The sequence below is a fragment of the Bombus huntii genome, chromosome 6 (genome assembly GCF_024542735.1).
Source record: "Bombus huntii isolate Logan2020A chromosome 6, iyBomHunt1.1, whole genome shotgun sequence".
NCBI classification, from domain to species: Eukaryota; Metazoa; Arthropoda; class Insecta; order Hymenoptera; family Apidae; genus Bombus; species Bombus huntii.
Window position 1 is genome coordinate 13,237,469 of NC_066243.1, and position 444,292 is coordinate 13,681,760.

The window sequence follows — 444,292 nt, forward strand, 5'->3', positions numbered from 1 at the left end:
AATTAATTAAAATTTTATGTAACGTAATTCATTTTTATTCTACACATCTATCATGTTTGAATTAATATGCAGCGTCAGCGTGTTCATTATGTCACACTTTAAAATCATTAATTTATTACGAACAACTGATACTAATCGAGATTTAATGTGAAAGCAACATACGCCCAGAATAATATATTTTAAAATAAAATCGTTTGTACATTTTCTTCTCATGTATCTCGCGAAGGATCGATAGGAATACATCAACGTTACGTGAAATTAATACCGTTAATACTTTGTTTAAAAATCCTATTCGAAAGGTAAAATGATTCGCAGTTTTCCAGCACAAAAACCAATATTATATATATATATATATATATATATATATATATATATATATATATATATATATATATATATAATGCAGTTCATATCTCTGTAAGCCATATCAACACGTAACGAATAATTACGAAACCAAATACATCCTCCAATTATTTTTCGAAAAAAGTGAATAAAACAAACGCAGAAACCATCCGCTCGGAAAAGGAGGCCACTACATCGATCAACTTCATATTTGAAAATACTCGAAAAATCGTATATCGTCCTCAAATCAAATTACTGGTTAATTTTTTAACATCCAATACTATCTCCTCGACGTTTCGATCGAATACGTTCATAAACAAACTGAAACAAACGAGTACGAAAAAAGAGTAAAAAGGAAGAAAAATAGAAAAAAAATGGAGGAAAACAATTTCTAGGGGATTTCAAGTACGAGAGCAAAACGTTGCATAGGGAAATACCAGAGGTTGTTCGAGATTGATCAAGCAATTTCGTTTGGGAATGTTGTTTGCCGATAACGGCACTCTAATAAGCATGGTCTTTGTAATCGATACCGATACCCATTGCATCTGTCAAATCTACCCTTCCATGGATAGAAAGTGGCGTGATTCCACTTGGTGAAATTCGACCCCTTTTAATCATTATCAGCCCCTAAACAATGGGAGATCGGCCTATCGCGAATTATCGCGCTATTTCAATGTACAAATTTATATAAATATATCAGATACAGAATTGTTATAATAAATAAATAGAATGTCTCGCTAAGTTTATTCGACAGAAATCTTTGTTAGATCAGGTAACAAAGGAGAATATTACTTCTGAATAGATCATGGATAATTTATGCATTTTAGGGGCAGTAAAATATTACAAAATATATAAAATGTAAAGTGAAATATGGTTATAACATAGAAATTTCTTCTTTTTTTCTCTTAAAAGGAGTCAAGAAACTGTATTACGTTTGGAAATATATTTGTCATGAGTCGAGTACCCCAATCACGTCAAAGCTCACGTTCAGTCATAAAGCAACGCGTAAAAAACCTGTAATAACAAGAATACGTCAGCCAGTACATAAACCCCTCAATTTACTATTGGATAAGATCAAAGTAACACCAGACCATTCTACAATTTCCTCTCCATTCTACCCACATAGAATCAACCTAATCAGCAATCACGATCAATTTCGTTTGCGAAATGTCGCGTGAACAAGAGGTAATCGCAGCGGAAGGCGTGTCAACAGCTTCGTTTTTGTATCACAGCCCATTTTATGGGACGTGTTGTAATTACACACACCATTACCTGGCATATATTTAGTATCGGTCAGAAATTTGGAATCATTTTTCCAGCTGTTCCTGTACTGAAACGTCTGACAATTTTATTATCGACATTCGTTATTAAAAATTTGCGTTATAGATCTGAATTGAAATTTTTCAAAGTTACCGATGATAGAAATAATTATAAAAATCTAGAGAATTTTATTTCTTTCATTTTTAATTCTTACGGAATTAAAATCTCCGTAGGTTGTTTCTTTTTACTTTAGAACGACAACATTTAACTATAAACAAAATTATTCAGCTCGTCAACAAGTTCTTCGTAATTTAACGTAATTTAAACAATATGCTAAGTGGATATTATCTGAAAATGATCAAAAAACTATTTCTGTATCGAATTGGAAACTAAGCAATTCTCAGCTACAGGCATCGAACAAACTGCAAACGGCAACCCGGCTTGCATAAAGCCTCTGGATAATGTATCGGTCGCAACAATAGACTAATAATTCATAGCAATTACTTATAGCGTTCATTACGTTCGAATTACTGTTATAATTGTGTTGTTAAATGAATTGTTCGACAGATGCTAATTGTTTGTCATTCAGCTACGCGATTTGATATAAATTTACGTTTGTTGTTCGAATCGTTTCTCTCTTGTCGTTTATTGAATACCTCGTTTAAAAATAATTAAGATCAAACCGTAATTCATTGATTTCAAACACCTGTCATTTAGGATTTACCGTTCTCTCGATTGTACTGTGATTTCGAACGATATTGCACTAATTTCCATTAACCTTGTTAAATTATTTAGCTTTCAGTTCGATATATTTAAATTAATTCATTTTTAATTTATCATCGATTGTATAAATTTTTTTTCGTTAAACTTAGTACTTGGCTTATATTCGTTGGAAAAAAATATTGAAAATTACATATTAACACTAAAATGTTACTACACAAAATAGCAAACATCAGGTATTCATATTGAAAATTGCATAGAGTCATTGGAATTAAAATAAAAAAGATCCCGAATCGAGCATTAAAATGCATCGTTCCATTTACTCTACCTACGTAAAATACATATTGAATTAAGTTAAAAAAATTTTACTAGTCGCCACTAAATCTAACGTAGAACACGAATGTCAAATAAAACATCGATCATTTTATATTAATATAAGATGGAACAGAGAAAAGTTTCTTTGATATTCATTTTCATATCAGCATATTAACTCTTGCATATGAGTTCGCCTATATTGTGCACGTGCATCGTATTGTAAAGCTCGCTATTTCCTCGGCACACATGACTCGCAACCAATTAACATATCTTCAAATAATTCGTAGACATAATTGGCGACACGATAGCTTCATTAAGACTGCAACGATAACGTTAGAAGCATTCAGGAGCGTCGCATTGCTGCTTAACGTACTAATTAGCGGCGTGATAGCGTCATACGAAGCGGCATGTACCGTCGAAATTCAACTATAATTCATCGGTGAAATCTCTGGCAGCGATGACATGTAAGCACACCAATGCATCGTGATCGTATGACGCTCTGTCAACGAATTAAATCGCGATATCAACGTTATCGCTGTTTCGCCTCGGTGACACATATTCGTTCGGTTCACAGAATCGTCACTCGATTATTCACTAATTTATTCGTTAATCTATGAAGCTTAGTTCCAGGAAAAAGAAACAATCAATATGTCAAATCGATAAATAACGTTTCTTTATCTAACGATAAATAAGAAGAGATACGTATCTTGTTTGTATTTCCTGCACGAGTAAACTGTTTGAGAAATGAATGTTCGTTGAAGTAACAATATTATTTTGCGTTGATCGAGCATAAGATCTAAAAATGAATATAAAAAGTTCCAACACTTATGCTTATTATTGTAGGGTACTGAAGGGTATTGAACCTGTTTGGAAAAGCTTTCATAGTTTCTAGTTTAAAGAGACTATAGCTATTAATTTAAAAATATGTATTCGTGATTTCATCACAACGTGAACAAAATCTATTAAAAAAGTTATAAAATTTCATATTCTGTTATTCTACTCATAAATCTATCTTGCGTGAAAAATTCTTGAAATTAGTAGTGTGAGTCTTTTGTGTCTGTTTTGTCGTACACATATCTGCTATAACGAATGTATTGTTTTTGTGGATTTTTTTCTGTTCGATTTGATAGTAAAAATATGTATAAAATATTTTAGATATTTTATGTTATTCTATCACGTTGCTACATATTCTATTTCTACCCTTTATAGGGCAAACTATTCATTTTAACGCGTTGAGTGCAACACGAGTCTCATGCGGCTCACGTTGAACTTTCTATTCAGGTTGCTGATGCTATCAGCGCGCGTACATATGATAATATTCACTATTAATGATGCGAACTAAAAGTCAAACGAAAACAACCGGGCCACTCAATGTCTTGAATATTTCGCGTTGTTTAAATTTTCTAAGCACTAATTGATATATTCCAATATTATCAATTTACTGAAACCCGAAATTAATTAAGTTAGGCACGAGATTGAAAATATAAGAAAAAATCGAGAATAAAAATTTTGAAATTTTATAAGAAAGTACAAATAGAGATAGAGTTTGAAGTACGAAGAAGTTTCAAGAAATGGAAATTCTCTAACTTTCATGTTCCAATAATAAGTGGCTGATCTTGAAAAATATCGATGGCCAATTACGTTTGACGTAATAAATAATCTTCGATCTAATAGCTATCAACGAAGAAAGGAAAATTCTGTATGATTCGTTTTACAAAGGAAGTGAAAAATGTATGTTCAGAGGCAGGAGTTCGCTAAAGAAAAATCTCACCGCGCGTTTAGTAGAATGTGACATATATGATATATTTCGCGCCTTTAAATCAGTCGGATTATAATAGCAGAGATTTATATTCGAGGCCTTGGGCCTGTCTTATCTTGAATTTTTGATGCGGTACGTAGCAGCCAAAATCCGTACACGGTTGAAAACTGGATCCATTCAATACACATATAACCAACCTATCCGTCCTCAATTCTCGGGATCTTTGTTTCATTAAGTCATTAACTGAATTGAAACGTTAATATCAATACAAACTTAAGAATTGTACTTTCTAAGTTACATTGAAGCAAGAATTTTTATATTGGACTTCACTTTTAGATTAGGTTATACCTAGTAGTACTAGATACAGTATATTAAGTATAAAACAAAGACACTTTATATTAGGTTACTATTTAACAATTTTCTTAAAACACTTAATTTCGAAGAATGACACCAATCACATGAAACGTTTCACTCCCATTGTTTGCAAAAAAAAGGAGAATTCCGATTTATTCTTCTTTAAAAATTAATTTCATATGGCGATCAGATACTTGACTATTTTTTAACTATTTGTTCATACGACCATAAAAAGCTTCAATATCAGTCATAACGAAATACAAATGTAACCATCAAACAAACATCCAAAGGATCAATTTCGAAGGTCCTGATCTGTCGATCAATCAAAGAAGATTAGATCGTAGTCGACATTTTCCTTAAGAAAAGAGAAGAAAAAAGTCCTCTTACACAGCGATAGGCTCGCGATATGCATTAACATAAAAGATCGCTTGCTAACCCATTCACGCAAGCTGATCAATCCGTCGAGTTAACGTCGAAAAACGAGCAGTCATTTACTCAATAAACCCCTCCCGAGTACGCAGTGTGTGGCGGGTCAGCCAACGGCGACGAGGAGTAAATCCTCGGTCGTCGTGTCGCTGGATATCGTGGTATCGATTCGCCGGTTAAGCTTTAAAGCCGATTCGTCGGGACGAAGACGCGAAGGCCGGCACAATTTCGCGACGTTAACCCAGATCGTCGTCCTTGGAATCGGTCCAGCCGGCGTCAGGCCGTTGCGCTGGTTGCCAGGAAACCCGGAGCCGGACTACGACATCGCCATGGAAAATAGACGAGGAGCTTTTTGTCGCCTCCCTTGGAACGAAATTCTGGCCGGCCAACGTGTCTCTCGTAAAGGGGATCAGTAACGATTTTCTCGCTCCTACGTTGCGTTGTTAGAACGTATCCGTGTAACTCGACCTCCGAATCGTTTGCTATCCTCCAGTGAATCGAGTGTAGACAACCGAACTCGTCGTGTCTATCAAGGTGAATCCTCGAGAGAGAGAGAGAGAGAGAGAGAGAGAGAGAGAGAGAGAGAGAGAGGAAGAGAGTATTTGTATTTTCTCGTATGTGAGGGTGTAGATCAGTCAAAGAGGAGTTATTGTCGTAGTATACTATGTTTGCGTTGCATTTACCGCATAGATGTTTGATAAGTAAATTTAAGAAATGAACCCTTAAAAGGGAGGATACATATAAGGGTTGTATAAATACGTATGTGTAAAGAGCGCACGAGAAAAAGCGCGTTTTTATTGATTTTCTGGTTTTCACATCGTTTATCTACAATTGGAACAAGATAAAGGAACAACTATTTAGGTCTAAAATAAAAATTTGTAACGATTGTCAGATAGAACTATTGCGAATGTATTAATACAGCTAGAATAGTACTCTCAAATATATCTTGTATTGTTTTACAGACATTTTCCGTTCAGTTTTCAAATTTTATTATGATTATGGTCTGATTATGGTCTGATTATGGTCCTACTGGAATTTCACAATATTTTACATAACACACACAATGTATTCGTAAAAGGTTCCTATAATGAAAGTACTTACACCAGTCAGTGCATACAGGAAGAATAAACCGATTACGAATCCTCATTTCTCCCATTCTATATTCACCACATAAACATCGTGAAACCCCTCCCCCTCCCCCCGCTAATCACTGTACGCTATCAACGTCCTTCGGGACGTTCAATACGCATTTCTGCCCTTAAGATGGGTACTTTAACTTTCTTTTGAAAGAGAGATTCACCGCCGAGAAACCGCATGATTTACGTTCTAATTTATACACAAAAGAAAAGACCCCGTAAAAGAGAGAAAATAAGCAAAAGCAAGGCACCGTCTGTTTCGCGAGATCTTTTCTACGGCCTGCCTCTTACGCGAATTAAAGTCCATTTAATCGAACCGGTACGCCGGGCGCATGGAGGTGGCCACGGTAAACGCAGCCGATTTTAATACAGAAATGGAGCCAATACATTCGGAGAGCAATAATTACATTACACCATGCCGGCCTGTGTACGCTCGCTCATAATTCAAGAACCCATTGCCCATCTATTTAGACGTCCACGAGCGACGGATCGGCCCTTTATTTAAGTGCACCCCCGGACCGTGTTCTTCCATCCGCGACCGATCGACAGATATCGAGCCAGAGACAGGTTGAACGCTCGACAAACTCATTTCCCCTCCCCCTCTCTCCCTCTCTTTGAAGAGATTCTCTCTGTCTGAGTCCATTCGTCTGTCTCTCTTTGGTGTTCGATCCTTGTAGCTCGCTTTAGGGAGATTCGATCATATTGGACCGAACGGTTCACGTTGTCTTAATAAAATCATTCCCCGTAAGGAATTACTCGCAGAGATCTTGAAATTACACGATTTATATTCATCCAAGCGGAAGATTCTACGTTTGGACTGCGAGATTACGTTGCGAATTCAGATTATGACGTCTATACTATTTTTTTACGATTTTGGTATGGACGAATACGTGGAATATATTTTGTTTCCGTTGACCGTAGAGTTATAGTTTTTAAAACGTAGATAACGGAAAATACGGGATCGTATATTGACATGTGCTCTTTTATCTCATTTAATTTGAAGCTTTGCCTGCGTGGATAGAGGATGATTTTTTAGGGAAAATTAAATCGAAGTTTTGAAAGAACGTCTTCGCCGATTGTAAAGTTTACGATCTTTGAAAGATAGTCGCGAAGATGATTTTTTTTTAGAGTAAATTAAATTGCAACGTAAATTCAAAGTTTACGTTTTTACAGTGAAATTTCAATCTCACACGAAAGGTCAGAACTTGCTTGATCGTATTATTCTGTGACAGAATAAAGAGTTTACAATATTTCTTTTTCAAATTCAATATTTTCAATGTATGAATCCTAAGCAAATTTAAAACACACAAGTCTCTTTCATCCGTTTTATATATCACGATTGAGAACAGGCGAATCAACACATGTTCACGATGAATTCTCGTATACCATACTATGTGTATGTATATTTCTCGCGTATAATGTGGCATTAGCTAACGTTTCTGTGTTACTGTAACGGGGACGAAGTGAAGGAATCTCTCTAAATTCCGGAGCTTATCTTGGACAGTAGTGTTTTAAACTGTGAGACAATCTCCCAACGATTCAACACATTGTTGGAATCCAAGCGAGGGACTTAAGGGTTGAGTTTATTATAACGGCAAACGTATTTCGCCAACTGTTTCTTGTGCTAGGATTGTCAGAAGTGCAACGAAGTTTCGTGACTAAATCTATTTGACGGAGTTACGAAGTTGTTTTCTTCGTGTAAAGTTAATCTGAATACAGTTTTTGGAGACGTATATATACAAGTTGCATGTACTAGAAACAGATTTCATCCTTGAGAATGCAATTTCACTGACATCGATAATCAAACATTAATATTTAAGTAATCGGTATTAGTTGATATGAAAGTAATTAGAATTTCAGAAATTTCAAAGTAATTAAAAGTTCGCGAGAACTATGCTTATTTCGCCCTCGGTTTAGGGCACCTATTCTCTTGTCTTTATCTAACAGCGAGACTGTTTCCAGATTGATCGAATATCTAAAGGAACATCTCCCCTAAAGGATCCCATCAACCAAACACTAAAATAACCATAATACAATCTAACCCTAAGCTAATCGTTCCTCGCTCTTCCAAGAGGAAAACTTTTCCTAATCGCACATTCAGCAACAACCACCCTATTCATTCCTTATCAACCCCCTTCAAATACGCATTGTGATAGCCCGGTCGTGAGACCTTCGAAATTCTTGAATTTCTAGACTCAACATTCTTCGAGGCTTGCAATATAACAAGCATAATTTTGGAATATTATACCAAAGTAGAATAAAAATATTCAATATGCTTAAAATGTTAACCAAATGATACCTAGCGAGGCGTAACTGCATTTAGTATTTTCGTATTTCGTAATATTCAACAAGAAAATATTTCTCATCAAAAAATATTTCTTTAGTTCCTTCATAAATCATTTACGCAACAACGTATCGAAGGAATCTGTAACATTTTCTTTCTGAAGAGGCTCGTCTCCTCTCGTGATACATCCATATTGAAAATTGTAGCAGGAGAATAGGATCGTGGTGCAGTGCGTCCAAATTCCAATGAATTCCACATAGATGCTGGATGCACTTGGCCAGGGTGGATCCCCAGCAGTGGAAATTCGAGGGCCTTGGTAATTTCACGATACGAGGGTAACGAGGTTCCTGGCTGGATTATCTACCAGCCGGTGAATACGACGCGCAGAGGGTTGTTGCTGGTCATATCGTGGCGTCGCGGAAAATATCGATTTCCTCGGTGTGCGTCCACACACGACGTTTAACAAGCGCGTTATGTTGGCCTCCTTTAAAAGATCGCACTTCTGACTTCAATGGGCCGTGTAATCCGATTAGGATCGGCACACCGCTCCTGCGAACGCGTAACCTTCCGTGCCGATTTCATCTGCCCGGATCTAGTCTGGATAGTGCGCACCCTGAGTGCATATGTTTCGCCTGCTTATCGACCCTTCCGCCACGTGATCTCCGCGGATTTTACTATACAGAGTGTTTCAGGACAAGTGATGCACTTGGATAGGAAGTTGGTCTATGGGGTAAATTGCTAAGGGATGGTAAGGGGTGGGATTATGATATATACACTGCCTGTCATTAATATTTGAACGCTTCGTGATATTCAATTGAATTGCTGTGCTTAATGGAATGTCATTCATTGCTTTTCTTTTTTAATTATTTTATTATAAACTTGTTAATGCTTTCGTATTATATGTACTTTATAATGTAAAATTCTGAATAAAGTAAGATTTTCCAGTTTTGTAATAATTGCAACGAATAAGTGTCGTAATAATTCATGATACGATGTTTTGTATTTTATTATTATTTTATAATATACCAAGTATCATAGTATAATATACCATGTAACGTCCATCTAACAAAGCAAAATTTTGAATAATTACGTGACAATATTCTTGACATTACGTAATTTCAACATTTCGCATAAATGCTAATTTCATTTCATAATGTAGGTTATTTCGTAATATAAAATCGAGCGTGTTTTAATTCGATCGCTTAATTTATATATAAACGACAAAATCAATCCAGAAATTCGTATCTACATACGAATACATATCATTTATTCTGGAGCACCCTGTATGCACATGTGTTAAAAGCATCCTTTAAAGTCGACTCGTTGAACGAGTGTTCGCTTGGAAGATTCGTCGCTGGTGCGAGTTGACGAAGCTTTTGGGCTCGTTGGCTTCGATCCTTCGCGAGGTATACGGTTGGATGTTCAGTGTTTTGCAGTCGAGTCAAAAGGGTTGGAAGACGGGACGTTGTATGGTGTCAGATGTATAGTTTCAGATTCAGTATAAAGTTAGTATAGTGAGATTGAATGTTAGATGGTTTAGGTACGGTATAGGGCATGACATAGCATGGTCGTAAAATCAGGAGTTGAAGTAAACATGTTGCGGATGTTGGAACAAGAAAACTGATTACTTGGTGAAACTCGAACGGTGAAATTTTAGAAATTGTGAAATAGCATCAATGTACTCTAGTAGTACAGGCGAAACTAAAAAATTATATTTCTATGCCTTTGCTGATATGTCGCTGTCTTTATCTATTAGCAAAATTAAATTTATCAAAATATGTTACTCTTATCATTGATGTTACTAGATCGATGTTACTGAAGCTTTTAGGGATCATTAAAATAAGATAAGATATTGTCAGATAGAGAGTGCACAAATGCGATAGAATATTTTGCGAAAACTGAATGTTACGATGTATTTCAATATATCGTGGTTCTTCGAGCAAAATATATAAAACTCGCGTAATAGTCAACGTGTCGAAGGAGAATGCAACGTACGATTCTAGCAAAAGAGAAGAACTGCGGTTAAAACTAGAAACAGAAGAACTGGGTAAAAGAGTTGAGGTAAAACCTAGTATCCTTGCTTTTCTATACAATTTTTACAACAAAAATCGTTAGTAAATTTCTAAGTTGATCTAGCATATGACTGATTATTACACATGTTTATCTGCAAAAAGACTCAGATTCCGTAGAAGCGAAGGTTAACCCCAGATATACAATCGATCGGTCGTGGAGCAGTGTGTTCACACCAGTGCCCTTCTACCACGACTAGCTCACTTTCCATTTCTACGAGCTTGATGCGACAGGTGTTACCTCGATTTCTCTTTGAAACGAAAATGCGTTTATCCAACACGAAGCTGCAACACTTTCCCGATTCTTTCAATCGACTAACTCTGCTCGTAAAATGAGCAAACGCAGAGAGATTCCAAAATTTTCAAGCGTTTTTCTGTTACACCTCCAAACGGGTGAGAATTCTGATATCTTCGGTTGTTTTGTACTGTGTATGCTACTATATTTGTCGCATCCGCTAAAGAAAGAAATCATCAGTTGGTTACTTTACAAATTTAGCTTGCGACAGCTGATCAAAATCTATCTCCTCCTCAATCACCTTTATTTTCTTACATTCTCAGCGAATCGTTTGAATCAATTGAAAACTACCGTGCAACTGTAGTTTTGATAAAAGGATTTAAGTTAAATTTTAAATCAGAATTTTCCGTATGTATCTGTCGTTTATCAGGTAAACGATGTACCTGTTCTTCTTCATGATGCCTTAAAAACAATGAAAACTAATTTTGTTATAATTCTAAACGGAATACAGAAAAGCAATCATCCTCCTTTGAAAATAAAATATTTGCGAATAATTATATTCTGTTAATGAAACTAATAGTTCTTGTTGATTCATTAATGGATGAAACCAAAACTTTAGAGGTACCTTGATCTTGAAAAATGCTCTTTTGTATGCTACGTAATTTGTTGAAAGTGAAAACATTAAAGAGAATATAGGGAAAACTACCTTCTGTTACTCCAACATATGTTTGGAATTTTCTGAAATGAAATTATAATGTAGCTTTAAGATACATTTTAGTAATCGAGGAATGAATTTAACGGACTTGTAACATAAAATAAGCGTTATCAATTTCAAATTCAACGTGGGACGTACTCGAGTAGGTCATTAAGTTAATTGTACAACTCCGTTTAATCGCTAAAGTGTAAATTCTACGACCGTGCACGAAATAGAATATTCAATAGTATGAAAATAGCTTCGTCCTTTGATACAAGATCGCCAACTTAAATAGGTGAACCTTCTACTTTGAATTCCAAGGTACATTAAAGAACAACTATACAGGATGAAGTGAGCACAACCAAGCAGAAAATTATTCTATAACACAAAGTAGGAGATCATTGCTACATACATACAAAGATAAATGAGAGAAAGGTACAGTCTTCTCATTTGAGGCTTGCTCTTAACATCATTTATTACAAATTAGAGATCCTGTTGGTATCATTTATATTAGAGAGCCTAATCGAAACACTACACATATGAGGAGCATACATTTTTGCGCGATGAATATTCCAAAATATCGAAACCAATAATTCAAAATTTCGAAAAACTTCCTAAACCATCAAAATGTCATCTTATGGTGTCGTCGCCGCTTATCAACACACGAAACGGACGAGAAATAAATCTCTCTACCCTTTCGACCCTCCTACTTCCAGGACCGCAGGTTGAAGCCAAACTTCTGACTTCCGGCCGTCGCGAAGTGTTTATGCTTTCGAGGATGGTGAGAAAGAAAGACAGAGAAGAAGGAAAGAACGGGTGGGAACACAACGGAGAGGCGTAGCACGGGACAGACAATGGAGCCTTTTCACGGTAAAAAGCAGTTACTGTCTGCGTTTGAAACTTTTCCCCTTAGAAAAATATCACCTTCCTCCCTTCCACCTTCAGGCAGACCAAATAAATGTACAGTTGCTTACGAAAGTATTCGAACGCTTCTAAAAATCTTTTACGAATAAATCGGGTTGAAACGATTTTATTCTTAATAATCATCGCAGCTCCATACACAGTTTCAGAATCGTCGCCAAACCTTATAGTACTGTAGTATTTCGCATATCATATATACATTTTCAGACTGGTTTCAAATTTGTTTCATGTAATTACGATAGTCGTGTCTCGTTACACTGTCATTCACATTTCAAGATGTTACATGTGACACGTACAATATGCACATAGAGCTTTCCTCTGGTAAATGTTGAAATACTTTCGTGAGTCGCTGTAGCTCCTCCGCGTCGTCTATCTCTCCTCGAATTCTCACGCCAGAGATTTTCCTCTTCTATCGCGTTGGTTCGAAACCACAGTCTCCTCGAGCAATATTTCGCGACTTGAACCGCCCCTTTGACCGACCGAGTAACCACCGATATCGATTTGTACCGCGTATTATTTCGGTATGTTTGGGGAGCCTTCCAGATGAAGACGGCGTCCGCTTTTTCGACGATTCAACGTATTCGATGCACGTTCGTTCATCGATCGCATAGCGGAACCCGGTGGGGTTCGCGGTTCACCGCGGTGTTTCGATGAAATTTTCACCACGCAACGGGGTGCTGGTGATTGCTTGTTAAAAACATCGCCGTAGCTGGTTGGAATGTCGTACGAGCTATGAGCGAAATATTGGACTGAGGTTATGAAAGGAGGAAGAAAATACGAGGATGCGTGAAGAGAAGAACAATTGGGAAGTGGATGGGGTGTAAATAGGTGTCGATCGAACGTAATGTTGTAGGATGGAACTTTTCTATTTTGGACCAGCGGGTTTCTTACTGTACGAAAGCAGTATTACTCCGATATTAGAAAGATATTGCAGTGGACTGTCTAGAAGGCTTAGCGAAGTTCGAGAAGTACTTGAATCAAATATTACGTGTTTTGTAATACTGAGGTTTATTAAATATTTTATTAAGAGTAGTTTATTAATATCTTTACATCGAAATTGAATGTGATTTTTATTTCGTATGAATTTATTGATTGACAACAGATGTTTGTACAGTAATTTGATTGGTTTTTATCTAACGTTAAGTAACCAATTTTGGAAAATTGATCTTCTAAATAAGACTACTGAAGTAACTTCACTGATCAAAAGCAAATTCAATTTTGATAAATGGACTGTGCTGTTCTTTGTAATAAACTTCAAATAACGTGCATTTCAAGTCTTAAAAGTCTTGCCTTCGTGTTCATTTTGAATAATTACAAAGTCAGTATCGTGATTTTAAACTTTATCACGATTATCTAGACTGCATTATCCAAGTTTTAGCTGTAAATGAGAAACACTTGTACAAATTGTCGTATACAATTTCCGAGTAATTAAGAATTCGTATTTCATTCTCTTAAGTCACTCACTTGTTCACAATCGTACTTCCTCCTAATTACTCTCTTAACTCTATTCCGCCCTCGTGCCTTTCTTCTCTCCTTTCTTTGCTTCGTTTTTTACCTCTTTAAGCACCCTACTCCGTTTGCTTTTTTTCGCTGCCGTTTACCTTTATACCCCAAACAATCAGTATGACATGCAACATTGTTACATTCATCTAGCAGATGCTTCAACAATCTCCTCTATTCTTATAGAGTGCCCAATTGTTTCTGATTTTTTAAACGTCCGAAAAAAACAAATTATTTTGCAAAATATTTCTACAATACCTATTTGATTATTCTAGATATTATTTAACTATTACTACTATTACTTAAGATAACATTGAATTTTCTATTAACTTGCAATGTTTCAAATTAAAAAAATAAGTTTACGCCATTTTAAATTTCCTACTGTTAGAATAACTTTGATTAATTTCGATTTTGCATAATTTGACTTTGCATAATTTGATTTAATTTTAGGATTTTATCACATATATTTTGTATTTTATTTTTCAATTAATCGAGTAATATAGTATCACTTAGGGTGGTTATACTTAAAATAATAATTTTTCTATATATTTTGACGCTTCATAATGCGCTTAATGCCCTATTTTATGTCGTTCCATCGACAAAATATAATCTTTTTCGATGCAGTAGGGTGGCAGCCACCCTTCGCGACCCCGTCCGCTTGTCGCGTCATACATGATTGATTGTAGCAGCCAAATTGATTGCTCATTGGCAGTAGATTACATTGATTTTCACAATTTCGTAACAAATTAATCTAACATTGACGCGGATAATGATAATTTTATTAAGTCAAGTGACATCGACTCCTCCGCTATTTATTATATAATGAACTTAATACTCGGTTATCTAAAAATAAATGCATATAACGTTATATAATATTCAATTCGATACTGACAGTTATTATCGTATTTTCTCATGTAATATTAATCACGATACAGCGATTGAAATATCTTTTTCACATTACAATAACAAGAAGAAATAATAGACTGTATGTTATAAGAAATAATTCTAGTGTGTTATATCAAAAAAATATTCACGAGGAAATATCCAAGAGAGACTTAATTAGGAAAAATTGATAGTTCCGGGAAAGACTTAGATCTGAAAATTCCTTTAATAATGGTATACAAAACAAAATACTAAATTACGAGCTATATTAGGACCCATTATCTACAGAGTCTACTAAAAAGCGCCATTAATTGTTCCTTTCGCAAAACTACCCCTTTCCCATTCTGTAGTACTGTAAGCGTCACCACCCCATTACTCATTGTTTTATTCCGAAGTTCATCCTCGAAGCCCACCATGGCGCCACGAGAACTCTGCACCACTGCAATGTACATAAACTCTATAAGTACGTTAGTATTGCACAATATAAGATTCAGTGTTTCTACAATCAGCAAAACTACATTTTGTACGTGATTTAGATGGATAAAAACAGTCGCTTTATTAGTAAAAATTAAGCTGAAATTGTTAAAGATCTGGATGTATAGTCTCGAAAGAAAATCCCAAGTTGACTTTACGTAAGTTGATTCCGCAATTAATAATTATATCCTTCAACACTCGAAACGTGTAAACTTCATCGTTTCTAATTTCACTGTACCACTTCAACTTTCTCACACCACGATCTCGCCATCTGTCCCTAGATCAATCTCCACCTATGACAAAACCACAAGAATCTCAAACAAACATATTTTATGCGACCAAACCAATTGCTATCCCGCACCCATCCCAGAATCTTCCCTTTGCCTTTCATTCAGCTCCTAAGTTAACAAGTTTTCGCAGATTTTAGTAGAAGTTAGTCCCACGAATCTCTGTATGTGCCCCAATGGGAATGCATTCGCGGAGATTGAAATGGATTCGTTGTTAGCATCTAAGTAGCTTTCAATCCAGCCTGGACCAAGGGGAGGTTTCGCCGTATTCCAGGCTGTTGGTCCTGCAACACGATTTTCGAGATACATATAAAGGAGATAGAGGACACAGAGGGGGAGAAAACGACGGTTTTTCCCCGCTCGCGCCTGCGTCCCTGTTTCGTCTAGCTGTCTCCGTTCTTTGCACCCGTTCCAGAGTCTCTTTTGCTTATTTCCCCTCCGCTTCGATCGCCCCTTTCGCTCGGATCACCGACGACACCGTCCTTGTTCCAGCTACGCGAAACCCTTTTGAACGGTGGCGCCCGTCTGGCTGCCTGCCTTACAGGCGCCAGCAAACCTGGCTCAACACGCGCGCACAGGGACATGGAGCCGAGGACGCAGAACACTGGAATTCATCATTCATTTTCTAACTCGTCGTCGCGACCTTTCATTCTTCGCGTTTTTCCCTGAGTTTCTTGTTCTCTCTCTCTCTCTCTCTTTTTTTCTTTTGTGGACTAAGGTTAAATATGCAGGTACCATTTTGTTTCAGATGATCATGGAAGTGGTTGACATAGCTGCGATGGTTAAAGTTAATATCAGGAAGAAGATTTGAGTTATATTTCACTTGATAGTAAAATTTTGTGAATATTCCTATATAGCATTGATAAATTTGTTACCAATACAAATGGAATTTTAGGAAATAACTTGATCGATTAAACTAGAAGAATTACAAGTTTCTGTAGTTGAGGCAAGATAAGAATTTACGGAATTCGTTATCCAATCTGAAATCTCGTATTGCATATTATTGTTATTAATTCGAAGAAATACGAGTTTTTGATAATATAGTTGATCTACACGGATAAGTTTCGGATATGCAGAAATGTAATGTTACATCATCGATTATTAATATGTAATGCACTTCTATGTGATACTATCTTTTTCTGATTGGGGTTATCTCCATGAAAAGACTATTAATATATGAGGAGAAAGAAAACCTGAACCAATTACCACTGGTAGACACCAAATAGAGAAGTAAAATTACATAACAAGTCCAACTGTTTCAACTTTGCTGTCGTTTCAACATTCGTCAGGGGTTGATCGGTATAAAAAAAATATTTGGACCTCGAGGACGAGCTGGTTTATTCGCGGGGAATGATAACGCGACAGACCACGTCTATATGAAGTTTTAATTAAATTTGTAGAGTAGTTCTCGCCAGAGCTTGTTTTTGTTCTCTTCTCTTCGGATCCACCAAGTAACTCCCGACGATCCAAGGAAGCGTCTTGCTGGTTCCGTGGACGTTACCCGTGAAAGAAACGGTAACACGTCGCGATAATGGAGGAATTTTTTAATTTCGTAGATTGCTTTGTCCGGCGTGTAAAACACTTTCGAGCGGCGCGATGAAATTTTCTATTTTGTCTTAATTAAACCTTGAGCTTCGTTCTGCAGCTTCTTTTTCGTTTCGTTCCTAACTCTTCTGCTTTTTTGGGCAGGCTATAGATAAACCGTTCGTTTCGTTACGGTCGTTGTTTCATTGGATCCGGAACTGTCTGGCTAGGAAACGGCTAAATAAACGGAGTAGCTGCTCGAAATTTTTTAATTTCCCGAATTAACTTGTATCACGAAGCGAGATTCGATGGCGAGGTCGAGTTTTCTATCGGACTTTAATTACATTTCTCTACCGACCGGCTCACTCAAGATTCAAGACCGGAACGAACCCGCGAAGCGTTCGTGGAATTTCTCTGAAGAGTTCGCGGTAGCCTCGAAAACGCTCCTGCGGGTAGAAGACCTTTCTTCATCCTGTTCCGCGGCACTCGCGTCTTTCGGGGCTGATCTTGGAAATGATTTATCTCACGCTCTCGACCATCTGCTTTTTTCTGTTCTTTCACGCCAGCATCGCATTGTCCCTATTCTTATATGAATATTGCGAAAGACCTGATGTTTCTCTTTTCTATAAAGATAGTTTATTCATTTCGTGTTTTATGGAATTGCTTCGTTCCTTCACGTTGGTTCTTGAATTATTTCAGTCTTATATCTAAGTCAGTTTCGTATCTGGTCTTTGATCTAAATAGTTTGAAACTGTTTTAATAACGTGAATGATACAGACTAAATAAATGTTTGTTAGACTTATTAGGTCAAACATGTACTTATGAGAACTTTAGAGATGCAAAATAATTACGTGGATAACTTGTTCTGAATAATCATTTTTACAAATTTCCTTAGAAGTTTGGGAAGTTGAGTAAATTTCTTCGCTATCAATTTTGAAATACAGTTTCATTTTAGTAGCCAATCTTATCTAGATTATAAAACAAACTCGAATCTGTGAGATGTATTTAAAGCAGTCATCTTCCAAATTTTCCTGTATCCTCTAAAATTCTTATTGTAATACCCCAATCATAAAATTGTAACTTTCAGAACCTGTTTTTAACTCAATTTTTCCTATCCACTAATCTCATTTCGAACTCTTCCAAATTATTTCATTCTTTTTCTTGTAAAAACGATACAGAAACGAAGAAAATCGTGTGAATCATCCCACCTATAAACAACACTTCTTTATATGACCAGTGTGAATGCTTTATAAAATAGACGGATTATGAATCGTTATTGAGAAACGAGGCTAAATTAACACGGAATTCGTTAGCACTAGAAAATCCAGAACAGCGCATCGCTTGTTTCTCATAAATTTACTTATCCCGTAACCTTCAGCCCTCTTTCGTTCATTTTTGTTTATTCCTTTTGTCAGTTGTTCCGCCTCCTTTTTTCATCTCGTACATCGAGGAAGATTTAAGTGTTTAATAACGGCCGCCCTCGCCAAGAGAAGATACAAACATCTCGAGCATCATTCAGCGCCGTATCTTCGAGGTCTTTTTATTTCTCTCTCCTGTATTTTTATCTCTGTTCCATTGCAGCCCCGGTGTCTTCGTAAATCGATGAACTTCCAGAAACAGAACGTTTATTAATTGTAATTGTCGGTGCAACGCGCGACGATGGCAAATGAAACGGAATTAAGTAAAAAGTAACAATACAGTAGCCAACAGGGAGTAGCGAAAAAAAGGGGAACTATAAAAATATAAGAACATTCTCATTTTCTTGGACGGTTGTTCCGCGTGTCTTTGAAATGAAAGCAACGTTCTTCAAAAACGTCGGGCCTAGATGTTTGCAGTATTTACAAGCACGATGTAGAAATTTTCTTGGATCAGAATTAATTACTGCGATAGATAATCCAAGGATCATTTTTGTGAATAATCTCGATTTTTTTATTTTTATTTGCTTACGTTCATTCGACTTTGTTTTTCAATTCATCGATTTTTGTAAGAATAATATGCAAAACGTAAGAGGATTAGTTAAAGCTTTTTAAAATATCGCTTTTAAAACAGAAACTGAAAAATCTGCCGTGATTGCAAAAAATATTTGCATACACATTTATTTTCCATTAAAGCCTTTGCTTTTCATTTATTTCTACAGTATCATATTTTTATAGCTACATGAAAGTAGTACTAAACTACTAAATGGTACGAACTTTAATATACTTAGACCTAATTTGTTATTATGTAAATGCCATAATAAATATCTTTTACGGCCACTGTATCTGGAAACTTTTACACACCGTTGTAGTGCTTCTACGTAGAACAGCATAGAACTTTTTATATCCTCGACTTAAATCCAAGGATTTTAAAATTTCTGAACGCCACCGCGTTACACGAATGCCATCACAGAACAAACAAACAGTTTATTTTCTGCTGAACGTTCACCATTCACCATAGATACACGAATGCGTATAGGAGGTATACCATGTATGTATCAGTCGTGAGATACATAAGAACTCGAGATGAACGTCGAAACGTCTTTCACGGGATCTTTCAGCCGTTTCGACGAAACGGAACACATCTCGAGTGGAGGCTTTTAATTAAGAGGAACGTTCTCCCTGGGTGTATCTGTTTGGCAGCCGTGACGAACGAACCCGGTCAGTCGATGTTACGAAAACAAATAGAGCTTGCTTGTATCTTTCGAACGAAGAGCATGAGGTCTCGCGTGAAAAGCGCGCAAGAAAATTCTTCTGTCGAGGCGTAATTCATTTGGCCTGGTAAACAGGGCCAATGACAAACGACAAACACATACATATACATATATGACTTGCCCTCTTTTCTCTTCGCTTTGCAACCCGCGGGAAAGACGCGAGGGCGAGGACGTAAACCGCCAGGGGGTCGCTCGGTTTATTTGAACAACGATTCTCTCCAGGGTAGGGGAATTAGGTGTGTTTCTCTTAAATAAAAAAGAGAGCCACCCACTCGAAACCCTCGGTGTACCACGAGGCCAACCGCGAACAACATTTTACGCCTCTAACGAAATTTCATTTTCAATTTTTATTTTTACACGATTTCCACCACTACGATTTTCATTAGGTCGAGTCACAAGTTTTTATGGATTCCGAAAATGTGAAAACTTTTGTTTTTCCGCGATTTGTATTTGAACCGTCCACAAGCTGCATCTTGATCATTTTTATGATTTGATCATTTTCAAATTTTGGCAGATAATTGTTTTACTTATCATTTATTATTCTATGATTTTTTAATTCTACAATTCTTCGTAATTTTTTAAAATTCTTTCATTCTTCTGTCGTAGCGGAAGAAAATTCCGTTAAAAATATTTTAGATGAAGATAATAAAGAAAGAATGTCAATCTGTTAGAGTATTTGTTCAATGAGTAAAGCGGATGTTGGAGAACTTCTTGAAGAGCCATTGTTATTAATTTAATGACCGACATAATGTGAAATTTTATAAAAAAAATTTAATATTTCAACGTTCACATGAAAGATAGAAGCAAAAGCTATCGAAGCACATATAATATTTAATGTAGACAAATGTTATTACTATATTACATATTATGTTATTACATATTATGGTAATATTCTATTGTTTGGACTTAAGCTATTTTAATGAACTATTGTTCTAACGAATGAAACATCTGATGAATGAAATGCTTGCTCTCATAAGAATCCATTATTAGTATATTTGATTGTTCTAAGTTCTCGCGCATTTGTTAGAACGCTAGTTCATCAGAACGTGAATTTACGGTAGTTATAATCTTACATTCGATATGAAATGAAAAAGAACTTATGGATCGAACGAATATGTACAACTATGATTTCAAGTGCTGCGTCGGTCAGTCGATCGTTGCGAGTCATTTATCACGAAACTCCGGAAAATCTGCGGACCGACTGTAAGCCTGACGTCTGCACGAATCAGACTCCCAACGGTTTGCGAATGGCGTTGCTTCGTCATGCGAACGTTTCTATGTACACGTAGCATTATCGCGCGTTTCATTACCGCGGAGCAAGCGTTGACAGCGATATTTGCACGGCTTTGAAACGTACACCTGTGCCATTAATCTTGCGAAGATCCTCGAGAATCGTCGTCGACTGCTGAAAGTGAACCGAAAGCTCCGATGTCGAGTGCCATAAAACGTGGCCGCGCCCCTTAAGAGGGAAAACGACGACTACGATGACGACGATGGGCTGCGTCAACGACGGTGTAGCCGTACGTGATAAAGTACTGAAAACCGACTCGAGTCCACGGCGTGCGCGTGAAGATCGTTTAAATTACTAATTCTTTGGTTACCAGCTTCGATAAGAGAGTTAATTGCCATCAAAGTGGAGGGAATGGATAGCCGTTGCTTCGTTCTCGTCACGTTCCCTACGCGAGCCTCCGACCAACGCAACGTGGAAATGTAAATCCCTTATCTCTGAGTCTTCTGTTTGCTTGATAATACGCGACACGAATTTGATTAAACGCGCAAACGTGTTTTCCACACAGCTCGTCGCCCGTATTCGTCGTTTCCCCGTTTCCGCGTGGAAAATTCGTTGAATTGTAAAATTAACGATGTTCTCGTGCTATACGGCCTGTAATAATATAATTCAGCTGTAATTAGCTCGCCAGATTGCATGGTGAAGTTAAAGAAATAATGTCGGGATGAACTGTAGAATAGTTCCGTATTGTTAAGTAATTCAATTGAAATGGCAATGATTTCTGGTCAGCTGGACGATGAAAAAATTATTTGGAAGATTTGGAAATTTTGATCTTTTCGATTCGACTCGAATAATAATTAGTGAGAGAGACGATAATTATTATTATTTATTCTTAATCCCTGCTTTACGGCTTAGGATGACTTCCAATTTACATTCTACTTGCTTACAATATCTGCTTAAACTGAGGAATATAGATATATGTGCTAAAAATATTTTTAAATATTTCTTTTACTTCTACTTTGAATGACATTCAGTTGCAAGCTTTGTAAATTTCGATTTTTTGGCTCACGAGATATAAGATACCATGTAGATACTTTCAAAAATTATTAGTTTTATTTTTGTTTTATATATGAAACGTACATATTACAAACACATGAGATATTCATAGCGTGATATGAAAGAAGTTTCATTACGAAATATGTACATAGCTATCCTGTGTAATACTAAACGTATTTTGAAAAATAAATCTCTTTTTATTTTCTTTCCTTTCACATGAAACGATATCCAATTGTATATATTGGGAGAAGGAAACAAAATATCTATAATATAATATTACATATATTCGAGTGAAGTTGTTTAGTTTTAATTCCCGTTCTATATCTTGAGCGATAACAGTCACCAATGGTCTTCATTGCGTAAAACATAGAATACAAATAAAACTGAAGTATCTATGATCCAACGCTAATCAATCAAAGGTTAGAATGATCTAAATTCGTCTACTAAGAAAGAAAAAAAATTACTACTTCTATCATAACATTCCAACAGTGTCCATAAAATACATGTGACATATTACATTATAACACTTGTATAAAGAGCACTCTAAGCATTGATTTACTACATAATATTCCATTTAACGTAAAGACTGTGCAAACATTGATATTAAATACGTTATCTCTCTCCATAATTAATTCGTACACAAAAGATTAATTAGTCAAGGTTCAGCTAACAAGCATCGAAAAATCCATCAGAAACAGTACCATTAACATATTTGTGAATACCATGGCACGATATTCTTTAATGCAAGAACCATCGGATGTCCCGAAAAAAGTCGGAAACATTCTCCGTTGAATATTCAGCGGGAAAAAAGGAAGAATTATGCGCAAGGACGTGGCATTCTTGTAGAGGCGTATAAAAATGCAAGGATGCGCGTAAAAGAAAGGCAAAAGAACGACAGAGAAAAAAGAAAGAAACGTCCGAGAGAGGAAGAATCGGTTGATCTCGCGGAGAACCGCGAGATCGTGGCTTTCCCACTCGCTGCTTGCCGTTGGTACCTGCGTGCCGAGTAGCGCACCGGTGGCAACCGAACGCAACCGAACTCTGCCGAAGGCCGAGCCGAACGCGTACGAGCTGCTCCCCGCCACAGTCCGAAATCGGCTAGCGTGACGATACGACGTGCGGGAACAGTCGTTTAATGGTAATAGACCCGATGTCTTGTATCGTTTTGATCCTCGATATCGGTACGTCATTCATCTAAGTCGAGCAATACCGCGGATAACCGAGTGTTCGAGTGTCAGTGACGAGATTAATACGAAAGATTTTGTGAGGAAGAAAGAGGAACGTTTATCGAAAGAACTTCGGCGTTTAGTGCAAGAAGAGGAATCCCTGTTTGTCACGATGGCAGCCCACGAGCATCATCGGGCTGTTGCTGTTGTTGTCTTCGCGTTGTTACCGCTTATAGGTGAGTGTTTCAAAATAATAATAATATCGAAAGGCGAGCTGCAGCCACCGGACACGTGCACGTTCCCACGAAGTTTTTGCGCTTTCGCTACAGCGACCAAAGTCACCGCGGTATTCCGGACTGGCACGCGATCGCTCAGCAGGTGGTTAACCAACGCGCAGTGCCGTGGAATTCCGGCCGAAATATACCAAGCGATACTGAACGTTGGAATTCGGTAGGATCGAGTTCATTAAAATCACCTAGGGAACTTAAAAACTTAAACTCTTCAATTGTAGAAGTACCTATGTGCTCCGTTAGGTTATAGTGGATTCTAGCGAAATGGCGAATAAAAGATCGTAAAATCACAATGTTATATCTATTTTCTAAATATCTGATTGCTTTGACGTGTTGGATCGGTTAGAATTCCAATTTGTTAAATACTTCGACTGCGTAAATATCTAAGTATGTGTGCTTCGTTAGGTTATAATGAATTCGAACAAACTGACGAAACATTTAAAAATCATAATGCTGTATGCACTCAAGGAATCTATCTATATTCTACATATTTGATAGCTTTGACGTATCGAGTTTGAACATCAGAGATTTAATTCGTTCAAATAGCCGTCTATTGCAATTCTGTAGTCTTATCTTGTCATCTCTGCCGGTAAAGCGCGGCAACTTTACTCAGATTCAAATATCTCGAGCGTCGCGGTACCGTAACCGTCGTTCGTGCACCAAAGCTATCCGTGGACGCGTTTTTTCAACCAGTGAAGCGACTACGTGTTCAGCATGATGAGTGAGCAACGCGAAAACGTCGCGTCGGTTGCACCTGTGATGTTCGCAAGTGACCACAGATGTGCATTCGGGTAACTCAGAGAGTTCATCAACTTGATGTTAGCAGACATGTCACAATGCGAGACATGATATCGTAATTGAAAGACACTATCTCTCGTGTAATCTATCGGCAGATGACTCACTGTTTAACGCGTACTTACTGAAACGTAATGTAGCTGGAAAAATCAGATTCATTATCTTGCAAGTATATCTACTATTTCTATCAATAGAACTATTTATATCTCTAGTTGTGTTTCTAGAAATTCTTTGGCGACCATGTTTCTAGTTCCTAGTTATCTTTCATCAGCAGTAGATATTTCGTTTTTAGCACTGCTTTCGCATACAAATATTGCCGATATACCCAGTGTGTATTGTCTTTGTTGCTCTAAAATCGTCGAGATATAAAGAATTGGCGTATGAAAACGTAGGAAGAGGTTTGACGGTGCAAACATCTTCTTCTGGAGGACAGTAGTATTTGTCTAAGGCTGCTTAAAATATAATCCCTTGTTAATGTCGCTTTGAAGGGTTGTATGCTGCATTATTATACTGATTAATTTTTTTGCTTGTAAAAATGTTGCAAATGAAGATTAGGAATTTTATTATACTGTAGTAAAAAATTCCAAAAGTATCGAATATTTCCCATATAAAACTTTTATGTGTACAGTATTTATGGTATATAAAACATTTTGAAATTATGAATGTTACAAGACACGACTGCCATGGCATCTCTAATCATCTCTAATTTCTATATACATTTTCAGATTTGTCTCAAACTTTAACAATTCAATGATAATAATCGAGTCTCATTACAGTGCTAATGAAATTTCCAAATATCTCGTATAAAACATCTTGATATATTCGTAGGTTTTTGCAAGTACCCTAATACTTCTGTCAGCAACTGTGCACATTCTGCATAACCTTCCGATATATATTCTGCGGCTTAATTTCAAATCGCTGTAGGAATGCAAATACCAATTAGCGAGGTTCTCGACCCTCCATAAAAGAGCAGGTTCGTGCTCCAAGTATAATCTCGATAACGTTGCGGTGTACAAGTATTAAGAACGAAAGAGAGACGTCTCTCTGTGAAACTGTGGGCCTAAGCAAAGAGGCCGACACCTGAGCAAACTGATCGTCTTGCACCTGTAGGTCCGCTTAGGTATAGAAGAAAGGTGCACCTTGCACGGAGTCGACTTTCCGCTAACAATAACCTGACCTCCAAGGGACCGTCTGGGCCCTCTGGTCGCGTCCAAGGGAATCAGGGAAACGTTACCTGAAAGTCAGGCTCTGTTGCGTCGCCTTTGTGTTGTTCGAGCACTTTCCGTGAAATTACAGCTACGGCCTCGCCGCTGCAATTCTCCAATGGTATACCTGTCCGAATGGTTGGTGCAAATTGCCCGTCGGTGTGGAAGGCCATGGTAGTGGCGGCCATTTCTGGGCTCGTTCTCCCTTTCGTTTTCGATCATTTAAAATATCTGCTGCTCCTCCAGAATATATATCAATGTTTATAAGGAATATGGTAATGAAATATAGTAACGAAGTATGACATAGTTAAGTTTGACAAAATATAGGTTGAGCCTTATTTTTTTTAATAGAGCATATAGTTCTGTTTATAACAAGATATTATTAGATTATAACACATATTCGTTCCGTTTTCTCCACATATTCTATATTTCTCAATATTTCGCGATAAGTTTCAGTGATATTAGAAATATGACAACAATGACAAATGAATTGAAGCGATGAATTTTTAGAATTAACGGCCACGTGTACGTAGTATTTCATAGTTTCCTAATATTTGGTAAAATTCATCATTTCGACATTGCTTCTTGCTAAAATTTTCCAAAAATTGCTTGATAAAATTCATCATTTGGTATAATTTCCACGAATATTTCTACTATAGGAAATCCAGATTACTTGCAAACATTATATATTCATATAAGTTACAGCATCATTCTAGTAAAAATTGTTACGAATCCGCCAAATTATCCAGACTACTTATAAACAGATACTCGTATATACCTTCGTCTCTTGGCGTTTTCTTCGTCTTCGTCTATCGGAGAGGTCTCGCGTCGCCACAGTCCGGTTTCGTCGAGTCGCCTCGGAATCGCGTTGTTTTTTTCCCTCCTCCTCTTTTTGTCCCGTTGTCCCTTCGCTTCTACAAGCGTGCCTCAGCTCGCGCACCGGTTGTAATTTATAAATGGCCATCGCCTGCTACGAGCGAAACAGAGACAGTAGAACGGTACCGTTTCGGTAGACCGTTTCACTTTCGAAGCGGTTAGGAGCAACACGGTTATAGAAGCACGGGAACAGGCTGTTGTATGTGGTTCTGTGCGTCTTATACTTAGGTTCCAAGAAAGGCGTTAGCCAGCGAGTTGTTTCCTCTGAAATTTATTTGTCATTGTTCGAGACCGGCTATGACTTACGCCGCAGGAATACGCATCTGCATTCTTTTGAGTGTCCGTGGTAGGGCACAAAGAGGATCGGTTCCACGGAGAAAGTGTCGCAACGACAATGCTACGCGTCCGAACGTGAATAGAGAGAGGAATAGCACACGCACGTGTACTGGGTGTTTCTGAAATTGCGGTACAATGGGCAAGGATGTCATTCTTTATCTAAAAATAAGTTGAAAATGGCGATAACAATCTATCATTTGATTCTTTGCTTTTGAGATTTGTCAAGGGCGACATCTAATTTGAAGGAATTTCTCCAGAAGCCAGTAATTGACAGAAATTTATGCTACGGGTGAGAATAAATCCAAAACATAATAAGATCTTTTTCATATGGCTTGCTACATTTCCGATTTATTTTATAATTACTCCACGCTATACTTTACGTCCTGAATGCAAAAAGATCAAAATTTATTGCAATCTTGTATTTAGAACGATCCTTTGAACAGGCAATCAAACATTCGTACACACTTAACCGTCTACAGCTGTATATCGCGTGCTTCTCCGCGAGATTCTTCGCGATTATCTTAAGAGTTGGTAGAGAAAGGAAAAAGGAAGGATGCGCGAAGCAATCGAGACGCAGAGAAAAACGTTAGATAGCTGGAAGATAAACGGGCCCGTGGCTGACCTTTTCTCGTTTCAGCATTGTATGCGATGCCACATCGGCCTCTCGCGTGCACGGATAGCATCCCAGCGTATGTCTCTTTTTCTCTCAAAGTTCGTCACACATTGCACGAGAACAAGCAACATGCTCCGGTCATCGATCCTTCTTTCTTTTTTCCTCTGCTTTTTCACGTCGCATTGTTACGCGGTGACCCATTGCCGTGGACCATGGATTCCGGGGCCATTAAAGTTCCTTTCTCCCGCTGACTCGCCATTATCCAGCCGCATAAATATAAGCGATGCAACCGTTAAACCTTGTAGACCACTCGAATTCTATCGAAAAATTGTAAACCTGTTCATTCTAAACCACCTTCGAACGTCTGAAAACGTCAAGGTGTGCAGAATTGATGTACGAAAACGAACAAAGATCATTCGAATGGCATACAATAAAAATAGTCTTGGACATTTCTTTTCTAGAAGAACGAAAGAATAAGAACTTGCTCGGCACTTCTGAATAGTTGCAAAATCTTTTCAGAAAATTTTTGCAGAATTTTAGCAAAGTATTCATTACATTTATTACACACAACTGCGAGTGTCTTAAAAATCATGAAATCATAGAAAATGTCTATGTTCTTCGTACATTGCTTTCCTGGATCTTCTTTCGACGATGATCTAAAAATTTTCTTCTCACACTTTATCTAATTCTATCACACTAAAAGTATTGGTGAATCGGCAAGTTAGAGATTCTAAATTGTACACTTCTCTTGTACAATTTCCAGACAAATTTCACAATTTTAAGTCAGATAGGAGAACCAGAGACGTTTAATACAAAGGACAGAATCGAGACGCAGACATACTGAAACTTGAAGTCTGCTCTAAAAATTTTCGTCGAATTTGCTAGCGGAAACACGAAAAAAATTGACTAAGTGCAATAAAGCTGGAACAATTAGAGAATGTGGTAGGGAAGAGGAGAATTTAGAGTTTACTCGCGAGAGTAACCGTTGATTATGGTTGTTATATAGCGTGTCCGCTATAAAATATTCCGAGGAAACCGAGGAACCTACAGTAGCACCACTTAATGAGTCTTGGTGGTTCTCTTTCTTCTTTCTTCCTTCTTTTTCTACTTTTTTTTAAGACTAATATGCTGGACGTCGTAAAAAAAAAATAGTTTTCCGCAAGAAGGACAGAGGCTGTGAACGTTAAGGGTGTTCTAGCGATTGTGAAATAAACGGGGAGAAAAATGCTGCTCCGGTCTGCTCGCTTTCCGTTTACGTGGCTGATAATTAGCGATTTTTCGGCAGGAAATGAAAAACAAACATAAAGCACTCGCGTGGCTCGTTTCAACAACGCTCTCTGGTGAAATAACCGGGAAATTGAGAGAGGGAGACTCAGTTGGCGGGATAGGAAGGATCGTTTGCCTCTGGTTTCATCGTCTTGAACAACGCTGGAATTTCACTGGAATTTAGAGGAACCCCTAGTATATGTTACGCATGTATTTCTAATGTCTATGAATGATATTTTGAGAGGAGAATCGATCGACATAACATTAAGCTATTGCGTAAATTCTTCGTCCATAAACAATGAGAAAGAAATTATTGTTACGAATCAGCTTATCTTGTACAGTTCTATGCGAGTTTGTAAAATATGGGATTATTTATTCGAATATTTTGTAAAATGTAAGAAGTAAAGATTGGAAAGAACTGTAACATCGGCTTCGTTTGTTAGAGCAATTACGTGAAATCTTCGTTCCGAATAAATTTATGCAAAATTTCATATTTGTGCAAATACAAGTAAAAAAAAAAAAGAATTTAAATAGACATTTAATTTACTCGATAAATATCGTAACAAGTATTACACTGGGAGTATTTTATCTTGCATGTTTGAAGTGCATATAAAAATCTCTTTTTTAATTAAAAATGAAAACTTTATTAAAAATGTATAACACGATATCTCTTTGTAGCAATGCCGCTACTAGACAACAATGTTCTAAAATATTGGAAAACTGTGCATGTTGTTCGGTCAGCAGTGTCTGCAGGTTCTTTGTATTTTCGTTGAATTTCCAATAATTTACGAGCTATGCTGACCTAGATGGCTATCTATGTTTTTGTACTGAATTCTGTGTTTTAAAAAATACCCTATCTGCACTACGTTTCAAAATTTTCGTACTCATTTGAAATTGAACGATAAATGAAATGCGTTGTGTTGTTCTGCTTCTTTTTTGTCTTCCTGCGCAGTTTCAAACGAAAAGTTACTTCGAATGGGATACTGATTATGGTTCTTAGTGTTGTGTAGCATAACGCTTAATGAGATAGCGAAGCTTCAGCTTAGATGTTTTACGTGGTGGTAGAAGCGAGGTTGTAGAAGCGTTACGTGTGTACTGAGAAACTATTTACTTGAAAATACTCAAACAGCAAATTGTCTTAAGGCTTGTGGTATATCTAAATATTTGAAGTATCTATAAAAAAATAAGAAACGATAATTTGAATATAATATTTTAGATTTGAGACCACTGTCATCATAATCATGTCACTGTCATGTGTCATAAATAAGGTAGTCATAATATTTTGTATCAGATTTAAAATAACACATAAAATAAAAGATAAAATAAAAGATCGTTCGTATCCAAGTCTAATTATTCCTGTTATTCTAGACTTTCAGAAATTTCTCAAAATTCCGATATGTCTATCAATGATTGCGTGACATCATGTATTTAAGCCTTCGTTAAGTCAAATATTCGAAACTTTCTTGAAACTTGATAAAAATAGAAATTCGGAAGAAAAGAATTTCAAAGATGTAATTTCAATTTTCATAGTCCATAATTAAGCAGCTTGATCCAATCTATTGCTGATCATTTGTAAATTGAGAGTTAAGAAACGAATTACGTGTCTTCATCTCCTCCATTTTAAATTCAATCTTCATTAATACAAACGAGTAATAACACCATTTATTTAAATTAGTCCAATGTCACGACACAGAGAACAAAGAAAAGAAATAGACCAGAAAAAATCATCGCGAATTTCCTTCGAATAAAATAGACGAACGATAATTTCCGTGTCATTGCGCGTGGATCACTTAACGAGTCGGTCAATTGACAGGGACACGTTTTTAATTGCGATTTCTGATATCCATAATCCATATTTCGCTCGAGGGGGAGCGTCGAGGAATGTTCAATTTGCGCGTACCAAACATTAATCAAGCGGTCGAAACGTCGAACAAATGCAGAGAAACAGAGAAAACAGTTCGAAGTGGAAAGAGACAGTGCTATAGTGTTCGTTCGAAATCGTCGAATAGAAATAATTTTCACCTGCTGTTGTTGTTCTCGCGGACAACGAATGATCGATTACGCTGTTAAAACTCTCCGCGCATGTACACGGCTATCTTATCACGAAAAAGAGAGGAATGGCAAGTGTGCATCGCGACGAGATAATTTTTAATCAGCGATCGAGGCGCGAGTTAAAATTACGAGCGTGTTCCTGTCGACGAATGGCCTTCTATTAAGCAAATCCTACACGATGAGATGAAATTTACTTCTAGACAAAATCTCGTGTGAAACCGTTGGTATCATAATCTTACTCACAGTCAGCAACTTTGAAGCTCGACAACAAGATGTTGTTTCAACATCAACGTTTATAACACAAAAATATTTGAAGTATAAAATTAATAATCAAAATTTTGATGAATATATATTATGTGGATTATACAAAAGACTTTACAATTCCATTAGTGCTATAACGAGACACGACTATCATGGTTATATTAATAATATTCAAGACAACACTCAAAATGTACAGATACATATAGAACCCGCAATATTGATATTCCTCTAATCAATCTTGTGATACAATAGTTTCTTTCTTTCGTATAGTACTTCTTCTTCTTCGACATACTATATAGCTACTGTTATATACGCATTTTTTATATATATATAATTTTTTATATACGCATACATATGTTTTTTTACATATATGTAATAAGTATTTGAACACTTACAAATTGTAGTAAATGTATAATAAACATATCTCAAATGAACCTCTTTAATCTACTATTATAATGTATCGTGAGTAGGTATCCATGACAGCTAATTCGTCTCACATGAGATACGTCTTCAGGTAAAATCTCATCGTGTAGGGATTGCTTTAGTCCCACGTTCGTAGGAGTTTATCTCGCGAGACGCGTTCTTTTTCCTTGTCAGTTTCTTACGTTGAATCTTTCAACGCATGTTGTTTGATTCCTCTCGTATCATCGCGCAATCTTTGCTTTGGAATCTTTTCCAACGAAGAAACTATGAAATTTCGATGACACCAACGCATGAAATTACATGCTAGGATCATTCAACTCTGCGAGCTGCAAAGCGAGGAGGTAACAGATATTTTATGTGCACGTTAACTCGTTCACTGCGAATGTTGTTCGTGTTGCATATTGTTATTAATGGTACGAGATATCGAATGGTATTCTGGCGCGCGAGTAACAGTCGGTGTGTGAATTTGTTATTTTTACGTGAAACGTCGCTCGCCGTTTGCGCGAATCGTACAAAATACTCCATTGCGACTATCTGCTCGCTATTAGCGAACAGCTTTGACTGATACGAATTTATGTGTATACATCGTTGGTAAATAACTGTTTCTCTTTGTTTCCTTTATTGATTTTTTGATATTTCGTGTGCGAAAATTTAATGCAGCTTGTTCGAATTTTACCTATTTTATCTGTCACATGCTTTTTACTTTGTTCGAAGATTTAATTGCTTATATTTAGACATTTTAATTCAATTTAATTTCCCATGATTAAATTTGCCAATATTCCAAACAATCCTCTTATCAACTATAATTCTACAATTTTCAGATTTTCAGTTTTATTATACCATTATGCGAAATCTCAAATCTCTCAAATTGCCAACCTCTTTACACACTTCCTCTGTATTTTTCTAACATATTTCTACCAAAATGTGCTGCCTAACGCTTAATTAAATTTCCTAAAATTCGAAGCAGCTTCCGTATCACATCGCAAATTCCTTATTTTCATGTCAAAAATCTTGTTAACTCTATCTTCGCTCTACATCGTTCCAAATCTGACGCTACTTCATTATCATACTCCGACTATCCGGTACGTCCCAAGAACACTGGAACGTCTTTTAGAGACGACAGCTCTTGTCTACAACGTGAATGTTGCATCATTGTCAGCGAATAACAGGTCGTCAAACGAACTCGACGACGTCTTTGTGCGTTAGCACGCGTCTCCATTTGACTCTCTCCCTCTCTCGTGTTTCGAAACTATTAAGTTTCCAAACGAAAGCTTAAATGCGCCTCGAGAGATTCGAGGCATTTGTTCAACGAAGGGCGTACGAAGCGAAAGTATATCACACGCTTGAATCTTGTACGCGTGTCCGTGTGAGCAAGAATGAATGGAAAGTCGTATAACGTTGCATCCTCGTGGAATCGGTTGCATAGGTTTTGTATTCCAGCTATACATACACACAATCCGGTTGGGTCGGGCTTTTTCAACGAAATAAAGGATTCGATGACGTCACTAGGCCGGTCGTAGGATTAACTAGCTAAATACTTCACGTGAATTAAGTCGACGCCCACCCACGCTTCGACGTGCAAGGGCTCCACCGACCGAGTTACTTTACTAAAATAACAGCTGTGTTATTTAATCACGTGCTTCCCGATCTATCTGGCAAGGAAGAATACTACATAGTGCTGCCTTGTCTCCTTCCGAAGATGATTCATATGGTTGGTTCTTGGAATTATGAAGCGAATGTGGATCAGGATTTGAAAATTTGACACTATTTTAATTTGCTGAAACTATTCTCAGGGTTTCTGACGTAGGTTGTTTAGAAATATATGAAAGTTAGTTTAAGGTTGCATGGTTTGGATATAGTTTTCCTAATATTTAAACAATATTTATTAGAAGGAAGATACAGCAAAAGTTTAGGTCTTCCCGTTGATCGTTGTGCTATTTAAATTAATATTTGAGTGCTGCGTATGTTTCTCATAAAGTATTCAAAATATTTCAATGTTTCTTTTCATAGAATCGATATGATCGAATTTGCTACGCGCTATAAAATATTGCGACATGTAACAAGAAGAAGTAGTCGTTGAACGAAATAGATGGTAATCCGATGAAACAATGACCAGTGAATGTGAAGTAGTACTATTCGGTGCTATAATATCTGTCTAGAAGATCTGAACCATCTATGATAAATCTAAGATCGTTTAAAATGAAACAAAATAATGAAACGACAGTTTTGACGACCAATAGGATCCTATAAATCCTGTCTATTACTATTACATCATACAATCTTAAGGAAACTTTTCAAATCGCCAGTTACGTATCTCGTTTTACGATCGCGCGTTCTTCAAGCGGACAAATTACAGTCCACGAGACGCTCCAAAGCGTTGCTACGCTCCGCCTCATTTCTTTATATTTTTTTTTCCTCTCGCAAAAAGAGATGTCTCGACGTCTTGGACGAACACGATGGACGCTTCCACGAGGAAAAATCGTTATCGTAGAAATAGGCTTTAATTAAAATATTCCGACCAGATGACGTCTCCTCGCGTCGTTCCTCCACCTCCTTCTTCTTCTCATCCTTCTGCAGCGTTTGTTCGAAACGCACGCTTCCGGGGTTCGTTGAACCTCTTTCTGCCCGTAGAAGTCGCAGAGGAACGATATTACATTTTTCTGAAGCAATTCCGATGCCGGTTGCGGACCTCTCGTTTCTCGTACTTCCGTAAGAGATCGAGGATAGTTGCCATTAAGTTCGATGAACATCTCGACCAACGAACGATGGGAGAAATCTCTCGTGAATATTTTCTTAGAAAATTAAGTCGTCTGGGTGGGTTGATTGACTCGAATTGAGAGGATGACGTTGCTCGAGTGTCTTACTTTCGAACTCTTCATTCGATGCTCTTTTCTTTCTGTTGAGACTCATTTAAATTGGAAGAATATCGAAATATTAATAAATAATAGTACTCGCGTGTATAATAATAATGCAGTTAATTAAATGGAATAATAAATTCGAATTAAATTCTTCTTTTCATTTGAATAGCAAAGATGAAAATCAGATAGTTATTGAATTAATAATAGGAGTTACACTGGTTTTATTGGACGAGTAAGAAGTTCTTGATACGATCAAGTTTATGCTTGCAGATCGAGATAAACATTATTGTCACCGCGATTTTATATCTCGTAAAGTATCGTCAAATTACACGGTAGTTAATCTGCGCTTCAGATCGACGCGGCCTGTGCAACATCGTGCGAAAGAGTCTTCAAACTTGTATTTGCGCAATAATTATCCAATCGTACCATGATAAATTAGAAGTTGGATATTCGCAAAAATTATAGATAATAAATATTTGAAGAATTTTAAGAATTTGTATGTTTATCTTTGTTAACGAATCTTTCCAATCATTTCATCACAAATTTAATCCAAGTTATTAATACAAAGGTGATATGGGAATCTTAATTTGATACTTTTAATTGGTTCAGACGGATATCTTATCATTTGTACTTATTAATTTCTAAATTAAGAAATCTTCAATTTTTTTAGACAAAACCCAAATTTCTTTTTACAACGACAGTTGCGAATATGAGTGTGTTACAATTTTGGCAACGTCTATTAAAATGGTCGTTAAACAGCTTGTACAACATTTGTACCAAATACCAGTTGAAATAAAATGAGCTACTAAAATGCCAAACTACCAGTGATACTTGACTGATAGTGAACACTTCGTAATAATATAATTTCTGGAAACAATAACAATTATGTAGCTTTGAGTAGTACTTTTAAAACAATCCACGAACCACAATTAACTAAAAAATTTCGTTCACAAACTTCTTCTCTGTGACGATAGGCCACAAACCTCGTCAAACATGGGTTGGTCGAAATTCGAATTCACGATTCACAATGTAGATCCTCCACCCCAGGCCGCGAGACGTCCCAGGGTCCACGCAACGAATGTAAAATTAATTATCCCCTTAATCGTGCGGGAGACCGCGTGCATGAGATTCAGGGCCGCTTAATTTGAATGCTCGTCAAAGTGACGTGACTGGTGCGACCCGCTGCTGGATGACGCATACACACACACAAACATACACAAATGAAGCAGAAAAATTCCGGCAGAGTGAAAGAAGAATAGCAACGTGAAAGAGGAAGCAGAGAATCGTGTCTCTTGCTCTCTTTGTAGCAAAAAAAGAAAGAGAAAAAAGATAGGGGATAGATAAAAAGGAAAGGAGACCAGCCGCGGGTTTTGTGAAAACCTGTTTTGGGTTTCTGCCAGTAACCTGCCGCGTGCACCTGTACGGACAAAGAGAGTTTCGAGGGAACCTTGTTCGGCTTTTCAACGACCACTGTGGGCCTTTTCCTTCACGATGGTCGCGTCCACCAGGATCGTCCTTGTATACCGGGTGTCTCAGGCTATTCCAGTAACAGGGAACAAGTTGCCTAACTACCGCCGCGTGTCTTCTAACTTGCGTAGAACCAGGAACCAACCTCCACCGTCTTTTGGTCGTCGGTGAAATTACGACGACGATAAATTATCCCCTGGCACTTCCCCTCGAATATTTCCGCGGCGCTTTCGTGTGTAGATAGCAGGAGCGCGATGCTCGACCTGGAAGTCGTGCCCGTTGTGCACACAGTTATCTTACGGAAATCGGGATTTACCGCTGCACGAAACGTTTCCACGTCACATGGTGGTCGAGTCAACGTCGTCGAAACGACGCTCACTCTGACGTGTCTCTCCTGTTAGGGTTGCGGCGTCGTGGCGGGGTGAAGTTATACTGTACGGGGAGAAATACACTGTAGTTTGAATCTAATCATGAAGTTCGAGATATATTCTAACAAGAAATACATTGGAAAAGAAAGATGATGCATATTGGAAGCATCAGAATTTTATAATTCTAAGATTTTATAATTAAATAATTTTTCATAGAAATTTTGTACGTTACTATTGTGTATTTTGGGGCAGTTTGCGTAGAATTAGTGATTTAGGATTCTCTGTTTAATTTCTTTTAAGGTATATAAATATAAGATTTTTCTATGCATTACCTATGCATTTTTCATATATTTCTCGTTTTGATTTCCTGAATATAAATTTTATATTCTAATCGTTCATCGTTCTAGTGTTGCACCGAACACTGATATTGAATGATATTGATTAGTTTGGAAGGATATTAGGTTCGATCGAGAAGAAACCTCACCTTTCGTTTCATTTTTGTTTCGGTGGTTTATATTGTTCGTACATGAACGTGTAGAAGCGAACGAGTTTAGGTCGTTTCAACGTCAGGGCAAGATTTATTTGGTGAAATGGAGCAGAAAGGGCTTTCCTTCCCTGGCTTTGAAATGTATTCAGGGCCTATGGAAAATTCTATTCACGTCACGGGCTGTTCCTCTAATGCAGTCAAAAGTCGGAAATATAAAATTCTTTATAGTTTCGTCCGGACGTTATTGCACCCTCCTTGTTGCGCGCGAAACCAAATTGTAGACTTCTCTTTTCTGTCCTTCGTGATTTATATTGTTCTCGTGAATACGTTTAATGCGGCCCTCGAACGTGAATTTGTTTGTTTTATCAGCGATCTGTACACTTGAAATAATATAGAGATAGTTAAAAATGACACTTTACAGTATAGATCAGAAAAAAAACATACGATGACACGTTTTTTTATATTGCATAGAAGAGTACATTTCTTACTTGAATTTTTTGGAAATACGTGTCTTTTCTTGATTTGAACATTGCGTAAATTTTGGTCTCTGTCATAATAGTCCACAGAACATATAGGTACCTTTTAATACTTTGTAGACAGAATAGTGTATTTATATCCAAATGAAATTCTTTTACTGTTTTAAGCTACTAGAAAATTTGAAAAAGTTTAGGATAGTTTGTTTGCAGAATATTCATTAAATTTACATTTAAATCAAATAGTTTATAACATAATTGTATTTAGGATGAAATTCATTAAATCAAATGCCTAACAGGTAAAATTAAATATCAGCAAATTAATACAAATGAATTTAACCCTTTTCTATGATAGGACAAGACTAATTGTTATTCTAATTCTCTGAAAGTTAATTTATCTATTGTCAGAACGTTGCAATTATAGGTACTCTCAAGTGGATCGTAGGAAAATTAACGTTCGTTCACCGTAGTGATTAACGTTCCCAGTGTAATTGGAACATCGTTTGACAATAGTTTGGACAACTGACGTTTGTTAGTTGCAATCAACCGCTGCGTGAAGATTCTTTCGAATAAATGGAGCGTGGATAAACGGAGTTCCCAGTGTAATCCTATTGTGATGAAGCTAACCGTAACGCTGGTAAAATGTAGGAATCGATTTCGAAGACTGTAGCATTAATAGGAACGCTAATCTGCGGAGTCGTAATCCTTTAAATTGGAAAGGGTTCCGCAAACGCCAGACATTCGCCGTTATTTTTGAAGAAGGAATTGAATCTGCTTTGATTTCGTTATAATCTCTCGAGCTTTGTTAACCATACTTAAAACAATTCGCCGGATGTAATTCCATCCTTCCTTTCATAGAGTATAATCATATTAGTGGAAATTGTTTGCTTTTTTTCCCTATCACTTTTGCCTTAAAGTGAGGATTTATGAGGGAAATTTATTTAATATGTGATGTTTTTTACTTTTTTCCTTTTTCAAATGATTTATGGTATCGTACGAGCTACGTGAAAATTGTTAGCGAGGATGATTGACACAAAGTGACATCTTGATCGGATATAAAACGATTCTGTCGTAGAATACTGAATTTCTTGATAGAAATACTTCTTCAATGCTTTTGATTAAATTGAACATTCTGCATTATGAATTAAAAATTTAGAATTTTAATTAGAAATTTTCTTTACATGATATTCTTCGTGTTGCTTATCCATGCTATGATTATAAACTGTCAATGAAGAATTAAATAGCTTATATTACAACAGTATATAGAGTAATTCCCAGGTAATTTTTCCTTCGACAATCTACATCATTTACCATATTTGATATGAAACTATTAGGCTAATACTTAATCCTAATGCTTACGAACGTGAATATATATTCAAACTTCTGTCAAAGTGTTCACGTAGGTCTTCATCTGGATGCTCGTATGAAAAAGCCGGACGTGTGAGGATCGTGCGAGAATTTCACGGCGCAACAAGCAGTTTTAACGAGCCGCTGACCAGCCGCTGAAAGACGAACAAAACTCGGACCTTGTAGTTTGCCTCGTTATCGCGATCTAGCTCTTTTTCGCGGATCTATCTTTCATTGGGGGCCCGTTATTCCGATTCCCACGGATCGCTCGTCGCGGACAGAGGCCAGGCCAAGTTCGTTCTAATCCAGTTCACGCGAAAACGGAGCTAACGGAAGTGCGGGGACGAGAGCAGAACCGAGGGGTGTCACGGCTGACCTGTCGCTTTAACGACGAGCCCTGCGTGAAGTTCCATTACCAGGCAAGGTGGATGGATCTATCTCGTCCAGGGACAGCCCCATAACAAATATAGACGTCTTATAATTGTTCGACATTATCGTACGACCTGTGACGAGGAGACTCGTTCAGGAGACGGTTCGAGCTGGAAAACTTGGGGCAGACAAGGTCGCTCGACAGAGAAAAATTGATGAACGAGATACGCATATAGCTTGTAGAAACCAGGTATAAAATGACTATGACGTTTTGACTTTGTGTTTAGTCTGTAGTAAACATGTATATAACTACGAAATTAAAAATTAAAAATTTTATTTTTCACGGAAATAAAATGACACGTTCGATCGCGCAATTCAATGCAGTCGTTGGCTGCAATCGACATCAAATACATAATGGACATATGGTTTATACACCAATTGCTATATTTGATTGTTTAAGTTCATCCTGTTCAACAAAATCGTAATTACATTGACCGTAAATAATTTGCAAGCTTTTGTTCGTCCTTTCGCTATTAAGAAACATTACACAAGACAATAATACTTCAATGAACTTGCACGTTACGTCTGTCGTAAGCACCAAGTAACACAACTCATTAGAAAATTCTCTGTACCAAAGTGGTTAAATCCGGGGTTGCGTGGAGCTTGTATATCCAGTCTACTCTTGTGTCTGGTTCTGAAGATCTATTTAAATTCTAAGTAGAAGCTGCAAGAGGCGATCTTCGTGGCCCCTCGATAGCTCGGTTCCATCTCCCTCGAGATAGTAAGATAACGAGACATCGAGAGAGAAAGGGGGCAAGGGAGGACTTTTAAATCGGGATCGTTTATTACCAGTCTCTGCTAATAAACGGTTCCAGCGGTTATCTGATGAAAAGCCTGGAAATAGAGGTTTTTCTCGTTTCGACCAGGCGAGAAGGGAGAGAAAGAAAGAAAGAAAGAAAGAAAGAAAGCAAGCAAGCAAGCAAGCAAGCAAGTAGGTAGGTAGGGAAATCGTTGAATTCGCTCCGTTTTGCTTCTTTGTTCGCGCCACTGGGCTTGAACGTAGCGAGCAGACTCGAGGCTGCTTATTGGATAACAGAGATACATAGGAGAGAGAAAGGAGAGCAGCTTGGTCGGTGCATTTAGTCGGGATAATTAAAGTACACGGCGAGCACTCGAGACATGAGCTGGTAAATGTCACCGGTTGCATATTGTTGTTCAGGGACAAGTGGCCGCTATCTCTCTTCCTCTTTCTTCTTCTCTATTGCTCACGTTTATCCGCGATGATCGTAATCACCGTGACGTGTCTTCATTCATGCAGAATTCTCTACCATCGATCTTCATGTCCCTCTCCTTCTGGCGAAGAGCGAACGTGGATCAGTCACGCGCGAAGAGATTCAGGGAATTTCCGCAGGTTACTCTCTGCGCCGCGATAGAAATCCCGTGAAATAACGGCGCGCTTTTTCCATCGATCCACCTCTTCGTTTTTCCCGCCATTTCGTTTCTTTTTCCATTGACCTTCTACTTTTCTTGGTTCTCGTTCCCCTCTAGTGCACCGTGAAACGCTGGTCGGCGCCGTTCGGTGATCTCTGATGGATGTTGACGATTATTCGTAGAATTTCATGGAAAAAGGAGCTTTCTGAGAATTTGGGTGGTAAATGGTTTGAGATTTCAGTGAAGAACATGGTTTGATTAAGTTTATTCAACATTTAGAACATTACGTGGGTTGCAGACTTGACGGATGATGCTAGAATTTTAGAAATTTCCATTTCGTATGAACAAATTTGAAAACAGGTCTCTGGCAATTTTTGGATATCCCCGTTTGTTAATGTATGTGGTAATTCTGTTGAAAATTTTGGAATGTTTTTCACTGGTAAGTATTTTAATCGTCATACGATATTAAGGTAAGGAGTGGTAAATAGTAAAACTTGGCTCTGAAGAATGAAATGAAAAATTAGGTCACCATGTTAAAATAATTACTGGGACAATTATGATTCTCGGAGATTTTTATGAATTTATTAGTGAAGTATTACGCGCGAAAAAGTACTAGACATTCGATATCAAAGTAACGGTACTAGATAATCTAATGCGATAAAACAAGAGTCGAAGAAAACGGAAAATAGAGCAAGTATGGAAGCGATGATTAATGCGTGGAACGACTGCGATCTTGGAGAGTATTAATTTCATTTTATTAGTAGGTTTCTTACTACAGAAATTAATTTCCAAGTAGGAGACACGATAATATATAAGCTATAAGATAGAAAAAATGAATTTTAATGATTTTAATAATTAGGTAGGAGCGTGCTGGCATCTTTTTCTACATATCGTGGTTTTGTTTCTATGAGAGATTAATGCAACCTGCACATCACACGTGTAATAGAATAATTTGAATTAAATTTCTTGTTTAATCTGTAACGCGGATCGTTTAAGCAAAATGCCATCAATTATTTATGTATCAAATACAGCATTTAACATTATGCATGGAATAACAACAAATATAAAGTGATCAGAGATCCTATAATGCGATAGTAATATCCAATTTTTGAGGTAGTACAACTCTTTCGTTGTAGAATATCATATTAAAATTCTGTCACAGGGGCTAATAAATTTTCCACATTTATAACTTTACTGAATATAATCGCTTTATTGTAACGAATATTAAGAAACATTAATCCAGTACCTCTCGTATCGTGATCAAACGAAATGAAATTTAAAACAAAGTTTATACAAAAATCAAACATATAATTCATATAATTTATCACTGCTACATTTTTCGATTCACTCGTTTTAATTATAAACCTTCAGATATTTTACATTCGATAATATCACACGATCTTCGTATAGCTGTATGAGAGGTTTCAGTAAGCTTAAATCGAAGAAGGAGAAACAAAGAAATACCTCTTTTACATTCCATAATTGCATAAAGTAAAAAAGAACATCAAACTTTTCCCGGAAACACAGACGTAAACGATTATACTGTCACATTATCGCGAAACCATTGTGCAAACGAAGAATTCCTCTTTATGCCACGGCACGTTGTACATTTCCACCCTTCTTTATTTTTCTTCCCTCTCCCTTGTCTTTTTCCATTTTTTTTTTCTTTTTCCTAAAGCGATATCGAGTGCATCGGGTTGCAACGGAGGTTTCGTGACGTCCAATAAATATTTATCCTTCGCTCGGGGCTATTACCGGCAAATATTTGGTCGCATTTACGGCGCCAACAGCGACAAATAATACCAGGGGCTTCCCTGCCCCGGCACGCTGTATGAACCTATGTACCTATAAACGGACTCAGCCGAGCGAATAATTTATTACTGGTACCGGCCAGCGAGATTTGCATAAAACAGGGGTTTTCGCGCGTCCGCGAATCGATCGAAAATTGCGACGTTCGCTCTCTCCCACGTGGCCGGAGCAACCCCTTTCGCGTTCCCGCGTGTACACGCCCCTGCGCGTGTTTCCCGTACACTGTGTGATCCTCTGATCTCTCCAGTATCTTCCTGAAACGCTACATACCGAGGATTTTCTCTGGATTTTTTTTTTCTAGGCTTTAGGGAAAGCTTCGAGGACAGGGCTTTTTTTATGCCACGACAGCTAGAATAGGTTTGTGCAGGATTGTTTCAAGGGATTTTATTTTTCCTTGTTTCCTTGCTCTTTTGCCTGTCGTTTTGCTGCAACGAAATTGGGATTTCTTGTTGAATCGGTGAATCTTGCTACGTTGGAAGAGAATGTTGTACGTCTTCTTTTTTTTTTTTTTTTTGATTATCTGTTTTGGTTTTATTTTTTATTCGTTTTTTTTTCTGTCCATTATTTGACTGCGAATGTTTCTACATGGAGATTACAAGACAAACAAGTGGACGAATCTTCGTTAGGTTTTTGACCTGGCTAAAAAAGGAATATTTTAATATAAAATCGGTAAAAATGGAAGCAACGAATGCACGTTACGACTCACTGTTTTCACTATACCAGTATTACAATATTTAGAACATGACATGAATTTCTATTTACGTTCTATTTCTTCAATCGTGCGCGATTGTTTCATAAAAATAGGAATTTATATAAACATGCATAAATATTATAATACTACGTTATTGTGTATATGTGTATAGGTGTATACCGTAATGCGTATCACTGTAAGATTGTACTTCATTCATAGTAATTTTTCTGTAGTACTGAAATAATATGCATAAGAAAAGGGGCGATTCGATTATAGTAAATTATATCTTTCTACTACAGTGATCTGTGCCACAAAGTCTACTCTGTGACCAGATTGGTCTGAAATTTTGTAAATACAGTTTTACAGTTAATTTTATTAAAAAGCTTACGATTATAACGGACATATAATTGTACGTTGAATCTTTCATTTCATTTGGTCAAAGTAACTGTAACAAGTACAGGGTACAGAAATAAAATTCACGAAAAGATTTCTTTTTATCGAAATCTGTATTTAATCTCATTGAAAAGATTGTATCAGAGTCGTGTTGCTACGAACTTGGTTGTCAAATTCAGTTTTGAAGAAAGAGGTGGCAGCATTGTACTTACGAGTTGGCTATAAAAGTTAGTTTCGAAGAGAGAATCGCAAGTCCGATTCTTAGCTTTGATCCTATTGAAAAGTTTTGATTTTATTGAAGTTGTGAGAGTCAGTTTTTATAATTTATCGGCCGGATTAAAATCTGTGTAATTTATCAAAGGAAGATAAAGAAAGCAGGAAAGTTTTGAAATTTATGTCGTCTTCTTGCATCCCCTGTCCTTTGTTATCATAATACCAACTTCTGTCTTCTCTGTTAAATACACAGACACACATACAATCCAAATTACAATTATTTTTCTTTAAAACAACGTCGTCGATAAGACAAACTTTGGACCACTTTTCGTGTAATAAATCAGCCAGTGTCACAGTACGTAAAGTTCCAAGTTTAGTTACACAGAAACAGCAACGAATATTCAGAAAACAATTTTATATGGAAATATATTCTATCGAAGTTACATATTTGCATATATTTCTCATGTCAAAAATACAGGCTTACGTTGATCGGTCAATACACGAATTTTATAATTATAGAACGAATAAATTTCTAAAATGTACAAATACATAAACTCTTCAAACATGCTTTTCATTTACAAATCTCGCGTCTACTTCGTACAACCAATATTAAAACTGAAAGGGTTAAGTGCCATTCACCCACTACTTAAGTATTAAATAACTCTGGATTTATCGAAAGCCTTCTATCATCAAGTTTCACAAGTTTCTTCCGGCGTTGGTATTCAAACGGTGCCCGTATTACCGCCTCGAAGCCCGATAAATCTCTCTCTATGGTCGATATTATGGGAAAATCAATATTCTGAGAGAAGGAGAGAGAGAATCAAGCCAAGAGTCTACGTGGAAATTTAAAGGGTCTTTACTCGGTCTTACCCCCTTTTCAACGACGCGTTTCGGCTGTGAAATACTCCAAGTGATATCATTAAAATCCCTTTCCGGACCATTGTGCACGGGGAAAAATTCGATTAGTGATCGGTCGAAACGGCGAAATGGAATTCGAGCCGGGGCCTGTGGACGCTCGCCGGTCGCGCCTCTCTTCCCTTCGATGGGTAATTTCGTTTAATACGAGCGCAGATGAAACCGCAGCTTGTGTTCCCTGCGTATATCGTGTGGCGCCCTCGCGATTGCTCGTCGAACCCACGTCTATGCGATTAATAAATTAACGTCGACGCGCCAGTCGAACGAGTCGAGCAATTATCGAAAATCCAGCGCGCGAAATCAGCTTTCCGATTTCCATCGTTAAGCTGGCGCACGTGCAACAATGTTAACCGAATTATTACCCGATTTTGGGATTTTTTTCATCTCTGGACTTTTCTGACTGGTCTTCTTGCGATAGGTGAGAGTTTTGAGTTGCCTTCGATTCCTTCACGATGGGATGTTTTTGACTGTATTTTTTGATACTTTGATATTGGCCGGCACGCGATATTTTACGTAACAACATTTTATTCTTTCTGCGGAATTCCGTTGAGTTTCACTTTGATTATTTTTTAAGTATTTCGACGCATCTCCGTTTTTCCTCAGTATTCACACGTTCACATGTTAAAACATCCGTTTTATTCTGCAATCATTTTTGTGCGACTGTCGACTTAATCGTCGACAGTCAAAATCGTGGATACGTCACACCTGAGAAAATGTGTAAAGAACAAGGTTAACGTTTAAAGGAATATGTACTGTAAGCAGAAGTACGTTGAACTTCGTGCAACAAGTGGGAAGTTTTAGGAAAACAGCTTCAAATAGATTGAAGTTTGGAAGTGCTGTGTTTTGATTTGTGTGGCTTTTGAATGATTTAGAAGTTTGTGGATATAAAGTGCGTAGGAAAGGGGTTAAGATGTGCCAGTGGTTGCAGTGGCAGATTTTTGTCTGACTCTTCACGTAGTTAATTCATAACTGGAAGATGAAATTTGTGATATTCGTATTCCAAAAATTAGAATTAGAAGAAAAAAATTGCACATGCATAATGAAACTTTTACATATATTGTACTTAAATATTACGTTCGTAATTCTAAACTTCTCTGATTTTTAACCGGCAAATTCTCTAAACGAACAAGATTCTCAACTCTAATATTTTTTTTTATTCCAAAATTCTCAAACTTTTGGTTACCGCTGTGTATATTAAAAATAAAATCAAAATCGGTGTCTCATAGTTAAGATTCCCCCGTTTTTAACCACTTCCATTCTTTCCAGTACGAAATTATTACTCGTTTCACCATTATCGTTCTTTTTACCTCGCAGTGAACTATTTATATTTTTATTGCAAAAATGAGAATTTTTTAAACTTTTTTTGTATTGAACTTTACAGATATAGGTCTGGGCTAAAATTTAAGGCTTTCTTCGAGCTATGATTTCTCTGCGGAAATGTTCTTAGAGGTGTGGTTAGGTAGAGGAATGCGAGGACGCTCGTGAGAATTTCTCGTCTTTCCTGAATTTTACGTACGCTTTGCGTGCATATCTCGTACATGAGGCAATGGCGCTTGCAATACGATTCTCTGATATCTGATATTCGAGAATTCATATTATCTCGTATCTCGTTTATAAGCAAGAAAGTCTTCGCCATCTTCTTCTCTTAATTAAAATTTCGAGTTTATTCTACCTTCGAGCAGTATAATTGAAGTCGTTAACCATAAGACTAGCGAGGACTCCCAATTTTCAGAAAAAACTAGAAGCGAGGTACGTGTCTATATTGGTAACGATAAACCCGAGTTACGTCGTAAACCTAAATAAAGTGCACTAAAACATGTAAATAGGATAACCTCATCTCATCTTGGACTATCTAGGCTGTCATAAAACACTGTTATTTAACCCAAAAAAGATAGGAGAAGAATAACACAACTTTGTCTCGCTACATAGGCGTGTTGGTATAAGAGGATGAAAGAAAACGAACGTCAACTCTTTCAATTACACATGAAACTTATATTTTTATCGTTACTACAGACGTATTATGAATAAAACAAATAAATAAATAATAAACAATTGGAGCGATCGACGATTAAAGGGCGAACTTATACCTGGAGATGCCTGGAGGAAAATAAAATCCTAAAAAATACGGTAATTTTATAATATAATTCTCTCTTCTTTTTACAATGGAAAATATCATACTTAAGTCTTGGAGAATTTCAAATTCTTCTCTACATTCTGCTAATGAAACAAAAATTCAGGCTCTTCTCAGGGATGAATGGTGTACGGTTGAAAATTACTTATATTATACTTATATCCTATTATAACACAAAAGAATAAAAGAAAATGCACCGCGATTGTAACATCAAACCATAAAACGTTCCTCCACGGTACATTTCGCGAAATATCGTATGATGTAACCGGCCGTAACTATGACGTAAACAGCAAGAATTGCTGAAAATGTCTCGCCAGCTAGAAAGGGGTTAAGAGACTCCATTCTGCCGGACGATTTGTTTTGTTACGTCCCGGTTGCTGGCGACCAGGCCGATTTACCTTCGCGAAGTATCGTTGCCGGTTCGCGTTTTACGTGTCGTTAAACGTGTCCCGCTTTCGACAGTGTACGCGACCGTTGCTCCATTAGAGACGTGCCTTTTTCGTGAGCGAGTAGCTCGATTAAATCGACCGGCGGCGACGGCGGCCAGTTAGGTATCGACGGGAAAAATGGAGCGAGTCGTCTGGTAATCGTCGAAGACCATTTTAAATACGTTTTATGCCGAACCACCCGATCAGAGTTGAAAAGTTAGAAACCAAAGTTTTATAGCGTTTAACATCGTGTTGGTCGTGTTGGGGATAGAAAGAGTTTATTTTGAAGAATTTTGGACCGTAGTACGATTCTTTATACGTTGGCCATTTGATATCGTTAATCTGTATGTTGGAGGATGTATTTTTGTGTGGAGTTAAAAATTGTAGATACAATGTTGAGACAAATTGTGTTTGAAATAGATAATTTGGAACACGATTTGCCAAGTAGAAGTAATTTTTGTATCATAATTGTATCATAGTTGTTGGTAGTATAGTTATATGTATAGGCTCATTATGTATATGTAGTTGGTTAAAATCATGCTAGTGAGCATTCGGTGATTTTATAACATGTAATACAGTAGAATAAGTATTTTATAATATCTCTCATCGTTTATGACTTTTACTGTTGAATAACTTTTCTACACAACTACAAAACATTTTTCTAAGTAAATCATCTCTTACAGTAAGCTATACATTTTATGCTACAAGAAATCAAAATAAACAAATTGTAGGAAAATAAACTCTAGATTCCATGGAAAGTCTTCCTTTACCAAGAAACGCAAATATTTTCTAAAAATCGAAATGCTCAGTTTTATTCTGCGATTAGTTGTACATGTTCTTACATTCTGCATCATCCTACAAGGGATTTTACGTTAGAATTTAGATTTGTTGTGGCCAGTACGGTTTAATATTCTCTTGGTGGTTTAGAGAAAATTTATTTTAGAGATGTTTCAATTATTTCACGTTGACCATAACACTGTGCGTATCTCCTTTATAGTTTAAGTATCTTATCCCTGCGAACTTTAATAAAGCCTGAGAAGGTGCATTTAAATATTTCACAAAGAGATTGAGAAGATAAAACAGCATGTAGCTTAATTTCTAGCATATGTTACACATTATACTCTTCTAAAAAGGATTTTGTATTCAATATCTTCCATGGCAAGTAGCGTTTAGTATTCTCCTGGGATAAAGGAAATTTATTTAGAAGAAATTAAAAGTTTATCTTCCTTATAATTACCTTGATCCTGAGACTTTTAATGAAAACTTAGGAAACGGATTAAATTATTTCAAATAAAGATTAAAAAGATACAACAGATAAAAGATACATTCCAATTTTTCGAATGTGTATTATATTACTTTAAACAGGATTTTGCATAACGATCTTGCTATTGTAAATAATTTTCTTTAATTTTCATTCGGACAAATTTCCAAATTTATTCGTGCCCATAGACAAATAATTTTATTTATGCAATAACACCAGCGGGTTGAATTAGTCAATATATCAAAATAACAAACTTAAATCCTTAACAATAGCATAAATCAATTTTTCTCTAAACCAATTCCATCTGTTTAAGAATCGAACGATCGATTCTCTACGATCCAAAATCAAATCATTTCCAATCATCCCATCAATGAACTTTTCAACTCACAATTCCTACACATTTACATCTTGTGCTGTTCCATTCTCCAATGCATCGATGAAGAGTCGTTTATTTTCCTTTTGACGTAGCGCGCGCCAGTTCCGCTCCGAAACACACACTCCCCGTTCTCTGGTTTCGATGAAAGAAGAGAAAAAAGGCCGCGTTCGTTAAACGTTCATCCGGATCTCTATATTCCCTCTTTCTTCTTTCACCCTCCTATACAGGGTGAGTCGTAAATGTATGCCTATACTTCTAGTAACAAATCTGCACACTAAAATAAGTAAAAAAACGTCTTACGAATATACGTCCTACGTACTTTAGCTTTCCAGTTACGAATTCGTAACGATCGTTCGTCTCTGTTTTATTTTAGTGCGTAGATTCATCCCTTAAACCGTGGACATGTATTTATGACTCACCCTGTATATCTGGTTTCCTCTTTTATTTCCCTGCGACTCACCCTAGTTGACGTTCGGTTAATTTCGCCGCGGTATTTTTTGAGGCTTATCGCATTAATTGCACCGCTGCATCGCGATGGGGATTAAATTTCGCTTAATGAACAACGTCGTACTCGCTATGCCAGGGATCGCGAATCCTCCAACAAATGAAACGGATTATTCTTGGATGGATATCGGGAAAAATCTGTAGAGCCAAACACACAACGAGCTGATACTGTGTATAGCCGTTTGTTACCCTGTAGAACGGTGCGGCGGTGTAAAAGGGTTAAAAGCTCGTCGAAAATGGCTGTCTCGCTTTTGGACTACCGGAAACGCGCGAACGGGCAAAGCGGCCAAAGCACGGTGTTTTATGTCGCATACAAAGATTTTATAGGCGTGCTTTAATTGATCACCTTTGACTAATATCGCGAAGTTTGGTGATTGATGTTCGCTCGCGTTCGCTTGAAGGCTTGTGTGAAAGGAGTTTCTTTAATACGATGCTTGGAAAATGTGAAATTGTAAGGCAACAAAGTGTTCATATATTTATAGTTGCTATAATCTATTTATAGGAAACAGTAGTCATTTTTCGGAATGGTTAAGCTCGCTTTTTTTAATACAACAGTGATTTATTCATATTTCTATTTCGTTTAAAAACTAGAGAATTTTGTATCTGTTCTTTGAACAACGCTTAACGAAATATCGATAATAATTTCTTTATATTCGTTCAGAATTAGGGAACATTTGAGAAAGATGCTTTGGAAGATAATTGAGGCCATCTTTTAAATAAAATATCAGTGATTTCTTTATATTCTCTGTTTAAAGTTGGGAAAGATATTAAGTATATTTACAAAAAGTGGAGAAATTCTCCTGTCCTGATGGGAATATCAAATCTTTGATAATCGCATGGATAATCGAGAATTACAAAGCTGAATATTTTAACAGATAGATTAAGGTAACGATATAAAGAGTAATAGAATGGAATGGACAGCTAAAGAAAAGATTAAATTATCGATGAAATAACTCGGTTGATACATTAATTATCCAACTTTACATCGTAAATTGTATCGTATTTTAATTGGTCTCGTAGTAAGCGGTATCGTTGAGCGAAATATCTTCGCTTTATTGATCGAAACCCCTGTTGCTTTACGCGTTTAATACAAAGCTCTTTAGCTCAGCTCGGTATAAATTCGTTTAATGGTTAAAGTTTCCGTAAGGCTTCTCTCGAATCTGCGAATTTATTAATCGCCAAACTTTTGTAACAAATAGTTTCGCAGTGATTGCACCGTAACTGCTAATGTCGGTCGCAAATACAGAGAAAGAACGGTTAAATGTTTCGCGCGAACGGGAAAATCGGTTTAGAAACTTTTCCTTTCGCTCGGCTTTACAATTAGTCACTTTACTCCGTGATATATGATTAAAGTTTCAGGCGTTTTATATTTTCAAAAGCCTTGCGTTAACATTGTTAGATGTAATTTCTGATAAGCCTCTACCGCGCTAAAATTATTTCTAGATGAATGTTTATATATTTATAGGAATTTATAAACGTAGAAATATACAGAATGTACATACTATACAATAATATTTATATGAAGTATATATATAGAATATTTAACTGCGATTTTTCAATAACTATCGTTCTAGGAAGATTTTAATGTTTCATAGAATTAACTATTTATCAATTTTAACGGCAAAAAATTCTCATAGAAAATTTCGCTGTAAAAATCAAGACGAGAGTAATATTAAACCAACGCTGTGGATTATTATAGGAACAAAACGAGCAGAAAGGTGAACAAACTATACGCGTTACAGCATCATTGAGAATAATATGTCATGAGCGACGCCACGTAATCAGAATTATCGTATCGCTAATAATGCAGACATTGAGACAGTATAAACAAACAGTTTCACTGCTCGGTACTCGGCGTTTCTCGCTAATATTCTTGTACTAAAAAGCAAGTAACGAAAAGCAGCGAGGCCAACGACACTAGTAAACGCGTATTATGCAGGGTGGGATACTTGAAACAGCGTTTTGCCGTCTGTTATGCAAAGAAAAAGGTACTTACGTTGTGTTAATTTGAAACAAGTGCGATGGAATTATAAGAAACAGGTGTGTGTACAAGAAAAATAGACAATTATCACAAATGAATGATTTACTTCATTCATGATACAATTACATAAATAATATAATTGTAAACATTTGAATGGATAAGATTAATATGAACAAAACATAAGAATAATTCCATTATTATATTATTTAGTAATAACAATTTTATTATTGTGTATATACAATATGTTATCTTATGTCGTATTTTATTTTTAATTTCTTAATCCGCTAAAGACGAAACAGGGATACAATACGTAAAATTTATTGATAGACGCAAATGTAGTCAGAGATAGAACAAAATTTCTAAGATCTAAATGGAGACAGGCGCAATGATAGACAAAGTATTGAGTAAATCACTTGAAATCCTCTCTTCCGGAACAAAAAAAGGTAAAAAAGAAAAAAGATGTAACGATGCAAGTCTAAAAAAATTGCGAATTAAATGTTACATTAACATTAGACGTAAATAGATTAATTTCATTTATAAACTAAAGCAGAACGAAATTAAAAATCCTTTGTGAACGTTCCACGTTCCGCTACACCTGAGTACCTCCCTTTGAAACTCATACTCGCGCCCCGAAACACTTGAGAGCTCCCCTTTCTCAAAAAGTTTGGAAAGCTTGTCGTTCTCCAAATCACTCGCACAAACACTTGGCCCGTAAACATCGGTCCCCCCCAGCCATCAACATTCGTCGAAAGAATTAAAGCGACGAGACAAGACACCCTCGATCCGAGCCCAGTTTTAAACCCAAATACTTGTGCCCCGTGAAAGGGATGATTTATTTGTACTCGACTACAAATATTTACAGAGCAAAGAGGGTGCAAGAGAAAGTTTCTAGAGAGAGAAAGAGAGGGAGAACAGGACGGGGAAAGGAAAGTCAAAGAGTGACTTATTACAATTAATAGGCAGGCCGGAGGGCCACGATCAAAAAGCTAGCAGTCATCGTTGGTGAATGGATCGTAATTCGGACCAGGGTAGTTTCTTCTGAATAGAGGCTTAATTCCTAGTCTCTGGCGACACCCTGTCATCTTGTCAGGACGTGTAACGACAAAGAGAGAAACAGAGAGAAAGGGGGTGGTAGAGGAGAGGATGGAGTACAACAAGGGTTGATTTTGATGGATTACCTCGTACGTTACCTCGTGGAATTTTCGTTGAGTCTCCAAACCACCTTTCCCATAGGAGTCGATCGCCTCTAACGCTTTTGACATCACTGTCATCCCGGACAGAGAAACGCACTCAAGCCTTTATATTCGTTCGTCATCTTTCCAACCGATATCTCGATGCTACTTTGCTACGCGTGTATCGATTCAACGTTTTATCCCAGACACGCCTGGTCCCCTGGTGAATATGATGTTTTTAAGATATATATATATCTACTTCAGGTTATAAGATTTGTTCAGATTAATGAAGTTATTTACATTCGAGATTGGATTTGAGCAATTAAAAATCATTTTATTAGTGTGCTATCTTTGATAAAAATTTGATATAATTGAAAGGGAAATTTAAGTTTATATTCTTTATAAATAGGAAACTTCTCTGTGTACGGTGCAAGAAAGATATTTGTACGTCGATGGGTTAAGCGAGATTGTGTAGGAAGAAATACCGTTAGTTCAAATATGACCATAATCCTGGAATATATAAATGTGTAATAATAAGAAAAACGTAAGAAGTATATTGTCAACAATTTTCCAGAACGAAATTTCGAACGTGATTAAAAGCTTGAGCACATTAGTGCACACGAATTTCGTCCGATTAGGTCTCAAAGTTATTTCGTTATATAATCGAGTTTACTGAGAGGCCATTTAATTTTTGCGAGGCGCAGTTTACAAATACGTAATTTCTACCCTATTCGCTGTTATGAAGTTAGCAGGAGGTCTTCAACCCTCTTTAGGGTGTAACCTGTTCCATATAACGACTCAATTTAGTGCTCGTTGAAATTAGAATACTCGATCGATACACGTGCACACTTCTACACATTCTTTTTCCTATGAACATTTTAATTTTGAACACACCCGCAGACACATAGAAACGATTCTTAACATTTTCTCGTTAGATTTATCAATGGACAAAATTGAAATACTGTAGATTGAATTATAATTTAATAGGATTATTGACTATCGAAATCGTTCAATTTCGAGATAATCGCGATGAAAACTGTACTTGTTGTCCTGCTTTTGATGTCGTCGCGTTACAATATTTGCCAGTGTCCAACAATTAATTTCACAAAGGGAAAGGTAGAGTTACACGAGGTTGGGAAACTGCTTTGTAGTTGTTTTCAACCTGTTTACCGTATGCAAGGCGAAATAACGAAAGTGAAAAGCTGAACGGAGCAAATTAAATCCTTGTGGTTTCGTGGCGACTCGGCTTTAAATTTCGTGTTTCACTTTATTCAATTGTCCCTTAAATTAAAGTGATATAATTTTCTACTTCCCTGTTTGAGTATCATCTAGGTAAAATATTATAAAGTAATATTACTATTGATTATTTCAATAACACAATCATTGTAGTGATAATAATATAATTGCGATAATAATGTACTGTAAAGTAACAAGTAATTATAATGATAATAAATCGTTTAAATATCATCTTATTTGAAAATTAAAATAAAATCTGCTTAGATCTTCTTTTTTGTATAATTTAGTTTCATGTGTTAATTTATCAGCGAAACAATAATTTCAACTGCTTAAATAACAGAAATTTTTCTATAATTTTTCCACGATTTTTCGAACACCCAGGTATTTAAATATTTAAAATCTAATCTAGAATCTGCGTAGAAAGCTCGATCTACATCCATGTTTTTTAATTTGAACTACAAGAACTAGGACAACACGAGAGTGCAGCTGAGATTAAAAATTCATATTCCCGGTAGAACGCGATGAATCTTTTAACAGCCTGAAGAAACAACGGATACGCGCTCTACTCTGAACCGCGAACAATTTCAGCAATCGACGCTACGTATTCAGTAATCCCGTGGTAGCATAAAGTTTCCTACAGCCCACAGTATATTGCGAACTGAACTTAATTATTTACATGTTGAGGAAGAGAAATATTTAGTTAGCTTTGCACAGGAAAATAAATATTTAATCTCGCGAAATTTGAAGATTTTCGAAATAATCAGCAGATTTAAAAAAAATAAAAATCGTAGAAATCGAGATTTCAGATTCTAATAGTGGAACATTTTAGTTGATTCTAGAATAATTCGATAATTAAATCGAAAATAAATTTTGTAATTGGTATTTTCTCGACGGTTGAAGCTATTTCCGAATTGGTTCGAAATATATTTCATCTTTTTCCAATTTCCCCTCTAAATCTATTATGTACGACCATTTAAAATAGAGATTGAAAATATGTTATTCTTAAAGGAAATAGCTGTTTTATTAATTGATGATCTTGTAGAAAGTCTGAGATAAAAATTCTTGTAGAAATTCTGGAAAGACTAATATCCCAAAATTCTTTACCAAAAGTATACATAAAAACCAGTTTCTTTTATTGATATTTTAATTTTGACAGAAAGAAATGTCTAAAATTTCAAAATTTTTTTACATAATTGTCGTAAACTTCTGAAATATTACCAATATTCTACCATTTATATCAGCCTCAGAATTTTATTTAAATTTCATAAAAAATTCGTCTAACAATCTCCAATATTTTATTATGGACTTTATTATGAAGCGTAAAACTCACACGTGTATGCCATCGCCCCAGATATACTATGATCACTTATAACCTAAGAAGGTTCATGCTACCAAGCAAACTACCGAAGCGTCCTGTTTTGCGACCAAGTTTTCAGGACAGAAAAAATAAAAAAAAAATACATAAAAAAGCTCCGCTCCCCAGAGGCTTAAACCCCAAAAACTGTATCATACAACGAAAAATGTAAAGCGCCGACACATAATATAGCATGGCTACATCGTACCGCCGCGTATCGGTACCTTTGCCTAACATATCATTACAAAAATTCATGTTTATTATGAATAATATACCTAAAACTGTATTTTCTGGACTCAATAAACTTCAAATCTCTCTCAAAAAAGGTTCATGCTACCTTAAGCTTTCAATTTAAAAAGACCTATCGAAATATTATACAGTAGAACTCCATTTGCCTAAATTTGTCGGAGGAAGATCAGTTTATGTAGTACGAGTAATGTACACGTACAGATAAGTGAATTAATAAAATAAAAATCCACTCGATCGTTAACTAAAATTTCATTTCGATAAATGAAGTTCCACACAATTTAAAATAGCAATGTAAGCATTCCACGTGCCTTTTAAATAGTTCGACATTTTTAAACCAACGTAAATTGCGAGACTCGAAGGCTAAAGATTCATCACCTTGATGGACTACGGTAAATTTTTCAACACACCCTAGCCGTTGGTGAAATGGGGTATTCCCGTAATCGACGTAGCCGCGAACGATCCAAACTTACTCCAACACTCGGACTCACAAACCTTCACACCACGGTCGCCGTGTTATCTCGCGAGAATAATGGCTCGAATTAGGACGATCGTAAATTACAGTCTCACGAGTCGACTTACGTGTTTCCTTGCTGATTAAAAAACTTCGTTGTCGCTTTCGATCCAACGAGGACCGAAGTTGGCTTTGTAACTAGTAAACACGCGGCGATGTAGAACCGCGGTGTTGCGAGTTTCTCGGGCGTCTTCACGATTAGAACGTCACATGTTCCTGTTTACCATATCCATGTATATTTATGTCATCGCTAGTCCAGAGAACATGGAACATGTGTTGGAAACGGCAACGGCTGGCGACGAAGCGCGTCGCGACGCTAACGAGCTGCGCTTGTGTCGACGCAAATTTTTCCATTCTACGGGGAAAGATTGAATGGAAACGAGTGGACTTGGAGTTTCCCTATGCTCTATACGTTTCTTGAATTTATCGATGGAACAATATTTGTGTCACTTTCTCTTTTGGATTATCTGGAGATTTTATATAGAAATATCGAGTGTTAGAAAGTTTGAAAATGTTTGGAACGCAAGTAATTATGTAGAATGATGAGATTTGGACTTGAGAAATATCGAGAATGTCAGACGTTGGGGACATTTGACATTTGGAACGGTGAATTTAGAAATCTGAATTACATTTTAATTTGGCACAGTATCGAGAGTATAAAAAGTTTGAAGAGGTTTGAAATGGAAATAGTTGTCTGTTATTATGAATTGAGGATTTTCATTTGGAAAAATGTTGAGGATATTGAAAGTTTAGAGATGTTTGAAATAGAAGAAATCGTGTGGTGCGATGGATTTCGGTTTACGATTTACTTTCCATATAATATCGAATTCTTTTGTAGATGGAAGGTTTGAATAAAAACGCAGTTGCAATTCGTGAAATTGGAAACAGTGAAAGATGTTTTATTGATCATGAAAAAAACAAACGCGACGATCCGTGAATCGCAACAGGTTGAAGCATCAATAATTTCATTCGGCTTTTTAGATTTTCCAAACTACCAGGGTCAAAGGGAGCCTTGTACAGACTCCATATCCATGGACCGATCCATTCTATTGTTCCGCACACATTTTCACATATTTCGCCCTTCCATTGATGCAAGCTCGAAATAAATAGAAATTCAAGGGTAACGGTGTGTCGATAATTTTATGTTACTATACAGACTTTTCAGCTTGCTTCTGGTTGAATACATATCGAGTTTGTTTCAATTTTTTAACTATATTATTTTTATTCAATTAAGTTTGATCTTTTGAAATGGATCGTGTGGTGAAACAAAATTTGTTAAAAAATAGAGAAATTAAATCACACAGTAGTTGACGAAATTCATTCGCCTGAATATTAAGAAATAAATTTATTAAAAACACATCAAAACGACGTAATTTAAAAATCGTATACATAATATTCAGCCATAAAATTTATTTCTACGTGATATAATCTTAATTTGGAGAATACATAATACACATTTCCTTTCTCCATCAGTTCTTTCGTCACTTCTATCTTCTTTAAAAATTTAACATGACATCAACGAGCCTAAACGTTAGCCTGTAACTGTCACGGAATATAAATAATCTTAAAATACAGGAATTTATGTCACTTTTTTGATAACTTGACCTGTATGAATCACCGCGTACTATCTTTAATCCTTTACACTTCATAAAAAATTATGAATTGTTAAGGTGTATAAGTATTACGACTATACACGAATCATCTTATTTTACATATAACACGGAGGAATACATATTATCCAACAGATGAATACGTAATTATTGGGTTGTCCGGAAAGTGTCTTTCTTTTACAGACACGTTTTTTACAACAACGCATCTTTATACAAACATGAAACCTAGTCTGTCGAACGTTGTAATCTTTATCTTGGTAGAATAAAGTGGATCATACGTAATTCGATAAAATAATATAAAACTGAAAATGCATCCATTATTTCCTTATAAAACGAAAGAAACTTTTCGGACGACCTAACACATAAATCCAAAATCCATGTGAAACAATTCTTTAAAAAATTTTGCGACAAAGTCATTGTAACGTACCACCATTTTAATCAACAATGGAAGAGTTAATCATTCGTCGTATAGCAATTGTGGAACAGAAGTATTTAGTACAAAAATTCTATCACTATAGCCATACATATTTACCTAGATTCCAAATCCTTGAATACGTGAATCGCATTCAGCTTGCAACGGTGTTTCAACCGCGAGTATCGTTCCCTTTCCTGAACATATCGTACAGGATTTTCGAGCGACGATACGCGGACAGGAGGGGCGCAAATAATTGAATTTAGATTGAAGGGTTGTTTCCGTGACGGCGTCTCTCGAGTCGTCTCGCTTTCTCAATTAATTTGTCAGGCTTCTCTCGCGTACCCATCCCTTTTTCCACCCCCCCGAGTGTTCACCGTGTCGGACTCGTCCCTTGAGTTCATCCCTTGTAAGACTTCGGCGCTTGGAAAAACACTGTCGGATAATTCCGCGTTGTTTTGCTCGTCGCTTTGCGCGTTTCGCCTTTGTGCCTTCGTGTACTTCGCGCACCCTTCGACGCGTTGCGATGCCGCGTTATTATGCAACACAGCGGCTGTTCTGATTATGCCAGGACAAACGAAATAATCGACAAAGAACAGAGGAGATGTTTCGCGATGAGTCGAATATTTGGTGAGGGAATTTTAATGAGTGGAAATATTACGTCGTGAAAATCGTAAATTTTTTCTGTAAATAATCGTAAAATAATCCGCGAAATAATCGTGAAATATACGTAAATACCCGGCCGATGTTTTGAATAGCACAAATTACGGCTTGTCGGCAACGTGTAATTACGGCTTTTGAGAGATATCATCGCTCACAATCAGTAAATTCGGAAACGCAGTCACTTTGTTATTTAATAATCGATAACTACATTCGAATTAATATGTATCGCTACATTTTAATCGACGTTAAATTGTTAACACGTTGATTGCCGCGGTAATCATCGCCGACCCACGGTTTACTAAATTGTATGGAATGGAATTGTTTAAAAAATCGCCGACAATGTAAATTACTTAGATATCGTCTGCCAGAGAAAAAGTGCACAAGTACAATATCATATTTTGCAAGAAGTAAATGTTAATTCGTTCCACTTGGAATTCTAATCTCTGAAAAATAATAATTGAAGAGTACAGAGGAAATACACGGTAAATAAATTTCTTCTACAGGGAAGCAGCTTAAATTTTCATTTTCAACTTTGATATTTCATCTTGATTCACACAACATAAATTTTCCATTTCCTTTAGTGTTGTTACGAATTTGTTGCTTGATGAGATATTTGAAATACCAATACATTGTACGATCTTTGATGTTTAAGCTCATAAAGGAATTTTTCAATATTTTGATGCGTTTTCGGCGATAATCGTGTTATTTATTTAAGCAATAATTACCTTTTGGTGGTAAAACATTCTTGCTTTATACAACATCGAAAATTGTTATTGAACAATACGCGAGAGAAATTAATCGTATTAAACAAAATAAATATTAGCGGTGCATATCAATTCGAATGTAGTTATTGATTGTTAAATAATAAAGTAGCCTCTTTTCACGATATTATCGAGCGATAATATTTCCGAAAGCCGTTAATATTAACACACAGCGATTTCTGCCATTCAAAGCTTTGATCCGGTATTTACATATATCTCACGATTTTACGCAAAGAATCTATGGCTTTTACGACATGACATTCACGACATGACACTTGTTTAAACAGAAAACAGTAAATTAGTAGGTTTATTCGAGCAACAGAATGCCAGACGTAAATTTATTGAAATACAAATAGCCGAATGAAGTGGATACATCGAGCGTTTCTCAAACAGTAAATTGCTCGAATTATCAAACGTGTGGAATAGGTAAACAAGCAACGTAAGAGATATGTATAAACAGTTTAATTAAAAAACAATATCATGCAAAATTGTCAAATATTCTCAAATAATATGAAATTCAAATATAAAATGATATTACCAGTGTTTTGAAAATATCCAATGTCTTTCTCATCAAGAAATTTCGATTTAATAGTTATTAACTGTTTCTCTATAGTCACATATTGTCGAAGAGCGTAATAAATTGGTATTTTTATAAACACAATTAAAAATATCGAATATTTAATAAAGAGCGCTGTACGTTTTGAATATTTCATATATCGTTAGATACTCGATAAAAAACACTGTATATTTTCAATATTTTATACATTTTCTCACGTTGCACGCATCTTGTACGTTTTGCACATTGAAATTTCCAATAAATACCTACGTCAATGTACACGATCCACAATCAAATTAGTCATAATATTGCTAAGCTGTCTTCGGAATACAACTTCCAATCAAATAAAAACCCCACTTGAGATTCTACAATAGAAAGAAAAGCAAAAAAGAAAAAGATATAAAAGATGGATTCAAACGAGACTACTTGCGATAAAATCAAACTGCATTTCTTCTCCAAGCAATCACTTATCCGCCAATATTCTTGCAATTCTTCCATCGTTCCTTAACAAACCAAAGCTTCAATGCGCTCGGTTCTGTATCTGTGAAACCACGACGAAAAATCAAGAATCGAGTCGATGGCAGAAAAGAAGGAACAGAAAGAAAAGAATCTATGAAACGGCGTTGGCTACGTCGCGTTTTAATATTCATGTTGCGTAAATCCGCGTCGCGACACCGGCGTCGGCCACGGCGCGGCGCGTCGTTTACGCGACTTCTCCGTCGACGTGGCGCTCGTTGGAAACCATGAAAAACGCCGGCTTCTCCCGTTTTTGAAATTACCAGGCCCGCAGCTAGCACCGCAGCATTTACGAAACGCGGGATGAATAATTAATGAATAGCCGTGCAACGCATGACGCGCCAGCTCGCGGCGATGTAAAAGCGTGTTTTCTTCTTTTGTCACGCCTTCAAGTGAATTTTTGAGAATCTTCCTTCGTCACGAAAAGGAAGGAGGACGAGATGCAACGATAGCAAGAGGAGGCTTGCCACTGGGTTGGATGCTGCTGAGAAATGGAACGACATGGATGGCGCCCGTAAAAGTACGCTGTTTGCGTCGAGGTTTTCAGTTGAGTATGTTGGAGGAAGCGGAATGACGCGACGGAAGTTTCACCCTAGCAAATGGGGTGGTTCTAGATTAGAAGGATGGCATTATTTCTTGTTTTATCGTATCGAATCTTGTTTGTTTGAGCGAGACTGCGTGTTATCGTTGTTTTTATAGATAGTTTCTGAAATTCGAGATAAAGCTTTTCCTCGTTCGATCGTACTGTTTTCTAAGTTGTTTTATTGCTATGAGAAATTTATCGAAGAAAATAGGATTGGTTTCTGATTATTTTTCTGGTTCTCCTGGTTTTCATTTAACTCGCCTACTTTTGTACTATCTTACATCATTAAGATAATATTATTCTTGGCAACGGTTTTTTACCATTTATAACAGAAGAGGGTACACATCTCATTTTACTTGTATATTTTTGTACTCCGTTATATTGGAACCTTGGGATATAGAAGAAAGTTACGTGCTATATACATTCAATAAAGTATTATAAGGAGGGTTCTGTTCTATAAAGATAAGGAAAAACTGTTATATTGTGTAGATATACGTGATCGTATGTATGGACATATATATATATATATATATTCGATATACGTATCAAAGATGCGCATACTATACAAAATACTTTATATGTAAAATAATACATATAGCGAGAGTACACGTATGTTTCAGAGAGTTATTTGTAACACTATGTTTTCTAAATCTAAAGATTAAAAATATGCTGATCTAGCTGTACTTTCATATGTTTCAAAATCACAGTATGTTAATATAAATAATATTTTATAAATTTGCTGATACGCTGGTTTCCCTATGTTGATTGAACTACTTTTTCTAGATATGCAAATTAAGGTGAATTGATTTAAAGATTAAACTCTGCAAAACGATATAAACATTACTCCATTTAAAAATGCAATCTTCCATTTCTAATAAGAAAACATGGCATATAGATACATCTAATTTCCCCACTAAATTTCCTCCAAATACGGCACGTTTGCGAAACTTTATGTTTTCTGAACTACAGCCCGCCTACCATTCTTGCATTAGGAATGCATCCACATACCATACCGATGCTTATAGCACGCATTCTTGAAATCCCTGGTTTCCAATCTGTGTCACGCGTTGTTCTTACGCCTCTTTTCTTCTTTTTCATACAATTCCACGTAACATGAACCAAAATTTTTGAGCCTCTCCTCAGCTATATCGATGCCGAATATTTTACTCGTCTTATTGTTAATTCGGAATTAACATTACTTCAATAAACTTTTGAAGAAAGAATTTCCCAGAACGATAGAAATTTAAGCATTGCTTCGCTCTTATAGAATAAGTAAAGTTCAAACTTTTGACCAATAACAATAAAATAATGCAATATGATTCACATAAAACCACTTTAGAATTATTTACGGGAATCCAATAGATCCTCATATTTTATTCCATACGGCCTATAGAGTAGATTCAGTTATTAGATTTGTTTTCTATAGCGATACCGAGTTGCATTGGATTTATGTTTGGTGATTCCAAACTTTTCACGGATAACCATAAATATTGCGATGTAATAGAAATAAAGGAAATCTGAAATTGCTTGTTGAGATTCCATGGATCTTGAATGCTTGCACTTGGTTTCTTATTTCATAGGGAAATTTCAGTTACTCGATTCATTTTTCGTTTTTACCATGAACGATGTATTAAATTACGACTACTCGAGCTTCTCGTCTCACCGTGGATATGAATAACAAATTACCTGGATGGGAATACGTTATCGAGAATCGATAGGTTCGCTCCTTTAATGGACGAAAGTGACGTTATAGGATAGCGAGGTTTGGCCGCCCGAGACGTGACGGTTTTACATATTTCGCGTAATAAAAATGTCGTCGGCTTACGTAAAAGGCGTGTAACAGCTCGTTCGACGATAATATCGGAAACCGAGTACTTAAAAGCTCGGTACTTAAGCTCGAAGTACTTAAGAATAAATTTACCCGAAGAGTGTATAATTAATTTAGCTGTTAACGAAAGATCAAATAGTATGATATAGCTAAGATTAGTTCGTGGAAATTGGAAATTGTAGAAATTAGTTCCTCTTTTTTTTTTTAATACGAAATCGTTAGGAATGTATTTTATAAAGTTGATTATTATTTTGATCGACTAATTTAAATTAAGCAACTATCGCGTAAAAAGTTCTTACCATAAGTTTATAATGATCTCCAATTCTACAAATATCTTAAAACAAATGTCTTAAAAAGATACGAAAATTTCATTTAAAAAAAAGAAGAAACTATATTTCATGTACATAAATCTAATATAAATTATAAATAATTTGTAAAATAAGACTAACAAATAGAATAATATGGTGATTCATAGATGATTCAAAAAGTACCATTCAAAAGAGAAAGTTTCAGTAGCTTTCAGGAAAGAAAGTTCAGTGAACATAGTGCCGGACTCGCTCACGAAAGATTCATTCTTCTGATTATCTTTACATCAAACCGGCTGTGTAAAGTCGTAGACACGTTTTCAAAGTGTTAATCCTTTCGTTTCAAATACAGCCAACGTGTAAAACGCAGCGTGAAGATGCAGAAAATTATTCGAGCCCGTAACAACCCTTGTTCCTGCTTTCTAGAACGCGTGCACACTGCAAAGCCACCATCCTGTAGAAAACAACGCTACTTTCATAGTTGTGTGTCGTGCCGCCCTCTGTTGCGCCCTGTTCTGCGAAAAGGGTCGACGTATGTTCCAGTTTCATCTTGAAACTTGAAAAACTTTGAAGTCTTAGAAAAATAATTCCTTTAGACGTTCTTTTAGGTTTCTTGATATAAAACCACAACCGTATCTTGAAATAATTGTCTTCAGATATGTACGTATATTTAATTGTATAACCGTATTTATACTTTAGACGTCAGAGTGAAAGAAAATGACTTGGTTAATTGTATGCTAATCATTGTATTGAAATCGCATATGGGAGGTGAAAGTATAGATTAAAATGAGATCAGGGAAAATGTGGCACAACTGGTGTGCACTCTTTCTTTAAAACTGAGCTAGATAAATTGAAGTTTACTACATCTGGGTTCTCCCATAAGAGAATACAATAATATATCATTAGTGAAATCTTACGAGTCACGAGTTATAAATTAATTAGCATCGATAAATGTTCTTACATATTTGAAACAAGTTGGATCATAAAGTAAATGAAATTTTACAAATAAATTTCACAAATAATAAATTACATCCATCACTTTACCATTCTCAATGATCTTCGTCAATAAACAATTTTCATAAAAACCAACAAATTTTCTATAATCATCGTTACTGAGGACACCACTAAAAATGTAACTAAGCAAACTTAAAGCTCCGCGAAATTCCCCCCAAACGTTGAAATAATCTAAAGTAAATATCAATGGGACTCATGAAACTCTGAAACGAAACATCTCTACGATTTCCTACGAATAATTTGTATAAAGTTCAAACACGCGCATTAAACCGGCGAATTTCGCCTGAGAAAGTTGCTCAAATTATGCGCTGTAATAAAGAAACATTTCCGAACGAAATACATCTTTGGTTCAGGCAACATTACCATAAAACGTACAATTTGCTGACATTAGTGACATTAATGACAATCAAACGGATCCAGGTGTTGTATGCAGGTGGTGGAAGTGGAAAAGCTAACATGGGTCAGACGTGTTCTAGTTTGATATCAGAGAGAGAGCCTCTTTAGGTACGAAGTGGAAAGTAAAAGGCGCGGTTGCAATGCACGCAAAAGTCACAATTGGCCAATGGGTGGTGTTATTTCCATAACATGACACTAACCGCCTGGATTTAAAGCTGGGACAAAGCGTTTGTAACACGAGCAAACCAGGAAATCTCGCAATTCCATGACCGCCTGCCACTCGCCGCTGTCTTTCTCTTCTTGTCGCTCTCTCTCTCTTTCGTCGTTTTCTTCGTTTCCCTCTTTTAGCACACGAATCCTCGTTTTCATGCCTTGACACGGTGAAGAAGAAGAGAAGCATTTCTTCGAGTAAGAGACCAGCCGCATCAGAGAGATTCTCGACCAGGAGAAAAATTGAAATTTTTCTCTTTTCCCCGGCTGTTCTGCTCGCACGACCACCAAATATGTAGCTTTTCTCTTATTCCGGATTTTATTGTTTCTCTTTACTCTTTTTTAAAGCTCCTTGTGATTTAACGCGTTTAGGTAGAAATTTGTATGTCTCGTGGAATATTCATGTGTTTTTCATATTGAAGCTTTTGAAATTCGATGTCTTTTAAACTAAATAATTTGATTCCCATATTCGTAAAATTGGAATATAAAAGTTTCGACATGTTACTTCGTAAAATTTGTATTGGAGAAATTTTTGCGTTAGCAAATTCATTACTCGCATGTTACATTTAATTCTTTTATTTTTTAAATCTCGGTATTTTTCACAGAAAATTGGGATATTCTCTTTGTCGAAATTCATAATGCGTTCTCTAATTTCCAATTTCAGAAACTGTTTTAATGGTTTAAAGTAAGTAAAGTGACAAGTAAATTATCTGCGATTATTTGCATTCAGTTATCAGTTGTCAATTTTCCAGTATCGATTACTACATAGTTTTCAATTGTTTTATCACTGAAAGTACAGTTTCTCGAGTAGAGAAAGCTTTTAACGATTGAAATAAAGTAATTTATTGTTTTGCGAGCTACGCTGCGATCTTTCACACAGCTGTCAAAATATCTAACTATTCGATAGGGTTAGTGAGTTCAAGTAGAACGGTTGGATCGTTGTGAAATTTCGAGGTCAATCGACACTTGTATGTTACTATTTCTGACGGTAGAGTTTCAGATTTGCATGCTCGATGCAGCTTAAGAAATACCATCGATGGAGTCGTTCTGTTTACTTCTTCGCAAGGTACTTGAAATGCCCAGGCTATTGACGTATTTCGAGTGCCAGGGCGTATACTCCATGCTTCATATACATACTTATGCCTCTGAATTAAAATTAGAATCGCTTATTCTGAGCGTTCTTCGATTTATTGTCCGCTTTTAATGCTGTTGACTTATTCGAATTTGTATATGAATAGTATATGAATAGTACCAATAATATGAATAGTACCTAAGTGTAGAATCGATTTTTAGTTTCTATTAATATGTTCGATTCTAAGTTTCGTCGGTTCTATCTTTAGAACTCAATGTCTGTTAGTAAATTCCTGAAATTTCTTAAAAATTGATTAATATCAAATACTCTTATCAGTGTTCTATTTTGAGATCAAAACTTTAAAGGGACTCAAAGTTATCGACTTTCAAAATATCAATTTATCTCAAACGATTGAAACACCAATTATTTTAAAATTCATATTATTACTACGTCAATTTTCTAAGCTCACCGCATGATTGAAACATCATTTTCCCAAAGACTTTGGATTTACAAATGTTCCAAAAGAGTAGAACATTAATTTTTCTGGTATTTCATATTTCAATAAAATACAAAATTTTTCGAAACATTTCAAATTTTAGATCATCAAAAGATCATTTTTCCAAATATGTGCTTCAATTAGTCTAAATCGCAATATCGCTAAATCCAGACCTGTTACAAATCCTTCCACGGAGAAGCTAAAATCCCTCGGATAAGGATGGTTTCGAAAAGCTTCAGTAGAAGCCAACATACCACTTCAACGGACCACGAAGAACACTCTTCACCTTACCGAAGCATTAAAGCTTCGCCGAAGCTTCAACTCGATTCTCCTTTCCGTCAGGCAACTCCTCTCACCATAAAAAAAAAAGAACAGTTTTCCCACTGTTGAGATTTCTCGGTTGTTCAATGGCTGTTGTTGCGCGTCTCTCGTTAAGGAACTTCCTATCTTGCTCCCTTATCCGGCCAGAGACAAACAGAGTTAATGTATCGCCGGGACCGGAAGGTGGGAAGCGTAACCGGTGGCGGTCTGTAAAAAGGTGAAAAGGAATTTCCTTGGAGCACCACGAGGAGAAACGCCTTCTTACGGAGACGTGCTGAAACTTTCCCTAGGAAGTTTCCCTCTTCCTCTTGCGTCGCGTTTATCGTTTTACGAAGGAGAAGAGACTAGCTAAGGATTGTTCTCAGCGTGGAAGCAGGAAGAGCACCACTCGGCCCAGAAAGAAATGAAATTTTTCTTTGACCAGAACGCGTCTTTTCTTCTCGCCTGCTTGCTCCGTCGAACGATGTCGACGTCATCTTTCGTCCCTTCATCTTGTTCCATGCTTCTTTCTCTTTCTACGGTAAATAGGTGAAGAGCAGAGAGTGAGACGAAAGCAGACATTCTTGGTAATTGAGAGAATTACAAGAGACGGGTCCCCTTGTTCTCGCGTTGCCTTCGCTCATCTAATTCCGTCGCGATTCTTTCTCGAACTTATTCCTCCTACAAAGATCTTCGAGAGATCTTCGAGAGAAAAACGAGGAGGCTCGGTGCTTTTGTGCTTCGTCCGGAACGACAGGAATTTCCCCGTGAAAAGTCTCCGTGATGAGACGGCGCTTCCCTCTACTGGTGTTGCAGCTTTTAGCCCGCTTTATCAGCTTCTTCCGGGCCTTTATAAAGAGGACACGGTGCCCTCGCGGACTGTTTACACCTAGCCAGAGTCAATGTTTGCTACCGTGTTCGTTCGACGGCCCACCTGCCGGAATTAGCAAGTCGAATCATGGAACGTGTCTCGTGCGGATCATGTGCGCTGATTCGAGATGATTCGGCCAGTCGGCCGAGGATGAAAGGTTCCATCTCGAGGGGTGTCTTCGCGACACTTTCACGCTGGATTTAACGAGGCCGTCTCTCTGATCTAAGAATTCATGACGTTATCTCGGTGGATAACGTTCTCGGTGTTCTGGTAAGGTGTTTGGTACTTTTCGTAATGTTTGCCGATGTTTAATGGTGTTTGGTGATTTTTGGGATTATTTTAGGACGTTCAAGGATGGTTAGAAATATTTTGCGGAGCTTTTTTTTTGCAAGTGTTCCACAGTGCTCTAAATTATTTTGTAGAACTTGGAGGCACTTTGTTTTGTTTGGAATCATTTTGTTACGTATTTTCCTACGTCCAGAGACGTTTTGTCGCACTTGAAGTGTCTCATCTTTTGGAAATGTCTCGGCGTTTTGTGGAGTTTTGAGTTTGATGGTAGTTTGTAGAGTTTGAAAGTTTTTGAAGACTCTTAAAAATGTATCGTGGCATTTAGCAGGATTTCGTAGTATTTTGCTGCGTTTCATGAAGTTTAACAATATTTCTTGATGTTTGATGAAATTTTACGATATTTCTTAGAATTTTGACGTGTTTAACAATATTTGATCGCATATGATGTTTCAGGTATTTCAAATCATTGACATTTTATTATACTATTGTGCTGTTTACTAAAATTCGAAGAATTCAACTACGTCCTGTGCTATTTGACAGTGTTCGAAGATGTTCTCTGACGTTTCACAAGAATGATGCTGATTGATAAACAATGAAAGATGGTTCGATCACGATGCTTTATGGAATGAATACTCGGTCGAGCTGTGGGTACCATAAATTTTATCGCGATCTTTAATTACTTTCCTGTCAGGTTTTGGATGCGGCTGTTCGTCACTGTCGAACGCGCACCTGTGAAATGAGCTTAATGTCTGACAGACTTGTGGCAGTCGGAGATTGTGAAAGCCAGTTAAAAAATTTCAATGTTTTTTGTTTGCCTTATCCTTGTTATATACATATATATATTTTTTTTCTCAAACTACGTTGCACTTCTTGTTAATTTGTAAAAATAGAAGAAATAAATTTCTTTAAGTTTTAAGATTTCAGATCTGTAAATACAATTGTACAGTTGCTGTATTTTTGCAATATTCTAACACAAAATGGAGACCCCTCCTTATTTCGTTAATGTTCAATGGAAACGATGTTTTCATCTTTATATTTCGTTAACTAGTTGTTTTTTGCTACTTGAAACGAAAATTGAAGCTTAAAGGATAAAGGAGCTTAAAGGTCGTGTGATAACGGGATAAAGTTTCATTTAGTTTTTTTAATTTAAACAAAATATAAATACTAACGTATCCAATTAAAGGTAATGAAATTTACGTAAATATTCAACATATTTCTGAGATATTTATTATGAAATAAAATCTGTCAGCTTTTATAGAAGTAAAGATATAATTTCGAAACGTATCTCTGCAAAATGTAGAAAAGTAATTTAATAAATTTAATATTCATAGAACGTAATTAAATAAAATCTGCGACTAATGATATTAAGAACTACCAGTTAAACATTAACGTAATTAAATAAAATCTGCGACTAATGATATTAAGAACTACCAGTTAAACATTACCGTAATTAAATATTCCTTATATTAGTAACTTTCTAACGCTTCAATAAATTTTCTAATAAATTTATATTTCTACATTTCTAATAAATAATTTAACAAATTCAGCATTCAAAAAGCACATTTAAAACGAAGCCGCGCGGTGTCATTAACAGTAATACAGGAAGATGTCAGAAATTCAACACGTTGCCGACTAATGAGAGCTTTTCCACCCGGTTTCACTCATCCGGCGAGCAACAGTAAATTAACGGGCCGAGATGTTATTTGGAAAACTGCAGCGCTTGTGAAAACAAAGTACGCAAGTAGCGTAGCGGACTCCGTAACCCCGCGGCATTACTTTGCGAACTTACGCCGCACGAAAGTTACGTTAAAGTTCTGGTTAAAGTGCTCCGACAAAATCGAATTTTCCGAGGTTTAGTTAAGCGAAATTTACAGATGTGAGAACGGTGCTATCTCGAGATTTCTCGCCTTCCATAAATATGTACGCTGTTGCAGATGGTACACGCACACTATATCGCGTGATTCCATTCGATATCTTCACTGAAATTATTTGGGAGAAAATTGTAAAGACACCCGTGGTTGGTTCCTGTACAAGCTGCTACAGAATATACGAGAATCGTTTATGAGATCGATATTGGATGTCAAAACGATGGAAAAGGTTAATGTATGGATTATAATTAACTCACAAATTAAGTTAAGATATTGCTAAAATATGGCCAAAGTTATTGGTATCGACGATCGATATCTTTTGAATACTTGACTGGATGGGAGAAATTCAAATAGCAGGAGAATCTTGCTTAGATTTGATTGATCGTCAATAGTCTAAAATTTGAAGCTGCTTTCCCGTAAAAGTAACAAATTTGTGCTCTTCGTATATTTTCGTTGAAGAGTATGGCTAGTGGATGGGAGATGGTATATATAGAGCTTAATTGCTTACAATAGAGGTATGATAGGTATGAGCTCAATTAGGGATTATGTGTATGGGATGGATCGTTATGTCATATAGCTTTAGTAATCTACTATTGGTAATTGCGATAATAGTTTATTGTAGTGTATAGATGTCGAAGAAAATAGATTAGCTTTACTTTAGTTCTATTTTGGACTAGAGCAAAGTAATCGAAGATCGTTCGAGGTGAGTTTTCTTTAAAAATAAATATTCATATATTTTTATTCAGCTATTGTATGATAAGTTGTATGAAATTAGAATTTTTGAAAGTTGCAATACGTAATATGATGCAAGTAACTTGTTAGCGCGTAGCAACGAAACTTGTTCCTTTTTTAAAACCATTCTCGCGATAGTCTATCTGTAACATATTCCTCCATTGACTTCATTTTCATGTTCTTTATTTTATCTAAAAAAATTTTTAATTTTAATGATATAACAATAAGTCCTATTTATTTATTTATTACTACGACAGAATTACATTTTAAAAGTTACTTTATCTCTTTTAGGATTGTCTGTTAAGCCAACATACATTTGTTAACATAACAAATCCAGATGATCATTAATTTCATCCACGAAACTATATCAGGTATATTATATTCTGATGATGGCGACAGAAACTAATTTTAAATTTTCATTTCACAAAGAAGCCATGCATAACAAATTCTTTGGTAAAATCCCGTAAAACACATTTCTCCCGATTTTAGACTAAAGGTGATTATAATAAAAAAAGGAAAAGGTCATCTGCAAGCACATTTCACGCTCATTAACCTTTCCGTGAAAAAGTAGCAGAATAATCTCCTTAAAATATTCCAGCAAGCAGCCTTCATCGCGCTCCCATTTTTCACTGAACAATGCCCGTCAGCTTCACAGATTCCCTCTTTTTTTCACCTGTTTCGTAAACCCACCGGCTCCTATCGCGTCATCTTTTCACTTTTTTTCCGCGTCCGACCGTGCGTTTCATAAAAGAGCGCCCGCTATCTTCGAAAAAGAGCTTACTCGCCCTATCCGCCACCGACAACGCGGTACATTCCTGGTCACACGTGTTCGCTCACACGTTGCGCAACGTGAATTGACTATGCGAGTTTCTCTGCTTTCTCAAACCACTCTATATGCCTTTAAGTCACTATATATTATTCTTATGTGAAGATTATTGGGGGAGGGGGGGATATAGAAAGTATATTTTCTGTAGGTTTCCCGATTCTACCGTCACCTGGTGATTCGACAGAAATATTTTAACATGACATAATTGAAAATGAAAACAATCTGTCAGGTGAAAAAATACGTGTCTAAAAATTAAAAAATAGCTGATAAATTAAATTTTGTGGAAGCCAAATATACGGTTAATAAGTCAAGCAGTATGTATTTTAGTACACTCGTCATTTTAATATTACGAAATGTTGAAGATTTATTAGTCATTTATGTCAGTTAATTATCTTGCATAGGTATGTACAAAGGGCTGCTTTTCCCCACCAAAAATGAACACGTTTGAAGGATAAAATACCAGTTCCATTAGTCTTTTTTAAAAAAAAGCAACATCAAATCCAATCGAAGATGCTACTTTCACCCCTCGTATATTATCGAAGGATAAGCCGATAAGTCCTCGCTCGAAGCCCTAGTATGTTCGAAACGAGAGAGTTTGAACGTTAATTATGGCCCAATAATCCCACTTTTTCGGGCATGATAGCACAGAGGGAAGAAGATCCTGGTGGAACCCCGGCTGCGTATCCTTGACAACGCGCGAATTAAGAATCAGCTGTCGCTCGGCAGAAAAGTGGACAACGCCATGGAACATCTGGCTGATCATGGAATGTTCCTATGCTTGCTCGTGGAAAAAGACATCTGCGATCGCGTCTATGGGAAACTGCCAAGAGACCAAGTCTCTGATAAGATGGTAAAAGAATTTAACATTTAATAATACGAGTAGGTACAGATATAAATTCTAAAGAATACAAATAAAATTGAATAAGAAGGATAATAATTAAGATTTAGGATATTTAACAACATTTATTTAAACAACAATCGTTTGATTGTTATCGTTCAATAATAACACATGTGTCGTAGACAAAATAAAAGAACATTAGTAATCATAAGTATTATACAAAATTGCTTCCTGTCAACCAACAAGTAGCATAAAAATTATAAAATTAATGAACACGCTTTGCTCGTATATTCTTCAAATGCTAACACTATGCGTCCAAACACGAAGATTCCACGAAACGGACAAACCTGTAGAAAAGTCGAACAACTATAAAGCAAAGTCAAAGATGGCAAAATCAAATGGAAGATCTGGCAGGGTAAAGAATTGCAAGCAATTTTCACTTCGTTAGAAGGCCAAGGGCGCTGTAGCTTCGTCTGTTTCCGGCCCCCGCCCCATTTTCGATACGCTCTTTGTCTCGCGACGAGGCAAATCCCCGGGGATCCAGCGATGTGTTCCTCTGGTTTCGGTCCTCGCTTACTCACCCTCGGTCCAGCCATACTCTCTCGCTGTTCCCTCCGTGTCTCTCTTTCGAATTATATCCTTTGAATCTACAATTATGGGGCGCCGCAGGCATGCGGGACACGTTTTCGCGAAAGTTTGCGCGCCGAATACTAAAGCCACGTGGCAAATAGGATCAATACCGTTGGTGGCTGGTTGGAAGAAGCCGGCGAGCGATATCATGTCCCTTCGTGTCCTTTTGGTTGGTTGCCTGGCCGTTTCCTTCCTTCCTTCCTTCCTTTCCTTCCTCTTCTCTTCCTTGTTTCCCGCGGGGGTGGTTTAAGACTACGCGATGCTCCCCTGGGTCGTAAAGGAACGCAGGGCTGATCGTCTGGTGTGTCCTGTGTGACGTCAAAAAGCAGAAACTTGCTTGAAGAAAAAGGTTGCTTCCATCCTTCTTTCGTCTTTTTGTCGCTCCAGCTTCACGCATTCTACATGTGAGCGAGCTTCCGAATCCTTTGACCGGAGTCTGGGCCTACTTCCATTAGTCTCTTTCCTTTGACTCGCCGATTGCAGAATTCTCGTGATCTTCGGTTGATAGAAGCCAAAGCTGAATGCCAGGACTGGTGGTCCGGCACAGTAATCGCGTTAACGACGCAAATGTACTTTGGACAGGGTTGTTTTGTGATTGAAGTTGAAGGTACTGGAAAATCGCTGATACAATTTATTGTATTTCGAGATTGATAACACAGGGAATTTTTTAGTTAGTTGGAAGGGATATCTGCTTAGCCGGGAGATGGATTTTCTTTTTCTATGTATACCGCTCTCGAGGATACTGTTCTATGTCCATGAAACTGCATAATTTACTTGGTCGACACGCTTGGCCTGCTTGACAGTGCAATTTTATGCTTGAAAATATCTTTCTTACGTGATAAAGCTGGAGAAAGCTGGTTCGCGAAGCGTATTTCAGTTTTTAAGGATGAGCTGAGAAATTTTTTTTCTCCAAGTCTGTGTTCTAATTCCACAAGAAATTCGTATATGGGAAAGTGGAAGACAAGAGAGTTTTGCTCTTGTATCGCTTTTTAAAGAACGCGTTATGTCCTATAATATAATTGTATATATTTCTGGTCATTTATCATTTTATTTTGCCCAAAATTTTCGTTAAATATTCACCATTACTCGAAATTCCTATTTTTGAATTATTTTCCCAATAATGTGCTTCACGAAGTGTGTTTAAACTTGCACGAGATCTATCTATACCAATGAAGCGATAAATTCAACCGTAGTATTACCAAGAGTGCCATTAATACTACAAGTTAAATACCAGCTACCGTACCCCATCGGTAGTAAAGACATTCAATTAATAAATCATTATACTCTATTCTCCCTTAACATTTATTCACGAATAACGAGGTTCGATTATTATTTGAAAGATAAAAATTAAATATTTGAAACAAGAAAAATCTTAGGACGTTTTTAAGTAGCTTCAAACCTTTTATTCTGTTCAGAATCTACATACGACAAATCAACATGTTTTGTGTATGAATTCTAAAACAATTACCATTTAAGATCGTCGATATATCCTTCCGTTACATATCACACCATACGATATAATAATTTCCAAGAGGATTTATATTCCAAGAGGAATATTCTAAGATATTCAAGAAAAGTCTTTCAAGATCAATAAAAAAGAAAAAAAATATGAAGAATTCCCCGCGATTCAAGGAACCAGCCAGCTCACCGTCTTCACGCTTCTATCGTGCGCTGACGCGTGGCTCATCGAGTGACTCTCGAAACTCTCGCATTTCCAATTCACACTCGAACATATCCCATAATACGTCTATTTCCGACGCGTATAACAGCCGCTCTTACGCAAACGCTATATTCTCGCCAGCCCATTGTGAGCTTCCTCGATTCATGCCTGTAAAAGCCGCTCGTTGTCCCGTGACGCATGCACACGCGTGCACGTAGCACCCTACGCATAGCCGCGTGTATAGAGGCTGTCTATTTTAACCGAATACATTTACACCTTACATTCTATGCTCAATATCAGTAAAAGCTATCCAAATTGTATTTACATATCTTTATTTTCCTTCGGTATATCAGCTTCGATATATGTTGAAAGACGAGAAAATATAAAATGGAAAGTTTTAACCAACAAATACCACATAATTGATAGTATTTGAACGTATTGAGTTAAAACAGACACACCCCGTATGCGAGAATGAATTCCAACCGAAGTAATGACCTGAGATACGAAGCGTACACCATCGGATAAGGCGAGAATCCGTGCAAAGCATCCACGTTGAAGCCTTGTTCACGCTTTTCGTCATCGTGTCTCTCCCTCGATAGTCTGGACGATCGTAAAAATAGTTTCGATAGAAAGAGAGGAGAGACATAGAGGCTTTGTGCGTGCTGTCACAAGTCGTGAAAAGATAAAAGAGCAGGAAAAACTGATGTATGACGCGTATTCTACCGGGGGATGAAGATCCTGTTGCTCGGATACCCGGTGAAAAAGTTTGCTTGTTTTCTCTCGGTTGACGCGACAGCGATCGCTTAGAAGTGCTTTTCGTTATTTTTCGATCGGTTATTTTCGAAGTTGATAGGAGAATTTGTGAGCTTGTCAGTTTTGTGTTCGTTTGTTTGACGTGTTTTGAAGAGGAAATTGATTTTTAGATCGTGGAAGATTCGTGAGCGGCTTTGAGATCTGTGAAAGAACATTTTTTATTTTGTGATTGCAAGCTGAACGAGAAGATTCAATTAATGAATTCTTAATTCTTAATTGTATTCGGATTTTTACTTATTGCAGCAATTACAGCTTTTAATCGTACGACGAAGGAATTTTTGTTACGAAAAATTGAGTAACCCTATTATCTTCGTGCAACACCGGTGGTCTAATTAGATTATATCATTAAGTAAATTGAACGGTGAAAGCTCTGCTTAATTTTCATTTGCTCTAACGAACGCGCAAGCTTCGTTTGTGCGTATAAAAATATTAAAATAAAACTGTACAAATATCTTAAAATGTAGCATGAAAACAAACATAATGTAGAGATCCTGCCATTAGAATATGAAAGCATAATTATTCGAAGATTTAAAAAATGGGTTTTCGATTTTATCCATCCTGTATAATTTCCTATTTACAAAGCTTATAATATACGAAAACGTATAAAATGTTCAAATTATAGTACTTTTCACAATTTTTAATGGGTGACACAAATTTTGAAATTTTATTTCCTCATTACATTCATAAAATTCTAATTACACATCTGCATGGATAATATTTAACATATTCAATCGACGCACAAAATTGAAAGGGGTCCCTGGGGGTGAAAATCGATTTTTCTGTGCTATATAAATCTACTTATCTTCGTGTCGTCCATAAGAAAATAGGAAATCATTAAATGTGTTAATTATAATTATTACATAACGATCGATGTAATCGGTGAAATATATCCGATTAAAAAATACCAATGTCTCAATACTCGATACTCAATAACGATAAAACCTAATCCAAAGCTAACTCGAATCCCCCTCCACTCTAACGGAGAAGAATTGCCGGCAGATAAAATAAATTCGAGTTGACTGAACGTCATGGAGAGGAGAGATCGACAGGATATTTCCCGGGAGGTGTTTGCATAAAATCCGAGGCAATCGCTATCACGACGTCGCGTTCACGAAATCGACTTCCGATCACGTGAACAATCCCCGCGACACATGTCGCGCGCTTCACCGGAAAAAGAACCAGGAAATTCAACTCCGAAGAGGGAAACACGCCGTGTGCAACGTACGGAATCTCCGTTTACGCGAATGCATTCTCCAAGCTTTTTCTCGTTTGATTTAAACCGATCCATACGACGACCACGACGACAGGTCAAACCGCGCTACTAGACCTCCGATTTACCCTGGCCAGATGCGATAAAACAGAGGAGCATCGAGACGAGAAAAGGGGATTTTCGTCTCGAATGCATCGGTTGAAATTCGATCTTAGTATCCTTGTAGGGTCGACCTACTTCTTCTATCTCAATAACACACGAAAAAGACAATGACGAGTAGAGAAGGACGAATAGTAGGAAGTGACGTGACAGAAGAGCGCGGAGAAGGGAAAGGAATCGAATAGGAATAGGATGAGAAGAAAAGAACGAAGCGTGGCGATATAAGAAAGAAAAAGAGTGGAAAAGGGTGATCGTGGAGGAGCGTCGTTTCGAATTTCTCGATAAATTCCCCACTCCCATCAGCCGCTCTTCCCATGTGAAACAATAGCGGAGAGTGGAGTGGTAAGACGTCTCGAATTTCGCTGAATCAAAGGTGATGCGTCGAGAGAGAAAGAAAAAGGGAAGAAGAGGTTAGATTGTGAAGAAAGGCCTGCCCATGGACATGACCAGGGGTGAAATCGATTTTGTCTAGGGTCTCGCGTATTATCCCTCGTGGTTTTCTATAGTATCATTGTTGTTAAAGCCAAAAGACAGAGTACAAGACCAAAGAGAATAAACAGGAGAGAGAGAGAGAGAGTGAGTGAGAGAGTGAGTGAGAGAGAATGAGGATAGTTTGGTCGAGAAGCTTTTGCGTGCAGGGTAGACTAGAGAGAGGAAATCTAGAGATATCGGGGTGTATATGAGGAAGCGAGAGAGGCAATGAGAGAGAAAGAAGTATTAGGGGTGGATTCTGGCCGGCGGTCTGAGTGGAGCAGACACAAAGCGGCTATATTACGTTTCCACTTGTACTTTTTTCTAGTGTCTCCTCAGAACCTAGCGCCACAGGCCGCGTTACACGCGTTCTCGTACCCCCTTCTAGAACTGGTTCCTGTTCCATGAAAGCCACGGAAAGGCTTTCCTTTTCACCCTTTCTTCCGGCACAGGGGCAACTCTTGCCAGATCATGCGATGCTGATTTTTCTTCGACTATATCCACTTTGTGCTGACATCGGAGAAATTTTTCGCGGGAGATCGCATTACCAATTAGCCACGTAATTAGAAATGTTTGACGCACGAGATGTTTCGGACTTGATAAAATGGTTTCTCGTGGAGGCTCCTTTGGTTTGGGAATCGAGGCTGGTCGATGGCACAATGCGGATTAAAATTGTTGAGGGATTCTTTTAAATTTTGGATAGTTGATATTTATTATTTGATTGGAAGATCGTAATTATATTATTAACTTTCGCAGGTTTCGTTTTGAAGAAAATATTAAACATTCAACGTCTACAGAATTCTAACAATTAATCTATCTTTAATGCATTCTCAGAATTTCATTAAAAATTTTGGTAGAATCTCGTGATTAAATCTTTAACATTCATAATTATTTTCGAACGAAATTATTGAAAATTCAACATCGATAAATTTGCGTATATTATGAGAGAACAGGGTTAAAGTTAACTCGAAGGAAAGAATTCAGTGAAATATATATTATCTTAGTAACAATTTAAGTTTACTTAGGCTCTCGATGTTGAGAAAGTAGAAGAAAGTGGAGTTGCTATAGATTATTACATACTTTTAAGTAACAAGCCACACACGCCTTGGAATTTACCATCGTCGAAGTATTAAGGCGAAACCAGTGTTTTTCACGGGCTGCAACACAAGTAGATATTCTTCAGCTAGTTCCGACAAGTTTTCTTTAAAGTTCTCCTGCTCCCAGCAAGCTTTTCTATTAACCTTGAGTCACTTTCCTTATTCAGCAGCTGCTTCTACTTTATTGTCAAGAGTTTATCTAGAAACACAATTACTTTTTCTTTACCATTTCAATCAAAAGAGACATACCAAAAAAATAGACATATTTTATATTTCCACGACTATTAATTTATTTATTCAATATCAGTTTTCAACCATTATCAAAGAATTTGCCAAGACTGATTTATGTAAATCTTTTTCAACCTTTCTTTACCGGTAGTCTACCAAAGAGACAAATATCTCATTTTCCTTATAAAACTTTTCAAGAATAATTAAAGGAATTAAATACGCAGCATAAAAGTTAATAAATTCTCGTAAAGAAGGGAAAACAAAAATGCAAAGTTCCATTAAAAAAAAGGTCGCAACCGAACATTCTAATCATTGCAGAATAATAAAATTAAATAACTACAGTAACTAAGATATTCTATTATATAAATATCCTATACTATTTCATATTGTTTTCTGTATGAAAATTCTTCTACAAATATTATTCGATACACTCTCATTTCGTCTTATTTAATACTGTAAATTAAGAATCTTTTATAAATATTGCTTAATTATCTCGTTTCATTTTACAAAATTTTCCTTCATTTTTAATCTTTTCTAAGCCACAGCTTGTTTCAGTTGCGCGAGTTACGATGTATAAAACGTTTTTGACGCGTAGCAGAGAATTCGAAGCAATTGGCCGTGAATCGCTCGCGGCGGGCCAAGTTGCCAGGGAACAACGGGAGATCGGGAATTAAAAGTTTGATTAAATGATACGAGCTGGACGGTGAACGCAAGCCACGTCGAATATAATGAACAAAGTTAAGCGAAGTTGCAGCGTAAAATGAATAACGGGCGGTTCGCGAAAGGGGATTGGAAAATTGGTGGTCGGACTCGACTGTCTTACGGGCCACAGGGAGTATCTACTTAGAGACGTAGTCGAGCAGTTAACACGACTTCGTGTCCTTTGGGCTTTCCATAGTTGCTCCTCGAGGATTCCGTTTGATGCGTTCAACTTGGCTAACGTGAACTTCAACATCATCCCTAGTTGGACGTGAGCCATATTTTTGGTCAGAGAAATTATGCATCTATAGTTCACCGAGAAGATTGCTTAAAGCTCTAAAGGATTTCGTATGTTAAATAGTGGTAAAAGTACGATGGACTTCATATTGAACTTTGAAAAAAATTTGACAGAAATTGAAAAAAAATTGTGTAAAATACTACACACATACTACTTATATTATATCAAGCGTTATACACCGATTTGTTAGTTGCAGAAAATTGGGAAACCCTTTTGTGTTTCTTTAAAGCTTTGCACGTAAAATATTGTAACTAGTCGTTTTATAAAAGTTGAAATTTTTAAGGAGTGCAAAGGTAAAATCGACAAGATTGTACAATTGCAAAGATATATCTATTCAGATCATTTTTATACAGACTAGAACTTGTCCTAGTACAATTGCTTATTACAAGTACCTACTTACTTCTTGAACATCCGAGAACAATTTATACTTGTTCGAATGTCAGAACGACATTTGTCATTTAACAGTCTAATAATTCGTTAAATGTATCAACAATTTTACGCTTTCTGTGCAATCATGATCATGCACATCAGTGAATAGTAGACTCACTTAATCTTAGAAAAAGACTACCTACGATTCTACCAAAATAGTAGAAATAGTCTTGGATGTCCGTTTCACAGACGATGTTCCATATATTTATGAAATGTTATTTTTTATCTTTTTCTTTTTAGAAAAATCAGACAAAAGGCGCTATCGTTCTTAATAGTTAATAAGAAAGAAATCAATTCTAAAATGGATAATCGCACCAATGGAATAACAAATGGATAATATTACCAAATCTAATTCATACATTGAATCCAAACTTCGAACAATTCCGCATCCTCATCCAAAAACATCTCAAACTGAGCGTTAACTTCTTACCCAAAACCCTCTTCAGCCATTCGGCAAACAAAATGTGACCATTCAGTCCCCTGAAAGTGAGGCACACACTTCTCGCATTTCAGCATGCAGACGGTGCAATGCTTGGGCAACCAGATATCGTGGTAACTGCTCATAGTCCTCTCCCTGACTTCTCCACCGAAAACCACCCCCTGTTACCAACAGCATACATATCCTAACACAGAGTTAGAGAGTTAGCCTAGCTGAGTCTAAGAGGCAGTTTGTACAGTAGCGCCAGTTACTAACATTGTAGCAGCGACCTCCTATAATGCTATCTTGTTCCAGTTAGCAGGGGAAGACTGTTCGTAGTCGGTAATTACGGGTCAGTTCCCGGAACGGTTCCGGCGCCAAGCACGCGTGCATGTAAACCAGACTTAATTGTGTCTTGTCCTGAGCTAGGTTGCTTACTCTCTCTCTCTCTCTCTCTCTCTCTCTCTCTCGCGCGCTGTGTCTCGATAGTCGGTCGATCAATCGACCGCACGTGTACATTCACGATACAACAGGCGAACACACGCGACACGTTGGATGAAGGTGTCTATAACCTACAGCAAGAGACAAACTAGTGTGAAGCAAAAGATAATTAATATTTTTATTAATCCAGTCCGTAAATTGCTATTAGATGAATGATACTGTTGTTTGGAACAGAGCATTCAAAATACTCGTAAAATATTGACTTACGTGCCAAGCTTTCAAAACTTAGCAAAATCACCAATACCTTCGCTACTTCGTACCTAGACTCCCAAGACGTTCAAGACATTTCCAAAATGTCCAGGACTTTCAGCTTTCGGGTATCGAATGATATTCGAAGAGAGTTTCGATGCTGAGATTCGAATGCTCATCACTAACAACGGATAACTGACCATTAAAATAATTTTGTAATTTCTGCCAAATACATATATACCTGTAGCTATTACGTTTTGTAATGTCCATGTATATATCCAGATTTGTTTCAAATTTTACCGACATAATCGTGCTGATATAACAGCGCTAGTGAAATTTTCAAATGTTACATATAACATACGTGTAATACGTTCGTAAGATGTGCCTAGAAGTGTTGAAGTGCTTCCATGACTCTGTGTACAAGTCCATTGATCGTATATGTATACATATTTTATCGAATAATAACTTCAATATAAAATACTAAATGAAATAAAATTTATTATAATTTTCCAACAAATATAATGAGTATATAGAGATATTCTAATACGTCTAGCAGTATAAGTTGCGTAAATGTAAGTGCGTTCATCCTATGTATACTTATGTTTTACTGGATAATGGACTGTCGCACACATGTCTTCGGACAAATAGGAAACGTAGGAGAACCGAATAGAAAAAAGCGAAAATGAGGAAAAATCGAGGGTGAAACGGTGTTGAGCGGGGATTTGCGGAGCCTAGGAAATTTAATTGAAAAACTTGGTTACGCCGGAAGCTGTGTGTGCCAAAGGATTAAAGGAACGGCTCGTCACAAATTGGATTAGCGGCCGCGCGCGTCCCATACTGGCTTGTCTCTCTTCTCTCCCCTCTCTCCTCTCTTCTCTCTCTCTTTTTCTCTGTGTAGATACAGTTCGTTTTAAATGAAAGTGCCCTTGGCCGTCGTTTACGTCGATTTCCTACCCAACGTGTACCTCCGTCGGGACGCGAGGCGCCGTCATCGTCCCTCGCTTCCTTCTGTTCTGTCTTTTTCCGCTGATAAAGCACGAAGGCGAAGGTAATTTTTTAATTAAAACCTCGCCGGGACCAGGTGCTGTCGCGAGACTTTGATCTGCAACAAATTGTCGACTGTTTGGTCCTCTTTGAGATTCGTTTTCAAGTTTCTGGCGTACTTGTTCGAAGTTGTTTCGAGGAAGGAAGTTGTACAGGAGGAATTTTTAAGTTGGATGACGTCTTGGAATTTTATGGGTAATTTATCTCATGCACTTCTATATCTTCATGTTGATTACGTACTTATTTATTATGGGACTCGATTTTACTTGACAAGCAAAATTTATTTTCACTGTATGATATGGGACAATATACACGTAATGTAAAAATACGATACGATAACAGCTTAAAAATATATAAAAGTAATTATAAATTAAAGAATGGTTTTCCTCTCTTAAAATTGAAACTTGTCAAGAATAATTGGGAAAATGAATTCATGCAAGATATAGATCAGATTAAATCTTGCTTTATTTATAACAGTTCAAAAAATAATTCCAATTCTGTGCACTTCATTCGGTTTATATCTTTTATTTTTTCACACTATATTTCAGCGGTTGATTGAAAATTTTTATTATCCGCATACAGACATATACGTGACACAGATACGTAAACGATAAGTGGTTTTAGCGAAGAATAATAAATTTGAAAATAATTGATAATTACATAATACAAAAAACAAAGTTATCTGTGTTATCTTGTATTTTTAATGCGATCATATTTGCCTCGTCAATAGCGTCACTCATTTCCTAGCGCAGATGCAACGTAAATGCATATGCGTCACTATCCACAGGAAACAGACACATAATATCGCGTATAAAACATTATAACGAGCTAAATTAAATGAACCTAGAACAACGTATATTTAAGATAAAGCTTTATCCGGCCGTTTAACTGATACTCTTACATTTACCAAGTATTTTATTTCCTTCTAAACTTTATGAAAAGATGTAACTAAACTTCCCATTTTTACAGCCTTTTACAAAGGAATGCAACTTTTACAAAAGTGTAGTAAGATACATTTCCTTGTTCATTATCGTTGAAATTTTTCTAAGATTATTAAATAAAATTCTTCTTGCTAATTCATAGAAACATCATTGTTAAATTTTTAATTTTTCCAATTTTTCACAAAAAGGACGTTCTGCGCTGGATTTCGGTGAAATTCTAATAATTAATCTGGTAATTAGTCCCCCTTCATTTCTATAAGTCTGTAACATTCAATCCAGCAATTACTCAATCTTTATTACTCCGATTACAAGCTCACTTCGATTGTGCTAACTTTCTAACGGTATTCAATTTACCTTTGCTTAAACTCTACAAAAATATCGTGATTAAATTCTTAACTTTAGAATCTTTCATGAAGGTAAACGTTCAAACTCTAACTTCTACAAAACTCGAACAAAGCACATTCAATTTAAGAAACACTCCATCTTCGTTATCAAAATTACAAGTTTCGTTCAAATACCACAGACTTTCGTGTAAGTTCGTTAAATATAATAAAAGTCTCTCCTTGGAAGGAAACATATAAAATCCAACCCAAAATTGTACCCAAAATTTGTATAATTGCTCGCTTTTAACTATTTTAAACGTTTCTACAGAACTTTAACAATTAGTCGTTACAATTACAAATCACTAACTGGAAATCACTAACAGGAAGCGGATATGTGATACGCGATACATTAATTGCAAGTATAAGGTAGGAATTACGATGAGAACAAAGCATGGAAGCGGAATCCCTTGTAATCTATAGGCAAATGAACAATGATATTATCTACAAATTCCTTTCAACAGCCCCGACTTTCTCCTAATTTCGCAAAGGATTTCGTCACAAAATTCGTAATTAAATTCATAACTTTCCAAATCTTTTTCGAAAGAGAACATTCAGAGTGCAACATTGACGGGATCCTAACAAACGCACACGTCGAACAGTTCACTCGGCCTTTATCATTACGATCGTAATTTCCCCTAAATTATCCCTGTCTTTCATGCAACAACAATTACACCCATCCCTATCATCATTCACCGAGACATTACGATTCACTCGAACGCGGCTTCTAATTAAATGGCTACGCAAGTGGGCATGAAACATCGCGATTCCAGAGATCCTATCTCTCCATTTCGTCGTTTGGCATCCAGAAATCAAGTGTGGCGAGGGTAGTTTTTCGTCGGCGAACAGATGCGCGCGATCCTTTGATCTCGAAGCTCGACGTATAGAATTTCCTCTCGAATCGAAATACGTTCCGCCCCTGGTAACTTCGAAGTGGAAATGTTAGGCCTCGTTCTGTAAGTGCACGTTCCGGCAGCGAGCATGCAATTAAGAAGTCGGACAGGAAATTAAGGGACGCTCTGCTTGGTCAAAGTTCAATTCGATCTGTCGTACCAGCACTGTACCAAAGGCTTCGGACCACCCGTTAAACGGAAATGAAAATTGTTTGCTTTTCTCAATGGACATAAGAATTACTCGCATTTTATATGATATATTCGCTATTCTTCGAGTTTCAATCGTGTTTTTATCATATAGATACCCCGAACAATGCTCGGAACAAAGCACGGCGTATTAAACGCGATTGAAACTCGACGAATCATAAATACTCGTATTATTTTCAACGTTGCAGTTTTAGCGCTTACGAAGCACTTCTGCTTCGTCAGATAGTCCGATATCTAATAATTCGATATCCGATATTTGATAATTGAATAATTAGAGATTACGTGGAGTGGTATCGATTCGTTGAAGATAATACATTCTTTTCTTTTAGACAAGAGAGAGTTCCTTTCAGGCTGCTGAATGTATTTTTAATCGAGTCATTTCTTGTAATTGTGCTATTATTTTTTTTATAATTACCTCGAATGAGCAATATTTCTTTTAAATGATATTAAAAATCCTCTACGATACTTTATATCAGAACTTTATTTCTTGTTGTATTCTTAACGAAATTATGTACTAGAGAACACTATGAAAATAACATGCAAAGTTTCTTACACGGTACTGTATCTTGCCTCGAATTATGAAAAACCACGCGCTATCAATACCAAGAAATTAATACCCAAAAATTCTATATAATAGTGCGTGGAAACTCTTCTTTCTTTTTTCTTCTTAAAAAGAGTATTTTATTCAGAAACGTTCCGTAAAATCCAATACAAACCGAAACTCACATATACAGAGCATTCTATATTCTATACAACTATTTCGTACAAGCTCGTCTATTCAAATCGCAGAGGCAACTCCCTGACGTCTTTTAAAGTAAAGGATCCTTTCGATTGTCAATGTCCAATTCCTTGCAAGAACGACTAGAAGTGGGTGATGCTAGCTTGCAGAAAGTATCATTGCAGAAATGACATTGTAACCTTTTGCTGTCGTGAGGTTCAGAGCGTACCATTGCAGCACTTTTGTGGAAAATCACGATACTTCGCAAGAAGAAAACGATAAGACAAACCATTCTATCTTTCTGAAACAGGTACATGCTCCGGGGTATTGTTTCGATTGGGTGGTTGGTTTCTTGTTAAAACTGTGGAGCCAGCGAAGTATATATTGTAGCTGTGTAATAATAGCATTTACTTTTACTTCAATTGTATATCTTTGTCTTCTTCTATATTTGTAGGATATTTGGACGTAGGATCCTTCGTGTACTTAGATTTAATTCATTTGGATTTAAATTTAACTTCGTTGAGATGAATTTTATTTTGTAACAGATGTAACAATAATAGGATGGACAATGATACATTGAAATAATTTGAAAAGAGCGAATGAAAAATAAAAGAAAGATGTGTTGAGCGCGAAAGGAAATTATAATAATACGACAGTCTTGCGATATTGTTAGTTTCGAAAGAATTAAATTAACTAAACGGTAAATATATTTCCTTTCATGTAATTAGAGCGTTCAAATAGAATTCAGAAACCTAAGTAGATTGAAAATAAATGAAAATTGAAATATCGCGTTAACGTGTTAATCCTTCGTAAGTTAAATAAAAATGTATTCTAAATTTTACTCAATACAACGACTTAATTTAGTTTTTTTTTTAATTATTTAATTTGTACTTTACAATTTTTCCAGCTGGACATTTGCTAAATTTTTCTAATTTAATTGCTAAATAACATGTGGATGGCTACCCCCAGCGGGATACCATCTTCAAGTTTGACTATTTTTAGTGAGGTCAGTGGGGTGTTTTCTTTTTAGTCTTCTTTCTATGACAGTGACTTAATTTAGTATCTTCATTTACAATACCGATTTTCACAACGACTAAATTTTCATCCACTACTCACACAACACATCGTACCGCTTGATACGTCAACTTCCACAGCGAATCTCAAAGGCAACTTTTCCTCAACGACAGTACCGGTTGATATCTCAAGTTTCTAACTACCTTATTCTACAAGATCGAAACCCGTTCGATCAACTCAGCATCGAAAACTTGCTCCTAGAACTCTGTTACAGAGTTCTCTTACACGTTCCCTCGTCTCTTATCGAAAATTAACCGGTCACAGAGTTTACCTTGGCCCACAGAATTCGTCGAAGCTCGCCAGAGGCTCGTTAACCCTGCCTCCTCGAGGTAACCGTCCTTAATTACCCTCTACTGGCGTCCCGTTTCCGGCAAAGGAAGCATCCACTGCTGCCGGAAACTGCAGGGACCATCACGGGCGCGGAAACGAGCGAAAAAAGATAGAAAGAATGGAAATGATAGAGAGGGTAGTAAAAGTAGGAAAGGGGACGAATAGCGACGTTTTTCATGGCGAATAGAAGTTGCTTAGTTTGAAATAATTAATATTTTGTAGGAAGAGAGAAATGGAAACGACGGTTCGCGTGACAAATTTCATGAAATTGTCGAATGATTTTTTTATTTCTCGTTTGTTACTTTTTACTATTCTGTTCTTGATATTTTAAGTAAATTACTATTAACATTGAAATTATGTCGTTTATTATCGAATTAAGATGGGTTTGTAGAAATAATTTACCGGAAACCAAGTCCGATTCTTAGCTGTGCCGCTGAATAAAACATATATAATATACAATAGTATTATTAAATTAGTACTTTAATTAAAGTATACAGTTTATCATTAAATTATTATCTCAATGAAGTCGTTAAATTAAAAAAGACGGTATAAAGAGAAATAAGAATTTTATAAATGTGTTAATAATAATAATAATAATAATTCAAGTAGTATTAAACGAATCGTTATATGTTTCTAATAATACACGTCTGTTTTCTGTTTCAGGTAAGCGATTAATTCATGTCGTTCCCTTAACTTCAACGTTTCATGTAAGTGTCTAATCATTCCTCCTACAATTTCCCGCTATGAAGCTACCATTTTTTATGGTGTTTCTAAAATAAATGTAATGAAGCCAGACATTTAACAAATACAAATAGACATTTTAGGCGGGGAAAATGTAGAAAGAAAGGAAAACAGAGAGGCTGGGGGGGGGGGAGAAATAGGAAAGGGGTGAATAGCGACGCGTCCGTTCTCCATGGCGAACATGATCGGATTTGCTCGAATATCTGCACGCATGAATCACGATTACCGCGAAATGGAAACAATGCACACAGCAGTGGTGACGCGTACTACGGTGAGACTGCAAGAGGGAGAGATAGTGGATTTATTAATCCCGACGTTGCGTGTCTATGTACGTGTAATTCGTAGGTGGAAAACGCAGCGAGCGAATTCAGGTGTTTCAAGTAACGTCGGGGATTGCGCGCACGGTGGCGTTCGTGTTATTTCGCTTTATTGGCGACGCCGATGTTCCGAAGATGAAATACGCGACGCGTGGAATACAAAATTTTTTTTCATTTTTTACGCGCCGAAACACCGGCATAGTAACGATGGTAGAGTATGGTAGATAATTGGACACTGGTTCGTTCGGTGGGAAGGGGATTGGTTGAGTATTGTTTTTGGGCGTTTTCGAAATTGGTAATCGGTTAGAAGTACACACACGATAGTTGTGGTAGATTTTGCAAAGTATATCGAGAGATTTTGCGATGGCGTGGAAAGTGGTATTATTTTAATGGTCGCGTGTATCGTATTTTATGTTACGGTTATGGCCAGAGTTATTTTATATTTTCGAATAATTTTTATTAAACTGTTGAGTTTTATGTTAGTGCAGCGTGTGAGAAAATATCGCTCGTTAAGTATCACTGAAATACGTTTAATCGTTGAGTGATTAAATTTCATCTACTCGTATGTATTTTCGAGTATAAAGGACATACATCGCGCCAATTGAAAATCCACGAATTAGGAGAATTTCATGTAAGAAATAAAATAACGTGATAGATCAGACATTCCTTTGAATGTGTCTGGATACATAAACGCGGAAGCAGAAATTATTTTTAGCAGTTAGTTGGGACGTTTACACGGTGTAAATATGTAACTTTAATATTTGGTTTCTTATAAAAAAAAACTCGAATAAATGAAGACTTCTTATAAAGGACTGAAAATTAAAAACTGAGAAATTTGTTAATGGCAAATATACGTCTTCATATTAGATACTCCATACGAGACTCTGCATGTGTAACAACGAATGAAAATGTAAAAATGAGATTTTTAAACTGAGGTTTCTTACTCAAAGGTGAAATCTACTTTTTAGAAATTTATCGATTTGTTTATCAAGGTATATATTTGTTCTTTTGCAATTTTCTTCTTGACAATTTTTAAAAATAATCTATCTACATATCGCTGATCACTTTGACTCCCACTCTCCCAAATTATGTATTTTTTATCTTTTCTCATTTCTTTCCTCCGTTATTTTTATTATTCAATTTCCAATTGTTCGATAAGTACATTTTTTTGGATAGTTAGAACGATAAAAAACGGATTAACATAAAACCGTGACTTGTGCCCCTCCGTGCAATAAAATTTTATAACGAAGTTATAAAATTAAAGAACGGAAGGAGTAGCGTTTCGCAAGCGTTACGATTTCTCATGGCTACGGGTAGATAACGTTATTACGCCGACTCAATATACATACACTCCACCTTCGGAGAGATAAAAGGAATAACTGCATTATATAGCGCCATAACTTGCGATTAAAGTTGTTGATTACTTAGGCGAGCCAACTATGCAAAATTAACAAGTCTATCCTAGTTTACTTCTGTGGCTCTGTTATGTTCTACTTATTGCTATTGCCTATTTTCTAGAAAGAAGATTTTCTCAAAACGAGAATAATCATTGATTAACGTTGTACGTTAAAATAGAATAGAGTATAATAAAAATATTATATTTCTAAATTTTACTTATTAAAAATTGAATCATTCTTTTCTTCGACAATCTTTCCATATTCACCTCAAATGTTAATAATATTCCGTATTACTCGTCGAATATATTCGATTCAAGGATGTGTCTGAAGTCATCTTCTACGTGTATTTTTAAAGTCACCCTCGTTGGTCAGTGAGTGGATCGAGTGAAAATATTTTTCATGCAGGTCGTGAATATATTTTGACGAAATATGAAGGTATATTTTAAAGAAAGTCACTCAGATTTCAGTTGTGAAACATAGAATATGTTACGACTAATAGAATATATTTTTCAATATAACAATCGTATCATTAAATGTTGAAAAGCGTGAAGAATGTTCATGTAACATGCAAAAATGTATAAAATATCTAAATTAACATATTCATTATAATATTTAGCAGGTAAAACAAATCTTCATTTTCAAATCTTGGGTATATATTTTTTTAATTATTGTCGGAAACATAAATTTGCATAAACGTCCAGGTTCGAATAATTCTAATAGTCACACGCAATAAATATACCATTATAAAATAGAACAACAAAGTAATATTTTCGTGTTGAATAAATGGCTGAAAATGAAAGCAGCAAGCATAAACTGCACCACAATATTCTCAAATTTTCCTCAACTTCGCCGAGGAAAGCTACTGGTAAGCCTTTAAATTGCCTCCATCGAGCGTTTAAAGGATTTCGAATCGTCGTTTCATCAGGAAGCTTCGAAACACGAAGGCGACTACTACGGAAGGGAAAGCCTCTTAGAAACTCTTAAGCCGCGCGGTGGAAAAGGAAACGGAAGGAAGAGAAAAAGAAAAATTAAAACACCACCGTTTTCATCTAAAAAAAAAAAAAAAAAAAAAAAGAAGAAGAAAAAGAAAAGGATACAGAGCTAACAGTTCTTACCCTATCAGAATCTTTTCTGTTTTTATGTCCTTTATGTAGGTGTCGTATAAATAACGGGGGAGAATTATTAAACAGTTTTTTTAACGACTTTAAAGAGACGCGGAGACAATAAACCGGATTGAAACGGCGAAATCAACTCTGCTGGTGAAAAGAGACATAAGAAGCGAGAAAAATAAAGGAAAGACGTAAATTTCCTTTACTATGGAGTAAAAGAAGGTGGAATAAAGTGCTCGTATAGATGCGACGGTATAAGTAGACGCAAAACATGAAACAGGTAGCCTTGGAAACACGGGGATTCGTACTTTAGTTCTATCGCGGTCTGCCTGAGGGTGAGGAGGTTTAATCGAAGAAGAACAAAGTTACAACCTGTAGATTCATAAAATACACCTTGAAACGTATTCTGCACACGTTCTCATTCTATTAAGATTTTTTGAACGCTTCTGACGCGGCTACGTGATGAATAAATAAAGGGAACGTTGGTGGTGTGGATGGAAAAAAGAGGCGTTAACATGGCGTAAGAAAATCATTTAACTTGATTGCGGAAAAACGCGTTTGCTAGCTCGAAGGATGCAATTATCGAATTCGCTTTTTAACGTTGTAACTATGGCAGAGAATATCAATGATGCGTTTAATATTTCTTTCGTAATATCTCGTAATATATATGGTAAATAATTTGTACATCGTTACCGATTATTTTAAAACGTTAAACAAATATTGACGCGTTACAGTGACGATACATTTTACGATGTAAAAAAAAATGTTACTGCACGTGTGTATATGTTGATTCTTTTTACAAAAATTTAGATGTATTATTTGATTTAGATGTAAACATTATATCAGTTTATAAATACAGACTTATCTCAATACACTTTAGAGTCGTTATATTGATTAATTATCTGACTGTTATCAGTTGACGGTATGTTATTTTTAAACAAAACAAAGCGTCCTTGTATTAAAGTCGTAGAAACATAATAATTAGGCAAACAGGATGCGCCTGGCCATTTCCAAACCGTTTACCATGTCCATTGAGCACATTAGCGTAGAATAACACGACAGAAAGTGGCAAATTGTCGCGATTTTCTGCAACAACCTCCGCGTACGAACACTCAAATTAACGCCACGTCATATTGTATTTGAGACACAAGCTTTGTATGTACTACGTTGTAACGTGTCTTAAATCTGGAATATTTCAGCCAAATCTTTTACCTGTTTCGTGTTTATTCGTCACATTTAAACAAGAGGAACTTGCTTAAACAAGAGGAATTTGTTCAACAAAATAAACAAATAATTTACTCGACAAATTCTGCTCACCAAAAATTAGGTATTTTTTACCAGATTTTTCTAATTGTTTAAATTTAAAGGTTTTTACGGTTGATCAAATATTACGACAATTAATTCCTCTAAAAGAATTGCTTTATTTGTTATAAATATCGAATGTCTTTTAGTTATTATATCACGCACATATTTGCTGAAACTTTTCGTAATAGCACTTCTAAAAATAATATTTTATTTCATCTTTCCTCTCCATCCTTCGTTACTTTTTTTACTACTTCGGCTTTCCAAAATTCGTTCTGTTGATTCTATCGATTCGTAAAAATTTCAATGTTGAAAAATTGCAAAATCAGATTAAACAACTTACGCTAATCCATAGGGAAACTCGTTACCTGCCATTTCTCCAAAAATCCTCCAATTCTTTTCGACCATGATCTCAAACTTTAAATGCAATTGCGTTCTCATTGTCAACGTCCATACTCGATTTCTCATCAGCGTATTAAAAATCTCCACCAGTGTCGACGGTTTACGGTCCATTAATTATTCCGCTTTTAATTACGTTTCGATCACGACGGCCGCGGAACGCGGTTGAATAAAGCATGAGGCGTGATTTCCACGGAACAACACGTTTCTCTTGTGGCGACGGTGGCTCGTGTGCATCAGCTACGTAGTCATTCGAATTTTTGCCTGTTTCCATGTTCCAATCGCGCCACTTTGGCATTTTTTTTATTCTCCACCCCTTCTCCTTTCTCCTTTTTCCATTCCGGAGACCAACCACGTGTTTGCGTACGCGTTTAACATGAAAACGCAACGAAACCTTCTCCCTCGCTCCAAGTACGAATTTTCATTTCAATTTTACATTAATTCGTCGTACAGACTTTATATTATAATTAAAATGCTGTTTGTTCACGGTTAATATCGTATTGGTCGGATGCAGGGTTGAAGCGCGATTTTATCGAGATAATATTTCGTGGTTTTCAAACCTGATTTTAATTAAAAATTGACGTGTTTGTTTGCGTTTTTGCTCGTGCACGATGATTCATCTTGCATTTCATTGATATTTATGATTGGGCTTAGGGCCACATCGGAGCTTGGTACGTGCATTTTTCCAACAATCTGTTAACTTTTCGAATGATCGAACATTGAACTGGATGTGTATGTGTCAATCGATTTGTTCGTTTCGCGATATTCGTTTTATTATTTTTGACGTGTAGATTTAAATATGTAATAGGAAATATCGTAAATTTTAATGTTTTTCGTTTGGTTCGAATCATATTCGACATTTTACTTCAGCTGCTTTATGTCCGACAAGTTAGTATCTAAAATTGTTCGTAATATACTTCCATTCCGCGTATGTACATTGTATTTATATGAAAAATTTATATGAACTTGAATACAGAAAAATGTCTGATAAAAAGTGAAAGAAATGGAACAATCGATGGAAACAATAGGATTGCAAAGGGTTAGAAATTGGATTGAATTTAAATTTAGAGCATTAAATGCAGTATTCTTAAAAAAAGATCTAAGTAAACTACTCAAAAATATATCTTTACTTCCCTTACTTGCACCACATTTCTTACCAGTATGAGTTGTATGAATGCAGCGTATAACAAATTCATACAAATGGCAATAATTTCATTTAAATAATAAGCTTGAGAGCGGAAGCATTTGGAACATGTAAGTAGTAGGTACATGTATGTACAAGAATAAGTTCCCTTAGATTCAAGCAGCGCGTGACCAGCAAGATCAAGAGAAGAGTCTCCATGAAGACGTTACAACCGGAGTTTATACAGAGAAATGAGAGGATGAGTTTGCAAAAGTTTCTTGATTCGTTCATTTAACATACGTTTACAGAGCTGTATCTTACCTATTTATTATCTTACCTCACACAATTTGTGCACAACATATAACTCTTTTACATACTTGGTAGTAGTTACTTCTAACATGTTCACGATAATTATAGTATAATTTTTGTATCACTCCCTTGTTTTTTATTTCGTCAAACAAAAATTCATCGTTACGCAAAATGCTCGATCAAACTTCTCCGCATCAATTGCTTATTTCATACTTTCGATTAAAGATTCACCAAACATCGCAAACAATCTCATTCCAATAGCTTCAACTTTCATTTTAACGTAGTTAAAAGCATCATAGATCAGCATACAAACGTTTCCCGAGAAAGCTCTCTACGAGAAACCTGGAACCTGCAGGCACTCAGGTTCCTCTTCCTCCATCTTCTACCAATATCGTACTTCTGTCAAAAAAATTCATAGATCATGTCACGCTCGCTCAGCAACGTCGAATCCACCGCGAACCTAAAAGGAAAACGAATCGAATCAGGGGAAGCGCTATCATCTCCCTTCTTTCCTCCCCGAGTCATTTCGTCGCGACGACGTTATAAAAGAAGGGGGCGAGCTTTGCCCTAGCTAGTCATATAGTCGCTCGAACGCCCTTGCAATTATACTGTTTCTGTAAGGGCGTGGTTGCAGCTGATTCGATGCTCGCTATGTGAAAAACAGCCGGCTATAGTAGGCGGGTCGGCGTGTACATAAATAAAACAACAGCGCGAAGCTTTATATTGCTTGGAAGATTGGCAGATCCGGCGTAATGGTCAGCGAGGACGTAATCTGCCAGAGCGGAGACACGCGTGTCCTAGGGACAAACACGTGGTGTGCCTCTTTGTGCGAGATGAATTCGCAGCTTCGACCGCTGGCAGGATGTGTTGTAACGATGATTGACCGATTGTTAGGAGTATTGCGTTCTCCGCGATGTTTGCAGCAAGGAAAAATATCGGACATGGGTAAATATTGAGCGTGCGTGAGTGGGATAAGTAGAAAGTTTGACCAACCGGGCCGGGTTTCGTTTACTTTTTCGTTTGTGGATTTCAGGGGAGCGAGCAGGTGAGGTTAATTATCTTTCACTATCGATTGGTTATCTTCCGAATGAACGTGAAACGCCTATTCTCCGAATAATTTGGATTTTTGTATTAGATTCCAATAATAGTTTAACGCTGTGCGTAGTTTCTTAAAAATGTTCGACGAAAATAATTTCTAGAAGAAATCACTCGATGTTCGGCAAAATTCATATTTTCTAAGCGATTCGCATACTTCAGAGACCTATAAATATACTCGGCAATCTAGAATCTAAAGATAGCGGAACAGTAGTGAAAAACGCGACGAGGAACGCGAAACGTTACGATAAGGAAGATGTAAAGGAGAATTTGTGAAACTAAGAAGAACGTTGGGAATGGCACTCGAGAAACAGAGCGAAGAAAAGGTACACGAAGCGGATGGTAAGATAAAGATTGAAACGGACGTAGAAGATAGAATGCGATTAAAGCTTCGATAAGCGTTAATGAATCGAGAGAAACGAACAGAGATCTTAGTAGAGGGAACAGGTATGTTTGTGATGGTAGGTAGAAACTGCGGCCAGGTTTGTTGAAACTAGCGAACTGAAAGTGAGAGTCCAGAAAGATTGCAGGGAGCAGTAAAATATAGACGAGAGATAAAGATATCTAAACGAACTGGGAAACAGTAGCAAAATGTATCAGAGAATTGTAGGCAAGTAAAAGATATGTAGAAGCTTGTTAATAAATTAATAGCAATTATTTAGATAAGGAAGAAATATATATGTAAATTATAATATATATGAAATAAAATAAATTAAAATATATGTAATATGTAAATCTAGGGAAAGGTAAAATAAAAGTAGGAAAATAATAAAAGAGAAAGAAATTTTCAGGAAATCGTGTAATTAGCTGAGACACGGATTAAACGAAAAGACTAATGTTGGAAATGATGGAAAAACAAGCGGAAACTTAGCAGACGGTTAAAGGGAACAAGCAAAATTTAAAAGGAAACGGATAGCATTGGGACATGAGGGATGGGAATTAAGCGGATAATTGACACTGACAGATGAAACGCTGACGAAACTCGGGGGAGAATCGAAAGGGAACTAATGAAGTAACGAAGTTTTGCAGAGACGAACGAAGAAACTAGGAGAACCGGGGCATAACGTATGAAAAAAGCGGAAAAGAGAATAAATACAGAAAATAAAAACGGTATAACATCGATGTTGAAATGAAATACCAGGGGAGAAAAAAGAAATAAAATATGGCAGTCAATATGGTTGCCAATAAAACAAAGAAAAATTCAAATATACATAGATAGCTCAAGATAAATGGAAAAATTTCAAATACAAGCGAAATAAAAAGATCGACAGATCCGTGGTAAAAAGCAAGCTATATTTGTAAAAAGTCTACAATATTGGCCAACAATAAAAGAAATTAAAAAATCGAAGTTTAAAAATTCAAGTGTGAAGCCTGAAATGAAATCCAAGTGAATAAAAATAAAGCGACAAAACGACTGACAAGTCCACGCTAAACTGAGACTGTATCTAATAAAAAACTTAAAACACTAAACAATAATAGAAAAAATTAAACAATCGAAGTGTACACATGTACGATTTGAAAGAAACGTCAAAGTTTCAAATAAAATACGAATAAAAATTTGGCGATTAAAAATACTAACAAATCCATGAGAAAAGCTGATCGCATCTAATAAAAATTCAAATATAAATGTATAACGTCGTACAAAAGTTCTTCGACGTTTGTCCTATTTGCATCGAAATTGAACAATTTGAAATACTCGGTAAAGATATGAAGAAACAACGTTTAATTTCACATTTATATGACAAAGTATAATCTACGCGAAGAAAATATGAAGTGACCCTTAAACGAGATGAAGGAATGTGACATGTTTCGGAACTCTACACGCCAATGAAACATGTAATTAAAATCTATCAACTGCATCAAATGTACCTTATGTTTCACTAAAAATGGAAGAAAAAAGAGGACTGAAATAAAGAGGACGTAATTTAAAAGAAATTATAAAATAGAAAAGAGTATCCAAACCAAACTACTGCAATAAAAGGATCTAAAATAAAAGAGCCAAAAATCTACGACAGAAAACAACCTGAATCTAATAAAAGATCTATGCAATACATCCAAGAATAATCTGAAAAAAATGACAAAATCGATAAAAAAGCCATTTGTCGACGATCGTTCGGTAACTGGGATGCGTGATCGGGGAAATTAACGAGCGTGGTGAAGCTTCTGCAGACGACAGAATCATCTTCTTCCCTCGGATCGGCTGTTTTCCAACCAGTTCGAAGTTCTTTTTACTTCTTAAGCAGCCTGTTTATCAGGGTACTCGTCAGTTGTAGAACACGAGCGTTGCTTTTTTTCCCCATTTGTTTCGCGAGTTCGCCCAATCGCGATAGGAACACGAGTTTCTTTTGCAAACGTAGCGGAAACTTTTCGTTTCGGCCCTCGCCTGCGAAAGTTTAATTTCGCGGAAGCTGCGGGACTGGCTTCACCGAACCGTTTCTATTCTTCCTCGAATCGAATAACGGCGGATTATGGTATTTTTTAGCTGCACAATTCCGTCGCGAACTTCACGCTGATGTTAGGACGCACCTTCATGCGTAGAAGTCTTATTTGTTCCTTTTAGAATGCAAACTAATCGTTTTAAGGGAAATATCTCAATTCGAGAATATTTCCACAAGACAGGTATTGGATTTAATGTTTAATTTTTAAGAAACAAGCGATTTAAAAGAAGTTCATAAGATTATTTATCGCAGGTAGGTGACATAAATAATATCCATAGTAGATTTTAAGAAATAGTCCAAATGTTTTAAAATAATAATGTTTTAAAAAGTAAATCCAACTTTTAAAAAACGATGTTTGTAACATCATCATTTTTTTCTACCTTTTGAATTACGGCCTTCACCAATATGAAAAATCGCATTTTCCGCACTGCTAGCCTGCTAGAATGCCTCTTCATCGATGAATTTTTCCAGAATTGGATGCAAATTTCCATTGAAAAAATCGATTCTGTAGACATAGTTTGTTTTTTACTTTGGAACAGAATTTCGTGTGTACTTTCGCTTCCTGTATCAAATGATTTTCGATATGCTGAGAAAAACATGTTTTTACATGCAATTTTGACGGTTGTTTTCATACACTAGGAGGTACGGGAATCAATAAAAAAAAAATATTAGTGAAATATTTATTCGAAAGTTATTTTCACCAAAAGTTTCATCAATAGTTCCAGATATCTGCTTCGTTTCAATATTATTCTAATAAATCAATCGTCTACGATTAATTTATTATTTATAGCGAAATTGAAAGCTTAGTATATTAACTATTAATAGATAACGCGTTTAAAATTTCAGCGATGATCTAAACGTTTCACGCGTATCTTAAATAATTAATTTCTATTTTCGAATTCAAAATACATGAAATATTAAATTGCATATTAAATCGCATATAAAGAACGTAAATGGAAGTTTTGTCCAATATATCCAATTTAGAGAATTCAAGATTTAAAAAATTCCACTATACTCGATTTAAAAGATTCCCAGTATATCCATACTCTATTAGAACCCCATACGTCTTCCAAACATTTTTCAATCCAATTGAAAACCTAGAAATTCCACCTGACAACCATCGCAAAGCAGCGATCAAATTCCACCCATCATCTTCCATCACTCGAAGCATCTCATAAATCAAGCAAAGGAACTTGTAATCGATCCCGGACCTGCAGTTTCAACGTGAAAGCTTATTTCCAAAAATCGAATTTTCCGTGCAACCGCGGGCTAATGTTCCACAGAAATACAGCGAGTTGAGCCGAGTGTATGAAAACGAGCAAAAGCTCTTCCCTATGGATGAAACGTTGAAACCAGCGAGCACATCCTTACGGAGCTGTTCTCAGGAATGGCACGTGAAATTTTATGCAAACGCCGCCGGAAGGCGAGCTTCCCATATGCAAAAGAGGAAGCGCTCGAACGCGACATTCGATATATATTCCCGTGGCGCGTTATCTTAACGAAGAAGAGACACGCCTTGTACGATGGAACTTCAACCTTTTCCGTATGCTGCTAAGGGGTGAATATAGTTAGCCGTTATCGAACGTGTTCCTTGTACACGGGAATAAACCATATTTTATCCATACGAACGTTTTTTTGATTTCTTATCTTTTATTAAATATGTTCTTTTAATTGCTTTCACGGTAATACAAGTTTTGATAAATATCTGCAAAATTATACCTTAGAATTGATATATGATTACGATAAAAATTACCAGTTTCGATTGTTCGAATATCGTTCAAGTAAAATTTTTGTGAACCAAGCAGCACAATCTTCCAATCGAAATCTCACAACTTTCAACTAATGGAATTCATAATTTTCTAAACAAAGCTTCGTAATCTTTTAAACAAAACTTGAAAATTTGTCAAGTAATAGTACGCAATTTTCTCAACAAGGCTGTGCATTTACGTACCACAATTTCCCAAGCGAAGTTTCTCAGTTCGCCAAATAAAGTTTCTCAACTAAAATTTCTCAACGTGTGAAACGAAATTTTCTCAGCTTCTTAAACGAAACTGCACCAAAACTTTCACTACCTCGTATCACGAGAAACTTTCTAATTTTAAGATTTCCATAGAATAGCTGAAACCAAAAAGTAATTCGATAGAGAACATTCCTTTCAACCACGATCGTTCGCTGCTCGAAGCCATTCTCTTCGAGCGTCTCTCGACACTCGTTTCAGAATATTCGTTTGGATCGCTGTCAGCATTTGTTGCAGGAACGTTTCAACCACTATACTCAACTTGTTTCAGAACATTTTCACCAGCACCAAATCGGTATTCATTTCAAAACGTTTCAGACACTGTGTTCTGTCGATTTGAAATTCAACCGGCCGATATATTTAGCAACGAGAGACGGCCACGTGAAAAGCTAAGTGAGACGATTTCGCGAGAATACCGCGGAACGAAACCGGTGTTACAGTGTTTCTCCTTCGCTGACCGTCATTGTTTCGGCCAGTGAAACGAGCCACCAGCGTGAATTATGACGCGTTCGTTCGGTTCTCATTAAATTAAATTAAATGAATTTCTCGCGTCTACTTAGAATTTTGCTGCTTCGAAACGTATTGTATTTTCTCGTACGAGATGAATGCCCAGAAGTATTAATATCAAACGTGGAGAAAAATTTTACGTCTTTAGTTTTGTATGTATATTGTATATTCTACACGTACGATATTCTGTAGAATCAAATTTTGTGGTAAAATGAGAGTAAAATGAAATGGAATTAATTGTATGTATTAGGATGATACGTACGAAGCATCGTTTCTTTACGATTTGGATTAGGTGGGTTAATATCGTTCGGTAAATTGAAAAGTCATATTGCCAGACATGGAGAAAGAAGTTTTCTAGAAATAAATAATTATAAATAAAATTGCAAAGCTAGTATTCTTTTTATTTATTTATTATTAGGAGTTTGACTTAAAATTAATGATTAACTAGAAATGAACTAAAAATTGCTATTACAGTGGTAAACTCTTTGAATTTGAATTCCACGATTAACGGAATAGAATACAAAATTAAAAAACAATATAAGTTGCCAAATATTTGCTTTCGAAAAAGTATCAGTTTTTCTAAAATTTCATTTCGTCGTTCTGTCAAAAAATTACATTCCGTCATCGAACAATGATCGCAATCAGAAAGATTGACTCGCTACAAAATGGTAAAATATTGGAAATTGATCGAACAAACGAACAAACTGGATATTTGTTTCACATAGAATAACTAGTTACTTTTCAGGAAAAATGCCTGCGTCTTCATTTCGCCGTATTATTAAAGGATTACAAATTTTCAACGAACTGTACGTCATTTCCAACACGGAAAAGAGATGAAAAAGGGACGAATGAAAGCTTCAGTGACGTGTGTGTACACGTACAGCGAGGAACGCGAACAAAGGATTAATACGCAACATTTTTTCGGTCGGAACGTTTCGTGTGCTTCAGAGTAACGCGAAAGTGGTGCAATATAAAAGTGGCGAGCCCGCGCTCGAGATAATAACAAAGGTCGAATTAACCGGACCGTGCGGAAAAATCCATTTCTCCTTCGAACGCGTTGAAACAACGGGCTTTTGCCGCGTGTCTCGCCAAATAACGCAACACCGTGTAACTATAATCGGTTACGTGATTCTTCTGTTCTGCTCAGCTGGACACAGCGAAATTGCCTAACTTGATGATTCGTCGAAAGATCTCTTTTGTCGTGTATATTCCGTAAAATTATTGAAATATTTCAATTTGAAATAATATTAGAGCAAATTATAAGCTGCTGTCTAATTTTCATTGGTTGGCAAAATGTTTTTATAATATATAATCATAAAAAATTTGTATGATTCATCCTGTTGTATTTCCAAACCAAAAATTTGCAATTCGTACGTAACGAATATCGTTTGAAAGTAAAATTCTATTTTCTCTTTCCCATAAAAGATAGATCTCACGAATCATTTCGTATACACGTAATGTAAAAAACACACGCGTAAAAAATATATGGAAATACCTGTAAGTCCATCTTCTTAATAATAAAACTTTCTGAATTATAATGAAACGTACTTTACATGTTCCACAGAAATAGTCGAATTAGTGAAACAAAAATATCAGCGGATTGTCATCGCTGTCAGGGAAATAAATTATATCATAAACGTTGATATTTTAATTTATCCGGAGTTCACTTCAAATTGACTAAATTGGCACGGCTGACGCGTCACGCTATTCCAGATATCACTCACTCAATTGTGTTTTTAAAACTCTTTTCCTTTAATACTCGATCTTGTGGGAATTATCGTCGGTGCGAGCAGCAGCTCCGCATTTCGGATAATCTGCTTTGGACAGAAGCAATAGTTCCGGAAAGATGAAGATACCATGCGTAATAAATTTATTTTACGTCGCATACGTATTTTACGTAAAGTCTTTATCCCTTCGATATTGCAGGATCAAATTTATTAATCTGGTATTGTGCTAACTCTGATCCTATTTTTGTTCGTAATTTGGGGAAGCGAGGAAGATAAATCTTCACGCGCTAACAGGTTCGGGGATTGGCGACAGAGACAGCGAATATAGTTAATGGATTCGGCAGCCGTACGATCTTCGGCCGATTCCCAGCAAATAACGTGCCTCCTCTCTTCCGATTTCTGCTCGTGTGCGAGTCTGTTGAACCAGCGTTCAGTTCCACCACGACTGTTACAATAGTTTCTTCGCTGGTTTCCTCCTCCGGCCACATTTCCCCACTTATTCACTTGACAGCCGCGTGGTTCCACGTTTCCATCCGATCCAAGTAGGAATCGTGAAAAATAGGAGCTACAGGCAGGGAATCGAAAACCAGGTACCCTGAACGTTTGTACTCGGCTACGTTAACCACGTTGTCATCGTCGTGTATCGCAGAACGATGAAATGGAATATTTAAACGCGATATTATAAATATCAAATACATAAATATAATATTCCTCACAAATTTCACCAACTATAGAATAAAAATAAATAAAAAATACCCTTACCATATTTTCGCCGAGCGATTTACAATTATTTCGTTCATCAAAATGAAGTACACGCCGATTCGAAACAGCTTCCCATCGCAATAGATACAACCCTGTGCTTTTCATTCGTTGTTTCCATCGTCATCAATTTCATCTGTGTAAGCTAAAATTTTTTCGGCTGCCACGATATTTCCCGGGACACCCTAATACAATGGACATTTCACGAGTACCGAAAAGAGTAGAGCAACACCAGTTCATATATTCGACGATTTTTCGCCCTTTGAACGAGGTGCGCGTGTTTGCCAATAATTTTCGATCGGCCGTTGAAACGGCTGTACGCCCATGTATCTCGTTAAAAATTTATCAACGATTTTTCCCGTGTCGCGTCGCCTCGAATTTCGCCAGCGATACGAATATTGTCGTCGCGAAAAAATAGAGCACGAAATTCCCATTCGTTGCCTGCTCCGATCTCGCTCTCCTTCGAAACTCCACTGTTTTGCGCGCATATACCGTAACCGGCCCAAAGGTAAAACAGGAAAAACGGTGGAAAAATTTGGAGAACGTGTAGCAAGGGGAAGAGAGAGAGAAAGAGAGAGAGAGAAGCAGAAACTATGTATGGAATCGCGAGAAAATTCATATTGAATCAAACGCTTCGGGACAATTCGTCGAAGCGACATTTGATCGCCGAAGCAAACAGAAAACGCTGGACGCTCGCAACGAATCGATTGCCGCACATGTTTCATGCGTCTGGCTTTTCGCAGTGTTGCGATGTTCTTTCTTGGATCGTATGAGGAGCACACGAAAAGTCCGTCTTTACTAGCTTTAATTTTTGGAATTTTGCAACAAAGGGGATGTTAAATAATATTACGATTAACATTAAGATGATTTTTCGGTGCTTCCAAATATAGCATCATTATTTCCCTTTTATAAACGCGTTAAATAATATTACACTCAAAATTAAGACGATTTTTCAGTTAATTTACATCCATTGCAACATCGTATAAAATGAGACAAAGTTACTTAAAAATAGAAGTTATAGCAACTTGTTTGTTTGTTGTATTTAATCGTAGATCCTACATTATTGCGATGAGAGTATTGATTTAGTCTTCTTGTGACTAATCGGTACAGTGGTAACTGATAATCGTCTCTGAGGATCATTGAAAATTGATGAAATTAATAGAATTATTTCGTATAAAAGTGCGACCGGCATTTATACAAATTTACCATACTTTTTCGAGTCATAAAATCTTCAATTTATTTAATCCACTATGATTCCTAAATCGTCAAATCGAAAGTACCAGTTCGATCATCGCTAGAGTGAATTCTGAACGAGATGATTCCTCGTCAAACAGTGACGTCATGGTGGATACTTAGGTATACGGTAACGTCTTCGAACGGGGCGGTTAATTGGCCGACCGTTATTGCTTCGCTTGATGAACGGACCGCCTTTCCGCTGGTAACTTTCTTTGCGCTCTGATTGCGAATGGACGGAGGATTTGCTGATGGAGTCGTTTGGACGAGATTGGAAGGTTGATGAGCGAGCTTCGGTTCGTGTTTTCAAGGTTTTTTCGTGTTTTTAGATTTGTTTGCTTTTTATTAGGTGGGCCAGGAAATTCTTGCGTGTCGAAGGAGGATTTTATCGATAGTGGTAAAAAACTGAGATTTGTACAGTGACGTAAGAGGTTCGCGATATTTGTTGACTTTTTCGATTTGGAAATTGGGAAGGAGAAATGGAATTGGGTCAGGTTGTTTTATTAGAATCAGATGAATCCGCTCACACACACATGCGCACTCTCGTTCTCACCCTCTCTCTCTCTCTCTCTTTCTCTCTCTGAATTCTTCGAATCATCAAACCAACCATCGGGTGTATCACGAGAATTTTTGAAACGTGCAATAGCTGACTATTTAATCAGGTGCACCGATCTCTTTTCCTTCACATTACGAAATAGAGACAACAACGATCGTTCGATATGAATATCCTGTTTTGAAGCAAATACGATACATTTTTTGGCGTGCTGTGGTATTTTAGTAACTACTTTACGTGTGCCGTGAAATAAAAAAGATTAGAAATCGTTGTTGATCTAAACTATTATATCAACAACACTCCTAAACACTCACCCCAACACTCTCTTCCAGGAAGAAAACCGATCAATTTTCTAAATCCAACAGAGTTTCTCTAAATCCTGAACAAAATCACTGCATCCGTTTAGAAGAAAAAATGTCACTGAGGAAAAATCAGTCTATCGATCGCAACACCGAATTTCAGCCTAATCAGTGACAGTCGTTTACACGAGAACCCCTCCCAGATAGTCGTTGGAGGGCGATAGCGTTACTGGATAACGCAAACGAGGTGGAACGCTGACTGGTGTCGAATGGCATTAATGATATTCAACGATGCGGGGAAAATACGTCGATGGGAAAACGTATTTATTTGTGAAACGCTACATAGAATGCTCTTTGGCTGGTACCGCGGCGCCGCGAGATTTCGTTTGTCGCATTTCATTTGGCAGTAGGGGTGGCTCGCGAATTCGACACAGGGAAAAGAGGACGAGTAGATTTTGTTGTAAACGCGATACCAGACTACGCTGATAACGCTTTGATATCTGTCCACCTACGCTCGAATTCATCGTGGTAAATGCTGATAAAATTTCGTCGCATGTATCGAGCTTCGGTTTTATTTCCATCCTTTAACCCACCTTTTTTTTCACGACATGTTTTTCTCTTCTCTGTTTTTCTTTTTTCTTTTTGTAAGCAACTTCATATGGATGTTCAGATTACAGGTAGTGTTCACGATTGATAATGGTACTATCCGATGAAGTTGACTTTTATAAAATATTGACTTTTATGTCGTGTAACGATCATCGGTGAGGCTTCCAGTGTTATTTGTTTCGAGTTGTTAAATTCTGTGCATGGGCAACGATTGCACAAATCTGTTCGTTCCGTCTTACGATCATGACCTCGGCATGAACATCAGGGCGGAACGAAAAAATTAGAATTATATGATTGAATTGAATAGGAGAGAAAAATTTTGTTTCTATATTTCGTGCCACCCTACTGAACATTTCTGTAAAATAGCAACAATTTTTAGTTTAATCCAATACATTTAAGAGTAGTATAAATATGTGTGGTACAAGCTGTTGAATTTAAATTAGTTTTTTTTTTTTTAAAGGACAAAGTAAAAATTTTGCCACAATTTCGTTAAAGCGATTTTGGTTATTTCGTAGCTTTGGGGATGTTTATTCGAAAAACTGATTGCGAGAGTTTGTAAAACGAGGTTGAGGAATTTTTGAACGGCTTTGCGTCAGTCAGTCAAAGTAGAATTATATTTCACGATGACCCTTTTGCCATGTAAATATCTAGTTTTGAGCTAATTTCAGATAGTGGAGTTAAATTAGACAGATAGCTTGCGTTTTATTAAACTACATTTCGAATATACAGGCCTGTGGATATACTTCATGTGTAACTTATGCTCGAGTTCTCGTTGATAATTACTTCTGTACGATGTAGCTAAATTATGAAACCAGCAACTTCTGTCGTATAAAATTTGCTAAATCTTTTTCGGATAAAAAATTTATACAAAAAGGCTCTTCTTTCGTGTTCGTGTTTGTTAAAATTATTTACCGATGAAAATACCGAAATGCTGCGGTTTCTAAAATTCTTGGGGAAATTCATAGAGTCACGAAGTAATTTTGATACATCGGCGCCAAAACTCTTCCTCCCTCCCTCGTCTCGTTTTTCTGTTTCTTCTTTTTTCTCTGCCGTTTTTATCTCAAACGAGGGTCAGTTTCCCTTATAATATTACGAAATTGTATATCCCAGTCTTTGTCGATCATTCTGAGCTTTCGAGTACGGACTCTCGACATTATACCGGAAATCGACTGTAAGCGGCAGGGAATCGATGGCTTTTCCAACGGACAGAGAAATGGTGACCTCGGTGTGTATTTACTGTCAGAGAGGAACGCGGCTCGCGAGGAAATTGTATTCTCTGCGAATTCCTTTGACGTATCGACTGCGGGAACGAGATGCTCCTCTCTTGAACTGGTTTCACGGTTGCAGTGTGATGGTACATTTAGTTATAGGGTTCCATCTGTAACGAATATTTCGTTTTGGTCTTGACGAACCTTTCAGAGCCAGGTTTAATGACAAATTAAATTACTGAAAATCGTGGCTTCATACTTTACTCATTTTATCATCTTTACTTCTTCCTCTGTTTGTAGATATTATAATTGTTACATTTTACGCGAGGAGAACAGCAGGTGTAACGAACGACAATTAATTCTACGATAGGAGAGGATTCATATTACTTTTAATTAAAAAACTACACAGACATGGTAACTTTGATTAAAAGCTCGATCGCTTCATCATAAACTCTCTACTAATAGAAAGCTTGATATAAATCCAAAACCATAAATAATCGTGGATACTGAAATAATGTCGAGTCATTTCCCGCTTTTAAACAATCGGCAAACATTTTCCAATAACTCGTAAATCAGAGCAGCAGCCATTAAGACCATTCGGCCAACACACCGCGCTTATCTCCCGATGAAACACGCGCGGCAAAAGTTGCCCAATTCTATGAGAAACTTGCTACGAACAGATGTTCCTGCAACTTACCGATGCATTCGACTCTTTAAAGGAATTCTCTACCGAGTTTCAAAACGATCTTCACCCGATTTGACCTATTTGTATCGTTGCCAGCCAAGAAATCGAATTTGCGCCATCGTTCCAAAAACTTTTCGTCCATTATGCGTCATTCCAACAGCTACGAGAAGTGCTTGGTAGGAATTTATGACTAGTCACGATTAATCCGTGGAATAACTCAAGAGGGTTGGTGTGTCCCTTTTCTCTGCCCCGGATCGCAATTTCGTGCACTTATCAGCCCATATCGAAGGAAATCTCTTCGAATATCTCTATTCCAAGCTTTTCCATTCGTTACGATCCCTATGCCGATGTCTATCTGCTCGTAAAATCGTCCAAAGTCGATTGTTCGAGGCGTAAAGGGACACACACACGATCAATAATATTTTGGTACTTTTATGATATCTTTGTATTCTTTATTGCTTTATTCTTATTGCTTGCGTCGTATTCGATATAATAATTCGTTTTTCAATGAATAACTTAACAAGATTGTTGATTCTTATCGTAATACCGAGATGATTTTCTTAGAAGGAAATTTATTACAGATGTGTCGTACAATTTTTTATTTTTTTCTCTGTATTATATACATATACATAAAATGAGTGTGGAGCAATGAAATGTAGAGGTGCAATAAATATTTGAGTAATTTTCGTCTTTCGATTTGACATTATGAATATTGATTTAATTTACTAACTTCAATCAAGATCAGGTACGCTGTAATTAAATTAAATTAACGAATACCGCTCCATCTATTTTTATAAACAACAATGAGATTCGTTAAAAAATCAGGATATCTATAAATAGAGAATTGTTACATTGGAAAAGTTAGAACTTTAGTCGATGATAGAAATATTAATCGTTGACTGGAAACAGTCAATATCATTGTCGATATTTTCGCCAGCGTTAACACAGCTTGTAACGCAAACCACCTAAATTTTGTACGTGATCGACATTAAAGGATCGGAGTGGAGAAAAGATTGAAACGGATTGACAATATCATTGTCAAACTGATTCGACAATATCACTGTCGATATCGTTGCTCATGTGCGCGCCTCTTAACGGATCGACACGCTCGATTTTCCAGTTATTTCCTCGAGGACGAAACGTGGAAATACGCGACGTGACGCGTCTATATTTTTCCCTGAGCGAGGATCGGGCTCGATTCATCAAGATTTGCCGTGGAATCGGGCCCGATCATCCCTCGTCCGTAACATCGACTGCTCGATTTTTCATATTTCGCGCGGGGCCACCCTTCTGACGCTCGACGAACCAGGCTCCTCGACCCTTCTCGTTTAATACGGATCGACGTCAACAGCCTATTTCGAACTATCGTACTGGACGTAGGGACGAATCGACTCCGTTGCACGCTTCTGCGATAAATTTCAGTTGCAGCATATGCCAGGGGTGTGGTACAGTCGTGAGTTACCCCTGACATATAAGGGGAGACATAGTTGATACGATGTTCGGCTGAAGAGACGTGCGAATGACGAGTTCATCGAGACGGAACGGTCAACGCTGTTTCGACCCTGCTGACTTGATTTCGGCGTCTTTGGATTATATAGATGATGGTCTGCTTTCATAGGCTTTGATATTGATTCGTTGTGCTTCGTGATGGAGTCATTATTTGATGTATAGATCTTGGACCGATATGGGGTACAATTGAAGGAATCTAAAGTTTCTATGATTAATGAAATTTGTCTTTAACGATATTAATGAAACAATTGAAGCGTTTAATGTTATTTAATAATATTGTTCGAGGAAACGATGAATAAGCTAGGAAAGATACTATTACAAATTTGTAATCTCTAATTTTATTCTATAGACATATCGTAATTATTAAAATGTGGAGATGAAACGATCATGGAAAATAATTAAAGATTCGGTGTTGGTATGATCGAAGATGTGAAGATTTGAACTTTAGCGATTTTGATTGAAGACTTTATCTTAAACGATACCAAGTGAAATATAATACAGTGCACTTGTTGATTCAGTACTACGTACTTGTAACATCGGTTTCTTTGAAAACAATCAACCCTGAATTAAATCAAGCAAAGACAAAATACGAAATTATTTCCAATGAACACATACACAAGTACAACGAACGCTTAAAATTAAGGACATTATCATATGCGTACAAATATTTCAGCACTCGCTAAAATTTCAGAAAGTGGAAGAAAATAACGTATATGAACTTGGCGCGAAACTCCGAAAATAAAGTTCTTGTCAAAATCACCAAAATTCGAGAAAGACTTCTCTACAATCCTTCTATTTATTTTAGGTCAAGCTAAAAAAAATGGTTCTTTCCACGTGGATGGGTCGTTTCAAGTGGTTCTTCGCCCACACACGCACCAATTACCTGTCGTTAGCCGTAGATGAGAAAAAAAAAAGAAGGAAAAGAAAAGAAATGACACCGTCATTAGGGTCTTGTGAGCCATTAGTTATCGTATTTGCCCGGCCATTCTCAGTTGGGAGTCCTCTGCGATGGTCTAAGGATGGAGGTTTGTCTCAATTATCGGCCGGTGCAACGATCCCGCGCAGCCACCGCCTACGTGCTCATCTGCGAGATGCACTTATCCGCTTCCTCGTGGCCCCAGATGCAAATAGCACCATTGTCATTAACTCGATACATCCTTTAAAGGCAGCAGCACGGTTCCCTTTCTCTACGGTCGTTTCTTCTTCATTGTTCGTTCAGCTTTGATTGCTATTTCGTTTCACTACGTCACTCTTCACAGCCGATCAACTATTCCCAGAATGAATGACACACATGGATATTTCATAGAATTTGTCATTATGCGGGTCAAGTTGATGGAAAGTAACGGAGGAATGATCGTTTGGTAAATTTTAATCGTCCATCTATTGGAAAATGTTTATAATGTCGTGGTGTTGATGCGTTAATATATATCAAGATGTAGCAAATGCATCAATATGTAGCAAATGCATCGATATGTAGCAAATGCATCGATATGTAGCAAATGCATCGATATGTAGCAAATGCATCGATATGTAGCAAATGCATCGATATGTAGCAAATGCATCGATATGTAGCAAATGCATCGATATGTAGCAAATGCATCGATATGTAGCAAATGCATCGATATGTAGCAAATGCATCGATATGTAGCAAATGCATCGATATGTAGCAAATGCATCGATATGTAGCAAATGCATCGATATGTAGCAAATGCATCGATATGTAGCAAATGCATCGATATGTAGCAAATGCATCGATATGTAGCAAATGCATCAAGATGTAGCAAATGCAGCAATTTCAGGTTTCTACGTAAAAATCGAGAATATTTGTCTGTAAATTATACATACATATGTATATTTCCTTGATAGTAGAAACTGTTAAATTTTTTATCAAAAATCCAAATATCAAAGTGGTCGATTTAAACGTCAGTTCGATTAAAAAAAAAACAAAATTCGAAGGTCCGTGATTTTGAAAATACACGTGATTTTATCTGGAAGCTGTCGATAAGTTCAACAGAGAGGAAACCGCAGGGTCTGGCTGTTGACGTTGTCATGTTTTCGCTCGTCGTTTAAATAAAAACTTAAAAAAGCCGCAGGGCGAACGTTTCCCGTGGTCAGAGTTTCATTAAAGCGTGTTCAGGTTTCAAGGAATTCCTCTTTTTTTTTTTTTTTTGTCAAGTTAATTTAACTACGGAAAGATCGTTTAAAATACCGCTTCAGTTGCAGTCGTATTGTCTTTTACAGAGGACGGGCATTTTTAATATTTTAACAACGAAGTCTGGAATTAACTTAATCCTTTTCGTAATTCTTTCGCTCTTTGTAAAAGTGAAACGGAATTTTACTTCATGTAGAAATGTTACAGGAACTATTTAAACATGCAAATTACAAGCGAGGATTACATTTAATGCAGTCATATACTTAAATAAAAGATCAGCATACATCAGCATGACATACGAATAATGATCTTAATCCTACTGCGTTTTTTTAGTTATAAAATGTGTCAGGTTTGAAGGAAATACGAAAGGATTGACATACATGAATATTTATTTCAATTTTATACCAAAGTTCTTTCTTTTAAATATCATGAATCTTTCTGTTAGTGGGAAGAAGAATGAAACAGATATAAAAATGGTTTCGATCAATAGTGTGGTTTATTAACCGTTTAAATCAAAGATGGTGCGAATAATCGATAAATATTTTCTCTTATTGTAAATTCATAAATCTTCACTTCCGTATATCACTGTAGCTGGATGTGTCCATTTATATTTGTAGTTGCCTAAATTATACACAATTTTCTATCGAATTCAATCTAAATACAGTACCTTTCATCAAATTTCATATTTGATCAAGTTGATCGATAAGTTTATTCAATTAAAGCTTACGACCTTTATAACACCAACTTTACTCCAAATATAAAACAACAGTGTCATTTACAATAGAATATAATGTCAGTTCCAATCTTCAGATTTATACTAAAAAAAAAAAAAAAAAAACGGTTTATCCAGTATTATTCAAATAATTGGAAGTTACAAATAATTTTTTTACCCGTGATGTCCAGTCATTGACCTAACTCTCCGATACGAACGTGTACCAAACAAGAATCAGAGTCAGTGCAACGGAACAATTTTATTAATCCATGGCAGTCATGCTTGAACCATTAAAACAAGCCTTTCAACTCCGAAACAAACTCTCAAAATCCCAATTCCGTCAATCATCCGTACGGGCAAACAGTGACTCTCTTCTATCCAAATAAATCGTGTCACCGATTCGAGGCATGCCTGACTGCATGTCAAGCAACGCATATATATATATATATATATAGCTCGCAATTCGTGGGACGGATAGGGTAGCGGGAGATGCAATGATTCAAAACGGGTCGAAATGATTGAATAACTTTGCAGCGTGCGAAGCTTCGTTTTTCAGAAAAGTGACTTTGCAAATCAATCGACGACGTATGCATTCGTCTGCACCATGAATTTTATAGAATTGTACGTCGCTAGAAATCGTTATTATAGCCATCGTTGTAGTAGGGAGAATGTTAGAATTTCTATTGTTATCAGAATGATCGTGAGTACAATAGATAAGCATTAGCTATCAATTTCTATTGATCCTATTCTACTCTATCCTAGCTTGAAGAACTTAAACGACAAAGTATTGCGGCATTTAGCCTATCGTAAATGCATTCAGTCCATTGACGTTTAAAAAGGCTATTGGTGTTATTGGTATAAAAGGAATCGGAGCTAACGATGACCCAAAACCGATGACAATTCGATATCGAATTGGACGACTTGGCTTTAATGACGACTCAGCTTGACCATTTGAGCAACGAACAATTCAGTTTGCAGTGATGCGTCTTTAAATGCACATCTGACGATTGCCAACTCCCCTCTTCAATAAACGATTAATCCCAACGCTATCATTTCCACTTATTTCGAGTCCCAAAACGTTCACACCCTATCTACGTGAAAAATCACAACGGTGTCCCTACCCTATGCACAACGTTTAACCTACCCTGCAATAAAAACCATAGCTCGAGGAAGAATAGCAAGAAGAAAATTCACGAGATCATCCCCATTTGGACGAGGCGTGTCCTCGTGCGATGACCCCGATATAATCCCGGTGGGGCCGATTTTTTCGATTAAATGAAGCCTGACGGGAAAAGGAGGCGTGTGACGTCAGGCTGACGTTCCTGGCAGACACCAGGCAGCCGCCCTGCTTTCTAATTGACACCCGCGAAACGGGGATGGGGCTGCTGGGCGCGTACGATATCTCGCGACCGTTGTGGGACCAGCCGTGTCAAAGGGGTCCCTCACTCTCCTCGCGGCGTGGGGCGGCCACGGAATTGAGATTGACAGTTAATTTCGTGGTAGTCCGGGGCCGGGTCGAAATTTCCAGGCGTCGAGATTGACCTTTCGCTTGAATGGAAAGCTAGAGACGACCAGGGGAGATCCCGAAGTCGTGGACGCTACATGGACTTTCGCGAGGTATTCGATCGGCATTTCCGATCACACGGACACGAAATCGTTGTTTCCGCGACGGCGAGGATTTCGATCTGCAGAGAATATTTCGACGGATGTTTCTAAGAGTTTGAAATTGGATTTTATAGAGGTGAAAGATTTCAGTGGAGATTGTTGGGTTGCGTTGTGTCATTTGGGATGCGGGTCACATTCGTGACAGAGGTGATTTATTTTCTTTCATGCTGCTTTTTATTGTTTTCATTGTCACAGCATCGTACTTTTTATTAAATGGTTTCTTACGACATCCTTACGATGCGAAGCTAATTGCTAGTAGAGTTAGTCCTTCCATTAAACTAATAGGCTTTTGCTCTTGAAATTTCTATTTATGTGACTTTTTACGATTATAAATTCTATGTTTGGAATAATATATCTGTAATAGGAAAGAAGAAGGCAAACAATAGAAGGATAAAATAGCTGAATATTACGGTGGAATATGTATTGTACAGTGCAGATATTAACAATATCTATCAATATTAACAATAGCATGTAAATCGTCGTACAATAGCCGTATGCTTTAGAGCAATAAAATTGTTAAATACGAATCGATTATATGCGGATATAGATGGACGAGTTTGAATAATTGGGATTGAGTGGCAGCAATTTGGAAAATTTGGAACCGTTTAGTGCGAATAGAATACGTCGCGTCGCGCGGAAAATTTAGCGAAATCCACTATGTCCTCCGGATATTGCATCGTCCAATTGCTGATCAAACAATTTAGTTCTCAATTAGATACATTCTATGATAAGAGAATCATTTATACCTACATATACAATGCTAATTAAAATCAATATCAAACCATGATCTAACGAAGAAAGATGAAATAACCATCTTTCCAAATTAATTTAATAAAAGAAGAAAAAAATAGAATATGCAACATTTGTATGTAATAATCAGTAACTGCATTTCATCGCAAAAAATAATCTATAAATAAATAGATTTCCATTCTTTTCTCTTATTATACAAACCACACATACAAAAATAAGTATTTTCAAAAATGATCTAAATACGACTTAAATACACGTATCACACAGAATCGACTGTATCGCATAAATCAATTGATAACATCCTTCGTACTATCATAATTAGTGTAATAGTACTTACACGCGGTAACAAATATTCGATACTACAAAATTGAAACATAAAACTTGATGAGAAATACTTTCTTAGAAAATAATCCTATACGCAAACACTTTTATTAATCAGTGTACGAGTATATAAATATCAGATACGAAAGCTACACACATTCGCCATATATAATTTTCCAAATCACATAAGACAATAAGATAAGACTTCCTCGATTAAATACAAGAATCTTCCGCTCTTCATTTCCTAGTTACAGCATGCACATAATAGAACAAAGAGTCGTAAGAAATAATTATCAACGACCGACAAATGGCAAGTCATCAGCATCCGTCATCGAACAATGACTTTTCGAGGAATGGCCTGTGGCCTTCTAGCAGAGGTTCGACTTTAAGGTCAGTTTACCGGTTGCTCAGCGAATTATTAATCTTCCGATGCCCGTAGCATAGTTGGTGGCCAGCGGTGGGAATTCGCGCGTCACGGGACCCTCTAATCCCAGCAATGGCGACTGAAGTTTCAACGGCGCGTAAGTCCGGCAGTTGTGAAGCACCCTTTAAAACCGGAAGCCCGGATTACCGGGAGAAATCGAGTTTGCTGCGGCGCTCAATTTGCGTCGTTTCCTATATGCCTTCTTACCCCATTTTCGCGCCCGTTAATGGTACCATGCCACTCTCGCGTGCACGCGCTAAACGTGCAGGGACTATCGTATTCTCGTTCACGACAGACACGATATATTGTGATTGGTGGAACGTACAGTAGCTGACGAAAGTATTTCAACGCTTACCATTAAGCTGAGGATTTTCCTGCAATTTTATATTTCTATGAACGCAATTGAAGAAATGGGATCTAAGTAGAGATTTGCTTCACTTAGTGAAATATCGTAACAAGTAGGTGCTGTATTTGAGATATTTTATATGACTTTTCATATTATGTGCATTCAGACACATTTGTTGCATCCTTAAAGTTTCTTAGAAATTAGCGATCTACTTATCGTTGTATTTATTACGCGTATAAAAGATTTTGGAAATTCATCAGTACCGAAATAATGAGTAGTAATAATGAGTAGTAGAACTTAAATGTGGGAAATTGCGCAGAGTGCACGTAACGTGTAAAAAAATGTAACATTTCCAAAGTAAACTTCTCATTATAATATTAGTGTGTTAAACAAGTCCTGAACTTACGATCGGTTTCGTAGTTGCTCTCGTAAAGATACGAATTTGCATAATAATCTGATGACACACGACTGTAACGATTATATCGATAAAGTTTACATTCATAGAAGTGCATAATATGTATCGTGTCGTGTAGAAAATATGAAAATATTTTATTACAACTTGCATCCAATTGTCGACTGTTTGGTAAACTGCTATTAAAGTTACGGTTAAAGTTAAACTTTATAACAAATATTGGCTGCTTTCGTCCAACATCCACCGTAATCTACCCGACGAGTATGAAACTGGATATTATAAATCAAAGAGTTAAAGTGTTTATGAACTTGTTTACGGTAATATGTTTATGGTCTACGATAAAATTGCTTGTTTGAAATAAAGTGTTTTTGCGAAACATGATGGTAGCTATCGTCCCTTACTTGAGGAGTAAATTACCGTATATGATTTATGTAGCCTAAGTGGAACGCAGATAAATCACCTTGTAAATTATCGTCAACAAATCTGTTTCCGTGAATTTGTGACATGGCCTGTTTTATTGGCGGGATTATCATAGACAATTCTCGTCATTCTTCGATATACAGCTTCGTATTAAAAACATAGTGGTAAAATTGTAATATATCAATTCCTGAGTTTCGACTTTAATTTTTAAATTTTCTATTGCTGTATTTATCTTAGATAAATTTTCAGAAGTGACCGACGGTTTGAAAAGAGAAAAGATTTAAGAAACTAAAGAATCATGCGAGCACGCTTGCTGAGAGATCCACGAGCATGTTGCAGTGAATCAAAATGAGTATCTTTTTCTCATGGTGATACCATCTGCAGTCAGATAACGTTACCTAACCAAAAACCATAACTCCATGATGCCGATAAATTCTGTCACAGCAAAGTCCGTAACCCTCGCTAAAAAACAGCAATATCTCGTCATCTTGTAGAAAATGAATACCTGTACAACGCAGTCTATGTGGAAATATGCTGCACAAGTTCCCACACTTTTTTAGAAAATCGTTTCTGTCTCTCGCTTATTTCTCGCTTTGCGCAGAAATTTGTATATTACGTATATTGTATATTGAATTTTCAACTTTCACACTCCAGTTTTTCACAACTAACTGAAACTGATAAATCAACGAATTGAAGATTAAATGTATTAACATAGCATTTAAAGAAAGCAAAATATCTTACGTAGAATATTTTATGAATCTTCCGGAACAATTAATCGTTTACAAGTAAAAGGAATAAATAAATTGTACCACGAATTGAACTAAAATAAAGTGAAATCCTTTCATCAGAACAAAACTACAGATTGCTTCCCAACACCCTGTCATCTAGCAACCCTCGTGAATTATCATTGACACGTTACACAGTGCAACCGCAAGGGTTGCAGAAATTTCGCTAGACGTAATTTTCGTATGGTAACAGGTTTCGCCTCCCTCTCTTTCCCCCTCTCTCTCTCTCTTTGTCCATCACAATTGCAGTACATCATTCCCATGGAGTCTAAAATCGTAGTCTATCGAGCTGACAATGGCGGCTCTTGATCATTGAATGAGGTCTATTGGATCGTTTGTGAGCAGCGAGACGGGCGTTCAGCGTTCTATATGAATCCAAACAAGACCCGATTCGTACTTCGTTTGTAAAAGTAAAAAATGCATAGAAATAATTTATTGATTTTATTTCGATGCGACTGGAAGAGAATAAAGTTTACTATTACGATGAAACGAGACAATTTACTGTTGATATTATCCAAAACGACGATATATTGCTCGATATACTTAGCTATGCTAGAAATGGCTTTATATATTATAGAAGATTTGATATATCGACATTTTATAAATACATATTAAAATTTTGTAAATATCATTTTATAAATATCGATTTCAAATTGCTTTCGTATACTGACAATGATTCAATGCCTGATATTTAGGACAACTTGATAACCACTCCTCAAGATATCCTCAAGAAAATCCTCGTGAACAACGAGATGAACAAATAAAGCGTTTTATATGTTAATTTAAATAAAATGGATAGTGTTCCAACCCTCGTTCCAACCCTCGACTATGATAAACCCGTACGCAGGTATATGCTATACGAGGAGAATTGTTTGCGCGTATGTTGTTCCGAGTATTGGAAAATTCTTGACGAAACTATTGGAGACGAAAATCGGTGCTCGAATGATGAGAAAGTTGATGGCATTCCAATTTAAATCGTCGATCGATCGAACGATAAAGCGAAGTAGTTAATACGCGAGGGTTGGGGGTACGCAAGAATCGCGGATAGGATTAAGATTGGAATTGCGATGTAGAATTTAGAAGGAGGTGTATGAATTGGAGTTTGTAATTGATTGGGTGGTTATCGGTGTAGAAACTGGAAACAGATTTCGAGCATTAGAACGCATGAGAGAATTGGTTAAATTGTTCGTAGAGTATACGTATCGTGAGATTTTGATCGTAATAGTGGATATTAAATTTTGCATCATATTTTACGAAGTACGTATATTTATGAAGGATAGGTAAACAAATTTTAATTGATAACAAATTTTACGAAGGATTTCCTTTTAGACTTACCTCGAATTATTTATTGAATTCGTTTTAATATATCGAAGTGTTTTAGTGGGAATTATAATTAATAATTATTATTTACGTTTAGTATTGGAATCTTTTCTACAAATTTGCTAATAGAAACATCTGACCTGATTGATCTGATATCAATCTATCATCGTATAATTATGATACACTTTTTGAGAAAATCCCATTGAATAGATCGTCGTTTTTGGATCTTAAATCCCATTATACGAATTTATTTATGTATTTCTCTCCATTTATAGAAATCGGAATTATAGTCATTTTCTGTCCATTCACTTTCAATGCACTCGCGAATTTCCGGCCTTTCTAGTGCGTTTGTAAATCGTTTCGCTGCGATACAACGCTATATAACGCTACAACGAGTTACCTGTCCCGCGCGTAAATGTCGATTAAATTAGAAAGAAAAGTAAAGTGTCGCGTTTACGTGACAGCGGGCGTCAATGTGTTAAGGGGCTTGAAAAAGCGCGCAAAATTGTCAAACTTTCTTCATTCCTCGCAATCCTCCTCGAGCCAATTCATACACATCTCAAGAAGCGTCAGTCAATTAACTAACACTTCACGAAGACTCGGCACAGTCCAAGGTGGCAGGTTCGGCGATGAAATGAAATTTCCTTCGTTTCTAGGGGTTTGAAGAGGAAGAAGAGGTCGACGAAAACCGGGCCGCGACTTAAATAATTCAGTCGCCAGGCCTCCGACAACTTCCTCCGCCCCCGGGAGAGTTCCGCTTTCGCCTTTTCGCATTCCCTGCTTCTTCTTTCTTGTCCCCGCGGGGACGTTGACTCGCGAAACTGGAATTCAGATAAGAAATCCTTCGTTTTCCATCCCGAGGATATTTCTCGTGCGCGCGACCGAGCACGTGCTGTCAATGGGAGAGCGGAAATATCAAATTCGATTTTCGCGAACACGAGTGCAAGAATCGAACCCTCGTCACCTTATTCTCTCTCTACCTTCACCTACAACCCCTGGGTTATACGACTCTGTTCTTCTTCTCCTTGTCGAGCTTTAGATTCTCTCTCTTTCTCTCTCTCTCTCTCTCTCTCTCTCTGATTTTCTCTTTATCTGCCTTTCATCGGCGGCGTTGTCATTAATGCGATCTGTGTAGACCGACGAGCGTGATGGGAATTTCAACGTGACGGAGTAGTCGATTCGGGGACGGTGGCGACTGGGGTCGATGAAACGGAGAACATCATTTTCCCCGTGAATACAAATAATACCCGGAGTATTTCAGTACGTGAGATGTTCGTTTCGTTGCGAGACGAGATTGTGAGGTTGGCAGGAAGGACTGGAGCGTGAGATTCTTGAAACGAATGGGTTTGGTGGGTGAATCAGTTAATATTATTTAGAATTTTGCGAGTGCGTTATTTAGAGTTGAGCTGATATTGGTTAGATTTATTAGAATTTATGTTAGTTATATTATTTCGGTCGATGTTTGAGCTGTTTATTTCAGCTTATATTAAGTAGAAGGTATAAGTAGGGTTGTTTGCTATTTGATTTTTCTTTCTTTCGGATGATAATATTTTTACGAATAGAGTAAAAATAGTTATTAATTTATTCGTGTATTAACTATTTGAAACATATGATACGAGGCAAAGGATTAACGTTAGAGAAGCTGATCATTCTTTAAAACAATAAAATAATCCATTAGAAGGTAATACATAATAAAGAAACATTTTTTCTAATATTTCAAGATATATGGAATGATGTATTAGTAGACATTTTATTTAATGGTGATTTCAATTTAAAACTGAAATGAAAAATAAGGAGGATAAATCTGTAGATCGGACACAAGTGGAACTAAAAGTACGTAAACAAATTACTCGTCGTCGATCGAACGGTTCAATCAATTCGATACCGAAAAACATTTAACCAACAATTAATGAAACGTACAGCGGAACGGTCTTTGTAATTAACAATTAGAAACAGTGGCCTCTGTGCGATGTGGCTGAGAATGGGAAATAGGTAGCGAGCTCTCTTCCTATTGTCGTTCTCGTCGTTGAAACGAAATCGCAGCCGAATCGATGGCAATCGAAGGCGAACAAAAACGAGAACGGAACGTCAGCGACGATTGGAAAAAAGCTCGCTCGCCGATTGCTTTCGGTACGTGCATAAAGCCTCGAAACGCTTGATAATTGCCTGGGAAGAAAAATTGCGACTGACGATCAAAATCAAAGAAGCAGAAAGAAACAAAGGAAACAGAAGGAAAGAAAATGTGAAAAGCGAAAAGAAAGCGAGGCAAACAGAAAAGAAAGAAGCTAAAAATTTGACAATTCAGGTTGGTTTCTGCGTCGCATGAAAATCATCGCGTGAATGCTCCGCGATCAAAGCTACTTGTAAAATCGATCTTAGATGATTATGAATCTTTGAAAGCAAAATTTAAACGAAATTGAAGAGAGAGAGAGAGAGAGAGAGGGAGAGAGCAATTGTGAATTTGTGAAAATAGAATTTGAACGAAACTTGAAAATCTGATAAACTGAAACAGAGTTTCACCGATAAAAGAAGAACACCTGGATAGTCGAGCGTATTTATTTAATAATTCATTTAATATCCGCCTAATTAAGTTTACTTTATTTGGTATTCTGCGGAGGTTGGGCTATGGAGAAACGCCGATAATGGGAAACCAGTAAACAGGCTGCAGGTGTATCTCGTAGACTTGTTAATAGTTTATCGGATAGTTTTTTGTCAACGTCGGAGCTTTCAAAGCGTATAAATATTGAAAGAGGTTTGGTCGCTTTATTTGCAACCTTTTTTCGGCAGTTGGTTTCTTTGATGACGTCCGTATTTACTGTAAAGCGGCTTCTGTTTTATGCACGTGCTTTTAATCAATTTGCTAACGATAATGCAAAGAGTAACGCAACAAGGGTTCCCATTTCGTGATTAAAAATTTCCCATGCGGTAAATCATTATACCGATGTTATGGTAGTGACAAATATAACGAACACATAATTAAGATAATGTAACGAATAGAAGGATTAAAAAGTATTATTATAACACAAGCGAAAGATATTCTGTTGAATAAAAATGACGAATAAGCTGTTTACAATCTATTTCGCGTCTCAATATCGTTATCGAAATCCTTAAGGATAATTTAATTCTTTTAATTTCTTTTTTCATAATTTCGCAAAAATCTCGTTAAAGTTGAACCGCGCGATTTTGTAACAAACGTAATAAATTTTCCGAATAATTTCTTCGTTTTAATTTGTTCATAAGTTCACAAAATTTTCATTAAAGCTAAACTACGCAATTGTTAAACTGGACATCAAAAAACGTTCAGTACTGTAAAATATTCGACCCATACCATCACCATTCATACAATAACGCGAGTCCACGGAGGATCGGTCAAAATAATCCATTTATTCGGCAATCAATTTAATGCGTTCCCGACACTTGGCGATTAACAATTATCGGTCGATGCGCGCAAACACTGTCACAGAATCAGTCACTGCGAGACCGAGCGTACATTGTACCAGCATCGACACAATTGTCGTGGCTCGAATTCGCTCGTAGCTCATTCCATTAACCGATTTCCCGTTCTGGAACCAGCATTGGTCACATAAATTCTGTGTCTATCTGTATTGGCAAACGAGAAAGAATCGTACAAGAAGACAAATACTGTGGTCGAACAAAACTGTGGTGGATATGGAATTTTTTTCTCGCGAATAAAATTTATTAAACTCGTGTGTAACTAAGACTAGACGAATAATTCTATTTATTTATATAATATTATTTTTTTTTTTACTTTTAGAAACAGACAATGCAGCTATCAGAATTCTTCAATTTATAATTAGAATCGACTGTCTGTCCACGGATAGCGAAGAACAGTGTTGTACAGTTCATTAAACCGTGTACAGTTACATTAGGAGAATGTTCATTTTTAAAAGTGTTTGCATTAATAAATCCAGGAAATATCGAAAACTACGTGATTTACATAATCTTATAATGAAAACTGAAAAACCTGCTAAATTCTCCTCCACTCTTAAATATTCACGATATATGTAAATATTACAGCTACGAGAGCGTAAATTGTGTTGTACAGAATTTTGAAATTCCATTTTATATAATAATTTATTTATTTTTAGAAACGGACAATGCAGTTATCAGAATTCTTCAATTTATAATTAGAATCGACTGTCTGTCCACGGATAGCGAAGAACAGCGTTGTACAGTCCATTAAACCGTGTAAAGTTACATTAGGAGAATGTTCATTTTTAAAATCGAAGAATAGCACAAGCTTTTATAATATTTTAATTTGATTCCTGTGTTAATTAAAAAAATGTTTGCAAAGAGGAAGAAACACGTACTCCGGAAAAAATATTTTAAAAGTATTCGCATTAATAAATCCAGGAAATATCGGAAACCGCGTGATTTACATAATTCTATAATGAAAAATGAAAAAACCTGTTAAATTCTCCTCCACTCTTAAATATTCACGATATATGTAAATATTACTGCTACGAGAACGTAAATTGTGTAGTAAAAAAGTTTGAAATTCCATCAAAATAACCAGTCCAAACCACAAAGAATCGATTTTAGAATAATTTCACGTAGCTCATCCATTGAAAAAAACTCGACGTGTCTCCGACTCAACGATCTCTCATCGATCCGACAAACATAGGGAAAAAACAGTGCTGCAGGCATCGTCGAGCAGACTCCCCGGTCAGCCTTTGGTTCTATCGAATCCCTCTCGGGGGCAGTTGGCGTTTTACTTTTACGTCCGTTCGACGTCATTGAAACGGACCTGGGTCGGCCTTTGACTACCGCCCTCTGCTATCTTCGCCAACGTATCGACGCGGCTAATGGGTTTCGCTTGGAATTAATGAGATGACAAAAAATTTCGAAACGAAATCACGGGCAGGATACAAGAGATTTTGTTACGTAAAACAAAGCGATTATAAGTTGGAAGTACGGACATTTATGCAAATTTATATCGTTATGACTGTTGTCGTACGTTTATAATTAATCGCAGATAAACTGTCTGGCTATTGCAACGAGTATCGTATTCGTAGATATTTCCGGGTATAGTATTAGGTTGTCCAAAATGTTTCTTTCGTTTTACAAGGAAATAATAGACGCACAATAATAGACGAAATGGATCACACCTGATTCAATAAAATAATATAAAACAAAAATTGTTGTTCATCTATCATCTAGTATCTTATGAAACGAAAGAAACTTTTCGGACAACCTAATAGACGGAAAGAGGAATATTAGTAGATTTTCATAACAGTTTGTCTCGTGACGTAGAAATTAAAATAGGTACATTTGTGTCGAACTTGTTAATTAAGAAAGGCGAGTCATCCGGATAATTAGATTCTGAAAGTTCTGAATAATTTCTTACTTATTTAAGATAACAATTTCTTTATTTATCGATCTTCTATTTTTTAGTCCATTTACCCTTAGTCTTTTAGACAAGCAACGATACATTTATTACTACTTCACTAGTGTTTTATCAAGGGTGGTATTAAGCGATTCGCGATAATTACCGTTCAAGCCTCTTTGCATTCATCGCTAACAATAGGCTACGAAATGGCCGGTTAGTTCGCTATTGTTCGTCGATTAGAACTCGCAGCCTAATACTCCCCCTCCAAGCAAGGAGTTAGGGAGTATCAGCTTTGTATTAATGTGTTTTAAACGAACGCCCCTTAACGGCCGAGCCATTCGGGTACTGTGCTTGCTTGAATTTTACTTTTCCCGAGAATGGGATTATGGTAGTACAGCTGTGATTAATTTCGAGGATTTAGGAAGAGTTATTGGGGATAACTTTGAGAATCGAGGCCGATGGAAAGGGACAAATGGAGGAGGTGAAAGGAATGAAGAAATGTTTTTAACGGATGGATTATTAGAATTGAAGATATATTATATTTTCTAATTAAAAAATAAAATTTCTAATACAAAAAAATAAACGATATACGCATATTATACAGATATACAGAAATCGCATATTTTCTTTTCTCTCTCGTTCTTTGTCTTCCTGTCAAAAGCCTGATATTCACTTCGAATCTTCAACTCTAATTCTCTCTCATGGTTGTTAGCTCACTGACTCGCGTATTTTTCTCAACCATTTACTCTCTCGAGCTTCTACGCTCTTCCTTTCTTTATTTTTCAGGTGACTATGCGCCCTTCAGTCGCACGATAATCTCAAGCACTCAGTCCAAACACTCTTCTTTTATACCTTTCACACCTTTCGGACCAAGTATCCACTCCAGACCAAGTTTTTCCAGAGCTCGAATAATCCAAAAAAGTTTTATCGTGATAAACGAGTAGATTTATCCCAGTCATAAATGAAGATCTCTTTAGCGTTTTTATATTCGATCTCAAACATTTTATTCGCTCGATCAATTTTTACGCTCGCAGGAAACCAAGAAAATCTGAGATTTCTGCGCTCTCTTTTTATACATCGTTATTACAGATATGTAAATTTATTATAATAATTACAATCCAGCATATAGCCTTATGTATTATAATAAATATTCATTTACCTTCCAGTTTAATGATAAATTCAAATTGATCTTAAAACGTCACGTGTGTATGTGTAATAGCGAGTAATAGCAAACATGTTAAATAACTTGCAAAGTAGGTACAATATTGCATATAAGAATGATGGAACGTCAAAGAGCTGAAATGAAACTCAGAAATAAAACTATTAAACAAGCGGAGAAAAGTCAAATAAAACCGCAGCTGAATTCGTCAGTGCAATTAAACAAATGAAGCTTACGCGAGTCCATTGAATTTCATTAAGAAAGTCGTATTCGTCGACCGAGCAAAGAAAAATGGTTGACGAGAGTCGGGAAACTCTCATGAATGACAAGAGTGCCGAAGCCTCGAAACAATGCGATGCCTTCCAGCTTCCAACATTTCGCTGAACGTGTCCCACTTGAGGGAGACCGCGCGTCGCTCGTTTGCGATTCAGACTTTAATTAGGTCTATGCTTTTTGTCTCTTAATTTCGTTTTACCGCTCGCGTCGGAGCAGATAGCAAATTCGTTGGCTCTTGTCGCCCGTTTCTGCATTAAACGAAGATTAAATTTCGCCGTGGAAAGATCATGATTCCCAATTTTTCGCCCGCGTCACAAATCATCCGAGGTTCCTGCAAATTTTGATTAATTAACGTTAAGAAGGTTCTTTTTTATATTTTTTTTTCTTCAGATTCGAAATAAGAAGAGTTGTAAACTCATATCGTGATTATCGGAAATACGATTAACGTGTTGCAAATTGATTTATTTGTATGAACAAAACAAAAAAGGTTCGAAGAAACTGGTTTACATTAACAAAAGCATTTCACTATTAAAAATATCAATTAAAAATTGTAATTTCGTATGAAGAAACAGATTGAAGAATTTGTATTCGACATTTCGTGGGATTTTTTAAATTTATAATCAGCCAACGATTTTTTAAATTATGTTCGCATGAACTAGCTTTGTTATTTAATGACAACAATACAAATATTAATTAGAAGAATATAAGAATTGTGTAAAAAGATTTCGTCAACGAGATTAATTGAAATTTCGTTTAAGGATGAAAAAAAGAAAGACGGAGAAATTGAATTGGAGCATCTTCTACGAAAAATTTGACGTTCGTGTGAAAATTGGCCAGTTCGCTTGGGAAGAAGGCGATCAGTGAGAACGAGGAAGTCATTGCGACCCTCGTTTTACGCCGCATCCGCACTAATAAAGTTCGCTAACCCTATTCGCTGTTCAAAGCGTTAATGAACACTTTTTGTATCGTGTACTAGCTATATCATTTAGAAATTAACGTGTTCCTAATGATGGAAATTACGTATTCCATGCAGCGTATGAGATAACAAAGCGTGGCTTTAATTACGTGTATGTTGACCTTTTACGATTGCTATTCTGTTTGCACATTGCGCGTTCCATTTCAACTAGCCATTACATTGTTTTAAACGATGTATTAATAATCCTGGAAGGTTTAAAAGAGTCGAAACAATTCATGAAACGATGAACGATGCAGTAGCATAATTTTATAAAAGTTTCGTAAAGCTTTTCACCGTTGATTAACAAATCTCTTTTATTTTTGTTTCAGGTATGTAACTGGCTTTAGAATTATTCTAGCGATTACTTTACTATACAGGTGAGACGCGCATTAAAGATCTAACGTTTCTATTAATGATTTTTTCAAAATGTATAATACAGCAGAGTTGAAGAATTCAAAGTTCCATAAAAGATTCTAAATGTAGGTTCCAAGTTTTTGAAATTGTTTTTCCTCCGTCATCGTTATAGATTATTTCAAAGAAACCTGTTTCTGTCTATAGAAATTAGCTTCAACCTAATCCCCAACGATATCAAACGGAAAGCTTAACGTCCATAAATCAACAGAAATTTCACATCTTCAATTCGCTTTGCCCAATTCAAGTAACTCGAACGGCTCTTTATCATTCCACCGAATTCTATCAACCTTCGTAATTTCTTCAACGAGAAAATACTCGCCAAGAAATCGTATACCTCTAGAGAATCTCCCGTATGTTTGCCTAAACAACCTCCGCCGATATTATAACAATCGCAAACAAAAAAGTCAATCGCCATAAATCAACAGAGGTTCCCTAGTTTCTGTTCTCGCCAACTTGCACGCACGCCAAACCATCTCACACCACCTCAAACCACTTCAAACGCAATAAGATCTCCCCTTATTGCTCTGCGAAATTCTGCCAACGGGCAGAACTTGCTTGGCAATTTAATATTCATCGAGAAACTGGGTGCTGGTCCTCCCTGTCGTAAACGCGCACCAGCTCTCCTGGGTCGTCCTCCTGGTTCCTCGCGCTCAGAATCGCCTGAGTTACGACTTATTGCCGCGAAACGGGACTGCCACGGACCCGGTCGCAGCAACGTTGCCCGGAAAATTGATGGAAACAGCCTGGTGGCGTGTACGATCGTCGCGTATCTCGACGCTGGGGAGAGAGACGGCACGGTGAATTACGGGAAAATAGCTTTTAGTCGAGGCACGCCAGCGTCACCAGGTGCGCGGTCCTTCTATATAACCGAACCCTTTTACCGAAATTGCCGGATATCGTCCTTGCCTCGAACCTCGTAACCGTTCTCTGTCCCTTTAGTAAAGCAGGTGTCGCAGATGGAACCCTCGAAATTTTTGCCTGCAAATCCCTTTATCCGTTCTATTGTCTTCTTCGCGGTTCTCCTACGGAGCAAGAGCTTTCAGAAAGATCCCAAGGAATTTTTGGTGTTTCTTTTTATTTTCCTTTGGTTCAGAGTTTACTCGAAGCTTGAAGGTGCGAGCGGATGAAGAGACGCTTGGCGCATGAAAAATGATTTTTGAAATTTTGTTTGAAATTTTTTTGATTGCAACAAATAGATATTTAGAAAATATAAAACGTTTTTATAAGAACGACAGAGGGAAGTTGAATGAAAATTGGATGCTTGTACGAGATCTTAGAAAATTGACTTTTTAATTATTTCGTTATTTTTGGAAGAAGAATCGACCGGCGAGTGGTTTTAACTATCCTGTTCTTCGAAAGTGTGTGCCATAGGTGATTGTTCAAGTCTAGTTCTTTAGTATTTTATCGAACAATTAATAAGCTTTTCGGTTTATTAGAAGTAAGCAAGAAATTTTGGAATCTTTCACACTCGAATCAAACACATTGATTATGCTTTCACACTTGAGTATGCTTGTTACATAACATCTAGTTTAGACACCGTAAGTTCGAAACAAGTAAAGGTAATTGTAGTAAAAAGTGAATGAAGAACGATACACAATAAAAGAGATTAATCGTCTGCTAGGGAAAACTGATTTTAAATATAAGTATGTAAGCTGCTTTATTTTATAGGTGCGCATGATTTAAATGAATGAAAACACAACTGTGTCATGGAATAAAAGAATACAACATCGTTTCAAAAGACAGATAATCGTCAGAAAATTAGTATCAAATATTAAGAGTCATTTATCCGTGTTCCATTATAGAGCTCGGTATTTCTAGTACTTCTATTATTTCTTTGCTTCTTATAAATAACAAGTAAATGAGTCTCTTTTTAGATGCAAGTAATTCCACTTTATTACTTAGAAATTCCAATGCACTATAAATCATAGCTACTGAAATTCTCCCATTTTAATCTCTCCCTCTCTCTCTCTCTCTCTCTCTCTCTCTCTCAAACCATGCAAAACCGCAGAAAAAATTCCTTATACATATTTCTACACAATTTTACTTTTTTTTTTTATTTTATTAATTACTACACAATTTTTCGAACAGATGCGTCACACATTCAAACCATGTCATGCTTGAGGTCTGCCCATCCATCCTAAGACTCTTTGCTAACACACCTGTTGCACGAATATCGACGTTCGTGCGGTGGAATCATTTTCATACCACGTCAAATTCCTCTCAATATCTCGAACAAACATTTCTAACCGCCATTTATCCCTGTCTATGACGTACAAAGTGTGTTCGTTGGCTCGAACATAAAGGAAGAAGATCGAGGCCACAGAGATACGTACTTTTCGAATTCGTTTTGCCAGAGAGAGCTATCGATTGTGGGCGAATGGTTCGTGGTTGTAACTGTTTGCGGTCGAATGAATCAAACGGTGGCCTTTGCAAGGTGATACGATGACGTACGTTGCGGCGCTATAGATGGAATTAGCCATTAGCTTGTGGCCATTAAGATTTTGACTACATCTCGTTTTGATCTTATCGAATTGAGATTGAAAAAGATCGATCAGAAGCGAGGATTCTTTTACTGTGGAGTATCAAACGTATATGAAATATCCATTTACTCTTTTATTTTATTTTGTTGATATATTTGATATAAAATAATTTTCTACCTAAATTCAAATTTTGTATATTTTTGTATATAAATTTATAATTAATAAGTTAATACAATTCAGGTAACGAGATGGGCTTAAGAAATTCCTATCCTATCGCAAATAGGAAATCGGGTAGATCTCTGCTCTATCCTTCAATGAAAAAATGAATTTCTTTTTCCTATAATAATATGCAACTAAAACTAATTTAGTTTTTCATCTAGTTTTAGTTTATTACTTATAACGTTATTTCTAAGTCACTAAAAAAATGTCTATTCATATTCATAAGTAATAAATGAATAATTATATACGTCTTTAAGATATTTATAAAATATCACTAGTATGTAGTATATAACGTAGCGTATAATTACTTTAATTATGCAAAAGAATCTTTCACTAATTCATAGAAGATTCACCCGCATATTTTACCTCCGAAATGTCGCGTATTTTTCTCTCACATTAATCTTCATCAACTCGATCTTCATAAAAATTGTCCAAGGTTCCTTGCAGTGTGAGTAAAATATCTACATTCTTCGACTAATTACCGGCGACGCTGTAACTTCCCAACTGCATCGCGTTAAGCCGATATTTTCTCTGGGTACATGGGGTCCCCTCTATTAATCATCGAGTTACTGCAACCTCTCCGTGCAATTACGCGCGCAGCTACAATCGATGCGCGACACGTCCATCTTACTCTATGCGACACCTTTTGAATTTTTCATACGTTTCTAGATCGCCCGTTTTCCTTTTGTTTCGCTGTGATTCGTGTTTATTTTGTGCTCCGTATTCTCGCGGCGTAATTTCCTTGGCTGGATCGCGGACGAATGACAGACAATTGTTTCTCGTTCATTGGAAAATTCCCTCAAAGCTTGATCTTTCGAAACAGGATTTCGAGACAGAGCGAATGAAACTGGGAAAAGGAAAAGAAAACATTGGAGGAGTTTCTATGTGTCAATCCTTTCTGGTTTTATAAATTTCATTAGTAAGATTTTCTGAGATAAATTTTCGGCGATATCTTGTTAAAACATGGTCTGTTATAAAATTTTCAAAGTCGGCGTATTTCGGCGACAGACGCGTTTTATAGGAGTTAAGCGCAATATATTTCCCTCGTAAAGCTTGGAAAAAACTTAGGATCAGCTATCTTCAGTCTCCTAAAATTTATATTCGTCGTTACCCTAAAAATTCTACCTATTTTCATTATCTCAACTCATGCAGACAAGATAAGATACAAATAAACAAGGGATATAACTTTAAGTCAAAAGCGGAGCACAGATAAAAATATTTGATACGTAAAGGTCCAAAAAGTTCAAAAATAAAGATTGTAGGATACGTGATTGACTTATTCTACTTATATACTTGGTCCTCTACAAATTTCTCAATTTTAGTATCAAAATACAATATGAGCAACGTTTAATTTCTGAAGTATCAATTAACCTCGATGGAATTCATCAGCTTATATACGTGTGTCTAAAGATTAATACCATCAAGAATTAGTACGAAATGCATCCTTGTAATCTCCGCCGTGTAAAAAATTATATGAGAAATAGTCAAACTAAAAATACAGCGCTGCATTTCTGCGATGAAAGAACAAACTGAAAAAGCAAGTTTCTTCATAAACGAAAAATAAACGGAATAAAAGTCAGTTAATTTTCGCTGCAGATTCACCGTAAAAGGATCCGATTGAAATCAACGGAGCATCTCTTTGCAACGTCTACCTTTAGAGTCACGGATGTGCTCCAACAACGTTTCCAGAGATAACATTGAGAAACGTTGCAGCTGATATCGGCAGTCTGTGCTTTCCGAAGGGTTATCTTTTTTTCATATTTTGTAGACGCGGACTGTGTGTATCCCAGAACTGGTCTTCAAAGCTTTCCCTGAACACGTTATCCGGTGCGCAGGCACGCGCGTGCTCGAGGTGAAAAGCGAACGAGAGAAAGGCGAATGATTGATGCACGGATCGGGCTCGTTCCCCTTCCACGGCGAAAGGAACAGGAATTTTCAGTAAATTTGCAAGAAGCTTAGACACAGCTCGGAGAAATATGGATCGTCTGGCTGTTTTTTGATGGCACCACACGGTGGCTCGTAAATAAGAGTACGCGTTCATAGTTCGTAGGGACGCATAGTAGTAAAACTTGATATCTTTAAAATCCATTCGTTCTCAGAACGTTAACCCTTGGAATTTTGTCGAAGTATGTTAAGTCAGTTATTTCTTGAAATTTTTAATTTTGCTTGAGATCAGTTAACGAAACGATCGAACCGGGATCGACGAACAGAAAAGTTTGACGTCATTTGAAATATTTCCAAGCGACTTGACTTTTCTCTACGTTTAAAATCTTATTTATTGCTCCAGCTTTCAAGAGTTTTTCGTTGCACGGAATTTCAATTTCAATCGACAACTTACAAGAAATATGCTTTAAAACGTTTCATTTTTCTCAGTTCGATATACGTATTCCTGTGTCTTATATTCTCGTTCGTTTTAGCTTTCAAAGATATTTATGTACAACCATGTGAATTTTAATTTGTATCGGAAACGCGAGAAAGGAAACATTGAATCACATGGTACATCTAATCACGATTGAAATACTCTCGCTTGATTTTTCCAGTTTAAAAATGTCTCTGACAAACGTCGAAGCTTGATACATTATAAACTAAGAAAGAAGAAAAGGATTGGAATTTCTGCATTTCGTACTTAATTTTTACGATTTCTTTTCTTGCTCAATAGATGTCAAACTTTAATGTAAATTTAAAAGAGGAGGAGAATTGAAAGTGTTCCATCTTTTATTTAATTTTTACGATTTTTTCGCATTGTTACGACATTAATCCAACAAACAGGTGTAAAAATGGCAAGCATTTCAACAGTTTGCATCAGTGTGGTTATCGCGAAATCTCGCTTTATTTGCAGTTTTTAATTCCTTCTTAGTCGCATCAACGCATCAGGATTTTTACGCGATACAATGGGATGAAAGAAACGCTGATAAGCGTTCTAGAGGAAAACAAGAATTTTTAAGCTCGCACAGCGCCGTTCCTTGAAACACTGATATCATCTTCAGCCGTGCCATTTTGTAAAAGTATTATGACGTTTTGTTAGCATTGCGGCTGGTTTCATCAGAGATGTGAAAACAGATAGTAAACATCTGTTCAACACGTTCTGCCTTGCACAAGATTGGAATTTTTCAGTTGAAAAAGGATAAAGGCAGATAAATAAATCATGCACATGGTCTTCCAGCGCGTAACGATTTTTCTGAATTCCTTCTAACTTTACCATACCCATGACATACATTCTTCCGTATTATTGCATTCTTTGCATTTTTGCATCCTTGGATTTCCCATAAATACAAAAATATCCACAGTCTACTTACATCCAACAATTAAACTGCTCGCTTTTCTGCATTTGTGGGACGAACATACAAAACACAGAGAACGTACTTTATACAAAAATATATAAAATGTTCAAAATACAATGACCTTTACGATATTTAATAAATAAAAGGAGTCTTAGATCTGAGTTTGATTTTGCAAATTATATTTACAAAGATATGAATTTCTTCGGATATTCGTAGTCTATTAATAATAGATATAATCGTGGCTACTAAAAAATAATAATAACATACAATTATGCATAATAATAACATATAACATAACAACAGTATCTAATAATTTTCGTGTGTACCCGCTGTTCTAAACTGTGCAAACCAAATAATCTCTGATCCGCCAATAAAAAACTTGCTAAAGTACACAACAAATATTATTCTCGTATCTCCAAGCAGGGACAATGAGAAAGATGGAAACAAAATTGCATGGAGAATTTCTACAACAATCCTGACAATATAATAAACGAGCGATCTTCAGCTCCTTCTATTTCGTTCTTCTAGTGTCCACGACAGTTCGTTCGTCGGACGTCCGCCGGAAGAAAGAATTCCTTCAATCCGATGAATCCGCCACCTGCACGGCGAAATAAAGAGAAGAAAAGCGGTTTTAATTCGCAAAGCGATGTTACGTTCGGAAAATAGAATATAGAAACGCGTACAGCTATTGGATGACGATGAAGGGCCGGAATACCCTGCATTCTTATCTCGATTTGCGTTTCGTGGAAAATATCGTAAATTCTCAGACGTTGAGCAACGTTTTCAACGCTTGGAACGTGCAGCTACGAGGAGAACACGAGAGATTGGATATATTGTACATAGTCCTCTATAATTTCCCTTTCGACAACAGGGAAATACGCTGCACAGAAGTGAAACGCCGCGTTATGTTCGATCGGGCTTGTTAGTTATCGAATATCGCCGAAAAATTGAATGCAGCGTCGTTTACGGTACATAGTAAAAGCTTCGATTATAGATTACGTATCTTTGGAATGTGATAAAATATGGGTCTTATTCAAATTATTCTCTTGTTCTTTGGAAAATAGTTATTTCGATCGAATTTTGTTTGGAGCAAAAAAGAAAAAGAAAAATGGTAGATATATATCGTTATCGTTAAATAGTAAAATAATTAGAAACACTAAATGATACAATAATATTTGTATTATTTTATCGTTATTTGTTGAAGATTACTATTCCGATGGAAATCGAATTTCGTTATGGTATGAAATGAAATTTACTTGGTATGTTTAATAATATACAGTTTTACTAATATTTACGGAAGTATGCTCGCAATAGTATTAGTGAAATTGTTCGTAAATCGAACATTTATATGTAAAATGTTTTTATAGAAAGTTAAGAGTTTTCTATAATAATAAGAAAAGAAAATATATTTAAAAATATTGTAAAATATATTTAAGATACATGGCGACTTTATGTTATCGAACATTTAAAACGATTTAGAATATTCCAACGCGTTTATTCTTTCCAAAATTTTATTATTCCAACCTATATTCGTCGTCGCCGTAAAATTCAAACACTCAAAGTTCTTAAAACGTTACGTACATAACGCTGTGTGTATAGAAACGGAATATCCGCATCGAGAAAAGTTCTAAAAATCGAAAAGAGGAAAAGTTTCCAATATCTTGAAGCAAAGAAACGAAATAAGGTACATATGTATCCAAGAAAGAGAATATTCCAGGAGCTGACTTCTAAATATTTACCCCTTCTAACCCTCTGAACGAGGAACAACTTTCGAAACTTAATGTCTTCGACCAAATAGCGACGAAATCGCTATTCTTGTGTTTCCTCGGTTGTTCATCGCAAATGGTGGCAGATGGTGAAATGGAAAACGCGTTCAAGGCCCCGTAGCCTCGTTGGTCCGGATTCCAAATGCATTTGCAAGAGACTCTTTAAACGCCAGAATCTTCGATTGCATGAATTATGCACGTGCCCTGGAATACAATGCGTTTACTGACAACCCAATTCAAACGAAAGTAGAATTCATCGCTAGACTGCAAATTTTTATACATTTATAGAAAATTCAAAGATACAAAAATGCACGTAATAAAATAAAATACGCAAGGTATAGAGTACCGTTTACGACACTCGCTAGATAAAGCTACTTCCTGTCCAAGATTCAATTTTTTGATAATAAACGAAACATACCTCTGTCTATTCTATTCTTCTGTTGTTCTATTTCTTGACTTACGGTCACAAAAATATGATATTGCATTATATTAGGTTGTCCGAAAAGATTCTTTCGTTTCGTAAGATGATAATGTACGAACAACAATTTCTGTTTTATATTATTTTATTGAATTTTATGTTGCTGCATAATTCAATAAACTAATATAAAACAAAAAACATTGTGCGTCTATTATTTCCTTATAAAACGAAAGAAACATTTCGGACAACCCAATAAAATCGAAAAGACGCTCACCAATTTTAGAGAAATACGTTTCCTTAAAATCTTCTTGAAATTTAGTTACGAACTTTCTAAACGATCCGGTACAAGTTATGTTATTACAGTGATCGGTTTGTTCAGTGGCTTCGTAAAACATTCACGATCAAACATACGAACACACCCGTTTCGTGTATTTTCGACCACGAAGACGGAAGATTTATTTTCGCGTTCTCGTTGCCGAATGGAAAAGACTGGTTCTCTTTAGGGAGGAGTTTTAAATAATTGAATCGAAATGGAGAAGATCTTTTTAAATTTGTTGTCAACGGCAGGGAGGGGAGAGTTCTCATTTCTTTTCATCATTTGAATCGAGTTATACCGTCGACAAGTTTCTCCAGTTCATGATTTATTTGAAGCCTTTCCGCCTCTATCGTCGACGAATTATTCATCGTAAGGGTGTTATTGATCACACTTTGCCACGCGAAGGCATTCAAACTTCCTTTATCTTGTTTCCTGATTTAAGATATTCTTGTTTATGCGATAATTCGTTCGTAGGAAATTGCGCTGTAATTTATTTAGTATTGCTTGTAAGAGTTAGATATCTCTGGCAATTGAATTTTCCATACGATAAACGAGTGAGATTTTCTATTGAAGCGAATTAATTATACCTATTACGATAAAGTAGTTTGTAATCTTTCAAATCGTAATTTATTTAAAATATACATCTAGGTTTTAATTTTTCGTGTGACGAGTAGTCGAAATTGTTCATTGAAACGAATTAATGGACAATCTTTCCAAATTTTGTTTTTATGCACAGCATCGTTATTTAATATTTTAATTGTAATAAGCAAACTAAATAAATAAATAAATGTTCATTCATTTACGAGGAATTTAAAAAACGTATAGAATGTACTTTAATTATTTCAAAAACATGGATTGTATCAGTTTATTTAGATTGTTCAATTCTTCTTCAATACTTGTTCAATTTTTGCGCAACCTGGTTCTTACACGTTTTAATTATCTTCCAGCGGAAAAGAAGCTCGTTCTCCGCGTGCCAACGTATGATCGTAAGAAATCGGCCATCAATTGCGGTCAAACCATCGACATGACCAGACTTCTAAACACTTCTAAACGATCATTCAAGTGGCAGAGTAGTTCAGTAGTTTCGAGTAAGATCAAGTGAACTGGGCTATCCAACAGAGAACTCTCCTTATCGCTACCTCTGTTACAGCTTTAGTTTAGTTGCAAAGCAAACGGATACCGCTATTCGCAATCTGCTGATTGAATGTTTCATTTACAACTGCTTCGACTCTATCAATGGTCCCGTTCTGTTAATTTAAATGTCTTTGAAGCTGTATTCAATCGCGAGTCAACTTCCACTTCGTTTTGCGACAACCTTTAAGAAATGTATTCGTCCAAAAGCTAATTGAATGATTTCCATTGAAATAAGACTTCTAAATTAAATAAATCTTCAAAAGGAGGAGAAATTTTTTATTCTCGTCCTTCCCATAAATTTTCTACCAGTATACTTCACACCTTGATGGAACTAAATCGAATAAGTTTCTTAATCAGTAGAATTTTTTTATTCTCATTCTGACTCTCTCTCTAGAAATTTTCCTCCGATGTTTCACTTTAATAAAACTAAATGAAACGGTTGAGAATTGTGGATCTTAATGTATAGGAACTAAATGTATAGGAACACTTACATTACACTTAGAATTGATATCAAAATAGTTTCAGATTTATTTAATATGTGATTTACAAGATATTCGTGGATACACATTTGCACACGTCTCAGCACTCTCTTCGCCTTACCATCTTCTTTACCACACTACCAACGGAACAGTTGCATTCTTCTGTTTTACGAGACGCTGTGCACGCACATATTCCCACACACTCATACTCATATATGTGTGTCACTACTACGCGGCTAATCTCGTGTAGCACACAAAATTACACATATCTCAATAGAAATAAATATTTAAATTAGAGCAAATTCTTTTCTTCTAAACTTCCCCATGATATTTCTAATAAATTATTAATTACATTCTTAATTAAAAATTCATAATAAAACTAAATTAAATAAATTCTTAAATCAAGGCAAATTTTTTAATTTCATCTTAGCTCTTCCCACGAGTCTCCTATGCATATTTCTCGCCAATAAAAAATCGATTAAAAAATTGCAATCGAGACGAAACATTGAAATTTAAATTTAAATAGTTCTCCAGATCTACAATAGATTACTTGCTTCGATAAACTTTTTCCTTAACTCTGCCGTTGCTATAGCACGAAGACGAACGCAAGGATCGTCGCTACGCTGCAGACGTTTACCAATCGTACAAGCATGTACCTACTAATAACATTAGAGAGATGATTCGAATGTCCATAATCTTGAAAAACTTCCAACCGTTCCAAACTTGAGATTCGAACAATTCGCCCATCGCTATACCGTGACGTAATATCGAATCTCATCCAGGAGCGTCTCGACGAAGAAACGAAGCCGAATCTTTTCAAACAGAGCCCGACGATAAATTCTGATAACACGACGATACGATCGAAGCCTGGCAAGAGACTGTCCCTGCTGGAACCGTAGCACGAAACGATGGAAGAGAAAGAAGGACTAAGAAGTTGAGCATTATCGATGCGCTGGAAAATTGCGGCTAAGGCATCGTGATAAAGCGACGCGATAAAAAAGCTAGGAGGAGAAGAAGAGGCTGGGGTGCGCCGCGTGCACTTGCAAAACTTAGCCGCGTAATCGGCGGTGTTCACCGTCTCCTATGGGATTTCATTCGGAGACAGGCCGAGATAAGGCTTCCCCGGACGTGTCTTTATGGTATCCCATTGATTCAGATCCGATTTTGTGTGTACCTCGTTATGTACCGCAGAACGGAAGCTCTATCGAGTTTCTGGGGGAACAACTTCTCGTTTTACTGGATTTCTGGTAGAAGATTTAGAGACTTGTCGTTGGTTTAAATTGCCAGATTATATTTTTCAGGCCTTTGTAGCTTTGCACAGTTGTATTTGGTTTGACGATGATGGCGAGACATAGGCTGTTCGAGTAATCCATGTCCTGTAATGTTGAAATGTTGCAAGGGGGAAGTATTTTTTGAAAATCTTAACAGGTGTCGAATTTTTAGTCTTGCAATTTAGATACCTCTCGAAGCTCTTGAATTTAAAGCTCTTGGATCTTGTACTAGTTTTGGATATGTCGAGAGTCTTGGAAGTCTGGACATCGATCTTTGTAACGTGTACTGCAAACTATAGACTGTATCAAACAGAATTAGAAATAATAAAGAGAAGTAAGGGAAATGAACGTGTTTATGATAATTCGATCGTTTTAAATCTTCGTGATACTTCGTATGACTTTCTGTTACTTTCTTCGTGATTTTACCTTTCAAATACTTTGTGCATCGGTGTACTGCTTGGACAAAACATATTGAAAATTCTCGAAAAAACGTTTCCAAAATCCATTGAAACACTCGATACTCTCAAACCAATGAAAATTATATTAGAATCATGTTAGAAACGAGTGTTCGTCACATGTACAGATTCGTAGTAATTTCAAGCGTTCTGGATCCCTCGCTACGTCATCAACGTCTCGCTCTACTTGAAAAGAACTGAGATGCTCTTGCATGTTCATGCGTGTGAGAGTGTTCGACGTGTGGGATACGTTTGACGATGGAGATGATGATTGGTCGCTTTGAGGTGGTTTTCTTGAATGAAGAAGACAAGAAAATAGAAACTGATTGAAAACGTAAGGTATTTAATGAATAATACTAGGAGATTGGATTTTCAATCTGATTTTAATTTGATACTTCAATTGCCGTTTCAATTCTATAAGAAAGTATTGAAAAATGTACAAGAAATTGATATTTTAAGAAACATTCCTTTCAGGCTATTCCCATAACTATGTCGAGGGAAATTTCTTGCATGCAAGAGAAAAGAGGATAAAAGTCGATTGGAAATGGATGTATGTAATAAATTCGAGTTTAGAGGATCGAGCGTAAGTAGCCTCGAATTTGATTTTTACCAATTTGGTAATTTAATCGGCGTGAAATTGTATTCGATAAGCGAATATTCGCAGTTATGTATATGAGAAATTGGAAGTTGGAACGTTGTAAGAAATATTCCTTTGAGGCATTTACTGATCGATGCAAAGGGAATTTCTTACATAGAGCAGGGAATAAGATGCAGATCGATTAGAGCTATATACGTACGGAATATCTGACTTTAGGGGATCAAGATCGGATTTGATTTTTGCCAATTTGATAATTTAATAGGCGTGAAATTACATTCGATAAGAGAACTTTCAGTATCTATGAAAAATTGAATATCGAATGTATAGAGAATAAAAAAAAGAGTATATATTTGGATTTGCAATGATTTTTTATATTGAATACAAAATTTCCGTTCCTTTTTTTTAAAAAAGATCCTTTCACTCTCTTCGAGTAGGAGAATTTCTCAAGTTTGGTAATTTTTATGAAATTGTATTGAATAAACGTATATACAGTACATACAATGACGAGCACATAAACAGGTAGAAATACTTTTGAGAATTTAACTGAAATTTTTGTTATAGAAATTTTATGCTACATAAATTATTCTCTTATCTTTTATTCTATGTAAATAATTTTAACTACGTGTTTACTTTGCGTGCTACCGCAGGTTTGCGAATATTTTACTCCGCAACATAAAATAATATAAACAAAACACAAATGACAAAATAATTGATTTAGAGACAAATAATTAAGTGTTGTATAAATAAAATGTTCTTGTGTATTTACATATATGTTTGCGCGCGAGTTTTACGATAGAGATAAAAGGAGACGTATCTTATCTAAGGAACTGGCGATAAGGATCAAGGTAGTCAGGTACAGGAGATTAAAACGACTATCATAAAATTTGCAGCCCGATTGGAAACGGTCGACTTACTTGTTCGAATTTACTATAGGCACGTGAATCAAATTTGCTTTACGATATGTTACGATATTTGACTTCTGTTTGATAAGATAAGAAGGATGAAATCACAGTTTGCATTCAGAAAACCTATATAACAAACGCAATATCTAAAGTGCAAATGTATATTTTATTACGAGCAAAGAGTACGAAATCGAAATGAATGAAAACGTTCGAACGTTTTTTTCGACTGTTTTCAAAGATTTTAATTGAAATTTTTCCCGAGAAAATTGTTTCTTTGTTGCATTTTAAATAGAATATGTTTCTTGGTTTGATGAAATTGTTCTTTTCGACGCTTTTAAACTAAATTTACAAAATAATCGAACGAAGCTCTCTATTGAGAGAAAAAGTAAATTTTGTTATAAATAATAAATAATTATATTAATGTATATTATTCGTGCAAACTGACAGTCATAAGGTTTAAAGATGAGTTAAAATTAGGAATTTTCAGATTAATTCGTTTCCTATGCAGGCAACTTTTTATTCACACATATATAAACTAGTTTTACGATACCTATTAATATTTTATCTGTTATGGTTGCGGTTTCACGTTATTACCAAGATTATACTCGTTGCTTATCTTTCACAATAGCAGCCTGTAATAATCGTTCTGCTTTTGGTCTGGGTTTCGTTTTTTTTTCAGAACCGTAACTGTTGCCAACGTTTCGTGACCGCAACCATTACTAATTCGATCGTAACCCGTTTATATTTTTGTTACTTCTGTTCCAGTTATTTTCTCTCCAATAAATTTTTTTCAAGAATCGTTTTATGCCCTAATTACCAATAAAGCAGAATCAATTACTTTCCCATAGACACGGTTATAAACTGCTGCAATATTCCAATTTTTTTCTTTTTTTTTTAATAAGCAACTGTGATGCTTTCCAAGAATTTTATTCCGCCTGTCTTTTGTCATGGTTGCAGAAATCCAACAAAAATCGTCAGTTAATAGTCTATTTTTTTAAATCAAGTTCCTGTACATCCGTAGTTTACTTAGAAATTTTTATTACTTTCCCATAGTTGAACTAATAATCTACGGGAATGATGCATTCTTTAAGCTGCAAAATTATATAACCCAAATTTCTAGAATTCTCCTGTCACAATTATATCCTAAAAATCTTAAGGACATCTTCAAGATCAAAGTCAATTTTCTCTGATTTCAATTTTTCAAGATCTACCAACATTCCTTTTCACATTCTAATCTTCATATCTCATCTTTATCTATATCCGATCATAATCTCCAATTATTTTCCCATGGTCACAATCACGAATATTATATGTATATATAAATATAATATTATGATATAATATTCATGATATATCATTTTTTCGAAATATCCAACAACTGTTCTAAGTTCCTATCTCACTTCTACCGCAATTGCACCATGAGAGACTTCAATCAACTTTAACCTTCTTCGCTACAAACAATAAAAATTTCCATTTAATCAGAACCCCCAATTTCCCCAAGATGCTCGCAAGTTTTCTCTAATGCATCCAATTTTCTTCGACAATAGCGACAATCTGATGCAACTTCCTCTACATTCGCGTCTTCCAGCAAACTACCCCATTATCACGGAATACCCAGTTCCCGGCAACCTATTAACCCCTCGCCAGAACCCCATAATTTCAGTATCGCGAGCCCTCTTTCTTTCCAATCATCCGCCCACCAACTCTTTCTTCCTCCTCCTTTCTTTCTTCTTTTTTTTTTTTTTTTTTGCCCCCTTCCCCCTTATTTTCACCGACTTATGCTCACCGACACGATCGTGTGTAGCACGTGCACGACGCGTAACGAGAGTAGCGACAGAGCGAGGCTGGAAAAAGGAAAAAAAGAAGCAGAGAAGAGATTCGCCTTTAACGAGTCTTACCGCTTTGAAGGCGCCGCCTTTTAGGGACGGTAGAGCGTGTGCTGTGTGTGCTCATTTCATCGATTCGTCATAAGGGGGAGGCCAGGGAGAGGAGGAGGATGATCATACGGCAAAGGCGTTTTTCTTTTCAAGGATTTCTCGCTCTCCGCGTAATTGTGTGTAGTGCTTAAAGGTGGAGAGAAAAGGGGAGAGGCATTATCGTGACTTCGTCTCAGACCGTCCTTTTTAGCTCGTACTTCTCGTACACGTACATAACGATATAAATGGGGAAATGGTAAAGCAAAATTTAAATGCATAATTGGATTATGAAAGGGCTGTTTCTACTTTCTTTCATCTATAATATGTGTGTACATTTATATTATACGCGTATGCACATTAGCGGCCATTGCAATACTTGCTCATACGTAATACAAATCGATAATGCTTCTTACAGCTGTTATATTCTACAAATTTTATTTTATTATTATTTTATTAGAAACATATTTTATTCGCGTCACATGTGCTTTACAGTGCAAGACAGCAAGGTAAGATAAAATTTATTCGAATTTTCCAATGAATGTAACTTATAGCTGCCCTGATATTTACGGCCATGTATATAATATCTATCCATATATTCTAATATGTGTATATATGTGTATACATATATTATAGTATATTGTACGTATAATGTAGACATTATACTTATACACATATACAGCTAGCCTTTAGCATCCTCTATTTATACGTATAATATATATATACAGGGTGGTTGATAACTGGTGGTACAAGCGGAAAGGGGGTGATTCTACCCCCTCGCGAAAAAAGAAATCGAAAATATAGAACAAAATTTTTTTTATTTTTTTATTTTTTTTTAATTTTTCCATCGAGACAACGATCTACAGTGAGATCCGTTATAACGTACCGCACGCGTACCGAGCGAAAATTCAAAGTCGATTTTCTCGAAAACAAAGCCTCAAACGAAAAATTTTTATCCTATATTTTCGACTTCTTTTTTCGCGTAGAATCACCCCCTTTCCGCTTGCACCACTAGTTACCAACCACCCTGTATATACGTGTGTGTAGGATACGAAAAGCAGGTATTATGGTATTTGCTGTTGTAAAATATACAATACGAAAGAAAAGTTGCGTTCTCTTACAACTTCTAGTTCCCAGGATATTTCAGAAACTGCTCTCAAGCCTGAGCTTTGAGTGCCGTTTTCATCGCCGTAACGATCGCCGATAAAATGCGTCTTCAATTTCCAATAAAACGTTCTCGTTCAATGGTTGAATAGACAGCGGTCCCGCATACTTTTAACGTACTTTTAATGCATTAACAATACCTTCCAACTTTCGCCACGTTTATATAACAAAATTATCGGACTTCTAAAGTCGGAAGTCGATTCCATCCCACGAGCTATCTTTTCAAAACTAAACAGATACTTGTCACTATTCACTTTGTAATTTTGAACTTGCTATCGTTCCTTTAAACTTAACTTCGAACTCTGGAAACTCGAACTTGGATTTATGTGAGAAATTCTAGGCAGAATAGCGACGGTCGATCTTTTCCAACGACAATAACTACAATAGAAACTCAGAATTGCTCTTGAACTTAGGAAATCACTTTGTATGTGTTTAATTTACAGTGTCGAGTAATAGGCACTTGGGTAGTTCCTTTACGACCGTATTGCTATACTAATAGTAACCATTTTGAAACATCGAAACAAGAACAAACCAAAGTATCACGTTTATGGGAAGTTTAAAAGTGTAAAAATGTACAGAATGCACGTAAGATGCGAAGATATACAAAATATTTCATGCACTGGAAAGTGCATCATCTCCAAGATCTCAACATCTTCAAGAAGGTTGTAAAGAATTTTAAAAAACCGCGAAGATACGTGTATTTGAATTTATCGAGAAATAAAATTAATTAAATAAATTACTTCTTGGTTGTATAGCTTTTACATGAAAGTTAAGTTACATGACGACATAAAATAATGACATGTGAAAAGAATAACTCAATCCTTGATCAGACAAATTTCATGTATAAACGATTTCTACATATTATGAATACTTAGAATACTTGCACAGAAACAAATTTCTATTTAGGTTCTCCGCTTCTTTAATTACATTTACGAACTTATTAATTTGCATAAACACAGTCTACTCGTTAACTTTCTGCAAATTACTGCAAATACTTCTCTACTACTAACTACTATTAAGAAATATTACTTGTAGTAATATTTCTTGACACACCCTGCACCATTTTCCTAATCCAATCTAAAATCCCAGTAAACCGACAATTGCCTGAAAGTTCTGTATCAATGCCATTTCCCGCGACACCGTCAGATTGTCGAGAAATTTAATACGTCTGAATAATATCCATAGTAAGCCACGAATAACTTTGTCGTGTAGTGGCCAAAATTCATGTTGCAAACGCGAACAGAATGAACAGAGATCGTTGGCTGCGTTTGTTTTTTAACGCAGTGGCTCGCTGGCCGAGGGAAAAACAGTGAGTTCACGGTCGCGGGGATCCATTTTCGGATTTGTTTTTGACGATGCGTCTCGCTGGACCGGGGGCGGTGGCATTATATTTAGCAAGCCGCGCTTTTTTTCGCCGGTTTATAATGGATCTCTCCCGCGAGGCGTATCCGTGCTACGGAAGGGTGGGGAAAAACACGGTGGAGAACGAGCCCGGGGGATGATAAACGAAACGTGGCCGGGAAAAATATGTTCGACGAAATTGGCAATCAGCTCGAGCCGTTTGAGTTCGCGGCTTTTTGGTGCCGTGGAAAACCAGCCTCGAACAGACCGAATAATGCAGAGGATGTCGACTAAATACGTGTTGTACGCCTCGTTTGTTCGTGCTGTGCACGAATACTTCGCTGAATATCAAGCTTCATACGAATTTTCCCAACACTCATTTTTCTTTTTTATCATGCTTTATGGTGCAAACGGGTATCCTGCTTCGCGTGAGACGGGCTTATTTTAATTTCAACTTCCTTTTATTTCGCCTCAGGTGTGTATTTTAATGTGTCTGCAGTAGACCAAATAAGCGAATGGTCGCGCGTGCCTCGCTCTACTAAAATTTAATAAAATGAAAGTGTAAACGAGCATTCGTTCACCGTTTGACGATCGCTCGCCGAATCGCAAAACATACGACGAATGCTCTGGAACGCTGGGAAAGTGCCTCTTCGATTCTTTTAGATGTTCGATCTAATCTCTTGACACGTTCGCTCGTGTTCGACGTGAAAGTATAAAGTCCTTTTAGAGCATTCGGACGTCTGATTTTCTTATGCAAATTTCACTGCATTTTACTGATTCTAAATAAAAGGTTAAGAGGTTTGCGGATGTTTGGGTTGAAATCATCAGGGAACGAGGAGGGAAAAGGAGTAAAAGTAACAAAATTGCAAATTTTATCGATAAAATGAGGCTGTGTGTAGTTCATATAAATACAATGAAAAAGTACAAGTCGCATTTCCTGCTTTTCACAAGCGCGCCGAAATTGTAGAGAATGTTGAAACACTTTCGTTTAAACCGGATGTTCCCCATAAACGGTCGCAGGCCGCACAAAGACAGTCTTTGACAACTTCCGTGCACGTAATTCGAGCGTGGAGTTGCAAGACGTGTACATTGTACAATGAACGTAGATAGAACGCGAAATCGCTCGAAACAATCGCAGGCGCCTAAGCATGTACCGGTGGGTAAAATTAGTCGAGAAACTATGGAAATGTAGCTTAATCGATATCCGGTGGTTTCGATGGAGCACAGAGGAGAGCACCGACGACAACGGATCATATTCAAACGGAAGTGTGGCTTACGGGAGACAGTTTGGAATTTCATCCGTGTTCAGCTCCGGAACTTACCGCGCGCGGGTGAAGCGCGGCTTAAATGTTCCCATTGTCCCAGCATTCAGACGTTGCAATTAGTTTCCCACGTATTTACGCTACAATTCCAACGAGGGCGCTTTCATTTTGCAAAAAAGGAAAGAAAGAAATAAATTGGCGAGAAAAAGGAAGAAAGTTGGGAGGTGAACAAAACCGGTGCTTTTATTTGGTTTTCTAGCTAAACACGTGCCTTCCGGTTCTTTTTTAGTTTTTCAAGGTATGGCCTGGCTTAGGTGAGATGGACGAGAGTCGAAGAATTATTCGAAACGTGGATTTACAGTGCACAGTGTTTTTTGAAAACTGTTACAATAGCGATACGGGAGATTGAAGGTTTGGAAATTAAACATGCGTCAAATGAAACACGCGTTGAGTGATATTCGAGCGATGTAGGATATTGGATGTCTCGAAAAGAGGAAAAATTTATCGTGTAATAGCTTGGGTGATATCGACATTAAAGGTTTCGAAATTAAAAAACGCTAAATGATAGCTGTAATTCAACAGTCTGTTGATTAGTAATTCCAGGCAATGTGGTTTGAACGTAAAGCTATTTAATTATATCGAACATTGTAGAAGAAGGCTGTAAAATTGAATATGAAATATATGATAATGAATTTCTTCGATGATTTTCAATTCGATATTATAACAAGTATAGGATTTTAATATTTTTGACGATCCTTATTAATGAAAATGAGGCAATAATTACACTCTCGTGGTAATTAAAAAATGGTGGTAAAAAAGAAACGACCCTTCATAAATCACGTTTTTACGTTGGATTGTTCGTTTAAAACGTGTAAGAAATCTGATTCGATAATCGTTCTAAAAGAAAAACGTCTCCGTCTCTGTGAGAGGAAATCGTACACTCCATTACAACCTAAACAGGTTCCGTGAGTCATATAGCACGTGGTTAATCTCCTTAGGCTCATTATGAAGCCACAACAACTTTATGAAATCGTCAATTTTTACAAATTTCCATGTAATTTTCATTCTAATGAATCGTTTAAACTGCTAGGTAATTATAAATTTTAACGAGAACCATAAATCGATATAATAAATGAATTTATGGATGTACGAATATTAAATAGAAAAGTATGAAGTAAATTCTCCATTATTGAACAACTATTTCCGCAGCTAGCGTATGTTATAAAAGCTGGGATAGTTCTATACATTTCGCATATTTCCGCGAATAATTATATTCCCCTTTCAGCGAACTCTCGACACTCGCACTCCAAGTTCATAACGCTGGCAGCTCGCGTTTTAATAACAATATCGAATCTCTTACTCTCTATCCCTCCGGATGTATCTTACGAATGTGCTTACCGTGTACATATATACCGTGTATTTTGATACGCTTGTTTGCATCGCCCCTGCTCAATGGAATTCTCAATTTAACCCGGCGGACACAGCCAGACGTTCATGAACACCCCGCTATCGCATTCCTCAAACGATGAACCACCGTCCCTTCGAGTGTACGATGAATTCGCAGCCTCGTCGAAGAAACATTGCGTACAATTCGCTGGGCCGTCTTATTATTAAAATTTTAATAGTCGAAACGCGACGACGATAGAATTAAGTAATACAGTAGTCTTTTTAGGTATGTAGTCAGCGATTTAAGCAAGCAATTATGGAAATTAATTGGATTAATTATGGAAACTAATTTAAGATAATGGAATTAGTGTAAAATTTGGATATAAGCGCAGTTATGTAGATTTGGACATAGGCTTATTTATCTGAATTGCAATTACTGGAAATCTATCGATTGGAAGTCCTGGACGGAACTCCATTAATTCGAACTCCGTTTATTGGAACTTGATTAAATTCGAACTCCATTCATTGGAACTGTATTTGATTGGAGGCCTATTAATTGGAAGCCTATTAATTGGAACTCTATTAATTGAAATTTCATTTATCGAAGTTTTATTTATTACGATTTAATTAAATTGGAACTCTATTAATTGCAACTATATTGATTGAAACCCGCAATTATTTGAATTCCATTAAATCGGAATGGAATTAATTGAAAGTTCGTTCATTAAAACTCTATTGAAACTTTAGCTTCAGCGTCGGATTAAATTAATTTTTGGTGGCACTCTCATTGATCGAATTCGCCTATGGTAACGTGAAATCCTATTGTTCAAATGAAAAATACAGTTGACATAAACTTCAGTTATGCCAAGTATTTACTCCACAGCGGTTTCAAATAAATGGAATGCTACTATACGAGATTGTAGCTATCATATTATCCATCAATCGGTTAAATTGATTATGCTATCTGCGGATCGATAGCTTTAATTTATCTTTTCATCGAAGACATTCGTAACTAGCACTTTGCAGATCATGAATGAATAAGAAGTTCTAACGAAAAGTTATATATGTCTATTAATCTGTAATAATTATATTTACTATTCATCATCTTCTAGATTTAGAATTGTGGAAATTGTAGAAAATTAGTAATATCATCTGTCGACCTATATATATTCTATTTTATTCGTTCAACCAAAACGTTTTAAGCCAATTTTGAATCGCAAGTGAATAAGTTATAGCAAAGGAACAATTGCAGACTATGTGCTTGTGCTATTACTGATGCCATAATCTAATTTATGACACAGTTATTTTATTTCTTAGAAAAATTCAACGAAATAATGTATTAACCATTTGATATACATTTAATCCTGTTATAATCTTTGTAATATTTTGCGATCTATTTCCTAGAAAAATCTCCACGCTTCTTCGTTAAAAGATTTGCCAATTTTGAGAGGAACGAAGCTTCAGCGTATTTTAATTATTTTAAAAGATACCTACGAAATCTTTGCTGTACTGGTTTTTCATTTTTAACGCGACATAATTTTTCCTTTGTTCCAGATTTAAATATCATTTTATTTTACCTTTATTTCGGTAAAAAAAATGTCTATTCCTTCGCAAGTATGTTTCATAATATGAAGAATGTTTCCAAAAATCGTGAAATAAAATCACCCTAAGTTTTAATACCTTTCTCGAAGGATGGTAAGCGTTAGGAAATTTCGAACGAAAAAAAGAAGCATGCAGTCCGGTAAAAAATATCCAAAATGCCATTAAATACACATATTTTTCTAATTCTAAAAATAATCGAAAGCTTTTCAGAGCAAGATCGAATACTGCAATTTAATTTCTCCGATAGTGAAGAAAGGTTGCGAGTGTAAGAACAAATTAAAGCAAAATGCATGTGTATTTTATTTTGAAACAACGTTTCGAAATTCGATCTCGAAGACCCAGTTGTCAAGACAGACTCGTACGACTCGTCGATTAAATTCTGCCGAAACGTAGAAACCTGTGCAGGGATCGTTCGAATGGAAACGTTCCCTCGATCAAAGCACACGTCTACAGAAAGGTAACAAGGCAGCCTTCTAAACTCCACTGCATGTCATGGCTGAAAGGCACACTGTGGAGAAACCCCGATAAAAACTTCTTTCTCTCTAGAACGTGCTAGTACGTTCTTGCTCGGAGAGATAAGCCGTTTCTAATTAAATGCTACACAGGAAGACTTTTACTGGTTCTTTCTCCGTGGTCCTTTTCGTCCTTCCCGCACGCGTTTTCTCGCGGATCAAAGTTAAACGAGCGTGGAACAAGAACATCGTGAATCATCGAGAAAATCGATGGCGAAGAAAAACGTCAACGTTGTAAGACAGATGCTTCGGCTGTTTTAGAACACGTTGGACTTTTTGTTAGCGTCCAGATCCTTTTCCCCTTTTCTTTTCGACGTATGTTAGATAGAAATTTTAACGGCAACAGGTAGAAATTATCTTTTTTATTTATTTAAATATTTATTTATAATTTGCAAACACAACGAAGAGATGAATTTTTCATTAAAATTTGCCTTTGCTATTTCGTCAGAGAGTTGCAGCTCATTACTTCACGTGGTCGCTGTCGTGTAAACTTCGTTTCTACATAGAGATATCCTATTTTAGAGGCACTCGGAAAGCCCGTTTTAGACGGAAGCCTTGTAGTCAAATTGCTTGTTTCTGGTGGCTTCGCCGAGCCACGTGCCAAATGTTCATACGGAACTCACTTCCCATCATCCCTCACTTCACGGCTTCCTTACTTTTACCTAAAACTCGCAAACAAACTACGACTAACGTCAACGATTTATAGTAGCTTTCTCTCAAACTTGATATTTCTGAATGTTTTGTACATGCCGTAGATATCTGTACAGTGTTGCTGACCTTCTCGCATTTCTACATGCTTCAAATTTAGGAAATTTTCTTTCCCTTCTTTCGAAAACTATGTGGAAGCTTTAATTTTTACTATCTGCATTCTAAATTATTGGTTTCATAACGATAATTGAAGCATATTTTTAGCACCTTCATACAGTATCACGTAGAATCTCTATCTAAATCGTACTTTGATTATAGTATTGATGACTTCCTTCACATTTTTGCATTTTCCTAATTTTCTAATTTTTCTATCCCTTACGCTATACAAAAGTTGCATTTTGCTAGGTTATTAATTTCGTAATGGTAATTAAACGTACTTCTTTCTTTCTTTTTACTTGTAATTCTTTCCTGGTCCACGATTTTTAAAAGATACTACGATAAATAAAGATTCGATGCAAATGCCATGGAACAGTCGCCGTAATGTCAGGAGACACGGAAATGAAATTTTTGAAATAGCGAAATATGAATAAAGCATAAAGCGAGTTTACTAAACAATTATTCTAGAGCTTTCTCGGAATCGCTTGCTGTCGACACAGCGAGAGGAAGTCGCACAAAATATTAAACGCTTTAAAATAATCTTAATAATCTAAATATATTTAAATTACAATTATATAATATTTAAATACATTTAATTAATTTACATAATTATGGTATAATATAACGCAAATAAAATAATGTTATGGAAAACGTAAATGTACTTCATGCAAATAAGACTGTTTTAAGTTAGAATAATTGATCGAATTCTATGAAATTAGTGGGTATTAAAATTTACTCAAAATAATCCAGAGTATTTGACATTAATCTTTCTAATTCTTTAATTTAATTAATTCTTTCTAATTTTTCCCAAAACATAAGCCTCGTCTTGTGGTATTCGATTAATACTCTTCGATTAAAACTCTTAGAACTTTCTCAAAAGGCAATCCCATCCTCGATAGCCCTCCTATAAAATCCAATGAAACGATTAATTCTCCTACATGACTCATTAAACTTGCAACAATCCAAACACTACCTTACATCCACTAAAACGATGGTACACGTTTCATCGACCGCTCACATACTCGTCTTACCCGGAATCGAAGCTCCATCTCGAAGTTGCAGCTCCATCAACCACTTGTCATTCACACCTATATACATCTAACGAGAAATTCATGCACCCTCCGGCCACCCTTGCAACCCAATCTAATGAAATTCCAAGAGCCAGGCTCCATTTGCTTAATTGCTATTAATAACGGAACACCTTTCTCCGGTCAACGAAGCATGCACAGGCGGATAATCCGCGTGCACTCGCGCTGTTCGAAGTTTCGTCGGCTTGGAAAACCACTACCCTATACTCCGTTCGCATTAGCGCGTGTAATTTCGGTTTATGGAACCGGCCACAACCCTTCGACCACTTCATTATCCCGTCACGTTATATCGAGCTACTTAATCGCAAGAGTTTGTCGACCAGATTACAACGAAACGATCCCTGGCCGCGACATAATCGACGAACTTTCGAGACACCAATTTGATCAAGATCGACACATACCGATAAACCGAATCTTATCTATTTATTGTTCATAAACTGTTATTATAAGCAATCTTGTCTAATTTTTTCGTTTATAAACCATTGCCATAAGCTATACATAGAGTGTCAGTAATTGCGGTATAATCAACGAGAGAGTAATTATAAGTGAAAGAATATATTGAAAATATGGAATATGATTCCCCGCTTCTTGAGAAAATTAATTCTATATGTTATCATAAAAGTAAAAATAACGAAACTATTTGATAAACCATGGATTCTTATGCGGTATCATATTTGTACGAATATAAGTAAAACAGAGAATTTTGATAGCAGCTTGTTTCATTTATAAAATACGACAACGAATATTCTGCTTTGAATATTTTATATATCGCATATTATCTTACGTGTCTTTAAATTGTCTATAAATGCATAAAAATCCGATTAGAATATTAATGTCACGAGTAAATGGAATGTTAAATACGACAAATTTTAGTGAAACATAGTTATCTTAAATTGGCCCTAAAATGAACTTTTCCGTGCATAATGTGCAACAGTATAAACATGTTTCACTATTAGAAGATAATCACCTAGTTCCTATCCCGCCATCCTAATGTAGTATCGTGGACAAAGGGCCTGGGGAGTGTCGGGCGAATTATAAACAAGCGGTTGCGCAACATGTGCATGGTGAGGCTAAGATAAAACACACGAGGCTAAGACAAAAGACAAGGGGTTGCTAAGGGACAAAAACAAATTAACAGTCATTGTGAGTTGAGAAGTCAAAGTGTTGCTAGTGTTGTCGATAGAGCGTTGGATCCTTGATGACGAGATTTGCCAATTAACTATCTAATCGTCTTAATTATAATACGTTATTGTGATTAATCCACGTTAAACAACCATCGTTTCCTGTTTAATCAACATCTGTTTAATCCATTTATTGTAAATAAACTAATTGTAATAAAAATCCTACACTAATATACGAGTATATTTAAGTCAAAGACTGAGTCAAAAATGACCCAGCCATCGAATTCGCGAGGGTTAATCGAGAAACTTTCGGAACTGAAAGATTGAAGGGGGTGCAAGCGTCCAGATCTCCAACCCTCTTCCGTGTCTCTTCGACGTATCGGTTTCAAATCCAATCTTCCGTCTACGATTCCTTTGACCTCGCGAAAACGACGTAACATCACCCCCCCCCCCCTCCTTCCCCCGTCCTCTTTTGAGAAATCCTTTGTTCCCAGACGAAGACGATCGATTTAAATACAGTAGGGAACTCGATTATGGGGATGCGCTCGAGTGCGCGATTCCAAGATACTCCAAATCGTGTGTGTCAGCAGATGGAGAAGATGGAAAGTTCTTTTGAGATACGATTCGTGGGAAATGACGTGTGAGATGTATCGTTCGAGGGTATGGAATGGATTTCATTTGCAGTTTATTTATTTATGTGTCGTTAAGGGTCGTTTTACTTGTTTATAGACAGTTTATGGTTATTGTATTAAATTGATAATTTTGGGTAACTTAAGTATGAGTTGTCTATGTTTATGCAGTTATTTAATACATAATTTACCACAATTATAAATTGAGTTATGCATCGTTATACGTAGTAATTCATAGACGACTTTTTCTAAATTTTAACTTAAAAAGAAATAACGTTTTAATTCGTGCTTTACACGTTTCACTACGGAACGAAAAGGATTTCGACTTCTTTTAGAGATTAACCGTTGCCCGTAAAACACGTGAATTTCCAATATACAGGAAATCTACGATTCTATAGATATTTGAAAACTATGAATCTCGTAAAATCGTTCGACTAATTCTAATTAAAGAATTGGTGAAAATTGTGCTGTACGGGATGAACGATGGTGAAACTCTTTCATCGAAAGGTTGTCAGCTCATATTACAATTAATTGATCGGCTTATTAGCGTGTATTAAGGGAAGAAAATTAGTCGATTACGGGAAGACAGGTTGTCGATATCTCAAATATTAATTTCGTTAAAAGTTAAACTGGAGGCATTTCGATATTTCCTGTGTATTCGTTACAATGTAACAATATAGCTGGTGAACAACGCGATTTCCTTTGGTAAAAAATTCCATGTAGCGCGCCTGACTGTTCAATTAATTCCGGTAGTCGGTAGCATTGCACGTTCCGATATGCAAAAAGGAAATAACTGAACCGTATTTTATTTCACCGATTCCGGTACCAATTTGTTTCTCTCTCGTTCTGCGTCGGTCAAAATGAATTAAATCGAAACGAAATTCACGATCGGCACGCATTTTCATTTTAACATTAAGGGCGAAAATGCAAAACACGACGTTAACATTAAAGGATTGTCACGATCATTATAAATGCGATTATCCCGTTTTCATGTAATTTTCATGTACGTATCACCTTTTATTTAAACTACACCTTTTTCAATTCCTTTTTCAATTTTTTGCTTCCGAGATGTATTCGATATTTAACTATATTGTCAAGCAGTTTGATTTGATATTTTATGGCACTTATCGAGGGAATTTACGAATAATATATTATATATTAAGAAAAAAGAAATACAAACCTATAAAAGCTACGCAAAATATTATCGAAACAAATGGACGATTTTTCTCAAGAAAAGATTCGGCCTGGTTAAATCTTTTCTGATTGTTTCTATGAATTTTCCAAATAATCTAATATGTATAGCGACGTACAGGGAAACTTAAAGCGAATATACCTTACAAAAAAGAGGTTCGTATAATATCGAGTTACTTACAGACTTACCTACCTGTGTCTTTTACCATTATCGTAGTTTGTATTCCCTTGCGTATATTTTTTATCAATATAATCAATTTTTAATGAATTTTCAATTTACGTAACATATGTGTAAAAGACCTTGAATAAATTTCGTGCCTTGAAGATGTACATTTAGATTCTCATGGTATGTACGTGTCAAGTGTTTAACTCAACATTTTCGTTTTTAAATAAAAATAGTCGCCAAAGAGTAAACAAAATAAATTGAAAATCAAATAAAAATTCAAAGAAACATAGAGAGACATAGGGGTTTGCCGATATAAAAGTGTACAAGGGTGTCCAATGTCGATAAACAGGCAGCGATATTCGACTGACAAATAAACTTTGTGAAGTTCGAAACTCGGACTCGTTGCAACGCGCCAGTAGGGAGACGAATTTCCAATCGCGCGACGAGTACAATTTTGGATTTCAAGGTTCTCGCGTTTCTCAAATCTCGAGTTTCCATCGTGCGTTTCTCCCTATCTCCCTTTTCCTCCATCAGAACTTTACACACAATACACGGTCCATTTCCATGCTCCATCCGGATCAAAACTAACAATCGCCGGTAGTAAACGCAACTTCCGGGCAGAATCTTGGCAACTTGGTCTGACAAGTTTGCGCGAAGTAGCTAGCTCCGAAAATTTCGTAAACCCTCGCGAGGATTCTCTCCCTCCTTCCCCCCCCCCCTCTCTCTCCCTCTCTCGTTTTTCACCCTTACCCGGCCAATTCGATATCAGAATTTGATCAAATCCTCCCTCCTCTTCCAATTCGGTCACCCTCTGTTTCCAGACCCTCGGCAGATCGAATTCTTCCAGCTCGTGTGACATGTCGCCGAGTTTACTCGGCTCTAACTCCCGCTGCGTCGTGCGTACACAGGGTGCCGGCGTAAGTAACGAAGCTGGGTTAGCTGGGTTCTAAGGTAGTAGTTTCCTGGGCTACACGTCCATTCGGTTGATAGGTTGGTAGGAGACGCACAGAGGGTGTTTGACGCGTGGGTGAAGGTAACAGGCAGCTAGAACTAGATGGAGAGGAAATCTTGGAATATACGTATACATGTACGTGGATGCATTTGGGAATAGAGAGGGTGGTGGGTTCATTGAATGGCCCCTCGGGTGACTATGCCAACAAACCCTAACTAACGTAAATAAGATGTCCTAGGAGGGTGGTGTTGTCTCTCTGTTTCTATCTTCTTATGGTTCTCTCTATTTGACCTCGTTCCTTTATCTTTTTCTAGCGTATCGATTCTTAATTTGGGTTAGGTTTCACTTTTTTCCCTTTTCTGATCTTCCTTATCCCTCAGTTGTTTCCCTTTTTTCAATTTATTCTCCATGTTCTTTTAACATAAGCTTTTTTGGCTTCACTCTCTGCGGCATAAACCTTCTTGGTTCATTTTTATTCTCATCCTTTCTATTCCCTGATTTTGTCCCATCATCTTTCTCTCTTTCACCTTCCTTGTTTTCCTTTTATTTTTCACACGCATCTTCCGCCTCGAGTCACCTTCCTCTGGATATCAATTTTCATTCGAAGAAAAATGTCTACCTTTCTCTGACGCAGACCTTGATCTACTTTCCTTTCTCTTCTGAGCTTACTTCACCTTCTCTTCCTTTCTTCCTGACCCTTAAACATTCTCCCCTCCCTACTCCCCTTTCCTCTTCTTTTAATCTCCCTCTTTCGCAAACCTTCTTACCTTATATTTCTCTCTCTTCCCTTCTCATCGCCAACCATATCCCTCTGTCACGCTGCTTCCTGGTCCATTTTCGTGTACCTTCTTTTCCGACCCCTGACTGATTCTCAGGGTCGTTCTCTTACCCTCGAAGACGATTCTGATGAAGCCCCGGGCCAATTACCGGATTTCTTCGCAAAAACTTCGAAGGGAATTGCACGGACCAAAGCGGATGGACGTCATGCTTCGTCAGAGACGACGAATTCAGGGGCTCCGAGGGTCAGACAACGGCGTCCTATTGTAAATACACTCTGGGTAGGTTTACGAATGATATCGGGATGAATCAGACGAATTTGTAAAACGATCATAGGATGCATAAGAGTGGATTTTTTGGATAGCTTTGTGTACGATAGTCGTTGAATGGTCGTCGAATGAGTTTCGTATAACATCATAATGATCGAGGGCGCTACGATGAGTGGGCGGTTTCCCCAGCTATCTTCCGTTGACCTGTTATATGACGTAATAGTCGACGTGTTTCGCAGAGTCATAAATTATGGCGCAGTTTTTGGGGCCGACGACGTCCATTGTGACCAACGAAATATTGCCGCTACGGCGAGATATTAATGGTGTGTGATACATCGACAGAAAACAAAGTGGGAGAATTAAAAATGGTTATGGAAGTGGTGGATCTGTGATTTTTTTCGTTATTCTATTTATGGCCTGGGTATTTAAGTGTCTTTAAGAGAGAAAAATAATCGAACAGTATCGATCATTTTTGCATACAAATATAGTAAGTCACATTTTCTGTTCTATATAAGGTGGCAACTTTTAAATTCAATGTATGAATTATTCACATATTTTATTTTATTACGCATACATGCTCTGTTTTATTTGCTTTTTCAATTAAATTTATATCGTTGTCGCTGTCTGAAGTATTTCAAATATATCGATCGTCGTATCTAAACTGTAAATGTTTATGCAATTTTAGATCTTTACGCTAGAGAAACAAGATAATTGAACCTAGATGGGATGTATGTATTTTGGATGCTTTAAACCGACAAATCACAAAATACTATTAAGAAAAATAAATACAATCTCTTCTTCGTGTCTTGTGATTCCAAACACGTAAATACAATTTTCTGCTCCTGTACAACTCGTATTTATATTACTAAACTGCACCTACAGAACGGATTAGCTATATCTGAACTCGAACAGAAAATCCTGATTCCTTATACAAACAATTAAGATTTAACGATAATTGATATCGTTTATAGCAAAACTCATCAAGACTCGCCGTAGTTCCAACCGGAAATTTCGTTAAATCACGAGATAATGGAGCAACGATAATGGCCATTCGGAGGTAGGCAAGCATCCGGGGCGATCATTACCACGAGCATCTCATTTATATAATCGAACGTCTGCTCTTCCAGCATCTTATTATTCATGTACCAACTATGTAAGAAGACGAGAATCTTTCCATTTTCTCTCCCTTTGTGTCACGCGTTTTACTACTCCTCCTTTTGACCAAGCGATCCGGAAATGATGAATTCGCCAACCTTATCACGGCCATGTGCCGTTGTTTCCCTAAACGACTTCAACAAATAAGCTGTCTCGAACCAGGCTATTTCCCTCTCACGGGGTTCGTAATCCTTGTTTCGAAGCCAAAATCTGTCTCTCCCTCTTCGTCGATCGCTGAACTTCTTATCGCGAAACGAGAAGACCATAAGACCGAAAATTGGACTTTCCGTTTGAATCATCCTTCCCGTAAGCCCGAGAACGTTCCCCGTATTACGTACCGTTTAGTTTATTCGTTAACTACCTGACTTGCCTTGCGTCAACTCTTCCCATGATATTTTGAACCTGATGTTCCATTGAAAACGTGTAGCATTAAATAATAATAAGAAATAGAAGATCGAATATTAAAAAATATATTTTTCGGTGTTTCATATGTGTTATCGGAGCTTTCTTTTATTTTATTACGACAGCTTTCAACGTGATTCTTCCGATCCGATCTCTTCTTCTCTTCAATTTTTACTCTTCTTTGTTTTAAGAAATCGACAACAACGAAACAGAGACGCGTATACAGTAGATTTTAGAGAGACAGAAGAAAGAAGTTGTACACGAACTTTCTAAACTGCAACCTATGAAACCCGACAGACATTTTGAGTAAACGCGCGTTTTCTGAGACAGTTCATAATAGACACGGAAACTGAAAATCTCTATCTGCTACTAATAAAAATAACGCTATTTAGAATAATCTAATTTACAAGTAAGAGCGTCAGACATCAATCACGACCCATAAAAGTCTATCAAAACGTCGCCTAAAACGTCTTATTCCTCTAACCTTGCTATTTTTCACGTTGCATCAAGCCAATCGTCCAACATCGATCTACTACGTCGTAAAAAGTATCTCGGAAGCGTTCTTCCGCTACGTAACGCCCCCCAATTTTTGTCGTCCCTTAATCCACCCCCCAAGCACTTCGCGAAAACGCGTCGTGAAAGTTCGATACTTTGATAACGAGAGTCCGGGCCAAGTCTCGATTCGACGCATCTTCCACCTTAATTAAAGAAGTTTCTCTCTGAAGATGCCATTCCAGTGGCGTCCGACGACGGTATTTCCGCGTCCTTGACCCTACCACAGACCGGAAATTATATACATGTGCAACTGGCTTGCTTGCCCTCATCTCGTCTCACGAAACGTTTTCGCTTCCAGTTGGTCTCGCAAACGATGTTGTTGTTCCTCTTTCATCGAATTAATTGCCGTACCGTCGTATTCAATGTGCGAATATCTCGCCGCAAAATGGCTGTCCCACGAGCAAACAATGCTGTAAAGCGAGAACGACATCTTTTTTTAACAAGTCGTTTCATTTGACACAGTTTCAATTTTCGTAACGCGCGCCGGTTACGTCAGCCGCGAATTCGCATCACACGCAGCGAAATAGCCGGATGGCCGTGGCTTTTTCGGCGAATTGCTATGCCAACGTTGTTGATTGTTATGAGAATCAATTGTTCGGAACAGCGGTTGTTCTTCTTTGTCAATTTCACATGGATTACGCGTTTATGGATTTGCTTGTTTTTTTATACAACTTCAAACCGTTGGACAATGTTGTTTTAGATGGTTAGTTTTAATCGACGATTGAAATCAATTGCTGGGTTACAGGTGATGCAAGAGGGTTGCTGTTCGGCATTGTAACACGTTAAACTGAACCTAATGTAAAAGTCTCGTATAAATCTTACACGAGATATGCATTTTTCAAAGCAAATTCGAAGATTCATCTCTATTTCTCTATAGTTTCTATCGACAACTTGTTAAATTAACAATTTATATAAATCTCGTATGAAGCTACAAACCTAACACACATTTTTCCAAGCGTATTCTCGCATTATTCATAATTTTAATTACAAGCCTATTAAATTAACACCGGCTAATCCAAAAGTTCCGTACGAGTGTTACGTGAAAGTAAAAACCTAAGATTTACTCCTTAAAGCAACTTGGAAGATTTCTAACGCAAGTTGCAAGATTCCTCTGGCAAATTGTTGTCGATCCTTCCGTAGACACGCGTAAAGGTTTAGTCGGCTAGCGGCAGGAGAACACATGCCTCTCGGAACGTTTCCTAGTTAGACCAATTCCGTACTTTCGCTCGTCACGATTAATTAGCTTAATTCTGGCTTCCTGTTGTGCGTACCGGCGGGGCACCCAAGGATGGTTGCGTGTTACGCCGGCATAACCAGCCGCATTCCGGTGTCATAGTTGACGCACGTATGTTGTCGTAAAAGCACTCGTGGCATCCGCCAAGCGTCGCGAGGATGGGTGCCGCCGAGACGTCGATCTGCATTTCCGTGCTGTGCTTATACGTCCTCAGGGCTACACCACCACCACGTGCTTCCAATCGTATGGGTAAGAAGGTTGGATCAACCGTTGCATTCATTCAGATCGTCTGCAGTAATGGACTAACGAGAAGGATGACCCAATTGGTCGGATTTAATGTTATTCCTCGGTGGTTTTATTTTATAGTTATTTTATTTATAAATCTATCATTTCATTCGTGTTACACGCGTTTTCTAATGCAAGATATTTAAACGTAGTAAAATTTATTAGAATTTTACAATTGGTGAAACGAGTAGATAATTCAATACTTTGCTGACCAACAAACTAACTTTGAAAGTTATTAGTATAATCGCAATTTAGTTATAATTAATATGATCTCCTTATAACTTTTGCAGGTACTAAACACATACAATTAACAGTTGATTGTTTCTTTCATACTTTCTTTGAACAGATCTTACAGTAGCATATATGTAACAACTTCACCTAAATATCGTGTCATCGTTTACTTTACGCATCGTCTCCTTTAAAACCACTCGGAAGCGAATGCAAATTTCAATGAAGATATATCAACCAGTTAACCGATTGTGACGAGTATACACGTCGAACAGAAACTTTATTTCGGTGTGACACACATGTAATTGTCGTCGCTTGTATTTAGTTAAACACTCGACGATGGGACACCACGAGAGATTTCTAAAACTAAATTCCATAGTTAACTGGTTAAATAATACGCACGCCGATCTTCAGCGATCTGGATCTCACGAAAGTTCCGGCACATGCCTCGAGCTTTTTAACACATCGTCAGCCCTTCTACCAGACAGTTCACCAGTTTGCCAAATCCGTGGTCAGATCTTTCTAGAAAACGCTTATCGCTTTTCGCGTACCTCATGGGACATCGTGAGCTGCCGAGTATTTCCGACTAATCAGCTCCATACACGCGATCCTCTACGGTGGACAAGGACAATAGAAAGTGTCTCTTATTGTTAGAACCGCGCTAATCCTGAAGAGTATCACCGCTCAAAACAGTCATCGAGCCTAAACCTGATAACATTTCTGGTTGCGACTATCGGCAATACAATACTCTTGGAAATGGATCGACTATACGTCGACCTCGACGCGTGCATCTCCTCTATAAAGGAGTCGATTGTAACTGATATATTGGCATCGTGGAAACCGACCATGAGCTTGTTTCTTTTTCTAAATCCTAGAAATGTCTAAGTTCCTAAGCCTAACTTAACCCTTTTTCTACGTGCGGCAAAACTTCACAGACGCCCCCCACCCTCTGGGAGAAGGGCGGCTGATGATACCGGATTAACCTAACCCTAAGCTAAACCTAACCCTAACCTAAACCTAACCACGTAGATCCCGTGTCTCGTTCGAGTAACTCGTGGACGTTGGTGCTGTGCCACGAATAACTCGAATCGTTATGATTAGAGGTATACGAGTTGAAAACAGTTATGACTCACAATAATGCATTGTGGCAAGAGTGTATGTCGTGTAACTACGTCGTGAGTCAGAGACAATTTTCTACAACCCCTGTAGGTACACGTAATCCGCTTTCCCTCTTTGTATTATGTTACTTGTTCTACGATTGTTTCCCTTGAATTACTTCCGCGTATTTTTTCTACCTCTTGAAATAATAAATCTAATAGAAGACGTACTGGAGAGCGAACTCTCGTTTCACTATAATAGTACAGAGTGGAGAACTTTAATCGAAAGAATGAAAATGTTCTGCTACCAAGTTCAACTGAACTTAGTTTGCAATTCTCGGGCTGTAGATTAGGAAAATTTCATATTTTTGTAAATATCACTAAAGAGTAGAAGTTCGTTCTATGTAGTGAATATTATAATAATAGTTTTACTCGGAATATTTTACCTATATCGTATCAAAAATACCAAATTTAATTACCACAATTATTACAATATTATATTACCAATACTAATTACCAAAATTAGTTTTAAGTTATATTTAACTATAAATATCCGCGGGTAATTATTAATTCGTAGTAATTGTTACTCAAGATAAAAATTAACAATTTTTCAGTTGGTTAAATCTACGAGTACAAGCCTTTCCCTGTTTAAACAATCGTTACTTTGTGTACGATATTATCGTCAGCCTGCGGTTGCGCATATACTTGTGGCAAATTAAAGCTTCATTCACACTAGCGATGGCGGTACGGTCAGATCACGTTAAGTCATAGTTACCGATCAAAATCGCCTACATGTAATCCAATGAGAGCACACAATAGGCGATTCGGTTAAGTCAAATAGAAACCTGTTAGCCGTGGCTAGCGATCAAGACCGCGGTCAATAGCGGGGACGGAATATGGAGGATGAGCGTTTAATCGAATCTGTACGAAATTACAGCGAACCATATATATGATTTCAGTCGCAAGAAATACAGTGATATATCTGACAAAACGAAATTTTGGATCGAAACAGAGACGATATAACACTGTAAAATGAAAGACAGTGCAACGAGATTTTATCGTTTCCGATCGTTTAGTGTGAATGCCTCGGTAAAATCTCAGATTTTGATCAACTTGAAAGAAACTGAAAATCCTAGATTCAACTGTTAATGTGAATCAGACTTTAGAATACTGTCGAGACAATTTCTCCATGCTCCGTAGGCAAACTGGGTTATGTACATCCAAGTTTAATCCTTTTTACTATCATGAGATTCTAAAATATCAGAAGAAATTGTGAGATACTCAAAAAATCTCATTATAAACCTTATTATCTTAATTTATTGAAAATCCATTTTAAAATATAAGATAAATTTTTCCTTTTAATATTCTTATATGGTATAGGTTGGTACTTTTTAGAAATCGGTATATACATGTTATGGAAATTATTTCTTAAACGTCCCTTCTTTTGTGAATGAAAATAATATTTGAAAAAGGAAATACTTCAGATGGTATTACAGAAAGCAGACTTGATGGACGACATTTTTTCACCGTACAATGTGTGTATGGTGTATTCTAGAAAAGAGTCGTAAACCACAGACAATTTTTTTCCACTCCCGTGATTGCTCTTTGTTCCGTGTTCGCCGTTATTCTCTCTGTTTGCGCACATTTTTCTGTGTCAATTTGCACCACTTTTTACCCATTCTCGCCCACTGTTGCTCCCTGTGTTTGCTTCAAGATATGGTAGAAGTTACCGCAATATGTTTCAACAAGCGATTTGTATTCCTAAAGAGATTGCAGACACGTGGTATCGTTATAGATTTTAAATTAAGTATATTTTTCGTTGCAACGTAGCAATCATATTCTTAACATTTCCTTAGAAGGTAAAATTCTTCTCTTCAGCAGATATTTTATTTTCCAAGTAATATTTAAGTTTAATATAATTATATTTTATTTTATTTTATCATATGGATAATTTTGTCATGATTCTATCACCGAGAAATTTATTTATATCGGCCATAAGCTCTTGGTCTTCTTAAAATGAAAACTTACGGTCGAATCGCACATAATAAACGAACAATCGATCAATTTTCCTCCCTCGACAGCAACGTAAGATTCGCTAACTCACTAAAACCAGTAAAAAACTATATTCAGATAGTTATTTATATTGCGTATACTATAAATAAACATGCTATTACGTATATAGATACAAATAAACCTCAATATAAAATTTCACGTGCAAACAATTTCTCCCACTTGCAGCCCATCCCTTTAAATTTCGTTACACCCAAGGAACTCAGCTTCGTTGTCTCATCAAAAGTAGCCAATTTCACACCAAGGCACGGCACGATATCGAAAACGCGTCGTAAACACGCAGATCGCCAGGAAAATAACACCACGTAATTATCGAGCGGATTCAAGCGTGCGTTAGTCGAAGCGCGTTTAAAGATGTCTGGAAAAATCGGTGCCGATTTCCCGGAACGAGATGTAATCGGGTCATTATTATAGAATTACATGCAATTACCCGGCGCCGATTAATGCAGCGTACTCAGATCGCGTCAAGAAATTCCCCGCTCCTTTTCTGCTTAAAATTATACAAGTTCCATGTCTTTCCCTTTGAATGAAACCTCGCGTTAACGATCCATTTTGTGTCAGTCTAACGAGCGGCCGCGTCTCGATTTTGCCTGCAGCTTACGCGAAAGAACCTTCCTTGGAGATTATGCCAAGCGGGGATACACAGACGAGGCCAATCGGTTCCAGCATCATCCTGACGTGCAAACCGAAAGTCGACGACACCAAGCTGATCAAGGACATGCAATGGATCGACCCCCAGGATCACGTGATCGAATCACTCAAGTACGTACAATAAACGTTATAAATATATCCACACAGGACCTAATTTTTGGAACATAGGTTGGCTCCTTGCCATTGTATATGCAATGCAGTATATTCTCGTCTGGAAAGGGTTGTAACAGCGATAATTTGTGTAATGGTGATTGCGACGATTGTAGAAAGTTTATGGGGAATTTAAGAGGGTTGATTTTACGAGAGTACATTTTGAGAACAAATTACGCGCTTTTAACATCTATTGGAGATAGCTTCATTGTGCTTCAAATTGGGGATAGTTTTAAGTATTGCGGATAGATTGAGTTTTGCGACTGGTAAATCGATGTAGATTTTTGATATTTCTAGATCTAAATTCGCTTCGAAACAACGTTACTTCGTCTGAATGGACGAGACAGGAATAGAGTGACGGTAGAAAATTGTCTTCCAGATACAATTTAATCTCGTGAAGATCGTAGAATTTAATTGGAGTGAAACGAAATGAAAGAACGTCTTTTTCAAATTTTGCTTCTTGAGCTATCGTTCGTTTAATTATGAAAAATCAGCTGCTGGAGTAATAACGAGAATGAAAAATAATTCTACGGAGGGAAATTCAGCCAATTCCGAGGAATTTTAATTCGATTTATAAGTGTTTTTAAGTAAATTTAAAGGGAATTGATAAATAAATGCTGGTAAATTAATATAGTCTCAGTATCTTTTTAACGTAGACTCAATTCTAGCTATTCGTTCAATTTAAACGAAAATATGACAGGAATATTTGTTTAAAATGATATAATACGAGCCACTTCGTTTCTCCGAAGTAACTGAAAAGGATTACGTGCAATTTCGTAGGTGTAATGAATATTAAGACCTTCTGTAAACATCGACGCTTGACGTGCAATCATAACTCAAGCGGGATGTTGTGAGGCTGGAAAATAGAAAGAACAGTAGAAAGCGTTGTTACAACGCAAACAAACGTTTGTCAAGTCAGACGAGAATATACGAGCAAGGGAAGTTCACGCTTCCTAGCTTTTTTCGACAATAACAGAGCAGCCTTTAGCAGATAATTGGAAGAAGAGTATAATGGATGTGGTGTAATTTATGCAGATTCAAATATTACGAGTTTTCGTCAAAATTTCTGTCGAATATATAAAACCAAATGTTTTTCTCCTCCTCTTTTTGTATGAGATTTTGTGAGAAAATTGATAAAAGTAAAAAAATGTATTCTTTCTAAATTATAATCATATAGAAATATTAACATGATATCTTTATTTTTTTTACGATTGAATACAATGCTGAAAATACTTTATTGATAAAATTATCTAATCTTTTTCACAAATTTTTTTTAATCTTTATCATATTGAAATTGCTACTATAAGAAAACATACACGAATAAATATATAAAACATGTATAAATAGAGATATAGATTTAAAAAAAATTACACCTCATCCAATATACACGTCCAACTAACGCAACTCACATTTTTTTCCCATTTTTTTCTCTATGAGGATAACACACGAATAGAAACATCATCGACACATTGCACTAATTAAACGAATTTCTGTCACTTATTTTGCACACAGACTCGTCGTTTTACCGATGGAAAGGCGAGTATACAAAACTCCATTCAAAACTTTTACACCCTGTAGTGTCATTGCCAAGTCCCTCTCTGTTTTCCGATAATCGTCCCCCTTAAATAAATACTACATATATATATATATATACACACACACCAATATATAGATAGAATTTCCATTCACCGAAATTATTGTTAGAAAACATCCACTTTCTTTGTACGAATACACAGCCTCACGAAAGTATTTCAACGCTGAAAGGGTTTCGACTTGATTAATATTCATAATCACGATGTCGTCTCTCATAACAGTGCCAATGTAAAATGTTTCATATAACGTAAACAATAAGCGCGTAAAACTTTCCTACGATAGGTATACAAATACTTTCATGAGTCGATTCATGCAAATACCTGATAGATACCATCGAGCAACGTGCACACACACCATGCAACCATCAACCCTGTACCTTCACTCACCCCATGACTGATTTACGTCTACTACAGCCCCTCTATGGAGCTCTTAATTGCTGCAGGTCAGCCCGCGAGCTAAGCGTTGCTCATTAAGCCGTTCGAGAAAAGTTTCCGCCTTCCGTGGCCAAACTAACTTGTATTTGAATAGTTAAACAGAGCCAAACCCACTGCCTCTGTGCCACGTGTACCGTGTGCTACTCGTTGATATAAGAAAACCCATAGCCATGCTATTTGGAAGTTAAATAAGACGACGTTCGCCACACGTCATTCAATGATAACAACGGCCACCTGAGCAATTATATGCTTCCACCAGAGATGGATGCTGTTCGTGGAAGCAAAAGGGAAATTTCGCCGAATAAATTAGAATTATCGAACCATTTGAAATGATATTCTACCGCATGCTTGAAATCAATTCGATACTCAAGGCCAATTTCCTCTTTTATTTTATGGATATAGTGAGGATAATAATAGGGAAGTTGACATGTTATTTTTTTACTACAGCATTATTTATTTATAGCGTAATCGTGTGTATTTTAGATTAGGGTTGAGTAAAGTAATCGGAATTTTTTAAACTTATTTTTACTGTACGTTATTATGCCATAAAAATAAAATGTCAACTTTTATAGCACCCTTTCTCGTCACATTCTCCCACTACTCGATAATGTAGAAAGGGTGGACTGGAAGAAGAGAGAAATGTCAAGTTGTGGCATTTCTCAGAAAATGAAAACTTATTTTTCAATATATGTATAATGTCACAGCTTGCTATTTTCTCATACATCAAAATGAAACATCATTCTATTCTGCATCGTTTTCAACTTTTACCTGTGACTACAGATAATAGTACATTAAATTCTAAAAAATGTAAAGTATTCATTTTTGATATACGCCTCAGTTTTTTATAATTACCGTAAAAATCATAAAATTTAACTCGCAATGCCACGATTCTTATAATAAAAATTCCAAAATTCCGATTATTTTATAAGCTACGATATACATATTATGTTCTTTCTTCTTCCACTAGCCCTCGCTATATATTAGGTCGTCCGAGAAGTTTCTTTCGTTTTGTAAGGAAATAGTATATGCACAACGTTTTTCGTTTTATATTATTTTATCGAATTACGTATGATCCATTTTCACAACGTTCGAAAGATTAGGTTTCATGTTTGTACAAAGGTGCGTCGTCGTAAAAGACGTGTCTGTAAAAGAAAGACACTTTTCGAACAATCTAATATTATCCACGAAATAGAAAGGGAAAGTGGCCTTGGGCATCCAATTAATTTGAAACGTGTAATAACAGTAGTACGTAATAATATCACAGGGGCTTGGAAAAGTACACTTGCCTGGTACTCAGCTCGCACAGCACTGGATCAACGAAACCATTCATCGTGTATTATACATTTGTGTACCCATTCGTTGATCGCGTGTAATCGCGTCTTCCGTGCGATCCTGCGCGTTTACTGACGAACGTCGAGGATCTATCCTTCCATGGCTAAATAATGTATCGCGGCGTGCGTCTTGCAAATATTGAACCCCGCGATCAAACAATCCAACGAGCGTTAACCTCGGTAACTGATTCGTCGGATCGCGTGTTTGCTCGATTACGCGGACCCCGAGCGATTTGCATAATTATGTCCGCTCGTCGCGGCGAGTAATGGCCGATAAATTCAGCGCGGGACGCGTGTACCCGCTCGAGAACCGTTTCATTAATCGTACTTACTGCCCGTGTTCGCCGATTAGGCAAGAAGAAAGGGTATTATTGCATTATCGTTCGGCTAACGCTGCTATCTCCCCTGCATCGTCGCGTAATACACCGCAGCTCGAAAGTTCCTGGACACTTGCTCTTTTTTCACGCAATTAGCGATTTAGTCAGGAAATTGTAGAAAGATGGCGGAAGAATTATACGAACATTATGGAAATATTTAAGATAGCTTTATATTGTATTTTATCGTAGATCGTTGATGTTGATACGAATTCTTATTTTTCGCGAATGCAATTAAAGAAACGGAACTCGAGCAAAGGTTCGTGTAATGAGAAGTTATATGTACTTTGGTTATTTTATATATTTCGTATGTTATATGTGCATTTTTATACCTTCAAATTTTTCATAAATTCTTAATTTACAGTAATAAACACTGTAGCCACTAACTTAGAAGCAGCACTATACATACGTACACATTCTTCTCTGTTTTCACCCATTTCCTGTCTTTCGTTTATTTTCTCTCTCAGTTTCCCGATTCCACGTGCCACTTCTCAGTGTACCGTAATCGTCCGTGAAATGTTCTCTTTTTGGTGAACTCCGCTTAAGGTGATCTCATGGATGTTCGTAGAAATAGGGGTTGAGAAAAGGTTGAAGTTGAGTAATCGGGATACGTGGCTGCTTGTTACAGGCTGTTACTACTTGCGGTCTAAGGTGATGTTGGATTGTTACGTGGGTGAAGGCTTAACGAATGTTTGTTTAGTGGAGAAATATATATTGTACTGACAGAAAATTTGCAAACAGTATAGCTCATATAGAATTGGCTATGTCCAAAGTAAACCAATTATCTTTTATGCTACTGATAAATTGTAATTTAGAATTTATATTGCACGATGAGACTAGTCTTATTATTTTCAGTATTTATTAAATGCTGTTAGCAAGAACCATTTTGTGAAAGAAACTAGATATTGTTACAAGCCTTTAAATTTATCCCAAAAATCTTTAAATACAATTTTTATTATTTTTATTACCAACGTGATCCTATTGTTCGAAACGATGTTTTAGAAATATCAATCATATTCGATATTCCACATACAAGACGTACTCTTTCGTGGAACCTTAATTTGATAGAAAATATGTCTACAGAGAAATTTTGTTTAAAATATAAAATGTACCCTACCTAATAAATGACTGACTATTAATCAACTAACATAAACGATTCGAACAACAAAGAAACGAAATAACGACCAACTTCAACGCAGACCCAGCTAGTACCATAACCCTCTATCACACGTGAACCTAACAACCGGTCGAACCGGGGATCAACATCATCGTTATTTGTATCTGTACGTTCCTCTCGCTGTGAGATCACCAATCTCTGAAACTCGCATTTCCTAATCGAAAGGATTCATTAAAGCGTGTATCTGTAGCGAGCTAACCATTCGAATTCGTATCGGAGCTATTCATTACGACACGATTCAACGTCTCTCCCTTACCAGAACCTTATCTTCGAGCCAGTACTCTGTCATGCAGTGTTGTTAAATTGTGTGAATCCATGTGAATGCGTCTCGTTTGTACCAGTTTCCCAGGTCATGCACAACACGAAAGACGACGAAATTGCTAGCTGTCCGCGTTCACCAGTTTAGGATCCAGGTAGAACCAATCTTCCGTCTCTGAGAGAGGTCTTGGTTCGATCTGGCTCTTACGTCGAATTAAGGTCGATCGATTTGCGAACCGGCTGATCCTTCGAAACCAGCCCATCGATCCGAATTCGACGCGGCACTCTGCTCTCACCGCGTGTACAGCCCCGCCTCGTAACGATATTTCACCGATATCGGCTCGGTGTTTCGCGTTAGAATACGGATTAGATGTTTTGCCAACGATTTATGAGCTGCACGATGCGTCTCGGATATTTCGGACGATCTGATTCGGGAGATATTCGGCGGTACAAAGTGTTACATTGAGAGTTTCGTTTCTTTCCTTTGTTTTAACCACTCAACGCTCGAATCTTGCATTTAAAATGTTGCTTTATAGATTTTATAATTTCTTAGCGATAAAGCGAAGATTAGGTGGAAAGAGCTTTTATTCTTAAACTAGCTAAAAGATTGATAAGTTAAAATAAGTGAGATTAGCAATGAAATTAGTTAAAAAATGAATTCGTTTGTATAGATTGATAAAGTAACAAGTAATAAACAAAATTCAAAAACAAAAGTATCCACCTTTTCTAAAAGAATTATTCGACGTGTTTCAACTATTTTTACACGAAGAATCAACCCTTTTGTCTTATATCGCAATTTGTTATAATATATATAACTTGAGCGTTAAATGGTTAATATTTATTCTTCCTTCGCTCTCATAGTGACTCTTTCTAATAATAAGTAGTGTTAACCTTTTAATGTTTAAATAATAAAACATAACTATTTTATGGAAAAAAATAACAATGTTAAAAAAGCACGTGTGAAATGTATGTCGTAATTAATAGAATATCGATCTCTGAATTTACTCGTGAAACACTGAGCCAATTCTTCTATTCACTCTGCAACATTCCACCTGAACATATCACTCATCGTCATCGCCATTATCGTTATAGAATATTATCGTCACTAGAATGGTTGTGTAACGTATAAAAAGTTGATGTAATAATAGTGATTTTTAATTATCCCGTATAGCACCCCGGGTCATTCGCAGCCACCGATGTACACGGAATTGCTCCAGGACAATAGTTTGTCTTTGTTCTTCAACTCTCTGCAAGAACAACAGGCTGGGAAATACACGTGCAAGGCCACTTACGCGAATTCGATTCAGCTGGAGAAGTCTGTGACGATCGATACCATAGGTGAGCAAAAAATTTAAAGAAAGTTCAATCTTAGAGGGAAAAATTTCAAATTCAAGTTCTTGCCATTTTAATTTCCTCGTTTGAAACATTTCATGGCGTTTCGAGAAAAGGCATTAAATAAATCCACTCAAAGGAAGTTTCAACAGAACCGAATTAAAAGTTGTATTTTTATATCTCAAATATTTAAGCTTGCAGACTTGGAATTTGGAACGTTAAAAGTTTCCATTTGACTTTAATTAAATTTTCGTTTAACTCGTAGTGTGGGAAACATTGAAATTTTTCTCGATCCAATTTCTCGAATTCTACAAACGTTCCAGCTATAAAAATCCCAGAGGTTGTCAGATGTAAAAATCAAATCCAGACAAAAATCTCGTTTGCAAACTTTATTTTTCTTTATCCGTGTTGTTTCACAAGTTTCCCTCGCAAAAAGTAGTACAACAATTTACATATTTCACAAATGCAAACAATCCTTTGTATAACATTTCCTGGGATCTGTTTACAGACAAACGAAAAATGTTCGCCAGAGGTCTGTGTAAACGTTTAAAAAAATTCTGTAGAACGAAATTTCCAAGCTTTAGTCTCGATAAATAAAGAAGCAGTGTACACAAAAGTATCAAAGAGTAATTACTGTTTCGTAGTTGCGATCACTTGGGACAATGCACCGCCCAATCAATATCCTATTCTGGGAGAAGACTACGCTATTCAGTGTAAAGTGCGGGCAAGGCCTTCACCCTCGGTCGACTGGCTGTACAACGGCGAATTAATTAAGACGAACGACCACTACATTATAGACACGTATGCTCTGAAGATCAAGAACGTTCAAGAATCCGACGACGGTATCTACACTTGCCGTGCTTACGTATTGACCACTGGAGAGCTGAGGGAACGACCTATTCGCGTCGAGGTGGGTATACATTTATCAGTTTTATTCCTGGACTGCTGATATTTATGCAAATTATATTTTGAAATTAAATAAGACCTCCTATAGCGCGATAAGAATATTTTATTTACAAATGTTTCTATGATATCATTTCTTTTAAAAGCATTTCGTTTACACTGGTATTTTCCAAATCGAGTTATACGAGAGCAAATGACAATTTTTTAACGATATTACGCTACACACAGCATCGCGTTATATAAGGGTCTACTGTGTTGTGATTAGAGATTAATTTGATACCTTTCCGACAATGCCGTACAAACTAAATAAAAAATCAAAAATCCTCGTTTACACGTATCATATGCATGAACGTCGAGAACACAACAGAATCACGTGACAAGCTCAAATTTAAAGAAAAAGCCATATCAAAAACCTACGCTCGATATCGAGCACCTCTAAAGAGCAAGCTAAGGTGCCGCCCAATTATGATAAGTAAATAATACGGCAAACAAAAGCTACTACACGTTCCAGGTAAAGTCAAATATCAGACAGAATTTCGTCCATCCATTCCCCTCTAGTTTGTATACCCACCGCGTTGCACATAGTTCCATCCCCCTTGGAAGATTCGGCCGGAGTGGCTGCGCCAATTATTCCCAATCCCAGCCATAATGCCGCCACAGCTATCACGGAACAGGTTTGCATTTCATTTAACAGGTCCACATACGGCCGACGGTGGAGGAGTTCCCCGCCCCGGTGGATGTGATCGAAGGGGAAGACGCAAGCATACGATGCAAAGCTCATGGCAAACCGCCGCCAAAATTCACTTGGGTGAAATCGCTCACGCACCAGAATCTTTCGAACGCCAATCGTTTTGGGGTGGACTCTGATACGGGAATATTAACCATCACGAACGTGAATCGCGAAGATGCAGGGGAGTATCAATGCACGGCGATAAATTTAGCCGGTGAAGCGAACACGAATATCAGGGTGAACGTGATCGTGAAGCCAAAGATCATGGAGTTCTTGAACAGTACCGTGGTACAGGATAACGAGGCGAATCTTGTCTGCAAGGCCTTTGGCAAACCTCCACCCCAAGTCACCTTTAGGAAGCTGACCGATGAGAAACCGTACGTGAAAGGGACGCAACCAGACGACGATAGAATCATGCTGACGAACAGTGCCGATGACACGAACGGCGAAACGATCGGTACATTAACGATCAATAAATCGCTCAGATCAAACGATGGACTCTATGAATGTATCGCCGAGAACGCAGGAGGCGAAGCGCGTAGAAACGGTCATTTAACTGTCGAATTTCCGCCATCGTTCGCTTCCATGCAGAATACAAGCTTTTGGTCGTGGGAGCAGAGACCTGTGAACATCAGTTGCATCGCCGAGAGCATACCGAACGCTACCATTCGCTGGACCATGTACGGTGATCAGAAAATCGACAATGACAACATGATCAAGCAGCTGGGTAACGGTCCTCTGTCTACCCTGATGATTGTCCCGCTGGACAAGCGGTATTACACCACTTACAAGTGCATCGCGTCTAACAAGCATGGCACGCGGGAACGCAATATCGAATTGAGAGAGGCCACGAAGCCGGCAGAAGTGTTGCAGGCGAAAATGTCTGAAATTACCGCCACTACGATTAAATTCGATCTCGTGCTACCTAGCAGCAATCCTGAACTCCCTGCGAAGACGATTACCGTGCAGTATAAGGAGGATGGGCAGACCTGGATGATGGCGAAAAACAAAACGTGGTCTACTAGTGAGTAGAGTTGATTTTGGAGCTACCAAAATTTCTTTCTACCATCTAATAGATAGTTATGATTATTTATTAACCATGATTGATCCTTATCCATCTGTTTGAGTTCTTCATCCCTTTCTTTATTCATTATAGCTTTTCTCTTGCCATTCATGGAGTAATCGTTCACCTATCAGATGTACTGTTAAACACACTTTGACCGCGACAATTCCTACGTGAATTCCATCCAAACTAATTATGTATACCTTCCTTTTATTTATCTAGTGAATAATTCTCCAATTTCATAGATATGTACACTATGAAAGATCAATGTCACGGTATCAATCCGTGGACTAATTATTCCTTTTCTTATTTATTTATCAAGTCAAAGATATTTCCACAATAGCAACTTTTATATACTTAAATCATTATACAAAAAGCCTCCATCTAAACTAATTATCCTTTTTATATTTGTTATTTAAATTTCCTCTTATCACCTAATAATCTTCCTAATCATATATCAAATACACTGCCAAAAACATTTCCACGATGACAGCTCTTGCACTTATTGTTAGCTAACTCTCTCTAAACTAGTTATCCCTTTCATTGTTTGCAGATTCATCCTACGTCCTGGAAGATCTGAAACCACAGACTTCGTACGAGTTCCGATTCGCAGCTAGAAACGTGGTCGGCCTTGGTAACTGGGGAGCGTACCATCGCGAAATTACGCCCGGAAGGACGTTCCCGAACGAACCAAAGATAATGATGCCTAGCGCAGAGTACGATGTGTCCAGGTTCAACAATCAATACGAGCTAACTTGGTTGGCGCCAGCCGATAACGGCGAGCCGATTGACATGTACCAGATCAAATACTGTCAAATAAAACGCGTTTCTGGCGAGTGGGAGGTGTTAGAGAATACCTGTCGAACAGAAGACATCAAGACACAAGGAAGGCTGAAACACTGGATCAAGAACCTATACTCCGACACGTTCTACAAAGTGGAGCTGAAGGCGCACAACATAATGGGTTTCAGTAAGCCAGGCTCTGGGAAGTTTAAGACCGCCAGAGGTAAGTTTCTATCTTTTAACTCTCCTTTCTTTTTTCTATCTTCTCTTTACACCTTTTTTCTTACACCGTTTTTAACCATACAGTAGCTCGCCAAAGTATTCGAATACTTGTCAGAACTTTCCGTGAATGAATGTTTAACCTTTCAGAGGCTAAACCGATCAACGTTACTTTTCATCTACTGTATGATTTTATTGCACAAGAACGCGATTAATATTTTATTTTCCAGAAATTTAATTCGTTCATTCGTTGAGGCTTGATGATTTAAATAATGGTCAATTCTAAGGTAAATTTTAAAAAATCGTTTGGTATATCATTATTTCTTTGCAATTATACCGATACTTAGTGGAATAATAGATGTATCACGTTTTGTAGAAACGACAAGTCAAATAATCAATTATCCATTAATTTTGTACTCTACAAATGTTCTACTATATATGCCACATATGTTTGCAATTTTCAGATTATTTTCAAATTTGATATCAATATAATCACGACTATCGTGCCTTATTATAACGTTAATAAAATCTTTTTAACGTTTTATATTTTATGGTAAGTATTGGAATACTTTCGCGAGCCGCTGTGTCCTCGAAACGTGTTCGTTTCATTCGCCATTTTCTTCATCTTCAGATATATATTTACATCGGTATTTCATTAGCGCCCTTTTTATATACATCAAGTCGTAATTTCTCTTTAAAATTATTACATTATATATATATGTGCACGAGGCTATTGCACCGATTGATATGTCGTCCTTTTTTTTTTTCATTTTTTTACTTTCAACCCGACGAGAGAGACCGTTTACAAATCACTTCGCCTCTGTTTTTATTTTATTCACTCAAGGAGGAGGGAAAAGGGTCATTGAGGTATTTCGATACATCGTCGTTGCGTTCCTTTTTCTTTTTTTTTATAATACTATTTGTAATTAGAGAAATATTTTTTATACGTAAACGTATCCTTTTTAATTGGTTGAACATGAACGAAGTGTCCTCAGTCCCCTTGACCCTTGTAGAAAAGCGACTTTAGATGAACTGTCCGGTAGCCATTCGATATATGGGCACCTTAGGCATATTAGATATTCTTCCCTTCCTTTAAAAAAAAAAAAAAAAAAAAAAAACATAATCAAGACACAACGAAAAAAAACAATCCTTCTACAAGTCACTTTTTATCATTCAGAACCTACGGGCCCCAATGTGGACTACAATATAGTTACTTCCGCTGGAGATACTCGCAAGCTCACCGTGACCGCCATTGCCACAGCAATAACGATTCTATTTCTAGCTATCTAAAAGAAACAAAAAAAAAAAAAAAGAAGAAAGAAAAAGTAAACGAAACAAACATAAAATAAAAATGCAGAAAATATTAAAAGAGATCAACGTCATGAACGGTCGCTGTTCACGCTCTAATCTTTCCAATTTATAGTGTACACGTTTTAAAAAAGTGGTATGCGAATACGAACGTACGAATGTTGCTATATAATACCACAGAGAGAGAGAGAGAGAGAGAGAGGGAGAGAGAGCGAGAGAGAGAGTACAACCAGAGACACAAAACACAATGGAGAAAAGAAATTCTCGTGTAATACGTTCCGTGTTCGTCAAGTTTTCACTTTTTACTCTATAAACGTGTTTCTGCCGCGTGTTTCATTTGTCGAACGCGCGTGAAGTTCGCAAACATGTATCGCAACTATCACACAAACCAAACACGAACTACACACACATACGCATACACACACACACACACACACACACGATTAACGATTATTGTAAAGGGAGTCTCTTATTGTTAGACCGGTGCACAACATTCCAACGTAGAAACGTTAGCGAATAAGTGGGATTCGATGATGTTCGCTGTGTTGATAAAGAGTGGAGGAAACGAGAAATGAAAATGATCGTAATCCATTGTAAATTAGTAGCGCGTCTTAACGGTATACTTGTTCGTATGCTCGCGTCGTTATCTTTTTTTTTTTTTTTTTTTTTTAGCGAATGTACGGTTTCGTGTTTTAGTATTATTTCCAGGCAAAATTTTATTGTTTCGAGGATTCGCAAGTGATTGAAGGTTTAGTATAATGTAGATTGGTGATCGGATCGGGACAGCATTCGGGTGGAATATTATAAATTGTGAATATTCGCGAATTATTCAGAGTAAATTGCAGAATAGCGTTATGTGTCCAGCTCGAAAATCAATTTATTCAAAGGATAATATCACGATCATCGATGCATTAGATGCATCGTTGTGTGCATCGTGAATCCATTTTAACATAACGTTAAATTAAGGGGCTGAGACACGTATTGCCTTAAATTGCCAAATGCTTAGTGTTAAAACGCGCAAGGTACTACATTGAAGACAAAAATGTTCATCACATTGTGTAGGAGTGTTCGTACAATTGAATTTTCGACTTTTCGATCGTCGAAAGGGAATAAGAACGAATATATATGTATTAGGTTGCTTCGTAAATTCTGGCTCGTGAGAGTCAATTTTCTACAAATTTACACGACATATTTATATGCGTTATGCCTCTTTTATAAAAATCTTGGAATCTGTCATTTAAGAAAGGACTCGTTATATATCTTATGGCCTGGAAATTATTTAATTCCTTCCGTCCAAACTATTCTCTGCTGGAAAAAAAGAAGTGAGAATCCGTTGGTGAAAATGTGGCATAAAATGCACATAAAACGCAAAACTACATAAAACACCTGAAGTATAATAGTCATAATTATATTTAATAAGCGAATCATACACTTTTAATTATTTTCATATAAATACAAATTTGCATAAATATTCACAGTCTAGTCATTATAAAAAAAACCCTTTTAAATGCCTGATTAAAAGATCGATGAAAACATCTTATTCGTTTGTTCTGTAAACTCTAAAAACACTATTTATATCATATCAACTTATATAGCAATGTTATACGTGTTTATTGTAACACTGATAGTCTACTTACATGTGTGAACGAAGAGGCGGACAGAAATTATGCAGCAATCTAATACAATTTGCTCAATATTTCGAAAGGAATAAGAAACGTTATTCGAAAAACTAGCTAAAATTGTATTTAATATCGGGTCTGCCAAGGGTATTTTCTTGTTTCTCACCACTTAGTAGAGTACAAATATTTTTGGAATGGAATTTTTCGCGATTCTCGCGGTTCGATTTGCGACGAACGATTCAACGTGACAAAGGAAAGGAACAACGAGTAGAGTTACAGGGGTGAAGCAATTTCTTCGTGGTGTACACGTAGAAACACGAACGCAACTCGTTACCATTTCTCTACAGACGCAACACGTCCGTTGAGGAAAAGAAAAATCAAAAAAAAAAAAAAAGAAAAAAGAAAAAAACACCGGGATAAATCGTCCGCGAAAAATCCGTTTTCGTCCGAGCTGAACTAGCGCTGTTTGCATATAGCCTGACCTGCCTGTGGCTAACTACTTTTCTCTTTTTCTGTTTGTGGGATTTTTTTACCAATTTTCTCGAGGAGGGACATCCGAGGAGTTTTTACACGTTTAGAGCCAAAGAAAAAGATACACTTGCAAATACTTAGACTTACTTAAACCACGCTTCGCGTGTTTTTACGCTGAACTGAACCCCTCAACTCCTTAAAAGAACTCACATAGGACATGTGAACACGACGACGCGATATAATCGTCGATAAATATGATCGTGACCGAGTACACGAACTATTCGCGAGTTATAAAAAAGACAGAATAAAATGCTAAATATGTCTATAAACGATAAACTGATACCCAAATGATAGAACATCCGCACGAAACGGGAGAAAGCACCTTTTTTTCTTAACCATTTATACCTTTAGATTGCGCCTAAAAATTAGTTTTCTTAACTGGGTTCATTTTTCAGCCGATTGCATATACGATTTTTTCTCTCCTCTTGTGTATGGTTAATACATTTTTTTTTCTTTTTATTTTTAATTGTTATTCATTGTTTCTCTCTTGGGAAATTTTCATTAACTTTTTTACCAAGTGATCGGACTTAGTCCTGCTTGATTAGCTCTTGGACCATACGTGTTTAGTGCGCATGATGTGTGTTATGATTATCGATTACTACTACTATTATTATTATTATTATTATTATTATTATTATTAATTCTACCATTGCTATTAGCGTTATTTACTATTATTATTTTATTACTACTATTATTATTATTATTATATTATTCACGACGTACGCTATTGCTACGGTTTACTATAATTATTATTATCATTATTATTGTTATTATTACCATCGTCGCTATATATTGTCAATATCGTCGTCAATTAGTTTACTTGACCGCACTTATTTTGTATATCGTGTGTATCGTCATTACCATTAGTATTATCGTCACAACCACCGTCACGATTATCGATTACAAACGTCGCCACGATCATCCACGCTGATTTGTACGTATCTTTTCTTTTTTTTTTTTCTTTTCGTTGGAGTGAGAAGCAAAAAAACGAGGACGAAAAAAAAAGAAGCAAAGAGAAGGAAAGGTGCTTCATAAGAGGCAAATAAATCGAATATCGAGCATCGAGTCTCGAGGTACACGGTACACTGAATACTCTGTCGCGTTTGAAATACAAATGGCCCCTTGTCCACGAGTCCACGAGTATCGATCGCGAGTCATCGTTCAACGAATGCGACAGGGTCGTCGCAACCTCGATCTCTTAAATGTTCGCTCTTGCCTTGGGTTTTCTTATTGTTAGATGTTAGATTACGATCGCATGGCATGCGCTTCTATTGTTTCATATATATATATATATTTTATTGTATTTTATTCCCTTTTTTTAAATGCCTCTTTAGTTTTGTTGATTCTTCTATTATTACGTTTATTATTTCTTTTTTTGGTATCGTTCGTTTCATTTAATTTAGCGCCGTTCGCCTGTCTTTTTCGTTGGCGACACTCTCATTCCATCGAACACACCACGTACCTTTGTAAGTACTCGAGGGATTCCACGTGATCAGCGATTGTATGTTAACACATTTGAGTGTGCTTAGGTGTAAGAAGAATTGTAAGAACGAAACTGGCTGGACGTTCCAACAGCGACAGTTGTTTAGTAACATTGTTGATAACAGCTTTCAGCTACATACATACATACATACATGTACAATATGTATATCGATCATAGCGTAAACGCAACGAGTTTCTGGTGCACGATTTTGTACATATCAATGGTTTCTTATTCATTGTACGATAATGTGTTCCATCGGATGTGGTCGATCAAACTACGCAGTAATTATTGCAATTCAACAACATTTTTATACAGAATAACCTCTTTTTTCGTATGGGAATAGTTATTAGGAATACACGAAGCGAATGATTTATAACTTTGAGCGCAAATAATTAAAATCTGTAAGGGGAGAAAAGACAAATTGGTTCGTTACCGATCCACGTGCGGAAATGCACTTGGTAGCGCGGTTCCAAGAGTAGTTTCATTCATCCAAAGTTCCATCGGAGTAGTTTTAACGAATTAACCATGTTAATGATAAAAAAAGACACGTTGTTAATGTTAACATACGTAGTTTTATATTTCAGTTTTATTTTGTCTAAAAAAAAATGACATATATCGTTAACTTTTTACTACAAGCTGGCAATAAATCAAGAAACTACAAATATTAGAAAATACATGTAAGGAAACTCGGTTTATATTTTCTCTGCAGTTACTATCGTTGCACATAATCGAGCAGGATTAAATAAACTTTGCGTAGCAACATCTTTCAAATTATCGATGCACAAACTTCTTACGAATCTTACTCAAATCATTATACAAATAAGATTTAAAACATACATCTGAAAGATTTCCATAAATCGCAAAGTAAATGCAACGAAAAGGAAATTTCATTCCACAAATTGGTAGAAGATGAGCGTTTGGAACGAATTACGCGGCTGACTTTTTTGTGGATTTCCGATCCCATTGAAAATGATAACAAGCACCTGCACCAGAATATCGTTGTCCGTGCGATCTATCACGTTTCTATGAATAAAAAAGATATCGCTAGTATGGGAATATCTCTGGTGGCAGCACGAGAGAATGAATGATCGTACACGATTCAACTGTCGCGTGTCGAGCGTTCGCCCAGAATGTCGCGTTTTAGATTCATGTAAACGAGTCGTACGAGGTTATATTTCACGTGAACCGGCTCGGCCGTGAAGATAAAGGCGCAAGTGGGTTTGTGTATGTTTGATCGCTTTCCTTTTTTCCTTTTCTTTTTTTTTTTTTTTTTTTCTTTGTGATCGATCGAATCCTGAGCTGGCCTAAGATTCTCGAGTGCCGAGACGAACGAATGTATATTAGATGTATTATACGAGTGAATGGATGAAAAATCTTGCGATTTCTATGAAATGGAATCGAACGATGCAAGAAGAAACACTGTGGTTCCGAGAAGAAGCGGGCGGAATTTTTTGCTCTAAAAATTTGTGACTTTTTTTTTATTTGGACAAAATATGACGAAAATTTGGGCTGGAAATTGGTAAATAAAAGTCGTACAAGTATACAGGTGAATGTTAATGTACATCGATGGCTTATTTGAATTGATATACATCTATGTTATTAGGCTGACTATTCTGAGGTAAATAAGAAACTGCATTTGAAATTTTTATAGTATTCAACAAATCTCGACTACATCTAAAAATATTCTAATTTTAATCTTATGGTTTAGGTGAAAACATTATTTGGCGCCTCGTGTTCCTTTAATCGAAATTGATGAAAAAGTAGAGATGTCTCTTAAATGTAAGCTTAGTTTGTCCAAATCCATCACAGAGACATCCAAAATTCATCTGACGGGCAACATGTTACTTAATCTACTCCAATCATCGCCACTTTAAATCATAATTTATGAAAGTCTTATTTATGCTAAAAAATAAAACATTCGTGAATTATCCTTTTAAATCTCAACGCACATATTCGCACTGTATAACCATGCACCAACATCTACTTTATTATCAATCACATCTTTCTATTCACGGCTATTCCATCCATTTAATCAAAAAAAAAATATTTCTCAAAAGCATATCAACGCAGTCACCTAAAACCTCAACTTCGCGCAACTCGTCGCGTCTGCAAGGGAAACTCGTTCAATAGAACAGACTGTGCATTCCAAAACGCGAGAACTCGACGAAGAAACAGTAGTTAACGAGGCACCGATCCCACTTCCGGCTAGTTCTCGAGGAACCTCTTCTTCCCCGGAACCACGGGATCGCATCGCGACTAGTTTTCGCGAATCTGCGCGTGTTCCTCGAATCCTCGCGTCTCGAACACGGAATTCTCGACTTTCGACCGTCTTCAACTTCGCCCTCTTGTAAAGAGCGCGCAGAGTTACGCGAGTCGCTTCCGGTAGCGCGCGCCCGAGAAACAGAGAGAGAAAGAGAGACGCGAATAGACACAGTGCACGGCATATAAAACTCGTCTCTCGGTCGAAGACGAAGAGAAGCGTTTTCATCTTCGAGGCTGCTTTTGAGCAAGGTTCGCGGCACGAGGAGCGTGCTCGTCGACGCGTGAAGCGTTTTCGCGCCGGCGAAGACAATAGGTCGCCTCAGAATCAGGCGGAAACGAGCGAGAAAATCGTTTCTGCTGTTCGAGTCTCGCGAAAACCTATCCTTGTCCTTTTCCGATCGATCCGCTAGGCTCGTTGAACGATTGCCAAACGTAGAGAAAAGAGGCGGAAGGAAGAGAAAGAGAGAGAAAGATGAGGAGGAGGAGGATTTCTCGTAATTTGTAGCACCGTCGAACATCCACGAGGTTCCATTAGAATGAGATTTGATTCAACCGTGTCCTAACGTAATTTTGTCCAAGTTAAATCGCTTTTGAAGAGATGGACAATACAAGAGAGAGAGGGAGAGAGAGCGAATCGTCGAGATTGCGTGGATCTCCCTTTTTCACGAAGCGTTCGCCAACGTTTCGGCAGAATTACCAATCCAGTTTCGAGAAAAAGAGTAAAATAATGAGTTTTAACTCTCTTCGTCGGCCGACGGATATACTGCGTTACGAGACGAACCGGTAGAACGCATTTTCGTCAGGCTACGTATTTTCCACGTTCTGACCACGCTGAAAATCGATAAAAATCGGGCTGTGCAAGTCTCATCCGGAGTATTCGTGGCTGGGTAAACCGCACTGTGAAAGATAATTCACGAACGCGTTAATGGCGAAGCCGCTCTGGTTTGGACGATACCAGCCCCGGAAATAAAAGACCACGTGAAATTGCTCGGTGACCTGATTCGATTCCACTATTTTTTTCGTTTAAACGATTTAATCGTCTGTCTGATTGATTCATCTGCACGTTTGTGCAAAGATGTCTGTGAGATTTTCGCGATAAAAAGATTTCTGGCGTCTACTGTTATCAGATTTTACTCGTCAAATATTATTTTATACGCTGGAATGGTCATTTCGAAACTATAGGAGATTTCTATTCATCTAATTTGTTTAATTGAATACGATATAATAATTCATATAATAGAAGGTTATTTAATTTCTCATTCAAGCAAATTTGTGTTCGAATAAATGGACTCTGTGTGCAGTTCATTTGACACTAATTAAAATTTCATTTGAATAAATAGGATTCTATCACAGTTCTTTCTGGGTCGTCGTCTTTCGTTCTTTTTCCTCTTCCCGAATGTTCCTTTTATAGCTTTTTAGGATCAACCTTCTTCTATTCATTCATAATCAGCATTTTCTTCTATTTCTTTGCTCATGCATAAATAACGTCATTTTCTTGAGCTCTTCCCTTCGAAAACAAGGAAATAGCTTAATTTTTGTAATCTACTTACAATCCACACATTTTTTTTCAAACTTCTTATTATACTACATTTCTTCTATATTATCTCTTATCATCAAAAATTTGAAATTTCCAAAAATATCTGCCTTCCTACTTCCTCCTCCATTTACGAAATATCAAAATATATTTAGCAAACCAAATATTTCATGATCAATCCTTGCGGTTGATTATATGGGACGAATCTTCTAAAAGAGAGTATCGTTTGATTAACTTCTCTTGATCTGGCGTGAGTTTTCTTGACCAAACCGGAAAGTCAGGATGGTGGCGCGAAAACGCGCGGATAGAAGGCAGATTTCGAGATTAATCGGTGAAACTCGGGATAATGGCTCGCTTGTAACGCAATTAAAACTCCGGAGGCTGGCCTCGCGGCCAGTAACTTATAATAGAGAGCGCAAGAACCTTGGTAAATTGCATCCTGTCCTCTTGTTCGATCTTCTCTCTTTCCTTCTCTTCTTGTGTAGCTTACCGCGTCTCGCGGAGATGCAATTTTGTAACTTAAAACGCCGCAGAGTCTGCCGCGAAACTGCTTCGGTCGGAAAGATCAGAAACCGGCGTCGGTGAGATAATTTCGAGGAGGATGCAAATGGGCCCCGGCGAAGAGAGACGCCTTCTGTTTCCCAGCTCTCAGCTTCCGAGTGGAAAAAACGCGCGAGATCGTCGATGAAAGTGTTGGCACAAAGAGCTGTTGTAGCTGTGAAATTGTTTATGAACTCGCGTAGAACAGTCTGACGCGGAATGGTAGAGACTCCTTTCTTAACTTCAACTGCTAATTGCAAAATAAATACTATGTTTTTGGACAATAATAGGAAGATAAAGTCTGTAAGTTTCAGTTCAAACGTGTTGTTAGTGTTGGCATATATAAATATGAATGCCACAGATGAGCAAACGTAAGGAAAGCAATTTTTCAATCCAGTAAGCGTTGAATAAATTTTATGTGATCGAAACTGTGGTTTAGGATAATGTGTTGCGTAATGATTAGGCTGTGGATGTGTATAAATTTATAGGAAATTTAAATCTTCAAAAATGTATAGGACGTATAGTTTGGAATATATTTCGCTTAATGTTGAACAAAATTTTCATTTGTATGTAACTTTTCTATGAATAGTTGTTCTTTGAGTTATACCTTTTCTCATAATATTTAATGCATTGCACTTTTTTTAGTGTAAAATTCATGACTTTCTAAAACTTCCATGAATAACTACCATATCTATATTTCAACATGGCAACGTTCATGTAAATATCTTCCATTTGCATAAATTTTACTATTTTTTGCAACTTCTACCTCTGTTCCAGTTCTACAACTAACACTTCTCATTTTTTCTTCATTATGCTACACATAATTCCTGCCAGAGTTGAAAATCATATTCCCTTACCAAAAAAAACTGTTCCTTCCCATGTCACAAGTACCAAATGTCCAGAAATCGTATCTTGTTTCCATGAAATTCTCTAAGTTGATTCTTTTCTTTACCACAAATATCAAATATCCAAAAATTACAATGTCTTGATTCCATAATTCTCTAAATTCCTGCAAAATACAGTAAAATAAAGAATCAATTTCTTTCTTATATCAAGCGCCATATATCCCAACGCACAAATTCCTAAGAAACAACTTGCATAATTCCATAAGATTTCTACGACTCCCCCAAATTCTACCAAAATAAAAGAAAAGAAAAACGACTCGTAGAACCCATACCGGGTAACTCCAAAACGAAGTAACATCTCTACTTTATTATAACCTCTGAGTGCCAATACTTTCGCGTGCAGCGAGCGCAAGCTCGTTCGAGGAACTCGGTTCGCCCCGAAACAGAGGGCCCGTTATAAATAGGCGACGCGTTTCCAAACGAGGACGGACATATGAATGTGACTTAACGCAGGAAAGAGAAGGGTTAAGGAGGCAACAACATGAAGCTAGCTCGCGATATGAAGCGCACCGTGCAATGTCGAGAGCCGTGAATCTATTTTCGAGACACATGGCATTCCTGCTGTGTGCATCGCGAAATTACGATAACGCAATCGTGACTTAAGTGTTGGACAAGTACGGTACCTTCCTGGAAAGATATTCTTCCTTTTCATAGGCATCTTCTCCGTCTCTTGCACGCGGTTGTTAAAGAACTTCGAATTACCGACTTCCTCCAACTTCTTCCAGCGATCAGCACCTCGTCGAAGTACGAAAATTCAAAGTAAGCTCGAAGTCATTTCACGAGACCGGTTAATGGACGCATGAAGTTATTACATTGACCCGTGGAAATTACAATCGTCGTATATATTGCAATCCTTCTCTTTGTCCCGATATATAGCGAATCGGACAGCAGAATGGAAAACGACTTGTAAAAACGAGCAGATTTTCACAAGCGAGCATTAAAATGAACAAAGCCAGTACGAGGAACGCAATTTTGCTGCCGTTAATTTCTGCCGCATAGAAACGTTCCTCGAAAATGAAATTCGTCACCATTCGCCAGCCACCTCCATTTCCATGTAGATATTTTTTTTCTATTCCTCTTATTCGATCCTATCGTCGACCGTTACAATTTTCAATCCTCCCGTCTATTTCGCATCGAATATTTTCCTCTGGCGAGGAAATGGAGTAGAGCTGGTCCTTCGTGCAACGACGTATAATGGTAATAACCGAGCCACGATCCTGTCGATTGCAGCACTCGAGGAAACATTTCTTTTTTCTTTTCTTTTCTTTTTTTTTTTTTTTTTTTGCCCTTATAATAAATTTCTTTCTTTGGTTGACATGTCGAATTGATCATCGATAGCGTTTATCGAAATAGCTGTTATTTGTATGGTGAAATACGTGTGCGAGTCGAGTCAGTGGTCGTGAGAAAATTACAAGATGTAGGATACAAGTTAAATTTTGTTTTAGGACATAGGAAATTTTTGACGAATTTATACATGTATTTTCTGATAATACTTAACGAAATGAGTAGAGGCCGGAAATATTAGATTTGAATTTACGGAACTTCTGAAATTTAATCCAAACTTCACCCAGATCTAATCTAGCTGAAACCTAATCCTAACTCAAAGTACAAACTCGACACTGTGATTCACGGTTTTGTGACTGCATCGGCCTGCATCGAATATGGCAATTTTTGCAACAAAAGTAACTTTCAATTTGAAAGTTTCTTAAACTTAGAAGCTACGTTTTCCGACTCTATTCGCCGAGTGTAGTATCTGAAATTACATACAGGGATCAGTTAAAAGCTTTTGGTGTCTTGAAAATACAACGTTTTGAAATGTAACAGAATACTTCGTTCAATATACTATGGAATTATCCATTATCAATAAGAAGCAATCTTAATTTTCCAATATCTTCTTTATAGAAATCGATACGTTCTGATTTAAAAACTGACAATGTATGTTCATCGATAGCTTCATCCTTGAAATGTGTGACTCAAACGAAACTATAAATGTTACGATGTATTGTCAGCAATTGCAAAAGCTTGGAGAAAGATACCATCCATGTTTCAAGGGAATAAAATTAAAAAAGCATAAGTAGAAATTTCTTCAAAGATTTTAGTATAATACTAGTTCGTTTGAAGTATCAGTTAATTAGAGTTTGTCGATCAAATTGCTGTTTCACGTTTCTGTATTTTATTTATCTCCACTGACTCGACTCGTTGACCGCCGTATAAAACTAAAGAGGATGAAACGCAGACCGAGGAGAAAACGAAAAACCATGGATTGAAATGCGTGCACTGTCTTTCGAGCGCCATTTCGTTTCTCTTTGTTCGATCAAATAAAAGGAGGAAGATTTAAAAGGAACGCGTTTCGCGATCAGATCCAGCGTTTTTAAAAGGATTCGCGGTATTCACGTGTAATTGCCGACGAATATATATATATTAAATTGCGATCTGTATACAGCATACACATGTATATGTACAAACGTATATATATATAAATATATATATACATATAAATATTATATGTATATGAAAGATGTCTAGAAGAAAGATAAACATTCTTACGTGCAAGGATTATGTGCTAGCCTAGTGCCTAATATACTATATAATATATATATATATACATTCGTATTTATAACGAGGGCGAACGTTTTATCGTTTCACCTGTGGAAAACACTTATTGTAAATATGAGTATGGAAATATATATGTGAGTGTTCAAGGAATACAATGCCAAATGAATCAGCCAGCAAAGAAGCCACCATCAAATTGTTTCCGCTTCGCTGTGGAGATTGTTGAGTACACCGTAACCGAAGAGAAAATAAGAGATAAGAGACAAATAGAAAATATTAATGATAGGATGAAAAGAAGAAATTAGGAATATCGTTGGTTCTACGAGATTTAACCCCTTGATGCGACGATTGAATTTTATGTTAAAAATCATCGGCCTTTATTTTACAAAATTAGATTCCAAGATAATTGCGACCAAGTTTTTGTATTTTAGGGAGTAAAGAGGATAACAAATGGACGTTCTTATCAGTATAACAAATTATGAAATCACGTATTATGAAATTTGGTTCAAGGGATGATTGCAATGAACTCTTTGTATCGTAAAAAGGATTACAAATGAAAGGTTCCTGTCGGCACGAGCGTAAGAAAGGAGAACAACAATGAAAATAATCGTAACGAAGTAACGCACTGGAACAGAATAAAAACGTCTAATCGCTAAAGTTCTTATCTGCTCGAAGCGAAAACGTGCTCCTTTAATGAGCTATATCTAAGTACGTGAACTCGTAAATCTTGGAATTCTTATAATTAATTGGAATTTAAATATCTGGTTATCGTATTTTATTCAAAATAATGCATTGTTTATTAAACAAATTCCAAAGCGTCTGATTATTGGCAAAAATTCGCAAAGAACAAAAAAGCACGTGACATCATAGAGGGCTAGATAAAAATTGAAAGGGTACGTTTTCCTATTAATCTTCTACAATAAAATAATGGTATTACTCGACGACCAACCATCCAACAGGAATAAATGTCAGTCCAGTAAGCAGTCGTCAAGAAAATTCGAATTTACACTCGCATGCATAAAGAACAGAACTGGCAAAGAAGATGACAGTGAACACAGCCTGTTCGGAGAACCGATCGATGGATCGGAACCGTTCATACGAACAGTCTATTCATTCATCAATGTCTATCAGAAAACATTAGCAGCATCAAACGAACAGTCTAAAAGACGACGCACCATAAATTGAATCATCCGCTTCGGTGGTCAGACCGCGACGACACATAAGCATTAAGGGGTTAAGACCCAGCGATGAGAAAGATAAAGCGAACTCGAGCGAAACGGGCTGATCAATTTGAGATGGTTTCTTTCTCGGCCGTCTCGTTCATTTTCCGCCCACCTGTCTCACCGAAAATTAAGAAACGAAGAGCGAAAGAAAAAATTAAGATTTTTGGGACAAATACGAGCAAAAATGTACACGATGGGATGCGACATGCTTCGAAACAGAACGGTAAATATATTGAAGCACATCAGAAGAGTCGAACGACGGGCGTAATATGTATCATACATCTGCTAAGTATACATATATATCGTAGTAGTCCCTCTCTGTTGACTTTTTGAAGCCAAAAAAGCGAGCGTGTGTGTGTGTAAGAAAGAGAAAAAGAGAGAGAGAGGGAGGGAGGGAGAGAGAGAGAGAGAGAGCGAGCAAGAGGCACTCAGTGGAAAAAAAAATATTAAAAGAGCTTTATGTGTGTGGAGGTAGCACATTTAGACTAGTGACGCGTAGAAACTAACATCGGGAGAGAAAGGTAGCGAATGAAGCTTTCTTCCCCCTTCCTTGAGCTTTCTCAGCACCCATATCTCTACGTCCGGTCCGACAGAAGGGACTACCGCACCCTTTTGTCGCTCTTCCGTTCCGCTATATTTTCGCGCTTGGTATCACACATGTATCTTTGTGCACCAGCTATTTCATTTAATTATCTAGTTCGTTTTTCTTCTTGATTTTCATATCTATTTCTCTAATTTTTATACATATTTGTTTGTTTCTTTTTTAAAAATTGTTTCTTAATCACGCTTCTTTTTATCGCTTATTCGACAACCGATATCATTCTTTCATTGGTATACACATACACGTATGTACATACGTTGGTTCGCTTTGGTTTGATTTGGTGTGCGTGTGTTTAGTTCTCTTGGTTCCTTACGTGTCTACGCTTTGATGAAAACGGATTTTTGGCACTTCCCCAAAACCCCCCGCCGATCTTCTTTCTTTTCAGGAGACTAAAATTAATCGTTCGCGTAACGTGTTTGGTGATGTGCCTAGGTCTCGAGACGGAAACTCGATCGCGATATCAATTTCGCGGTAGACTCATTCGCTTCTATTGCTTCCAGAAACATGTAGTCTCTTCGCGCGAGACACGAAAGTGCTTAAGTGAAATGTAGGGGAGTTTTTGTTTAGATGGAAGCGAAGTTTAGAAGGTTTCTTGTCATGTAGAATGTAGGATTTCTCAGACATGTGGAGTTCGGTGTGGAGCGAGCGATAGATTTATCGCGTATAATTCAATATTTACTAAAATATTGTCTCCATATTTGGAAACTTTCTTTGGGAGAAAATAGCAAAGATGTTAGAATATGATATAAAATAAATGATTCGTGTATATGAATATTTTATAACACGGAATTCTAAAATAGGATCTCTATATTCTAATTTTTCATATGTAACCTTTATTATCTAAGGATAAAATAAAAGAAAGTAAACCAGCTAACAGGAAGATACAAGAATAATAATAAAAAGGCAGATATATTTGTTAAAAGGACTATTTAAGAAAGAAAGAGTTACTATAAGCATATAGTTTATACTATATCTTAAAACATATGTTGGATTAAAATTTCTACTAGGTTCGTAATATCTTTTATGTGACAAGAAGCTTTTCAAACCTTATTTTGAATGCATAAACTTATAATCGATAGTAAAACAATATACTTTAGACTGGGAACGATTTTCTCTTTATATCATCACCAAACATCGTTGTGAGTAATGCTTCTGCACTAACGGATTGCAAACAAACAAATGTACATTTTCTGTCATGATATTTATCTGATACATGATTCTTATCCTTCAAGGTATAGACACAACTGTGGTTCATCATCAAGGACCTCTGATATCAAGCGCAGCCATAATTGGTATCGTCATCGCGGTACTATTCATTATTATTATCGTGATCGACGTGATCTGCTGTTGCGCGCATAAGACAGGTGAGAATATTTGTTATATATTTGTTATATTATTCGCATATGTTTCACAAACTTATCACGAGTTGCAATATGAATTTCTTCTAAAATTTAGAAATATTAGATTGCACAAGATTGTAACACGAGCCGAAATAAAATTATAGCGAAATGTTGCAACGTAATAGTCATAACAGTTGCATTTGAAACGGTAATATTGAGCTTGGCAATTTATATCTAAGAAAATTATAGTATATACAATATGAAGTAAAAGTGTAAATGAATTTATTAACAATCGTTTCACACGTGCGCCTAATTTCCCAACATAAACCTATTCACAATTTCGACATAAATTCTAAAACACGTCATAGCATTACATGCATGCGCAGCGCGAATTTATTAGCACTCGCGACCTCCGGAACGTATCTAAAATTGCAAACTGGATTTATATGAAATTACAACGTTAATTTGCTTGATATAGCAGCGCGAATTTATTTGGAATTACCCGCGGCATAAACTTGTTGCAAATTGCAACGCAGATTTATCTAAAAGTGCAACTGTAATTCTACGTGAAATTGCAACGTTAGCTCGCGCTAAGTGATCATATAGAATTATTCGGTTTTGATAAGTAGATTTTATCAAGTTAGAAAAAGTTTAGTATAAAATATAACTGGAAAACTCTTGACAAAAACAGTTCTCGTCAAAGTGTTGGATTTTTTAGATCAGAATGTATTTTCGTACCCAGAAGCTAGGCTTATAACTATACAAAAGTATTTAAAAATTTGTATCATTTTTCAAACATGGACAAGAATCATTTTTGTTACGAGCCCTTTAATTTTAAGGAAAATCTTTTTCACGATCGACATTGATATCTTTCTTTCTTGTTTTTTCCAATGATTTTATGAAATTTTTATTACAGGAATCATATATTACGTGTGTGAACGTTCCCGCCGAAAGCCAGTAGACGAAGAGGACGCGAAACTTGGCAGGTGAGGCTCATTCCAATCGAATTCTTTCGATACGCGTTACACGTATCTACATACTCACGATATTTAGATCGATTTACTTGACTTTCTTATATACATTATATATATATTTTACATTGTGCTTTGGCAAGTCTTTGGCGCTATATTTACCGTGTCATCGAACTTTGCACCCACCATCGAACTTACAAAACCTCCGTGAAACTCTTTCTTTCGCATCACAGAGGTCGAACGAATTTTTGTGACTCGAATGGAGATTCCTGTTGGAGCCGTGACTAACGTGCAAATTAGTTTACGGAACGTGTACGAGTTTCAAGAAAGATTTACCTGAATATTCGTGGAAACAGTACCAGTTCGTTCTAGGGTTGCCGAAGTTTTCAACAACAAAAATTTCGTTAGCTCTTATTTGAAAAATTCCATTAAAATAGGTCCGAATATCGGAAAGAAGATTTTTTTATATAATTGTGATATCATTTAGTTATAGATGTTTTATCCTGCTACGATCCTCGAATTTTGATATTTCAATCTTGCTTTGGTTTTTTTCATTTTTCATTAATGGATTCATTTCGTATATAGCCTCCGTTACTAAAATATAGAATACATATTAAAGTAAAATATTGTAAAATTAAGTAATTTAATTCGAACAACTGCAAATCATCAACAACTCGTTGACGATTAAATTAGATTTTCATCTAAATTCGATGAGACAAAAATGCTTATTAAATTTCTTTTATATCAGACATACATTCCTTATACTAGAATATTTTCAATTTATCTTTCATATAGTTTTTTGAGCCTAAATAATTACTTAATTTTGCTAAAAAGTGAGTTTTATTCTGTATTCATTCGTGTGCATTCTAAGTAATGCGATGTCCTTACTGAGATCCATGAATTCGAATTGTCCAGACTTTCTACGATCTCAGTCTTCATTCTTAATAGCATAGCGAGGGTACAAAATAACGGAATAAAAATCTGAACGACCACGAAGAGAAGCCCTTATAGTCCGAACTTAATGGATACTTGACAAATCGAAACCGGGCATCCTTTATAGCGTTCTTATCGAACGTTTGTAGTTGCAACTATATTTATCCCGCAAAAAGGTAGTAGAGTGTCCCGTGGTTAAATCGTCCGGTTAACTCGTTAAAACCTAGCCCGCCATTAGGAGACACTTTGACTCTCTCGCATCTGTCTCTTTTTTTTTTCTTTACCGGTAGTCTTTACGGTTGGCGGTTTCCATTGCCGTATTGCGACCAAAAAATGGCCAATGTCGCCGGGGTCACGGCCATCCAAGACTCGGGTAGTGGAAAAAATACCATTAAATTGGTCAAACATACTGCCATGTAAGAGAGATACATAAGTGAAAATCAGTAAGAAGCATGGCCTCTCACGAAGGGGCTCCGACACGGCTTTCTACTTCGCATGATGTTTTTTTCGTTTTTTTTTTTTTTCTTTGTTTAACACTCTTATATTCTTCCCGTTTTTTATTCTTTATTTTCTTTTTTTTTTTTTTTTATTCCTCGGCTCCACGATGTTAGTGTACATCTTGGAACGTCAAATACGTAATTCAAGAATGGCATCAATGGAAACGAAACTAACGGTCCGTCGATAAAAGAAATTGAATTTCTAGAATTGCAGCATGAAAGGATCTTGTCTGTTTCCTTTCCTCGTCTCATCCTTCTTTTACATGTAATTTATTTTGCCGCCAACCACTTTCCGAACGAAAGAACACTGTACATTATTCACCATGTTCAGTTCATTTAACGCTTACCTATTTTCTCTGTCTCTGTCACTCTTTATGCGCGCTGCATAAACTATCGCCATTATTCGCCCGTGCTTTGGCTATGCTGCATGAGATATCAACACTCTGAAGTGATATTAATTGCCCGTTAACTACGTAGCATACTCACCACTATTCACTCTAATTTACCCTGTTCTATTCAACCGTGGATTTGAGAAAGTAGGTAATTCAATTTCATTGCCTCGTGGAAAACGTTACCGTGGAGACAGGAATATTTTTCAGTCGTAAATATCGCACACTGTTATGTACTACGAAATGTACAAATAATTTAATGACATTTCAATTCACTTACCTTTTTCGTGAATGTTCTCCATCATGCAAACTTTAGTTATATTTATTCTTGATGTTGTACGTTGTTATTTCATCGTATATCATATAACACGCGACGAAGAACGAAGATACGATACTTCAATTGCAAATACACAATACTAACGAGTGATGGCATGCATTATGCGTATTATTCGATGTTGCACCACGCGCCGCATCTCGACATGCTCTCTTTTATGCCCAGTACTAGAAATTAACCGTATAACAACCAGCTGATAAATAGTCTTCCATTAATAACCCCACTTTTTCTATTGAAACATTTTAGAGACGAGAAGGAACCACTGAAGGAAGAGAAGAAAATCACACCGATCATCGACTCGGGTCTTCGCCGGGAGACATCTATCACGTTTGACGGCAAAAGATCCGTCTCAAAAACTGGTTTCGTCGGCAAGGATTCAGCGGTCTAGATATTCTTCCGGCGTACTAGATTGTAAATCAACCATGGAAACACCATTTCTGGCCGAAGTGTTCTCGAACGATACGAAAAACAACAGATAAGCCCGTACATCCCGAAACGTACACGTAGGAAACAGAGTTTCGCGGTTGCTAAGAATCTTCTCCTTTGACGAATTCGAATTTCAAAACGATTCGCGACTCTACTCGGGATTTGCGCGGGAACGTGGAGCAACGAGACGTGTTCAGAATGACACCTCGGTTTCCGTTTCTTAGATGAGACACGACGCGCCATCTCACCGCGATCAAATAATACAAAATCGTATTCGTCTGCTTCATTCGCGGAATTTTCAAAGATCGATGCGATAAATTCGCTCGTACATTCTCGTCCGCCCTTGCTTCTGGAAGGTAGGACAAAAAGATTGTAGCATTTATTCGTAAGTCTGCACGTTACCGATTTTTCTCGATACAAAATTCATCTACATGATTTTTCATCAATCGCGATAGTTCTGTGTGTATAAGAAAAATATATCTCACTTTCTCCCCTTCCTCGCCAATGTAGTCACCAAAGCGTATGAAAAATAATTGTAATCTACGATCTATGGTAAAGTACGAAACGTATTGTAATCCAAGATCATATTGGGGAAAAGAGGAAATTATCGATATAATGTAACTTAGCGAATATTGCAAGAAGGAGGAGGTAGATAGATCGCTTAAACGAGAAGAAAGCATGTACAAAATTAATCGCGAAATTGGTAGAAGTTGGTCGATAATTAGTGATCATTGCTTCGAGGCACCCTCTAGATACTCGCAGTCTAGTACGCTGGGTAGTACTGTGTTATCGTGTGCACAGCACGAAACTAAAAAAGAAGGAACGGTTTACCTATTCTATATCGTTTCTTCTACGTTAATAGAAGGAACATGGTGTAACAATTATTATAGAAATAAGAAACTGAAGTTTTAAGAAGTTTTGCGAACGAAGTAGAAACGGACGGAATAGGTTACGTCTCTCTCTCTCTCTCTCTCTCTCTCTCTCTCTCTCTCTCTCTCTCAGTCTCAACGAGGTTCAGTATTCTATAAGAACCTCTGGTCTGTGTATATATACTTTTAAAATTTATCATATTTCCTCGACATGTTCCATTCATGTATGTTTTTCGACTAGAAGTCGTATTATATGTTCCAGATTCACAAACACAGATATGCTGCATCTTATTCGGCACGATTCTAAACGACGAATTATCAATTTCGTGGTTATATGACTTGATTTCAAAGACTGATTCCTTTAAGCGCGTAACCTTATGAAAACGAATCGTACCGATTATTAGTGACGATCAAATAATTCAGGCTAATAAACGGTTTAAAATTTTGTTTCGTCGTTTACGTATCTTTTGACAAGATTTACCGCCACGTGTTTCCTCTAGCCATGAACAAACTTTTACAAAAATATTTCTGCCGCTCGACTTTTGAGTATGGTTATATGTATTCTTGCCGTGACAACCAACATGACTGATGTATTGGTTAGGAGCCGTACGTTTATTCGGTTAATTAATACGTAGTTATGTTTTTTACTTCAAAGTGAACATCATTTGCGTGAAATATTGTTTCCTTTATTCGCGTCCTAATTTATCGTGATAGTTTTTGTCATTTATATCTCACAATGTAAAGATTACATCGTCGAGGCATCGCGTGCAAGAGCAGCCTTAGTGTCTCTGTCATTTTTACATCCTTTTTTTCGTTATTAGTATTTTATGTATCCTATGTAGTTACCCTGTATGTAAGAAAGTAATCTAACCGAGAACTGGTTAGCTTCCGCGATGAAATTGTAATCGATAAGATTATGTATCATCACGATCGGATTATTGATACAGTTAGAGAACAGTATACTTAAAAAGCTGTAAAATACGAAAATTAAAAGAAATGTTACCGAAAGAAGTCGTTTTCGATATGTCGACCGCGATGGCATTTTAATAAGTCCCAAATGTATCTTTCGACAATTAAGTCTCTCTACTGTGTATGTATAGTGTAATCGAAGCAGCGATATCTTCGATTCGGCTAAGTAAACTTTTCTCCTTTTGAGCACTAAATTAATACTTGACATTTGTAACAGGGATTCGAATCTTTTTGTTTCAGAAAAAAGAACAATCGAAAGCTGCCATATACATTATATATTATATTCGATAATATTAAAATAATGCCGGTTTTTTCCTAATGTGTAAGATGGCTTTTCAAGAAAACGCAGTTAAAATGTGATAAGTTTTTGTAAATGCTTGTAAACGTTTTTCCTAATCTTTAAGAAAATATTGGAAATAAGTTTAGGAGGGTTCGCTAAGTTTAGAATGTTGTATGTGAAGTTGGAAGGTGTGTTCGCAAAAAAAAAGAAAAAAAAGTAAACTGAAAAAAATAATTGATGTGTGTATATTTATTTAAGATAATTGTACCTCTACCTAAAGAAAAAGAAATTAAAAGGTCATCGTTCCCTTACCTGCGAACACACTTTCTGCAGGGTAGCTTTTTTACGTACCGTAAACAGAGTTTTGCCAAATATATAGTACTTATTAGCTTATAAGTCAACGAGTACACATTATAGGTACACAAGGAATATATATTACATCGGAAAAAAGAAGGAGAAAAAAAATAGTGGATTGTTCATTGTAATTGTCACGCAGTATTTTCGAGCCTTCATCGAGTCAAGAATCGATGACTCGATGAGGAGGAAAAGACACGTTTATCTAGCTATTTTATATTCGTTGCCAAAATCCGTAACCCAAGTAGCTTCCCACAAAAAGTATTACTGCGCATCTTCCATTTTAAAGAATATTATTACGAAACATTATTAAAATTCGTAGGTTAAGGCATATTTTTTATGTATGCTTTTTCTGTACGCGTCAAGGAAACGTACTCGACTAATAAAGGATAAAGAACATTTTCAAGGTCAAATGATTCACGTCTACATTAGCATTTCATTTTTTTTACATGAAAAATTTTATTCATCTATATACCATTTCTTCAACAATATAAAAAATTATCGATTCGTAAAATAAAGCGATGCTTAACAATAGTATGTAACCCAGGCCATTATGTTATCATGCATACTATTGATAAGCATATTCTATATAGAATGTAGGATATATAAAATGCAATAGTGTCATATGTACATTCTACATCCTTACTGAATATGCAGCTATAAGCGGCTATCTGTTATATGGCACTGCATTGTTCCTCAATTTAAAAAGTACATGGTCAAATGCGAATGATAAAAAGCGTATATAAAACTAATTTTTCTTTCGGGATTCAAAAACTTAATATAGGAATATCTTTTACTATCAAACTTAATATCACTATATCAAAATATAGCGAACAGCAGTCTAATTTTTTTATTACACTTCAATATCTACATTTGAACGTTTACCTTTCTTTATCAATAGTTGTTCCACGTTTAACTGTGGTGGCTCTGTTCGTGTGTGCCATACGTACACCTGTAGACATAAATAATTATTTGATTTATACCATGAAATATATAAAAAGAAAACAATCAATAAATACCTTTGTGCAACAATCTGCTAACGGTTCTAGTTCATCTCTACTGACAATTTCTGACAATATCTCACTCTCCTGATAACCACCCTGAACGTCGTACGAAAAAGCGGCATTTTTATTTTCCAATAAAAGTCGCAAGTTGATGGCAAAACCCGCCATATCTAATGGAAATGGTCGCTCTGGCTTCCACGCAGCATTAAAACCGATTACTTTATTAGTAGCGTTATCACATATTGGTTTCTCCACCATCAAACCACCGACTAGACCAACAGGCCACACACCGACCTTCTGTATCTTCTCCATCTGGAACACACATAAGTTATGTAACGATTTCGTGACTGGACCGATTGCTATCGTTAATGTTCTTACCTCGTGAAATAATTTAATCGAATACGTATTGTCGTCGTCAGCAAAAAATACTATGCCTTTGTCGGTCGGCCTGCGATTTTCCCGAAGCCACTGTAACGCTGCATTTCGTTGTTCGACGCCACGTGGCTTCTTCCAATTCGGGTCATTTCGCCCTAACTTATAATTCGGCGGGGTTGCCGCAGCCAAATGGGTAAAAATTAAACCACTATCTTCTAAAAGTTGCGAAACGAGTTTGGTCTTTTTTCCCGCGTCTTCGATGACAATCCAATGGAAGTTGGGTATATGAAGAAACGTTTGCAACAACCGGGTCAGCTCTGCCTTTTGCACAGGCCTGGCAAACGTAGGGGTAATGGCATAAATCATAGGCTTCTCAACAGGTTCCTGTTTCTTTACGCTTAACATGCCATGCCCTTCCAGCCTCTTAATTACACTATACGTTAATCCATACAGGTCTCGTTGCTCGATCATTAATGATTCCAACTTATTCCTTAACTCCCGCCATTTATAGCTCTCTTGATAATCTTTTGACAAAAATATTGATACACATCATTACAAGAAAATAACTTACAATTCGAATGCAAATTAATAAAGATTAATCGCAGTTTTTAATATTTAGACGGGATCTGTTTATTTAATGATGAAAAATAATTAGAGAAAAGAAGAATGACTAATATATTACATCCTATAATATATACATTCTTGTATATTATCGATAAAATGCAAATATATGACATATAATAATAATGAAATACAAGTTATAAGGTACTCTACGTTCTACATGGAGTTTCCTCGAATATCGCGGGCAACATGCGTAGAAACTGTGATAACATATCAAATTTATGTGTCATGCGTTTTTACATTCATGACAGTTTATCTGTTGTAGAAGATGGAGGTGTATGCACAACTCTACGTACAATAGTAAAGAAATACTTACATATAAAACATTGAAACGCAATCACATTAATCAGGAATAGTATTAACAAGCCTTTATAACGAAAGCGGCCCCACATATTAAATTTGGTACCGAATTCGTCGGTGAGGAATACACTTTCCGTCATTGTTGCCGCGCCATGACACTATTCTGTATGCTGACTGTATTTATTCGCGGCGGTTACAATCTTTTGAAAAAAGCCAGTAGTGAGATCTAACCTTGAACGCAGAATCGCGTCGTGAAGGACACATCGTGTAGTCATTCTTTAACAATGAGCAGTAATCAAAAGATAATCGCAGTTTATAACTGCATTATCAACAGAGTTCAATTAAAGCCACCGCAAGATTCATAGAGCAACAATATTTCCGATTTATTCATACAAAATTCACTTATGATTTTAATAGATGCGATACGGGCACACAATGTTGTAGCTTTTATAACCATCGCAAACTTTCAGTAAAGACGAATTTTGGAAATAAAAAATGAAACAAACGCATTTACACGTTACTCACAGGTTAGTATCATACACTGAATAAAAATCCCTAGGGCGTATGCAAACTGACTTTGCATAGGATTCTTGACACCAAATTTAGAACAAATATCATACACATTTGTATACGTATATTATACGTTCTATAAATATCAATAATAGAAGGAAAGTAGGAGGAAACAGGGTCTTTTTGCACAATTGAACTAATATAAATAGTGAAATTTTACAAGTCACGAGTTACAAATTACTAATGCTAACCTATAACTTACAACATGTCAATTCACTAATACTATTAGTTGGTAAATCATTGTGTAAGAGAATCATGATAACCAGTAGATAGTAAAATTATGAATATAATTTATAATATTAACTAATTACATAACGTACACCATAATAAAATAAGTAATGAAACGAAAACATTTCGGTAACAAATTTTTCATTATCGTTCTTTCCTCCATAAAATTAATTACCTTCAATCGCTAATTTTTCCTTCTTGAATTTTGAAATCGAAAAATATCTACAGCGCCAACGACGGAGTACCTCCGCTTCCTTGGATAAACCTTTTCAAATATAAACTCCCTAGAAGTCATGGGGATAGTAGCGACACCGGCTACAGTCGAACGAATTCGGCTGATTTCGGGCGCGTGCCATACGAGGCGCGCGTAGAGGAGCGCATGCTGGGACGTGTTACGGACACGCGTGTGTCAGGAACGCGCATACATTTCTGTCGTGACTGGCCAGAAGGCGGCGCAGAGGGGACGTGAAGGGGTAGAGGCTTGGGAGAGCAAACAGGCGCGTAGATAGGCCAGCTCACACGGTGGAGTTTCCGCAGCGAGCTACGGAATCATCTTATGCTCGTAGGTTGCCGCGCGTGACTCGTGTTCAGAGGGTTCCTCGTCGATGGTCACGCGTCGTGTCAACGCGAATAGTGACTAACGACATTTGACAACAGCACGATCGCGCCGCGTTTAAAAAGGGTGGTTCGATGATTATTCACGAGAATCAATCGCGGATAACTTTGAACAGGAAAAGAGGGTAAATGCCGTGTAACTGGTTTGCGAACTGATCGCCAGTATCAAGGCGGTACGACGAGCTGCTGTGCCTGTGCTACTCGTGGTGGCGAGTGGCAGTGGTAGTAGTGGTCGTGGCGGTGGTGGTGGCTTTCTATCGTGGTGGTGCCCGTTGGTAGTCGAGACTCATATCGTGGTGGTGGTGGTAGTAGTGGTGGTGCTGTCAGAATAGTGCTGCGCCTCGTTCGGTGACGGTGGCAAGGGAGAGAAGGAAAAGTGGCCCTCGAGGTTACGAGGCCAGAGGAGAAAGTGGGTGTTGCCGGGAGTGACAACGGGAGGATCATCTAGGTCCTCGACGCCAGGACTCGTGGAACAGGGGAATCGGAGTATAGGATGCTCGTCGGTCGACGATCCAGGAGTCGACGTCTCCTAACCGAGAGCCTGATCCTCGTTGATCGTGTGCCTCGTGAGTATCAACAATCTCCTTCCCAGGACATACATTCCAGTCCAGCATATATGTAATTTCTTCCTTCGATCATTATTTCGTCTGCTACTCTCTTTCTCTATCTCTCTCTTTTTCTCTGTACAACGTTAACTGTACGTTGATACTCTGGAACGTTAAGTAAATTCTAGTTCTAACAATTTCGTCATCATCCCCCACGTTACCATAGGCGTGCAAGATTACCGAGTGTCCGGATCCTTAGTTTCCCTCGACGATTTCGGAAGAGGCATTTAGTTTGACGGCTATGAAGGAAATAGAGGTCGGATGCAAATTACGAGCGTGGACGAGGTGGTGCGAGCGATGGGCACGGTAATTGGGGCGAGGGGACGCTGGCTCTGGTGGGCGCGGGGGTGCGAGAGGATGCGTTGGATACTTCCCCTTTTGCATCCTCTTCCTCGTTTACACCCTCTCCCATTTTCCCTTGCAATTTTCCTTGTTTCTCTTCGCTCGCGTTTTCGCGTTCTTCATTTCCCGCCCACCCCCTCAGCCGGTTCTGTAAACAGGAATCACTGACGCGTGAAGTACATGGGCGTAGGTAAAACTCGACTTCACACACCGGTTCTCTTCGTCGAGATTTTTTTCGACGTAACGAGGGACCGGTGGCGTTATCGTGTACAACGATGACTCTGTGGTGCCCTTTCCGCTTCACTTTCCGCGTGCCACCTCCGTGGCCCTCGTCTCGTCGGATAACAGCGGTATACACGAATACCAGAAATAATACTCGAGACTCGTCGACCAGCCGAGGGAGTCGAGAACACCCCCCTCTCGTTTCGTTCTTCTCTGGTAGTGTGCACTGGCCTCGATTAGTTCTCGCTTAGAGAGAGAGAGAGTTGTGACCGGATTATTCCTTTTTTTCTTTTTTTTTTAGGGGTAGCGTAGAGGGTGAGAACGGAAGGGGTGCGCTAACGACGTCACCGTGTCGAGTGAGTCACGGCTTCTAAATTGATCCCCCACCATGGTTACTCTTCCTCCTGTTCCTCTTGCTTTACTCCATCTATTCCAGCTTTTTCTTTCTTTTTCTCTCATCGTCCAGTCGCTCGTTCTATCCTTCTCCTACCATCCATCTCGTTTTGCTTCATCTCCATCAACGAAGCGAAGCACGTTGATTTAATTCCCAATGCAACGTGCCCCACTGATTTACGCGACGAGAAAATATGCCAGGCCAAGAGGGAATGATCGTGCCTGAGGTCGTTCTCCACGTAACGTGCCTCCAACTTATGACGACACTCGTTCAATAATTTCGCAAGGTTACGGAAACTGTCGATACCATTCCGACCATGTTTCGCAAGAGTAATCGATCTCGTGATTCCGGCATGCGGTCAGCTCGGTCATAAGACAATGTTCTGTCCACAATATTTCCGGGTTCTTCAGCGCGTTCATAGTAAGTTATTTAACATATTCTTGCGCGACGGCTTTAACCGAGACGAGATAAGATTAAATCATCGATGATATTGCGTGACGGCATATACCGTGATCGTTGTCTCGTTATCAGGTGATGCGATAATTGAGAATAGGCTACAGGTTGGATGAGATTCTTAGACATTTTACGTACTAATCCCTATATACTTACTTGTTAGTGTTCCTGACATGAGATATCTTAGGCTTTTGTTTTCGATTCGATGAAGGATGATTGTTAAGTTATAAACTACATTTGCAATGCAAATGTCTCGCTAGTGCATACGAAATAAGGTTTATTTGATCGAAATCTTTAGTTACAAGACTCACGAAAAGCCAAGGTGGTGCTTAACGTGTTGAGAATGATTTAAGGGCTTAGCTATCGTTGAATTTATAACTGGATCACAAGTTGAATCGAATCGAGATGTAGCCTAAAGTATATGACTTGATAGTTGGACATTGCACGAAACCTACTAATTTAAAGCAACTATCGAATATATTTCAACGACCGTTCTTTTAATCCCTTATGACTTCTTTAATACTGGGTATTATTGTACAGGTATATATATGTATAAGCGAGTTTTAATCGTTCATTGCTGAAAGGTCGTGTGGAATAATGAAATGTTAAGTTGTTACTAATTTCCAAGTCGAAGAATTAAAATAGAAGTTTGAGTTTAATACAAATGACGTGTGAATACACGTGGCAATTTTCATAAGGAGCTTTTATCATAAAGAGAATGATATAATTGATCGAATAAAAAAGACCTATATTTCCATCCACAAGGTCGACGTTATATTTTTACCAACTCTATATTTTATCTTATCAGTGCTTGAAACTTTCCATCAATTTTCATCCCCAATGCTCATCTCGCGACTTACTCAGAAGACGAGATATTTTACAAAATTCGCATTAAATTGAGAACATTTCATAGGCTCTCGAGGAAGTAAAATTTCCCATTAGCCCGGTTTTTTTTTGGAATCTAGTGAAAGAAGAACGAGTGGAGCGTGCGTGTACAAGACATTTCCTCTTTCTCGTTTGTCTGGAACACAATTCACGGATCCCGACTTTTCTCCACGCTTCTTCTTCTTCCACGGTTAAGTTACCGTTTCAATGTAACTCTTGTGTTTTCTTTTGACCCATCCGCGCGTCGGCTGTTTCCTCATTAAGAAATGGGAAGTTCTTACGAGAGGCCGGAATGAAACGAACGAGCGTCACAGCGGCGAACGAACCAAGCACACGACCACTCGTAACAATATGGCGAAATGAATATCACGGAAATATCGGGGAACGGTTGGACGACCAGAGGAATCCATTATCGAGCCTTGATATCTTCCCCTTCTTCCATTTGTCCGACCAGGTTCTTTATTTCTTTTCGCGATGATGCTTTATTAGCGTCTCGTTTCCACCGAGATGAATAGCTTTTCCTGTGGTTGGTTGCGCGACGCTGCGCCGAGGGGATGAAAATCGTCGGCAGCTCGCGAATTCAATGGCCGCGAGTTACCTCTCCCCGGTAATTCCTTCTGTTCGCGGATTAAGCGATCGTCGATCGTCGAAATTGCATTTTTGCGATAGGAAGATTCCGCGGTCCCAAGTTCGTAAACGACCACTCTGACATTTTCTATCGACGTCCCTGCAAAAGGTCACCGAATGTGGAGCAACTTTTGAGCGGACCGATCGAGCGTCCTCGTGGGAGCCGCGAGAGCTTGCCTCTATTATACACGGTGACATGAAAATAAATAAACAATATTTACTATGGTATTCTATTTTTCTTAAGAATGGAGATATTGTTTTATACCAAACACTGAGCGCTGTAGCATCGTCTCAAGCAGATACTGTCGGTGGAAAAGATGTAGTGAGATCATAAAACTGGCCAAGCGTTCAAGTTTACGTGTTTCAAGAGACGAAAGACGATATAGAAAAATAAGGAGCTCAAGATCTCACTGAAAACTAAGCAGATTTAATTTAAAATTATTTCTTTCTTCGCGGTATATTTTTAAAAATTGCGTGTACTATAGCTTGGAAAGCGGGTTTTAAAAAAATCTTATATAGTATGATCTTGATATTTTTACTACAATATACAGATTTAACGTTATAAAGTTATAATATCAATTGGTATCGCCGATTAATCATTTAATTGACGAGTAAGTATTCAACTACTTTCGTGAGCCATTATATATCAAAGCTTATTTATTTCGATGTCACCCTGTATACGCGTGTCGTATACACACATTTTTGCACGGCGTGGAGCTTGACAGGCGCGAAATCGACAGTCTGGAACGAAAAACTCGCTTCATTGAATTAGCAGCGACGGAAGCGTCGTGCTCGTTGGCGCTGTGAAATTAATTAGGCAGTCATCGGCGCGGAACGTTTTTCGATTGATCTTTTGCTACGAGGATCGAACCGTTTTTGAGGATAAAATGGTTTTTGGAACGAGTAGATTGGATCGAGGCCAGGTCATTTTCCGACTTCTTCGTCGGGATTACGTTGGAATTGAATTTCATGTCTTACGTAGCGTTCCAAGGTCTCTTCCCAATGCCATACGATAATATAGCTTAGGCTACGTTATTTTATTGATAATATGTGGCCGTTCAAAGAGTTATATAAGTCAAGAAATATCCTTTGAGTGCTTTTGTTTTTTCAAGTTGAAGCCGTGACGCATTGATGTCTGATCGGTGACGATCTCGTTCTACCGTATCTTTCTTATAAATATATATTATATTAGTGCATATAAAGTGTCATTTCTTTAAAATATTATGTATTTAATGTACACTTTTCTAATGACTAACTATTTTCTTTATCACAGATTTATAAAAAATTTTTTAAACGAAGTACCCATAGTGGCTTCGTTACAGTTTCTTCTAAAATAATTTACGGATTGAAAAATTGTTAGCAATTTTTATTATACGTTTTCTACGCTTAAAGTTGTATAACAAAGTCATAGGACTATTCTAATTATTCTTGACGGCTGGTCAGTAAGATTTTGATTTTTCTATTATAAATCTTTCTAATATGGAGTATATGTATTTTATAGCGAATTTCTTCTTTTTCTTTTTAGTGTGATGCTCGATGTAGATTTAATGATTTTTTAAATGCAAATGTCATTATATGAATTTATCATACATTTTGTGCTTCAGACATTTTATTATTAACCATGCCTAGTAGCCAACTACGTTTCTACGTGAACTATATTTTTAAAAATTACTTGTGTGATGTGAAATATTTAATATGAAAAATATTTTTAAATTAGACGTACCTTTGACTTGTTCGCCTTTTACTCGGGTTTTTAGTTATTTATCGTTGTCGGCCAATTATCGTTATCACAACAAATTCATTTGAAATTGATATTTTACAACTTTCTTTGTACATACACGGTGTATCGTTATGACTGTCTCTCCTTAGTTGAAAAATTGTCCGAAACCGTTCTTCATTTTTTTATTTTATGAATTTTGGGAATTATAATATTCATATTTTAATCTTCTTATCAAATTATCCAAAAATTTCGAACTGTTGCATCCAAAGTTATAACTATTCTTGTTAGAATTATAAAATATGAAATATTTCTACAGTGAGATACTGTATTCGTTATTTAATTTTGTTTTAACTATTTCTGAAAGTTTTCTAGTAATCTTTTGACATGCAAATGCCAGATTTATCTGTTAGCAAGTGTCAATTTATTTAAAACGTCTGTTATATTAATAAAATTATATTTTTCCGTCATTTAAACTCTGCTTTTATTTATTTTCATAGTTGGGTCATGCACTTCCTCGGTATAATGTTAAAGGGTTATATATAAGTTTACTATTGCAGAGTTCATTTATTCCACGCTATTTTTCAATTTCCTATTTATAAATTATTTATTTATAAATTAAAGATCTTCACATTCTAACACATAGTTAATCTAAACTACTTTCAGTTCAAAATTCTTAATAACGATTGTCATAGCATTGATTTAGAAGAGTGTCGAATATTACACGAGTATTTGTCGCAGCAGATTGGATATTGTTGAAGAAGCAATTATCTAAGAAAGATTGTAAGAGGGACAAGTATTTCGTCCGAACTCACAATTGTTTCATTTCGAAACATCGAGGCTCTAGAACTTGAAATTCAGCGGAGTTCGTGATCTCGATAAACTATTATATGCATATTTTTAACAATTCACTTAGCCTCTCGTGCAAGAAAAGAACGTAATATCACGATTACACTACAAAACAAAGTTACAAATCTACTCGTTCGTTCAACGTGAAAAAATACTCTACAGAAAGTAATAAAATAATCGTGAATTCATTATATATATCTTAACAATTACCTACACACGAATTCACACCAGTACGAACCATAAATTCCTGGCTACTTTGCATAATTCTATTTTATATCTCACGATTGCTCTACTTAGATAACGTTTTTCGTACGCGATGGAGAATCATACAAATCTAACGAAAACATCGGTTAGAAGCATATCGTTTCAAAGCCTAGAATTTGCTGCATGAATTTTCATAGTATATATAAATCTGCCAGAGAACAACTTACTATGTAATCCTGAAACAAATCTTCCATTAGCGACTTTGACAATCCTTCAATCTCTGAATCCGCCAAAAGTCGATTCAAACATGGTCGAGTAAAACGAAACAGCCACAGATCGACTGTCCGACATGGTACTATCCCATTCTACTGCGCTCGCAGTGACTCGCGTAGAAATTGTCGCTCGCTCAATCTTTCCAGACGATTGTTTGTCACAGTGAATAATATAATAACAGGAAATATAATCAAAATGAAAAAATGACTGAAATTTGCAAAATGGTAGATAAAATATTATTTTCAAAGATAGATAATAATTATAAGATGTATAATTTCATGAAAAATATGCAATTCCTAAAATTTCTACTTTGATGTATTCTTATGAAATGAAGTTTCGGTACAAAATAATTTTATGAAATTTCATGTACGAAACTCGCCCTCGCTTTCTCATAATACTAATTTTCAAATGTGCTGCAAATAGTATCGATGTACTGTTGCTCTGATGCTGTTCTATTCGATGAATATCTGTGTATCTTTGTGCTGGTAGATGGACAACAACCTTTGAAGCAGACAACATCATTGCGTGCAAACCTTAATATCGTTGATCTGATACCACCGTTAAGTTGTAGACACAACAACTTTAACTGGTGATCGCGTGTCGTTCTCCTCGATTCGTTACGCCGGATTCCCATTCACGACGCGGTATAAATCCGCGCGTGTCGACTCGACGGATCGCCTTTTATCCAAATTGAAACCTTAGCGAGCAGACCGAACGACTACGGTCATTTTCCACTTCGATCGACACAGTGGTCAGTGAACTGGCGCGCACACACACGATGATACAGACGAAAGAAGCATCTATGCGATGTGTAAGAGAGTTGGGTTCGGTTTCGATCGAAGGGCGAGGTTGTCGCCGACAAATCTGGATGAACAATCCAAGGCGGGTGGCAACCGACCAGGAAATAACCAATGCCAGGTCAGACATCCAATGTTGGTGCGTGATCGATTCTTGGCTTCTAGCATCTCGTTGATTAGGCGACGAGTGCCACGGATGCTTACTTAGACTGGATCGATTCCTCGTGAAACGATCCTGCGACACGTGCGCGATTCACGTCGGTCGAAATCGGGTTCTTGGCCACGTGCTATTGCTGGCTTTCGAGATAACAGAGCTGATGGAATGGACTGGTCCATTTTAGTGAAACTATTTTGGATTATTAATGTATTTGTTGTGTTGGCTCTGAGTATTAGAACATTTACGTACTTCTTATACATTTATTAGACATTTATTGGGAAACTAAAAAACGTAAGCAATAATCCATTTGACTATGTTAGTCAACTATGTTAACTATGTAAGTGACCGCCTCCAAGTTAAGAACACTATCAGGTACGATGCGTACCGAGACACGTGAGTGACGTGTACTGGAATGTTACCTAGTGGCCATAGGAAACAATAAACGCTGAATGAAGCACTCTGAGTCGGACAAGCATAACGGCAGTATAAAGCAGGAAACGAAAATTCTAAAGCCATGGCGGCTATTGTCGGGAAATGTTAATGAAAAGTTACTGCTGCTAGGTTAGTCGGAATTTCACGAATGGATAAGTATAAACGAAAAAAGAAATAAATGTTTAAGTATATAAACGAGTAAACACATAAAACGATAAAGCTGTAGATGTATAAAGAAGATGTGTAAACGAAGTAACAGCGAAATTCTGTCTCTTTTTTCTTTACCTATTGTCTTTTGACGATCGGCTACTGTTTGTGCCTTGAAAATGTCGCAACCCCGTGCACTGTTTGCACAATTGCGAACACCTGTCCTCGTGGCGTTATACGTTTATTGCACCGTTGTTTCTCCGCTCCACTTTCGGAAGTTACGACAGTTCGTGACGCGGTTGCAGCGCAATACGATCGTTTCTCGAGAAAATCGAGAAGTTCCGTGTGGTTACGCTGTTACTCTTTTCTTACCCTTCGAAGTAAGCTCCTAGTGCCATACGGAGTCGGAGTTTACCTTCTACAGGATTATGGACATTAGCAAACTGTTCCACGACGAAACATCTTCACCCAAACAACGCGCGAAGCTGTTGATTTATAACATCGACGAGGTCACGTTATGTTTTCGGAGTATTTTTACGCGATCTCGGGATTCCGTGTAATGCGTTACAATGTCCTGAAATGATTCGTCGATAAAATTTGCATCGATGGCGCTCACAGATTGTATATACACGACTGTTTTTCATGTGACCGTAAATATTGTAATTTCTGAACGAATGTTACATTCTCATTCCGCTCGATCGTCGATGAAATGGAGTCGAAGAGAAATGTCCATATTTCGATCGCACTATCGAATGTGGATAGACGCATTACGAGTAACTTTATCGCCATCAGAGCTGATACGATAAACGCGGTTGATAACTTGATGACTTGCTGATTCTTTGTTCCCTACGATTTTGCTAGCTCGCGCAACTGCGCTATAACAATTCTTCCGAATTTCGTAACGACGCGCTACTTTTCCTTTCTCGAGTTCTTCGATGGCCAATCGGACGTCGTTTCCACGCCACGTTGGGGATCATTGAGGTGAGTTTGGACGAGGACTACGTAGCGTTGACCCGAAATTTCACAATCATCGAGGAATTCTGATAATGCGATAATTCGACTGATAATGTGCACGCGTTTGAGTCTTAGAGCAGTGATACTAAGTCCCTGTGTTATAGACTGTGATTGATTTGCTGGATTGTTCGGTATCGTGATATAGAACAAAGAAGATGATGGAATTGGCGATACAATTAATCGAACCTACCTTATCGTTGCGAGATTGTCCGTACTGCCATGCTTTGCTATGATGTCCGAACCAATGGTGGAATCTTGCAGAAGAATGTTGCGTTCTTGTTGAAGATTGGATATTCTTCAAGGAGTGTTCTTCAAGTTGCTGCGTTGACCGCCGCAACTTGGTGATCCTTCGTATCGTTATGCTATGTGAATGTTTCGCTTCTCATTGGAATGGGTGAATGCCGTAGTCCGTGTGGGATCACTCACAGTTTGAATGTTTGTCGCACTAAGTGTTTCACAGAAAACGTCTACGAGGGTGCACGGTTCATTAACATCCGGCTCGAAGGACGAGTAACAAAGTTTGTTAAGGCGATCGTGACGAGACAACCCACGACGAGTGACTTGATCAACGAAGATCGTAATTCTTCGTTACGATTTATCATATCGGTGTCACGTTTCACGCTAAAGTTCCCTAAACTCGTTGCGGCGATAGAGATGCTGATTCGAGCGAAAGACGATGTTAACTAAGCTATTAACTTTAATGGCTGAACTCGAAACTGTTTATACGTTGAAATGTTAGAGTAAACCACTGGAAAGTTGGAAATAAGCGTGCTGAAGTAAACTGTTCGGAGGTTGCAGAGTAAATGATCGTATTCGTCCAGAGAATGATCGTTCAAAATTTGGACGAACATCTCGGTAGAGATAAGACACGCAGATAGGGTGTCTAAATAGTCTGGAATAAGAAATAGATGTATAAATATATAAACGGGTGAAGATTTAAAAAAATTTAAAAGATTTTTAAAAGTTACGTGATGTTCATATTTGCAAGAATTAAAGCTTAAATTATTTGTTTTTATTAATTTTTGATTCAGCGATTAAAGAATTAGCATCCAGGTCTGCTAGTATATCGCAATTTGAATTTGGAATTCTATAGAGCTTTCATTTGATGGTCGTTGTAAATTGGAATGAAAAATCCTACTTAAGCTTTCAAAATGGTGGTAGAAACGATTGGTTGTTATTATGCGTATATTCGATATCGAGTTGCATGGTTGGGATTAGAGTATCTCCTGTTATCAATTTAATATCTGGATCTAAATTTGCTCTTCCATAGGGGAGCACAGAATATGAGAAGAGATTAGAGCGACCAGGGCTTGTAAAGGAAGTGGAACAATTCAGATAACTGTTATGAAAATTTTATTACTATTGAGATCATTATTGAATATGTATTATTATAAATTAATTATTAAGTTGCTTCGGTAAAATATTTATTAAGCTTATTTTCACATGTCAATCTGATACTACCGTCATTTATAACCTTTGAAACTAGTTGCTAATAATAATCGTAATATTTGTATTATTATCGTAATATTACTATCAGCAGCTTTAATATCGTTAATGTCGCTCAGAAATTTCTGCCGATATTTTATGGTAAAGCGCGTACAAGAGATTAGGTCAACTAGAGTTCGCCAATGATTGATGTTTCGCTCGGTGCTTATTTAACCCTCGAAGGCCGAAAATATTTGTCAAGTACGCAACGGAAACAGGGTCATTTGTGACGCTTAATGACATTCCTATTTTTATAAGAGAACTCTTATCGTAAATTCTGATATTTCTCATTTGATATTTTCTATACGATGCTACTTACATATATCCGAACATCTTATCCTGTGATTTTATAATTAATACACACGAATTGTTAAAAATACGTAAATGTTCGAATGTTTCTGAGTGGTAGTATATTTTCCTATATTTAATGAATACGCTGTCAATATTTTACGACTTTAATAATACAACAGGTAATTCATAATTCATATAACAAATTCACATGAAAGAGACTTGATTCAAGATTTTATTGATTTTCGTCAAATAAAAAATTAATAGGTACGTGGGAGAGTTTGGGACGAATACAGAGAGGAACCTCTCATGTTCCTCGAAGTCATATACATATAAGGATGGATATTAAATCTTACAAGAGTTCCTTCCAGGAAGGTCGTGATTATTCCCTTTCAAAGTTAAATTAAATTAGATTCAGCATCTTATTTCTCTTAACTACCAAGCCCTTACTCTTTTATTCTTTTATTTTCCTCGATCAATATCTACCAACACATTCAATCTTCTGTACTCCTAATTGAAAGAATTATTTATGGTAAACCTCGCATTATAGGGAGTTACGTCTTAGCGAGTATAAGTTTCAAATATTATAAAAGGGTTTCTTTATATATATATATTAAATATACTCCACTATTCTACAACTCATAATAATTAAGCTCGCTGAAACACTCGCTAAAGCTCTTGTAAGACTCTCTCGCAAAACCCCGACCTCGCTGCTTCTTTCACACCGTCTCTTCGAACTCTGACGCCTTCACGGACGATTTTATGTCTCAACTTAGACTAACTCTTTGTAAACGAGGCACAGCCATTTCTAGAAAGCTCGTAACTTCGTTAGTCCAAAATAACATCCTGGATGATCAAATACCATCTGTCAAAATCATATTGCAATTTTTAATACTTCTTCTTTGTAGTTTCATTATTATTATTATTATTATATAGTAGAAGTTACGATGGAAATATAATACGAGAAATTACGCAATAATTTAACGATGTAAATTATGTATTCCTTAATTGACATGTTACAGATTGATTACAGACTCCTCTTTCATAATTTTACAATTTTATATTGAAATATCTTTAGATTCTTAACATTTCTCTTCTACCTAATATTAGTTTAATTAGTTTTTAAAAATAAAGTTCTCAGAATCTCCTTTCACAGCTACGATACTGAAAAAATCTAATCCCATATCGTAGATTGTTTAAAAAAGGCGAAGCTTCACACTCCAAATGAAATATTGCGTGGACGACAACGTAGTCCTCTAATGGGTTAAACAGCAATTCCCTGGTTAAAGACCGCGCTTCATCCAACCCGTCATTCGTTGCTATAATTAATTACGAGATAATCTGACCGTCGATAAAAGGAACGCGACGTTGAAGCTCGCAATCCCGCGTTATCGTCCCGTAGATCGCTTGGGCGGAAAAGAGGAGGCCCTGTCAGCCTACATCTATGTATGGCCGTCTACATGTTGTGTGTCGTTATCACTATCAATAGCCCCGATACACTTCCGCCGTGGTGTGCGAGAGGGGAAACACGTAGGTGGTGAGTGCACGCGCGTCGCAATAAACCACGCCTTATCGCCTTACGCTTGAAACTTCTCGAGCCACGTTCACGTGGTTTGTTGAACCACGCAGGTTCATTGGCTCTGTGGTTAGAAAATATGCGAACACGTAACGCACACAGTTTTTTACACAGCGTTCGGCCAAATGACGTATAACGTATAAGGTGACACGTGATGGTTTTTTATGAAAAAATAAGAATAAGATCGTTTCTCGAATATTTGTTCGTAGGACGGTTCGTTTTCGAGAAAGTCGAGTTGAAAAATTTATCAAGTACAAACATACTTTTAATTTTTCAGTTGAGGGGCATAATTCAGTTTGAACGACAAACGACTCAAGTACCAGAAGAAGCGAAGAATTTTAATATAAAAGCAATCGATATTGCAGACGGTAGAATAGCGAGAGAATTAGAAGACGGTACATTGAGAGAGATTGTTGGATGAGAGTGCGGGGAATGGGGTGAAAAAATGCGACATTCTCGGGTCGAGTGGCGCGAGGGCTGATGCAATTCTGAGTGTGACATCCGGAAAACGCTGATCGAGCACAGAATGGACTGCAGAGTAGTGGAAGTGGGTCGTTCTTGTCAACGCGATCGTTAGAATTCGATTAATCGCGCATATCAACTTTGATTTGGATTCTTTTAATTCGTTTTGAATTAAGTTGAAGAGATTTGCAGAGTTTAGTTTATTCAAAGTTGTGGGATATTTTATTGGTGGGTTATTTTCTATCTAACTACTCCTTCAATTCGTATTGTTTTAGTAGAAAATGGTTAAAAGCATTTGTATGTTTAGTTTTCCGTTTATTATGATTTCGAAAGATACATTGAACCATATTGTGACTAAGTATAAATCTTTCTGTCCCTTAATCATAGTAAAAGAGATCAGAGTTGAAGTGTATTTGAACTTCTCTTGGTCCTCTATTAATTTAATTCTTTATTCTCCTATTATATCGGTAATATCCTTTAGTACTTCTTTTCTCATAATGTCACTATATTTTTGTTTTATCGAATATTTACCTTTAACTTTTCCGGGGTTAATATCCGGGCATCAACAGAAAAGAATTAACGAAAATTTATTTTAGCTATACATAAAATATATAAATACGCGAATACGTATATAAATACATAGAAATATACGTTTCTTAATTTTTGCGCAAATAATATTCTTATTTCAATAATAAAACGTTCGTACAATGCTATATGAAATAGATTTATCAAATAAAACGAGGCAAACTTTCCTCAAATTATCAAGAATCGATATTTCCTTCTTGAAACTCGCAATCTCTCCTTCGCGATATTATTCACAAATCAAATATAAACGTCAAAAAGTTTAACTCGATTCCATCGATAATTTACAATCATCATCTCCACCAAAATGTCAAACCTTCTTGCCCTATATTCCCGGAATATATCGAATTTTCCATAATTCCCCGAAAGTCCAATATTGCTTGAATAAATCGAGCAACTTGAATTTCCCGTTCAACGTACAATTTTAGTTCCCTTTTACCAGAGTTTATTGGTTTCGAGTAACATAGTCGACAAATCAGAGAGTTTGCGTGATTCAACGTTTCGAGACGTAGGCACCGGCTAGAGATAAGAAATACTTTCCTTTTGCTGGTCTTTGGGGAGATGCGCTGGCTGCAGACGCCCCTTCGTCAGATAGAAGTGTCTAGACGTCTGACCAAATACGCGCGCTTCTCCTGCCAAGAGCTGAAGCTGAACCGAGAGCCAGGCGAACAGCGATGAGACGCTTTAAAAGATAATTCGCGCTAGTTTGATGAACCGTGTGGGTGAAAACAGGCTTTTTCTCTCTTTGCAGCGACTCTGAAAAAACTTGGCTTCGATTCCGATGTTTTACGTAATTTAAAATACATGTACCAATGCTCGAATATACATGGATACTTATTTATTTCAAAGGAATATAATTTAAGTACGAAATCAGAAATTAAGATTGTAATTTTTATTGCTGATAGAACGTCGGAGAACGTCATGATAAGCGGAATTAATTTTGTTAAATTAATATAGAATACAGTCAATATCCAGTTGTTTAATGTTATAACACAGTTTTGTTATTTAGAACATTCTTCAGCCTTAGATTTCGTAATATACCTTTAAATTATTTTTATTATAATGAAAAAAGCTGTAGAAATAAGAGGAGTTTGTTTGTTTTTCTATTATTAATAGAGTATTGGAGGAGAACGTTATGAATAAAGAATTGATTTCAAAAAATTGTCTATACGTGTCCAATGCTATGAAAGAATTTCGTTTTTTAGAATGATGTTTATTCTCGAATTATTCAGTGCTTTTTTTTTTATTTTTGGAAAAGCTTGCTTCAATCGTACCTATGTTTCAATCAGATTACGATTATGATTGGCGTTTAATTTCTGCCTGGTCTGTGAAGATTCTATAAAAGTAATTGTGCAATTGTATAAGAGATTTCCTATCTCTGGAGGTATAATTTAAATTTCATTTAAATCGCATTTTCCTCGATTATTCGACGTCCAAATCGCAATCACGAATTTTCAAAGCGGGCCGTGCTTCCGTTCTTTCCGCGACGTTAAGCTTTTGCACACAATTTCTTGAATGTAGATTGAATCGTTCAACATAGAGTCTTCACGTCGTTGATAGAAAGATACACATTAATGCTCTCGTAATGTCAACACGCTTCATAAAACCAGGATACATTTGATGAAGTTTTACCAAAGCCAAAGGTACATCAAAGATTAGCTATATTTGAATATTTTAAATTTTAAACCAATATCGTTCAACATTTTAATGAGATCACAAATGAAAAACATTTCTTTTCTTTTACAGAAGAAAGTTTTTTAAAATTCAATATATTAAAAACAAATTTCATATCGAAGCTATGTTTCCATTTAATTTCGAGATTAAATATATTTTGTCTGATCTTAAAACATATTAATAATATTGGTATTAAAATACTTTTGTTTAGGCATAATTAAAATAGTTTTGTTTAGGCATAGAAGTCAATAAAAATTGACTTACTATATTCTTGCCGTGCAGTCGTTTAATATTATTTAATATATCAGGACAAGGAATATTTTTTAAGATTCTGACTAAACTGTAAATCTGGAAAAATCCATATGTCTTTCAAAAATTGAATAAAACAACATAGGATCGATCAAAAACGTAATGAATTTACGTAATGAAAATTACCCGTAAAAGATTGAAGATGTAGCTTTCTTTGTAGTTTCCAAATGATTTCCAATCGAATCGATGAATCGCAGAGCAGTAGAAGAAAATAAGAAGTGGTTACGAGCGTTGGCAACTTGAAAAGATTCTCGCGAGCGAACAATTCCAACGTCGACGCTTTAACACGAACAATTTCACGAAACATTGTTCTCTGCAACCAGCGGAGACACGCAGGGAATACCAGTAATTTTCAGTGCAACGTCGCCTTAATAAGTAGGCAAGGAAATAAAAAAGGGAAAAAGAAAGATAAAAAGAACACGATGAGACTTATCAAAAGGAAGGGTTTGTGTCGCGGCACGAAATCTTCGCATCGTTTCCACCTTAGAATTAATTATTCGAACGAAGTTACCTCCGGCCACGAACGCGGGTCAGCGTCGCTATTAAAACGCGAACACGTGTCGGTGTTCCTAACGAAGCCAATTTAGACGTTCGCCCTGCCATTATACCTTCAGCGAGAAGTAAATTTCTCGACAATTTTCTGAAATGAAAAGCGACTGGTAATTCGCTTATTCAAAAAGAAACTGCCGGTTATTCGAATGAAAAGGAAAAATTAGAAACGAAAGCGACGCAAAGTAAGAGGAAAAATGGAGAGAGAAAAGAAAGAGAAAATGAAATTTCAGAAATGGAGGGTGAGTCTCAATTGAATGATCCTCGACCACCACCAAACTTTCGTGTTACTTACTTTCATCGTTTCAAAAGAAAGTTTCCGCATGTTACCATCCCAAAGACGCGCATTTAGTCAAAAAATGCAAAAACCCAGTCGCTCGTCCGATTAAATGGAAGATCATTCTTCTTCCGGCAAAGGTCAGAGGTTGAAAGTTCGGGCAAACGACCCGCAGAGGGATCAAAGACGTTCCCTATCGAGCGTCATTATATTAGGTTGCTGGGAAAATTCATAGTAAAAGATTTAACTAAAATTACATGTTTTTTTCTATATATAACTTCACGAGAATATTTTTGAAAAATTTTTCCTCATTTTCAGTAACAAATTCTTTCCAATAGCTTTTATAGGATTCTAGAATACTTAGTTTCTTGTTTATGTCTTCCTGTACTAGATGTATTTGGTGAACGAAACAAATTATCCAATTTTCCACGAAGATTCAAAACTCCTTGGATATACGAGCCTCGACATTATCTCACCGAAGGAAAGAAATCTGTTTTCTCGACGAATTTTGAATAGACCTTTTTAATTTTTTCCATATTCAACCGAAAGAGTATTTATCGGAATATTTGATTATTTGATACGATACGAACTTATCAAACGATCTAATGGCACGTCAATTTTCTCGAAAACTCCGCCTTTTTCTCGAAAGCTCCGCCTTTTTTCGCGTGTCGCGATACGTATCATTTTTCGTGATTTTTTTGGACTGCTTGCACGCAATATCATAGTAAGCCTTAAAATAGGGTTTCGTTTTTTCTTGCGTATCACGAGACTATATTTTGCGACTCTCTTTTTTTCTTTTTTCGATTGATAACACGCAATTGATATTGTTTCTGCGAACAGCCGTACCCTTGCGTTTCTGCGTTGTCGAAAGTGGTTAATTTTACACCATCTCGACGTGTCGTGTTACACGTCCCACCGATATCGGAAGGTTTTATTTTTGCTTCGAGCCACGCGTGAGATGGTAGCTTTTTCCGATATTGTACGAGTTCGTTTTTTAAATAAGATCCTTCGCCCTGATCGTTAAAGGGACTGTTTTTGGATCGGCTTCGTGGGATCGGGGCGATCTGTCGAGGGATAAAATAATGTGGGTGGACTGCGAAGAAATTTATCGAGCTTCTGTTTAATTTCTCTTGAGGGAAGGAGAAGGAAAATGATGCGTTAATTAATTAATTTACGTATTGGTTAGGATTTTATAGAATTGATTGTTTTGATGGAAACAATCACTTGGAAAATTATTTCTTACTGGGCGTTCATTTTATACAGAATTTTATATACATTATAGGTTCGAAAGAGCAATAATACAACTGGAACAATTAATATTTTAGAAACCGAAAAATGAAAAGTAAGTAAGTACAGTGAGAAAGTACTTGACGATGTTCAAAGTAAAACAATTGTTAAAATGTTTAAAATTTTAATTACTTGAAAAATGTGTTGGTCACACAGGGATGTTGATAAGTATTTTTAACGTAGTATCATCAAAACATTATTAAATTGCTATAATTGTAGATAAGATATATTTCTACAATCACGTAATTGTTATATTGAAATATTTCTCAGATCAATAATGTATTTAATTCAGTAGCGGTGTGATATGAATAACAGTCAAAGTAAAAAAATAAACTACTTAAAATTTTAATAAAGCGATAAACAATTTACGATAAATAAAAGTGTTCAATGAATATTGAAAAAAATTCCTCATATACACGACAATCTTGTATTTCGAAATAACAATTAATCTTCGACCTTCTGCATATAACACAATAGAATATCCAACGTCAACTCCCATACAGAAACAAACGGAATAACCGAAACGACATAAATAATAAAACCGCTAAAAATAAAATTTCGTATTAAAAAGAATTTTTAATAAAAATATTCGTATTCCATGTGCATAGTTGAAAGCTACTGCACGATTCGAAATATTAAAAGCACAAACTGGATATACGAAGTCTCGCTGCGATTAAAACACGAAACTCCATCAAATATTCTGTTTGTCTTTGCTCGAGGTAACAAAAAATCTGCGAAATTAATATTGTTTCGCTTCTGTAGGACAGAATGGATGGAACGTACTAACTCGAGTCGTAGCAAATGAAAAGAGAGAGACGATTAATCAGATCATAAAGGAATCATGAATTATCGAGGCAACGGTATTCCATTGGGAAACCGATATTTAAATAGAACTACGTAAGTTGAATTGCAAATGGGGAAAAAGCTCTGAAAGCTGCCGATGCGATTGTAAACCGTGCACAGAGCTCGGTCATAAATATTCTCTGCATTATTAACTATCGTAAAGAAAGAGATAGAAGATTGTTGAGAGTGACGGGCTGATACAATCGTCTACGTGAAGTTGCGAAAATTATAGGCAACACGTTATCGCATTTTCAGCCTGGTTTGATTGGGGCTGTAGTTGCGGATGGGGACATTAAATTTAATCAATAACTGTTGTTTGCATTTCTCGGGTATATTGAGGTGTTTTGAAGGCGAAACCGTTTGCACAGTCGCAAGATATTGGACAAAGATGGAAACTACAGGTGAAAGACCGAAGTAATTTTTGTAACTGTGGAAATGTTTTTTTTACTTTTTCTCTTCTTTCTCGTTGAATAATCTACTGGGTTCATTTTAATTTGAAAAAACTGGAATTTTTCTCTTCCATGTAAGATTTGCTCTCTTTGTTTCAAATTTCATGGCTGGTATTTGTTTTTTATTTTTCAAGAAGTGTTAAAATATTTGGTTACGCTTACTTTTTACCTTGTAAATAAAGTTATATTATATAGTCCCTTCTGAAATAATAGCTAAATATTTCAAATTCTACGAAGGAAAATAGAAATGGCAAGAACTAAAATGATACAAAATTTCAGCCTTTCCAATGTCAAAATGGATGTATTTATCAAAAGGGGTAGGATTCATCTGTGATATTCGTCAGACAAACATGAAAATAATCATCATCAAAAATAACCAAAAATCATTTACTAAATTCCCAGCCTGCACCTGTATCTTATACCACGTACATACGAATCAAGCCAAGTAGCCCAATAAATTCAATAATTAATTCAATAATAATCACGAATTAAGTCATTATAATTCACAGCAAGGATAATAAAATCTGTGTTGATTTGAAGAAAAAGTTTCCGGAATCAGTCGAAATACTTCGTTGAATTCGCAAATAGAAGCAAGACGAAGGGTAACCAGGAAGTCATGAGACGGTGGCAGCGCGACAAGGAATGGCAAATATTTCAAGAACTCGCAGAGTTCTCGAATAGAAACGAAGGTCGAGCGCGGGGCTGACGACCCGAAGACGACCGGAGCCACGAAAATTCAACCTCGAACGAAATGCTAATCGATACGGAATTTCAATCTTCCCCGTTCGGCGTCTTCCCCTTTCTCTGTTCGCCACGCTTCCGTTTTATCGTTCGTCGACCGTTGTTCAGCTTTCATCCCCCAAAGAGTACGCTGCTACTGTTCACTGCGATGCGGATAAGCTTGCAGCCTGTTCGAAATTGATTTGCCAGGACAACTCGTTCCTAGTTTCGTAGCTGCGGGTTTCTTAACTTGTTCCTTATAACATGTAGAATATCGTTTATACGTAAATACGTTTTATATAAAATATTTAATAAAAACGCTTGGTACGAAATATTGCCAACAAAAATTGTTTAAATCTAATAAAAATATCTTTAATATATCTATTATTTCAAAAGATGGTACTTTTTTCAATGTTGTATGGAAAACCATCCAATTTAAAGAGAAAGTTTGTCTTACACCCTTTGGTTTCCAATTATTTTCATTTGAATACGAACAGTTGCTAATGGACTAAAAGAACTATATTCTATACAAATTTGGTTAAAATTACAGGATTCGGAATTCTATAATTCCGTAGCTCTCTGCATACTACAACAGTCCAGCTGTATTCTTCGAAATGCTCGCAGAAATACAAGTTTCACTGAACCGTAAAGCCATACTTTCAACCCTCTTTGCAAAACAGAAATTGCATATTCTATAAGCCGCCTAGAATATTAAAACTACGTCGTTTCTTTCGCCTTTAATATTCCGTAAGTTCGCAAGATGCTATAAAGCGCAAAGACACGTAGCTTTACATCGCCATAAATCTTCGAGTCTGGCACAATGTCTTGCACGAATTCGACCGTGTATATTTCCTTTGGAGACAGAAGAGGAAAAAATTCGTTAAAATTTCAAGAAAATCCGTGTCTGAACTAAACAAGGGCAACAACCTGCGGCATTACACGACGTTCGTATCGTCTTCAAGGATCAACAACGCGTCGCACGTGCATAAAACAGCTCAGCTGCATCCATAACACACGCTACGCCACGGATGCTTCGAAAAATATCGTGTAAGATTTATTTATAGCCTGTTCATACTTAATTTAACCAGGCCTCGCTCTGCAGGGAGAACGTCCAAGTCGATAAAAAAGATCCTAGAAATCCGTTATCGTCGATGTTCCAAGCTCGGCTCTGTATTTGCGCCATTGTGCTCCACGTGTATCGATGGTTGGACACTGTGGACACGCTTCGACAGTTGCGCGATCGACAGACTTGCTGGGATTAAGTTCGCTATTGTTGCTTGGTTACGCTTTTTGCAAATGCGTTCTGCTACGAATCACAGTTTTTTCTGTATTCCGCTTTTTCAATATTTATCGATTATACTTTCTTGAATATTTATTCTACGTGTATTACGTGCGCAATATTTATATAATATGTTTGATATTTTGTCACTATATTCAATATTTAGTTTTGGTTATTTTGTGGTAAATAAATTTGTGAAGTTTAATGATCTAAAATTTGCTACTTTCAACGATTTTAAATGGATGGTAATTTTGATTTACTGGTATTGATATTGTACGATATTGCTTAAGATTCGCACAGTTACAGTTAGTTGATCATGTTATCAGGTTGATCAGAGATATAGAATATATCGAAATGCTAATGAGAAACTGTCGATAAGTTATTTGACACGGCTGATTTTGACGATGGAAACGGATCAATGGCAGAGGATAACTAATGCTCGTGTTCGACGTTCCTTTATGCTTGATACGCGATTGGAAGATTGCGAGCAAACTCGTTTAAAACTGCATCCAAGCTCACGCTATTTTATTATCCCTAAATCCTACATTTTATACATACTCGCAATGCCATAAATCTTCGTGCAATCCGAATTCGAATTCAATTGCATTTCAGCTTCCATAGAGAAAAATTTATTCTAAAAATATATGAATTGTGGAATCAGAATAATACGAGAAAATAATTCTTTAGAATTTCCGACATTTAAAACATTTACATCGTAATTTCAACGTACACAAAATTCTATCACAGATTCACATTCTCAGATTACTTCGAACTTTACTAATCGACGGATCAGTAAATTAACAATCAATCGATAAAATCTCATAACAGCGTTAATTAAAATCTCAAAATGTTTTGTCTAACACACATAATATATCCATGAGAGGTGTCTATACAGGTGTTGGATTATTTTCGTGAGCGTGTGTATGTACTTACATGTCTTTTTATAGCAGCCTGTATTTCCAATTATTACAATTTACTAATACGAAATTTACACGCAAATTAATTACAATGTTTTTCACAAAGTAATAAACCAAACGACAGAATCCCAATAGAATTCCGTACATTGACTGGCGAACGTTTGACGTTGGTTCGCGTGTGGCGTGTAGGAAACATTTTCACGGCCTCGAATGGTATCGCGCGTAAATACACACGACGTGACGCCCGATCTAGGCCAGAAACGACGAGTACCTCTGACTAAACTGGGCCACAGTGCGTCGGCCTCGTGTCTAGAAATACCATTGCTGGTCGTTCGAAACGACCAAAAAGCATTCCCGATTAAAATTGCTCGGGACCAGCCATTCAAGAATTTACAAAACCGCAGTATCTCGATACGAATCTTTGTGAAAAATGTAGCAGAATGACAGATTTTCTTTAGAAAAACCTTTCCTTCGTTAGTATAAGGTGTTTTAGAGTGGCGATCGATATTATGTTTATCTTTCTGCAAGTACGACTGTGCATTTGGAACTTTCGTAATTTAAAAGAATTTTTATTTCATCGGAATATTGTTTTTGTTGTATTTAATAACTTGCATATTTTTCAATCCAGCTCCGGAGTTAAAAACTTTAAAGCTAAAGCCTAGCTGAGGAATTTTTGCAAAGTGTAATTTCTCCCTTGTGGTGTCAATTTCCGAGAAATGATTATGAGGCGTTCAAGAGATAATTTGAACAGCGTGATAACGAAATGTAATATGTCATACGACAGGAATAAATATTGTTTTTTTTTTTTTTGATAACTGCTACGCAACTGGAATTGATTTATTATTCTATTCGCATCACTGTCATTACATTACGTTCATCGATATGAAAAATGAATTTAACCAAATCGACGATCTCGTAACGATACGATGAGAAACGTGGAAATTAAATGTATCTATTGTTGAACAATTTGATTAAATTGGCAACAATCGTGTCATTAATGTCGATGATGAAAATGTTCTAGTATTACATTGATATATAATACTAGATATAGTAGTAATAATAATATATAACGTATATAACGTATACAGGGTGGTTGGTAACTGGTGGTACAAGCGGAAAGGGGGTGATTCTATGCGAAAGAAGAAGTCGAAAATATAGAATAAATTTTTTTTTTTAATTTTTCCATCGAGGCAACAATCTACAGTGAAATTCGTTATAACGAGACGTAAATTCAAAGTCGATTTTCTCGAAAACAAAGCCTCAAACGAAAAATTTTTATTCTATATTTTCGACTTCTTTTTTCGCGTAGAATCACCCCCTTTCCGCTTGTACCACCAGTTACCAACCACCCTGTATAATAATATAATAATAGTAATAAGTTTCAGTGATATAATTTCGTGTGGCATTCCGTATTTCATACATTTCAAACTATTATTCACAGATTTTTCTTTTCTTCCTAATGTTTTCACATTTTTACGATCTCATTTTATATTATAACAAATTTTTCACTGCTGGTTCCTAATTAAATACCAATTTCTCCTACATAAAGGATAATTTAGAAGATTTTTGATATATCAATGATGAATCAATCAAAGAAAGAAACAGGAATGAAAGGAGCGATAATGCAATTCTCGAATAAGTACGAAGGACGAATTCTCAATATCGGTCTATAAAATTTTCAATGTTCTAGTGTAAAAATAGAGCTAGATAAATTTTTACGGAAGCGAAACTGTCTCGCAAAAGTATCGTCGTAAACTATCGCTGAAACTTCCGCTCGCAGCTTTCTTACCACGTCACGTATTTGTTGTTTGAAACTTCGAATTGCGTTTAGCAGGGAAAAATGAATGGGAAAAGACATATCCGGGTGAGTTTCGAACTCTCTTTAAAACTTCCGCCATCTGACTTGTACCTTCGACCCTTCTGGGACAGACGAACATACAATACCCTTTAGAAAAGTTACCTCGGAGAATGGATCTGAATTTTTACAATCTCTTGCCACGATTTTATAATTCTATCTCTCGGTTCAATTTTCTCGTTGTTGGATTTCAACGAAATATCGCCCGAAAGGAATCAATTTCGAGTTTTCGCTCAATGTGTTTGCATAGAGATTTACTCGAATCATAATTTTCCTTTTTTAACCTCGCTATATACCTTTACATCTTTTGTCTTTAAACATACAATCGATATTCCATCTCCTCCGTATTATCATCAAACAAAAATAATCTCCCCATAATAATTCTATCAACATTCACCTCAAACGATCGACCAGAAGAAGCTAAAGCAATGCTCCGCGTACACCCCACAATAACAAAACCCTCTCCTGAAATTCTCCAAACTTTACACGATCGTACCCTCCACTACATTACCTTCCGTACAACACCATCAACTTTATCCGTGTAAATCTATAGGTTTTATGCTATCGTTAACTTTAATGATATCAACCAGTAAACAAGAAAATATTTTCTACAGAGTGGAAATTTTTATACAAGCTGGTATTATTTAGGATATAATTAACAAAATCGAATTTCCATAGAAAATTGCTTAACCCACCAAGTATTGTATAAAATACTATAATTTGCATATTCATTATTTCTTTGAGAAGTTTCATTAATAATTTAATATGGACCGATGAAGAGGAGATTACGTTTCTTTTAAGTCAACCTTAAGACTAAACTATTCTCACGAAACGAATTAAGATTCTTAACACCTCAATGTTAAGCGACGTCTCTGGCACATCATTGTAGGTTTTGGCATGGGAATCGCAAGGGGCGCCAGAGACGTTATTTGACGTCAAGAAATGAAACGAGCAACAGTCGCTCGAATTATCCATAATAATCTAATGAATAGTTTCTTCTGAGGACTTGGTTGTTGCTTTGAAATATTTTTGGTCACGTGTATAATATTAGAACCTCTACGAAAATATCGATCTCACTCTCGCATATTTTTCAATCATTCGCGCTAAACATTTTATACTCGCGTCTTAAAATAGTCTAAAATGACAGCAAATTACACGTTATTAATATATTTAGCGTACTAATTTTGCTCCGAGAGATTCCATTAAATATCATAATAGACACCTACAACATTGTTCTTAAAGTTAGCATCGGACCAACGTTGGAACAACGCAAACGAACGAACGTCTTTCGACAGACTGATTTCACAAACGTTCATGCAGACACGTTCGTCTTGGCAGCGCAGTCTGACAGCCAACAAAATAAGATCACGAAATCGTGTAACCTGAGCTAGCTCGCGCGAGTAATCAAGAAAAGAATCGTTGCCGTCTGTCACGGAGTGTCACCATTTTTTCCACCCTCGGTCGTTCCACCCTCTCACCTAGGTTGCCCGTGCGTAAGCCAGGTCGTTGATCTTCGCTCGAGGAAGTGTGCACGCGGCCTTCGCGTCCTTGACAGTGGGACGCGCGAGCGCGTCCAGTCGCCGAGGGCAGCCTGAGGAATTTTTGTTTTCTGTCAGCTTCCTTTGTCGGCAGTTTTAACCCCCGTGGTTCTTCACTATGCATTTGCACGCGTGCAAAAGACTATCGTGAATGAATCATTTTTGCGGGCCAGGGAATTCGACGAGGATCGGACGAGGGAGGCTTGTCGAAGCGTTCACGAGTGAAGATCGACCTGGCGATCAAAGTTCACTGCACGGGATTTTGGTTAGTGGTGCAAGAGATGGATTTCGGGTTGTATTAGGTCGTAACGTATAGGATCTTCGATTTATTTAGTTAAAGTAAATAGTTTTCTAATCATTTTTATTGTACGACGAACAATTTTATTTAACACTGATACGTATTCCTTTAGAAGAACAATTACAAGATAGTTCTTGCAATAACAAATTGGCAATTTGTGGCAGTAATGTTTGATGATTATTTATATTATGTGAGACACAAACGAATAATAAACAACGATGCAGAAATTTAATCGTACGCGATTTAAATCCTGAATAAATAGTATCGACACATTTTGATCAGTGAAAATATTCTTATTTCGGTGAAACTCCTCCTTTTTTACATAATGTATCTCGCGATATTGCATGCCCAATGTGCATCCTAAGATACAACATTTGAATATCGGAAAAATATTAAAAGTAGAATATTTTATGGTAAATAATGTAAAAATGGAAATTTCCATCATAAGAATCGAGTGTGTCCGATTACTGGAGATATTAAAAAGTGTTTGGAAATTCAGGAATTATATTAAACCTAAAAAAGTGAAGGCCACATTTGAAAAGAGTGTCTAAGCTAACTTTCATTTTACTTCTAAATACGCATAAAAATATATGCATATTAGGTACACTAAATATACTAAATATAATATCTAAATATACATCTGCACACTATCTAAATAAACCACAAGTTTCTCACTTTGTCTAGTTTAATAGCCAGGAAAGTCTCCTCGTTGACGCTCGATAAATCATTTTAAGTTATATTTCAGCTCCTCCAGATTCACGAGGCATCCGAGCACTTAAGATAAAGTGGACGTTCGATCAATACGGATCGGTTATCGTTGCTTTGCTTAAACCATCAACCATCACGCTAGCCAACCCCTTGACGAAGGTTATTAAGTTTAAAGTTTGATCGGCCGTCTCAACGAGGAATTATGGAAATTATAAAACAAGTCCTCCTCTTCGGCAACAATTTTCCACGGTTTCAATGGAACTCACGAACGTTTAAAACACGTCAGAAGCATGCATTGGTTTGAACATGTTGCAAAAGAGACATTCGACGAAGTGTTTACAGTGTCGGCGACATCCAATCTACCTGCTGAACGTTTGTACGTACGGTCTAACCCTCTGCAAGCTGAGACTTTGGCATCGTCAACAGAACAGCCCTTTCATTTCGTCAGGATACGATACAAAGACTTGCGTTTCATTTGTTTGGCTTTTACACATTACCGGTATCGCACGGTTAATTCTTTGCGAATCCGGGAAACGATTTAATTGCCGAATGCTGAGAGATTTGCAGGATTATCGTAAGCCCCGTTTTACTCGATCAGGTTTCAATGCGATTTAACGTTAGCTGTGTTGATAGTTTTGTTAATACTGGAGATTATGCAGAATATATGTATAAGGATTTAGTAGAGCGATTAGTTCAGGATGGATTAGGAATTTGTACTTTTCAGTATAAAGAATTACTTCTACTTTTTTTTTTTAAACACCATTGTGTATCTATGGTTGTAAGAAAAACGCTTTATTTTTCCAAGTCATGGAAACGTATGCGCAAAATATGCGATTCTATCTAAATAAATAGGAATTTGATACTTCGAACAACCTCGTTTGATGGACAAACAGTAATATCTCACTATATCTTCTTGTAATAATTAAAATTTGTTCAGTTTTGCAACAAATACAATAAATCATGCTGGGAGTTTTCAAGGGAGTTAGAACTTGTTTCTTTCTGTTCTTTAATATCTGTTGCACTTGTTTCAGAATTTATATAATTATTCTTCTTTTGTACTATAGCCCAAAAACCTAGATTTTCTTTCAAATTTTTAATGCTCAGAATATCGTTCGTTATATGTATGTCGGAGATGAAAGGACATCGGGGCTTCCCTTTTGGAATTTTGGGAAAAATCCCAATACCCTAGTGCAGACTTTTACTATAGCTACGCTTAAGTAATAAAACTAAGAAATAGTTTTAATGTTCTAATCCGATTTTATGACGATGGGCTTGGGCTGGAAGTGACATAACGGGTCATTGAACGTAGCCACGGTCACGAGAGGGACTTGACAGAGGTACCTGACAGAGGTATGGAATAATTATATAGCTCTCCTTAAAAACAAGGAGAGGTTCCACTTGGACTGCAGGTCAGTTCATGCAGATAAGTTTGACTTGTACATGGAGTCATACGTGTATCATATCGCATTCGTCATCCCGTTGACCGTGGATTCGTTATCGAACCTGAATTCGTTGTCATCAACATGCCCTTATAGCCTTTTGTAGTGGCCACATTTGTACCAATAAATATCAGCTATAATCGCGATGGTAAATTTGAGCGAAGGTTCATCGAACGCCCAAAATTCCAACCTTAACCCGACATGTAATTATAAATATTCGTAGGAAATTCTAGTTTGTCATAAATTACTCGAGCAATTTGTGAAAATTTATAGTATTCGAGGCATGAATACCGCGTAACAATGTTGGGAAGTTAAAAAGCAACAGCAATTACAACGGGCTAAATCACTGAGCGGACTTGCAAACCGGCAGACGTTAATTTCCACTTGACTCTCGAACTCGGCTCTAATTAAATCCACTTTAAACTCGAATCGTTTCGTCGTCGCTACAATTAGAAGTCACTCGAAGGTGTGCGGGGGTGGTCAACCTCCTTTCCGGAAGACTCGATTGCAAAGCATTCGCGAATTTCGAGGCCAAACTTCGTTAGCTTGCCGTTTCCAACGGGGAAGCAAATCAGGGCAAACAGAGAAATTCCCGTTCCCGCTCTCCTCTCTCGTGAAGAAACACACGCTGAAAGTTTTTTCCTGCCTTCCAGGCGTAGTCCATGATTTAGCGAATTTGGAAATAATTTTTTCTCCGATAGAATATACAGATATTTTGTAGATATATACGTATTGTCACGACGAGTCAAAGAATTCTGAAAATCAAAACATTCGAACTACACATTGATCGAATGAAAAATTGCTATCATTTCAGAGTTGTTCTGTTAGAAGAAGCGTTTCATGTAAAACAAGACACCCGATTATTTATCATATTGTGCATTCGTACTTGTTATTTTTATCATACGTTTTCGTACGTTTCTTGCGTAGGAATATCAGTACAAAGAAAGAAACGATGTTGGAAAAGCGTTCTCGTTGTATTGAAATTATCGACACCAACGTATCTGTAAAATGCAGAAAATGAATCAAAAAATGCCAGAACCTTTCGTTGATTTAATATTTGCCAAGAAATAGAGGGAGTTTACGAAAAGTTTGCCTCCATTCGGGGTACTCGCGTAGAGAATGTTCTGTATATAACAGTAACATTTCTTTTTATTTTTTATTTGTTAAAATTACAATCAATTCTCGCGTTGAGAATTTTCAGTAATTTTTCTGGCGTGGTGCAGTGACATGGCTGATTATTTATAATAAGTTAATACTTAATAGTAACATAAAATATCAAAAGATCAATAAAAAAATACAAATACTTTTCGTAAGTTCAATATTTGCCAGGAACCAGAGAGTAAGAGAGAGAGAGAAAGAGAGACGGAAAGAGGAAGACAGGAAAGACTCATCTCCCTCCACGTAAATCACATACAATACACCTTTATCCACTTCAATACGCGGCTGAACGGTTCAAGCACCTTCTGGACGATTCAACGATTCGAAGGGGCTGGTTGCTCGAAGCGGCTGATCAATTGTCTCGTAAATCGAAAGATTCTGTTCTTTTTTATTCGTAGGGTGCCTTCGACGTTGAAAATTTGCGGACAGGATGGCAGGATCGAGCCGGGAACCTCGGCCAGACCCTAAACGACAATCTTCATCCCTCGTAAGTCGTCGCGACAGACGAAGCTGGTCTTCGTTCGATTAAAGGGCTGCTTCGAACGACGAAGGGAGAAAGAGAGAGGAGGGGTGGTGGTTAGGTTGGCGTCGCGATCGAGATGAGCGATCTACAGGCCACTCTCGAGTTCTCCCTCGAGCTCTGCAAGTTCTACAATGTCGACCTGTTCCAGCGTGGGTAAGCGGATTCTCCAGCCATCCTCGTGGACGGAATGTGTGCGCGACGGCTGGCTTGCGTAATTTGCAACGGCTTACCTATCGCCATCGCCTCTAAGCTTATCGACGATTTCCAATTTCCCAGGTATTACCAGATACGAACTGCCCTCAGAGTGTCGCCCAAACTGCCTGTCAAGGTGGAGGTTAACCAGTTACGCAACCGTGAGTACTTCTTTTGTATTTCAGTGATTCCTCACGAATTTTCGATAGCGTTGCAGATTCGGATAGGCTTAGGTTTAAAATACTACAAATCAGTGTGTAAATGTTTATGAAAAATAAGTTTTCCTAAACTTCTTCCATTATCGTTTGGTCGTTTTAAATGTAGTAGACGGTAGAATCGCGTTTGTACGAACAAGTTAATGCTCAGGCCCTATCATCCTAAGTACGATCGAAGGTAATTTCGTGTTATGTCCGGTGACTCTTTACGTAAACCAGGATCCATACCTCGGTCGAAGCGGCTACTGGCTATGATTAGCCGGATCGCACTAATCCTAAGGAACTGTCATAAAACTAAGCATTTGTATCTTACCGTTAGAGTCCTTAATTGTTATAAAATATATTCAAGTGGTGACGTTCTTTATGATTATTGCTCCATCAGGTAAGAAATGAGAAGGGTTTTTCTCATGGTGGTGGTGCCACCAACACCCAGCAATAGTTTTGCCTCTGCGACAGCATCGTAACCGAACTTCACTGGTTTATCTGCCTTAGATCAGTCAACATCTTTTGACTGGTTTTTCATCCGTTGATCAATCAATGTCTTGACTGGTTTTCGTTCATCGATCAGTCATCAATTGTAACTTACTATTTACACGTCTTTCAGAATACGTCTATACGCACGACGCGTAACTCTTTATATTCACAAAGTTGTTGGAATAAAGTATATATTATAACCTGTTACTTCGATGTTATAATCAATCAACCACCTCTATTATTCTAAATGAAATAGGGGGTTGACCAATTCGTGGCATCGATTATCGAATCGTAACGAGAATTTACCACTCTCGTTGACGCGATCTACCGCGAACAATCGAATATTTCGTAATATAAAAGCATAAACACTGACTCCCATAAGGAATATATTAATATAAGCGATCATTTGTTTTTGCTCGAAATAAGTATTTAAATTCTAATATAATCGAACTAATACGAAAGAAGCTGTCCTTCGTCCTGTTCGGACAAACGAGGTTCTACCGCACAGCAGAATTCTATTTATCAGAACGAAATTTCAGTTAATACCCGATTAATTGAACTTTTGCCGATTGAATTCACTCATCTGAATATGAGGTGCTATCGTGTGAGCAAACAATAGTAGATAGTGAGAATAATGGGCGAGGTTTCCCAACAAGATCGGATAAATGGAATTTTTTGTCGTACTTAAAACGTGGCCGAATACTTCAATAACAAGCTCTATATAACACTAGAACAACATTTCATTCAAATAATCGTCAACTGTGACATCCACGCGCTTCGTTAACGTCACCCACGCACCCATATCCTCTAACCAAACTAACAATCTCCTGGCCATCTTTCTTTCTACTTGAAAGAACGAAAGAAAAGAAGCAAATGGTAACCGAGTTTCCAGAAATTACCAGCCCTTTGCCGCGACAACGCGTGTCCGGCGAATCAAAGAACTTTCCCCGTGGAGGCAGAAACTTCTGTGGCACCGATGGCGGTAGAAAACTCGCTCGAGTTCACCCCGTCGAGTTAGACAACGGCTGCGACTAGAATTTCCAACTAGTTCAAACCTAGCTTGCACTCGATAGCGTTAGAAAGTTCCCTGAATCGCTTGTATCGCGTTGCCACCCTTCATTGTGCATCGAAACTCGAGCTTCTCTCTTCTATCTCGTGAAAACGAATGACAGAAAGAAAACCACGAGACGTTCAATGTGAAACGAGCGTCTCTCAAGTCTGACAGGCAATCGGAATTTCGATTTGGAAAATTAGACGCGCGGCCATACACTGAACCAGATTTAAACAATCTGTTATAAAACGTTCCAACGTTAAATAGTGAAAGACTACTTTTTAATCGACGAGTATTTTAATCCTCGAATAATATCGTTAGGTTACAAATAATAGTAACGTATGTCCGATTACTGAAATTTAGGGTATTGAATTTTATTTTGTATTTTATATGCTCCGCGATGGAGATAAAAATGAATTAGAAATTCGAAAATTGAGCGATCCAGGTGAAAATTATTACGGTGCCCAATAAGCCCAACGGTACCATGAACGCAGAGTATTTAATTTGATTTTGTATTTTACATTCTCCGCAACAGAGGCGAGTAAAAATAAAATTAAATTAAAAGTTCAACCCTAAATTTTTACTGCTCCCACTAGTCCAATGATACCATGAAAGTTAAGAATTGCAAATACGTAAGTACTTTGCGGTACTTTATCCGATGTGTAGATGCAGAAGAAACTTCAACCGTACGATCATTGTTCTAGACTCGTTGGAGGCGCCTGGGACCAGCAAGCGCTTTCAGATCCTCTACAGAAACGAAGAGGTGACACTCGGCACCTCGGTCTTATTCCGAGCTCACGTGCTGGTGCACAGTCACAAGATCGAGGAGGTTCTCTCCCGCACTCACTTCAATCTCGGCGTCGAGCTATGGTTCAGCGAGCCGACGCAACCAGGAAACATGGCCTGCGTGTCGTCTAGGTAAGATAATCGTCTTGGTGTATCTCGAAACGTACTATCATCTCGCTGTACCACTGTCATTTGGTAGACGGTAGTGATATGTTCGCTGACCGCGACGATCGTTTGAACGTCGCTCGCGAAAAGAAACGATATTGCGGTTTCGTAGGATTGCTACATGCGACTTGCTATACGAGAATCGTGAGAGTCTGGTGTTTGTAACGTAACGAAGACAGCGAAGAGAAGAAGTAGTTACGTTTGAAGTTGATTTGTAGACTCTTAAGCTGCGTCTACGCTATATACTAAGATACATTATACGTATAGCGAAGTTGTATAACACGTTAAAGAAACCAAAAGAAAAATCTTATGTAATAACGCTATGCGTATATACAAAGTATTTTAAAAATAGATGATTAATTTTTGGTATCGTGTTCTATTCATTTGAAGCACAAAGGGATGTGATATGAACGCTTAAGTTTAAAGATATTTCTTTTTCAAGATATAAATACTTAATTACAGGAATATCTGTCACACGTAGATGACGAGCATTGTTAACATTTTGTATTTACAAGAATAAAATGTAAAATGTTGGTAATATTAATTAATTACATTTTCTTCGTGTGCACCCTGCACCGAGACAATGCATTTGAAACACCAAGTCGCGCTAATTAAACGTAAGTCACAACCGTAAACTTGTCATGACCATTATTATAATGAAATCTAATTTCGTTTTGGTCTCTGAGAAGCCATATTGGTCAGCATTATTTTCTTCATTCTACTGCTAGAATACGTATGATTAGAATATTAAATTACATTTATGTATAGGAACAAGCATAGAAATTACGAACGTCCTATATGTTTTGAGACAAATGTTCAAATTAATGAATTTACGTTAAACTAATAAATAATAAATAAATATAATAAATAATAAATAAACAATAAATTTGACGAAGACCAGTCTTTGTGAGAAAGAAAGTAATAAAGGCCAAAAGAGTATTTCCCATATGTTTCCCAGAAAACGACAGAAATTCTTCTAAAAAAATTGAACATTTAATTACAGGAAATTTTGTAATTCGAAGTAGGCAGTTGTTAAAATCACATTACAATTTCCGTAACATGGTTTGAATATAATGCACGAGGAAAAGACGTAATGCTTAGTTGTTGAAGGAACACCGACCTCTACAACTTCCATAAATTTCTTCCGCCCATTATGCCTAGGCAAAAGTACACGACAAGAAAGCAGAACTTCCCCACAGACCTAATAGATGGAGAGATCGATAACCTTGGCCGCGTACGCTTTCATGTTCTACCTTGAAGGTTTGACGAGCTTCGTTTGCTTTTTGCTTTGTAGGGCGTTGCAGCTGAACTTCGCGCCCACGAAGGGGCTTCACTATCATTTGCCGGTGCTCTTCGACTACTTTCATCTTGCCGCCGTCTCCATCACGATTCACGCCTGCCTCGTGGCCCTTCATCAACCTTACATCAAGTCGGTAACAAGTTGAATATTTTCTCTTTTCACATTCCATTCTCATAATATGATTACAAAATATTTTTATTTACGTACGTACACGATTGTTAACGATGGAAATTTCTCTTTTCTGCTCACGAACGCTGATTTCGTTGTACCGTGTTGCGCGTAGGAAGAGCATACTTCATTATGTCCAGAGCTGGTAAGTTTGAAATTTCGTGTTTCTTTTATTTTTTTACAATGAAACTGACAAATTTATGGACACAGTACTTTTAAGGAGAACAACGATTTTTCTTCGAGTTTTCTCTCTTTTGATCAAGTTCATTTCTTTTTATTTTCAATTGTCTACTTTGATGATTTCTGATGTTTTAAGATTAATAAAGATTGGACATTAACCGAGGAAGGAGAAAAGTTACTAATTATTGAAGAACATATTGTTAAACGAGCTTTGATTATTACTTTTATTTATTGTTTATTTTACATTGTTTAAATTGTCTATTATATTTGAAATATTTACATGTTATATTTATATATAAATGTTTATGCTTTTAAGTTAATTTTATGTTTTACATATGTTTATATATTGTAACGTGATTATTTCATATTACAAAGCCAATTAGTGGCTACAAGAAAGAAATTTTTAAAATGGTGTTTTCTTTGCTCATTAAATTGCACGAGAGACTGTAACAGGGAGACCTTTTTGTACTCGAATTGAACGTATACTGTAATAAAGTATCAAAGGAATATTATTTCTGAATTAATTAATTCTTTGAGTACAGAATCCTTTTTAATGACTGTGGGAAAAATATTCTTATGAATTATTCCACACACATGTTCCCAGCATTATTATAGTGGAAAGATTTTTTTTTTTCAGATTTTTATGGAAAAGCACATTTATCGTTTAATTAGCTAATAATTTATAGTCGAAGATTAAAGACTATGAAATATCAAATATCCTATTATGACTATTAATAAAATAATTTATTATACCCGGAATAATAGCAGAAGAATAATAAAATAATAACAAAATAGTGATAGAATAATAGCGAACTATCGTAATTTTAAATTTCAAAATTTCATATCAAATTCCAAGTGGCCAAATTGTGAGAACAATAAAAATCCACACAGTGAAAAATTAAATGCATAACCAATTCACGAATTTAAATTAAATCATGTCCGACCTCCTAATCGTTTCAATCAAAAAATTGTATTCCGTTCGTAGTGACAATGCGAGTTCGATTGCGTTTTAATTTAACAACGTGACAGGGTAATTAACCGAGTAATATGCTTGCAGCGCGCCGCGTGGAGGGAAACCGTGGCTACAATTTAAACAGACTGCAACAAACGGGGACAACAATGCTCAGTTAGGAAATATCGTGAGTTCATGCACGAGTTTCATTAAAATTTTTAATTGATAGTTTAGCTGCTACAGAAAGAAAGATGAAAAGAATGCTTGCAACAGGATATTCGTAACTATTGCAGGAAACAACAACGAGGTGCGTTGGTTCAGCCACGAGGATACAACACGCGAAATTAGTTCAACAGGAAGTAATCAGGTTACTTCTGGCCGCGAGGGAATCTTTGCTCAACAACTTAGCTGATTTAGCCCGTCTGCTACCTTCTTGCCAGCAAAGAGCGCTTGAGCTTGCTCAGAACACGCACAAAGAGATTACCAAGGTCGGTACTGCTTCTCAGGTTTTCTTACAAAATTCTTTGTTCTACGCATGTAAATTATTCCTAGTCGCTTTTGACAAAATTCGACTTTTATTTATGGAACATAGAGTTAGTCAGTAAAATTATTTCAATTACTTGCTACAATTAAATCGCGGACCTTTGTGCTTTATATCTTTATGAATAGAACTAAGATACTAGGTAAATAACAATGTTGATATTATCTAAGGTAATATAAATAACTTATATATGATAAATTATATAAATAACGAACTTGAAGACACCAAATTAACTTACACATGTAATATTTTTCTTTTTGTTTTCTGTGACTTCTCTGTGGAAGATAGTGGTTGTGCTGTAGTTACAGATGATGGACACGGAGGAGACTGATGTCGCTCAACTCTGCGCACAAAATATCGTTCTCTGGCAACATTTTCTGGAAGCATTCTCCGGACGCGAGGCTGTTCATCAGCATCTTGCGAAGATCCATCATCAGCTAAGGGTAAAACGCTCGTTTTATTGCCTTAACATTCCCCGCAGCTTCTAGGTGTTCTCTTTTAGACTAATTACTTTATTTCAAAGACACGAGACAAGTACATCATAGAATTAAGACGAACGAATTTGTGGCCTTTTACGATCCAACGATATCAATTAATTAAACGAAACTTCGTTTCAAATATTTTAAGAAAGTACCACTTTATTTAAATTAACATCTTTGGTCGCAAATTCATAGGTGAAACGTTTTACGGAAGGTTTCTTCGTGCTAGAAAACCCTAGGTCATCCGCATGGGGCTGTTACGATGCGAACTACCAGTCGTATCAAGCGGTGAGCGAAGCGGCAAGAAGATCGCGATATCTGTCCTCGTTGCCTCCGCTCCCAGTGCACTGTCCGGAATTGGACGGAGATCTTCACTCTCTGCCTTTGATCTTCGAGGATCAGTACGTGGATATGAAGCAGAGGCACAGAAACAGCGGCAAGTATCACTTTGATGAAAAGAACGAACGCGATATAGCTTCATATCACGAGTGATCGATCTTTTTGTACGATGATTATAACACAGGATCAAAACTTTGTTATTGTTAACCAAGCATTTTTATTAATCTAATTGCACCAACAACCGTTGTATATGTATATCATCAAGATATTCTCTATTCGTACAAATATTATCAAGCAAAATTGTCACAAGACATAGGGATTGCTACCCCTAAAGCATCCCCTATCCTTTTCAAAAATTAATCAGACAACAAATGCTCGTTTCAGTTCCCGGCATCGACGACTGCAGTTGCGGCATAGCAGCAATCCTAGAGTCGCGATCCATGGGAATCTGGTCACCAAGGAGCGAAGGCGCGGCTCAGGATATCGGTTCGGTCCAAGGTCGTCTGATGCTCACTCCATCCACGCTTCCTGCCAGGCACAGCAAATCCTTGGACCAACTAGGTCCAGACATCGCTCCAGTTCAACCAAGGACATCGCCAAAGACGCTTCCTCGATCCGTGTCCACGCAGCTGTTTCCAAGACAGAGAAGCGGGGCGCGAAACGTTACTCCACCAGCGACAGTTCCTTCAAGAGGAAGGCAAAGGTCGACAGCGCCGTCCAGTAGCACGCTTTTCCCTCCTTCGGGGCAGCAAGCCTGCTCCGCTCCAAACCCATCCCTAGGATCGACACCCGTCATCCCGTTGCCTCGCGCCAAGTCTACGCAAATGTTGGTGTTGCCCAGACAACAAAATGATCCGCAGAACACATCGATAACGTCGCTCCTCGCAGCTATGTTTCCTGAATTACCGCCAGGAGGACAGTTACCTGGGTACAGACCGTCGAACAAGTCCTGCGAACAAACTCTTACGGTACCCACCTGTCTGGGAACGATGGACCATGCTCAGATGACAGATTGTTGGAGCGAGAATAAGGCTCCTAATATTAATGAAGGTAGGATGGTGTTCTTTCGTGGAGGAGGATTCTTTGACTCCTTGAGAGCAAAGTTTATGAAGAAGAGAGTTTATGAAAGATTGATCGACATAGATCAGTTTAGGGAAAGAAGAAATCGTACTTATATCTGGGTGTATTAGTTTCTTTTTCTGATATCTTCTTTTTCTGATATGTGTAATGCTAGCAGAAGAGTAAATATCAAACTAAAACATCAAATCTTTATGATTCTCATATAAATATTCACATAAATCATTTTGAATAATTCCATTAAGATTTATTTATTTAATATTTAATATTTCAATCGATATTAATGTCATTCTATACATTCCATATGCTTCTCGATAATGTATCATATAATTTATGGTTATCATATTATAATGTATGGTAAGATTATACCAAATGAAACATTAAGCCATTTTACATAACATATTTATTCCACTGCCTACCAAGAAGCTCATGAATTAATACATTATCTTTCATTACTCACAACATAAAAATCCAAGTAAATATTATTGAAATGACATTCGAATATTAACATTCACGTGTTTGTATTTGCAATAGACGATACAAGTACATATCTTTTTATCGAAAATATTGAAATGCGAGTGATTTGGTATGTTTTTGGAGAATACTTATTTTACAGAACTGGTGATAAAATATTCTTGATTCAGTGGAATAATTCTGTATAATATTACGGAGTAGCTACTTCGTAATGAATCCGCTCATTCGCTAGTATGGTACATTCTGTACAACTCTCCATATTCCCCACATTGTCCCTGGAACACTCCCTTTGAACTTGCGGAAAAAACACTCGCTCTGAACTCTCATTCGCTATACGCGGTTCACCCTTAAGAGAACTCACCCCTACGTGTGCACACGTACACAACCGTACACTCATACTCATCGCACAACTTTTACGTAGCGTGCATTTTTGAAATTTTTATTTTTTACGGCTCATACTCCGCTTAACAGCTCTTTCTTCTCTGTATTACTCACTCAATAAAGTTTATGACACCCTTTAGAAAACACCTCTATGTTAATATTCTACGTTCTCTAGTACCTGCAATCAACAAGGTTTTCCTCTTTCAGAGTATTTATATCGTTTATATTATAGAAAATATATTATGTATTCAGGAAATATTAAATATTGATATGAAATATTAAAATATTACATTTAGTTTATTTACACTATCTATGTTATTATAAAGCTAACTTACAAAACTTTCTAACAATCCTCCAAATCCTAGCACATCCAATCATAAGTTCTTATTTGTCTTTATCTATTTCAGTAATGGTTAAAACGTTATTAACTGTTTATTGAATTTTTATCCGTTTTAATTTTACTAAGCGTTAAATTGATCAAATCGTTAACTATTGCTTTACAGATTACCATTCTCTGGATACAAGAAGGATTCGACTAGAGCCACGCAGTCACCGATTACCAACGCGTCACCCACTGTCGACCGCCAACGACCAAAACAACTTTCTACCAACAAAATCGAGCGTCAATGGCGACACGTTTCTCCCAGAACAACAGCCGCTTCTCACAGCCACACTGGACAGAGTGACCTATCGAGGAAATTCCCGTAAACAAACGCATCAAACGGGTGGCAAGTACAGTCAAACGAATGGTCTAGAGTCTCGCAGGTATCACACAATTGGTAAAACTGGGTCCGGGTTAAATCAGCGAAATCGAGAGGTTCAGGATTCAATGAATGGCGGAGGGTTGCCCAGCAGTCATTCGATGATGGCTGATCCTTTGTATAAAAGATCCAATTACACGTCGACAACTACGGACTCCTTCTTTTATCGGACAAATGGCACCAGTGGGAGAACACGTGGAGAACCAGAGAGACCAAGGAGACCAAAAAGCACAGAAAGATTAGTAGATGACGTTGATCGTAACGAGTATTGTGATTTTCGAAGAGAAAGACCAAGAAGAAGAGAGGAGAGGTCTGCTGTCAAGAGCCCTCGTAATGGCGTCGCACCTTGTTACGGAGAAGCAGAGAAACATAGGAGGCCACATAGCGAAGATAAGATGCAAGAATTAACTAACGAGATGTTTTACAAGGTGATGACGTCTGAACCGAAGAAGGAACAACGTGTGGAGAAGAGGAAGGACAGGCATGGAAGAAGACCACATTCCGCGCCTGTTCTGGATATTGATCATCCGGCTGAGGAGAATAGGAAGTGTAGTCATAGGAATAGGAAACCAGCACCACCACCTCCAGCTTATCAGGATCCTGCGGTGGCTCCGCTGCCAAAGTACAGGCCTCCGCCTCCGGTAACCACGACGAGCGTCCTGGGGGTGGAGAATAATAATAAAATTATTCTGAAGGTAGTATCTCTTACGTTCTTCTTTGATAATTCTCTATATAAAATCTTCATACGTGAAAATTCCTTCTCCATAATTACAGGTAGATCCCATAAAGTCTCCCATGGAGGCGCCAGCAACGAATGGAACAACACCATCCGACACCTCCAGCGCGGTCCCAGCGCCAAGCGTGAAAAGACTGAGATGTGCGAGTGTGCCAGTGGCGCAGAACAAAGTTGTGGTACCACGAAGCGCAGTGTCGTTACCTTGCATGCCCATACGCGACAGCAAGGACAGCCTTAGCAACAATCTTCCCGTCATTCCGAATCCTCTCAGCCCGCCGTCCAGCAGACCGAGTAGCCCAACGATGAGCTCCAGTTCCAGTAACCTTACGTCCGAGTGTTCCGGATGGGTCAGCAGCGGGGACACGTCTAGCTCCGAGCAGCGTCGAAACGCGAAGCTATCGAGCGAACAGCTTCGTCAAAAATTGTCAAAAATCGTACCAAGAAAAGAAAGACCCGCTCCGACGAAAGAAAGCGTAGAGGAGCATTCGTACGAAGAAGTACGACTTCCGCCTCCAAAAATGTTCCAGGACGAACCACCGCCTCCAGAGGAATTTCGTGATCCGCCTGCTATCATCGATAATCCTTTGTATCACGTTTACGAGACGGTGAAACCGGTTAGAAGTCCTAAACAGACAAAGACTGCGCCGTGTAGTCCTCAGAAGAATAGAGATAGGGAGAGGGAGAGAGATAGAGATCTTGCATATGGAGCTAGGGATATTTGTTTAGATTGTTATCAAGAGGGCAAGGAACTGTTACAGTCGATTCAGGATGAGTCGATTAATTTTAAAAAATGCAAGGAAGCGTTCAAGAGGCAGATGAGCTTCTCAGGGAAGATTTACAGGTGCGTTGATGATTATACAGGGTTTCTTGTGAGATTTGATTTCGCTGGTTTGGTGGGGTCGAAGCTTTTCGTTTGATAATAAGATTGTTGGCTGATTAAGTACAATGGATGAACGATGGTTTGATATCATTCATGCATTGTGTTGTTAAATTAACAACAGCTCTAAAGATGATTAATTATTCCTGTCATTTATGACGGTTTGTTTAACTGTATCGTACTGATCAGATGAAACACGAGGCACTAAAGGCAATATGCGTGTGATTAATTAATTTTGAAAGTTTGGAGTAAAGTGTTTGTTTGAATAGCCTTCTAACGCTTTACCAGATTATAATTCATTTAGCTGAGGATTTAGTGGCGTACATTAAATATTTTTACTTCAACACCGATTAGTTATATAGTTTAGCTACCAAGTCCCTTTGGCCTTCACATAGTCCCTTCGTTATAACACGTATAATTTCACAGCGAAAATTATGATTTTCTGTATTTGGTTGTTCGAAAAGTTCGTAATATTTAGGGAAAATTTAAAGCTAATATATTTCTACAAAACGAATATTTTCTTTAACTTTTAAGTTTCCGAATGATCAGAATAAGCGACCATTGAATATGTCAGTTAAAACAATACTTTTGCTTTGCGTTTGAGAAAAATGATATTTTACTCAGTAGACAAGATTTTAAAGACGTGTTTTTTAACTTTCTAAAACAATAAACGTCTTACCATTTAATTTAGAAATTTTAGATGATATCTGGTACCAGATGTTTGAAAGATATTACAAGTTTTGATTTAAACACGTCCTATTAAATAATTATTTTTTTTTACAATTCACCAGTGTTTTCTCTTTACGCGTTGCAGTTGATATCTAATTTTCATCAAACTCAATATCTTATCGATTACCAGAAGTTCATAATAAACCATCTTCTCTCAATCTCATAACAAACAGCGTCCACCTAATCTCATCTTAACAATCTCGCAAGAAAATATTTCTAACTATTAAAAACGCTACGAACTTTCCAAACAGCTGAATAACTCCAAGCCAAACTTTAATATCGTGCAATTATTTTCGCCTATTTTTCTTTCTCGCCTTTGTTCGCAAACATCCGTGCCATTTTCTATCTGCCTTTTTGAGTTCGGCGATGGCTTTCTTCTGTCACTTTGTGTTTTTTCGTAGTTAAGTTTCTCTTTGTCTACCTTATCCCCTCTAGAGAACACAAGGAAGCGCAGTTGCGTTTCCATAAACGTGCCCATTCCTTTGGATACGGTGACTTCCTGACCCCGTCGTCGGTAAAACCTCTAAGATCGAATGTGCCTCTTAGTGATTATCCGACCCTGGCCTCGACCATGCCGTACTTCCACATCAGCAACGAGTATCGGCTGTTCTCGCCGGAAGGAGCTCATCTGATTATCTGTGTGCACGGTCTCGATGGCAACCCCGCTGATCTTCGCTTGGTCAAGACGTACTTGGAACTGAGTCTTCCCGGAGCGCATCTAGATTTTTTAATGTCTGAGAGAAATCAAGTGAGATTTGTTTCATTATATTTTATTAGGAGGACAGAATTTTTCTCAGTTCGATCTATATAAGTAATAGAAGTATTTATTTATTATGAATGTTTCTTTTTTAATTTATTAGATTGCAAGATATATTTCCTAGTGATTCTGATTGGAAATTAGCTTTGCATGTTATTTTTTTGTGAATACGAGGAGATCGGCCTTTTGTATTTCTTCCTCATCAAACAACCATCAATTAATTTTGTTTTTCGTGGCTCAACTAATTTTTGTATAACGTCGATGACAGTCGAAATAACTTAACTGTAACTTTGGAAATTGTATTTCCGAATAAAATCGGTCGGTGTAAGTGGCATCGAGGAAAACAGAAAAATTCTATAGATGTTGATTGAAGATGTTATCTGTAAATTTAAGAATGAAAAATATTATAAAATATTTGAGATACATACACATTCGTGTGAGATTCAGTTTGAAGTAGAATCGCCATAGATTTGATATCTCAAAGCAAGTCTAAATTAGAACCAAAAACGACTAGAAACGAGAGTGAAAAAGATTGTCTATTCGAAAGAAGTAACGAACGTGTGTTAATAAATTGCATATTTCTATGTTGCATGAAAAGGGTGACACATTTTCGGATTTCGATACAATGACGGATCGACTGGTAGCCGAGATTCTGCATCACATCGAGACGTCGGGCCTGAACCCGACGAAAGTCAGCTTCATTGGACATTCTTTAGGGACCATCATCATAAGAAGCGCTCTGACGCGGCCTCAATTACGGCCGCTTCTTCCACGTTTACACACGTTTCTCAGCCTAAGCGGTCCACACTTAGGTACACTATATAACACCAGTGGATTAGTTAACGCAGGTAATGTCAGAAAATAATTCGTCTTCTCTGGTCGTTGAAAACGAAATTTTAGCGATCTTGTAAAAATGTCTAATAATCTGAAGATACAAATTCCAACACATAAAAAGTTTGTAACAATTCTAAACTAGATGATTCTAAGAACGAAGGAACTTGTTTATTTTAAAATCGTAAATTCCTATACGTTAAGACTTGAAACTGTTATTTCCAAAATAAAACTATGTCCTCAGGTATGTGGTTCATGCAGAAGCTGAAGAAGTCCGTCTCGTTGCTGCAACTGGCTATGAAAGATGCGCCGAATGTTAGACGGTCGTTCATGTTCCGCCTCAGTCAGAAGAGCAATCTCGAGAAATTCAAACACGTGCTGCTGTGCGGGAGCGCGCAGGATCGATACGTGCCGCTTCATTCCGCTCGTATAGAACTCTGCAAAGCCGCCGTACGGGATTCGACCGATCAAGGTAATCGAACTCCATTTATTTTTTCATTTATCTCTGGTAATACGACTTTATCGAACGAGCAATCTTGGGAATAAGAGACTTCCATCAGGAGATCCTAAAAGGCTATCTTTTTTTTCTTTTTTTTTTACCAAAGAGTTCCACTTTCTTACGAAAGAAAAGAGTTTATTGGCTTTATGCCGAGAAGCTGTATATTATAATTGTAGTGTTCCAAATTTGGCATCCTCTACGCTACAATGGAACGTGATTTGTTACTTTTAAGAACAGTAAGAGTAGGACTTCACGACAGTTTTATAATAAAATACTTGGAAAATAAAGATAGCGATTGTCGAGGTTGACTGATAGAAGAACGAGTGGATGAATTTGTAATAGAAAAATATATTGAAATAAGTATACGTATTAGTGTATGTTGATCCAGATCCTCACTTTTACAGTGTTACAATACAACAGAAGAAGCTATGATAGGGAGCACGTTTATATATTTATAACAAAGGACATTACCAAAAAGTTGATCTTGTAGCTGTAGCTGAAGGCTGCAAGAAACAGCAATAGAAATCTACTTATAGCTCTTTTGTTTCTAGATCTTGTAACCAAAAACAAAATTTATATTCAAAGGTACACTAATATTGGCCTCTCCTTATTTCAATTTGTACAATTTATACTGAATGTTAACTGGGTTTCTAATACTTATATACTAGGTGTATATAATTTGATAGAATAATAACAGAATATTATGTTGAGTAGAAGACCCTAATTGTGAAATATCAGATGCGTCGTAATTGAATAAAATAAATTAAAACAATGTGATCTTGCAGGTGCAGCATATCGTGAGATGGTGCACAACATCCTGTACCCGGTGATGTCCTCGTCAGGAGTAAGTTTAGTGAGGTACGACGTGCACCACGCGTTACCTGCGACGGCAAACGCTCTGATTGGCCGAGCCGCTCACATCGCCGTCCTCGATTCCGAGCTTTTCATCGAGAAGTTCCTGCTGGTGGCTGGTCTGAAATACTTCAGATAAGGAACGGACTGCCTAGCGACTTAAATAACGAACCATTAAAGGAACGAGATAAAAAAAATGAAGAGAAACTAGTCTAATACTAGCGAATTAACTAGCAACAGGGAGAGATGAACATAAAAAAAAAAAAAAAACAGAAGAATAAAGTCGAGAGCGGATTCTCGTAACTCTCCGTGTCGTCTTCGATCGCATTAGGAATAATTAGCGCGTCCTGCTCGATAATTGCCCCGCTTCTAAACTAAAATACCTTCGCCTCTTTTTTCAACGCTTGCTCCGTTTCTCTTCTTCCAAACGATGGAAAATCGGTCGTTCGATCGATCAGAAGCGGGGCAATTCCAACGTTTTTACACACAAGTGGCCACATCGTTCGGACATGTTTTAATATAAGAACGTCGTCGATCAGTTTCTCTCGTTAGGTTCCTAAGTGTCATTCCATCGTGGCGCCATTCGAAGCGCGTCCCTCGCCCTCCATTTCGACGATTCATCGAGCCATCGAACGATTGTAACGTATTGTAACGAATGGACCTATGTCTGCGCGAAGAATGGGCCTACGTGAATGCTTGTTTCCGCAGCTGGCTCTTCTCTCAATGGAAGAAAATCACGAAACGAGTAGCTTGAGATTGGTTTAGGGTGGTTTCATGGTCAATCGTGTTGGATGTGTTCACTGTTATCTGAGACGAGTACGCGCGAGCATTTAGGAAAAATAGAGGACGAAACGTAGGATGATAGAGTGGGAATTTCATGGAAAATTATGTAGAAATGGCGGAGTTTTTATTATTGACGTGCTACGTTACGTGTACTTTTACTCCTCTGTAAGCAAACCGAGTTATCAACGATTCCGAATGTCTTGAATTATTTAATTTCTATCGGGAGATCTTTTAACTTAACGTATGATTGTACAGTGCAATGTGCAGGGATGCAAAAACGTTTAGTGACGCCTACTAAAAAGAATACTGCGAATATAGTAATTTTCAACAAAGGATTCGATAAGAATTTCGATTAATAATAACATAAATTTATGTGCCAATAATCTTCTCACTTAGTTGTCATCTGACAAGAACCGTAGAATTGTCTCAGATTTATCGAAGATCTGTAATCATAAAGAAATTAGATTTGAAAATAATCTTACTTATATCGTCTGTAAGTTCTATGGATGAACGTGTTTGCCTACGGAGGATTAATAATGACAAGATCAAATCTTCTGATAATGAAATGGAATACTGATGGAAAATGATTTATACAGGATATAGTAAATGAAATATTTGGTCAGTGATTTAACTTGAATTAAATGGGAATTGATGTACATTATCTAAATAGAAACTGGAATTGAAACTTCCTTTTTATGATGATAATTGTGATATATAGATGAATACTACTATAATAACGGTGCTCTGCTTCTTATCTATATCGTTGTTAGTCTGTATTCCATTAATTTATCCATCGAGATAGAATCTCTTTATTAACACTTCTGTAACAAGCATTCCATTTTCTTAATTCAGAGCTAAGATAATTTTTCAAGTTTCATTTGCTACTACGCATACACATGCATATGTATACGTTGTCTATTCAGAACATCTTTCTTGAAAACAGCGCAACAATATTTCTCTATACAGATGTCAATAATTCAACGTATATTACGGTAAGTTAAATCACTGGTTATAAGTCACCGATTAATGATAATGAACGTTTACGTAAGATTACAGAAACTACGGCAAACCATCCTAAAGCAATTTAAATATCCAATTTAAATACCAATTTAAATATCGAGTTTTCGGCCTATCGCAAAACCCGATGCTGTCGAGTAATTCCCAGGGTAGAAAAAAGGAATAGAAAAACGGGAAACGTATAATCAATTCATTAAAAGATAATCGGGACACGAATAAAGGATCGTTCGAACGATCCTCATCGACATCTATCATCGTCATCGACATCGATATCGCGTCATCGATTCCAACCGGAAAATCCGTTTTAACATCACTGCGAAAAAAAAGCAAGAAAAGAATCTCTCGTTAACAAAATAATTAAACGAGAAAGGACAAAATCGTGAACTCGCCTTTTTTTTCCCGCTTCTTTTTAAGACTCGAGAGAACACAGCGACGCATCGCATGACGGGTTTCACCGTGGCTCCTTTTAACGTAGCTCGGTGTCGAAAAAACAAAAAGAAAAAAAATGGAAAAATCTAAAAGAAACGCAAAAAAATATACGATGTATATTATAGAAAACGAAAAAACAAATTAAGACAATGCAGGGACACATTGTCTAGACGCTAGGAAAGTTACGAAACGCATGTCAATTGTTACTCTCAGATAAGTGTGAGTGCGTGTGATGTGCGGAGGATGGATGAGACGCGTAAAGTATGAAAGCAAGAGAGAAAGAGAGAGAGAGAGAGAGAGTGAGAGTATCTTAATTTAAAAAGAAAACAAAAACGAAACACAGAAAATAAAATACTAAGAAAATGGCAAACATTGCGGGAAGAGGCAAGAAAAGAAGATGTAGGGATACAAGGTACGACGAGGAATCTCGAAATGATCGTTACGTCGAAGCGACTTACAGATACAAGATTTCAATTGTTTTTTACGTTCGAATGGTGATAGTGAAACGATGATAGTGAAACGACGATAGTGAAAATTAACGGACAGATGCAAGACGAGCAAGAGGAATAGTAGAGGAATAAAAACACGAGGAGAACGAGACAAGTGACTAAACATTTTCAGGTATATGAAATCCCTCCAATACTAGATCTCAATTGCTCAGAACAATCTAAGTAAAGATGTTATACATTTAATCGTAAAATCGAAGCAACGAAGACGCGCGGCTGTGTCGCGTCTCCTAATTGCTAATCGTGAATGTGATCGAAAGAATGGTACGTGCGCAATTTTGACGTTTTCCAAGATAGAAGAAGAGGGAGGAGGTCATGAGTCGATGAGATACGCCGCGCTACGCCGATACGATTATGGCAATTTGATTTTTCCACGCGACTGGATGAAAGTTATTTCGTGAATTATATTGGAAGCATTTAATCTGTTGCTCTCTTTTACGAAGTACGGTTGAATACTTTGATTAACGTGTTTGTCGATAATTGAGTTTATTTATTTATTTTTTCTGCGAATTGTCGTTCAAGGTAATGTTTTTCATTGATTATATTTTTTTCAATTTTAAGCCTCTACTTATACCAAGTAACGCGATTATCGACGTATTTGTTAAATATAAATCTAATAATTCGTTTATAATTTACATCGATTATACTATATATATATATCCATTACACACTTTACAAGTATTTGATTTAGTTAATAATTTTAATCAAAATTCAAATAAATTCTAACGTACAATTAAAATCTGGACACGTTGAAAACAATTTACAGAGCATTATTTGTAAACAATTTTTACATGATTTTCTATGCATGTAGTAAAGGAAAATTGCGATGTCGTACGGCGATTCTTCTTGTAATATCGTTAAGTGTAAACCCACTGCGCCCAATATAAACGTTTACCCATGAGATTGTCGTGTAAGCCGTTTACATCGTAAAGAAAATAAAAAAAAAAAAAAAAAAGAAAGAAAAATGTTGCGCGTACTCGCGAAAAATCGTGTAACGTTGTACACGTTCCGCGTCGCGCGATGTGTTGCTATACGGTTCATCGGAATTCTAGAACGAGTACTGCTTCTTCAGGACCACAGTATCTTCGTACTCGTCTTCGTTCGTCCGAGTCTCACACTCGTAACAGCTGTGAAGCACAAAAAAGTTTTTAGAATTTTTCCTGTCCATCCATAAGGTCACATCGGTTTCCTTCATTTTTCTTTTTACGCATTACGCTCAGTCGTTACTTACGATCGTCGGATTATCGAGCGTGCGTTAGGAGTGAAGAGAAAGCATTTGCATTTGAGAAGTCAGAGAATGGTTGTTTTTCTATTCTTTTAATTCAAATCGATGTCCCATTTGATATCAAAATATAGATTCAATTTTACTACTCTAGATGATACGTATTTGTCTTAATACTTCGTAAGGTGTTCATGCGGTTATTAAATTATTAACCAACATGGTTTTTCTAAATGACAAGTGTACAGTTGAACTTAGAAAGGAACCAAATTGATTTGTTACAAGGCAACTTTTCTCTCTTCGCTTCTTCTCCACTCGCGCGACCCCGTTGAATTCTCAGCCGTTGTTCGTCGCACACTCGCACGTATATCCTTTTTCTAATCTCTTTGTAATATCTCGAACGTGTCATCGCACGAACGATCGTTCTTCGACGCGATCTCGTTTCTTGCGTCCTTGCAACGCATCTTTTCGGCGTCGTGTTTTCGATATATCGTGCCACTTCGAATTTCTTCTTCGATCGAAGAAATTCTTCGAGTTTACGCGAGAAGAGAATAAAGAGGTGTGCCACCTGAAGAACGACGAAACACGCGTTCTACTCCGTTTGTCGACCGATAGGAAGAGCGAATGGTTACGAACTCGGCACAAAGCGATAGAAAGATTCGACGAAGCTGAATAGTGCGAAGAGTTCGAATGCGATTCTGGTCGAAGGAATTTTCAGTGCTGTCCTATTGTTTGCTCAATTGTACGTCGTTGTGTCTAATTGTACGTTTAATACGCGTTCTAGTTAATCTCCAATCGATTTTGTACTTTTAACCCACGCCCCCGTAATGTTAAGTTTTTACCGATTTTACCGTTTCTACCACGCAATTTCTTGGCTCGGCCATCGTAAAGATTAACGAAATGGGAAGATATTCAAAGATCATTGGAACTCAGATATGCCTGTTACTAATACGATTTTTAGCTGCCATTATATTCGAGCCATTTTGATACTGGAAGTATCGGAGTCTTTCTTTTTATACGATAAACGTGAAAGCAGATTGAATTTATGTTACGATTCAATACGCTTTCGAAGATTTAAATCTCAGAAAGATAATTAAGTTTTAAAAATAAGTAATAAATTACTTTGGTAAACGTCGTAAAAGAATATTCAGGCATATCTATGTTAATTGATGAGCATAATGGAAGAACAAAGTAAAAATTCATCTTTCTTGATTAGATAGAAGAAAAAAGAAAAGGAAGAGTAATGCTAAACAAATTATTGAAATTCCTTTTCATAGTTACGATGTGAATTCGATAGAATTCGATGATGTAAATCAATGAAAAAATAATTATAAATGCCATGTCGCGTTAATGAAACTTTGCTCCTTAATGGATTAAAAAATTCTCTTTGTCCCCTGTAGGGGCGTTGGTCCTTCACCTTTCGCTGTGGTCGCCGGGTCATCGGTTTTTCATCTTTTTGTATTCGTTTTTTAGCGACGTGATTTCGGCCAAACGCGAACGAAGAATGGGTTCTTTCGAAGCGAAAACGAATCGCGAACGTTCGTTAGAGCAGATTGAGAAAAGAGAGAAGAAATAAAGGAGAATGAAAGAAGTACGCGACTTGGATGGAAAACGGTATTTTCCAGGCGACCGATCGCGATTCTTCTTCTCTGGATATTGCACGATCGTTGGAATCGTTTCGATAGATCTCGTCGCTGTATTCGTTGGACGAGAACAATCGTAAACAGCAGCGTCGTAATCGAAACGATATATTCGAGTGTCGCTGGAATGCGAAACGATCGTCGATCGAATGGTTCACTGCGGAAGGAGGGGAGGTGAATAAAAAACAATAGAGAAAAGAGAGGAGGGTAGAAGGAGATAAAGGGAGGGGAACTAAATCGATGAAGAACGTTTGTAGTTGCGGTAACGCAATGTCAATGAACAAGTAACAACAATGTATACACTATACATAATATATGAATGCATATGAAAAGTGAATAAATCTACGTATACAAAAATGAGATAGATTAATAAAAAAAAAAAAAGATTCAGTGTCTTATTGTCATTTTTGCCGATTCTATAGTTTGATCCTTTTATTCTATATCGTTCCACGTTGTTTTACAATGAATGTTGTCTTTACGTTCTCACCAGAATTACCTGAATTTAAATCATCCTATGGATCTATAGACCGAACATTGAATATTATTTTATAAATTTTTAATTCGTTTAGCAATGTTGTTAGTTGAGTCGCGATGTGATCATCCCATGTCCAATAATGTCGAATCATATCCCTGATAGATTACGGTCGACCTAGCGAATGCAACAACTTGGATATTTCGGTACATTACAACTTTAATTACATTTCATAAAACTGAAACGCTTTGGAATTACGTTACGTGCGTGTAACATGTCGATGATTCTCATATTATTCGTGTTAATCTATAAAAGACAGAAAAATAAAACAGTTCCGTAATTGGTATATTTTTATTCGATTAAAATAACAGATGAAGGCGTATCAGGATCTCGACCAAAAAGAATGTGCTACGTTAAGATACACATGCAGGGACAGGGAAAACGTGCGCATAGAAAAATAACAATTTTGACTAATTATTCAAAAAAAAAAAAAAAAGAAAGGGAAAAAAGGAAAGAAAAGGATTCTGGTAAACGTGTGAAACAACCAGCCATGCAGGTGTATCTTCGTGAGAATCGTATTCTGAACGAGAGAAAAGATATTTAAAGCCGTAATAAAATACATAAATTAGTCGCTATTACGCAAATCGATAAAATCCGTAGGTCCTTGCGGACTGGAAACTCGATAAAAATTTCGCGAGGCGATCTTCTACAAAAAAAAAAAAGAAAAAAGAGCGTAGCAGAAAAAATAATACCCTTTACAAAATAGCGATTTTCGATAAAAATTGGAAGACCTAATCGCAATTAAAACCTGCGTAAACGTTTTACGCGAAAATTTACTTTGTAAAACGAGGTATAAAAAAAAGAGAGGATCAACTTGAAACATTCTAAATACTTACCATGTTCTTTGTTCTAAACGCCTGGTTCTGACTACTAATTTTCTTTTTAATTACTTTACTTCTCTAAATTCATCTTCCGCAAAACATTCACAAATAATTGAGAATCTTGTACCACCATGCATTTACATTCTTATTTCTTTATATTTTGATAGAATGTAAAAAAATGTCATTTATTAATCTATTTTGTGATATAACGTGCATAATTTGTCATTTTTGCACGATTTTCTCCATATCGTTTGCAACAAGATGGTGCGACAAAAATCTCACGTATTCGTGTAACAAACATTCCCCAAACCAAGTATCTCTTTTTTCACGTTTTTAAACTTTAGAAAATCTAATTTGGTGTATAGTGTTCTTTGAATTATCCTAGATAATTGCCGACACTTTCAGCCATCTCGTTCATAGGGCTGACATCCCTTTGAACGTGTTCATCGAAGTTTGCTGTTTCCTCCTCTTCGGTGGGGATGTCCGCGTTCGTTTCTACAGCACCCTCTCCACCCTGGATAGTTTTTTGTTGGTTTTCCGACGAGGCTTGACCTAGAAAAGGTAAATTTCTTCCTATACTACTATTAATTTAATTAATCTTGCGATGTATAACGTATATCAATTTTTCATTTCTTCGTCATCCTATATCGATAATCTTCGTCGTTTCATACCTTAACGCAAAACTTAATAATTTTATAATATTAATATTATCGATGATAAAACGACAACAGACAGATTCACGATCATCCTTCGAAAAAAGTGTATCTGTCTTAAAATATTTTTCAAGTTAATCTAACGAAGTCGACCAACAGAAGTAAGAAGTTAAAGAGATAAAACGAATTGATAAAAGTTTGATTTATTCGAAGGTCAATTAGTGATAAAGATTGATAACCTTGACCAAGATCTCGCGCTTTGCCATGATACGAGTATTCGCGCGCATTGTCAAGGCCAGCGATAACGCACGCACTCAAGGCACTTCGATTCAAATTCATCGGCGACGCGTCGTACCATTCGTTGCTGTCTCCGTCGTAACATTCCGCGTATGCAATCGTCGTGGAACCTTTCAAACAAAAGACATATTCGCATAAAATAGGTAGATCATGTCGGAATTAGATTTTGACGAAAGTAATTCACGAATGCTTAAGACTGCCTAATAATAACGTTACAGGTTCCCTTAACGAGATTTAACAAGAAAGAGAAGTAAATAAATAAAAGACTTTTATTATCAGTATACGATTTTTATAATTTATAGATTAACAATTTTATATATTTTTGAGTGTTCATAAACCTACGCTTTTATATATAATACAACGATAATATTATACAAATTCGAAGAATTATGTATTTGATATAAATTACCGTTGAAACCACCGACGACGAATATCATGTCGTCCAGGATGACCGTGGCGAAATTACTGCGGGGGCTGAACATCTCTGGAACCGCGTGCCAATCCTCCGAATGATTCGGATTGTAACGCTCCCCTGCAAGATCGAGAGGGTCGATATTGTAACAGGAACATTAATTCCTATGCGGCGTCAGATTTCTGCGCAGTGGGTTGCCACTAGACAGCAAATTTCTACCGACTATTCTAAGAATTTAGCAGTTTATCATAAACAGAAATTCTTTAACGAACAAACAGTTGCGAGAATAATATTTCTCGTCTGACGAAGCTACGTAATTCCAACTTTACGTAATAGGGAATCGAACGAGATTTAAACATTTCGTGCATTGAACTTTACGTGGCAGAAAATTTAATGCAATTAAGGAGAATTCGTTCATTGAACGATCTTCCGTAACATCGAGTCGCATGCTTGCTTTGAAGCTTTTACGCGTTTAAAAGAATTTTCATCGGAGGACAAAATCGTTTAAAATGCTTCATGTCGCGTTCGATACTTTACATTGTTACGATCTTGTTAAAAGTATTGCAAATTGTACGATAACAACCCTGTAAAAATATCATTTTCGTTTGAAAGAAACAGATAAAATCAAAAAGATCAAGTGACTGAAGTCGGTGAATAAACTAGTGAAGGATAAACGAGTCGTATGAATTTGAGATAAGTTTAAGATTTCATCGATTAACAATTGATAAGATTACCAGAGCTAAGTCTAATGAAACCGTTGAAGCCACCCAAGGCATAAAGGCTGTCACGAAACGCGACCAAAGACACGCCGGATCGCGGATTGATCATCGGATGGATGTAACTCCATTGATTAGTCTCGACGTCGAACACTTCCGCGGAATTCAGAACTTCGCGACCACTGAAACCGCCTACGATGTAGATCTTGTTCTGTAAGGCTGCTGCGCTCGCGTCCGATCTCTGTCGATGCATCGGTGGTATCATTTCCCATTGGTTCCTTTGCGGTTCGTATCTTTCCCCTGAGCTCATTCTGGTGCGGCCATTGTAACCACCGAGAGCATATATCTTTCCACCTAATGGAGAATGAGTCATATCGTATAGGGTGATTTTAACATTGAAACATTCATCTTATGGTGAATATTGGGGATCGTCAAAATCGATATTACAAAAGGATGGTTTGTAATTGACCAAAGGATCCTTAAGGAAACCCGAAAGCTTTTCATTCGAATTGATTTCTGTTACAAAAATAATAATTGGAAATTAGAGTACGCGTATACGATATAATCGTCAAAATTGATATTACAAAAGGGCGGTTTGCAATTGACCAAAGGATCGTTAAAGAAAGCTTTTCATTCGACTTGATTTCTGTTACAAAAATAATAATTGGAAATTAGAGTACGCGTATACGATATAATCGTCAAAATTGATATTACAAAAGGGCGGTTTGCAATTGACCAAAGGATCCTTAAGGAAACCCGAAAGCTTTTCATTCGAATTGATTTCTATTACAAAAATATTAATTAGAAATTATAGTACTCGTATACGATATAATCGTCAAAATTGACATTACAAAAGGATGGTTTGCAATTGATCAAAGGATCCTTAAGGAAGATCGAAAGCTTTTCATTCGAATTGATTTCTATTACAAAAATAATAATTGGAAATTAGAGTACTCGTATACGATATAATCGTCAAAATTGATATTACAAAAGGGCGGTTTGCAATTGACCGAACGATCGTTAAAGAAAGCTTTTCATTTGATTTGATTTCTGTTACAAAAATATTAATTAGAAATTATAGTACTCGTATACGATATAATCGTCAAAATTGATATTACAAAAAGGTGGTTTGCAATTGACCAAAGGATCCTTAAGGAAGATCGAAAGCTTTTCATTCGAATTGATTTCTGTTACAAAAATAATAATTGGAAATTAGAGTACGCGTATACGATATAATCGTCAAAATTGATATTACAAAAGGGCGGTTTGCAATTGACCAAAGGATCGTTAAAGAAAGCTTTTCATTCGACTTGATTTCTGTTACAAAAATATTAATTAGAAATTATAGTACTCGTATACGATATAATCGTCAAAATTGATATTACAAAAGGGTGGTTTGTAATTGACCAAAGGATCCTTAAGGAAGACCGAAAGCTTTTCATTCGAATTGATTTCTATTACAAAAATAATAATTGGAAATTAGAGTACGCGTATACGATATAATCGCCAAAATTGATATTACAAAAGGGTGGTTTGCAATTGACCAAAGGATCCTTAAGGAAGATCGAAAGCTTTTCATTCGAATTGATTTCTATTACAAAAATAATAATTGGAAATTAGAATACGCGTATACGATATAATCGTCGAAATTGATATTACAAAAGGATGGTTTGCAATTGACCAAAGGATCCTTAAGGAAGACCGAAAGCTTTTTATTCGACTTGATTTCTGTTACAAAAATATTAATTGGAAATTATTGTACGCGTATATGATATAATTAGTAATTAGACTACAGATTTTTATGCAGATACATTTTTTTGTGAGAAAACTGATATTAAAATAGATTCCGTGGAAACGCAACGAAACACGTAAGGAGAAACTTTATGTTCGTGTATCGTACATCGTTGTACAAGGTTCATTGTCCTGAAAAAGTTACGGAAGGGAACGATACCGACCATGAGTGCAAACGCTGACATAACACCTCGCGTGATACATGCAGGCTCGTTCACGCCACTCCCTCGTTACTGGATCGAAGCATCTGACCGTGTTGAAGTGCTGATTACCGTCGAACCCGCCGATCATGTAGATCAAATTGTTCAATGTACACAGGCCGTGATAGGACCTCGGTGTGGCGTCCGTGCTCACTGATAGAAACCATCTGTCAGCTCTGGAGTTCACATTACACGTAGCCTGTGTGAGTCTCGGACCGATCACGATTTTTCGTGCCGCGAAATCGACAACGCGAGGATCGGTTAATTATAAACGTTATAGTTATCTATAAATATCAGAGTAATTGGAATAACCAATCCATATAATATTGAATTTGCAATATTTCGAGGTAATTATTTCCTTCGTCACTTTCCTATACGGCGAAAGGATTGATATTCCGCTTTTTATTTTACTTTATTGCAAGAAAATTCCGTTTATCTAAATTCATGGGAAAACAAATAGTTCGTCGACAGAGATGTATGTTTAAAAACTTGTGTCTCATTAGTCTGTTGTTTTTTTTTTTTATTTATCGAATATCCAAATAAATAGAAGCAGTCGACAGGAATCGACTAAAATTTCAATCAATGAAAATTCTCTTCGACTAAACCTTCGACTAAATGAAGCTCTACCGTAATGAAAAACCGTGTTTTATGGTCTGAGGAGAGTATCAAGCACCTCGTGTCGTAGGTTTCTACGAAATTTGTTGGGGAACCGGCGCTCCATCCGCCGATCGCGAACAAGATTTCATAGGGAATACGGGGCTTGGCCAGGGGATTCTTTAAATCGATTTCGCCACTACCTAGTTTCGCTTCTTGTTCTTTCAGGTACTGATTAGCGGGAGCTAACACTTGTTGGCAGGACTTAAAAGGACGAGAATGTATTTTAGAATTCACGTTCTCGATGGTCGTAATTAATTTGGTTCTTCTTCACTTGTATCGTTTATTTCCTTTATCTTCGTTCGTTTCGTATATTTTCGAACTCTACGTGTGAAGTTTTGCAACATGGAAATAGATTCTTTTCGTATAAAAATTATTTTTTACCACGGGATACAAGTAATGAAAACTCAATTCGCAGTGAAGGTATTGGAAAGAATAGAAACATAAATCTGTGTTACGTATTATACTTAAGTATAGTATAAGATTATATTCAATGGATTTATTTGCGTGAAATTCGTTAAACAAATGAAAGAAAAGAAGAGAAGTGATTATTGGAGCGAAAAGTAAGAAACGATAATTATAGAAATCACTAGCAGAAAAAATAATAAATTCATTGGTTCGGTAAAAAAGGAAGGAGAGGTTCCTGTTTCTTTCGAAGTTTGAACGATCGATCGATCGATCGTACAAAGAACACTCACCTCGTCCTCCTCGATGATCTTCCATGTGAGAACATTGTTCGTAAAGAAGTTGTAGCTCATCAAACCGTAGCGCATACATTTCAAGAGCCTAGGCAAATAGGGTCTCCTTTCATCGACGTTATGCTCGATCCAGGTTTTAACGGCCTCGAAAACTATTTCTTCGTTTTTAACGTTCAATTCGTCGTCGCGTAGAATCGCCTCGAGTTCTTTGCTCGTCAGCTCTTTGAATTCCGGGCTCTCCTGCAGTATCCGCTTAAAGTGATGGCGAATATATTTCCGGCCCTTCTCTTCCAGGTCGCGGCAGAAATAGTGGCGAGCGAATTTGAAGATGCCTACCGGTGAAAATTTCAGTAAATTACCGTGAAACGAGAGAAACGCGTCCCTATTAAAATATTCAATGCGGCAGTTTCCGATGGTAGAAGATGTAAGCACGAAAAATGGTATTAACGATGATTTAACTAGCAAACCGTTAAATTTTTTACGTCCATACGATATCTATTTAATAAAATAGAAGGAAAAATATTTGAGCAAATATTTAAATATTAAATTGAAAATACACGTACGATGGTTAATAGAATAAGATAGAAAATTCTTGTTACATATAACTAGAAATATTTTCAAGAGTTATTCATTTTAAAGCCATAAATTTATATCGAATATAATATGTAAAAAGGTGAATTTACAAACCTTCGTAGGCACGTAGAAACATTTAATGTTTGGGAGCTTATAGAATATTGTTTATTAGACTTCAACTGTTTAGATGGAACACGTAATGAGTAATTTTTTAATTTATACGTCGTCTATTTTTATATAGTATTGTATAGTATTTCCCAATAGAAAACCAAAAACATTTTGGTAAATTTGAGAAAGTCTTAAGAGCAAGAAACTTTAATCAAAGAATATCTGCGTATGCTTCCGCGCATTAAAAAATTCGTTAAAAAATTCTAGAGAAATCGGTATCTTATTTATCGTTTCCTATATTTATCGTCGATTTTATTTTCTATATTATTCCTCGATTAAAATATTTTCGCCTACTAACCCAGACAATTTTCCGGTCGAAGTTCTTGTAAAAGAAACTGACAGCAGATTTGAACAACGCCGAGGACCTCGAACTGGTCAGCCAGTGGCAAAAGCTGCTCGACATTGTCAGCATTTACGTTGCACGTACCGGTGTAAGCATAATCAAGGATCAGACTAAATATTTTTCCAGGAACCGAATCGATCACGACTTCCGTCGTCTCTGTTTTCCCGCCTTTTAGGCTGTTGGTGAAAAGCGCCTTGAAGTAAGGACTGACTGCGGATAAAATGGCGCGATGCACTGGGAAAATGTGGCCCGTGGCACATCGTATTGCACCGTCGCATAATTGCTGGTTTGCTCTGAAATATCGATGCGTATTAATGGAAAAATGAATGGATCAAACATGAAAAGAAATTGCAATCGAAACAATAATATCTTGGTAATTGCTAAAAATTGACGAAAATATATAAATACTTGTGACAAACGTTGACTTTTATTAAGATAGAACTGTGTGTATACTTTTCGTTGCTTTTGTTTTCTAGTTATTTTACTGCCTGTTATCTCATTCGCATCGTATAGATAAAAATAGACGTTTTATAACGTAAACGAAGTAGAACATAGATTTCCAATAAATGTCATCGAACCTACACGTTAGTAAATATCCTAAAGTCGTATCACCTTAATTACAACGATCAACGAACATTACATCAAAGTAGAATATGAAACAAAGCTCGATAATTCCACCATTAAATGGCAAGATCAAACAAAACACCCAACGATCCAGCTTCTAAAATCTCATCCTCGACCGAGCACGATTTACGAGTCGATTCTGCTCGCACTCTCGTCCAACTATACTCTGCATCTGTCTAATCGAAACGTCCCATGACAGAGCACGCGAAAAGAATGGAGAGCACACGCTAAGAGAGGGAAAGCTCGAAGTTGACAAACCTAAGCTCGGACCAGACTACGGGGAATTCAACGAGAGCGTAATTGGATGGCAGGCACATGCATTTCCTTATTTTAGTCGGCTGCTTTCTGACGCACTGCTTCAGCTTGGTAGCGGAAACGGCGGCCCGCGACATTCGGCTGCGTGACAGCTTCCTAAGCTTGATCCTTCCGCGGCTGTCCATCGCCTCGCGGACGAGCCACGCGATCCCCGCGTCGCTGGCCACCATGTGCCCCGACCTTTCCACCGCGTTCCGCGATACCTTCCTCTTCTTCGTCCTCCGCTCTGTATTCGTTATGGTTAGCGATGCGAGCCCCGGCACACCGGAGAGTCGCGGCCATGACAGAGGAACGCCGTCACTTTCAATTGGATGATACTGGCGATCGAGATCGTGATCAGACGTCGATTCTTGCCCAGGTTCACCGTACACCGCGGATTTGCATACAATTTCATATCTGGTGATCGCACGCAAAAGGAGGCGTTCATTGCAATTTTCTCGAATTCCGGATATTTTATAGATGGCAGAGTCTTTGAACAACGTAGACTTTGTCCGAGTCGTGGGACGATCGCGATTGAGAAATTACGACGATAAGTCATAAAGTCATAAATGTTATTTGTCAGATTACGCGTACCACAATATACGTAGTTGAAAACGAAATTGCATATGCACGTGCGTAAGATTGCGATGATAACAGTGGTAAGGTATGGTTAGATCGGATTAGGTTCCATGATCGTACATCTCGAAGGATTTAACCTAACCTAACTTTTCAACCACGATCACCTCAGGCCTCGGACAGAGTGCGTGTTACTCGGGATTTTGCAGGTCAAGGTCATTGGAGTTGAGGTTCCCCCTCGTGCATAGTTTTATGGACAAAGCTGAAACGATGGAATTTATATGGAGAAATATTATTTTATATAATCGCATGTTATTATTTACTCTGCGTAAGTTCTTACGCTTACAAATTTTCCATAAGTGCATAAATATTCGCAGCGTAGTGACAAAGGTTGAAGAACATTTTCGCTCGTATATTTCAAAAGTGTTACAATTAAAAATAATTCGATTTTGCGTTAAAGGGATATGAAAACCGTGAAAGGTGGATTACGAGGGACAGTGAATTTTTCCTCGCAGACGGACCCACGCGAAAGCAGTAAATACAACCGCGAACGATTAATCAACCCCTTGCCATCGTACACGGTGGACAGGAAAACGAGAGGCGTAGCAAAGGAATACAAAATGGGATACAACGCGCGGCTTGATTCCTCTTGCTTCAAAACATTGTATACCAGTTGGCTGTTAGATTCGGCAAAAACTGTTATCGTGTTACGCTGTCCGAATTTAAAGTAGAACATGCGCCCGTTGTGCCGTTGAAAAATCCGAACGATGTGTCCAAGAACAAATCGAATCCCTGCGACGACACTAAGTAAAACCGCAACGTAACAAATTGTTCCTTCCACCAAGCCTGAACGTCGATCTCTCAAACAGCGAAAAATCGGAAAACTCCGTCCTTCTACCCAAAAGCGTAAAAACGCTGGCGCGTCGCACACCTGCTGTTTTAATCGACACACAAAAATAAAATCGCATGCAAAACCGCATGCAAAAACGAACTGAAGCAGCATCCGAAAGATAGTGTCACGTCGTACGTAATCTCGATGAGGTCTGGCGGCAGGGCGGGGTCGTTGCCGATGGAGAAGCGTATCGGGCCAAGGCAGAACGGTATCGTGGCCTCGAAACAAAAAGCCACGGTCGAAGGTTAAGGGCTTGCGAGGGCGAGGGCGCGCTCGCCGTTACCCGCGAAACCATCTCACGCTCACAGCCACCTCTGTCCACATGTACATAGCGAAAGTTAGACAGAGGAAGGCGCACATGCGTGCGTACATGCGTCGCGGTCGTCGTGGAGCGGTGGCTCACGTAAAAGTCACGTGGCACGCGACCGCCGCCAATCAATATCGAGGCACTGTGGGGTGTGTGCGTTCACGGGGAGGCAGTGAAAAGCGACGGAGCAGCCAGTGCGTCCGCGGCCGTCAACCACACCTTGTCGAGGAAAGCAGCTCGCGAGAGACACGCGCGCATCCACGCACACATACATACACAGACACACACACAGACACACAGACACACACACCTCTCGCAAAGCACCCCGTCGTCGTCGTTCGACCGGTCGTTTCGCTTTCGACGCGGTCTGCCTGTTGCGGGACGGCTGATTCGTCGAAGGAAGGATCATCACAAGTGCAAGGTACCTGGGTGGATAGTGCGGGGGAGTTTTTTTTTACGCTTCTCGTTACGGAGGGAAAATAAAAAGGGAGGGATGGAAGCTTCAAAAGGGGTGGATTTGGAAGGAAGAATGCTTGTCACACGGTTCTTGGTGAATCTGTTTCGCTTTGAATTCTGGCTGGTGGATTTCAGGTTTCGATTTCGGGGGTAGAATCGTGGTGGTTTTTTCGTTTTCGATTTCACGAGAATGTTGGGTCTTGCCAGGGGATACCAGGTAGATTTCGAAGCAACGTAAACGAGCCTCGCTTGTTGATCACGATTTTCAGGGTAGAATCGCGATGGTATTCGAAGAAACCACTCTAAAGGTGCTCGGTCCTGATTCTTGGTGAATTTGTTTCGCTTCGAATTCGACGGATTTGGGATTTTGAGATTTCGAAGGTAGAATTGTAGCGGTTTCATTTGGCATTTTATGAGAATTGAGAGGGAATGAAGATTCCACGGGATTTTAGCGAGCTACGAAAAGTTTACAACGTGAAAGATGCAAAAATTTGACGAACGACGATTAGGTATGAAAGGAAGGAGACCGTGTGAAAAGTTTTGAAGTATTTAAAAATCTAGAATTCCCAAAAGAATCGTGCGTTAGAAGTACGAAATTATAAGCGTGTATAAAAATTGAAGAGGATAGATAAGTAGAGACTGCGAAGATAAATCCGCTTAGTGCCGAAAGACGAGTCAAAATTTGAGGGAAATGTCTTCACAGTGAAAGTTTTAAGAGTCATCCCGCGACGTGTTTACGGATAACGAGTTACACGAATATTATTTCGAAGATGTATCACGTTGGTTGATTTTATCTTCTTTGGATAGCGTGAAAAGTATTGCCGAGTTATAATAAATTTACAATTTTAATTTGAAATGCGAAAGTGAACTTGTTTGCTGAAAATTGAAATATTATCTATGTTCTGCGGATACAGATCTTTTTTCTTTCCTTTTATCTTATCTAACGTTGTTAGAATACAAAGATTAATCTTTCTAGTACCTCGTTCATTAAAGCGTTAAATCATCGTTACGCCATAAAATATAGTAGAACAAGTACCTCCATATTTCTTATTACATATCGCGAAAATTACTTAAAACACGTCTTTCTCAAATTATCCAGTTTCGTTTGATTCTCCTACTAAAAACAAATACCAAATACAATTAGATATAACTAGTACTGGATGAATACTATTAAATAAAGAAATATATACGATATATTATAATTTTGTTATGTTTTGACGGGTGATTTTCTTCAATTTTTATTTCTATTCTAAACCTAACAAATTTCTCAAACAACAAAATAGAGCACCGAAAAAGCATCGAAGAAGGTTTTAACTTTTCTCGCATCAACCATTCTGACCGAAAGTCCCATAAAACCAAACTCCATCGACGTCTCTTATTTCACCTCGCCAACAAAGAAATTTCAGTGTCACAGTATCCTTAAAAAATAGAAGAATATTCGAGGCTACTGTCTCGGGACCACTCGATGTCCGTGAACTGGATTCTTTGCCATTCTTTGCCATTCGACGGGAAATTTTGTCCCCAGAGGACCGCTTGTCTTCTCCGAGAAAAGAACACGGACTAAGAACGTAAAAAAAGAAAGACCAAGGAATACCAATCGTACAATGGCTCGCGATAATATTTCAACACTGATCGCTTTATCAGAAACATTCGTACAAATATATAACATCTGAACACAGAAAAGAGAGCGTTGAACGAAAAAAACTGTACGCTACGTTTCCCACTTATTTTCACACGTAAAATAATCTCCCGTCTATTGCTGTCTGATCGAGATTAGACAAATTCACGTATGCCTGATAAATTTCCAAATTGAATTTCCTCGGGAACCAAGCCTCCAATATAGTTTCACTATTCTTGCTTTTCGTCTTATTATTTCGTGCTATAGAATCCCTCTGATCTGAACGGTATCGCGAATTTCCAGGACCATTTCGATGTATCTGCAACGATTTGGAATCGTGCAACTACTTACGGACAATAATGTACATGCACTATGGATGAAAAGACGGTAGGAACACGGAGGGCTTAATGGTGGTCGAGTGTTTTCGAGGAGGCAGCGTAGGTGAAAGTGGAGAAGAGGTGCGTGGTAAACCGTGACGGGCGGCGGTTCTCCAGCCGGATATCGAGCGATCGAGCTCGTCGTGAATTTTTTAGATCGGCCCTTTTTGATGCTCTCTGGCCGGAACGTGTTCGTAGGTTTATCTACGGCTGCCAGACACACGAGCTGCCTCGTACCTCGTGTCACGTCGTCTGCAATATTAAACGAAGCTGCGTGATGCTGTTTCACTGTCGCGAGAGGCTTGAATCAGACAGTATGGGGGCGCGTTTGAAATCCTCTACTTTGCCCGCGTGAAATTCCTCTTGCTGCACGTTCTCTCTCTCTCTCTTTCTCTCTCTCTCTTTCTCTCTCGTTCTGTTTTCACAACTCGCTGCTGGTATCTTCTGCTCTGCGTGTTTATTTTGTGTTACACGTTTTCTTGCGCCCTTTGTTCTTCCTTTTATTTGACGCGTGGTAGAAAGTCAGGTGGAGGTTTCGAGAGAACGCGGTGAATTTTTTATTTCACGATCCCGGGTCGCGGTTTGCGAGAGAAAGTTTCCTCGACTTTCATATTGCATGTAGGTATTTGATAGTTTATTCTTCCTCGAGATCGTTGGTATTCGTATTCTTCTTTTCGAAATTTGTGTTTGTTGGTTTTATCGCAATTGATTTTATGAATTGCATTTGATACGAAATGGAAAATTTTGGAAGGTTTGTAGTTTGCTTTATATCTAATACGTGATATTTTCTCAACATTGAAACAGTCTGATTTTCCATACAGGGAAATGTATAAAATATCTTAAGCGATACAGCTGCTTATCGTAATATATTATGGTTGAGACAGATTTCTAATTCGGTTCTTTAATTATTAATTTCTTTATTCGTGTTTATAAATATATATGAAATTGCATGAACATTTTAAGTCCCTTTCTATTTAGTTATTTATAAACGCAAATCCCTTTTTTATAAACACTTTTGTATTACAGCAGGTGATAGAGAACGAGCTGCATCGTTTTTGTGTGTTTTTACGATGTCTAAAAGACGAATTTTCGTGTTTCGTGACCATAACAGAGCTTTGCCTGGCCAAACTATAGTTAACAGAATGTATTCCCATTATGTAAATTACTGAAAGAAGATAAAATCTATGATTCACGGGGAACAGTAGAATAATCACATTTCAACCATGCTAAGTTTCCAGTATTTAAAAGAATCGTTAAAACTACCACCGTTTTACCGAATTTACCATATATTTCCAATCTCCAATTCGAAGCTTAGATAGATAATAAACGCTATTATACACACTAAATAAACACTATTATATTGTGTGTTACAGTTATCTAAAAATTGTAAAGCTAGCATGTTTAAAAATTTCCAGTCAGTATCCAACATACCCAATATCCAATATTAATTAAAAGTTTTTAGATATCACTGTTGAAATGTATAGTAAAAACTTATATTCGCTAATTTCTTACTTCTACCGTTACAAATACGTTTCAATGATTTTATATCACTTTCCTATTAAAATATGCCTGCGAGACTCGAAATTGCCACATAAGTAAAAATTTTAACAATCTAAGATACAAAGTCGCATTTTCCAATTCCCTAAAATATCATCCGTTAAATTTCCCAATCGAAAATATTAACAATTTAAAAACGATTTAAAATGATCAAATCCTGTTACTATTAAAATATAAAGCCCTAAAAATTATCACGGTTCAAGTCAGTCTATTGCTATTTTCCATGAAATAGTATCTTCCCTTTGTTGTTGTGAAAAATACGTTTTCGAATCGCGGGAAAGTATCGCAACAAAGCGACAACCCAATTAACAATAAAAGTAAAAAGATGATACTCTGACAACTGAACTATACAAATACAAATTTTCAAAATCTTCGCGTACACTACTACGATTGTTAGCCCATTTAAAAAAAATTCAGATTTCAAGTTTCTCCATTAAGAATAAATGCTGTAAATGCTGTATGTATTCATTTTTTGAAATACTTAAAATTGCTTAAAAAACTGAAATTACACGACTGTTCATTTCGAACGATGTAGTTTCTCATGAATTTCTCAGTTCATAGTTGATAGACATAGCATGGCGGGAGTCTGGCAGTCGGAGCGTGTGGTAAACGACTCGTTCGAAGCAGATTCAGTGAGTCAGGCGCCTTTATTTCCGAACGAGCATCCCCATCGTCGGGAAGTCGAGTACGAAATGGTTATAACGAGACGGTAAAATTCGATTTCACCCGTGTGGCCGATCACACGTCGCGGCAGACCAGAAGTCGTTTGCACGTGCTTTTCAAAACGGATTCAAGATGAAACCGACGCGTCGGATTGACTTCAGCCTTTTCAAATTGATTCCTTTGAAACTGGTTTGCAAAATGTTAAATTTTTTAGAAAGTTAGAAGCGTTCTTCGATAGTTGACGCACAGTAATACGTAAAAGTATTTGAACGATTTGTACAGTTTATAGAAATCCTTTATGTAAAGTTAATTGGCATTGTAACAAGATTATCGCTGTTATGTCGATGCATACGATTTTAGTATTTCATACAAATTTTATAAATTCTAAGGAGACAATAGCTATGTATAAAAAATGTGTAAAAAGTTCTGAAAAAACACATTGTCTGAAAATTTGTCGTATTTACCTTACATTTCGCTGTGAACGTTTCGAACAACATGTTACGTGTTAGAATTTTGATCTCTATCGATTGAAAAAAATTACTATTGATCCATGTAAATGTTTTTGTTTAGGTAATGAGGTGTATTGAAACTTCTCTCGATAAAATACATTTTGTCAAATAAAACGGTATACAATTTTCTACATGATAATTATTACTGTCAATTTATATTCGCTATCGTTAAACAACTAGTGTAAATATTTCTCAAATAATTTCTGAAAGAACGAAACGTTTATTTCTATTCAAGAACGATATAGGTATCGTGTTTTTTCATTTACAGACGGATAATTGACAAGGGCCTGTAGAAGATGGACGTAAAAGGGCGAGTTGCCCTGGTGACGGGCGCCGCTTCCGGTATCGGTAAATCTTGCGCCGTGGAATTATTAAACGAAGGCGCGATGGTGAGTAAAAAAAAAAAAAAAAAAGAGAAAAAGGAAAATATTCAATGTAAAACTAACGCGAGAGAAAAATTTCCATAGCTTCCGTTTAATTTAAAAAGTTACCGTGTTTGATATCTACGAAACAGTTTCTTGCAAGCTTTTATTAAATTTCATAAATAACGAAAGTATGTAATTTTGTCTATTTATTTAAACAAATTTTAAATTCCTCTTCCGATTTTATTTATCCGAGCTACCTTAAAATATATCACGACTTTTCCGAAATACGATTCAAACATATAAAATGCACTTCGTAATCCCAAAATGAAAAATTTTTAAACAGCAAAAAAAAAAAAAAAGAAAAAAAAAGAAAGAAAAGGAGAAACGAGATGATACGAAATGAAAGTATCGAGAAAGAAGCTTCGTATTTTCAGTCGTGATAGCGTGAAGTAGCAATGAAATTTTTACAGTGCTGTTTTCATTAAGGGAAGTAGCGATATGGGTTTACCCCATAGCACGTAGTAGCTATAAAAAATTCGTATTAATAGAGGGCTAAGGGGAACCAACAGAGTTTATACTTATATTTCGCGAAACCTCCTTAAGGATGTAACCTTGACTTAGTATGTATACCGTTCCATGAATGTTTCGACGCCTTATGCTAAAAATTATCTCGCGTATATTTAGATCGCTCTCCAGTGAAGTTTTATCTTGGCTTCTGACCGACTTCTACGGAATAGTAATACGTCATGTTACTGGCAATAATGTCTCGTTTTATCACGCATTAAATAAAACATTATTAAATTATTAAATAAACATTATTAAATAAAATTCTATTCTATTCTAATAGATATTACATTTTTCTATATATAGGTGTCTATATGCGATATAAACTCAGAAGAGGGTGAAAAATTAGCAGAAACTCTGTCTACGGAACATGGGAAAGACCGTGTGATCTTCTGTCAATGCGACGTCACAGACTATTCGCAATTCGAGGGTAAATATTTTCCTATTACAATATTAATTGAAATTTTCAGAGTATAATGCGAAAAATCTATCTGATTTATCGATTATTAAAGTGGAAATCGTACGTTCATTTTCTACCTATCAACACGCGTGTAACTTATTTATAGAAATATAATTATACTCTAATGATCCAGGTTCCATTTATACTGAATAAAATTAAACTCTGTAAAATTTGACAATATATTCAATATTCATAATGCAAAGTATAATCTTAAACATTCAATCTACATACACACGCGTGCACTTGATTTATTATACTTGATTAATTTCAATCTACAGAAATCCATCGCGATTAAATTTACATAGTTATTTAATTTACGTCAGAGTAACGTACTAATCTTAATTCGCAGAATCGTTTCAAACAACGTTCGCGACGTTCGGCCACATCGATATCGTTGTTAATAACGCTGGAATAATGAACGATCGATTTTGGGAACTGGAAGTGGACATTAACGTTGTGAGTATTTAATATTCGACACCTTCCTAAACTTTCTCGACGCTCTTTCCTTTTCCTCCTGATTTTTCTGTTTTATCTGCACGAGGTCTTTGTTGAAATTATTGCAGAATGGCGTGATCCGCGGAACTTTGCTCGCTCAGCGATTTATGGGAACGGACAGGGGTGGCCAGGGTGGAATAGTGGTTAATATTGGAAGCAACGTCAGCATCAACCCTTATGCGAGTGTTCCAATTTACTCTGCCACCAAGGCGGCAATCGTCAACTTCACCAGAGCGTTTGGGGTAAATTAACTTTGACGATGATTAATAATAAAATTGCATTCGTAGTTTACGCGTTAAATAGATCATGAGCTAAGAAGACAATCGTAGAAAGTTATTATGGAAAAATACGAGAGATAAATAATGTTCTAGTAACATGTAGTTTATATTTATAGATACGTACTTATCTCTACATATGCATGTGCATTACACGAGATTCCCTCGAGAGACATTACGTTTGTTTAATTTAGGACACTTCTGTACGCGAATGTCATAAATTACATTGTATCCAATTTATCAAAAAGCATAGAATCATACATATACATGTATATCGTATTTATTTTACAATTCAGGACTTCCTTCTTTTTTTACGCGAACATCATGATTCATTTTTATCTAAATCTATAAAGTTTGATGTCACAGGGATAAAAATCGATCGATGTATTTATGTTCTTATTTTACGATACCTTTCGATCAATTCAAATCCTTTTTTACAGAAAGTTTCAAGCAAAATCTCCGAGATACTTGTTCAAAAATATCCAGTATATATAGATTTTCCGTATAAAAATCGTCATTTATCTTTGATCTAACTTACAAGATTGGAAATCGTGGGAATCAGTTTGATATTGTTGTCGTTTGCCATAGCACCAATACCACGTGGACTTAACCGGCGTGAAGGTGATGGCATTATGCCCAAGCGCGACAGATAGCAAATTATTAGGAGATGTCAGTAAACAATTGCTCTGGCCTCGATACGTAGACGCTTGGCTTCGTGACGTCGCCAGTTCAGTTCCTCAAAGGTAATAATACTTCCAATCATGATAATGGAATATTTTATAATTCACACTCTTTATCAAATAGAATGATAACGTTAGGATAATATTAGCATTAAGATATTACACAATCTCCTTATAGCTTCTTATATCATCATCTAGCTTTTAATTGTCAAGTTATTTAGTTTAAAATCTCTAATCAAACATTAGATTAAATTCATTAAATCGCAAACAATTCTTAATTTGTTTTTATTGTGTATTTATTCTGTGCTTAATATTCTGTATTACGATATGTCCCTGTATCTATGGATGTTACAGTATAGCGGAAAAGTGAAATTACGCGGAAATGGCTGTTACAGTTTTATAAATACATATACGATCGATGTTATACACAAACTCTTATTATTTGACTATAGTTGTCGTTAAACTATTAATAACTAATAACAAATTATTTCCTCCATTTTCTTATTAATTCGTTTATCCCTTTGAACAGCGTTCTATGCTATTACAAACGCTGGTAGTTGGCTGAAACATAACATTTTTAAAATCTCGATTGTAAAAGCAGCACAGATTTCCTCTGTAGCGCTGCTTTATCCCACAATTTCAATGGAATATTTCAACAAGCTTCCGAATGTAAAATATAATAGTAACGGTTAATTTTCAGATTTCGTTTTACTCTAACGTTTATAGGATACTGCCGCGTCTTTGTTGTTTTATATTTTCGACAGAAGTCATGTTACCATTCTGCATTCTGTCAATTATTGGAATAATTAAAATATTTATGGACCGATGCAATTTTAAGAATAAAAAGAAATATCGTTTTTATCGTTTAGAAAAGATAAAAGGTAGCCTTAGCTAGCCAGATTTAATGAACTAAAGAAATTATTTCTAGGGATAGCAGATATTAAAATATTTATTAAAATGCTTATACATCTGTTGTCTTACATACGCGAACTTAATTTTATACACGGCAACAAAAGTTTACTCGTGACTAGTCAAAAATAAATATGTTGAGATATTTACAGCTATTCAATGAATAATTTCATATTCACCTCGAAAGATCGTTAACAGACTGTAGATTTTTATCACGTTCCATATCTTTATACAACAGAACTGAATAAGAATTCTCTGTGTAGAAATTTGTTGAACCTACAAATAGTTATAGCGGATATTTTATTTTGAATATTTTACACGTGAATATATATATATATATATATATATATATATATATATATATATATTGACAAACCTTAAACAAAAATTATAAAATTCACTAAACGATCTAATATGTTGCAGATCAGAACACGTAGCTAAAGCGCTGATCCAGATCCTAAACACAGGCAAAAGTGGAAGCGTCTGGCTGGTGGAGAAGGACCAACCTCCTCACGAGATCACATTCCCGAAAAACTAAGATCCTAACTGTCATGATTCGCGTGAATTTACTCGCTTGAATTCAAATAGCTGTGCCGTACCACATACAAAACCTCTCATCGTCTCTCATCATCGCTACGAAAAAGAAAAGGAAAACCAAATATTCCAGAATATTTCTGGTATCCACAAGCTAAAATTTATTTGCAATTCAAATTTTACGGGAAATTCGAGTTAACGACCTAAGGATCGATCATCGAGGAAGCGTGAAATGCTACGCGGGATGAAGAACACGCGTTTAGGTGTAAGGATGCATCAGTTGTATTGCCAAAGATTACGGAAGGCAATTAGTACGATGAGAATGTTTCTTTGTACGTTGTTATCCGTTCGTGTTAGATTTAGAAGGAATAACGTTCGTTTTAATTATAATATGATAATTTAACGGGATTTTCTCGAGTGTCCGTTCCTATTTTCCTTCGAGAGTGTACTCGATGGGAATTCACAGGAAATTCTTCGATAATGGCACGTCACAATGTTAATCGAGGGAGGCAAATGATAATCTATAAATCGAGAAGTCACGCACTGCTGTAAGTTTCTCATTAACGCGTTTATCGCCACGTTATTTATACACGTTACATAGAAATCGAGGACCTTCGATGTTACCTTGTGTTCATTCGTTACAACAATCACGTGATTGAAAAGTAACGATGTGAGCATTTTAAGAAAAACAAGTTTATACATTTTATACGAATCGTTCTTTCTATAACGGTACGTGAAAAGGGAGAATACTCCCAATTGTGTCGTCGAGTGACACATTTGACATTTATCATTTTCGTTTCACGTTCATTTCAGACGAATGACGTAACTAGAGAAACGTCAACTGTTTGAGAAAATCGATTTAAAACACAAGATTATTAATTATTCAATCGTTTAACGATGAAAAACTTCGCTTCCTTTCATCACTTAATTGATAGTTCTCAGATTTTTATAGTTTTTATGAATTGGGACAGTTCTACTTTAAATTGTGACACTATCGTTGGATGGTATAATTTAATTGAATAATCGTGGCACGTCTATCCTAGTGAGTAGTTCGCTTTTCGAAACAATTTTTACGAATACCTGAAAATTAATGGTTCTAACAAGCTGATAGCAAATTCAACAAAAATTGTTAATTGCAATGAAAACTTTAAATTATGTACCTCCCTAACTTCTTTAGGCATTAGAAGTCTGCTATTTCTAAAAATCTAAACAATCACGTGATATAAAAATGAAACCAAAATTGTATATCTAACAGGTGAAACTAACATTTTTCACTTTATCTTCGAATGAACTGTCAGCTCGAACTGCCTTGGCGATCAACGCGTTAAATGTTAAATGTCGAGAAAAAATTAAATATACGCTGTGAATCGAAAGTTGGTCGAACGAACAACGTTTTCGATGAAAATGAAAAATCAGAATCACCATATTGGATTTTATATTGTTTAACAATTGCCATGTGTTCCCTATAAGACTCGATACTTTGTAAAATATATCCTCAACACTCTTTACTTATACATATTTGTTATACTGCGCGACTCTGCACAACAGGTTTCTAACCATTTTTCATAAACAATTGTAAAATCAAAGGACTTTGCTTAGATAGTCATGTACAATGGTTGGCTGTAATATTTAAAGAGGTGTACGATGAATTTTATCGCACCTTCCCTAAGCCCTTTGAAGAAACCTGTCTCCGATCTTTTAATAATAGATACACAAGCCGATTAGATATTTTACTGGTGGAGGTTTCAGACTAAACTTTGTTCGATATTTTTTGAATAGTAAAATAAGTAAAATTTCATGTTATCGACGATTATTATCATTAATCAATTTTTCCCGGAATGTAACACCTTTCGTGTAAAGATACGTAACATAATCTGCGCCATTTAAAAAAAAAAAAAAAAAAATCGAACAAGGTTTTGATCTTTGGACTTGAAAAATTTTCAATGTTCAAAATGTACAAGCGTTTTTTAAGTTAGGCTTATAGTAACGTAATAAGGCAAGAAAAAGCGATAAAACGACTCGAACTAAATAATAATAATGATAATATTAATAATAATAATAATAATAATTAACCGTTTAAAATTAAAATAAATGAATTTACCTCAAACACACTAAACTGTCCAATTTGTAACTTGGATGCAAGCAATCGTATAATGTACTAACAGTAAGAGCGAATATCAATAGAAATGAATGGTAGTTGTCAAGATCGAATAACATTTTAAATTTTCTACTACTCCGTTCTAATTGCTCGATCACAATAAATTACGTATCAAAGTGTCTGCAAACGGACGTGACTCGATATGTCCCAGTCCAGTACGTTAATACGATATTGATAAATGTATACTGAGAACGTTGAGAAACTGAACAAAATTCATTCCATCCATAAGTTAACGATTTTCTACATTTATAAAATAAAATCGATAATCGCGTAAGATCGAGTCCCTCGTTTGCGACTACTTTATGCAAACTTTCGACTGAACCGATCGAGAGGATAGATTTATTATGACGAAAGAAACCGATTCAAACGATTTGTCCAAGAACAGAACGATCAATCGTGCGTGTAATATTTTATACAAATTCGTAAACACGGGGACGACCAATGTAAAAGAAGAAACGAAGAAACTTAGGTTTAGATGCAGTGAAATCGAGGCCTAAACTCGACGTCTTCGACGAAAAATCATAATTATTATACATTCTAATCGTCCATTCTTCCATCGAACATCCTCAACATCTCTCTTGTCCCGATTACATTTTCTTCGGAACGATTATACTCTCTTGAAAATTGAAAATCTATCCCTCGTCTATCTCTAATCAAATTAAGAATCTGTCCCCACCATCGTACTTAGCGATTAATATTATATTCATATTATTTTTTACTACGATGTTCTCCGTTATGTGAAAAATTCTTGAAATTTTTGATAATAAAAAGCAATACAATAGCTGGTAAATTTTTGAAAGATTATAATCGTTATATAAATTATTATTATTACACGATTATTACGTATAATCTGAGATCAAGAACAAGAAGCGGATCTACAGGATCTAAAATCGAAGATCAGCCGCACCTTTAAATATAACATCGCACGATCTTTATCGACACGACAGTTTGATCGATAGCTAGTGGAAATTGTTATAATTTGCTGGAAATGTATGTTGCAAGCCTAGCCAATAAAATGCATAGCTTTTTTTTACAAAACAACTCAATTATAGTATCAGCATTAGAGTAATTTAAATACCTTAAAGTTATTAAGTCGTAAAAGTAACAAGTTCGTTTCCTCGTCAAATATTCCAATTAAATCGATTTCCTAATAAATTTCGTTTCCTAATCAGCGACTTTTTTTCTTATCTTTTTTCTTTCTGTGCGTTTTCCTTAATTCAATGATTCATAGATAGTGAAAATGAAATATATCGTTAACGAGTTAATCGAGAGAAAAACAAACAACTACACGTGAATTTGACATATCGGAAACGTAGCTGTCCAACTTTCGATTTGAGTTTTTAAATTCTTGTCTCATTCAACTCGTATTAGATTTATCGTTTGCCCTTTTGATTCTGTTTTTTTTTTTTTTTTACTAATTTCGCTGTTTTCTCTAATGTTTTATTTAACGATGGTGGCATTGTAGTAGTAATTACGGCGAAAGATTCAACATAATTTTCAACATGCAATCACGATGTATAACCTCGCTTTTCATCAACCTTTTGGATAAGAGTCCAAAGTAAACTACTTGAATATTGATATTTTCCCTCATAAATAATAACGACGTACCTTCGTTTCATCATCTTCGAAGTGTATACTTCGTTCTTCCTCAGTTCTCTACTGAATCATAAGCGTTTTCTTCTGTTACTTCAGAAGCTTGTGGAAGATCGAACGGTGTCAATTTCACGCAACTCCAACAGCGTATCGAAAGAAGAACAAAAAGGGCAAAGGAGATGACGGGCCAAAAATAATAAAACCGATCTGGTAATTTTCCATGAAATTACTAATATTTTACCAAGATACTTTTAACATCGTACTATTTATTCTTTATTTAAAATAAACGATATCGTTTGTATAGCACTGCTATCTTGCTCGGATGCTGATGTTTATATCTTCAACGAAATTTTAATGGAATTTTAGCGAGAAATTACCTAAACCAATTCTGGAGCCTTCGTGTAAGAACGCTATAGTGATCGGTGGGTCTGAAGGTTTTGGTTTTGCAGCGGCTGATCATCTCCTGTGTAAAGGAGCGCGCGTTAGTGTTTTCTACTTCCAACGAGATCTCACGTATCAACGTAAAATGATTTCAACGATTTTTTAATACGTTGTCGGTTACTTAACGCTAGAACTACCGATAATTAACACGAGGTTATTTCAACCAAAAAAAGAGTCAAAATGACTGGTCTTTAAAAAATACGTAATAATAGAATATTTTGGTATTTATTGATTTATTACTTCCTTACAGAAGCAATTCCATGTTATGTAATACAATTTTTGGTATTATTAATCCATCTGGGACTATGATCCCTAAACGAGGGTTGACAAATTTATGAAATTGTAGAACCAGTCATTTTGACTGGTGTGGTATTTCTAGTGTTGGCATCTAGCGATTCAGCGATCAATCCGGAAGTTTCTTGATAACTGATATCAGCATATCGAATGATACGCAGTAAAAATTTAAAAAACGTGTGGCAAGTTGTACAAAACGAGGAAACTGATTAATTGGGGTTCGATAAACAGATTGCAAGATTCTTTTACACTTGGACAAGCACCAGTCACTTTGACTGGTATTGGTAGAAGTATTTTAAATTTGAATACACAAAAAACAAAGTAAAATTCATTGTATTATTCTTTTAGTTATCGTCCGTAATCTTGAGTTGCATTAATCTTGATCACGGCGTAAATAAAATAACGTAATCGAAACCTAACTCTTATCTTTTGTTAATAACGTATACAACTTGACCATCATCGACGATTATCGAATGACTCACAGCAACCCAAAGAAATAATAACAAATTGTAATATTGGCGGTCGATAATCAGGCTCGTGCCATCGAGACTGGCGTCTCGTAAACAAACACATCGCCTACGAAGAAGTTGCGTTCTTCTCATTTCGCTGCATATGCAAATTAAATTGTTACACATACTGACACACCGCGGCACGAACACATAATACAATCATGGCCGTAGATCATCAGCTATAAATCATAAAGATACCCGTAACCAACACCAACGCATACCCTGTCACAGACGCATAATTATAGGCAGAATTCGATATGCGGTACCGATAGATTTTTGCGAATATTTTCGAAACTAGAACCGTCTGTCTCTTATGTTTCAGGAAAAGGTTTCATTCCAGAAAAATGTTAGAGGCTCGTTGAAATTATTTTACGTCGATATATCAGAAACTAGCCTCTATAAGTAAGATCTGTTTGCTGAGACAAGTTGTTATCTCGGTTTAAAAATTAAAGTCTTGATGTAGTCTACATTTTTACATTAATTTACATTAATGGCATTAGTCTACATTAATTTAATCTACATTTAATATGAAATCTTGCATAAACATTCGCAATACAGTAATCATGTTTAGTATAGCGTAGTCGTCAACAAACACGTTCTCGAGTATAAGCAAGTAAATTATCTTGTAAACAAGTCTATTTCGTTGGCAGAAAAGATAATCAAAATTCAAAGCGAGGAGCAAAGCTAATCGTTCGGATTTTCGAACATTGCAGGTCGTCGTAGTGGCTGACGATGATCCTATTGAGGGAAAAATTGCAGTAAAAAAGTTATGCGACTCTTACGGGAAAAATCGCGCTCTGTTTGTTCATTATGACGTTAAAAGTGATTGTCACGTTCAAGGTAAATTAATATCGACGAAGACAATGAAATATAATAATAAAAAAGAAATAAAATATAGTATAACGAGTAATACGTATAATGTGAGTATAACGACAAACTTTATTTTATCATCGTTTTAGCTGGTTTGGCAAACGCTCTCTGCAAGCTTAAAGTGGTTCACATTCTTTTCAACAATCTCGATAAAGAACGACCACCATTAAAGTGTCCAACGTCGACTTCGAAACAGGTTCGTAATAATTAAGATAAAAGAAGTAAAATTAACTATAGTGGTTCACGAAGGTATTTAAATATTTGGAACATAACATTTGTAAGATTATATCGTAACATGTGTGTCATAAAAAAATTCACGTAAATGTAAAATATTCATTCTAAGAAAGTAGGTACTTAATAAAGTACTTAATAAAATAAAATAATAAGGATAAACAGTTTAATCACAAAAATTTACAGAACGTTACAACTAAAACGATTCAAATAGGATTGGAGCTTCTAGGAAAGGATCAAGCTGGCTCTAACGGGATAATAATAAATTGCGCGAGTATTTTTGGTTTCATGGGATGGCCTGAAGATCCCTTTCCGGTTTATTGCAACAAAGAACCAGCTATAGAAGTGACGAGAGATTTCGCGGTATCTTACATTACCTATATAATCGTACAAATGAAACTATTCACTTTGTATCTATTATTTGTGCTTTTTGTATCTATTATTGTTGAATGATATGTGTTTTACTCTACATTAAAGAAAAATTATAAAGGAGAAGAAAAGGATGTTCGTGTTGTGGCCCTTTGTCCAACGACCAAATGTTTCTCCAATATTGGATTACCAGATTTCCCAGAACCTATTCCAAATAAAATAATGAACGAAATGCCAATTTGTATACCGCATTCGTAAGTTAAATTTCATCGTCGTATGGTTATTATTAACGTAATTCGCACAATTTTCATGTTATTGAAACGCTAATAAAATATAGATAAATTATATTATTTATTGTTATGTCGTAGCAATGAAATAAAAATTCAGTCTACAATTGAAAGATATATTATTCTATGTTATTTATTCTAATTTTTTCTTTTATTTATACTTATAAAAATATCAATAGACGTATAAAATAGTTTACGAACACACGTCTATGTGCAGCAAGTATCACATAGGAACTGCTTTGAGCTACATACTAGCGTGGGCAAAGAACGGAAGTGCATGGCTCGTAGAACCAGCAATCAGTGTCCATCAAATTCCTCGATTAATTCACTTCCCGGAGAAAGAAGGTGGACAAGTCGACCCTAAAGTCTATCAGGCACAAGTAAAATCAATCTCTTTTCAAACTTTTATTTCAATCTACGTTGCTTTTCTTTTTTTCTTCTTTTCTTCTCTTACGCATTTGATTGCTCGATAAGCTCGCTTTTAATGCGTTTGATGTTACAATTTGAAGAGTATCGTAGGAGCGTTATTCATCTTATCGTTACCTGCAGTAAACATACGACAAGAAGTACGAATGAATATTGCTTAGAATTATATGATTTGGTGCAGGGAAAACGAATACATATATCATCAGATATCAGATATTTGACATTAAAGTATTAATATTTAATGCATGTACAAGAAATAATAGAAAGATATGCATCGATGATTAGACAGATTTTAGATGATAATCTTAAGAACTTATTAGACAACCTAATACTTATGTTTATTAAGAAACGAGTCTCTATTTACTAATATCACGTTACATATTAATAATTATATTTTTCCATAAGAATAAAAAAGTTTTATGGCAATAGCAGCCTTGTCCAGTGAAGATAGAACCACCATGCGTCGAACCTAAGGTGTGTGTACCCAGCCAAAAACAAATGTGTGCAAAAAAGAAATGGAAAGATGATGAAAAAAAGTGATCTCTTCCAACAACGTAAGTAATTTTAACAATTGAAAATAATATATTTACATAGTTAAGTTGAAAATATTCCTTCGATTGTTTGACAAATTTGAGAAATCTGGAGATATTTAAACTCTCCCCTTCGCTTTTCTCTAATTTTTTATCTCACCGTATACTTATTTTTTCTCTAAGCTAATCGAATATTCAGATTTTCATTGAAAAAGAACAATAACCAAAAAATAATCTTTTCATTACGATCAGATGCGGGTTTCAAAATCATACAACGGAGTGAAGGATTTAAACGTTCAATTTAACAAATACGTAGCATAATTTACACGTGTGAAATTGCAAAAGAGTTGCCACTCCTCCGATTTCGATGATTTTGAAATACGTTATAGGAATCAACACTATGAATTCCGATTGGGTCAAGATTGGCGCAAGGCTGCCGGATCGAAGAAACTAATTTAAATTCAAATCCAATACGTTGATGATATTCGTGTTTAATTAAGTTATAACAGAAATTTCTTACAGCTTCGCGTACGCAGTTGTGCACGGGGCTTTAAGCTCGCACAACCCTCGCTTACTATAGACGGAAGATAAGAGTTAGATTTCATTTGGATTTGACCAATCAATACCGAGCTATGCGCTGCCACGGACGCACAACTACGAGGGTTGTCCAAAAAGTACTACCCGTTTACATCCAGAAGCCATGTAAAACGACGAAATGCACTTACAAAAGGTCATGCAGCTTCGTTCGCGTATTGGCGTGAGTCATACAAAATTTTCTGTTTAAATATTGAATATCGTCGTTGTATCAGCCGTTTAAAACGACGATGCGAACTAAAAATGTCACCGGTGACGTTTTTATGCTTCTGCAACGTCGCAAAAGAATTCTTGTAAAAAGAATTCATCGTCGATTTACAGCAGTTAACGGTGACAGAGCTATAGATGTTTGAATTATTATGTATGGATGTATTATTGAATTCAATCCGGACAGAAAAATTGTACGCGATACGTGAGTTCAAAAAGGTCTCGTTGCAAATGATATTCATTGCAGTTTTTTGCAAAATTTCAAGAGTCAAACTTGACCGATAATGTTTCGCAAAGTGAGAAACGGTTTGGACGATTGCGTAAGAGTATGGTTAATAATTTCCATTATATCATTTCGAGATAAAAATAATAATAAAAGTATGCTGAACTGTCTACGGAAACGTGTGACGAAGGCACAGAGAAACTCGTATTATTATCGTTACGATGAATGTTCAAGTAGAGCCGATGGTTGTATTGCAAAATAACTTGTCACGCATGCCAAAGTTACAAATCAAGAAATCTTTTTAAAACGTATTTGTACGCTTGTTATTTCAAAACGGGTATTACTTTCTCCACGACCTTCGTACAAGGAGAGTACATTGTTACGAATATCTCGTAAACTAAGGTCGATCGTTGGTTATATGTATAGGAAAAAGCTTTACAAATGTTGAACAACAAAATCATCGACAGTTTTGCCATTTACACGATACGACTGACGTGTATAAACGATTCTTCGATGACATCGAGTATTAATAATCGCTTCAAAATAATAATAATAGTAACGAATATCGTCGTACACCATGATCGTCGTCAATTGTTTTTGAAACCTTTGGATACTGCTTCCTTCTTTATATGATATATAATCAAGCAAATTCTGCTAAAGTATAATATAGACACGTACTTCAAATGAAATGAAAAAAGAAACATAGGCAAAACTGTTTTTAATTTCTTTGTCTACGTTGAATATAAATTTGAAAAATATGAGAAATTACGTTTATAACTTTGGCTGTCGAACGAATACGATCGTGGCAAAGTGTTCAACTTGCTTAAATTGAAAGTAACGTAACTTTTAGGTAATCAGAAGAATAACAACGTGTTACATAAAAATGTTACATAACAAAACGTCTGTAAGAGTAGAAAAGAGATCTTTTTACGATACGCGGCGATATTAGCGATAAAAGTTATTTTCAATTGCTCCCAAAATATTCAAGGTTGAAAAACACTGAACTATTTATATATATATGTATATAGATACGTATGTAGCTGAAAGCTGTATATGTACATAGTAAGATCATAAATTGAAACGTTAAACTTTAAACGGTAATACCGATCGATCTAGCCACGCTCAGGGTTGCAAGAGAATTATTTACCTGTCTATTTAAAAAAAGGAAATAGTTCCGAGTGACAATATCGTACAGGCTTAAACAAAGTTCTCGAGCTTTTTATCTCCCCTAAGATGTTTCAATATGCAGATGTTTCAACAGCAAGCGCATAAATTTTAATTTTGCGACCTCGCTATATCGTTTCCAGCTACGATATATATATAGTACTCTTGTTTGTTTACATATCTAATCACTTGTAGACATATTTCAATTCAAAATATCTCAACACATCCAAAGTTCTTCATCTGGAACGTAGTCTATGTTGTATAACTGTCATTTATATACCTAAAACTGTACACAAGTACTAAACCTATAAATAGGATGTTTTGGAAACTTCAATGTAAACGATTCAGAGTAAAAGAATCTATTTGAACTTTCGACAGTGTTTGATTACATGTAATTATACTACTCTTAAGAATTTTCCCAGTAAGTGATTGAAAGAGTGCTAAAAGAATGAATGTGAAACACGCAATTGTAGTGATCGTTGGAGGAGGAAGCGGTATCGGTTGCACCTGTGCTGAACAGTTTTTGAGTTCCAAGGCTGAGGTAATTCTTTGTTGACTGTAAAAATTTGGTTGACGGTAAGGATGAAAATTTAAATTTAAATTTGTTAGATACGTTCGCGATCTGGTTATTTTCGTTCAAGTATTAGATTTACCGAAACGAAGAAAGTTCTGAAATAAAAAAATATCCTCGTACAAAATCTGGTAATTTTTATTCAAATTGTATTCGTAATTTCGTTCAGTTCGTGGCAATTTTGGATTTACCAGACTCAAATGGAAGAGTCGTAGCGGATACATTGGGCATTCAGCATGGTTCACACCGTGTGGATTTTTTCGCCTGTGATGTCACAAAGGATGAGCAAGTACATGGTAAGATACGATAAGTAACAAGAGTAAATTGAAGCTTATTTCATTAGAAAAAAATATCAAAATCAATAGATCGATTTAATTTAAACAGCGAGCTTCGATAAGATCACACAATTGTTAGGGAGCTTCGATATTCTCATCAATAGCGCAGGAGTTTTGACCAATGGAGAAAATTGGCAAAGCATGATAGATGTGAATTTCGTAAGTATATCGTCGTATACTTTTTAAATTGTAAATAAATAAATTCAACTATTACTTATAGACGTGGATGTTTATGCATTCATGGGAAATTAGACGTACTAGTAAAAATTAGATACCGTATATGCAAAAATAAATACAATACTCAGCTAGTTGCTTTTGTAATGAATTTTTCAACAGCCAAGTAACTAATCCCGATAGAGTCGATCAATTTCATTTCTATGTGATTCGATTAACTATTTGTTTCGACGCTAATTAATAATCATTGCAGACTGGACTCGTACGTACGACGCTAAAGGCCATCGATTTAATGGGTAAACACAGAGGTGGCAAAGGTGGCACAATAGTAAATATTTCCTCCCTGGCTGGTCTGACACCTGTAATTTATTATCCAATTTATGCTGCAACGAAACATGCCATCGTTGGACTTACCAATAGTTTAGCGGTAAAACTAGCTTTAAAAAACACACACACGCACACAGTTACTTAAAGCGTGATATATTATATAATTATTATACTATTAAATAATAAAATAATTTGAACAATATTTAAAAAATTAATATCGACATTACAACGATCGATTAAATTAAGGAAACATTAAAATATGCTTAAAATATACCATTCTTTTATACAGCTCAGTTACAATGAAACTGGCGTTCGTATGATGCTGATATGCCCTGGCCGTACACACACTCCCTTCATCACAAACTTGTACAACTTTGAAAATCCACATTTAAATTTCATTAACGTTAATAGAGCGTTGATGTGTTTGAAAACAGCGGGTAACCAACAGTAAGTATTTTAGGAAATATGAAATAGCCGTCTTAGAATCATAATAATTTAATATTTAATACTCATATAGTAGGTTTAATCTATTAATCGAAGTGTAAAATATTTATACAACTAAACTCACAACAATCTAAACGTAATAATTTTTTAACAAGCACGAGGCAATTGTCGTTAAAGTATTCATGTTGCTAATGAAATTTTCTGAAGCAAATACGTAATAATGATTATTCTTTTCTTTACTGAAAATAATAAGCGAGAAAGATAAGGTCCTTCGGTATTTTTAGACGTTTAGCGAATTATATAAAAATAATTATTAATTTGTACTAATCTTTCATTTTCATAGGCCAGAGTGCGTGGCCAAAGCGATAATCCGGTTGATGGAGAAAGAAGGAAATGGCGCTATATGTTTGGTACACGATGGGCAACCACCTTATGTCGTTAATGTTCAGACACTCGATAGTTTAGTGAAGCGTCCCCTTTAGAGATAAACTACATCATATTTGCGAAATCTATAAGTATAAATCACGTAAAGTTTCTGTGATTTCTTATCCATCGATAATACGATAATTTTATTGATCGTCGCCTTAATATTTGATTTTAATTAATCGGTATATTTCGCGATTGATAACAAATACATTAATACGTTATTACAAATTATCCTAAATGCAAATGTATCGATCGAGCTTATGGACTGGCAAAGTAAAAATTTTCTATATTGTTTTGTGCAAATATTTTTATAAAGTTCTGTAAAATAAAATATTAGCAACTGCAAAAATGGTAACAAGAATGTCCTTTTTTCGTAATGTGATCTTCATAACGTAATTTTATTTCATCTTATTCGTCCCTTACCGATCAAATCTAATAAAATGATTACACCATGAATATTTGTACAAATTCACATTTTTGCAAATACTGACAGACAAGTGAAAGTTCAGTGCAAATGTACTTTATTTCAAAAATATTGTATGATGCGTTATGATCTTGTCATGTGTTTACACGAATCGCTAAATTCCATGAGATACAAGAATTTGAGAAAAAAATTAATTTTAAGCTGCAGTTACGTTATTTACCATAAAAAGTCTATCGTAATGGAGCACTTGCGAAGGATCAAGTAAATTCGAATAATAATTGTTAAAATCATTAAGAATCACTATCCTATTTGAAATTGTAAACTATAAGAAACTCGTATATTTAATATAACAATCTCATTAAATATGCTTTTTCTCTACATTCGCAAAGTTTCCTCATAATCGGTTCAAATATCCTCGACATTAAATTTCTGGCTGTATTTCTTCTCCTTTGATTCTAGAAACGCCTTGAATAATCCCATATATCAGATTCAAAATTTGATCAATTTCTTATCTAATTTACCTGTAATTTTTTTCATTCAGTTTTAAGTCGAAAGATTACACATATACTTATGTAACAATCAGCTGTTTTTAATGAGTATACTCGTCATAAAGAAATGGCAATATTTTGTATTACGACGAGCCTTGTCAGTAATAAAATTAAAATGTAAAATAGTCGTTTCATTGTAACTAAATTCTATATTGTAACAGTCACACGTACTCTGTGTTTGACGAGTATACTCGTCGTCGCTTACTTTTCGCGACACGTTTTAGGTGCACGCTTTTCAAAGAGGTCGCAACACCAACCTAAATGCGTACTTTCGCGAGCAAATAAATATTTCCTGTATAATACTTCTCCTCTTACGCAGCGTTGTAACTCAATAAATCGACAGAAATAAACACGGCGTTTGCGGATACCATGGCACCTCGTGCCGAATTTTTTCTCCATCGATCGGCGTATAATTCGATCCTGTTTACCCGCAGATTCGCGGTCACGTTACCCGTCAGATAACCACGAGAGACATACGATCTCGATACGATTGATTCTCGATTTCTCGTATTTCATCGGTCACCGTTGTCACCTGTCGCCGTAAGAACCAGCCGCCAAGATATATTCGATTCGCGAGGTTTCGCGCGTGAACGCCGCGGCAACCACCGTCGTATCTGGTGAGAAATAAAACGGGGAAACATTCGTTTCTTTGCCAGCGATCGATCATGAACATCGAGGGTAAGATCGCGCTTGTCACCGGCGGGGCGAACGGAATTGGCTTCTGCGCCGCCCGAAAACTCCTTCGAAACGGAGCGAAGGTAATAAAACTTAATAAATTGTAGCAACGATGGTTATATAGTAAATGCAGAGAGTTTCGATTCTTAATCTTGTTATGTTCTTTCGCTCATTTTCTACGCAATTATATTTTTCTAACGTTAGGAGATGTCCTAAGTTTCAACAAAATATGGAAACATACTTATTGGTACACATACTCGATTCTATGTTGAATATCATCTTTGATCGTACAAATCATGTTTGTTGATAGAACGAGAGTGAGATTGAAATATAGAAAGTTGTTGAAAATCGCAGCAGCGTTAGGAATCGAAATTCTCATAACCTGACTATTCGTCTTAATCCATTTAGGAGCAATAACTTATATAATGTCACATAATGTCACATGTTATGTTATATAACGTTATAGTATTGGCAGCACCTTGATTATCCCAACTGATTAGTTTCGATCAATTAAAATATACAATAGTTAATAAATTAATTTTAACATCGTGGCCAAAGTGCTGCGTAGGATTGAGAATAGTTGGTTGCAAGTAGCTTTGTACGTAGGTGCAAACCTTTATTGAGAAATAACACAAAAGTCGCGCGCAATTGACTTGACCTCTATACGCGAATTCGTCTGAAAGAATGTGTTCTAAAATTAGTATAGAGGAATATATGTATGTATGTACATAATTCCAATTATAACTAATAATATCGATAAATATCAGATAAGAGGCTTTTCTCGATTTTATCTGCAGGTTTGATGATGCTATTTAAAAAGAAGATATAAGATTAGCTTATCGATCGATCAGGTAAAAGTCGTAAGAACACTGCACGTCTAAAATTAGCACTTGGTAGAGATTTTCGGAAACAGTACGAAGGACCACCCTAAGAGTTCGTACAAATTCTTCATCTCTGCTTCGAAAATAACGAATTCCATGGGGAAGTCGCGAGGATCGTTGAGATTCTAATTCTTTTGGAATAACGTTCCAATCGGTAACCCTAGAAGACTGAGATTGTCGATCGACAAACTGACCCCTGGGAGGAGAAGAAAGTCAAATAGGGGTAAACATGATTTTCAAGCGACTACATCGATAATCACAGTCATTCGGGTCACAGTTCAGTTTTAAAGTCAAGTTTATCTGTAGAGTCTATGTTTGACTTCGTACACGAAGTTTTAATTCAAAATCGAATCAAGAGACTCGATCATACATGTGTTTCGATTAGACAAGATTGGGTGGTCCTTCTGTCCCTACCAATCTTTTTTCATCCAATTTTTTCAAATTCGTATGGACATAGAAGTGTTCTATGGTAAATGTCCAAATCCTCTGAGCGAACCAGCTGCGCGTGATAAGTGTACTTTTATATATTTTAGACGGTAGCTCTGTTGGATCTGAACGATTCCGGCGGTGAGAGCGCAGCCGCTGAATTGAACAACGAGTTTGGCAAAGACCGCACTATCTTTATCGCCTGCGATGTGTCAAAGAGCGAAAAACTTAAAGGTACTTGCAAATTATTAAAGTTTTCTTTATCTCTTGATAAGATTTAGATTGCTTAGATACGATTACCGCGGTCGTAAGAAACAAGGGCACAAAGCGAAAGGAAAAATCGTAATATCATAATAACCGATACATCTCGAAAGCATGTTCCAAGCATAATACTGAAATAAATCTATATAAGCTGGAACCGATGGAGCGATCGTTTTCTTCTAAATCAATGTTGTCAAACAAACGACGATCACAATATAAAATTTCGTGAAGATAATTGTTACATAATATACTCCAAAGTCAATTACCACGAGTGAAATGATAAAAAGATAAATGGCACTTTATGTATAATGCTTACGTAGCTTTTATGTATTTGTGTATATCTAGATACTTTTTACCCATTAGCATAAATATGATTTAATCCGTAATAAAATTTGCATTTTACGAATCCACGTGTAATTCTAATGTTTATCGAGTGTAGGAGTGTAGGAGTTTATGTCCAATAATTCATTGATACATTACATTTTTATTTACCCTTTACAGAGCGTTTGAATGAATAATATTTATCACTAAATTTAATTTATACGCAGAATCGTTCAAAAAAGTTATCGACATGTACGAGACACTAGATATTCTCGTCAACATCGCGGGCATTATGGACGACGCGGATTGGGAAATAATGGTCGATGTCAACTACGTAAGAGATTTCTGCATCCTGCATACAAATATTATATAAATAAATATATATATAACTGTTGTTACTTAAGGTGATACCGTGACTAACAAGTATTTCCACGCCTACCCCGTAATTCAGTATTTGACAAATGAAATCACGTGCCCAAAATTTCTGCTTTCCGAATTCATTTACATAATTAGCAAGAAGTATGCAAATACCGAATTTCTTTCTTAATTTTTTGAACTTCGAGTAGCTTATTCAAATTATTGAAAGATCAGCAGCCTCTTCGATGGCATTCGTTTAACTTCATCTATATGTAAAAGTAAAAGACAATTATTATCGTGATAATAATCTCATCCACGATAATTGATGTTTGAGGATTAATACCGTTTTGTTTGCCGTTGATAGAAAGGCATCGTTCATGGAACTATCTTGGGATTACATATTATGGGGAAGTATAAGGGTGGCAATGGTGGAGTCATCGTAAACATGTCCTCTGTAGCTGGCCTCGAGGGCATCCCTATAGCGCCAATTTATGGTGGAACGCAGTACGCCATTGTTGGTTTCACTCAGTCGTTGAAGGTAAAAAAGCAAAAGAAATTCTGCTTTAAATGGCAATATACAAAAAATGAAAATTTAAAATACATGAAAATACTTTGCGCTTTATTTTGCTTTTATGTCTCGTACTCAATACAAAGTTATTTCAAAAATGTCTAGCAATATTCTGGATACGTTTTGGACATATTTTCTGAAAGCTTCGCGATATCTTCTAAGTTAAAATAAACATGAAATTGAAATTTTTAAGATGTCCCAGAAAATGTATTTTTTCCCAGTTGTCACACTTTTAAAATAAAATAGAGCATACACATCTACGCAATAAGCTTTTGTAATTTCTATGTACGTATGTAAGTGCGTACCTTCTTAAAGGAGTGAAAAATTCTCACAAGTGCCATTTCTGTGGATTTCTCAAAGAAAACATTTTATTCTCCAACATAGCATTATTATGAGAAAACTGGTATCCGTATGCTGACGATATGCCCTGGATTAACGACCACAGCTATGGCTGCCAGATTTATGTCCTCCAAAGAACACGCTATGGATCTTCTCGACGAAGAAACCGCGGCTATGGCAATGGCCACCATGCAGAAACAACCGTAAGCAGAGTGTACAATTTTTCATATTAAAATTCCATGAATTTTTTGAAAAAACAGCTGCAGCATCGAACATATGTTTATTTGCAATATTATACATTTCTAATTTCCAATTCCTCAATTTTCAATTTTATACAAAATTATCGTACAAAAAGATCATTTATTTTGTCGTTGCAGATGAAGTAGCTTATGGAAATCTTAACAAAACTTTCAAAGTTTGCAGCTTTCGTTGAAAATAATATCGCATAAATTTGGCTATTTGTCACTCGGATTTAGGAATTCCCTGTTCTTTACGTATCATTTCAATTCTGCTGAAAGTAAATTATGTATATCTTATTTAAAATTCCTTTCCCTTTACTGATTTTCCATTTTCCATTCATACTGGACACTGATTAAACAACATATCATTGTTTGGTGTTCAAAAAAAAATATTTACTTAATATCTAAATACCAATACTTAAAATACTACCACAATATAATTGGTTCTGAAAAATATAGAGTATATCTTATCTTATCTTATCTTATTATATCTGAGAGAATAGATTATCATAGTTCAATGAATTATTTCACATATTAATTTCAATGTACACGTGATATTTTGACTCGTCTGATTCCATTAGAAAATGCATCTATTTGAATGAAATAATATTTGTTAACAGGCCAGAACATGTAGCCACTGCTATTATCCAATTAATCGAACACGGGAAGAACGGCGCCATTTACGTCATCGAAAACAATCAACCTGCATACGCGATCGAAATTCCTAGTTATAGCGCCTTAAAAGTCCCTATATAGACATTAATGTAACCAGAGGAACAAACCTAGTTAAAATATTATCAATTAGATATTAATTTCACTTATGGATGGCAAAAATCGGTTGAATTCGATTGCTGTATCTTTCCTTTTTCATTCAAAATTTATATTAATAATATTTTCGTTATATATATTTAGTTGTTAAGCAAAATAATTAAGTTGAAACTTTACCGATATTTGAATGACTTGGAAACGCGCGTTTCTTGCCCGCCATCTTTGTGACATTACGATTCTCTATATATGGTGTACGCTCATGTACATATATGACCATACTCTGATATGTAGTTATGTATGTAAATTAAGTTAAAAAAATCCAAGTCTAGCGCCGTTATATACGTAAGTTCAGTACGTGTTTATCTTTAATTTCTAATTTTGTTTGTAATTTTCTTCTTCATTAACGTTTAAGGAAAGAAAATATACATTGCTAATTATTGTTTACTGAATCCCTTAACATAATCAGTTCAATATGTACAGCAATCGAGTCATAATTCACTTAGATATTTCATATTTACTATTTTGTAAGTGTTATTATTTGATTATGTATATAATATTTATGCAAGTTCGTATTATTGGATATGTAATTGAAAGAATATAATCTAGGTAAAGAATAATTTTACCTAGCAAATAGTATAACGAGTACTATAAATGCTTTGGATGTTTTATATACCTTTGCATATTATGCGAACTCTGTACGTGTATTTTCTTTTCTCTTAATTTTCTATAATTTAAGAAGTGAACTAATCATACATTCTGGTATTAAAACACGCGTGATTTCCATAATTTATTATATTTTAAATACTCCTATCTCTGTTGCAAGCAGAAAGCAGAAGCTAGACAAAAATTTTGGGATTCCCCTTCTTAATATTAAAATATAAAATACGACAATGTAAATTGTCTGAAACAGCGTTTTAGGCGAAATGTTTCGTTGCTGAAAATTTATAATAAATCTCACTGTTCATTACAAAATTATAGTTAAAAGGATAATAAATGTAATCTATGTTAATGATTATTTATTTATTTATTATATAATGTTTCAAGTGTCTCCGCTTGTTACAACTACAAGTAACAGCGTGATGTAATGTACATTATAATTAAAACGGAAGAAGAAAAGAATATATGAAAGTATAAAACCATGAAAAAATACATTCTATTCATTTTAACTGTACGCGATTTATTTTTATCAAATGATTATTCTTATTACGAAAGGCGCGTGTAAGATCAGATCAAAAAGGAGTAACACAGATTACTACATATACAGGGCGTTGATTTTAAATCGAACATCCAAACTATTTCTGTTGTTAAATGCTAACAATAACAAGGACTGACTAATTTTATTAGACTTTTTTAATTTTATTAGATTTTATTGGACTATCGCTTTGCAAATAAGCAAAGACGCAAAACGGTATTCCTGTGTTCATGTTTCCTTGTCATTTGTTGCCTTTCAATAAAAATAAGGTTAACATATCTCTCTCAAACTAATCATTTTTAGACAAAACTATATTAATATTTTTTGGAGAGAACAAAGACTGGTGCATAAAGAAAGAATATGTAGATCGACTGAAGGAAATGTGAATGACTTTGCAGGGAACTGCCAGGATAGCCTTCAACAATATCTATGAAGCTTCTTATCGTTAGTAAAATTTGCTTACCTATAGTAGCGACGCAAATAACTTAGATTTTCGACTTAAAACCCCCTATATCTATGTTCTTACATGTTAATCGAAATTACGTATTTATGCATATGCCCTTTTATATAACACATTGCTCCATATTAATCTTTCCAAAACATATATTATTTTACATAATTTCATTCTGTAATCAGTCCTTCTTTGATTTCGAACGTCCATTTATATCGTCTACTGGAAAACCGAATATTTTGCAAAAACCACGGTAAGTGTTTCATGAAAGTGGTTATCGATGTTTCTTTCTTTAATTCAGAGTTATTCGAGTTCTTTCATTTTCATTTTTATTTTCAATTCTCGAGTCAGTAGCTTTTTATTTCAGTTTAGATATCGACTCTGATAACCAACGATAGTTACAGTATGATCGTTACTCAATGTACATATTGCCAATTATCGTTAAACAGAAAATGTTGTTTCGAATGAAATCGAATCGAAAAAAATGTTTCATGAAAAATAGCTCCATAAGACAGGATGACGAATCGAAAATTTGCATTTTTTCCATTCATTGATCAATTAAATAGGGACAATATTAACTTAGTAACGACAGAATTCTTTTTCTATGAACTTTTCTTTTTTTCAGCTTTATGAATAATACATTGAAAAAGAGTACAAAATACATATTCACGTAAGATAGATGCTAGATGATAATATGAAAACATAAGAAATACCGTAGTCTTCCACCAACGTCACAAACGTGATCTTCTCCCACTACTTCTTGCTATCACTATCATTGCAAATCAACCAATAGGAAGATTCTGTCGTAAATCTTATATATCTTAGTTACCTTATAAAACCTTTTCAAGCAATAGACATATCGTACAGAACTGGCGAACGAGAAATATTATTCTCACACTTCGTATCGTCGTAAACAAGAACACTGAAAGTACAGTCAGCATGTAAGAGAGTGATATTTCATCATCGAGTGCAGAAGATTAATAAGTCTAATTCTATAAATTAGTCAAAGTCAGAATTCTGAAAGAAAGAACGTTACACATTCTTTGCTTAGGATCTTTTTCACTTGTTTTCTTGCTTCTTTTCTTCACGGATCAATAATGAAGAGGAAAAATTTCTTTTCAGACAATGAACAACGTACAGGACAAGACAGTTTTAATCACCGGTGGAGGCAGTGGACTCGGTTTAGTTTATGCTGAGAGATTACTGCAAGATGGAGCGAAGGTAAATTTTCATAAATAAATCATGAAAATCTTCACTTCCTGCCACGGACTTATTATTTGTTAAAAATAACGATATCGTTTATAGGTAGTTGCTATCATTGACCTAGAAATCTCGTCCGCAGAAATCGCAGTGTCCCAATTGGAAATAGAATTCGGCAAAGGAACCGCCAAATATTTTCCATGTGATGTAAGCAATGCTGAACAATTCGAAGGTATTTTGAAATTAGCTACTGCACATAGCATTCGTTCTCTGTCGTTTTTCAAAATAACGTCATTTGTCCCCGTTATTTGGGTTCTCGATTTAACGTATCGATCAAATCTTTTGTTATTGATAATTGTGATTTGCCAAAAAGAAAAAAACCAACCAAAAGAATGTGCGAAATCAGATACAATTATCATTCATTATTTTGGAATAAATAATTTCTTATCGGTCATTTGTCTTTATAGATTGAAATTAGATAGTTTATATACTTGTATTAAATATCCTGTAACATTTGTATATATTTTCAAATTTATTTCTAACTTGACTAATGATATACTATAACATGATAATCGCGTTTCATAACAGTGATAATGTAATTTTACTTTGTATCATTAATTGACAATTAAGAAAGGATAATTATTTATTTATTCTTTCTCAGTTCATCGGGTTATGATTTACTGTAATTTTGCAGCAACCTTCAAAAAAGTTTGGGACACTCTGGGTGGCCTGGACATTCTTATTAACAATGCTGGTTTACTTAATGACTTAAAATGGCAGCAAACTATTGGCGTGAATATTGTAAGTACAACATTTCTACGAAAGACAATATCACAGTCTGTTGAGATGTAGAGAAGAGTAAGTTAAAGTATTTGTTGACAAAGAACGCTGTCGATCTCTTGAGCTTTATAAGCATATTCTGAAATTTGCATACTTCATGCTGTAAAACCGAAGAAATAATATCGTTCGTTGCTTGCTTCCCGTTAAAAAAATTATTATTTCGTATTTGCATGTTTTGTATTATCATATATGTAATTAGAAAAATTACAACGTCAATGATGTAGAAAGAAGATAGAAGATAGAAGTGATGTATAATTAACGAAAAATTTTATAAAGTAAAAACTCTATAAAAAAAGAAATGTGGTTAAATGATTAACATTAGCTTCAAATTATATACAAGGTGATTGAAACAATTATTCTGAAAAATGCATTGGTATGTTTCGTGTTGTAAAATTGAAAAATCATTTAACACTATGACGATCGACTGATTTCAAAGGATAGCTTTTACGATGTTTATAGAGAAACTTAATAATTTCAACTGAATATATTATATCTCAGATGACAGCTGAAAACCATTTCTATAGATCTGTAAACGGACGACTTTAAATTTAACGTAAAGTTATTAGATATATCGTGGATGTATATCGATCTTTGTTTTGTACTTCTTTCTTTGCCTTCGATACTTTATACTTCCATACTTTTTATTTATTTAATTTATACTTTATATATTTTTTTATGTTACATACATTACGTACATTCTGTACTTCTTTGTATCCTTAAATTTTCGTTTGTAGCTTGGTCATAGTAATAATTACGCTAATAATTGAGCCATTCAAAAAGCATATTCGTGTTCTCCACAAATTCTCTTCATTTTTTATGTCATCCTCACAATAGAATATTAATCGTATACTTATGTAATGTAGCAACGAAGTTAACACGCATTTGATGAGTTCGTCTTTCTGGAAACTCAGTTTAGAAACTAACATGACACCACTATAACATCATTGGTAATAACATTAATTTCTAATCACTAATTTTTGATAACGTTAATCGGTATTAATGTTGATTAGTAATCTGATCAATTGTTTCAATTTAAGAACGGCGTAATCCAAGGATCTTTGCTCGCTTTGGATTATATGGGCAAACACAAAGGTGGCAAAGGGGGCACCATAGTAAACATCGCATCGATCATGGCTCTGAAAATCTTCTCTGAAGTACCTATTTATTGCACCACTAAACACACTGTCTTGGCGTTCAGCCGTTGCATACAGGTAACTATAATGCATACAGAGTGAGTCGAGGCACGTAAAAAGCACGATAAGTGCTGGTTCAGCATTCTAAAATAAAAAAAAAAAAGCGTTCATATAAATACATTCCCGACGTATGATCTCGTTCTTGAATAACAGTTTGTTTTGTGTTTACCTATAATAGTTACATACCTACGTTCAGTGAAATTGTTCCAATTTCCCAACAAGCCGTCGTAGATCGTCGAGTTTGTTCGAACAGCTTACAATTTTTTACGATTTGTAGGCAATTTTGGTCGCCAGATTGACGGTGATTTTCAACGCTATCAACTGACGTATCAGAAACAAGAGACTTTTTAATTCCATCGTAGCTGATAATCGAATGAATTCATTCTCTTTCGATCGAATGATTATGGATTGAATGAATCGAATAAAACCAGCACGATCTATCATCCGTTTGCCACGAAATCGTACATTTAAGTAATTTCGTATTACAAAATAAACACAAAACTCGAAAACAAGCTGATAGTCAGTGTGTGTTCATATGAATTTTCCTTTTTACTTTAACGTGCTGAATTAACACTTACCGTACATCAACCCTGTATAAACAAATGTATATTGTCAGATTGGACAAACGACTGATAGAGATTCGTGGCCATAACTTTTGCCAGTTTTGTCATAGGATTCATTTTCAGAAAATTAAATATAAATTTAGAATTAACAAGTATACATTAAATACTTTGTGTCGATTCAATTTCTTATATACAAGCTATATATTGTAAGCCCTATATGTAGTGGTTTGTTCAAGAATTTCCATTTTGTACGTCGTATTTATTACAGCATTTATATACTAATTGATACCAAGTAAATGTATTACATTTCATAACGTTTGACAGTACTATCGTATGACAAAGAAAAATTGAATGCTATGTAAATGAAAAATGGAATCTGATAAGTAAATGTACTACGTTTCATAACGTTTGACAGTAGTTTCGTATGACAAAACAAATTTAATGCTATGTAAATGAAAGGTGGAATCTGATAAAAAAGTAACGTTTCATTGGATAACGACAGTGTATAGAAATACTTTTTGTAACTTCGCAAGAATACTGCCCCAAAAATTTATACGTTTATACCAATTGTTTCAGGAACACTTTGACAAAACTGGCGTTCGTGTTCTTGTACTTTGCCCTGGTGCCACAGCAACGCCGATTTTAGATGAAATAACAGAGAAATCTTTAGACTTTGTTGAAAAGAATGCTATTAAAACAATGCAAGAATCACTGCTGGTACAACCGTAAGTACTCACTTACATGTTACTCACTTCGTTTCACAGTTTCGAACATAATCTGAAGCTGTTTGAATATAGAGGAAATGAAATGATGCCCTTAATGTAATATAAATAATATTACAGAATATTGTTTTTGTTTTTATATTACCAGAACGCAACACGTAGGAAGAGGCATGATACAGTTTCTCCTGAAAGGTGAAAATGGAGCTGTCTGGGTTATTGAAAACAAAAAACCACCATACGCTGTTGAGTTTCCACCTTTCAAAAAAGTGGAGGTGAAGCTCTAAAGATGAATGACTAATCTTTTGTATTGTATTATTGACTTGTCCCATTTTGTACTTAAAGAGAACCTCTGAAACAACTGAAATTCAAATAATGGTATTTGAAGTACTTTATCAAATTGCAAGCTACACGCAAGCATACGTAACGTAAAAGCGACATTTTTCTTAAAACAAATAAATTATTAAAAGCGAAAACCTACCGTGTCAGATAGATTTTTCACGTTATATGCGAAAAGCGATATCTTTAAGAATTGTAACTAGAATTGAGTATAAGAATATTGCAGGAAATAAACGCTGCTATATAATTACTTTATTGATCAAAATTATTTGATAGGAGATCGCCTTTAAAGTATAAAGTGAAAAATCTATCTGGCCAGAAACTTTTATACACCACTGTAAGTCACAAAAATATTCACTTTTTCGTAAGTAAAATGAAAATTAAACTTACCACTAAGTAGAACTATTTCAAAGATCGACCAAAAGCGCTAAACTACACGTCGAAGCTTCTCGCGGTTCTCGTAAGCAATAAAGATCAAGGGACGTCACGTTTTGCAATGGATCATCGATGCGGATAACGAAAGATTCGTGCCCTCGTTAAACATGATGGCGCGCAAGAGGTCGAAGATCGCGACACGAAAACAACTTCTTTCGTATCAGCTCGATACGAAATACTTTCAGTACAGAAACACATTCAGTAGCTACTAAGACACTGTCTGTTTCGATTTTCAATTTCAATAATTCACCTTTAGATTTCTTCCTTTCTTCTCTCTCTCTCTCTCTCTCTCTCTCTCTCTCTCTCTCTCTCTCTCACGCGCGCTTCTCTGTAGATTCTTTTATCTCTCGTTTCCCTATCTACGTAAATGAGACAATTAAAACAACAATCATTTTGCAGTGAAAATCGCGCGAGGCTGTTTCACAAACGTTTTAAGTTTACCATATCGCGTATTTGATCGACAAGTTTGACTCTTTTAAAAGGGAACCATATGGTGAAAATAATTTACAGTACTCCGAGTACACGATTCCTTTCGTATTTATATTATTTTGGACGAAAAGAAAGTGTCGGCTATTTATTTCATATTTTTCTTCGCGACAAAGGCATAATATAGTAAAATATGCAAATCAAGGATAAAAGAGTCATTGTAACGGGAGCTGCAAGTGGCTTGGGCATGACTATTAGCAGAGAACTGCTGCGAAATGGTGCATCCGTAAGTACTTGTCATCTTGATAATCATTGAGAAACTTTCTGAGAGAGTGACATGTTCGTTTGATTTTCACAAGTATGAAGAGAACCAAGTTCTTTGAGAATTCTCTATGATAATCGATTCAAAAGTAGTTGACATAAAAAAAAAACTAAAACTAAAACACTTGCAATACAGTTTACTCGATTCACCATTTTATCTTACGGACTTTCTTTTTTCTCAAAAACTCTTCTATGATAACCATGACTGCAGAAAGAAAATAAAACAAAGTTTAATACTTTAACGGAGAGTGTCTGCTACAGAGATTAGAAAAGATATAAAAGATTTACGCTAAACGTGGATGCGTGTACTCGTAATGAAAAATAATTGCAGGTAATAGCAATGATAGATATCGAGGAGGTAGCTGGCAAGGAAGCGATGAACGTGCTGAACGCAGAATTCGGCCGCAATCGTGCTATATTCTTCCAGTGCGATGTCGCGAACAATTCCGAATTCGATGGTAATTATATTTTTATACAATATACAATGCAAGTTTTCATACGCGACGTTGTGACCGACGACAATGAGTTTGATTTTGTCTGAGATTGTTAAACGTCGTTGAAGAAACCGATGAAGTGACTTTTTAAGAAATTCGTGAGAGATGGTTCGACCTCTTTAAAAGGGAACTCTCTAAATACTTTGGTTTTTATTTTCGTTTTCTTCAAATATCGATAGTTATCCTAATTAATTCGATATATTATGTTAATTAATATGGATATGTTTTAGCAAGCAAAGTTATTGCCAGGTACCGTATAAATCATTACAGATTATTTCGATTATTAGCATATTTATTAAGATACTCGTCGATTAATTATTGATTCACGTAACGTTTTAATCAACTATCCAAATACCTGTTCCTTCGAATCTACGAAAAATAGTAGCGTTAAATTATGCTTGATTTGAGTAACAGATACTTTCAAGAGAGCTGTGAAGACACTCGGCGGTCTGGAGATTCTAGTGAACAATGCTGGTATCATTAACGAGAGCGATTTCACTAAAACCATCGATGTAAACGTGGTAAGCAACAGCAAGAACAACGACGTTTGTCCGAATGTAATATTCTTGCAACAGAATAGAGAGCTTAGGATCAGAGATCTAGACGATGGCTGGAACCATTCAAGTTTCTTTCACATTTCTGTTATCTCGGATTCTCGATTATTTAACTAATAAATTAACAAACAAGATAGAAAGAAAGATAACGCATAAATGTAAAAGTTAAAACTTAGGAGTTTCAGCGAAATTAAAAGTAAATTAAATAAACGAGGTAAAATAGCTTGAATAATTATATGATTTTCTATTGCATTACCTGCAAATAATTTCAACGATGAATAATTATTGACTGTATATATATAAAATCTTGCGACTAAAAGAAAAATATCTAGCATTTCATTCAGGAAAAACTGATCAGAAACAGCGTAATATCGATGATATCGAACGTCTTAGGATTTATTGTTGCAATTCGTTAATTGAGATCGATTTGCGTAGACAGCGGTGATACGAGCGACGCTTCTAGGAATCCAACAAATGCAAAAGGACTCCGGTGGCAAAGGCGGTGTTATCGTCAATATATCGTCTGTGGCTGGTCTGTATTCTTTATCTCAGCTTCCAGTATATTCCGCTACGAAACATGCAGTGGTTAGCTTCAGCCGTTCGTTCGCGGTACGTTATGGTTCATCGAGAAACGTCGTACACAGTTATTCTCAACTTCATGCCTGTCGACACTTCGATCCTTAATTTCGATGGTAATTTTGCAGCAACCTTATCATTACGAAAGGACTGGAGTAAGGATAATAGTGCTGTGTCCCGAGCTTTCTCAAATGTCCAATGTAAAAAATTCAGAAGTAAATCCGTCGCAAGATCAACTGATACAGAAATATTTCCGAAGGTATTTTCAACCAAGTAACAACAATTACAGAAATATTTGGTTTTGGAACTAGGTCCAAAGTTTGGAAGAATTTTGACAGAGCGTGTTCTTTGAATAATTAAGAAAATATTCGAATTATATTGGAATGAGAATCTTGTATCTTTTCTATTTGGAGAATCTTGTATCTTTTTTATTTGGAGAATAAGTTTGTTGCGATCGATTGGGTTTTTCTGAGAATTATAATATTTCAAAGATGAAGGAGAGCAGAATGGATTTTTGCATTTATGACTGTTGAAAGACTCTTTGAAGCTAAAATTCGAGCATTAATTACACACTTTGGCAACGTTCGCCTAAAAATTGACGCTAACTCTTCAACTTTATCTAATACCTTTTTTCTTATTGTCGTTATTTCTATGTCCTTATTACTATTATCAAGCCGCTTTATTGTATCAGAGTGGACAGCGTGGCGCACGGACTGGTTTACGTGGTGAGATGCGCTCAAAACGGAAGTATATGGATCAGCGAGGATGGAAAACCTGTCTACGAGATACAATTGTTCGACAGCCTACCGCAAAAGCATAATGATTCCGTATTGGAAGAAAACGAGCGTAAAATGCAAATAGATTAAATCACTGAATTCTGTAAATAGACAATATTAATATGTTATGTGCGTGATGTATATATTATTTTGTATGTATTACTCTTACTCATGATGTTTTTTATGTTTGCATAATTTACGATAAAAGTATCTGAATGTAATAAATAAATAGCGATAAGCAAAATACGCGTTTGTAATCGACCTGACAAATCAAACTACACGAAGAAAAAAAGGAAACGATATTGAAAGTTTCCGTAGGTTTTCCTATTATTTACATATTTAACACGTCATCTTTTTCTTTCATTATTTTATTTATATTATGGCAAACCCAAAGCGGATTGCGTTTAAACATTGGCATCGTTCGAAAAGAACACCGTGGTATAAAATTTTAATTTGGTCTAGATTTACGCATCTAACAAATACATATACACACTTATCTGTTTATTTAAACAAGGACAGATTTAATTTAACTTACTTATATCTCGTTCCAATAACTATGAATTTTCTCACAACTTACTTGATTTATGAAATCCTCGTATTTAGCAGGTTAAGAAAGCATACATCAAACAAAGACAGAAAAGGAAGTAATTACATCGTAATTACACATATGACTATCGACTTCTTCGCATGTCAGTTACACTATAGATAAACCAACTTTCTATGGTCGAAAAAATTCATGCCAGTTGATGTGCGCTATCATCGTGTGGCAACGTAACAAACAACGTGTATCTCAAACATTCAAGTTAATTTAGTTTTAGATACGTAGAATTGAGAAAAATACATAAAATCGTAGAGTTGTGCTATAGAACTGGGCACTTCCTCGTGAAAAAAGAATATAGAATAATAGATATAATAGAATAAAATGTTTTCACTCTCGGTTATATTTTCAAGGAAATAGAGTTTGAACGTGTTCAGTTAAGAATTGACCTAATTGACGAGTATGACAACTTTTCAAATTTATTTTTCTCGGAGAAAAAGCACCTTGTGAAAAAATTGTATTTTACGTTTTCAACTTATTTTCACACGTACAACAAACTGCTATCGATTATTTAATTTTACCTAGTCAGCAATTAGCCACGTTCCTGTGGACTCGATAAATTTTCAAAGTCTATTTTCTCGAAAACTAAGCCGAGAATAAAGCAATTTTATTTTATATCCTTTTCTAATTTGTTTAAAAGGAATCACGATGTGCTCAATTTTACGTGTTAGTCGATCGTTACCTTTGTAAAGGAGAAGTCTATATTCTACACCTACAATTCGTAATTTAGTCACTGATACTGTTAATGGGTAAATTAATATTAAAAAAGTTTATCGTTCTTGTTTACGTGATTAGTATTTAACTTCTCTAAAAACGCGCGATATGCTTCCATAAGCTTATTTATCACAGGAAGATGGCACGGGCAGTGGTAAATTACAAAATAAATTTAAAACAGCAGTGCTTGTAACATTATCGATACCTTTACTCTTTACTCGTTAATGTGCGGAATTGATCAATACATCTTCTCTTCGTTTAATGAGTATTATTACTAACTTCTGTACTAAATATTTCTTATTATGTTCGTAACAGTCGTCTATCTTAAACTATTATACGGTACGTTCATACTATTCATTCGTATATTCAACGTTTATAAAATTGTAATGGTTTCTCGTATCACTAACAGTTTTAATTCTCTTCTGCTGGAATTGAAAAATTGAACAATTAAAAATCGAAAGATCAACGAGGCTAGGCTGTGATATATTTCTTCCGACCGATCTTCATTTGTAAAAAGAAAAATAATTAACTAGATAGTGCTCCAAGTCTTTCAATAAAAAAAAATAATGATTCACGCCAATAAAAATTTCATTTTCTGCGTCAAATTTCTCACAAAATTATGATTTATTCAGTTTGAGAACCCTAAAATATGTACGCTTCGCGGGAGTAAAAATATGTTTTTGGACACTAGCGGTTACGGTATTTTCTTATCAAGGACCACTGGAAACTCGATTGATCGAGAGACCATGGGTCTCTTGAACTTTGATTCGAATCTTTTATCGTATAGAGAGAAAAAAAAGACCAACAACTCTGAGAGATTGCTGCTTGGCCCCGTTCCTTCCTACGTTTTCTCGCGTACCAACCATGCAAGCATATACTTAGTATAATACGTGTCGTTGTATAAAGGTGACGACTATTTACGTTCACGTGGTTACACGCAAGCGATTCTTAGGTAGCAGATAATTCGTTTGCGAAACGTTAGAGTACGTGTACAAAACGTTCTAACCAGATCGAGTGAATGATAACCTGATAATATTCTGCTTAATATAATATCTACGTCTATAGTTGCAGATTGCTTCGTCAGCCGTAGAAGGTTTCGAATAATATTCTTTGAATGGCATAGAGATATCTACATACATATATGATACAGAAAAGAATCTGTGCAGATTCAGAATCAATTGCATCTGACATTTTACTATGTATATGATGAATAATAGCAATTTTATAAAAATATTCTTACCATTTTCGAACTCGTCCCTTTTAGAATCGAATTCTTTTTCGATTAATTGTATCATGGACAGTGAAAATTTCATTTAAAGAATATTACTGAATTGTCATTTTATAATTCTAATCCTTCCAAGATCGAGGTGTCTTTTTCCAATTGCGCGTGAAATTTTCTTGAGAATGTTAAGAAAATTTTACATCGTTTAGTGTAGAATTCAAACACTTGCCTGATTAGTTAAATGCCAAACGATAAGAATGGTGATGATTTATTTAAGAACATTATTTTTAAAAGTAATTTCGACGGTAAAATCGGAGAAACGTAAAGAACAGGACGTCGTTCGTCATTATTCTAAAATGATAAGCTCGAAAAATACGCATAAAGAACTGAATTGTTCTTATTTGTATTCTTGAGACGAATGATTTATATTTATCTATTTCTGCAGCTTTCAAAGTATTTTTAATCGATATAAGGATCTTCATTGAATGTTAGTAAACGATTCTTGTTATTATTATTGTAAATGGCGCATTGTAAAATTTATAATTATTCATATTTTAAAAAATTCGTTTTTAAATCTGCAGACCCTATATCTTCATTCAAAATTAGAACCTCCGTTTGTCTAATACTTTCAATCAATTATGCAATAATATCGTAACAATGCGATCAAATTCGTCAGTCGAAATCATTGCTTTTTCTTACAAATTTTGGGTGGAAGAAATAAAATATGTGAAAATTAAAGAAAAAGAAAAAGGAGGATGGAAAGAGGAAGATAAAGAAAATACAAGGAAAGTTAAATCAAACAAAAGAAAGGAAACTAAGAGAAATTAAATATTAAGATAAAAGGCAAAGTATGATGGAGAGAACCGAAAATTTAATTTAAATTAATTATTTTATTTGAAAAATTAATGTAATTTAATGGACTGAAAAACAGAAAAGGAATCGTTGAAAAGTAAACTATAATAAAAGAGACGAAACAGAAAAGAACGAGGAAAGAAAGAGAAAAGGGAAGAAGAAGAAAAAGAGAATGCGTTGTTTCTAGCCTGTTACTCGGAGTAAAGTTCACCGCGAACCGAATCATACCAGATTCGCGATGCGCCTTTAAAACGCGTGGTTTCGCCGCGATTTATCACAACTTCGCCGAGACGAACACATTAAATGCACTTTTTTCGCGATAACAGACCCCGAAGCACGAGCTGCGCGTACGTCGACACTTTATCGCAGCTGCGCGCCACACGACACCGCGCAACTATGTTTTCCAAGGCTTGAGACCCAACCACATCCGGCGAAACAGTAGTTTCAGCCTTTTGCGACGAAAAGAAAAACCGAACTAAGAATAAAAAAGCAAGATAATCGCGAAAAGTGAAATTTAGAATAATATAATTCTTCTCAAAAGTCACTTTATCCTCTGTCCTTATTTTAATAAGAATTACACAGTCGAACCTTGATGACTCGATCCTCTATACTCTATAGGACTGTAATGTCGTTCATTTTCTTCCATTCTGCTGTAAAAAACCTCCACAAGTCAGAATACACTGACTCGTTGCAAAACTAATTTGAACGCTTACCTTAAAAAACTGTTACATTCATATTGTATTGCGATATATAAAATATTTTCAAATTTCAATCCATCAGATTTGATGAGCAAACTAAAGCAAACTAATAATCCAAGACGTATTTGCAACGTACAAATGGTAACAAACTATCATATTTTTCTTCCTAAACCTCTCTTACTTGAAAAACTCGATAAAACAAAATTTCGGTGACTGAAAGATCTCGCACTCCTCTTGAGGTTCGAGTCATCAAGGTTCGACAGTATTACGGATTTTCCCTTTCACTTCTTTTTCTTCTCGTATAACAAACAAATGTAAAGTCAAAGATTGAAAAAAATCATTGATAAATCATTGATAAGTTTAGTACATCAAAAAATATCACATGACGCACTTACAAGAGATTTCCTCTAATCGCCCTTCCTTCGCAGTCCATCAAAGTTCAACGATGAATCGAGGAAAGTGGATAGGCGCCGAGACCTGTAGGAATTACCAATGATATAAGAGAGATGGATGGGTCATAGAATTTGTATCATAAGATCACTGCACCATAATTGCATTTATAGAATCGGCAATACGCATGAAGCAATCTAGCATCGATATCACACGACATTCCCACATTTAACAGTTTATTTCGTAATTTTTCTGTTTTCGCGAAATTCCTGTGAAAGAATGATGTAACCGTATGATAAAGAATCTAGTGCAGAATATGCAACGTATTTTACTTAATCTCTAAAACTGTTATGATTATTATTATTAATATTACAATTAATCATATTCATTAGTATGATTAATATTATTAATCACAATATCAATTAATCATAATTAATATTATGGTTAATATTATCGCAACATAAATACTCTCTTGTTTATATATATGTATATATACTATTATAATTTAATTGTAATGCCTTTGAGAAGATAGTGTGATCGTATGGTATAATTGTAATTTAAATACGGATATAAATGTAAATTTTATAATACCAAGTATATACATAAATTTCATTTTTGCAAGTCCTCTAGTGGCTTTAAATTTTCCAAGACCTTTCAACAAAATTTGATAAATTGAAAAGGATTTATGATAATTTATATATTTTCAATAGAATCCACAATTTAACATGTAGACTCTTATACAGATATTGAATTTTACTAATTCTAATAAATAAAAAAATCTACTACTACTACAATAATATTATACTAATTTTATATTACAATATCAATTTACGTTTACATCATAACCTAAAAAGCATTAAAGAACAAAATTAATAATTTGAAAGATATCCAAAGTATCATTACAAAACATTTATACCCGTAATACAGAAATATAACTGCCAAATTGATAATAAAATACAACGAATTCAATTAAAATTTTACCTTCGATTGTAATTAACTAAAATTCTTATTAGCACATCATTCACTGACATATCTTTTACCTGACGCATACGATTAAAACTGCGTATACAACACAGAAGAAATCGTGTTTATCGATAGACTGCAGTCATCGAAGCATAGTGTAATTGGGTTTATCGCGAGAGCAGACGCCGCCACTGCGTTGAAATTCCTTTCCGAGCGATCAGCAAATGCGCGATAAGAGATCCCGGCTGAATTAATTACTTTCGGTGGGAAGGGTTAATTAGAGAAGCTATCGACTGTTCGCTATTCGTCATCGTCCATCGTGGATAGAAGCGGCGAGAGGAGAGAAACAGTCGGCCCCTGTTATCCATCTAACCACGGGGCATCCTCCACGATAACAATCCAAGACTTGGCTTATAAATACCATCGGCGAAGACCGATCGAACTTTAGTATACTGAGACACGTTAACCCCGTCTTGTGGCTTCTAATTCTTTGTAAACGTTATCTCGTGTGTCCGATTCTCTTGCGATTTCCTTTAGACAAAAATGGGTACGTTTTAAAGCGTACTTTTAGAGTGAATAAATAAAATATATAAAGAAGAGTACCATTTACTCGAATGATTTCAGTTTGAAAAATGAATAAAAGATGCTATTATTTTGCTTAAAATTTCTCGCCTTAATAAATTTCAAATTAATTTCTTGATAATTAGTTAATTAAATAATTTTGAATAATTGGGTTGAATTAAATCGAAGAATTGTTGAATTGATTTTTCAGTATATGGTGAATATTTTTTGTTTATATGAAAAAAGCTGTTATTAAATGGAAGAAGTAACGAATTGTCACGCAATAAAGTGTCATTATTAAAGTGGCAATTTCATCTTCGAATATTTCAATACTTTTAAAATATTTCATTTGAACATTCTAATATTAAAACTCTTATTTATGAAAGTTTAGTTGTTACGTAAACGTAAAACGATATTTTTAATGACGCGTGAATTTTACAGAGAATGAAGACGCTAGAAGCAGACGATCTTCCTCGTCTGAGAAGGCGATAAATGGATTGGTTTCTGGAAAAAATGTGCTTATCACCGGCGGCGCTGCAGGTTTAGGGAATGCGTTTATGAATCATTTTTTGAAACACGGTACAAACGTAAGTGTGTTCGTAAATCGATTCCAGAATCATAACATCAAATTTTAAAAGTATTCTATCATTTAAATTAAATCGGTTTTTAGAAAATAACTATATTAGATATTGATGCTGAAACCGGAAAGCGAATAGAATCGAGCGTAGAAAAGTCCTATGGCGAGAAAAAGGTGCACTTTATCCACGTCGATGTCTCCAATTACGAACTTATGGCTGGTGAGCATCAAATACAGTATCATACAGAGCAATAATTGATTAGATAACACGTTATTAAGTTTTTACGAGTTTCTAAAATGTAACTGATAAAATATATACGATAGAAGCAAACTGGTTGACTGGACCTTGATCTAAAAAGAACATAAATATTTTGATTTTAGAAACCAACTGATTGTGATATATGTTATGAATTACCTGCATGTGTTTTTCTTCCCTTTTATTATATATTAATTTTTATTCGTTTTTCAATTACAGCGGCTTTTGAGGAAGCTTTGAATTTCATGAACGACATCGATATTGTTGTAAATAATGCCGGTATCTTGGACGAACGACGATGGGAAAAAGAAATAGCGGTTAATATTGTAAGTAATGAAGGGCTCTAATTTTTTATTTGCGTTTGTTTTAATCAAAAAGTATTCTATTGTTTCTCGATCGTGTCAGGGAGGAATGGTTTGCACCGCATTACTGGCTGCCAAATATTTGAGCAGAGACCAACTTGGACACGGAGGAACTTTAGTAAATATTAGTCAACATATAGATATTAAAAGCACTGCTCAACTTCCGATTTACACAGCCACCAAACATGCTATCATTGGTCTTTCACAATCTTTAGCGGTAAGATATTTATTTGTCTGAACTAATCGAATGATATACATTTCGTAATTTTAAAAGTACTGTCGTTAAAATATTTGTTATTATTAGTTGTTAATATAAAAAAAAGAAAAAAGAAAAATGACTGATGATGATGAGATTTATTATTAAATATCATTCATTCTCAATACCTTAATTTGTTTTTTATTTCGTATATCGTTTGCTTTCCTTCAGAGATTATAATCAGCCTACAAAACACACGATATCAGAAACAGCAAATTTGATTAAATAAAAAAACTAATGTAAATCTACTTTAGGATTCTTACCAGTACGAAAAGACTGGCGTTCGTGTGATAACTCTGTGTCCTGGTCTGACAGAAACCGCCCTCACAGTGAACAGTCCAAACAGATTACTTTCTCGTGTTATGAAGGCGGACTTCGTAAAAAATCTCGAACAGCTGTCGATACAAACGTGAGTCCTTTTCCATAAAAATTTTACTTTGAAAATTAACAGAACTAATTTTCATTACTAAATCTGTTTTTCTTCTTACAATTAGTCCGTATGTGGTAGCTCAGGGTCTAATGTCAATACTGAGAATCGCAGAATCCGGTACCATATGGGTGATTGAAAATGGTCGGTCTCCATATGAGGTCTATGTTCCAAATCCACGTAGTTTGCGACGTACTTACAAAAACAATTTCACGCTGGCTGAGACCAAGGTAATTACAAAAGGTCGGCCAATTAGAGAAGTCTGTGACAATACACGAACAGGTCTGATGAGCTGCGCTTGACGGCACGATGGCGAAACATCTTTGATCATGATGATCTTCCGCGGTATTCAAGAAGCTCTCAGACTGGGACCACTACGATGTGTTGTCGTCTTGCCTGAAAAAGTCCCTCGTAGTAACATACGTGGAGAATTTCGAATGGAAAATTTGTCGATGGTCGACGGAAACTATCAAATTGCATCTTTTTCGATCACTTGAAAAATTGTTGAGGAAAAGAGGTTCAAGCTGCAGACTGCTTGGTATTTGTTAGTCATTAATACAATGTTAAGTATTTATACAGATAGTCATACATATATACTCAATGTTTTGTACATAAAATCAACGTGACCATATTTAAGAGGTTTCTTAAATAATTACAATTGTTGACAATAATGATATTTGTTTTGTAATATGATCAAGTCTTTTTTTATTTCTTCAACCTTTGTTCAATAATGTCAATTTACAAATGCTTTTTCATGTTATCATTTCTCCTTGTTTGACAAGCAATTTGTTTATTTAGTACGAAAAACGCAATGATAATTGACAAATATTATACGAACAAACCTCTCGAAATAATTAGTGGGCTTAAAGAGTACAACAAACATTATTTTATTACTTCAGTATTATTCAGCATTGGGAATCACAATATCCGCTGTACAAAACAAAAATTCTTCATCGGAAAACCGCATGTACTGTGCATTTCTTTACACACGCAATGCATAAAACTTAAAAGTTATATTTTTTCTTTCCCCATATTCCTTCTTACTTTACTTATCTTTATTCATATATGCTTTATAATTTTTTTGTAGTTTTACTTTACTTTGCAACTTTACTGGTAGCTTATGGAGATTTTCGATTTATATGTAACTAAATCTCATGTTATGTATGTATATATCTGTATACGCTTGGGACTCCATATGAGCCATAAGAAAATAACAGTCGCAAATAATATACTTATTCTGCCTTTGTTTTTTGTTTGCGTCTTATATTGTTAAGGACATTATCATGTTTCTAGAGTCTTACTCTCGCAACGCTATCCGCGATCAGCGCGAGAACGTTCTCGTACATCAAACGATTTCTTCGAAATTCGGAGCTATTAAACGCAGTCGAATTACAAGAAGGCATTCGCACTCACATTTTCTCTTTCACTAGCATACTACGTTCAATATTTCAAAAACTAATAGTCAATACAATCGATGTACGATTCGGCTTCGCATGCGCACGCGTATCTCTATGAATCATACAAAATCAATCTTTTTTTTCTTTTTTTCTTTATATAAGGAACAATTCAACGTTCCTGTTCGAAAATCAAAACCCCCTGGTAAATATGTGAGTAAAATAATTATTCCAGCTTAATTCGCATACACGGTCATTATAAATAAATAAAGTTTTGACTGTTCCAAATAACCATAATATATTGTCCTACTCTACTCTGCAATTTTATGCATATTCCTCCATTTCCTCCTTTTCTAATCTTCCTTTATTTCATTTTTTACTCACAAAAAATCTGTAAAGAACAGTTAGTGTATTATGTGTTTTGTTTCAAAAACATCGCAACACATGCAATACGAAAAATTAATTAGTCATCTTCTTCTTCGTCTTCGCCATCTTCCTTGAAATCGTTTCGTGCTACTCTTTCACATTGTATTACAAAAGTTTCCATTACATTCTTATTGTTCACTTAATCGTAGTTGCATGCTTGTCGAATAAATTAATAATGTTCAAAAAAAAAGATTAACAGAAAATTTAAAACTTGTTGCTTTGTATACATTCCTTTGCAAATATTCTACCGTCTGGCGTGTATTGTACTTAATTACATTCAGAAGCATTCGACGATTCCTTAATTCGTAGGACATAATGGCTTTGAATATCGAGTTTTCGAAAATTAACTACTTGTAACAACAAGATTATTTGTCCAGAAACTCTAAACGCAGGATCTGCAAAGCATTGATTAGTCTCCTACGTTCCTGCATGACAATTCAAAAAATTCACGGTAAAGTTCTCTTAAATAACTTCTTTCCTTTTTTCTTTTGTTCCTTTGAGTCATTGAATCCATTTTAGACTCGATTCAAATCAGTCCATAAGGGCAGAGCATGTATCGTAAAAATCTTAATCTAGAGTGAATACTTATACATATAATAGCGCATTGTTCATTCAAAAAGATACAACGCGACTATTCTGCTGCGACTGAGTAGTAGATTGTTCGTTGGTCGTACGATTTTGACTGCCAGGATTATTCTGTTGCTGCTGATTAGCGGGTTTACGATTTCCACCTCTGGAACCTCTATAACCACCTCGGAAGCCAGAACCACCTGCACCACCACCACCTCGATACATGCCTCCCATTCCACGATTATAGTAACCGCGTCCACGAAAACCACCACGTCTCGTTGACGCTACACCAAATGTTTCAGAGTTCAATTTACGCTCTGTCCTCCAGTCCGTACGTTGGAATCGTCTGAAATAAAAAAAAATTATTCATACGATTTTTTATATAAATTTTAATTATAAAACTTTAAACTATATATTATTAAATTGAAAATTCGTCAACTTACCCTTTACTCCTCTCAACAGCTTCACAGCTGATATTATCGAAGAAAGATTTGGACTTGTCATAATGAACTATCTCAGGTTCTTCCTCGGGCTCTCCTTCACCGGCTCCTGTTTCGTTACCACTATCATCCTTCTTTTCGTTATCAGCACCGGCATCAATTTTCGTTTTTGCTAACTGAGATCTAAAATACATCATACAAGAAGTAAATTTTAATTCATTTTCAATTATCTTTTAAGTAGACAAGTTTATATCTACAGATAATGGATATGTTGATGCGTTGCGTAAGCAAAGGATATTATAATAAAAATATATTGTTTTAAAGACGCATATCGTTGATTTTGCATGGTATCCACATACGTCGTTTCAAACATACTTGAAAAGAATCCGGCAGTACCATGCTATATACTACATATATATGTATGTGTTTATCTAAAATACATACCTCAATTCCTCGAACTCAGTATTGGCTTGTTCGAAGTCATAATCATTATCGAATTTCAGTGTATTCTTGGGTTTGGCACCAGCATTACCAGGCTGATTTCTAAAACCGCCGCGACCTCTTCCTCTTCCGCGCATATTTCCACGATTCATCCATCCACCACGATTTCCTCGACCACCTTGATTATGACTACCTTGTCCTTGCAGTTGACCATCTTGTTTCATTGTATCACGCTTTCCTTCGTTATATTGCGATACAGTGCCTCCCGTTTTATTGCCGCTATGGCTGAAAATAAGAATATATAAATGTATCTAGGAATACTAACAACAGTTAATTTAAACTGATTTAATTAAAGTTTAGTTCTTTAACGTTCAAATATAGATATATTGTAATATTTATTACCTATCGTGATCGCGCCGAGCAGGTTGAATGCTTCGCATATTCGTCTTTTCACCAAGCTTGCCAACATTTCCGCTCTGCTGTTGTTGCTGCTGCTGCTGTTGTTGATGGCCCACCTGGATACCCTGATCCATAGTTGGACTCTTTCGTGTCAATAAAGAGGAAGTTGGAGTTGTTGATCGTGAACCTCCACTAATCAGATCTAATACACCTGTGAAAGTAAGGTGGATAAACATGCATGTTATATCCTATACCATGTGAGCAATACCACGAATAAGAATTTCGAGGTCAAATATTTATTTAAACGTGATATAATATATGGAATATTTAAAATATGTATTAAATTTCCAATTCTAGCTCTAATTGAAGTATGATTGCAAAGTACTACATTAAACATACATTGCACAAAAACTAATCTTATAAAACGATTTCTACCTGAAATTTCAACTGTTCTTGCTATCATGTTACTTGCTAGTGCATAATGCTTCTAACGCTATTTAAATGAAAATCAAATGCATATTCTTAGGGTAAAATTATAAATTATAAATGCAATAAAGAAATTGTCATGCATTGTCAAAATATAAAAAGCTATCAAAATTCATGTGCATATAAATATATCTTATAAGCCACAAATATATCAACAAATCAATTCAAATATTGAAACTGGAATACTATTATTTCATTATCTTAAATATTTATTGGCAATATAATATTAAATATTTGTCTTAACTTAAAAAATTATACACATTAAGTAATAATGTAAATAACGTTAAATTGTTTGTTATTGCTTAAATAAATATTTTTAAAAATTAACGGTATGAATTAACTACTAACATAAGAAAGCAAACATTAATATAAAAGCGTAATTATATTGTAACAGATAATATTAAACAAAACATTATATCAAAATAATATTAAAAATTTGTAATAACTATACATATATTCTTATATATGTATAAAAATATTAATAAATATGAGATCAAATGCACTCAAATTCAATCAAAATCACCCAAAAAGATTGACAATATAAAATTCAAATGCAAATCAAGTCATAATAAAAATGTATGTCACACAGCATAAGCAATGATTGATAAGCAATTAAAAGAAGAAACACAATAAAACAAAGAAGAAAAGACAATAATATTACAAGTGAAGTTAGCAAGCATTACCAGAGAAGCATCAAGCATGCCATTGGCAAGGGATAGTTCATAGCAAAAACAGTTTACCATCTTCCAGAGATTGGTCTTTTGGTAATGGGTCGACATTGGCCGTCGGTAGTGAGTTTGGGATAGAGATGGCATTGGGTTCAGCAGAGCCCAAGCTCAACTCACTTGGCTGTTTATTTATTGGTCCACGAGGATCTCTAGCAGAAGTTGGCATTCCCATTACAGGTCCCATGGTGCCCATTGTCATGCCATAGGGTGTTCCATACTGTCCACCCATTGGGCCCATCATTGGATGAGCATAACTAGGCTGTGGCTGGTATGATTGCTGGCTCATAGACGGTTGTACCGTCATCTATAAATAACCAGAATTATTTAGCAATCAGCATTATAGATAATACTGACCTACCCTTTATTATTTAGGTTTAGTATTGCCTATTAAAATTTCATTTGGAAAATATTAAAAGAGAAAAATACATAAGTTATAATTACCTGCACAATGGCTGGATCATTTGGGATAGAACTGACATTGTTGACAACTCTAATATCTTTAATATCTGAACCACGGAATAGAATATATTCATATACTTGATTTTGTGGAGCCACTGGAAGTTGAGTTTCTCTATCTTCGGTGCCAAAAGAACGTACTATATTGAGAAAAAAATAAAATATTACATATTTTAAAGAATCAAATAAATGAAATAAGATATTTATTTATTACATTTTTATTATTATTTTCAAAAGTAATTGTCATAATTACATAATTATAAAATTAAATATAAAATGAAGATATACACTATCTAATATAATACAGATGAAAATTAAAATTCAATAATATGAATAAATTGAAACCCATATCATACAATTTAAATTTTAACGATTTATTGGAACAGCTCTGTAATATGACAGAAAAAAGGAAGGACATAAGACATAAACAGAGCAAGTATAGAACACAAACATCCCATACAATGGTAGATTATAAGTAACGGCTTTCAAACTCCACATAAACATAATAGCAGTTATATTATCATTGAAAATATTGAATCCTAATCAAATAGATATTCTATGATTTAAATTCTATTTGTTTCTTCCATTTCAATTTAAAGCTATAGGAAGAAAATCCAACATAGTAACATTAAATAAAGAAATATTACAAAATTAAATATGCGCTTATTATGAAAAATCTTCTAAAATTTTAATTATTGCTCTGAGATACAAAATAAAATGTACAACTATTCATTTGAATAATATTATCTGACAGAGACTTGTTTCTACTTTTTTGTATCTAAGTATAATTGTTACGAATTTAAGAGTGCTCTGTGAACGTTTGATATATTTATTAGAAGTAAAAGTATGTCAAATAATCGAGTAAATTTCAAAGTATACATTCAAATAAAGTACAAAACACCCGTTATAAGTGACGGGTGACCCCGGTTGTTTTGCATCAAAGTTTTACCGGATGAATCAAATACCGACTGTTCCATAAACGTTTTCGAATACAACAAATACACAAGAATCATGAAATTTTTGTAGAAGATACGTAAACGGGACACAGGGAGGTAAAACGAAAAGATAGTCGAATATGAAGAATGACGCTTATTAAAACAAGATAGCCGGGAAATGAAACAGCGGCAAAACTGATTTCGGTATCCATCTTGATTTCAGACTCACCATTAGCTAGAGCAATCGTGCATTCTTGAGGATCAACAGTAAAAAGTCGCCCCTCATAACGAATATCTGCTTTCGATATTAAACTAATCTTTGAGCCTAATTCTGGCATTCCTCCGCTCATCTTGAATCTCCTTCCTCTGCACGGTGATCGATGTGATATTACAGGATTCACGATACCATCTGACGAAACCACCAGCTGACACCAATGGTCGACAGCGAACTGCCAAGTCTACCAACAGAAATTGCGCATGCGCCACACCCCCTATATATTTACAAATAGTTTACAAATTTCAAATGTAATCAAGTTGAAAAATAAATAAAATATTAGAAATAGAAAGCAACGAGATATCACCGAAAAAAGTAAATAAATATTTTATTCGTACGATATTGTACCCATAAACGATTTGAAACGAGTTTTAAATAACTTGTGGCTATAGCCATTAAATATTGTTATCTTCGAAACCTAAGAAAACGCATTGCTTATGCTTATTATGTTTGTAGAAAAAAAACATTGCACACGAAAGAAAAAGATATCTGATGGAACCATTTAAAAGTTGAGCTTACTATATTGGTATCCTTGATTAAAGTCGCCTTAGATATTAGAAGTTGTGTAAGTACCTACGGCTTTTGAATGTATGCCTTTTCCTTCTGAACAAAGTTTGTGAATGCATGCAAGAATTATGTGTGACAATAGGAAAATTTAATCGATGTGAGCAATTATTGTTCCACTAGCATATAATCTATTTATTGTGCAGATATTTAATTGACTAAGAATCTTGTACATTGTACCTTTGGCCAACATGGCGGCTTCATTGGGTCGGGTTTGTAAATTCGGTCTTTTGAAATCGAATTATGGAACATTATTTAACCAGGTATGTAATTTAAAAATGTCAACTGTTTTTAGATATATTAATATGTCTATTCGAAAAATATGATTCTTTATTTGCCTATCATTCTTATAATATTGAAGTATTGAAACTAATACGGATCTCTTGACGAACTATACAGCTTGTCGGCTGCTATGACATTTTTCTTAGAAAATACTTTAATTTTGTATCGTCTGTTACCTTTCCAATTCTAATTAAGCATGTTTTATAACAGGATAATAAATTCAACAAGATTTTGAAGACATTTTATTCGATGTTATGTAATAGTTATCAGCATAGAAAATTGTGATGTTGCTGTGACCAAACATATCTTAAATTATGTGGGTAGCTTCAGAAAATCAAATTTATAACTTAAAGTACTCGAAATATTACATTATTTAAATAACTATATATCTTTTATAACAAATTAAAACAGATAATAGCAAAATTAGTATAAATAGTTGTCAATATCTACTACTCCAAAATATGTTACAAATTTGATTAAGTTTAAAATAAAAAATATTGTATTGCAGGTTGAAAACTCTATTTGATATTTGAATTTTAATTTAGCAGGTACATAATTTCTCTACTACAAACCAATGGTCTAAAGGTAGAAAAGTGGTATGTGTATTTGTCTAATCAATTGAAGATGCATCCCTATCCTTATTCCTAATGTACAACCAATAAAGTATAAAGTCACTAAATATATGAATACATATACATATATATATATATATATACATTTTTGTAGTAAGTTTTAAATAATTTAAATATCATAATATATATATCTTACCTATATATATACATATATGGAATATAAAGATCCATTTTAAAATACTTATATAATTAAAATAATTACAGCTGTTAGCATGCTTAGGAGTAACAGCTGGAGGTATTAGTGCATTAATTTATGCTTTGGATCAATCTGTAAAAGCTTTTGATCAGGTGGCACATGCACCAACGTACAAATGGGGTTTCTATGGAATGTTTTCTTCACTAGATCATAAGAGGTAATTAAAAGTATTATAAAAGGTAACCAGTAAGTTTTAAATATATATATTTGTTGTTATTTAGTCTCCGACGAGGTTGGGAAGTATATAAAAATGTATGTTCAGCCTGTCATAGTCTACAATTTATGGCTTTTCGCCATCTTGTGGGTGTTACACATACAGAAGAAGAAGTAAAAGCTATTGCAGAAGAATATCAGGTAAATACTTTCAGGCAGTTAAAGTAGTGTTAAACGTATAAAGATATAAATAGCATGGAATAAAAATTAATAAGCTAATTGCACAATATTAATAAAATATACGTTGAGGAATATATTTGCTAATATAGGTTCAAGATGGTCCTGATGATACAGGAGCTTATTTCATGCGTCCTGGTAAATTATCTGATACAATACCATCTCCATATCCAAATGAAGAAGCTGCTAGAGCAGCAAATAATGGTGCCTATCCACCAGACCTAACATACATTGTTAATGCATCACATAATGGAGAGGTAAATTGATTAAATTAAATTTTCTTACATAATTCCTAAATTGAATATTATATACGTTTTATCAATTTTATTTGAAACAAATTATTAATATTCTAGAAGTAGAGTATTCTTAAACATGAATCATACTTTATATTCTAGAATTATATATTTTCATTGTTAACTGGGTACTGTGATGCACCAGCTGGCCTTACTATGAGAGAGGGTCAATATTTCAATCCTTACTTTGTTAATGGAGCTGTTGGTATGCCACAAGTAAGTCAGCGTAATTAAGATACTTACATAAAATTGATTCCTAAATTAATTGTATAATATTTTAGATTATCTATGATGAAGTGGTAGAATATACAGATGGCACTCCTGCAAGTGCTTCTCAAGTAGCAAAAGATGTTGTTGAATTTCTTATGTGGACATCAAATTCTGAATTTGATGAAAGAAAGAAAATGACTATTAAGGTAATAATTTATATTAATATATATTTGTTGAAATATATTCAATTATTATTAATCTAAAAATTACACAATTATTACTTGTTTGCAGGTCATTGGTTTGGGTGCAATAGCATTACCACTGGTCGTATATTGGAAGAAACTAAAATGGTCAACTGTGAAAAATACTAAAATACTTTTCACTCCGAGATATAAACGACAGTAATAAAGTAATAAAATTTCACCTATAAAGCTATATTAGCTCGACGAAAATAATCCGACGATGTTAGGTTCGAATATTGGAATGTAGTTTTATACCTTGTTTGAACGTTGCAAAAACATAATTGCACGGAACTGTAAACGTTTATTTAATACGTCAATTGCCTTGTACATATAACTACAATCAATGTCATCGTCAGATTGAAATAAATTGTTAAACTTATTTAATTATATATTCATTGCCTAAACAAAAAAATTTCCTAAATATAAATATTATAAGGAATGAAAAAACGATTTAAAGATAATTTCTAAAGAAATTTGTTTATTTTTTTTTTTAAGCTTGACTTCATCGACATGGAGTAATAATTATTTAATATTTTTATTAGTATGAATTGGATTACACTATTACATTACTTATAGTGTAATACTGAAATGCAAAGCTAATGAAGAGGTATGTATAATGTTTCAGGTAGTTGAGAATTTAATAATATTACACGATAAATGTGAACTTGTGTTAAAAATCTCATACTTTGGTTTGGATTTACTTTAAAAGTAAGGATCAACATCGCTACAATTTGGACAATAAAATTTCAAAAAATTATATTATGTTTGAAATAATTTATGATTATATTTCTCTTTCTCTTTTTTTCTAAAATGTAACATAATTATGGAAAACTTTTCTTCCCCTCTGTATACAACTTTATGGGAACGGTATAGTTCATGGCAATTCATGATAGAATTACACTAGCATTCAGACCTGGTTCCCTAATCATTGAAAAACTACTTATGGTACTTTGGATATTTATTAAAAGTTAAGTATGATTTTATTAATACATCAATTATGAAGCTTTGATCAAAGAGTAAATAATACATGTTTGCACTATATCTGCACTATAATCATAAGAAGAAACTGAAAATATATTTCTAATATATAAATAGTGGAATATATGGAAAGTTAAGCATTTTTAATCTAATGCTTCATAAATTGATGTATACAATGATGCAAAACACTATACCATTAACCACATGTTATTACAAATCAAGTTATTACTTTATATTTTCAATTGTAACATAATTTGTTTATCAGTTAAGAAATACTTTTTTTTATAGAATAAGAGGCCGTTCTTGGATGATGTCTCAACCAAACACGCTCAATATATGCTCACTTTTATGCTACTTGCACAAAAAGGCACATTATTACATTAAATATTGATCTCAACAACCTGCTATTTGCTAAAATCTTAATAACAACTAACAGAGAAGAAATAAAGTAAGGCTTGATAAAAATGAGCACACAGAAATATAAATTATTAAAATTTAGAATTGTCTACAATAGTAATTACTGAGACACCTCCATAAATCATGAAATGGCACTTATGCACAAACTGAAATGTCATTCAGGCAATTTTGTTTCATTTAAAAAACTTTGAAGGCATAAGTTATTCTTAGTGATTATTACTTTTATTACACAGTCTGTGTTTCCAGTTTTAAGAATCAAAATATGACTTTTGTTTTAGATTGTATTAACTTAAAAAGCTGAAACAGCATTTCCTTAAATTAAATATGTGTGCATGGTTTTAAAATATTAAAATGAAAATAGTAATTTTACACATATATATATCATACAAGTATATATATGTTATGTTATATATGTATATGAAATATGCTTCATATTTAAGAAATAATAAGTAGTAAATGATTTATGAATTTTGTAAGTAAATGTTTTACTAAATTGAAAACACTGAATCAACTTTTATAGTCATTATCCCCCTTGCTTTTTTTATACAGATGTCACTTCTTAGTATATGTCTTTATTCGGCACCCATTTAATATTATTTGGTACCTTTATTGTATCTCGCCCCATGCTACCGCAGAAAGGAAGAGGTGTTGTGTTTACACGTGGTTAGGCTAAAAAGTGCTACCCTCTGGAGGCTGAGACAATTTCATATTTTCTTTCAATGTCATTAAACGGCGAAGTTCTTGAAGAACTGTCTTAATTGTATATTCTCGTTGCCATTTTGCAAGTACTGGTACACTGCGGTTATCAACCTATAAAATTTAAAATCAAATACATATTCCTATTTCACTGAAACTGAGAAAAAGTGATACTTACTGCACCAGTAGTGCTGTTGATACAATTCATATTGATCCTGCTTAAAAATCTTACATTGGGAGCGTCATCTGGATATCTCTGACCACAGTCAATTTTCAAACTATACATCCTATTTTCATATGGTGTCTAAAAAATGTCATATACTTTATAAGTAACATATTTGGTTAGTGATATTAAAATATTTTCCTGTTATTAATAATAACAGTTATCAGTTTTATTAATTTTATTTGACTTTTAACATAGTTAATTCTCTGATTTATATTTATACAATACAAATTCATGAAAAGATTTTAGAATAACAAAAAAGATATTCCATAGATAATTAAAATAATATAACTGAAATTAATTTATCGAAGTAGAATTAAAAACTTAGAAAAAATTACTCTAGGTGGTCCAATTATCATTCCAGTCCAATGCGTAAGAGTCATGTCATCATCGTTTTCCAAGCCCCAACTGATTGTACCATCACCTACACCTTTTTGACCTTGCTCTAATTCTTCTAATAAACGAAAGTTTCGAGGCACAACTAAAAACATAAAACTAAAGTTATCTTCCACGGAACTATGAGTGAAATCTTATTAATTAAAACCAGTGAAACAAATACAGGTTATGACTCTATGATTTTAGACATAGTGTAACTTGCCTCTTGTTCATATTTTCATAATCTCCTCGCCAATATATATAATTTTATATATATGAAAAAAAACAAAATAATACTGATATTTTCGAAACGTTGACGAATCATTGATTAGTTTTATACACGTTTACTGTGCGTGATAACTTATTATAACATTACACGTCTGCTCTTGTATTTTACCGAAATTTCGTAGATGTAATTTTCACAACGATATTTTATTTATATCATTTATTAACCTTAACTCTTGAAATTTGTAAAAGTACGAGACCTACTTGCTGTTCCCATCTTTGGTCCGTAAAACAGACATAAAATACTTACCTACACCGGTAGTAGGTACCGCCATGATATCTTATTTTTATGAAGCGCTGTATATTTTTCTAAAGAATAGCAAATAACACCAAATAATGTACCCGAAACGAATTCACTTTAGAACATACAATTCAACTATAATGCGAATCTTTCATCACCCAAAGCTAAGACGAAGAAAATAATATGTAATATTCAAGTGAAATTCACTTTGCGAAAATTCAGCCAACCTCCGTGAGGTTGTCTGTTTCCACAGACTATTCACTTTCTAGACGGGATTATCACATCATAAGTTTCATATTTTGTAATTACTATCGTTGTTTTTACAAACTCTAAGGCAATTTTTTTCATTTTCCAAATTTAGAAACACAACATTTATGATATTTATAGTCATATGATTGTAACATTACAAAATTTGACAGTTCAATCATTTTAAACGAATTTTATTCCTTCTACTGATATAAATTATTTTCTATAAAAAATGTAAAGAAAATGATTGAGTATTAATATATATTAATAATGATTTTTGTTATAAAGAAGATTATCTACAAATTTTTTAATTGAAATTATAAAATTTCATAGGTCGATGCTTATATTCAAATTACAAATTATACAAGATGTTTCAGTATTAATGGTATAAATAAGATAGGTAGGAATGATTCTACACGAAAAAGTAAGTCGGAAATACGGAATAAATTTTTTTTATTTGAGGTTTGTTTTTTATTTATATTTCGTTTTCGAGAAAATCGAGTTTGAAAATTTATCGAGTATATACATATACTTGAACTTGGTTAATTCCGTGCTGGAGAGGAGGTTAGTCTACGTATGAAAATATGTAAATGGTAAGTCGAAAATATAGAACAAAATTTCTTCGTAGGTCGTTTCGTTTCTGTGAAAACAAAATTTGAAAATCGATGAAGTACACCAGGTCTATTCTTAACTAAACACATTCAAATTTTAATTTTTTGAAAACAAGGCCTTAAACAGAAAAGTGTTATTTTACTTTTTTCATTTATTTTTGCATGTGGAATAATCTCCTGCTGATTGTTTACTTGTACCCAGATGGTAATTAGCTAAATTCACATATGCTAAACAAATATTCAAATTCAACTTTTTTGAAAACGAAATCTCAAATGACAAAAGTTTATTCTATATTTTCCACTTGCTTTTTCGTATACAATTAATCAACTTCATTTATGCCATCAATTTTGGGATATCCTGTAGATGTAAATATTTTATATTATTGTAAACATTGGATTTCGTGTGTAGAGTCGGGGCTCCGTATTTCGTCGATACGGTTATAAACGATACGAATACTATAGGGAAGGAAGGTTGGTTGGTACAAATGGCGTCAGCTCGTAGAGGGGAGGAAGTCGGTAGTATCGCGCCGGCTGCGCAAGAGCAGCCTGCAAGACAGATTTTCTAATAATGAACAACCCGTGGTAACTGTCAGTCTGCTCGTGGTGCATTCGTTGACTCTTGGCTGCGCACAGTGTGTTCCGACGTGTGTTAAAATGTGCTGTATGTTTCATTGAATATTCCATTGAACGCGGATTACTCGAAGAACGCCGAAACTTCTGTTGTAACACAGGTAAAAAGAATTTGAATTTTTCGCATAAAAAGTTTCCCTTGATAGCCGTGTGTGCTGTTTGACATACGTACAGATATGTATACCTATTGGAGTGCTCACCATAATAAACAAACGAACGCCATTGACCTTTAGTTTCGCACATTGGTGGTAATTTCTGAATATTATATTCGAAAGCATTCTTTTCTTAAGAAATTATATTTTGTTCATCTTCTATAACAGTTCATTTACACGAGTCTTTAGTCTAAATAATATTTGTGTCAGTGTTGGAACATATCATTGCAAAAACTGTAAACAGAAGGTATCGAATCAAAACAAGTGCTTTTCACGTAGACAGATAAATAGCAAATGGCACGGTAAAAAATATTCTAGCGAAAATTTGTAGTAATTAAGTAGTATTCTTTCGCAATTGACTAAAATTCAACGTTTGATGAATTATATTGTAACTTATTCTAATTGAAATGTATAAAATCATCTTTATACATTTTATTTTCATACGATAAACATTGTTATTGTATCTATTAATTATATAGATACAAAGCACCTTTGAAGATGACAAAATATATCCAAAACGGTGACCAAATTTTAATCTAACTGTGCGTAAAACAAATAGTGCACTCGTCATCCATTTTAGTGTAAGAAATCGAAAGATAGCGTTTACTCAAAATACATGTATATTTAAATCTCATTTATTAGTTGCCAATGGGTTTCTAACATCTCGTAAACGGGTGGTACTATCGCGTTACAACGCGCTCGGTCGGTTTACGGTGGCTGCCGTAAATGTTCACGGGGAATCGAACAAAACGATAATCGCTATCGTCGCAGTTACAGTCGAGTTTCGATAGTTTCGCGTCCCACGAACCTATTATAAACTCGGTTAGTTTTCACCCATTAAATCCTGTCTACTTTCCATCCGTGATCGTTCAACATTGTTGTCAATGAATGATCTCGGTAGTGAACCGTGAAAAACAGAACAGAGGCAATGACGAGGACGAAAGTAAGAGAGCCAATAATGCGTATCCTTCTCGGTTTGTTACGAGGAACGGCCGTTTGTTCGGTTCATATGTATACCGTTATAAGCGCGATTAGCACTTAGAATCACTTGAATAATCAAAATGATTAATTCATAACTTTTCATTGGCATTTTAAAAGTTTGCAAGGCGTGTATGAGATTAGAATGATTAACACTAGAAATATTGAAATAGTCGAAGTAATCGATTCGTAATTTTCCCTAGAAATTTCATAGATTTACAATGGTGTATATATTCAAGGTTTTCAACCCAATCTTGTATGTATTTCAATTCAGAAATGTGATATTCAACGCTAGAACTATGGAAATAATCAGAATAGTCGAAATAGAGATGTTATAAATTTACAATTCAAATTTGAACAGTTTGAATAATTTAGAGATTTTTTAGATTATCATAAAAAATATAGAGACAATTGAAATTATAGAATCATAGTTTTCCATTAAGAAATTTAAATATAGATTTACAAGAGCTAATATTTGGAGGATTTTTATGACATTTACTAAGGTACATTTATGAGCAATATTTGCGTTATATATTTTTTTAAATATCATTTATTTTAATTTCTTTGATATAAATTTTGTAATTTAGTGGCTATCTAGTTTGAGGATATTCGATTCGATAGAGTCGGTCTGCCCAGAAATCACGCACAAGGGAATCGTAGCGAGGTATATAGTCATAGCGCATGCCGTAAACTTTCTTTAATTGTAAATCTGTCGTTGCGTGGCGTCGCCGGCACGCGCGTGCGACATTGCGCTCGCGAGCTTTCACCGGAGAACCGCACGCGCCTACTTTGCAACGTGGATTGACCGTTATCGTTCACGTTCGATAACATTGTGCTACGAAACGCTGATACTACAAACTACTGGTCGTATTCCGAAACACGATTCATGGATATCTATAAAACGTTTTATCGTCGTTATCAGTTAGCGCTGTTTGAATAATAATAGCTATATAAATGGTAATTTATTTCTTATATTGATAAATGTGATATATCAAGTTGATAATATAATTTTAGTTTGGCATTTTTCGTACGTTTGTGTGAAAGATTTAGATATTTGTATAAAGAAAAGGTTACAAAGTGCCATATCAGGATGAAAATTTTTCGTATGGAAGACTGATTTAAGTGTCGCATCTTCCTTTCGGTTCGTGCATATATTTTTGAACATTACGTTAACGTAGTCGATTATAGTTTAGTATAAGTCTAGTAATTCGTTATCGATATGAGTTATCAGTATCTATTGGTTTAACATTATCGGAATTATAACCGCGTGCATACTTGATACAATTTCAAAATTGATTTTATCGAAAGAGAAGCCTTATTTCAACAAATTTGCTTCCTTATCTTCGATTCGCCTTTTTAACATTAACAATTTAAATCATACATCATTTGCCGTAGTTTATCTATTTTTAATTAGGGAATTTTTCACCCAACTGTATTGTTTTATCATTAAAAGGTTTGATACATTTAATAAATTTCACGCTACAATTAAACTTTTTCTAAGAACTGTAAAAAATCTTTTGTTTATCAAAACAAGAGTATAAAAATTCAAAAGCCATAGTAGAGATACCAATAATACCATTAATAATGGAATGTAAATTGATCATTTGACTGTTTTATGAAAATCGTATTCTCTGCCATGAGTCCGTCGAGCCATAGCGTTGCATAAAATGTATTTCGAGTTTGAAAGCATCGACGAATAATGTGCTTTAGGTTCCTCTTTCTGAACAGATGATTGTTTACACAGAACGGTATGCAGATTTGTTTCATATCGTATCAGAGCACATATTTCACGTTATAAACTCGTCGAATGGTAGAGTTTTTCATTCGAAGTCGAATGACGACGTTGCTCGATAAATATGTAAATGAAAGATTGAAATTAACGAAATGAGAAATTCTGACATTTTGTTAATGCCTCCAATTTGTAATAATAATATCGAATGCGTAAGAGGCTTTTCTGTTTATGCAAAGCAATAAAAAGAAATAAGCTGGAACAAAATTTATGCGAACATTAAAATATCTAGTTGAACAAAGCGACGCGAAAGCATCGCGATCGTTAATAAAAATACGGGAGAGCGAGTATGACGATGCAAGCAGCATTTTCTATCTCGGAATAATCACTGTTTTGCCACTGTTCGCGATTAAGGTCATCGAAGCTATAGTACATTTCTGACAATAGGCGATTTTACTTTGCCATTGCTAGAAATTTGCGAAGGAATCTCTTCTTTATTTATTTATTTATTTATTTATTTATTTATTATTATTACGATCGTTAGATTGTGAATATTCACGTAAATTCATATTTTTATGAGTACAATTAAAGAAATGGAACTTAAGCAGAAATTTGTTTTACTATCTAAATATTAAAATGTGTACTGTAATTTGGATATTTGCATAGAAATTTGCGGTCTAATTATTGCTACTAACTTTACCATGGTTTTTAAAATGTTTAAAATACAGTTAACCGATGGTGGGTCCAAATATGTACACGTATCATTATACTACGTACTGAAATTGATTTTAAATCTTTTAGCCTTTTCCATATTTTCTTTCCTTTTTTTACTTTGTCATAGTCAAACTTCAAAATGTCATCCATTTCTTTAATCATTGATTCTCGTAAAAAATGTGTGAATTCGAAGGGTTACACTATCCTCAATTCTAATTATTTCTCTTTAAAAAAATGTGTGTATGTTACTGGAATATGGATAAATATTTGTATAAAACGTTGATGGAACAAATTTTATAGATTCGTAGTAAAAAGATCGTAAACGAAAGCCTTAGAAAACGCGTTTTGTAGTAAGGAACATTGTAACTATTATTGTTACCTTTTTTTAATCTTTATTTTTTATTTTACCAAACCAACGAGTTAACAAGCACACGTATAATACAATCATGCGTTTTAAAGCAACATCTTGGGAACGGAATGAAAGATTCGTCGAAGAGGTTGCTTTATCTTTTCTGTATTCATCGTACGGTCTGTGCATTACGTTGCAAGAAATAAGCAATGACATACTTTAGAAAATGTTCGGGGAAAAGACGAAAGCGTATGATTTCACGTGAACGAAGTAAAGAAAAAAGTAAAGATGTTAATGTATCAGGCATGGCTAACTCAAAACCATTTTAGTCTTGCTACAGACACTTAGCGTTCTCCGCCCACCAGCGACATTTAAAAGAACGATACTTGCGTCAAAGTATCTTTAAATACGACAAGATGAATTTGTGTCGGTGTTCTGAATAGGCTTACGTCAAAAACAGCGTTAGAAGCTTGGAACTAAAATATCACTGTAACGAAATCTGTACATATCTGGAAGATGCGTGGGATTGCGTTTGAAATCTTCTTAAATCTGATTAAATACATTATTGATTCTTGATGAGTTAAATCATTTTTTTTTTCAGAAATTATCGAAGAAAATGAAATTTTTGAGAAATTCGATCGTACGAATATGAAAATTTCTATCTCAACTTGATCAAATTGAAAAATTTCTATATGGTCGAAGGATGATGTATCGTAAATTTTTCTTACTGCATGTTTTTACAAAATCAATAATCATATTAATTAGGTGCAACGATTTAACACATTAGATATTTCATGATCAAATTATGATGGTGATCTCGTAGAGATCGTGTCGAGTCACTTAAGCCTTCCATTCGCTAATGACTATGTTCCCCATTGCCCTAAGACGGTCTCCTAGAGGTTGTTGGATAAAAAGAAGAACCGGTATAGCCGGGAAGAATTTCTTTATTACGATTTCTCGAAATATTCTCTTTGCGTTTCGTCCTATTCGAGCGTGTTTCAAATGCAAAACACCACTTTTCACGAGCAACGCCATTTAGCACTGAAACGCGCCCATTAAGGGGAGATCTTTTCGTGCCTTTCATTGTCGCGAATGAACGATTACACTAACTTTCGAAAATCAGGAAAGTACGTACTTTATTCTTCCTTTAGAAATCCGTATCTGGAGTCAGCTTTTTTGTACGAAAAATCTTTCGTTACTTATAAAGTTATTTGTTGATGAAATTATAAAAGACCATAATATCCTTGGCTTTAGCTTTTGTCCATATAAGAAAATTGCTTTGAACTCAGCTTTCTAATATTGCATTAGTTATAGTAAAATACTATTGATACGACCAATATATGTATAATAGTTAGTATTATACTATTAACATACTATTAACATATTACGATAGTATAAAACGTAGAATATATATGTATACACAAAGAAACGGAGTATTTAGAAACGAAATAACTTAATCAAACATTAGCTTAACTTATCGCGATCATTCAATTTATCATTCAAGTAAAAAGATAATCATTGTTACACCATTACGCGAGAGCTGTGATAAATTCGTCGTAGCGTACATAAAAGTAACATGATTTATTATTTTTATATCTTACACATAACTTTTTCATTTATATACGGAACACGGTTTTGCACTGATAACAAATAGTACAAAACTCTGATAAAATTGTCGATAAAAACGTCTAATAAAATCGCGATTCCTCTTTCTCGGGTATAATATAAGCCAATCTATATCTAATATAATCACATCGATTTACTTGATACAGCCGAAAAGTTGGAAAGCTCGTTTGCATGCGGAATCTTTTATATCAACTTAACCATTGTATAGTGTTTCAACGTGGCTCGTTATAAATATAAGTTTCGTTGCTCGTTGGTTTATTCATGGTTGTTGCGCCGCTAGACGGAACTGCGTGTAAATCTAATCCACGTAGCACCTCCGGTCGACGCGGGTCGTGCAAACGCTTCCACTGGATTCGTGCCAGTTATCCGTCGAAAGTCGCGATTTAGAGGATGGGGACACATGGCCTCGAGTTTTCCTTCCTTGGAAACGGTCCTTTGTGCCCTTGGAGGCCTCATCGACTTGGTTACAGTGGCATTTGTATCGCGGAAGTAGGCAATTCCACGTGTTTCCCTGGTCGAGCTGCTTGTAGTCGCGTTTTCAGATAAGGATACGGAATTTTGATTTAAATCTGTCCTCCTTTTTCACATTTTATTCCTTCGCTATGCTTGTTGTCGAGTATTTCTTCATCTATACAGAAAAAAGCGATAAATGGTTGAAGAGATGATATTAAAATTTTCTTTCTGTTTTCTATTTATGACCAGATAATGATAGGTAAAAATACAATATAAGAATTTTGAGTTTGATTATTCCTGTGAAAAGATTTGCGAATGTTACTGAAACACGAATAAATGTATTTACGTGCGAAATGTAAAATAGTAAAAATGTATATTTATATTTATGCAAATATCTTCGTTGAAAACATTAAAAAGGATGTACAACGTTCGTTTTTTTCTAACGAAAAAAACTCTTCAAAACTGTAATCCTTGTGTTCTCGTTTGTTGTAAAAATATGTTGTTTATTCGTTTTAAATGGTAATAATAATAATAATAATAGGTATTTATATTTATGAAAGTACGAATAATTTTAACATTTTGAAATCTACTTTTCACGAATTAAAATAGGGACGCAGTCATATCAGTATAGCAGATCGTCGCCGGTTTAATCAGATGAGGTACGCTAGTCCGCCATAAAGGGGACAAACAACAAATTCAAATGGTTTCATACTTTAGTTGCTGGTATAATATATCACTCTACGTAGCTCCCTTCCATTTCTGAAATGAGATTTAATTTCCATTCTCATTAAGCGCGGGATGTACGATGGAATACAAAAAAATTGCGATTTAAGTGAGAACACGATGATACTTTATACATGCCGTATACGTGAAACAGCTTCTTTCGTGCAAGCACGATATTTCATAGAAATTGGGTTCGAAAACGCCTGTCTACTACGTTTTTTTTCATACAGTTCAATTATGTTTATTACGTAGATACGTACTCGTGTCACAAGATGCGAATAATACTTTCGAAAATAAAATTAGAAATTTCTGCAAGAAATTCTGCTATAAAATTGATAGAAAAAAAAGTTGGATAATTACAATATAACATTGTATTTATAACAAGATCGAAGATCTTGACACATGCGAGTTTACATTTTCGAAAATCAGACTGAACATCCCACAAGGACTTGTTTCGTAAAAGTAATAAAAGTATTGCATGCTTGAGCCATATCTTTATGTCATCTTTGTCTGCCATTTTGATCTATCTACGTTAAGTTAAAATTAGTAGTTGCTCCAGTTGCGTGACTTATTCTTATTCACGATGCGAGTAACATTTATAAACATAAAATTATATATTCTACAAGGAACTTTATCATGCAAATGATAAAGTAGCCAGGTAGTTAGACTTATATATTTATGACAAACGTATTTCTTGTGTCTGCCATTTCTGTTTATCTACGTCAGAAACGAAACTCAAGATTAGAATAGAACATCTAACGCAAAAATATCTATTTAAATTCTATTCCCTTAATTACCACGACAAAGATACGAATTTGCATAAATATTCGCAATCTATTTATCACCATGAAAAATAAATCGTCGTTACAGAGAAAAAAAGACCTTGTGAAAGAATGTTTCTGATACATATATGGATAGGTGTTTCACGCGTAATTTTTATTTTCCTCTTTACCCGTCGAATCACCCTGTTTTCCCGTTTGCACCCCCATATTTGTCCTGTTCCGTTTGTTCGTCGAGCACGCGGCATGGCGTGTTTGTCGAACGCAACATCGGGCATGTACAAAAGCGCGAGTTACGAGACGCGACAATTTCTTTTGTACAGGGCAAAATATGTATTCTCGAACAATTTCGTAGATAGACGGTCCACGGGCCACCGAATATCATTCCGCACGTTATTGACGCGGCTAGCTTTTCAATTATTCGCTCGGCCAATGGAGATGCTGAAACGCGAAGAATCGATTTATCGAGCGTCGAACGTGGCCAGTGCCCAATCATTCGATATAAAACAATATCTAGACTTGGTAATTCCACGTTAAATTGTGCCAGTTTCGATTAATTCTACGTTATCAATAGAATAGCTGTTTCTATAATTGTCATTTTAGTTCTTCTACTTAAATAGAAGAGTATAGAATGAAGAATCACGTATAGAAACATGTTATTCAATCGGGATTTCGATTCCTATAAAGGCAAAGAAATAACAGACTTGTAATTCGCAAACGATATTTGCGACGCTGTATTTGCTATATCGACGATACTACGCAAGAGAATTTAGTGTTGCTGGTAATTCGTCAAATTTCGCTATCTATGTCGTATAGCTTCGATTATTCCAGAGGCAGCGTGAATTTATTCCAACAGACGATACATTTAATATTAAACGTTTATCATACTACAAAATATACGTTGGAGATGAAAGGACATGGGGGCTTTTCTTTTGGAACGTTTGGGAAGGTCCCCAATACTTTAGTCCAGACTTTTTGTTATAGCTGTACCTAAGTAATAAAACTGAGAAATAGTTGTTTATGATCTAATCCGAGTATGGGTGTCCGAGATTTATGACAGTGAGCTTGGGCTTGAAGTGACATAACGAATCGTTGAAAGTAGCCACGGTCACGGAAGGGACGTGTACCTAACAGAGGTATGGAGTAATTATATAGCTCTCCTTAAAAACAAAGATTGACCCGAGGGGTACAGAGAGGTACAGTGAGGAGTATATAAGGGCAGTTCCACTTGAACTGAGATTCAGTCCGGTAAGTTCTACTTGTACAGTGGACAAGTACGTTGAGTGACACCAGAGTCGTGTATCAAATCGCATTCGTCATCCCTTTGACCGTGGATTCGTTATCGAACCTAAATTCATTGTCATCGATATCTCGATTATCCAATCGCCGCTATTACTTGTTAAACTCTGTAATAATCACATTTGTATCAATAAATATCATCTATAGTACGTAACAACGATGGCCCATTCGCGTGAAGATTCGCTATACGCAATTCTCCAATGATAACCCGACATATAACATCAATATGTCCTGTACACGCAAAAATTAAGTTGGCTAGTAAGTTAGAAGGACATTTATCCTAATTATAATACGTATATGTAATATGCGTTTAACAACACGACAGATGTAGATTGTTCGAGGATTAAACCGTTTGGTGGCTGCAACGTCGGTCAAAGACAGGAAAAACGGGGCAATGAACAATGCGTCTAGGACGATTGCCGATGAAAAACCTTCGGGAAAATCGATCGTCGGTCCGTTCCCTGTGTTTTTTCCCTAGCCCCTAATCTCCAGGGGTTGTTCAGAGTCCCCTGTGAAGCTTCCTTCGAAACCATCCTTATTTTAGGTTCGCTCACCCTCGAAATAGTTAACGAGATTCATCGCGTCGAGCTTGACGGTAACTTTCTGAAAGATAAAAACAGAAACAAAACGAAAAATAGAAAGAAAATATAGAATAAAGTGTAGAATATTTGAGTTATTTGAGTGAAAGGAAGTAATTTGCCTTTTTAGATTCCTCAGGGTAGATCTGAAAATGAATTTTCCTCGTAACTCGTTAAACTTGATTGTGAACAATTTTTATTCCCTCAAGAATTTCTGTTCTTTTTCGCAACCGATCAAATCGCTTCGTCTACCTAAGTAAATACAATAATTGTTATTTCCTTCCATTTTTGTAATATTATACAATGGATCGATTGTACGAATATTTTTGTCTTTCGCTATATGGTTAGTAATTTTGGTCATTTATTCCCATGTTCAACGCGAATGCGTTAAGCTTACTGAACGCTGGCTCTTATCATTGTTCTACGTAAAGTTGAAGATTGACTTTCAAGATGTCGAAGCTTAGGCGACTGAAATAACCACCCCATCTTGCAATAGCTCCTAAACTCGCATCACTCTCGCTTTCACAAATCGATACGCACTTTTACGCGCGCGTCACGCAGAGTAAACGCTTCCGTTCCGTTTCGTTCCGCTGTTGCTAGCTCATGCAAGTCTGCCTGATTTTCTTTCTCTCTTTCTCTCTCGTTTCCTGTGTATAAGCGGTGGCACAAAAAGCTTCGAGACCTCTTATCACATTTTCTTCCTTTCTTCTCGCTCTCTTCTCGCTCTCTTCTCTCCTCTTCACGGTGGGAAATAATGTTCTTTGACGCGAGCGCCTCGCGATTCAACTTTCCTAACGAGAAACAAGGTGCACAGGAATTCCTTTGAGCCGTTTTATCGAAGGAAAAGGGACAGGTTCGCGTTTCTCTCACGGCTCGGTCGATCTCGTTGCTCGATATTCGTTTCCCGTGTTCCGCTGTATAAGAATCCCGGTGCTTCCATGCCGCGCCCGGACTGTTTACCTCAGAAATTTGATGAAAAGCCCTTTGACAGGCCAACGTTCCACCGCCTGTTCCGCCGCGTTTTCGAAACTTTTCCGAGGGACGTAATTGTTTTCTTTGCTAGACGCCATGCTTTACGCCCTCTCACGCTCCGCGGGAGCTATTCGAAAGTTCTGCGAATCTAGGACGACGTTTACAGCGTGTCAACTTAAATGATTGACTGATATTGTTATATTTTCAGCAAGTAGTTGGTAATAATTAGTAAGGCAAGAGCTTTTAATGAGATTGATCTACAGATGAAGCGTATTTTTCGTCTAACTAATCAATTTTAGTTTGCGAATATCAAAGTTAGATTGAAATATCGGCGTGAATTTTCTTGCTGCTCATTGGTAAAATTTGTGATATCCCTGTTCGTATTTCTTTTACCTAAAAATGCAGGTGCATTTTGTTTAAATTTGTGTTTATCACTTTTTAATAATCAATTTCAATTTGTATGTGCATTGTGTATCTGATTAGAAAAATCAAAATTAAGTTAAAATGTTGGTTTTGATTTCTTTTTGTATAGTAGTAAAATTTGTGATATCTTTGTTCTGCAGCGTTACCTAGAAATATGTATAATTTTTGCATATTTTTTCCACTCGTATGACTCGTACGTCACTCTATCAACATTACAACACGTCTACGTTTCACGGATCTAATTACGTCCTCACTACACGCGCAATTACCGATTCATTTGCGAAAACACTCTACGTTCGCCTAATATTTACAGTTACCTTACGCGGTATGAATAACATTAACCACCATTAATGGATACCGTGCTTGCTAATGTGGTCCAAGAACGTTTATGGTGGGCATACCAGGACAATCGAATGCACGCGTGCATACAAATGTATCAATGTGATCAAAAGCACTCCTTTTCACAACTAAATAAAAGCCTCTTAATGCAAAATGAAATTTATCATTTTAATATAGAATTCTTCGATATCAAATCAAAGCGAGAAATCACATATACCGATACGATCTTTTTCATATTTAGTTCAAACCAATTGTAAGATATTCTTTAACGTAGAAAAATATAATTGCGTGGAAAATGATGGAAAGAACGTTATCGTGTTTATAAAATGCACGTTATACTTCTTCGCTCTTAAACGATCCCACTCACAAGAAATTCAATTTCTAACAAATCTGAATTTCAATCAGAATTTTTCCCCTATTTTCATCCCTCCCTTTTCCCCTTGTCATTCTCACACCAAAATTATTATTTTTCTTCGTCTTCGTTCGAAGAAAAACACCAACGAACGAAACAAAAAATGGAGCAAAAAATAAAAAAGAAAAGGAAGGAAAAACCATGCAAGATCGCTTGACCTACGGCTCGTCGTATCGTCGAGTGTTAAACCATGCGCGTTGCGCAAATAGGTTGCCGTGCTCATTAAGTATACGAGGTGGAAAAAGCGTTCCTGGCCCCGGTGGCGTCTATATATGCACGTTAGAGTTAGGGGACCTCCTCCCCCATCGGGGTAGTTGTACTATTGATTTTTTTCGCCCTGTCCCGTTGAATTATCGAGAGGCTCTCTCTCGTGGGCGATCCTGCTGGCACATTGTGCTGTCCTCGACACGAACCCATCATACAGAAAATCGTACGCGTGTTAAAGGAGAAAGCGATAAAGGAATCGTGTGATCCACGGTAACATCCGCGTACCGGTAACACGTTCGCGTCTCTACCTTTTATCCCTACTGTATATATATATAAGAATTTAATCGTAAGACTGGTTTTATACGGATATTTCATCATTATAAGTATCTACTGGTTTTTGTGCGTGACTTCGTTCACGTGGACTACTAACGTAAGAAAAAATATTTAAGCGGATGAATTTTTCATGAATGGGATAGCCACATATTTTTTATACTAACAGTTAGGTTATTCCCCGGAGTAAACAATATTCAATTATAAAAAGGTTCGATCTCGGAATGTATACAACTCAGATGCCAGGCTATTTCTCAGCTTTTACAAAATGGATCGAGACGAAACATATCCTATTTTCTTTCGTGGACACTAAGCTATAGAACAGAGAAAACCTCGCCAAAATCCGTCCGGTAGTTTTCACGCGATAACAATGCGAACAGACAAACATTTTCAAAATTAGATTTTTCGACTCCATAGCTTACGAGCTGCTTCTGGATGACCGTTTCATTTTTCTTCTCTTTGTTTTACTCGATATACAAACACTACTGTGTATGTATACAGATATAGATATAAGATATGTTCGTAACTATTATACCGATGACGATGTACGCATATCTCTATCTAATCTGTATGTTTTTGTACATTAAAATTGTTCATAAATGCATAAACATCTGCAGCCTGTTAATAATATTGCAACTTATTGAATAATAGTTGAGAATGCTATATAGGGTGTCTTCTTCCGCTTCATTCCACTGAAGCAAAGACTAACAAGGAATATTTTTGATACGAGTCCTCCGATTCTTCTATTTGTGTAAGAAATACAATATAGATATTTATAGTTGTTTATAGCTATCTATTTATAATTGTTTTCCAATTAAGAAAGAACGGTCGTCACGAAGTTATCCTATTTTATAAATGGATATACTGCACCGCGTATTTTCTTGTATTTTACTTCTAAACAAGCATCTCGCGCGGAACTGACCTAAGAACAAAGAGATACAGCTCTGTCTTCAGAGAATAAAATAACCACCCTTACTCCGAAAGGTCGAAGGAAACAGCTTTCATTTACACTCGATCCGTTTCGTAATAGTTCCGACGCGATACTTCCAATTAAACTGTCGGGCGATCGAGTGGGTGAGCGCACGCGGAAAATTAACGAATATTCACTGGCATTTTCCAGCGACGACGCCACCAATTACGATTATTGATTGAGAGCTGTCGCAGTTCTCTCACTCTCTGTAAAAGCATCGACGCGAGAGAAACTTGCAGTGTCTCCATCGGAAAGCTGTGAAATAATAATTCGCCAGGGATATTAAGTGTAATTGTTGTCCGTAAACTAAGAGAAAGGGGAGAGAGAGGTTTACCCCGTCGGTTGGAAAGAAGAGGAACGTTCTTCCCTATCTGTCGAGCAGAAGGATACCACCAACTTCCCCTGTCGTTTTCCACTTCTATCCACCGCTGTATGGTATTACGTCCAGCCGGGGTACAGTTTAACCGTAATAACGAGCGGACTCAGGCGGAGGTGTAGCACGGCGGCGTTAGATTAATCGAGCGAATCGCCCACGTATAGCGTATGGCACGTAGAACATTTCTCACCTGCCCTTTTTTCCTCGTGCCCTGTTCTCACTGTCTTTTTCTCACTCACCTTTCTGTCTTTGTCGCGTATATAGAGGCTGTTTCAAAAAGGTAGGGCAGATTTTAGGATCACGCGATATTCATCGAAACGAGTAAATTTCATTGGTGTAGTAGTAATAAAATTAAAATCATGCGGTGTTAGTTTAAAAGAAGTGCGGTATTAATCGTACAATTACTGTACATTACTGTACATGTTAATATCTGTCGTGGTTACTTTCTTCGATCTAACCACCCACTCGATGAGTTGTAGATAGACGCGCAATAAAGTCATACGTTTTATGTTACATCAAACTCATAACTAGAATCATCTTATAACTCGGAAGTTAACGATATTCATCAACCTGTGTTTATTAGTCCTATCGATAGGGGGCAACTGGATATTGTCATTTTAAATCCTGACGGGCCATTTAAATATTAAATGACGGTGTTTTAGAAACATTTTCATCTGCATATAAATATTCGTATACGCTTCTGATATACAAACATTTTATACGAAGTTCTCATATACGAACGGTTTATACACAGGTATTATATATAGTTTTTACATTCAAATATATTTTCTATATGTCTTTTTAAGTCTATTTATTCGATGGATAAAAAAAGTCTCTGGACTTTAACTTTAATTTTCTGTAACATCCTGTATAGTCAGAGCAAGCCATGTGCGACAATACGAAGGACGAAACTAGTCGGATGGCGAGAAGTGAACGTTGTCGTCGTATTCTGTCGTCGAGGCTCGTTAGGCTTAGGTTTAACAAGTTGCAGCCGATTTGTCGATTGTGACGATTGCTACACAGTCGAGTACTGCTACTATGTGGCTCGTATAAGTTATATACATATGTGGGGATTGGGGAAGGGCGATTGTTTATTTGCCGATGATGCGGTATATCCGTGAACTGTTGGTTTCTTTTATGGACCGGTATGTGATGCAGGAGTAGAATGAATAGATATAGAAGAGGTAGAGACGCATTGAAACTGTATTGAATGCAAATAATTGTATTGTATACGCTTAACGGTGTGTCGAATGTAATGGATGGCCTGCAGTAATTGAAATGTAGATATTCAGACCATTCAGGTTTATTTTTCACGTATAATACAGTTTTGGGTTCATCCTAAATATGATAATATGAGATTAATTATGATTAGAAAGTTTAATGTATTTTATTTTAGTTTTTTGTAATCGAGGATTTCTATTCCTATCAAATATCTTCAAATTCCTATTTTTTTCAGGTCTGTTTCAAACTTGAACAATATATAATCATCATATTCGAATCTCATAACAACAACTTAAAATATTTCGCATAACACACATAATACATTCATAAAACGTATCTACAAGTATTGCAATACTTCAGTATACATACATACGTAATCTGCCAGTCTATTCTGCATTATCGAGGATTCCAAATTAGAAATCATCGTGAATCTTCTTCAATTCCCTCCACTTGTCAACGTCTCTCTTATCGTGCATCGAGTTTCTACAAAATGTCCAAGGTTTTAATGAAATACCACGTTCTCAACCCTTTACATCTTCGTTTCTTGTTTACATTAAGCGTCTCTCCTTTATTCGTCCGTCTGGAGAATCGGTCGATATTCTAAATGCATTTTTCCAAGTGCGTCGACTCGTCCGACGATCAGCGTCGCAACAACTTGGAAATCTCGTTGGTCGAAAGGGGTTGGGTGGTTGAAAGAGGGTCGGTGGCGAGGGTCGACTCGCGATCCCGTGCTCGAAGAGTGGGTGCTTGACAGAGTCGAGTGAACGGTACAATTTCATCGACGGCTCGGGCAATAATCTCGTCGACAATGCGGCCGTTCCGCCGTCCGGAGCGAGTCAGCTGGCATCTTCGATCCGTTCTCGACTCGATTTCAGTTCGACAGTCGATGTTCTCGCTGCTTTCAACGTTCGTTTCGAAACGATCTTCCTCGCGCACGATTGGCCCGGAGTCGAGAAAGATTTCGATAATACGCCTCGCTAACACGATCGCGATTTCGCTCTTTTATCTATCCTATATGGTTTTACGAACACTGGAATTACCAAGGATCGTGAACATTTGTAGCAGAGAAACGAAACGATTTCGCGGTTTACGCAGCATTTCGTATTTTATTCCGACTGGCTAATGGTTAATAAGACGTTACCAAAAGCTTTATATATTTTTGAGACTAACATCTACACTGACGTATTTTTATTAAATTAACGTGCGAGACAAAAGACACGCTTTGTGCATTGAAACTGTCCAGTTCGACGTGCGACTACAGACAGTGAAAATGCAAATAGGTCTTATTTCTTCTGAACTGATGGGAAGAATTCTGACGTTCATACAAGCGATAGTTTTTAGCAGCAGAATAGAATAAATAGTTTTTAATGTGCAGCTAAATGTATAGTATATAAACGATTAGAATTGTAAGACACATTATTGTTATATTTTTCGATAAGTAATTTGAACTGCTGATTCTAGAGAAGAATAGTAAATTCTGCTGCTAATTATTAATTCATCATTCGTATGTTCACGTTAATCAAATTTAAATATGGTTACCATGAATCGACCAAAGTGTTTGGATATTTATGAACCCCAGAGTGTCTCGTCCATAACGTTGCGTCACGAGATACATACTTTATCACCAGATGTAAAAGGGTTAAGCGACGCACGATTAAGTTAGAATACAGCGAGAACAGAATAATTTATTATAATTTTAAACTCGCTATCTGTTGTGTCCAACTTTCATTGAGGTTATAAACGGAAACGCTAATTTGTTTCTTGGATAGTAGCGTAATCTCGTCGCCGATGGTCTCTAGTTTAGGTTTCCCTCGAAACTTCTCCGAGATAAAGAATTTATCGTCTTGTACAGTTCACAGATTTAATGTTGCTTTAACGAGTTGAATGTTTCGTGCTTTGCCGTATTTATTTTGTCACATACATAGAAGCGTACTAGGTGTTCCAGCAATCCTGCTATTACCCAGAAAAAAGAATCAAAATTGTCGTCACATTATTTATATTATCCACTATTTTTATTCTTTTTAATGAGCTACCATCGATCTTAAATCTCTTGAAACTGAAACTAATTCCACGAAATCGACAAACGGTGCAGCAGGATCGTGATATCCGCATAATCGACTTTCAGTATCTTTCCTCTCAAAAACCAAAGTCGTCGTATGTGAAAATCTATATTTTTATAAAAACTCTTTCCCGCCATACCACGATCTCTGAGACTCCCTGTACATTACACCATCTGATACAATAACAAACAAAAATCCTGAAAAAGAATATCAAAAATATGACACGTAGGTATGGTAAAAAAATCGAAAAAGTCGTATTTCCTTCACGCTGCTGTCCGTATCACAAAAATTTGCCCGTCTACTCGAACGTAAATGCCCGCCACTCCGTTCAAATTTCCTCGTTTCGCGCGATTCAGTCCTCCGACACCTATTCATATTTCCTTCGTTTTCAAAGGCTCGCGTTTTTCCCGTTGAAAGCGTCACCGCGGCATTGCACCGCGTTAAATACTATAGAGTATAGGTATAGAGGATGGAACCACGCGCGACGCTTCAAGCTCACTACGACACGCTAGAAGCATTAGCCTGCGTCGGCGAGCATCGCCAGGCTGATGACACCTCATCACGCGATCCCTCTTTCACCGGTGCACGCACGTGCTCGATTCGGTGCCGGCGTGGCGCGGGTGCGGCGTTTCGCGCTATCAATCTTCGCTAAACATATGCTCCAAAAATCATACACGCCCCTTAAATGCGGAATTTCTTCCGAGTGCCAGGTGTTCGTATCACTGGCTCACGAGAGTATTTCAACATCGACTGTTACGTCGCGTGAGATGGTCCGTGCGACGCCCTTCATTGTATGACCGTCAAATGCCACGCACCGTTATACACACCCTTAATAAACCTAAGGAACCACCATAAACAGAATTTTTTTAACGGAATCTTTAATCCTGCAAGTATTTTCGGTTTATGGCTGGTTCTTAGAACAGTCCTTAGGTTTATTATTCGCTCTTAAAAATCACGCAGATAGCTGGTTTTCCCATGAAAAATGTCACCCATGAGCCACGTTGGTAGGAGACTTCCTCCTCCCATCTTCATTCATAACGTTGGTCATAACCAATGGGCATCGCGGTTCGTTACCCTCATTTTCCTAACGAAAAGTGTGAGCAACGAATCCGCTTTCATCATACAACAAACACGCCCACCCCGAGCTTTCCTCCGCGATAACACGAGAACGAACTTCACTCATTCTCTGGTCTTGAGCGACAACTACAGAACAGTCGCCACATCTCTAGACTGGTTCCATGGTAACAGTCTAAGTCAGTTAAAAACAGTTCGAGGAACAGAAGGAGTTAGAAGTCAAGTCATCAAAGTCGTCAAGTCGAAGACAGTCAATCGACAGAGTAACATACAGTCAATCGAGTCAAAATCATTCATCACAGTCGCCAACACGAAACGAGTCTCAGGTCGTACTCATTTGTAGTTTGGCAGTCAACATACGCACAATTGTATCAAATATTGAAGTTATTGGATTGTCGAAAATATATATTATAACCTGTTAATATCAGCGTTATACTCATCCATACTTATTATCTTAATCGAAATAAGGGATCGATCGATTCGTGGCGTCGATTATTCGAATCGTAACGGGAATTTACGACTCCCGCTGGCGCGCTTCTTCGAGATCGCGTCTCCCTGCGAACAGTCGAAACATCGACCATACAGAACTTATATTAGGTTGTCCGGAATGTTTCTTTCGTTTTATAAGGAAATAACAGACGCACAATGTTTTTTGTTTTATATTAGTTTATTGAATTATGCACGAATATAGTAATAGAAATAGATCATACCTAATTCAATAAAATAATATAAAACAAATTGTTGTTCATCTATTATCAGCTTATGAAACGAAAGAAACTTTTCGAACAACCTAATACGTATAAATTGTAGTATGTGTTGATATAAAACATTTTGAAATTTCATTAACATTCGAACGAGGGAAGATAGCCACGATTATATTGGACAAATTCAGTAAAAAGTTACGTAGCATATAATTACGTAAATATTGTTTTTGATATTAGTTTCTCGTTGATTTATACATTTTGGAAATTTCCGGATACCTATGAGAGATGGTGTTCAAAATTCCAATAGTGACTTTGTTCTTCATTGGAATATTACGAGATCATAATATTATTTAATAGAATAGAGCGTTTAGATTATTATGAACCGCAGAATATTAAGACAACATAAAATTCATTTTGGAGAGTTAATATGTAACGAAAAAATTAATATCTCCGAGTATCGTTCGGATATTATGAAGGAATTTTTTTAAGCAGCCCTCAGCTTGTTTATAAACAACATTCTTGCAAACTGATAGATACAGGCATTCGTACTTAATGCTCGATTACAAGTTTTTTTTATTTATTTATTTAAATTTTACAATTTGCCCAGTAGGACATTTGGTAAAATATTATAGCTCAGTGGTATAATAATATAACATGTGGGTGGCTACCCCCAGCGGGGTACCATCTTCGTGTTTGTTAGGTTATGTCCTTTGTGAGATCTGTTGGGTGTTTCCTCGATTAGAAGTAATACTTGAAATGTATTAACAACTCGTTGAATCTTGCAAACGAAAATTGCGTACGACGTGCCATTATGTCGCCTGTATGCAGCTTGTATGATGGAAGGGATAGTATATAACAGCAATTTCACTATGGACGATTGTAATAAGCACGTTGACAATGGGCCCAGGATACGGACTGGCCCAGCTGGCCCTTCGATTTTTACCGCTTGTTTGCCACTTTCGTGCATACGCAGTGTGTATTACCAGTATAGCGCAAGGATACAGGGACACGAGGAACACTGTATACCCTGTCCCTCTCTCCTTCTTTTTACTCGACTGGTAACACATGTTGCATGGAGTGTGTCCTATTGTCTCGTGTCCGTGGTCGCTCTCGTACTCTCGTGCCGCATACCGAGTAACGGACAGGCAAATGAAGGATTTTTGATCATATGCCTTGTCTGGCCACAAGGGATTTTCGATGGACCGACACGTTTCTTTCTTCCCTTCTTTGGCTTCGATATGCTGCGCTCGCAATTATCCTCGTCCAACTGGTGTAGTTATTTGTGTGAATATTTGGTGGAAATTCGTTGTATTTATACAGGCAGATCTTATAGCGAATATTTATAATATGCTTACCTATAACCAACAAATAACAAATGCGTTTGTAATTGTTTTTTCTTTAAGAATCGATCGAAGAAAATTATTTTTCAAGTTTGCCGTATAATATATAATTGTATTAAGTACTTACAATCAATCCTTGTATGCAAAGTATTTCTTTTATAGTATTAATTTAAGTATTATATGAACGAAAGTTCATAATGAACGTTTAAATTATTTTTTATAAATATTCGGTGAAGATCGATTAAGAAATTCTCCGGAATATCTTCGGAATATTAAATATTACTCGACATCATCTCGCTAGGTTTTCCAAGTAAACAGTCGTTTGAACTTCAAATTACAATAAACGCTATTATCAAAGCAAAGAAACACAGATGATTCAAATGCTCGGGTAAACAGAAATATTTCATACACAGAAGCGAACTCATCGTTAATCTCTTCGAAGCACAATAATTTCCTTCTTTTCCAATATACTGTATTTACATTATCCGTTTTAACGTGTAGTATAATGTGATTATAGAATGATTCACGACAAAGACATTTTTGTCTCTGACGTAACAGTGAACGGGAAAGGTAAGCAAAACGTTGGTGAGATAAGATTGATGAAAAATCATGATATGTACTTCCGATACGAGGTCGTTTATATCATTTCGAATTTGCATATTTTTCTTAATCGATTTGTCGATAATTATCTCTCTTTCTCTCTCTGTGGCAAGGTCTGCGACCTAGTTGCAAATGAAACGAGGAAAGCGGTTGTAGACTTGCGTGCTTAAGAGACGGGAAGACAGGATTAAAAGGAACGGGGTTGAAAGGGAAAAGGGTAGACGTCCAATGGTATTTGCGAATTGCGATATCGTGTAATATCAAGGTGGTGAACAAATTGCGAGATAGGGAAACAAAGGACGAAGGAAATAGCCGGTGTAATGCAGACGAGTTAATAATGGAAAAATTCTTCGACCGATTTACTTTCCCGTAGAGCACATTGCACGTTACCATTGCCCAATATGATAAGGATGACGAAGTGATTGCGATTTTCTTGGCGGCGGAAGCTATCGAAATGAAATGTAACTTAACGTTAGAATTGTCGATTTTGAGCGAACGAAGTGGCTGTGTAATTTATAATTTTTCGTGGGAATTTTATACAGATAGATGAGGTTCTTGAATAGGTTAAAAATAGTATACACTTCGAATTGTTTATATTATTTACTTTTCTTTTATTATTATTCTTTATTTTATAAAGTTATATAAATAAGAAATCTAGCTAAGTATTTTTTTTACACACACCATATAAGTGAAGGAAAAGGTAGATTGAGAATGCTGAAACGTCAGCGACCGGAAAAGCCAGGGAAATAAATAAAACATGATCTTCGAAGGGACAAGCGTTGTAGTTTGCCTTCTATTGGTAGAATGGAGGGATCTTGGCACGTTTCAAGGATGATAAGTGTACCTACAACGTTTAATGATATTGCTACTTTTGTATTCTATACTCGCTCATGATGAAGCTCTATCGATGAGAATATGTACCTTCAAGTTGAATGTTGTTAGATATTAATGGTATATATCAGAAAATATTATGGACTAGGATTACCTAATGAATAAGAGATTTAGGATTGTGCAAACGAATACGTGGACTGGAAGCAGAAAGCTCGAAAATTTATGCAGAGAAACGTTGAATACGAGAATCCTTGGATTTTTTTGTTACTTTTTTACTTCGAGGTGCAAAGGTTGTCGTTTTCGTTCTTTTAACGAATGTTTCTTCTTTTTTCTTTCACATCATCCCCACCGGTAAATGCGACTATTAGAAGTTTCAAACTGCTCGCGCTTTAAAGTGTAAAACTATGAAACTTCTTGTTAAGTAGTATATTTAAGTTTCATCGGCTGGTTTTACGCGTGAAAAATGGAAATAGACGTTTGTGGCGAACATTCGGATTACAACTGGCCATAAGAATGAACAATAACTCTTCTTTATGAGGAAAGAATAAAAATATTATTTCCGCCGGCATTACCATGAAATAAAACTTACGTAACTATTATGAAGGTAGTTTTTCAAAATTAGCGAAAAATTCAAGAAAATATAGATATTGTATCAGGCTTGTGCATGTTAAATATAATCTCTCCTTCTTTAGTAAGTGTAATTTCTTGGAAATTACGGAATTTTCAGATTAATTTTTATACCTATATTTTTTCATCTTCTTTAAATGAAAATTTCATTAAAATTATTTTATTTTTTGCAAGTAAACAATTGTTTGCTACACTTTCATTAAAAAAAAATCAACTATCAACAACGAGATTCGAGGGATTTTTGATTCAGGTGTTTCAATGAAAACTTCAAACAAACATTTCGTTGCAACGCAACAATACGATTATAAAACCTTCGAGAGTCTTCAGAAACAATTTAAGGAAACTACAACTGTTTATAATCAAGGACAATCGAATGACAGGAAATTTTGTGGAATTGCTATATCTTTCTTCTTCCTTTAAACCGAGCCTGCTTTCTTGTTTTATTGATCAGGCCTCAAGGCCTTTCGCTACCTGATGTGACCGGTATGCAGAGATTACATTTTTGGCTTCTTCGAAACACACACTCGCCAAGCACTTTTTCTCTCCATCTCCTCCATCTCGAGAAAATACGAAATCAGAAAATTCGAGTGTCCACCGTCGGCAACTTGCCTAATTTCAAACATCGTTCTATCGTCAGTCCGAATCAGTCTATCACCAGAACTTAGTCAAGTAGCCACTCGTTTCTTCTACAAGTCTACAAGCCTAATTTGGTCCTTTCCAGAACGTTTTAAAGAGACTCGATCGCTTTAAGTTGCTCTACGAGGCAGTCGAGTAAAAGTTCACACGAACGATCTCTCGCGCTGCAACATATTTTCTATTAGACCAACCTGACATCACGAATTTCGAATATCACGTTGAATTTTTCATAGGAACTTCTTCGGGAAATTGTATACATAAATGGTACCGTTACGCAATTAAATTGTTTCTTATCACGTTCATTGCTAACACTCTACCTATATTTGAAGCGCAATCAACGTGGAGTTAAGCGTATCGCATTTTCATCGTGGCTTTAAAAGCCAATCGGTCGCGAACAGGATCGTTTTCACGGGCTTTCGCAGAGGTGTTCGATGATTTTATGAGGAGTCGTATCGTTCGTGCAACACGTGTCGACGACACGTTTTCAACCTCTCCTCCGTGCATTTACCTTCGCCATGGATTATTATTTCTGGCCTATCTGCGCGAGTTACTTCGACGTCGACGATGTGTGCAGGTCGTTACTCCATTTTTTCAACCGCTTTAATCGCGTTATTTGCATACGGGCTTACACGAACATGCTCAACTTATTAATTCTTTTTTGCCAAGGGTTTCTTTTTTAAACGAACCTTCATCATCGAGAGAAATCGATTTTTTTTTTTTAAATATATTTGCAGCTATAAACAGTTTCAGCGGAGTTTATAAAGAGTTTGGTGAAAATTTCATTCTCTATACATATTCCCGTTTTAACAGCTTTGATCAAAATAGTAAACCCGTAAAAATGGTGCGTTAGACCTTTTATTTTTGCAATTATTATTATTATATTCGATCTACATACCAATCTCGTTCTCTAATTATTGCTCATCGATAAAACCATTAGATTTATTCACCGCACGAAATTATAAATCCTCGAACTACAAGTTCTGAATACAACCAGTCGTGTGTTCGATGCTACGAGTCCATCTCATTATCAAACAAATGAGCTTAGCACCTCTATCAATTTCTCCAGGCATAGACAAAGTATCTGTCAATTCTACCAATCAATTTAACTACCCTTCTCACTATAATCTCTATGCGTAAGCTTCTTAGGAACGATCGTGACTTTCTTCACTTCTATGAACCAAAAGTCTCTACCATACAATAGCAACTTCTACAATAACTTCTGATTACCTAGACTTCTAACAAATCCCTCTAATGAATTCTACGCACGAAACCACGTGTTCTTTAAGCACAGGATTTTAGAAAACCAGTTACATGCCTTCAAGAGTTGATTCTGTTGTAAAGGTTTACTCAGGCTTTAGTTTGGTCAAGTTGTTCGAATTGGAATAATTTCACTTCGAGTTTGTGTTTATACAAGTAAAGTTGAGTGACTTGGTGTCATTCGAATTTAAGTAATTTGATTTTCCGCAAGGAATACTAAAACGATTTTCTACGAAAATGTAGAATTTGCTAAAGTGTCTGTAATAATAAGAGAAATTATGAGTGAATTGCTCAATTTAAAAAGGGGACAATATTATTGAGGATCGTTCGAGTTTTAAGAAAGCAAGTGTTCTTTCTGTGTGAATTTTTTTCAACAATATTTATATAAATTTGACAAAAATCAGTTTCGTATCAGAAAATCAAGCAATCGATCGATAAATCAGATTTTTGCAAATCAACTGAAACAAACTAGTTTGCATTACGATTGCCAAAGTAACTTGGCTGATCTGAGATTTCAGTGAACGTTCGCAAACGTGGTACGTACCACGTGTCCTTTATGAATGCATGGAAGATTCGATCCTATTGTAAGGTGAGCAAAGCGGAACAACGCGTATATGCACACCGGGATGTACACCGGGTGGTCCGATGGATTATTCATGCTGACGATAAACAGTGCATACGTGAGAACATACGGGCGGAATGGAACGTACGAAGATGATAATATGACAATGAAAAATTTTCGAGAATTACAAATTCTTATATTTACAGAACCGTAGGATTCAATAAACTTTCATGAGATTCGATAATATAAATAGTACAAAATCGTTGCTCATTTGTAACTTTTAACTTCTTGGGATGCAGTGGTACCATTTTTGTTGCACTATAGCGCAAAATAGTTTACGCTACGACGATTGAAATATGCACTGAACAATTTGCAGCTTTTGAAATCTTTCCAGCTGTATATAGATACACACATACGGTATATTGAATCACCCACAAGAAATTAAAAATGAGTGATTTACATAAGTTCGTGTCTCGTTCAAAACAACTATTTTGAAGATATTTTAGAGACTATTACGAAGATATTTTCCAATGTTAGAAAAATATAGTGACCGAAAGAATACAGCAGGGTTGAAGAGGATTGATAATGCAAACGCTTCGTTGAAGATTCTGATAAACGAAGGTAAACATTTTGTTCGTATTTTATTCGACTGAAGATGTTAGAAAACTCTAGTTGGAAGCTTTAGATCGAAAATAAGTAAAAGAATGTAACAGGATTAAAAGCTAAAGGAGCTTAGCGATTCAAATACTTTACTGAAAATCCGCCGAAACAAAAAAATTGTTTGCCATTAGTCAGTTATTATAATATAATATCAAGGAGGCCTGGTGATTTCTGGGACCAATTTGAGGCGCATCTGGCGACCACGTGCTCCACGAATTTTACCCCTGGCGAAGTTGTGCGTTCTTTCAATTGAACACGGGGCAGTTCGTTAATGGTCGGCCGTATATCCGAGCCAGGAATACGTCCAGACTTCTTCCTTTTCTGATCCATGAGGCAGGTCGCACGTGTTTATCAGGGCCATTGGACAAAACGTGTCTCGAATTCGCTGATCATCCCTAATACATTGTTGCACGATCGCCTGCTAGTCTGGCGAAGAATTCTCTCGGAGAGGAAGTTTCCAATAGATTATTATGGTACGACCGATAATTGTGGGGATTTTGGGAAATTGCGTTGGCTTTTTTTTTGCGAAATTTTTAACAAACAGTTTGATACAGTTTTTAGGGGCCGTGAAATGTATTTCTGTTATCGTGTAGTGGAGATGAGATAAAAGTCATTGGCTGTAATGTACGAAATGTTTACTTATTAACGATTTGCGTCATGAAATTTTAAAAAATTCTAAAAAATTTATTTCATACTAGTCGTTGTATTTTGAACATGATTTATTATATTGTTTTCTATTCGTAATAACATCTTTTGTTAAAATACTATTGAATGTATCTTTTATAATTTTATAATGTAAAATTACAAAACGTTCGTGCGTTTAATATTTTACACGTGGCGGTAAAGAGCATAGTGACGTGCGTATATGCTACAGCAAAAGAAGTTACGATATAGGAAGGAAACACTTAAGACTCTTTTCTTGTTAAAAACATTAAGATGGTGAAAATTGCTTTAACGCTTTTCCTCTTTATCTAACGTCCTCGTTTATTCGGTTACTAATTGTAGGACCAAGTAATTGTTACGTGATTAATCGGGGAATAAAACGTTTGCAATTACCATAAGCTGTTGTTATTTTCGTCGTCTCTTTATACACTGTCGATATATTCTATCCATCGCAAACATCGTGATAAAAATTAGTTATATCCTAGTTATTCGTTAAATGCAAGTAGCTAAAACACTTTTTACTGTAATTAATCAGTTTCTACAATAGAATCAGGAAATAATAGCTCGTTGCGTAACTACGTTATTTAACGAAAAATATACGCGAAAGGAGTATTGCAAAAGAATCGGAGAATTTTCGAAAGTTCGATTTTTATCTGCAGAGTCGAGGAGAATTGTGTGACTACGAGAAAATTCCATTCTTGATACTTTTCGATTGGTTGTCTATTCGAGTTTAGATGTTTATGTTAAATCGTCTATGTATACATAAGAACACACAGTCATAACTTAGAGAGAATTCGTAGATGTTAGATGAAATAGAAAACGAAGAGTTTATTATCTAATCTTAGAGCTAACTCCAGCTGAGACCACTTAAAAATATACCGTTCGTATTTCTTTTCTTCTTCCTTCCCTTCTGTTTTCTTGTGTCCTATAAGACTTAGGATAAAAGGAAAAACAGATTAAAGGATTTCTTCGAGGATTAACGGTGGTGAGAAAATTAAAACACAATTTCACGGAAGATGCTCCATTATATTGATTACTTTCAAATCGATAAGGTTTCATTGCTGTTGATTAAACAAATACGACGATGTGAATGGTTCGTTTAATTATTTATCGAATTAAATTGTGTCGATGAGCTTTTTCTTTATCGAGGAAATCAATGCAAGGAGATTATTTGCATTATTTATATCGAACATTCTTCTTTAGGAAATAAGACAAGAATCATTATATCATACGTTATTTTCTCAAATTGTTAGATTGATTTCACAGAAATGAAGAAGAGAAATTACAAATCGAAGTACACGTATTCTTTTTCAAGCGCCAATTTCGTTTTAATTAATCGAACATTTGTTCAACTTTCATACATTAAGCTGTCGAGAAAATACTTTTAATTCTACGTGGATTTTAATGAACTATACTTTATCGAGCATCATATTCAGTTTAAACAAAGAGATACTATTGATGTTGTATTTTAATTTCATTTGTATATGTTTGATTGCAATCATAAATTAAGAGAATCCATTACCAGAAATAAGAACTACAATCTGAAATTACAGTCTGAACGTGAGTAATTAACTGTATGAAGCCATAGACGATATAAATCGATATGAATCAGCAAATTAACGATATACGATATTTCTTTCGATATTTCGAAAATGTAAAATACTTTGAAAAATATAAAAATATACACATTGAGATGCATCTGTAAAAATCTTTCAAAATATACAACATATAAATCGTTAACGCATTTGTAAAGAATAATAAAACGCGTCGCTAATTGAATAAATTCCATACAACAGCAAACGATCTTCGGCGCTTTTCTGAAGAAACGCGAACGACCCTATTATCCAACCCGATACCTCTGTATATTATAAATATATGCATTCGTGGAAAATCGTGATAATCCCGCTCAAGACCGATAGAGACGTAAAGGGTGTTACTATGTTGCCGGTGTCTATTAATGTCGCGGGCCTATTTCCTCCGGATATATCTTGTTGCCGTGCGAAAATTCGTCTCCCCCCGGGGAATGGATATCGATCGATCGTGTGTCCCAAAGAGTCGAAAGCGGCGGGACAGACGGAGAACAGCACAGTTGCGGGGCGCGCTAATGCGCGCGAGAGGAGGACAGAGTCACCGATCCTCCGCCTTCGCGTCGCTTTCATCGTAGCAACAGAGGGTGGAAACGAGACGAAGAAAGAAAAGAGCGAACGAACGGTTGGATGGCTCGTTTATTAAAGTTTTCGAGCACGAAACCCTGCTGAACGGCAACCAGTTGAATACACGTAAAAATGTTAAACACGATCCCAGCGGGACTGAGGGAAAAAGAAGGAAAGAAAAAATAATAAGGGGTAAAGAGGGGACAGAAAGAGAAGAAGGGAGATAAAGAAAGGGTAGAGAGATTATACGGAGACTAGATAATAAAACGGGAAGACGGAAACTCGGCCGTCCTCCGCTTTTTACCGCGCCATTTTTCCCGTTCTTTCAACAACTTTCCACGGTCCCGGTATGCATCGCGCAGGAACTTTGTGCCACCAGCCAGAAAATAGGGAGCAAATAGACGAGCAAGCGGGATAAACTATAGGGAAGTGTTTCGTGCTTGCTGGCAACTGGATGTTGCACTCGTTCGGTCGATGCGTATCCCGGCGTCGCTTGTGCATCCGCTCTGATGCTTGTTTACGAAAAATATTGGACAACTTGTGCGAGGAGCTACAGGCGAATATGGATTTGTCAGCAGGATCGTGCAAATGTTTCGGTCAGATTGGTGAGAACCTTTGAATTCGGGTTAAAACGTGATTTATGAAAATACTGCTGGGTGCTTGAAATTTTGCCTTTGGATGATACAATGTAGAGGCATATGAATCAACGGAACATTTGTATCGGGAGAGACTCATATTATTGTACCTTGGAATACCAACGTTGTTTTGGTTTGCTAGGTTCAAAGGTAAATGAACTCCGGACAAAATATTATCGCTGTTATTTGTAATCGTCAACCGGAGTTACGTTTGGACTTTTTGTAATAACACTTGTCGATACAAATAGACGAACGCGCTCTCTAGGACAGTCATAATAACGAGTCATTATAGCGAGCCATACAGTCGAATAGTGAGCGTAGAGTCGAACAGTAGCATTGAGCGAGCGACGATTACGACTGGTATACATTATCTCTGTACTTGTACTTGCAGTGATTTTAATATACACTATTGCAATTTTATCACTCGTCTCCTTAATAAATAAACCAACGCGTTTGATATACACCTCGACAAGTTTGGAGATTCTTTGGTTTTATGTAATTTGTATATCATCGGTGATTATCTATCGTTTTAATTATTGTTACCGATATGCTATTGTTATATTTGTTACTAGCAATCAGTAGATAACGTTTACGTAACAATTTAGAAGATATACGTTTCATTAGTATACAGGATATAACATATTACAAAGATATGATTCATGGGGTGATTTAATAATTCTGATGACACATAAGTATATGGTTTTTTACATCTTCTAACTGTTTGATTCCTCGATACTCTTAAATCTACATTTCCTCTGTATGTCCTATCTATCTGACGAGAAAGGAAGAAAGGAAGTTTCATTCGATTCGATTCGATTCGATTCTACCAGTCGAATCAGCTCTGCCATAGCACGGCAAGGGTGGGAAATTAAACACGAGGGTTATACTATCCGTTTTTAATCGCGCGCCGTTAGTTTTGTTTCCTTTTCCGCCGGGTAGTGCACGGAAATTGAAGCATATGGGTTTCGTGTCTGGTTTGTATTACACGGCTCGTTTCCTTTTCTTTTTCACCCCTATATACGAGCGATACGATTGTTTGTATTCTGGAAACAAGACATCGATTATACTGCTGGAAAAAATCCTAAGACGTTTTGTCTTCAATCTATTGGAAACGTTCCTATTTCCTTTCTAATTACAGTATTTTTATTCCTTTACTTTTTACTATTGATTTTCCGAGTGCCATGCTTTCATTTCTAGCTTGTTTGCAATTTATTTTTAATTTTCCCCTTCTGCTCTCAATTATTTATAAGATTTCTATTTGTCATTTCTATTTAACGTTCTTCTACCGTTGCATTACAGAAAATTACTAAATCGATAGATTTCTAAGATAATACGCGCAAGTACAATGCACTTACGTATATAACATTCTATTTCATAATACTAAACGCATATATATGTAGGCATCGTGGAAACGAGTGAATTTAATTAGATGGATATTTATGTTCGCATATAAGTCGAATAATATTATGGGGATAGAAAGACAAACATTTATTCATTCGGAATCATTTTTTCAGAACCAATTGCATTATCAATATCGCACGTATTTAATGATTAAAGCAATTTTTTTTAAACTTCGTGCGATCATCTTGCAATGATAAACGTCGATAAGGATAGTAATATGTAGCACGCTGTGCGTGGTCGTTAATCGATTCCTATTACGTCAGGATCTCATCGATTTATCGTTCCCGTGATGCTCGGTGGTTTTCGCCGGAATTCGAACTAATAATGCGACCGAAAACAATATCGAGAATCGTAATTACGGCGAAGCGCGTACGCGTTCGCCTCGACTCTGTTCGAATATTCTGTATATGGCAGGTTATTCGTTATCGAGCATGCGGTTTGCGACCTGTGCACCTACCTTGTATACATTGTACGCGTACAATCGAAATAATACACGTGCTTGTCGTGAATTTATTTTCAAGAAAATTTTCATTGTACGTATCGCAAAATCAAGGATATAATGCGCACATTCATCGATTAATTACAAGCCACCTGGCTGAATATTTCGTTTAATTAGCGTAAGATTGCGGTTGGATATTTCAATCTCTTGTATTTGAGAAACTTGAATCACTCGCTCCTTTAATCACTGGTCAATTGGAAATTTTTATTCGCGAGGAAAAGTCCTTTAGGGAAAGTAAATGGTTTTTCAATTAATCTGCTGAAATATTCGATAAACAAAATTAAAAGATTCCTGTATTCCATAAAAGTTATGAAATAAAACTTATAAGATATTCGAAATCGCATTCAAAGTCTGCGTTAAAAAATAAGAGCGTATGCGAATACTTCTTCTAACCACTATAATAGTAACGAAAAAAAGAAGAGAAAAAAGGAAAAAGGGAAGAATGAAACATTTGTCGTGTAATTAGCGGAAAAACGCAAAAACCCTTGATATCTCGATAACATGGAATTGTAGCAAAAGCAGAGTATTTTTATCCTGGAAACACACCATTGGAGTGTTCTAAAAAATTCATAGCTCTTCCACTGACAATAAGCAATAGGAGAAACCTGACGCTCGGGCTGGTAGTATAGTACGGCGAGCAACGATCGTTCTCCAGCGCGATATTGAGCGCACAGGCATTATACGGAATGAAATAAAAGCCGAGCGTATTGTCTAGTTAGATCGTTAGTTAGTAATGAAAATAACACAACCGTTACATAGTTAAGACTTCTGTGAACGGGTGTTTAACTTGGTGTGTGTGGAACACACGCAACAAGAGGGGCGAAACCAGGTTCGAACCGGGAACAGAAGAGAGCGAGACAAATCTTTGAAAGACCACGGTTGGCTAGTGCTATCAATAGTTCGCTGAAGTGCCTACTTACTTTACCCTCCAACCTTTTGCACAGTGGCGTAGGGAAAAGTAGGGTCAGCCATAATGTCGGCGTTTAGACAAAAGGAACGTACAACGTACCTTGGAGAGTCTCGTCTTTGTTGCACGCAGAAAAGAAGTCGAAGAAGATCGAACGATAACCGGAAGCCTTCCTGGTGTCACCTCGCGAAAAGATAAAGTCACTGTACGTATTGGATGTTTGTCCTGACAGAGAAATCAGGGTTCTTTTGTGTTGGCGAAGTAATATTATTAATGCACTACAGATTTTTATGCGTTTATGAAAAATTCAAAGGTGTAAAATTGTACAAGATGTACATACCATAATATAGGAAAATATTCGAAGTAGATTGCTGGCTGTGATATTTAATGGATGCAATGAACCTCTATTTTTAGCTTCTATTTCCTTGATTACAGTTGTACCTAGACGGATGAGAGTTCAAAAGTTTGGTGCGTGGATATGAATATGTAAGCGTCGATTCTTTTATAGAGGAGACACGCGTGTCTAGCTCAATGCATCATGAGTTCTATGCTCTATTCGTCGTTCTATTTCAATAAATATTGTATCGCCGATAGCGGGAATGTATCATCAGGGTTTAGGCTTAGGCCTGGGGTTTGAGTGGTGATACTCATAAGGACTTAAGGACTACTGCGGTTCTGGCAATAAGAGTCATGCATGTTAGTTTTGGAGTGTCGACAAGGGTGCGATCTCTTATGTTTGTGTCTGCCACAGAGGATCGTTTACACTGTACCGATGATTCGGGTGTACTCGGATACATTCGGGATACTCAGGTACACTCGGGTACACTCGGATATACTCGGATATACTTAAATACACTCGGGTACACTCGGATATACTCGGATATACTCAAATACACTCGGGTATACTCAGGTACACTCAGTTAAATTTGTGAACACTCGAAGACACGGTGCCCCGTGGCATGTGGGAAGCGAACGATCTAGCCACGAAGTAGGCAAGTTGATGAACACTGTAACAAAAATTGTGAGTCAAAGAAATCTCAGCATTTAATATCAGCATAATCCCAGAACTTTGCGAGATATACGTATTACTTCACAAAAGAAGAAGTAGACAAAATCGATGAAATTATGTTATTAAAATATGTTGTTATAAGATACACATCGATCGGGAGCTTTGACAGGAAGATTTCAAAAATTTCAAAAAGTGTAGTTAATGATTTTGGCCTGCTAACGGCTCGTATATTCGTAAAGATATGAATTTACACAAACATCAAGAGTTCGTTTATTATTAACTGAATTATCGCGTAAGAGGGAGCCATAGTACGAAACAAGAAAGTAGAATTAGATCGAACACACGTATAGATCGTTATTCACGTCGAAACTTATCGTCGTTTATCAAACAAAATGGAAGCACGGTCGTCTGAGTTGCAAAATCAATCTGGGACAAACGACATCGACAGGGAACCAACTGTTTGTCGCTGAGAAACTTTACGGCTATTTTATTTCGCAAACGCGCCCTCCGCTTTTTCTGTAGAATTTCGTTTCCGGAGGGAACACGTTCTCCGAGTTTGCCTAGGAAAGTCTCGTAAATTTCTGGAAACCGTGCTCACGGGCAAAGCGAAGCAGATGGAAACGAAGTTGGAAAGAGCTGCGAGAACTCGCCAGGAAGTCGTTTTGGGATCGACCTAATAGCATTTTAGCGATATCGAACGGGAGTACCAACGTAACTCAACAATGACGCAGGGTGGAAAGGTTGTTGACCTTTAAAAAACTGTGTCCGAGTGCTCTAGAAACCCCGAATTCGACGCGACAGGGATCCGTCGGATTATTTTCCGATCGGGCTTCTTCGCGTTCCTCTTTCGCGCCACTGAACAACCAGACTCTATTTTCGGACAAACAGCTTACTTTGCTTTTTGTCACCGATAGATTCGACGCTCCTTTTAAGTTAGAGAAACGAGACGCTTGCCTGTTTCAATACGATTGAGTGTTTGGTTGGGGTCATTTGAAGTATTTGAATATTGAATCCTATTATGGATGAGTCTTTACTCTTGAACCGTTGAATAAAATGACGCGCGAACTTCGTACTTCTTATTCTTAACATTAAAATGTTGTCGCTTATTTACACACGTAGGTTTTCATCTAATTAGAATTAACGATATTTTTAAAGCGATTATACATAGGAACGATACGTTATTTATAAGATAAAATTTATCTCTTCGTCTCTTCTGAATTTTTTTAATGTCTAGAAAAAGATACTTGTTTACATATTTGTAGCGGTTGTGTGTTTTTTTTTTTTTAGTTACGCCTGAATTGATTAATAAATAAATTCCAACGTCAATCTCCTTTAAAAGCATAAACATCGTTCGAAATGCAGCATCACGTACTGTCATTAAATTTATCTATATTTGTATATTGTTCAGATTGGAAAATGTGACTGCATCTCTATCCTAAATTGCAGCCCGTATTTTTCTATAATATTTATTTCATTCGTTTATTCATAAAAAGGAAATACTAAGGTAGATATCTATGGGTTAAAATTTATAATAAAAGTCAATGTTTGAGCGTCATTATACTTTGAAATTTTAATTATTCCGGTATATCAGCTTAGTCCTTAATCGATTCGTTACCCACACATTTATAATGTCAGTACAATATGGAAATATGTGTAGGATGTATTTTATTGCACGACCTAGAGGCGCGTGCTATTAGGTTGTATCTAGCAGTATATAACACATAACGATGAAATTAGTGGGACACATGTGGTCACATTTTGTGGCTCGTAAGGGTAGGCCATGAATTGGACGCTGACGAAATCAAGATTTAATACGTACTTAGTACATGATGTGTGTGGACGGAGTATAGAATACTATGTATGATTTCCATTAGGGGAACACTGCCTTCTGACGAAGAAATATCCATTTTATTAACATATTTCACATGAAAATGGTCTTCTTCATGTAACTTTATATTCGAATGATCTCTTGTATATTATCACTTAAGTAATGTTATCATATTTTCATTTTATTTCAAACATATTCAGATATGTATTTTATTTTTATTTTAGATATGTTAAAATATTTGAAGTTCCTAGTGTTTCGTATCGTCTAAATAAGAACAATAAAAAAAAGCCAATAACAACGAAAGAAAAAGAAAACGAATAATAAGGCTAAGTATCTTAAATCGAAGAAAAACCAAGATAACATAAAGAAAATAATAAACATTGAGATTTCTTCAGTTTCGAGGTAATAGATAGGACATTTTAACTAAATAAAATAGGACGAACAATATAAAATATAGCACGTAATGAAAATTCGGCCAACACTAATTTAATTATCGTCCTAAAAATTCCTCGCGTAGAACTTGATGGAAAAGTAAATTTCGTTGTACGATCCAAAAGCAGAAGCTTTTTTATTCGCGGGTAATTGTTCATGGGCAAGTGTATTACGAAACGCGAACGTCGCCGTCGTGGCGAGTTTCCGGTACGGCGCACGGATCGACGATTACTCGGAAAAGGCGGACAGGCTGAGAATGAAATTTGGATTCGGTTCGAAAGAATTAAATTCGTGCGGGCGAGCACCTTCTCAGCCTGCGAATCAGCCAGGTGTTCCAACACACGTCGCTGAATTTTCGTTATTTCGCCGACTGGCCACAGCACCGACACGATTTCCGCATCGAGCGACTGACCTTTCGGTGGTGGCCGACTGTTCCGGAAACCTCGAATCAGCTAACGAAAATTTCGCTATCCAACGATCGAATCTCGATGCTCTGTTTGAATGGTCGTTTTATCCGTATACATATTTATTCTGGGAAGTCCAGGTACATTGGTGAATCGACAAAGTTTACTCATTCCGATATCCATTCTTACGTATTTATTCCCGTTTGAATACGCGATAACTTGAAAATACGATTGCATGTTTGAATAGGTATTCGAGGAGAAATCGTTTAGATTTGGATGATTTACGGATGTATTTGGAATTTACTTTTTTTTTTTTTTTTTTTTGGTGCTTTTCGAATAATTGTAGACCAGTTTACTGTAGTGAAAAAGAAAGGGCATTTTTCTCCGCACTGTTTTCATATTTCAAAGTACGTACAGTGAGGTTTGAAAATAGATTAGGCTGTTGTTTAATTTCTACTTTCATCGTTCGTGTTAACGAAATATAATTGTAGCTTTTATCGTTTTTTTATAGCGAAATGGAATTGTTAATTTTTATCACGTTTAATAGCGAAGTATCACAGTATTTCTGTTTCTGTATTTTGTAACTACAAGATGTATTTCTGTTCTTATTGTTTGCAGTAGCAAAGTAATGGCTATGTGTATAGACTGCGGATAATTCAGATTCTTGTGAATATAATTAAAGAAACGGAAAGTAGGCAGAAAATTGTTTGATCTATTGAACGCTGTAACAAATGGTCTAAATATTTTAATACATTTTTGCATATTATATTTAAAGATTTACCGTGAATCCATAAATATCCACAGTCTAGTAATATATTATACGCAAAGGCAAAGTTACATTTGTATCTAAACAATGAAATAGTTTTTAGTAGTTAAATTGGAAGTGTTTGAAGCAAAGTTTGCATCTATTCGTTGGTAGTTATTAGCACAAGAGCTGTTTGTCGAGAGGAGGCAGTCTAAAGCACAAGTATGTTGGAAAACAGGATTTGAGAACAAGAATTCACTTGTCAGGAGTTGTTTGTCAGTCAGCAGTAAGCAGTATGTAGTCCAGTGATTAATTAGGATCGAGTAATTGGATCTCTAGTTGGCTCGAAATTATGCAGCACTACCTTCGTTTATTGCTCAGTCTCAACAAATAAGCTGGCTTGAACTTTCTCTCGGCTGTTCTTTCGAGGAGATTGATGCTCTTTCCGCTACAATCATAGTCATTTAGATCATTGAGATCATTGAGAACCGTGTCACGACTCTGTACTATACAACATCTATGGATGTGGTTATTTACATTTAAACAAGACCAAATCTTCACTCGTAGCATTCAGTTTCGTTAGAATATAGGAATTTGGTCATTTTTGTGCAATTATTTTGCATAGTTTCTTTATTTAAATATTCACCATTTAATAGATAAAAAATTTACAGCTTTGAAAATTACTCCATCAAAATGATATTTAAGTATAAAGCTTCCTGTACTTTCCTTCTTCATCGTGCAGACAAATCTATTTTTAGCATAAATAAGGTTATTCGCATTCAAAGTTTAACGATTCGAATGATTTCGGTCTTCACTGGAAGAATTGCAATGATATTTGAAACGAGTCGATTACGTTCGCCTATTTCAATCATTTCGCGTTTCAAATTTACCGGCGAACCATTCCGTGCATGGAAACAATTCCTCACTCTCGCTGGATCTATTTTAATCGCAGTCATCCTTGTGAACGTTCACGAATCGTCGTGTGAAAGCGTCTTTTCAGTATGCAAACCGCGCGACAAGTCTGCACAACGGAACTCAATAACCTGCAAAATCGTCGTTAGAATCAACCTGTGCTCGAGACAGATTTTCCGTATTACCGTAGGTCGCGTATGAAAACTGAACGAGAACGAGAATCAGTTCTTTTTCATTCATACAAAACCATGCCAGAATTCTTATCTATTTTTTTTTGAAGAATATCTTTTTACCTTTCTTATAGTTACAAACTTTCTTATTTCGTTCGTTTATTATATTATTTTCTTATTATTTTTACATTTTCTTATTTACACTTAAGTATTCGTCTTGTTTTCTCACCCTTTTTTAATATTCTCCTTCTTTTCTTACTTATTCCTTTACATACGTATAATCCTACCGCTCTTTGTTACATTTTATTACTACGTTATTTGTTTATGATTCTTACATTTCTCATTTTCCAAAATTCCTATCTATTCGTTAATAGACTATAGATAGACCTTCAAGATTGCATTGCTATGAAGATATCAACTCGCATGAATATGTAATTGTGCAAGGAGCATAAATGGCACTATTGTAGTTACCAAACTGAATCACGAAATTTTATGGTCAACTTCGAAAATGAACTCGCTGTGTCTCTTGTCTGGTCATTAACAACGAACTTAACCGTATTAAACAATGATAAATTTTCGTGCGGAAAGTTGAGGCTAGTTAGACTTGTGGTATGGCGTACCGTTGACCTAAGTTCAATCGTGCTTCTTCCGCTTCCTGCATCATGAAAGGGCCGTTAACAGTAATTTTACAGCCGTTAAAAGTAAATCGCGAACGATAATACGACGGAGAGCACCGATTACAAAGGCGTTGTACAACAAACTGTCGATACCAGATAAAGGGTTCGAGCTGAAGATTAAAAAGCTTTGAGGAAGAGATTAGCGAACTTAATGCCGGGGGAGTGTTCTCTTGCGATCACGGTTAAAATGACTCGAAGCAATCAAGCTTTCTGATACGTTCAATCAATATTTTTCTTCCGTGTTTTTTCATCCTCTTTAAACTTTCCACGCAGAATTTTTATATTTTCTCAAAGTTTTCATTACGAGGAAGTATTAAAATACGCAGGTATACTTTAACCTTCTGTCGTGTCGTGCGATATAATCTATTTGTTTTCTTCTTTTTAATATATCTTCTGTTATCATATTGTATTTTCCTGTAATATCCGTAATATTTTTTTCTTTCTTCTGTAAACAATCTTCTTCTGTGACAAATATAACCGTAATCAAATTTGTAGCCAGAGTTAGACCTACTTTGAGACTTACCATATAACGAAGTTGCTTTTATGAAAAACGATCTACGTTTTTCTGATTTGTTGTCGAATGAATTAAAGCCGTTCTATTAAAGTAACTCATCTAATAGTTTCACAGCTTCATGATTTATTTAAATACGATTCTATCGAAATATAATTACAAATACACTTGTAGTAATCGCGTAGTACGAATGATATTTTATTGAAAAAAATTGAAATACGTTGGACGAAAACTAAAGACGCTTTCGTAGAAAACGAAAAACACGAATCGGGGTTCTTATCACGAATTCTTCGATTTGAATGTAATACACGTAAACCGTACTATTCTTACTAATAAAATAAAAATATGTATTCTTGTTTATCGTTGAAAATCGTGTCTTCGCTAATATATTCTTATTAATGGAATAAAAATATATTTTTATTCATTGTCGAGAAAATTCATTGCAACGAACTGAAGAAACCTCGAATTCGAAATATATTTCTCAAATAAGACAACTCGCACATCTGTTAATCGAAAAAATGAAAGAAGAAATATACTTTCGAAGGGCAGCGACCAGTGGCCAACAACAGAACGCCGCGCGCGCAATTTCAATCGATCAAAGGGACGAAACGAATTTTGTGCGCGTCATACACACACAGAGTGAGTTGTGCAAATCGGCGACCGGTTGGTTCTTCTGGAAACGAATCGATCGATTGTAGCGAGTACAACGACCGAATTAATAACGACAGCGGACTACGTAACGCGAGGAAGCGGCGCGTGCGAAAATTTATTGGCAATTTTCTCAGTTCTCCGGGAACTTTCCTTATGGTGCAACCGCACGAAAGTCGGCTGACTGTATGTAGGTCGAGATTGAATATAAATTTGTAGATCGAACGACGATTATTATCGATCGATAATACCTTTGCCATTCCGTCACGATCAGTCAACTTTTTCACCTCTGTCTCTAATCATCGGTATGCGTGTATCCGGTTCACGGTGTACAATTTATTGCAATGAACTTTTAGTCGAATAATAGATAGTCAATGAAATTTTATTTCTTACCATCCATCGCTTCGTTATAACTCCTTTTCTCTCTTTCTTCTTATTGGTTTGTCTATTAAGTAAGAAATACAACTTTATTTATTAATCGTTCATTCGTTATTTTGTTAATTGTAATGCTATTTGTAAGTATTTTGTTCGTTTATCGAAGCAAGGAACGAAGTTTCATTCGTTATTTATTACTCGTTTATTTACTGCTTGAATAAAGTCTCCTGCTCTTTTACTAACTTTATTATTATAATCATATACAAGTTATATAGACGTTACACGTTACCTGTTCCTCGTTATTTTATTTATTCGTTTTTTTTTTTTTATGGAATAAACAACTTCATAGAAAATTTGATATCCGAGAGGCTGATATATTCGTCTTCGAATTTCGATATAAGAGAAAAGTACGTCATGTACGTCAAATCATTAATATGTTACAAATAACTGTTGATATTTAGGTCGTTCATTAGGATCCATACGTATTCGGTACTGACCTAATTTATTCGTTATTCACGAACAGCGAATAATTCGAATAACGATCCATATCATAAAATGGATTCATTCGTTATTCCAAGTATCTTCTAGTTAACGTTGATTGCCAATTGGTTAACGATATGGTTCCATTAGCGGATAAATATCGACAATTTGGTTGGACCAATAGCACCTAGTTCTAATTGCCACGCAATACGCGCGTAACTACGTAAGCTGTATGCGTGTATACGCTCGTTATGTCTTCACTGACAAGTTAACGACTGTTCAAGCTTGTTCTTGGCAAAGTTTATCGTCACGAATACCTTCTACTTTGAGGGATTCATTTTGTAGTCGCCGTGCGTTTCTCGAGTTGAAGTGCATCCTAGCGAGGAAAATTGCATTTCATCGTTTCGACTTTTTAGGCTCGATCCACACTATCGGTTCGCTCTTGGTTCGATCTCGTCTCCACGACGATCTTTGGAAAGAATATTTTGCTTGCAGCAGGATCGAATCTGAGTCGATAGAACGAAGAGCGAACGCGTTTCTCGATCTACCGTCAGGCAACCCATGATTTTTCGAGCGTTGCTACGGCTCGCCTAATAGAAACTCATTTTTTCTTCATTCTTTGTTAATTAATTTTCAGTTTGTTTAAATTCTTAATAGATTTTTAAACGGAATGTCATTCATCTATGAAAAAGATATCGTCTAACTGTTAACGTTTCTGCTTCTGCTATATGACGAGGACGTGTTAACCAGTCAACTGCGGGATTTAATTTCAGAAATCTGTCATGGGATTAGATCAGATAGGAGCGACGACGAATATACGCGTCAAACGCAGCGAAATAAAGCTTTCGTTCGACGTGTATACTCGTCAAACTCAGTTAACTGTGAATTATTTTGTCTTTCGTGGATTTTACACGTGTCGTGCGTTGATGGTAAGTTGGCAGTCGCTAATCGCTACGACATAGCACACAGACAAGCGAGATATATATTGCGTTTTATCGCTTACAATCGCCCGTTGATATATTATTTTATCTGCATATGCATGTGGTGCGTTCACGTTATCGGATCAATTTCCAACAAATCCGATCTCGCTGCAGTAAAATATTCTTTCCAAGAATCGTTGGAGCGACGGGATCGGAGGTGAGATCGGTCGTTACTGTCGGTGTGAGTACGTATAATTGAAAGTACGGGATAATAATTTGACCGAATCGAGGGCGGATCGGTGCGATGACGTGGATGGAAAACAACTGTGGACACGCAGGGATGTGATGGAACCGAGAACGAAACGATAGTGTGGATGGAGCCTTAGAATTTCAATGCATTCGCTGTCGTTAATAGCCGGGGAATGTGTCGTTTTCCAAGTGGATGGTTAACATAGAAATTAGTCGTAAAATATACACGATTCTCTGAATCCGATTTCCTATTCTAACACTCTGTACTTGTGGAATTTCAATATTCTATATGAGGCTTTTAAACGTTGTACGAGAGTGTAATGTACAATTAGTAGACTGTGAATTCTTTATAGGATGCAGGTAATATGTAAAAATATACAAAATATCCAAAGAATAATACTCGTTATAATACTTGTTATGTCTTATTTCTTTATTCGTGTTGATAAGAATATAAATATGCTTAAACAGCTGCAGTCGGCCAGTCCATGGGTGTCTGAATCTTTCAATGTATTTGAATACCTCCGTGGCTGTTAACAACGCCATTATATCGATCGTACGATATTTTAATGAAAACCAACGATTGTATACATCAAAATATTAGAATGTCTAAAAATTTGTAATTGTTTCTAAAGAGAGAATAATTTTTAAATTTGCCAGAATTCGTTTATCTTGCCATTTAAATTAATATACAGAGAAACTCAAACTGAGAAAGTTAAACATTTCATATTGAAAGAACGAACACAATATTTCGTTAATAGGTACAGCGTGGATAATAATCCTATTTTGAAAATTCCTCGGGATACGCTTACCTTACCATCGATGTAAATTAAAATACAAAAACACCCAACAGTTGTTAGTTTCGTATTAAAAGAAAGAATACAATATTTTACCGATACGGCACGTATAATAATCCTATTCTGAATTTGACAGAATTTATCCAAAGTAATACGTTGTTATACAAAATACAAACTATATGTGGAACGCGCTAATGGGAAATTTAATCCGATTATGCAACGAAATTCCCGATATACATGCAGTATGATATTTAAAAGACTAACGTAATACACAATGGAAACGGTTGCTCTCTCTCTCTCTCTCTCTCCCCCCCCCCCCCCTTCTCCCTCTTCCTCTCCCCCCATATATATATTTTCAGTTCTTATTCTCAACAGAATATGTTAATGTGCTCGATATGGAATAAAACAAGAACACGTTTATCTATTTCGTTTCTTATCTATTGTGTTTATCTATATTTCGAGCTTATGCGCGATAACACACGTGCATAATATCTAGGATAAACTGTAGAAGTTAGGTGGAATACGTATAGGAGGGAATACATTAATAGGACGTTCAATTTAGATTACATAGCCGATTGCATTGATACAATATTAAATTAAATTGAAAAACACGTATCACCGTTCTTTCTTTTTCAGAAGTATTCGCTGCTCGATGAAAAGTTGTTTTATTTGTACATTATCGTTCTATGAAAACTGTTTCTTATTTTTAGTAGTTTAGTAGTTTTTCTAAAGTTTTAATAGAAATCTCATTAATAAATTATCGTGGAATGAAGATCCGATCGAGATCAGGCTACTCTTCTTATAGAGGAAATTTCCTTTTATCCACAACGATCCTCTCAAATAAAAAATCCACGTGTTTTAAACGATTACTCACCAAACAACGCTTGCAGAAGCTTCCACACTTTCGAACATCTCGCAAATCGTATCGATAACAAATATTCTCTATGAAACTGATCATGAATCGCTTCATCCAGTCATCTACATTCAGTTCGTACACACTCGCCCCTCATCCTACTATTGTACGTTTATATTTCGGAAACGACCAGTGATCGTGACAGGAAAATGGAGCAACGACAGCTTCTAAAAATATCACTCGGATCATTCATGACGAAAAAAGGAAAGAAAAAAAAAAACGCTTTACCGGAAGAGAGTTAGCAACAGAAAAAAAGGCGAGGGTGTGTTTGGTAATCAAAGCGGGGCGACTCAACCGCGAAATTTCACTAAAAATCGACGCTAGTACATCGAACGTGACTTTTCCCTATAGTGACTTTTCTCTTTCATTCTTTTTTTTTTTTTTTAGTTCGATAGTGTCATATTTTTCTCGCTCGAGAAATACCGTCGTGTATCCATAAAACGTTTCTACAAGTGTTCCAATACTTTGTGAGTTATTGTATGTTGATTAGCGTTTGAATACTCTCGACAGCTATTGTATGTTGATTACAGATATTCTTTGCTCTTCTCATTCGATACTATCTTCGCTATAACTTGCTTCCATATAACTTCGCTGTACTTCGATATAAATCCTTAAACGTTTATCTTTATTTTTGACACTGTACATTTTCCTCTCTCTTCCCCTCTCATCCATATCGCAATTTCCTTGTTCCTTCTTCTTCTTCCTTCTCGTCTGTCGCGTTTTCCTTCCTTTTCTCCCCTCTTTTTTTCCTTTTTATCTTAGTTTTTTGTAGCGTACCGAGGCATCAAAGCTTTGTCGGCGCGTTGGCCGGAACAACGAGCAGATTTGAAATTAGCACGGCCCGATGGAGGAGAGAGAGACAAGCCGACGAGCCTCTCCCCGTTTCGCAGTCGGTCGAATCCTACCTTTCCCTTTTCCAGGCGCCGCGCCGCGCCGCCGTCGAGTCTTCCTCGAGGGCCTTTGCACTCCTCCACTACGTCATTACCACGTTAATCGTTCTACCCTTATCGGGGGAGAGGCTATCGATCTCTCAGGGGCATACACACGAAGCCACGCGACTTTGCTCGCAAGAACCCCCGAAGCGCTCCACGACGATATATTTCTTACGATAGGCGGAAGAAAACCCGTTTGAGATATGTCCTTTGTTTTTCTGCACCACCGTATATTACTATCTGTGCCAGGCATTGTTCCATCACCGTCGCAGATTCACTTTTTTCATCTGATCTTCTCCTTTCTTTTTTTATACGATCATCGAAGGTTGGAAGAGGGTAGAGAAGTGGAGGAACGTGATTGGATAGTATGAAAATATCAACGCCTGCAACTGTTGGCAGCAACGTGGAAGAAGAGAGTGTGGCGAGTTTGATTGCGTTTAAGCTTTGTTGCTTGTGTCGGTGCTGCATTCTTACGCGGTAATTTAATGGCCAATAATTATACGTTATAAAATACATATTAATTTTTCATTTTATAATTTTACGATAAGTACGTACGACGACCAAACCGACTCGTAACACGTGAGATTTCCTTGTGAAAGGAAAGAAATAGGAAACCGAAAGGATATAAAAGAATTCGTTGGTCGTAGTATTATGTAGCTTACGACTTGGAAAATTCCAGCGAGTAACATTAATTCCATTCTAATTGCCTGTAAATTTTTCAAAATCGAGATTTGAAAATTCCCAATATCGTTCTATAGAACTTTTCTCCTCGTCGTCTTTATAATTTTCTTCGTGAATTTTTAATTGTTGAAATTGGACTGTCTCTTAATTAAATATACTTATAACAATTTTGTGCACACGGTATACATCTTTCGAAAGAAAGAAATTGAACGAGATATTAAATATTACAAAGCTCGATCCGCAATGGTAATATCCGGAAGACAAAGGTTGTACGTTCTTGATTTCCTTCGATCTGGACGTTTAATAACTTCATTCAATTTAAGCAAGAATATTGACGATCGTATTTCACGCGGACATCGCCGCGTTTCAAGTTCGAAACACTCGATCGGGAAACTTTTATCGTAAGTATGGCATTTACATGGTGGAGAATTTGAACGGAACTTGCAGATTCCCTTCCTGCAGAACTTCTCTATGGAAGACATCAAAGAACCGGTTCTTTGGTCAATTTGAAACTTTAATGAGTTTTTATCAGGCCAATCGTAACCCACCAAATGCAAAGGGAACAGCAGAATTTCGCGAGAAACGACGAGCATAGCGCATTTGTATGTGATATGTGTCTCCAGGGAGAAGATTTCACCGTGTAATTTGCTTGGTCGAATTCCATATCTTCTACGAATAATCTAAGAAATAAGAATAGGAGCAATTTTATTGTATTTATCTTGTAAATCTAATCTGCTAAAAAATGAAATTTCGAAGAATTTGCGTGGGTTCGTGGGAAATAACGAATAATCAAGACATCTTTCATTATACGCGTTTATTAACATTATATGCAGAGATTCTAAAGAACAAAATACCATACATGTATCTTTTACGGCACTTACAAGAGAATTTTGAATAGAGAAAATTGAAAGAAGATTCGAGTTCAAGTGTTACGTGTAATTTTGTTATCAACAAAAGTAACGATAATAATAATAATATCGAATGCAAAAATGATATTTGAATAAAAATGTATATTCTAACGCCTTAAAATACAATAGCCACACGACAATCACTAAATATAAGCAAACGATGTGTTTCAGAAATGTCCAATGGCTAAGGGAGGACGCGTGTCATAGAAGCTGAACTCGAGCTGAACTTCAGATTGAGGTTCGTTCTTTGTTTCTTTCGGCGTGTACATACGTACATATGTCGTGTAGTAACACATTTTTTTTTTTATTTAGTTGTTTACATTCACAATTTGTCCGATTTGGACATTTGGCAGAATTTGTAGTAATACATACATGAAATTTTTAAGCATACATATTCATTGAATCGTAAAATAGGTGTACACATTTATTGGGTTGGCAACTAAATGATTGCGGATTTTGTCAATACCACCTAATGGCAAAATCCGCAATCACTTAGTTGCTAGCCCAACACATACACGAATGTTGAAGAATTAAAATCGTGTAATGACCGCGAGAATTCTCTTATTCTTAGTTTTGAAACGGCGTATAAAACGATTTAAGTGGGAAATTTCGTGTTCTAAAACTCAACACGACGTGAACGTAAGCGCGTTATTGATTACGAATTTAACAATCGACAAGTGTAGAGATTCGATGAAATACGAACGAAACTTGGCGATTGCGCTAATAAAAAAGAAGGAGGAAAATATTGAAGCAGCTGAGATATCAAAAATTGCACATCTCGCGTTAGCTAGAAAATCAAAGACATTGTACGAGTTGTGAAATTTTTGAAATCGACATTTCAAAAACAAAACATCTGTAAACCGTACAACCCTTAGAATCTATGTATCAGTCGAACATATCGATTCCGGCGATTTCGATCTCACGTTCAACCAGCTTCCGGTGTTCACATAAATCGTCACGTACTTGGGTATCGTCTTCGAGCGTCGCAGACGATGACTACGTTCCACGCGATGATTGTCAGTGCACGAAGGAAGTCCCTTATACACGCGACTCGCATACTCGATGACCAAACGCGAGAACGAACTTACGCGTTCGTTCGAAAGAAGAGGCAAACATAAGAAAGAAAATAAGAGAGCCCGTAACCAGTAAGGTGAGCCAGGATCGATGGTTTTTTTCCAAAAGCCGCGTCGTTCGTTGTCCATTGAATCGTAATGTTGGAAAAGTTAAACGAATCCCCTTCGTCTCCATCCTTTTCGCCATCCCTTTTTCTCTTCTCTCGTTACTCGTTTCGTCTCTATCGCTATCCAATTCTATGTCTCTGCTTCTCTCTCTTTCTCTTTTTATTTCTTTCTCTTTATCTGTATGTTGTTTGGTTGCAATGGGACTGTAGTTGTACCCGCGACATCCTGAAGTTTCTCTACGCGTGGAAGCTTTGTCAGGCTGGTGGGAAAAGGTATGCTTCGTTGCTTGTAATCGTGTTGCCCGGTTGTATTCATTTTTGCGCCGCTTTTGTGTAGATCGTCGCCGCTATAATGCGGCTTTATTTAGAAAATGGAAAAACACGGACGACTAAAATACCGTTTGAACGCTCGTCTGCTTTTGTTTTCGCGTTACGTGTGTCGATCAATTGGATCTCACTCTCCGATGACGATTACTTGGACTCATAACATTGCGATTGTAGTAAATCGTTATTCAGATTCGCTCCTGTTTCGTATATTTAATTATCCGTTATCGTATCGATTATTACAAATCATATTTCATTCAGACGTGGTCGGATTTCCTTGCAACGTTTTCAAAAAAATAATTTTTATAATTTAATAAATAATACAATTCATCGTCGATTTAGACTCTTGCATTGCCCACTTTTCAAGAACTAGTTCGTTTATTCTAAAGGATACTGACAAAAATAACATTATCTCATCATCCTGCATTTGGAAACATTATAGACAAATTAATTGAATTCATATTCTCATCGATACAATATCTAACAATCTCGTGAATGAGATAAATTTAATTATATTCTGAAACGTAACATGGTTCCTTATTAACGTATGAGACAGCCACGAACATTATTCGGTTTATAAGTTTGCAAATGTATTCTCGTCTTACGCGTTAACGAGGAACCTTGTTATATCTCGCCATGATTTTCCAAGCAAATTATTCGAAAAGAGCAACATGCATATATACGTTAAATTTATCTTAATGTCTCGTATTGATCAACGAACGTATTAAAATAGATATTCTTATCCGAACCCAAATACAAATCTTATCTTCTTCAAGAAAAACTAAACGATCTACAAAGACGCGATTTAGGTGTACAGCGAGCATGTTGTAAAATAATAACGTTTGAAAGTTATGAAAAAGGTTATCCAGTGTTCGGAAGATCCACTATATAAATTTGCTTCTGGGCGTTATCTTTAACATTATTTCTCTCTTTTTGAGCGAGCGATACGTTATCACGTGGAAAAGGACGATAAGTACTCTTAAATCTCCTATTGTGAAAGCATGCACCCTTTGGGCGATCACTTGGTGAACGTAAAATACCAGTTAGATAGTTCTTGAGCGGTTAAATTGGAAATCAGCGAAAGACGCAAGAGCCAAGAGGATCCTTGGCCGTCGTCTCTCGTGCTTTCACGGACGTGTCTAGATAAGCTAGCAACTAGCAACGCCTATAGCGCGCTCTGAATCCTTAATATTTCCCTAAAGGTGATAGGCTTGGTCGATTATATTTCTCGCGATTAAAGAATTATTTTTCCCATCAGTAAATCGTAATTCGGTGGCTAATTATAGGGTGGCAGACATATAGGCGGACTGTCGGTTATAAATGTTAACGTATTGTCCTATATTTAATAGATTTATAATAAAATAATTAGGAAATAAAAGGAATAGAAAGTTTTATTAATTGAAAGATTTCTTAATTTGTATTAAATATCAGGGAATACGTATTACGACTAGATTGCGGATTTTTGTGCGTTTATGGGAAATTTAAAGGTATAGAAACGTAGAAAATAATGGAAAATTACGTATAATATGTAAAGTAAGGTACTTGCTACATTTAGTAGACAAAGACAAGTTTCTACTTAAATTTCATTTCTTCAATTTACTACGGTACAACAAAGATACGAATTTGCATAAATATGCGCAGTCTAGTAATAATTGACGTATTAGCGTTCGTGATACATTTTCAACGTTGTTTCCATACTTTTAAGCAGTATCGAGTTTGATCCTTTTCTCTTTCGTGCCGCGAATCTCAAAGTAACACGAAACGAAGGTAAAAGCTTCAGAATTGTATATAAAAGTCCCTGTGGGAATTCTCGGAGAACAAAATCTTAGTTTCCAACTGAAAGGCGTTTCTGTAAGGACACTCGAGCGTGGATTAGAATTTTCAATGGGCTTTTGTAGGCTACCCTAAGTCCTTCCAATGATTTTCAATACCTGCCTGCTTAAAATACTCGAGACAAACGAGCTTGGGAAACGAGTTTGGGAAACGATCGATAAAATAAAACGTCCGTACGCGAAGTTCGCAATGAATACAGATACAGAGTGATCGTTTTAATGACGGATCGAATCTCTTCGATAGTCTTCAGTGACGTTCTACGTCCTTTCAATGTTTTTCAATTGACCGCTTGGCGATTCTACTGTCTTCCATTTGCTGGAAATAATCGCATCAACGTTGTCTTCCACACTCTACTTCGATTCATGAAGCTTTCTCTGAAATTCTTCGGACATTTTCACTTCATCCTTTGCCATTCAGCTCTTAAATACTTCAAACATTATCTTTGTTTATTTCATTTCTTATTCCTGTCTTGTCATTTCTGATTTTTATAGTTAATCGTTTAACACGTGGAAGCCTTTTTGGCTTTTGCTCAAGCTTCTTTATTTTTATTGTAAGTAATTGCGCCGTCCAAATGATTTAAAATAGCTGTAAGATAAAAGAGAAACTTCTGTTCGATCGAGGATATCCAATTTTGTTCAATCTATAGAGAAGAAGGATTTTAATGTAAAAATTGCGTATAATTTTACACAATTAATACATAATCAATTATAATTTTAATTATGCACGATTACATCTTTTTTCACTCGCTTATAAATTTATTACGTAGTGTTGTTTGATAGAAGAATTTTCATATAAAATATATATTCGTTTGATTTGAAACAAATTAGTTACGTTATAAATGTAACGAAACTTGTGCAACTTGAAATATCGATTTCTCTTATAAACAACTTCAATGACATTTTTCTAAAATTAATTGTTTATCGTATGCTTTTAATCCATCTGACCGATTCACACGCATCCTTACTCAGAAACATTAAAAAATGTAGGTGGTACTAAGAGTACGCATCATAATCTACATAAGAGAAGACATTTAACAACCTTCACCTTTCTTTGATGGATCAGTATAGTCTTTTTTCTTCCATGGCATTTTCCATGGCATTTTTACTCTGCAAGCTACAAGCTGCAACTTGTTTTTTTGTTTAACTCGTAAAATCAATAATCGCCCAATGATCAAGAAAAAGCGGTTAATCGATAATTTTTCAGTAATTATTTAGAACTAAGATCGTGTAAATATATTATGTATCCGGTAGAACGTCTAAAAAGAAAAAAACATTTATTCGCGTTCTACTTTCAGTAACTTTGTTTTATTTATGCCTGTAGAACTATGAATTTACATGAACATTCGTTGTTTATTTCTGGCTGTTTTCTCGCGCAAATTTAAAAATGTTAAACACGATAATCCGTTGTCTTCTAGTTGGTAAAATTTATTCGCGAAACTTTGTTTTTATCATTCCTATTCTACGAGAGGATTTATCAACACTGTAACCTCGCAAGTCGTCGTTTATAAAGCTTCACTGATAATCTAATTGTATGTTGTACGTACGACTCTAGGAATATATCGACCTTTAAGGGTCAAAGTGCACATAATTCACCGTTATCGTGTTTCATCCTTCGCAACGATATCATAAATATACAAAAGAAGAAGAAATAAAAGGCAAGAAGAAAACGAAAGGTCGAAACTCGACGTGGTTTCACGCTGTTTCTGGAACGGAAGGTCAGTAATTCTCCAAAGATGGACATCTTCCTTTTGTGTTCTAACACTGCGGAAAGAAAAGAGGCCACCTTTGACACTTTTGGCGCTCGTATACCCTGTGGAGAGAGCAGCAGGTAAAGCTCGTTCAACTACTAATATCCTACGAGAGGTTGTGTTTCCCCCAGTGGTTATAATTCTCAGAGGATATAACTCTTGGAACGATTGGAGGCGAGTTCCGTTCACCGGACGCCCTCAACGCCGAATCCAACGAAACTCTGTCAAAAGAAACGAGAGGAAAGCAGGAACGAGGCTAACCAACTGAACAGAGATCGACAATTGCCTGGACTTAATAGTGGAATTGGTGATAAATTAAAAGTAATCGTGGAACCATCGATTTCTTGTCGATTCTAGTAGACCAGCAGAGGATACAGGGCGTGACAAAAACTAGTGCTTAGCGGTCGAAGATAATTTTACGCTTTCTTTATTTTTTTTATCGTAATTCTATCTTGAAATTGATCGATTGCACGCGTTGGAATGGAAGATTCTTTGAAATTATCGCTTCTAAATATGTTACTATACGGTAGGCTATAGGTAGACGCAAAAGTTTGGAAATTTCTGAATGAAACATTTAGAAAAATCCTCTAGACACTGTGTGTTATGTATCGTTTCTTGCATTTATTTGGTTTTTCAGGACGAAGGTTATAAATACAACTTCCGTGCAAAATGCTTCACTCTATATCGCATGGATATCCTTTTAGCTCCTTGTGTATTTTTTAATAACTTTGGCTTAACCGATATAACTAATGTAACTGTGATATTATCGAGTCGAATTCGTTTCAAGGAGGAATATCTCGAAAACCAGGCTAGAGACTCGTGCCCTCTTTGGATTATACACATCGTATTGTACATCCATCGTCCATTTGCACGATTCTTTATTTATTTGCAGAATACTCCTTTGACCTGGAAGCATGTTCCTTGCAAAACAGCGAGCGTAATTAAATTCCGAAAGAGAAAAATAATTACGGTTGACGAGCCTGTCAGAAGCTCGCAGCACCGCGAGAACGCGAAATATTCGAAACAGGGGAACGAAAACTTGAGCAAGCACAGGGCACTCGAGACCTCTCGGCTCGCTGGAAATATTCTCGTGTCATCTCCTGTAGCAGGCAGCGATAAAGTTTAATTCGGTTTTCCATGCTGGCTCACTGGCCGATTTTGTTTTCAATAAGGCGAACGTAACGCGGCACAACGGATCACGTAGCGACTGTGTTCCCACGGGACGGTCTATTAATCCCCAAAGAATTGGAAGGCTGAAAGCGGAACCGCGAAAAGCTCTTGACCTCGTTCCGCGGTTAAATGGCTCGACGTTTTCTTTTCCTACTCCTTCTCCTATGTCTCCTTCCGTCCTCTCTTCTTCTTCCTCTTCGTCTTCTGTTTGCTGACCGGGTGAAAGGAATTTCCACGTGCCTGAAAAAAACCTCGTCGTCGCGTCCTCGACGTTTCTCTTCCTTTTTTTTCTCCTGTCCTCTTTCTCCTTTTTTTTTACGGATATCGATCCTTTGTTTGACCCTCTGTCCCGAAGGAATTGACCGAAGGTCACGAGCAATCTCGTAACGAGCCCGAATTGGAGGGGGACCCTTTAATCAGCTGGCTCGCAGCTTCGACTTCAATTTTCCACCGTTCGAACAATAGGTGCAATGTACCGTTGAAGATTCATTTGGTCATCGGGGCCGTTCTCGTCCTTTCCTTTTTCTTTCTCTCCTCTTTTTCTTTTCTTTTCTTTTCTTTTCTTTTTTTTAGCACAGTTGAAATGATTGCTGCGAGGCTGCTCGTATAAGTGATATCGATTTTACGTGCGTTTGTACGTGTGTATGGTCGAGAAGGGTATACGTACAGTACCTATAGTCCCTGGACGCTGCGTTCGGATATAATAATTCCATTTTTTTCAAGTTATTCGATCGGTAAAATAGTTCTTGCCAGTCCTTAAGGAAATTTGACAGGTAGATTTTATACATTTGGGGTGGCAACTAATTTTTTTTTTTTTATTTAATTGTTTACATTCACAATTTGTCCGATTTGGACATTTGGTAGAATTTTTTGGCTGTTTGATTATCTTGTGGGTGGCTACCCCCAGCGGGGTACCATCTTCGTGTTTGTTAGATTATATCCTGGCAACTAAGTGATTGCGTATTTTGTCATTAGTTGTATTGACAAAATCCGCAATCACTTAGTTGCCAACTCAATACATATGTAAAAAGCGTAATACATCGTTTGCTTCATTGAAAGAAGATACTTATAATTGTAAAAAAATAATTGCAACGAACCTACGATTCAGCCACATATATTCAGTGTTATGGGTCATCGTACGATCGGATTAGACGCGAGAAAGATGACATTCAGATTCGTTATACGGCCGAGCGGCACGTTACATGCGCGTCACGTGTACTTACGTAGAAGAATGCGAAACGGAGGAAAGTCGCTGAATCGGGTGTTTCTCGAAAGTGCGGAATATCGTTCTACGTCCTGAACATCGCTTTCTTCTCAAGTTTTCCCGTGCCGCGATTTTTCTATCGCGAGCAACTCCTCTTTCGACCGACCGAGCAACTCGCAAACTAAAAATGTTGGAGGGAAAACTCGGGGAAAAAGTAAAAAGTCGGGAAGAAGTCTGGATTCGATTGGAAACTTGTTGTGTCAATGGCTGAACGTCGAAGGCGAGAACTTTTCTCAGCCGTCGTGATTTATTTTTCGATCGAGCTAAGATCTACGAGTCGTTTTCCAGATTCGAATTAATAGAAATAACTATGATTCGAAGTTGAAGTGTTTGGAAGGAGAATAGAAACAAATTCCTGTTGATCGTTCGAGAAACTTATTTCCACTATACCAAGAAATTTGCATCGTCGTCAAATATATGACACACCCAATTAAATATTAAACTTTCGTGAATAATCGTTATTAATTTTAGCTTTGTGTGTATAATTTAGCTGTTGTTTAGTTTTACGCGTATAATTAGTACCAGCGAGCGAAACTTTTTCTCACACAAAAGTTCCCTCTTTCTTCGTGTTTCTTTTAACCCTTTGCACTCCGAATTTTATTTCAATTTCGTTACCAGCAGCTCCTAACGCGTCTAAGTGTTTTATTTGCAATTTACTTTAACTAAAAAATAAGACAATTTAAGACTTAAATACCATAGTCACACTATTGTTGTATTTTGTAATTTTTAAGTGTACGATATACCTTGAAACAATTTCCAGGATACAATCCTGCTTTTCTTTCGCACGTTTCACAAAAAAAAGATAACGCTGAAAAAATATCGAGTGGAACTCGACAAAGAAGCTCCTGAGATAAAAACTGATGTCACACTCGACGTAGCAGTGCAAAGGGTTAATAGTTAAACAACGATATAAAATAACTCATAAGTTTCTTCCACGTAGAAGGTCTACCTACATAGTCCAATGTAACATAGCGTGATAGATCTCTGTTGGTCCTTGTACATTTATCGAAAACATAGGAATTAAAAGTGTACAGTGTTCGAATTTTGTTGCGACCGACTACGCATAGAGTCTTCGTAAAATACGATGAAAATACGATCGAAAGCCAAAGAAACAATTCCAAATCCTCGATCCTTTCTGAAAAATAGAGTTACATTAGAAAGGTCCCATGATCCGATTGGTCGGTTGGTTGGGCACAATTTTGGGTCGATGAAGAGGCCTGCACGAACGCAAGGGCGCGTAACGCGACACGGCGAGGGTTAAGTGGCGCTCGAAAGCCGCGGGTCGAGCTCCTCGAGTCGCGGCTAACGACGTCCTATTCTTCGTCGGCAAGCGATGGGCTACGCTGACCTGGCTCTAGCTCTAGTGACTCACGGATGTTCCGTGACTTATTGTTAGTCATAGTCATGGAACACACAACCCTCTCTCCGCAGCTTGGTACCTGCTACGGTAGACGTCACCGAGTCACGAGGTTAAACGAGGTCGACGTTCGCCTTCGAAACACACGAGTCGAACTCGCGTCTCGACCATCGATCTGTCGCGATCCAATCGATGGATCCCTTCAGCTCCGACCATGAGCCGTTGTTATCTCTTTCGATTGATCTTTCGTGTTACGTTCGATCAAGATATCGACTATGTCCCGTTTTCTTTGCCGCAGAACGTCGGTCTATCGTTAGGAGGATGTTACGCGTGTATTTTCTCTTGTGCACGTGACGTGAATCGTGCTGAATAGTTATGATAACGATCGCAAAATTAGAATAATCTTGCTTTGATCTCTGTCGTTTGATGCTGGCGAGTGAATTAATTCGGCCCTTTAAGAGAAAATTCAAATTTTACTCGAGAATATCGCAAAGTTTCGATTATTATGTTGTCCGCCGATTATTATTCAACCATGTCGAGCAGAGTTACAGATGGAAATTTATAAGATTCCAGAATTATAGAGAAAAATATGTATTTTGTTTGTTAGTTATTCGTTGAAAGCTGGTAAACTTCGAGGTATGTAGCATGGAATGGTTCAAAAAATAGAATTCGATCTGTAATGCATATTTTGTCGTATTTAACTAATGGTATACCTGTTACGATCGTAGAAACAAATATAGCCATATTAGCGAGGCATTTGATATTCCAGCATTAAACATGATCGTTGGTTTAATCAAACTTACACAAGTTGCTCTACGTAGATACTTCTGCAGGCTCAAACACGTCGTGCTAAATTATACATTCAGTCGGGTTATTACACTATTAAATGCACGGTGTTTTAGCATCTCTGAACCTAATGAATTTCGAAACCTGTTTCTGTTTCTCTAGAGAGGAGTGGCGTGAACCGTGACAAATCCGCAAATTTCTTCTATCACGATAAGTCGAAATTACTTGAAATTCTTGTAAGATTAGTTTCGTAATGATATCAATACTATAAATATCAGATTGGACTTTATTCCTCTTAAATACACTCTTCCTATGCCTTAAAAATAATTGTTAAAGAGGAAGACTAATCTTCTTTCTTTGTCATATCAGAATAAATGAAACAATATCTTAATATCGTGGAATATTTTTGAAGCCAAAAAGGCAATACAGAAATACGTTAATTTACCGAAAAATTAAAAATCAAAGAAAAAGAATTTCTATAATTATTGAACTTTAAAACTGTTCTTTCAAAAGAAATAAAAAATACAAATTGTCATATTCTTCTCCTACAGTCTTGATACGATATCTATGAATTATTTTCACCGTTTTTACATCAACTACGCACGAACACGCTCTTTCTTTCGTTGTTACCTACCGTAATCAACGTAATACCGTAGTCTCATTTCCATAAAGAACGCATAAACGTGTGCTGCGGTTACGCGGAAGACCTGGCAAGAGCGTCAGGGAGAAGACTTGAAAAACTGATTTTATTGATTTTATGCACTGCAGTTGTCTCGAGTTTCTATTGACTTTTCTACGACGGGTATAACTCTTCGCGAATGGCTGCTAGAGATGTGTTTCCAAGCTGAAGGGCAGGGGGAGGGAAAAGCTCTTCTTATTTCATAATCGATATAGCGGAGGGTGCCGTGTTTCCTCCTATTTATAAGCTCCTTGTCGATATCCACGATATTAAATTCACTACCGTGACTTGATCGCCAGGTTTCAAGAAATAATTGAGTTGCTTTTAACGCCGACGAAGCCGGAAGTTAGTTACACAGCCGCGCACAGATTTCGTTGGAACTTAGGAAGAATTAGTAGCCGAAGGGAAACCAACTTCTCACCGCGTATCAAGCGTATCTTGTCGTCAGTGACGACGCGAAGGAATGAAATTAACCTGCGAGTTACGTTTCATTAGAAACACTATCGACACGCGTAAATAATCTAATTTGCAGCTGTACGTGTTGGCGCGTTTAAGGAAAATTTGAAAGTGCCACGATGCATAGAACGCATTGCTGGATGAGAGGCAAATATCCAAACTATAGTATTCACTGACATTTGTATGTACATTTCATCTAAAAATATAATACTATACAATACTATTATATAATATTAAATATTTTTAAATTAATACAAAATTATACTATAATGTACTATACTGTACAACCCCTCAAAAATACAGTACAATAAATATAATATTTATTTCAATTAACCTAAATTTAATTTTCATATAAAAATTAAATACTCAATATCTATTAATACAATATTGATATATTTAAATATCAGTACAAAATTATACTATACTATACTGTACAACCCCGTAAAAATATAATACAATACACTGTGGATTTTAAATCAACGCATCCTAGTCTTTGCAATTTGCAATTTAAATTGACGCGTTTTTAATCTTGAAAATCTTCAGAAAATCAACTCTTCGTATCTTAAAACGAATCTTAAAGAATATAATTTTAATTGATAGATCTTATTCTTAAACGATTTGATGGATAGATGACATTAGTCTACTTAGGTTGTATTTCTTTAGTTGCATTCATAACGACATAAACTTGCATACATATCCAGTGTCTACTAGTGAAAAGAAGAACGTAATTCCAGTGGATTTTTCAGTTAATTTGGAAATATTAAATAATACTATTTAATATAATATATTATAACTATAAATAATAGTTTTATTTAATTATAAATAATACTATAGGCCTGTAAATGTTTTTGAATCCAATTGTACATTTTTCCATATTATAGGCATACGAGATCAATGACCAACGCGATTTATTTTTCGCTGAAACACAAGAATTAAAATAAATATCAATTTCGAAAATTTATGACGTTACATTTGTCGAATACAGTTACGAAATTCTATTGTTTTGCGCAATAAATTCATTAAAAGCTGTAGGAAATTTCTTTATACATTATATATTTCAGAGTCAGTAAATTATACTATTACATTGTTGATTGTTGAATTCACCTCGATAATCGCTTTCATATAACAAAAATCATATCGATTGAAAAATATCAGACGAAAGCTAGTTTACAAATTATAAATTTAAAAAACCCATTCGATAAAAATAACAAAACTTTGAATTTTTCCATTTTTCTGATAAATCTAATCTAAAATTAACGAGTTAAACAGACTACATATATTTCATATATTTTTCCAAGTTGTAATTTTTACAGTAGTTATTTAATATTTTCTAATTAATTAAGAAAACATGCTGTCGCAGCTAGGAATTGTCGTATTTTTTATTTTCTTCAAGCAGGGAAGGTCAAGGCACGTGATAAATTTAAACTCATAAATAAGAGGAATATTCCTCGAACAGGAACAACGAAGACAATGTTTCTTCACACTCTCGTATTATTTTCTTCCTGTTTCATTTGAATCTCGTGTTATTTAAAATTCATCTTGGCTTTCCTTCTCAAAGCAATACTGCGCGAGTTCCGTCATCTTTCATAGACCGCTATATGTTTTTGCTGTATATCTTTTAAAGTCAACGATAAAGTTAATAAACAGTTTTTTTTCTGTTTACTCGAACTACCGCGCTTTTTTCATAAAAAATTTCTCCAATTCTATATCAATTTTTCTACGTATTTTCTACTAAAAATGTTTAACAAGCAATACAATTTTATTCGTTGCTTGTCGCTCGTTCGATTATCGCTGTCCGGTTACAAATTTTTTCTCGCTTATTTCTCACTCATATTGACAAAGTTTAGTTAAAACGATAAAAAGATAGAATGCTTTGTAGGTATATCTTCTATTTAAATTTCCATTGAATAAATACTGGCAGTGACAAAATTAACGAAGCAACTTTCAAAATTCAACCTCATCTTTCGCACGAAATTAATTATAACGTAAATCTAATTTCACGAGGAAGGAAATTCAGCGCGAACATCAAGGCTCTTGCACGGAATACTAATTGACGACGAAATATTTTTCCCCTTTCTTCGTCTTTCCGCGCTAAAAATTGTCGATGAAATTAATGAATTCGTTCGGTAACGCGATGTTCTCGCGCGGAATTAATTGCGCTTCGGTGAAACGCGAAACACTGGAATCGCCAGAGTCGAGGATTTTTCCGCGTGTGTCCACTCGGCGTCTCTTCAACCAGTTACGTTCAAGATGACGATCCGTCGTCGACCTTCCAATTACAAGTTACAAGGATCCACGTGTTAATGTATGACGTGTTTGGTAGGCCACGGATAGTCTATGATAAAGTATGATAAAGTGTAACTCTGATCCTTAACTTTTACAATTTTTATTACTTTTATCGCGTACCTTCGTTACGAGGCTCTTCGCCTCAACAAAGTAAGGTCCGGCTGGACAAAATATCGTAGGCTGGAAAAACGGTAAAAGGTAGGAAATATGTATCTTTTCTTGTAGCTGTGGTAATTCAAGTATGAGGGGTGTAATCACCTTCCAAAGTTCAACAGCTTAAGACTTAAGAGCTAACTTGGAAAAGATTTCAGATAAGAAATTTTGTTCGCAAAAGTAAAATTCTTTTTCGCGTATTGGAAAAAAGTAAACAATTTTCAAGTTGGTACAAAAACATTGTGACAAATACACGATCAGCTTGTATAAAACTATTAAATAAATAAGTGTATTCTGTTTTCCGTTTAAGAGAAGTAAAGTATCTAGAAATCAGTGATCATTTTCTTTTTTCCGATCAAATATCCGCAGTTCAATTTTTAACCGCACGATTAAGGTTCCATCGAAACGTTTAATCCCCCCATTCGGACAAAGAGCCTGCTAAAACGCGTCACGTCGTAAAGGTACGGTGAAGGAGCACGCTTTTTGGACGACCGATAAACCAGGAGAAACGTGGACCAACGATGCGGAACAAACAGTTCCGAAGAAACCCAGAGATTTCACTCGGCTGATCTTCTCTCTTGTTGAACGTTATAGTCGAGTCATTATTCTGTCGAAGTATACTACACGTAAGTTCACTGTGTCACGAACGTTCTACAATTTCGCTAGGAATCGATTGATTTTTTTGTATCTGAGTATAGTTTTTTTTTTTATTACAATTATAATTCTTCCATCGATTAAAATGCGTATGTTTTTTGTTCTTTTCCTGTTGTCTTTTCCTGTCTAATATTAAACAAGAACAAGAACTCTATCGAATAAGAAGATGAGAATTCTTGTCATTTTTCTTATTTCTATTCCCCAATCTTTTTCACGAGTGACTACTCTTTCTCCAATCACTGGAGTTCTATCTTAGACACCGTGTATCATCTCTGCTATTGAAAGTTTCGCAAGAAGTTCGAAAGTCTCGTTAAAAGTGTGTCTTTATCTGTGCGTATCACCCTATTCTGTGTTTCCCTGAAACGGAGATTTTACCGTGTTGCTTGATAATAATCCTTAACAATAAATATAATTATAATTGATAATAATTAAAAATACTAAAAAACCGACTTAATAATAATCGAAGCCACGAGTCTACGAAATGGGTGCTGCGAGCTTCTTCGACCCAGAACGAGGAGGATTCGCTCGAACGACGCAAGTAGCCGTTACGGAACGAGGCGTGAAATAATTTCTGCTCGTGCTTCCGCTGCGCTGACGCGAAACGAGAAACGATAAATTCACCGATCTATTGCGAAGAAATATGGAAATGAGAGACTCGCGATGATCCCAGTGGGAATCACATTGGACTCTAGTCATCGGTCGAGCAACTGGAGATCTTTGACCCTGTTTGAACTGATCGGCTGACGTCATTCGTGAGCTCACGTGTTGGGCTGGTTAGTTGGGAAGATCCGAATGTCTGAGGGTCCATTGAGGAACACGATAAATTTTGGCTCGTATGCTGACTCACAATCAGTATACGTACTTACATTTATATCGTGTTTCGAGAAAGGTTTTCTACGGTTTATAGCGCGTAAAATTTTTCAATACGAAGCTATTGAAAGTGATTAAGGGTAGTTAAAGGTAGCGTAATAACCGAAGAACTATTCCATCTTGACACGTTAAAATGTCACGTTTATAATTTATTAGAATCTGTCACTTTGGTTTGAAGAATAGAAACGTATAGTTGCAACAAGTATTTGGTGAGAGTACAATAGTATAACGACGAAGTACACGATAGTACACCTAAATCAACGAAATAAAAAGTATGACGAATTGTATGGAGCAGTGAAGTGAAAGGTATATGATTCCATTGAAGAAAGTAAATCTGAACGTATAGGATAGGATATATAAGAGAGCGCAAAATATCTGAATTAAATGGAAAGTTACTTTGGTATAACAGAAAATAGCATTCTAAGCAATACAAATTTAAACTTTCTTCTTCGCTATATATATACCCAGAATGATGTAAAACTGAACACTAAATCCCACCGACACCGCGTTTTCAATTTCTTCTTGATCGATCTTTGGATAATTTTTCAACTTCAGAATTCCTGTATTCCTTATCTTGAAACCTATCTTCGGCTATTACTCCCGTACGAAGCATTTCGCTCTTGTTGTTTCTCAAATTGCGTTATACGACGTCAGTGGCAATCTTCTAATCTCGCCATACGCAGGGTGCTGCTCTATCGTATCGATAAAATATTCCACACAACCGAGTACAAAGACAATGATCGTGCCTCGGTCCAATAACGAGCCAACTTGCCCAGAAATAGAAACGAAACGGGTATCCCAAGTATCTGGAGGACATCTACGGAATTAGATGGAACGATGGGGACTGCAGTATGCAAGTACATGGGATCGTTTCCAGCCCCGAGGCCGACGCAAAGATAGCAACCGCACTACGCGTCAGAGATTTGGGTGCAACTTCGATGGAAATGCAAATGCGTCATAGTTGAAGCGCTGACCAAGAAATTGCCACCACCTCCGTGTGATTTTCTTCTTTCCCTTCGGGCTACGCAATGCCTGGCAGACGCGACCCTTCCACTCGAGAAACATGCTGAGCTTTCTCTCTCTCTCTCTCTCTCTCTCTCTGTATTTCTGGGATCCATAAAAAACGCGCACCAACTTTTATCCGTCGACCGAAGAAGAGTACGAAAATTTCTACGAAGCGAGCCTCCTTAGTCACTCGCAAGCCAGACTAGCACCATGATTAATTATCCGCGACAGGAAGTCCGCAATCGTTCTAAAACGTATATCTTCTCTACTGCCAGCATACCTAATGAATCGTCGCGTCGCGTCGTACAACGTCTGCCAGTCAATATGGCGACTGTTATTATTCATCAGCCGGTGACACTGTTTCCTACTACAGAAGATTCTCTGATGTTCCACTTTTCCTCCTAATCGCATTGTAAATATGTGGTTAGGGTACAGGACTATCCGGGCAAGGTAGATCGTCGCGAAGATTAGGGTTTGGATAAAAGCTAGGTATTTACAATGGAATAGTCTGTGCAAGCGAGATAGCTCTCTATGATTTCGTTTAAGCTGGAAGCTGTAGCCTAAGGGTATCTTTTGAACGATGTTTCCTATGTTTATTATTTGCTCTGTCTTTTTTTTTTATTTATTTTGTTATTATTATATCGTAAATGTACTGTACAAACGTAGTGTCAAAATAGATAAAATAGAACAAATTAAATTCCATTGATATTGATTTTTTCAACGCTGCTACAGTTTGTTGTCGTGGGTTGAACTTTCTTCGGTTTTAGAATTTGTACGTCCTTTGTTTGCGAACGTTTCCTTAAGTATCATTTCCTTAGAGAGCGTTTCGTTCCCGTGCAAGTCCTGAGATTTTCCACGATGCTTGAATTTCATGATTTATATGCCATCTATAGGAGGTATTGCCGCACCATTGTTCTTAATACAACATTTAAATAATAACTGATAAGATTTTGTATCATTAAATAGTATTTCCGTATGGCTACGAAAATTTCATACTATGGCAATGAAACGTATAGAATCTGACATAAAAATGCTTCATTGGAAAAACGGGGATACGCGCTATGATTATAAAATATAAAATATTCCAATTTAATTCCAGAGTACTTACTGTAATACCAAATAAAGTAAATCTCTCTGTTTAGCTTTCATTTTCTTCATTGTATTAATAGAAATATCAAAGTTTCAGCACTTTTTATCGAAATTAGTCCGACCATGTAAGCTCTGTTCTTCTTCATATGGAACGAACTCGTCGATACACGCACAGCCCTCGCGAAAGTGACTCATCCCACGCAAATGATTAGGGAAGCACATTGATTTCCATGCACTATCGATCGCGTCTACCACGTGAAAGAAGCAGATATTATACGAAGACATATGATCTACATTACGGTACGTGGGCGCATCGTCTCAACCAAGAAGAAGCGTTTCAACGACAAGAAGCAGGGACCGCGAGGCCATCGTCGAAGGCGTTGCAAATTACGTTTCTACGTCCCTCCGCGAAATGTTTGAGGGGAGGCAGCCATTTCTATCTTGCAACCCCTAATTTTCGTCCAAGTTGGGGGCATCTCCGGATTCGGTGCCGTCAGAAGCAACCCTAGCATCGTTCGTAACTTCCCTTTCTCTTCGTATTTGTATTTACTTCAGCTAAAAGTATAGCCAAAAAAAGAAGTAAAAATACGAAGTTGTTTGCTACAATGTTCTGCATAGGGAAAAACAAATGCTTTCGAACGAATGTTCACTGGCTCACGAAAGTATCTGTTTGAAAAAATATTTTCACTTCTGTCCCCGTTTCAACGACTAAGTATTTTCTTTAAACGCATTTGTTCCTTTCCTTTGAAAGTCCTTTCTCTGACTTTTATAATCATACGATGATACTGTGAACTAAATGGTATTTGGATCTAGTTAATTAACATTAGAACTATCACACCGGCCAAATTGACTGGTTTTACAATTTAATTTTAAAATTCCTACTTCATGTTATATTTTTTTCTACAATGATGTAATGACTTTCGTAACGATAACTAAAAGAATAATATAATTTTTATTTTGTTTTTTATGTATTCAAACTGAAAATAATTTTGTATCAAGGCTACTTATACCAACACCGGGCAAAGTGGCTGGTACTTATCAAAGTGTAAAAGGGTGCCGCAATCTGTTTATGGAACCCCAATTAACCAATTTCCTCGTTTTGTACAACTTGCCACACGTTTCTAAAATTTTTACTGCGTATCATTCGATACAATGATATCAGATATCAGAAAAATTCCGGATCGATCGCTAGACGCTAACACTAGAAATACCACACCATTCAAAGTGACTGGTTCTACAATTTTATAAATTCGTCAACCCTCGTTTAGGGATGATGGTCCCAGATGGATTAATAATACCAAAAACTTCATAACATGGAATTGCTTCTGTAAGAAAGTAATAAATCAATAAATACCAAAATATTCTATTATTACGTATTTTTTAAAGACCAGTCATTTTGACTCTTTTTTTGGTAGAAATAACTTCGTGTTAATTATCGGTAGTTCTAGTGTTAATGCGTAAATACTGTAACAAGTACAGTGGTGTGCCGATACTTTTTACGGACAATACTTTTGATTTTGAGATTTCATTTTATATGACAAATAAAGATAATTGGAGGCGGATAAGGACCGCGTGAATGGACAGATTGTTAATGGAAGAATTTTCAATCCAACGGTTTTTAAAAGCGACGTTTCCGTAAAATGAGAACGCACGGTGCCGTGTGTTCGACGGTTAATCAGTCGTACGTTAGGCTTTAATAGCTGCTTTTTAATCTCTAAAAAGGTGACTCTGTTTGTGGAGTTAAGGGACGTTTGCTTTGATTTCGAATAAATCGACCGAGGCTTCCACAACTAAGAGTTAATGACATCTAACATTTTATAATTTAACGTATCCGTATATTAAATTATATATTACATTAATTTAATATATATCGTATATTCTAATTAAATATACTATATATTTAATTTAATATATATTTTTATATATATTATATAGTCGTGTAAAGTATTAACCAGTTCGTATTTTCAAAAGCACTTCGATTTATTTTTTATTTCAATATACGAGTGTATATTATTTTTCAGCTATTTAACGTAATTATAGAGAAGTAAATTATAAGATAAATGTTAATCGCCTGCAAATATGACAAGTATCAATTTGCTGTGAACCACTTTGGCTTGAATATGCCTCATAATGTTAACAAGTCGGAAGTCAAGCACTATCCTGGCCTATTTTGTAGAACATAATGAGCTCTCAATATGTAAGTAACGTAAATATTGATCCCTGAAAGGATGAAGTACCGATACAACGTGTACAATAGTTTGCAACAATCCTTACCGTAATGCAGCATGTTGTTCCTTAATAATTTCATCGAGTTGGTTTCAGCATAAAAAAATAAATTCAGGTTAATATCTTACTGGTGAATTAAACGGAGACAACGTATTCTACATCTGGGTTAACAGCGTCTAAAGTAATATCAAAATGTAGTCCATCGATTTCTTTCGCTTCTCATTTACATTCCTTGAATTAAACGAAGAATACTTTGAAATGAAACTCAACTTTGCGAACCGGTAACAGCATATACGATATAATATACGCGGAACGTTTAACCTAGAAAATTTACATTCATCCCAAAAGTCGACTACTGCTACGAAACTTCGATGCTCGTTAAAGTTTCGAACAGATCGTCGAGATCATATTGTAAAATTATCGCGTCGCAACTTGGTGCGAACATCAAATTGCAATTCATCGGTCGATGACGTAGATTAATTTTCACCTTTCGTACGAAATCGCTAGGTGTTCCTGCTCGATCTCGTTACTCGTTACCCTTGCAACTACGTGTAGTAAATCTAAAAGAGAAATCTCCAAAAAAGAACACACCTATATAAATATATTTTGTGATCAACTGCGAGCATATCGAAACACTTCCTTATTGCTACGCGCTAGGTATCGAAATTAGAAACTCATTATACTCATACATGAGCTGCTTATTTGTCAAATTGGTTAACTTGGCAAGATATCGATCAAAGAAAATTAATGCAATTACATAAGCTAACCATCGATCAAATGGTTTGGCAATAAAATTTCTAAAACTTTGAAAAGCAACGGTTATGTAACCGCTTTGGCCTATCAACGATTCAAATATCACTCGCTTTTTTTTAAACCATCTGTATATACACCAGAACCATCGGGAGAGACCCGTAACTGGGTTTCCGTTAGCGACCGACATTCTAATGGGCACGCGAGTACATTATTTGCCCGGCACGATTCATCATCGCGTAATCGTATTTCGTGAACGCCAACTAGATGCGGCGAATTCATTTGTGTATCGGACAGAGGGAAATTCACTGTGCACACACCGTGGCCTACGTACGCCCCTGCAACGCAATAACGTCCGATCGGCCACCCCCTGGAGCGCGACGCCGCGCCGCGCCGAGGCGGTCGGGGATGAAGGGTAGGAAGGTTAGGAAGGGCGTAGTCCCCGAAATCACGAGCTTATATATCCATTCAAGAAGACGATATTCAAGGGTTGGGGCAAAAGCTCGACAAATCTACGGGGTTGCTGGTCCTAGAGTTCTCTGCTTGTGGATAAAACTCGCTGGATTATCTGGATATATATGTATGTACTTACGTACATGCATGTATACGTACATGTATGAATGCGAGCTTATGTATGTCGTTTTGCATTGAAAACCATCGATAGATAGTTCCTTACCAGGGAACAATCGAGAATATTTGGTGATGTTTTTAGGAGTTGAAAGCGATCTACTAAGTAAAGCGAGTACTAAGCGAGCGTTTTCTCAATTTGGTATATTCGGTGGGTAGCTTTTCGCTGGATTATGTGTATAGGGTGTCTTAGATACGATGAAATTTTGCAAGTTTATGGGCTTGAAATGGGATTAGCTTTGTAGAACGTGGAATTTATCGCGTAGAAAGTTTTAATAAACTTGGAAATTTTGTTCTCTCGGTATCAGATGAACGACTGATTTCAAGGTTTTGGTTTTGAAATTGTCAGAGCTATACAGATGCTTTTGATGAAATTAAGGTCAACTTTTGTAGAGGTAGAGAGACGACCTATTATCGCCTATTGTACTATTCTCTTGACGTCCAACGATCTTAGGACAATTGAATAGAATTATTAGATCCCAGGCTGCAGTTTAAAATAGAAGAAACTGTAATCGATCGTAATAATTGTTTTTCTCATAACGAAATACGTTAATTAGATATAGACTGTAACGATAATCTGTAATTATTATTAGCGTTAGTTATAGTAGTTAATTATAGTGTAGCGTACATATTTGCGTACATATTATCGGTCGATAATTGTGGTATTAATTACTACAATGAAATGGACGTACATATGTATGTCGATCCTCTGCTGGGATTCTGAGATTGAGAAATTTATATTTGAATGTAGTTTATAATAATTGAACATTAGCCAGACACTTAACATCAAGTATCGTATAATGCTAATATCATGCGAACTTAATGTTTGTAAAAGTATTGAAAATCGTCGAGAATCTTGTTACTTGATACTTGATGTTTGTGAAAATTTTTATAAACTCTGGGATTCCTCAGAACCTCATAATATCGGTGAAGACAGTGAAAGTAAAAACAGAATGCACCTGTTCAAATAAATCAATAGAAAGAAACACTCGTACGATGTAGTGAAACGATATTCGATGACAAAAATGTATCAATGAACAGGGACATCATTTCGAATACTCGAGTACTTGGTTCGTTTCTTTGAAAACTAGTTCTCTTTTATTTCGATAATTCATACGTTGTTGTTTCCTTGAATTCCCATGTTGATATATCGATCTTTCCTCGTATTTACTGCATTTACTTCGTTTCAAGTTTCATTTTCTATAAAATCCTGAAATTTCGTCCATTTGAATTGTAATTAACAAATTTTGTATATAAGTGTATTTCTTTTACAATTTCTAATAATTTCCTCGAATATCGAAATTTGTTAAAGCTTTGTTTTTCTATTGTCTCCAATTACAGAGGAATTTCGTTCTATAGAATTGAAATACGCACGTATGCTTCTTTGCAAAGGTTGTTGATTCCGTTGAATTTTTATTGAGCAGAAAATCGAAATAGCATTTCCGTATTTAATAGTTTCCGACTATAGTTACAGCGTAAATAGGTTTTCACAATCTATTGTAGCAAAGTGCTATTTTTTTTTTTTTTTTTTGCTTACAAAGGTATCTATAAATGTTAGTATAAATTGCTGATCAATTTATCGAGAAATAACGCCTGTTTTTATTTAGTATTTGTACCCTTTTTGTATCAATATCTGTGAGGTACAACAATTCTTCTATTAAACGTCCCTGTAGTTTTTCAAATTTCCGATACCTGTATAAGTTCTTGTTTTAACTACAAAATGTATGAGATTTTTTTTATCAAATATTCCATCATCTGCTATTTTTCTATACATAAATATTACTAAAAATTAACGCAATTTCTCATAATCGTTCACACCATCTCTTTTTTAATTAGAAAATTCAGGATATTGTCTTCAAATATTCCATAACTTGTTCATACTTTTTTTTTTTTTTTAAATAAAATGTTCCATCAATTTATCGAGTAAAAACTGTTATTCTTTTACGTTGTAATTCTTTTAGTTAGAGAATTCAAGATATCTTCTTACTACAAAATATTCCATATTTTTGTTCTATATATTTTCTTGCCATTTCTAATTTTTCGAGTAAACACTGTCATTTTCCCATACATAGTAAGTGTCTCTAAAAGTAACTATATCTTGCTGTTTCTTCTATATTCATCCTACACATTCGCACGTATACGTTTGCACAGTATATTTTATTGATAAAATAATATTCTTATCCTGTCTGCGTCTCGCCTCGCAGATATCATTCCACGTACTTTCCCAGTGATACGAGATATGCATATTCAATTTACGCAAACGAAACAAACCGGTGCTTCTAATTAACGACGGATATTAATTTAACAGATGTAATTCTAGCGTTTCCACGAATATATATATATGTATACACGTACCATGGAATCTAATATCCACGTAATTCTAAACGTCATCATCGTTAATTAACCAAAATTAAATAGCGATAAACATAACGTGAACATGCAAAATCGGAAGACGCGCGCGAGCCATCATATAATTAACCAAGAATGAATTTGTATAAATTCACTGCACAGTGATGCGAATGCGAAGATATCATTTAAAAGCTGTTCGAGTTGAAACAAATAATCTTTTCTCGACTCTTATCGACTTTTACCTTACTCAAAAAAATGTTATTTAATTATTTCGAACGAATAGACTTTATAGCAAATGAAATAATTAATATACGTAACTATTTGTACAGAATTTTTTTTGACGAAATTAGCTCAAGTTTGCGCTATGCATAAAAAGTTGAATTTAAACGATTCGAGGAATATGAATATTTTTATTTTGTCCATGTAAGCTAATAAAATTCATACGATTAGCTATTGGCAGCCTCAAATATCTTGTTTCTCGTATAACAATCAATCCGTTTGACAAACACATCAGCCGTCGAAACGAACGATACGATAAGGTCGAAAACGTCAAGTACGTCACTCTCGTGACATGGTAACCTACACATACACGCTGATTAAACTCAAAACGAATGATTTCAAGTTGTAAGCGAGCTTTAATACACCCATTGTTCCAACTTTTTCTATCAACGAGAGGAAAAAGTAGTCTCGGAGTTCCGCACCCCCCCGTTGAACAATGTATTCCCCCTCTTGTTCTTCCTTTCGCCCCCTTTCCCCGGGATATGGCAGGATGCATATAACGATGTCGTAAATCGAACCATCGAGTAAGTAGGAGTGACGTTTTAGGGTTGTAAGACCCACTTAAGGCCGTATATTGCGCTGTGTTTTTAGGGTTTCGTGTAATAAAAAGAACTGACGAATCGCGGATAATATGTCATTTGGAAATAGGAAGACTGGATATATTAATTATTTAATATTTAATTTATTAGTATTCAAATTAGGGGGCGAAGAAAAAGAGATTCTAAAATATGGTTTCTCTTCAACCACGAAGAATGACGTCAAAAATATACCAAATGAATTTCTTTCTACCTTTAAATAGCTGCGATCATTTTGCATCTCGATGTAATACAAAAATCATGATAATAATCGTATTAATCGTTATAATGTATTATTCTTAAAATGTACATAAAATACACAAAGACGTGGCAAGATACGTAAAGATTCGTAATACGTCGAGTATACTCGTCGAGCATTTGCTAGACGAGAGAAATATCTGTTTAGAAATCAATTTATCGTCCATCTGGCAAAGTTTATGAAAATATGGAATTTTTTGGGTTGGCAACTATTAACTACAATACCAATTAATGACAAAATCCGCATTCCTTAGTCGCGAAACCGTTAAACATGTTTGGATATGAAGCTATAAAAGTCTACGTGGATCTACTATAAATTGTTTTACAGATACTATTTATTTTCCATACTCGAACAGCGTAATCTGCATATAATTCTAATACAATAGTCGAGAACCATAAAATAACCAGAAACGTATAGTACGATATATTGAAATGTAAGAAAATATCGAAACTAATGTACGCGTTACGATGTTTATAGGATGAAATAATCTCTTTCGTTCATATCTGCATAAATATTCGCGTTGTGATAATAATGACGCAGTTACGCACCTGCTTTATATACAGTTTTTATTCATTAAAATATTTTATAGACCTACAGGTTAAGAGTTAGAAATTTTCAAAACGCGAAACATTTCATGTTACACTATCGGACCCGTATGTTGGTTGTCTACTGAGAGTTTCAAGATTTCTAAAAGATTCTATATCGTCATCTCGTCGTAAGATTTTCGATCTGTGTTCAAAGTAGCAGCAAAGTGCGCCACGACGAAATTTTAATTCTTCTGTATGTAGCCTGCCACGAAACGTCGTCATTGTTCGTCACATAAAAGCACCATCAGATAGCGTGTATATACGCACAACCGTGGGATATCGACCGTCTACCCTGTTCTCTGTGCGTGTGTTTTTGATGATGTGCATGTGCGCCCAGACCAATTTGACAGAGAGAGAAAGACATAGGGAGAGAACGTGTTACTATGATGGTGGTGGTGTAGTCCTGTACGAACGTTATCCTGTGCCCGCGCCATGGTGTTTCCATGGGGTTCGCCACTGGGGTGGGCCAAGCAAGATCGACCGCCTTGCGCTTTCTCTGTCTGTCGTTAGCTAAACTTCGTGTCGCAGCACTTTCAATTTCTGACTTTTTTTTTTTTTTAGGACATATTCTAACTTACCCTCGCATTTATATTATTTACGTACTTTGTTCGAATTTTCACTTATATTTATCTAACTTACTTGTATCTATCCGGCGACTAAACATGTTCCTGAATCTGCTATTTTTGGGATACATTTTCATAAATCATCCCTGAATCTTAAAACAGTTTTTCTGCGAAAAGTAAGAAACGTGACTTGTCGTGTTCTTGCTGCGTAGTCTTCGTACAAAGGAGGTTACAAAATATATTTCCACCCCGTGCTATTTATTACAGTATATATCTACATACTAATTGATCAATCAGGTCCCAGTGTCATTTAGTAAATAATACTTTCATAGTAATGTTCTCATGGTATTACCAATTATCTACGCCTACAAAAATTTGATACAATAGAAATGAAATGTATAAATGGAACATGGTGAAGAAATGGTCCATTGAAAAATAAAGATGTATGCAAATTTCTAAGCATTATATGTTGCGAAAAGAAAGTTACGAATTCGCTGTATCCCAAGGTGAAGTTCAACGCATCGTTATTCGAATATTCGAGATACAGCAGCCTTGGGCTGTTTAATTAAAAACTTTCATGGCGCGACGAGTATGCGGGACATCCCGTTGCATCTTCTGATTTACGGAAACATTCCGTACACGAAGTTTTCCTTTTCTACCCGTTTCGTGGGACCTTTTCATGGGCTCTCGGCATTGTCCATCTCAAATGACCGCGAACGGCGGGAAACGTGCGGATACTGAAGGTTTTCCATCGTATTTTCCTCGTCGATCGGGTTTTTGGAAGCCTCCAGGCTGCTGGAACGCGGTATGTCATTTGGTTTAGAGTTTAGAGTTTACAGATGCTTGTGAAATGTAGAGGACCTTCGGTACATGTTGCTTATCCTATGGAGAATCCACAGTTTTCATCGGCATGTCCTTTCTGCGGTTCATTCTGAAACTGGCATTTTTGGGTTAAATAAACTGTTTACGTTTAAGATTATATGTTCTTATCTTATTCGTGAAAAGAATCCATCGGATTCTTCGTAAAGAAAATTCATAGAATTGCACGTTTAAAGATCGCGGTGGTGCTACGCGATTTACGTAAATTTCTTTTAACGATCTACAATAAATACCACAATAGTTACTATATCGGTACAATTTGATTCGTTTTACAAGAAACGTAATAACAAGAGAGTATATTAATGATAATTAAAACGTTGAAATTAATTGCACCTTGCAAGAAATACAAAGGAGGAATTTGTTAATTGTAACGTGCAAAATCGTTCAATTTTATAAGAAATATGAAGGAGTTATAATTTTAACGCTTAAATCATTATTAAATGACAATGTCGCGGTAGTGTTACGCGATTTACGTAAATTTCTTTTAACGATCTCCAATAAATACCATAATAGCTACTATATATATTAATGATAATTAAAACGTTGAAATTAATTGCACCTTGCAAGAAATACAAAGGAGGATTTTGTTAATTGTAACGTGCAAAATCGTTCAATTTTATAAAAAAAATATGGAGAAGCAATACATATAAGAGTTATAATTTCAAAGCTTAAATCATTATTAAATTATAATGAAATTAAACCCAAAAGTGGAATGAACAGACCACAAATATCGAAGTTTTCGTCGGCTCTGTCCGGGAGGGAAAGCAATTGCCATAGTCCTATGTATTAACGAGAAATATCGTAGGACCACATCCTGAATTACAACGCGCGAAATTACGCGGTCGAACGTACGACAAGATTAAGTACCACACCGATATTTTAAGTGCCTCTGCTCGCGATTACCACCGTCCTAAATTCATTACTGCCGATGTCGAACTGGATTTGTCCTGTCGCATCGCGTCACCGCGTCGATTAAAAACGCGACCAAAGACTCTCGTTTAGCATTTTCACCCGACTCGTTTCTAGATCTCTTCTGACCTACTTAAACGCTCTTTAATTATTCATTGAATCGCTTGCTTTACACCTCGGTTAACGTTAATTCGTATTAATTCTAAATCCTTTTTTCTTTTTTTTTTCTTTCTTTTTTAAGTTTATTCTTGGATCATGTACAACATCCAAGGATTGGATTTACGTCAAATGCAGGAATACTTCCTTCGGTTTTCCTTATCCAAGCTACCAAAGTTTCTGACAAAATTTTGCGTCGAATACAAACTCGAATTGCCTTCCTTTGGCCCTCGACAACTTCTCTCTCGTAATTAGATTTTTACGCGTCTATGGACAATTTTGAGATGAAAAATGCATATATACCTAAATATGCAAAATTATGTAAAAGTATAATACCCTTTACAATAACGAATAGATAAACTAATTTGTTATCAAAGTTCCAGTTTTTTAATTATACTCTCAAAGATACGAATTTGCATAAATATCCACGATCTACTCGTAGTAAGTCTTTTGCTCGTAAAACAGATCGAAAGACGAGGAAGAGACGACTTTATTGCGATTTCTCTGCCACACAAAGTTCCTTTTATGAAACTCACAGCGAGAATTAACAATTTAAATCGACATTGTATACAATACCTCTTTAATTTCAACTGACGCAAGTGTCAGCTTTTAAAAGCGAAATTTACCAGAAACCACCGTATACGTACATGATCCATAAGTCAAGCGGTCCTCTTGATTTCCGTGTCTCGCTCGCAGCTGATTCAGACTGGACCCAACGAAATTTTGTTTCCTCGTGTTACGTCATTATCATTATCATACGGCGGTGATCCTTTCAAGCGGTGATTTCATTTCTGCCCGCTTCCACCGCCACCATAATTTGTTTATCGGTCATCGAAAGCGGCCTACAACCATCAGAGAACGTCCTGTATTTCCGTCGTACGACACGTGTACGAAAATTTTGCTCACAGACAGGTGATAGTTTGCGTGTACGTGTAGGCGAGGAAACTTCGTTCCAAACGGGATATTAAACACACACGACGAATCTCGAAACATTCGCACCTTCGTTCGTGTCAGAGGAGCACAGAGACGGCTACGAGGCTCGTAAATATTTCGATCGACGTCGATGCATGGCCGCAGCTCTCTGGAAGTTGAGCGAGTTCTCGTCATTTTGCGTGTTTATGTAATGCTGCAGGTTTATGCACAAAGTACCGTGCAAGTATCTTCCTCGTTTTATGCTAAGGTTCCTTAACTCTTTAACTTTGTTTCGAAAAGTATACGCGAAGATCATAAGAAAAAGAACACGACAAGTACATTTTTGTTGACTTTCTTCAAAAAAATATATCAATTTTGTGCAATATATATTTGATGAATATTTCTGAATATGGAAATGTGTATTTTCAGTTATCAAATTTTAAGAAGTTTCAGGAAAATATTCTATATCTTCCAAGCTTCTTTCTTCGCCACGTTATTAAACTTTTCTTTTGAAAATTCTTACGATGAAAAGAAGTAACGACGAAGATGAGTGAAAAGATACGTATAGAATATCTCTAGATTTTTTGTTTAATTATAAAAGTATGGTAATTAGAACTTTTAACGTGAATTTTATTCGATGTATTTCTTCACCACATCCATCAGAGATCTTGTTGTAGATGAAACAACGTTTCTAGAAAAGAAACTATTCTTCTCGTTAATAAACTGTTTCTCTGTATTAATCCAAGAGGATATTAAAGTAGTGCGTTGCCAGTAGATCATCTTTGTATCAAATATAATCAAAATTCGTGAAAGTGTGCTGGTAAACGGCAGTAATTTGTTTTACGTCTTTATTAGATCGTGTAAGAAATTCAACTTGGCTATTATTAAATACTAAGAAAGTAGAATCCAAACGACATGGAAAACTTTTGTAAATTACAAAAATCTTTGAAGGAAAGCCGTCATTAAACTAGAACTAACATTAACTTAGACTAATTTCTTAAAACTAAGAAGACTAAAAAGAACAATTAGGCAAGCTGTTCAAGTGTCAGATCGAAAAAACTTCGGTTCAGATAGAAACAACAATTAAATTTGTAAAATGGTTATAATCTAAGAAACGAGTTATTAATTTTTTGAAGTTTATTGTATTGTACTTTTATTATAAAAATGATCTTTTCTCAAGTTGTCGCTGGAAGAAAGTTGTCTAAAGTTCTCCCATTCTTTCAACTCATAAAGTTAAAACGAGTACTCGCAGAATAATTATATATACTAACATGTAATTTTAACATTGTCTATATTTTATTCCGCGTTCCAAAATATTTATCTTGTTTAATATAAAATCGTTTTGATCCAACTAAAAAATAAAAAAGAACAGTTATCTCTTAATTATAGAATCTAATAAAAAAAAATCTACCTAAAATTCGATAACTAATGGACACATTGTACCCTAAAATATTAAACGAACTACTTAAAACTTGTAAACAATATTAAATAAATCGTATAAAAGATATCTGAAAACAAACCGACTAGAATTTTATCTTTAACAAACACTTGACGGAATATAAAAAGCTGCTCGAGTCTGAGCTTTACTTGTTGACACAAATTCGTAATATTTCTCACGTATATATAGCGTCTGAATTGAGCGAATTTCTATCACGTGCAATTTATGCCGGTAGAGAATTAGGATCACGAAGAGGCTTCGTTTGCAGCAGGCCTGCAGATGAAAAGTCGTAAAGTTGATTTTCCCAAGTCGCTTTCCACTTTTTGTGTAACAGGTCGCCGCAGAAACTTGGAATTCGCAACGTCGCGTCGTAATTATGCACGTTGTAATGGTATTTCGTGGACGACAAAAGACATAGTCGTATTCCCCTAAACTCTAAATGAACCCTGTAGGCGCGTTCCTAACTTTATTTATCCTTGTTGCTCGTGCTTTTCCTACGTATCATGCTACATCTGACACGGTTCTTTCGAATTTCAATGAAATTTCGCCTGCTGATGGTTCCATATCAAACGAATAATAATTAAATAACAATGCAAACAATCCTATACAGATACGATTAAATAAAATAAAACTGTAAAGTAAAATTTGCAATAAATTAAAATAATATAAAATAGTAATTTTAGCTACACATGACTAATCAATTATGACAAAAATATATTTAAAGTTTGATAAAATCACACAATATTATACATATATATATTTATACGCTACGTTACGAAAGAACTAGTCATTTTTCAAATAAAATACAAAAATATTGATCAACTGTGTATAACATACATGTTAACATATCTACGTATCTACGTTATATCTCTTACCACGTCAAATTTCATTGAAACAGGGCTCTATCTGACTCATCCCTTGCAACGATTTCATCGGAAGAACAGCCACGGATATAGAAAATGTCTGTACGTGACTTCGCGATCGTGTCGCGCCTTTTTGTTTTCAGACTGGTCTTCCCTAAGGAATCGGGAGCAATGCGGAAAAACCTGCAACCTTACAGCTTACATTGTCGTTCGATAGTAGTTTATACGTTTGTATTTACGGCTTCGAGTTTGACTAGTTTGCTTCGTTCCAGGTATTGGCAACTGATACTTGGAAATAATTAACAGGTCCCTTGGAAGTTTCCGCGTTTAGAGAGACCTTGGAAATGGATCGGTAGATTTTACGCGTATTTAGGTCTATTGCACTTAGGAAGAAATAAAGAGCGCAATGGAAATTTGATTGCGTATTTGTTAGATTTGTTTAAGGAACTTCGAGTGGTACGAACGTGCATTCGAATCTTACAATCATAGAATTGTAATAGAATGAGAAATATTTATCTAAAATGATTATTCCGCGAGACATTTATCCGAATAAAATAAAACAATTATTTTTATAATTATTGTTAATATAATATATATAATAATTATAATATAATAATTATAATATATATAAAAAGTGTAATTATTATTAAATAATTATTATTTGGTTATTAAATTTTATGTATGTGTAATGAGATTATACAGTGTATATTAAACTTACTAACACTCGTTATTTTGAAACACATATCAATGCAATAGCTTGTCTGATATGGTACACTAACAATCCATGCTTATAACAGCTTCTACCTACAAGAAAAATTCCTAATTTATACCCGAAATGAAAATAAAAGGTAAAAAGGGAGGAAGAGAGTTAATGACTCATAAGCATCCAGGAAAATTAATGTGTAATATTTATCACTGGACGCCAGCATTTTAATTACGGATTAAAGGTATTCAACGAACGGACGAAGGAAAGAAAACATTTTTCTGTTTGAGAGCGTTCACCGTGTCTATGAATGCGAACAATCAACTGGTTAGCATTCTCCGAGTCCTCCTGTTACGCTCGTTTTAATTTAACGTATTACTCGGAAACACAGGCGGCATGCCTGATTTGTCTCGCATCGAAAAGGAACACGCTAGTCTCCGGTAAAGAAGATGCACGATGTTGAACAAGGCAAGGAGAAATAAAACACGGACGTTCTAAGTCTTCTTTAAATACAACATGATCGATGATCCACCGGTGGAAGCTAGGGAGCGGCGAAAGCAATTTCATAAGTCAGCTTCTTCCTCGATGTAGTTGCACCGGAATAGAAATAATAAATATATTAATAATTGCAATTCAATAAATCACGTCAACGCGAAAGAAATCCACGACGAACTAATTGATAATGAATTGCTTATAACGAATTCCATCTGTTGCAAATTGCAAATATGAAAGATTTCGAAATGACAAACACATCTGAATAATTATAACTTAAAACACCATAAGCGAACATAAGAGAAATAATAAATGCTTGCAACTGTAATAGCAATTTGTTTAAACTAATATTCGTTTCATTTATCCTAGATCAAACTAACAAACGTAAAAACCTTGACTGTAATAGCAATTTGTGTAAATTAATATTCGTCCCATCTATCCCAGATCAAACTAACAAACATAAAAACTTTGACTGTAATAGCAATTTGTTTAAATTAATATTCGTCTCATCCTAGATCGAACTAAGAAGCATAAAAACTTGGCAAGCTATAAATATACGAATGCACAGTGGCGCTAAAAAGATCTAATTCGATAAATCATAACTGAACGTGAAGGAACAGAAAAAAGTTTCCCGATGTATATATAAACCTACGTCCTTAACTGTGAATTACGATAATGCATCGTGGCACGTTCAAAAGTCGCCTCACTGTAACAAGACGAAGAGGAATCATGGTCGACAATTCTGGTTTACCTTGCAGGTGCGCGGATTCGATAAACACGCGATGGAGAGAAGAAAGTGATGCTAAAAGTCGAAACGGAAACCACCGTCGCGCCGTATCAGCCCGAGTTCACGAGATGGCGACTTTCCTGGGGGCACGCATCAGCATAGAAGGCGCGTAGAATCAGGATCGAAAGGGGAAACATCGAGCACAACATCCAAGATGGGCAAGTGTTGTAGCAAGCGGCAAGAGCCTCAACCCCTTGGTGAGTAGCCTCCTTCTATCTTGCTTTTTATTCTCGTGGCGAAACCGCGATGAGTTTTCTTTTACAAAACTCCTACTACGTGTTTTGTTTCTCTTCTCCCTTTTTCACTTTCTCTCTCTTTCTCTCTCTTTTTTTTTCAAGTATGTCTTTTGAAACTCCTGAATGGAAGTTCCCGGTTAAATGCAACAAAACACAGAGTAAAATGAGATCGTGGAAGTAGAAAAGCTGTTTAATTATGGCGAGTTGCGTTTCCTTTTAGCGTGCAATAAAGAGTTGCATCGAGAGATCCGATTTATTAAAAGTATTTCGAAGGGAATAGTACGGCCGTAGTACGGGAGTTTTAATTTCAAATTAAAAATCCTCTTTGATGTAATTTAATTAAAGTATTAAATGGTTCCAGCTTTGTTAACTGGAACTCCTGTTAATCCTACTTTAATTGCTTTCCTCCATCGACTCCAACTGATAGAATCGTGTAGACTGAATTTCTGGATACCTTTCTTCGAATTATTACGGGGGAATTAGAAAATATTTTTTCATTCTTCACTCTGACCTTCTCGTTTCGCGATAGCGAATATCTTTATCTGAATCGTGCACGAGAAGAAAGCAATTAAAAAGATTTTTATCATCTATATTCTTAAAGATTTCTTGTACTTTGATTCATTTACCACTTTAAAATCTCGCCAATGACATTATTTGTTAAATTGTTCCAAGTTCGTCAACCCGATAAATACTGTAATTTTTCTACTCTTTTAAAATAACGTTTCCGTTGATTCACTCAGCCTCGTTTACGTCTGAACTGTAACGTCACGCGTAACGTCGTTTATCATAATTTCGCGTTACAAATGTTCGGCTTGGTTATTTAGGTTACAAGAAAGCAGATACAGGACTAAGCTCAAAACACAGTAATGGAGGTTCTTTGGATCGGTACACTGCTGACCCGAATCAGAGGGGTGTACAAACGAGGGCAGACATCATACGACCGAGGCCGACACCTTGTAAGCTCCAAATTCCTCACCAGCCCCGTAAAACAAGCTCGCCTGTCGTTAAGCCTGCATGTGTGTATTTTTATGTTCTTTTATTTTACTTTTTTAACATAGCGATTTTACTTTAAGTTTCTAGTTTAAGATTCTATTTTAGCCTGCGATTTACTTTGCTTAATATGCTTCACGTTCCGAGATGATCTGTTTATTACACGGACAGAAACTTCTTTTATTATACCTATTTTAGTTCAGAATGGATATGCGATTCACTGTCAGTGAATTAATGAAAATAATACATTTGCCACCAGGAAGATATTATTATCGTTTCGTTTCAATTATTCAGCTTCGTAGAAGATAATCCCATAGATTTAAGAGTGAGCTTTTTTTTTTTTTGGTAAACTCCTCGATATTTAAATTTCATTTTATATTTTGATAATCGAAGTTAGGAACGCCTCGATTCGTGTATGCTTAACTTATATGTTTGCTGTAGATTTCTTGTGATTTTCTAAAAATTGAACGTAAAGAAAGAAGATGTTATTTTGTATTGCTTACAGTCAGTACAAAATGATGCCTGTTTTTATTTATTCCATAGGAATATAGTTTATATATTATAATGGCAACTAATATTACTGAAACATTCTATTATTGCTAATTTATATATATATAAAGGACTCGTACAACTGCTCAAAAATATTAATTTATTTCTAAAATGATATTATTGTGAACAACAAATGTTTGTAATTAATATCTTCTAATTTATTTGAGCATTTAATAGTAAATTCACAGGAATGTTGCTTTGAATTAGCAAAAAGAAGCAAACTAAAATTTGCAAAATGTAAAAAAAAAGACCATATGTAATTATGTAATTAACTTCTATACTTAATTCATTACTTTGCCCTATGAATGTCTTTTCAAAAAATTTGTCCATTCATATTGAGAAACTATGCAATTTTCAATATTTACATGTATATGACGAATAGTCGTTAAAATTCGAAATTTCAATATTTTCGTCGTTAACGTTCAACGATAGTTTGTTTGCGAACGATAACTCTATATGAATCGACGACCGCAGTATTTCATCGACGCGTGCTAATCTCGTTGATCGATACTCTGTCAATTGCAATTGCAATCGCCAATAATCTGTGCAATATCAATATAATTCATTCAAGAAAATTTGGATTCGATTCCTTAAATAGTTCGTATTTCTACGTGTACGTCATTCTACGTTGATTTGTTCTGGAAACAGCGCATTCGCAAAGGTCGAACAAGATCGTGGTGGCCCTGTACAATTACACCGCGCGCGAGAGCACCGATGTCAGTTTCGTAAAGGGAGACCGGATGGAAGTATTGGACGATTCCGAGCCCGACTGGTGGAAAGTTTTACACTTGACAACTTTGCAAGAAGGTCTCATCCCGTGGAACTTTGTGGCCGTGGAGCGTTCGGTCGAGAGCGAAGAGTGAGTCTTCCTTCCATTTTCCAATTAGCAGTTTATATAATACATTCGACTTGCTTTCCTTCGTTACGAATTTTCTTTTAACGGTCTTCGACGTTGTCATATAGTTGCGGACAAAGGAAAGTTTAACGACTAAAGGGGCGAGATAGTATAATTTTACAAAGTTGAATTATCATTTGCAAAACCAATGAGTAGATATAGCATACAGGGTGGTTGGTAACTGGTGGTACAAGCGGAAAGGGGTGATTCTACGCGAAAAAAGAAGTCGAAAATATAGGATAAAATATCACGTCTCGTTATAAACGGATCTCACTGTAGATTTTTAAAAAAATGTAAAAAAAAAATTTTTTTTATTCTATATTTTCGACTTCTTTTTTCGCGTAGAATCACCCCCTTCCCGCTTGTACCTCCAGTTACCAATGACCCTGTATATCTTGCGATAGACTACAAAAGATAGATAAAAATGATAAATAGACTGATAAAAGATGTCTAATAAAAAGATCAGAAAAACTCGCATACGCAAGTAGCAATTTTAAAGTTTTATTTTTCCGCCGTTACGTCCGTGTTTCTTCACTCGTCTTTTTATTAGTACGTTGCGCTTTGTTGCGTCGTTTTCAGAGACACAGCGAGGATACGTATAGATATAGCGCCATCAGAACACGGAACCTTCGTTCGCAGGTCTGTCCTGAAAAAGCGAACCGAAACGCTCACGAATAATCGGAACAAAGCGCGACGTACCGATAAAATTAAATTAAAAGAATTGGAAGAAGCAAACGAACGTGTCATCTAATCATCGAGAAAGTTTGAAATTTATAAACCTTGAACACTGTTCCTTTCTGTTTCTTTTCTCCATCTGCAGTTGGTTTTTCGAGAATGTCTCCCGTAAAGAAGCTGGAAAGCTTCTTCTGGTGGATGAAAACCCTCGGGGAACGTTCTTGGTGAGACCCAGCGAGCACAATCCACGAGGATACAGTTTATCCGTGAAGGATTGGGAGGAGGGAAGGGGTCATCATGTAAAACACTATAAAATTAAGCCGCTCGACAATGGAGGATTCTTTATCGCTACCAACCAGACATTCCCGACCCTACCCGCCCTTGTTATGGCGTACAGCAGTAAGTTGTATTGAATCTTTAGTGATTTATTTTAATCTCTTCCCCTTTACTGTCTCTATTCTTTACGAAAAATATATGATCGTAAAAATATAATTCTTGTGCCATTTACATATGTATTCTGCCCTTAAAATATGGTAGTTTTGCCTTAAGAAGATTTAGAACCACTTTTGTTCGCTGTAACTAACAAGTAATCTTCTTCTATTTGTCTTATTAAAATGTTTCCTACAGCATATAGAATTCTAAAGTGACGCATACGATTTGAAACATTTGGACGGTATTTTTTTTCAAACCACATCAACCCGTACACTGTTCCCTGCAACAACAATTTCGTTGGAATTCCTCTGTAACTTTGCGAACTGTGACTGTTGCAGAGAATGCATTGGGTCTGTGTCATGTGCTTTCGAAGCCCTGTCCAAAACCGCAGCCGGACATGTGGGATCTCGGGCCCGAGTTACGAGACAAATGGGAGATCAATAGGAACGAGATACAGCTGATACGGAAATTAGGCCACGGCAATTTCGGCGAGGTATACTACGGTAAATGGAGGAATAAAATCGAAGTGGCTGTGAAGACGTTGCGACCAGGGACCATGTCTACGGAGGCGTTCCTCCAAGAGGCGGCTATCATGAAACAGTTCCGACATAGACATCTAGTCGCGTTGTACGCGATCTGTTCGAAGGAAGAACCGATTTATATCGTGCAAGAATACATGTGCAATGGCAGCTTGTTGGACTTTCTCAGGACAGGTGACGGCAAATACATGCAGTTCGAGGATCTGATTTACATTGCTGCACAAGTGGCATCCGGTATGGAACATCTCGAGAGCAAGCAATTGATACACAGAGACCTTGCTGCGAGGAACGTCCTGATAGGCGAGAAGAATAAAGCAAAGATTTGCGACTTTGGTCTCGCCAGGGCGATCGAGGATGACGAATACTGTCCTAAACAGGGAAGTAGATTCCCTGTTAGGTGGACTGCTCCCGAGGCCATTGTCTATGGCAGATTTAGCATCAAAAGCGATGTTTGGTCTTATGGCGTGCTGCTGATGGAGCTCTTCACTTATGGCCAAGTTCCTTATCCTGGTAAGTTTCAATAATACCGTTTACTCTAATTCATTAACTTTTAATTGTGTTTTATTCTTCTTTTTGTAATTTCATTAATTTTCTGCAATTCTGTGTTTTTAATTCACTATTTATTAACTTGCGTTCAAGATTGTAATTGTTTGATATCTTCTCATTGATGTGGTCCTTACATAATAGTCGACGTTTGTATAAATTAAATTTATCGAACAATTAAAAATATAGAAAATAATTATTGTTATTTCTTCGATCGTTCGTTTCATTTTACAGGTATGCAGGGTCGCGAAGTAATCGATCAGATCAATAAAGGCTATCGGATGCCTAAACCATTGAATCACCCGCTGCCGGACAGCATTTACCGATTAATGTTACAATGCTGGGATGCTAGCCCCGAGAAGCGACCCACGTTCGAGTTCCTTAATCACTATTTCGAGTCATTCAACGTCACTAGCGAAATACCCTATCTAGAACCACCAACTGACTGATACACAGCTCACATGCAGAGTCACCTGGTACCGCACGGTCATTTCCATCCAGCGCACATTAACTGTGCCATGGAGTTTTATGGTATTTATTGCTAGATCTCTAGCAATACGTCTGAAGACTCTGTTTACCGTGTCCTTTTTTATATTAAAAAATCTGCAGAGATATTATCTGCGCGAACAGGAATAATGAATTCTAAAAAAGAAGGAAACTTGGAAAAAAAGGAGAATTACCGAAAGTACAGAATGGTACAGGAACTATTTATAAGCTGTCTCTTGATGGCGAAGAATTTTGTAAACGTTACCAGATTTTTCGAAGCAATGGTTGTTAAACGCTGCCAAAAAAAAAAAAAAGAAAGAAGAAACAAAGAGACGTAGAAGAAAAGGAAAAGAAAATTCTGCGATAATCGTGGATAATTTACGAAGTGTTCTTTCGTTATCTTCACGAAAATTGAGAGTCATCGAGGAAGCATGATCAAGAACAATGATCTTGTGTGCCATGGAACTGAGAAACGAAAAAATGAAACTGAGTCTTGCTCGTACTGTGTATCGATGAGACTTTAAACTTTTGTGACCAATCGTGGATAACTGCCGACTAATAACGAGCCAAAACGTTGCGACTGAAGATAAGAGTATAGAATCTCTCTACCCGCTACGTATTCGATATATATTATAGAATCTAAAACGAAATCGTTCAACGTTTGAGCTATTTATTAAGCATTTTCACAATTTGGAGAGTATATTAAAAATATTTGACAAAGGTATCTTATTATTAAAAAAAAAAAAAAGATAATGTTTAGACGGTAGAACGGAAACAGTTGAGAACTAAAAAGTAGAATTTTAAATGGTAGACAATGTAATCGATTATATTAATCCGTCAATGTATGATTACGACGCAGATAAACAGAAGTGTTGCGACATCTATGTAATCTGCGCGATTGCTTCTTCATTGATCTCGAATCAATCGCGACTGACTTTTCCTAAAATTCAAATCTTGTTTTTTTCTTTTAGATTCACTCCTTGCGAATCCAAGTGCACAGATTGTGCATCAATTATTGAATGCACAAGCCTGTATTAAAATACAATCATTCTATTGATATAATAAATTAGGATATGCAAAGTTTTTCGTTTGATTTCGAACGATACGTCGAGTAGGACAATATTTTATACGAGAGATTAAGTACGTTTTATACGTAAACGAGAAAAACTTTTTCGATGTGTGTATTTTTGTTCTGTGAACAGTGTATTCCAAATATACGATTCGAAAGCACACGTTCGTTTCTCCGACGAATATACATATACATATACATATATAAATATATATATATATATATATATTATTATTTTTTACTGTGATCACATCTGTAAAGGAAAGCCAAGAGCTATCTGTTCTCTACGGCGAGTCGATAATGTACCTACATCTGAATATGTCTCGTCATTGTATTAATTTAGACCTCTTTTTTCAAATTCGTTAAGACGCGAGTAAGAAGAAGTTACTAATAACAGAAACAAACATATGTAAGTACGTTATATAAATGCACGTCGCCACGAGAAGTGACAAACTTTTTTTGAAACTACGTGAACCTATCGAGAGAAAAAAATAAAATAAAATAAAAAATACTAGAGATACTACTTGAAGGTAAAAATTAAGTCATCGATGTTGCTCGTACAAAGTGTTTGAAAAAAAAATTGTAAATTTTCTACTAAACATACAAACGACAAGTTAGGGTAGAGTTTAGGCGATAGGCCCATGAAGGTAGTTGTAAATCTCCTCGGGATGTGAAACACCGACAGATCCTCGTCTTTTTTCGTAATTTCGTTGTATAAGAATATTTCTCGGATAAGAAAGGGTTTCGATCCCGAGGACGTATATCGTTGTCTCGTCATGGTCGTCCTCCGCGGAACGTATCGTTAGACGTATAAGTCCCTAGGCGTACATTGAACTATGTCACGATAAGCAAGGTGAGCCATTATGACACTTTAAATATATAAAACATTTAAACGAATAAGAACAAGAAAAAAATATTAAACGAATGAATGGGATAAAAGTTGAGAGAGAGAGAGAGAGAGAGAGAGAGAGAGAAGATGATAGAATATAAGTACGAAAGTGCGAGCGATGATAAGACGACTATGTACGTGAGTGTAGTGAATTGTTACAACTATGAATGTGTGGTATTTTTTTCACGCGCATTTTGCCGTGAAAATATTAAGAGATGAGCAATAAAATGTCATGCTTCTTGTACGGCCCGTAACTATTGCTCAACAGAAAGAAAATCGTGTCGTTTCAACGAAACGAACGTTTTCATGAAACGGACGCACCAACGTCTGACAAACCAGTGTTTGTTGTCTAGTAACAAACTATGATACGAATGATTCCAAATAGATATCGATACAATTGATATATCGATTCGAATGTGGAATACTTTTGTGGCTTAAGTTTACCGGGACTCGTCGCGAACTCGACATTATATTGCCACAATTACATAGTATACCAATAAATATAATGTTTTTTACTATAATTAGCGAGGCAAACACTACATACTTTTGTTGTGTGAGTTGACTAATTTATTCTATGATAGTATGATGCGGTGAATGCACGTGAAAAAGCATCATGTTTACGTAGTGTTAGAAATGTAGTTGTATTACGTCCAACAAACTTTTTCTATGAGCGTTTTATACCGATCAAAATGTTGTGTTTCTCATGGAGAATGGTCACTCAAGATTTTTCGCTAACGATCATGTTGTCGCCATAGTTGGTAGAATTCATATTGAAATACAATCATGCACGAATTCGATTCGTCGAGAATCGGTGGCAAATAATGTCCATCATATATAGAAAGTAATGTATTTGATTTTCTCTATCTTGAATGTCAACACTGTCGCATGTACATCATTTTATCCGAACAAGACGAAGAGAGTAGTATATTTAAATGTTAAATACTGGTAAGGGCATCATGTGGCCTTTCCACTGGATCTAGAGACTGATATTGTTTAGACAAAAGGAACAGATCAACTGCATTTGAATTTGTATTTGACGACTATATATGCTCGATCTAATTTTTCACGAGGATATCGAATCATATGTAATTGAAATTTCAATCTTTCTTACGAGATTGTTACACGAGAATAAATTTGGTAATTTATATATATATATATAATAATTAAAAAACGATCTCGATTTTATACTTGTTTGTCCATATTCAAATTAGAGATTCGAGCAGATATAGGTATATATCCTTTCTATTGTATTTGAAATAATAAATTTCAAAGGATTTTTAAATAAAACGAAAACAAGCAAAAAATTTACATCGACGTATTTCACGATGCATTGAAATCGAATTCTGGTCGGGAGACGCTGCGTGTTTCAACTTGATTGTAACGTATAGATGTTCCAGTCTTTAATGGAGCTATCACGAATGCAATAATGCTCTATCATCGTTGTGCTTTCGGTAGTTCAAAGCAAAGTATGTATACTCAATATGCTAGTTGGTTTATGTAAGGCTATCGATCCTTTAACGTTTTTTCGACCATTCGTTGCCACGAATAAATATATAGGCTTTATATTAAGGCTCCCGAATTGAAGTATTTCGATCTTCGAGTTAAATTTTTTGTCTATAGCCTATAAATATTCGTCGTCATAATTATCAAAGTAGCAACTCATAACGCTAGTTCTATTTTTATTACTCTTATTGAATAAGTATTTTTACTGCTTACAATTAGTAAAATCGTGTGACAGCTTTAGCATATCTTTTAAGTATGAATTATAATACGTACTATGGTTCCATATAGTTTCCTTTTTGTATTATTTCGAATTTCTTTTTTCGAACACTGCGTCTCTCGGCTTGGAGACAAGTTTCCATGAAAAGATAGTTTCATTCTTTCTATAATTCGTAAAATATGAAGTAAATCCTTCTTGTTCGGTTTGACTTGCCTACTTTTGAAAATTTGTTTCGTTGTGGCTCCGTTCAAATGAAATTTTAATAAATCTGTGATATAGTGACGAACCTCATGTTTTTTGATACAGAGTTTGAGTATTGCGCGGGGCCACCAACGAAATTAACGTGTCAGAAATTGCTTAATAACCATTTATAAATGTTAAAAAATGAAACAGTCGTCACACCAAATAGATGGATATTTTTTAATGCATTTAGGCTTTCGTCAAGATCATACACACCGCGCGTCAACATGGTTCACTCGTACCTAAAGTAAAAACGGATCAATATATCGTCATTGTTTACGTACCAAAGCTTATTATCATTAAGTAATTTAATGGTTACTTTGTATCATTGTATTAAGTACCATAAGCCTATGCAGATAAATATATTATGTATCATATTAACAGATGAGTGTCAAGTGATATTCATATATTTTATCCATATAACGCATTATTATTCTTTCATTAATAAACGCGCAAGTAAGTTGGGAGTTTTAATAATACAATACGTTAGTTGCAAGGAATTTATTCTAGTACCAATGTTTCATTTCATAATACAAAAATTTAAAAAACAAACACATTAAAATCTTTTCATTGAACTAAATGGAATAGTTTGACACAAATGGCTTTTTAAAATGAATACATTATCATCTTTGTTCTCTTTTACCATTTTTACAAAAAAAGAAAAAAAAACTATTTAAATGTAATCCTCTACAAAAACACAGATTTTTTTTTATTTTTGTTTTATTGTATATTATATATAATTTAGGTACCAAATTAAATTGGATTTGTAGCAAACATACAGTATTTAGACTTGTAATCATGCATAAACATTGCATTGCATGCTAGTCATTGAAAAACCGTATAAGAAATCTGTCTGTTACAATTCAATATATTATAATTAAATATACATCATTTCTGCCATGTGCGACATCTTCTTTGGAATATGAACAAACTCCTCGAAGTAGCTGGCAAGCTCGTCAATAGTGACATCGCATGAAGGTGGAGATATTCGTGCTTGTACTGAACATGTATTTGAACTTGAAGGTTGACCAGTTGAGCCAGCAGCTTCTGATTGACTATTATTATTATTATTGTTAATATTATTATTATTGTTATTGCCTCCACCTGGCCCAGGCCCTCTTTTTAAGCTTGGCATCGTATTACTACGTGCACGTTGGAAACTATTAACTTGATAATTATCTTGAATGCTGGTATCGTCTTTAGCTTGTCTAGAGTCTTCACTAATATTTAGCGTTTTAAAGTCCTTTGTGACCGTACCATGGCCAAAAATCTTTGAGTTCTTACCAGAAATATTAAATTTACATGTTTCTTTAATCAATGTATTTGCTACATTATCACTAAGACAATTAGTGCCAATATTATTTAATTTTAATACAGCCTCTTTGATTATTGAGTTTTTCTTATTTTTATCAAGTACTCTTTCATTCTTTGATGGTTTAAAATTCGTTGTGCTTTTAACGCCTCTGGGACTGTTTGTGGTTAATGTTGGCTTGACAGGTATCAATCGTCTTCGAAATAAATGACTGCAATCAGAACTGACGATTTTACTTGTTGTTCTAAATGGATTTGACGGCTTCGCTTTGTCAGTGGGTGTAATACTGAAACAATAGAAAGCAGTGTTGATAATTAACATCACGACGAATAAAAATAATTATTGGGAACGCATAATCCTTTCAACATTCGTATGTCGTAAATAAAATTCAATAAAATCTTGTCGAGAAAGAGATTTGAAAACATTACAAAAACATTAACTATATGATGATTTAAAATCATCTCGCGATGATTCATCATTCTTGCCACGTAACCTTGAATCGGATATTGGTAAACGTTTAATACTCGGTCGCTTATGCAATAGCATCCAACTACGTGAATTCATGTCGAAACCACGATAAAATGGGGCACTAATTGAATGAAATTATATTTAAGATTTAATAAATCCACGTTATCACATTTTGACGAACATCAATCATTACACTTCACTTGTATTCTATTTTCGTTTCCTTTATCGTATTAACGCGTAAATTAACAAGGAGCAATATTTCGTAAATGTAGATGACTCTGTGTGGAGGCCCTTTAACTTGCTCGAAATATGTGTAAACATTTGCTTACGGATCGTAGTCGATGTTATTATTTCGCAGCATCGAGTACAAGAAGTAACGATCATTAAAATGCGTGTTCACGAGTGCTTGCATCATTAATAAATCAAATCACCAAGATGCACGCATACGATGGATAAACAAGAAATTGTCGCGTAACTCTTGAAACGAGGTAAGGTTTCAACCGAAGACCTTGACCGCGCGTTGAAAATGGATTGAGTCGCAAAACCGCAACGAACCGATACATCGAACGAGCGCACACGATAGAATTCAGAATGTTCGAGGCACTGGAATAGGACAGTTGCGAGGAGCAGGCGCTTTAAATGAGCTTTCTGGCGGTAAATGCTTACTGAGGACAGCTCGATGAGAGACGATCAATTTCGAGCTTTTCTAAACTCGCCGGCAGTACTTCGTCAGCCATGGTAACAATTTTACACGGTTCCGTGCTCAGCGTTTGCGGGAACATGGCATCATGCCGAACCACTGTTGGCAAACAAACGTTGACAGCGCGTCAGAAAATTCCAGAATGAAGAATACGATGTTTCGAGAAATAGGTTAGAACGATGACGATAGGCTGAATTCCACAGTCACGACATTCACTAGCGTTTTCTTTCTTTTATATTCTGCGAATCTGTTTAATTATGTTTTCACCTCTACACCATCTCGTTTTCGTTTCCATTGAACTCACTCATCGGATATCGCTTGTAGACGCGATTTCGCGATCAATTAATCATCGACAGCACGTAAATAAACAGACTTTTGCGCGCAACTGCCATTCTACTGCTGCTCAATACCGGAAGCAACGATTCCAGATGGCGTTCCAACTGTATTCTCGCTACGCGCCCAACGCCATTTAAACTTTCGAAACTTACGTCCATGTTTGAATCAGACATCCGAGATAAAGATTATATTTAACGCATCGTCTAATTGGTGGTCGAAATAAGTGGGTGGTGAGTAATTATGAGATTAATAATTTATTAATTCTGTGATGTATAAATATTAAGATAATGCTACGATATTTTGATACATTTAGTTGCATATGAAATATCGTTTCTTTGAAACCTAATATCATCTATTAAATTTTGTTCCATCTGTCATATTTATAATTAAAAATTTTAAAAAATGTCATTATTGGTCACAATGAATGATTAAATTAGTCGTATGATTTTCTTAGACATATGAGTGTGAATTTTGAAAAAATTATGATGAAAGTTGCTGGAAATATATATATGTAAGGATATATATAAATATGGTTATGATGACAGGTTAAAATAACACCACCATTTCACATATAGAATTTTTTATTTCTGATATTGACAACTCTTACATCGCTAGGAAAGTGCATTGTTTCACGTCGATACTACTTTGATTAAATGTGTGATGTTTGAAAGAATTTGAAAGAAACTAACTTCTTATTAGTAAAATAATATTTCATATGTATTAATTTAATAATACATTCAATTTCATAATATTTACACTAGAACTAGTCAAACTAACTAACTAATAATCAGATTTTTTTCAATATCTTTGATAACATGAACGTTTACTTTTACGTTTAGATAACTATAGATGAAAAGTCAATAGATCTAATGTTTATAATATTCAGTATTTTATATTTCCTGTTAAACACGAGTTTTATGTCAATGTACTAGTTATTATTGAAATGCAAATACATTGTATTTGCTCGAATTCGATTGGGATTTGACCCTTCGGAAGCTACATTGATCAACTCTACAAATTAAAAAGCTCAGAAAAGTGACGATATTTCAAATGCTGTTTATTAAATTTACATTGAAGTTTATGATTACCTATATTATTTTCATTGTATTTATTTTTTCTTATTTTAAATCATTTTATATTATTAACGGTGTACTTAAAAAATTAAGAAATTAATAGATAGTGGAGTTGATCAGTTTATATTTTGAGAGGCCTATTTATAAGTGTAAATACAATATTCTGGTAATGTAACAAATAGAATATAGTCGAATCGCGTGCGGTTCTCCTTTGACAGATCTCTTGCATTGCGTTTATGGCCGCTGCATAAGTTGCCAAGATTTAAGTAGAACGAAAATACAGGTCGTAATATCGATCAAACGTATCTTTGCGCCATTAAAAGGATGTCGTGATTTCCGTGGAAGTTTGAAAAGCCTCCTGGGGATCGATCTAAGCCTCGGTTAGAACACAATATCGTGAAATGTGATAGGTTTAATCTGTTCTCTTGCTTCCAACTCCAAGTCTTCGTACATAGAACGGTCGCGTGTACTCGTGACTCGTTGTGCAAATCTCCAGATAAAATAGAACCAAGAGCAATTTATCGTTGTAATTTATGGAAATATTTCTTATCGTATCTCACGTGCCGCACTTTTTTCTTTTTTTTTTTTTTTTGTTTTCACGCGAATTTTAAACAATGTTAAAATAGTTCCACACCGGTAGGATATTTTCATGTTTCCCACATGTATTTGTGTTTGTATTTTTTATTTTTCTACTTCTGCGAGTGCGGGTGTAAAAATATAGTTTATTTATTGAAGGATAGTATATCAGGACAGATTTATGGAACGAAGTAGAACAGTTGAAACTTTTGTAAGAATTTTATTGAATTGTATACATAGCTGTTTCTTACGTATGAGTGATGGATATGATTATCTTGTTTGACTATGAGGCTTGATTAAAACATGAAACATACGCTAGAGAACCGTGAAATTAAAGTATAACATTATTATGTGATACAAGTGTAAACATTTTCACCGTATGTATGCCAATAAACTACGTCACGAACATATAGTAACGAATCTGTTAAGATATTTTGTGTATTTTAATATTAGAATCATTTGCATATCATGTAAATTTTGTAAAATGAAAAATAAGTTCTTATTGATATATTTTACTAAAAATATTATTCAAATTTCCAAAAATTCACCACTGCCAATTTATAAACTTTCGATGAAATATTATGAATTAGTCACTTTGTTTACCCCAGCAGTTTTAGCATGTATAAGAAAATGATAAATATATCAACTGGTGAAAGTTATTTTATCGGAGATCTCGATTTTCAATATAACAACCGATGAATAAGCGAACGAGGCTTACAAGACCTGACACACTCTACGAGGCGCTTTATTTTAGCATATGAGCGAAATATTTACGAATTCCTCGTGCCGAAAAGCACTCAAGAGCCACGGGATTCGTCAGGTTGAAACAACAGAAGCTATCGTTGAATCCATTCAACCATATTCTCATATATCTCTGTTCGTTCAGTTTGTTCGTCCGTCCTTAGAAACTGGAACGCCATTTTTCTTCTTCAGATTAAGTAATCCTCTTTCGTAATGCTGAAAAAGTAGAAAGGAATTAAGGAAAATGATACAATTTTACGTGCACAGACACACAAACAAAACCATGCACGAATTTCACAATTATGTAAGAATTAATAGAATTTGAAGAAGAAGTTATGATAAAAGTTAAATAAGAGAGGAACTTACCTAAAATTAAGAAAATAAGATATAGAAGTCCTAGGAATCTTAAGAATCTTCGAAATAGAGAGATAGAAATATGATCTTTGTCAAATAAGCGCATAACCTAACCCCAATCACACCAATCACATTTTCCCAAACACAGAATTCCTTTTATCCATTTCAATCATCTTCGTTCATTCTACCAAGTTACCTATTTCCAAAAAAAAAAAAAAAAAAAAAAAAAAAAAAATGAAATCGCCGAAAGATATTAATTTTACCAATTAAAAAGCTTGGTAAGATCGTTCGAAAGCGTATCCTGTTCTCCGTATCGTCTCGTTTTCTTGCTTAAGAGACCAGAAACGCGGGTTGGTACGATGCCAAACGGTGGCCACACGTACATATACACAGTACACTACACCCACGTCTCGCGACCGCGTTCACTTCCTGCGGATTTGCACACGGGTTAGAAAAGACCGTGGCGTGGCACTGTGGCACGCGGCGAACGCGTTCTCCACGTCGGTAAATTTATATTTCAAGATCGCCTACCGAATGATCTTTACGATCGCTGGAACGTTTGCCTGACAATAACGGTTCACGACTCGAGGCAATTACTGACAGATCCAGCTCGATGCCTCGCTATCACAACGAAATGGTGCGCGTTGGTTTCAAAGCGCGAGCGAGCGCACGAACGTCAGTTTGACACCGGCTTGATACATTGTACGCGGCCAGTGTCGTTTCCACTTGTCGTCGACATCTGTTTCCGTCGAGTATTTATAAAGTGATCGAACGTAGCGGAACTTAATTCCCCATATGTCGTTCGACCAAAAATTTGCCGAAGGTATTTTACCAACTATCGTATAGCTTCGTTTTTGGTAATTGAGCAATAGTAAGTGGAATGGTAAAAATGATGTAAGTAGCAGAAGGATAAAAAAGGATTTTCTTAGAAGATTGGGAATGTTTTGAAATAAACGTACGCCTATAAAAGAGAATTTTATGAAGTATCTGTAGAGCAATAGATTTTTAAATCGTGTGTTCTTATGTTTATATAAGAGTTGTGGATTCTTAAAATTAAACTTGCTTTATATTTGGAAGATGGTGAAAAAAATATTTATATTTACATTGTATTCTACCATCTTCTATATATATGTATCCAGGCTATATATTCCATAGAAAAACATAAGATAGGTTGTGTTTAAGAATTCCTAATTTATGTAGTATTTTGCTTCTGAGTTTGTAGGATAGGTTTGTTATCTACACGATATATAGATTTTCTCCTTGATGTGTCTAATTTGTGTCGACTACTTCTATTTTCAAGGTGAAATTAAGAAAGGAATTTGTTCCCGCGTATCTTACTACATGATAAAGTTATAATCATTTATAAAGAATTGGTATTATTAACAATTGATATAATCATTCTCAAGTTCTAATTATTTAAAATAATATGAAAATTGATCAGTTCTTCTGATTCTGATAGATTCACTTGCGCTAGTAGGTCTCAAGATAATATTAAATATCTCAATTTATTATTTTTCATCGTTATTCCAAAATTATAAATAATACGAGATACCTCAAGATCCGTTTACATACATGGTATTAATATCTATAAGTCTATCGATTATCACATTGAAGGACATTTGTAGAAATTCTAAAACGAGTTGTTTTCCCTTATTACGTATTCTCTTCTGACCCAGATACGTAAAATACTCAACACTTAATTCGTCATATACATAGCACTATCAATATACAATTATAAAACTCGTGATCTTCTAGAATCTAGAACATAAATTAAGATTAAAACACCAATTTACTTTGTTTATTAAGTTACAAAATCCTGTTCATTTCATGCATCATTCTTCCACCTATCGTATTGTATTGGTACTATATTGGAATTTCGTAAAATTGGAATAGAAAACTTCATGGAAATAGTTCCAAATTAGGATAAAACAAGGGAAAGTTCAACATTGATCAATTGCCAATAGGTAATTTTCTTATCTTCATCTGGTACACGAAAACCAACGATTGTACTATTTGTGGGATTACATTCTATGCAAGTATCTAATATTACCGATCGAGTAAACGAGATGGGGCTAATGGTGGTCGATAGAGTGAGTTTAGGTAATTTCTAGATTTGTTAAGCGATTATATTAGGTTATAACTAGTGTGTGGCTTTCGTGGTATCCATTTGTCGAACCTTCTTTTCTAACAAATATTTTCATCTTCTCTAGATTTATTTTACACTTAAAATCAGAGATATTTTTTTTCATATATAATTACTCTCATTATTTTGTGTATTTTATATGTTACACACATCTCATATATTTTCAAATTTTTCACAAGGTTATATATATTTACAGTTAGGAAACTAAAGATATTTCTGGTGAGACAAGCTGCTGCAAGAAGAGCAGTCATATTTTAGTAACATTAAATATGTCAAGTGACTGTCATAATCTCTCTTTTAAACCAACAACATTGTAAGAAGACACCTATATGTCAAAATGCTTAAAGAAAAGGTTGGTCGATAATGCCAGAATATCGAGCCAAATTCCACTTTTAACAATTCTCTGATAATTTTCATTGGTCGAACCGTGAATGTTATGCGATACATGCCAATGATTAATCCATTTCTTCACCTTCTAATAATCCAATCAGCTTAATGGCGCGTTTCCATCGCACGAATGCGCTCCCACCTAGAAAACGAAAGAGACTGGCCACCACGCGATGGCGACAACCGCGGCCAAAGGCATCAGATGATATTTATGAGAGCCCTTATGCTGGAACGTGTTGCGTGACTTCAGTGGGGGTGTTGGAACACGGGGAGACGCCGCCGCGACCAGGACGGAAATAGCTGGTCGCAAGGATTTCTCGGTGAAACGACACGCACTTTCGACACATTCTCCAGACTGCTTCCGCATAATTTGCTGGAACTCCTCTAAAAGCATTTCGTTTATATATTCTTGTGAAAATCGTGAAACTCGTGTTGACATCTGGTTTGGATGGATATATTATATTCCCGTTCTAGTATGTTTTTTATTTTCTATAAACGAAGAATATATTAATCTTTCCTAGATTATTTAGCAGCCGTAAACATTTGTCTCCTAGTTCCCTGTGTATATTGAATATTAAGTTTATCTCGTTATATGTTTCTTTTTGAACAAGTATTTTTACTTGCTTTACTGCGTTCAACTTTCGTCTTAGTATTTTCTTCTGTCTGAATAGGGAATTTTCTTTAATTTCAGTTTATCGTATGAAGTTGAAACGCACGTGTATGGTCTGATGGTACGAGTTTCTTTTCAACGTTGAAAGTTCGAAAAATACTCCACGCTCGTTGTATATTTTCCGAACCGAGATTAGCAGTTGTTGCACACTGCGAATATAAACGTTTATACGGATAACGTATCTCCAGGCGCCACGTGTTTTGCACAAAAATACCTCTTAAAATTCGCAATCCGCAGAAATATGTTATAAACTACGACCACTTTGCCGCGTCTAACACTGACACGAAATCGTTCATAAATCCAACGTTAATGAACAGATGTATCCCTTCATCTATTAGCTTATTAACTGTTAGAACAGTTAAAAAGTAAATAAAAAAATATTATAATTGTCAATTAAAAAATAATGTTTTCTAATTGTAATTCAATTAAAATTCTAATTAAAAGAAATTATCTTACGAAACCGATTTTCTCCTAAAATAACAATTATCATCTCATACTAATCACTAAAGTGGTAAATAACTCGAATAATATTATTTGTCATATCGTATTGAAGTAATGAGTTTTCAAACTCGCGTTTAGTCGTACATGATAGAAAATTTTGCTTAAAAGGAAAAAACAAAAAATAGTACACTTTTCTCAGCCGTCTCTATGCGTATTTATATTCACCACAAATGAAATAAGTAGAATATGTACGGTGCTTGTTAGTCACATCGAGGAATCGCTTTTAACACGAACATCAACTGCAAAGGGGGTTACATCGTTTTCGTCGTTCCTTAGCGGATTCGCCTTTTATCTCATAAATCTCGTAACTTATCCTCCTTACTTTGCTCCTTCTCGCCATTTTTCCGACGCTTCAGTTTCCGACACAATCAGATCGCGGTACATTCCGATTTCTGCGTAACACGTTCCTTAGGTTGTTACACGAATGAACATCGTATGTTATAGGCAAAATGATAGAGAAAGTAATCGCACGTTCTCCTTTTAATGCGTTGGTTTCGTTTCGAAGAAATTTAGGATGCAATTTAACAAATTTTCTTTTTGTAAGAACAAAGTATTTATATATCAAAATTTGAGCAAGATTTAGTAGGAAAAAGTGTTGCGAATATCGAACAAAGTGTTCGTTATTTCCTTTCGCGTAAATTCGTTTGAACTATCATCTCGAAAATGTTGGCTTTATTAAATCTGAGGAATAAATTTCTCAAGGCTAGGCAAAGATTATTATTTTTTATTTTTCCCACGTACGAAAGGATTCTAAACGTTTAAGAATGTCCATTCGCAATTGTATTCATTCTGATGATTTGGAAGCACGTTTAAATTAGGCAAATACCCAACATATATGTAAATATATACGTCAGTATTATTTTGAAATAAAAACAAGTTAAAACACAAAGTAGAAAATTAAGATTGAGAATTCGATGGAAAGTAACGAAACGTAAAATGTTTGAAAATTAAGAAAGGGATCGTGTAAGAAGGGGAAGTTTGAGATACGAAACACACTAAAAAGGTGGGATATTCGATCTACACAATGTTTCAAGCATTGTCCACGCGCGGTGGAACATGTTGCGGCAAGCCTATTTTTGTGGAACAAGAATCTGTGCTTAACGGTTTGCGAAATAGCCCGAAGGAATTGCTCAAACAAACGATTCATTTGTCTGGAAACAAAGCGTAGGTTCGGGCTGCTTTAGACGGTAGAAAGCAAGGGTTTCGTGTTTGCATCGCATTTAAACGCGAGCCGAGTGAAAAATGGGAATTGGCGAACGAACAAATTAAGCTTTCGCCTCGAGTCGAGAGTTAAAAATGAAGCAACGTCGATGTTCTTCAATTTGTTTCGATGTTGAAAGGAAATATATTTCTTACGTACCGAAAGCGAAAGAAAGTTTTTCGGATTTGTATCGAATCGAAGAAAAAATTAAGATTACAAAAGAGAAATACTATAATACAAGTACAATTTCGTTGAATTTTTTAATTTTGATACAGGTAAATATAGGTAAAAATAGAGACAACTTATTTGATCCAAAGATGTAAGTTATTTATCCATTACACATTTTTCCAATTTTTATAGTTGACAATTTTCAAATTTACGAATGCTACCGATCAATGCTAATGTTGCTAAATTGTCTTTTTATTCGATCTTGGAATAAAACATATATTTTCACATTGTAGACAATTTTAAAGATATTCCTTTTTGATCGTAAAGTAACATTAATCTAAAAAATTCACTAGACTGTATCTGTCATATCTCTTTTTTGTGATCTTCATCTATGTCATTTCATAAAAAGAAAAAGGATGGTAAAAGCGCAAGGATCTAAATAAAGTTAGACGATCATCACCGATCACATCGTTTTATTCGAGAAAACGCCCACAAAATTACTCGATCGTTACGTCGAAGCTGGCAAAAATAAAAAATTGTCTCGACCTTTGGTCGAATTCTTTCGCGAGTCTTCTTTTATTCGCATTCAGGGAATCGGATAACGCTACTTGATAATAATTGAAACTGACGAGGGAAACATGGTGGTCGCAGCAGTTGGTCGCAATCCAAGATCCTTCTGCAAGAAATTTGCCTGCTGTTTGCAAGTAAATTAATAACTGGCGCACTGTTTATATTTCTATATTTATGCACGTTACAATGGTAGCTAATTTAGGAATATTTTGTTCGCGAGATAATTTACACGAAGATACATTTCATCAAACTGAATTCTAATTGTAAGTTATTTGTTAAAATCCTAACAATTTTTCAACAGGGAAATTACGAAATTTACGAAAGAGTTGGAACATAGTTTTAGAAAAGGGGAAATAATAATTTTCATTTCTTCGTTAATAAACGCGATAAATTTTATTTCTTAATATGATAAAATTATATGTTTGTAATTAACGATATTATTCGTAGAATGACTCGAAGATTATCATGGCTTGACACGAGCCTAAAAATAAAAAATTAGGAAATGAAAACCAAAAGCTAGAGATTAGGAAGTAGAATCTAGAAATTCTAGAAATTCCAAAAATCGCCTTCAAAGTCACGGAAAACTCAGAAATTCCAAATATCGTCGAACTACACATATGTTATCGATCATACGTATGTTATCGATCGCCATCTCATACATTATGATCTACAATGGGACCGGAAATCTTTATGTTTCCTATAATATTCGCGACCATGAAGAAGAAAGGGAAAAGATAGACGTGCTTACAAAGGGCGGTTCGAGTGTGTAAATCATCCTCGTAACACCAAATGGGTGGAAAGAAGATGGCTAGGGCAAAGCTCGGCAATTTATCGCGTCAACGCATATGATAGACTAATGTTTGTCTGTCCAACGGACTAAAGGACAAACGACATTTAAGATCCGTAAATCAACCTGTTAGCTATATAGGTGCTTTAATTTACGAGTTACTAGACAGCGATTAAAAACTTCCATTGACGAAGAAATATCATTGATAATGAGACGTGTCGCGTGTGAGGCGTTTGCGATTTAAAGGCAAGGAACAACAACCTTTTCAGTCTTTACAAGATAGAGGAAAATGTGATTTACGATATGTGTAGTTGCACTGCGGTTAGGATCGATTTACTACCTTTTTTCGAATCTGTCGAACATTTGTTTCAATTCACAATTGTAGGACTAGTTTATTGTCGTTTATTGATAATTGAACTTTTCAACATTTTTTTGAATTGTATTGATCTATTCTGTAAAATATAAAGTCCAGGGGAATGATGATGTTTTATGTGTTTTAAAACGCTCGTCTTGGATCTTACAATTATTTATGCACGTTGTCGTAAAGAATTAATTTGTAGAAGCAAGCAGTTTTGTTTTTTTACACACTGTATAACAATTATGTACGTAAATAATGAGAGTGTAAGATTTGTAAAAAAAATTGACACGATTAGTTCGACTTATAAAGAGCTCGATTAACTTTAGGATTTGTGTGTGTTCTGATATTAAAAAATTGGGACTAGATATTATAAAAACAAAATGTATTAGGTTGTCCCAAAAGTTGCTTTCGGTTTATAAGGAAGTAGTAGATGCACAACATTTTTTGTCTTATGTTACTTTATTGAATCACGTTTGATCCATTTTATTCTATTACTACAAGATGGTTTATGGACATAAATCCATAAAATAATATAAAATAGAAAATGTCGTGCATCTATTATTTCATTTATGAAACGAAAGAAACTTTTGGAACAACCTAACGGTATGGTAGCTCGTCTATCTTGATGGGAAAAGATTGAGAAAAGGTACACGATATAATCACCAAGGCTGCAACACTGAACCATGTACGTTACTCTTCAAAACTCGTGCTACAAAAATTTCATTTTTGCCAAATGAATCTAAAAATACACGTGAAATTAACAGTCTAATTGCATTTAAGAATACACACGAGCTTATCGTAAACTCATTGCAAACTCAAGTGAATGAAAATCACGAAAGAAATCCAACGTTTTCCGATAATACTTCGTAACTCTAGTGAGTTATGGATCAATTTAACACACGATGAAGGGACATTTTCGCGATTTAGTGACATTGTGGGGTCGGTTGTCGCGTGTGCACCATGACTCACACGGAAAAAGGAGCGAATGGATACAGAAGGAACAGCGACGTAACTATAATAGACGAGCAAAGGGCACAAAGTATGCATGCACTTACGCGTGCTGCCTAATAATGTATATCATTTCTGCACGGTCAAGAGCCACGACAAAGTAAATTACGTTTGCGGAGGTGGAAAGAGATAGAAACGCACAGAGGATGAAAGAGTGGGACTCGTGCTTCTCTAATTGCACGCTCAGAATAATAGATAGCGAGGAGCTTCTACTCGTTGTCGTACTCACAGACGAATATAGACACGGCAGGTGTTTAAAGATTCGATTAAATCTCAGACGAGTGGCAAACCTTTTAATAAGTTTTATTAAAACACGTATTTTTATGTATACTCCTGTATCCGTTCTATACATTTTATACTTATTTTCTTTTACTGTATACATTTATTATATTTTCTACTCGAGGTAGAGGAGGAATTGTTGGGTTTTCAGATTATAGTAAGTGGACCGTGATGTTTGTCACGAATTATAGTTTCGCGTAGTACTGGGGAAAGACAAATATCTGCAGCTGCTCTTATTTGTCAAGGTTTATATATGGGCACGTTGAAAAAAGAAAAAAAAATGAAGGAAACGAGCTTCAATTATCACGCAAACCATGAACTCTTGTCCTTTGTTTTCTGTCTTAATGATGGACACACAATGCACGATATGTTGTTGGTAAGGATATCAAATTCAGTACGCATTTGTAGATCTAAGTCAATTTCCATAGAAAAATCTCATTTCGTGAAATTTAATGTAATTTAACGTTAATTTTTATTTTTATGTAAATTCCAATACTCCAATAATTTCTTCTGAACCTGATGCAACAAACGGAAAGTCAGGTATTATATAGTAGATCGCTTTTCCGATTAAAGTACAGACCAAATCTACTTGGTCAATTTCTAATTATCCTTGAAAAAAGTACCATTTATATTTCTCAAAATACTTATAAAGTAGTCTAACCAACCAAATCTTGTTTAAGTTTAACTCTACTTAAAGATATTCTTTTTTCGAATACCTCACGAGATGTCCTGGATATTAAAATCAAACGAAAACTTACTTACGCTATATATATGATTCCATTCCTATTCATAATCTTGTAAAACAGCAAAATAATAAATTAATAGGAATCAACGAGATTCATTGTGCAGGTCAGAGTTAAACACTGAACGATGAAAACTGGGCTAGTTTCGTTTCTTTCGGTCCTTCAACTTCCGAAACGCTGCTCTTGCAATGAAATTTTCTTCTCATGAGGCTCATAAATGTCCGCATACCGTATTCGACATCTTTACGATCTTCTTTATGGACTCAGACTGTGAGACGCTAGACGCGCGTAGACAATAGCGAAAAGGGGTTGAATATAATCGGTCTCTCGGCTGTGAGAATAAAAGAAAGAAATTACAGTTGTAAGTGGAATGAGCGTAACGTCGCGAACAAATAACTTCGAAGCTTCTCTTCACTGGTCGAATTAGGATCGTAACTAGTCGAGTAGAAGCAATCAAATTTTCGAGTTTAGATATTTGATCTATTTAAAGAAATATCAAATTACTTAGGAAGTCGCTTAAAAGATAATTAAAAGAAAATGTTTAATTCATTGTCGATTTGTTTCTGAACAAGTTGCTCCTTCGTTTATGAATAGAAGAAATAACCTTAATTTTAATTAAGAATTTTATAATACATAATGTATATTGCTGATTAGAAATCGATTGATGCAAATAATGTTATTACAAAGCAATATGTTTCGGATCTCTCTAACACCCAAACTAAAATTCAAATCATATAGTCAATCTGAAATTTGATAATGCTTTGTGATATCTAATCTGATTAACATAAATTATCCAAAGTATATATAAAGCGTCATTATAAAAAAAATTGCAATGTCAACTATTTAATCTGTCCATTTTTGGACAAATTGTTTCTTTATCTAATGGCAAAACTCCATAAGTCAAGACTCTCATTAGCCAAGAAACTGCTTGAAAATATAATAATTAACATAAATTATCAAAGAAATATCATTATATTACATACAAGAAAAATCTTCCACTACTATTTCGACATTTATTTACACCCTGTGAACCCTGAAACGAGTAGTTTAACCATAACCGTGACCAATGGCGTATCGAAAATCACTTTGACCACCCCATACGAGCAGAGGGATGAAACGTCTAATTTTAGTAGCTGTAAATTGCACATGGCACGCGATTCCATGCCAGAAGGTCCTCATGCCAAACACGTGGCCGTTTAACGATCGCGTTTGCACAATCTTCAAGAATTTCTCGTTGCTTTTTCGAAATTTCAAATAGACCACTCATGTCTTTAACGACATCCGTTCAATTTTCTTTTTCTTTTCTTTCCTCAGTAACTCGATCCTAGCCATTTTAACGACTGTTCTCTACGCGGAAATACAGTGGTAGCGGATAATTTACAACGAAGAGGAATACAAATGGGTAAAGCGAGAGTGAGTGACAAGCAACACAAGAAAGAAGCAAAAGCTTTGCACCAAGCATCGGTCTCTGTCAGACGAGGATCTTGCCCGTCCTTCTCTGCATGGACAACAAGTAGAATCTGTCCCCGAGATATCCACGAGAACGACAAGCCACTGCCCAAATCGACAATGTTCGCATAACCGCCGACCTGCAATCATAAAGGAGAATTGTCAACTTTTTAGGAACAAAGAATTTTCTCAACTTCGAGACGTGTTTCTGGTTCTTCGGTATTTCTCTCTTTTCTTTTTCTTCCTTCGAGGGGGAGATTTTGTATTACGTTGTAACGACATACGATAACAAATCGGTAAAGGGAAAAGAATTTATCGATATTTTCTGTTAGATCAATAACATCGTTTAATCGTATTTATGGTGTGACGACAAATTAGTAGAACGAAAGGGAAAGTAATGAAATACTTACAGTACAGTTATAATATAGTCGTATATTTTATTTTAGATTATACTTTTTAGATTATTTTCTTGAAGCAATATAAGTCCTTTTTTTTCTATTTAACATCGATTAAATTTGATTTGGATTAAAAATAAGTTGTTTCTTCCTTGGTATCTTCCTGGATCTTCTCTCGCTTAATTGTTTTTATGGTAAATTGGTAGGACAAAAGGGAAAACCGTAGGTCATATTTTATTTTATAAACTCTAAACAGATTTGAAATAATTTGAGAAGTTTTCTTACTAGTCTTTGCAAAAGACAAATAAAATAAATGAAGTAAAAATTGAGAAGAAAAATGAATGGCGGGAACTCGATCGATCGGTGGTTACGGGGGAAAGCAGAGATCGCAGAACAAAGTTAAAAAAATTCCGTCCATCACGCGTCGGAACCTGGTTCTCGATTCTGAACGGATGGATGCTTGGAATTTCAACGGTTTCGTGAACGCTGTTCGAGTGTTTGCCTTGCCAATCAAACGTCGACGAATCTACCGAGTGGTTAACTTCTTGTCACGCCCAGCTCATCGTCGGAAGTCGTTCCTAGTAACGGTATAGAATTGTCCCGTGAATTGGTCACGATGTAGCGAAGACAGCTGTGAGAACTTCATTATTTACTGGTTCTACGTGTGTCACTTTTCATAGAGAGCTTCACGCTACCGTGACGAACGCGTTAAAATAGAACTTTCGGAAGTTGTGTGTCGAGTAGGCTATGAATAATCTATGGGATAGATTTTGTACAGTCACAGAAAGGATCGATACCTTTAGTCTCGCGATAAGAAACGATTCGATTGCGATGGATAAATGATAAATGATCATGAATTAAATGGACGAATGAAATTATATCGAATTTTGTAGAAAAATCAGCTCCTGCTTTAGGTTTGACTTAATTATTCGTATTCATTCACCGAACTAGGCAAAATACGTGTAAAAACTTTCTTTTGGTAAAAAGTTGATTAATATTGAAAAGCTATAAGATATGATAAAACGACGAAGAATGCAAGATGAATGATTTGAAAAGTGGTTATTTCTTTGTCGTCGAGATTTCTTGCATTTCTGGTATCAGGTGTAAACTATACGTGCTACCAAGTTCTTTTCATTCTGTGGAAAAACGTATCTTTTTATTTCACCTTATTAAGAAATCTTCCAAACTTTAGTGACATTAATTATATATTAAAACGTTGCTATCATGAAAGCATAATACACACAAGTATGTATATATTTTCGACAATTTTTTATACTCTGAAAGAGTATTTTTTACGTTGTTTTAACCACGATTCATCTTATTAAAAAAATCATAAAAAAGCTAGATAATATTAATTATATCATATTGATTGATTTATAAATCCACATGTTTTAGCACCTCCTATCGTTTTTCATTTTTGTCAACTAAAACGTACAACAAAAGATGTAAAACATTTCTCTCGTATCGTCGTATATTATATACAATGTTATCTACAATGTATCAGATTCTACTCTGAAAAAATTAACCCGATCTATAGCATTCCTTGTAAAGATCACAGTCCCATTGGCATCTCACTGTACCGAAGGCTGACATCACGGTCCAACAATAGAGGATCGAAAGCTCGATTGCAGTCGTGTCGAGCGTCCGATTGCCTTTTGTCTTTCGAGGGCAGCTGAGTAAACGGCGATCGGTGCCAAACTCAACAGTAGATCACGCATGTAATTCGCTCGAGGCAAACGAGCCTTGGTTTCGCGATGTTGGCCTACTAATATCTTTATGTCGCGTCCGTGATTCTGGTATTCGTGAATACAACGTGGTCCATCATCCTAGGCGGTAGAACAGATTCTGACCGGGTCCGGGCGACATTAAGGATTCTGTTTACAGATTATTAATCAAAGTAATATATTGGACGATGTCGCACCTCGTTCCAGCCTGAAAATGAGCGATCGTTACATCGCTCAACGAACACGGCCTCTTGTAAAATATTCGCTTCACGCTTCTATCAAAGAGTAAATATAATGCGAGCAATCGATGACACGAGTTCCGTGGTTGGGGAATTCGACGTATTCCGAGAATCGTGATGGGGCGGAGAGAGAAATTCGAGAGAAAGTTGAAAGGAGATGCGCACAACAACGGAATCGTGAAAGTATTTGAACGATCGCGAGTGGAATTTTTGGTTTTGTAGAGAAATACGTACAAAATACATTTTCACAAAAATGTGCGTGTATATATATATATATTTGACGAATTGTACGTATATGAATTATTCGGAGGGAGAAGAAACATATGCAAGAACGAGTTCTTCAGTGGAGAAAAATATTTGTCAAATGAAAAATGACGATAAAACAGGGATAACGCACAGAGAACTGAAGAAGATAAAAGAGACGAGGGTAAAGAGACGAAGAAATGTAGAGTAAGTGGCACTCGTGTTTTAAACTGTGGATGAAAATACACGTCAAAGTGTAAACGAGCAACGAGAGGCTCTTTACCGCTCTGGTTTACAAGCGTGACTGACGCCCATCATGGATTTGCGTGTCGTCATTTGGATCAAGTGTTTCCATAAATTTCTCAAATCTAAATGCTTCTGATAGGAGAAACTAAACATGCACGCTATGCTCCGAACAATGTAATAAATGGCCACCACACACGTCACATATTTTCTAGTTATTAATAATTGCAAATCAAATGTATCTAATAATTATGGAATTAATGGAAATATGATTCGTTAATTAAAAAATTATATATATTCTTGAAGACAAAGCGGAAACACATTTTTACTTAATTTTTATAAATATAAATTTTTGTCAAAGAAATAGATTTTAATATTAGTAAGAATTATATACTATTTTCATGTTATTGATTAAATTGATTATTTAGAATTGCTAATTATTACCGACTAAATTATCTAAAATTATTTTAGACCTCTTCGATGATCCCGAGATTTTCCCGAATTTTATTTAATATTTTCCAAAGCGTCTTTCTACTAGAAAAGTTTCTTAAAATTTCATTAAAACTGTAATCAACCATATGAAGTATTTAATAACCGTATTGCAACTTATAATAACTAATATCTCCTACTAATGAAGAGCTTAAAAAATTGTCAGCTGCCGCAATCAGTACTTCGCTGCGTCTGACCAAGCACGTCCTAATCTACTGTGCTCGCGATTCTTCCAAACCTTTCTCGTTCTCGCGATCAAATTTTATCAGAATCTACAAGACTAACGTATCTAACATTTCTTACGTACAATATCCAAAGCATAATATTCTTTAAAAAATTTATTAGACGAAACAATTTTCTACCTAGGTTCTATCTATTTAATTGCATTCATAAAAATGTAAATTTGCATAAATGTCCATAGTCTACTACGTATAATTGATCTTACCGGATCTATAATTTCATATTCTTTTTCTAATTTCACGTGTCAGAAATAATATGAAAATTTCGTGCTATTCTCTCAATCTTGCCGATGTTTCCTCATTCCTCGAAACTATGATATTTGTCCTTCCATTAACTGTGTATTTATTAACATTATTGCTTCTCCCGGTGTGAAAATCTCAAGCATGAAAACATAAAGTTCCAATGTGCATCCGTGTCGGATATTAATATGAGACGCGTCAGTGCGTGTACCTCGTGGATGCACCTTAGCGCAGTTAGTTGCACCTTTAACGCGGCGATAGAAGCGGTAGTATAACGTTCCAAGCAATTTCTCATTGGTTTAGTGAGCGTGACGAAGGACCGATATAGGAAAGCTTGGATTATTAATAGAATGATAAACAAGCCGGACGCGGATGCCGAAATTAGATGTAGGTTACAAGGAGGAAGGCGTTGCGTTGGATCGACAGAAGATTAAAAAACTGGCTTGCGCTCGGTGAATTCGCAACCGCGATAAAAATATTGCGAGCTTTCGCGCCGAACGTATTGCCGTTAACTACAAAGGAAGAGAGACAGAGAAGCGAAAAGAGAAGCGGAAACTTGAACTTTGAATTTCAGGGTTGAATGATTATTCCAAATATAATTCATTTATGGCCTGCAAGTCTATAGAGAAATGATTTTCTTTCGTATCTTTTTTTATTTGCAATAGGCGATAGCTGTAGAACAAGTTGTAAACTGTCACTGCATATTGTGGCAACAAAATAACGTTGTTCTTGTAATAAAATTCATAGAATATTTTAGAGCATATGGTACTTACATGTACGGGCTTCAACATTTAACATTTAACATATAAACATTCGTAACTTTGCCGAAGATTCTTCTCAGGTTTATCGACTCGTAGTGAAGAATTTAAATGGAAAGTACATGGAATCGTTGTATTTTCGATTTTCCAAGCGATATATAGCAGATGGATAAAAGATAGATGTAAATCGATCGTTCAAATTGATCGAACTTTTTGAACTTCTTCATTGACTTTTTAAATGTGATCTGACTTTCTGGATGTTGTAATTGATCTTGTTAAATGCAATGATCAGTTTTCACGTTTGTTATAGGAGCTATTTAATCGTAGAATTTGTAGCGACATTACGGTAAAGGTATTTAAGAATTGAAAAAAAAAAAAAAAGAAATCGAGTCTCTCTTAAATCTCGCGTATTTCAACATCATATGCTCTCTCGCATTCCTATTGGTTTAAATTAAACGTGACGCAAATCTTGTTGAACTTGATTTATACGCGGCAAAAATGCGCCGCGGTTAGTTATGTATTACGGCGAAAAATTCATGAAATTACGGAGAAGGGGAATAAAACGCGACGATAAATCTGTAAGAATTATGTACTTTGCCAGTTTTAAACGATCGCATATGTTTCGGTATATCATTGTATTTATATTTATGAGTTAATAAATCAATAATTGCCACCAATTTGTGAATTTATTATCAAAATCACGCGTGAAATATCGTTCTTTATTTTTCTCGTATACGAAAATCTTGATAAACGACTTAAAAATACATTTACTACCTTTTGAGTGCTCAATTAGGCGATTTTATTGTGGAAAATTCGGTATTATAAAATTTTTATCGAACAATATTATTCCATAATCGCTTTATCTAATTTTTAATGTTATTAACACTAAAAGTTTTACGATGATTTATAGAAAATTCAACGTTCAATCGTCACGGTATTATCAAATTTGTCAAAAAGAAAATTATTCTATAACAAATTTATTCGACTTTTCGTATTACTAATAATATTATACAAGTTCGCGCTACTTGCAGTGCTGTGTGAAATTTTGGGCGACATAGACAGAAATTTTCTATCAATTCTGATAAATCTCTGTGAAAATAAGCGTAAAAGCAAACTCAAACGCAAGAATCAAACGTTCGCACACATTGTGATACGGTTGATAAGTAACCTAATGCATCTTGGATGTCTCCAATCCACTTCAGTATTCGCACATGCTTAGCAATTTATCACTTAAATAGCGTGCGGCGGAAGTTAGATCGCAAAACGGTGACCTCGTGTGTTGCAGAAGCGATACTTCACATCGCAAAATGCCGCGAGTTGTCTTACGAGAAATTTTCGTGTTTAAGATTATTCCATTAATATGGAATTAATTCGATGAAAATTGTTTAACGAATTGAAATCTTGCAAATTACTTTTTAAATATATAACTTTCCTTCGCCTCATCATACTCTCACTTTGGTTTATTCCGTGTCAAATTGTTGTAATTACAAAGAATCTAAAACATATGTACTACTTTTTAGAAATTTTTTTAATGAAAAATAAGAGAAATTAAATTTCTGCATATTCATATCGTTATTCATAAATTACGCGTTAAATCGACGCAGACGATGGATGATAATCAAATTATATATTCTCTATCTATTTAATTTAACTCGTTGACACTATGTTGAATCGCCACATATCGTAGGTAACAAATCGAAGTTTAAAAAATATAGCGTAATTCTAAGGTTTGAAACAGATTTCCATCTTTTCATAATATTTCATAATACAGAACTATCTTCGCTTTTACCGTCTGCACAAAAATACATTAAATATCAATAGATACAAGAATACAGACTTAATATGTATATAATATTTTACCACGCTCCAATTGGTATAATTTTAATTTTCAAACCAACCCTTGGCATAACAACGATCAATACAATTCCATACCAATCAGAGAATTCCCATTATTCGATACGCTAACGTGTACCAACACTGCGACACGCATCTTCGTGAAACTGCATAGTTGAACATGATCAGTCCATTTAACGTGCACATAAATCACGCGTGCTTCGAAACAACGTTGTTGTTCACACATCGCCTCGATGTGCCTAAATCGAGACGAGAGGAGCGTCCCGTGGTTTCGCTGAATACTTCGTGCTGCCTAAGACACCGACTTACCTAGATCGAGGATGAGATTTATCGGTGGGAGAAAGTTGCGCCGGTTCCACGGCGGTGTTCCCAGTAAATCACTGTCATCGAATATTATTTACTTGGTGCGGGAGGGTCGGCCTGTTCCCCTTTGCTGGCGGACTCGATTTCAGCGGCAGCAAAGCGGAAAAAGACACACCCTCGGCCAACACTCCTGCCATGTCGGACACTCCTTGGCCAAAACGAACAACGTAGACCTTCCAGAAGCACTTCTCTCCGCTGTTTGCCTTGTTTTCCTTCGCCTCTTCGTGGCCCGTTCAGAACCATACGATTGCCAACTAATAGCGTGACCACCCCTTATGTGTACATTCTTTAACTGTTATTTCGCACACGTATCAATTTATCAGTTCGTTTCATCGTTATAGCCTTGAATTATAGCATCAGACGTTATTAGCGATTAGCGATTACCGGGGCGAAGTCCAATATATATTTACAGTGGGGTTTCCAGGTTACGGATATACAAAGAAAAAAAGGTGTTTTTCTCGAAGTAATTACTTGAACAATAATTGTATATTCATCGAGCTCGTTTATTGTATTAGGTTGTCCGGAAAGTGTCTTGCTTTCGCAAACGTGTATTTTACAAGCAATGCACCTTCGTACAAACGTAACACGAAGTCTGTGAAATGTCGCGGTGTTTATCTCGACAGAACAAAATGGATCGTACGTAATTCGACAAAATAATATAAAACGGAAAACGTTGTGCATCTACCGTGTTCTCATAAAACGAAAGAAACTTTCCATGTATTCGATCTTCGCAAACTAGTTTTGAACCTGAGGACGAATGCGCACACGGTACTCGCACATTCGCGCGGACAGAAATTTTGAAAATTTACCTGTATAAATGAGTGCAGTGCTTTACAAATAATCGAACTAAACTAATAACTAATTTTATAAACGATAAGAAAGACAAGGATCGATGTAATACGTAGATTCTACTGGAACAGAAAGTTTCGATCAATTGTGTATTCGTTTCTTTTCCGTGTAAACAGAGGTATGTTCATGTCGAAAAAGACACACCCCCCAACCAAAGTAGTGCGGGTAATATAAAACGGATAAAGGCAAAGATAGAATACACATGGGAAGGGACGTACGTTCGATGAACAGAAATATTTGCAAATGGTTAGTCGATCTCGTTAAGTGTGTACGCGTACTCGTGTCACGCGGTATCCGGTTGTCAGTGCGATGAGAAGGGTCGATTAGTGCAGGGGAATTTCGAAGTATCGAAGAATCTCGTGGGGCGTGAAATATCTAGCAAGGGGTTGTGAGAATATCGAAGGGTGATGGTGAGATATCGTTAATGCTTCTATTATCGTTAAAAATCTTAATTCTCTAAGTTCCACAAAGTTACTCCAAATATGGAATTTCCATATTTTTTTAATCCTGCTTTATTTTTTTTTATCACTATGTCATTTTAATTACTCTATTATTATATGATTATTTATTCGTCATTTATCATCGTGCACATTTATATCGTCGAATTCTGTCTTTTTAACATTTCTACTAGATTATAGAAACTATTGATAATTGAAATAATCAGATAATTCTGCAGAAAATGAAGTATAATCTTCAAGTATAATCATCGTTCACCGTTTACACGTGTAATGGTTAAAAACAAGAAAAAATTCATCCAGCCAATTGTTCTAGCTCTACTCAATTTTTCAAACAACGTAACATTAACATATTCTCTAACATTCGCGCGTTTTACATAATGTTATTTTACAGGTTTACACAAGGTTTGTATTCATCGTTGTTCGGAAACCTGCTATTTTCGACCACAAAATTCTATATACGCCACCCTCTAGTTTCAATTACGAGAAAAGTAGCAAACGTATAGGTACATTCATCTGGCGGGCATATTTCACCTGTCAAGGAGAGACATATAACTCGTTCATTGCGCTTTTAGTAAACCTGCACGCCGAGTTAATTATATACAAATTATTTTATGTAATTAAGTGGGTGTACGTCGTATGGGGTAAATTTATAATCGAAACAGGGATCAGGCGACCTCGTCGCTTGTATTTCATCGTCGAAATCGTGGTGGGCGGTCGCTTGTAGTCGTGGAAACGAAAGGTACCGGGCTAAATTTAAATTCCAAACATCCGTAATACAGACTTCGGAGAAAAAATGGCAGACCACCGATGTGGATTTTGGAGAGAATTTCGTCGAGTGAACGAACAGTCTTTGGAGAAGCTTTTTCGACTTTTCGTTCCACGAACTTACTCGTTACGTCCAACTCTTCGCGCTTCTGACCATTTTATTTGTTTAACTTTCATCGCCAAGTTATTGATTCGATGTCTGTATTCAGGCTTCGAGCTTCTTTCTTCCCGGAGAAACGAAGTTTGATAGTTTTCGCTAGAATACGTAGAAATAAGCTGCAGCGATTCTTTTTCTTTGAACGAAAAATTGGCAATAGCTTTTTGTTCGAAGCTTTTCGTGTCTTTTGACACAGTCGCGCGTTGAAACGGCGTGTTTGCTCCGAAAGGTGTGTCAGATCGTGGAAGACAATTTTTCTTTCTAAATTGTTTGCCATTTCATTTAGAAACTTGCGTATGTTACCTTCAATCCCTTGAGCATAATCATTTATTTATTTAGGAATTATTAATCGTTTCATATATAATTCTATTTTCATACAAAACAAATCATAATACAATAATTTGCAAGAATTATAACTGACCTAACTTTGACTCGTTTTGTTTAAAGTAAAGCTACCTTTTCCCAAATTTCTCCGATTCGTCGAAAGATACTTGTTTTAAATAGCAGTGTTTCCTTTGACCCGATGCTCACTGTTTCGCTTACCATCCTAAATCTTTTCAAACTAAAAAACGCAATAAAATCTAATAAGTTAAACGATTAAACTAGATACGAATCGATAACAACGAATATAAATACGAAGAGGTTAATTACGTGATTCTTTTTCTTATTTGTTTATTTACCTACAGTGGCATGAGCTACAAAGTTATTCGTTCGACTACTTTTGTACCGAGGAACACACACGATTAATATCAAGTAAAAGTTAGAATTATCCCAAGTAAACAAAATATGAAACAAACTCCTGAGATAATAATTAACCCGCAAGTTACACGGAAAAGCTTTAACAGTCGTTAAGTAGCGAAGGATATTTAAATGTGAGTTTCAAGTAGGGTCATTTAAAACAATCAGTGCCATTTACGCCCATCGCAAATGGAATACCTGTTGCTTTTAACTACCTTCCACATCGAGCACCGATTCACCGACGATGACTTTGCAGACACTTGTATCGTATACAGAATCTTGGCACATTCGTCAAGTCTGAAACACATACACAAAGGGAAATTCGTCCCTCTGTCTATTTGTTTATCCAACGAAGCAAAATGTTTGCGACGTCCAAATTACGTGATATCGAATTGTGGTAAGCTTCTGCAACGTTTACTTCAAATTCTTTTTCTGGTTCTGTTTTGTAGTTTTCTTGTAAATTTCGATCTCAATTTAAAATTACCTCACAAACGATATATCTCAACAAACACGAAGATGGTACCCCATTGGGGGTAGCCACCCACATGATAATCAAACAGATAAAAAATTCTACCAAATGTCCAAATTGGACAAATTGTGAATGTGAAATTTTAAATAAAACAAAAAATTTTTAATTACCAATCTCTTTACCATTTACAGCTTGGAAAATATAAAAGAGAGAAGCTGATTTAATTCAGACTAAAATGTATTGTATTAAAGATCACTATTCTTCGCATAATGATAGACACATTTCGTATTATTGTTTCAAAAATAAATAAATATTGTTATAATAAATAAATAATTCGTGGTTAATTTCTAAAAGTATCTGTGCATTGAATAAGCTTGAACGAAGTAAAAGTGAAAATTCACGCATGGATTATTTTAACGATCGAAGAAATGAAAAGAAAATCTTCGTTGCCAGATAATAACGTGGTTCTAAGAACGATCTGATAAAGTAAGATACGTTTCATACAGAAACAAAATTTTACTACAACGGTTAGACAATTTTGAAAAATCAGTCAGACAAATTTGGAAAATCCATAGTAAAAAGTAAATAGAACTTACGAGAGGATTCAATAGATAAGCCGTAGAGCAATTTAATCGAACGAACGATTTCCATTTTTCACTTATAACACGACCAGCTGGTGATATGGAAGCGCAGCTGAAAGTTGTCGAGGATTTGCGATCATAAATTCGCATCATCGTCGCGCCGCGCTGTGTCGACGTGAGTTTGGCCTAGGTAAAGGGTTGCACCCTCAGGACGTGTCACCGTGCGTGTGGATTAACTGTAATTCTATTTGTGCGTGCGGTGAATGCGGTTAACCTTAACTCTGAAATTCACATGATGCCGCGTGAAATCGAGTTTGCAAAGCCGCAACCAGTTTACCCTCCCCCGAGCGCAACAACTTTTCCGCTAAGATTTCCAACAATCGAGCTACGAGAAACTCGAACGTCACTTTTCTCGAGCCATTTCACGCGACAATAGGCGAATATTTTGCAGACAGTCATGTTCCTTCGCTTTATATCGCAAGCGAATAGTTATATCTCATGAACTAATTACAAATCGTATGTATGTCAGTAAAACTGTATAATTTTCCTTCCTTCTGTGAAAATTACCGATACGATACAAATTTTAAATCGTTGATATCTTAACAAAATACGTCGTGGCTCGGTGAGGAATTCCTTGGATTACGAATTCTATAGAACCGAGATACGCAAAGAAGGAAAAGATATCTAGGATTAAGACTGGAAGGATTCGATAGAATCGAAACTCGATGTTAGCGAAGCTTGATTTATGCAAAGCACAATATTTCTGTGGTATACTTAGCCGTAGGCACGTTTTAGGCTAACGATATAATGGCCGCTGGCTTCAAAGCGTGTCGAATGAGAAATGAAAAAGTTTGTAGTGGCATTAAAAATAGATGGAACATTTCAGCGAGTGCTTTAACTCCTGCTAAGTTTACAATTTCGATAACGTAATCCAGTTAACGTATATTTCGGTAACGCCAAAAGGATGATGTTTTTAAATAGAACGAGAAATATCGAACGTCGTTACCGATTGACGTATAAAATTTCAACGTTTCTTCATTCGATATCGCGTTAAATAAAACTACGTTACAAACGATCTGGTCAATATAAATTAAAGATACGATTTGAATTTTTGTTTAAGAACAAGCTACGAATCACTCCGATCTCTAAAGTGCTCTCTCCACGAAAAAAAATCTATATTTTCGAAATTAAACAACCTGGATGAAAATCATCGAGTCATCGTTTCAACGTACACGATATTTTCCAACATCTGCTCCGCGATTGACATTTGATACAGTTGCGGAAATATTATACTCGCTCTTAAATAATAATTGTGAAGTTTCAAACTCTACAACAGGAAATCTAACAAGTCTCTCAATGCGTTCATAAATTTTCCACTAATACCACTGAAAAATGTAATGCATTGGCGATAGTTTCTAAAGGTACGCGTGAATATGACGATATAAATTGTAAAAAAAAAAGAAAAAAAAGAGAGAAATATATAAATCTGTCATATACTACACGTTAGATCCACCTACATTGCAACCATGTGAAACGATTTATAAGAAGCGAGCTCTTTGATGCTGCTAACAAAATATTCTCCAATATTTACAAAAATCAAAGAAATAAGGAATGAAAAATATATATATGAGTCACGCCACTTTCGTAATCCTGTCAGAGCACACAGATTTCCTATTACCGATCGATGATCGAAATGCTGTATAATATCAACCATTTATAACATCATGTGATATATCTACGTAGAAGTTATATATCTTTTTACATCTATTCTAAATCTTGTTGCATCTTATTGTATATTCCACTGAACTATTTAGATTCTGTTTCTTCAGTCGTATTCGTGAATAATATAAATTCGTAATACTATAAATTTACGTAACATCGATCTTACTCGTCACAGTTATCGGTGTCTAAATTTCTAAGGAACTTTTGAATCGTTAACGACGAATGAAATGTTGGAAAAGACCGGAGAAACGAAGCGCGATAAACCAGCCGATGTTCCTTCCATCAAGTGTCCGTGTTAAATCGTTTTTAACATACTCGAATAACAAATAATACCATAGAAATAACGTAACTGCAGGAAATATACGCACTCGCAGGAAATTTAATGGTGAAAAAATATACAGAATCCACTTAATATCTAACTAAACTATCCAAAATATTCAAAGTAAAGTACTCGTTATAATAATCAGCACACGAAATAAATCTCCCCTTAGGATTCATCTCCTTCTTTATACTAATAAACTCTGAATCCAACATAATCCAATTAAACCTTAATCTTCCGATAATCGAACAAAATTCCTATGGCAAAGAGTGAAAAAATCGCGCATCCGTCCAACTGTTTCACCCTTCTCCTTTCTACTTCGCATCTACCCTGCCTTCCTCTTGCTTCCATCTTGCTCTGTACCATTTTCCAAACATCGTCCATGCGTTATGCACGCTACGTGCGGCTACCAGCTACATGGCTAAGATCCAGAGAGTGTTCCTGCTATATTAAGACCGCCTTATATAACGTTCAGTCATATCCGCGCGGCTCCCTCTATGAACCTTTAATATGCTGAAACGTGGACGCGCGAGCGCCACTTCCTGCGACGCGGACCTCGCAACGTTGAAGCGCAAAAGTAGTCGCTTGAATTAGATTTTCCGAGAAACCTCGTTCGACCAGGTAGCACGGCCAGAGATTTCCGCTATGGCGGAAGACATGGAACGACTTCCGGTTGAACCGTCAAAGATAGCTGTCGCGCGGCAGACAGCTGATTGCTGCTGTTGAAAGCGAAACGCCCCTCGTGTGTTCTCAAACGCCGCGTCGTACTTGCGGTGTGGAATCTGGAGAAATAGGAAGAGATACGAGGAAGTACGAACGCAGAGTTAGCCAGGAAAATCGTGTAACAGTCGATGGTTAGGGCAGCATCGCTTGATGAAAATTGAAGTGTTCTCGTATGCTTCGTGGGCGTTTCTGGTTGGCTACGAGGCGAGTAAGATAGTAGAAACCATTCGAATTTAAATTGATCAAAGGGAAGAGCATTCTATAAACACGATTAATCGATTTTTTAACAACTGGTCGACTACGCGCTTTCTTTCCAGTTTACAAGAAGATAGCGCGAGAAATATAAATACAAACGCGAAGTACATTTCAGTCTACACAATGTCCGTAATATCGTTACCTTTTTTTACTTTCTAATTTACAGAGTCAGCGAACATGATGTCCAGCAATGTGTGGTACGTTCGATGTTACGTAGGACAGGATATTAGAGAAAATAATTAAAATTGTCGTAGAATTAATTACAATTTTGTATACATTGATTTATATCATTCTTTTAATTGCCTTTTATAGTGGACCTTTGCAAAGAATCGCAATCTCATAATGCGATCAATTACCTCTTCCTCAAAAGATATCACAGCTTGTTGAGTTTGTACAATTACAAAAATCAATTGCTGATCTCCATAGTTGATTTCGTTACACAGCGCGACGATGACACGATAATCGTCGAATATACGAGCGAAGGCGAGTGTAAGGTGTCGGTCGTATTTTAACTTGACAATTCCGCTAGTGGCAAACGGGTGTCCAAACAATTAGCGGTCAACCAAGTCCGTTAATTTGTGCGTCTGACGTAACACTAGTTCAACTCTAAGATTCTTTTCACGATCGAACAATTTCTCGCCTCCGTCTTCGTTAAGAAGCTCGTAACGGCGTTAACGGCGATTGTTTCTGACCGTGTAATTAAACGTGGATCCGTATCTATTTATCGCTGGAAGTTAATTAGCTGTTGCGTTACTAATAACCAATGCCCATCGTGAACAAACCGGTAGGCTGTTAGATGTTCAACCCTTAAAGCTTGTAATAAGTGAAACTTCATTTCATATAAATTTTGTTTCTTCGTTATTATTTTAGGTAGGTTTTTATTTACCAGGCAACGATGTTTCAATTGATGAGAATTAGATTCAGGCGTTATTTGCCTGTGTTTTTAGGCTGATTAGTAAATGTTCAAATCGTTGGTATTGTTTGTAGAATTAGCTGTAATGCGCAGAATTTAGCCGATTTAATGAGAATATGGTAATTAGGTCGGCGATTTGCTTCGAACGTAAACCGAGTGCTTTCAAGATTCGGATCGATACATTTGACACGCAGTTTGTTTGTAAGAAACTCTCGTTACGTTAATAGATGGAGATAATCGAATAGAAAGAAACGATATTTTAATCATTTCTTCGTAAACATAGATGTAAGTGAATATTTTGCAGGTAGTTAATTTGAAATTTAATATTAGAGTTCAGAGTTTTCAATATCTACAAAATCAATTGGAAAATAAAAAAAAAAAAAAAAATAAAACTCGAAATCGACTCAACGTATGTAGCTCGAGTTTCAAGATGTTTCTGACAGTTCGTCTTTTACTGACAACGGCAAGATTTTTTAAGAGATTAGCGAACGTCAAACACACGCAGAGAATTCCCCTCTCTGGCTTTCCTCGAAGCTTGGAATTGTTTGTTCTTTCCCGATTCCCAGATACGCGTCTCCTTGCAGCCGCGACGCTCAGTTTGTTTGAGTTGGCGCCGCGGCGCACACTGCCGCAGAAATTGCAAATCCGTTCGGCCAACCGCGGCATCGTCCGGAAAGAAAATATCCAGATAGGTCTGTTTCGAACGTCTTCTCTGTTGCAACGATCGCTTTCGTTATCGGATTTTCCCATAAAATTACGTGTATATCGAATGAAAATTAGTTAAAAAGTTTATTCATCGATAATTTGTGAAATTTTAGCGATCATTTCGCTATAATATAAAAATATTAAATATATAAATCAGATAATATAAATAATAAACAGCAAGATAAAAATAGAGTAAAATAGAAATATAAATAGGAGAAATTATGTTAAACGATTTGTTTGTACGATAAGTATAATTATTCTCTATAGTTAAATTAGTGATTTCTTATTGTATGTAAGAGTGACTACATAATTCTATCCTAATATTTAATAATTAATAACAAAATAAACGATCGTGATGAAGGTTTCTATAAAAATAATTGCGAGATCGCGGCGAACCTCCAGAAAACACGTTGTACCCTTTTTGAGATTAGAAATCAAACATTAAAAACGCAAGCTTTTCGTATCTTTCTACAGTAAATTAATATCCTAAATAATTAATAATTTTTAATGTTAAATACAGCCTTAAACTAAACACAACAACCAAATTAAGAAATCAATGAAATATCGAGTTCTTTCAATCAACGAAATCATAAACGCTGTGAAACTCTTAGGCAACGCTCTAAATCGAAATTAAAAATTGCACGTGTTCAGAATGATTTTCTAAACATAAAGAGTTAACGACCAGGTTTCTCGATTTCAAAGTAGCTTCCACTGACACGAATAAATTCCTCTTTAAAACATACGAGAAAACCGAGCCACTTTATCGTTATCGATTCTTCAAATCTTTAGAACGTGTTCTAAAACTAATTTTACTAGTCCCGCTCAACTCTCAAACGATTATTGTATGAAAGTTGTGTTTGTAAATTGGTTTTATTTAAAGACACAACGACGAATGATAAAATCGCTGAACCAAGGGAGAGAGACGTAACGACAAGAATGAAGAAGTCATTAGTACGTGCAATTACGAATATCCACGAATATCCGTAGATATCTTCGTGATCAGATTTAACTATTGCAACCTGCAATTTGCGTTTACCACGCAGGAGAATTCGAAATAACACGTTGAATGCCACAGTGGCCATCGGTGAGCCACGTTACTAGATTTCTTAGGATAGTAGTAAGTAAATGATAAATCTCATTCGAAATATTTTCAACAATGCGAATGATTTACGTAAAATTGCGAGAGGAGATTGTTGCAAATACGATATAATATTTTGCAAAAATTAAACGTTATACCGTTGTATATTTCAATCTATTGCAGCTCTTGCGAAAAAATATTCGTGTAACAGTTAATGGGTTAACGCGTAATCTCGAGACGATAATAAATATTCATATCGTAATGGAAATTCGGAGAAAAGGATAAGCGTCATCGAGTTCTTGGAAGATTTGTTTCGGAAAAACTTGTGCTCGTTTGGTAGACTATAGAAGATTGATCTATCACCTGTCACGATCTTTGTTTGAGAACAAGGAGAAATATTTCGATTAATTTCATTGAAAGGCAACATAAATTTTGTAACATTGTATAAAGTTTCGAAAAGCTAATTGGCATTAAGACTATAATTAAAATCGTTTTAGTTAGTAGGTTAGCTAGTTGCGCGGACCCAGTCTTGCGACGGCAACCGTATTTGATCTACGGCGCATGTAAAACACCCGTATCTACGTTTCTTGCCATGTTCTTCGCATGTTATATCGAATGTATTAAAAGATACAAAAAAAAAAAAAGCCAGATTTACTACAATTTTCACTTGAAATTATTTTAAATCACTTTGAAAGAAAGCTGTGAATATATCGAAACTTGTACATCACGCAGTTACCGAAATGAAGATCAGAAGGAAGGGATGAAAAGTAAGGAGAGAATCGTGCAATAACAAATAAGGCAAAACCATGCAACTTTATGGCGTATACAGATCGAATTTTAATCTCACAGCAGATAAACCTAATATTACAATTAATTAAAAAAATAATACGTACTTCGAACTAAACAAGATTCCATTGACTGTTTAATCATTTCCTGAATTGCCAAAGAACCATTAACAAAACTACGAATTATCATAACAATCGCGTGACGTCTATTTTCCAATCAATTTTTCCGCCACACGTTACGCAAATCCTGACAATTAATTAAATTTACGCGTGTAAACACGAATCTGTAAAATAGATTCACCATAAAATAGACGTTACAAATTTCAATTTCCAACGATTCGGATCAACGTTGCACCAAGATCGCGACGATCGACGAGTTTCGTTATCTGAAAAGATTACGACTCGGCGCGAGGATCGCTGAAGGATTTGAAACGAAGTTGAAAGTTGGAGCGCGTAAGTGACCGTTTCCGCAGGTCAGATTAAAAACCGTAAAATCGTACCTGTTTCGATGGCCAAGATGAAACATGATCGAACGACTTATCACCGTGGAATGTCACTTGCCGTTGGTCGACTGGACAATTAGAAAATCCGTGAAAGTGGAAGCGAAGGTGGACGCCTTGATGCGAACTGACTGCGACGGTTTCATTCAAGAAGGCGTCGGCGGTCGTCGCGACGCCCCTCGCGCAAGCGCCACGGCGGTCATCTTTTTTTCTTTCTGCCTCCTTTCCACGCACGCGCACGCACACTCGCGCCGTGTCGCTTACCGATTTATTCGAATTAATTGAAATATACTCTCGATATTAATAGGTAGGGACCACCGCTTCCGTCGCGTTGCATCGCGTTGCGTCGTGTCGCATCTTCGAGAAAAACAGATCCGTGCGTTTCAATTAGCGATGGCATGGCGGCTCGTTTGAAGCGATGATTATAGAAATGAAACGCGGGGCAACTCTTATTATTTCTTTTATCCCCTTTTTGTTTTTCAAACACAAGCTTCAGTTCTTTCTTTGTATGTAGAACGTTCAGGTTGGTTATAGTTATAGTGTAGTATAGTATAGTTATATATAATAATAGATAGTAATATAATAATAATAATAATAATAATAATAATAATAATAATAATAATAATAATAATAATAATAATAATAATAATAATAATAATAATAATAATAATAATAATAATAATAATAATAATAATAATAATAATAATAATAATAATAATAATAATAATAATAATAATAATAATAATAATAATAATAATAATAATAATAATAATAATAATAATAATAATAATAATAATAATAATAATAATAATAATAATAATAATAATAATAATAATAATAATAATAATAATAATAATAATAATAATAATAATAATAATAATAATAATAATAATAATAATAATAATAATAATAATAATAATAATAATAATAATAATAATAATAATAATAATAATAATAATAATAATAATACCAATAATAATACCAATAATAATAATAGTAATATATATATATATATAGTAGTATAGTATAGTTATAGTAGGTACATAGAAGGATATACAAAGCAATGTAGGTAGATATCGATGTTAAATTTAGTGGAAAAATTAGTATAGTTCGTGTGGTTGTACAGATTAACTACGAATACTGAGAAGAGTTCACTATTTAATATCGTTGTCGGTATACAACACTTTAGGATTATTTTACAAGCTTGTTTAATCATTTATGTTGTATATATTATACGTACGAAATAATATTTTTTAAGTATCTTGTGTAATTATTTATGTGACACGGATATGCTTGCGCATATGCTTTATCATTTTTTAACTCGGTCTGTTTGTTTTCTTCGGTCCATTTTCTGTTTATTCTTTTCCACATTATTTTCCCGTTTACATTTCGCACGTTCTTTATCTGGCAATTCTTCTTTGTCTACATTCTACTTCGTACTTCGTATTTCCCAAATTATACGATTCACCTTGCCTCGTGTTTTACGCGTCATATTCTTTCATAATTTACGCTTCCCAAGCCAGTTGTTTCATTTTACATTACGCACGTTACATTTCTCATTTTCGATTTGCTGCTATTTCCATTACATTTCTCATTTCCCACTTCGTCTTCTTCTTGCCCAGTTTCTACCTCCAACTTCTGCTTACTTTTTCATCCTTTTCCCTACCTTTGTCTGCTATAGATCACACAGTTTCTACATTCGTTTCACATCCAAATCTTCACTTTCCTATCGAATCAAATTTGACTTTCTGTTCTACATAAACGACACAAGATGTTGTATCTGATAAATCGATAAAATATCCCACAAGTTAAGATTAATTTACACTATACGGCACGTATAGTCGACGGATGGTCGCGTAACGGGAACGTCGTGTAACAACAACGTCACGTACCGGCACCAGCACGACAAAGCATTAAAACATGCGTTTTAGGTGAAACCATTCACACAATCCGTCACCGACCGTCACGTACTGACATCGGCATGACAGAACATTGAAACATGCGTTTTGAATGAGACCGTTCACACTATCCGTCACCGATCGCTACGTGACGCTGTCGTTACGTGCCGATCCGTGCTGTATAGCGTACATTTCCTTTTATAATATATATATTACACAAATATTCCAAATTCACAAAATGCTACTCACAAGTAAAGGAATTGTCCTCGTCGATGGAAGATCAGCACGAAACGTAGCATTAAAACCGGCATCGAAACCACCGTCAGATCACAGAATCGGAAATGTGTCGTTTAACAATCATCGTGAAAGTTTAAAATGGAAAATTTGCATATCAGAGTTGTCTCTGTATTGCTGCGAGTGGTTCATTTCAATTGCTAGTAACGAGGGCGATTATAGATCAAATTTGGAGAGAAAAAGAAAGTTCATGGTGGATGGAATGTAGAATGAGTCGAATGTGCCCAGAAACTCGTGCCGGTCAAAAATAGACGTGGAATGACACGGGGAAGCGGATACCGTAATATTTTAGTGTCACCGAAATAAAACTGGGAGCCATCTGGCCAATTATACGAATGCATAAATTCGAACTGAATACCAGGCAGGAAAACAAACTACATAGTAATGTTTCATTCTTGTTCACGACTTCCGATCGATCGATCCTGTCTACCTACAAGTCGCTGGCACGTTCAACTCGCATCGTATTTGACAACATCGGTGAAGTTAAAGGATTTGTTTGAGGAAATCGAGTGCACCGATTATACGCCTCGAACGTAGTTTCTATTCCGGGAATACGCATCGAGTAGAAAGAAACAAGCTAATCTACAATCTTGATTGTTTAAGGAGTTTAGAGGAAAGATATAAAGATGGCAAAATGTTTCAGAACGTTTAAAGAAATTGTAAAGAATAGAAAATTTTATACGCTTACAAATACGCAAACATAGTACGTTTTAGAAAGATTGCTATAACTGAGAAAATACTCGACGTCCATATAAAAGATGAAGTGATAGTTTAGAAGGGAAATCATTTTTATTCGAATTAAAATTGAAGTGTGCCACGTAATAAATTAATCCTTGAGAAAATGTACCGAAAGTTTCCTTTAATATATGCCAGACGTGGCAAAAATATATCAAAAGATGCAGAAATATGTGAAATGCATAAAAGATATCCAGGAACTACTAAAAAAAAAAATATACAAAATATTTGGAAATTTTTAATTTTCCATGAGATTATCAAAAATATTAATAACGTAGGAAGTATATTTAAGTTCATACCGAAAACGTAATAACAGGACAGTTTGAAAAGAAAACAATTTCCTAGTTCTGCAATTTTGGCTGTTTTATTATTACGGAACATGTGTCATCGACTAACTAAATTCGTATGGAAAAGGAACACGAGAAATCGGAATATCGTAGCGGAGAGGAGTCGCAACGCTTGATCTGTTGAACGACACGCGAGGAATATTCTACTGGACGGTTGTGTTTAAACGTGTCTGATCCATCACCCTTTTCTACTTCGAATCGTATTTCGTGCTCGAAGACTACTGAAGAGGCTCGACGAGATCGGTCTGCAAATAAATCAGATACGCTAACGAGTCTCTGCTACATCTTGGATCATGCAACCTTGCACGAGATCTCTTTTTTTAAAATTAGTTCTATAATAAACTAGCACATTTCATTTCTACTCAAACGACTGTTAGTTTTCAATGTCTATCAATAGCGATCGTTTACTTAAAATAAAAATTCTAACGAAACGGTAAATATTGTTTGGTATCTTTTGAGACGAAAGAATGGTATTGCATATTCTTCGTGAGGGTTTTTTGTACTCGAAACTTTACTGTAAAATTCGTTTTAATCTGCAAAATAACGGCTACGAGTGTATAATCCACTTCGTTTGGAATTTCATTGGATAATTTTATTAAAATTTCAAGAAATAATAATGGTAATAATTTGTTGGAAGAATTTCAATTTCTTACAATTCTAATGTTCTACGTGTGTATTTAAAGATGATGGACAGAAATACTAGTGATCTCAGGTGTCAAAAGTATTGTTTCTTTGTTACCAACAGCGGACAGTGTTTAATGAAGTGACGTAGAAAATCTCAAAAGTAGCAATCTCGAATAAATTTGCATTCATCGTCGCAACATTTGTACCTGCCACTTATCATAATACGCGGTAGACAATGTTACTTCGAGTTCTATACACATTCCAATGAAACTGTCTTCGTAAATTTGTTAACTCACCGCTTCAACAAAGATATTTCTGTGCATTACATGTAGCGACACTAAAAATCTTGCAAAATATTAAGCAAACAGGTTGAAACAAGTACTTGTAATCGTATTTAATATTGCTGCAACTTAACGACACTCGATGTTATTTAATAATAACGATATCAATATATTTCGCGTCATCGATTTTCTTACTATCATTTAATCGCTTGTCAAAAAGGTATACAATTTTTGTACAAAACCCTTGTGTTTTGATTTGACATTACATTTTAGAAAAATAGGTATAATATCGTGTTATATTATACTAACGTGAAATATATTAGTTATTTAATAATGAATTAAATAAACAACTACCTTATTTCATTACTTTACTATTACAGATATTACAGACTATTTTACAGGAAAATCTTTAATTTTTCTATTTACATGATAGAAGTCGCCGATAGATTAAACTATTATTGGTATTGAAATCCAGTTATATAAAATATAGTAGAAAAGATACTTCAAACTAGTCATAGTAATCCATCGCAAGGAGTTGATGCAGCGAAAACATAATTCGCTAAAAACTTTTCTGGCGAAGTTGTCACTCAATTTCCTCTTCTACTATGATTCACGGTTCCCTATTTTTACGATCTTTTATTTTGCTCGGTTGTTCCAGAATCACGTCGTATTCTTAACGCGAAAAGGGTTAGCCGGGTAAAGTGCGCTTCCGTTTGGGTGACGTGGCATTTCCGGCGCGCGCGCCCTCAACGTAAAGAGGTCAGTTGGTGCGCGAGTATCAGGAGAATTGGAAAGAGCGCGCGCGATCCAAGTAGCGAGCAGAGGATCGCGTACACAAGGGTAAAGCAGGGAAAGGCGTCTATTTCCGAACGAACGTCGCTCCAAATTTAAACAACACCACCCGCCTGCGGTAGCTTCCACTTCCTCCCATCGCATCGCATCACTTTCGTTAAGCTGCTACCCATCACGTCTCGCGTTCATTAAGCCGATTAACCTCTAAGAACTAGGCACTTCGTTTAGGACATTGGCCTCCTCATCCCTCGCTATATATTTTCCCCGTGTTGTACAAATGGTCGACAAAGGAAATTTAGTAGTTCGACCATCTAGAAAAAAATGGTTCGTGCATTTATAGATGCCATAACCTTGCTGCGTTTCTTTTTCGTCGTTATCGAGTCAATCGTAATTGTTTAACGTTTAAACGTATCGCAAAATTGTGGAAAATATGAAAGAACTATTTATTATTACTAGACATAGGACCTTTTGTTTCAGTTTTATAGTAAAACTTTCCTTAAGACATTAAAAGTCTTTAGGTATATGTATTAAAGTACGAGTAAGCTTGTAGTATAAAAATGCAAGATAGGCCTCTTTCAAGGAATTTAAGTATTTGGTATTCTTCGTTGCTTATCCTTCTTCGTTGTATTGTATATAATAAGTTCGATACAATAACTTTTAATACTCTTTTCTATATATATTAAATTCAAGTATCAAGATGGAATAATTATACATTGCAATATACAAATATGATCTTAACATTGCAACTTAGAGTTATATCGACAATATGCTACAGGTATTGGGTCGTCAAGGATGGTTGAAACTTTATCGTTATGAATTTAATGTTGCATTTTTACTATAAATTTTATTGTTAAAACTTATTATCATAAATATAAACGAATGTAATTAATGTTCTATTTTCTGATGTATTTTTAATATATTAAAATTTAGTAGTACATAAATTGTTAATTATTCCAGCAGTTTAAGCGGCCGAATCGCTAAATTTCGACTGTGGCCCAATGAACGTCGTTTTATTCACACCAATGATCTTTCATGCTGGAAATTTAGTGTTTCGACGATTGGTATTACATTCTCCTCGTATAATGTTTCACGACAGTATTTCTGCCTCCAAAGATTATTTTTATCGAACCAAATTCGGTGCAGTATAAAGATGATTTATTTTGACTCATTCTCTCTCTCTCTTTCGCTGAATGAAAGTGGAACAATTTTTACTCTGTCTCTATAAAGGTTTTTGATAGACGTATTGGAGAAGACTGAATGAACGTGACGGCAATTTTAGTTACGCGAAACGTTCGATTCATTTATATTCGCATATGCAGATACATACAAATAGACCCGTATTGTCATAAACAAGGGGGAGAATAGATGTTATATCATTGACTAAATACGGGGTAGACTTGACGTTATATATGATTTTATGTCTTACGCTCTGAAATACCGACCTTGAAAAAATCGAATTATTTCTTACGCCCTCTACGATTTTCCATGGCAAATACAGGAATTACATATATATATGTACGTATCACCATAGAGCATGGTATCATGGACGAGTCCCGTATCTCGTCTGTGATTTTTTAAGCTAGAAAAGAACTGAGAAATACCGACTGAGCAATTTGAACACGTGGATCGATCTGTTAACGTACTGCTCAACTTTGCGAGAAAAGTCGATAAAACAGTGTGAATACTCCAAATATACAAAG

General features: G+C 36.0%; 15 protein-coding genes and 2 long non-coding RNA genes across 37 annotated transcripts; 11 read left to right on the plus strand and 6 right to left on the minus strand.

The window, feature by feature from the left end:
* The first annotated feature begins 23,233 nt into the window (after positions 1 to 23,233).
* Positions 23,234 to 194,183, plus strand: LOC126866767 (fasciclin-2). Of its 5 annotated transcripts, none has more exons than XM_050620715.1 (11): positions 23,234 to 23,557; positions 161,909 to 162,074; positions 163,626 to 163,649; positions 168,452 to 168,618; positions 169,257 to 169,522; positions 170,210 to 171,269; positions 171,862 to 172,314; positions 188,102 to 188,233; positions 189,126 to 189,195; positions 190,404 to 190,529; positions 191,580 to 194,183. In XM_050620715.1, exons 1-11 carry the CDS (start codon positions 23,494 to 23,496, stop codon positions 191,719 to 191,721), a joined length of 2,670 nt encoding a protein of 889 aa, XP_050476672.1. In that variant the 5' UTR covers positions 23,234 to 23,493; the 3' UTR covers positions 191,722 to 194,183. The 5 variants fall into 5 exon arrangements, with proteins under 5 accessions (XP_050476672.1, XP_050476669.1, XP_050476670.1 ...); XM_050620712.1 differs by lacking the exon at positions 23,234 to 23,557 and adding an exon at positions 157,726 to 157,881; XM_050620713.1 differs by lacking the exons at positions 23,234 to 23,557; positions 163,626 to 163,649 and adding an exon at positions 157,726 to 157,881.
* A 488-nt stretch (positions 194,184 to 194,671) lies between these two features.
* LOC126866769 (galactosylgalactosylxylosylprotein 3-beta-glucuronosyltransferase I) lies at positions 194,672 to 197,645 on the minus strand. 3 transcript variants are annotated; one of them, XM_050620721.1, is made up of 5 exons: positions 197,505 to 197,617; positions 196,548 to 196,762; positions 195,614 to 196,134; positions 195,251 to 195,547; positions 194,672 to 195,183 (listed from the first exon to the last, which is right to left on the minus strand). In XM_050620721.1, exons 2-5 carry the CDS (start codon positions 196,669 to 196,671, stop codon positions 195,085 to 195,087), a joined length of 1,041 nt encoding a protein of 346 aa, XP_050476678.1. In that variant the 5' UTR covers positions 196,672 to 196,762; positions 197,505 to 197,617; the 3' UTR covers positions 194,672 to 195,084. The 3 variants fall into 3 exon arrangements, with proteins under 3 accessions (XP_050476678.1, XP_050476679.1, XP_050476677.1); XM_050620722.1 differs by lacking the exon at positions 196,548 to 196,762 and having other exon boundaries at positions 197,505 to 197,645; XM_050620720.1 differs by lacking the exon at positions 197,505 to 197,617 and having other exon boundaries at positions 196,548 to 197,050.
* A 146-nt stretch (positions 197,646 to 197,791) lies between these two features.
* Positions 197,792 to 245,794, plus strand: LOC126866766 (uncharacterized). 6 transcript variants are annotated; one of them, XM_050620706.1, is made up of 17 exons: positions 197,792 to 198,510; positions 227,154 to 227,431; positions 227,555 to 227,631; positions 229,915 to 230,128; positions 231,456 to 231,590; positions 231,745 to 231,774; positions 232,867 to 232,948; positions 233,055 to 233,249; positions 233,605 to 233,745; positions 233,977 to 234,217; positions 234,505 to 235,170; positions 236,556 to 237,508; positions 237,588 to 238,390; positions 239,591 to 239,903; positions 240,511 to 240,760; positions 240,988 to 241,215; positions 242,028 to 245,794. In XM_050620706.1, exons 2-17 carry the CDS (start codon positions 227,355 to 227,357, stop codon positions 242,231 to 242,233), a joined length of 4,611 nt encoding a protein of 1,536 aa, XP_050476663.1. In that variant the 5' UTR covers positions 197,792 to 198,510; positions 227,154 to 227,354; the 3' UTR covers positions 242,234 to 245,794. The 6 variants fall into 6 exon arrangements, with proteins under 6 accessions (XP_050476663.1, XP_050476665.1, XP_050476664.1 ...); XM_050620708.1 differs by having other exon boundaries at positions 239,702 to 239,903; XM_050620707.1 differs by having other exon boundaries at positions 233,611 to 233,745.
* A 1,469-nt stretch (positions 245,795 to 247,263) lies between these two features.
* LOC126866777 (kelch-like protein 10) lies at positions 247,264 to 258,274 on the minus strand. The gene is made up of 9 exons (XM_050620732.1): positions 256,429 to 258,274; positions 255,502 to 255,839; positions 254,463 to 254,794; positions 253,784 to 253,968; positions 253,075 to 253,286; positions 251,138 to 251,473; positions 250,401 to 250,523; positions 249,934 to 250,101; positions 247,264 to 249,593 (listed from the first exon to the last, which is right to left on the minus strand). The coding sequence occupies exons 1-9, from the start codon at positions 256,653 to 256,655 to the stop codon at positions 249,418 to 249,420; spliced, it is 2,097 nt and encodes a 698-aa protein (XP_050476689.1). The 5' UTR covers positions 256,656 to 258,274; the 3' UTR covers positions 247,264 to 249,417.
* On the plus strand, positions 253,293 to 255,964 carry LOC126866780 (uncharacterized). Its single transcript, XR_007690039.1, has 2 exons — positions 253,293 to 253,457; positions 255,673 to 255,964. It is a non-coding gene; the product is annotated as an uncharacterized LOC126866780 (long non-coding RNA).
* Positions 258,275 to 258,431: 157 nt separating the features above from the next.
* LOC126866773 (15-hydroxyprostaglandin dehydrogenase [NAD(+)]-like) lies at positions 258,432 to 270,905 on the plus strand. The gene is made up of 7 exons (XM_050620728.1): positions 258,432 to 258,660; positions 263,688 to 263,808; positions 264,655 to 264,778; positions 265,158 to 265,264; positions 265,372 to 265,545; positions 266,167 to 266,321; positions 267,591 to 270,905. Exons 2-7 carry the CDS (start codon positions 263,716 to 263,718, stop codon positions 267,703 to 267,705), a joined length of 768 nt encoding a protein of 255 aa, XP_050476685.1. The 5' UTR covers positions 258,432 to 258,660; positions 263,688 to 263,715; the 3' UTR covers positions 267,706 to 270,905.
* A 122-nt stretch (positions 270,906 to 271,027) lies between these two features.
* On the plus strand, positions 271,028 to 276,250 carry LOC126866778 (uncharacterized). The gene is made up of 9 exons (XM_050620733.1): positions 271,028 to 271,417; positions 271,552 to 271,662; positions 271,819 to 271,933; positions 273,410 to 273,536; positions 273,656 to 273,762; positions 273,984 to 274,160; positions 274,275 to 274,420; positions 274,671 to 274,833; positions 275,312 to 276,250. Exons 1-9 carry the CDS (start codon positions 271,362 to 271,364, stop codon positions 275,417 to 275,419), a joined length of 1,110 nt encoding a protein of 369 aa, XP_050476690.1. The 5' UTR covers positions 271,028 to 271,361; the 3' UTR covers positions 275,420 to 276,250.
* Positions 276,251 to 278,251: 2,001 nt separating this feature from the next.
* On the plus strand, positions 278,252 to 281,261 carry LOC126866775 (15-hydroxyprostaglandin dehydrogenase [NAD(+)]-like). The gene is made up of 5 exons (XM_050620731.1): positions 278,252 to 278,464; positions 278,553 to 278,662; positions 278,931 to 279,104; positions 279,294 to 279,451; positions 279,792 to 281,261. Exons 2-5 carry the CDS (start codon positions 278,645 to 278,647, stop codon positions 279,928 to 279,930), a joined length of 489 nt encoding a protein of 162 aa, XP_050476688.1. The 5' UTR covers positions 278,252 to 278,464; positions 278,553 to 278,644; the 3' UTR covers positions 279,931 to 281,261.
* Positions 281,262 to 281,389: 128 nt separating this feature from the next.
* Positions 281,390 to 292,315, plus strand: LOC126866819 (15-hydroxyprostaglandin dehydrogenase [NAD(+)]-like). The gene is made up of 12 exons (XM_050620776.1): positions 281,390 to 281,604; positions 282,936 to 283,062; positions 283,638 to 283,744; positions 284,132 to 284,305; positions 284,720 to 284,877; positions 285,984 to 286,032; positions 288,447 to 288,545; positions 288,630 to 288,756; positions 289,219 to 289,325; positions 290,402 to 290,575; positions 291,697 to 291,845; positions 291,991 to 292,315. Exons 1-12 carry the CDS (start codon positions 281,512 to 281,514, stop codon positions 292,124 to 292,126), a joined length of 1,500 nt encoding a protein of 499 aa, XP_050476733.1. The 5' UTR covers positions 281,390 to 281,511; the 3' UTR covers positions 292,127 to 292,315.
* A 253-nt stretch (positions 292,316 to 292,568) lies between these two features.
* Positions 292,569 to 296,004, plus strand: LOC126866772 (15-hydroxyprostaglandin dehydrogenase [NAD(+)]-like). Its single transcript, XM_050620727.1, has 6 exons — positions 292,569 to 293,325; positions 293,692 to 293,818; positions 294,269 to 294,375; positions 294,844 to 295,017; positions 295,113 to 295,243; positions 295,676 to 296,004. The coding sequence occupies exons 1-6, from the start codon at positions 293,233 to 293,235 to the stop codon at positions 295,848 to 295,850; spliced, it is 807 nt and encodes a 268-aa protein (XP_050476684.1). The 5' UTR covers positions 292,569 to 293,232; the 3' UTR covers positions 295,851 to 296,004.
* Positions 296,005 to 301,163: 5,159 nt separating this feature from the next.
* Positions 301,164 to 304,329, plus strand: LOC126866770 (15-hydroxyprostaglandin dehydrogenase [NAD(+)]-like). The gene is made up of 7 exons (XM_050620724.1): positions 301,164 to 301,744; positions 302,200 to 302,345; positions 302,429 to 302,555; positions 302,811 to 302,917; positions 302,997 to 303,170; positions 303,464 to 303,618; positions 303,704 to 304,329. The coding sequence occupies exons 1-7, from the start codon at positions 301,741 to 301,743 to the stop codon at positions 303,936 to 303,938; spliced, it is 948 nt and encodes a 315-aa protein (XP_050476681.1). The 5' UTR covers positions 301,164 to 301,740; the 3' UTR covers positions 303,939 to 304,329.
* LOC126866779 (uncharacterized) lies at positions 303,177 to 303,846 on the minus strand. The gene is made up of 3 exons (XR_007690038.1): positions 303,698 to 303,846; positions 303,473 to 303,604; positions 303,177 to 303,394 (listed from the first exon to the last, which is right to left on the minus strand). It is a non-coding gene; the product is annotated as an uncharacterized LOC126866779 (long non-coding RNA).
* Positions 304,330 to 304,507: 178 nt separating the features above from the next.
* On the minus strand, positions 304,508 to 310,373 carry LOC126866768 (protein LSM14 homolog A). 2 transcript variants are annotated; one of them, XM_050620719.1, is made up of 7 exons: positions 310,141 to 310,373; positions 308,962 to 309,116; positions 308,638 to 308,824; positions 307,310 to 307,517; positions 306,911 to 307,192; positions 306,470 to 306,649; positions 304,508 to 306,372 (listed from the first exon to the last, which is right to left on the minus strand). In XM_050620719.1, the coding sequence occupies exons 1-7, from the start codon at positions 310,259 to 310,261 to the stop codon at positions 306,069 to 306,071; spliced, it is 1,437 nt and encodes a 478-aa protein (XP_050476676.1). In that variant the 5' UTR covers positions 310,262 to 310,373; the 3' UTR covers positions 304,508 to 306,068. The 2 variants fall into 2 exon arrangements, with proteins under 2 accessions (XP_050476676.1, XP_050476675.1); XM_050620718.1 differs by having other exon boundaries at positions 308,533 to 308,824.
* Positions 310,374 to 310,594: 221 nt separating this feature from the next.
* On the plus strand, positions 310,595 to 313,373 carry LOC126866771 (cytochrome c1, heme protein, mitochondrial). Of its 2 annotated transcripts, XM_050620725.1 has the most exons (9): positions 310,595 to 310,750; positions 310,896 to 311,012; positions 311,577 to 311,627; positions 311,868 to 312,016; positions 312,081 to 312,213; positions 312,342 to 312,506; positions 312,645 to 312,758; positions 312,824 to 312,958; positions 313,044 to 313,373. In XM_050620725.1, exons 2-9 carry the CDS (start codon positions 310,941 to 310,943, stop codon positions 313,155 to 313,157), a joined length of 933 nt encoding a protein of 310 aa, XP_050476682.1. In that variant the 5' UTR covers positions 310,595 to 310,750; positions 310,896 to 310,940; the 3' UTR covers positions 313,158 to 313,373. The 2 variants fall into 2 exon arrangements, with proteins under 2 accessions (XP_050476682.1, XP_050476683.1); XM_050620726.1 differs by lacking the exon at positions 310,595 to 310,750 and having other exon boundaries at positions 310,780 to 311,012.
* Positions 313,374 to 314,618: 1,245 nt separating this feature from the next.
* On the minus strand, positions 314,619 to 316,477 carry LOC126866774 (ubiquitin-conjugating enzyme E2 variant 2). Of its 2 annotated transcripts, none has more exons than XM_050620729.1 (4): positions 316,219 to 316,477; positions 315,647 to 315,789; positions 315,264 to 315,389; positions 314,619 to 315,199 (listed from the first exon to the last, which is right to left on the minus strand). In XM_050620729.1, the coding sequence occupies exons 1-4, from the start codon at positions 316,241 to 316,243 to the stop codon at positions 315,059 to 315,061; spliced, it is 435 nt and encodes a 144-aa protein (XP_050476686.1). In that variant the 5' UTR covers positions 316,244 to 316,477; the 3' UTR covers positions 314,619 to 315,058. The 2 variants fall into 2 exon arrangements, with proteins under 2 accessions (XP_050476686.1, XP_050476687.1); XM_050620730.1 differs by lacking the exon at positions 316,219 to 316,477 and adding an exon at positions 315,907 to 316,176.
* Positions 316,478 to 317,498: 1,021 nt separating this feature from the next.
* Positions 317,499 to 404,767, plus strand: LOC126867178 (tyrosine-protein kinase Src64B). 6 transcript variants are annotated; one of them, XM_050621415.1, is made up of 9 exons: positions 317,499 to 317,797; positions 362,695 to 362,761; positions 376,220 to 376,384; positions 394,702 to 394,927; positions 395,791 to 395,982; positions 397,154 to 397,364; positions 398,221 to 398,474; positions 398,846 to 399,556; positions 399,824 to 404,767. In XM_050621415.1, exons 4-9 carry the CDS (start codon positions 394,885 to 394,887, stop codon positions 400,036 to 400,038), a joined length of 1,626 nt encoding a protein of 541 aa, XP_050477372.1. In that variant the 5' UTR covers positions 317,499 to 317,797; positions 362,695 to 362,761; positions 376,220 to 376,384; positions 394,702 to 394,884; the 3' UTR covers positions 400,039 to 404,767. The 6 variants fall into 6 exon arrangements, with proteins under 6 accessions (XP_050477372.1, XP_050477371.1, XP_050477374.1 ...); XM_050621418.1 differs by lacking the exon at positions 317,499 to 317,797 and adding an exon at positions 348,889 to 349,140; XM_050621414.1 differs by lacking the exon at positions 376,220 to 376,384.
* Positions 404,480 to 406,901, minus strand: LOC126867179 (putative mediator of RNA polymerase II transcription subunit 24). 2 transcript variants are annotated; one of them, XM_050621420.1, is made up of 2 exons: positions 406,440 to 406,901; positions 404,480 to 405,591 (listed from the first exon to the last, which is right to left on the minus strand). In XM_050621420.1, the coding sequence occupies exons 1-2, from the start codon at positions 406,553 to 406,555 to the stop codon at positions 404,871 to 404,873; spliced, it is 837 nt and encodes a 278-aa protein (XP_050477377.1). In that variant the 5' UTR covers positions 406,556 to 406,901; the 3' UTR covers positions 404,480 to 404,870. The 2 variants fall into 2 exon arrangements, with proteins under 2 accessions (XP_050477377.1, XP_050477379.1); XM_050621422.1 differs by lacking the exon at positions 406,440 to 406,901 and adding an exon at positions 406,103 to 406,416.
* Between the last annotated feature and the right edge of the window lie 37,391 nt (positions 406,902 to 444,292).

Excerpts from the sequence above, each read along its gene's own strand:
- LOC126866767 (XM_050620712.1), top strand. The coding sequence starts at position 157,791 with ATGGGTGCCGCCGAGACGTCGATCTGCATTTCCGTGCTGTGCTTATAC. Across the intron at positions 162,075-163,625 it reads CACGTGATCGAATCACTCAA|ACTCGTCGTTTTACCGATGG; the intron begins GTACGTACAATA and ends TTTTGCACACAG. Across the intron at positions 190,530-191,579 it reads TTGGTCAAACATACTGCCAT|AGACGAGAAGGAACCACTGA; the intron begins GTAAGAGAGATA and ends GAAACATTTTAG.
- LOC126866773 (XM_050620728.1), top strand. The coding sequence starts at position 263,716 with ATGGACGTAAAAGGGCGAGTTGCCCTGGTGACGGGCGCCGCTTCCGGT. Across the intron at positions 264,779-265,157 it reads AGACTATTCGCAATTCGAGG|AATCGTTTCAAACAACGTTC; the intron begins GTAAATATTTTC and ends CTTAATTCGCAG. Across the intron at positions 265,265-265,371 it reads TGGAAGTGGACATTAACGTT|AATGGCGTGATCCGCGGAAC; the intron begins GTGAGTATTTAA and ends AAATTATTGCAG.
- LOC126866768 (XM_050620718.1), bottom strand. The coding sequence starts at position 310,261 with ATGAGCGGAGGAATGCCAGAATTAGGCTCAAAGATTAGTTTAATATCG. Across the intron at positions 307,518-308,532 it reads AGACCAATCTCTGGAAGATG|GTGTATTAGATCTGATTAGT; the intron begins GTAAACTGTTTT and ends TTACTTTCACAG. Across the intron at positions 307,193-307,309 it reads GCTCGGCGCGATCACGATAG|CCATAGCGGCAATAAAACGG; the intron begins GTAATAAATATT and ends TCTTATTTTCAG.
- LOC126866778 (XM_050620733.1), top strand. The coding sequence starts at position 271,362 with ATGCAATCACGATGTATAACCTCGCTTTTCATCAACCTTTTGGATAAG. Across the intron at positions 271,663-271,818 it reads AAAATAATAAAACCGATCTG|CGAGAAATTACCTAAACCAA; the intron begins GTAATTTTCCAT and ends ATGGAATTTTAG. Across the intron at positions 273,537-273,655 it reads AAGTGATTGTCACGTTCAAG|CTGGTTTGGCAAACGCTCTC; the intron begins GTAAATTAATAT and ends TCATCGTTTTAG.
- LOC126866766 (XM_050620706.1), top strand. The coding sequence starts at position 227,355 with ATGAGCGATCTACAGGCCACTCTCGAGTTCTCCCTCGAGCTCTGCAAG. Across the intron at positions 232,949-233,054 it reads ATGCTCAGTTAGGAAATATC|GAAACAACAACGAGGTGCGT; the intron begins GTGAGTTCATGC and ends TAACTATTGCAG. Across the intron at positions 239,904-240,510 it reads TAATGTCTGAGAGAAATCAA|GGTGACACATTTTCGGATTT; the intron begins GTGAGATTTGTT and ends TTGCATGAAAAG.
- LOC126867179 (XM_050621420.1), bottom strand. The coding sequence starts at position 406,555 with ATGTTCCCGCAAACGCTGAGCACGGAACCGTGTAAAATTGTTACCATG. Across the intron at positions 405,592-406,439 it reads CTCTCATCGAGCTGTCCTCA|TATTACACCCACTGACAAAG; the intron begins GTAAGCATTTAC and ends CTATTGTTTCAG.
- LOC126866771 (XM_050620725.1), top strand. The coding sequence starts at position 310,941 with ATGGCGGCTTCATTGGGTCGGGTTTGTAAATTCGGTCTTTTGAAATCG. Across the intron at positions 311,013-311,576 it reads ATGGAACATTATTTAACCAG|CAGGTACATAATTTCTCTAC; the intron begins GTATGTAATTTA and ends ATTTTAATTTAG. Across the intron at positions 312,759-312,823 it reads GAGCTGTTGGTATGCCACAA|ATTATCTATGATGAAGTGGT; the intron begins GTAAGTCAGCGT and ends ATAATATTTTAG.
- LOC126867178 (XM_050621415.1), top strand. The coding sequence starts at position 394,885 with ATGGGCAAGTGTTGTAGCAAGCGGCAAGAGCCTCAACCCCTTG. Across the intron at positions 394,928-395,790 it reads GCAAGAGCCTCAACCCCTTG|GTTACAAGAAAGCAGATACA; the intron begins GTGAGTAGCCTC and ends TTGGTTATTTAG. Across the intron at positions 398,475-398,845 it reads CCTTGTTATGGCGTACAGCA|AGAATGCATTGGGTCTGTGT; the intron begins GTAAGTTGTATT and ends TGACTGTTGCAG.
- LOC126866770 (XM_050620724.1), top strand. Across the intron at positions 302,556-302,810 it reads CAATTACGAACTTATGGCTG|CGGCTTTTGAGGAAGCTTTG; the intron begins GTGAGCATCAAA and ends TTTCAATTACAG. Across the intron at positions 303,619-303,703 it reads GAACAGCTGTCGATACAAAC|TCCGTATGTGGTAGCTCAGG; the intron begins GTGAGTCCTTTT and ends TCTTACAATTAG.
- LOC126866819 (XM_050620776.1), top strand. The coding sequence starts at position 281,512 with ATGAACATCGAGGGTAAGATCGCGCTTGTCACCGGCGGGGCGAACGGA. Across the intron at positions 288,546-288,629 it reads TACTGCAAGATGGAGCGAAG|GTAGTTGCTATCATTGACCT; the intron begins GTAAATTTTCAT and ends TATCGTTTATAG. Across the intron at positions 291,846-291,990 it reads GAATCACTGCTGGTACAACC|AACGCAACACGTAGGAAGAG; the intron begins GTAAGTACTCAC and ends TTATATTACCAG.
- LOC126866772 (XM_050620727.1), top strand. The coding sequence starts at position 293,233 with ATGCAAATCAAGGATAAAAGAGTCATTGTAACGGGAGCTGCAAGTGGC. Across the intron at positions 293,819-294,268 it reads GAACAATTCCGAATTCGATG|ATACTTTCAAGAGAGCTGTG; the intron begins GTAATTATATTT and ends TTTGAGTAACAG. Across the intron at positions 295,018-295,112 it reads GCTTCAGCCGTTCGTTCGCG|CAACCTTATCATTACGAAAG; the intron begins GTACGTTATGGT and ends GTAATTTTGCAG.
- LOC126866769 (XM_050620721.1), bottom strand. The coding sequence starts at position 196,671 with ATGACGGAAAGTGTATTCCTCACCGACGAATTCGGTACCAAATTTAAT. Across the intron at positions 196,135-196,547 it reads TGCGTTTCAATGTTTTATAT|ATTATCAAGAGAGCTATAAA; the intron begins GTAAGTATTTCT and ends TTTTGTCAAAAG. Across the intron at positions 195,184-195,250 it reads TAGCAGATTGTTGCACAAAG|GTGTACGTATGGCACACACG; the intron begins GTATTTATTGAT and ends TTATGTCTACAG.
- LOC126866777 (XM_050620732.1), bottom strand. The coding sequence starts at position 256,655 with ATGGTGGCCAGCGACGCGGGGATCGCGTGGCTCGTCCGCGAGGCGATG. Across the intron at positions 254,795-255,501 it reads TCGACCGGAAAATTGTCTGG|GCATCTTCAAATTCGCTCGC; the intron begins GTTAGTAGGCGA and ends TTTCACCGGTAG. Across the intron at positions 253,287-253,783 it reads GTAGAAACCTACGACACGAG|AGCTGACAGATGGTTTCTAT; the intron begins GTGCTTGATACT and ends TGTGAACTCCAG.
- LOC126866775 (XM_050620731.1), top strand. Across the intron at positions 279,105-279,293 it reads GACTTACCAATAGTTTAGCG|CTCAGTTACAATGAAACTGG; the intron begins GTAAAACTAGCT and ends TCTTTTATACAG. Across the intron at positions 279,452-279,791 it reads AAAACAGCGGGTAACCAACA|GCCAGAGTGCGTGGCCAAAG; the intron begins GTAAGTATTTTA and ends TCATTTTCATAG.
- LOC126866774 (XM_050620729.1), bottom strand. The coding sequence starts at position 316,243 with ATGGCGGTACCTACTACCGGTGTAG. Across the intron at positions 315,790-316,218 it reads GGTACCTACTACCGGTGTAG|TTGTGCCTCGAAACTTTCGT; the intron begins GTAAGTATTTTA and ends TTATGTTTTTAG. Across the intron at positions 315,390-315,646 it reads TGATAATTGGACCACCTAGA|ACACCATATGAAAATAGGAT; the intron begins GTAATTTTTTCT and ends GACATTTTTTAG.